Here is a 523,040-nt window from a genome sequence, read left to right as displayed (position 1 = left end):
GTGTACTAAGTCCCCTCCTTTCCTCCCTGTATACCCATGACTGTGTCGCCACTCACAGCTCCAATCTGCTAATTAAATTTGCTGATGACACTACATTGATTGGCCTAAATCTTAAACAATAACAAGGTGGCCTACAGAGAAATCATCTCTCTGACACAATGGTGTCAAGTAAATAACTTCTCCCTCAATGTCGCAAAAACAAAGGAGCTGGTTGTGGATTTCAGGAGGAATGGAGATGGGCTAACCCCTATTGACATCAATGGACCTGGGGTTGAGAGGGTGAACAGCTTTAAATTCCTCGGCATCCACATCACTGAAGACCTCACGTGGTCTGTACCAGCTGTGTGGTGAAAAAGGCACAACTGGGCCTGGACGGTTGAGGAAGTTTGGTATGGGCCCCCAAATCCTTCCTACAGGGGCACAATTGAGAGCATCCTGACTGGCTGCATCACTACCTGGTATGGGAACGGTACCCCCCTCAATCGCAGGACTCTGCAGAGAGTGGTGCGGACAGCCCAGCACATCTGTAGTTGTGAACTTCCCACTATTCAGGACATTACAAGGACAGGTGTGTAAAAAGGGCCCAAAGGATCATTGGGGACCCAAGCCATCCCAACCATAATCTATTTCCAGCTGTTACCATCCGGGAAATGGTACCGCAGCATGAAAGCCAGGACCAACAGGCTCCGGGACAGCTTCTTCCACCAGACATCAGACTGATGAACTCACGCTGACTTGGGTGTACTCTATATTACATTGACCGTTCTATTTATTATAAATTATTATAAATTACTACGATTGCACATTGCACTTTTAGATGGAGATGTAACGTAAAGATTTTTACTCATGTATGTGAAGGATGTAAGAAATAAAGTCAATTCAATTCAATTCACTACAAGCACAAACCAGAAATCATAGCTGACTGGAGAGTTTCATGTACTGCTTAGGGATTGGGACATTGCCTTCAGATCGGGAGGACAGGATGTCTCTAAGGTCAGTAAGAGCTGCAATCTCCTGTGCCATTGGGAAGGCAAAGCACAAGTATGCACAGAAAATTCACAGACACCTCTGTGACACCTCTAGCCTCAAGCCTGAAGACTCCAGCCTCCTGCCTCCTGCCAAGCCTCGCCTCTATCTTCAAGCCTGAAGACTCCAGCCTTATCCTGCCTGCCTGCCAAGCCTCATCCTTGCCTAGTTCTGGGGTCCGAGCCAGAGGCAAGACCCAGGTACTGGGTCCTTGTCCAGTCTCTGGCTCGGAGTCCTAGCCCGGGCTCCTCGCTGTCTTGTCCAGACCTGTTCTGAGTTCCCGGTTTTCGTGTCCATGTCCTTGCCTTCACCCTGTATCCTGTCCTGTCCCTAGTACTTCAGTGTCTGTGTCTTGCACTTGGGTCCGTTCCCAGCCACCACCGTATGACATCACCGGGTCTCCCTCACCCCTCACCCTCATTTGTGACATTTACCCGGAGGGTTGCAGATGTAGGGCCATTGTTGAGGATCCACACCACCCATCCCACAATCTCTTTGACCCACTACCATCAGGAAGGAGGTACAGGAACATCAGGACTTGGACAACCAGACTGAGCAACAGCTTCTTCCCTCAGGCTGTGAGACTAATGAATACCCTGCCACCACTGAGGCCTTGTCACTAGGACAGCGAACTGCTTACTGTTTACCAGTGCTGAATGTGTTTTGAAATGTATTTTATTAATTTATTTGTGGTAATATTTTGTTTTATGTGCTTTGTGTGATATATGTTTTTTTGAGGGCACCGTGGTCCAGAGGAACATGGCTTCATTTGGTTCAGATGACAATAAACTACAGCTTCTGATTGGAGGCTAAGACAACTCTCAAGTCAGCAAGAGCTGTGCTTTCTGGTACTACCAGGAATGCAAAACAGAATTATTCAGCGAATATACAGAGACACCAGAGACATGAGGCACATGTGGCAGGGCACTCAGACCATAGCAAACTACAAGTTCACCCTGTGTATCAACGACAGTGACACTTCTCTTTCTGGTAGGCTGATCTCACAAAACTCTTGTTTTGATGCACAGAATGATGTACCACGGACGAAGGCTCCCCACCCCACCCCCTCCCAAACAGCAGGCACTGTCTGGCTGCAGTTGATGCAAAGAAAACCCTAGTCATGGTCAACCCAGGTAAACTTGTGGGGCCTGATATCATACCTGGCCACACACTGAGGGACAGTGCAGCCCAGTTAACGGAGGTTTTAAAAGCCATCTCCACCATCTCTCTGGAACAGTCCACTGTCCCCACAGGCTTCAAGGTGGCCACCGTCATTCTGCTGCCCAAGAAGGCGATGGTAACTTCGTCCAGTGGTACTGACCTCAACAACAATGAAGTGCTTTGAGCGGCTGGTTATAGATGACATTAAATCCAGTCTTCCTGCTACACAGGACCTTTTCTGTTTCTCTTTTCCCTCAAATGGGTGCACTAATGATAGCTTCTGCTCTCCACTCCATCCTGAACCACCTGGAAAATGGTGCCTCATATGCCAGCTTTATCGACCTCAGCTCAGTGATTAATACAATCATCCCTCAGAAGCTGGTGGGTAAACTGTTCTCGTTGGGTCTCAACACCTCTCTCTGTAACTGGATTCCAGCCTTGTTGACAGAAAGGCCGCAGTGAATTGTGTTGGCAGAAACATCTCCAGCTCCATCACACTGAGCACCAACACTTCCCCCCCCCCAACCCCGCTGGGTTCTCAATCCACTCTTGTTTACACTGCACAGCTAGATCCAATTCAAACCGAATTATCAAGTTTGCTGATGGCACAACAGCGGTTGGCCTCATCAGCAACAACAATTAGACGTCATATAGAGAGGAGGTACAGGGGCCGGTGGAGTGGTGGGAGCGTAACATGGGCAAGACCAAAGAGTTGATTGTGGACTTGTGGAAAGTAGTGGCTGACCACTCCTCATAGCTCCATCGTGGAGAGCATATACATAAAAATGATCTCACCTGGTATCTCAATATAAACCTCTTTGGCCAAGAAAGCACAGCAGCATCTTCACTTTCTGAGGAGATTGCAGTGAGTGCGGGTCCCTCCCCCCTTCTATTTTAACCAGTTTTTACAGGAGCACCATCGAGAGTGTTCTGACCAGCTGCATCATCGTTTGGTACAGGATCTGCAACATCTGACCATAATCCCTACAAAGATGAGAATCATCAGGGTCTCTCTTCCACCCACTGGAGGTATTTATCTGGAGCGCTGTGTATTCAGAGTCTTTAGCATTGGCAATGATCCCTCCAATCTGTCCAACAGTAGCAGGCGGGGGTACCATAGCATTAGGACAAGAATTGTTTGGATGGGAAGTAGCTTCTTCCCTGAGGTTGTGAGACTACTGAGCTCTCTGTAACCACCCAGGTCTCATCACGTATGAAACACCAGTAGTGTTATACTATTGAACTTGTGTGATAAATGCACCTTATTATTTGTTAATTTATTTGTGGTAATATTATTCTGTATTATGAATGTGAGTTTAACATACTGTGTTGTGCACCTTGGACTGGAGGAACACTGTTTCATTTGGCTGTACTGTTATACATGTGTACAGTTGAATGACAATAAACTGAACTTTTGGATCCCTTGCAAAGATGTGGAAGTGTTTCCAGGGAAGTATTGCATTTTCCTTAGTACTTGGCCTCATCCAGAAATTATCAGTTGTTCACTTGTGTTCAAGATTATGGGACTTCCCATGATTGTGCAGCACAGGCCAAATATCATCATAAGAGTGTGTGTGGGTAGACAATAACAATTGTTTTATCAGTACACTTGATCTTTATCATTAAATTTATTGCGTTAATGGAATCCATTGATTGTTGGACTCAGGAGGTGCAAACCTGTAATCCTTCAGACTTACTAAGTATATTAAAGGTGAGGGTACTACGTCTGAATTATAGGGGAATTGAGACCTTGCCAAGTTGTCATCATTACACACATGAGCCTCCTGAAGATCCTCTGTATTTTCTGGCCAAGAAAGATCTCCAACCATGCCCTACTCCTTCAGTGTCACAAAGGACATGGCCACAATCATCATGAGGAAACGTTAGAGATGAATTGGATATGTGATGAGAAGAGAAGCCAACTGCATCATCAAGATGGCACTTCACTGGAGCCCTGGAGGGTGGAGGGAATGTGGGAGACCAAAGACATCTTAGCAGCGTACAGTAGAGTCACAAATGAGGACCCTGAACCACACCTGGAGCACAGTAGAGATGGCCAAGGACAGACAGAGAGGGAGGATCTTCATTGCTGCCCCAAACACCGGCGGTGTAACAGGTAGTAAACCTAACCTACAGGGGAACTGAGGGTTACTGAGGTGGAATTGGAGCTCAGGATCAAATTCAGATAGGCTATGATCTTCTTCTGGCAGAGCAAGCTTGATGGCTGGTCCAAGCCTGATGCAAACTTACAAAGAAACATTGCATTTAATGGGATCCTCAATCAGAAATATTTTGGCTGATTTCACTCACTCAAGTTAAGTTTTCTTCCTCTTTCACATACAAATTGCCCTCCTATACACTGACACTTTTTCTGATTAATGTCAAGATGTGGCAGTTCATGACTTGGGCAAGTTTCCTATAGTGATTTCAAAGATGTAGAATCAGGTAGGATCAAAGGTAACAGCAGAACAATTCTATTGTTACAATGTATCTACAATGCTTCCTTTGCATTACATATAGTTGTCAAACACCTCCTTTTTCACACCCACACTCCAGACACCCAAAATTAACGTTAATCTCCACCGACACACTCTCTGCATTCCTTTATATGCAGACATCAAGTGAATGGGTGTTTCCTGGTTTGTAATCAATCACAATCTTCAGCTCCAGGGAGGCTTTTGTTCAGAGCTGCATTTTAAATTCAGTCTACTATCCACATTCAAATCTGAAGATTGGCTGCTGATGAAATTAATATTTGCTATATACCCTAACTCCAGAATACGCCCTAACACACCTCAAGGTTAGATGTGTTGTGCATTCAGAGATCCCCTTCTGCAAACCGCTGTTGTCCCAGGTTATTTGAATTATTGTCACCTTCCTGTCAGTTTGAACCAGTCTGGCCATTCTTCTCTGACCTCTCTCATTAACAAGGGATTTTCACCCACTGAGTTTTCATTTGTGTATTTTGTACCATTCTCTGTAAACTCTAGAGACTATTGTGCATAAAAGTCCCAGCAGTTTCTGAGATAATCAAACCACCCTGTCTGACTCCATGAATCATTCTTTAGTCGATGTCACTTAGATCACATTTCTTCCCTATGCTGTTGTTTGGTCTGAACAACAACTGAACCTCTTGACCATGTCTGTGTTCTGTTATACATTGAGTTGCTGCCACATGATTGGCTGATTATATATTTGCATTAACAAGCAGGTGTACCTAATAAAGTGGCCACCAAGTGTACGCGCTCCCATGAGGACATACGACTCATTGTATAATTTCCGCAGTGTTACTGATCACCCCAAAGGCACACTGAAACTGTTCCTAAGTTTGGGGGTAGGTTGCTTACTTGGGATTGAATATCCTACCTGATTCTATGTCTTTGAAATCATGATAGGAAACTTGTCCAAGTCACAAACTGCCACATGTTGACTTTAATCAGAAAAGGTGTCAGTGTATAGGAGGGTAATTTGTATGCGAAAGAGAAAGAAAACTTGAGTGAGTCAGCTTAGCCAAAGTGTTTCCGATTGAGGATCCCATTGAATGCAATGTTTCTTCGTAAGTCTGCATCAGGCTTGGACCGGCCATCAAGTCTGCTCTGCCAGAAGAAGATCATAGCCTATCTGAATTTGGTCTCGAGCTCCATTTTCACCTCAGTAACCCTCAGTTCCCCTATGTAAAATATAACCCAATGTAACATTGGGTTAAGCAAGCCTCTTCTTACAAGAGTGTCTCAATATGATGCCTGTTGCTCGGTTTTATTGAATAAAACACTTCTATATCCACTAGCTTCAGGATTTCTGGTGACTTTGTTCATGTCGCAACAGACTGGACGGGCTGCAGCAGCAGAAGACCGCACTTGGGTTCCACTCCTGTACCCAATCCAATGGTCACTGAGTCTCTTCAACACAAAAGAGTATTTTAGTTCCTGATTCTGGAGATAATCATTTCAAAGGTTCAGGTACTGCTTGTTCTAAGTCATGCTTGTGTTAACTCATTCCCACCAGCAGTAGACACAGAAGATTCTGCAGATACTGGAAATTTTGAGCACACACACAAAGTGCTGGAGGAGCTCAGCAAACCAGGAGGAAGTGAACAGTCAGCATTACGGGCCAAGACCCTTCAGGACTGAAAGGGCAGAAGACAGAATAAAAAGGAGGGGGAGGGAAGGAGCATAAGTTGGCAGATAATAGGTGAGTCCAGGTGAAAGGGAGGGGGGAGATGAGGGTGGGGCAGGAGGAGCAAAAGGTTGATGGGGGTCACAGGAAAGGGAAAGGATTACCAGAGTTAGAGAAATAGATGTTGATGCCTTCAGGCTGGAGAAACCCCAGGCGAAATATGAGGTGTTGCTCCGCCAACGTGAGGGTGGCCTCGGTGAAGCAGCAGCGGTGGTTGTGTCAGTGTAGGATTGGATTGTGGAAGTGAAATGGGTTGGCACCAGGAGATCATAGTGTTTGTGATAGACAGGGTGAAGATGTTCACAGTGATGACCTAATTTCATTGTTGTCGAGGACTCTGCACTGGGAGCACTGGATGTAGTAAATGGCAACAACACACCTGCTGGTGAAGCACTGCCTCACGTGGATGGACCTGGTGACCTGCCCATCACTTCCCTCTGGTCCTGGGTCATACAGGTCAAATTATTAGATGGTAATTGAGACAAATGAGGTAAGACAATAACAATACTGAATAAAGTGTAACAGTTACAGAGGAAGTGCTGTGCAGGTAGACAGTAAAGCACAAGTCATGATTGTCCAGGAGTCTGATAGCAATGGGATAGAAGCTGCCCATCAGCCTTGTTACAACAGCACAGGGAACATGAACAACTAGAAATCAGAAGTGGTTCTCAGACCAGAATGGCAACTGCTTATTCACTTCCACAGATGGCGTCTGACCTACTCTGACCATAGTCTCTGCCTGACCTGCCGAGTTCCTCCAGCATTCTTTGTGTGTGTTGTATCAGAAGGAATTCAGCTGCTCAGTTCATATCGTGGTAGGTATCAAAGTCTTGGATGTGCAACAAACATACTGATTTCCATCCCTTTTGGTAAGTTTTAGAATTTGCCGTCATGCCTGAATTGCATTGCAACTGATGAGAAGTTTGGAATTTCCAGTCTGCAGTTTCGTAACAGTAACTTGGCTGAACTTGCTGATTACTCAACTCCCGAAAAGAAATCGAGAATTCCAAGTCATTAATAATTCTAGTTGTTAGTCAGTTTGGTGACCATTTTGTGTCGGACGTTATACTGTTATATGTAACAGGGCAAATTCATGCCGACTCCTGCAATGAAAAGCTTGCAGCCAGTAGCAAAATCACCAAATCTAAAGCTGAGAGATTACTTGCAGTAGCCACACATTTTCCTCCTTGTTTAAACCAGAACTAGGAATGGAATTTATATTTACATTTACAGTGCCTGAGGTAAGTCACTAATTGAATGTAGACATTGTAAGTGCAGAATAGTTATTTTCTAGTGTATCTTCCTTGTAGTTTAACTTTCCTGTGCTTACTTGTGAATTTTCGATCATCACTTAGATGTATTGAGTGGCCATGTTATTTGGTACTTCCTAATGAAGTGGCCACTGAGTGTGTGTTCATGGTCTTTTGCTGCTGTAGCCCATCCATTTCAAGGTTTGATGTGTTGTGCGTTCAGAGATGCTCTTTTGTAACATGTGGTTATTTGAGTTACTGTCACCGTCCTGTCAGCTTGAACCAGTCTGGCCATTCTCCTCTGACCTCTCTCACTAACAAAGTGTTTTCGCCCACAGAACTGTCACTCACTGGGTGTTTTTTTTGTTTCTCGCACTGTTCTCTGTAAATTCTAGAGACTGTTGTGTGTCAAAATCCCAGGAGATCAGCAGTTTCTGAGATATTCAAATCACCCCATCTGGCACCGACAATCATTTCACGGTCAAAGTCACTTAGATCACATTTCTTCCCCATTCTGATATTTGGTCTGAACAACAACTGAACCTCTTGACCAAGTCTGCATGCTTTTATGCACTGAGTTGCTGCCACATGATTGGCTGATTAGACATTCACATTAGCAAGCAAGTGCACCTAATAAAGTGGCCACTGAGTGTACGGATAGTTCAGTAAATTTTCAGTAATTGTACTTTGGTTAATTCTTTCTTTTGGAAGCTTCCTAGTTTTCCTACTGCAGGTTATTTTGTAGGTTAATTGTTATCACCGGAATGTTGTTCTCTTTTTCCTGTGAAACAACCATGACTTCTCCTTTTTGTTTTTTCTCTGTTTGTTCTTTGTTCTAATGAAACCAAGACTCTAGTTTTTTATGCCGGTCTGTGCTGAAGTGATATCAGCACCAGACTTCGAGGCGAGTAGTTCTGGGTTTGAAACTAGTTGGCTTCTTGCACACTTTCCATCCATGTCGGGTTGTGTGTTGAGCAAGCAATCCAACCTTGTAAAAAGCAGACAAAATGGTAAAGAAATAGCGAGCTTGCTGTCTGGTGCACCACAAGACACGGAGAGGAATAGTAATCAAGTTTTGTGCCTTATTCTTGACTTCTGAAGGACCTCAGGATCAATATCACCAGATCTGCCAATGTCCTGCAGGGAGGGATGATTGACTAAACAGCTTGGACCAGCTTAGATAAGCACTGGCAAATGATACTGGACAAATGGGCTGCCGTGGAAGCATAGTAGATAAGGTAATGCTCTACCACGCTAGCTGTAAGATTGGGGTTCGATTCCCACTCAATCTTACAGCTGGAGCTGGAGAGCATTACCCTACCTACCCTTCCTAATGTTATATACCTCTATCCGGGGAATAGAGTCCGAACCTGTTCAGCCTCTATCTGTATCTCAGGTGCTCAAGTCCCAGTAACTTGCTTTCAAATTTCCTCTGTATTCTTTCAATCTGATTGATATCTGTCCTGTAGGTAGGTGACCAGAAGTGCACACAACACAAGTTGTAGAAGGCATTGGTAAGGTCTAATTGTATGTTTTGAAGTAGATATTTAACCTTCGGTGGGCACGTGGCCAAGTGGTTAAGGCATTCAACTAGTGATCTGAAGGTCGTGAGTTCGAGCCCCAGCCAAGGCAGCGTGTTGTGTCCTTGAGCAAGGCACTTAATCACACATTGCTCTGCGATGGCACCGGTGCCAAGCTGTATGGGTACTAATGCCCTTCCCTTGGACAACATTAGTGTCGTGGAGAGGGGAGACTTGCAGCATGGGCAACTGCTGGTCTTCCATACAACCTTGCCCAGGCCTGCGCCCTGGAGAGTGAAGACTTTCCAGGCGCAGATCCATGGTCTCGTAAGACTAAGGGATACCTTTATTTAACCTTCGATGGGGCATCTTAGTTGGTCTGAAGGGCCTGTTTCCATGATTCTGGAGCAAGGGTTCCCGACCTGGGGTCCACGGACCCTTTCTTAATGGTATTGGTCCATGGCATCAAAAAGGTTGGGAACCCTGGCCTAGAGAACTAACCATTCATAGAAAGTTACAGCATAGTACAGGCCCTTCGGCCCACAATGTTGTACTGACCTTTAAACTTACTCCAAGATCAATCTAATCTTTCTCTCCCGCATAGCCCTCTATTTTTCTTTCACCCATGTGCCTATTTAACCAGAGGGTGGTGGATCTGTGGAATTCGTTGCCACAGATGGCTGTAAAGGCCAAGTCATTGTGTATATTTAAGATAGAGGTTGGTAGAGTCTTGATTAGTCAAGGCGTGAAGGGATATGGGGCTGAGAAGGAAATGGATGAGCCATGATGAAATGGCAGAGCAGACTCAATGGGTCAAATGGCCTAGTTCAGCTACATCTTAGAGTCTAGCTAAGAGTTTCTGTAATGTATCTGTCTCTACCACCATTCCTGGCAGGGAGCTCCATTCCCTGTGTAAAGAACTTAGCCCTGCATTCCCCCATTATACTTTCCTCCAATCATCTTAAAATTGTGCATTAACCATTTCTGTCCTGGAAAAAAATGTCTCTGGCTATCCACTTTATCTATGCCATTACTTGGGAAACTAAGGAATTCTTGAAATCCTCTACCCAGGGGGAAAATGTTCATGAATGATTACACTGGACACAATTTTTTTAGGAAGTATTGCTTCCTAGGAAATGTTTTGTAATTATGATAGACCACTTGAAGCTGAACGCAAATATAACTCAGCCTACTTGTATCATGCAGGATTTTGGAGAAACAAGAAATTAACTTTTATTGAATATAATGAGTTTAATTACATAATGGTGCTGATGCTTTGCAACAGTTCAACAAGCTAAAAATGTTTTGTTGATGATTTTCATTTGTACTCAGTGTCTGAGTCTTGCTTAAGTGTCCAACAATAATCAGCCAGCACTGATGGATTCCAGTTGCCCTGATACCGTTTCTCCATGACTGCAATGTCCTGGTGAAACCTTTCACCATGCTCGTCACTGACAGTGCCAAGATTTGCAGGGAAGAAGTCTAAATGGGAATGCAGAAAATGAATCTTTAGTGACATGTTGCACTTCGTGGTTTTGTATGCTTGAAGCATGTTGTCAACCAGCTGCATGTAGTTTGGTGCTCTGTAGTTGCCAAGAAAATTTTCAACAGCATCCTTAAATGCCTTCCATGTGATTTTCTCCGGTCCCACTAGAAGTTCTTTGAACTACCTGTCATTGATGACCTGTTTGATTTGTGGACCAACAAAAATTCCTTCCTTAATCTTGGCATCAGTTATTCTGGGAAACATCTGTCTCAAATATCAAAACCCTTCACAGGTATCTTTCTGCCTGAAGACAGCAGATTCCATCCTTGCAGTCTTGAACCTGGTGATTCTGCTTTTGCCTTTGACAAATCCTAGTCTCTGACCAGGTCATTTAACTCAGACCGAGTTATCAGATGAGGCTCACTGGACACAAAGGGCTCAATCTGTGTCAGTATCAGTGTTGTTTTCCATTCCTGGCTCGTGCCTCATGGTATCTTTGCCTCCTCTACACCCCATGTGTATGGAGGCTTCTGTACTGGAAGACCATTGTTATGCGGTGCAGGACTCATGTCTGAAGGGAGATTAGGGAATTCAATAGATTTCTTATTTTTAGCAGAGAAATCAGACACACTAGTCTGACAGAAGTCGCAGCTTGTCACATGATCCATCTGCTCTCACCATATCATTGGGACAGCGAGTGGCATTGATGACTTCCGAGTTCCTCTGAGCCAAGCTCTAAGATCGAGAGCGCATGTTGTGTCCAGGTTTTGTCTTGGTTGCCAATCTTACACCCAAAGTAAGACTCACGGGCTCTTTTAATAAGGAGGATCATGCTCTTTCTTCAGATTTAAATGTATACTCACCACAAGTGTGACAGAATGTCTCGCAGCTGTTGCAACAGTGGCGAGACATTTTGCTATAACAAATACTTGTGGTATTAGCCATTTCAACCCTGGGACACAGATACTTCCTGTCTGCTCTATACTTCATAATCTTGTAAACCCCTATCGAATCTCCTCAGTCTCTGCGGCTCCAGAGAAAACAACCCAAGTTTATCCAGCCTCTCGTGATAGCACACGTCCTCTAAACCAGGCAGCATCCTGGTAAACCTCATCTGGACTTGTAAAATTCAATTGCATTTCTTTTTCTCTATGAATGCTTGTAAGAAGATGAATCTTAAAGTAGTATATAGTAACATTAACATATGTTGATAATAACTTTACATTGAACTTTGAACTTGAATGTTGACAACACCTATTGCCCTGTCCTTATGAATGCTGTTGGTCACTTCCTCAAAGCACTCAGTCAAATTTGTGAGACATGATTTCCCATGCACAAAGCGTGGTCACTATCCCTAATCAGCCCTTGCCTTTCTAAATGCTGGATAATCATGTCTCTCAGAATACCCTCCATCAACTTTCCCACCGCTGGTCTGAGGCTCATCGGCCTGTGGTACGCTGGCTTGTCCTTGCAGCCTTTCTTAAATTAGCCGCCCTCCAGTCTTTTGTACCTCACGCGCTGGTAATGATACAAAGACCCCTGCAAATTCTCTCCTTGCTCCTTACATTTGGTCAGGCCCTGGGAAATTCCCCACCTCTGATATATTAATTATGGTATGAAAAACAGCAGCAACCTATTTTGATAGCTTAATTCACTGATATTGAGGGGTAGAAACTTAACACAGCCATAAAATGAATTAAAATGGAAAGCTGAAGGTGACACACTGTGTTTCTCATCAGCAACATTAGATTAAATTAGATTAGATTAGATTCAACTTTATTCTCATTGTGCTGGGTACAGATACAAAGGCAATGAAATGCATTTAGTATCTGACCAGAAATGCCAAGAATAGTGTTATTTACAAAATAACTGCAAATAAAATTAGTCAAGAGGAGTCCATGTTTAACAAACGGCTACCTTAAAAAGATGTGCATTACATTTGTGGAAGGAGAGCTTATATTGAAGGAAGCTTTTGGGGAAAATCTCTCGGGATGTTCAGAGTGGCCTCGGTCTGTTGAATGATTCCAAGTGTCTCTCCCTTAAGCGCAGAGGGCCTGGGTAGAATTGCTTCTGTAACACCAATGTATTCTCTCACAGCTTGGTTTCCCCCACTGATGAGGGTCCCAGCTGGAAACTTGGGTGCGGGTGTGTATACGGGAGGTATATCACACTGCATCACTGCCAGCAGCAGCCTTCGTGTCCTCTTATCATATTGTGACTCCCCCGAAGCCACTCACATTCAGGAAACAGGACACTGGTGCCCGTCCCATCCCCTGCGGCTAATGGCAATGTTGCAACTGTTCATCCCCAGCCCTGCCCTGGAGATTCCAGCCCTTGTGGATTCATTTCCTTTCAGAAGAATCAAACTCTTTTTATTTCTTTGAACATATTTGTTTATAAACAAGATAGGGTAAGAATTGTCCGGAATTATCCAATCACATACCAAACAGTCTGTTTGATTCCTGATTGCTTGAGGAGAGATGGGCTGTCACGTGAGTTGAGGGGTTGAGTACCCAGTGATAGGAGCAAGGAGTGGGACTTTGGAAGTCATGTGACAAATGCATCCTGCCAGAAACTGGTGCACAGTTGTCTTTCTTTATTAATCTTTTTATTGATTTAAAAGGAACATAAATACAAACAAGAGGAGAATTATCTCAAATATACATATCAATAGCAATACAAACAGAAATTGAAATAGACATCATCAAAATCATAGTGTTAAGCTAGTATGTAATATATAATAAAAAAGAAAACAGCTAATTCTGCTTTTGTCAGTTCATGAAAAGAAAAGAAAAAACTTTGAAATTTAAATGAAAAAAAAACCACTACACTATACAAATAAAAAAGAAAAAAAAGGGACTGGGCGGTCCATTCTGAGGATACGACCAAAAAAAAACTTTCCGATCAAATCTAAAACTTCGAAAAAAAATATTTGAAGAGTAATAAATCAAATCAAATGAAAATATTAATAAAAGGTCACCAGATTTGCTCAAATTTAAAGGATGTATCAAATGTCCGACTTCTTATTTTCTCTAAACTTAAACAGGATATAATGGAGGAGAGCCAATAAAAGACAGTAGGTGGATTAGAATCCTTCCACTTCAGTAAAATGGTCCTCCTAGACAATAAAGTTGAAAAGGCTATCATACATTGAGCAGAAACAGGAATATTTCCTGATTTCGATGGGGTAATTCCAAATATTGCCGTAAGCAAATTAGGTTGTAGGTCCAGATCCAAGACTTTTGATAATGTTTTAAAAACATCTCTCCAAAAATTGTCTAGCTTTATAGAAGACCAAAACATATGAGTTAAAGTGGCCACCTCAGTATCACATCTGTCACAAATAGGATTGATATTGGAGAAAATACGTGCTAGTTTATCCTTTGACATACGGGCTCGATGCACTACCTTGAACTGTATCAAGGAATGACGGGCACAAATAGATGAGTTATTAACCAAGTGAAAAATTTTACTCCATTGTTTATCTGAAAATGACTCTTGAACTTCCAGTTCCCAAGCACGTTTAATTTTATCGTTAGATGTCATTCGTAAGTTCAATATCTGTTTATAAATTATAGCTATCAACCCTTTTTGAAGTGGTTTAAGCTGAAAAAGATCATCTGTCATATTAGGTGGATAAGCAGAAGGGTAATTTGGCAGCAAACCACGTAAAAAATTCCTAATTTGGAAATATCTAAAGAAATGTACATTAGGTAAACCATATTTATCCACTAACTGAGAAAAAGACATTAAACAGTCCCATAAAAACAAATCTGAAAAAGTTGTTATTCCCCTGGTTTTCCAAATTAAAAAGGTCTTATCCAAAATTGATGGTTTAAAAAAATAATTAAAATGGATTGGCAAAAGGGATACAAGGCTAGAATCTACGGCCTCCTCTACTGTCAAGATGAAGCCACACTCAGGTTGGAGGAACAACAGCTTATATTCCATCTGGTAGCCTCCAACCTGATGGCATGAACATTGACTTCTCTAACTTCCATTAATGCTCTACCACTCCTTCGTACCCCATCTGTTATTAATTAATTTATTATTATTATAAATTTTTTTCTCTCTTTTTTCTCCCTCTGTTCCTCTCACTATACTCCTTGCCCATCCTCTGGGCTTCCCTCCCCCTTCACCTTTCTTTCTCCCTAGGCCTCCCGTCCCATGATCCTCTCCCTTCTCTAGCCATGTATCCCTTTTGCCAGTCAACTTTCCAGCTCTTAGCTCCATCCCTCCCCCTCCTGTCTCTCCTATCATTTTGGATCTCCCCCTCCCCCTCCCACTTTCAAATCTCTTACTCTCTCTTCTTTCAGTTAGTCCTGAAGAAGGGTCTCGGCCTGAAACGTTGAGTGTACCTCTTCCGAGAAATGCTGCCTGGCCTGCTGCGTTCACCACCAACTTTGATGTGTGTTGCATTCAGATAAATCTTTTTCTTTTTTAGGAATTAGTGAGATTGATGCTTCATAAAAAGTTTTCGGGAGATTCCCAGAGGATATAGAATCAGTGAAAATTTGACATAAATAATGTGTAAGTATTTCAGTGAAAGTCTTATAAAATTCCACTGTATATCCATCCAGTCCCAGAGCCTTACCTGGTTGGGAAGAGGTTATAGCCCTTGCTATTTCCTCTTGTTTAATAGGTGCATCTAATGTGTTCATATCTTGGATAGAAATTTTAGGTATATTCAATTTTTGCAAAAATCTATTCATAAAAGTAATATTATCTGAAAATTCAGATTTATAAAGGTTAGAGTAGAAATCCATAAATACCTTATTAATTTCATAAGGATCTACCGTTTCGGTTCTACCAGGTCTTCGAATTTTCAGGATCTGTCTTCTTGCCATAGTTGCTTTTAATTGACCAGCCAATAATTTGCCTGACCTGTCCCCATGTAAATAAAATTGGCTTTTGGATTTAGGAAGTTGCTGCTCAGTGGGAAAAGTCAAAAGCAAATCATGTTGTGCTTGGAGTTCCACCCTTTCCTTATAGAGATCTTCCCTAGGTATTACTGAATAAACTTTGTCTATTTCTTTAATCCTATTAGTAATCACTAAAAGTTCCACCTTAGTTTTCCTTCTTAAACCTACTGAGTATGAAATTATCTGTCCCCTAAGGAAAGATTTCATCGTGTCCCAAATAACTAAATTTGACACTCCCTCAGTTGTATTTAATTCAAAAAATAGAGAAGTTTGCTCTTTCATAATACTTACAAAGTTTGAATCTTGTAGCAATGTAGCATTAAATCTCCACTGAGGTGTCTTCAGTATATTATCAGAAAACTTCAAAGTTAATTTCGTAGGTGCGTGATCCGACAATGCAATGACATCATACGCTCAATCAGCAACAGAGGGCACCAAACGCGTGTCCAACAAAAAATAATCAATTCTTGAGTATTTATGGTATACATGTGGAAAAAAAAGAAAAATCCTTATCTTTAGAGTACATAAATCTCCAAATTTCGACCACACCGTATTCTAATAAAAAAGAATTAATACAAGTCACAGCTTTATTAGAAAGTGTTGGATTGGTGGACGATCTGTCAATCGACGGATTAAGACAGCAGTTAAAGTCACCGCCCATAATCAACTTATATTCATTTAAGTTCGGCAGCACAGAAAATAACTTCTTAAAAAATTCAGGGCTATCTATATTAGGTGTATAACCACATACAAAAGCCACCTTTTGACCACATAACAGACCAGTAACAATTAAATATCTTCCAATTAAATCAGTAACAGTATTAAAATGAACAAAAGGGATTTTAGAATTAATAAAAAGATACCCCTCTTATTTTATTTACAGATAAAGAATGAAATAAGGGTCCTTTCCAAAATAAAAAAAAACGATTTTCATCCTGCCTACGGATATGAGTCTCCTGCACAAAAATAATATCTGCATGAAGTGTTTTTAATTTCTTAAAAATCTTTCTGCGCTTAATAGGTTGGTTCATACCATTCAGATTCAAGATATTATATTAATTTTATTAGAATCCATAGTTAAAATTTAGTTTAAAATTTTTATAAAGTAAGCTAATGTGCAGGCGCTAACTAAATTCGAAGAAAAAAACAAAGCATGACTCGATCAAAAGAAAAACAAGATAATTAACAAAAAAAAGCCTCACAGGACTGCCCAGTCAAAAAAAACTAATCTAATAGACCCACCCTCTTCTCCCAAAAGCCCAAAAACTGTCCAATAGCAGACGAAATGCTGCTCTAATGACCCTTGACCCCTGTCTCCAGTTAGCCCCCCTTGCTTACAAAGTAATACGTTGCCACCACCAAAAAGACATAACCAAAGGTACATAAATAACAAATTCCAAATATTTTCTTATTATGTCTAACAGTAGTTAACACCGAACTAGCGACGGCCATCTTAAAATACGTAACCATGTATTCAAAGAAGATAAATCCAACCAACTAATAAACTACAACTAATGTTAAAGACTTACAAATCAATGAAAGAATAAGTAATTATATATATATATAAAATCCAAAACTATATTAGCTATTAAAGCAAACAACAACGGACCTGAGTAAATCAACCAAGTCCATGTCTGGGCACGCATGAAACGTAGAGCGGACTTTCATCAAAGCCACTACAAACAGCTCCCAGCTAAGAATTAACTATTCCAATTGCTTACGAAATGGGCTTAAACTTTATAAATTTCCAACCGTCTTCTGGGGAGTCAATCCATTTTGAATGAGAATTAGGTGGAGTAATTATCAGATGAGCTGGATAATGCAGAGAGGGACAACAGTTAATCTTATAGAGTTCAGCCATGATTTCCCGATATCTAATTCTTTCAGCATAAATCTCTGGGGTAAAATCTTCAACTATACGAATCTTTGCTCAGTCATAAATTAGCTTATCCCTTTTCCTTGCATCCTGAAGAATAGCTTCTTTGGTTGTAAAATAATGCAGACATACTATAAAAGGATGAGGTTTCATTCGGCTGAAGGCTTGGGACGTCGAATTCGGTGAGCTCTGTCCAGTAGCGGACAGGCTTCAAGAATCTCACTAAAAAGTGAGTATAACATGTTCAAAAGGAACTTTAATGGCTCACCGGTTTCCGTTTTTTCAGACAAACCTAGTAATTATAAATTCATCCTGCGACTTCTGCTTTCCAGATCGATCGTTTTCTTCTTAATTCTTGATAACTCTGAAGTAACCTCATTAATTTTCTTTTCCATAGAAGATGACTTCAATTTTTGTTCTTTAATAGTTTGATTCGTTGACTCCTGTTCTCTTTCAATTCTATGAGTGCTCTGTTTAAGCATCTGATATTGACCTTCCAGTTTCTTCAAAGATTCCTGAACAGCAAAAATAGTTTTTTCAAGCTTTTCATTAGCGTTCGTCAGCTTATTGATTTTGGTGATCTTAGCATCTTTAGCTTCTATTAAAGAGAGCGTTCTTTCTGAAGTAGAGACTTCCTCTGATTTCTTTGTTTGTTCGGCTTCGGCAAGAGTTTTGCCACCTCTTAATTCAATTCCAGATTGAGTATCGGCCATTGTAATTGAATCGTAAATCCTTCAGCAAAAGTAATAAATCTTCAAACTTCAAACAAGTCTAACAGTTGTAAAAGACAGAGCCGCAACAAACGCGCCTTACTCCACGAGCTGCCGAGGGGAGACGCTGCTCAGCTGTCAGAGACGAGCTGCTGCCATTCTCCCTTCTTCCAGCAACTCATCAACAGGGGCCCAGAGAATACTTCCAACAGCGCCACAAGAACTGCAGAAAGATATCTTACCAAAACCACTTAAATAACTCTGTGGATAATCCTGTGCACATCTTCACTTTAAAAGGCTGCTCATGTTACTTGTCCAGAGGAAGTAATCAAACTGCCACCGATCTTCCCCCTCACCACCACCTACTGCTTCACGACAAGTGATAAAAATGTACATCTTTATTAATTAATCCAGGAAGATTGTCCTTTTTGAATTCTTGGCGTTATAAGGCTCTGGCATCTGCATGGCACATTGCGATGGCAAACAACGGCCATCTTCTCCAGTGGGTCTTTAAAGACCTGGTGGCCCTGGGACAATTGGGATTCCTTGTTGGCCGGTGGGACCTGGTGGGCCGATTTTACCATATCCTGGAAGCCCAGGTGGACCTGCGAGGGAAAGACAAAAGATTGCACACTCTTATTGATTAATTCAAATTGGCACCACGAACTAGAGGAACAGTAATCCATAAACCACTGGTGATATCAGAGAGCAGAAGGCTGGAGGTAGCCAATAATGGAGAGGGCTAATGCCCCACTAGCAGGCACATTTTCACAAACACAAAATACTCTGCAGATGCTGGGGTCAAAGCAACACTCACAACACGCTGGAGGAACTCAGCAGGTTGGGCAGCATCCGTGGAAATGATGAGTCAACGTTTCGGGCCGGAACCCTTCGTCAGGACTGAAGAGGGAAGGGGCAGAGGCCCTATAAAGAAGGTGGGGGGAGGGTGGGAAGGAGAAGGCTGGTAGGTTCCAGGTGAAAAACCAGTAAGGGGAAAGATAAAGGGGTGGGGGAGGGGAAGCAGGGAGGTGGTAGGCAGGAAAGATGAAGAAGGAATAGGGGAAAACACTATACCTCTTCCCACCCTGCCACATGCAAAAATGCCATTCCCTATTCCCAGTTCCTCCGTCTCCGCCGCATCTGCTCCCAGGATGAAGCTTTCCGTTCCAGGACATCTCAAATGTCCTCTTTCTTTAAGGATCGTGGTTTTCCTTCTACCGTCATCAATGATGCCCTCATCCGCATCTCCTCCATTTCCCGCACTTTGGCCCTCACCCCATCCTTCCACCACCACAACAGGGACAGAGTTCCCCTTGTCCTCACCTACCACCCCACCAGCCTCCGGATCCAGCACATTATCCTCCGCAACCTCTACCACCTTCAACAGGACCCCACCACTAAGCACATCTTTCCCTCTCCACCCCTCTCTGCTTTCCACAGGGATCGGTCCCCCCGCGACTCCCTGGTCTACACATCCCTCCCCTCGGATCTCCCACCTGGCACTTATCCCTGTAAGCACAAGTGCTACACCTGTCCCTACACCTCCTCTCTTGCTACCATTCAGGGCCCCAAACAGTACTTCCAGGTGAGGCAACACTTCACTTGTGTGTCTGTTGGGGTCATCTATTGCATCCGGTGCTCCCGGTGCGGCCTCCTCTACATCGGTGAAACCTGACGCAGATTGGGGCACCGCTTCGTCGAGCACCTCCGCTCCGTCCGTCAATACAGACAGGATCTCCCAGTAGCCACCCACTTCAACTCTGCTTCCCATTCCCATTCAGATATGTCCATACATAGCCTCCTCTACTGCCATGATGAGGCTAAACTCAGGTTGGAGGAGCAACACCTCATATACTGTCTAGGTAGTCTCCAGCCCCTTGGTATGAACATACAATTCTCCAACTTCCGGTTATTCCCTCCCCCTCCCTTCCTCTATCCCTATTTCACTCTGCCCCCTCCCCCAGCTGCCTATCCCTCATGGTTCCGCCTCCATCTTCTACCTGTTGTGTTTTCCCCTATTCTTTCTTCACCTTTCCTGCCTATCACCTCCCTGCCTCCCTTCCCCCACAATGAAGGCCTGCTCCGGGGAGTAGGAATGCACTGCCAGGGGAATTGTGGAGGCAGATTTCAGGGAGCAGGCTAAGTAAAAGAAACAATAGTGTGGGCTATCATCTAAATGAGGAGAGGGTTCAATTACAGGTTGAGTCTGTGGTAAAGAAGGCAAATGCAATGAAATTTCAACAGGGGATAGAATATATAAGCAAGGAGATAATGCTAACCCTTTATGAGATACTAGTCAGGTCGCACTTGGAGTATTGTCAACAATTTTGGGCCCCATATCTCAGAAAGGGTGCGTTGTCATTGGAGACAGTCCACAGGAGGTTCACCAGGATAATTCTGAGAATGAAGGGGTTAACACATACGGAGGTTTTGGCAGCTTTGGCCCTGTACTCAGGGCATCAAAGGATGAAGGTAGAGCAGTAGATGTAATGTATATGGATTTCAGCAAGGCATTTGATAAGGTACCCCTTGAAGGGCTTATTGAGAAAATAAGGAGACATGGGATCCAAGGGGACATTGCTTTGTGGATCCAGAACTGACTTGCCCACAGAAGGCAAAGAGTGGTTGTAGACAGGTCATATTCTGCATGGAGGTCGGTGACCAACGGTGTGCCTCAGGGATCTGTTCTGAGACCCCTTTTCTTCATGATTTTTATAAATGACCTGGATGAGGAAGTGGAGGGATGGGTTAGTAAATTTGCTGATGACACAAAGGTTGGGTGTGTTATGGATAGTGTGGAGGGCTGTCAGAGGTTACAGCGGGACATTGATAGGATGCAAAACCGGGCTGAGAAGTGGCAGATAGAGTTCAAACCAGATAAGTGTGAGGTGGTTCATTTTGGTAGGTCAAATATGATGGCAGAATATAATATTAATGGTAAGACTCTTGGCAGTGTGGAGGATCAGAGGGATCTTGGGGTCCGAGTCCATAGGACACTCAAAGCTGCTGTGCAGGTTGACTCTGTGGTTAAGAAGGCATACGGTGTGTTGGCCTTCATCAATCGTGGGATTGAGTTTAACAGCCGAGAGGTAATGTTACAGCTATATAGGACCCTGGTCAGACCCCACTTGGAGTACTGTGCTCATTTCTGGTCACCTCACTACAGGAAGGATGCGGAAACCATAGAAAGGGTGCAGAGGAGATTTACAAGGATGTTGGCTGGATTGGGGAGCATGCCTTATGAGAATAGGTTGAGTGAACTCGGCCTTTTCTCCTTGGGGTGACAGAGGATGAGAGGTGACCTGATAGAGGTGTATAAGATGATGAGAGGCATTGATCATGTGGATAGTCAGAGGCTTTTTCCCAGGGCTGAAATGGCTAAGACGAAAGGGCACAGGTTTAATGTGCTTGGAAGTAGGTACAGAGGAGATGTCAGGGGTAAGTTTTTTACACAGACAGTGGTGAGTGCATGGAATGGGCTGCCAACGACAGTGGTGGAGGCAGAAACGATAGGGTCTTTTAAGAGACTCCTGGGTAGGTACATGTAGTTTAGAAAAATAGAGGGCTATGGGTAACCCTAGGTAATTTCTAAGTAAGTACATGTTCGGCACAGCATTGTGGGCTGAAGGGCCTTATTGTGCTGGAGGTTTTCTATGTTTCTATGGACCCTGTTCAAAGCCTCAACATCCTTCTTGTAGTGGGGCAACCAGAACTGTGTGCGATTCTCCAGATGCAACATCCTACCAGTCTAAGCCTGCCTGGACAAGACAGAAAACATTTCAGCTTCTATTGTGGGCTTGAATTGGCTTGAATTATGAGTTGAAATAAAAAATATAGGTGAATTTTAAGAAACAGTGTGTGATGGGGAAATTTCATGGTGATTTTCTTGCTCAGCAGCCCAGGATCCATATGATACACCCAAAAGTATTCAGGAAGCAAAATCTTTGTTGTCCAGTGATAATGGATATGTCAATGGGTTAGTTTTGTAAATGATTTCTTGGAATAGCGGAGGAGGCAGGATGAACTGGTTGTGGTTTCTATGTTCCTCAGCACCTGCGCTGAAGGTTGAATGATGAATCCAGAAATTAGTAGGCAGCTCCATACCAGTAAGTGAATAACCAGCAGTTTCTTAAACTTCTGGACATTCAGCGAGGGTGGTGTCTGGCAAGTTACTGGAGTCCAAACACTGATAATACTGCAGGAGCCCAGGACTATTCAATACTGGAGTTGGGATGTTATGTTGTTGTATAAGAGGCCTAATCTTAGGTATTGTGTACAGGTCTGGCCACTTACCTATAGGAAAGACACCAGTAAGATTGAAAGATCCAGAAAAAATTTCAGAATTGGGTTTAATATCACTGGCATATGTTGTGAAATTTGTTGTCTTTGTGGCAACAGTATTATGCAATGTATAATAACAGAAAACAACTGTGAATCACAGTATGAATTTATATTAAATAGTTGAATTTAGTTCAAAAATGGAAATTAATAAAAACTAGTGAGGCAGTGTTCATGGGTTCAATGTCAGAGGGGAAGAAGCTGTTCCTGAATCGCTGAGTGTGTGACGTCAGGCTCCTGCACCTCCTTCCTGAGGGTAACAGTGAGAACAAAGCACGTTGCTGGGACCCGAGGATCTGAGTTCGAGGAAATTCTGAAGAGGTTTGGACTTTATTCCCTGCAGCACAGGAGAATGAGGGGAGATTTGATAGAGGAATGCAAAGCGATAGGACATATGTAAGCAGGCTTTTCCCAGTGAGGTTGGGTAAGACCCGAGCTTGAGTTCACATTATTGATTAGGGGTGAAAGGTGAAATATTTCAGGGGAACTTTTTTTACTCAAAGTGTGGAATGAGTTGTCAGTGGAAGTGCTGGATGAAAGGTCTGATTTCAATACTTAAGAGGAAGTTGGATAAGTATATGGATGGGAGGTCAATAGCCCAGATGCAGTCGATGGGACTAGGCTGAACTACGGGTCATTATGGACTAGCTGGGCTGTAGTACTCCAGGGCTACCCTAATCTCCTGAGTAACAATCCCTTCTGCATTCCCACTCTGCCTGAGGTGCTGAGGCTAATGTTTACAGCGCACTCCCTCCCTGACAGAGCTGAACTGGTTCTGTGATGTGCAGAGCCTGGCCTGTTGTGTGTGTGTGTGTGTGTGTGTGTGTGATTGCAAGGCTCATTCATGCAAGAACCTAGAAGAGGAAGTTTCAGACCATTACATGCTTCACTGATGCAAGAGGCATTTCCTGATGTATGTGCCCTTTCACCTCTGGGACTTCCTGCAGTAAGCAAGTCTGAATGGTTGTCAAAATGGATTCAGAGTCCCTGAATTCAATAATTGCAGACAATGACTCCTCTTGTTGGTTATTTGTTGCCATGCTTCTATCACTTTTCCCATTGTCCCTTCCCAGTTAACCCTTTCTTCTCTCTACCTTCTCTCCTCCCTGTCCCTGCCTCTATCCCTCCTTACACCTCCTGTATTCTTCCATTGAGATCGTCAGTGTGCAGACAGTGGCCCCAAGAACCTGTATGACTTAATGAAATGTCATTAGCCCAGAAATGTTCAACCCCTCACAAGTGTCACCTGAAAATGCATTCTCAGCATTTCTTGGTATTAACTGCTATCTTGGCAGTTCACAACCCTTCTAGGCTTGCTTATACACACACTCACAGATATATATATATATGAGGATGAGGAGGAATTCAGAATGGAATGATAATTTACTCTTTAGATATCAAAATACATATATGTCACAATATACAACCCTGAGATTTATTTTCCTGTGGGCATACTCAGCAAATCTATAGAATAGTAACTATAACAGGATCAATGAAAAATCAACCAGAGTGCAGAAGACAACAAACTGTGCAAATGTAAGTATAAATAAATAGCAATAAATAACGAGAACGTGAGATAATGAGATAAAGAGTCCTTAAAGCGAGATCATTGGTTGTGGGAACATCTCAATGGATGGGCAAGTGAATGTGGTTATCCCCATTTGTTCAAGAGCCTGATGGTTGAGGGGTAGTAACTATTCCTGAACCTGGTGGTGTGAGTCCTGAGGCTCTTGTATCTTCTACTGATGAAGAAAACAGTACTGCCTGGGTGGTGGGGATCTCTGATGATGGATGCTGCTTCCTATGACAGTGTTTCATCTAGATGTGCCCGGTAGTTGGAGAGCTTTACCTGTGGTGGACTGTTCCAAACCCACTCCCGTTTGTAGGATCACACACAAAGTGTTGAGGGACTCAGTAGGGCAGGCTGCATCAACAGGAAACTGTTGAGGTTTCAGGCCAGGATTCTCTGTTCAAGGGCATTGGTGTTTCCATGCCAGGCTGTGATGCTCTCCACTACACATTTATAAAAGTATGTCAAAGATTTAGATGCCATGCGGAATCTCCACAGACTCCTGAGGAAATATAGGTGCTGCAATAACTGCACTGGCGTGTTGGATATCAGAACTGAACCACTGAAACATGCCTTCTTTGTAATGTGAAGCTGATCATGTGATAGGAAACGTGTTGGTAAAAAAATTGTGTTTATTTATTCATTTCACTGAAACATGCCCTTTAGCCCATCACATCAAATCTATCCCTTCTAGTTGTCCTTGGTTCATAGTCTTCTAATCCTTGTCAAATCAAATGAGCATCTACATAGTTGGTAAATGTTAGGAATATTTGCTTTCAGCATCCATTCAACCAGTTTATTCCTGATCTTCATTACCCTCTGGGTGAAAACATTCTTCCTCAAGTCCCTTCTGAACTTCTTGTTCGTTTGTCATGGGCTGTGTCACATGATGAGGGAGGTCATGGGCTTTCCATGACCACGATTGTTCTGGGAAATTTTTTCTACTAGGTTGGTTTGCCATTTCCTTCTTCTGGGCAGTGTCTTTACAAGTCAGGTGACCTCCCCTCCCCCCCAAAGCATTATCAATACTCTTGAAGAAATTAAGCTGCTGGCCCTCCCCACCCCTGATCCTCCAGTGTGCACTGGCTCATGGGCCTCTCGATTCCTCCTCCTGAAGTCAAAAATCAGCTCCTTGGTCTTGCTGACATTGAGTGACACGTTGTTGTTGTGGCACCACTCAGCCAGATTTTCAGTTCTCCTCCCATATGTAAAGGCGGGTGGTATTAGACCAAGGGAATGAAGAATGAAGACCAGGGCCAGTCCAGAGTGGCAGGTAGAACTGAGGCTTGTAACATCAGAAAGGCAATTACCCTACTCCCCAAAAAAGCCACTTCAAACTTGACCCTATATTATCTTCCAATAAATCCTAAGTGATCAAATCATTGTCTTAAGACAATAAGACCATAAGATATAGGAGCATAAGCAGCCCTTCGAATCTGCTCCACCATTCAATCATGGGCTGATCCAATTCTTCCAGTCATCGCCACTCCCCTGCCTTCTCTCCACACCCTTTAATGCCCTGGCTAATCAAGAACCTATCTATCTCTGCCTTAAATACACTCAATGACTCGGCCTCCACAGCCGCTCATGGCAACAAATTCCACAAATTTACCACCCTCTGACTGAAGTAATTTCTCCGCATCTCTTTTCAAAATGGACATCCTTTCATCCTAAAGTTGTGCCCTCTAGTCCTAGACTCCCCCACCATGGGAAATAACTTTGCCATATCTAACCTGTTCAGCCTTTTAACATTTGGAATGTCTCTATGAGATCCCCCTCATTCTCCTGAACTCCAGGGAATACAGCCCAAGAGCTGCCAGACGTTCCTCATACGGTAACCCTTTCATTCCTGGAATCATTCTCGTGAATCTTCTCTGAATCCTCTCCAATGTCAGTAGATCCTTTCTAAAATAAGGAGTCCAAAACTGCACACAGTACTCCAAGTGTGGTCTCACGAGTGCCTTATAGAGCTTCAACATCACATCCCTGCTCTTATATTCTGTACCTCTAGAAATGAAAGCCAACATTGCATTTGCCTTTGTCACCACTGTCACAACCTGGAGGTTAACCTTTACGGTATCCTGCACAAGAACTCCCAAGTTCCTTTGCATCTCTGCATTTTGAATTCTCTCCCCATCTAAATAATATTCTGCCTGTTTATTTCTTCCACCAAAGTGCATGACCATACACTTTCCAACGTTGTATTTCATTTGTCACTTCTTTACCCATTCCCCTAAACTATCTAAGTCTCTCTGCAGGCTCTCTGTTTCCTCAACACTACCCACTCCTCCACCTATCTTTGTATCATCGGAGAATTTAGCCACAAATCCATTAATACCGTAGTCCAAATCATTGACATACATCATAAAAAGCAGCAGTCCCAACACTGACCCCTGTGGAACTCCACTGGTAACCGGCAGCCAGCCAGAATAGGATCCCTTTATTCCCACTCTCTGTTTTCTGCCGATCAGCCAATGCTCCACCCATGCTAGTAACTTCCCTGTAATTCCATGGGCTCTTATCCTGCTAAGCAACCTCATGTGTGGCACCTTGTCAAAGGCCTTCTGAAAATCCAGTACACCACATCTACTACATCTCCTTTGTCTACCTGGCTTGTAATTTCCTCAAAAAATTGCAGTAGGTTTGTTAGGCAGGATTTTCCTTTCAGGAAACCATGCTGGCTTTGGCCTATCTTGTCATGTGCTTTCAGGTACTCTGAAATCTCATCCCTAACAAGTGATTCCAACAACTTCCCAACCACTGATGTCAGGTTAACAGGTCTATAGTTTCCTTTCTGCTGCCTCCCACCCTTCTTAAATAGCAGAGTAACATTTGCAATTTTCCAGTCATCTGGTACAATGCCAAAATCTATTGATTCTTGAAAGATCATCGTTAATGCCTCCGCAGTCTCTCCAGCTACTTCCTTCAGAACCCGACGGTGCGTTCCATCAGGTCCAGGAGATTTACCCACACTCAGACCATTAAGCTTCCTGAGCACCTTCACAGTTTTTTTTTCACTGCACGTACTTCACTTCCCTGATGCTCTTGGATATCTGGTATACTGCAGACGTCTTCCACTGTGAAGACTGATGCAAAATATGCATTCAGTTCCTCTGCCATCTCTGCATCTCATTACAATAACTCCAGCGTCATTTTCTATTGGTCCTATATCTACCCTCGACTCTCTTTTACCCTTTATATACTTAAAAAAGCTTTTAGTGTCTTCTTTGATATTAGTCTCCAGCTTCCTTTCATAATTCATCTTTTCCTTCCTAATGACCTCCTTAGTTTCCTTCTGGAAGCTTTTAAAAGCACCCCAGTCCTCCATCTTCCCACTAGCTTTGGCTTCTTGGTATGCCCTCTCTTCTGCTTTTACTTTGGCTCTGACTTCACTTGTCGCCATGGTAGTGTCCTTCTTGTATTCGAAAATTACTTCTTATTTGGAATATATCTGTCTTGCACTTCCTTCATTTTTCGCAGAAACTCCAGCCATTGCTGCTCTGCTGTCCTTCCTGCTTGTGTCCCTTTCAAGTTAACTTTGCCCAGTTCCCCTCTCATGTCATTGTAATTTTCTTTATTCCACTGAAATACCGACACATTGGAATTTAGTTTCTCCTTCTTAAATTTCCAAGTGAACTCAATCATATTGTGATCACAGTTCCCTAAGGGTTCCTTAACCTTAAGCTCTCTCATCACCTCCGGATCATTGCACAACACCCAATCCAGCACAGCTGATCCCCTAGTGGGCTCAACAACAAGCTGTTCTAAAAAGTCATCCCTTAGACATTCTACAAATTCTCTCTCTTGAGATTCAGAACTAGCTTGGTTTTCCCAATCCACTTTCATGTTAAAATCCTCAATGATTTTCATGACATTGCCCTTCTGACATGCCTTTTCTATCTCCTGCTGTAATTTGTAATCCACATCCCGGCTGCTGTTTGGAGGCCTGTATACAACTGCTATTAGCACCCTTTTACCCTTGCCATTTCTTAACTCACCCCATAGAGACTCTACACCTTCTGATGCTATGTCATCTCTTTCCAAGGATTTAATATTATTTCTTATACACAGGGCCACACCACCCCTCTGCCTACTAACCTATCTTCTCCGAATGACGTGGATGTGGATGTGGAGAGGATGTTTCCTTTGGTGGGAGGGTTTAGGACCAGAGAGCACAGCCTCAGGATAGAGGGACGTCCATTTAGAACAGAGATGAGCAAGAGTTTCTTCAGCCAGGGAGTGATGAATCTGTGGAATTCGTTGCCACAGGTGGCTGTGGAGGCCAAGCCATTGGGTGTATTTAAGGTCGAAGTTGTTGGATTCTTGAGTAGTCAGGGCATGAAGGGATATGGGGAGAAGGCAACTGACTGGAGCTGAGAGGGAAATGGATTAACCATGGTGAAATGGCGGAGCAGACTCGATGGGCCAAATGGCCTAATTCTTATGGTCTTAGGTTTGCTGTGAACATTCTTTGACATGTTTCCTAATTACGAAGCTGACGCATTTCAGTGGGTGTGAAATGCCCTGAGATTGAACTGTCCTCTGCATCCTTGAAGAGTGAGAGCCCAAGGGAATGTGTGCCCAAGCTGACAGTCAGTCCCTGGTCTCCATTAACTCCAGGAAGAAGAGTGAATGTTTAGCATTTCCTGTTTAAACAGAAACACTAATCAGTCCCTAGCCACTTTCCCTTAAAATAAAATGCAATTGAAACGAAAAGTGCTGGGCATTCAATAGTTACTCTCAACTGCGGGTAGGAAGTGCGACAGTCAGTGGTATAGTCATCCAGAGGTCTGGACAACTACTTCACAGAATCCGTGGACTTGAATTTAATGAAATAAAATGTGTGTGTCCCTCTGTGAGTGTTCTCGATGCAGCTACTAAGAAGGCACGACAGTGGCTAAACTTCATTAGTGTTTGAGGAGGTTTGATATGTCACCTAAAACAGTAAAACATAGGAGGAGAATTAGGCCATCTGGCCCATCCAGTCTTCTCCACCATTCAATCATGGCTGATCCTGTTTTCTATCTCTTCCTCAATCCCAGTTCCTGGCCTTTCCCCCGTAAGCTTTGATGCCATATCCAATCAAGAACCTATCGATCTCTGCCTTATATACACACAATGGCCTGGCCTCCACAGCTGCACGTAGCAATGAATTCCACAAATTCACCACCCTCTGTCTGAAGAAATTTCTCCGCATCTCTGTTTTGAAAGGGTGCCCTTCTATCCTGAGGCTGTGCCCTCTTGTCCTAGAGTCTCCCACCATGGGAAACATCCTTTCCACATCTACTCTGTCTAGGCCTTTCAACATTCCAAAGGTTTCAATGAGATTCCTCCCTCATCCTTCTAAATCCCAACAAGTACAGACCCAGAGCCATCAAACATTCCTTGTATGATAACCCTTTCATTCCTGGAATCATCCTTGTAACCTCCTCTGGACCCTCTCCAATGCTAGCACATCTTTTCTAAGATGAGGAACCCAAAACTGTTCACAATACTCAAGGTGAGGCCTCACCAGTGCCTTATAAAGCCTCAGCATCACATCCTTGTTCTTGTATTCTAGACCTCTTGAAATGAATGCTAACATGGTATTTACCTTCCTCACCACTGACTCAACCTGCAAGTTAACCTTCAGGGTGTTCTGCACAAGGACTCCCAAGTCCCTCAGCATCTCAGATTCCTGGATTTTCTCCCTGTTTAGAAAATAGTCTGCACATTTGTTTCCACTACTAAAGTGCACGACCATGCATTTTCCAACATTGTATTTCTTTTGCCACTTTCTTGCCCATTCTCCTAATCTAAGTCTTTCTGCATCCTACCTGCTTCCTCAACACTACCTGCCCCTCCACCAATCTTCGTATCATCTGCAAACTTGGCGAGAAAGCCATCTATTCCATCATCTAAATCATTTATATACAGCATAAAAAAGAAGTGGTCCCAGCAGCGACCCCTGTGGAACACCACTGGTCACTGGCAGCCAACCAGAAAAGGATCCTTTTATTCCTATTCACGGCCTCCTACCAATCAGCCAATGCTCTAACCATGTTAGTAATTTTCCTGTAATACCATGGGCTCTTAACTTGGTAAGCAGCCTCATGTGTGGCACCTTTATTGATTCTCAACCCTGGGAAAAAGGACCGAGAGCACCTCATGATCCAGCAAGGAATCTTCTAGTCTCCTAGCACATACCCTCTTCTCATTGTTACCATCAGGGAGGAGGTACAGGAGCCTGAAGGCACAAACTCAATGACTGAGGAACAGCTTCTTCCCCTCTGCCATCCGATTTCTGAATGGACAATGAACCCATGGACACTACCTCACTATTTTATATTTCTGTTTTTGCACCACTTATTTAACTTTAGATTTTTAAAAGTATGTATAGCTCCTCTCATTCAGTTTTTATTACTCTGCGTAGCATTGTATTGCTGCCGCCTAACAAATTTCACGACATATGACAACAATATTAAACCTGATCGTGTGTGTATTTGGGGTGGGGGGCGGTGTGAGTGTGTGTGTGAGTGTGTGTGTGTGTGTGTGTGTGTGTGTGTACTCAAAACCAACAATATCCCTGGCTATTGACCCCCCCCCGTCCCCCCCCATTAGATGATCAGTTATACACACACAACCTGCACAGGGCAAGGAGAGGCTGTAAAGTCATCCAACAGGAAAACAGTCCCTTCCAATCAGCATGGCCATCTGAGCGAGCTCTATCTGACCATAACCCTCTAAACCAGGGGTTCCCAACCTTTATTATGTCGTGGACCAAAACCATTACACAAGGAGTTGGGAACCCCCATTGTAAACCCCCATTGTAAACCTTTCCCTTCCTCTATCTGTCCAAATTTCCTTCAAGCATTGTCATTGTGTCTGCATCATACACTGCCCCGAGCAGCTTGTTCTGTCCCTCAGGTTCCTACTTAACCTCTCTCCCCTCATCTCCAACCTATGCCCTCCAGTTACTGATTCTCAAACCTGGGAAAAAGGACTGAGAGCCCCTCACGATCTGGCAAGGGACCCAGGACAGGCCCTCTTCTCATTGCTACCATCAGGAGCTTGAAGGCGCCCACTCAGTGATTCAGGAACAGCTTCCTTGGGTGGTCGGGTGGAGATATGCCTCCACCAAAGGAGGTGTAAGGAACTCCACTCCTCCGCTAGCCTGCAGGTCACCTTCGGGCAAGGTGTAGCACCTGCTCAGCCCCCACCTCGCTGATCAGGGTCAGGCAAAGCCATGGGAGCAGGTGGTAGATGGTCGTATGAGCAGCCGGTGCAGATCACAAGTCCTGGTTGTGTGACCACTGACACCAGGCAGACAGTCTCTGATGAGTATTGATAATGACCGGGGTCACCCATCTTGTAAAGGTACTGCCCAGAAAAAGGCAATGGAAAACCAGTTCTGTAGAAAAATTTGCCAAGAACAATCATGGGCATGGAAAGACCGTGATCGTCCATGTTATACAACATGGCACATAATGAACAGATGATATCACTTATTGCAATTTATAGCATATCTTATATATTATACTGTACTCCTGCCTATTGTAATCTATAGCATATCTTACATATTATACTGTACCACTGCCTATTGTAATCTATAGCATATCGTATATATATTATTCTGTACCACTGCTCATTGTAATTTATATATTATACTGTACTACTGCTGCCAAACAGAAAATTTCATGACATGTCACTGATAACAAACCTGATTGTGATTCATTTCTTCACTGGAAGGACATGGTTTAAGATGGTGTCGATGATGCCCAGTGAGTGCTAACCGGCAGCAAATGAAACAAAGAACACAATTGATATTTTATTAATGACACATTTTCTGGTAAAATTTATGGTAACCGATCACTGCAAACATGAAGTATCGAGGGTTGAAGTGAGTGGAGGCTAGGCTGGGTCAGGGGTGGAAGCAGGCGGTGCGAGGTGAAGTCGAGGCAGGTGGAGGTGAGGAAGAGTCAAGGTCCATTCACCTGAACGGAGAGCGAGGTTCGATCGATCCGAGTGCCGGGTCGATATGGAAAGGCCTGGTACTGGCTGGGTGGGATGTGGTGATGGGGTCTAGACCCAAGGCGTGTCGAAGTGACAGGGCCCAGGTTAGAGCGAGGGATGACCTGATGTTTAGATAATTTAAGCGCTGAGCCATATTGGAAAAGCAGGGTGTTGAGACCAGAAGCGAGGGTCGGGCTGCTCTATGACAATTGCTGCTCACCACTGAGGGTGAGGGTGAGGGTGAGGGTGTGCCCTGCTTCGGCTTCGTGCCTGAGGACTTACTTTTGTTCTGAATGCTTCTTGCTTAATTTTATTGTTGGCACGAGTTTTGTTTTTTTCTCCCTACACATTGGGTGTTTGAGGGTCTTTTTAATGGGTTCCATTGGGTTTCCTGTAAGGAGACGAATCTCAAGGCTGTCTAAAGTATTTATACTTCTATAAAAAGTGTACTTTGAACTTTGAAAGGAGGCATTGCAGCCAAATTGTACTGGCTGCCCTCAGAGAAAATAAATTCACACTGACTTTCTACCTTTTAGAGTGCCTCCAATCCATCAATAAACTGTCATTAATCTCATTCTCAAAATAATGTTTACATCAGCAAATTTTCACATCACTTTTATTCTGAGTTGGCAGAGGATTTTGCACACATAACAATGTAAGGTTACTGTACTTGTGAACATCTGCAGTTTCTATGCCATGCATTTGATGTGTTTAAAAGGAGTGTAGGAAAGAGTTAACATCCTGAGCCATTGTTGCTTGTTGAAGTGTACAGGTTTTCTATAATGGATCTTTTTGTTTGTAGAACAGTGTTTAAACACAGTGCTGGCGTGACACAGTTAGTCTCTCTCCGCAATGTCAACTAAGTGCTTCTCAATCGCAGATTCACTGAGGGTCCTGTAAGGGTGAAACGCAGAAGAGTTTCATGGTTAGGCTGGCAGCTGGAATGATTGCAGTAAGGGTCCAACCTACCAAAAAAATCCCCCTCTTGTCCAGGCTCTTCACCACCTCTTTCTCCTCACAGGAGGACAGCAGTTGGAATGATCTGCTGAAGTTGTACAAGACATTAGTGAAGCCAGATTTGCAGTTCTGGTCACCTACTTCTAGGAAAGATATCAATATGTTTGGAAGAGTGCAGAGAAAATTTACAAGGATGTTGCTTGAGAACCTGAGTTTTAGGGAAAGATTGAATAGGTTAGGTCTGTATCCCTAGGACATCGAAGAATGAGAGGAGACTCGATAGAGGTATCAGGTTTAATGTCGTGAAATTTGTTAACTTACTGGCAGCAGTGTATTGCAATATGTGGTAAAAATAGACAAAAAAACTGAATTGCAGTAAGTATATACATGTATATTAAATAGTTAAATTAAGTAGTGCAAAAACATAAATTAAAAAAAGTAGTGAGGTTGTGTTCATGGGTCAATGTCCATTCAGAAATGGGGTGGCAGAGGGGAAGAAGCTGTTCCTGAAACGTTCAGTGTATGTCTTCAGGCTCCTGTACCTCCTTCCTGATGGTAACAATGAGAAGAGGGCATATCCTGGGTGATGGGGTCCTTAGTGATTTATTACGTCTTTTTGAGGCATTGCTCCTTGAAGATGTCCTGGATACTATAGAGGCCAGTTGCCCATGATGGAACTGACTAATTACAAAATTATGAAGGGTGTAGTTAGGGTTAATGCAAGCAGACTTTCTCCTCTGAGGTTGTGTGAGACAAGACCTGGGGATCTGAGGTGAAAAGTGAAGTACTTAAAGGAAAAGTGAGGGGAAACTTCATTCAGAGGACGAGTGAGGCCAGTCTCGAATGAACTCAGCGGAAAGTAGTGGATGCAGGATCATTTGTAAATGTTAAGATAAATGTGATAATTACATTGTTGGGAAGGGTATGGTCCAGCTGCAGGTTTCTGTGCTGTAGCACTTATAGAATATAGAACATAGAAGAGTACGGCACGGGAACAGGCCATTCGGCCCACAATGCTGTGTTGAATATGTACTTACTTTAGAAATTACCTTGTCTTACCTATAGCCCTCTATTTTTCTAAGCCCCATGTACCTATCCAGGAGCCTCTTAAAAGACCCTATCGTATCCGCCTCCACCACTGTCGTCAGCAGCCCATTCCACGCACTCACCACTCTCTGCGTAAAAAACTTACCCCTAACATCTCCTCTGTACCTGCTTCCAAGCACCTTAAAACTGTGTCCTTTTGTGGCAGCCATTTCAGCCCTGGGAAAAAGACCCTGACTATCCACATGATCAATGCCTCTCATTATCTTATACACCTCTATCAGGTCACCTCTCATCTTCCGTCGCTCCAAGGAGAAAAGGCTGAGTTCACTCAACCTATTCTCATAAAGCATGCTCCCCAATCCAGGCAACATCCTTGTAAATCTCCTCTGCATCCTTCCTGAAGTGAGGCGAGCAGAACTGAGCACAGTACTCCAAGTGGGGTCTGACCAGGGTCCTATATAGCTTCAACATTACTTTCGGCTCCTAAACTCAATCCCATGATTGATGAAGGCCAATGCACCGTATGCCTTCTTAACCACAGAGTCAACCTGCGCAGCAGCTTTGAGTGTCCTATGGACTCAGACCCCAAGATCCCTCTGATCCTCCACACTGCCAAGAGTCTTACCATTGATACTATATTCTTCTATCATATTTCACCTACCTAACAGTATCCCTCCTCCCTACACCGTGTCCACATCCCTCTATCTTCCTCACATCCACGTGCCTATCCAAATGTATCTTAAAAGCCCTAATGTATTTGCCTCTACCACCAGACCAGGCAGCACATTCCAGGCATCCACCACTCTCTGAGTAAAAAAACTTACCCCTCACATCCCCTTTGTACCTACCCCCTTTCACCTTCAATGCATGCCCTCTGGTATTAGACATTTCTACCCTGGGAAACAGATTCTCTCTGTCAACTCGATCTCTGCTTCTCATAATCTTGTAAACCTCTATCAGATCTCCCCTCAGCCTCCGACTCTCCAGAGAAAACAACCCAAGTTTATCCAGCCTCTCGTGATAGCACATGCCCTCTAAACCAGACAGCATCCTGGTAAACCTCTTCTGCACCCTCTCCAAAGCCTCAACGTCCTTCTTAGAGTGGGGTAACCAGAACTGTGTGCAATACTCCAGATGTGGCCTAACCAGAGTTTTATAAAGTTGTATCATTAGCTCTTGACCTTTGAACTCCATGCCTCAAATTAAAAAAAAGCAAGATAAAACTCAATCAGTCTGTGACTCTGATAGGTTACAGGAAAGTGAGTGGGCTGATGGGATTGCTCTGTGAGCCAGCATTGACCTGATGGGCTGAGTGGCCTCCTATCCTGTACGGATTAAAGAGTGGGTTAGGAAATATTGAACTGCTGACACCTCTCACAGGTGTTCCCTCAGACACGCTGATGGTTACGCATGAATGTGGAGCTGCAATCCAAGTTGTTAATGAAACAATCGATCAGCTAGTTGCAGAAGCCTAGACCGACGGCAAGAATGTTCACAACAAATAAAATTTAATAAAAAAGAATGTTCACAACAAAGTCGTTGTGCTTGTGGTGGTTAATCTAACACAGAGAAACCTATTTGCCAGCGGCAGGATGTCTTTCAGAATGCACTGTCATTAAATGTCAAAGGTATTATACTCTGCCTGAAGCAGGGAGTGGCGGCCCAATTCTTCCTGATTGCTGTCACGGAAAATCCACCCACACATGTCGTGTTCAAGCACCCAGCCTGTGCTGAGGAAACTTCGATTTTCAGGGAAAACACAGGATCCGGGGAATCAGACCCCACATGAACTCTGAACTCTGGATTTGGCTTATTCTTGCCACGTGTATGGAGATAGAGTGAAAAGCTTGTCTTGAGTATTGTTCGTACAGATCAATTCATTACACAGTGCATTGAGGTAGAACAGTAACAGAATGTGGAAAGGTGTAACCGTTACAGTGTTTTCTCAGTCAGATTTCTGAATGGACACTGCCTCGCGATTCTGGTTTTCTGTCTTTTTACACTGCTCATTTCACTTGTACAGTTGTACTGATCTAACTGGCTGCGTTACTGTCTGGTACGGCGGGGGGTGGCGGGGGAGAGGGGGCTACTGCACTGGATCGAAGTCAGCTGCAAGAAGTTGTAAGCTTAGTCAGCTCCATCAATGACACCATCCTCCATAGTACCCAGGGCCTCTTTGAGGAACAGTGCCTCAAAAAGGCGACGTTCGTCATTAAAGCCCCCCGCCATCTTCCAGGGCATGCCCCTTTTCTCACTGTTACTGTCAGGAAGGAGGTACAGGAGCCTGAAGACACACACTCAACGATTCAGGAACAGCTTCTCCCCCTCTGCCATCTGATTTCTGAATGGACATGAACACTACCTCTCTACTTTTTCATTTCCATTTTTACACTATTATTGAACCATTTATTAATAATATAAGCATCTACACACACTTACTGTAATTCACAGTTTGTTCTCTATTATTGTGTATTGCTCTGTAATGCTGCCTCAAAGACAACAAATTTCATGACATATGCCGGCGATATATTTCACAACATATGCCCGGTTCTGATTCTTTTTGCTACCTCGATCTGGAATGATTGGTCTGGGTGACACACAAACATGTTTTTATCTTGGCACATGTGACAATATTAGATCACTGAAAGGAACAGGCAAAAGACTTTCCATCGTCTCACTGAATGCTGGAACAAGTTTGAGAGGCCTAATCCTGCTCTTCTTTTGTGCTTGCTGTCTTGTTAAGTGTTAGGGGACAGGTAATCATGGCTGATAAAGGAATTACAACAGGCACAGAAGATGTCATGGTCAACCACTGCAGCCACAGACTACCCTATTTGTGACACTCGTTTGTACCCAGGGCCAAGATTTCTGAAGTTGAGAGAGTGGAACTGTCCCAGTGGAATTGATTTTCCACTTTAAAAACTTGCCCACACAGGTTTCAATAGACAATAGACAATAGGTGCAGGAGTAGGCCATTCAGCCCTTCGAGCCAGCACCGCCATTCACTGTGATCATGGCTGATCATCCACAATCAGTATCCAGTTCCTGCCTTATCCACATAACCTTTGATTCTGCTATCTTTGAGAGCTCTATCCATCTCTTTCTTGAAAGCATCCAGAGACTTGGCCTCCACAGCCTTCTGGGGCAGAACATTCTATATATCCACCACTCTCTGGGTGAAAAAATTTTTCCTCAACTCCGTTCTAAATGGCCTACCCCTAATTCTTAAACTGTGGCCTCTGGTTCTGGACTCACCCGTCAGGGGAAACATGCTTCCTGCCTGCAGCGTGTCCAATTCCTTAATATGTTTCAATAAGATCCCCTCTCAGCCTTCTAAATTCCAGAGTATACAAGCCCAGTCGCTCCAATCTTTCAACATATGACAGTCCCACCATCCCGGGAATTAACCTTGTGAACCTACGCTGCACTCCCTCAATAGCAAGAATGTCCTTCCTCAAATTTGGAGACCAAAACTGCACACAGTACCCCAGGTGTGGTCTCACCAGGGCCCTGTACAGCTGCAGAAGGACCTCTTTGCTCTTATACTCAACTCCCCTTGTTATTTCCTGTCATCACCGGACACAACAGACAAACACCACTACATTGAAACATCGTAATATACAGTGAAATGTATCGTTTTTGCCTCAATGACCAATACAGTCCGAGGTGCAGCCCACAAACGTTGTCACGCTTCTGCGCCAACATAGTGTTTCCACAACTCACTAACTCTAACTATTACGTCTTTGGACTGTGCGAGGGAACCAGAACATGTGGAGGAGACCACGCGGTCATGGGGTGAACGTACAAACTCCTTACAGAACGTGTGGGGGAGACCACGCGGTCACGGGGTGAACGTACAAACTTCTTACAGAACATGTGGCGGAGACCACGCGGTCACGGGGTGAACGTACAAACTTCTTACAGAACATGTGGCGGAGACCACGCGGTCACGGGGTGAACGTACAAACTTCTTACAGAACATGTGGAGGAGACCACGCGGTCACGGGGTGAACGTACAAACTTCTTACAGAACATGTGGCGGAGACCACGCGGTCACGGGGTGAACGTACAAACTTCTTACAGAACATGTGGGGGAGACCACGCAGTCACAGGGTGAACGTACAAACTTCTTTCAGAACATGGGGAAAGCACGCGGTCACGGGGTGAACGTACAAACTTCTTACAGGCAGCAGTGGGAATTGAACCCAGGTCGGAGACATTGTGAAGTGTTCGGCCAACCACTACGCTGCCTTGCTGCGTAATCTGAATTACCTCCGATCATTAACTGAACGGTGGAATAACAGCACTGTTCCTATGTGATTCCTACTTCCCAGTCTGATTTTAAGAATTGTACAGACCTGAATTTGGGATTCTCCGAGGTGACGACGCCAACTTCTATCTCTGAAGCCTTGAAGTCCAGCGCCAGAACAGAGGACAAGCAAGTGATCGCAAGCTGTTAGAAAGAGAAGGGTCAAACTTAGTGGCAGCTACAAAAGATGGCTGCTGTGCTGAGACCAAGGAACGGTTCAGGGGTTGGCGCCTGAGCTTCCTCATACAAGTCCTATTTCAATCGAGTTATGTTTTGTAACTTTGAAACATTCATTCAAAGCAAGAGATGGGAGTATGGAACGTGGGCCTAACTTCGAGTTTACTGAAGCAAGACATGCACGTATCACCTGGTAACATGATGATGTAAGCAATTAACATACTTTTTACATATAACCTCTAATTAATTATTCAAATGGACAAGAATGCTTAATCAAACTATATACATATATATTAATACACACACACACACACACACACACACACACACACATATTATTGAAATACGAAATACACAACAAATTATTATGGTAAAACAGTTCCCTGTAATCACCAGAATATAAAGGTGGGTGGGGATGGAGGAAGGGAGGGAGGCTAGCTGTAAGGTGATAAGTGAACCCAGGGACGTGGGGAAGATCAAGAGCAGGAGAAGAAAGACTGGAGAGGAGAGAGGACAACAGCAGACAGGCTTTTGGCACATTGGCCTTCATAAATCAGAGCACTGAATACAGGAGTTCAGATGTTACTTTGAAGCTGTATAAGATATTGGCAAGGCCTAATTTGGAATATTGTGAAACCTGTCTACAGGAAAGATATAAATAAGATTGAAAAAGTACAGAGAAAATTCACAAAGATGTTACTAGGGGAAGGTTGAATGGGTTTGAACTTTATCCTCTGGAGCATCAGAGAATGAGAGGAGATTCGATAGAGGAATACAGAATGATGAGGGGTATAGATAGGGTAAATGCAAACAGGTTTTCTCCTCTCATGTTGGGTGAGACTGGAACTAGAGGTCATGGGTTAAGGGTAAAAGGTGAAATATTTCAGGAGAACCTGAGGGGGAGCTTCTTCACTCAGAGGAATACATGAGTGTGAGCGAGTTGCCAGTGGAAGTGATAGATCGTTTAGTTTCAAACCTTTTAAGAGGTTTAGATGGATAGGAGGGATATGGATGGCTATGGTCCAGGTGTGGGTCGATGGGATCAGGGAGAGGTTTGGATAGGTACATGGATAGGAGGGGTATGGATGGCTATGGTCCAGGTGTGGGTCGATGGGATCAGGGAGAGGTTTGGATAGGTACATGGATAGGAGGGATATGGATGGCTATGGTCCAGGTGTGGGTCGATGGGATCAGGGAGAGGTTTGGATAGGTACATGGATAGGAGGGGTATGGAAGACTATGGTCCAGGTGTGGGTTGATGGGATCAGGGAGAGGTTTGGATAGGTACATGGATAGGAGGGGTATGGATAGCTATGGTTCAGGTGTGGGTCGATGGGATCAGGGAGAGGTTTGGATAGGTACATGGATAGGAGGGGTATGGAAGACTATGGTCCAGGTGTGGGTTGATGGGATCAGGGAGAGGTTTGGATAGGTACATGGATAGGAGGGGTATGGAAGACTATGGTCCAGGTGTGGGTCGATGGGATCAGGGAGAGGTTTGGATAGGTACATGGATAGGAGGGGTATGGATGGCTATGGTCCAGGTGTGGGTCGATGGGATCAGGGAGAGGTTTGGATAGGTACATGGATAGGAGGGATATGGATGGCTATGGTCCAGGTGTGGGTCGATGGGATCAGGGAGAGGTTTGGATAGGTACATGGATAGGAGGGGTATGGAAGACTATGGTCCAGGTGTGGGTCAATGGGATCAGGGAGAGGTTTGGATAGGTACATGGATAGGAGGGGTATGGAAGACTATGGTCCAGGTGTGGGTCGATGGGATCAGGGAGAGGTTTGGATAGGTACATGGATAGGAGGGATATGGATGGCTATGGTCCAGGTGTGGGTCGGTGGGATCAGGGAGAGGTTTGGATAGGTACATGGATAGGAGGGGTATGGAAGACTATGGTCCAGGTGTGGGTCGATGGGATCAGGGAGAGGTTTGGATTCGTACATGGATAGGAGGGGTATGGAAGACTATGGTCCAGGTGTGGGTTTGGTGGGATCAGGGAGAGGTTTGGATAGGTACATGGATAGGAGGGGTATGGATGGCTATGGTCCAGGTGTGGGTTGATGGGATCAGGGAGAGGTTTGGATAGGTACATGGATAGGAGGGGTATGGAAGACTATGGTCCAGGTGTGGGTCAATGGGATCAGGGAGAGGTTTGGATAGGTACATGGATAGGAGGGGTATGGATGGCTATGGTCCAGGTGTGGGTTGATGGGATCAGGGAGAGGTTTGGATAGGTACATGGATAGGAGGGGTATGGAAGACTATGGTCCAGGTGTGGGTGGGTGGGATCAGGGAGAGGTTTGGATAGGTACATGGATAGGAGGGGTATGGAAGACTATGGTTCAGGTGTGGGTCGATGGGATCAGGGAGAGGTTTGGATTCGTACATGGATAGGAGGGGTATGGAAGACTATGGTCCAGGTGTGGGTTTGGTGGGATCAGGGAGAGGTTTGGATAGGTACATGGATAGGAGGGATATGGATGGCTATGGTCCAGGTGTGGGTCGATGGGATCAGGGAGAGGTTTGGATAGGTACATGGATAGGAGGGGTATGGAAGACTATGGTCCAGGTGTGGGCCGATGGGATCAGGGAGAGGTTTGGATAGGTACATGGATAGGAGGGGTATGGAAGACTATGGTCCAGGTGTGGGTCGATGGGATCAGGGAGAGGTTTGGATTCGTACATGGATAGGAGGGGTATGGAAGACTATGGTCCAGGTGTGGGTTTGGTGGGATCAGGGAGAGGTTTGGATAGGTACATGGATAGGAGGGGTATGGATGGCTATGGTCCAGGTGTGGGTTGATGGGATCAGGGAGAGGTTTGGATAGGTACATGGATAGGAGGGGTATGGAAGACTATGGTCCAGGTGTGGGTCAATGGGATCAGGGAGAGGTTTGGATAGGTACATGGATAGGAGGGGTATGGATGGCTATGGTCCAGGTGTGAGTCGATGGGATCAGGGAGAGGTTTGGATAGGTACATGGATAGGAGGGGTATGGAAGACTATGGCCCAGGTGTGGGTCGGTGGGATCAGGGAGAGGTTTGGATAGGTACATGGATAGGAGGGGTATGGAAGACTATGGTCCAGGTGTGGGTCGATGGGATCAGGGAGAGGTTTGGATTCGTACATGGATAGGAGGGGTATGGAAGACTATGGTCCAGGTGTGGGTTTGGTGGGATCAGGGAGAGGTTTGGATAGGTACATGGATAGGAGGGGTATGGATGGCTATGGTCCAGGTGTGGGTTGGTGGGATCAGGGAGAGGTTTGGATAGGTACATGGATAGGAGGGGTATGGAAGACTATGGTCCAGGTGTGGGTCAATGGGATCAGGGAGAGGTTTGGATAGGTACATGGATAGGAGGGGTATGGATGGCTATGGTCCAGGTGTGAGTTGATGGGATCAGGGAGAGGATTGGATAGGTACATGGATAGGAGGGGTATGGAAGACTATGGTCCAGGTGTGGGTGGGTGGGATCAGGGAGAGGTTTGGATAGGTACATGGATAGGAGGGGTATGGATGGCTATGGTCCAGGTGTGGGTCGATGGGATCAGGGAGAGGTTTGGATAGGTACATGGATAGGAGGGGTATGGAAGACTATGGTCCAGGTGTGGGTCGATGGGATCAGGGAGAGGTTTGGATTCGTACATGGATAGGAGGGGTATGGAAGACTATGGTCCAGGTGTGGGTTTGGTGGGATCAGGGAGAGGTTTGGATAGGTACATGGATAGGAGGGGTATGGATGGCTATGGTCCAGGTGTGGGTTGATGGGATCAGGGAGAGGTTTGGATAGGTACATGGATAGGAGGGGTATGGATGGCTATGGTCCAGGTGTGGGTCGATGGGATCAGGGAGAGGTTTGGATAGGTACATGGATAGGAGGGGTATGGATGGCTATGGTCCAGGTGTGGGTCGATGGGATCAGGGAGAGGTTTGGATAGGTACATGGATAGGAGGGGTATGGAAGACTATGGTCCAGGTGTGGGTCAATGGGATCAGGGAGAGGTTTGGATAGGTACATGGATAGGAGGGGTATGGATGGCTATGGTCCAGGTGTGGGTCAATGGGATCAGGGAGAGGTTTGGATAGGTACATGGATAGGAGGGGTATGGAAGACTATGGTCCAGGTGTGGGTCAATGGGATCAGGGAGAGGTTTGGATAGGTACATGGATAGGAGGGGTATGGATGGCTATGGTCCAGGTGTGAGTTGATGGGATCAGGGAGAGGTTTGGATAGGTACATGGATAGGAGGGGTATGGAAGACTATGGTCCAGGTGTGGGTGGGTGGGATCAGGGAGAGGTTTGGATAGGTACATGGATAGGAGGGGTATGGAAGACTATGGTTCAGGTGTGGGTCGATGGGATCAGGGAGAGGTTTGGATTCGTACATGGATAGGAGGGGTATGGAAGACTATGGTCCAGGTGTGGGTTTGGTGGGATCAGGGAGAGGTTTGGATAGGTACATGGATAGGAGGGGTATGGATGGCTATGGTCCAGGTGTGGGTTGATGGGATCAGGAAGAGGTTTGGATAGGTACATGGATAGGAGGGGTATGGAAGACTATGGTCCAGGTGTGGGTCAATGGGATCAGGGAGAGGTTTGGATAAGTACATGGACAGGAGGGGTATGGATAGCTATGGTCCAGGTGTGGGTCGATGGGATCAGGGAGAGGTTTGGATAGGTACATGGATAGGAGGGGTATGGAAGACTATGGTCCAGGTGCAGGTCGATGGGATCAGGGAGAGGTTTGGATAGGTACATGGATAGGAGGGGTATGGAAGACTATGGTCCAGGTGCAGGTCGATGGGATCAGGGAGAGGTTTGGATAGGTACATGGATAGGAGGGGTATGGAAGACTATGGTCCAGGTGCAGGTCGATGGGATCAGGGAGAGGTTTGGATAGGTACATGGATAGGAGGGGTATGGAAGACTATGGTCCAGGTGCAGGTCGATGGGATCAGGGAGAGGTTTGGATAGGTACATGGATAGGAGGGGTATGGAAGACTATGGTTCAGGTGTGGGTCGATGGGATCAGGGAGAGGTTTGGATTCGTACATGGATAGGAGGGGTATGGAAGACTATGGTCCAGGTGTGGGTTTGGTGGGATCAGGGAGAGGTTTGGATAGGTACATGGATAGGAGGGGTATGGATGGCTATGGTCCAGGTGTGGGTTGATGGGATCAGGGAGAGGTTTGGATAGGTACATGGATAGGAGGGGTATGGAAGACTATGGTCCAGGTGTGGGCCGATGGGATCAGGGAGAGGTTTGGATAGGTACATGGATAGGAGGGGTATGGAAGACTATGGTCCAGGTGCAGGTCGATGGGATCAGGGAGAGGTTTGGATAGGTACATGGATAGGAGGGGTATGGAAGACTATGGTCCAGGTGTGGGTCAATGGGATCAGGGAGAGGTTTGGATAGGTACATGGATAGGAGGGATATGGATGGCTATGGTCCAGGTGTGGGTCAATGGGATCAGGGAGAGGTTTGGATAGGTACATGGATAGGAGGGGTATGGATGGCTATGGTCCAGGTGTGGGTCGGTGGGATCAGGGAGAGGATTGGATAGGTACATGGACAGGAGGGGTATGGATAGCTATGGTCCAGGTGTGGGTCGATGGGATCAGGGAGAGGTTTGGATAGGTACATGGATAGGAGGGGTATGGATGGCTATGGTCCAGGTGTGGGTCAATGGGATCAGGGAGAGGTTTGGATAGGTACATGGATAGGAGGGGTATGGAAGACTATGGTCCAGGTGTGGGTCAATGGGATCAGGGAGAGGTTTGGATAGGTACATGGATAGGAGGGGTATGGATGGCTATGGTCCAGGTGTGGGTTTGGTGGGATCAGGGAGAGGTTTGGATAGGTACATGGATAGGAGGGGTATGGATGGCTATGGTCCAGGTGTGGGTTGATGGGATCAGGGAGAGGTTTGGATAGGTACATGGATAGGAGGGGTATGGAAGACTATGGTCCAGGTGTGGGTCAATGGGATCAGGGAGAGGTTTGGATAGGTACATGGATAGGAGGGGTATGGATGGCTATGGTCCAGGTGTGGGTCGGTGGGATCAGGGAGAGGATTGGATAGGTACATGGACAGGAGGGGTATGGATAGCTATGGTCCAGGTGTGGGTCGATGGGATCAGGGAGAGGTTTGGATAGGTACATGGATAGGAGGGGTATGGAAGACTATGGTTCAGGTGTGGGTCGATGGGATCAGGGAGAGGTTTGGATTCGTACATGGATAGGAGGGGTATGGAAGACTATGGTCCAGGTGTGGGTTTGGTGGGATCAGGGAGAGGTTTGGATAGGTACATGGATAGGAGGGGTATGGATGGCTATGGTCCAGGTGTGGGTTGATGGGATCAGGGAGAGGTTTGGATAGGTACATGGATAGGAGGGGTATGGAAGACTATGGTCCAGGTGTGGGTCAATGGGATCAGGGAGAGGTTTGGATAGGTACATGGATAGGAGGGGTATGGATGGCTATGGTCCAGGTGTGGGTCGGTGGGATCAGGGAGAGGATTGGATAGGTACATGGACAGGAGGGGTATGGATAGCTATGGTCCAGGTGTGGGTCGATGGGATCAGGGAGAGGTTTGGATAGGTACATGGATAGGAGGGGTATGGAAGACTATGGTCCAGGTGCAGGTCGATGGGATCAGGGAGAGGTTTGGATAGGTACATGGATAGGAGGGGTATGGAAGACTATGGTCCAGGTGCAGGTCGATGGGATCAGGGAGAGGTTTGGATAGGTACATGGATAGGAGGGGTATGGAAGACTATGGTCCAGGTGCAGGTCGATGGGATCAGGGAGAGGTTTGGATAGGTACATGGATAGGAGGGGTATGGAAGACTATGGTTCAGGTGTGGGTCGATGGGATCAGGGAGAGGTTTGGATTCGTACATGGATAGGAGGGGTATGGAAGACTATGGTCCAGGTGTGGGTTTGGTGGGATCAGGGAGAGGTTTGGATAGGTACATGGATAGGAGGGGTATGGATGGCTATGGTCCAGGTGTGGGTTGATGGGATCAGGGAGAGGTTTGGATAGGTACATGGATAGGAGGGGTATGGAAGACTATGGTCCAGGTGTGGGTCAATGGGATCAGGGAGAGGTTTGGATAGGTACATGGATAGGAGGGGTATGGATGGCTATGGTCCAGGTGTGGGTCAATGGGATCAGGGAGAGGTTTGGATAGGTACATGGATAGGAGGGGTATGGATGGCTATGGTCCAGGTGTGGGTCAATGGGATCAGGGAGAGGTTTGGATAGGTACATGGATAGGAGGGGTATGGATGGCTATGGTCCAGGTGTGGGTCGGTGGGATCAGGGAGAGGATTGGATAGGTACATGGACAGGAGGGGTATGGATAGCTATGGTCCAGGTGTGGGTCGATGGGATCAGGGAGAGGTTTGGATAGGTACATGGATAGGAGGGGTATGGAAGACTATGGTCCAGGTGCAGGTCGATGGGATCAGGGAGAGGTTTGGATAGGTACATGGATAGGAGGGGTATGGAAGACTATGGTCCAGGTGCAGGTCGATGGGATCAGGGAGAGGTTTGGATAGGTACATGGATAGGAGGGGTATGGAAGACTATGGTCCAGGTGCAGGTCGATGGGATCAGGGAGAGGTTTGGATAGGTACATGGATAGGAGGGGTATGGAAGACTATGGTTCAGGTGTGGGTCGATGGGATCAGGGAGAGGTTTGGATTCGTACATGGATAGGAGGGGTATGGAAGACTATGGTCCAGGTGTGGGTTTGGTGGGATCAGGGAGAGGTTTGGATAGGTACATGGATAGGAGGGGTATGGATGGCTATGGTCCAGGTGTGGGTTGATGGGATCAGGGAGAGGTTTGGATAGGTACATGGATAGGAGGGGTATGGAAGACTATGGTCCAGGTGTGGGTCAATGGGATCAGGGAGAGGTTTGGATAGGTACATGGATAGGAGGGGTATGGATGGCTATGGTCCAGGTGTGGGTCAATGGGATCAGGGAGAGGTTTGGATAGGTACATGGATAGGAGGGGTATGGATGGCTATGGTCCAGGTGTGGGTCAATGGGATCAGGGAGAGGTTTGGATAGGTACATGGATAGGAGGGGTATGGATGGCTATGGTCCAGGTGTGGGTCGGTGGGATCAGGGAGAGGATTGGATAGGTACATGGACAGGAGGGGTATGGATAGCTATGGTCCAGGTGTGGGTCGATGGGATCAGGGAGAGGTTTGGATAGGTACATGGATAGGAGGGGTATGGAAGACTATGGTCCAGGTGCAGGTCGATGGGATCAGGGAGAGGTTTGGATAGGTACATGGATAGGAGGGGTATGGAAGACTATGGTCCAGGTGCAGGTCGATGGGACAGGGAGAATAACAGTTTGACACGGACTAGATGAGCTGAGGGACACATTTCTGTGGTGTAGTACTCTAGTACTCCAATCATCTTAAAGGAGGAGAGGAGGGCAGGGGTCTATTTACTGATCTCTCAGGTCCTCGTGACACAGAGGATGAACAATCGGGGTTTGCCATGGATGGAGGAAATGAGACAGAAGCAAGCAATTTGGTCCTTCAAGTCCAATCTTCCACCTCAGCATCACATTCCTGCCTTATCCCTATATCCCTTAAAGTACATCAGTGTTTGCTTTGAGTAATTCAATGCATAAGCCAGAACATCTCCCTGTCCTAAACACCCACGTCAGGATGCTGTTCATCGACTATAGCTCAGCATTTAATACCCTAATCCTCACAATCCTGATTGAGAAGTTGCAGAACCTGGGCCTCTGTACCTCCCTCTGTAATTGCATCCTTGACTTCCTAACCGGAAGACCACAATCTGTGTGGATTGGTGATAACATATCCTCCTCGCTGACGATCAACACTGGCGCACCTCAGAGGTGTGTGCTTAGCCCACTGCTCTACTCTCTGTATACACATGACTGTGTGACTAGGCATAGCTCAAACACTATCTACAAATTTGCTGACGATAGAGCCATTGTTGGCAGAATCTTAGGTAGTGACGAGAGGACGTACAGGAGCGAGATATACCAACTAGTGGAATGGTGCCACAGCAACAACCTGGCACTCAACGTCAGTAAGATGAAAGAGCTGATTGTGGACTTCAGGAAGGGTAAGACGAAGGAGCACATACCAATCCTCGTAGAGGGATCGGAAGTGGAGAGAGTGAGCAGTTTCAAGTTCCTGGGTGTCAAGATCTCTGAGGATCTAACCTGGTCCCAACATATCGATGCAGTTATAAAGAAGGCAAGACAGCGGCTATACTTCATTAGGAGTTTGAAGAGATTTGGCATGTCAACAAATACACTCAAAATCTTCTATAGATGTACCGTGGAGAGCATTCTGACAGGCTGCATCACTGTCTGGTACGGAGGGGCTACTGCACAGGACAGAAAGAAGCTGCAGAAGGTCGTAAATATAGTCAGTTCCATCTTGGGCACTAGCCTACAAAGTACCCAGGACATCTTCAAGGAGCAGTGCCTCAGAAAGGCAGCGCCCATTATTAAGGACCTCCAGCACCCAGGGCATGCCCTTTTCTCACTGTTACCATCAGGTAGGAGGTACAGAAGCCTGAAGGCACACACTCAGCGATTCAGGAACAGCTTCTTCCCCTTTGCCATCTGATTCCTAAATGGACATTGAATCCTTGGACACTACCTCACATTTTTTAATATATAGTATTTCTCTTTTTTGCACTACTTTTAATCAGTTCAATATACGTCAACTTTGAATGATTTACTTGTTTATTTATTATTATTATTATTTTATTTTGTTTTTTTTCTTCTACATTATGTATTGAATTAAACTGCTGCCGCTAAGTTAACAAATTTCACGTCACATGCTGGTGATAATGAACTTGATTCTAATTCTCCCTGGTCCCTGAGACAGGGGGATTCCTGATGCTTGAAACATGAAACAGCTGCTGGTCACTGTCCAATTCCTGGTTATGCAACCACTGACGCCAGGCAGCCAGCCTCTGAGGAGTATTGATAATGTCTGGGGTCACCCGTCTCATAAATTATGACACTGCCCAGAAGAAGGCAATGGCAAACCACTTCTGTAGAAAAATTTGCCAAGAGCAATCACAGTCATGGAACGACTATAATCACCCAAGTCATAGACACAGCACATAACAAGTAAACAAACGATGGTGAGGTGGCCTTCATTAGACAGGAGAATGAATTCAAGACTCGTACGGTAATGTTGCAGCTCTGTAAAACCCTGGTTCAACCACACCCGGAATATTTTGTTCAATTTCAATCACCTCATTATGGGAAGGATGTGAAAGCTTTGAGTGGAGGCGTAGTGCAGAAGGCTGCCTGGATTTTCCAAGAACAATCAAGGTCATGCAAACACCATGATCGCCTCCGTCATATGACACAGCACATAACAATGATGTCAGAGAACATGGCGCATAATGACGATGATGGTGAATCCATACCCGTTCTTGCAAAAATCCTACATCTCCAGAAACTAACAGAAAGGACAGAGGGAAGTGTGTCCTGGAAAGAAGCTGTGTTGAAACACAGGGTACCTCCACAGTGGCTCTGTACGTCAGGTCCGGTTTCTTTCTCAGCTTCTTCTCTAAGTAGCTGCTGGCCTCGATCTGTTTAACCCCTGCAGTAGTGGCCTTGAAGCCGCAGTAATAACCAGCAGGGTCACATTTGTATAGTTGCGGTCCGCGTTCGTCGTCGATGGCCAGAAGCATCATGCCTGCGAAGCAACAGCGAGAAAGGAGGTGGTACGTACTTCCCTGGAGCAATAAGATAGACTCTTGACCTCACAATCTACCTCGTTATGATCTTGCTCTTTATTGTTTACGTGCACTGCACTCTCTCTGGAGTTGTTACACTTCATTCTGCATTGGTGTTGTTTCACTTTGTTCTACCTCACTGCACTGTGTACTGATCTGATCTGTATGAACAGTATGCAAGACAAACCTTTCACTGTGTCTCCGTACATGTCCTCCAAGAGGACCACAAGCCTTATCTTAAGGTTTTGAGGCTTGCATGCCTCAATGACCCGGAGAGCTGTGTTGGCTGAAGTCAGGGCTTTATGCTTTGGTTCCCGGTAGGGTTACCTGTGTCAAAAAGGTAGGGGCCAGACTAAGAGTGGTCCACCGGTCCTCCAGGTTCAGGGGTTTAACTCAGGGCTAACAACCCTGACATAGAAAATAGGTGCAGGAGTAGGCCATTCGGCCCTTCGAGCCTGCACCGCCATTTATTATGATCATGGCTGATCATCCAACTCAGAACCCCGCCCCAGCCTTCCCTCCATACCCCCTGATCCCCGTAGCCACAAGGGCCATATCTAACTCCCTCTTAAATATAGCCAATGAACTGGCCTCAACTGTTTCCTGTGGCAGAGAATTCCACAGATTCACCACTCTCTGTGTGAAGAAGTTTTTCCTAATCTCGGTCCTAAAAGACTTCCCCTTTATCTTCAAACTGTGACCCCTTGTTCTGGACTTCCCCAACATCGGGAACAATCTTCCTGCATCTAGCCTGTCCAATCCCTTTAGGATTTTATACGTTTCAATCAGATCCCCCCTCAATCTTCTAAATTCCAGCGAGTACAAGCCCAGTTCATCCAGTCTTTCTTCATATGAAAGTCCTGCCATCCCAGGAATCAATCTGGTGAACCTTCTTTGTACTCCCTCTATGGCAAGGATGTCTTTCCTCAGATTAGGGGACCAAAACTGCACACAATACTCCAGGTGTGGTCTCACCAAGGCCTTGTACAACTGCAGTAGTACCTCCCTGCTCCTGTACTCGAATCCTCTCGCTATAAATGCCAGCATACCATTCGTCTTTTTCACCGCCTGCTGTACCTGCATGCCCACTTTCAATGACTGGTGTATAATGACACCCAGGTCTCGTTGCACCTCCCCTTTTCCTAATCGGCCACCATTCAGATAATAATCTGTTTTCCTATTTTTGCCACCAAAGTGGATAACTTCACATTTATCCACATTAAATTGCATCTGCCATGAATTTGCCCACTCACCCAACCTATCCAAGTCATTCTGCATCCTCTTAGCATCCTCCTCACAGCTAACACTGCCACCCAGCTTCGTGTCATCCACAAACTTGGAGATGCTGCATTTAATTCCCTCATCCAAGTCATTAATATATATTGTAAACAACTGGGGTCCCAGCACTGAGCCTTGCGGTACCCCACTAGTCACCGCCTGCCATTCTGAAAAGGTCCCGTTTATTCTCACTCTTTGCTTCCTGTCTGCTAACCAATTCTCTATCCACATCAATACCTTACCCCCAATACCGTGTGCTTTAAGTTTGCACACTAATCTCCTGTGTGGGACCTTGTCAAAAGCCTTTTGAAAATCCAAATATACCACATCCACTGGTTCTCCCCATCCACTCTACTAGTTGCATCCTCAAAAAATTCTATGAGATTCGTCAGACATGATTTTCCTTTCACAAATCCATGCTGACTTTGTCCGATGATTTCACCGCTTTCCAAATGAGCTGTTATCACATCTTTGATAACTGACTCCAGCAGTTTTTCCACCACCGACGTTAGGCTAACCGGTCTATAATTCCCCGGTTTCTCTCTCCCTCCTTTTTTAAAAAGTGGGGTTTGACTGGTCAAACAAAACTGTTACTGAAACAGCAATGAAGAATCCTCCTACATCTGAGGATGTCCAAGGACAGAGAGAGATGGAGGTCCTTAGCGTAGGGACGTAACTAACAATAATGAGCCAATTCCAAAGCAAGTTTCAACATTGGTTGATGATTTATAAGCAAGGTTTGTTTACTGGCGAACTGCACAGATGGGACTAGCAGAACTTAAGTATGCACATGACTCATACGAAATAGAATGCTTGCTGGAAATACTCAGCTCAAGATGCAGCTATAAAGATGGCCAGATGATGGTATTTTATTTGGAGTTTGAGGAGATTTGATGTGTCACCTGAAACACTTGAAAATTTCTGTGGGTGTACTGTGGAGAGTGTTCTGACTGGCTGCATCACTGTCTGGTGTCTGGTATGGAGGGTGAGGTGCTACTACACAGGTTCAGTGGATGTAGTGTAGATGGATTTCAGCAAGGCATTTGATAAGGTACCCCATGCAAGGCTTATTGAGAAAGTAAGGAGGCATGGGATCCAAGGGGACCTTGCTTTGTGGATCCAGAACTGGCTTGCCCACAGAAGGCAAAGAGTGGTTGTAGACAGGACATATTCTGCATGGAGGTTGGTGACCAGTGGTGTGCCTCAGGGATCTGTTCTGGGACCCCTACTCTTTGTGATTCTTATGAACAACCTGGATGAAGAAGTGGAAGGGTGGGTTAGTAAATTTGCTGATGACACAAAGGTCGGGAGTGTTGTGGATAGTCTGAAGGGCTGTCAGAGGTTACAGCGGGACGTTGATAGGATGCAGAACTGGGCTGAGAAGTGGCAGATGGAGTTCAGCCCGGATAAGTGTGAAGTGACACACACAAAATGCTGGTGGAACGCAGCAGGCTAGGCAGCATCTACAGGAAGAAGTACAGTCAACGTTTCGGGTCGAGACCCTTCGTCAAGTGTGAAGTGTGAAGTGGTTAATTTTGGTAGGTCAAATTTGAAGACAGAATATAGCATTAATGGTAAGCTTCCTGGCAGTGTGGAGGATCAGAGGGATCTTGGGGTCCGTGTCCATAGAATATTCAAAGCTGCTGTGCAGGTTGTCAGTGTTGTTAAGAAGGCATATAGTGTGTTGGCCTTCATCAACTGTGGGATATGGAGCTTAGAAAAATAGAGGGCTCTGCGCTAGGGAAATTTTAGGCATTTTCTAGAGTAGGTTACGTGGTCAGCACAACATTGTTGGCCGAAAGGCCTGTAATGTGCTGGAGATTTCTATGTTCTATGTCCTAAGCTGCAGAGAGTTATAAAATCAGTCAGCTCCATCACAGGTACTTGCCTCTGTAGTATCCAGGACATCCTCAAGGAGCGATGCCTCAGAAAGGCACCATTTGTTATTAAGGACCCCACCACCAAGGACATGCCCTCTTCTCACCGTTACCATCAGGGAGGAGGTACAGAAGCCTGAAGATACACACTCAACGATTCAGGAACAGCTTCTTCCCCTCTGCCATCAGATTTCTGAATGACATTGAACCCATGAACACTACCTCACTGCTTTTTTATTTTTATTTTGCACTACTTATTTAATTTAAATATATTTAATATACATATACAGTGCCTATAAAAAGTATTCACCTCCCCCTCTTGGAAGTTTTCATGTTATATTGTTTTACAACATTGAATCACAGTGGATTAATGTGGCTTTCTTTGACACATTGATCAACAGAAAAAAGACTCTTTGATGTCAAAGTGAAAACAGATCTCTACAAAGTGATCTGAATTAATTGCAAATACAAAGCACAAAATAATTGATTGCATAAGTATTCACACCCTTTAATATGACACACCAAATCATCACTGGTGCAGCCAATTGGTTTTAGAATTGTGTAGGGTGCCCTAGCTACCCTGGACCCCCATCAATTTGCCTATCGCCCCAACAAGTCTACAGAGGATGCCATCTCCACGGCACTTCACTCTGCCCTGACCCACCTAGACAGCCCCAACTCTTACGTTAGAATGCTGTTCATTGACTTTAGTTCCGCATTCAATACTGCGATCCCCTCCAAGCTTATGGCCAAACTTCGCCAGCTTGGTATCAGCTCATCCCTCTGCAATTGGACCTTGGACTTTCTGACTAACAGACCCCAATCAGATAAGTTAGACAACCTCTCCTCCTCCACTCTCACCCTGAACACCGGCGTGCCTCAAGGCTGTGTGCTGAGCCCTCTTCTGTACTCCCTTTTCACCTATGACTGTGTTCCTGTATATGGTTCTAACTCCATAATCAAGTTCGCAGACGACACCACGGTGGTTGGTCTGATCAGAGGGGATGATGAGACGGCCTACAGGGTCGAGGTCCAGCACCTGGCTGCGTGGTGTGCTGACAACAACCTGGCCCTTAACACCCAGAAGACCAAGGAGATTATTGTGGACTTCAAGCATGCTAGGAGCCACACTCATGTCCCCATCTACATCAATGGAGCTGTAGTGGAGTGTGTATCAAGCTTCAAATTCCTTGGTGTCCACATTTCCGAGGATCTCACCTGGTCCCTGAACTCCTCCATCCTGATCAAAAAGGCACAACAGAGCCTTTATTTCCTGCAGAACATCAAGAAAGCTCACCTCTGGCCCAGGATACTGACGGACTTTTACTGCTGTACCATTGAGAGCATACTCACCAACTGCATCTCAGTGTGGTATGGCAATTGTCCCATATTGGACCACAAAGCACTCCAGCGTGTGGTGAAAACTGCCCAGTGGATTATCGGCACCCAATTGCCCACCATTGAGAACATCTACCATAAACGCTGCCTGGGCAAGGTGAAAAGCATTATCAAGGATGCACCTCACCCTAACCGTGGACTTTTTACTCTCCTCCCACCCAGTAGGCACTACAGGAGCCTCCGCTCTCGCACCAGCAGGCACAGGAAGAGCTTCTTCCCTGAGGCTGTGACCCTGCTGAACCTCACATCACAGCACTAAGCAGTATTGCACCCATATTGTACTGTCTCAGTACTTTTATATTTGTGTGCTGTAGCACTTACTTTTTATTCGCAGTTATTTTGTAAATAATACTATTTTTTTGCACTTCTGGTCGGATGCTAATTGCATTTCATTGGCTTTGTATCTGCACTCAACACAATGACAATAAAATTCAATCTAATCTAACCTATATATAAACCTATGTGCAGTTAAGGTGTTTCAATTGATTGTAGTAAAAATACACCTGTATCTGGAAGGTCCAACTGCTGGTGAGTCAGTATCCTGGCAAAAACTACACCATGAAGACAAAAGAACACTCCAAGCAACTCCATGAAAAGATTATTGAAAAGCACAAGTCGGGAGATAGATACAGGAACATTTCCAAGTCACTGAATACCCTTGGAGTACAGTTAAGTCAATCATCAAGAAATGGAAAGAATTTGGCACAACTGTAAATCTGCCAGAGCAGGCCGTCCTCAAAAACTGAGTGACTGTGCAAGAAGGGGACTAGTGAGGGAGGCCACCAAGAGACCCATGACAGCTCTGGAGGAGTTACAAGCTTCAGTGGCTGAGATGGGAGAGACTGCGCATACAACAGCTGTTGCCTGGGTGCTTCACCAGTCACAGCTTTATGGGAGAGTGGCAAAGAGAAAGCCACTGTTGAAAAAATTCACATGAAATGTCAGCTAGAGTTTTCCAGAAGGTACGTGGGAGATTCTGAAGTCAGCTGGAACAAGGTTCTATGGTCTGATGAAACCCAACAGCATGAATGGCAGTGATGCTTCACTACCAGATGAACTCAATGCCTTCTATGCCCACTTTGAAAGGGAGAACACAACTACAGGTGTGAAGATCCCTGCTGCACCTGATGACCCTGTGATCTCTGTCTCAGAGGCCGATGTTAGACTGTCCTTAAAGAGAGTGAACTCTCGCAAGGCAGAAGGTCCCAATGGGGTACCTGGTAAGGCTCTGAAAACCTGTGCTAACCAACTAACAGAAGTATTCAAGGGCATTTTCAACCTCTCACTGCTATGGGTGGAAGTTCTCACTTGCTTCAAAAAGGCAACAATTATACCAGTGCCTAAGAAGAATAATGTGAGTTGCCTTAATGACTATCACCCAGTAGCACTCACATCGACAGTGATGAAATGCTTTGAGAGGTTGGTTATGACTAGACTGAACTCCTGCCTCGGCAAGGACCTGGACCCATTGCAATTTGCCTATCGTCGCAATAGGTCAACGGTAGACACAATCTCAATGGCTCTCCACATGGCTTTAGACCATCTAGACAACACAAACACCTACATCAGGATGCTGTTCATTGACTATAGCTCAGCATTTAATACCATCATTCCCACAATCCTAATTGAGAAGTTGCAGAACCTGGGCCTCTGTACCTCCCTCTGCAATTGGATTCTTGACTTCCTAACCAGAAGACCACAATTTGTGTGGATTGGTGATAACGTATCCTCCTCGCTGACGATCAACACTGACGCACCTCAGGGGTGTGTGCTTAGCCCACTGCTCTACTTTCTGTATACACATGACTGTGTGGCTAGGCACAGCTCAAATACCATCTGTATAAATTTGGGGACGATACAACCATTGTTGGTAGAATCTCAGGTGGTGACAAGAGGGCGTACAGGAGTGAGATATGCCAACTAGTGGAATGGTGCCGCAGCAACAACCTGGCACTCAACGTCAGTAAGACGAAAGAGCTGATTGTGGACTTCAGGAAGGGTAAGACGAAGGAACACATACCAATCCTCGTAGAGGGATCAGAAGTGGAGAGAGTGAGCAGTTTCAAGTTCCTGGGTGTCAAGATCTCTGAGAATCTCACCTGGTCTCAACACACCGATGTAGTTATAAAGAAGGCAAGACAGCGGCTATTCTTTATTAGGAGTTTGAAGAGATTTGGCATGTCAACAAATACCCTCAAAAACTTCTATAATTGTACCGTGGAGAGCATTCTGACAGGTTGCATCATGTCTGGTATGGAGGGGCTACTGCACAGGACAGAAAGAAGCTGCAGATGGTTGTAAGTCTAGTCAGCTCCATCTTGGGTACTGGCCAACAAAGTACCCAGGACATCACTAGGGAGCGGTGTCTCAGAAAGGCAGCGTCCATTGTTAAGGACCTCCAGCACCCTGGGCTGCCCTTTTCTCACTGTTACCATCAGGTAAGAGGTATAAAAGCCTGAAATCACACACTCAGTGATTCAGGAACAGCTTCTTCCCCTCTGCCATCCGATTCCTAAATGGACATTGAACCCTTGAACACTACCTCACTTTTTTAATATACAGTACTTCTTTTTTTTGCACATTTTTGTTTTAATCTATTCAATATACATAATTGTTTTACTTGCTTATTATTATTATTATTTTTATTTTATTTATTATTATTTTTTTCTCTCTGCTAGATTATGTATTGCTGCTGCTAAGTTAACAAATTTCACGTCACATGGCGGTGATAATCAAATTAAAGAGGCTAGGCGTGAGGAGGTTAGTTCACAACAGGGGGATGGGAACCAGTGCAGAGAGGCAGAGGGGTGTAAAGTGAGGGTAGAAGCAAAAAGTACTAAGGAGAGGAGTAAAAGTGGCAGGCCGACAAATCCAGGGCAAGCATTAAAAAGGGCCACTTTTCAGCATAATTGTATGAGGGCTGAGAGAGTTGTAAAAGAGCGCCTGAAGGCTTTGTGTGTCAATGCAAGGAGCATTCGTAATAAGGTGGATGAATTGAAAGTGCAGATTGTTATTAATGATTATGATATAGTTGGGATCACAGAGACATGGCTCCAGGGTGACCAGAGATGGGAGCTCAACGTTCAGGGATATTCAATATTCAGGAGGGATAGACATGAAGGAAGGGGAGGTGGGGTGGCGTTGCTGGTTAAAGAAGAGATTAACGCAATAGAAAGGAAGGACATAAGCTGGGAAGATGTGGAATCGATATAGGTAGAGCTGCGTAACACTAAGGGGCAGAAGACGCTGGTGGGAGTTGTGTACAGGCCACTTAACAGTAGTAGTGAGGTCGGAGATGGTAATAAACAGGAAATTAGAAATGTGTGCAATAAAGGAACAGCAGTTATAATGGGTGACTTCAATCTACATGTAGATTGGGTGAACCAAATTGGTAAAGGTGCTGAGGAAGAGGATTTCTTGGAATGTATGCGGGATGGTTTTTTGAACCAACATGTCGAGGAACCAACTAGAGAGCAGGCTATTCTGGACTGGGTTTTGAGCAATGAGGAAGGGTTAATTAGCAATCTTGTCGTGAGAGGCCTCTTGGGTAAGAGTGACCATAATATGGTGGAATTCTTCATTAAGATGGAGAGTGACATAGTTAATTCAGAAACAAAGGTTCTGAACTTAAAGAGGGGTAACTTTGAAGGTATGAGACGTGAATCAGCTAAGATAGACTGGCAAATGACACTTAAAGGATTGACGGTGGATATGCAATAGCAAGCATTTAAAGGTTGCATGGATGAACTACAACAATTGTTCATCCCAGTTTGTCAAAAGGATAAATCAAGGAAGGTAGTGCACCCGTGGCTGACAAGAGAAATTAGGGATAGTATCAATTCCAAAGAAGAAGCATACAAATTAGCCAGAGAAAGTGGCTCATCTGAGGACTGGGAGAAATTCAGAGTTCGGCAGAGGAGGACAAAGGGCTTAATTAGGAAGGGCAAAAAAGATTATGAGAGAAAACTGGCAGGAAACATAAAAACGGACTGTAAAAGCTTTTATAGATACATAAAAAGGAAAAGACTGGTAAAGACAAATGTAGGTCCCCTGCAGACAGAAACAGGTGAATTGATTATGGGGAGCAAGGACATGGCAGACCAATTGAATAATTACTTTGGTTCTGTCTTCACTAAGGAGGACATAAATAATCTTCCAGAAATAGTAGGGGACAGAGGGTCCAGTGAGATGGAGGAACTGAGCGAAATACATGTTAGTAGGGAAGTGGTGTTAGGTAAATTGAAGGGATTAAAGGCAGATAAATCCCCAGGGCCAGATGGTCTGCATCCTAGAGTGCTTAAGGAAGTAGCCCAAGAAATGGATGCATTAGTGATAATTTTTCAAAACTCGTTAGATTCTGGACTAGTTCCTGAGGATTGGAGGGTGGCTAATGTAACTCCACTTTTTAAAAAAGGAGGGAGAGAGAAACCAGGGAATTATAGACCGGTTAGCCTAATGTCGGTGGTGGGGAAACTGCTGGAGTCAGTTATCAAGGATATGATAACAGCACATTTGGAAAGCGGTGAAATGATCGGACAAAGTCAGCATGGATTTGTGAAAGGAAAGTCATGTCTGACGAATCTCATAGAATTTTTTGAGGATGTAACTAGTAGAGTGGATAGGGGAGAACCAGTGGATGTGGTATATTTGGATTTTCAAAAGGCTTTTGACAAGGTCCCACAGAGGAGATTAGTGTGCAAACTTAAAGCACACGGTATTGGGGGTAAGGTATTGGTGTGGGTGGAGAATTGGTTAGCAGACAGGAAGCAAAGAGTGAGAATAAACGGGACCTTTTCAGAATGGCAGGCGGTGACTAGTGGGGTACCGCAAGGCTCAGTGCTGGGACCCCAGTTGTTTACAATATATATTAATGACTTGGATGAGGGAATTAAATGCAGCATCTCCAAGTTTGCGGATGACACGAATCTGGGTGGCAGTGTTAACTGTGAGGAAGATGCTAAGGGGATGCAGGGTGACTTGGATAGGTTGGGTGAGTGGGCAAATTCATGGCAGATGCAATTTAATGTGGATAAATGTGAAGTTATCCACTTTGGTGGCAAAAATAGGAAAACAGATTATTATCTGAATGGTGGCCGACTAGGAAAAGGGGAGGTGCAACGAGACCTGGGTGTCATTATACACCAGTCATTGAAAGTGGGCATGCAGGTACAGCAGGCGGTGAAAAAGGCGAATGGTATGCTGGCATTTATAGCAAGAGGATTCGAGTACAGGAGCAGGGAGGTACTACTGCAGTTGTACAAGGCCTTGGTGAGACCACACCTGGAGTATTGTGTGCAGTTTTGGTCCCCTAATCTGAGGAAAGACATCCTTGCCATAGAGGGAGTACAAAGAAGGTTCACCAGATTGATTCCTGGGATGGCAGGACTTTCATATGAAGAAAGACTGGATGAACTGGGCTTGTACTTGTTGGAATTTAGAAGATTGAGGGGGGATCTGATTGAAACGTATAAGATCCCAAAGGGATTGGACAGGCTAGATGCAGGAAGATTGTTCCCGATGTTGGGGAAGTCCAGAACAAGGGGCCACAGTTTGAGGATAGAGGGGAAGCCTTTTAGGACCGAGATTAGGAAAAACTTCTTCACACAGAGAGTGGTGAATCTGTGGAATTCTCTGCCACAGGAAACAGTTGAGGCCAGTTCATTGGCTATATTTAAGAGGGAGTTAGATATGGCCCTTGTGGCTACGGGGATCAGGGGGAATGGAGGGAAGGCTGGGGCGGGGTTCTGAGTTGGATGATCAGCCATGATCATAATAAATGGCGGTGCAGGCTCGAAGGGCCGAATGGCCTACTCCTGCACCTATTTTCTATGTTTCTATGTTTCTATAATAAACTGATTCTGATTCTGAAAATTTGAGCTTTTTGGCCATCAGACTAAATGTATGTTTGGTGTAAGCCAGACACCACACATCATCAAAAACACACCATCCCTACCGTGAAGCACGGTGGTGGCTGCATCATGCTGTGGGGATGCTTCACTGCAACAGGCCCTGGAAGGCTTGTGAAGGTAGAAGGTAAAATGAATGCAGCAGATCCTGCAGGAAAACCTGATGCAGTCTGCAAGAGAACTGCATTGTGGGAGAAGGTTTGTTTTCCACCAAGACAATGACCTCAAGCAAAAACCAAAGCTACACAGGGATGGCTTAAAAACAAAAAGTTAATGTCATGGAGTGGCTAAGTCAGGTCCAGACCTCAATTTAATTAAAAGTTTGTGGCTGGATTTCAAAAGGCGTGATAGAGACCTGACCACACAGACTGTAATTGCTGCCAAAGGTGCATCTGCTAAATACTGACTTGAAGGGGGTGAACACTTATGCAGAACGTGATGGGCTGAACAGCCTATGTTGTATGATTTCCCTTTAACCTTGGAATATTTCTTGAAGCCTGCTGCTAAGGACTATTCTCACCATTCTATCAAAGAGCCTTTTGCTGGAGGGTCTCTGTGGCATCTGTCGGGGGAGAGGAACTGTCGATATTTTGGGTTGAAACTCATTCACTAGGTTCAGAAACGTCAACAATTCCTTTCTCCCCCTCAGACACCGCTCGGCCCTCTGAGACCTCTAGAAGATTGTGAGCTGCTCCAGATTCCACCATCTTGTGTCTCCATTATCAAACAGCATTTCAAATCCTGACTGTTGACAAGGATTAAAGATAGGAATTATTTGTCACAGGTATATTGAAACATACAGTGAAATGTGATGTTGGCAGCAATGACCAGCACAGTCTGAGGATGTGCTGGGAGCAGTCTGCTGGCACCAACACAGCATGCCCACAACCCACTAACCCCAATTCAAACATCTTTGGAACGTGGAAGGAGACCAGAGCACCCGGAGGAAACCCACGAGGTCACCAGGAGAACGTACGAACGCCTTACTGGCAGTTGCGGGAATTGAACCTGGGTTGTTGGCTCTGTTATAGTTTTATGCTACAGTGCCCCCAGCACCCCCCCCCCAGCAGCAAGTACTCTCAGATTAAAGTCGAAATGTACTCACAACAGCCTAAGGGTCTCATTTCGGCGTTCTGAGTATAGACCTGTGAGATGTCGGCCATTCTCTTGCACAGCATGTCCACTGGGATATCATATCCATACTTATACTTCCAGTTGGCAGCCTCGTGACGAGATCTCTGTACCTGTGACCGGCAGTCCGCTGGTTACATTGGGAGGGTGGGGGGCATAGAAGTGTCAGAGAGAAAAGTGTGTTAAACACAGTTGCCATGGCTACGAAAGAACGGGCCCACAAGCAAGCGGCGAAAAGGACTAACCTAGCATGCCTGTCGTGGCGCAACCGATCTTGTCCGTTAGGCGGTGCATGTTGGTCACGGTGCTGGCATCAATAAGTTTATCCTGAAATACAACAAGCATTGGCAAGCTGACGTCCAATGTTGACAGTCTGAATCTCCAGCAGAAAGAGCTGGAGTCACTCACTGGGTCAGAGTCAAGATTAATTTATTCCCAAAGTAGTGCAAACACTTGAATCGAGTATGATGTGGGAGATCTGTGATCATGGACATGGCTAATAACTGTTTTTGAACCTGGTGGTGTGGGACCCGAGGCTCCTGTACCTCCTGCTCGCTGGTAGCAGTAGAGGATGGCATGGGCTGAATGGTGGGCATCTGTGATGATGATAACCAATGGAAGAAGTGACCTATTATAAGATCTTGAGCAGAAGATATTGTGTAAGACTGTTACTGACATGGTAGGTGCATCTGCTTGTATTCAGGGAATGGCAAAGATAGACTGAGATAATCTAATATGAGGAGAATCTTCTTGAATAGCTTCCTTGTTTTTTTCCCGATTTGCCCAGAGCATGTCAGAAACACAACTAATTTATGCAAGGACTTGGCCCAAAACTGTTTATTCCTCTCTATAGATGCTGCCTGACCTGCTGAGTTCCTCCAGCATTTTGTATGTGTTGCTCCAGATTTCCAGCATCTGCAGAATCTCTTGCGTAATTGATGCTGTAATTGTTTTGCCATTATGTAATTAAAATGATTTTCCCCAGCTGAATGTGATATTAATAACTCGTGTGCCGTTTTAAAGATGAGCTGAAAATGAACTAGGCACTCCCAAGTATGAATCACCACAGAGTCCCTGACGATCACCCCTCTAAAGGGACAGAGGGTGCTGTCAAGTCCTGCACAATGGTCCTTTTGGACTGTCATGCGTGGAAGGTGGGGAGGGGGACGGTGGAATTTAGATCACAGGGTCCTGTTACTCAGCACCGGATAGTCCAGGGGCATCTTGGAAAGGAAACAAAAAACTACTCGGCAGGTCAGGCAGCGTCTGTACAAGGTAGCATGCCGTCAGCATTTCTGGTGAATGGCCTTCCAGCAGAACAGGAAAAGTGAGACAACGTATTAGTTTTAATTTGCAGAAAGGGTGGGGGTAGGAAGGTTAGGACAAAGGGAATGCCTCTGATGGGGTGTGGACAGGGTTGCCATGACGACGTGTTGTCTATGAAGCCATCTGATTGGCAGATTAATGAGGACCACTGAGGGCATCTTGTGTCTGCCAGTTGAGAAACAGACTGCTGCAATAATGGTAATAACTCATAAACACAAGAGATTCTGCAGATGCTGGAGACCTTGAGTAACAGGCACAAAATGCTGGAGGAACTCAGCAGGTCGGGCAGCATCTATGGAAAAGAGTCAACATTTCGAGCCAAGGCCCTTCCTCAAGACTCAGCTAGCCTCTTGCCCCACTCCCCCACCTTTTTATTTTGGCACCTTCCCACTCCCTTCTCAGTCCCGAAGAAGGGTCTTGGCCCAAAACATCCACTGTTTATTCATCCCCAACGTTAGGATTGATGCCCATATTGCCACTGAATGTGTTCTTGCTGTTTGCCAAGAGTTTCTGTCCTTTGGTCTTTTTATCTCAAGCTCCTTGTCTTTTTGTCCAATTATATAGGTTGCCTTTTTACCCACCGTTCTTCTCACCCTCACCATGACATTCACAAATTTCTTCAGATGTACCGTAGAGAGAGTATTCTGGCTGTCTGCATCAGCAGTCTGGTATGGTGGTGGGGGGAGCTACTGCACAAAATTGAATCAAGCTGCAGGGAGTTGTAAATTCAGTCAGCTCCATCATGGGCACTAGCCTCCCCAGCATCTTCAAGCAGCAATACCTCAAAAAGGCGGCGTCCATCATTAAGACAAGAAAGTCTGCAGATGCTGGAAATCGAAAGCAGCACCGCCCTGAAGAAGGGTCTCAGCCCAAAACATCGACTGTTTACTCTTTTCCATAGATGCTGCCTGACCTGCAGAGATTCCCCAGCATTTTGTGTGTGTTGCTCAAGATTTTCGGCATCTGCAGGAATTAACTGTGTTTGTGATTTAACTTAATCTCGACCTAGTAACTTAATCTGTTGGGCACTATGCCCTGCCCTGCAGTGACAACTACCAGTCTCTTAAACTCAGCATCCCCTGGGGTTACATTCCTGACACCAAACAGGAACAATGCCAGCTAAATCTAGTTCTTATTGGGCAGCTGAGATATTAAAAACAAATTTAGTTAGGTTCCCTGCTGTGACATTTGGTTACCAAGCGAGCCGCATGGTGACAGCGAGCCGGTTCAGCTTCCACCATTGTCTGCGAGGTGTTTGTACGTTCTCCCCACAGCTGGTCAGTGTCAGTAAGTTGTGGGCATCCTATGTTAGCACAGGAAACATGCTGGCACTTGTGGACTGTTCACAGCTCAATCTGCACTGACTCGATTTGATGCAAAGTGATGCATTTTACTTTATGTTTCAATGTACACACTTTTAAATTGGATGTCACAATCTCATTTGGCCAGAAGGGCCTGTTACCATGAGATGGTAGGACGACAATCAGAATCAGGTTTAATATGTCCTGAAATTTGTTGTCTGTGTGGCAGCAGTACAATACAATACATAATAACAGAGAAACAACTGTGTACGTCTGTATGTATATATATTAAATTGTTAAATTAAATAAGCAGTGCAAATAAGAAAGCAGTGAGGTAGTGTTCATGGGTTCAATGCTCATTCAGAAATCGAATGGCAGAGGGGAGGAAGCTGTTCCTGAATAGTTGAATGTGTGTCTTCAGACTCCTGTACCTCCTTCCCAATGGTAGCAATGAGAACAAGACATGGCCTGGGTGATTGCTGTTTAAAAGATATCCTGGATACTACAGAGGCTGGTGCCTGTGATGGAGCTAAGCTTACAACTCTCTGCAGCTTATTCTGATCCTGTGCAGTAGACCCCCACCATACTGGGCAGTGACGCAGTCAGAATGCTCTCCACGTGTGTCAATCTCCTCAAACTCCAGATGGAATATAATCACTGCTATTCCTTCTTTGTAACTGCATCAATATGTTGGGTCTCAGAGATATTGAAACCCAGGAACTTGAAATTGCTCACTATTTCACCTTCCGATCCCTCTATGAGGACTGGTGTGTGTGTTTCCTTGTCCTAGGTATAGGAGCCAATTTAGGCCACTGGGCCCATTCCATTCTGGCTGATATATTCTCTTGCCCCTCTCCCCATAACATTTGACGCACTACTAGTGAAGAATCTATCACCCAGTGACTCGCCCTCCACACCCATCTGTGGCAATGAATTCCACAGATTAACCACTCTATCGTGTACCACTCAATTAAATTTACAAAATAATGTGGTGAGACTGATGGAGACCTGCTCCATTGTGCCACATAGTGGTTGAAGCCTGCAACAACACCATGACGGTTGACAGAGGAAATTGCATGAGAAAGGTTGACTCTCAAATTAAACTGGCAAACATGGACAGTAAAATGTGACCAAAAGCTCAAGAGGTAAGTAAATTTTCTGTATGGAGCCTCTGCATAATGTCAGGGGTATTTTAATGTCTCTGGGCCAGTACTCTGGGGCCAGAGGGGACATCTCAGTGAAACCTACCGGGTATTGAAGGCCTGGATAGAGTGGATGTGGAGAGGATGTTCCCAGTCATGGGGAAGTCTAGGACCAGAGGGAACAATCCCAGCGTACAAGGACCTATACTGAGATGAGGAGGAATTTCTTCAGCCAAAGGGTGATGAATCTATGTAATCCTTTGCCAAAGAGGACAGTGGAGGCCAAGGTATTGGGTGTTTTCCCTCTCACTTTAAAAGTAAAGGTGCTTCAAATTTGCAGAGACTGCTAGGTTCTTGAATGGTAAGGGGGTTAAGAAAAGAGAAATTAGCCTCTATTGAGTGGTGGAGCAGACTCGATGGGCCGAATGGCCAGTTCTGCTCCTACATCTATGGTCCTATGCTTTTGCCAGCTTTAAAAGTATTCTGACTAGACATCGATTTGATCAACTCTGATCAAATTTTACAACTAATCAGGAGTTAATGACATTGGAGGCCATTTGGCCCATTGATCCCAGGCCTTTTAAAAATAAATTTTGCTAGGACAGATCTGTAACACGTGAGGAGTGTTTTTGAAGGCTCTGGGGCTGTACGCACTGGAGTTTAGAAGAACGAGGTGGGGGAGGGGATTCATTGAAACCTATCAAAATATTGAAAGGCCTAGATAGACTGGATGTGGAGAGGCTGTTTCCTATGGTGGGAGAGTCCAGAACCAGGGGGCACAGCCACAGGAAGCAAGGACATCCCTTTAGGACAGACATGAGGAGGAATTTCTTTAATTAGTCAGGTCATCAAAAGTTATGGGGAGAAGGCAGGAGAATGGGGTTAAGAGGAATAATAAATCAGCCATGATAGATTGGCAGAGCAGACCAAGTGGCTAATTCTGCTTCTATGTCGTATGCTCTCACGGCGTTGAGCAGCAGGCAGCAGAGGTAAGTGCAGGAAGGGAGGACACTGTCCATGCACCACCACAAACCTGACGGGAAGCCTCTCTCACAAAGCACCATCGATTCCCACCTTCCTACAGTAGGTTCGCGTGATGAGCAAGTCGAGGATCCAGTTGCAGAGGGAGGTACAGAGGTTTTGGAGCTTGGTGATCCATTCTGAGAGTATGACTGTGTTGAAATCAATCAACAGCAGCCTGATGTGGGTGTTGCTGTTGTCCAGTGATCTAAGGCGGAGTGGAGAGCTAATGAGATCGTGTCCGCTGTAGACCTGTTGTTGTGACAGGCAAATTGCAGTGAGACAGGAGTCGATTCTGGCCGTGACCAACCTCTCAAAGCACTTCTTCACAGTAGATGTGAGTGCTACTGGGCGATAGTCGTTGAGGCAGCTCACCCTGTTCTACTTGGGCACGGGTATGATTGTCATCCTTTGGAAGCAAGAGAGAACGTCTGACTGCAGCAGTGAGAGACTGAACATGGCCCGGAACACTCCTGCCAGTTGGTCGGCACTGGTTTTCAGTGCTCCACTGGGTACACCGGGTAGGGCCTGACGCCTTGCAAGAGTTCACCCTCTTGAAAGGTGTTCTGACGTCAGCCTCCGAGACTGAGATCACAGGGTTACCTGATGCCGCAGGGATTCGCATAGCTGTAGTTTTATTCTCCCTTTCGAAGTGTGTGTGAAAGGCGTTGAGCTCACCCGCGAGTGGGGCATCACTGCCATTCATGATGTTCAGACCTGCCAGAGCCAACATGCATCCTATTCTGTCTCTCACCTCAACGGGACTTGTTTACTTGCTCTTAAAACAATGCCAGCTGTTTGCCCGGAGAGGGGTTGTGTGAAGGGGTGTTGCTGACAGGGCATGGACACCCCTGAACGCTATAGAACATAGAACATAGAATAGTACAGGCCCTTTGGCCCACATTGCTGTGCTGACCCTCAAACCCTGTCTCCCATATAACCCCCCACCTTAAATTCCTCCATATACCTGTCTAGTAGTCTCTTAAACTTCACTAGTGTATCTGCCTCCACCACTGACTCAGGGAGTGCATTCCACGCACCAACCACTCTCTGAGTAAAAAACCTTCCTCTAATATAAAATTAGTGATAATTTTTCAAAACTCGTTAGATTCTGGACTAGTTCCTGAGGATTGGAGGGTGGCTAATGTAACCCCACTTTTTAAAAAAGGAGGGAGAGAGAAACCAGGGAATTATAGACTGGTTATCCTAACGTCGGTGGTGGGGAAACTGCTGGAGTCAGTTATCAAAGATGTGATAACAGCACATTTGGAAAGCGGTGAAATCATCGGACAAAGTCAGTATGGATTTGTGAAAGGGAAATCATGTCTGACAAATCTCATAGAATTTTTTGAGGATGTAACTAGTAGAGTGGATAGGAGAGAACCAGTGGATGTGGTATATTTGGATTTTCAAAAGGCTTTTGACAAGGTCCCACACAGGAGATTAGTATGCAAACTTAAAGCACATGGTATTGGGGGTAAGGTATTGGTGTGGGTGGAGAATTGGTTAGCAGACAGGAAGCAAAGAGTGGGAATAAACGGGACCTTTTCAGAATGGCAGGCGGTGACTATTGGGGTACTGCAAGGCTCAGTGCTGGGACCCCAGTTGTTTACAATATATATTAATGACTTGGATGAGGGAATTAAATGCAGCATCTCCAAGTTTGCGGATGACATGAAGCTGGGTGGCAGTGTTAGCTGTGAGGAGGATGCTAAGAGGATGCAGAGTGACTTGGATAGGTTGGGTGAGTGGGCAAATTCATGGCAGATGCAATTTAATGTGGATAAATGTGAAGTTATCCACTTTGGTGGCAAAAATAGGAAAACAGATTATTATCTGAATGGTGGCCGATTGGGAAAAGGGGAGGTGCAACGAGACTTGGGTGTCATTATACACCAGTCATTGAAAGTGGGCATGCAGGTACAGCAGGCAGTGAAAAAGGCGAATGGTATGTTGGCATTCATAGCAAGAGGATTCGAGTACAGGAGCAGGGAGGTACTACTGCAGTTGTACAAGGCCTTGGTGAGACCACACCTGGAGTATTGTGTGCAGTTTTGGTCCCCTAATCTGAGGAAAGACATCCTTGCCATAGAGGGAGTACAAAGAAGGTTCACCAGATTGATTCCTGGGATGGCAGGACTTTCATATGAAGAAAGACTGGATGAACTGGGCTTGTACTCGTTGGAATTTAGAAGATTGAGGGGGGATCTGATTGAATCGTATAAAATCCTAAAGGGATTGGACAGGCTAGATGCAGGAAGATTGTTCCCGATGTTGGGAAAGTCCAGAACGAGGGGTCACAGTTTGAGGATAAAGGGGAAGCCTTTTAGGACCGAGATTAGGAAAAACTTCTTCACACGGAGAGTGGTGAATCTGTGGAATTCTCTGCCACAGGAAACAGTTGAAGCCAGTTCATTGGCTATATTTAAGAGGGAGTTAGATATGGCCCTTGTGGCTACGGGGATCAGGGGGTATGGATGGAAGGCTGGGGCAGGGTTCTGAGTTGGATGATCAGCCATGATCATAATAAATGGCGGTGCAGGCTCGAAGGGCCAAATGGCCTATTCCTGCACCTATTTTCTATGTTTCTATGTTTCTATCCCCTTTGAACTTCCCACCCCTTACCTTAAAGCCATGTCCTCTTGTATTGAGCAGTGGTGCCCTGGGGAAGAGGCGCTGGCTATCCACTCTATCTATTCCTCTTAATATCTCGTATACTTCGATCATGTCTCCTCTCATCCTCCTTCTCGCCAAAGAGTAAAGCCCTAGGCCCCTTAATCTCTGATCATAATGCATACTCTCTAAACCAGGCAGCATCCTGGTAAATCTCCTCTGTACCCTTTCCAATGCTTCCACATCCTTCCTATAGTGAGGTGACCAGAACTGGACACAGTACTCCAAGTGTGGCCTAACCAGAGTTTTACAGAGCTGCATCATTACCTCGCAACTCTTAAACTATATCCCTCGACTTATGAAACCTAACACCCCATAAGCTTTCTTAACTACCCTATCCACCTGTGAGGCAACTTTCAGGAATCTGTGGACATGTACCCCGAGATCCCTCTGCTCCTCCACACTACCAAGTATCCTGCCGTTTACTTTGTACTCTGCCTTGGAGTTTGTCCTTCCAAAGTGTACCACCTCACACTTCTCCGGGTTGAACTCCATCTGCCACTTCTCAGCCCACTTCTGCATCCTATCAATGTCTCTGTGCAATCTTTGACAATCCTCTACACTATCTACAACACCACCAACGTTTGTGTCATCTGCAAACTTGCCAACCCACCCTTCTACCCCCACATCCAGGTCGTTAATAAAAATCATGAAAAGTAGAGATCCCAGAACAGATCCTTGTGCGACACCACTAGTCACAACCCTCCAATCTGAATGTACTCCCTCCACCACCACCCTCTGCCTTCTGCAGGCAAGCCAATTCTGAATCCACCTGGCCAAACTTCCCTGGATCCTATCCCTTCTGACTTTCTGAATAAGCCTACCATGTGGAACCTTGTCAAATGCCTTACTAAAATCCACGTAGATCGCATCCACTGCACTACCCTCATCTATATGCCTGGTCACCTCCTCAAAGAACTCTATCAGGCTTGTTAGACACAATCTGCTCTTCACAAAGCCATACTGACTGTCCCTGATCAGACCATGATTCTCCAAATGCCCACAGATCCTATCTCTAAGAATCTTTTCCAACAGCTTTCCCACCACAGAGTATAAGCACAGTAAGGAGCTAAATGTAATTTCTTAACATTTATATTAACATGAAGCAGATAGTTTCTCGAAACACGCCCAGTCAGGGGGAGCGCCACTTTAATGGAAGGAGATGTTGTGTGAGTACATCTAAATCCCAGTGAGAGCCGACGCCATTGGCGGAAGGGGAAGTGGGGAAATGGAGAAACGAGGGGGGAGAACAGGCAAACAAGGGGCAAGGAGACCTGCACTCACCACCACTTTCTTCTGCGTCACAACGACAACCGAGTCCTTCCCTCTGATGGCCACTGTGGTGAGACCACTCTGGTTGATGGCTTTGAAGGCATATTCTGAAAAGCACAGAAAGGAACGTAAGGTGCCCCTGGTGTGGACTCACTTGCCGCAGTCAGTACGCTTTGGATTGCAGATTTTTGGGTAAGTCCGCAGGGCAGTGCTGGGAATATGTGGTACCACTGGTGATGGTGCACTTTTGGATGAGATATTACTGAGTCCCTGTTCTCCTTCTCACGTTAACACCAATGGTTCTTTGGTTCTAGTGATAAAAAAGCAGCAAGTGGCCTCGGGGCAGTACATAACCCTTCAATCAAAGTCAAAGAACACTGCCAATGCTGTTAATCCAGAGCACACACATCGAACGCCGGTCAGGAGGCATCTGTGGAGGGAAATAAGCAGTTGACATTTCGGGCTGAGACCCTTCAACAGGACAGGACGGGAGAGAAGGGGGAAGAAGCCAGAATAGGGAAGTGGGGGAGGGGAAGGAGAACAAGCTGGCAGGTGATAGGTGAGGGACAAGTTGGGTGAGGGGAATGAAGTGAGAAGCTGGGAGGTGATAGGTGGAAGAGGTAAAGGGCTGAAGAAGTAGGTATCTTATAGGTTAGAACAGAGGATCATGGGAGAAGAAAGCTAATATGCTGAACCTACATATTAGCCTTTGAGAATCATATATCATGGCAGATCTCTCAACGTTTAGGGGATTTGTTTTTTTAATAACCTTCAGCAGAGGAAGCAGGAGATTGGGGCTGAGAGTGAAATGGATCAGCCATGATGAAATGGTGGAGCAGACTTGATGGGCCAAATGGCCTAATTCTGCTCCTGTCTTACCTTATGGTCTTAAACTCAATCGTACATGTTTTCTTCTGCCCAATGGGCAAGGACAGAAGAGAGTTTATGTGGTAGCTGGGGTCTTTGCTAATGCTGGCTGCTTTCTTGAGGTAGCAATAAGGTAGAGAGAGTCCATGGAGGGGAAATTGGTTTCTGCGATGTGCTGAGCTGTGTCCACAACTCTCTGCAGTTTCTTAAACGCAAGAGATTCTGCAGATGCTGGAAATCCAGAGTAACACTCATAAAATGCTAGAGGAACTCCACAGGTCAGGTAGCTTCTATGGAGGGGAATATAATATAAAGGTATCCGTTAGTCTTGCGAGACCATGGATCTGCGCCTGGAAAGTCTTCACTCTCCAGGGCGCAGGCCTGGGCAATGAGGAGATAAATGGTTGACCACTTGGCCAATTCTGCAGTTTCTTGCAGTCTTGGGCAGATGAATCTGAGGGGGCCAATATCCTGATGGGGAGGTTTGCTAATGCTATTGGGGAGGGTTTAAGCTAGATTTGCAGGGGGGGTGGGAACCGAAGTGAAGAGGCAGAGGATGGGGTGGTTAGCGGACAAGTAGAGACAGCATAGGGAGTTTGCAAAGAAGGATAAGCAGATGTTAGAGCAAAGATGGACTCAGCTATATGGTTTGAGATGTGTCTATTTTAAGGGAAGGGTGAATTTAGAGCATGGATCCATATGTGGAAATATGACGTTGTGGTCATTACAGAGACTTGGATGTCTCAGGGGCAGGAATGGCTGCTGAGTGTGCCGGGCTTTAGATGTTTCAAAAAGGACAGTGGGGGAGTCAAAAGAGGTGGGGGTGTAGCACTGCTAATCAGGGATAGTATCATGGCTACAGAAAAGGAGGAAGTCATGGAGGGATTATCTACCCAGTCACTGTGGATGGAAGTCAGAAACAGGAAGGAGGCGATAACAACTGGGTGTTTTTTATAGACCTCCCCAATACTAACAGAGATATCAAGGAACAAATAGGGAGGCAGATTCTGGAACAGTACAATAATAATAGGGTTGTTGTGATGGGAGATGCTAAATTTCCTAATATTGACTGGCACCTCCTTACAGCAAGGAATTTAGATGGGATGGAGTTTGTTAGGTGTGTTCAGGAAGGTTTCCTGACACAATATGTAGATAAGCCAACTAGAAGAGAGGCTGTACTTGATCTGGTATTGGGAAATAAACCTGGTCAGGTGTCAGATCTCTCAGTGGGAGAGCATTTTGGAGGTAGTGATCATAACTTTATCTCCTTCACCATAGTGCTGGAGACAGATAGGAGCAGACAATTTGGGAAAACATTTAATTGGAGTAGGGGGAAATATGATGTTAATAGACAAGAACTTAGGAACATAAATTGGGAGCAGATGGTCTCAGGAAAATGCACGGCAGAAATGTGGCAAGTGTTCAGGGACCATTTGCATGGTGTTCTGCATAGGTGTGTTCCACTGAGTCAGGGAAAGGATAGTAGGGTAAAAGAACCATGGTGAACAAATGTTTGTACAAAGGTTGTGGAAATCTAGTTAAGAAGAAAAAGAAACTAGGTACTGATAGGATTCTAGAAAATGACAAAGTTGCCAGGAAGGAGTTTAAGAATGAAATTAGGAGAGCTAGAAAGGGCCATGAGAAGGCCTTGGCGGACAGGATTAAGGAAAACCACAAGGCATTCTACAAGTATGTGAAGAGCAAGAGGATGAGCCGAGTGAGAATAGGACCAATCAGGTGTGATAGTGGAAACGTGTGCATGTAGTCAAAGGAGGTAGCGGAGGTACGTTGCTTCAGTATTCACCAGGGAGAAGGACCTTGGCAGTTGTGGGGATTACTTACAGTAGACTGAAATGCTTGAGCATATAGACATTAAGAAAGAGGATGTGCTGAAGATTTTGAATGGTATTAAGTTAGATACGACACCAGATCCAGACAAGGTGTGCCCCAGGCTACTGTGGGAAGTGAGAGAAGAGATTGCTGAGCCTCTGGCAATGATCTTTCCATCATCAATAGGGACGGGAGAAGTACTGGGGGATTGGAGGGTTGCAAACATTGTTCCCTTGTTCAAGAAAGGGGGTAGTGGTAACCCAGGAAATTAATAGACCAGTGAATCTTACTTCAGTGGTTGGCAAGTTGTTGGAGAAGATCGTGAGAGGCAGGATTTTGGGGATGTGTTCTGGGACCTCTCCTCTTTGTGATTTTTATAAATGACCTGGACGAGGAAGTAGAAGGGTGGGATAGTAAGTTTTCTGATGACATAAATGTTGGTCAATACAATGCAGAACTGGACTGAGAAGTGGCAGATGGAGTTCAACCCAGATTTGTGTGAAGTGGTTCATTGTGGTAGGGCAAATTTGAAGACAGAATATAGTATTAATGGTATGACTCTTCGCAGTGTGGAGAATCAGAGGGATCTTGGGGTCTGTGTATATAGGACACTCAAAGCTGCTGCGTGTGTTGACAGCGTTGCTAAGAAGGCATATGGTGTGTTGGCCTTCATCAACCACGGGATTGAGGTCAAGAGCCATGAAGTAATGTTACAGCTATACAAGATCTTGGTCAGACCCCACTTGGAGTATTGTGCTCAGTTCTGGTCACCTCACTACAGGAAGGATGTGGAAGCCATAGAAAGGGTGCGGAGGAGATTTACAAGGATGTTGCCTGGATTGGAGAGCATGCCTTTGAGAACAGATTGAATGAACTTGGCCTTTTTTCCTTGGAGCGACGGAGGATGAGAGGTGACCTGATAGAGGTATATAAGATGATGGGAGGCATTGATCGTGTGGACAGTCAGAGGCTTTTTCGCAGGGCTGGAATGGCTAGCACAAGAGGGCACAGTTTTAAGGTGCTTGGAAGCCGGTATAGAGGGGATGTCAGGGATAAGTTTTTCACACAGACAGTGGTGGGTGCATGGAATGCACTGTCAGTGACATTGGTAGAGGTGGATACAATTGGGTCTTTTAAGAGACTCTTGGATAGGTACATGGAGGTTAGAAAAATAGAGGGCTATGTGGTGGGGTAAGTCTAGGTAGCTTCTAGAGTAGGTTACATGGTCGGCACAACATTGTGGGCCGAAGGGCCTGTAATGTGCTGTAGATTTCTATATTCTATGTTCCTGCCTAATGGTAAGGGACCAAAGAGATTGTGCGATGGCCGGGAAGGATCTGAGGCCTCTGCTCCTGATAAGTATTTCTGATGGGTGGAAGAGAGACCCCGAGGATCCTCTCAGCTGTCCTCACAATCCTTTGTAGGGACTTGCAGTCAGACGCCTTGCAATTTCTGTACCAGACGGGTGATGCAGTCAGGACTGTCTGGTTGATGCTCTAGTAACAGTCATATCACTCATTAATCATCGGAAGGAAGTTAAGGCACCAGCGTTCACTCCTGTGGCAGACCACTTTCACATCTGGCAGGCCAGTTTATGCGCACTTGTTTCCTGTTAGCCTACCAATCTTTGACCTATGTCAGGCTGTGCCCTCCCACACATTCAACATTTGTTTTCTGCAATAATCTTTGATGTTGGATTTCAACAACCTGATTTCAGGGAATCCAACTACAAGACATCTAACACCTCCCCCTCATGCAAGTGCTTGTTACTTCTAAGAACTCCAATATATTGGTCAAACATGACTTCCCCTTCACAGAACCAGGTTGAATTGCCCGATTTTCTTGAATCATTGTCCCCAATGACAGCAATGAGTGGTTGTAGAGACAGGTCATATTCTGCATGGAGATTGATGATGAGTGGTGTGCCTCAGGGATCAGTTCTGGGACCCCTTCTCTTCGTGATGTTTATGTTTATAGTGGAGTGATGGGTTAGTAAATTTGCTGATGACACAAAGGTTGGGGGTGTTGTGGACAGTGTGGAGGACTATCAGTCTGAGCACATCCCTTCTCCATCACCTGCCTATCCTTCCTCTCACACTGTCTACAAGCTTTCTCTATTTGTGAACCAACAGCTCCTTCCTCCATCACTTCAGTTCGGTCTTCACCCACCAGTAATTCTAGTTTAAACTCTCCCCAACAGCCTTAGCAAACCTCCCCGCCAGGATATTGGTCCCCCTCGGATTCAAGTACAACCCGTCCTTTTTGTACAGGTCACTCCTGCCCCAAAAGATGTCCCAGTGATCCAGAAATTTGAATTCCTGCCCCCTGCTCCAATCCCTCAGCCACGCATTTATCCTCCACTTCACTCTGTTCCCATACTCACTGTTGCGTGGCACAGGCAGTAATCCTGAGATTACTACGCTTGTGGTCCTGCTTCTCAAATTCCTTCCTAACTCCCTGTAGTCTGCTTTCAGGACCTCCTCCCTTTTCCTCCCTATGTTGTTGGCACCAATATGTACCACAACCTCTGGCTGTTCACCTTCCCATGTCAGGATATCGAGGACGCGATCAGAAACATCCTGGACACTGGCACCTGGGAGGCCAACTACCATCCATGTTTCTTTCCTGCATCCGCAGAATTGCCTGTTTGACTCCCTAACTATAGTCCCCTATTACTGCTGCCATCCTCTTCCTTTCCCTACCCTTCTGAGCCACAGGGCCAGACTCTGTGCCAGGTAGCTCGTACCCCCCAACAGTACTCAAGCAGGAGTACTTATTATTAAGGGGGACAGCCACAGGGTTCTCTCTAGTATCTGACCCTTGCCCTTTCCTCTCCTGACTGTTACCCACTTACCTGTGTCCCGAGGCCCCGGTGTGACTAACTGCCTATAGCTCCTCTCTATCACCTCCTCACTCTCCCTGACCAGACGAAGGTCATCGAGCTGCATCTCAAGTTCCCTTACCCGGTCCCTAAGGAGCTGCAGCTCAATGTACCTGGTGCAGATATGGCCTTCCGGGAGGCTGGGAGTCTCCCAGACTTCCCACATCTGACAACCAGTACAGAATACCGGCCTCACAGATATACTTTGACAAGGTACCACATATTACGCTGTTTACCAAGTTAAGAGCCCATGCTGTTTCAGGAAATAGTTAGAGCATTGGCTGATTGGTAGGAGGCAGCGAGTGGGAATAAAAGGTTCCTTTTCTGGTTGGCTGCCAGTAACTATTGAGGTTCTGCGGGGGTCAGTGTTGGGACCACTTCTTTTTATGTTGTATATCAATGATTTAGATGATAGAATAATGGCTTTCTTGCTAAGTTTTTGGATGATATGAAAATTGGTAGAGGGGGAGGTCGTGTTGAGGAAACAGATGGGCTGCAGAAGGATTTAAACAGATTAGGAGAATGGGCAAGAGAGTAGTAAATGAAATACAATGTTGGAAAATGCATAGTCATATGCTTTGGTAGAATAAATAAATGTGCAAATTATTTTCTAAATAGGGAGAAAATCCAGAAAACTGTGATGCAAAGGGTCTTGCAGAACACCCTGAAGGGTAACTTGCAGGTTGGGTCGGTGGTGAGGAAGGCAAATGCTATGTTAACATTCATTTCAAGAGCAGGGATGTGATGCTGAGGCTTTAGAAGGCACTGGTGAAGCTTCACCTTGGGTATTGTGAACAGTTTTTATACTCGCCTAAGAAAAGATGTGCTGGCATTGGAAAGGGTTCAGAGGAGGTTCACAAGAATGAACCCAGGAATGAGGGGGTTATCATACGAGGAATCTTTGATGGCTCTGGGTCTGTACTCGCTGGAATTTAGAGGAATGAGGGGGAATCTCATTGAAACCTTTTGAATGTTGAAAGGGCTAGACAGAGTAGATGTGGAAAGGATGTTTCCCATGGTGGGGGAGTCTTGGACAAGAGGCACAAGCTCAGATTAGAGGGGTGTCCATTTAAAACAGATGCAGATAAATTTCTTTAGCCACAGGGTGAATTTCAATAGGTCCAATAGGTGCAGTTAATGTCAGGGAAATGTATACAATTCTTTTTCCTTGTGGAATTTGTTACCACAGGCAGCTGTGGAGGCCAGGTTGTTGGGTATATTTAAGGAGGGAGCTTGATAGGTTCTTGATTAAACACGATATCAAAGGTTGAGGGGAGGTCCAGGGAGCGGGGCTGAGGAGGGGAGGAAGGATCAGCTATGATTGAATGGTGGAGCAGGTTCAATGGACCAAGGGCCTAATTCTGCTCCTATGTCTTATGGTCTAATGACCGTGAGGCTCCGATGTCATATTCAAGTTTGCTGATGACACCACTGTTGCTGGCCAAATTGAAGGTGGTGATGAATTAGCAATTGAAAATTTGACTGAGTGGTGTTCCAACAACCTCTTGCTCGATGTCGGCAAGACCAAAGAGCTGATAATTGACTTCAGGAGGAGGAAGCCAGAGATCAATGCACCAGCCCTCACTGGAGGATCAGAGGTGGACAGGGTCAGCAAGTTTAGATTCTTTAGTGTCTCATTTCAGAAGACCTGTCCTGGGCCCAGTACATAAGGAAGAAAGCATGGCAGCTCATTTACTTTCTTAGAAGTTTGTGAAGATTTGGCATGAGATCCATAACTTTGACAAATCTCTATAGATGTGTAGTGCAGAGTGTATTGACTGGTTCCATCATGGTCTGGTATGGAAACCAATGCTTTTGACAGAAAATTCTGTAAAACTTGATACAGCCCAGTCCGTCATGGGTAAAGCCCTCCCGACTAGTGAGCACACCTACTCGGGGAGTACTGTCACAGGAAAGCAGCATCCATCATCGTGTCATGGTCCGGTCCATGAAGTCCGCATTCTGGTTCACGGTCTGGTCCATCGATCCGTGTTCCAGGTGTTCCCTGTTTTCCCTGGTTCCGTTGGGCTCCTTAATCGAGGCACCTGATTCTAGTTTTGGGCTGGCGACATAAAGAGCTTCAGGATTCAGCTTCTTTTCCCCTCTATCCGAATCCCCGGTAGTTACCTCAGCAGTCACCTCATCAAGTATCCTCGGCAGTTATCCCGGCCCTGCATCCAAGAAAGGGTCCCAACCCTGCGAAAGCATCCTGGCCCCGCGTCTTAGAAAGGGTCCCGGCCCAGTGCTCCAAGAAGGAGTCCCGGCTCTGTACCCAAGGGCCTAACCAAGCGGAGTCCAAGAGCCGAGCCTAGCTTAGTCCAACAGCCAAGTCCTGCCCTGGAGTTCCACGTCCAGCCCAGGAGTCCCTCACCCGGTGCTGGAGTTCCCTCACCAGGTGCTGGAGTCCCTCGTCTAGTCCAAGCCTCATCCAAGAATCTCGTCTAGTCCAAGCCACGTTCAAGAACCTCGTCCTGTCCAAGTCAAGGCTTTGTGTTCTCGTCCTGTCCATGTGCCTCGTCCTGTGCAGGAGTTCCACGTCCAGTCCTGTAGCCACGTCTTGTCCTCGCCTAGATCCAGGGTCTGAGCCCGAGTCTAGACCCAGGTTCCGGGTCCTTGTCCAGTCTCTGGCTTGGAGTCCTAGCCCAGGCTCCTAGTTCCAAGTTCCTTGTCCTGGTCCCGCTTTCCTAGTCTTAGTCCTAGCCCAGGCCCAGTGTCCTTGTCTTGTCCAGGGCCTGTGTCCACGTCCAGCGTCATTTCTTCCTGACTCCCCTTGCTTTCTCGATAAACCTAATCCTGTTCCTAGTACTTCAGTTCCTGCGTCTTGCATTTAGGACCGCCATCAACGCCCATCTAATAACACATCAGGGACCCCTACTACCCAGTACATGCTCTCTTCTCGCTGCTGCCATCGGGAAGGCGTTACGGGAACCAACGAACTCGCACCACTGGGTTCAGGAACAGTTACTACCCCTCAAGCATCAGGCTGTTACCAGGGGATAACCACTCAAATTCACTTGCCCCATCACTGAATTGCCCCCACTCACTTTCACGCACCCTTCATCTCATGTTCTCGATATTTATTGCCCTTTTATTTATTATGAATTTGCTTGGGTCTTTTTGTTGCTTCTTTGCATCTACTTTGAACGCCCGGAACAAAATGAATCTCAGAGTTGTATATATACTTTGATAATATACGATATCATATACTTTCTGACGAACAGACCCCAATCAGTTAAGTCAGACAACCTCTCCTCCTCCACTCTCACGCTGAACACCAGCGTGCCGCAAGGCTGTGTGCTGAGCTCTCTTCTGTACTCCCTATTCACCTATGACTGCGTTCCTGTATATGGTTCTAACTCTATAATCAAGTTCGCAGACGACACCACAGTGGTTGGTCTGATCAGAGGGGATGATGAGACGGCCTACAGGGACGAGGTCCAGCACCTGGCTGCGTGGTGTGCCGACAACAACCTGACCCTTAACATCCAGAAGACCAAGGAGATCATTGTGGACTTCAGGCGTGCTAGAAGTCACACTCACGTCCCCATCTACATTAACGGAACTGGAGTAGAGCGTGTATCAAGTTTCAAGTTCCTTGGTGTCCACATTTCTGAGATCTCACCTGGTCCCTGAACTCCTCCATCCTGATCAAAGAGGTGCAACAGCGCCTTTATTTCCTGCGGAGCATGAAGAAAGCTCACCTCTGTCCCAGGATACTTACGGATTTTTACCGCTGTACCATTGAGAGCATACTCACCAACTGCATCTCAGTGTGGTATGGCAATTGTCCCATATTGGACCACAAAGCACTCCAGCGTGTGGTGAAAACTGCCCAGTGGATTATCAGCACCCAATTGCTCACCATTGAGAACATCTACCATAAACGCTGCCTGGGCGGGGTGAAAAGCATTATCAGGGATGCACCTCACCCTAACCATGGACTTTTTACTCTCCTCCCATCCGGTAGGCGCTACAGGAGCCTCCACTCCCGCACCAGTAGGCACAGGAAGAGCTTCTTCCCTGAGGCTGTGACACTGCTGAACCTCACATCACAGCGCTAAGCAGTATTGCACCCAGTTTGTACTGTCTCAGTACTTTTATATCTGTGTGCTGTAGCAGTTTTATTCGCAGTTATTTTGTAAATAACGTTATCGTTTGCATTTCTGGTCAGGTGCTAACTGCATTTCATTGGCTTTGTATCTGTACTCGGCACAACGACAATAAAGTTGAATCTAATCTAATCTAATAATACGTTGACTTTGAACTCTGAACAACCCAGTCAGCCACACTTGACCAATAAGAAATTGATAGAAAATTGTAAGAAGCATCTTTATTTCTTAGGTTGTTTTCTTGGGGGGGAAAGTCCCTTGCTTTTTGGGGAGTCATCGACGTGTGTCCTGTTAACAAATTTATTCTGGCGGAATGTGGGGATTTCCAGTTTTGCTGACTGCGGTAACACTCTTTAGCTAAATCACGGAAGAAGAACAAAACCCCGGTTTAAATATTGGTTTAATATACAACATTTAAATAACTTCATCCAATGCACTGAAGTTATTCTTAGAAAAATTTCAAACCTTAAAAATAAAGTGATACTCAAAAAGGGTCCGTTTCTGATTCGAAAGTTGATGTTAATCATTCAAATACCCCCGTCAATCAAAATGAAACCCCGCCTACTCACCATTCGATTGGAGGATGCGCAGGGATTACACCATCTGATTGGACAGCCGCGCTGTCAATAGTGAATGCGGCCGCTGATGGACGTGGCGAAAAGAAGACGGCGGTAAAGGATGGCAGGGACTGGCGCGATTTCGGAGCAGAATTGCGGACAGAAGAATCGCATTGCAAATATGACTGACCTACTTGGTAGAGCCTCCCTTCGGGAGAGAAGATGGTGATGTGACGGTCGAAGCCGGCGCTCGAACCACGGCTCATCTTTACAGCGAAAACGGAGAAATGTGCACTTTTACTTTCGGTTTCATAAACAAAAAAAAACCAGGAAATAAAGTGCTAAACAATTGGACTGATTCGATGTAAGATATCAAATCCTTGTATTCCTGGGGTCTATTTTCAGCGATAAGGAGAAACACACAGCATATACTGGAAATCTAACATAAAAATCAGAAAATGGCAGAAATGGACACGGCTGGTTATATGAGATGGGTTCCAAATATTACAAAGTAAAATTTATTATCATGACACCACATACAAACCTGAGATTCTTTTTCCTGCGGGCGTACTTAGAAAAACCTATAGAACATAGTTTCTATAGTTTAAGTTTCATGTGGAATATTTTGGAGGATCAAGAACCAAGAACAGTAATTGTAAACAGGATCAATGGACAACAAACTCTGAAAATGCAGTTATAAATAAATAGCAATAAATAATGAGAGCATGAAATAACAAGATAAAGTGACCTTAAAGTGAGACCATGGGTCGTGGGAATGAGTGTAGTTATCCCCTTCTGTTCAGGAGCCTGGTGGGTGAGGTAACTCTTCTTGAACCTGGTGGTGCCAGTCCTGAGGCACCTGCACCTTCCATCTCACAAAATACTCTGCAGGTGCTGGGGTCAAAGCAACACGCACAACACGCTGGAGGAACTCAGCAGGTCGGGCAGCATCCGTGGAAAAGATCGGTCGATGTTTCGGGCCGGAACCCTTCGTCAGGACTGCAGAGGGAAGGGGCAGAGGCCCTATAAAGAAGGTGGGGGGAGGGTGGGAAGGAGAAGGCTGGTAGGTTCCAGGTGAAAAACCAGTAAGGGGAAAGATAAAGGGGTGGGGGAAGGGAGTCAGGGAGGTGATAGGCAGGAAAGGTGAAGAAAGAATAGGGGAAAACACAATGGGTAGTAGAAGGAGGCGGAACCAAGAGGGAGGTGGTAGGCAGGGAGGGAGGGGGCAGAGTGACATAGGGATAGGGGAAGGGAAGGGGAGGGAATTACCGGAAGTTGGAGAATGCTATGTTCATACCAAGGGGCTGGAGACTACCTAGACGGTATATGAGGTGTTGCTCCTCCAACCTGAGTTTAGCCTCATCATGGCAGTAGAGGAGGCCATGTATGGACGTATCTGAATGGGAGTGGGGAGCAGAGTTGAAGTGGGTGGCTACTAGGAGATCCTGTCTGTTTTGGCGGACGGAGCGGAGGTGCTCAACGAAGCTGTCCCCCAATCTGATGTAGAGGAGGCCGCACCGGGAGCACCGGATGCAATAGATGACCCTAACAGACTCACAAGTGAAGTGTTGCCTCACCTGGAAGGACTGTTTGGGGCCCTGAATGGTAGCAAGAGAGGAGGTGTAGGGACAGGTGTAGCACTTGCGCTTACAGGGATAAGTGCTGGGTGGGAGATCCGTGGGGAGGGACGTGTAGACCAGGGAGTCGCAGGGGGACCGATCCCTGTGGAAAGCAGAGAGGGGTGGAGAGGGAAAGACGTGCTTAGTGGTGGGGTCCTGTTGAAGGTGGCGGAAGTTGCGGAGGATAATGTGCTGGATCTGGAGGCTGGTGGGGTGGTAGGTGAGGACAAGGGGAACTCTGTCACTGTTGTGGTGTTGGAAGGATGGGGTGAGGGCCGAAGTGTGGGAAATGGAGGACATGCAGGTGAGGGCATCATTACTGACAGCAGAAGGGAAACCACGATCCTTAAAGAAAGAGGACATTTGAGATGTTCTGGAACGGAAAGCCTCATCCTGGGAGCAGATGCGGTGGTGACAGAGGAACTAGGAATAGGGAATAGCATTTTTTCATGTGACAAGGTGGGAAGAGGTATAGTCGAGGTAGTTATGAGAGTCAGTGGGCTTATAGAAGATGTCAGTGGACAGTCTGTCTCCAGAGATGGAGACCGAGAGATTGAGAAAGGGGAGAGAAGTTCAGAGATGGACCAAGTGATTTTGAGGTCTGGGTGGAAGTTAGAAGCAATTTCGATGAAATTGACGAACTCAGCATGGGTGCAAGAAGCAGCACCAATGTAGTCATCAGTGTAGTGAAGGAAAAGTTGGGGAGCAGTACCAGTATAGGTTTGGAGCACAGACTGTTCCACATAACCAACGAAGAGGCAGGCATAGCTGGGGCCCATGCGAGTGCCCATAGCTACACCCTTAGTCTGAAGAAAGTAGGAAGAGCCAAAACAGAAGTTATTAAGTGTGAGTACCAGTTCTGCCAACTGGAGGAGGGTTGTGGTGATGGGGAACTGGTGAGGTCTATTGTCCAGGAAGTAGCGGAGGGCTTTGAGGCCTTCTTGATGGGGAATGGAAGTGTATAAGGATTGGATATCCATAAAAAGTACTGAGACAGTACAATATGGCTGCAATACTGCTTAGTGCTGTGATGTGAGGTTCAGCAGGGTCACAGCCTCAGGGAAGAAGCTCCTCCTGTGCCTGCTGGTGTGGGAGCGGAGGCTCCTGCAGCACCTACCGGATGGGAGGAGAGTAAAAAGTCCATGGTTAGGGTGAGATGCATCCTTGATAATGCTTTTCGCCCTGCCCAGGCAGCGTTTACGGTAATGTTCTCAATGGTGGGCAATTGGGTGCTGATAATCCACTGAGCAGTTTTCACCACACGCTGGAGTGCTTTGCGGTCTGATACGGGACAATTGCCATACCACACTGAGATGCAGTTGGTGTGTATGCTCTCAATGGTACAGCGGTAAAAATCCGTCAGTATCCTGGGACAGGGGTGAGCTTTCTTGATGCTCCGCAGCAAATAAAGGGCCCCTACCCCCTCCTTCTTCAGTCCTGATGAAGGGTTCCGGCCCGAAACATTGACTGTTTGTTTCCACAGATGCTGCCCGACCTGCTGAGTTCCTCCAGTGTGTTGTGCGTGTTGCTTTGACCCCTGCATCTGCAGAGTATTTTGTGTTTAAGATGCTGCAAAGTCTCTTCAAGGTATGCCTACCCTGAAGAAGTTTAAATCCTCTCTTCGACGGGAGTTCAGTGAAACCCTCTCTCACTGCTCCCTCTCTGTGATCTCCGCCTCTCTCCGACTCTTTGACCAGATCCTGACCCAGACCCGCTACCACAGCCACGTCTCCTTCCTGGGAACGTGTCTTGGCTGCCATCTTGTACAGCAGGGATTCCAGCTCTGGCTCCAGGCCTCCCAGTTTGGGCCCAGCGAAGGTCCCAGGTACCTCTGTTTCATTGACGACTGCTCCCGCCGGATTCTCCGCGCCACACTCACTGCCATGCGAAGATACCTATGGGCCCTGTCCCTCTGTCTGCCACCACTCCGGGCCTCGCTCTCCACCATCTGCCATGGACCTCTCCTACACATCATTCTCCACCGGATCCACGCCTCCAACCGCCGTTTCTTCTCCTTCCTTGCGTCCAAGAAGGACAACAAGCTCACCCACTTGGAGCCCACGACAATGATCAGCTCCAGCCTGGACCCCGACCCCTTGGACCTCGACTTCTCAGGCCTTCGGCAGGCCGAAGACCCATCCGCCTCTGGCTCTGACCCCGACTGGAACCACGGCCTCCCGGACATGGGCGCCAGACCTCCCTGCGGGCCATGGACTCGCTCACCTCCGACTCCGACCTCAGCTCTGGGGCCCTGCAGGCTACAGGCTCCGCCACCCCCAGCTCTGGATCCAGCTTGGACCGAGATCCCGACCCTCTCCGGACTGGGAATTCTCTTACTGCCACTGGATTCCCCCACTACCCTCTTTCCTCCCTGTGACTCCCAACCTTCCCTCTACCCCTCATCCCCCTCCATTCCTCTGATCCACCACCCTCCCCTAACAATGCTCTCCCTGAACATCCCAACACCCCTGTCCCTCGTGAGACCTCCCACTCTTCACCCTCCTCCGAACCCAGCCCCAACCCTTGCCGTGTCTTCACCATCCCCTCTGACCTTCCCCTCTCTGAGGCAGAACGTTCTGTCCTTAGCAAGGGCCTCACTTTTGTCCCCCTCCATCCACACCTCAGTGAGTTCCGTGCCCGCCATGACGCTGAACTCTTCTTCCGTCGCCCACATCTCCGAGCCTACTTTTTTGCAAAGGATTCCCCTCCCCCTACTGATGACTCCTTCTCCTGTCTTCAACCCTCCTCCTCCTCCTGGACACCCCGCCCGGGCCTTCTACCTGCACTCGATCTCTTCATCTCCAACTGTCGCCGAGACATCAACCATCTCAACTTCACCACTCCTCTCTCCTGTTCCAACCTCACTCCCTGAGAACACACTGCCGTCCACTCTCTCCGTACTAATCCCAACCTCACCATCAAACCCGCTGACAAAGGTGGTGCTGTTGTAGTCTGGCAGATGGACTTCTACCTCACTGAGGCCAAAAGGCAGCTCTCTGACACCTCCTCTTACTTACCCCTGGAACAGAACCCACCAAAAAACATCAAACCATTGTCTCCCGTACCATCACCGCCCTTATCAACTCCGGAGACCTTCCATCCTCAGCCACAAAACTCATAATTCCCACACCCCGTACCGCTCGGTTTTACCTCCTCCCCAAGATCCACAAGCCTGACTGTCCCGGTAGACCCATAGCTTCTGCCTGCTCCTGTCCAACTGAACTTGTATCTGCCTATCTGGACTCCATTTTGTCACCCATAGTTCAGTCCCTCCCCACCTTCTTCCAGGATACATCTCATGCCCTCCACCTCTTCAATAACTTCCAGTTCCCCGGTCCTGACTGCTTCATTTTCACTATGGATGTCCAATCCTTAAACACCTCCATTCCCCATCAAGAAGGCCTCAAAGCCCTCCGCTACTTCCTGGACAATAGACCTCACCAGTTCCCCACCACCACCACCCTCTTCCAGTTGGCGGAACTGGTTCTCACACTCAATAACTTCTCTTTTGGCTCTTCCCACTTTCTTCAGACTAAGGGTTTAGCTATGGGAACTTGCATGGGCCCCAGCTATGCCTGCCTCTTTGTTGGTTATGTGGAACGGTCTGTGCTCCAAACCTATTCTGGTACTGCTCCCCAACTTTTCCTTCAGTACATTGACGACTACATTGGTGCTGTTTCCTGCAACATGCTGAGCTCGTCAATTTCATCGACTTTACTTCTAACTTCCACCCAGCCCTCAAATTCACTTGGTCCATCTCGGACACTTCCCTCCCCTTTCTCGATCTCCCGGTCTCCATCTCAGGAGACAGACGGTCCACTGACATCTTCTACAAGCCCACTGACTCTCATAACTACCTCGACTATACCTCTTCCCACTCCGCCACATGCAAAAATGCCATTCACTATTCCCAGTTCCTCTGTCTCTGTCGCATCTGCTCCTAGGATGAGGCTTTCCATTCCAGGACATCTCAAATGTCCTCTTTCTTTAAGGATCGTGGTTTCCCTTCTACCGTCATCAATGATGCCCTCACCCGCATCTCCTCCATTTCCCACACTTTGGCCATCACCCCATCCTCCTGTCACCACAACAGGGACAGAGTTCCCCTGGTCCTCACCTACCACCCCACCAGCCTCTGGATCCAGCATATTATCCTCCACAACTTCTGTCATCTTCAACAGGACCCCACCACTAAGCACATCTTTCCCGCTCCACCCCTCTCCGCTTTCCACAGGGATCGGTCCCTCCGTGACTCCCTGGTCCACACGTCCCTCCCTACGGATCTCCCACCTGGCACTTATCCCTGTAAGCGCAAGTGCTACACCTGTCCCTACACCTCCTCTCTTGCCACCATTCAGGGCCCCAAACAGTACTTCCAAGTGAGGCAACACTTCACTTGTGAGTCTGTTGGGGTCATCTATTGCATCCAGTGTTCCCGGTGCGGCCTCCTCTACATCGGTGAAACCTGACGCAGATTGGGGGGCAACTTCATCGAGCACCTCCACTTCGTCCGCCTCAACAGACAGGAATTGACAATAAAATGGACTGGTCAAAGAGCACTGAGGCTGTCTACAAGAAGGGTCAGAGCCGTCTCTATTTCCTGAGGAGACTGAGGTCCTTTAACATCTGTCGGACGATGCTGAGGGTGTTCTACGAGTCTGTGGTGGCCAGTGCGATCATGTTTGCTGTTGTGTGCTGGGGCGGCAGGCTGAGGGTAGCAGACACCAACAGAATCAACAAACTCATTCGTAAGGCCAGTGATGTTGTGGGGATGGAACTGGACTCTCTCATGGTGGTGTCTGAAAAGAGGATGCTGTCCAAGTTGCATGCCATCTTGGTCAATGTCTCCCATCCACTACATACTGTACTGGTTGGGCAAAGGAGTACATTCAGCCAGAGACTCATTCCACCGAGATGCAACACAGAGCGTCATAGGAGGTCATTCCTGCCTGTGGCCATCAAACTTTACAACTCCTCCCTTGGAGGGTCAGACACCCTGAGCCAATAGGCTGGTCCTGGATTTATTTCCATCTGGCATAATTTACATATTATTATTTAATTATTTATGGTTTTATATTGCTATATTTATACTCTATTCTTGGTTGGTGCAACTGTAATGAAAACCAATTTCCCTCGGGATCAATGAAGTATGTCTATCTATCTGTCTCCTGGTTGACACCCACTGCTTCCCATTTCCATTCAGATATGCCCATACATGGCCTCCTCTACTGCCATGATGAGGCTAAACTCAGGTTGGAGGAGTAACACCTCATATACTGTCTAGGTAGTCTCCAGCCCCTTGGTATGAACATAGAATTCTCCAACTTCCGGTAATTCCCTCCCTCTCCTGTCCCCTATCCCTATATCACTCTGCCCCCTCCCCCAGCTGCCTATCACCTCCCTCATGGTTCCGCCTCCTTCTACTACCCATTGTGTTTTCCCCTATTCCTTCTTCACCTTTCCTGCCTATCACCTCCCTGCTTCCCTCCCCCACCCCTTTATCTTTCCCCTTACTGGTTTTTCACCTGGAACCTACCAGCCTTCTCCTTCCCACCCTCCCCCCACCTTCTTTATAGAGCCTCTGCCTATACAGTCCTGACGAAGGGTTCCGGCCCGAAATGTCGACTGATCTTTTCCACTGATGCTGTCCGACGTGCTGAGTTCCTCCAGCGTGTTGTGAGTGTTGCACCTTCTAGCTGATGGCAGCAGTGAGAAAAGAGCATGGGTTGGGTGGTGAGAATCTTTGATGATGGATGTTGCTTTCCTAAGGCAACATTTCATGTCGATGTGCTCAATGTTTGGGAGGTTTTATCTGTGTTGGACTGGACGAAACGCTAAAGTCTGTAGGTTTTCTGCTCAAAGGCGTTGGTGTTCCCATACCAGGAAGTAACGCAGCCAGTCAGCACACTTTCTACCACACATCTACAAAAGTTCGCAAGGTTTTTGATGACATGCCAGATCTCCTGATGTGCCTTCTTTGCAATTACATTTATATGATGGGCACAGAACAGGTCTTCTGAGAGAGTGACACCAGGAAGTTAAACTTACTGACCTTCTCCACCTCTGATCCTACGATAATTACTGGCTTGTGGACCTCTGGATTTCCTCTCCTGAAATCCACCATCAGTTAATTGGTTTTATTGACATTGAGTGAGAGGTTGTTGTTATTACGCCACCCAGCCAAGTTTTCAGTCTCCCTCCTGTATGCTGATTCGCTTCATCATCATCTTTGATAGAGTCCACAAAGGGCATCATCAGCAAACTTGTATTTGGTGTTGGAGTTGTACTTGGCCACACAGTCACAGGTGTAAAGTGAGTAGAGCAGGGGCTAAGCACACATCCCTATTGTGTTTCTGTGCAGACGGAGCTGAGGCGCTCTCTTGTTGATGGAGATTTTTGAGCTGTGGTGCTCCTGTGCAGATGTGGTATTCTGATGCTGATGGAGATAGTGTATCTGTGTACTCCGATGGTAATTGTAGAAGTGTGGTGTTCCTGCATTGATGGAGACTGTGGAGCTCTGGTGTTTCTCTGTTGATGGAGATGTGGTGTTTCTACGCAGATGGAGATTGTGAAGTTGTGAAGCCCCGTGCTGATGCAGAGAGTGGAGCTGATTTACTCCTGTGCAGATGGACATTGTGGAGATGTTGTGCTTCTGTGTTGATGGAAATTGTGGTGCTGTGAAGCACCTATGCTGAATACAATTGTGGATCTGTGCTGATGGAGATTGTGGAGCTGTGGCTCTCTTGTGCCAATGGAGAATTTGGAATGTGAAGCTCCTGTGATGATGGAGATAGTGGAACTGATTTGCTCGTGTACTGATGAAGATTGTGGAAATATGCAGCTCCTCCACTGATGGAAATTGTGGAGCTGTGGTCTTCCTGTGGTCATATAACCATTACAGTACAGAAACATGCCATCTTGGCCCTTGTAGTCCGTGCCAAACTCTTATTCTCACCTAGTCTCACTGACCTGCACTCAGCCCATAACCCTCTATTCATTTCCTGTCCATATAGCTGTCCAATTTAACTTTAAACGACAACATCGAACCTGCCTCAACCACTTCTGCTGGAAGCTCATTCCACACAGCTACCACTCTGAGTATAGAAGTTCCTCCTCATGTTACCCCTAAACTTTTGCCCTTTAACTCTTAACTCATGTCCTCTTGTTTGAATCTCCCCCACGCTCAGTGGAAAAAGCCTATCCACGTCAACTCTATCTATCCCCCTCATAATTTTAAATACCTCTATCAAGTCCCCCCTCAACCTTCTACGTTCCAGAGAATAAAGACCCAACTTGTTCAACCTTTCTCTGTAACTTAGGTGATGAAACCCAGGTAACATTCTAGTAAATCTTCTCTGTACTCTCTCTATTTTGTTGACATCTTTCCTATAATTCGGTGACCAGAACTATACACAATACTCTGAATTTGGCCTCACCAATGCCTTGTACAATTTCAACATTACATCCCAACTCCTATACTTAATTGTCTGATTTATAAAGGCCAGCATACAAAAAGCTTTCTTCACCACCCTATCCACATGAGATTCCACCTTCAGGGAACTATGCACCATTACTCCTAGATCCCTCTGTTCTAAAGCATTCTTTAATGCCCCACCATTTACCATGTATGTCCTATTTTGATTAGTTCTATCAAAATGTAACACCTCACATTTTTCAGCATTAAACTCCATCTGCCATCTTTCAGCCCACTCTTCTAACTGGCCTAAATCTCTCTGCAAGCTTTGAAAACCTACCTCATCATCCACAACTCCACCTATCTTAGTATCATCTGCATACTTACTCATTCAATTTACCACCCCATCATCCAGATCATTAATGTATATGACAAACAACATTGGACCCAGTACAGATCCCTGAGGCACACCACTAGTCACCGGCCTTCAATCTGACAAACGGTAATCCACCACCACTCTCTGGTGTCTCCCATCCAGCCACTGCTGAATCCATTTTACTACTGCCATATTAATACCTAATGATTGAACCTTCCAAACCAACGTTCCATGTGGAACCTTGTCAAAGGCCTTACTGAAGTCCATATAGACAACATCCACCGCTTTACCCTCGTCAACTTTCCTAGTAACCTCTTCAAAAAATTCAATAAGATTTGTCAAACATGACCTTCCACGCACAAATCCATGTTGACTATTTCTGATCAGACCCTGTCCATCCAGATAATTATATATACCATCTCTAAGAATACTTTCCATTACTTTACCCATCACTGATGTCAAACTTACAGGCCGATAATTGCTAGGTTTACTCTTAGAACCCTTTTTAAACAATGGAACAACATGAGCAATACGCCAATCCTCCGGCACTATTCCCGTTTCTAATGACATTTGAAATATTTCTGTCAGAGCCCCTGCTATTTCCACACTAACTTCCCTCAAGGTCCTAGGGAATATCCTGTCAGGACCTGGAGACTTATCCACTTTTATATTCCTTAAAAGCTCCAGTACTTCCTCTTCTTTAATCATCATAGTTTCCATAACTTCCCTACCTGTTTCCCTTACCTTACACAATTCAATACCCTTCTCCTTAGTGAATACTGAAGAAAAGAAATTGTTCAAAATCTCCCCCATCTCTTTTCGTTCCTCACATAGCTGTCCACTCTGATTCTCTAAGTGACCAATTTTATCCCTCACTATCCTTTTGCTATTAATATAACTGTAGAAACCCTTGGGATTTATTTTCACCTTACTTGCCAAAGCAACCTTGTGTCTTCTTTTAGTTTTTCTAATTTCTTTCTTAAAATTCTTTTTACATTCTTTATATTCCTCGAGCACCTCATTTACTCCATGCTGCTTATATTTATTGTAGATATCTCTCTTTTTCCGAACCAAGTTTCCAATATCCCTTGAAAACCATGGCTCTCTCAAATGTTTAAACTTTCCTTTCAACCTAACAGGAACATAAAGATTCTGTACTCCCAACATTTCACCTTTAAATGACCTCCATTTCTCTATTACATTCTTCCCATAAAACAAATTGTCCCAATCCACTCCTCCTAAATCCTTTCACATCTCCTCAAAGTTAGCCTTTCGCCAATCAAAAATTTCAAACCTGGGTCCAGCCCTATCCTTCTCCATAATTATATTGAAACTAATAGCATTGTGATCACTGTCCCGAAGCGCTCCCCAACACAAACCTCCGTCACCTGACCTATCTCATTCCCTAACAGGAGATCCAATGCTGCCCCTTCTCTCGTTGTTAGCTCTACATATTGCTGCAAAAAACAATCCTGCACACATTTTACAAACTCCAAATCATCCAGCCCTTTTACAGTATGGGCTTCCCAGTCTAAGCGTGGAAAATTAAAATCTCCCACAATCACAACTTTGTGCTTACTACAAATATCTGCTATCTCCCTACAAATTTGCTCCTCCAATTCTTGCTCCCCATTTGGTGGTCTATAATATACCGCCATAAGAGTTACTACACCTTTCCCATTCCTCAATTCCACCCAAATAGCCTCCCTAGACGAGCCCTCTAATCTATCCTGCCGGAGAACCGTTGTAATATTTTCTCTGACAAGCAATGCAACACCTCCCCCTCTTGCCCCTCCAATTCTATCACACCTGAAGCAATTAAATCCAGGAATATTTAGTCATAGTCATACTCTATTGATCCCGGGGGAAATTGCTTTTCGTTACAGTTGCACCATAAATAATAAATAGTAATAGAACCATAAATAGTTAAATAGTAATATGTAAATTATGAAATAAGTCCAGGACCAGCCTATTGGGTCAGGATGTCTGACCCTCCAAGGGAGGAGTTGTAAAGTTTGATGGCCACAGGCAGGAATGACTTCCTGTGACGCTCTGTGCTGCATCTCGGTGGAATGAGTCTCTGGCTGAATGTACTCCTGTGCCCACCCAGTACATTATGTAGTGGATGGGAGACATTGATCAAGATGGCATGCAACTTAGACAGCATCCTCTTTTCAGACACCACCGTCAGAGAGTCCAGTTCCATCCCCACAACATCACTGGCCTTATGAATGAGTTAGTTGATTCTGTTGGTGTCTGCTACCCTCAGCCTGCTGCCCCAGCACACAACAGCAAACATGATAACAATGGCCACCGCAGACTCGCAGAACATCCTCAGCATCGTCCGGCAGATGTTAAAGGACCTCAGTCTCCTCAGGAAATAGAGACGGCTCTGACCCTTCTTGTAGACAGCCTCAGTGTTCTTTGACCAGTCCAGTTTATTGTCAATTTGTATCCCCAGGTATTTGTAATCCTCCACTATGTCCACACTGACCCCCTGGATGGAAACAGGGGTCACCGGTACCTTAGCTCTACTCAGGTCTACCACCAGCTCCTTAGTTTTTTTCACATTAAGCTGCAGATAATTCTGCTCACACCATGTGATAAAGTTTCCTACTGTAGCCCTGTACTCAACCTCATCTCCCTTGCTGATGCATCTAACTATGGCAGAGTCATCAGAAAACTTCTGAAGATGACAAGACTCTGTGCAGTAGTTGAAGTCCGAGGTGTAAATGGTGAAGAGAAAGGGAGACAAGACAGTCCCCTGTGGAGCCCCAGTGCTGCTGATCACTCTGTCGGACACTCAGTGTTGCAAGCACACGTACTATGGTCTGCCAGTCAGGTAATCAAGAATCCATGATATCAGGAAAGCATCCACCTGCATCGCTGTCAGCTTCTCCCCCAGCAGAGCAGGGCGGATGGTGTTGAACGCACTGAAGAAGTCAAAAAACATGACCCTCACAGTGCTCGCTGGCTTGTCCAGGTGGGCGTAGTCACGGTTCAGCAGGTAGACGATGGCATCCTCAATTCCTAGTCGGGGCTGGTAGGCGAACTGGAGGGGATCTAAGTGTGGCCTGACCATAGGCTGGAGCAGCTCTAGAACAAGTCTCTCCAGGGTCTTCATGATGTGGGAGGTCAATGCCACCGGTCTGTAGTCATTGAGGCCGCTGGGGCGCGGCGTCTTCGGCACAAGGACGAGGCAGGACGTCTTCCACAGTACAGGAACCCTCCGGAGCCTCAGGCTCATGTTGAATACATGGCGGAGTACTCCACATAGCTGAGGGGCACAGGCTTTGAGCACCCTGGTACTGACACCATCCGGTCCTGCAGCCTTGCTTGGGTTCAGATGTTTCAACTGTCTTCTCACCTGTTCAACTATGAAGCCCACCGTGGTGGTTTCATGTGGGGAAGGGGTATAGTCATGAGAGCAGGGTGGGGGACTGTGAGGAGAAGTAGGATGGGAGAGTGGAATATGTGTTGGTTGGAGGCCGACAACAGATGGCTCATGTGGGGGATGGTCAGGGGCCACAATGTCAAATCTGTTACAGAACAGGTTAAGTTCGTTGGCCCTGTCCACACTGCCTTCAGCTCCTCTGTTGCTAGTTTGCCGGAACCCAGTGATGGTCCTCATCCCCCTCCAGACCTCTCTCATGTTGTTCTGCTGGAATTTCCACTCAAGCTTCCTCCTGTATCTGTCTTTAGCCTCCCTGATCCTAGCTTTCAGGTCCCTCTGTATTGCCCTCAGCTCCTCCCTATTTCCATCTCTAAACGCCCTCTTTTTAGCGTTCAGGATGTCCTTAATGTCCTTTGTTACCCATGGCTTGTTACTTGAATAACAAAGGACAGCTCTTGTTGGAACATTACAGTCCACACAGAAGTTGATGTAAGCAGTGATGCTCTCTGTGAGCCATCAATATCCTCTCCATGTGGCTCACAGAGTGCCTGCCAGTCTGTCACCTCAAAACAACCCTGGAGCGCCTCATAAGCCTCCTCCGACCATTTCCTCACTGTCCTCGAGGTTGCAGGTTTACTCTTCACCAGAGGCACGTAGCAGGGTTTTAGATGCACCAGGTTGTGATCTGACCTTCCCAGTGGGGGGAGGGGAGAGGAGCTGTATGCATCCTGAACGTTAGCGTATATCAAATCCAGAGTCCCCTCCCCTCTGGTTGTACAGCTCACATACTGCGTGAAGTGGGGCAGTGTCCTAGCCATGGTAACCTGGTTGAAGTCACCCAAGATGGTAATGAGGGCACTCGGGTGCTGGGTTTGTAATCTGGCTATGACGGTGTAAATGATGTTACACGCCGACGTCGGGTTGGCAGAGGGAGGGATGTACACAACAACCACAATTGCATGCGAGATTTTCCTTGGCAAATAATATGGCCGGAGTCCAACAGCAAAAAGTTCAATATCCGGGCTACAGACACGTTCCTTGATCGTAATATGTCCAGGATTGCACCATCTGTTATTACCAGAACCGCCAGCCCCCTCCTTTACCCTTACCGCTCTCAGTGTAATTCTGGTCAGCTCGAATGGTCTGGAAGCCCTCTATGGAAACGCTTTTTTTGCCAATCACACCCCTCCTGTAACCATGTTTCACTAATAGCTACCACATCATACTGCCAGGTATCAATCCATGCTTTAAGCTCATCCATCCTTCTTATAATGCTCCTAGCATTAAAATAAATGCATTTAAGAACTTTTCCACCTCTTACTCTCTGTTTATCACTAACAGTGCAAGCAACTTTACTATTTTCTTTTTCTTCCTTCTTCCCTACATCGGTTCCTACACTCTGGTTCCCCTCCCCCCTCGTATCTAGTTTAAATCCACCAGAGCCTCTCTAGCAAACCTACCTGCAAGAATATTTGTCCCCCTCCAGTTCAGATGTAGACCGTCCCGCTGGAACAGGTCCCACCTTCCCTGGAAAACTGCCCAATTATCTATAAATCTGAAGCCCTCCCTCCTGCACTATGTCTTCAGCCACGTGTTGATCTGCGCTATCTTACTATATCAAAACTGCCTGCACGTGGCACTGCTAGCAATCCTGGGATTGCTATCCTGGAGGTCCTGTCCTTTAACTTGGTGCCTAACTCCCTAAACTCACCTTTCAGGACCTCCTCACTCTTCCTACCCACGTCATTGGTTCCTACATGGACCACAGCATCCGGCTGCTCACCCTCCCTCTTGAGAATTCTGAGAACTCGGCCTGAGGTATCGCGGACCCTGGCACCAGGGAGGCAACAGACCATCCGGGATTCTCGATCTCTTCCACAGAACCTCTTATCTGTCCCCCTAACTATCGAATCCCCTATCACTACTGCTCTCCTCTTTTCCCTCCTTCACTTCTGAGCTGAGCATCCCATCTCGGTGCCAGAGACGCGACCACTGCAACTTATCCCTGGTAGGTCGTCCCCATCAACAGTATCCAAAATGATGTACTTATTAGTGGTGGGAGTGGCCACAGGGGTGCTCTGCTCATTCTGTCCATTCCCCTTCCCTCTCCTGACAGTCACCCAGCTACCTGTCTCCTGACTCTTAGGGGTGACTATCTCCCTATAACTCCTCTCTATTTCTGCCTCTGCCTCCCGAATGATCTGAAGTTCATCCAGCTCCAGCTCCAGTTCCCTAACTCGGTTTGTCAGGAGCTGCAGCTGGATGCACCTTTTACGGGTGTAATCATCAGGGACAATTGTGCTCACCCTGACTTCCCACATCCTGCAAACGGAGCACTCAACTGCCCAAACTGCTATCTCCATTACCTACTGTTAAGGCAATTAGATTTATTAAAGGAACTTACCCGGCCTTACCTCACTTGGAGTGAAGCTCTTCCTCAGCCTCTGCTCGCCAAACCCTCAGGAGCCAAAGTATTTGTACTCTGTCTCCCTCTACACCGTCACCCGCTCCGTTAATCAGCTCACTATTAAATACTCCCAGTACCTCACGGTACACCTTACATGTGCTTGCGCAGTCGTGCCCCGCAACTACCGAAGAAAATGCTCCTGAGCTGTTGTGCTGTTGTAAATTGTGGCGCACCTGTACAGATGGACATTATGGAGCTGTAGTGCTGTTGGAGATTGTGAAGTTGTGGTGTTGATGGAGATTGGGTGATGTGGTGTTGATTGAGATTGGATGATGCTGTGTTGATGGAGGTTGTGAAGCTGTGGTGTCAATGAAGATATGGTGATGCGCTGTTGTTGGAGATTGGGTGATGTGGTGTTGATGGAGATTGTGAAGTTGTGTTATTGATGGAATTTGTGAAGCAGTGGTGTTGATGGAGATTCAGTCATGTGTTGTTGATGGAGGTTGTGAAGCTGTAGTGTTGATGGAGATTGGGTGACGCGGTGTTGATGGAAATTGTGAAGCTGTGGTGCTGATGGAAAATGTGAAGCTGTGGTGTTGATGGAGATTGGGTGCTATGGTGTTGATAGAGTTTGTGAAGCTGTGGTGTTGATGGAGATTCTGAAGATATGGTGTTGATGGAGATTCTGAAGCTGTGGTGTTAATGAGATTGTGAAGTTGTAGAGTTGATGGAGATTCTGAAGCTGTGGTGTTAATGGAAATTTGGTGATGTGGTGTTGATGGAGATTTGGTGACGCAGTGTTGATGGAAATTGTGAAGCTGTGGTGCTGATGGAGATTGTGAAGCTGTGGTGTTGATGGAGATTTGGTGATATGGTGTTGATTGAGAGTGGGTGATGTGGTGTTGATGGAGATTGTGTGATGCGGTGTTGATGGAGATTGTGAAGTTGTGGTGTTGATGCAGATTGGGTGCCATGGTGTTGATGGAGATTGTGAAGCTGTGGTGTTGATGGAGATTGTGAAGCTGTGCTGTTGATGGAGATTGGGTGATGTGGTGTTGATGGAGATTCTGAGGCTGTGGTGTTAATGGAGATTGTGAAGTTATAGTGTTGATGGAGATTCTGAAGCTGTGGTGTTAATGGAAATTTGCTGATGCGGTGTTGATGAAGATTGTGAAGCTGTGGTTTTGATGGAGATTGTGAAGCTGTGGTGTTGATGCAGATTGTAAAGCTGTGGTATTGATGGAGATTGGGTGCTGTGGTGTTGATGGAGATTGGGTGATGTGGTTTTGATGGAGATTGTGTAGCTGTGGTTTTGATGGAGATTGTGAAGCTGTTGTGTTGATGGAGATTGAGAAGCTGTGGTGTTGATGGAGATTATGAATTTCTGGTGCTGATGGAGTTTGTGAAGTTGTGGTTTTGATGGAGATTGGGTGATGCGATGTTGTTTGAGAGTGGGGGATGTGGTGTTGCAGGAGATTGGGTGATGTGGTGTTGATGGAGATTGTGAAGTTGTGTTATTGATGGAATTTGTGAAGCAGTGGTGTTGATGGAGATTCAGTCATGTGTTGTTGATGGAGGTTGTGAAGCTGTAGTGTTGATGGAGATTGGGTGATGTGGTGTTGATGGAGATTGGGTGACGCGGTGTTGATGGAAATTGTGAAACTGTGGTGCTGATGGAAAATTTGAAGCTGTGGTGTTGATGGAGATTGGGTGCTATGGTGTTGATGGAGTTTGTGAAGCTGTGGTGTTGATGGAGATTCTGAAGATGTGGTGTTGATGGAGATTCTGAAGCTGTGGTGTTAATGTAGATTGTGAAGTTGTAGAGTTGATGGAGATTCTGAAGCTGTGGTGTTAATGGAAATTTGGTGATGCGGTGCTGATGGAGATTGGGTGATGCGGTGTTGATGGAGATTGTGAAGCTGTGGTGTTGATGGAGATTGTGAAGCTATGGTGTTGATGGAGATTGTGAAGCTATGGTGTTGATGGAGACTGGGTGATGCAGCGTTGATGGAGTTTGTGAAGCTGTGGTGTTCATGGAGTTTCAGAAGCTGTGATGTTGATTGAGAATGTGAAGCTGTGTTGTTGATGGAGATTGTGAAGCTGTGGTATTGATAGAGATTGGGTGCTGTGGTATTGATGGAGATTGGGTGATGTGGTTTTGATGGAGATTGTGAAGCTGTGGTGTTGATGGAGATTGTGAAGCTGTTGTGTTGATGGAGATTGAGAAGCTGTGGTGTTTATGGAGATTGTGAAGTCCTGGTGCTGATGGAGTTTGAGAAGTTGTGGTGTTGATGGAGGTTGTGAAGCTGTGGTGTTGATGAAGATTTGGTGATGCGCTGTTGTTGGAGATTGGGTGATGTGGTGTTGATGGAGATTGTGAAGTTGTGTTGTTGATGGAATTTGTGAAACTGTGGTGTTGATGGAGATTCGGTCACGTGGTGTTGATGGAGATTGTGAAGCTGTAGCGTTGATGGAGATTGGGTGATGCGATGTTGTTTGAGAGTGGGGGATGTGGTGTTGATGGAGATTTGGTGACGCGGTGTTGATGGAAATTGTGAAGCTGTGGTGCTGATGAAGGTTGTGAAGCTGTGGTGTTGATGGAGATTTGGTGATATGGTGTTGATTGAGAGTGGGTGATGTGGTGTTGATGGAGATTGCGTGATGCGCTGTTGATGGAGATTGTGAAGCTGTGGTGTTGATGGAGATTGGGTGCCATGGTGTTGATGGAGTTTGTGAAGCTGTGGTGTTGATGGAGATTGTGAAGCTGTGGTGTTGATGGAGATTGTGAAGCTGTGCTGTTGATGGAGATTGGGTGATGTGGTGTTGATGGAGATTCTGAAGCTGTGGTGTTAATGGAGATTGTGAAGTTATAGTGTTGATGGAGATTCTGAAGCTGTGGTGTTAATGGAAATTTGCTGATGCGGTGTTGATGAAGATTGTGAAGCTGTGGTTTTGATGGAGATTGTGAAGCTGTGGTGTTGATGCAGATTGTAAAGCTGTGGTATTGATGGAGATTGGGTGCTGTGGTGTTGATGGAGATTGGGTGATGTGGTTTTGATGGAGATTGTGTAGCTGTGGTTTTGATGGAGATTGTGAAGCTGTTGTGTTGATGGAGATTGAGAAGCTGTGGTGTTGATGGAGATTATGAATTTCTGGTGCTGATGGAGTTTGTGAAGTTGTGGTTTTGATGGAGATTGTGAAGCTGTGGTGTTGCAGGAGATTGGGTGATGTGGTGTTGATGAAGATTGGGTGATGCTGTGTTGATGGAGCTTCTGAAGCTGTGGTGTTGATGTAGATTTGGTGATGTGGTGTTGCTGCAGGTTGTGAATCGGTAGAGTTGAAGGAGATTGGATGATGTGCTGTTGATTGAGATTGTGAAGCTGTGGTGTTGATGGAGATTGGGTGATGTTGTGTTGGAGATTGGGTGATGTGGTGTTGATGGAGATTGTGAAGCTGTGGTGTTGACGGAGATTGGGTGATGTTGTGTTGATAGTGATTGGGTGAGGCGGTGTTGATGGAGATTGGGTGATGTGGTGTTGATGGAGATTGGGTGAGGCGGTGTTGATAGAGATTGGGTGATGCGATGTTGATGGAGATTGTGAAGCTGTGGTGTTGATGGAGATGGTGAAGCTGTTGTGTTGGTGGAGATTTAGAAGCTGTGGTGTTGATGCAGATTGTGAAGCTGTGGTGTTGACGGAGATTGGGTGATGTTGTGTTGATAGTGATTGGGTGAGGCGGTGTTGATGGAGATTGGGTGATGTGGTGTTGATGGAGATTGGGTGAGGCGGTGTTGATAGAGATTGGGTGATGCAGTGTTGATGCAGATTGTGAAGCTGTGGTGCTGATGGCGTTTGTGAAGTTGTGGTGTTGATGGAGATTCTGAAGTTGTGGTGTTAAAGGAGATTGTGAAGTCGTGGTGTTGATGGAGATTCTGAAGCTCTGGTGTTGATGGAGATTGGGTGATGTGGTGTTGATGATGATTGGGTGATGCTGTGTTGATGGAGGTTGTGAAGCTGTGGTGTTGATGGAGATTCGCTGATGTGGTGTTGCTGGAGATTGTGAAGCCATAGAGTTGATGGAGATTGGATCATGTGGTGTTGATTGAGATTGTGAAGCTGTGGTGTTGATGGAGATTGGGTGATGTTGTGTTGGAGATTGGGTGATGTGGTGTTGATGGAGATTGTGAAGCTGTGGTGTTCATGGGGATTGGGTGATGCGGTGTTGATGGAGATTATGAAGCTGTGGTGTTGATGGAAATTGGGGGATGAGGTGTTGATGGAGCTTATGAAGCTGTGGTGTTGATGGAGGTTCTGAAGCTGTGGTGTTGATGGAGATTGGGTGCTGTGGTGTTGATGGAGATTGGGTGATGCGGTGTTGATGGAGATTGTGAAGCTGTGTTTTTGATGGAGATTGTGCTGCTGTGGTGTTGATGGAGATTGGGTGATGTGGTGTTGATGGAGATTATGATGCTGTGTTGTTGATGGAGATTATAGAGCTGAAGTGTTGATGGAGATTGTGAAGCTGTGGTGCTGCTGGAGATTGTGAAGCTGTGGTGTTGATGGAGATCAGAAGCTGTGGTGTTGATGGCCATTTTGACGCTGTAGTGTTGATGGAGAATGTGAAGCTGTGGTGTTCATGGAGTTTGTGAACCTGTGGTGTTGATGGAGATTGTGAAGCTGTGGTGTTGATGGAGATTGGGTGATGTGGTGTTGATGGAGATTATGATGCTGTGTTGTTGATGGAGATTATAGAACTGATGTGTTGATGGAGATTGTGAAGCTGTGGTGCTGATGGATATTGTGAAGCTGTGGTGTTGATTGAGATTGGATGATGCTGTGTTGATGGAGGTTGTGAAGCTGTGGTGTTGATGAAGATATGGTGGTGCGCTGTTGTTGGAGATTGGGTGATGTGGTGTTGATGGAGATTGTGAAGTTGTGTTATTGATGGAATTTGTGAAGCAGTGGTGTTGATGGAGATTCAGTCATGTGTTGTTGATGGAGGTTGTGAAGCTGTAGTGTTGATGGAGATTGGGTGATGTGGTGTTGATGGAGATTGGGTGACGCGGTGTTGATGGAAATTGTGAAGCTGTGGTGCTGATGGAAAATGTGAAGCTGTGGTGTTGATGGAGATTGGGTGCTATGGTGTTGATGGAGTTTGTGAAGCTGTGGTGTTGATGGAGATTCTGAAGATGTGGTGTTGATGGAGATTCTGAAGCTGTGGTGTTAATGTAGATTGTGAAGTTGTAGAGTTGATGGAGATTCTGAAGCTGTGGTGTTAATGGAAATTTGCTGATGCGGTGCTGATGGAGATTGGGTGATGCGGTGTTGATGGAGATTGTGAAGCTGTGGTGTTCATGGAGTTTATGAAGCTGTGGTGTTGATGCAGATGGTAAAACTGTGGGATTGATGGAGATTGGGTGCTGTGGTGTTGATGGAGATTGGGTGATGTGGTTTTGATGGAGATTGTGAAGTTCTGGTGCTGATGGAGTTTGTGAAGTTGTGGTGTTGATGGATTTTGTGAAGCTGTGGTGTTGATGGAGATTGTGAAGCTGTGGTGTTGATGGAGATTGTGTAATGCAGTGTTGATGGAGATTGTGACGCTGTGGTGTTTATAGAGATTCGGGGATGTGGTGTTGATGTAGATTGTGAAGCTCTGGTGCTGATGGAGTTTGTGAAGTTGTGGTATTGATGGAGATTGTGAAGGTGTGGTGTTGATGGAGATTGGGTGATGTGGTGTTGATGCAGACTGGGTGATGCTGTGTTCATGAAGACTGGGTGATGCTGTGTTGATGTAGGTTGTGAAGCTGTGGTGTTGATGTAGATTCGGTGATGTGGTGTTGCTGGAGATTGTGAATCGGTAGACTTGAAGGAGATTGGATGATGTACTGTTGATTGAGATTGTGAAGCTGTGGTGTTGATGGAGATTGGGTGATGTTGTGTTGGAGATTGGGTGATGTGTTGTTGATGGAGATTGTGAAGCTGTGGTGTTGATGGAGATTGGGTGATGTGGTGTTCATGGAGATTGTGAAGCTGTAGTTTTGATTGAGATTGGATGATGTGCTGTTGATTGAGATTGTGAAGCTGATGTGTTGATGGAGATTCTATAGCTGTGGTGTTGATTGAGATTGGGTGATGTGGTGTTGATGGGGATTGTGCAGCTGTGGTGTTGATGGAGATTGTGCAGCTGTGGTGTTGATGGAGATTGGGTGATGTGGTGTTGATGGAGATTATGATGCTGTGTTGTTGATGGAGATTATAGAACTGAGGTGTTGATGGCGATTGTGAAGCTGTGGTGCTGATGGAGCTTGTGAAGGTGTGGTGTTGATGTAGATTCGGTGATGTGGTGTTGTTGGAGATTGTGAAGCTGTCGTTTGATGGAGATTGGGTGATGTGATGTTGATGGAGATTATGATGCTGTGTTGCTGATGGATATTGTGAAGCTGTAGTGTTGATTGAGATTGGATGATGCTGTGTTGATGGAGATTGTGAAGCTGTGGTGTTGATGAAGATTTGGTGATGCGCTGTTGTTGGAGATTGGGTGATGCGGTGTTGATGGAGATTGTGAAGTTGTGTTGTTGATGGAATTTGTGAAGCTGTGGTGTTGATGGAGATTCGGTCATGTGTTGTTGGAGATTGGGTGATGTGTTGTTGATGGAGATTATGAAGCTGTAGTGTTGATGGAGAATGGGTGATGTCGTGTTGATTGAGAGTGGGTGATGTGGTGTTGATAGAGATTGTGAAGCTGTGGTGTTGATGGAGATTGGGTGACGCAGTGTTGATGGAAATTGTGAAGCTGTGGTGCTGATGGAAATTGTGAAGCTGTGGTGTTGATGGAGATTGGGTGATGTGGTGTTGATGGAGAGAGTGTGATGTGGTGTTGATGGAGATTGGGTGATGCGATGTTGATGGAGATTGTGAAGCTGTGGTGTTGATGGAGATTGGGTGCTATGGTGTTGATGGAGTTTGTGAAGCTGTGGTGTTGATGGAGATTCTGAAGATCTGGTGTTGATGGAGATTCTGAAGCTGTGGTGTTAATGGAAATTTGGTGATGCGGTGTTGATGGAGATTGGGTGATGCGGTGTTGATGTAGATTGTGAAGCTGTGGTGTTGATGGAGATTGTGAAGCTGTGGTGTTCATGGAGTTTGTGAAGCTGTGGTGTTTATGCAGATTGTAAAGCTGTGGTATTGATGGAGATTGGGTGCTGTGGTGTTGATGGAGATTGGGTGATGTGGTTTTGATGGAGATTGTGAAGCTGTGGTGTTGATGGAGTTTGTGAAGCTGTTGTGTTGATGGAGATTGAACAGCTGTGGTGTTGATGGAGATTGTGAAGTTCTGGTGCTGATGGAGTTTGTGAAGCTGTGGTGTTGATGGAGATTGTGAAGCTGTGGTGTTGATGGAGATTGTGTGATGCAGTGTTGATGGAGATTGTGACGCTGTGGTGTTTATAGAGATTTGGCGATGTGGTGTTGATGGAGATTGTGAAGCTGTGGTGTTGATGGAGATTGGGTGAGGTGGTGTTGATAGAGATTAGGTGATGCGGTGTTGATGGAGATTGAAATGCTGTGGTGTTGATGGAGATTGTGAAGCTCTGGTGCTGATGGAGTTTGTGAAGTTGTGGTGTTGATGGAGATTGTGAAGCTGTGGTGTTGATGGAGATTGGGTGATGTGATGTTGATGAAGACTGGGTGATGCTGTGTTGATGAAGGCTGGGTGATGCTGTGTTGATGGAGGTTGTGAAGCCGTGGTGTTGATGTAGATTCGGTGATGTGGTGTTGCTGGAGATTGTGAATCGGTAGGGTTGAAGGAGATTGGATGATGTGCTGTTGATTGAGATTGTGAAGCTGTGGTGTTGTTAGAGATTGGGTGATGTTGTGTTGGAGATTGGGTGATGTGGTGTTGATGGAGATTGTGAAGATGTGGTGTTGTTGGAGATTGTGAAGCTGTTGTGTTGATGGAGATTGAACAGCTGTGGTGTTGATGGAGATTGTGAAGTTCTGGTGCTGATGGAGTTTGTGAAGTTGTGGTGTTGATGGAGATTGTGAAGCTGTGGTGTTGATGTTGATTCGGTGAAGTGGTGTTCATGGAGATTGTGAAGCTGTAGTGTTGATTGAGATTGGGTGATGTGCTGTTGATTGAGATTGTGAAGCTGTGGTGTTGATGGAGATTGGGTGATGCGGTGTTGATGGAGATTGTGAAGTTGTGTTTTTGATGGAGTTTGTGAAGCTGTGGTGTTGATAGAGATTGTGAAGCTGATGTGTTGATGGAGATTCTATAACTGTGGTGTTGATGGAGATTGGGTGATGTGGTGTTGATGGGGATTGGGTGCTGTGGTGTTGATGGAGATTGTGAAGCTGTGGTGTTGATGGAGATTGTGCAGCTGTGGTGTTGATGGAGATTGTGTGATGCAGTTTTGATGGAGATTGTGACGCTGTGGTGATTATAGAGATTCGGGGATGTGGTTTTGATGGAGATTGGGTGAAGTGGTGTTGATAGAGATTGGGTGATGCGGTGTTGATGGAGATTGTGAAGCTGTGGTGTTGATGGAGATTGTGAAGCTGTGGTGTTCATGGACTTTGTGAAGCTGTTGTGTTGATACAGATTGTAATGCTGTGGTATTGATCGAGATTCGGTGCTGTGGTGTTGATGGAGATTGGGTGATGTGGTTTTGATGGAGATTGTGAAGCTGTGGTGTTGATGAAGATTTGGTGATGCGCTGTTGTTGGAGATTGGGTGATGCGGTGTTGATGGAGATTGTGAAGTTGTGTTGTTGATGGAATTTGTGAAACTGTGGTGTTGATGGAGATTCGGTCACATGGTGTTGATGGAGATTGTGAAGCTGTAGTGTTGATGGAGATTGGGTGATGCGATGTTGTTTGAGAGTGGGGGATGTGGTGTTGATGCAGATTTGGTGACGCGGTGTTGATGGAAATTGTGAAGCTGTGGTGCTGATGGAGATTGTGAAACTGTGGTGTTGATGGAGATTTGGTGATATGGTGTTGATTGAGAGTGGGTGATGTGGTGTTGATGGAGATTGCGTGATGCGGTGTTGATGGAGATTGTGAAGCTGTGGTGTTGATGCAGATTGGGTGCCATGGTGTTGATGGAGATTGTGAAGCTGTGCTGTTGATGGAGATTGGGTGATGTGGTGTTGATGGAGATTCTGAGGCTGTGGTGTTAATGGAGATTGTGAAGTTATAGTGTTGATGGAGATTCTGAAGCTGTGGTGTTAATGGAAATTTGCTGATGCGGTGTTGATGAAGATTGTGAAGCTGTGGTTTTGATGGAGATTGTGAAGCTGTGGTGTTGATGCAGATTGTAAAGCTGTGGTATTGATGGAGATTGGGTGCTGTGGTGTTGATGGAGATTGGGTGACGTGGTTTTGATGGAGATTGTGTAGCTGTGGTTTTGATGGAGATTGTGAAGCTGTTGTGTTGATGGAGATTGAGAAGCTGTGGTGTTGATGGAGATTATGAATTTCTGGTGCTGATGGAGTTTGTGAAGTTGTGGTTTTGATGGAGATTGGGTGATGCGATGTTGTTTGAGAGTGGGGGATGTGGTGTTGCAGGAGATTGGGTGATGTGGTGTTGATGGAGATTGTGAAGTTGTGTTATTGATGGAATTTGTGAAGCAGTGGTGTTGATGGAGATTCAGTCATGTGTTGTTGATGGAGGTTGTGAAGCTGTAGTGTTGATGGAGATTGGGTGATGTGGTGTTGATGGAGATTGGGTGACGCGGTGTTGATGGAAATTGTGAAGCTGTGGTGCTGATGGAAAATGTGAAGCTGTGGTGTTGATGGAGATTGGGTGCTATGGTGTTGATGGAGTTTGTGAAGCTGTGGTGTTGATGGAGATTCTGAAGATGTGGTGTTGATGGAGATTCTGAAGCTGTGGTGTTAATGTAGATTGTGAAGTTGTAGAGTTGATGGAGATTCTGAAGCTGTGGTGTTAATGGAAATTTGGTGATGCGGTGCTGATGGAGATTGTGAAGCTGTGGTGTTCATGGAGTTTATGAAGCTGTGGTGTTGATGCAGATGGTAAAACTGTGGTATTGATGGAGATTGGGTGCTGTGGTGTTGATGGAGATTGGGTGATGTGGTTTTGATGGAGATTGTGAAGTTCTGGTGCTGATGGAGTTTGTGAAGTTGTGGTGTTGATGGATTTTGTGAAACTGTGGTGTTGATGGAGATTGTGAAGCTGTGGTGTTGATGGAGATTGTGTGATGCAGTGTTGATGGAGATTGTGACGCTGTGGTGTTTATAGAGATTCGGGGATGTGGTGTTGATGGAGATTGTGAAGCTGTGGTGTTGATGGAGATTGGGTGATGTGGTATTGATGGAGATTGGGTGAGGCGGTGTTGATAGAGATTGGGTGATGTGGTGTTGATGGAGATTGAGATGCTGTGGTGTTGATGTAGATTGTGAAGCTCTGGTGCTGATAGAGTTTGTGACGTTGTGGTGTTAATGGAGATTGTGAAGGTGTGGTGTTGATGGAGATTGGGTGATGTGGTGTTGATGGAGATTGAGATGCTGTGGTGTTGATGTAGATTGTAAAAGCTCTGGTGCTGATGGAGTTTATGATGTTGTGGTGTTGATGGAGATTGTGAAGGTGTGGTGTTGATGGAGATTGGGTGATGTGGTGTTGATGGAGATTGGGTGATGTTGTGTTGGAGATTGGGTGATGTGTTGTTGATGGAGATTGTGAAGTTGTGGTGCTGATGGAAATTGTGAAGCTGTGGTGTTGATGGAGATTGGGTGATGTGGTGTTGATGGAGAGTGTGTGATGTGGTGTTGATGGAGATTGGGTGATGTGGTTTTGATGGAGATTGTGAAGCTGTGGTGTTGATGGAGTTTGTGAAGCTGTTGTGTTGATGGAGATTGAACAGCTGTGGTGTTGATGGAGATTGTGAAGTTCTGGTGCTGATGGAGTTTGTGAAGTTGTGGTGTTGATGGAGATTGTGAAGCTGTGGTGTTGATGGAGATTGTGAAGCTGTGGTGTTGATGGGGATTGGGTGATGTGGTGTTGATGGAGATTGGGTGAGGCGGTGTTGATAGAGATTGGGTGATGCGGTGTTGAAGGAGATTGAGATGCTGTGGTGTTGATGGAGATTGGGTGAGGCGGTGTTGATAGAGATTGCGTGATGCGGTGTTGATGGAGATTGAGATGCTGTGGTGTTGATGGAGATTGGGTGAAGTGGTGTTGATGAAGACTGGGTGATGCTGTGTTGATGAAGTCTGTGTGATGCTGTGTTGATGGAGGTTGTGAGGCTGTGGTGTTGATGTTGATTCGGTGATGTGGTGTTGCTGGAGATTGTGAATCGGTAGAGTTGAAGGAGATTGGATGATGTGCTGTTGATTGAGATTGTGAAGCTGTGGTGTTGATGGAGATTGGGTGATGTTGTGTTGGAGTTTGGGTGATGTGGTGTTGATGGAGATTGTGAAGCTGTAGTGTTAATTGAGATTGGGTGATGTGCTGTTGATTGAGATTGTGAAGCTGTGGTGTTGATGGAGATTGGGTGATGCGGTGTTGATGGAGATTGTGAAGCTGTAGTGTTGATTGAGATTGGGTGATGTGGTGTTGATTGAGATTGTGAATCTGTGGTGTTGATGGAGGTTGTGAAGCTGTAGTGTTGATGGAGATTGGGTGATGCGGTGTTGATGGAGATTGGGTGATGCTGTGTTGATGGAGATTGGGAAGCTGTGGTGTTCATGGAAATTGGTTGATGCGGCGTTGACGCAGATTCGGTGATGTGGTTTTGATTGAGATTGTGAACTGTGGTGTTGATCAAGATTGGCTGATGTAGTGTTGATGTAGAGTATGTGATGTGGTGTTGATGGAGATTGTGAATCTGTTGTGTTGATGGAGGTTGAGAAGCTGTGGTGTTGATGGAGATTATGAATTTCTGGTGCTGATGGAGTTTGTGAAGTTGTGGTTTTGATGGAGATTGGGTGATGCGATGTTGTTTGAGAGTGGGGGATGTGGTGTTGCAGGAGATTGGGTGATGTGGTGTTGATGGAGATTGTGAAGTTGTGTTATTGATGGAATTTGTGAAGCAGTGGTGTTGATGGAGATTCAGTCATGTGTTGTTGATGGAGGTTGTGAAGCTGTAGTGTTGATGGAGATTGGGTGATGTGGTGTTGATGGAGATTGGGTGACGCGGTGTTGATGGAAATTGTGAAGCTGTGGTGCTGATGGAAAATGTGAAGCTGTGGTGTTGATGGAGATTGGGTGCTATGGTGTTGATGGAGTTTGTGAAGCTGTGGTGTTGATGGAGATTCTGAAGATGTGGTGTTGATGGAGATTCTGAAGCTGTGGTGTTAATGTAGATTGTGAAGTTGTAGAGTTGATGGAGATTCTGAAGCTGTGGTGTTAATGGAAATTTGGTGATGCGGTGCTGATGGAGATTGTGAAGCTGTGGTGTTCATGGAGTTTATGAAGCTGTGGTGTTGATGCAGATGGTAAAACTGTGGTATTGATGGAGATTGGGTGCTGTGGTGTTGATGGAGATTGGGTGATGTGGTTTTGATGGAGATTGTGAAGTTCTGGTGCTGATGGAGTTTGTGAAGTTGTGGTGTTGATGGATTTTGTGAAACTGTGGTGTTGATGGAGATTGTGAAGCTGTGGTGTTGATGGAGATTGTGTGATGCAGTGTTGATGGAGATTGTGACGCTGTGGTGTTTATAGAGATTCGGGGATGTGGTGTTGATGGAGATTGTGAAGCTGTGGTGTTGATGGAGATTGGGTGATGTGGTATTGATGGAGATTGGGTGAGGCGGTGTTGATAGAGATTGGGTGATGTGGTGTTGATGGAGATTGAGATGCTGTGGTGTTGATGTAGATTGTGAAGCTCTGGTGCTGATAGAGTTTGTGACGTTGTGGTGTTAATGGAGATTGTGAAGGTGTGGTGTTGATGGAGATTGGGTGATGTGGTGTTGATGGAGATTGAGATGCTGTGGTGTTGATGTAGATTGTAAAAGCTCTGGTGCTGATGGAGTTTATGATGTTGTGGTGTTGATGGAGATTGTGAAGGTGTGGTGTTGATGGAGATTGGGTGATGTGGTGTTGATGGAGATTGGGTGATGTTGTGTTGGAGATTGGGTGATGTGTTGTTGATGGAGATTGTGAAGTTGTGGTGCTGATGGAAATTGTGAAGCTGTGGTGTTGATGGAGATTGGGTGATGTGGTGTTGATGGAGAGTGTGTGATGTGGTGTTGATGGAGATTGCGTGATGTGGTTTTGATGGAGATTGTGAAGCTGTGGTGTTGATGGAGTTTGTGAAGCTGTTGTGTTGATGGAGATTGAACAGCTGTGGTGTTGATGGAGATTGTGAAGTTCTGGTGCTGATGGAGTTTGTGAAGTTGTGGTGTTGATGGAGATTGTGAAGCTGTGGTGTTGATGGAGATTGTGAAGCTGTGGTGTTGATGGGGATTGGGTGATGTGGTGTTGATGGAGATTGGGTGAGGCGGTGTTGATAGAGATTGGGTGATGCGGTGTTGATGGAGATTGAGATGCTGTGGTGTTGATGGAGATTGGGTGAGGCGGTGTTGATAGAGATTGGGTGATGCGGTGTTGATGGAGATTGAGATGCTGTGGTGTTGATGGAGATTGGGTGAAGTGGTGTTGATGAAGACTGGGTGATGCTGTGTTGATGAAGTCTGTGTGATGCTGTGTTGATGGAGATTGGGTGATGCTGTGTTGATGGAGATTGGGAAGCTGTGGTGTTCATGGAAATTGGTTGATGCGGCGTTGACGCAGATTCGGTGATGTGGTTTTGATTGAGATTGTGAACTGTGGTGTTGATCAAGATTGGCTGATGTAGTGTTGATGTAGAGTATGTGATGTGGTGTTGATGGAGATTGTGAATCTGTTGTGTTGATGGAGGTTGTGAAGCTGTGGTGTTGATGCAGATTGGCTGATGCGGTGTTGCTGGACGTTGTGAATCTGTGGTTTCATGGAGATTGGGTGATGTGGTGTTGATGGAGATTGTGAAGCTGTGGTGTTGATGGAAATTGGTTGATGTGGTGTTGACGCAGATTCGGTGATGTGGTGTTGATTGAGATTGTGAACTGTGGTGTTGATCAAGATTGGCTGATGTGGTGTTGATGTAGAGTGTGTGATGTGGTGTTGATGGAGATTGTGAATCTGTTGTGTTGATGGAGGTTGTGAGGCTGTGGTGTTGATGAAGATTTGGTGATGCGCTGTTGTTGGAGATTGGGTGATGCGGTGTTGATGGAGATTGTGAAGTAGTGTTGTTGATGGAATTTGTGAAGCTGTGGTGTTGATGGAGATTCGGTCATGTGTTGTTGGAGATTGGGTGATGTGTTGTTGATGGAGATTATGTGGCTGTAGTGTTGATGGAGAATGGGTGATGTCGTGTTGATTGAGAGTGGGTGATGTGGTGTTGATAGAGATTGTGAAGCTGTGGTGTTGATGGAGATTGGGTGACGCAGTGTTGATGGAAATTGTGATGCTGTGGTGCTGATGGAAATTGTGAAGCTGTGGTGTTGATGGAGATTGGGTGATGCGGTGTTGATGGAGATTGAGATGCTGTGGTGTTGATGGAGATTGTGAAGCTGTGGTGTTGATGGGGATTGGGTGATGTGGTGTTGATGGAGACTGGGTGAGGCGGTGTTGATAGAGATTGGGTGATGCGGTGTTGATGGAGATTGAGATGCTGTGGTGTTGATGGAGATTGGGTGAAGTGGTGTTGATGAAGACTGGGTGATGCTGTGTTGATGAAGTCTGTGTGATGCTGTGTTGATGGAGGTTGTGAGGCTGTGGTGTTGATGTTGATTCGGTGATGTGGTGTTGCTGGAGATTGTGAATCGGTAGAGTTGAAGGAGATTGGATGATGTGCTGTTGATTGAGATTGTGAAGCTGTGGTGTTGATGGAGATTGGGTGATGTTGTGTTGGAGTTTGGGTGATGTGGTGTTGATGGAGATTGTGAAGCTGTAGTGTTGATTGAGATTGGGTGATGTGCTGTTGATTGAGATTGTGAAGCTGTGCTGTTGATGGAGATTGGGTGATGCGGTGTTGATGGAGATTGTGAAGCTGTAGTGTTGATTGAGATTGGGTGATGTGGTGTTGATTGAGATTGTGAATCTGTGGTGTTGATGGAGGTTGTGAAGCTGTGGTGTTGATGGAGATTGGGTGATGCGGTGTTGATGGAGATTGGGTGATGCTGTGTTGATGGAGATTGGGAAGCTGTGGTGTTCATGGAAATTGGTTGATGCGGCGTTGACGCAGATTCGGTGATGTGGTGTTGATTGAGATTGTGAACTGTGGTGTTGATCAAGATTGGCTGATGTGGTGTTGATGTAGCGTATGTGATGTGGTGTTGATGGAGATTGTGAATCTGTTGTGTTGATGGAGGTTGTGAAGCTGTGGTGTTGATGCAGATTGGCTGATGCGGTGTTGCTGGACGTTGTGAATCTGTGGTTTCATGGAGATTGGGTGATGTGGTGTTGATGGAGATTGTGAAGCTGTGGTGTTGATGGAAATTGGTTGATGTGGTGTTGACGCAGATTCGGTGATGTGGTGTTGATTGAGATTGTGAACTGTGGTGTTGATCAAGATTGGCTGATGTGGTGTTGATGTAGAGTGTGTGATGTGGTGTTGATGGAGATTGTGAATCTGTTGTGTTGATGGAGGTTGTGAAGCTGTGGTGTTGATGCAGATTGGGTGATGCGGTGTTGTTGGACGTTGTGAATCTGTGGTTTCATGGAGATTGGGTGATGTGGTGTTGATGGAGATTTGAAGCTGTGGTGTTAATGTAGATTGGATGATGCGGTGTTGTTGGAGATTGTGAAACTGTGGTTTGATGGAGATTGTGAAGCTGTGGTGTTGATGGAGATTGGGTGATATGGTGTTGATGGAGATTGTGAAGCTGTGGTGTTGATGAAAATTGTGAAGCTGTGGTGTTGACGGCGAGTGGCTGATGCGGTGTTGATGGAGATTGTGAAGCTGTGGTGTTGATGGAGATTGGTTGATGTGGTGTTGATGGAAATTCTGAAGCTGTGGTGTTGATGGAGATTGGGTGATGTGGTGTTGGTAGAGATTGGATGATTCGTTGTTGATGGAGATTGTTAAGCTGTGGTGTTGATGGAAATTCGGTGATTGGGTGTTGATGCAGATTCGGTGATGTGGTGTTGATGGAGATTATGAACTGCGGTGTTGATGGAGATTGGCTGATGTGATGTTGTTGGAGGTTGTGAAGCTGTGGTATTGATGGAGATTGTGTGATGCTGTGTTGATGGAAATTGGGTGATGTGGTGTTAATGGAGATTGTGAAGCTGTGTTGTTGATGAAGATCATGAAGCTGTGGCATTGATGGAGATTGGGTGATGCGGTGTTGATGGAGATTGGGAAGCTGTGGTTTGATGGAGATTGTGAAGCTGTGGTGTTAATAGAGATCGGATGATGCGGTGCTGTTGGAGATTGTGAAACTGTGGTTTGATTGAGATTGTGAAGCTGTGGTGTTGATGGAGATTGGGTGATATGGTGTTGGTGGAGATTGTGAAGCTGTGGTTTTGATAGAAATTGTGAACCTCTGGTGTTGATGGAGATTGGGTGATGCGGTGTTGATGGAAATTGTGAAGCTGTGGTTTGATGGACATTGTGAAGCTGTGGTGTTGATGCAGATTCGGTGATGTGGTGTTGATGGAGATTGTGAACTGTGGTGTTGATGGAGATTGGCTGATGTGGTGTTTTTGGAGATTGTGAAGCTGTGGTATTGATGGAGATTGTGTGATGCTGTGTTGATGGAGATTCGGTGATGTGGTGTTAATAGAGATTGTGAAGCTTTGGTGTTGATGGAGATCATGATGCTGTGGTATTGATGGAGATTTTGTGATGCGGTGTTGATGGAGATTGTGAAGCTGTGGTGTTCGTGGAGATTGGGTGATGCGGTGTTGATGGAGATTGGGAAGCTGTGGTTTGATGGAGATTGTGAAGCTGTGGTGTTGATGGAGATTGGGTGATGCGGTGTTGATGGAAATTGTGAAGCTGTGGTTTGATGGACATTGTGAAGCTGTGGTGTTGATGCAGATTTGGTGATGTGGTGTTGATGGAGATTGTGAACTGTGGTGTTGATGGAGATTGGCTGATGTGGTGTTGTTGGAGATTGTGAAGCTGTGGTATTGATGGAGATTGTGTGATGCTGTGTTGATGGAGATTCGGTGATGTGGTGTTAATAGAGATTGTGAAGCTTTGGTGTTGATGGAGATCATTATGCTGTGGTATTGATGGAGATTTTGTGATGCGGTGTTGATGGAGATTGTGAAGCTGTGGTGTTCGTGGAGATTGGGTGATGCGGTGTTGATGGAGATTGGGAAGCTGTGGTTTGATGGAGATTGTGAAGCTGTGGTGTTGATGGAGATTGGGTGATGCGGTGTTGATGGAAATTGTGAAGCTGTGGTTTGATGGACATTGTGAAGCTGTGGTGTTGATGCAGATTCGGTGATGTGGTGTTGATGGAGATTGTGAACTGTGGTGTTGATGGAGATTGGCTGATGTGGTGTTGTTGGAGATTGTGAAGCTGTGGTATTGATGGAGATTGTGTGATGCTGTGTTGATGGAGATTCGGTGATGTGGTGTTAATAGAGATTGTGAAGCTTTGGTGTTGATGGAGATCATGATGCTGTGGTATTGATGGAGATTTTGTGATGCGGTGTTGATGGAGATTGTGAAGCTGTGGTGTTCATGGAGATTGGGTGATGCGGTGTTGATAGAGATTGTGAAGCTGTGGTGTTGATAGAGATTGTGAAGCTGTGGTATTGATGGATATTATAAAGCTGTGGTGTTGATAGAAATTGTGAAGCTTTGGTGTGAATGGAGATTGGGTGATGTGGTGTTTATAGAAATTGTGAAGCTGTGGTGTTGATGGAGATTGTGAAGCTGTGGTGTTGATGGAGATTGGATGATGCGGTGTTGATGGAGATTGTGAAGCTGTGGTGTTGATGGAGATTGTGAAGCTGTGGTGTTGATGGAGATTGGATGATGCGGTATTGATACAGATTCGGTGATGTGGTGTTGATTGAGATTGTGAATCTGTGGTGTTGATGGAGGTTGTGAAGCTGTGGTGTTCATGGAGATTGGGTGATGCGGTGTTGATGGAGATTGGTAAGCTGTGGTGTTCATGGAGATTTGATGATGCGGTGTTGATGGAGATTGTGAAGCTGTGGTGTTGATGGAAATTGGTTGATGCGGTGTTGACGCAGATTCGGTGATATGGTGTTGATTGAGATTGTGAACTGTGGTGTTGATCAAGATTGGCTGATGTGGTGTTGATGTAGAGTGTGTGATGTGGTGTTGATGGAGATTGTGAATCTGTTGTGTTGATAGAGGTTGTGAAGCTGTGGTGTTGATGCAGATTGGGTGATGCGGTGTTGTTGGACGTTGTGAATCTGTGGTTTCATGGAGATTGGGTGATGTGGTGTTGATGGAGATTGTGAAGCTGTGGTGTTGATGGAGATTGGTTGATGTGGTGTTGATACAGATTGTGAAGCTGTGGTGTTGATGGAGATTGTGAAGCTGTGGTGTTGATGGAGATTGGCTGATGTGGTGTTGTTGGAGATTGTGAAGCTGTGGTATTGATGGAGATTGTGTGATGCTGTGTTGATGGAGATTCGGTGATGTGGTGTTAATAGAGATTGTGAAGCTTTGGTGTTGATGGAGATCATGATGCTGTGGTATTGATGGAGATTTTGTGATGCGGTGTTGATGGAGATTGTGAAGCTGTGGTGTTCATGGAGATTGGGTGATGCGGTGTTGATAGAGATTGTGAAGCTGTGGTGTTGATAGAGATTGTGAAGCTGTGGTATTGATGGATATTATAAAGCTGTGGTGTTGATAGAAATTGTGAAGCTTTGGTGTGAATGGAGATTGGGTGATGTGGTGTTTATAGAAATTGTGAAGCTGTGGTGTTGATGGAGATTGTGAAGCTGTGGTGTTGATGGAGATTGGATGATGCGGTGTTGATGGAGATTGTGAAGCTGTGGTGTTGATGGAGATTGTGAAGCTGTGGTGTTGATGGAGATTGGATGATGCGGTATTGATACAGATTCGGTGATGTGGTGTTGATTGAGATTGTGAATCTGTGGTGTTGATGGAGGTTGTGAAGCTGTGGTGTTCATGGAGATTGGGTGATGCGGTGTTGATGGAGATTGGTAAGCTGTGGTGTTCATGGAGATTTGATGATGCGGTGTTGATGGAGATTGTGAAGCTGTGGTGTTGATGGAAATTGGTTGATGCGGTGTTGACGCAGATTCGGTGATATGGTGTTGATTGAGATTGTGAACTGTGGTGTTGATCAAGATTGGCTGATGTGCTGTTGATGTAGAGTGTGTGATGTGGTGTTGATGGAGATTGTGAATCTGTTGTGTTGATAGAGGTTGTGAAGCTGTGGTGTTGATGCAGATTGGGTGATGCGGTGTTGTTGGACGTTGTGAATCTGTGGTTTCATGGAGATTGGGTGATGTGGTGTTGATGGAGATTGTGAAGCTGTGGTGTTGATGGAGATTGGTTGATGTGGTGTTGATACAGATTGTGAAGCTGTGGTGTTGATGGAGATTGTGAAGCTGTGGTGTTGATGGAGATTGGGTGATGTGGTGTTAATGGAGATTGTGAAGCTGTGGTGTTGTTGGAGATTTTGAAGCTGTGGTATTGATGGAGATTGTATGATGCGGTGTTGATGGAGATTGTGAAGCTGTGGTGTTCATGGACATTGGATGATGCGGTGTTGATGGAGATTGGGAAGCTGTGGTTTGATGGAGATTGTGAAGCTGTGGTGTTGATGGAGATTGGGTGATGCGGTGTTGATGGAGATTGGGAAGCTGTGGTTTGATGGAGATTGTGAAGCTGTGGTGTTGATGGAGATCATGAAGCTGTGGTATTGATGGGGATTGTGAAGCTATGGTGTTGATGGAGATTGGGTGATGTGGTGTTTATAGAGATTGTGAAGCTATGGTGTTGATGGAGATTGTGAAGCTGTGGTGTTGCTGGAGATTGGATGATGTGGTGTTGTTGGAGATTGTGAAGCTGTGGTGTTGATGGAGATTGGGTGATGTGGTGTTGATCGAGATTGTGAAGCTGTGGTATTGATGGAGATTCTTTGATGCGGTGTTGATGGAGATTGGGTGATGTGGTGTTAATGGAGATTGTGAAGCTGTGGTATTGATGGAGATTGTGTGATGTGGTGTTGATGGAGATTGTGAAGCTGTGGTGTTGATGGAGTTTGGGTGATGCGGTGTTGTTGGAGGTTGTGAAGCTCTAATTTGATGCAGGTTGGGTGATGTGGTGTTGATGAAGATTTTGAAGCTGTGGTGTTGATGGAGATTGGGTGATGCGGCGTTGATGGAGATTGTGAAGCTGTGGTGTTGATGGAGATTGGGTGATGTGGTATTGATATAGATTGGGAAGCTGTGGTTTGATGTAGATTGTGAAACTGTGGTGTTGATGGAGATTGGGTGATGTGGTGTTGGTAGAGAATGGATGATGTGGTGTTGATGGAGATTGTGAAGCTGTGGTGTTGATGGAAATTCAGTGATTCGGTGTTGATGCAGATTCGGTGATGTGGTGTTGATGGAGATTGTGAACTGTGCTGTTGATGGAGATTGGCTGATGTCGTGTTGTTGGAGATTGTGAAGCTGTGGTATTGATGGAGATTGTGTGATGCTGTGTTGATGGAGATTCGGTGATGTGGTGTTAATAGGGATTGTGAAGCTTTGGTGTTGATGGAGATCATGATGCTGTGGTATTGATGGAGATTTTGTGATGCGGTGTTGATGGAGATTGTGAAGCTGTGGTGTTCATGGAGATTGGGTGATGCGGTGTTGATGGAGATTGGGAAGCTGTGGTTTGATGGAGATTGTGAAGCTGTGGTGTTGATGGAGATTGGGTGATGCGGTGTTGATGGAGATTGGGAAGCTGTGGTTTGATGGAGATTGTGAAGCTGTGGTGTTGATAGAGATTGTGAAGCTGTGGTATTGATGGATATTATGAAGCTGTGGTGTTGATAGAGATTGTGAAGCTTTGGTGTGAATGGAGATTGGGTGATGTGGTGTTTATAGAGATTGTGAAGCTGTGGTGTTGATGGAGATTGTGAAGCTGTGGTGTTGATGGAGATTGGATGATGCGGTGTTGATGGAGATTGTGAAGCTGTGGTGTTGATGGAGATTGTGAAGCTGTGGTGTTGATGGAAATTGGGTGATGCGGTATTGATGCAGATTCGGTGATGTGGTGTTGATGGAGATTGTGAACTGTCGTGTTGATGGAGATTGGCTGATGTGGTGTTGATGGAGATTGTGAAGCTGTGGTGTTGATGGAGATTGTGAAGCTGTGGTATTGATGGAGATTGTGTGATGCTGTGTTGATGGAGATTCGGTGATGTGGTTTTAATAGAGATTGTGAAGCTTTGGTGTTGATGGAGATCATGATGCTGTGGTATTGATGGAGATTGTGAAGCTCTGGTATTGATGGATATTATGAAGCTGTGGTGTTGATAGAGATTCTGAAGCTTTGGTGTGAATGGAGATTGGGTGATGTGGTGTTGATGGAGATTCGGTGATGCGGTGTTGTTGGAGGTTGTGAAGCTCTGGTTTGATGGAGATTGGGTGATGTGGTGTTGATGGAGATTGTGAAGCTGTGGTGTTGATGGAGATTGTGAGGCTGTGGTGTTGATGGTGATTGCGAAGCTGTGGTATTGATGGAGATTGTGTGATGCGGTGTTGATGGAGATTGTGAAGCTGTGCTGTTGATGGAGATGGGGTGATGTGGTGATGATGGAGATTGTGAAGCTGTGGTGTTGATGGAGATTGGGTGATGTGGTGATGATTGAGATTGTGAAGCTGCGGTGTTGATGGACATTGGGTGATGTGGTGTTGATAGAGATTGTGAAGCTAGGTTGTTGATGGAGATTGTGAAGCTGTGGTGTTAATGTAGATTGGATGATGCGGTGTTGTTGGAGATTGTGAAACTGTGGTTTGATGGAGATTGTGAAGCTGTGGTGTTGATGGAGATTGGGTGATATGGTGTTGATGGAGATTGTGAAGCTGTGGTGTTGATGGAAATTGTGAACCTGTGGTGTTGATGGAGATTGGGTGATGCGGTGTTGATGGAGATTGTGAAGCTGTGGTGTTGATGGAGATTGTGAAGCTGTGGTGTTGATGGAAATTGGGTGATGCGGTATTGATACAGATTCGGTGATGTGGTGCTGATGAGGATTGTGAACTCTGGTGTTGATGGAGATTGGCTGATGTGGTGTTGATGTAGAATGTGTGATGTGGTGTTGATTGAGATTGTGAATCTGTGGTGTTGATAGAGGTTGTGAAGCTGTGGTGTTGATGGAGATTGGGTGATGCGGTGTTGATGGAGATTGGGTGATGTGGTGTTGATGGAGATTGGGAAGCTGTGGTTTGATGGGGATTGGATGATATGGTGTTGTTGGAGATTGTGAAGCTGTGGTTTGATGGAGATTGTGAAGCTGTGGTGTTGATGGAAATTGTGTGATGTGGTGCTGATAGAGATTGTGAAGCTGTGATGTTGATGGAGATTGTAAAGCTGTGGTGTTGATGGAGATTCGGTGATGCGGTGTTGTTGGAGGTTGTGAAGCTCTGGTTTGATGGAGATTGGGTGATGTGGTGTTGATGGAGATTGTGAGGCTGTGGTGTTGATGGTGATTGCGAAGCTGTGGTGTTGATGGAGATTGGGTGATGTGCTTTTAATGGAGATTGGGTGATGTGGTGTTGATGGAGATTGTGACGCTGTGGTGTTGATGGAGATTGTGAAGCTGTGGTATTGATGGAGATTCTGTGATGCGGTGTTGATGGAGATTGTGAAGCTGTGCTGTTGATGGAGATGGGGTGATGTGGTGATGATGGAGATTGTGAAGCTGTGGTGTTGATGGAGATTGGGTGATGTGGTGATGATTGAGATTGTGAAGCTGTGGTGTTGATGGAGATTGGGTGATGTGGTGTTGATAGAGATTGTGAAGCTAGGTTGTTGATGGAGATTGTGAAGCTGTGGTGTTAATGTAGATTGGATGATGCGGTGTTGTTGGAGATTGTGAAACTGTGGTTTGATGGAGATTGTGAAGCTGTGGTGTTGATGGAGATTGGGTGATATGGTGTTGATGGAGATTGTGAAGCTGTGGTGTTGATGGAAATTGTGAACCTGTGGTGTTGATGGAGATTGGGTGATGCGGTGTTGATGGAGATTGTGAAGCTGTGGTATTGATGGAGATTGGGTGATGTGGTGTTGATGCAGATTGTTAAGCTCTGGTGTTGATGGAGATTGTGTGATCTGGTGTTGTTGGAGATTCTGAAGCTGTGGTTTTATGGAGATTGTGAGCCGTGGTGTTGATGGAGATTGGGTGATATGGTGCTGATGGAGATTGTGAAGCTCTGGTGTTGATGACAATTGTGAAGCTGTGGTGTTGATGGCGATTGGCTAATGCGGTGTTGATGGAGATTGTGAAGCTGTGGTTCGATTGAGATTGTGAAGCTGTGGTGTTGATGGAGATTGTGAAGCTGTGGTTCGATCGAGATTGTGAAGCTGTGGTGTTGATGGAGATTGGGTGATGTGGTGTTGGTAGAGAATGGATGATGCGGTGTTGATGGAGATTGTGAAGCTGTGGTGTTGATGGAAATTCAGTGATTCGGTGTTGATGCAGATTCGGTGATGTGGTGTTGATGGAGATTGTGAACTGTGGTGTTGATGGAGATTGGCTGATGTGGTGTTGTCGGATGTTGTGAAGCTGTGGTATTGATGGAGATTGTGTGATGCTGTGTTGATGGAGATTCGGTGATGTGGTGTTAATAGAGATTGTGAAGCTTTGGTGTTGATGGAGATCATGATGCTGTGGTATTGATGGAGATTTTGTGATGCGGTGTTGATGGAGATTGTGAAGCTGTGGTGTTCATGGAGATTGGGTGATGCGGTGTTGATGGAGATTGGGAAGCTGTGGTTTGATGGAGATTGTGAAGTTGTGGTGTTGATGGAGATTGGGTGATGCGGTGTTGATGGAGATTGGGAAGCTGTGGTTTAATGGAGATTGTGAAGCTATGGTGTTGATGGAGATTGGGCGATGTTGTGTTTATAGAGATTGTGAAGCTATGGTGTTGATGGAGATTGTGAAGCTGTGGTGTTGATGGAGTTTGGATGATGTGGTTTTGTTCGAGATTGTGAAGCTGTGGTTTGATGGAGATTGTGAAGCTGTGGTGTTGATGGAGATTGGGTGATGTTGTGTTAATAGAGTTTGTGAAGCTGTGGTGTTGATGGAGATCATGAAGCTGTGTTATTGATGGAGATTGCGAAGTTGTGGTGTTAATGGAGATTGTGAAGCTGTGGTGTTGATGGAGATTGTGACGCTGTGGTGTTGATGGAGATTGGGTGATGTGGTGTTGATGGAGATTGTGAAGCTGTGGTATTGATGGAGATTGTGAAGCTGTGGTGTTGACAGAGATTGTGAAGCTGTGGTGTTGATGGAGATTGGGTGATGTGGTGTTGATAGAGATTGTGAAGCTGTGGTGTTGATGGAGATTGGGTGATGTGGTGTTGATGGAGATTGTGAAGCTGTAGTGTTGATGGAGATTGTGAAGTTTTGGTTCGATGGAGATTGTGAAGCTGTGGTGTTGATGGAATTGGGTGATGTGGTGTTGATGGAGATTGGGTGATGTGGTGTTGATGGAGAATGTGAAGCTGTGGTGTTGATGGAGATTGGGTGATGTGGTGTTGATGGAGTTTGAGTGATGTGGTGTTGATGGAGATTGGGTGATGTGGTGGTGATGGAGATTGTGAAGCTGTGGTGTTGATGGAGATTGTGTGATGCAGTGTTGATGGAGATTGTGACGCTGTGGTGTTTATAGAGATTCGGGGATGTGGTGTTGATGGAGATTGTGAAGCTGTGGTGTTGATGGAGATTGGGTGAGGTGGTGTTGATAGAGATTAGGTGATGCGGTGTTGATGGAGATTGAGATGCTGTGGTGTTAATGGAGATTGTGAAGCTCTGGTGCTGATGGAGTTTGTGAAGTTGTGGTGTTGATGGAGATTGTGAAGCTGTGGTGTTGATGGAGATTGGGTGATGTGATGTTGATGAAGGCTGGGTGATGCTGTGTTGATGAAGACTGGGTGATGCTGTGTTGATGGAGGTTGTGAAGCTGTGGTGTTGATGTAGATTCGGTGATGTGGTGTTGCTGGAGATTGTGAATCGGTAGGGTTGAAGGAGATTGGATGATGTGCTGTTGATTGAGATTGTGAAGCTGTGGTGTTGTTAGAGATTGGGTGATGTTGTGTTGGAGATTGGGTGATGTGGTGTTGATGGAGATTGTGAAGATGTGCTGTTGTTGGAGATTGTGAAGCTGTTGTGTTGATGGAGATTGAACAGCTGTGGTGTTGATGGAGATTGTGAAGTTCTGGTGCTGATGGAGTTTGTGAAGCTGTGGTGTTGATGGAGATTGTGACGCTGTGGTGTTGATGGAGATTGTGAAGCTGTGGTGTTGATGGAGATTGGGTGAGGCGGTGTTGATAGAGATTGGGTGATGCGGTGTTGATGGAGATTGAGATGCTGTGGTGTTGATGGAGATTGTGAAGCTGTGGTGTTGATGGGGATTGGGTGACGTGGTGTTGATGGAGATTGGGTGAGGCGGTGTTGATAGAGATTGGGTGATGCGGTGTTGATGGAGATTGAGATGCTGTGGTGTTGATGGAGATTGGGTGAAGTGGTGTTGATGAAGACTGGGTGATGCTGTGTTGATGAAGTCTGTGTGATGCTGTGTTGATGGAGGTTGTGAGGCTGTGGTGTTGATGTTGATTCGGTGATGTGGTGTTGCTGGAGATTGTGAATCGGTAGAGTTGAAGGAGATTGGATGATGTGCTGTTGATTGAGATTGTGAAGCTGTGGTGTTGATGGAGATTGGGTAATGTTGTGTTGGAGTTTGGGTGATGTGGTGTTGATGGAGATTGGGTGATGTTGTGTTGGAGTTTGGGTGATGTGGTGTTGATGGAGATTGTGAAGCTGTAGTGTTGATTGAGATTGGGTGATGTGCTGTTGATTGAGATTGTGAAGCTGTGGTGTTGATGGAGATTGGGTGATGCGGTGTTGTTGGAGGTTGTGAAGCTCTGGTTTGTTGGAGATTGGGTGATGTGGTGATGATGGAGAATGTGAAGCTGTGATGTTGATGGAGATTGGGTGTTGTGGTGTTGATGGAGATTGCGAAGCTGTGGTGTTGATGGAGATTATGAAGCTGTGGTATTGGTGGAGATTGGGTGATGCGGCGTTGATGGAGATTGTGAAGCTGTGGTTTTGATGGAGATTGGGTGATGCGGTGTTGTTGGAGATTGTGAAGCTCTGGTTTGATGGAGATTGCGAAGCTGTGGTGTTGATGGAGATTGGGTGATGTGGTGTTGATAGAGATTGTGAAGCAGTGATGTTGATGGAGATTGTAAAGCTCTGGTGTTGATGGAGATTGTGAAGCTGTGGTGTTGATGGAGATTGTGACGCTGTGGTGTTGATGGAGATTGTGAAGCTGTGGTGTTGATGGAGATTGGGTGATGTGGTGATGATGGAGATTGTGAAGCTTTGTTATTGATGGAGATTGTGTGATGCAGTGTTGATGCAGATTGTGACGCTGTGGTGTTGATGGAGATTGGGTGATGCGGTGTTGATGGAGATTGGGAAACTGTGGTTTGATGGAGATTGTGAGGCTGTGGTGTTGATGAAGATTGGGTGATGCGGTGTTGATGGAGATTGGGAAGCTGTGGTTTGATGGCGATTGTGAGGCTGTGGTGTTGATGGAGATCATGAAGCTGTGGTATTGATGGAGATTGTGAAGCTGTGGTGTTGATGGAGATTGGATGATATGGTGTTGTTGGAGATTGTGAAACTGTGGTTTGATGGAGATTGTGAAGCTGTGGTGTTGATGGAGATTGGGTGATGTGGTGTTGATAGAGATTGTGAAGCTGTGATGTTGATGGAGATTGTAAAGCTGTGGTGTTGATGGAGATTCGGTGATGCGGTGTTGTTGGAGGTTGTGAAGCTCTGGTTTGATGGAGATTGGGTGATGTGGTGTTGATGGAGATTGTGAAGCTGTGGTGTTGATGGAGATTGGGTGATCTGGTGTTGTTGGAGATTGTGGAGCTGTGGTGTTGATGGAGATTTGGTGATATGGTGTTGATGGAAATTCTGAAGCTCTGGTGTTGATGAAAATTGTGAAGCTGTGGTGTTGATGGCGATTGGCTGATGCTGTGTTGATGGAAATTGTGAAGCTGTGGTGTTGATGGAGATTGGGTGATGTGGTGTTGATGGAAATTGTGAAGCTGTGGTGTTGATGGAAATTGGGTGATGCGGTATTGATACAGATTCGGTGATGTGGTGTTGATGGAGATTGTGAAGCTGTGTTGTTGATGGAGATCATGAAGCTAGGGTGTTGATGGAGATTGTGAAGCTGTGGTTCGATTGAGATTGTAAAGCTGTGGTGCTGATGGAGATTGGGTGATGTGGTGTTGAGGGAAATTGTGAAGCTGCGGTGTTGATGGTGATTGGGTGATGTGGTGTTGATGGAAATTGTGAAGCTGTGGTATTGATGGAGATTGGGTGATGTGGTGTTGGTAGAGATTGGATTATGTGGTGTTGTTGGAGATTGTGAAGCTGTGGTGTTGATGGAAATTCGGTGATGCGGTGTTGATGCAGATTCGGTGATGTGGTGTTGATGGAGATTGTGAAGCTGTGTTGTTGATGGAGATCATGAAGCTAGGGTGTTGATGGAGATTGTGAAGCTGTGGTTCGATGGAGATTGTGAAGCTGTGGTGTTGATGGAGATTGGGTGATGTGGTGTTGATGGAAATTGTGAAGCTGTGGTGTTGATGGTGATTGGGTGATGTGGTGTTGGTAGAGATTGTAATTCTGTGATGTTGATGGAGATTGCAAAGTGTGGCGTTGATGGAGATTGGGTGATGCGGTGTTGTTGGAGGTTGTGAAGCTGTGGTTTCATGGAGATTGGGTGATGTGGTGTTGATGGAGATTGTGAAGCTGTGGTGTTGATGGAGATTGTGTGATGTGGTATTGATAGAGATTGTGAAGCTGTGGTGTTGATGGAGATTGTGACGCTGTGGTGTTGATGGAGATTGTGAAACTGTGGTATTGATGGAGATTGTGTGGTGCGGTGTTGATGGAGGTTGGGTGATGTGGTGTTAATAGAGTTTGTGAAGCTGTGGTGTTGATGGAGATCATGAAGCTGTGCTATTGATGGAGATTGCGAAGTTGTGGTGTTAATGGAGATTGTGAAGCTGTGGTGTTGATGGAGATTGTGACGCTGTGGTGTTGATGGAGATTGGGTGATGTGGTGTTGATGGAGATTGTGAAGCTGTGGTATTGATGGAGATTGTGAAGCTGTGGTGTTGACAGAGATTGTGAAGCTGTGGTGTTGATGGAGATTGGGTGATGTGGTGTTGATAGAGATTGTGAAGCTGTGGTATTGATGGAGATTGTGAAACTGTGGTATTGATGGAGATTGTGTGATGCGGTGTTGATGGAGATTGGGTGATGTGGTGTTGATGGAGATTGTGAAGCTGTAGTGTTGATGGAGATTGTGAAGTTGTGGTTCGATGGAGATTGTGAAGCTGTGGTGTTGATGGAGATTGGGTGATGTGGTGTTGATGGAGATTGTGAAGCTGTAGTGTTGTTGGAGATTGTGAAGTTTTGGTTTGATGGAGATTGTGAAGTTGTGGTGTTGATGGAATTGGGTGATGTGGTGTTGATGGAGATTGGGTGATGTGGTGTTGATGGAGAATGTGAAGCTGTGGTGTTGATGGAGATTGGGTGATGTGGTGTTGATGGAGTTTGAGTGATGTGGTGTTGATGGAGATTGGGTGATGTGGTGGTGATGGAGATTGTGAAGCTGTGGTGTTGATGGAGATTGTGTGATGCAGTGTTGATGGAGATTGTGACGCTGTGGTGTTTATAGAGATTCGGGGATGTGGTGTTGATGGAGATTGTGAAGCTGTGGTGTTGATGGAGATTGGGTGAGGTGGTGTTGATAGAGATTAGGTGATGCGGTGTTGATGGAGATTGAGATGCTGTGGTGTTGATGGAGATTGTGAAGCTCTGGTGCTGATGGAGTTTGTGAAGTTGTGGTGTTGATGGAGATTGTGAAGCTGTGGTGTTGATGGAGATTGGGTGATGTGATGTTGATGAAGGCTAGGTGATGCTGTGTTGATGAAGACTGGGTGATGCTGTGTTGATGGAGGTTGTGAAGCTGTGGTGTTGATGTAGATTCGGTGATGTGGTGTTGCTGGGGATTGTGAATCGGTAGGGTTGAAGGAGATTGGATGATGTGCTGTTGATTGAGATTGTGAAGCTGTGGTGTTGTTAGAGATTGGGTGATGTTGTGTTGGAGATTGGGTGATGTGGTGTTGATGGAGATTGTGAAGATGTGGTGTTGTTGGAGATTGTGAAGCTGTTGTGTTGATGGAGATTGACCAGCTGTGGTGTTGATGGAAATTGTGAAGTTCTGGTGCTGATGGAGTTTGTGAAGCTGTGGTGTTGATGGAGATTGTGAAGCTGTGGTGTTGATGGGGATTGGGTGATGTGGTGTTGATGGAGATTGGGTGAGGCGGTGTTGATAGAGATTGGGTGATGCGGTGTTGATGGAGATTGAGATGCTGTGGTGTTGATGGAGATTGTGAAGCTGTGGTGTTGATGGGGATTGGGTGATGTGGTGTTGATGGAGATTGGGTGAGGCGGTGTTGATAGAGATTGGGTGATGCGTTGTTGATGGAGATTGAGATGCTGTGGTGTTGATGGAGATTGGGTGAAGTGGTGTTGATGAAGACTGGGTGATGCTGTGTTGATGAAGTCTGTGTGATGCTGTGTTGATGGAGGTTGTGAGGCTGTGGTGTTGATGTTGATTCGGTGATGTGGTGTTGCTGGAGATTGTGAATCGGTAGAGTTGAAGGAGATTGGATGATGTGCTGTTGATTGAGATTGTGAAGCTGTGGTGTTGATGGAGATTGGGTGATGCGGTGTTGATGGAGATTGTGAAGTTGTGTTTTTGATGGAGTTTGTGAAGCTGTGGTGTTGATAGAGATTCTGAAGCTGATGTGTTGATGGAGATTCTATAACTGTGGTGTTGATGGAGATTGAGTGATGTGGTGTTGATGGGGATTGGGTGCTGTGGTGTTGATGGAGATTGTGAAGCTGCGGTGTTGATGGAGATTGTGCAGCTGTGGTGTTGATGGAGATTGTGTGATGCAGTTTTGATGCAGATTGTGACGCTGTGGTGATTATAGAGATTCGGGGATGTGGTGTTGATGGAGATTGGGTGAAGTGGTGTTGATAGAGATTGGGTGATGCGGTGTTGATGGTGATTGTGAAGCTGTGGTGTTGATAGAGATTGTGAAGCTGATGTGTTGATGGAGATTCTATAGCTGTGGTGTTGATTGAGATTGTGAACTGTGGTGTTGATCAAGATTTGCTGATGTGGTGTTGATGTAGAGTGTGTGATGTGGTGTTGATGGAGATTGTGAATCTGTTGTGTTGATGGAGGTTGTGAAGCTGTGGTGTTGATGAAGATTTGGTGATGCGCTGTTGTTGGAGATTGAGTGATGCGGTGTTGATGGAGATTGTGAAGTAGTGTTGTTGATGGAATTTGTGAAGCTGTGGTGTTGATGGAGATTCGGTCATGTGTTGTTGGAGATTGGGTGATGTGTTGTTGATGGAGATTATGAAGCTGTAGTGTTGATGGAGAATGGGTGATGTCGTGTTGATTGAGAGTGGGTGATGTGGTGTTGATAGAGATTGTGAAGCTGTGGTGTTGATGGAGATTGGGTGACGCAGTGTTGATGGAAATTGTGAAGCTGTGGTGCTGATGGAAATTGTGAAGCTGTGGTGTTGATGGAGATTGGGTGATGCGGTGTTGATGGAGATTGAGATGCTGTGGTGTTGATGAAGATTGTGAAGCTGTGGTGTTGATGAGGATTGGGTGATGTGGTGTTGATGGAGATTGGGTGAGGCGGTGTTGATAGAGATTGGGTGATGCGGTGTTGATGGAGATTGAGATGCTGTGGTGTTGATGGAGATTGGGTGAAGTGGTGTTGATGAAGACTGGGTGATGCTGTGTTGATGAAGTCTGTGTGATGCTGTGTTGATGGAGGTTGTGAGGCTGTGGTGTTGATGTTGATTCGGTGATGTGGTGTTGCTGGAGATTGTGAATCGGTAGAGTTGAAGGAGATTGGATGATGTGCTGTTGATTGAGATTGTGAAGCTGTGGTGTTGATGGAGATTGGGTGATGTTGTGTTGGAGTTTGGGTGATGTGGTGTTGATGGAGATTGTGAAGCTGTAGTGTTGATTGAGATTGGGTGATGTGCTGTTGATTGAGATTGTGAAGCTGTGGTGTTGATGGAGATTGGGTGATGCGGTGTTGTTGGAGATTGTGAAGCTGTAGTGTTGATTGAGATTGGGTGATGTGGTGTTGATTGAGATTGTGAATCTGTGGTGTTGATGGAGGTTGTGAAGCTGTGGTGTTGATGGAGATTGGGTGATGCGGTGTTGATGGAGATTGGGTGATGCTGTGTTGATGGAGATTGGGAAGCTGTGGTGTTCATGGAAATTGGTTGATGCGGCGTTGACGCAGATTCGGTGATGTGGTGTTGATTGAGGTTGTGAACTGTGGTGTTGATCAAGATTGGCTGATGTGGTGTTGATGTAGAGTATGTGATGTGGTGTTGATGGAGATTGTGAATCTGTTGTGTTGATGGAGGTTGTGAAGCTGTGGTGTTGATGCAGATTGGCTGATGCGGTGTTGCTGGACGTTGTGAATCTGTGGTTTCATGGAGATTGGGTGATGTGGTGTTGATGGAGATTGTGAAGCTGTGGTGTTGATGGAAATTGGTTGATGTGGTGTTGACGCAGATTCGGTGATGTGGTGTTGATTGAGAATGTGAACTGTGGTGTTGATCAAGATTGGCTGATGTGGTGTTGATGTAGAGTGTGTGATGTGGTGTTGATGGAGATTGTGAATCTGTTGTGTTGATGGAGGTTGTGAAGCTGTGGTGTTGATGCAGATTGGGTGATGCGGTGTTGTTGGAGATTTGAAGCTGTGGTGTTAATGTAGATTGGATGATGCGGTGTTGTTGGAGATTGTGAAACTGTGGTTTGATGGAGATTGTGAAGCTGTGGTGTTGATGGAGATTGGGTGATATGGTGTTGATGGAGATTGTGAAGCTGTGGTGTTGATGAAAATTGTGAAGCTGTGGTGTTGACGGCGATTGGCTGATGCGGTGTTGATGGAGATTGTGAAGCTGTGGTGTTGATGGAGATTGGTTGATGTGGTGTTGATGGAAATTCTGAAGCTGTGGTGTTGATGGAGATTGGGTGATGTGGTGTTGGTAGAGATTGGATGATTCGTTGTTGATGGAGATTGTTAAGCTGTGGTGTTGATGGAAATTCGGTGATTGGGTGTTGATGCAGATTCGGTGATGTGGTGTTGATGGAGATTATGAACTGCGGTGTTGATGGAGATTGGCTGATGTGATGTTGTTGGAGGTTGTGAAGCTGTGGTATTGATTGAGATTGTGTGATGCTGTGTTGATGGAAATTGGGTGATGTGGTGTTAATGGAGATTGTGAAGCTGTGTTGTTGATGAAGATCATGAAGCTGTGGCATTGATGGAGATTGGGTGATGCGGTGTTGATGGAGATTGGGAAGCTGTGGTTTGATGGAGATTGTGAAGCTGTGGTGTTAATAGAGATCGGATGATGCGGTGCTGTTGGAGATTGTGAAACTGTGGTTTGATTGAGATTGTGAAGCTGTGGTGTTGATGGAGATTGGGTGATATGGTGTTGGTGGAGATTGTGAAGCTGTGGTTTTGATAGAAATTGTGAACCTCTGGTGTTAATGGAGATTGGGTGATGCGGTGCTGATGGAAATTGTGAAGCTGTGGTTTGATGGACATTGTGAAGCTGTGGTGTTGATGCAGATTCGGTGATGTGGTGTTGATGGAGATTGTGAACTGTGGTGTTGATGGAGATTGGCTGATGTGGTGTTGTTGGAGATTGTGAAGCTGTGGTATTGATGGAGATTGTGTGATGCTGTGTTGATGGAGATTCGGTGATGTGGTGTTAATAGAGATTGTGAAGCTTTGGTGTTGATGGAGATCATGATGCTGTGGTATTGATGGAGATTTTGTGATGCGGTGTTGATGGAGATTGTGAAGCTGTGGTGTTCGTGGAGATTGGGTGATGCGGTGTTGATAGAGATTGGGAAGCTGTGGTTTGATGGAGATTGTGAAGCTGTGGTGTTGATGGAGATTGGGTGATGCGGTGTTGATGGAAATTGTGAAGCTGTGGTTTGATGGACATTGTGAAGCTGTGGTGTTGATGCAGATTCGGTGATGTGGTGTTGATGGAGATTGTGAACTGTGGTGTTGATGGAGATTGGCTGATGTGGTGTTGTTGGAGATTGTGAAGCTGTGGTATTGATGGAGATTGTGTGATGCTGTGTTGATGGAGATTCGGTGATGTGGTGTTAATAGAGATTGTGAAGCTTTGGTGTTGATGGAGATCATGATGCTGTGGTATTGATGGAGATTTTGTGATGCGGTGTTGATGGAGATTGTGAAGCTGTGGTGTTCATGGAGATTGGGTGATGCGGTGTTGATAGAGATTGTGAAGCTGTGGTGTTGATAGAGATTGTGAAGCTGTGGTATTGATGGATATTATAAAGCTGTGGTGTTGATAGAATTTGTGAAGCTTTGGTGTGAATGGAGATTGGGTGATGTGGTGTTTATAGAAATTGTGAAGCTGTGGTGTTGATGGAGATTGTGAAGCTGTGGTGTTGATGGAGATTGGATGATGCGGTGTTGATGGAGATTGTGAAGCTGTGGTGTTGATGGAGATTGTGAAGCTGTGGTGTTGATGGAGATTGGATGATGCGGTATTGATACAGATTCGGTGATGTGGTGCTGATGGAGATTGTGAACTCTGGTGTTGATGGAGATTGGCTGATGTGGTGTTGATGTAGAGTGTGTGATGTGGTGTTGATTGAGATTGTGAATCTGTGGTGTTGATGGAGGTTGTGAAGCTGTGGTGTTGATGGAGATTGGGTGATGCGGTGTTGATGGAGATTGGGTGATGCGGTGTTGTTGGAGATTGGGAAGCTGTGGTGTTCATGGAGATTTGATGATGCAGTGTTGATGGAGATTGTGAAGCTGTGGTGTTGATGGAAATTGGTTGATGCGGTGTTGACGCAGATTCGGTGATGTGGTGTTGATTGAGATTGTGAACTGTGGTGTTGATCAAGATTGGCTGATGTGGTGTTGATGTAGAGTGTGTGATGTGGTGTTGATGGAGATTGTGAATCTGTTGTGTTGATAGAGGTTGTGAAGCTGTGGTGTTGATGCAGATTGGGTGATGCGGTGTTGTTGGACGTTGTGAATCTGTGGTTTCATGGAGATTGGGTGATGTGGTGTTGATGGAGATTGTGAAGCTGTGGTGTTGATGGAGATTGGTTGATGTGGTGTTGATACAGATTGTGAAGCTGTGGTGTTGATGGAGATTGGGTGATGTGGTGTTAATTGAGATTGTGAAGCTGTGGTGTTGTTGGAGATTTTGAAGCTGTGGTATTGATGGAGATTGTATGATGCGGTGTTGATGGAGATTGTGAAGCTGTGATGTTCATGGAGATTGGGTGATGTGGTGTTGATGGAGATTGGGAAGCTGTGGTTTGATGGAGATTGTGAAGCTGTGGTGTTGATGGAGATTGGGTGATGCGGTGTTGATGGAGATTGGGAAGCTGTGGTTTGATGGAGATTGTGAAGCTGTGGTGTTGATGGAGATCATGAAGCTGTGGTATTGATGGGGATTGTGAAGCTATGGTGTTGATGGAGATTGGGTGATGTGGTGTTTATAGAGATTGTGAAGCTATGGTGTTGATGGAGATTGTGAAGCTGTGGTGTTGATGGAGATTGGATGATGTGGTGTTGTTGGAGATTGTGAAGCTGTGGTGTTGATGGAGATTGGGTGATGTGGTGTTGATCGAGATTGTGAAGCTGTGGTATTGATGGAGATTCTTTGATGCGGTGTTGATGGAGATTGGGTGATGTGGTGTTAATGGAGATTGTGAAGCTGTGGTATTGATGGAGATTGTGTGATGCGGTGTTGATGGAGATTGTGAAGCTGTGGTGTTGATGGAGTTTGGGTGATGCGGTGTTGTTGGAGGTTGTGAAGCTCTGGTTTGATGGAGGTTGGGTGATGTGGTGTTGATGAAGATTTTGAAGCTGTGGTGTTGATGGAGATTGGGTGATGCGGCGTTGATGGAGATTGTGAAGCTGTGGTGTTGATGGAGATTGGGTGATGTGGTATTGATATAGATTGGGAAGCTGTGGTTTGATGTAGATTGTGAAACTGTGGTGTTGATGGAGATTGGGTGATGTGGTGTTGGTAGAGAATGGATGATGTGGTGTTGATGGAGATTGTGAAGCTGTGGTGTTGATGGAAATTCAGTGATTCGGTGTTGATGCAGATTCGGTGATGTGGTGTTGATGGAGATTGTGACCTGTGGTGTTGATGGAGATTGGCTGATGTGGTGTTGTTGGAGATTGTGAAGCTGTGGTATTGATGGAGATTGTGTGATGCTGTGTTGATGGAGATTCGGTGATGTGGTGTTAATAGGGATTGTGAAGCTTTGGTGTTGATGGAGATTATGATGCTGTGGTATTGATGGAGATTTTGTGATGCGGTGTTGATGGAGATTGTGAAGCTGTGGTGTTCATGGAGATTGGGTGATGCGGTGTTGATGGAGATTGGGAAGCTGTGGTTTGATGGAGATTGTGAAGCTGTGGTGTTGATGGAGATTGGATGATGCGGTGTTGATGGAGATTGTGAAGCTGTGGTGTTGATGGAGATTGTGAAGCTGTGGTGTTGATGGAAATTGGGTGATGCGGTATTGATGCAGATTCGGTGATGTGGTGTTGATGGAGATTGTGAACTGTCGTGTTGATGGAGATTGGCTGATGTGGTGTTGTTGGAGATTGTGAAGCTGTGGTATTGATGGAGATTGTGTGATGCTGTGTTGATGGAGATTCGGTGATGTGGTGTTGATGGGGATTGTGAACTGTCGTGTTGATGGAGATTGGCTGATGTGGTGTTGTTGGAGATTGTGAAGCTTTGGTGTTGATGGAGATCATGATGCTGTGGTATTGATGGAGATTGTGAAGCTCTGGTATTGATGGATATTATGAAGCTGTGGTGTTGATAGAGATTCTGAAGCTTTGGTGTGAATGGAGATTGGGTGATGTGGTGTTTATAGAGATTGTGAAGCTGTGGTGTTGATGGAGATTGTGAAGCTGTGGTGTTGATGGAGATTGGATGATGCGGTGTTGATGGAGATTGTGAAGCTGTGGTGTTGATGGAGATTGTGAAGCTGTGGTGTTGATGGAAATTGGGTGATACGGTATTGATACAGATTCGGTGATGTGGTGCTGATGAGGATTGTGAACTCTGGTGTTGATGGAGATTGGCTGATGTGGTGTTGATGGAGATTGGATGATATGGTGTTGTTGGAGATTGTGAAGCTGTGGTTTGATGGAGATTGTGAAGCTGTGGTGTTGATGGAAATTGGGTGATGTGGTGCTGATAGAGATTGTGAAGCTGTGATGTTGATGGAGATTGTAAAGCTGTGGTGTTGATGGAGATTCGGTGATGCGGTGTTGTTGGAGGTTGTGAAGCTCTGGTTTGATGGAGATTGGGTGATGTGGTGTTGATGGAGATTGTGAAGCTGTGGTGTTGATGGAGATTGTGAGGCTGTGGTGTTGATGGTGATTGCGAAGCTGTGGTGTTGATGGAGATTGGGTGATGTGCTTTTAATGGAGATTGGGTGATGTGGTGTTGATGGAGATTGTGACGCTATGGTGTTGATGGAGATTGTGAAGCTGTGGTTTGATGGAGATTGTGAAGCTGTGGTGTTGATGGAAATTGGGTGATGTGGTGCTGATAGAGATTGTGAAGCTGTGATGTTGATGGAGATTGTAAAGCTGTGGTGTTGATGGAGATTCGGTGATGCGGTGTTGTTGGAGGTTGTGAAGCTCTGGTTTGATGGAGATTGGGTGATGTGGTGTTGATGGAGATTGTGAAGCTGTGGTGTTGATGGAGATTGTGAGGCTGTGGTGTTGATGGTGATTGCGAAGCTGTGGTGTTGATGGAGATTGGGTGATGTGCTTTTAATGGAGATTGGGTGATGTGGTGTTGATGGAGATTGTGACGCTATGGTGTTGATGGAGATTGTGAAGCTGTGGTATTGATGGAGATTGTGTGATGCGGTGTTGATGGAGATTGTGAAGCTGTGCTGTTGATGGAGATGGGGTGATGTGGTGATGATGGAGATTGTGAAGCTGTGGTGTTGATGGAGATTGGGTGATGTGGTGATGATTGAGATTGTGAAGCTGTGGTGTTGATGGACATTGGGTGATGTGGTGTTGATAGAGATTGTGAAGCTAGGTTGTTGATGGAGATTGTGAAGCTGTGGTGTTAATGTAGACTGGATGATGCGGTGTTGTTGGAGATTGTGAAACTGTGGTTTGATGGAGATTGTGAAGCTGTGGTGTTGATGGAGATTGGGTGATATGGTGTTGATGGAGATTGTGAAGCTGTGGTGTTGATGGAAATTGTGAACCTGTGGTGTTGATGGAGATTGGGTGATGCGGTGTTGATGGAGATTGTGAAGCTGTGGTGTTGATGGAGATTGTGAAGCTGTGCTGTTGATGGAATTTGGGTGATGCGGTATTGATACAGATTCGGTGATGTGGTGCTGATGACGATTGTGAACTCTGGTGTTGATGGAGATTGGCTGATGTGGTGTTGATGTAGAATGTGTGATGTGGTGTTGATTGAGATTGTGAATCTGTGGTGTTGATAGAGGTTGTGAAGCTGTGGTGTTGATGGAGATTGGGTGATGCGGTGTTGATGGAGATTGGGTGATGCGGTGTTGATGGAGATTGGGAAGCTGTGGTTTGATGGAGATTGGATGATATGGTGTTGATGGAGATTGTGAATCTGTGATGTTGATGGAGATTGTAAAGCTGTGGTGTTGATGGAGATTCGGTGATGCGGTGTTGTTGGAGGTTGTGAAGCTCTGGTTTGATGGAGATTGGGTGATGTGGTGTTGATGGAGATTGTGAGGCTGTGGTGTTGATGGTGATTGCGAAGCTGTGGTGTTGATGGAGATTGGGTGATGTGCTTTTAATGGAGATTGGGTGATGTGGTGTTGATGGAGATTGTGACGCTGTGGTGCTGATGGAGATTGTGAAGCTGTGGTATTGATGGAGATTCTGTGATGCGGTGTTGATGGAGATTGTGAAGCTGTGCTGTTGATGGAGATGGGGTGATGTGGTGATGATGGAGATTGTGAAGCTGTGGTGTTGATGGAGATTGGGTGATGTGGTGTTGATAGAGATTGTGAAGCTAGGTTGTTGATGGAGATTGTGAAGCTGTGGTGTTAATGTAGATTGGATGATGCGGTGTTGTTGGAGATTGTGAAACTGTGGTTTGATGGAGATTGTGAAGCTGTGGTGTTGATGGAGATTGGGTGATATGGTGTTGATGGAGATTGTGAAGCTGTGGTGTTGATGGAAATTGTGAACCTGTGGTGTTGATGGAGATTGGGTGATGCGGTGTTGATGGAGATTGTGAAGCTGTGGTATTGATGGGGATTGGGTGATGTGGTGTTGATGCAGATTGTTAAGCTCTGGTGTTGATGGAGATTGTGTGATCTGGTGTTGTTGGAGATTCTGAAGCTGTGGTTCGATCGAGATTGTGAAGCTGTGGTGTTGATGGAGATTGTGAAACTGTGGTTTGATGGAGATTGTGAAGCTGTGGTGTTGATGGAGATTGGGTGATATGGTGTTGATGGAGATTGTGAAGCTGTGGTGTTGATGGAAATTGTGAACCTGTGGTGTTGATGGAGATTGGGTGATGCGGTGTTGATGGAGATTGTGAAGCTGTGGTATTGATGGGGATTGGGTGATGTGGTGTTGATGCAGATTGTTAAGCTCTGGTGTTGATGGAGATTGTGTGATCTGGTGTTGTTGGAGATTCTGAAGCTGTGGTTCGATCGAGATTGTGAAGCTGTGGTGTTGATGGAGATTGTGAAGCTGTGGTTTGATCGAGATTGTGAAGCTGTGGTGTTGATGGAGATTGGGTGATGTGGTGTTGGTAGAGAATGGATGATGCGATGTTGATGGAGATTGTGAAGCTGTGGTGTTGATGGAAATTCAGTGATTCGGTGTTGATGCAGATTCGGTGATGTGGTGTTGATGGAGATTGTGAACTGTGGTGTTGATGGAGATTGGCTGATGTGGTGTTGTCGGATGTTGTGAAGCTGTGGTATTGATGGAGATTGTGTGATGCTGTGTTGATGGAGATTCGGTGATGTGGTGTTAATAGAGATTGTGAAGCTTTGGTGTTGATGGAGATCATGATGCTGTGGTATTGATGGAGATTTTGTGATGCGGTGTTGATGGAGATTGTGAAGCTGTGGTGTTCATGGAGATTGGGTGATGCGGTGTTGATGGAGATTGGGAAGCTGTGGTTTCATGGAGATTGTGAAGTTGTGGTGTTGATGGAGATTGGGTGATGCGGTGTTGATGGAGATTGGGAAGCTGTGGTTTAATGGAGATTGTGAAGCTATGGTGTTGATGGAGATTGGGCGATGTTGTGTTTATAGAGATTGTGAAGCTATGGTGTTGATGGAGATTGTGAAGCTGTGGTGTTGATGGAGTTTGGATGATGTGGTTTTGTTGGAGATTGTGAAGCTGTGGTTTGATGGAGATTGTGAAGCTGTGGTGTTGATGGAGATTGGGTGATGTGGTGTTGATAGAGATTGTGAAGCTAGGGTGTTGATGCAGATTGTGAAGCTGTGGTGTTGATGGAGATTGTAAAGCTGTGGTGTTGATAGAGATTGGGTGATGCGGTGTTGTTGGAGGTTGTGAAGCTCTGGTTTGTTGGAGATTGGGTGATGTGGTGATGATGGAGAATGTGAAGCTGTGATGTTGATGGAGATTGGATGTTGTGGTGTTGATGGAGATTGCGAAGCTGTGGTGTTGATGGAGATTATGAAGCTGTGGTATTGGTGGAGATTGGGTGATGCGGCGTTGATGGAGATTGTGAAGCTGTGGTGTTCATGGAGATTGGGTGATGCGGTGTTGATGGAGATTGGGAAGCTGTGGTTTGATGGAGATTGTGAAGCTGTGGTGTTGATGGAGATTGGGTGATGCGGTGTTGATGGAGATTGGGAAGCTGTGGTTTGATGGAGATTGTGAAGCTGTGGTATTGATGGATATTATGAAGCTGTGGTGTTGATAGAGATTGTGAAGCTTTGGTGTGAATGGAGATTGGGTGATGTGGTGTTTATAGAGATTGTGAAGCTGTGGTGTTGATGGAGATTGTGAAGCTGTGGTGTTGATGGAGATTGGATGATGCGGTGTTGATGGAGATTGTGAAGCTGTGGTGTTGATGGAGATTGTGAAGCTGTGGTGTTGATGGAAATTGGGTGATGCGGTATTGATGCAGATTCGGTGATGTGGTGTTGATGGAGATTATGAACTGTCGTGTTGATGGAGATTGGCTGATGTGGTGTTGTTGGAGATTGTGAAGCTGTGGAATTGATGGAGATTGTGTGATGCTGTGTTGATGGAGATTCGGTGATGTGGTGTTAATAGAGATTGTGAAGCTTTGGTGTTGATGGAGATCATGATGCTGTGGTATTGATGGAGATTGTGAAGCTCTGGTATTGATGGATATTATGAAGCTGTGGTGTTGATAGAGATTCTGAAGCTTTGGTGTGAATGGAGATTGGGTGATGTGGTGTTTATAGAGATTGTGAAGCTGTGGTGTTGATGGAGATTGTGAAGCTGTGGTGTTGATGGAGATTGGGTGATGCGGTGTTGATGGAGATTGTGAAGCTGTGGTGTTGATGGAGATTGTGAAGCTGTGGTGTTGATGGAAATTGGGTGATGCGGTATTGATACAGATTCGGTGATGTGGTGCTGATGAGGATTGTGAACTCTGGTGTTGATGGAGATTGGCTGATGTGGTGTTGATGTAGAATGTGTGATGTGGTGTTGATTGAGATTGTGAATCTGTGGTGTTGATAGAGGTTGTGAAGCTGTGGTGTTGATGGAGATTGGGTGATGCGGTGTTGATGGAGATTGGGTGATGCGGTGTTGATGGAGATTGGGAAGCTGTGGTTTGATGGAGATTGGATGATATGGTGTTGTTGGAGATTGTGAAGCTGTGGTTTGATGGAGATTGTGAAGCTGTGGTGTTGATGGAAATTGTGTGATGTGGTGCTGATAGAGATTGTGAATCTGTGATGTTGATGGAGATTGTAAAGCTGTGGTGTTGATGGAGATTCGGTGATGCGGTGTTGTTGGAGGTTGTGAAGCTCTGGTTTGATGGAGATTGGGTGATGTGGTGTTGATGGAGATTGTGAGGCTGTGGTGTTGATGGTGATTGCGAAGCTGTGGTGTTGATGGAGATTGGGTGATGTGCTTTTAATGGAGATTGGGTGATGTGGTGTTGATGGAGATTGTGACGCTGTGGTGTTGATGGAGATTGTGAGCCGTGGTGTTGATGGAGATTGGGTGATATGGTGCTGATGGAGATTGTGAAGCTCTGGTGTTGATGACAATTGTGAAGCTGTGGTGTTGATGGCGATTGGCTAATGCGGTGTTGATGGAGATTGTGAAGCTGTGGTTCGATCGAGATTGTGAAGCTGTGGTGTTGATGGAGATTGTGAAGCTGTGGTTCGATCGAGATTGTGAAGCTGTGGTGTTGATGGAGATTGGGTGATGTGGTGTTGGTAGAGAATGGATGATGCGGTGTTGATGGAGATTGTGAAGCTGTGGTGTTGATGGAAATTCAGTGATTCGGTGTTGATGCAGATTCGGTGATGTGGTGTTGATGGAGATTGTGAACTGTGGTGTTGATGGAGATTGGCTGATGTGGTGTTGTCGGATGTTGTGAAGCTGTGGTATTGATGGAGATTGTGTGATGCTGTGTTGATGGAGATTCGGTGATGTGGTGTTAATAGAGATTGTGAAGCTTTGGTGTTGATGGAGATCATGATGCTGTGGTATTGATGGAGATTTTGTGTTGCGGTGTTTATGGAGATTGTGAAGCTGTGGTGTTCATGGAGATTGGGTGATGCGGTGTTGATGGAGATTGGGAAGCTGTGGTTTGATGGAGATTGTGAAGTTGTGGTGTTGATGGAGATTGGGTGATGCGGTGTTGATGGAGATTGGGAAGCTGTGGTTTAATGGAGATTGTGAAGCTATGGTGTTGATGGAGATTGGGCGATGTTGTGTTTATAGAGATTGTGAAGCTATGGTGTTGATGGAGATTGTGAAGCTGTGGTGTTGATGGAGTTTGGATGATGTGGTTTTGTTGGAGATTGTGAAGCTGTGGTTTGATGGAGATTGTGAAGCTGTGGTGTTGATGGAGATTGGGTGATGTGGTGTTGATAGAGATTGTGAAGCTAGGGTGTTGATGCAGATTGTGAAGCTGTGGTGTTGATGGAGATTGTAAAGCTGTGGTGTTGATAGAGATTGGGTGATGCGGTGTTGTTGGAGGTTGTGAAGCTCTGGTTTGTTGGAGATTGGGTGATGTGGTGATGATGGAGAATGTGAAGCTGTGATGTTGATGGAGATTGGGTGTTGTGGTGTTGATGGAGATTGCGAAGCTGTGGTGTTGATGGAGATTATGAAGCTGTGGTATTGGTGGAGATTGGGTGATGCGGCGTTGATGGAGATTTTGAAGCTGTGGTGTTGATGGAGATTGGGTGATGTGGTATTGATGGAGATTGGGAAGCTGTGGTTTGATGTAGATTGTGAAACTGTGGTGTTGATGGAGATTTGGTGATGTGGTGTTGATGGAGATTGTGAAGCTGTGGTGTTGATGGAGATTGGGTGATGTGGTGTTGATAGAGATTGTGAAGCTAGGGTGTTGATGGAGATTGTGAAGCTGTGGTGTTGATGGAGATTGGGTGATGTGGTGTTGATAGAGATTGTGAAGCAGTGATGTTGATGGAGATTGTAAAGCTGTGGTGTTGATGGAGATTGTGAAGCTGTGGTGTTGATGGAGATTGTGATGCTGTGGTGTTGATGGAGATTGTGAAGCTGTGGTGTTGCTGGAGATTGGGTGATGTGGTGATGATGGAGATTGTGAAGCTTTGTTATTGATGGAGATTGTGTGATGCAGTGTTGATGCAGATTGTGACGCTGTGGTGTTGATGGAGATTGGGTGATGCGGTGTTGATGGAGATTGGGAAACTGTGGTTTGATGGAGATTGTGAAGCTGTGGTGTTGATGAAGATTGGGTGATGCGGTGTTGATGGAGATTGGGAAGCTGTGGTTTGATGGCGATTGTGAGGCTGTGGTGTTGATGGAGATCATGAAGCTGTGGTATTGATGGAGATTGTGAAGCTGTGGTGTTGATGGAGATTGGATGATATGGTGTTGTTGGAGATTGTGAAACTGTGGTTTGATGGAGATTGTGAAGCTGTGGTGTTGATGGAGATTGGGTGATGTGGTGTTGATAGAGATTGTGAAGCTGTGATGTTGATGGAGATTGTAAAGCTGTGGTGTTGATGGAGATTCGGTGATGCGGTGTTGTTGGAGGTTGTGAAGCTCTGGTTTGATGGAGATTGGGTGATGTGGTGTTGATGGAGATTGTGAAGCTGTGGTGTTGATGGGGATTGGGTGATGTGGTGTTAATGAAGATTGTGAAGCTGTGGTGTTGATGGAGATTGGGTGATCTGGTGTTGTTGGAGATTGTGGAGCTGTGGTGTTGATGGAGATTTGGTGATATGGTGTTGATGGAGATTCTGAAGCTCTGGTGTTGATGAAAATTGTGAAGCTGTGGTGTTGATGGCGATTGGCTGATGCTGTGTTGATGGAAATTGTGAAGCTGTGGTGTTGATGGAGATTGGGTGATGTGGTGTTGGTAGAGATTGGATTATGTGGTGTTGTTGGAGATTGTGAAGCTGTGGTGTTGATGGAAATTCGGTGATGCGGTGTTGATGCAGATTCGGTGATGTGGTGTTGATGGAGATTGTGAAGCTGTGTTGTTGATGGAGATCATGAAGCTAGGGTGTTGATGGAGATTGTGAAGCTGTGGTTCGATGGAGATTGTGAAGCTGTGGTGTTGATGGAGATTGGGTGATGTGGTGTTGATGGAAATTGTGAAGCTGTGGTGTTGATGGTGATTGGGTGATGTGGTGTTGATGGAAATTGTGAAGCTGTGGTATTCATGGAGATTGGGTGATGTGGTGTTGGTAGAGATTGGATTATGTGGTGTTGTTGGAGATTGTGAAGCTGTGGTGTTGATGGAAATTCGGTGATGCGGTGTTGATGCAGTTTCGGTGATGTGGTGTTGATGGAGATTGTGAAGCTGTGTTGTTGATGGAGATCATGAACCTAGGGTGTTGATGGAGATTGTGAAGCTGTGGTTCGATGGAGATTGTGAAGCTGTGGTGTTGATGGAGATTGGGTGATGTGGTGTTGATGGAAATTGTGAAGCTGTGGTGTTGATGGTGATTGGGTGATGTGGTGTTGATGGAAATTGTGAAGCTGTGGTATTGATGGAGATTGGGTGATGTGGTGTTGGTAGAGATTGGATTATGTGGTGTTGTTGGAGATTGTGAAGCTGTGGTGTTGATGGAAATTCGGTGATGCGGTGTTGATGCAGATTCGGTGATGTGGTGTTGATGGAGATTGTGAAGCTGTGTTGTTGATGGAGATCATGAAGCTAGGGTGTTGATGGAGATTGTGAAGCTGTGGTTCGATGGAGATTGTGAAGCTGTGGTGTTGATGGAGATTGGGTGATGTGGTGTTGATGGAAATTGTGAAGCTGTGGTGTTGATGGTGATTGGGTGATGTGGTGTTGGTAGAGATTGTAATTCTGTGATGTTGATGGAGATTGCAAAGTGTGGCGTTGATGGAGATTGGGTGATGCGGTGTTGTTGGAGGTTGTGAAGCTGTGGTTTCATGGAGATTGGGTGATGTGGTGTTGATGGAGATTGTGAAGCTGTGGTGTTGATGGAGATTGTGTGATGTGGTATTGATAGAGATTGTGAAGCTGTGGTGTTGATGGAGATTGTGACGCTGTGGTGTTGATGGAGATTGTGAAACTGTGGTATTGATGGAGATTGTGTGGTGCGGTGTTGATGGAGGTTGGGTGATGTGGTGTTAATAGAGTTTGTGAAGCTGTGGTGTTGATGGAGATCATGAAGCTGTGCTATTGATGGAGATTGCGAAGTTGTGGTGTTAATGGAGATTGTGAAGCTGTGGTGTTGATGGAGATTGTGAAGCTGTGGTGTTGATGGTGATTGGGTGATGTGGTGTTGATGGAAATTGTGAAGCTGTGGTATTGATGGAGATTGGGTGATGTGGTGTTGGTAGAGATTGGATTATGTGGTGTTGTTGGAGATTGTGAAGCTGTGGTGTTGATGGAAATTCGGTGATGCGGTGTTGATGCAGATTCGGTGATGTGGTGTTGATGGAGATTGTGAAGCTGTGTTGTTGATGGAGATCATGAAGCTAGGGTGTTGATGGAGATTGTGAAGCTGTGGTTCGATGGAGATTGTGAAGCTGTGGTGTTGATGGAGATTGGGTGATGTGGTGTTGATGGAAATTGTGAAGCTGTGGTGTTGATGGTGATTGGGTGATGTGGTGTTGGTAGAGATTGTAATTCTGTGATGTTGATGGAGATTGCAAAGTGTGGCGTTGATGGAGATTGGGTGATGCGGTGTTGTTGGAGGTTGTGAAGCTGTGGTTTCATGGAGATTGGGTGATGTGGTGTTGATGGAGATTGTGAAGCTGTGGTGTTGATTGAGATTGTGTGATGTGGTATTGATAGAGCTTGTGAAGCTGTGGTGTTGATGGAGATTGTGACGCTGTGGTGTTGATGGAGATTGTGAAACTGTGGTATTGATGGAGATTGTGTGGTGCGGTGTTGATGGAGGTTGGGTGATGTGGTGTTAATAGAGTTTGTGAAGCTGTGGTGTTGATGGAGATCATGAAGCTGTGCTATTGATGGAGATTGTGAAACTGTGGTATTGATGGAGATTGTGTGATGCGGTGTTGATGGAGATTGGGTGATGTGGTGTTGATGGAGATTGTGAAGCTGTAGTGTTGATGGAGATTGTGAAGTTGTGGTTCGATGGAGATTGTGAAGCTGTGGTGTTGATGGAGATTGGGTGATGTGGTGTTGATGGAGATTGTGAAGCTCTGGTTTGATGGAGATTGGGTGATGTGGTGTTGATGGAGATTGTGAGGCTGTGGTGTTGATGGTGATTGCGAAGCTGTGGTGTTGATGGAGATTGGGTGATGTGCTTTTAATGGAGATTGGGTGATGTGGTGTTGATGGAGATTGTGATGCTGTGGTGTTGATGGAGATTGTGAGCCGTGGTGTTGATGGAGATTGGGTGATATGGTGCTGATGGAGATTGTGAAGCTCTGGTGTTGATGACAATTGTGAAGCTGTGGTGTTGATGGCGATTGGCTAATGCGGTGTTGATGGAGATTGTGAAGCTGTGGTTCGATCGAGATTGTGAAGCTGTGGTGTTGATGGAGATTGTGAAGCTGTGGTTCGATCGAGATTGTGAAGCTGTGGTGTTGATGGAGATTGGGTGATGTGGTGTTGGTAGAGAATGGATGATGCGGTGTTGATGGAGATTGTGAAGCTGTGGTGTTGATGGAAATTCAGTGATTCGGTGTTGATGCAGATTCGGTGATGTGGTGTTGATGGAGATTGTGAACTGTGGTGTTGATGGAGATTGGCTGATGTGGTGTTGTCGGATGTTGTGAAGCTGTGGTATTGATGGAGATTGTGTGATGCTGTGTTGATGGAGATTCGGTGATGTGGTGTTAATAGAGATTGTGAAGCTTTGGTGTTGATGGAGATCATGATGCTGTGGTATTGATGGAGATTTTGTGATGCGGTGTTGATGGAGATTGTGAAGCTGTGGTGTTCATGGAGATTGGGTGATGCGGTGTTGATGGAGATTGGGAAGCTGTGGTTTGATGGAGATTGTGAAGTTGTGGTGTTGATGGAGATTGGGTGATGCAGTGTTGATGGAGATTGGGAAGCTGTGGTTTAATGGAGATTGTGAAGCTATGGTGTTGATGGAGATTGGGCGATGTGGTTTTGTTGGAGATTGTGAAGCTGTGGTTTGATGGAGATTGTGAAGCTGTGGTGTTGATGGAGATTGGGTGATGTGGTGTTGATAGAGATTGTGAAGCTAGGGTGTTGATGCAGATTGTGAAGCTGTGGTGTTGATGGAGATTGTAAAGCTGTGGTGTTGATAGAGATTGGGTGATGCGGTGTTGTTGGAGGTTGTGAAGCTCTGGTTTGTTGGAGATTGGGTGATGTGGTGATGATGGAGAATGTGAAGCTGTGATGTTGATGGAGATTGGGTGTTGTGGTGTTGATGGAGATTGCGAAGCTGTGGTGTTGATGGAGATTATGAAGCTGTGGTATTGGTGGAGATTGGGTGATGCGGCGTTGATGGAGATTTTGAAGCTGTGGTGTTGATGGAGATTGGGTGATGTGGTATTGATGGAGATTGGGAAGCTGTGGTTTGATGTAGATTGTGAAACTGTGGTGTTGATGGAGATTTGGTGATGTGGTGTTGATGGAGATTGTGAAGCTGTGGTGTTGATGGAGATTGGGTGATGTGGTGTTGATAGAGATTGTGAAGCTAGGGTGTTGATGGAGATTGTGAAGCTGTGGTGTTGATGGAGATTGGGTGATGTGGTGTTGATAGAGATTGTGAAGCAGTGATGTTGATGGAGATTGTAAAGCTGTGGTGTTGATGGAGATTGTGAAGCTGTGGTGTTGATGGAGATTGTGATGCTGTGGTGTTGATGGAGATTGTGAAGCTGTGGTGTTGATGGAGATTGGGTGATGTGGTGATGATGGAGATTGTGAAGCTTTGTTATTGATGGAGATTGTGTGATGCAGTGTTGATGCAGATTGTGACGCTGTGGTGTTGATGGAGATTGGGTGATGCGGTGTTGATGGAGATTGGGAAACTGTGGTTTGATGGAGATTGTGAAGCTGTGGTGTTGATGAAGATTGGGTGATGCGGTGTTGATGGAGATTGGGAAGCTGTGGTTTGATGGCGATTGTGAGGCTGTGGTGTTGATGGAGATCATGAAGCTGTGGTATTGATGGAGATTGTGAAGCTGTGGTGTTGATGGAGATTGGATGATATGGTGTTGTTGGAGATTGTGAAACTGTGGTTTGATGGAGATTGTGAAGCTGTGGTGTTGATGGAGATTGGGTGATGTGGTGTTGATAGAGATTGTGAAGCTGTGATGTTGATGGAGATTGTAAAGCTGTGGTGTTGATGGAGATTCGGTGATGCGGTGTTGTTGGAGGTTGTGAAGCTCTGGTTTGATGGAGATTGGGTGATGTGGTGTTGATGGAGATTGTGAAGCTGTGGTGTTGATGGGGATTGGGTGATGTGGTGTTAATGAAGATTGTGAAGCTGTGGTGTTGATGGAGATTGGGTGATCTGGTGTTGTTGGAGATTGTGGAGCTGTGGTGTTGATGGAGATTTGGTGATATGGTGTTGATGGAGATTCTGAAGCTCTGGTGTTGATGAAAATTGTGAAGCTGTGGTGTTGATGGCGATTGGCTGATGCTGTGTTGATGGAAATTGTGAAGCTGTGGTGTTGATGGAGATTGGGTGATGTGGTGTTGATGAAAATTGTGAAGCTGTGGTATTGATGGAGATTGGGTGATGTGGTGTTGGTAGAGATTGGATTATGTGGTGTTGTTGGAGATTGTGAAGCTGTGGTGTTGATGGAAATTCGGTGATGCGGTGTTGATGCAGATTCGGTGATGTGGTGTTGATGGAGATTGTGAAGCTGTGTTGTTGATGGAGATCATGAAGCTAGGGTGTTGATGGAGATTGTGAAGCTGTGGTTCGATGGAGATTGTGAAGCTGTGGTGTTGATGGAGATTGGGTGATGTGGTGTTGATGGAAATTGTGAAGCTGTGGTGTTGATGGTGATTGGGTGATGTGGTGTTGATGGAAATTGTGAAGCTGTGGTATTGATGGAGATTGGGTGATGTGGTGTTGGTAGAGATTGGATTATGTGGTGTTGTTGGAGATTGTGAAGCTGTGGTGTTGATGGAAATTCGGTGATGCGGTGTTGATGCAGATTCGGTGATGTGGTGTTGATGGAGATTGTGAAGCTGTGTTGTTGATGGAGATCATGAAGCTAGGGTGTTGATGGAGATTGTGAAGCTGTGGTTCGATGGAGATTGTGAAGCTGTGGTGTTGATGGAGATTGGGTGATGTGGTGTTGATGGAAATTGTGAAGCTGTGGTGTTGATGGTGATTGGGTGATGTGGTGTTGGTAGAGATTGTAATTCTGTGATGTTGATGGAGATTGCAAAGTGTGGCGTTGATGGAGATTGGGTGATGCGGTGTTGTTGGAGGTTGTGAAGCTGTGGTTTCATGGAGATTGGGTGATGTGGTGTTGATGGAGATTGTGAAGCTGTGGTGTTGATGGAGATTGTGTGATGTGGTATTGATAGAGATTGTGAAGCTGTGGTGTTGATGGAGATTGTGACGCTGTGGTGTTGATGGAGATTGTGAAACTGTGGTATTGATGGAGATTGTGTGGTGCGGTGTTGATGGAGGTTGGGTGATGTGGTGTTAATAGAGTTTGTGAAGCTGTGGTGTTGATGGAGATCATGAAGCTGTGCTATTGATGGAGATTGCGAAGTTGTGGTGTTAATGGAGATTGTGAAGCTGTGGTGTTGATGGAGATTGTGACGCTGTGGTGTTGATGGAGATTGGGTGATGTGGTGTTGATGGAGATTGTGAAGCTGTGGTATTGATGGAGATTGTGAAGCTGTGGTGTTGACAGAGATTGTGAAGCTGTGGTGTTGATGGAGATTGGGTGATGTGGTGTTGATAGAGATTGTGAAGCTGTGGTGTTGATGGAGGTTGGGTGATGTGGTGTTAATAGAGTTTGTGAAGCTGTGGTGTTGATGGAGATCATGAAGCTGTGCTATTGATGGAGATTGCGAAGTTGTGGTGTTAATGGAGATTGTGAAGCTGTGGTGTTGATGGAGATTGTGACGCTGTGGTGTTGACAGAGATTGTGAAGCTGTGGTATTGATGGAGATTGTGAAACTGTGGTATTGATGGAGATTGTGTGATGCGGTGTTGATGGAGATTGGGTGATGTGGTGTTGATGGAGATTGTGAAGCTGTGGTATTGATGGAGATTGTGAAGCTGTGGTGTTGACAGAGATTGTGAAGCTGTGGTATTGATGGAGATTGTGAAACTGTGGTATTGATGGAGATTGTGTGATGCGGTGTTGATGGAGATTGGGTGATGTGGTGTTGATGGAGATTGTGAAGCTGTAGTGTTGATGGAGATTGTGAAGTTGTGGTTCGATGGAGATTGTGAAGCTGTGGTGTTGATGGAGATTGGGTGATGTGGTGTTGATGGAGATTGTGAAGCTGTAGTGTTGATGGAGATTGTGAAGTTTTGGTTCGATGGAGATTGTGAAGCTGTGGTGTTGCTGGAATTGGGTGATGTGGTGTTGATGGAGATTGGGTGATGTGGTGTTGATGGAGAATGTGAAGCTGTGGTGTTGATGGAGATTGGGTGATGTGGTGTTGATGGAGTTTGAGTGATGTGGTGTTGATGGAGATTTGGTGATGTGGTGGTGATGGAGATTGTGAAGCTGTGGTGTTGATGGAGATTGGGTGATGTGGTGTTGATGGAGATTGGGTGATGCAGTGGTGATGGAGATTGTGAAGCTGTGGTGTTGATGGAGATTGGGTGATGTGGTGTTGATGGAGATTGGGTGATGCAGTGTTGTTGGAGATCGTGAAGCTGTGGTGTTGATGGAGATTGGGTGATGCAGTGTTGATGGAGATTGTGAAGCTGTGGTGTTGATGGAGATTGGGTGATGCAGTGTTGATGGAGATCTTGAAGCTGTGGTGTTGATGGAGAGTGGGTGATGCGGTGCTCCTTTCTTGTGGAGACTGTGGAGCTGTGGTTCTGCTGTATCGATGTAGATTGTATGGTTGTATACACTCTCAGAAGTATCACCGACATGCATTGGGACATTTGTTGTATTTGTGGCAGCAGTATATTGCAATATATGATAATAAAAACTGGATTACAGTAAGTATATTTATATTAAATTGTGAAATTAAATACGTAGAGCAAAAATTGGGAAACAAAGTAGTGAGGTAGGGTTCATGGGTTCAATGTCCATTCAGAATTTTGATAGCAGAAGGGAAGAAGCTGTTCCTGAATCCATAACACCATAGAATATCATTGCAGAATTAGGGCATTTGGCCCATCGAGTCTGCACTGCTATTTTATCATGGCTGATAAAATTTTCCTCTCACCTCCAATTTACTGCCTTCTCCCCATATCCCTTCATGCCCTGACCAATCAGGAATCTATCAAACTCTGCCTTAAATATACAGTGCCTATAAAAGGCATTCATCCCACTTAGAAGTTTTCTTGTCTTATTGTTTTACAACAGTGAATCACAGTGGATTTCATTTAGCTTTTTTTGACACTGATCAACAGAAAAAGACTCTTTTGTGTCAAAGAGAAAACAGATCTCATCAAAGTAATCTAAATTAATTACAAATATAAAACACAAAATAATTGATTGCATAAGTCACTGCCATCAAGTCAGTATTTAGTAGATGCACCTTTGGCAGCCTTGAGTCTGTGTCTGTCCATATCTGGACCCTGCAGTTTTCCCCCATTCTTCTTTACAAAACTGCTCAAGCTCTGTCAGATTGCATGGGGATCATGAGTGAAAAGCCTTTTTCATGTCCAGCCACAAATTCTCAATTGGATTGAGATCTGGACTCTGACTTGGCCACTCCAGGACATTAAATTTGTTTGTTTTTAAGTTCTCTTGTGGACAGCATCAGGTTTTCCTCCAGGATTTCCCTGTATTTTGCTGCATTCATTTTACCCTCTACCTTCACAAGCCTTCCAGGGCCTGCTGCAGTGAAGCACCCCACAGCATGATGCAGCCACCACCTATGCTTCACAGTAGGTATGGTGTGTTTTTGATTACGTGCAGTGTTTGGCTTACGCCAAATATAGTGTTTAGTCTAATTACCAAAAAATTCAATTCTCATTTCAATCCTGCAGAATATGAAATAATTTGCCCACGGATATATACTTTAAAAGTGTCCCATAACATCCCACTGGAAATTTATTCCGTAAAATTAATTGAGAAGAAAAAGGCAATCTGTTCTTTAATAAAGTTAACAAAACTTAAGTCCTGAAGCAGAATAGAATTGAACTGCCATTGTCTAGCACTGAAAGTTACATCAGTTAATTTGATTGATAGTTTCGGGGGTGCATGATCAAAGATGGCAATTGCATCGAACTCACAGGCAGTGACAGATTAAACTAATCGAGAGTCAATGAGTAAGTATTCAATTCTGGAGTAATTATGATATACATGAGAAAAGAATGAGAACTCTTTATCATTAGGATTTAAAAACCTCCAAACTTCTAAAATTCCGGAGTCAACTAAAAAGGAATTGATAAAAATAGCGGACTTGTTTGGAAGTACCTGACTGGGTGCAGACCTGCCCATTGAGTGATTCAGGCAACAGTTAAAATCTCCGCCCATTATCAATGTATATTCATTTAAATTAGGAAGAGATGCAAATAAATGCTTAAAGAATTCAGGATAATCGGTATTTGGTGCAGAGATATTAACTATAACAACTTTTTGGTTATAAAGTAAACCAGTAATTAACAGAATTCTACCATTCAGGTCTGAAGTTGTTTCATAGTGAACAAATGAAATTGAGGAATCTATAAAAATAGAGACTCCTTTAAACCTTATCCTGTGAATTAGAGTGAAATTGTTATTTTTTCAAAAACCTAAAAAAAAAACTCCAACTCCTTAACACGCTTTGTTAGAAGCTGCAGCTGAATGCACTTCTCGCAGTTGTAGTGGTCAGGGATACTGGAGGTCTCCATGCCTTCACACATCCCACAAGAGGAGCATTTCACTGTCCTGCCTGGTATCTCTTCTGTCTGAGCTGAGCAGATATAAAGAAGAGAATGAAAAAACTTGAGCTTTTCTTTCCTTTACTTTCTCTGGGTGAAGCCTCTCTTGACTGAAGTCTCGAAGAGCTAAATCCTCAGGATCACCACTTTATGTCCACTCAGACGACAGCCGCTGTGCTTGCCTCTACCTTCCTTTAATTTGCTCTAAACAAATCAATCCCAAATGTCAATTGGTCACTGGTTAAAGCTCTATTACGCAACTGTGACATGCTTCTGCTGCTGCCTTTTATCCTCGGGCAATGGACTTGATTGAACTCCAAACTTCTGATCTTCAGATTGGTCACTGGTCAAAGCTCTGTTGCCCCCTAATCATTGAGTGTGTGCCTTCAAGCTCCTGTATCTCCGCCCTGATGAGAAGAGGCCATGTCCTGGGAAATGGGAATCCTTAATGATGGATGCTGCCTTTTTGAGGCATTTCTCGTTGAAGATGTTTAAGCACACAGATACACACACACACACACACACACACACACACACACACACACACACACTTTCACACACAAACTTTCACATACACACATAAAGTACAGATACTCACTCTCACAGTCTTATATTTTCATACACAAACACGCACACAATTTCTCTCATACATACACCATTTTTTCACACCCTTGCTTCGTCTGCCACAAAAAGCAGGATTTCCTAGTGGCCATCTACTACAATTCTACTTCCTCTTCCCATTTTGACCTCCATGGCCTCCTCTACTGCCACGGTGAGGCCACACTCAGGTTGGAGGAACAACACCTTATATTCTGTTTGGGTAGCCTACAACCTGATGGCATGAACATTGATTTTTCAAACTTCCAGTACTTGGCCCCCCTCTCTCCTTCACCATTCCCCTTTTCTGTTGCCCTCTGTCACCGTCTCTTCTTACCTGCCCATTAACTCCCTCTGGTATTCCTCCACCTTCCCTTTCTTCCATGGCCTTCTGTCCTCTCCAATCAGATTCCCTCTTCTCCAGCCCTTTGTCACTTCTACTGATCAACTTCCCAGCTCTTTACTTCAACCCCTCGTCCTCTCCCAGTTTCACCTATCACCAACAACCTTATACTTCTTCCTCCCTTCCCCCATCTTCTTATTCTGACTCTTTCCCCCGTCCTTTCCAATCCTAATGAAGGGTCTCGGTCTGAAACATCAACAATTTATTAATTTCTCTGGATGCTGCCTGACCTGCTGAGTTCCTCCAGTATTGTGTGTGTGTTGCTTTGGGTTTCCAGCATCTGCAGACTTCCTTGTGTTTGTGGTTTACTCACTCACTTATATTTGCACACTCTCACCTGTGCACACTCATAACGACAAGCACACACCAGTATTCAAACTCGTACGCAGTCTGATTTATTTTACCCAACACCACCAACAGTTCTGCTGTATATGAACAAGGATTTACAGTAAGCCTCAGGAGACCTGGTATTTCAAACAACAATCACTCTCCATCAACTGAGGGTTGTAAGGAACGACCTTGGCTTTGAAATGCAGAACCTGAGCCTGTACAGTTATCATTACTGAGATGGGACAGTTATCTGCAGAACTATTGACCCAGATTCTAGGTGCACAATTAAGTCCTTTAGTGATGCTGTTACTCAAGCCCCAGGCACATAAAGAGAATGGTCTGATGGAGGAATCGCTGTGCACTGGGGGTTAGGTAAGAGGAGGGAGAGAGACAGAGGTGGAGGTGAATCACGTTCAAGGATAAAGTGAGGGGTACAGTCATGGGGGACAGAGGGGGAGCCATCGACTCACCACGTCTGCACTGACTATCAAACACACTCATGCACGAGTCACTAGAGATTCTGCAGATGTTGGAAATCTGGGTCAACACAAACAAAATGCAACTCAGCAGGTCAGGCAGCATCTATGGAGGGACATGATGAGGATGTTTTGGCCGGAGACCATTCATCAGCACACCTGACCCACTGAGTTCCTCGGTGTGAACATCACCGACAGCCTGTCCTGATGGTCAAGAAAGCCCAGCAACACCTCTACTTCCTCAGGAGGCTAAAGAGATTGGAAATGGTCCCCATGGACTCTTATCAATTTGACCGATACACCATAGGAAGCATTCTATCTAGGTGCGTCACAGCTTGGCACGGCAAATGCTCTACACATGACTGCTAGAAACTGCAGAAAGTTGTGGACACAGCTCAGCACTTCAGAGGAACCAGTCTCCCTTCATCCACTCTGTCCAGCAGCCTCAGTAAAGCAGGCAGCTTAATCAAAGACCCCATCCACCACAGACACTCTCTCTTTCCTCTCCCACTGGCCAGGAGATACAAAAGCCTGAAAGCATGTTCCACCAGCTTCTATCCTACATTTATCAGACACTTGAACAGACCTCTTGTATGACAGGATGGACTCTTGACCTCACAATGTACCCCATTATGATCTTGCACCTTATTGATTCCCTGTACTGCACTTTCTCTTTAAATGTTACACTTCATTCTGCATTGTTATTGTTTGATCTTGTTCCATCTTGGTGCACTGTTTAATGATTTGATCTGTACGAACAATATGTAAGGCAGACTTTTCACTGTATCTTGGTGAGAAGGCAGGAGAGTAGGCTGAGAGAATTAAAGTTATTTATTCAGTGTAAGTCAAAACACATGGTGAATGTGTCATTTGTTTTAATGTCCCACACAACCTAAGGATCTTGAGCCTTTATAAGACACCAGTCAGGCTGCACTTGGAGTATTGTCAACAGTTTTGGGCCCCATATCTCAGAAAGGATGTGTTGTTATTGGAGAGTCCAGAGGAGGTTCATGAGCATAATTCAGGGAATTAAGGGGTTAACCTATGAGGAGCGTTTGGCAGCTTTGGGCCTGTACTCACGGAAATTTAGAAGAATACTGGTGGATCTCATTGAAACCTACCAAATGTTAAAAGGACTAGAGATTGTGGATGTGGAAAGGATGTTTCCTATGGTGGGGGTATCCAGAACTAGAGGGCCTAGCCTCATAATTGATGGGTGACCCCTTAGAACAGCAGTAAGGATGAATATTTTAGCCAGAGTAGTGAATCTGTGCAATGCTTTGCCACAGTCCACGATGGAGGCCAAGTCCATGGGTATATTTAAGGTGGAAGTTGATCGTTTCTTAATCTTCAGTGCATCAAAGGATATGGTGAGAAGTCAGGTGTATGGGGTGGAGTGGGATCCGGGATCAGCCAAGATGGAATGGCGGAGCAGACTCGATAGGCTGAATGGCCTAATTCTGCTCCCTTGTCTTATGATCTAAGGATGTTCTGGGGCAGCCTGCAGGTGTCGTCACACATTCTGGGGCCAGCATAGCATGTCACAATGTTCACAGAACACAACACGCAACAAAACAAGACCAGTTCCTCCCTCCCGCCCAGCCACACAGACAGTCCTCTAAGCACAGGGACAGCCTTCAGATCTCCAGGCTTCGGTCACTGGGCTGAAATGGAGAAACAGACAAAGGGGAGGGTGAGAAATTACCAGGTTAGGGAAATCGATATTCATGCCATCAGTTTGGAGGCTACCCATACAGAATATAAGGTGTTGCTCCTCCAACCTGAATGTGACCTCATCATGACAGTAAAGAGGCCATGGTTCGACATGACAGAATGGGAATGCGAAGAGAACTTGAAATGTGTACGCACTGGGAAATTCTGCCTTTTGTGGTAGCTGGAGTAAAGGTGCTCGACGATGTAATCCCTACATCTGCGTCAGGTCTCACTGATGTAGAAGACTGCACCACAAGCACTTTCTATAGAGGGAAATGGACAGTTGGGTTTTCAGACAGAGACCTGTCACCTGGCCCTCTCCCTCTCTACTCTCAGTCCAGATGAAGGGTCCCGGCCCAAGATGTTGACCGTCCATCTCCCTCCACAGATGCTGCCTGACCCACCAAGTTCCTCGAAGACAAGCTTGTGGTCCTTAGATCTTTAATTCAGTCAGGCACTGGGATAGAATGTGGGCAAATCACAGTAGTGTAGATAGGCACATGATCAAATAGGCCGTAGTCAGCATGGTTTCCTCATGGGAAAACCTTGACTAATAAATCTGTTGGAATCCTTTGAAGAAATAACAAGCCGGATCGAGCAAGGAGAATCGGCGGATGTTGTGTACTTGGATTTTCTGAAGGCCTTTGACAAGGTGCCACACATGAGGCTGCTTAACAAGATAAGAGCCCATGGAATTACAGGAAAGAGCATGGATAGAGCATTGGCTTGTTGTCAGGAGGCAAAGAGCAGGAGCTAGGGCTTTACTCTTTGGAGAGAAGGAGGATGAGAGGAGACATGATAGAGGTATACAAGATAATAAGAGGAATAGATAGAGTGGATAGCCAGCACCTCTTCCTCAGGGCACCACTGCTCAATACAAGAGGACATGGCTTTAAGGTAAGGGGTGGGAAGTTCAAGGGGGATATTAGAGGAAGGTTTTTTACTCAGAGAGTAGTTAGTGCGTGGAATGCACTGCCTGAGTCAGTGGTGGAGGCAGATACACTCGTGAAGTTTAAGAGACTACTAGACAGGTATATGGAGGAATTTAAGGTGGGGGCTTATATGGGAGGCAGGGTTTGAGGGTCGGCACAACATTGTGGGCCGAAGGGCCTGTACTGTGCTGTACTATTCTATGTTCTATGTTCTAAAGGGAGTCTTTTCTGTTTGGTTGCCCTGTGACTAACAGTGTTCCACAGGGGTTTGTGTTGGGGCTGCTTCTTTTTACTTTATATGTCAATGATTTGGATGACAGAATTGATGGCTTTGTGAACAAGTTTGCAGATGATATGGAGACAGGTGGAGGGACAGGTAGTTTTGAGGAGGTAGAGAGGCTACAGAAGGACTTAGACAGATTAGGAAAATAGGCAAAGAAGTGGCAGGTGGAATACAGTGTGGAGAAGTGTAAGGTCATGAACCCTGGTAGAAGGTAGAAAGAATAAAAGCATAGATTATCTTCTAACCCCACAGAAAATTCAAAAATCCATCATGCATAAGGACTTGGGGGTCCTTGTGCAGGATGCCCTAAAGGTTAATTTGCATGTTGAGATGGTGGTGAGGAAGGCAAATGCAATGTTAGTATTCATTTCGAGAGGACTAGTATAAAAAGGCAAGGATGTGATGCCGAGGCTTTATAAAACACTGGTGAAGCTTCACGGTGTATTGTGAGCAGTTCTGGACACCTTATTTAAGAAAGGATGTGCCGATATTGGAAAGAGTTCAAAGGAAGCTCACGAGAATGATTCTGGGAATGAAAGGCTGGATATATGAGACGCAATTGATGGTTCTGGGCCTGCAGTTGCTGGAATTTAGAAGAATGAGGGGGGATCTTATTGAAACCTATCGAGTGTTGAAAGGCCTTCATAGAGTGGATGTTTCCTAGGGTGTGGGTTTAGGTTCCAGAGGCCACAGCCTCAGGATAGAGGGACATCCATTTAGAATGGAGATGAGGAGGATTTTTTTAGCCAGAGGCCGGTGAATCTGTGGAATTCATTGCCACAGATGGCTGTGGAGGCCAAGTCATTGGATGCATTTAAGGTGAAGATTGATAGGTTCTTGACTAGTCAGGGTATGAAGGGTTACGGGGAGAAGGTAGGAGGTTGGAGCTGAGAGGGAAATGGATCAGCCATGATGAAATGGCAGATCAGGCTCAATGGGCCAAAAGGCCTAAATTCTGCTCCTATGTCTTATGGTCGGCATGGAAGAGATGGACAGAAAGAGTCCCTGTCTGTGCATCTAATTCTACAAAGTGATTTACCTTGATGGATCTGTTCCCTCCTATCTCTTCAGCCTGTTTCCAATTGTGGAACTAGCAAATCTAGTTCATTGGAAAGGCTGCTCCACATTCACAGGACTGCAAAACCAGTAACCTACTTTATCACATCCTTACCGACAACAAGCCGCAGACAAGGTAAGGTTCCAGCACTTTGCTTGCATGAAGGAAACGTCAGTGTTTTTGCTGGGAATCGGGGGTTTAACTCTGATTTGAGTCAAAGCCGATATTTAGGAATCGGACTAGAGGGCTGGCATGTGATTGGGATGTCCTTTCCCCAGACAGTGACAGTGGCAAAAACAAATTGCATTGCAGTGGTGCCTAACCAGTTAGTGCATAAAATTCCCACTTCCATTCCGACACGGCAGTCAACGGCATCCTCTTGTGCCAAGATGAGGCCTCCCTCAGGGTGGAGGAGCAACACCTTCTATTCCGTCTGGGTAGCCTCCAACCTGATGGCACAAATATCGATTTCTCCTTCCGGTAAAAAAACGCTCCCTCCCCCCTCCATTCCCCACTCTGATTCCTACCTCTTCTCACCTGCCTACCACCTCCCCCGGGTCCCCTTCTCCTTCCCTTTCTCCTCTGGTCCACTCTCCTCTCCTATCAGATTCTTTCCTCTCCAGCCCTTTACCTTTCCCACCCACCTGGCTTCACCCATCACCTTCCAGCTAGCCTCCTTCCCCTCTCCCCACCTTTTTATTCTGGCATCTTTTCGCCTCCTTTCCGGTCCTCAGCTGAAACATCAGCTATCTATTCATTTCCAGAGATGCCTCCTGACCTGCTGAGTTCCTCCAGCATTTTGTGTGTGTGTGTGTGTGTGTGTGTGTGTGTGTGTGTGTGTGTGTGTGTGTGTGTGTGTTGCAAAGTAAATTTATTATCAAAGTAAGTAAATATCACCGCTTTGAGATTCATTTCCTTGCAGGCATTTACAGGAAAATAAATACAATAGAATTTATGAACAATTATACATAAATAAGGACTGATAAATAACCAATGTGCAAAGGAAGAGAAGTTGAGTAAGTACAAGTTGTCGAGTCATTGAAAGTGAGTTTGTCTCACCCTCAAGGATTCTACGAAAGGCAGATTTGAAGGAGAATTGTAATGGAATTGGAGTGGATTTGTTTGTCGGTGGAAAGCCGCTTCTATCATGCCGGTCATCGACCGGCCCATTTGAAGTGTGCAGCAGCTCGTTCCCATTGGTTGCCTTGTGTGCCACAGCACCCACGTCCGGTTGCAGGCGCATCCCCTTTGTCTTCAAGGCATTCACTTACACACTGAGGCTGTGACCAATGCTGTAGAACCACTGGGAAAGTATGACAATAGACAATAGACAATAGGTGCAGGAGTAGGCCATTTGGCCCTTCGAGCCAGCGCCACCATTCATTGTGATCATGGCTGATCATCCACAATCAGTACCCCGTTCCTGCCTTCTCTCCATATCCCTTGACTTCACTATCATTAAGAGTTCTATCTAACTCTTTCTTGAAATCATCCAGAGACTTGGCCTCCACTGCCTTCTGAGGCAGAGCATTCCACAGATCCGCAACCCTCTGTGTGAAAAATTTTTCCTCAACTCCGTTCTAAATGGCCTATTCCTTCTCCTTAAACTGTGGCCTCTGGTTCTGGACTCCCCCAACATCGGGAACATGTTTCCTGCCTCTAGTGTGTCCAATCCCTTAATAATCTTATATGTTTCAATCAGATCCCCTCTCATCCTTCTAAATTCCAGTGTATACAAGCCCAGTCACTCCAATCTTTCAACATATGACAGTCCCACCATCCCGGGAATTAACCTCATGAACCTCCGCTGCACTCCCTCAATAGCAAGAATGTCCTTCCTCAAATTTGGAGACCAAAACTGCACACAGTACTCCAGGTGTGGTCTCACCAGGGCCCTGTACGACTGCAGAAGGACCTCTTTGCTCCTATACTCAACTCCCCTTGTTATGAAGACCAACATGCTATTAGCTTTCTTCACTGCCTGCTGCACCTGCATGCTCACCTTCAGTGACTGATGAACAAGGACACCAAGATCTCGTGTACTTCCCCTTTCCTAACTTGACTCCATTCAGATAGTAATCTGCCTTCCTGTTCTTGCCACCAAAGCGGATAACCTCACATTTATCCACATTAAACTGCATCTGTCATGCATCTACCCACTCAGCCAACCTGTCCAAGTCACCCTGCATTCGCATAACATCCTCCTCACATTTCACACTGCCTCCCAACTTTGTGTCATCTGCAAATTTGCTAATGTTACTTTTAATCCCTTCATCTAAATCATTAATGTATATTGTAAATAGCTGTGGTCCCAGCACCGAGCTTTGCGGTACCCCACTAGTCACTGCCTGCCATTCTGAAAAAGACCTGTTAATCTCTACTCTTTGTTTTCTGTCAGCCAACCAATTTTCTATCCATGTCAGTACCCTACCCCCAATACCATGTGCTCTAATTTTGCCCACTAACCTCCTATGTGGGACCTTATCAAAAGCTTTCTGAAAGTCCAGGTACACTACATCCACTGGCTTTCCCATGTCCATTTTCATAGTTACATCCTCAAAAAATTCCAGAAGATTAGTCAAGCATGATTTCCCCTTCGTAAACCCATGCTGACTCAGACCTATCCTGCTACTGCTATCCAAATGTGCTGCTATTTCATCTTTTATAATTGACTCCAGCATCTTCCCACCACTGATGTCAGGCTAACCGGTCTATAATTGCCTGTTTTCTCTCTCCCTCCTTTCTTAAAAAGTGGGATAACATTAGCTACCCTCCAATCCACAGGAACTGATCCTGAATCTATAGAACATTGAAAAATGATTACCAATGCATCCACGATTTCTAGAGCCACCTCCTTAAGTACCCTGGGATGCAGACCATCAGGCCCCGGGGACTTATCAGCCTTCAGTGCCATCAGTTTACCCAACACCATTTTCTGCCTAATGTGAATCTCCTTCAGTTCCTCTGTTACCGTAGGTCCTCTGGCCACTATTACATCTGGGAGATTGTTTGTGTCTTTCCTAGTGAAGACAGGTCCAAAGTACCTGTTCAGCTCGTCTGCCATTTCCTTGTTCCCCATAATAATTTCACCCCTTTCTGTCTTCAAGGGCCCAACTTTGGTCTTAACTAATTTTTTCCTCTTCACGTACCTAAAGAAGCTTTTACTATCCTCCTTTATATTCTTGGCTACCTTACCTTCGTACGTCATCTTTTCCCCCTGTATTGCCTTTTTAGTTATCTTCTGTTGCTCCTTAAAAGTCTTCCAGTCCTCTGGCTTCCCGCTCATCCTTTCTATGTCAACAGATATAGGTGTGTAAGTTGGGGAGACTTAGATGCTTGGTCGAATCTTTTACAGTTTGTAAATAAATGATTAATGTGCTTATTCCTAGTCAGTGTTTTCTGCCTCACTCACCAAACCCGTGAACCTGCTTCTGCATTACGGATGGGAACCCCCATTCTAAACCTTTTCTATCCACGTACCTGTCCGGCAGTATGTTATGACAAGGTGCTGCAAGATTTACTCTGAGTCAAACAGTAAAATACACATTGATTGGGAGTGATGATCCCCATTCCGGCCTCTCTGATCCTTCAGTTTTATCTTCCTCCTGCATCTTACGGGTGAGTTACAATTCCACAAAGTTGGAATTAGTTGGAGGATCCAAGTGTCAACTACACTGGGGCCTCCATGTTCTAAGACCACACTTGGTCCAGAGGATAATCCGGGAATGAAAGGGCTACTGTATGTGGAGCTCTGGGCCTATGCTCATTGGCATTTAGAAGAATGAGAGAGGACCTTATTGAAATGTACTAAATATTAAAAGCCTAGATAGAGTGGAGGTGGAGAGGGTGTTTCCATTAGTGAGAGAGTCTAGGACCAGAGGGCACAAACTCAGATTAGAAGGATGCCCTTTAGAACAGGGATGAGGAGGAATTTCTTTAGAGGATGATGAATCTGTGGAATTCATTGCCACTGACGGTTGTGGGGTCTAAGTCAACAGGTATATTTGAAGTGGAGGTTGATAGGTTCCTAATTAATAAGAACGTCAAAAGTTATAGGGAGAAGGCAGGAGACTGGGGTGAGCAGGAAAATGGTCCTGCTATTACTGACTGCAGAGCAGACTCAAAGGACCAACTGCCTAGTTCTGCTCGTCTTTCTCGGAGTCTTATGGCCACACTTCAGGAAGGATAGGGATGTGCTGCGGAAACATACAGAGGAGATCCATCAGAATCCGGCCGAGGTTGGATAAGGCAGGGTTTAATGTTCACTGGGGTGAAGGGGACTGAGTGACGACTGAGAAAGGTATGAGGCATAGACAGGGCAGAGTGTCAAAAACATAAACAGGGCAGGGAGTTGTTCATGTGGGGAGTGTCAGAAACGTAGACCGGGCAGAGGGTTGTTCATGGGGGGAATGTCAAAAACGTAGACAGGGCAGGAAGTCGTTCATGGTGAGAGTGTCAAAAACGTAGACAGGGCAGAGAGTCGTTCAGGTCACCCTCGGGCAAGGTGTAGCACCTCCTTAGCTCCTTTCCTGATCAGGGCCATGTGAAGACATGAGAGCAGGTAGTGGATGGTCGTATGAGCAGCCGGTGCGGATCACAAGTCCTGGTTATGTGACCACTGACCCCAGGCAGACAATCTCTGAAGAGTTATTGATAATGACTGGGGTCACCCGTCTTGTAAAGACACTGCCCAGAAGAAGGCAATGGCAAACTACTTCTGTAGAAAAATTTGCCAAGGACAATTAATGTCATGGAAAGAGCAAGACGAAAGAGCCTACGTCATATGACATGGCACATCACGATGCCTGATCTGTTGAGTTCCCCAACATTTTGTGTCCGTTGCTCTGGATTTTCACATTTGTAGAATCCCTTGTGTTTATATTGTAAAATAAAAAAGATTGGCCTTCCCCATCTGGCTTCACCTATCACCTTCTAGCTTGTCCTTCTTCCCCTCCTCCCACCTTCTTATTCTGGCCTCTGCCTCCTTCCTTTCCAGTCTTGACGAAGGGTCTTGGCTCAAAATATGGAATGTTCATTTCCGTCCATAGACGCTGCCTGACCTGCTGAGTTCTACCAACATTTTGTGTCTGTTGTCCTGGATTCCCAACATCTGCAGAATCTCTTGTGTCAAAAATATGTGATGCCCTTAACACCAAGATGCATCACTGGGGCAGGAAACAAGATCAAAAGTTATCAGAAGATCAGAGAAAAGGGAAAGTTTAAAGAAATTCCTAGACACCATGTGATGATCTGTATGAATAGCGTACAAAACTACGTTTTTCACTGTTCCTCAGTGACACACTAAACCAATCCCAATCTGCACTGCGCATCTTCAAAGAGCTGTGCCTTAGGAAGGGGGCATCCACTTGGGGCACCCACCACCCAGGACATGCCCTCTTCTCATTGCTACCATCCGGGAGGAGGTACAGGAGCCTGAAGGCACACACTCAATGATTCAGGAACAGCTTCTTCCCCTCTGCCATCTGATTTCTGAATGGACATTGAACCTCACTACTTTTTAAAATTATTTTTATATACTTATTTTAACTTAACTATTTAATAGACATTTATATACTTAATATAACTCATTTTTCTCTATGTATTTATTTATCATGTACTTCATTGTACTGCTGCCACAAAGCTAACAAATTTCATGACATATGATTCATCAGAGGTGAGCTGATAATTGATTACCATCCCCTGCGGTGCCTGATCCCAGAACCCATGGTGAGGTACAGGGGTGTGATAACGCCCCAGTACTGTACACGTCTCGTCTGAACTCTGTGAGATGGGCATGGACTGGGTAGGGCCTGGGTGCCCACACGGAAAGGACCCATCTAGCCCTTGGCCCACACAGTTTAGAGGAGAGGCCAGTGCAGGTAGTGTCAGAGTCTCGGTGTCTGTTGTCAAGTGACAGGGACACAGCTGGCTCCACCCAGCACTGTATTGCTGGTGGCTTTGTTCAGTGTTACACAGTGACGCAGATTTAAGAGAGAAACCCAGCCTCGGGCATATAGTTTTATCAACTGTGGACTCCATCTCGGTATTGTAACACAAGGCAAAGTCCAGCATCTATGTCCCTGATCCTGTGTATTGTGTGCAGTTTTGGTCTCCAAGTTTGAGGAAGAAAATTCTTGCTATTGAGGGAGTGCAGCGTAGGTTCACAAGGTTAATTCCCGGGATGGTGAGACTATCATATGTTGAAAGATTGGACCGACTGGGCTTGTATACACTGGAATTTAGAAGGCTGAGAGGGGATCTGATTGAAACATATAAGATTATTAAGGGATTGGACACGCTGGAGGCAGGAAGCATGTTCCTGCTAATGGTGAGTCCAGAACCAGTGGCCACAGTTTAAGAATAAGGGGTCGGCCATTTAAAACGGAGTTGAGGAAAAACTTTTTCACCCAGAGAGTGGTGGATATATGGAATGCTCTGCCCCAGAAGGCTGTGGAGGCCAAGTCTCTGGATGTTTTCAAAAAAGAGATGGATAGAGCTCTTAAAGATAGCGGAATCAAAGGTTATGGGGATAAGGGAGGAACTGGATACTGATTGTGGATGATCAGCCATGATCACAGTGAATGGCGGCGCTGGCTCAAAGGGCCGAATGGCCTACTCCTGCACTTATTGCCTATTGTCTATTGTCTGTTGATCCCCTCTAGGACTGGGCAAGAGCGGGCTGGCCTCTGAGCTATTATTGACAGATCCTCAAAAGATCATAAGACCATAAGACCTGGGAGCAGAATTAGGCCATTTGGCCCATCGAGACTGCTCCTCCATTTGACCATGTCTGATTTCAAAGATCAAGGTACATTTTCTATCAAAGTCACCACATACAACCCTGAGGTTCATTTTCCTGCAGGCATACTCAATAAATCCATACTAGGATAATAACCACAATAGAGTCAATGCAAGACCACCCCAGCTTGGGCGGTCTTCCTTCTTAGTATGTTCCCTCTGGACCCCGTTCTCCCTATAACCTGTGACACCCTGACTAATTAAGAACTTATCAACCTCTGCTTTAAATATATCCAATGGCTTAGCTTCCTCAACTGTCTGTGGCAAACGTATTCCACAGACTCACCACCCTCTGGCTACAGAAATTCCTCCTCATCTCTGTTCTAAAGGGACTTTCTTGTATTCTGAGATTGTGCTCTCTGGTCCTAGACTCTCCCACAACTGGAAACACTCTCTCCCTATAAACCCTATATACTTACTTACTTACTGCCTACGGCTGCAGTGAAGGTCCTGCATCTCTGATGGTGTTTGGAGCTTCCTTCGTCATGTCAGAAGCTTTCTCTCGGTTTTCACTGCTGTCATGTAAGGAATACCGTTGCACACAGGAATACCATTGCACATAGATGTAGAAGGATTCTTCATTGCTGTTGCTTTACAACTTTGTTTGACCAGTCAGGGTTGTTAGCCCTGAGCTGAACCCCCGAACCTGGAGGACCGGTGGACCACTCTTAGTCTGGCCCCTACCTTTTTGACACAGGTGATCCTACCAGGAACCAAAGCATAAAGCCCTGACTTCAGCCAACACAGCTCTCTGGGTCATTGAGGTATGCAAGCCTCCAAACCCAAAGACAAGATTGTGTTCCTATTGGAGGAAACCTCATCTAGACCTTTCAATACTTCAATGAGATCCCCCCCCCCAATGTTCTAAACTCTAAACTGCAGCGAGTACAAGTTCAGAGCCTTCAAATGCCCCTCATACATGGTGAGATGACAAGGAGGTGTACAGGAGTGAAACAGATAAGCTCACTAAATGGTGTTGCAACAACAATCTTACACTCAACGTCTACAAGACCAAGGAATTGATTGTGGATTTCAAAATGGGGAAGTCAGGAGAGCACACACCAGTTCTCGTCGAAAGTCAGCAGTGGAAAGGGTGAGCAGTTTCAAGTTCCTGAGTATCAAATATCCTGAGTAGCATCTTTATTTCCTGTGGAGCATGAAGAAAGCTCACCTCTGTCCCAGGATACTGATGGATTTTTACCGCTGTACCATTGAGAGCATACTCACCAACTGCATCTCAGTGTGGTATGGCAATTGTCCCGTATTGGACCGCAAAGCAGCCCAGCAGACTATCGGCACCCAATTGCCCACCATTGAGAACATCTACCATAAACGCTGCCTGGGCAGGGCGAAAAGCATTATCAAGGATGCATCTCACCCTAACCATGGACTTTTTACTCTCCTCCCATCGGTAAGCGCTACAGGAGCCTCCACTCCCACACCAGCAGGCACAGGAAGAGCTTCTTCCCTGAGGCTGTGACCCTGCTGAACCTCACATCACAGCACTAAGCAGTATCGCACCCATATTGTACTGTCTCAGTACTTTTATATTTGTATGCTGTAGCACTTACTTTTTATTCGCAGTTATTTTGTAAATAATACTATTTTTTTGCACTTCTGGTCAGATGCTAATTGCATTTCATTGGCTTTGTAATCTGTACCCGGCACAATGACAATAAACTTGAATCTAATCTAATCAAATCAACATATCAGATCAACTATCCTAGCCAATGGTCCGCTGGGTGGTATGGTAAAGTAAAGGTTAGTGACCTTTACTGTGCCAATGACCTTGATTATGGTTTGATTCCTGTCCCTTCTAGAAACATAGAATACCTATAGCATAATACAGGCTCTTCAGCCCACAATGCTGTGCCGAACATGTACTTACTTTAGAAATTACCTAGGGTTACCCATAGCTCTCTATTTTTCTAAGGTCCATGTACCTATCCAGGAGTCTCTTAAAAGACCCTATTGTATTCGCCTCCACCACAGTCACTGGCAGCCCATTCCCCACACTCACCACTCTCTGTGTAAAAAACTTACCCCTGACATCTCCTCTGTACCTACTTCCAAGCACCTTAAAACTGTACCCTCTCGTGTTAGCCATTTCAGCCCTGGGAAAAAGCCTCTGACTATCCACACGATCAGTGCCTCAAGGAGTTGTGTAAGGAGTTTGTACGTTTTTCCTGTCACTGTGGAGCTTTTCTCTGGGCAGTTTCCAAAAACGTATGGGTTAGGGTTAGTAAGACGTGGGCAGACTACGTTGGCCAGAATCACTGTGACACTCGAAGGCTGCCCCTCACATCCTCAGATTATGTTGGTTGTTGATGCAAACAATGCATTTCACTGTGCGTTTCGATGTTTTGATGTCCATGTGATAAATAAAGCTAATCTCCTCTTCCTCAAATGATCTATAGTTCTGCAGAAAATGCCATTTCCCTAGCATGAACTTAGTTCAGGAAGACAAGAAAGGCAGGCTCGATACACATACTTGGTCAGGGCTCGTTTGGCTAAAGGTATGTGTGATGAGACAGTATTAGGCGTAGCAGTGAACCCCTTCAATGTTTCAGTAAGAGTCGGCTGCATGGTCAGTAATGCTGTCTTTGAGCTCCTCTCATCTGCATTTAAAATGCCACAGTTTCCATGAAAGACCGAGGAGCTCTCACCAGTATCCTGGGATCACAACATGCCCTTGTTGAAAGAAGATAGATTATCTGTACTTGACCTTATTGGAGCTTGAGGGAAGTTTGCAGTGCCAAAAACTGCAAATGTCTCCTACGTGTGTTGGCTGTGAAGTAATTATAGATGATTGGGTACTTCCCAAACCTCTATGGTTTTGACCTCAAAGGAGGAGAGAGAGGTAGAGACTTGAGGTGGAGGAGGGGTGGTTATCAGACCTCAAAATCCTTCCAACAGAAGAGTCAAGGCCTGTCCACCCAAACCAAGAGTGAGGTTTGATCATCTAAGCACCAAGTCCATTTGGAAGGTCGTGTACAGGCCAAAAGGTGGTGGCGGAGTCAGACCTAGAGCGGACCAAAGTGACGGGGCTAGGGTCTTAGGGTGAGCAACGACCCGGTGTTTGGACGATTTAAACACCGGGCCAGATTGAAAAGGTAGAGTATTGGGACCAAAGGCAAAGGTCAGGCCGGTTCTGCTAGCTGAACTGATGCTGAAGCCGTGCCTGGTCTGGCTGTTCCAGGCTTTGTGCCTGTGCACTCACTTCTGCTCTAAATTACTTCTATTGTTTTTTTTCTCTCTGAACATTGGGTGTTTGACAGTCTTCTTTTTAAAACCCATCAATAAAACCCTTTTGTCTGCCCGTAAGGAGATGAAACTCAAAGTTGTGTAACATATACATACTTTGATAATAAATATATTTGAACTTTGGACCAGTTAAATTTGAGGACAAGCAAGAAGCCAGATTTGGAAGTACTGTAGGTAAGGTAATTGGCACAGTTTTATTATTGTCATGTGTGCTGGGAGATATGCCATTCAGACAGGTCACTCCTGGAAGGGATGCACCTCAGGGTGGCTGCTGGGCCAACAACCGGCCATGGATGTCCCACATCCACATCGCTGGCCTTGGATCTTGGAACTGAGGGCTACTCTTGACCAGAATGCTCTCACTGGCACTCTTCACCAGAGTAGGGATGGGCTGCTGACAACCTACAGGAATTCCCACCCACCAGCAGCACATCTGAAACGCTGTTGTTGGAAAGCAGCATCCGTCATCAGAGATCCTCACTACCCAGGCCATGCTCTCTTCTCACTGCTGCCATCAGGTAGAAGGTGCACGAGCCTCAGGACTCGCACCACCAGGTTCAAGAACAGTTACTACCCCTCAACCAACAGGCTCTTGAACAAAAGGGGATTCTATTCACATTCTATTTCTGGTGTTCCCACAACCAGTGATCTCACTTTAACGATTCTTTATCTCATTATCTCATGTCTCATTATTAATTGCTATTTATTTATATTTACATCTGCACAGTTTGTTATCTTCTGCACTCTGGTTGATCTTTCATTGATCCTGTTATAGTTACATTTCTATAGATTTGCTGGGTATGCCCACAGGAAAATGACCCTCAGGGTTGCAGGTGGTGACATATATGTACGCTGATAATAAATTTTTCTTTGAACTTTGAACCTCTCACTTTTGCTAGGATTAAGAGGAACCCAAGATCATGGTGAAGACACCTCACATGCCTTCCTGATCTCCGTGAACTGAGCATGGACTGGGCAGGGTCCATGTACTCACACGGAAAGGTCACGCAGTTCATAGGGGAAAAAAGAGAGGCCGGTGCTGGTAGATTCAGAGTCTCGGTGTCTGTTGCCAAACAACAGGGACACAGCTGGCTCCACCCAGCACTGTATTGTTCAGTGTTACACAGTGATGCAGATTTAAGAGAGAAACCCAGCCTCGGGCATATAGTTTTATCATCCGTGGTCTCCAGTTTGGTGCTGTAACACAAGACAAAGCCCAGCATCTACGTGCCTGATTCAAAGGTAACACACCTCTCTGAATCCCGTCAAGGATTGGGAAAGAGTGGTTGGACTTAGGAAGGTATCAGTGAGGACATATACCAAGATCAGTATTAACCCTTCCCTCCCACATAGCCCTCCATTCTTCTGTCATCCATGCGTCTATCTAAGGGTTTTTTAAGTGTCCCATTCCTACCCCAACCAATGCTGTGGGGCAGCAGCAGAGTAGTGAAGCGGCCAGCAAAACCAAGTGCTGCAGTTTCCTGCCACATTCCAAAGACATAGGTTAATTGGTCATTGTAAATCGCCCCGTGATTAGGATAGGGCGGAATCGAGGGATTGCTGGGAGACGCAGCTGGAGGGGTCGGAAAAGCTACTCCATGTTGAATCTCAATAAATAAAGCAATAAAATACCATCGAGATGGTATTCGTTTTGGCAGGAATATTTAGGGATGTCACTAGCCTCTGAAATGGACAGACAGACTGGTTTATTATCTTAACTGAAACACAGAAGCCCTCCAAATGCACACAGCAGCCTGGTGTAAATAAGGTTCTTCTGAAAAAAGACTTTGCAGGGTCCTGGAGTGATGAACTCGGTGAGTTTGTGTAGGAGGGGAATTCTCGCTTTGTCTGCTGCAGATACTTCTGGGTGTAACGCAGTGATTCAGGGCGGTAATGGCAACCCCCTCACTCCCGCTTTGATACAACAGTCAGTCAGGATTCCCCTCACCCGTGGAAAGAGCTCATCTCATTGATAAATAACACTGTTGCTCTTCAAAGGCCAGTGCTTTGGCACGGAGTGGGAGGTTGATGTGGTTAGCTCAGGCCAGTGGATGTCAACCTCACCTTTGATTCAGGGGGCTGTAGGCTGCAATCCTAATGACAGAGATGACCGTGTAGTTTTGTCTGACACTTCCTCTGTTGTCCCGAATGCCGGGGGTGTAATTTGGCTGTTGAGACGCTTTTCCACAAGCCAATAATTGCTTTACAAAGAAGAGTGGGGAAGTTCTCTGTGGACTTTTGGGGTCACCATTATCATTCTGTGCCATGTGGGTGATCATGGCCTTATCCATGACCATGATTGTTCTTGGCTAATTTTTCTACAGAAGTGGTTTGCCATTGCCTTCTTCTGGGCAGTGTCTTTACAAGACGGGTGACCCCAGTCATTATCAATACTCTTCGGAGATTGTCCGCCTGGTGTCAGTGGTCACATAACCGGGACTTGTGATGTGCACCAGCTGCTCGTACGACCATCCACCACCTGCTCCCATGGCTTCACATGACCCTGATCAGGGGTGGGGAGTGGTCTAAGGAGGTGCTACATCTTGCCCAAGGGTGACCTGTAGGAGCACCATGCATCTCCTTTGGTAGAGACGTATCTCCACCCCACCACCCATATACAGTTAGGGTGGATTACATGGTCATATGTACACAGTGAATGCATGTCATCAAATATCCAGTTGGTTGAAGAGATTCTTCAGATGTTTTATGGAGACAAGGTAAGTATAGGGTTTACTTCAGGGCCATCTCTGGTCTAAGAACAGAGAACCAGAGTCTGCTGCTTCTCGAGTCGGTGAGCTTGAATAAGTGTTGCTGCAGATTGTAATGTGTAAGCAGCAAGCCATCAGTTTCCCCCTTTGCTGTGGAAGGGGTGACACCTCTCTCTTCCTTGTTAGTGAGTGAGAGAGAACTTGTGGCATGTTGAAGTGCTGGGTTATGGACTGAGATCATGGTCTCTTTGGGGGATTTGCTATGCTTCCATGGTGGGTGAAGGGTGGGGGTTGATCTTTCCTGCTGGTGCTTTGCTGCTACTTGTGCGTGGGAGGGAGGGGGTGGGGCTTTGAGGTTCTGATATTTTTCTGTCAATCATTCTTTGGGGCTTTCTTCTGTATCGTGGATGTCTATGAAGAATAAGAATTTCAGGTTATATACTGTATACATTCTCTGATATTAAATTGAACTATTGAATCATTGAGCTAGTGATCTCTGGGCTGACCCAATGTGAGACAAGCGGATCTACCCTGTCAAAGAAATGCTGTGTGCTTGTCATGCAGAATTCGTGGTTCCAGGGCACCATCCCATACACCATCAATCTTCTGGCCGTGCCATTCTGAGCCTTGGTCTAATATTATTCTCTGACTCTTTGTGCTATTGTTTTGATATATGCTGTGTGTGACTGTATGTACTGTAATTTACACCTTGGTCCTGGAGGAAAGCTGTTTCATCCAGTTGTACTCGTGTATGGTTGAACAACACTTAAACTTGAATTTGAACATGAGAAGAGCAGGGAAAGCTGCCTTAACAACTATCGCCCAGTGCTTTCAGAGACTTGCTCATGGCTAGAACTAACTTCTGCCTAAGCAAGGGCCTGAACGTGTCTACAATGATGACAGATCTGCAGCGGATGCAATCTCACCGGCTCTCCACTCAGCCTTGGAGCACCTGGACTACAACAATACCTTTGTCAGGCCGCTGTTTATTTATTACTGCTCAGTGTTTAACACTACCAAACTCTCATACTAATCAACAAGCTCCAAATCCGGGGTCTCTGTACCTCCCTTTACAACTGGATGCTTGGCTTCCTCACCAGGAGACCGCAGTCAGTGTGGATCGGAAATACCATCTCCTCCGCACCTCACGGATCCGTGCTTAGCCCACTGCTCTGCGCTCTCCTCCTATGACTGTGTGCCTCAGCACAGCTCAAACGCCAATGACACAATTACGGTTGGCAGAATGTCAGAGAGTGAGTGAGCTAGATCAGGTGATTGAGTGGTGTCACAACAACAACCTTGCATGCAACATCAGTAAGAGTGAGGAACTGATTGTGAAGATCGGGAAGGAGAGGTTGGGGGAACACACATCTGTCCTCATTGAGGAGTCAACAGTGGAGAGAGTGAGCAGCTTCAAGTTCCTGGTAGTCAACGTCTCTGAGCATCTACCCGGGTCCAACATACTGATGCAATTACAAAAGAAGGCACACCAGCAGTAACAGTTCATTGGGTATTTCAGGAGATTTGGTATGACACCAAACACTCCAGCAAATTCCTACAGCTGTACCAAGGAGACCATTCTGATTGGCTGCGTCGCCGTCCGGTATGGAGGGGCCACTGCACAAGATTGAAAAATGTTGCAGATGGTTGTACAGTCAGCCAGCTCCACCATGGACACGAGCATCCCCGCTATCAAGGACATCTTCAAAAGGCGATGCCTCAGGATGTTATCATTAAGGAGCTCACCAGCCGGGAGGAGGTACAGGAGCCTGAAGATTTTAGGGACAGATTCTTCCCACCACCACCAGGTTTCTGAGCGGTCCATGTACCCATGAACAACATCTCACCTCACCTACCACCCCACCAGCCTCTGGGCCCAACATATTAGTCTCCGTAACTTCCGCCACCTCCAACGGGATCCCACCACTAAGCACATCTTTCCCTCCCCCCCCTCTGCATTCCGCAGGGATCGCTCCCTACACAAATCCCTTGTCCATTCATCCCCCCCCATCCCTTCCCACTGATCTTCCTCCTGGCACTTATCCGTGTAAGCGGAACAAGTGCTACACATGCCCTTACACTTCCTCCCTTACCACCATTCAGGGCCCCAAACAGTCCTTCCAGGTGAGGCAACACTTCACCTGTGAGTCGACTGGGGTGATATATTGCGTCCGGTGCTCCCGATGTGGCCTTTTATATATTGGCGAGACCTGACGCAGACTGGGAGACCGCTTTGCTGAACATCTACGCTCTGTCCACCAGAGAAAGCAGGATCTCCCAGTGGCCACACATTTTAATTCCACATCCCATTCCCATTCTGACATGTCCATCCACGGCCTCCTCTACTGTAAAGATGAAGCCACACTCAGGTTGGAGGAACAACACCTTATATTCCGTCTGGGTAGCCTCCAACCTGATGGCATGAACATCGACTTCTCTAACTTCCGCTAAGGCCCCACCTCCCCCTCGTATCCCATCTGTTACTCATTTTTATGCACACATTCTTTCTCTCACTCTCCTTTTTCTCCCTCTGTCCCTCTGAATATACCTCTTGCCCATCCTCTGGATCCCCCCCCCGCCTTGTCTTTCTTCCCGGACCTCCTATCCCATGATCCTCTCGTATCCCCTTTTGCCTATCACCTGTCCAGCTCTTGGCTCTATCCCTCCCCCTCCTGTCTTCTCCTATCATTTTGGATCTCCCCCTCCCCCTCCAACTTTCAAATCCCTTACTCACTCTTCCTTCAGTTACTCCTGACGAAGGGTCTCGGCCTGAAACGTCGACTGCACCTCTTCCTAGAGATGCTGCCTGGCCTGCTGCGTTCACCAGCAACTTTGATGTGCGTTGCTGTTTATTTATTTACTTACTTTAGATTATGAGAAGACTCAGTCCTCTTTTATTGTCATTTAGAAATGCATACATGCATTAAGAAATGATACAATGTTTCTCCGGAGTGATATCACAGAAAACAAGACAGACCAAAGACTAACACTGACAGAACCACATAATTATAACATATAGTTACAGCAGTGCAAAGCAATACCATAATTTGATGAAGAACAGACCATGGGCATGGTAAAAAAAAAAGTCTTAAAGTCCTGAGTCGATCGACTCCCGAGTCCCCAATAGAGGCGGCAAAAGGGAGAAACACCCTGCCATAAACCTCCAGGCACCGTCAACTTGCCGATACCTTGGAAGCAGCCGACCACAGCCGACACTGAGTCCATCCGCCCGAAAACTCCGAGTTTCCGAGCAGCCTCCCTGATACAGCCTCCCGAGCGCCATCCTCTGCCGAGCGCCTTCAACCTCTCCCCGGCCGCTGAAACACACAAAGCCAAGGATTTCGGGGCCTTCTGCTCCGGAGATTCCAGTTACCACACAGTAGCAGCGGCAGCGAAGCGGGCATTTCAGAAGTTTTCCAGATGTTCCGCTATGCTCTCACGTCTGTCTCCATCAAATCAGAATTGTGCACAGTCCCCTACTTGACAGATAACAGAAATTCATCACCGAAGTGGCCGCGCGCGCTGCCGTCACGTCGCCATCTTCTCCCCCCTCCTTGATTGATTGTTGTAATGTACAGTAATTTTTTTATGTATGGAACTGTGGTGGTTGTCCACCATGTCCGACAATGACGGGAAACCTGTGTGGGAGAGTTTTTAAAGTGGAAAAGCCATTGGACTAGGCAGTTCCACTCTCTCGACCTCAGAAGTCAGGTCCAGTGGTGTGAACAAGTGCCAGAAACTGGGGCCTTCCTAGGTTACAGTGGATGACCACATCATCTTCTGTGCCTTGCTCTCCACAGGGAGTTGCAGAACAGCCTTCATGGCCGTTGGATCTCACTGTAGATCTCATCGGCCCAGCCTGCCAGAGCTGACGTCATATGCTAGGACAGGCATGTCCCCGTCTCACCAGGGTATGAGGCCCGTGGCTACACTCACCTGGTTTAGCCCACCTGTCGAAGTTGTGTGCCCGAGTGTGGTCACTGACAAACAAATACTTGGAGCCACGGGTGAGAGCTGAGTGTCTGGTGGGGAACAAAGGAGAGTGAGCCACCATGGAATCCCCTTCACCAGAGGTGTTCCCCCTTCCCCAGAATGGACACAACAAGCCCCTTCATTTGAAGCATCCAGAACTAGAGGGCACAGCCTCAAAATTGAGGGGGGACCTTTTAGAACAGAGGTAAGGAGGAAGAGAGTAGTGAATCTGTGGAAGGCTCTGCCACAAACTGCAGTGTAGGCCAAGTCTGTGGAGATACTTAAGGCAAAAGTTGATAGTTTCCTGATCGGTCAGGGCATCAAAGGACATGGCGAGAAGGCAGGGGTGTGGGGTTGAGTGGGATCCGGGATCAGCCATGATGGAATGGTGGAGCAGACTAATTCTGTTCCTATGTCTCACGGTCTCTTTGTCTTAAAGGTTAATTTGCAGGTTGAGTCTGTGATGACGAAGGCAAATGTAAATCTTTTTGAGAGGACAAGAATACAAAAGCAAGGATGTAATGCTGAGGCTTTACGGGGTATTGGTGAGGATATTGAGAGTGGTTTTGGGCCCCTTAACTAGAAAGGATGTGCTGACATTGGAGAGGGTTCATAGGAAGTTCATGAAAATAAATCCAGGAATGAAAGGCTTTTTGTACGAGGAGTGTTTGAAGGCTGTGGGCCTGTACTCGTCAGAACTTAGGAGAATGAGGGAAATGAGAAGAAATTAGAAGAATGAAATTAGGAGAATGAGGGAATTGAAACTTATCGAGTAGTGAAAGGCCTCAATAGAGTGGCTGAGAAGAGGATGTTTCCTATGGTGGGAGAGTCTAAGACCAGAAGGCACAGCCTCAGAATCGAGGGACATTCCTTTAGAATAGAAAGGAGGAGGAATTTTTCAGCCAGAGCGTGGTGAATCTGAGGAATTTGTTGCCACAAGTGGCTGTGGAAGACAGGTCATTAGGTATATTTAAGGCAGAGATTGATAGATTCTTGATTAGTCAGGGCACGAAGGGATATGGGGAGAAAACAGGAGATTGGGGCAGAGGGAGAAGATGGATCAATACTGATCAAACTGCTTTAGAGAGGGTGCAGAGGAGATTTACCAGGCTACCGACTGGATTAGAGAACATATCTTGTGAGGAAAGGATGGGTGAGCCAGGGCTTTTCTCTTTGGAGTGAAGGAGGATGAGAGGTGATTTGATAGAAGTGTTTAAAATGATAGATAGAGAGAACAGCCAGTGCTTTTTCCCAGGGTGGAAAAGAATAATACGAGGAAGCATAATTTTAGGGTAATTGGAGGAAAGTATAGGGGGACTATCAGATGTGGTTTTTAAAACATAGAGTGGTGAGAGCATGAACATACTGCCAGGAGGCCAGGGACGGTGGTGGAGGCAGGTGCATCAGGGACATTTAGGAGATGCTTAGATAATCACATCATCATCATCGTTCTGTGACATGGGCCATCATGGTCTTTCCATGACCGTCATTGTTCTTGGCAAGTTTTTCTACAGAAATGATTTTCCATTGCCTTCTGGGCAGTGTCTTTACAAACCAGGTGACTCCAGTCATTGTCAATACTCTTTGGAGATTGTCTTCCTGGTGTCAGTGGTCACATAACCAGGACTTGTGGTATAGAAACATAGAAACAGAAAATAGGTGCAGGAGTAGGCCATTCGGCCCTTTGAGCCGGCACCGCCATTTATTATGATCATGGCTGATCATCCAACTCAGAACCCCGCCCCAGCCTTCCCTCCATACCCCCTGATCCCCGTAGCCACAAGGGCCATATCTAACTCCCTCTTAAATATAGCCAATGAACTGGCCTCAACTGTTTCCTGTGGCAGAGAATTCCACAGATTCACCACTCTCTGTGTGAAGAAGTTTTTCCTAATCTCAGTCCTAAAAGGCTTCCCCTTTATCCTCAAACTGTGACCCCTCATTCTGGACTTCCCCAACATCGGGAACAATCTTCCTGCATCTGGCCTGTCCAATCCCTTTAGGATTTTATACGTTTCAATAAGATCCCCCCTCAATCTTCTAAATTCCAGAGAGTACAAGCCTAGTCAATCCAGTCTTTCATCATATGAAAGTCCTACCATCTCAGGAATCAATCTGGTGAACCTTCTTTGTACTCCCTCTATGGCAAGAATGTCTTTCCTCAGATTAGGGGACTAAAACTGCACACAATACTCCAGGTGTGGTCTCACCAAAGCCTTGTACAACTGCAGTAGTACCTCCCTGATCCTGTACTTGAATCCTCTTGCTATAAATGCCAGCATACCATTCGCCTTTTTCACCGCCTGCTGTACCTGCATGCCCACTTTCAATGACTGGTGTATAATGACACCCAGGTCTCGTTGCACCTCCCCGGCTGCTCATACGACCATCCACCACCTGCTCCTATGGCTTCATGTGACCCTGATCGGGGGGGGGGGTTGGGGGGTAGGGGAGGGGGCTAAGCAGGTGCTACACCTTGCGCAAGGGCGAGCTGCAGGACAGCGGTAGAAAGGAGCGCCTCATGCTTCTCCACCCCACCACCCAGATAGGCGCAAGGATTAAAGAAAAATGGAGAGCTTTGTGGGAGGGAAGGGCTGGATTGATCTTGGCTGAGTTAAGAGGTTGGCACGACATCGTGGGTCAAAGGGCCTGTTCCGTGTTCTATGTTCTATGTTCAGCATGGTATCATGATATCTTTTATGAGCATCCGAGAGGAGATGGTGCCTCATATTAATTTAGTATCTCAGAAATGGGGCAGCTGGGCTGATATTCCTGGTGGAGTGCCGAGGGAATCTTCGGTGCAAGGCTTGAACCAACAAGCATGCAATAGCTTCTGCCAGGCAGAACCTCGGCTGCACACAGGCCTCGGCTTCCATTTCTGATCGGATTAAGGGCTGAGGTTACATGCTGGAGGCTCAGGCTTGAACCCAAACAATCAACAGGAAATCTGCTAGCTTCTCTGCTGCTCTCTCCCGAACACTTGAAGCCACAACTTCTTTGCAACTTCCTGTCATCAAAAGTGTGGGCGTCCAAAGAAAAAGGGAGAGAGACAACAAAAAAAAACTTCTATGCATATGTTTAAGGCAATCCGTTGTGAGTATGCTGTTGGAAATTCATAAAAGCCCTGTAACATTTAAGGGTTTTATTTTCCATTAAACTTAGAGCCAATGAGGTTTTGGAAAAAAATGATTGTATTTAAAAATGGCCATATGAGTCAATGGAATAGACTAACAGTAAAACCACCACTCTTTGGCTTACCTGGGTTAACAACTAAGCCGGTTGCCATAACAACGCCTCAGTGTGACACATATCTTCCAGACAAATTTGGCTTCCCCATTAAACCACTGCAAATATAACACAAACCTTCAAATAACAAAAAAAACCTGTAAGGTTAGGAGATGTCAACAAACCACATGGGTTATCCAAGGTGTTGATATTTATACAACAAGATGGACTTTTGCGATAGACTTCCATCCATTCACAGAAAGTTGTGTAATAGGGCAAAAGATGCTGACAGATGACCTCATTTCAGTGGAAATTGGGGCAGCTGAGGAGGCAAGGTGTGTATTTTGTTTTTTTTAAAGCGAAAAAGAAACCCTGAACTAAGAGGAAATATTGCTGTACTTGCCTCGGCGCCCACCAAGAGGAACAAAACCTCGTTGTTTGGTTTAGAGGCTTGTGTGCCCCAATGATCTGGAGAGTTATGTTGGCTGGAGTCAGGACCTTGTGTTTTGGCTCGTGGTAGGGTCACCCATGCCAAAAAGGTCAAAGGGTAGAGGCCAGAATAAGAGTGGTCCACTGGTCCTCCAAGTTCAGGGAATTCAGTTGAGGACCAACAATCCTGACTGGTAAAACAAAATTGTTACAGAAACAGCAATGAAGAATCTTTCTACATCTGAGTGTGATGGTATTCCTGAGTCTCCACCTGGGACTTGTGTGACTGACAGTAGTGAAAACTGAGAGGAAGCTACTGACACAATGAAGGAAGCCCTGAACACCACCAGAGATGGAGGACCTTCATTGCTGCCCGAAGCAGGTAGTAAATAAGTTGGCTCAGTATCCTCTTCAGCAGCAATTTATTTATTGAGATATAGGGTGGAATAGGCCCTTCCTGTCCTTAGAACTGCAGCTCCCAGCAATCCCTGATTTACCCTTAGCCTAATCATGGGACAATTTACAATGACCAATTAACATTAATGGTAAGACTCTTGGCAGTGTGGAGGATCAGAGGGATCTTGGGGTCCGAGTCCATAGGACACTCAAAGCAGTTGCGCAGGTTGACTCTGTGGTTAAGAAGGCATACCGTGCATTGGCCTTCATCAATCGTGGAACTGAATTTAGGAGTCGAGAGGTAATGTTGCAGCTACATAGGACCCTGGTCAGACCCCACTTGGAGTACTGTGCTCAGTTCTGGTCACCTCACTACAGGAAGGATGTGGAAGCCATAAAAGGATGCAGAGGAGATTTACAAGGATGTTGCCTGGATTGGGGAGCATGCCTTATGAAAACAGGTTGAGTGAACTCGGCCTTTTCTCCTTGGAGCGACGGAGGATGAGAGGTGACCTGATAGAGGTGTATAAGATGATGAGAGGCATTGATCATGTGGATAGTCAGAGGCTTTTTCCCAGGGCTGAAATGGTTGCCACAAGAGGGCACAGGTTCAAGGTGCTGAGGAGTAGGTACAGAGGTGATGTCAGAGACAAGTTTTTTACGCAGAGAGTGGTGAGTGTGTGGAATGGGCTGCTGGCAATGGTGGTGGAGGCAGATACGATAGGGTCTTTTAAGAGACTTTTGGATAGGTACATAGGGCTTAGAAAAATAGAGGGCAATGGGGAAGTCCTGTAATTTCTAAGGTAAGGACATGTTCGGCACAACTCTGTGGGCCGAAGGGCCTGTATTGTGCTGTAGGCTTTCAATGTTTCTATTTTACTAACCTACCAACTACCTTTGGATTGTGGGAGGAAACCAGAGCACCCGTAAAAAACCCAAACAGTCACGAGGAGAATGTACAAACTCCTTACAGGCAGCGGTGGGAATTGAACCCAGCTTACCTGAACTGCAAAGTGAACTAACCACTATGATGTATATTTGGACTTTCAGAAGGCTTTTGACAAGGTGCCACACCAGGCTGCTTACCAAGTTAAGAGCCCATGGTATTTCAGGAAAGTTACTGGCATAGTTAGAGCATTGGCTGATTGGTAGAAGGCAGCAAGTGGGAATAAAAGGATCTTTTCTGGTTGGCTGCCAGTGACTAGTGGTGTTCCACAGGGTTGGTGTTGGGACCACTTCTTTTTATGCTGTATGTAAATGATTTAGATGATGGATAGATGGCTTTTTTGCCAAGTTTGCAGATGATATGCGGATTGGTGGAGGGCAGGTAGTGTTGAGGAAACAGGTAGGCTGCAGAAGGACCTAGACAGATTAGAAGAATAGGCAAGAAAGTGGCAAATGAATTATAATGTTGGAAAATGCATAGTCATGCACTTCAGTAGTAGAAATAAATGTGCAGGCTATTTTCTAACTGGTGAGTAAATCCAAAAATCTGAGATGCAAAGGGACTTGGGTATCCTTGTGCAGAACACCCTGAAGGTTAACTTGCAGATTGAGTTGGTGGTAAGGAAGGCAAAGGCAATGTTAACATTCATTTCAAGAGGTCTAGAATAGAAAAGCAGGAGTGTGTGGCTGAGGCTCTGTAAGGCACTGGCGAGACCTCAGCTTGAGTATTGTGAATAGATTTGGATTTCTCACTTAAGGAAAGATGTGCTGGCATTGGAGAGGGTCCGGAGGAGGTTCACAAGGATGGTTCCGCGAATGAAAGGGTTATCATTCAAGGAGAGTTTGATGGTCCTGGGTCTGTACTTGCTGAAATTCAGATGGATGTGGGAGGGATCTCATTGAAACCTTTTGAATGTTGTAAGGCCTAGACAGAGTATATGTGAAAATGATGTTTCCCGTGGTAGGGGAGTCTAGGACAAGAGGGTACAGCCTCAGGATAGAGAGGCACACATTTAAAACAGCGATGTGGATAAATTTCTTTTGCCAGAGGGTGGAATTTGTTGCCACATGCAGCTGTGGAGGCCAGGTCGTTGGGTGTACTTAAGGCAGAGCTTGATAGGTTCTCGATTGGAAAAGGGATTAAAGGGTACGGGGAGAAGGTCAGGGACTGGGGCTGAGGAGAGGGAAAAAAAATCAGCCATGATTAATTGTTGGAGCAGACCGGATGGGCCAAACGGCCTAATTCTGCTCCTATGTCTTGAGGTATTTTGGTACTGTGCTGCCCGATGTCCAAACTCAGAATGAAAATCAGTATCAGGTTTATCATCATTGACAAATCTCATGAAATGTGTTGTTTCTGTGACAGCAGTACTGTGCAATACATAAAAATCACTGTAAATTACACTAAGAGATATTCTGGGTGATGAGCGTTCTCAATGATGGACGCCGCCTGTTTGAGGCATTGCCTTTTGTAGATGTCCTCGGTGCTGGGAAGTCTTGTGCACCTGATGGAGCTGGTTGAGTTTACAACCCTCTGCAGCTTCTTCTCATCCTATGCATTGACACCCCCACACCAGGCAGTGATACAGCCAGTTAGAATGCTCTCCATGGTAGACCTGTAGAAATTTGTGAGTGTCTTTGGTGAGATACCAAATCTCCTCAAACTCCTGATGAAATATGGACTGCGGGCTGGAGCAATAAACAAGCTGCTGGAGGAACTCAGTAGCTCAAGAATCATCTGAAGGGGCAAAGGATTGTTAATGTTCTCTCGTGTGTCCAGGGATTAAAAGTGACTCTCCTTCACACTGCTTTGATCTAAACCCACGACTAAATTAACTCCTCCACCTATCACCGCCCACCTTCTGCTGATGTTTCTGCGCTCCCCTCCTCCAGCTGCCTATCAACCCTCCTCATTAGTGTCCACCAATCAACTTTGAGCTTTCGGGGACTCTTTACAACTCATGTTCTCAGTATCACTTTTATTTGCTCAGTTTGTCATCTTTTGCTCATTGGTGTCTGTCAGACTTTGTCTGCTGATGTGTAGATTCTCATAAAATACTGTATTTTCATTTTCTTGTAAATACTTGCAAGAAAATCAATCTCAAGTTAGTATGTGGTACTTCGATGATTGAGTTACCTTGAGATTTGATACGTCACTAAAGAAACTCACAAATTTCTATGGAGCATTCTAACTGGCTGCATCACCATCTGGGATAGGTGGGGTGTGGGGTCTTGTGGGGGAAGCTACTGCACAAGATCGAAATAAGCTGCAGAGAGCTGTGACTCTGGGGAATGGTTAGAGAGATGTAGTGAAACGTACAATTGCTTCTGCTTGTCTTATCATGTAAATTCCTCCAGCTTCTGCAAATCCCTCCCTGCAAAAGAATTTCTTCAAAGCTGCTTTTTTTTCTCAGATCTTTTGATAAGTTCTGAGCTTGTCTCCTGCCTCAATGATGCACCTTGGTGTTAAAGTCATCACATATTTTTGACACAAGGGATCTCGCCGATGCTGGAAATCCAGAGTGACAAACACAAAGTGCTGGATGAACTCAGCAGGTCAGGGAGCTTCTATGAAGGGGAATGAGGTGAGGACAGATGTCCGGGGAGTGGAGGAGATGTGGGTGAGGGCATTCTTTGAGGAAGGAGGGCATCTCAGATATCCAGGAATGGGAAGTCTCATCCTCGGAACCGATGTGGAACGGGGAAAGGGAAATACAATTTTACAGTTGGCAGGGTGGGGAAAGGTATAGTCAAGAAAGCTGTGACAGTCAGTAGGTTTATAAAAGATATCAGAAGACAATCTGTCTTCAGAGGTGGAGATGGAGAGATTGAGAAAGGGGAGCAAGGTGTTAGACGTAGACCAGGTAAATTTGAGGCCAGGGTAGAAACTGGAGGCAAAGCTACAGAAATAAATAGTACAAAAGAGAACTAGCCATTTCATAGGTTCAGCCTGATCGTAGACTATCAGATACAGGAGCAGAATTAGGCCATTGGGCACATTGAGTCTGCTCTGATCCACTTTCCTCTCAGCCCCCATATCTGGCCTTCTCCCCATATCCCTTCATGTCCTGACTAATCAAGAACCTCTGCCATAAATATACCCAATGATTTGGCCTCCATAGCTGCCTGTGGCAATTAATTCCACAAATACACCACCCTCAGGTGAAAGAGAAATCCCTCCTCATCTCCATTCTAAAAGGATGACCCTCTATTCTGAGGCTGTGGCCTCTGGTCATAGATTCCCTCACCACAGGAAACATCCTCTCCCCCACCCCACTCCCATCCACTCTATCAAAGCCTTTCAACATTTGATGAGTTTCAATGAGGTCACCCCTCATTCTTCTGAATTCCAGTGAGTAGAGGCCAGAGCCAGCAAACGCTCTTCATGTAACAGGCCTTTCAGTAATGGAATAAGTTTTGTGAACCTCCTATGGATCCTCTCCAATGTCAGCACAACCTTTTTTAGATTATGGGGCCCAAAGCTGCTCACAATACTCAAGTGTGAACTCACCAGTGCCTCCTAAATCCTCAACATTACATGCTTTTATATTTAGTCCTATTCTAGTTATATCCTGCGCGATCTGCTGGCAGAGGGGAGGAAGCTGTTCCTGAATCATTGAGTGTGGGTCTTCAGGGTCCTGTACCTCCTCCCTGATGGTAGCAATGAGAAGAGGGCAGCAGGTCAGGGAGCATCTAAAGAGGGAAATGGACAGTCAATGTTTCAGATGAAGGATTTCAACCTGAAACTGTGACTGACAAACATCCAATACAGGCACTGGCGGCATACTGGTAGAGTCGCAGTTTCACAGCGCCAGAGACCCATCTTGACCCCCTGACCTCAGGTGATGCATCTGAATGCAACGCTGTTCCTGAGTCTCCATCCAGAACTTGTGTGACTGACAGTAGTGAAAACCAAGAGGAAGCTACTGACACGAGGAAGGAAGCCCTGAACACCACCACAGATGGAAGATGTCATTGCTGTCCTAATCGCTAGTTGGATAATAAGCAGGAAGTAAGTGCGGGGAACTTCTTCACTCAGAGGGTGGTGAGAGTGTGGAACGGGCTGCCAGGGGAAGTGATGGAGTGATGGGTGTGGGTTCAAATGCAATGTTTAAGTTTAGTTTGGAGAGGAGGGTTTTAAAGGACTATGATCCAGGTGTGATTGATGGGACTAAGCAGAACAATTCAGCATGGACTAGATGGACTGAATGGCCCATTTCTGTGTTCAATGACTCTTTTACTCTTGGTTCTTCTGAACTTCAGTTTAGCCTCTGTCATCCCTGAACCTAATCATTCTCTCTTCTTGCTGGTAAACTCCAGAACAAGGGAATACCTTTCCTAATGGAATTTTTGGGCTAGCTACTTCTTTGTCTTTCTTTCAGATTCTCTAAGCTTGTCAATGTTCAAAAGTTCTAAGTAAATTTATTCTCAAAGCGCATATATGTTACCATAGTCAACACTGACATTCATCTCCTTCAGGGTAGACTCAATAGATCCACAATAGAATGATAACCATAATCCATTCATCCACTTTGTGCTGTGTTGTATGATGTGGGTGATCATGGTCTTTCCATAACTATGATTGTTCTTGGCAAATCTTTCCACAGAACTGGTTTGCCATTGCCTTCCCTAAGCAGCATCTTTACAAAATGGGTGACCCCAGCCATTACCAATACTCTTCAGAGATTGTCTGCCTGGCATCAGTGGTCACATAACCAGGACTTGTGATGTGCACCAGCTGCTCATACGACCATCCACCACCTTCCCCCATGGCTTCACGTGACCCTGACCAAAAGGAAGATGTGCAGGGTGATACAAAGAGATTCCCCCCTTCTCCAGCCATTTATTGTTTTCAACAATCAACTTCAAAGTAAAATTTATCATCGGAGTACAGACATGTCACCACATACAACTCTGAGATTCTTTTCTGCGGGCATACTTAGCAAATCTATAGATCAGTAACTGTAAACTGTAAACATCAGGAACTATGAAAACTGTGCAAATGCAGATACTGTATAAATAAATAGCTGTAATGATGAGCATGAAATTAAAAGAGGACCTGGAGATGAAAATCATGGCCCAGCTAGGACACTGGTCAGGCCTTCTCAGGGTGCTTTCCTATCGAGACAGGTTGGTGGTCATAAACCAGCCGGTGACCTCCATGTTGTGGTTCCAGATGGTCACCTTGGCCCCACCTGCTCCCTTTGTTGCAAGAATGCAGAGGAAGTTAGTGGACTTTTCTCTGGGGTAACAGGAAACACTGGGTCTCTGCAGCGGTCTTGAGTCTCCCAATTAGGGAGGGCAGACAGTCACTGGTGTGTGTCCGTACATGACTGGCAGCTCTCCGTCTCAGGACCCTGCAGAGATTCCCGTATGCCGAGCACTCTCCCAGGTGGCACGTGTTAGCGACGTACTTTCTCCAGAGACGCTGCTGTCTTCACGAAGAGATGTGGCTACACCTGTACCACACCCTCCACTTCCGAACTCGTCCACAGTCCCAACATGCCATGGCAGTCGATCTTTCCACCTGGAGGTGAGGGGGATCCCCAATGGAGTCCTTTACAAGGGAGTTCTTCCCTTTCACCTTGAGGATCTGGGGTGGATGCTGCTGCATAAAGTGGTGCCCTGTAACCAGTTCCTTAGTTTGTACGCTAAGGAAGCATGTCACTTCTGCGGGCTGGAGGAGACCGTGTACCACATGTGCATGGAGTGCGTGAGGCTGCAGCCCATTTTTGCGTATCTGCGTGGGCTGCTTCTCGCCTTCTGGTCCCACTTTAGCCCCACCCCATTTATATACGTTCATCCAGTAAGGAGGGGGGCACGGAGGGATGAGGATGTGGGGCATCCAGTAAGGAGGGGGGCACGGAGGGATGAGGATGTGGGGCATCCAGTAAGGAGGGGGGCATGGAGGGATGAGGATGTGGGGCATCCAGTAAGGAGGGGGGCACAGAGGGATGAGGATGTCCTTGTCAACTTGCTCCTGGGGCTGACAAAAACAGGTAGCCGTGGGTTCTGGAAATGGGTGGCAGAGGGATCTGCCCGGCTACTACCTGGCAATGTTTAAGGGATATGTCCGTGCCTGGGTAACAATTGAGAGGGAGCACGCGCTGTTCATGACAACCATAGAGGTGTTCTGGGACCATTGCACCCTGCAGGGGATTAGCGCCATCAGGGATAGAAACATTTTAGTTTAATATTGTTTGTCTAGTAGTTGTGTAGTAAATGTGTTAGACACTGGTTTGCATATATTGTAGTGCTGAATTTGTAATAAAGATATTTTGTATGAAAAAAAGAGTCCTTAAATGAGTGTAGTAGCTATCCCCCTTTGATCAGGAGCCTGACGGCTGAGGGGTAGTAAATATTCTTGGTGCAAGTCCTGAAGCACTTGTACCTTCTACCTGATGGCAACAGCAAGAAGAGAGCATGGTTTGGGTGGTGAGGATCTTTGATGATAGATGCTGATTTCATGTAGACGTGCTGAATGGTTGAGAGGGTTTTACCCGTGATGTACTGTGCTGAATCCACTAGCTCAAAGGCACTGGTGTTCCCATACCAGGCTGTAGTGCAGCTAGCCAGCACACTTGCCAGCACACATTTATAGAAGTTTCCCAGCTCTTTACTTCGCCCCCTTCTCCTCCTGCCACCTCCCACACTTTATTACTCTGACTTCTCCCCATCCTTTCCAGTCCTGAAGAAGGATCTTGGCCCGAAACATCAACTGTTTACTCTTTCTCCATAGTTGCTGCCTGAGCTGCTGAGTTCCTCCAGCATTTTGTGTTTTTGCTTTGGATTTCTAGTATCTGCAGATTTTCTCATGTTTGGGATATGGGAAGAAGGTGGGAGGTTAGATCAGAGGGGGAAAATGGATCAGCCATGATGAAATGGCAAAGAAGACTCAAAGGACTAAGTGGCCTAATTCTGCTCCTATATCTTATGGTCTAAGAGACAACAAACTGGGCAAATACAAAAAAGAAAGAAATAATAATAATAAATAAATAAGCAATAAATATTGAGAACGTGAGATGAAGAGCTTTAACCTTATATTTAGGTCTTTCCCTCACCCCCTTCCCAAGAGTGCATATAAAAACGTTTGTGTGACTTGACAGAACAAAGTTCAAATGTACTTTACCAAGAGTCATGCAAGTATTGAAAGAACATATGTAGATTCTCATTTACAATATACCTTGGGTACTATGACTCCAGCAGTAGATTCAACACAAAACCGTGCTTGAGAACTGTGCGTCACAGTTGCCCCAACCCTCCATTATCTGAGTTGCTGATTCATATTTTGCTGATTGACAAATGACACCCCCGAGTTCCGTGTGACTGAAGAGGAAACCTTGTTATTTGAAGCCCTGCCTGGTATGAAACACCCAGAGGCAAAAGTCCCATGTGAACAGAGTAACCTGCTCACCGTACTGAGATGAGACTCGGGCCCTTCAGGAATTCCCTCCACTACACCACGCCCCCAGAATGAAATGGCATTTGGCCGCGTGATTGCAAATGAGGGAGGAGGATTCAGACAGCAGTAACTGAGGGGGGCAAAACAACTCAAGGTTGTGCACAAAAACGAGCAGTGGGCAGCAACAGAGGGTCTTTGGAGAGTTGTTCCATCTGTGAAGTGACATCAAAGCAGCACTTGTGTTGAGCATGAAATGAAGCATTCTTCAAAGTCACAGTAAATAGATTATCAAAGTACATATACCTGTGTCACCACATACTGCCAACTTGAGTTTAATTTTCTTGCAGGCTTTACAGGGAAATAAAGACATACTATGGAATTTAATAAAAAAAACTATGCAGAAACAGAGACTGAGAAACAACCAGTGTGCAAAAGACAACAAGCTGTGCAAATAAATAAAAAACACTGAGAACTTGAATTGTCAGGTCCGTGAAAGTGAGTCAATAGGTTCAGATGAGAGTTGAGGTGAGTGAAGTTATCCACACTGGTTCAGGAGCCTGATGGTTGTGGGGTAATAACTGTTCCTGAACCTGGTGCTGTGGGACCTGAGGCTCATTGTGGTGAGTGAAGTTATCCACACTGGTTCAGGAGCCTGATGGTTTTGGGGTAATAACTGTTCCTGAACCTGGTGGTGTGGGACCTGAGGCTCATTGTGGTGAGTGAAGTTATCCACACTGGTTCGGGAGACTGATGGTTGTGGGGTAATAACTGTTCCTGAACCTGGTGGTGTGGGACCTGAGGCTCATTGTGGTGAGTGTAGTTATCCACACTGGTTCGGGAGCCTGATGGTTGAGGGGTAATAACTGTTCCTGAACCTGGTGGTGTGGGACCTGAGGCTCATCGTGGTGAGTGAAGTTATCCACACTGGTTCGGGAGCCTGATGGTTGTGGGGTAATAACTGTTCCTGAACCTGGTGGTGTGGGACCTGAGGCTCATCGTGGTGAGTGAAGTTATCCACACTGGTTCGGGAGCCTGATGGTTGTGGGGTAATAACTGTTCCTGAACCTGGTGGTGTGGGACCTGAGGCTCATCGTGGTGAGTGAAGTTATCCACACTGCTTCAGGAGCCTGATGGTTGTGGGGTAATAACTGTTCCTGAACCTGGTGGTGTGGGACCTGAGGCTCATTGTGGGGAGTGAAGTTACCCACACTGGTTCAGGAGCCTGATGGTTGAGGGGTAATAACTGTTCCTGAACCTGGTGGTGTGGGACCTGAGGCTCATTGTGGTGAGTGAAGTTATCCACACTGGTTCAGGAGTCTGATGGTTGTGGGGTGATAACTGTTCCTGAACCTGGTGGTGTGGGACCTGAGGCTCATTGTGGGGAGTGAAGTTACCCACACTGGTTCAGGAGCCTGATGGTTGAGGGGTGATAACTGTTCCTGAACCTGGTGGTGTGGGACCTGAGGCTCATTGTGGGGAGTGAAGTTACCCACACTGGTTCAGGAGCCTGATGGTTGAGGGGTGATAACTGTTCCTGAACCTGGTGGTGTGGGACCTGAGGCTCATTGTGGGGAGTGAAGTTACCCACACTGGTTCAGGAGCCTGATGGTTGTGGGGTAATAACTGTTCCTGAACCTGGTGGTGTGGGACCTGAGGCTCATTGTGGTGAGTGAAGTTATCCACACTGGTTCAGGAGCCTGATGGTTGTGGGGTAATAACTGTTCCTGAACCTGGTGGTGTGGGACCTGAGGCTCATTGTGGTGAGTGAAGTTATCCACACTGGTTCAGGAGCCTGATGGTTGTGGGGTAATAACTGTTCCTGAACCTGGTGGTGTGGGACCTGAGGCTCCTGCACCTCCTGCTCAATGGTAGCAGTGAGAAGAGAGCAAGGCCTGGATGGTGGGGGTGCTTGTTGTTGGATGCAGCTTTCCTGTCACAGCGCTTCTTGTAGATGTGCCCAGTGGTGAGGATGGTTTTACCTGTGATGGACTGGGCTGTATCCAACACGTTCTGTAATCTTTTCCATTCCTGGGCATTGATGTTCCCTTACCAGGCAGAGATGCAACTAATTAGAATGCAGCTTTGGAAGTTTGCCAAAGGTTTTGGTGACATGACGTGTCTATAGAAACTTCTAAGAAAGTGGCTGTACTGTCCTGCTTTCTTCGGGATGGCATTTACGTGCTGCCAGACTTGCTGGTTTGTCTAGATATCTTCACCCCTCCCACTACCCGAAACAGCTGGATGCTTTTACCAGTATTTGCTGTATATAAATTATTTAGATGATAAATTGTTGCCAAGTTTGCAGATGATACGAAGATTGGTGGAGGGGAAGGTAGTGTTGAGGAAGCAGGTAGGATGCAGAAGGACTTAGATTAGGAGAATGAGCAAGTAAGTGGCAAAAGAAATACAATGTTGGAAAATGCATGGTCGTGCACTTTAGTAGTGGCAATAAATGTGCAGACTATTTTCTACACAGGGAGAAAATCCAGGAATCTGAGATGCCGAGAGACTTGGGAGTCCATGTGCAGAACACCCTGAAGGTTAATTTGCAGGTTGAGTCGGTGGTGAGGAAGGTAAATGCCATGTTAGCATTCATTTCAAGAGATTTATAATACAAAGGCAAGGATGTGATGCTGAGGCTTTATAAGGCACTGGTGAGGCCTCACCTTGAGTATTATGAACAGTTTTGGGCCCCTGATCTTAGAAAAGATGTGCTGGCATTGGAGAGGGTCCAGAGGAGATTCACAAGGATGATTCCAGGAGTGAAAGTGTTATCATATGAGGGACATTTGATGGCCCTGGGTCTGTACTTGCTGGAGCTCAAAAGGATGAAGGGGGGAACCTCTTTGAAACCTTTCGACTGTTGAAAGGCCTAGACAGAGTAGATGCGGAAAGGATATTTCCCATGGTGGGAGAGTCTAGCACAAGAGGGCACAGCCTCCGGATAGTGGGGCACCCTTTCAAAACAGAGAAGCAGAGAAATTTCTTTAGTCAGAGGGTGGTGAATTTGTGGAATTTGTTGCCACATGCAGCTGTGGAGGCCAGGTCGTTGGGTGTATTTAAGGCAGAGATTGATAGGTTCTCGATTGGACATGGCATCAAAGCCTACAAGAAAAAGGCCAGGAACTGGGGTTGAGGAGGAGATAGAAAAAAGGATCAGCCATGTTTGAATGGCGGAGAAGACTCGACAGGCCAGATGGCCTAATTTTGCTCCTATGTCTTATGGTCTAATGGTCTTATAGACTTATGGTCTAACTTCACTTGTCTGCATTTTCTAAAGTTGTGGCCAAAATCTCAGCATTTCTTACATTCCTTTCAACATCCAAGGGAGCTGGAAATCAGAGCGACTTCTCCACCATGAAAGGTTTTTTTTCTTAAGAATCACTTCCTTTTCTACAATAATCTCAATCGATTGTTCCACATGCCCCGCTGATACACTTTCACTTCCATCATCAGTTGCACCCCAGGGCAAGTACTCAGGATGTGTGCAGCACAACTGGCAGGTGTGTTTACAGACATTTTTTAATCTCTCCCTCTCCCAGTGTAGAGTTCCCTCCTGCTTCAAAACATCACCATTGTTCCTGTACCTAGACAGACCGAGGTAACATGCCTGAACGACTGGTGTCCTGTCGCACTCACCTCAATAATAAGCAAATGTTTTGAGAGGCTGGTCAAGGACTACATCTGCAGCAAACTACCGCCCACACTGGAAGCCTTACAATTTGCCTACCAACACAACCGATCGACAGATGACGCAACAGCCATAACTCTACACACGGTCCTTACCATAGTCATAGTTATAGTCATACTTTATTGATCCCAGAGGAAATTGGTTTTCGTTACAGTTGCACCATAAATAATTAAATAGTAATAAAACTATAAATAGTTAAATAGTAATATGTAAATTATGCCAGGAAATAAGTCCTGGACCAGCCTATTGGCTCAGGCTCCAAGGGAGGAGTTGTAAAGTTTGATGGCCACAGGCAGGAATGACCTCCTATGACGCTCTGTGTTGCATCTCGGTGGAATGAGTCTCTGGCTGAATGTACTCCTGTGCCCACCCAGTACATTATGTAGTGGATGGGAGACATTGACCAAGATGGCATGCAACTTGGACAGCATCCTCTTTTCAGACACCACTGTGAGAGAGTCCAGTTCCATCCCCACAACATCACTGGACTTACGAATGTGTTTGTTGATTCTGTTGGTGTCTGCTACCCTCAGCCTGCTGCCCCAGCACACAACAGCAAACATGATAGCACTGGCCACCACAGACTCGTAGAACATCCTCAGCATCATCCGGCAGATGTTAAAGGGCCTCAGTCTCCTCAGGAAATAGAGACGGCTCTGACCCTTCTTGTAGACAGCCTCAGTGTTCTTTGACCAGTCCAGTTTATTGTCAATTTGTATCCCCAGGTATTTGTAATCCTCCACCATGTCCATACTGACCCCCTGGATGGAAACAGGGGTCACCGGTACCTTAGCTCTCCTCAGGTCTACCACCAGCTCCTTAGTCTTTTTCACATTAAGCTGCAGATAATTCTGCTCACACCATGTGACAAAGTTTCCTACCGTAGCCCTGTACTCAGCCTCATCTCCCTTGCTGATGCACCCAACTATGGTAAAGTCATCAGAAAACTTCTGAAGATGTCAAGACTCTGTGCAGTAGTTGAAGTCCGAGGTGTAAATGGTGAAGAATAAGGGAGACAAGGCAGTCCCCTGTGGAGCCCCAGTGCTGCTGATCACTCTGTCAGACACACAGTGTTGCAAGCACACGTACTGTGGTCTGCCAGTCAGGTAATCAAGAATCCATGACACCAGGAAACCATCCACCTGCATCGCTGTCAGCTTCTCCCCCAGCAGAGCAGGGCGGATGGTGTTGAACGCACTGGAGAGGTCAAAAAACATGACCCTCACAGTGCTCGCTGGCTTGTCCAGGTGGGCGTAGACACGGTTCAGCAGGTAGACGATGGCATCCTCAACTCCTAGTCAGGGCTGGTAGGCGAACTGGAGGGGATCTAAGTGTGGCCTGACCATAGGCCGGAGCAGCTCCAGAACAAGTCTCTCCAGGGTCTTCATGATATGGGAGGTCAATGCCACCGGCCTGCAGTCATTGAGGCCGCTGGGGCGCAGCGTCTTCGGCACAGGGACGAGGCAGGACGTCTTCCACAGTACAGGAACCCTCCGGAGCCTCAGGCTCAGGTTGAATACATGGCGAAGTACTCCACATAGCTGAGGGGCACAGGCTTTGAGCACCCTGGTACTGACACCATCCCGTCCTGCAGCCTTGCTTGGGTTGAAACATTTCAGCTGTCTTCTCACCTGTTCAGCTGTGAAGCCCACCGTGGTGGTTTCGTGTGGGGAAGGGGTATAGTCATGAGAGCAGGCTGGGGGACTGTGAGGAGGGGTAGGAGGGGAGAGTGAAATATGTGATGGTTGGGGGCCAACATCAGATGACTCATGTGGGGGATGGGCAGGGTCCATCTGTTAAAGAACGGGTTAAGTTCGTTGGCCCTGTCCACACTGCCTTCAGCTCCTCTGTTGCTAGTTTGCCGGAACCCAGTGATGGTCCTCATCCCCCTCCAGACCTCTCTCATGTTGTTCTGCTGGAGTTTCCACTCAAGCTTCCTCCTGTACCTGTCTTTAGCCTCCCTGATCCTGGCTTTCAGGTCCTTCTGTATTGCCCTCAGCTCCTGCCTATTTCCATTTGTAAACGCCCTCTTTTTAGCGTTCAGGATGTCCTTAATGTCCTTTGTTACCCATGGCTTGTTATTTGAATAACAAAGGACAGTTCTTGTTGGAACATTACAGTCCACACAGAAGTTGATGTAAGCAGTGATGCTCTCTGTGAGCCATCAATATCCTCTCCATGTGGCTCACAGAGTGCCTGCCAGTCTGTCACCTCAAAACAACCCTGGAGCGCCTCATAAGCCTCCTCCGACCATTTCCTCACTGTCCTCGAGGTTGCAGGTTTACTCTTCACCAGAGGCACGTAGCAGGGTTTTAGATGCACCAGGTTGTGATCTGACCTTCCCAGTGGGGGGAGGAGAGAGGAACTGTAGGCATCCTTAACGTTAGTGTACATCAAATCCAGAGTCCTCTCCCCTCTGGTTGTACAGCTCACATACTGCGTGAAGTTGGGCAGTGTTCTAGCCATGGTAACCTGGTTGAAGTCACCCAAGATGGTAATGAGGGCACTCGGGTGCTGGGTTTGTAATCTGGCTATGATGGTGTAAATGATGTTACACGCCGACGTCGGGTTGGCAGAGGGAGGGATGTACACAACAACCACAATTGCATGCGAGATTTCCCTTGGCAAATAATATGGCCGGAGTCCAACAGCAAAAAGTTCAATATCCGGGCTACAGACACGTTCCTTGATCGTAATATGCCCAGGATTGCACCATCTGTTATTACCAGAACCGCCAGCCCCCTTCCTTTACGTTTACCGCTCTCAGTGTAATTCCGGTCAGCTCGAATGGTCTGGAAGCCCTTTATGGAAACGTTTTGATCGGGTATGTCCTCGTGCAGCCACGTTTCAGTAAAACACATGACACTGCTCTCCCGAAATGTTCTCTGACTCCTGACAAGCGCCATCAATTCGTCTATACACACGTGGAGAGGAGGGATCCTTATGTGAGAATGCTATTTTTGGACTACAGTTCAGCATTCAACACCATAATTCCCTCCAGGCTTGACAGGAAGCTCAGAGACCTCAGCCTTCACCCTGCCTTGTGTCGCTGGGTCCTGGACTTCCTGTCAGATTGCCGGCAGGTGGTAAGAGTGGGCTCCCTCACCTCTGCCCCTCTGACCCTCAACACATGTGCCCTCTGGGCTGTGTCCTAAGCCCCCTCCTTTACTCTTCTATATCCATTACTGTCTCACCACCCACAGCTCCAATCTGCTAATTAAATTTGCTGACAACACTCCACTGATTGGCCTAATCTCAAATAATAATGAGGCAGCCTACAGAGAAGAAGTCATCACCCTGACACAGTGGTGTCGAGAACACAACCTCTCCCTCAATGTTGCAAGAACAAAGGAGCTGGTTGTGGACTACAGGAGCAATGGAGACAGGCTAGCCCCTACTGACATCAATGGATCTGAGGTTGAGAGGATGAACAGCTTTAAGTTCCTCGGCATACATTCCACTGAGGATCTCACGTGGTCAGTACATACCGGCTGTATGGTGAGAAAGGCACGACAGTGTCTCTTTCACCTTAGATGGTGAAGAAGTTTGGTGTGGGTCCCCAAATCCTAAGAACTTTCTACAGGGGCACAATTGAGAGCATCCTGACTGGCTGCATCACTGCCTGGTATGGGAACTGTACCTCCCTTAATCGTAGGACTCTGCAGAGAGTGGTGCAGACAGCCCAGCACATCTGTAGATGTGAACTTCCCACTATTCAGGACACTTACAAAGACAGGTATGTAAAAAGGGCCCGAAGGATCATTGGGGACCTGAGTCACCCCAACCACAAACTGGTCCAGCTGCTACCATCCGGGAAACAGTACCGCAGCATAAAAGCCAGGACCAACAGGCTCCAGGACAGCTTCTTCCACCAGGCCGTCAGACTGATTAATTTATGCTGATACAATTGTATTTCTATGTTATACTGACTGTCCTGTTGTACATACTATTTATTATAAATTACTATAAATTGCACTTTGCACATTTAGACCGAGATGTACAGTAAAGATTTTTATTTCTTGTGTATACAAAGGATACAAGTTATAAAGTCAATTCAATTCAGACTGAAAAAAAATATTTATTTCTGCCAGGTATTTATTCTCCAACTTAAACTTAATGCTCTGGGGCTCAGTGCTTGTATGTTACTACTTCAAAAAGGAGCTGTACCCTACAGTAGCTCAGTTTTAGACTTACAGGAAAGATCGTGCTCAATAAAATTTTGATCAGTAAAGAACAAATTAGCAGAGAGGAGGCTACCTTGTCCATTGTACTTGAGCTAATTCTTTTGAGATATCATCATCAGTGATTCCTGGGGTTAATAACGAAAACATGGACAACAAAGATTTTGCTTCGTGAATACTTTTGGATTCATCGTATGGATTTTGGGTTGCTGATCATTAAAATCACCATGAAATTTCACGATCATGGACTATTTTTTTAAAAATCACCTATATTTTTAGATTATGAGGACGCTCAGTCCTCGTTTATTGTCATTTAGAAATGCATGCATTAAAAATGATACAACGTTCCTCCAGAATGATATCACAGGACAAACCAAGACTAAAACTGACAAAACCACATACTTATAACATATTGTTACAACAGTGCAAAGCAATACCATAATTTGATAAAGAGCAGACCACGAGCACGGTAAAAAAAAAGTCTCAAAGTCCCAATAGCCCCATCATCTCATGCAGACGGCAGAAGGGAGAAACTCTCTCTGCCATGAACCTCCAAGCGCCGCAAACTTGCCAATGCAGCACCATTGGAAGCACCTGACCACAGCGGACTCTGAGTCCGTCCAAAAACTTCGAGCCTCCGACCAGCCTCTCCAAGCACCATCCTCTGCCCAGCGCTTCAACCCCACCCCGGCCGCCGAGCAACAAGCAAAGCCGAGGACTCGGGGCCTTCCCCTCCAGAGATTCTGGATCACACAGTAGCGGCTGCAGCGAAGCAGGCATTTCATAAGTTTCACTAGATGTTCCTCCGTGCTCTCACATCTGTCTCCATCAAATCAGGATTGTGCACGGCACCCTACTTGACAAATAACAGACATCACCACCGGAGTGGCCGCTGCAAGCTGCGTCACGCCACCATCTTCTCCTCCTGATTTATATTTGTTATTGTATTTGTTATTTCAATTCATTTTGGAGGGAAGGCTGGGGCGGGGTTCTGAGTTGGATGATCAGCCATGATCATAATAAATGGCGGTGCAGGCTCAAAAGGCCGAATGGCCTACTCCTGCACCTATTTTCTATGTTTCTATAATTCAAGTGAGAATAATTGAGGCCAAGATTAGGGAAGGCATTTTTGTTGGTCCACAAATCAATGACGGGCAATTCAAAGAACTTCTGGTGGGACTGGAGAAAATCGCACAGAAGACATTCAAGGATGTTGTTGTAAGTTTTCTTGGCAACTACAGAGCACTAAACTACATGTAACTGGTTGACAACATGCTTCAAGCACACAAAACCACGAAGAGCAACATGTCACTAAAGATTCATTTTCTGCATTCCCATTTAGACTTCTTCCCTGCAAATCTTGGTGCTGTCAGTGACGAGCATGGTGAAAGGTTTCACCAGGACATTGCGGTCATGGAGAAATGGTATCAGGGCAACTGGAATCCATCAATGCTGGCTGATTATTGTTGGACACTTGAGTGAGAAGCCTCAGACACTGAGCACAAATGAAAATCATCAACAAAACATTTTTAGCTGAGTTGACTATGCAAAGTGTCAATACCATCATGCAATTAAATGCATTATATTCAAAAATATTCAATAAAAGTTAACTTCATGTTTTTCCAAATTCCTACATGATACAAGCAGTCTGAAATTATATTTGTGTTCAGCTTCAAGCATTCTATCATAAAAAAAATTCTGAGCAAGCAACGCTAATGAAAAAATGTGTTGTCCACTGCAATCAAAGCCACAAGTTTAATTGAAAGACAAGTTTGAAGCATGAAGATTGATCAGAAATTGATGGCCGGTACCCTGAGCCGGCAGATCTCTGCAAGTCCACTGGGGAAGGACGTCTGTGAATCCAAAAGATCCTCTGGAGGCTGAAGTTGGTCTGTCCGGTGGTTTCTGTGTAGGGAGGAATGGGTGTTTATTTGGCTGTTGTTGCAATGTATGTTCTGGAGACAGTGTTTCTGTGTAACGAGGAATGGGTGTTTATTTTGCTGTATGTTCTGTTCTATTGTGTTTCTGTGTTGTTCTGCTGAGCATCGTGGGCGTCAAAACGTGTGATGCCACCTTGGGAGTGTTGGTTGTTAGCGCAGACAACACGTTTCACACGATGGTTCGATGAACGTGTGATCAATGAGAATCCAATTCTGAAGCTGAGCATTAAACTGGCCTCATTTTTCATTCAGTGTGTGGGGAGGCCAGGGGGTGGGGAAGGACGTGGGGAGAGGTAGCACCTCTGGTGAAGGAACTTGTCATGTCTGGAGACGGGCAACACCTCTGGTGAAGGGGCTTAACATGTCCAGGGAGGGGGAGCACCTCTGGTGAAGGGGTTTATCGTGTCCATTCTGGGGAAGGGAGAGCAGCTCTGGGATTGTCATGTTAGGGGAGGGAAAGAAGCTCACCAGAGACAGGGGCACCTATAAGACCGTAAGACCAGGAGCAGAGGTAGCCCATCCGGCCCATAGAGTCTGACTGAAGTAATTCCTCCACATCTCTCTTCTAAATGGACATCCTTCAATCCTGAAGTCGTGCCCTCTTGCCCTAGACTCCCCTACCATGGGAAATAACTTTGCCACATCTAATCTGCTCAGGCCTTTTAACATTCAGAATGTTTCTATGAGATCCCCCCTCATTCTCCTGAACTCCAGGGAATACAGCCCAAGAGCTGCCAGACGTTCCTCATATGGTAAACCTTTCATTCCTGGAATCATTCTCCAATGTCAGTATATCTTTTCTAAAATGAGGAGCCCAAAACTGCACACAATGTGCCTAGTGTGGTCTTACAAGTGCCTTATAGAACCTCAACATCACAACCCTGCTCTTATATTCTTTATCTCTAGAAATGAATGCCAACACTGCATTCGCCTTCTTCACCACTGACTTAACCTGGAGGTTAACCTTTAGGGTATCCTGCACGAGGACTCCCTGCATCTCTGCATTTTGAATTCTCTCCCCATCTAAATAATAGTCTGCCCATTTATTTCTTCCACCAAAGTGCATAACTATACACTTTCCAACATTGTATTTCATTTGCCACTTCTTTGTCCATTCCCTTAAACTATCTAAGTCTCTCTGCAGGCTCTCTGTTTCCTCAACACTGTACTCAACAGCGGTCCCAACACCAACCCCTGTGGAACTCCACTGGTAACCAGCAGCCAGCCAGAATAGGATCCCTCTATTTCCACTCTCTGTTTTCTGCATATCAGCCAATGCTCCACCCATGCTAGTAACTTCCTTGTAATTCCATGGGCTCTTATCTTGCTAAGCAGCCTCATGTGCGACATCTTGTCAAAGGCATTCTGAAAATCCAAGTACACCACATCTACTACATCTCCTTTGTCTACCCTGCTTGTAATTTCCTCAAAGAATTGCAGTAGGTTTGTCAGGCAGGATTTTCCTTTCAGGAAACCATGCTGGCTCTGTCCTATCTTGTCACGTGCCTCCAAGTACTCCGTAATCTCATTCCTAACAATCAATTCCAACAACTTCCCAACCACTGATGTCAGGCTAACAGGTCTATAGTTTCCTTTCTGCTGCCTCCCACCCTTCTTAAATAGCGGAGTAACATTTGCAATTTTCCAGTCATCTGGTACAATGCCAGAATCTATCGATACTTGAAAGATCACCGTTAGTGCCTCGCAATCTCTCCAGCTACTTCCTTCAGAACACAAGGGTGCATTCTGTTAGGTCCAGGAGATTTATCCACCCTCACACCATTAAGCTTCCTGAGCACCTTCTCAGTTTTTTTTTTCACTGCACGTACTTCACTTCCCTGACACTTTTGAATGTCCAGTATACTGCAGACGTCTTCCACTGCGAAGACTGATGCAAAATACACATTCAGTTCCTCTGCCATCTCTGTATCTCCTATTACAATATCTCCAGTATCATTTTCTATTGGTCCTATATCTACCCTCAACTTTCTTTTACCCTTTATATACTTAAAAATGTTCTGAGTATTTTCTTTGCTATTAGTCACCAGCTTCCTTTCATAATTCATCTTTTCCTTCCTCATAACCTTCTTAGTTTCTTTCTGCAAGTCTTTAAAAGCTTCCCAGTCCTCTATCTTCACACTGGCTTTGGCTTCCTTGTATGCCCTCTCTTTTGCTTTTACTTTGGCTCTGACTTCACTTGTCAGCCACAGTAGTGTCCTTCTTCCCTTTGAAAAATTCTTCTTATTTGGAATAAATCTGTCTTGCACTTCCCTCATTTTTTGCAGAAACTCCAGCCATTGCTGCTCTGCTGTCCTTCCTGCAAATGTCCCTTTCCAGCCAACTTCGGCCAGTTCCCCTCTCATGCCATTGTAATTTCCTTTATTCCACTGAAATATCGACACATTGGATTTTAATTTCTCCTTCTCAAGTTTCAAAGTGAACTCAATCATATTGTGATCACTGTTCCCTAAGGGATCCTTAACCTTAAGCTGTTTTATCACCTCTGGATCATTGCACAACACCCAATCCAGCACAGCTGATCCCCTAGTGGGCTCAACAACAAACTGTTCTAAAAAGCCATCCCTTAGACATTCTACAAACTTTCTCTCTTGAGATTTAGTACTGACCTGGTTTTCCCAATCCACTTTCATGTTAAAATCCCCAATGATTACCATAAGATTGCTCTTCTGATATGCCTTTTCTATCTCCTGCTGTAATTTGTAATCCACATCTTCGTTGCATTTTGGAGGCCTGTATACAACTGCCATTAGAGTCCTTTTACATCTTGCCATTTCTTAACTTAACCCATAGAGACTTTACACCTTCTAATCCTATGTCATCCCTTTCTAATGATTTAATATTATTTCTTATACACAGGGCCACACCACTCCCTCTGCCTACTAACTTATCTTTCTGATATATCATATGTCCTTGGACATTCAGCTCCCAATGGCAACCATCCTTTAGCCAAGTTTCAGAGATGGCCACAACTTCACACTTGCCAATCTGTAGCTGAATTTCAAGATCATCCAATTTATTCCTTATGCTGCGTGTATTCAAATATTACACTTTCAGACCAGTATTTGTTGCTTTCTGTTTTACCTGCACCACGCCTCTATTGCCCTGTAACTCATGCCACTGGCTCTGATTATGCCTCACCTCCTGCCTGTCCTTTCTATCATCTCTGTTGCACACCATCTTTGATTTATTTCTGTTTTCCCCTTCCTCAGCCCTATCACTCCAGTTCCCATCCCACTGCCAAATTAGTTTAAACCCTTCCTAACAGCTCTATTAAACCTGCCTACTAGGATATTGGACCCCTATGGGTTCAGGTGTAACCTGTCATTTTTGTACAGATCAGATCTCCCCCAGAAGAGGCCCCAATGATCCAGGAACCCGAAGCCCTGCCCCCTACACCAGTCTCTCAGCCTCCCATTAATATGCCTGATCATGCTATTCTTGCACTCATTAGCATGTGGCACAGGCAGCAATCCTGAGATTACTACCCTGGAGGTCCTGCTTTTCACCTTCCTACCTAACTCCCTGAATTCTCTCTTCAGGACTGCCTCCCTTTTTCTACCTATGTCAATGGTACCAACGTGTACCAAGACTTCTGGCTGTTCACCCTCTCCCTTCAGAATATTCTGCACCCAATCCGAGACATCGCGTACCCTGGCACCTGCGAAGCAACACACCGTGCTATTAGGTTGACGGAACCTCCTGTCTGTTCCCCTCACTATGGAATCCCCTATGACTACCGTATTCCTCATCTTCCTCTTTCCCTTCTGCACCACGGAACCAGGCTCAGTGCCGGAGACCCGATCACTGTGCTTGTCCTCGGTCAGTTCCCCCCCCGAACAGCATCCAAAATCAGATAACGATTACTGAGGGGGATGGCCACAGGCACAGTGGTGCTCTCTACTATCTGAGCTTTTCCCTTCGCTTCCCTGACTGTCACCCACTTATCTAACTCCTGCAGCCTCGGGGTGACTAACTCCCTGTAGCTCCTCTCTACCTCCTGCTCACTTTCCCTAATAAGCAGTAGGTCATCAAGCCGCAGCTCCAGATCCCTCACACGGTCTCTCAGGAGCTGCATCTCGGTGCACCTGGCACAGAAGTGGCCATCTGGGAGACGGGAAGATTCCCAGGATTCCCACAGCTGACCTACTCCTCAAAAAATACAAGGAAAAATGAAGTCCACTTCCCTCACCCAAGCCCGAATGAACCAAGTCACTACCAGTCTGACTCAGACCACTCCAATGATGACCGTTGCTTTGATGAACACTGGGCATTGTCTCCTTTTTATGCCAGAACCTTCCCTGCTCTCCAACACAGGATTGACGTGCTGGTTATAGCGAATTCCCGCGAAACTCTCCCTTTTAAACTTTGCTCCCGGACACGTGCGCCACCTCCTCTGTCATAGCTCTCCAACTCACGATTGGTGCACCAGTTGTCTGGTGAAGGGGCTTGTCGTGTCCATTCTGGGGAGAGGGACCATCTGCAGTGAAGGGGCCTTGTCATGTCCGGGGAGGGGTGGCATCCCTGGTGTCCTTTCCGGGGGGGGAGGGGTAGTAGAAGGGGCTTGTTGTTTCCATTCCAGGGCAGCTCACTGACTGTACACCCCACGAGACACCCAGCTCCAAGTATTTGTTTGCATGTGAAAGGACGGTCACGGGGCAGGGGGGAACGTACGCCAGACAGTCACGGGGGGAACGTACACCGGACAGTCACAGGGTGGGGGGAGGAACGTACACTGGGCGGTCACGGGGGTGGGGTGGGGGGAACGTACACCGTATGGTCACGGGGCAGAACGTACACCGGACAGTCACAGCGGGGGAGAGGTGGAACGTACGCCGGACGGTCACGGGTGGGAAGCCTATGCCGGACAGTCACGGGGGGGGGAACGTATGCCGGACGGTCACGGGGGGGAACGTACACCGGACGGTCACGGCGGGGGGGAGGTGGAACGTATGCCGGACGGTTATGGGGGAGGGGGAACATACAACGGACGGTCACGGGGGCGGGGAACGTACACCGGACGGTCACAGGGGGACCATATGCCGGACAGTCACGGGGGTGGGGGGAACATACACCGGACAGTCACGGAGTCGGGGAACGTATGCTGGACAGTCACGGGGGGGGGGGGGGGGAACGTACGCCGGACGGTCACGGGTGGGGGGGGAGCCTACACCAGAGGTCACGGGGGGGGGACGTATGTCGGACGGTCACGGGGGAACGTATGCTGGATAGTCACGGGGGTGAACGTATGCTGGACAGTCACGGGGGGGGGACGTACGCCGGACGGTCACGGTGGGGGGGGGGGGAATGTATACCAGAGGTCACGGGGGGGGGGGACGTACGTCGGACGGTCACAGGGGAACGTATGCTGGACGGTCACTGGGGGGGGGGGGGGGAACGTACGCCGGACGGTTACGAGGAGAACGTATGCCTGACGGTCACGGAGGGGGGAATGTACAACGGACGGTCACAGGGGCGGGGAACGTACACCAGACGGTCACAGAAGGGGAGAACGTACGCCGGACGGTCACAGGGGGGGAACGTATGCTGGACGGTCATGGGGGGAAACGTACGCCGGACGGTCACAGTGGGGGGGGAACGTATGCCGGACAGTCATGGGGGGGGGGGGGCCGTACGCCGGACGGTGACGGGGGAACGTACGCCGGACAGTCACGGGGGGGGGGGGGGGGAACGTATGCCAGACGGTCACGGGGGGAACGTACACCGGACGGTCACGGGGGCGGGGAACGTACACCAGATGGTCACAGAGGGGGAGAACGTATGCCGGACGGTCACAGGGGGGGGAACGTATGCCGGACGGTCATGAGGGGGGAAACGTACGCCGGACGGTCACGGGGGTGGGGGTGAACATACAATGGACGGTCACGGGGGGGGGGGAACGTACGCCGGACAGTCACGGGTGGGGGGGGAACGTATGCCGGACGGTCACGGGAGGATCGTATCCCGGACAGTCACGGGGGGAACGTACACCGGACGGTCACGGGGGAGAACGTACGCCGGATGGTCACGGGGGTGGGGGGAACGTATACTGGACGGTCACGGGGGGAACGTATGCCGGACAGTCACGGGGGGGGGGGGAGAACGTACACCAGACGGTCACGGGGTGGGCGGGGGGAACGTACGCCAGACGGTCACAGGGGGGAATGTACGCCGGACAGTCACGGGGGGGGGATGTACGCCGGACGGTCACGGGGGGGGGGGAACGTACTCTGGACGGTCACGGGGGTGGTGGGGGGAGGAACGTACGCCAGACGGTCACGGGGGGGGGGGATGTACGCCCGATGGTCACGGGGGGGGAACGTACTCTGGACGGTCACGGGGGGGGGGGGAGGAACGTACGCCAGACGGTCACAGGGGAACGTACAACAGACAGTCATGGGGGGAACGTACACCAAACGGTACCAAGCCAGCTATGAACCCAGGTGATTGGGGTCGTGGGGCTCCAGTTCTACTAGCTTTGCCACAGTGACACCGACTTGAAAAGTGTCACGATTTTCTCTTACTTTACTAAGATTAGATGAAAGAGATTTGAATCAATGGGAGGGTGTTACTGTGAATCAAAGGGGGAGGAGGGTGCGTAGGAGTGGAGGATTGTCACACACTCTAAGCTTTGTCACGTAAGTGACATTTTCTTCACATAGAGCACAGACAAGTAAAGCACAGGAACAGGACCTTCAGCCAACTACATCGTACCAAACCAATTGAATCAGTAATCAAGAGGCCAATTAACTGATCTCTTCTGCCTACACAATGCCCATATCCTTCCAATTTCCTCACATTCAGCTGCCTAACTAAACGTCTCTTAAGGTCTCTCATGTATCTGCCCCTACCACCACCACAGACAGCACATTCTAGACACACACCACTCTGTGTAAAACACTTGCCCCTCACCCCTCACATCTCCTTTGAACCTACCCTCTCTCACCTTCAATGCATGCCCCCTGGTATTCCCTGGGAAAATGATACTGTCTGTCCACTCTATCTCCGCCTCCCACAATCTTATAAACCTCTATCAGATCTCCCCTCAGCCTCTGGCACTCCAGAGAAAACAACCCAAGCTTCTCTCATACCCTCTAAACCGGGCAGCATCCTGGTAAACCTCTTCTGCACCCTCTCCAAAAAAGGTTCAAAATCCTTCCTATAGTGAGGAGACCAGAACTGTATGCACTACTCCAAATAGGCCTAACCAGAGTTCTATAAAATTGTAGCATAACTTCCTGACTTCTGAACTCAATGCCTCAACTAATAAAAGCATCTGCCTTGTTAATCACCCTCCCTATATCTCATCCAATCAGAGAATCTTTGCATTCATAAATAATGAACTACAACACTGCTTAGCACATTCGAACATTTGGAAACTTAAACGCAGGTGCTTTAAGGAATAATGCAAACACGTCTGATGTGGTTGGGAAACTTGGCTCTGAACCAAGAGTGTCAATGCTTTCATCTGTGGCTCAACCAACAGCTCTCTTTCCTCTGACTCAGAATTCTGTGGATTCATGTTCCATTCCAGAGACTAGAGCCCAAAACCCAGCCCAATTATCCCAACACATTACTGGGAGACAGCAGATATCAAACCACAAATTGCCAGAAACAATTAGCAGGTCAGCCAGCATCCATGGAAAAAACAATTCAATCCTGATGAGGGGTCTTTGAGCTGAAACATTAACTCTCTTTCACTCTCCACAGATGCTGCCCAACTAGTTGTGCGTTTGTAGTATTTTCTGTTTTTTTTTGGCATGTGCCTGCGTGCGTGTGAGTCTGTGCGTGCATCTGCGTGTGCGTGCATGTGAGTCTGTGCGTGTGCATCCGTGATGATGTCTTTTTCATGGCCTTTTACAAGGCACTGAACAAGACAGAGAGAGAGAGACTGTGTGGCGTGCCACTCCCCACACAGACACCTTCGCAGTATTTTCCCTTTTTTCTATTTTACAAGATCGGGTTGTGATCTCGACACTTACCCCAGCATGGATGGAAAGCACACTCGGGAGCGGACCCAACTGGTTTCGAACCCAGGAACCTCCACTCCCGAGTCCAGCACCGATGTCACCACCAACCGGCCCGTATTTTCTGTTTTTATTTCAGATTTCCAACACCTGCAGATTTTTTGTTCTTTCTCTAAAGCAAAGTTCTGATAGTCTGTCATTCTTGGGACTTTGGTGGTGCTGGACAGGCAAAATTTTGAAACTCAAGGTGTGAGGTGGAGTAACCTTCATGAACTGATGTAGTGCTTGTGCTGAAGCTGCTCTTACATAGCTGTTGAGTTATGAGTTTCAGCATGGTGAATTGTTCCCAGTAGTGAGATGGTTTAGGACTTCAGCCTCTGACGCTCCACAGAAAAACAACCCAAGTTTATCTAGCCTCTCATGATAGCACATGCCCTCTAAACCAGATAGCATCCCGGTAAACCTCTTCTGCACCCTCTCCAAAGCCTCAAAATCCTTCCTATGGTGGGGCAACCAGAACTGTACGCATTACTCCAGATGCGGCCAAACCAGGGTTTTATAAAGTTGCAACGTTACCTCTTGACTTTTGAACTCAGTGCCTCAACTAATAAAAGCCAACATTCCATAAGCCTTTTTAACCGCCTTATTGACCTGTTTCAAGGAGCTATGAACTTGGATCCCAAGATCTCTTTGCTCAACAACACTCTTAAGGATCTTGCTCTTAACAGTGTACTGTCTCCTTGCATTGGGGAGGGTTCAGAGGAGGTTCATGAGAATGATTCTGGGGAATGTAAGGCTTATCATACGAGCAGCGATTGAAGGCTATGGGCCTCTACTCACTAGAATTTAGAAGAATGAAGGGGGAATCTCATTGAAACTTATTGAATGTTGAAAGGCCTCGATAGAGTGGATGTGAAAAGGATCTTTCCTGTAGTGGGGGAGTCTAGGTCCAGAGGGCACAGCCTCAAAATAGAGGAATGTCCATTTTAGAATGGAGATGAGGAGTAATTTCTTTAGCCAGAGGGTGGTGAATCTGTGGAATTCATTGGGTATATTTAAAGCAGAGGTTGATCGCTTTCTGACTAGTAAGGATATCAAAGATTAGAAAGGCAGGAAAATGGGGTTGAGAAGGATAAAAATCAGCTGATTAAATGGCAGAGCACAAATAATGGACCAAAAGAGGGGAGAATGGACCATGGGAGAAAGGGGTGGAGGAGAGGCACAAGGAGGAGAAGGGAATGAATGAGAGAAAAGCAAATGAGAAAAGAGAGAAGGGGAGGGGGAGAAATTACTAGAAGTTAGAAAAATCGATGTTGCAAGTCACCCAGAAAGAATGTGACATGTTGCTTCTTCAAGCTGAGAGTCCACCCGATAGAGCTATTCTGGCATTTTAGGTGTATCACAAAATGAGGCGTCAAATCTTTAAAAAGAGAAGGTAGAGTTTTGAAGGATATTTGAAGGGAAGTTTCCACATGGAGAGTGGTTTATACCTGGAACTCACTGACAGATGATGTGGCAGGCTCAGATGCATTAAATAGACATTTTGACAGGCACTTGATCTTCAAAGTAAATTTATCATCGAGGGACATATTTCTCACCATATACAACCCTGAGATTTGTAAATGACAGAGTACAACAAAGAAATACAATCGAATCAATGAAAAATTACACATAAGCAAAAACTGACAAACAAATCAGTGCAAAAATAAATAGTAATTAAATTACACTGAGAACAGGAGTTGTAGAGTTCTTGCAAGTGAGTCCATAGGTTGTGGGGTCAGTTCAGAGATAAGGCGAGTGAAGTTAACCATGTTAGTTCAGGAGTCTGACGGTTGAAGGTTAATAACTGTTCCTGAACTTGGTGGTGTGGGACACAAGACTTCTTTGCCTGCTTCCCGATGGCAGCAGTGAGAAGAGAGCATGGCCTGGGTGGTGGAGGGTGGTGGTTTGATGATGGATGCTGCTTTCTCGAGGTAAGATGGAAGATTCAATATTCAAGATTGTTCAATATTATTTCTAGTTTGCAAGTGTAAAGGGGAACAAAATAATTGTTACTCCAGGTGTGATGCAGCACAACAAACGCAATAAGATGTAGAACACCAGTATAAAAAGACACAATAACTATCAGTACTTAAGGTTGCTTACATACAATTGTACGTCAATAAAGTGACACTCAGCACGGGTGTAACTGCACACAGGTGTCTGACAGGAAATGATGAGGTAGTGGCAGTTGGGTGCGTGGAGGCACAAGTTAATGGATGGAGGTGTTGATTAGATTTACTGCTTGGGGAAAGGAATTGTTTTTGAGCCTGGTAGCCTGATCTGGATGTTACGCAGCTCCCTCCCTAATGGGAGTGGGACAAACAGCGTAGGAGCACCGCTCATTGTGGATAGCTCAGTGGTGTCACACCTCAAACTGGCCACCAGAGGGAGGCAGAGATGAGAAGGCCAGCCCTTTCCTGCTCACCTACGTATTAGGCTAATTATTAGTCCATTGTGATCATCTGTGCCTTGTTTATAGCCCTACACAAGTTCCTTGTTCCTCATCTCTTGGTTCAGTCTCTGAGCCATCTTTTCTAAGTGAAGTCTTGGTAGGTAGGAATGTTTAATTAATGTATGTTTTTTTGGATTTTGACTTTGCCTGTTAAGGAATCTGGAAAAGCCTTGTTGATTTTTTTCCTCTAATTTTGTGTGACTTCTCTGCAATTAGGTTCACACTATTCAGTGTGAGGGAAGTTCAAACTGAGGAAGTTACCTAGTCAGCTGAGACAAATGGCACATGGGCAAAGCATTGAAGAATACAGACCAAAAGTGTAAATGTGAGAAATAGTTGACATGGGTAGACAGGGCTGCAGAGCGTGTTTCTGTTCTGAACAAATTCACGACTCTATTAAAGGAACATTCTGTTCAGCTAAGCAAAATCATTAAGGAATTTCCTTGGAAAATAAGGAGAATCTTCATTCTGTGCATGGGGAGGAGTGTGGTGGGTAGGTTTGCCAGTCATGTCAAAAGGACTAGAGAAGAGTTGATGACTACAGTTCAAATTAATATTATAGAATGTATACTGTATGGAACTTGAAATATGCGCACTTTGCAAATGTCCATGAAACAGGAAAAAAAAGCTCCAAAGAATGCATGGAGGAATGTTAGAGCCCCCTCACAAGCAGCGGCAAAGCTTCAACTCCCCCCTCCCACTTGCCCCGGCAAAAGCATCAAATCCCACCACCAAACAAGCAATAGCAAAGCCCCAGAGACCACAATGTAAAGTCCATCCAAAACTACTGTCCATTCCAACACTTTGACACCTCAGCCAGTCCCACACTCTCACTAATGAGGGAGAACGAGATACCTCTCCTGTCACGGTGAGAGTGGCCAGCAGTTTGCTGTTTTCAGCTCATCTGGCTTGAGAATCAACAGACTCACTAGACGGAGCGCACTCAAGAACAGAGACCTCCAACAGCTGTGCCTGCTGTGCTGATGTTTCAATCTATCAACAGGTTTAGTGACCTGACACTGTCTGAAATTATGATGAAAGAAAATTCAAAGTTAGTTTTCAGAGAGGAACTGGATAAATATCAATCAGTAGTAAATCAGGGCAACAGGACTTGTTGTGTTGTCTAGAAGACGTTTCGCCACTCATCCAAGAGGCTTCTTCCGTTCTGATCCTTGGTGGGTAGTTTTCTGGTTTATAAACTCTGCGAGTTGTTTGAAGGTATAGCAATCACATTTGGGCTGTTAAGAGTCACAGAGGTAATGAGAGGGTCACTAGTCTTATCTCTGCATGAATGGAGGTGTGAACTGTTGTGGAGCCACCGGGGTGGAGATGTTCAGACTGCATTGTAAGTAGCTGATAGGTGAAGTCGCACTCCACCCCCTCCGATCAGGGATGGGTTTTCCAGTTTGACAAAGATGGCTTCTTTAACCCCTCTTTCAAACTACCTGTGCTCCCTGTCCAAAATGTGCACATTGTTATCATCAAAGGAGTGTTCCTTATCCTCTAAGTGTAGATATACAGCTGGGTCTTAACCAGAGGTATTAGCCCTCCTATATTGGGCCATCTGTTTCTGAAGTGGTTGTTTGTCTCGCTGATATACAGATCTGTGGAGTCCTCATTGCATTGGATAGCAGGTACAATATGCCTCTGTTGAAAACCCCTTGTTAATGAAAGGGGTCAGAGAAGAACGGTCAAACTGGTTCAAGCTGACAGGAAGGTGACAGTAACTCAAAAAAACCATGAATAAAATGGAAGGATACGGACATTGTGTAGGCAGAGGGAGTAGTTGAGTTGGCTATTTGGTTTCTAATTTAATTGTCTGGCACAACATTGTGAGCCGAAGGGCCTGTTCCTGTACTGTACTTGTCTATGTTCTACATTACAACAGTGGTGTGCAGAAGAGCATCTCTGAACCTCGAAGTGGCTGGGCTACAGCAGCAGAAGACCGTGAACATACACTCAGTGGCTATTTTATTATTTACAGGTGGCACCTAATAATGTGGCTACTGAGTGCAATTGTAGCACGTCAAAAGCCTATGAGAAAAGAACTGGGGGGAATGGGTCAAACTGTACAACTTCCTGCTTATGATGGCGCTACTGAAGGCGGGCGACAGCTCACTGGCAGTTCGAAAGGTATGACATTTGACTAAAAACATTAATTACAACACCTTTCCTGAAGTAAATTGTGGTAGGCTATCACTGTGAACAAAGGCAAAGAGCATTCGAGAGATGAGCCGTGCTGGGAATTGGCTTTGGGGTTGGAGTGAGCGATTCAGAGAGGAGAATCAACGCCCATCTGACTCTGAGCTCACTTGAGAACGGCTTCCGGCTGGGCACCGAGGTCTAGGCCCAGAGCGTATCACTGCAGGGGGGCCCTGGTCCTAATGTGGGGCACCACGTAAATGCCGGCCCAGATGGACTGGAAAGGCAGGGTGTCAGGACAGGAGTTGAGGGATGGGTCGATCTTTCACTGACGCTGCGAGACTGCTCCAACTGCTAGGCTTCGTGTTGTGAGCTTTGCGGCGATTTACCCCACTAATGTGAGGAACTGAGACCCAGGCTTTGGGCCCACTGCAGGCTGCTCTGGAGATCCGAATCTGAGGACTCAGTTTGGTTCGGAATGAAGCTGTGCCTTGCTTCTATTGTTTGCATGAGTTGTGCTTTTATTCTCTTTCTCTCTGCAAATTAAGTGTTGGCCTTTTTTTTCTTTCATAGGGTTCTTTCGGGTTTCTTGCCTTGTGGCTGTCTTTAAGTCAGCAAATCTCAAGGTTGTACAATTTATACATTCTTTGATATTAAATGTACTTTGAATCTTTACCATAGAGTAGAAACAGGCTGAGTGTGGTACAGGGCTCTGAGAACAGGAGCGACTCGCTGAAGGAATAAAGATATCACCCGTAGTGGGGTGACTCATACTCGAACTGAGAGCAGCCAACCATTCATGGTTTTAATGAAATGATGCATCATGGAACAGAAGGAGCTCACTGACTTGCACTCACACACTCTCGTGCCTTTTCACAAGTTACCGAAAATCAGAGTCTTTCCAAATGACTGAGGCCGTGCCACGCATGTCCTCATGAGAATCTCAGCTTTGTAGTCTCTCATGTACCTTTTGAAGTGTTGTAACATTGGAAACATTACAACAGGGTAAAACCCACCCTACCATTGAGCACATCTACATGAAACACTGCCACAGGAAAGCAACATCCATCATCAGGGACCCCTACCATCCCGGACATGCTCTCTTCTCGCTGCTGCCATTGGGAAGGAGATTCAGCAGCCTCAGGACTCACACCACCAGGTTCAGGAACTGTTATTACACCTCAACTTTCAGACTCCTGAACCAGAGGGGATAACTTCACTCACTCCATCATTGAAGAGAACAGTCAGGAAAGTCGGTAGAAGTGATTTTCAGAAGACCTTTCACAAGATGCTGCACAAGAGGCCGTGGTATTAAAAGAAAGATGCAGACATGGATCTAGCTGAGTGGAATAAAGGGAGTCTTTTCCAGTTGGCAGCCAGTGACTAGTGGTGTTCCATAGGGGTCAGAGTTGAATCCCCTACTTTTCATGTTGTACATCAACGATTTGGATGACTAAATCAATAGGACTGGTGAGCAGTTTTGGGTGCCTTATCTGAGAAATAATGTGCTGGCTTTGGAGAGGGTCCAGAGGAAGTTCATGAGAATGATTCCAGGAATGAAAGGGTTAATATATAACGAGTGTTTGACTCTGGGCCTGTACTCACTGGAATTTAGAAGAATGAGGGGGGAGTCTCATTGAAACCGATCGAATATTGGAGGGCCTAGATAGAGAGGATGTGCAGAGGATGTTTCCTATAGAGGGCACAGCATCTAAATAGTGGAACATTCCTTTAGAAAAAAGATGAGAAATTTCTTTATCCAGAGGGTAGTGAATCTGGAATTCATTGCCAGAGACAGTTGTAGAGACCAATTCATTGGGTGTATTTAAAGTGGGAGTTGGCAGATTCTTGATTATTAGGGGTGTCAAATATAATTGGGAGAAGGCAGGAGAATGGGGTTGACAGATAATAAATCAGCCATGATGGAATGGTGGATCAGACTTGGGGCTGAATGGCCTAATTCTGCTCCTGTGTCTTATGGCCTAACTGTGCTTGTGGGATCCTTTAAATCTGCCATAAATTTCAGAAGCATCTTTGTTTGGATCATGTCTGAGAACAGGTGCATCTAACTGTGCTGCACTGCCCATCACTGCACTGGAAATATCAGTCTCTATCAGGTGTTTGTGAAGATCGCAACCTGCTTACTCACTTTCTTACTGCCTGTTACGCTGCTGGCATTTGGGGCAGCGTTGAAGATCTTCCATCTCTGACAGTGCTCAGGGCTTCTGTCTTCATCGTGACAGCAGCCTCCTCTCGGTTTTCACCGTTGTCAGCCCTGCAAGCTGCACGGTAGTGTAGTGGTCAGCACAATGCTCTACAGTACAGGTGACCCGTGCTCAGTTCCTGCCATTGCCTGTAAGGAGTTTCTATGTTTTCCCTGTGACCACGTGGGTTTCGCACGGTACAGGGATGTCCCAGTGAGTAGGGTAATTGGTCATTGCAAATTGTATTGTGATTAGGCTAGGGTTAAAAATCGGGGGATTGCTGGGTAGTGCGGCTCAAAGGACCAGAAAGACTTATTGAATAACTAAATAAAATTCCCGGGTGGAGACTCAGGAATACCGTCGCACTCAGGTGTAGAAGGATTCTTCATTGCTGTTTCCGTAACAGATTTGTTTGACCAGTCAGGGTTGCTAGCCCTGAGCTGAACCCCTGAACCTGGAGGACTGGTGGACCACTCTGAATCTGGCCTCTACCCTTTGACCTGTTGGGCACGGCTGACCCTAACAAGAGCCAAAACACAAAGCCCGATTCCAGACAACATAACACTCTGGGTCATCGAGGCATGCAAGACTCCAAATCCTACCACGAGGAATTCTGCAGATGCTGGAAATCCAAGCAACACACATCAAAGTTGCTGGTGAACACAGCAGGCCAGGCAGCATCTCTAGGAAGAGGTACAGTCGATGTTTTGGGCCGAGACCCTTCGTCAGGACTAACTGAAGGAAGAGCTAGTAAGAGATTTTAAAGTGGGAGGGGGAGGGGGAGATCCAAAATGATAGGAGAAGACAGGAGGGGGAGGGATGGAGCCAAGAGCTGGACAGGTGATTGGCAAAAGGGATATGAGAGGATCATGGGACAGGAAGCCCAGGGAGAAGGAAAAGGGGGAGGAGGGGAAAAACCCAGGGGATGGGCAAGGGGTATAGTCAGAGGGAGAAAAAGGAGAGAGAGAAAGAATGTGTGTATATATAAATAAATAACGGATGGGGTACGAGGGGGAGGTGGGGCATTAGCAGAAGTTAGAGAAGTCAATGTTCATGCCATCAGGTTGGAGGCTACCCAGACAGAATATAGGGTGTTGTTCCCCCAACCTGAGTGTGGCTACATCTTTACAGTAGAGGCCGTGGATAGACATATCAGAATCCTACGACAAGATTGCAGTCCTCTTGGAGGCCATAACCTGCTTACAGTGTGATAATTCACATCTTCAAGATAAATAGCAATATCCAAAGGAAACAGAATATGCAACAGCACATTTATAACCTGGCCACTGGTCTCTTCCTTTCATCATGCCTTGGTAATATAGCGGTTAGCATGACGCTCTACAATGCCAGTGATCTGGGTTCAATTCCCACCACAGTATGTAAGAAGTTTGTAATTTTCCCTGTGGCTGCCTCCCATATCTGAAAAATGTAGGGGTGATTTGTGAACATGCTGTTTGTGCTGGAGGAATGGTGACACTTGCAGGCTGCTGCCATCACATTCTCACTGTGATGGCATTTTTTTAAGATACATCGCGGTGTAGGCCTTTCTGGCCCTTTGAGCTGATTAAACCCTGGCCTAATTACGGGACAATTTACAATCACCGACTTCTCACTGGCTGCTACTGGAGGAAGATGTCTACAAATGACTGTCTCTCTTCCTCTCCACCACCCTCTCACTCGCTGTCCCCGAAGAGAGGATCCTGTGTTCAAAGTTTCTCCCCCTCCCCCTCTTCCCCATCGATGCTGTCGGAGGATAGTGTCAGAGTTCTGGGTCTTGGGCAAGATTTAATCAAAGAACAGTAGGTTTTTGGACTGTGAGAGGAAGCTGGAGTACCTACAGGAAACCCACACGGTCACGGGGAGAATGTACAAACTCCTTACAGTCAGTGGTGGGAATTGAACCTGGGTCACTGGTACAATAAAGCGTTGTGCTAACCACCACACTACCGGCCATCCTAAGATGGTTGTTGACGCAAACAGCATATTTCACTATATATTTTGAAATGTGTGTGACAAATAAACTAATCTTTGAGTAAGGGGAATTACTTAGTTCCGATTACCACTAAATGGGGATCTCGGGGATTACTGGGTTGTCAGAATTCCCCTGTGGAGTCGGGGGCTGGCTTTTTGTAGTAGTGGGTGACATCTAGTGGAAGGTGTGTGATAGTGCAGCTTTTCCTGTCAGTGGCAATAATGCACGAACGATCCAGTCATAGCAGATTTAGATTATATACAGATTAATTTACTGATCACTTGTACATCGAAACATAGGTTGTGCTGGTTGTTAATGCAAACGACGTATCTCACTATAAAGATGTGCTGGCGGCAGCCAGTGAGTGTCACCACACAACATAGCATGCCCACAACATTCACAAGCAACAACATCCCACCCACACACACATATGGGCCTCCAATCCCAGGACAAAATCCTTGGTCCCAATCTCTCAGACAACTACCCAATTCTCATTGAGCAAGGCAAATCATTGACATGGGAGTTAAGAGACATGAGAGTTCTCTTCCTGACGAACTTACTATATTCTACGCAAGATTCGAACAGAAGAGGAGCATCCCGCTCCCTCCTGATGAACCGGACCTGGTGGCATCGAGATTCATCGTCACCAAGGAGGACGTTAGAAGGGCCTTCCTGAAGATAAATCCAAGGAAGGCGACGGGCCCAGATGGCGTCCCAGGAGGGGTTCTCTGGGCCCGTGCAAGCCAGCTAGCTTGAGTGTTTGCTGACATCTTCAACTGCTCCTTGCTTCAGTCTAAGATCCCCTCGTATTTTAAGAAGGCAACGATAATCCCGGTGCCGAAGAAGAGCAAGGTGACATGCCTGAATGACTATCGACCTGTGGCTCTGACATCAATTGCTATGAAGTGCTTCGAGAGATTGGTTATGGCACACATCGACCACAGCCTACCAGTCAACCTCGACACTTTGCAATTTGCCCACCGGAGCAACAGGTCAACGGCAGATGCCATCTCTCTGACCCTACATTCCTCCTTAGAACACCTGGAGAATAAAGACGCATACGTAAGGCTCCTTTTCATTCACTACAGCTCTGCCTTTAATACCATCATTCCAAATAAACTGATTCCTAAGCTCCGGAACCTGGGCCTTAGCACTCAGATCTGCAGCTGGATCTTCAACTTCTTCAGAGACAGCACCCAGGCTGTAAAAATAGGGGACAAGCTCTCCTCTACAATCACTCTGAGCGCCGGTGCCCTACAAGGCTGTGTACTCAGCCCCCTGCTGTACTCACTGTACACCCATGATTGTGTAGCCAAGTTTCCATCAAACTCAATATATAAGTTTGCTGATGACACAACAATTGTAGGCCGTATCTCAGGTAATGAGGAGTTTGAGTACAGAGAGGAAATTAAGAACCTGGTGGCATAGTGTGAAGACAATAACCTATCCTTCATTGTCAGCAAGACGAAGGAATTGGTTGTTGACTTCAGAAGGCGTAGTGGACTGCACGACCCAATTTACATCGGTGGTACGCAAGTGGAACAGGTCAAAAGCTTTAAGTTCCTCGGGGTCAATATCACAAATGACCTGACTTGGTCCAACCAAGCAGAGTCCACTGCCAAGAAGGCCCACCAGCGCCTTTACTTCCTGAGAAAACTAAAGAAATTTGGCCTGTCCCCGAAACCCTCACTAATTTTCATTGATGCACCGTAGAAAGCATTCTTCTAGGGTGCATCACAACCTGGTATGGAAGTTGTCCTGTCCAAGACTGGAAGAAGCTGCAGAAGATCGTGAACACGGCGCAGCACATCACACAAACCACTCTGCCGTCCTTGGACTCACTTTACACCGCACGCTGTCGGAGCAGTGCTGCCAGGATAATCAAGGACACCACCCACCCAGCCAACACACTTTTCGTCCCTCTTCCCTCTGGGAGAAGGCTCAGGAGCTTGAAGACTCGTACGGCCAGATTTGGGAACAGCTTCTTTCCAACTGTGATAAGACTGCTGAACGGATCCTGACCCGGATCTGGGCCGTACCCTCCAAATATCCGGACCTGCCTCTCAGTTTTTTTTTGCACCACCTTACTTCCCATTTTTATATTTATGATTTATAAATTAAATTTTTAATATTTACTATCAATTTGTAATCCAGGGAGCGGGAAGCACAGAATCAAATATTGCTGTGATGATTATACGTTCTACTATCAATTGTTTGGCGACAATAAAGTATAAGAGAGTGTATTGGAGGAGTCCAACTCAGCCGCAGAATAGTTCATTTTTGCTCACGTCCTCCTCCGTAATCATCTGACTGTTCAGACTCTTCCTGACCAGCCTCTTCTCTGTAGACATGAGGTCATCCGGAGGTCGTCTGAATGCATCCCACTTGCATCATATCTCTAATTTATTGCTGATAGTGCTTACTGGCCTAACATGGTCCCTGTTTAAGCAATGCCTCAATTTGCAAATTTTCTTCCTTGCTTCCAAATCGTACCATGATATTTTCCCTCCAATATCACTGCTATGAGTTTGAGGAGATTTGGTATGTCACCAAAGGCACTCGCAAATTTTTTTACAGATGTACCATTAGAGTATTCTAATCGGCTGCATCACCATCTGGTATGGGGGGGAATGAAATAAGCTATAGAAAGTTGTAAAATTAGTCAGTAAAATTAGTCAGCTCCATTATCGGCATTAGCTTCGCCAGCATTCAGAACATTTCCAAGGAGCGATGCCTCAAAAAGGTGGCATCAATCATTAAGGACCTTCAGCACCCAGGACATGCTGCCCTCTACTGCCATGATGAGGCTAAACTCAAGTTGGAGGAGCAACACCTCATATACCATCTGGGCAGTCTCTAGACCCTTGGTATGAACATAGAATTCTCCAACTTCCGGTAATTCCCTCCCCCTCCCTTCCCCTATCCCTGTCACTCTGCCCCCTCCCCCAGCTGCCTATCTCCTCCCTCTTGGTTCTGCCTCCTTCTACTACCCATTGTGTTTTCCCCTATTCTTTCTAAACCTTTCCTGCCTATCACCTCCCTGCCTCCCCTCCCCCACCTCTTTATCTTTCCCCTTACTGGTTCTTCACCTGGAACCTACCAGCCTTCTCCTTCCCACCCTCCCCCCACCTGCTTTATAGGGCCTCTGCCCCTTCCCTCTTCAGTCCTGACGAAGGGTTCCGGCCCAAAACGTCGACCGATCTTTTCCACGGATGCTGTCCGACCTGCTGAGTTCCTCCAGTGTGTTGTGAATGTTGCTTTGACCCCAGCACCTGCAGATTATTTTGTGTTTACATGCCGCCTTCTCATTGCTACCATCAGGGAGGAGATACAGGAGCCTGAAGACACACACTCAACGATTCAGCAACAGCTTCTTCCCCTCTGCCATCAGATTTCTGAATTGACATTGAACCCATGGACATTGTGTGTATATATGCGTGTGTGTATATATGTATAGAAATATAACATACACCAGTAAGTATATAAAAATATACTTTAATCTAGTTCTTAGTATGTATTGCAATGTACAGGCTGTTGCATAAACACAAATTTCACAAAATGCCAGTGATATTAAACTTGATTCTGACTTACTCCAATTCTGTTAATTCCCAAGATTTATTGTAGGCCATGTTTTTAACAATCGTCTATCTCCAATACTTCCACATCCCTCTGCTCCTGCATCATTTAGTACAGTATCCCCTCTGTCCTTCCATACCTTATATCAGATGACACTCAAATAGACATGATTGCAGATAGTGAAAAAAGTAATTAAAAAAAACTACAAGGGGATTTTGATCAGCTAGGTAAGGGGACCAAGGAATGACCTATATTAATCAATGCCTCTATTATTCTACTGAGCACAATGCATCAGTTCACATAAACACAAGAGATTCTACAGGTGCTGGAAATCCGGAGCAACACACACAAAATGCTGGAGGAACTCAGCAGGTCAGGCAGCATCCATGGAAATGAATGAACAGTTGGTTTTTCGGGCTGAGACCCTTCATCAGGACCAAAACCACCTCTCGTATCTTCACAATGAATTTCATTTGCCCCTTCCTTGGAACTGGAATTGATTTATTATTGCTGCATGCAGTGAGGTGCAGTGAAACTTTTGCCTTAAAATGATTACCCAAAACATTGAGTATTACGGGATAAAACATCGAGGATATCTTCATGCTGCTTTAAAAAGGCAGCACCTATCATAAGACCATAAGGTAGAGGAGCAGAATTAGGCCATTTGGCCCATCGAGTCTGTTCCACCATTTCATCATGACTGATCCATTTTCCCTCTCAGCCTCAAACTCCTTCCTCCTCCCTGTATCCCTTCATGCCCTGACTAATTAAGAATCTATCAACCTCTGCCTTAAATATGCCCAATGACTTGGCCTCCACAGCCACCTGTGGCAACAAATTCCACAGATTCACCACTCTCTTGCTAAAGAAGTTCCTCCTCTGTTCTAAAAGGACGCCCCTCTATTCTGAGGCTGTGTCCTGTTGTCTTAGACTCTCCCACCATAGGAAACATCCTCTCCACATCCACTCTATCTGTCCCCTCTGGTCTTAGACTCTCCCACCATAGGAAACATCCTCTCCACATCCACTCTACTGAGGCCTTTCAATTTTTGATAGATTTCAAAGAGGTCATTCCTCATTCTTCTGAATTTCAGCGAGTACAGGCCCAGAGCCATCAAACACTCCTCATATTCAATCTTAGAATCATTTTTGTTAACTTCCATTTTCAATGTCAACATTCATAACATACTGCCTTTTCATTGCTACCATCAAGTAGGAGGTACAGGAGCCTGAAGGCACACATTCAACATTTTGGAAAGGTTTCTTCCCCTGTACCAGCAGATGCTGTTCATTTATTTATAGATACGGCACAGTAACAGGACTCACCAACGCAGTACTGTCCCCAATTACACCCATGTGTCCAATTAAACTAATCCCCCCGCCTCTAGTCCCCACTCTGACCTTCTACCTCTTCTCACCTGCCTATCATTTTCCCCGGGTCGCCTCCCCCCCCTTCCCCTATGGTCCCCTCTCCTTTCCTATCAGATTCCTTCCTCTGCAGCCCTTGACCTTCAGCTAGCCTCCTTCCCCTCCGGCCCCCCATTTATTCTGGTATCATCCCTCTTCCTTCTCAGTCCTGATGAAGAATCTTGTCCTGAAATGTCAACTGTTTATTTATTTCATAAAATATACAAGATATTGGAGCAGAAGTAGGCCATTCGGCCCATTGAGTCTGTTCTGCCATTCAATCATTGGCTGATCTAATTCTTCCAGTCATCCCCACTCCCCTGCCTTCACCTCGTACCCTTTGATGCCCTGGCTAATCAAGAACCTATCTATCTCTGCCTTACATACACCCAATGACTTGGCCTCCACAGCCACTCATGAATGGATGTCATTTAATCCTGAAGTCGTGCTGCCTTGTCCTAGAATCGCCTACCATGGGAAATAACTTTGCCATATCTAATCTGTTCAGCCCTTTAACATTTGGAATGTCTTTATGAGATCCCCCCTCATTCTCCTGAACTGCAGGGAATACAGCCCAAGAGCTGCCAGATGTTCCTCATACAGTAACCCTTTCATTCCTGGAATCATTCTCGTGAATCTTCTCTGAACCCTCCCCAATGTCAGTATATCCTTTCTAAAATAAGGAGCCCAAAACTGCACCCAATACTCCAAGTGTGGTCTCATGAGTGCCTTATAGAGCCTCAACATCACATCCCTGCTCTTATATTCTGTACCTCTAGAAATGAATGCCAACATTGCATTCGCCTTCTTCACAACTGACTCAACCTGGAGGTTATCCTTTAGGGTATCCTGCACAAGGACTCCCAAGTCTCTTCGCATCTCTGCATTTTGAATTCTCTCCCAATCTAAATAATAGGCTGCCTGTTTATTTCTTCCACCAAAGTGCATGACCATACACTTTCCAACATTGTATTTCATTTGCCACTTCTTTGCCCATTCCCCTAAACTATCTAAGTCTCTCTGCAGGCTCTGTTTCTTCAACACTACACACTCCTCCACCTATCTTTGTATCTTCGGCAAATTTAGCCACAAATCCATTAATACCGTAGTCCAAATCAGTGACATACATCATAAAAAGCAGCCGTCCCAACACTGACGACCCCTGTGGAACTCCACTGATAACTGGCAGCCAGCCAGAATAGGATCCTCTTATTTCCACTCTGTTTTCTGCCGACCAGCCAATGCTCCACGCATGCGAATAACTCCCCTGTAATTCCAAGGACTAAGCAGACTCATCTGTGGCACTTTGTCAAAGGCCTTCTGAAAATCCAAGTACACCATGTCTACTGCATCTCCTTTGTCTACACTGCTTGTAATTGACTCAAAGAATTGCAGTAGGTTAGTCAGGCAGGATTTTTCTTTCAGGAAACCATGCTGGCTTTGGCCAATCTTGTCATGTGCCTCCAGGTACTCTGTAATCTCATCTCTAACGATTGATTCCAACAACTTCCCAACCACTGATGTCAGGCTTTAGTTTCCTAAACACAAAATACTCCGCAGATGCTGGGGTCAAAGCAACACTCACAACACGCTGGAGGAACTCAGCAGGTCGGGCAGCATCCGTGGAAAAGATTGGTCGACGTTTTGGGCCGGAACCCTTTGTCAGGACTGTACAGGGAAGGGGCAGAGGCCCTATAAAGAAGGTGGGGGGAGAGTGGGAAGGAGAAGGCTGGTAGGTTCCAGGTGAAAAACCAGTAAGGGGAAAGATAAAGGGGTGGGGGAGGGGAAGCAGGGAGGTGATAAGCAGGAAAAGTGAAGGAGGAATAGGGGAAAGATCAATGGGTAGTAGAAGCGGAACCATAGTTTTCTTTCTGCTGCCTCTCACCCTTCTTAAATAGTGGAGTAACATTTGCAATTTTCCAGTCTTTCGGTACAGTGCCAGAGTCTATCAATTCTTGAAAGATCATCGTTAATGCCTCCGCAATCTCCCCAGCCACTTCCTTCAGAACCCGAGGGTGCATTCCATCAGGTCCAGGAGATTTACCCACCCTCAGACCATTAAGCTTCCTGAGCACCTTCTCAGTCATAATTTTCACTGCAAAAACTTCACTTCTCTGACACTCTTGAATGTCTGGTATACTGCAAACATCTTCCACTGTGAAGACCGATTGTAAAATACGCATTCAGTTCCTTTGCCATCCCTGCATCTCTCATTACAATATCTCCAGCATCACTTTCTATTGATCCTATATCTATCCTCGATTCTCTTTTACCTTTTATATACTTAAAAAAGGTTTTAGTATCTTCTTTGATATTAGCCGCTAGCTTCCTTTCATAATTCAGCTTTTCCTTCCTAATGACCTTCTTAGTTTCCTTCCGCAAGTTTTTAAAAGCTTCTCGATCCTCTACTTTCCCACTAGCTCTGGCTTCCTTGTATGTCCTCTCTTTTGCTTTTACTTTGGCTCTGACTTCACTTGTCAGCCATGGTAGTGTCCTTCATCCCTTTGAAAATTTCTTCTTATTTGGAATGTATCTGTCTTGCACTTCCCTCATTTTTCATAGAAACTCCAGCCGTTGCTGCTCTGCTGTCCTTCCTGCAAATGTCCCCTTCCAGTCAACTTCAGCCAGTTCCCCTCTCATGTCATTGTAATTTCCTTTATTCCACTGAAATACCAACACACTGGATTTTATTTTTTCCCTCTCTAATTTCAATATGAATTCAATCATATTGTGATCACTGTTCCCTAAGGGTTCCTTAACCTTAAGCTCTCTCATCACCTCCGGATCATTGCACAACACCCAATCCAGCACAGCTGATCTCGTAGTGGGCTCAACAACAAGCTGTTCTAAAAAGCCATTCCTTAGACATTCTACAAATTCTCTCTCGAGGTTCAGTACTGGCCTGGTTTTCCCAATCCACTTTCATGTTAAAATCCCCAAAGATTATCATGACATTGCCCTTCTGTCACGCCTTTTCTATCTCCTGCTGTAATTTGTAATCCACATCTCGGCTGCTGTTTGGAGGCCTGTATACAAATGCTATTAGAGTCCTTTTACCCTTGCCATTTCTCAACTCACCCCACAGAGACCTTACACCTTCTAATCCAATGTCATCTCTTTCTAACGATTTAATATTATTTCTTTTACACAGGGCCACACCACCCCCTCTGCCTACTAACCTATCTTTTCGATACACTGTATATCTTTGGACGTTCAGCTCCCAATGGCAGCCATCCTTTAGCCAAATTTCAGAGATGGCCAGAACGTCATATTTGCCAATCTGTAGCTGAATTTTAAGATTGTCCATGTGTCTATTGCCCTGTAACTCATGCCACTGGCTGTGATTAAGCCTCATCCCCTGCCTGTTCTTTCTATAATCTCTGTTGCATGCTATCTTTGATTAATTTCTGTTTTCCCCTTCCTCAGCCCTATCATTCCGGTTCCCATCCCCCTGCCAAATTAGTTTAAACCCTCTCTAACAGCTCTGTTAAATGTGCCCTCTAGGATATTGGACCCCTTTGGGTTCAGGTGTAACCCGTCCTTTTTGTACAGGTCATACCTCCCCCAGAAGGGGCCCCAGTGAACCAGGATCTGAATGCCTGCCCCCTACACCAGTCTCTCAGCCACACATTATATGCCTGATCATGCGATTCTTACACTCGCTAGCATGTGGCACAGGCAGCAATCCTGAGATTACTACCCTAATGATCCTGCTTTTTAGCTTCCTACCTAACTCCCTGAATTCTCTCTTCCATGGATGCTACCTGTCCTGCTGAGTTCCTCCAGCATTTTGTGTGTGTTGCTTTGAATTTCCAGCATTTGCAGACTTTTCTCATGTCTATAACCTTCTACCTGTATGCCTTCGGGTGGTGGTAGGTAACTGGAGAGCCCCGTGAAACCCATGTGGTAATGGGGAGAATGTACAAACTCCTTCCAGACTGCAGTGGGAATTGAACCTGGGTCACTGGCTCTTCAGTCACTATGCTATGGTGCTGCCCTATTTGAATGGCCCATGAACCTATAGTGAGGCGACACTTCACCTGTGAGTCGGCTGGGGTGATATACTGCGTCTGGTCCTCCCGATGTGACCTTCTATATATTGGCGAGACCCGACGCAGACTGGGAGATCGTTTTGCTGAACACCTATGCTCTGTCTGCTAGAGAAAGCAGGATCTCCCAGTGGCCACACATTTTAATTCCATGTCCCATTCCCATTTTGACATGTCTATCCATGGCCTCCTCTACTGTAAAGATGAAGCCACACTCAGGTTGGAGGAACAACACCTTATATTCCGTCTGGGTAGCCTCCAACCTGATGGCATGAACGTGGACTTCTCTAACTTCTGCTAATGCCCCACCTCCCCCTCGTACCCCATCCGTTATTTATTTGTATACACACATTCTTTCTCTCACTCTCCTTTTTCTCCCTCTATAGTCTATACCCCTTGCCCATCCTCTGGGTCCCCCCCCCCACTTTTCCTTCTCCCTGGGCCTCCTGTCCCATGATCCTCTCATATCCCTTTTGCCAATCACCTGTCCAGCTCTTGGCTCCATCCCTCCCCCTCCTCCTCCCACTTTCAAATCTCTTACTGGCTCTTCTTTCAGTTAGTCCTGACGAAGGGTCTCGGCCTGAAACGTCCACTGTACCTCTTCCTAGAGATGCTGCCTGGCCTGCTGCATTCACCAGCAACTTTGATGTGTGTTGCTATAGATGACACCTCTCGTTTTGCACTTTGTATTATTAAATATATTCTGATCAGAATAGAATAGAACTTTATTGTCATTGCTCAAGAGAATGAGATTGTGGTGCTACTCCACTCCATGCAAAACAGATAACTTACAATGCACGGACAATTCCTATACTTACTTGCAACAAGTGACTTTGATAGACCTTAACACTCAAAGACCATTGGCAAGCCGGGTTGTAGCATTATTCAGCTGCACAACAGCCCTGGGGAAGAAGCTGTATTTCAGCCTTGCTGTCTTGGCTAAGATGTTTCTGTGTCTCCTACCAGATGGCAGGAGATTGAACAGACAGCGTCTGAGATGGGATCCGTCCACCACGAAAAGCAGGATCTCTCGACAGCCACCCATTTCAACTCCATTTCCCATTCCTATTCCGACGTGTCAGTCCATGGCTTCCTCTACTGCCACGATGAAGCCACACAGGTTCGAGGGGCAACCCCTTACATTCCGCCTGGGTAGCCTTTAACCGGATGGCATAAACAGTGACTTTTTCGATCTACAAGTAACTGTCCCAACCCCCTCCATCATCACCCCCCCAGAGCCCCATCCACCACCCACCCCACTCCTCAATACTACCCCGGCTGCCCCAACACACCCCCTACCCCACCCCCACCATTCACCTCCCCACCCCCACCCCTCACCCCCCCACTCCCTCCACCCCTCCACTCACACACCCCTCACCATTCCCGTTTTCCTCTTTCACCTCACCTGCCTCTCACTGGTGCTTCTCCCTCCCTCCCTTCCTTCCATGGGCTGCTTTCCTCTCCTGACAGATTTCCCCTTTATCTCTTTCACCAATTGACTTCCCAACGCTGTCACCTACCAGCTTGCACTCCTTCTTCTCGCCTGATTTCCTCCCCAGTGCTGCCGAAGGGTCTTGGCCTGGAACGTCGGTGCCGCCGGACCTACTGAGTTTGTGTCTGTCTGTGTTGCTTTGGATTTCCAGCATCCATCGTGTTTGCTAAAATATGTCTACCTTCTGGGAACAGCCAGCACTACAACTACTTACCACGCCTTTCTGAGCTTTCTGCTTTCAATTCGTGAATTTAAATGGTCACAGCAGAATATTTAATCGTGAGGGACCCTTCAGAAAGTTTCTCCCTCCAGCCTGGGATAATGTGGCTTTAAGGGAGTGGGATCCGCCCCCCTTCGCTCATCTGATTGGTGGCGCAGAACGTCCATCAAGGCGTGGGGGGGGGGAGGCCGGCTTCCGGTGTCGTCGCGTCGCGTCGCCGTGTACAGAGCGAGAGCGAGCGCGCGCGCGCGAGAGCGAGCGGCTGAGGGCGACTAAAAGAAGAAAAAAAAGATTTAAAAGGAAAAGCCATCGGTTTTTTTCTTTTTCCTCATGTGGAGTTAGTCTGCGGCGGTCACCGAGTCGGTTGATTGTTGGTGGAAATTCAGCACGGAGATAAACACTTCAGGTAAAACAGTGAGGCCTAATAATGGATGTGGAGAAATTAATTTGTTTTTTTAAAATCCCCGCAGCAGGCGCGACTTTCACCTTTGTCTAAGCAGGTAATCAACGCTCTTTCTTTCTGTGTGCCTAGACATGTAGGGTGTCTTATTTTACGAATTTATATATAAATTTAGGTTTGCCGGTGGAAAGTTGTGAATCAGGAGCGCAATTGGAGTGGGAGCCACACCGGACCGGAAGTGGCTGTGTTGTGACTGAATGACGGGCGTGTTTGCCAATCAGAGGGCAACCTGATTATTGGGTGACCAATCGGCGAGCGGCTGAGTAGGCACATTGTTTGATTGACAGTCCTGTCGAGCCCTGGTATGTGTTTGTGTGTAAACATTCAAGTCACTAACAAGACTGAAGGTCTTATTATACAGCTGTGCTTTAATTTAGTCCGCAGGCTTGTTTTGCATCAGTTTGTGGTATCGTGAAATGAGGCGGCTGAGAGGTTAATCCTTGTTATTTAAATTGCAGTACTTAAAACTTTTGAGCAACTTTTAGCTGGAGTGTCGGTATCCAGAGGAGACAGGAGCCAAAATTTCGGCAGTAATGTCAATGGTGATAAATTATCAGCTTTATGTAAACCAGGAGGATTTATCATTGTCACAAAGGGGTGGAAAGAGTAATGAGATTTTATTTTTACAAAATCACAGCAACAAGCTTTCAGTTGCATTGTGGTGATGCAGTCTTAAGGTTTGTACTTCCTATCTAGTCCGTGTAAGGATGTCAAATGGCTTTTTTGTCTGAGCTGGAAGGAGTTGGAATTTTTTTTTAGCTGCAAAGTTTGAATGAGACAAAGGAGGGTAAGCCTTTTAAAATAAAGGGAAGGCTTTCTTCTTTCCGTATGTCATTTAAAAAACAATCCTTTGCTTCGCAAGCGATTCTGCAGATGCTGGAAATCTTGAGCAGCACAAACAAAATGCTGGAGGAACTCAACAGCTCAGGCAGCCTCTATGGAAAGGAATAAAAAGGTCAAGACCCTTTAAGACTCGTGCGAATCTGGTGAAGGGGCTTGACCTGAAATATCGACTCTTCAATCCCCTCCATAGATGCTGCCTGACCAGCTGAGTTCCTCCATCCTTCTGTGAGTTGCTCAATACTTAGTCTCACTTTTCCCAGTTCTGATGCAAGGTTTATGACCTGGAACTAACTCCTTGCCTTCCAGAGAAATTCCAACATCTGCTTTTACTTTGCATTTCTGAAAACAAGTAGTCATAAGGTGTTTTATGGACCAGGTATTAGAGACATTTTGATGCTGGGCCATATGGAGATATTAGAAGAAGTACCCAGAGAATGTTGATTTGAAGATTAGAATAAAAAGCTGCAGCCTGCAGTCAATGAGCAATGCAGCGGTAAATTGAACTGAACATTCCCAGACTATTTCAATGCCTCTGTGGTTTGATGTTTTGTGCTTTTCACTCGTTTCTGCAGTTTGCATGATTTATTCTTTGTATTTTTGCATGTTGGGTGTTTGAACCTCTTTGGGTTCCGTGGTGTTTTTGTTTCATGGCTCTCTATAGGAAGAAGAATCGCAGGGTTGGATAATGATAAAAAGTGTACTTTGAATTTTTGGTGGTAAAGATTATGTACCTATTAGGTTATTTGAAACTGAGCCAGGTTTGCTGATGCCCTTTAGAGAAGGATAGTTTGGCTGTCTACAATCATATATTGTCAGAATCGGAATCGGGTTTAATATCACCAGCATGTGTCGTGACATTTGTTTTTGTGGCAGCAGTACAATCCAATACAGGATCATAGAGGAAAACTGAATTGCAATAAATATATATAAAATAGTTAACTAAGTAGTGCAGATAAAAGTAGTAAGTTGGTATTCGTGGGTTCAATGTCCCCATTCATAAATAGATGGCAGAGGGGAAGGAACTGTTCCTGATTTGTTGAGTGTGTCTCGTCAGGCTTCTGTATCTCCTTCCTGGTGGTAACAATGAGAAAGGGGTATGTCCTAGGTGCTGGGAGTCCTTAATGATGGATGCTGCCTTTTTGAGGCATCACTCCTTGAAGATGTCCTGGATACTATCGAGACTAGGGCACACGATGGAGTTGACTAAGTTTACAACTTGTTGCAACTTACTTTGATCCCATGCAGTGCCACCCCCAGACCCCCAATACCTGACAATGATGCAGCCTGTCAGAATGCTGTCCACGGTACATCTGTAGAAATTTGCGAGTGCCTTTGGTGACATACCGATTCTCCTCAAACTCCTAATGAAATATAGCTGCTGTCATGCCTCCTTTGTAGCTGGGTCGATATGCAAGACCCAGGTTAGATCCTCAGAGATCCTGACATCCAGGAACTTGAAATTGCTCACTCTTCCCATTTCTGATCCCTCTATGAGGACTGGTGTGTGTTCCCTCTGGAATCCACAGTCACTTCTTTGGTTTCACTGACATCATGATTGACTCTTGCTTAACTCTTCAGTCCTGGGACACTTAGGATGAATGATCAGCTTTAGTGAGAATCCCCTCCACATTCAGGCGTGGAGGGTGTACTAAAACTGAGAGTGTAGGTTAAGTCAGAGATGAGAGATTTAGAAGGATCATTGGGGGAAAATTCTTCACGCATGTTTGGAAAGAGCTGCCAGAGATGGTGTTCGAGCAAGCACGTTAGCAGTATTTAAAAGTATATAGGAGGGTTTAAAGGGCATTGGGCAAGTTGGACACAAGGGTCTGTCCATACTCTGTATCACTCCATGACAGTGCCATGGTCAGTAAGTGGAGCATACTGCTTCGTCTTCTTTCCTCCAATCAGATTGGCCTGTCTCTTTGCCGTTAGACACTTAAGCTCTAGGGTGTCTTGTGCAGTCTTTGTAGAATTCTGAGGTCATTCTGGATGGCGGGTGTTGGCATACTTGTGGCTACACATTCTTTCCTATGGACCAACCCCCTTTAATTTACCCCTGGAAGGCTGATCAGACACCCAAGCCAGCAGCAAGACTCTTTCAATTTAAAAATACATGCCACAGAATCTTGAAATACCCTGAAGGTCCCACTTTAAACTCTTGTTCTTTAACTTTTTTGCCTAAATGTGTTATGATTTTGCCTGTGTTGTCATGAATTGGCTGAGCTGCCGTATTTTCCCTTCTCTTTTGCTCTGCATCTGCATGTTGGGATGGGTGAGAAAAACCAGTTATATATAAAAAAAGGATCTCACCCAATGCTGCCTGTGCTTCCAATGTGAACATTGTAAGCTTTGTGACATTGTAAAATCAAAATAGTGAAGGCCTGTCATGGAAAACGATTCTCCCTTTGCATTTTGCCATCCTACTATGTTTTAATCTTCTCCCTTTATCCTGCCCCCCTTCTCTCCCCAACTTAAAAACTGATGCAAAAGAATAGGCTAGAATGGGTAATTCAGCACCTGAAAACCTGTTCACCGAGGTCTCTGTCCTTGCTTGCTTTGTCCCCTGTCCTTTGATACTCTTGGTTTGAACTGTCAAAGTTCAAAGTAAATTTTGTTATCAAAGTACATGTATGTCAGCACATACAACCCTGGGATTCATTTTTGTGCGGGTGTACTCTCAATGATGGGAGAAGTGAATGTAGTTATCCCCCTTTCGTTCAAGAGCCTGATGGTTGTGGGGTACGAACTGTTCTTGAACCTGGTGGTGCGAGTCCTGAGGCTCTTGTACCTTCTACCTGATGGCAGCAGTGAAAAAAGAGCACGGCCTGGGTGGTGGAGATCTCTGTTGGTGGATGCTGCTTTCCTACAACAGCGTTTCATGTAGATGTGACATTACCTCTGGATCATTTTATGTTTACTGAAGTATATTATAAACCGACGGTACTTGTGTGGAAATATTTCCCAGCTCTTTTCCTTCTCGGTCTTGTTCTAATTTTTTGGCTGTGCTTCCCCCAAAGTGTCTTTTTAATGTTTTTACAAACTTTAATTAAAGCACTTTGGGTGGGGCCAGGTGAAAATGAAGTTAAGAATAATTTTTGAATGTATACTTGTGTTCTGACTTCAAAGTTAAAGAGAGTAAGCACAGGCATGGGCACTTTGGCCTACTGTGTCATGGCAACCATCACAGCCCATCCCATTTATACAAATCCCACAGGAACAGGTCCTTCAGCCCACAGTGTTGTGCCAAACCAATTAAATTAGCAATCAAATGGAAACTAAACTGATCTTTTCTACATGCACAGTACCCGTCCATATCTTTCCATTTTCCTCATATTCCTTTCTCTTAAAATTCTAATGTTTCTGCCTCCACCACCATGCCAGGCATCCACAACTTTATGTAAAAAAAAACAACTTGCCCCTCACATCTCCTTTGGAAATTACCTCCCACCTTAAATGCATGCCTGAGGGTATTACACATTTCAACCCTTGGAAGAAGATATGGTCTATCATCTCTTTCTATGTCTCACATAATCTTATGAGCCTCTATCAGATCTCCCCTCAGCCTCCGACACTCCAGAGAAAACAACCCAAGTTTGTCCAACCTCTCGTTGTAGCACGTCTTCTAATTCAGGCAGCATCCTGGTACATCTCTTCTGTACCCTCTCCAAAGCCTCGGCAGCCTTCCTCTAATGGGGCAAAGAGAACTATATTCAATACTACAGATACGGCCTAATTAGAGTTTTATAAAGCTGCAACATAACTTCCTGACTTTGAGGATCAATGCTTTGACAAATAAAGGCAAAAAGCAAAGTTAACAAACTTCACGACATATGCCAGTGATAGTAAACCTGGTTGGGTTGAGTAGTTCTCCAATCTTGGCAATCCAATTGCAAAAGTTTCGTCACCATATGAGGAGACATCATCTGTGCATTGTTCACTTGTGGTGTGTCCTCTGAATGCTTGGCCTTTATATACTTATCAGTCAGTTGGTTGGTCATCATTACAGAAACTCAGTTGTGACGTAGGGAGGGGGTTTCGGTGCTGATTAGTTGCGTGGTGAACTCTGTACACCGTCTGAAATTTTGCCTGCATTGGCTTATAAATGGGATTGAGGTCTACATGTCTGTTTACAGAATTGTTCGTGGAAAACTGTGCTTCTAGGAATTCTCTTGCATACTGTGTGTTTGCTTGTGCCATGACTTTCACTGATGCCCAGTTGAATTTGTGCCCCTCTCAATCTTCATGGGTAATTGAGTTCCGTAATGACAACCAATCAGCTGATTGATAAGTATATACAGGTCCAGCATTCAGAGAGCACACTACAAGTGATCAGCTCACTGATGATGTTTCCTTGTATGGTGACAAAACTTTTGCAAATGGATTGCCAAGATCAGAGAACCACTCAACACAACCATCAACCACCTGAGGTACACGACTTCCAAATTATTTCCAGTATTATATCTGATTCTGATCAATAAAATCTTCATAAAGGTGTCTTTATCATTCTTGTTAGTGGTTTGCACTGTATATCAGATGCAAGAAATTTTCTTTAGAATGAATATAATAATGAACTTTCATTATTCCCATCACCATTACCAAACATAGCTTCATTATCACTTTAGCCTGTGTTAGGTAACTTGATGCTTTCTCCAGGTGTTGCTGGTGTGAGATAGTGTAGAATTTGTATAGCAGGGTATTTTTCAAAGAATAGTTACAGCATAAAGATTTTTTGTGTTTAGTTCTATGTTGTCAGTGCAAATGTTTCAAGCAAAATTTATATTCAGTCTTGCTTCGCTTCACTTCACTGAAATTATTAGCCGAATTTCTTGGCCTTGCTCTTCAACACTCATTGTAAATCACTTCTGAGTGGAGAAAGCAGATTTCTCTCTTTCTGCATCGAGCTTGCATAGCAGCGTGCAAGTGGGCATCTTCCTTCCATGCTGGCATGCAGTGCAGTTAACCCAGTCAGAGCATCTGCTCTGTACAGATGTGCATTTTCTCAGCCAGTTGTGGTAGCTGAGTTAGACCACCAATTTGGACTGTTACCCAGAACTTTCAGACTGACCAAGCCCTTTTTTTTGTGTGTATCGACTTGCTTGCCAGCAGTAATGAAATAGTGTGGTACAAGTGGCTTTTTTTTAAAAACACGAGATTCTGCAGATGCTGGAACTGCAGAACAACACAGACAAAATGCTGGAGGAATTCAGCAGGTCAGGAAGCATCTGTGGAAATATATCTGTAACTCTGAAGCCTTCATGAATTTGTAACTTTTGTAAAATGTAATATGACAGAATGGAACCTATGAGTTCCCAGAGTGCTGGTTTGCTGGAGGCTGATAGGAAGAATTTTGTGTTGTATGACAGGGTATGTGTGTGTTTTATGGCGGGGGGATGTTTTGACAATAGTGAAAAACAGGACACAGCTTTTAAAGCCAAATCGAAGAACAAATGATAGGAACTAGACACAGATGCAAGTAATGGAGGAACGTTATGTAATAGATTGACCTAATTACTGTTCTCTGTAAAACATATACGTGAAGAAGAAAGCCCTTGACTCTGAGTGGAGTCATCGGGACGCTGTCATGACGGCGTTTTTTTAGCAGGCTTTCTTATTTTTACGAGGCCGAGTTGCTAGCTCGGCGCTCAACCCAGCACAGATGGAAAGCGTACAAGGGAGCCGGCTGGATTCGAACTCAGGAGCCTTCGCTCCGAAGTCCGGCGCTGATGCCACTACGCCACCAGCCGGCTAAAACATGTATGTAGAAATGGTTTTTACATATGGTTTATTTGAACTATAAGACTGAAGTTATTCACCATCATAGCATGTAGAGATAGCTTCCTTTGCAGGTAAATAATAAACACACTATAATTTGATCCACTCAGAATTTGATGTAGATTATTACTGTATGTTAGAAGACCTAGCTGAATGGTGCACAACACATCAATGAAAAGCAATAAGCAGTCGACGTTTCAGGCTGAGACTCTTCATCATGTCCTGAAACTTCAACTGTTTATTCCTTTCCATCGATGCTGTCTGACCATTCAGTGTTTTTTTCCAGGTAAGAATGCCGAAATATTATTTTGAGCTTTTGATTTGTCCTCCTCTCTGGAGTTGTCAGCTGGAAATTGATTTTTATTAAACTATAACGCCAACGGTTGCAATGCAACACACCGAAGTTTAAAAAGAACAAGAAAAAGGCAAAGGGAAAATAATATTAAATTACATATGCTACTAAATACCAGTTTGTGATTCGATTCGTTTCCTTTCAGTCATCTAGAGGAAAATAAAGAAATACTATAGATAATTGAGTTCAAGAGCTGCAAGGTCATTGTACAGCTGTATAAAACCCTGGTTAGACCACACCTGAAATATTGTCTTCATTTGTGGTCGCCTCATTATAGGAAGAATGAGGAAACTTTATAGAGGGTGCAAAGCAGATTTATGAAGATGCTGCTTGGATTAGAGAACATGACTTATGAAGATGGGTTGAGCGAGCTAGGGCTTTTTCCTTTGGAGAGAATGAGGATGAGAGGGAAAGATGGAAGTGTACAAGATTATAAGAGGCATAGATCGCGTGGATAGCCAGAGACGTGTACCTTGAGTGGAAACGGCTAATGGTCATAATTTTAATGTAAACACAAAATTCTGCAGATGTTGGAAATCCAAAGCAATGCAGGCCAGGCAGCTGCGATGGAAATGAATAAATAGTTGACATTTTGGGTGGAGACCCTTCTTCAAGACTGGAAAGGAAGGGAGAAAGACACCAGAATGAAAAGGTTGGGGGAGGGGAGGGAGGCTAGCTGGAAGGGGATAGATGAAGCCAGGTTGGTGGGAAAGGTCAAGGGCTGGAGAGGAAGGAGACGGGTAGGAGGGGAGAGTGGACCATAGGAGAAAGGGAAGGAGGAGGTGACCCGGGGGAGGTGATAGGCAGGTGTGAAAAGGTAAAAGACCAGAGTTGGAGAATGGAGGAAGAGGGGAGGGGAAGGGAAAAATATTGTGTACAAGAAGGAGAAATCGATATTTGTGCCATCAGTTTGGAGGCTACCCAGGTGGAATATAAGGTGTTGCTCCTCCACCCTGAAGGTGGCCTCCTGTTGGCATGAGGAGGCCACGGAGTAACATGTCGGAATGGTAATGGGTATTGGAATTAAAATTTTAATGTGATTGTATAGGGGGAATGTCAGAGATGATGTTGTTTTTTTTTAAACTGAGTGGTGGGTGCATGGAATGCCCTGCCAGGGGTGGTTAGAAGCAGATTTATCTGATAGGCACATGGATGATAGAAAAATGGAAGACTATGTAAAAATGGAGGGAAGAGTTGACTGATTTTAGAGTAGGTTAAAAGATTGGCATAACGTGGGCCAAAAAGTTTGTACTGTATTGTACTGTTCTGTTCTAATTTATGGGGGGGACATGTATATTTAAAAACAGACAAGCATACACAATGCCTTTCATAAATCAATGTATTGAGTACAGCAGATGGGATGTTATGTTGAAGTTATACAAGACGTTACTGAGGCCTAATACCCCTTGCCCATCCTCTGGGTCCCCCCCCCTTTCTTTCTCCCTGGGCCTCCTGTCCCATGATCCTCTCATATCCCTTTTGCCAATCAACTGTCCAGCTCTTGGCTCCATCCCTCCCCCTCCTGTCTTCTCCTATCATTTTGGATCTCCCCCTCCCCCTCCCACTTTCAGATCTCTTACTAGCTCTTCTTTCAGTTAGTCCTGACGAAGGGTCTCGGCCCGAAACGTCGACTGTACCTCTTCCTAGAGATGCTGCCTGGCCTGCTGCATTCACCAGCAACTTTGATGTGTGTTGCTTGGAGTATTGGGTGCAGTTTTGGTCACCTACCTACAGGAAAGATGTAAATAAAGTTGAAATAGTACAGAGAAAATTTACAAGGATGTTGCCAGGACTGAAGGAACTGAGTGCAAAGGAAAGATTTAGTAGATTAGGATTTTATTCTTCAGAGTGTAGAAGTTTGAGGGGAGGTTTGACAGAGGTATATAAAATTATGAGGGGTATAGATAGGGTCAGTGCAAGCAGGCTTTTTCCACTGAATTTGGGTGGAACTATGAATAGAGGTCACGGGTTAAGGGTGGAAGGTGAAGGGGAATATGAAGAGCACTTCTCTACTCACAGGGTGGTGCAAATGTGGAACAAGTGTGTGCGAGCTCAATTTCAACGTTTGAGAGAAGTTTGGGTAGGTATGTGGATGGTAGGGGTACGGAGGGATGTGATCCCGGTGCATGTCAATAGGAGTAGGCAGTTTAAATGTTTTCAGCATGGTTCAGATGGGCCAAGAGACCTGTTTCTATGCTGTACTTTTCTGTGGCCTTATCCAATGTGTGAAAGAAGACAAATTGTGCAAATAGAACAAAAATACCGAGGAGAACAACAACAACAGGAATTCTGCAGATGCTGGAAATTCAAGTGACACACATCAAAGTTGCTGGTGAACGCAGCAGGCCAGGCAGCTCTCCAGGAAGAGGTACAGTCGATGTTTCAGGCCGAGACCCTTTGTCAGGACTAACTGAAGGAAGACTGAGTAAGAGATTTGAAAGTTGGAGGGGGAGGAGGAGATCGAAAATGATAGGAGAAGACAGGAGGGGGAGGGATGGAGCCAAGAGCTGGACAGGTGATTGGCAAAAGGGATACGAGAGGATCATGGGACAGGGAGATGTCCTTCTTTTTTAAAGAAAGGGGCTTCCCTTCCTCCGCTATCAACTCTGCTCTTAAACGCATCTCCCCCATTTCATGTACATCTGCTCTCACTCCATCCTCCCGCCACCCCACTAGGAATAGTGTTCCCCTGGTCCTCACCTACCACCCCACCAGCCTCCGGGTCCAACATATTATTCTCCGTAACTTCCGCCACCTGCAACGGGATCCCACCACTAAGCACATCTTACCCTCCCCACCTCTCTCTGCTTTCCGCAGGGATCACTCCCTACGCGACTCCCTTGTCCATTCGTCCCCCCCCATCCCTCCCCACTGATCTCCCTCCTGGCACTTATCCGTGTAAGCGGAACAAGTTCTACACATGCCCTTACACTTCCTCCCTTACCACCATTCAGGGCCCCAAACAGTCCTTCCAGGTGAGGCGACACTTCACCTGTGAGTCGGCTGGGGTGATATACTGCATCCGGTGCTCCCGATGTGGCCTTTTATATATTGGCGAGACCCGACGCAGACTGGGAGACCGCTTTGCTGAATACCTATGCTCTGTCCGCCAGAGAAAGCAGGATCTCCCAGTGGTCACACATTTTAATTCCACATCCCATTCCCATTCTGCCATGTCTATCCACGGCCTCCTCTACTGTAAAGATGAAGCCACACTCAGGTTGGAGGAACAACACCTTATATTCCGTCTGGGTAGCCTCCAACCTGATGGCATGAACATGGACTTCTCTAACTTCCGCTAATGCCCCACCTCCCCCTCGTACCCCATCTGTTACTTACTTTTATACACACATTCTTTCTCTCACTCTCCTTTTTCTCCCTCTGTCCTTCTGAATATACCCCTTGCGCATCCTCTGGGTTCCCCCGCCCCCCCCCCCCTTGTCTTTCTTCCTGGACCTCCTGTCCCATGATCCTCTCGTATCCCTTTTGCCTATCACCTGTCCAGCTCTTGGCTCCATCTCTCCCCCTCCTGTCTTCTCCTATCATTTTGGATCTCCCCCTCCCTCTCCAACTTTCAAATCTCTTACTCACTCTTCCTTCGGTTAGTCCTGACGAAGGGTCTCGGCCTGAAATGTCGACTGCACCTCTTCCTAAAAATACCGAGAATGTGAGTTGTATAAAACGAAAAGTATAAAGGAGTGACTCGGTGACAGGAGGTTTCAGTCTTTGGCACGCAGACTAAGACAGCAAAAGTTCTTCAGTGGTGAGCTACCACTGTGGAGATGAAATAGCATCCTGTCCTTGGCACAGCAGAGAGGGATGAATGTGTGTCGGAATACACATTTCCTGGGGCAGGTGATTCGGGAGATGTATGTGCTGTGAAGGAGGTGGAGTAAGTGAATGGAGGTTAAAGGTGTGGGAGGGATGATTCCAAAGATGACACACTGTTTCCTGTTTCAGAAAAGTGATAGGAAAATGGGTATAATATCAAGTATTCTTCAAAGACAAAATGAACATTTGATAGCTCAGATGAGCCTCGTACCTATCAGCCCAAGCTGAATTTCGATTTTTTTAAAAAAAGCTGGCAGTGGGTTTATCTGTCACCTTGATGGATTTTTGTGCTCATCAATTCAGACGGCTTCCAGATCGTTCGGGCTGACCGGAAGTGCACTGAGAGTGGTAAGTGTAAAGGAGTTGGGTGCCTACTGTTCTGGTTAACATAGAAACATAGAAAATAGGTTCAGGAGTAGGCCATTCGGCCCTTCGAGCCTGCACCGCCATTTATTATGATCATGGCTGATCATCCAACTCAGAACCCCGCCCCAGCCTTCCCTCCATACCCCCTGATCCCCGTAGCCACAAGGGCCATATCTAACTCCCTCTTAAATATAGCCAATGAACTGGCCTCAACTGTTTCCTGTGGCAGAGAATTCCACAGATTCACCACTCTCTGTGTGAAGAAGTTTTTCCTAATCTCGGTCCTAAAAGGCTTCCCCTTTATCCTCAAACTGTGGCCCCTTGTTCTGGACTTCCCCAACATCGGGAACAATCTTCCTGCATCTAGCCTGTCCAATCCCTTTAGGATTTTATACGTTTCAATCAGATCCCCCCTCAGTCTTCTAAATTCCAACGAGTACAAGCCCAGTTCATCCAATCTTTCTTCATATGAAAGTCCTGCCATCCCAGGAATCAATCTGGTGAACCTTCTTTGTACTCCCTCTATGGCAAGGATGTCTTTCCTCAGATTAGGGGACCAAAACTGCACACAATACTCCAGGTGTGGTCTCACCAAGGCCTTGTACAACTGCAGTAGTACCTCCCTGCTCCTGTACTCGAATCCTCTCGCTATAAATGCCAACATACCATTCGCCTTTTTCACCGCCTGCTGTACCTGCATGCCCACTTTCAATGACTGGTGTATAATGACACCCAGGTCTCGTTGCACCTCCCCTTTTCCTAATCGGCCACCATTCAGATAATAATCTGTTTTCCTATTTTTGCCACCAAAGTGGATAACTTCACATTTATCCACATTAAATTGCATCTGCCATGAATTTGCCCACTCACCCAACCTATCCAAGTCACTCTGCATCCTCCTCACAGCTAACACTGCCACCCAGCTAACAACAGATGGTGCAATCTGGGTCATATTACGATCGAGGAACGTGTTTGTAGACCGGATATTGAACTTTTTGCTGTTGGATCCCGGCCATATTCCACCAACATACAACACTGGGCGTCATGGGAGGTTGTTCCTGCCAGTGGCTATCGAATTTGCAGCTCCTCCTGTGGAGGGTCAGACACCCTGAGCCAATAGACTGGTCCTGGACTTATTTTCATCTGGCATAGTTTGCATTTTGTTGTTTGATTGTTTGTGGTTTTTGTATTGCTATATTTATGCTCTATTCTTGGTTAGTGTGGCTGTAACGAAACCCAATTTCCCTTGGGATCAATAAGGTACATCTATCTATCAAATGCTTGGTGCTGGCGAGGAAAAGATGTGCCATAGGTACCTATGTTCAGTGAGCCGTTCAGTGAGGGCACCCGACACAGCTATTACCAGTGGGCCCCTGCAGAACCTGATGGCATGAGCATTGATTTCTCGAACTTCTGGTAAATGCCCCTCCCCCTTCATTTCCCATTCCTGTTTTCCCACTCTCACCTTATCTCCTTACCTGCCCATCACCTCCCCCTGGTGCTCCCCCCCCCCCTCCATGGTCTTCTGTCCTCTCTTATCTCCAGCTCCTTATCTCTTTCACCAATCAACCTCCCAGTCCTTTCCTTGACCCCCTCCTCCTCTCCCAGTTTCACCTATCACCTTGTACTTCTTCCACTTCCTTGCTCTGACTTCCCCTCTTCCTTTCCAGACCTGAAGAAGGGTCTCGGGCCAAAACGTCGACTGTTTATGTATTTCCATGGATGTTGCCTAACTTGCTGAGTCCCTGCAGTATTTTTGAATGTGTTGCTCTGGATATGGAATGTTAAACATTACTCACAGTAGGTTATTTTTCAACACTTCTGCAATGTTACGGTCTAGTACACATTCTTTTAACCGCTTCTGTTTGTCAGTGGCTCGTGAGTGGGTGACTTTCAGCTGATCCAACAGATGAAAAGTTGAGCAAATTGTTTTGATTTGCAGTTTGGAACTTTTAAAAAGGTATTTCTATTATATTACGTACTTACTTCCCATTACACCACTACTGTTTAAGGGCAACAATGAAGGTCCTTCATCTCTGGCAGTGTTCAGGGTTACAGATGTAGGAGGATTCTGCATTGTTGTTTCAGTAACAATTTTGTTTTTGCCAGTCAAGATTGTTAGCCCTGAACCTCGAAGTGGTGGACCACTCTTAGTCTGGCCTCTATTTATGCAAGGTGACCCTACCAAGAACCAAAGCATAAAGCCCCGACTCGAGCCAACATAGCTGTCCGGGTCATTGAGGAACACAAGCCTCCGAACCCCCAGGCAAGGGTGTGCTCCTCTTGGAGGGCCCAGTTACACCCATGTGACTAATTAACCTACTGACACCTACTGACTGAAATGCGAGAGGAAACCAGAGCATCCATCACGTGGCTTTATGCTTTGGCTCTTGGTAGGGTCACCCAAAGGTAGAGGCCAGATTAAGTGTGGTCCACCAAGCCACCAGGATCAGCGGGGTACAGCTGAAGGTTGGCATCTCTGTCTGGTCAAACAAAACTGTTACGGAAGCAGCAGTGAAAAATCCTACATTTGAGTGCAACAGAATTCCTGAGTCTCTACTTGGGGCTGAAAGGAGTGAAAACAGAGGAAGCTACTGACATGATGAAGGAAGCCCTCAACACCACCAGAAGTGTAATAGGCAGTAAGTCAATGGAACCAGCAGCAGGGACTTACCTGTGTCCGAAGGACCTGTTACTGACCTGTATCTCTAAATACATGGAAAATACTTGGAAAGCTACGAGGGATGCAAAACATTATTTTTTTGGACTATCAGTTTCGTAACAAATGTTGATTCTTGTTACCAATAGGATCCTTGGCTGAGTCAGATACTGTCTAGACTGCTTGCCCCTTCCAACTCCCCACAAAAAATTCTTTCTTCAGCTTCAGAGCTGATCTGCTTTCGGTAGTATACATCAGTTCAATCATAAGATTTGTAATCATCTGGTGAAATACGTGACATCATAACGCATGAGAATCTGAATTGATTGAATTCTATTAAACCCCTAAATATTAAATAGTTTCCCTTTATTTGTTGCCTTGTGTGTACTGTCCCTTCTGTGAGCGTTATTGTCCCTTCTGAATCATCCAGCCTCGAATATTTATTTGTCAGCTGTGCGGATTTTAAATATTTATCAAGCTGAGAGGATCATGGGGGTCTCCCTACTATCCATCAGGGCCATTTATCAGCGCTGCATACTCCTTAGTATTATCAAGGATTCCACCCATTCATCCAGCATCTTTGACATTCTACCATTAGCCAGGAGACTCCGATGCATAAAGACAAGAACGGTCAGGATGGGAAACAGCTTCTTCCCTCAGGCCGTTAGGCTCCTGATCTCCCTGCCGCATTGTATTGAAAGTGTCACTGGTTAATCTAATCTGTACATTACAATATTTTATATTGTACTTTACTTTGTTATTTATACAACTTTCATCTGTAGATTTTATCCTTACCTTTATAAGATATTCTGTGTTATGTGTACTACTGTGCTTTACACCCAGGTTTGGAGAAATGTTGTCTTGTTCTATATTCATTGTATGGTTATACATGTTATATTCATGTATATAGTTAAATGACAGTAAACTTTACCTGCGCTGTAGTGCTGTTGCTGTTCAAAGATGCTACAAGATTCCCGAATGTCATTATCAATCAGGCTTAATCTAAAAGTAGCGTGATACCACACGGAAACAGGCCCTTCAGCCTGTCTTGTCCATGTCAAACTATTATTCTGCCCAGTTCCATCGACCTGCACCTGAACCATAGCACCCCCCCCCAATGTCCTCCCATCCACACACCTATCCGAGCTTCTCTTACATGTTGAAATCAAAACTCGTCCGTCACTTCCGCCAGCAGCTGGTTCCACACCCTCACCGCCCTTTGATTGAAGAGGCTGTCCCTCATGCTTCCCTTCAAATTTCACCTTTCACCCTTAACCCATGACCTAATCTCAAATGGAAAAAGCCTGGTGTTTTGAATTCTGTGTGTTTTTTTAAAAAAAAACATCCTTTGTGAAAGCTATACATTTGCCAATATTTTTCTGCCTCGATGTCAGTGAAAGATCTTTCTGCAAGAAGTGAAAGTAAGATTCTGAAGGTTGAAGGTACATGCTAGGAGAGCTAACAAACAATGTCAAGGTAGATAGATAAAAGCCCTTTCAAGCATATAAAAGAGAGATGAGAGTAGATATAGAAATAGTAACAGGGGACAAGGAGAAGGCAGATGAACTAAATGAGTATTATACATCAGTCTTCACTGTGGAGCACACTAGCAGTGTGACAGATGTTGAAGGGTGTGAGGGAAGAGAAGTGGGTGCATTTGCTATTAGGGAGGAGGTGCTCAAAAAGCTGAAAGACCTAAGGGTGCATCAGTCACCCGGAATAGATGAACTGCACCCAAGGGTTCTGAAAGAGGTAACGGTAAAGATTGTGGAGGCATTAGTAATGATCTTTCAAGAATCATTGGACTCTGGCATGGTTCTAAGGATTTTTAAAATTGCAAATGTCACTCCACTCTTCAAGAAAGGAGAGAGGCAGCAGAAAGAAAACTTGGTGACACAGGGCAAGATGGTTTCCTTAAGGGAAATTGCCTGACAAACCTGTTGGAATTCTTTGAGGAGATTACACATAAGATAGATAAAGGGAATGCAGTGGATGTTATATATTTGGGTTTTCAGAATGCCTTTGACAAGGTGCCACACATGAGGCTGATTACCAAGTTAAGAGCCCGTGGTATTGCAGGAAGGTTAATAGCATGGTTAGAGCATTGGCTGATTGGTAGAAGGCTGTGAGTGATCCTTTTCTGGTTGGCTGCCAGTGATTAGTGGTGTTCTTCTGATGTCGGTGTTAGGACCACTTCTTTTATTGCTTGTATATCAATGATTTTGATGATGGAAAGATGGCTTTGTTGCCCAGTTTGCAAATGATACGAAAATTGGTGGACGCAGGTAGTGTTGAGGAAAGAAGTAGGCTGCAGAAGGATTTAGACAGATTAGGAGAATGGGCAAGAAAGTGGCAAATGAAATACAATGTTAGAAAACACATGGTCATACACTTTGGTAGAAGAAATAGATGTGCAGACTATTTTCTAAGCAGAGAGAAAATCCAAAGGTTTGAGATGCAAAGGGACTTGGGAGTCCTTGTGCAGAACACCCTAAAGGTTAACTTGTAGGTGGAGTCGATGGTGAGAAAGGGAAATGCAATGTTAGTATTCATTTCAAGAGGTCTAAAATATAAGAGCAGGGTTGTGATGCTGAGGCGTTATAAGCCACTGGTGAGGTTTCACCTTGAGTATTGTGAACAGTTTTGGGCTCCTCATCGAAGAAAAGATGTGCTGACATTGGAGAGGGTTCAGAGAAGGTTCACAAAAATTATTCTGGGAATGAAGGAGTTATCATATAAGGAATGTTTGATAGCTCTGGGTCTGTACCCACTGGAATTTAGAAGGATGAGGGTGGGGAGGTTCTAATTGAGACCTTTCAATTGCTGAAAGGCCTCGACAGTGTAAATGTGGAAAGATGGGGGAGTCTAGGACAAGAGGACACAGCCTCAGAATAGAGGAGCATCCATTTAAAACAGAGATGCTGAGAAATTTCTTTAGCCAGAAGGTGCTGAATTTGTGGTATTTGTTACCACAGGGAGCTGTGGAGGCCAGGTTATTGGGTGTATTTAAGGTGGAGATTGATAGGTTCTTGATTGGCCACAGCATCAAAGGTTATGGGGAGAAGGCCAGGGAGTGGGGCTGAGGAGGGGGGAAAAAAGAATCAGCCATGATTGAATGGTAGAGCAGATTTGGTGGGCCAGATTCTTCTCTGTCTTATGGCCTAAAGTTTAGTTTGCTTGTCTTTCAAAAGTAGAGCATTCAATAATTTGACACTATCAGATGAGTATTGAATAACACTCAATTATCTTGACATGTACAGTACTTTTTCCTGTCAACCTTGTCAAAGGTTCATTTATTATCAGTGTGCAACTCTGAAATTCTTCTTCTCCGGGTAGCCAAGAAACCAAGAAAGAAAAGAAAGGCAGCACCATCACCAACCCCAAAATCCTACCTCCCCACACAAGAAAAACGAACGAAAACAGAATAGACACGGTGACAAATTCCCCCTCCTGCACAAAAAAGAACAAACAAGAACGGAACAGGCACATCTACCTCCGAAAAGCACAGAATATTTAGAAAATCTATAAGACTGGAGAAAAAAAAGTCTATAGTCCAAATCCACATCCAAATTGCAAAAAAACCTGGGAAACAGTCTCCAGGCACAGCGGTAGATTCTTCCTTTCCAGTACAGAGCAATCAAAAGACAGGCAGCCAGCGCTCACACTCTGCACTCATCTCGATGCTTCAATCGCCCTCGTCACTTTAATCAGCGAAAAATAGTCAAACGTCGGCTTGTGACCAGTCCCATAGCCTGCCTGCTATGAGGTTCGTGTACTCTACCTCTGCCTCCTGGAATCCTCTCGGAGCCTGCAAAGCACTGAAGTACCCAAAAGATCTCCAAATTCCTGCATTCACTTCAATGTTTCAATCTCCCTTGTTGGAATTGAAAATCGGGTGTGTACCTCATATGCCAGTCACACAGTGTCCGATATAGGATGATGAATATTGGAAGCTCGGGTATAGGCATTTTATGTTGCGGATTTTTCCAAGCTTGGCAATTAACTTGCAGACGTTTCATCAGCAATCAAGGTAACATTCTCAGTGCGTGCAGTTGTTGGTGTTTCTCTGTGGGAGTACTCGAAAGGCTCCCTTGCCGTACATCAAGAATATCACAGACTGCTCAAACCTCATGACATCACAATCGCTCACAAACCAATGGCGACGTAAAGGAAGATTGCCTTGAGAACCGAGATACCAGTAAGGGCAACTGACAAAAGCAATGTGGAATATGGGATCACGTGTGGAAACTTCAACAAGTACTACGTCAAGCAGGCAGGATGTGAGCTCTCAAATCGTTTACAGGAGCACAAACTGGTGGTACAGAGACGTGATCCACTGTCCCTGATCTCGGTACACGATGACTGAGAAGGACATGACTTTAACGGGACACCACAGAGTTTCTGGTGCAGGCAAACATGAAGTAGACAATCAGGTCCAAGGGAAGTGAAAGGGGGTTGGGGGGGGGGGTAGCGCTATATAAACGCGAGTGCCCCCAGAGAGAAACACCAACGACCCCATACTGAGGACATCACCTTGACTGGTGATGAAATGTCTGCAAGCTAATTGCCAAGCTCAGCGAACGCCACAACATCAAGCAGTATCTATTGGTTTGAGTCCGTGGTTGTACACTTGTTCAATTTTGGATCAAGTAAATTAATCCTAGAGCTAAAGCTAGTGTATGATGGGTCTTTGGTTTATTAGACAGCATTGTCATTTGATGTCTTTACTGAGTGTCCACAGAGGGAAAGGCCAGTGAAAGCCAATCACAGTACGAGGTTTTCCAGATTGTTTGTGGCTCATACTTCACCCATATGTGTCAAATATGTAGCAACTGGTGCCACTTAATCACAGGGCAGAGCTTAAAATATCCTTTCTGGACACGATCTCCTTTTGAAGGACAAGCGTGCTTGTGGTATATGATTTCACTGTTCAGAGAGGTGCAAGTTAGAACTTTTCACATTTGGGTCATTTTTCTTTCAATGAAGCAGGAAACTGGGAGAAAGGGCTTCAATTGGCAGTAGGCAGACATACAAAGTTCAAAGTAAATGTAATTATCGAAGTACGTATATGTCACCATATACAACCCTGAGATTCATTTTCCTGAGGGCATACTCAACAAATCTATAGAATAGTAACTCTAACAGGATCGATGAAAGATCAACCAGCGTGCAGAAGATAACAAACTGTGCAAATGCAAATATAAATAACAGATAAAAAGTCCTTAAAGTGAGATCATTGCTTGTAGGAACATTTCAGTGATGGGGCAGGTGAGTATGGTTATCCCCTTCTATTCAAAAGTCTGATGGTTGAGGGGTACTTGAACCTGGTGGAGTGAGTCCTGACGCTCTTGTGCCTTCTACCTGATGGCAGCAGCAAGAAGTGAGCATCTGGCTGGTGGGGATTTCTGATGATGGATGCTGCTTTCCTACAGCAGCATTTTATGTAGATGTGCTCAATGGTTGGGAGGGCTTTAACCGTGATGGACTGAGCCCATTCAAAGGCAGTGGTGTTTACATACCAATTTCAAGACGCACTAATGAGTTTTTTTAAAACTAAACCTTGTCTTTTATGATTCAGAGCACAGTTTCTGAAAAAGTGCTATAAGAGGTCTTAATGATTTATTTTCCACAAAGGAAATAGAACATTAAGAAGTGAGTGCAGGGTTATGGCAAAAAAAAGGAATGGGATTCATAGTACAGACCTTTCTTAGATGCTGTTCATCATTCTCAGAGTTCTCTTACTGCCTGATGAGAATTTCAGTTGTTTTTACTTTCCTTTAATTTAGTTGCCAGCCTTTACAGCATCACTTCAAGGCCTCTTGTCCCTGGCTGAGCGTTTATAACATGCACTGGTAAAATTTCCCATGGCATTCCCCGTTGGTGAATGCATGAATGTTAACGATTGATGGTTCAAGAATTGATGGTGGGTGGGATGTTTCACTGGAAGCATTGAAGTAACTTACTCAGCGTTTTCAGAGAGCAAAGGAAATGAAACATGACAAACTGCAGAACTTCTCCAGATAAAGGGCATTTCTTTCAAAGGAGATGAGTGGAGGATAGCAACATATAATAATAGGGATAAGATTGATCTTGATCATTGTGGTATTGGCAGGCCAATTGCTGTTATTCAGACGAGAAATACCATTGTTTCTAAATGTAGCTAGTTTCTTTTCCTCAGAAACTGTGGATTTGGATTGAGACATATCAGAGCGAGTGTATTTTGGCCCAATTAGCCAAAGTTTCCTGGAAATAGATAAGGTATAACAAAAAGGGCAAACTACCATTTAAGCGAATAAGTTATGCATTTAAATAAAATACAGAACAAATTAAACACTAATACTACCTAAGTACTATAAAATTCTGTACTAGCCTCCATAATATGCAGGACATCTTCAAGGAGCTGCACCTCAAAAACACACGTCCATTATTAAGGACCCCCATAGCCCAGGTTAAGCCCTCTTTTCGTTGCTACCATCAGGGAGGAGGTACAGAAGCCTGAAGGTGCATACTCAACGATTCAGGAACAGCTTCTTCCCCTCAGCCATCAGATTTCTGAATGAACATTGAACCCATCTACACTACCTCACTACTTTTTATTTCTGTTTTTGCACTACTGATTTAATTTAACTATTTAATATACATATATACTTACTGTAATCTACTGAACTTTATAATATGTTTTCAATTATTACATTGTACTGCAGCTGCAAGGTTAACAAATTTCACGACAAAGGTGATACTAAACCTAATTCTCATTTGGAAATATAGCTATCCTTTTTCCTCAAGTACAGTGGATGCAAGTTATTTGGGGCACATCTGGACTAATATATATTGGCCCAATTAAGCGGCGGCCCTCAAACTAGTTAAAAAGGTATAAGGTGAGCTACTATTTAACCTAATAACAAATTATGTATTTAAATGAAATACAGAACAAATACAGAACACTGCCAATATGGTACTATAAGGCTGTATTAGTTCCTAATAGTTATCGACGGTGTATGTTTCCATGTTCTTTTGACTGTAATTAAACAAAAGCGCAGTGACCTAGTATAGATAATGGTCTGCCATCAAACAATGCTTTTGACAATTGCATCCTTAAAATCTTTATTCTCATTGTGCCATTCAAGACGATTGTTGATATCTTAAAATTCTTCATCGTTCCTAACTTGAAGTAGTGAAATTGTTTTATTTTTCACTCCTGGCCATTTCTGGCATCTCCAGGCCTGAATGTTTGAAACCACAGTGAGCAAAATGGTTCTGAATTGTCTTGCTGCTTATTACCCGGCAACTATCAGTGACAATCACTTTTTTGAACGCAAACACATGCAAATGACGGCTATTGTGATGTGATCAAAGTCATCAGAGAGGCACTGAAGCTAGTGGATATAGAAGTGTTTTATTCAACAGAAATAAGCGCCAGGTATCATACTGAGACACTCTTGGAAGAAGAGGCTTGCTCAACCCAAAATTGCATACCATTTTTAAATGCTAATGATCAAAGGTAGCAACAGGACAATTCTATGCTACAATGTATCCTGGCTGTTTTTAGATTTTGTTTTTTTTAAGAGTTGTCCCAAATAAGCGACTGCTCCAATTAACCAGAATCCAATTTAAAAAATATATATATAAAATGTGTGTGATAATGTATATATAGCCAGCAGGCAATGATAAAAGTTGCCTCAGCGTCTCCATGAGACAGAATCTTGTAGCTTCACCCTGACAGTTATAGTCATAGTCATACTTTATTGATCCCGGGGGAAATTGGTTTTCATTACAGTTGCACCATAAATAATAAATAGTAATAAAACCATAAATAGTTACATAGAAATATGTAAATTATGCCAGTAAATTATGAAATAAGTCCAGGACCAGCCTATTGGCTCAGGGTGTCTGACCCTCCAAGGGAGGAGTTGTAAAGTTTGATGGCCACAGGCAGGAATGACTTCCTATGACACTCTGTGCTGCATCTCGGAGGAATGAGTCTCTGGCTGAATGTACTCCTGTGCCCACCCAGTACATTATGTAGTAGATGGGAGACATTGTCCAAGATGGCATGCAACTTAGACAGCATCCTCTTTTCAGACACCACCGTGAGAGAGTCCAGTTCCATCCCCACAACAACACTGGCCTTATGAATGAGTTTGTTGGTTCTGTTGGTGTCTGCTACCCTCAGTCTGCTGCCCCAGCACACAACAGCAAACATGATAGCACTGGCCACCACAGACTCGTAGAACATCCTCAACATCGTCTGGCAGATGTTAAAGGACCTCAGTCTCCTCAGGAATTAGAGACGGCTCTGACCCTTCTTTTAGACAGCCTCAGTGTTCTTAGACCAGTCCAGTTTATTGTCAATTCGTAGCCCCAGGTATTTGTAATCCTCCACCATGTCCACACTGACCCCCTGGATGGAAACAGGGGTCACCAGTACCTTAGCTCTCCTCAGGTCTACCACCAGGTCCTTAGTCTTTTTCACATTAAGCTGCAGATAATTCTGCTCACACCATGTGACAAAGTTTCCTACTTCCTACAAAGTTTCTTTAACCAGGTTTACTGAGAAAGAATTGCATAACAAAATGGTAAGGAGGAATTGCTAGTCACCTGTCGTTACAGAAAGCATAGTAAACCCCCCATGGAGTTGTTTTTAAAACAATTAAGCACTTGGCACTACTGTGCCATGGTAATGTAATCTTGCCCCTAACAACTGAAAATTGTATTTTTTATTGTATATAATGGGCACAGAGCCAAGCCAGATGTGAAAACGGACACCTGCAAGTTTTTAAAAAGTCCCTGATCAAAGGAATGCTTTTCATATTCTATATTGTTGTACCTTGGTTTTCCACCCCTTATATTTAAATGCTGGCGCCAAAGAGGTGCTATTATAAATTAATCTTGTGAGTCTGTGATTGAACTAGAGCACCTCGTTCATCAGCTGCAAAGTTGAGTTAAACCAGTTCTTTGCTGCTTCTCTCCCTTCTTAAATAGTAGCAAAAGGCAGTTCGGATTTGTTGGGAGCACCGGACTTCTCTTGTTTGAAAGATTAGGACTGGTGGTGTCTGAATTGGTTTAATGCACAGGTACCGTCTCTGATTAGCTTACTGACGCTGCCTGTGGGATACTGAACTACACGCTGTACAAGAAAGAAATATAGATAATATTGAGTGGGCAGCCAGTGACTTTTACCCAGGACAGACAAAATGGCATAACTTTAAGGTGATTAGAGGAAAGTGTAGGGGAGATATCAGAGTTAGGTTCTTTATACGGAGTCCAAAGTTCAAAGTAAATTTTATTATCAGAGTACAGGTACAGCTGCAAGAAAAGGTTCGTGAACTCTTTGCAATTTTCTGGTTTTCTGCATTCGTTACTCATAAAATGTGGACTCATCTTCATCTAAGTCAGAGGAGTAGACAAACACAATCTGCCTAAACTAGTAACACACAGACAATTGTACTTTTCATGTCTTTATTGAACACATTGTTTAATCACTCACAGTCTAGGCTGGAAAAATGTGTGAACCCTTGAGGGCTTTATCAACAGTAACCTCCACCAAATGTTTCCTATAGCTGCTGATCAGACTTGTACAATAGTGAGGAGGAAATTTAGACCATTCCTCCATGCAAGACTATTTCAGTGCTTCAATATTTCTGGGATGCCTTGCATGAACAGCCCTGTTCAGGCCATGCTACAGCATTTCAGTTGGGTTAAGGTCTGGACTCTGACTTGGCCATTCCAAAACATAAATTTTCTTCTCTTTAAACCATTGTTGTTGATTTACTCTTGTGTTTCGGATCATTGTCTTATTGCATCATTAAACTTCTATTAAGCTTCAGGTGATGGACCCCAACCCTAACATTCTCATGTAAAATGTCTTGATGCAATTTTGAATTAATCATTCTCTCAACTATTGCAAGCTGCCCAGGCCCTGAGGCAGCAAAGCAGCCCCAAACCATGATGCTCCTTCCACCATGCTTCACAGCTGGAATGAGGTTTTGGTGTGGGTATGCAGTGCCTTTTTTCCTCCAAACATAGCGGTGTATGTTTCTGCCAAAAAGATCAATGTTTGTCTTATTTGTCCACAGAACATTGTCCCAGAAGCATTGTGGAACTTTCTGCAAACTTGAGGCGTGCAGCAATGGTTTTTTAGGAGATCAGTGGCTTCCTCCACCGAACATTGTTTTTCTTATAGTGGACACATGAGCAGAGACTTCAGCAAGTTCTAGAGATTTCTGCAGGTCTTTTCCTGTTACCCGGTTCTTTTTCACCTCCCTCAGCATTGCACATTGTGCTCTTGGTGTGATTTTTGCAGGCTGCCCGCTCCTAGGAAGAGTAGCAACAGTACTGAATTTTCTCCATTTGTAGACAATTTCTCTTGCCGTGGACTGATGTACATCAGGTCTTTAGAAATGTTTTTGTAGCTTCATCCATCTCTACAGTTCTTCTACTGAGGTCCTCTGAAAGTTTTTTGGCTCGAGACATGGTGCACATAACCAGATGTTTTTTAAGAGCAGGCTCTCTCAGTAATCTGACTTTGTCTTGTTATAGGGCAGGGCACCTGAACAACACACACCTCCAATCTCATCTCATTGATTGCAACACCTGACTCCAAATAGCTTTTGTAGAAGGCATTACCCCAGAGGTTCCCATACTTTTTTTGAACCTAGACTGTGTTTAAATGGTGGACTCAGTATAGACTAGAAGTACAATTGTTTGTACGTTATTAGTTTAGGCAGATTGTGTTTTTCCATTGCAGTGACTTAGATGAAGATCAGATCATATTTTATGAGTAATTAATGCAGAAAACCAGATAGTTGCAAAGGGGTCCATAAACTTTTTCTTGCAACTGTATGTCACCACTTACAACCCCAAGATTCATTTTCCTGTGGGCATACTCAGCTAATCTATAGAATAGTAATCATAATGAGACCAGATCAATCAGAGTGCAGAAGACAACAAACTGTACAAATGTAAATATAAATAAATAATGAGAACAAGAAATAACAAGAGTCCTTATAGTGAGATCTTTGGTGGTAAGAACATTTCAATGGATGGGCAAGTGAGCGTAATTATCCCTTTTTGTTCAAGAGCCTGATGGTTGAGGGTAGTAACTGTTCCTGAACCTGGTGGTGCGAGTCCTGAGGCTCTTGTACCTTCCAGCTGATTGTGGCAGCAAAAACAGAGCAGGTCCTGGGAGGTGAGGATCTCTGGTGATGGATGCCGCTTTCCTGCAACAGTGTTTCATGTAGATGTGCTCAATGGATGGGAAGGCTTTACCCATGATGTACTGGGCTGAATCCACTATTTCTTGTAAGATTTACTGTTCAAAGGCAGAGTGATGAGTGCCTGGGATTTCCTACCCGATATGTCTCCAATTTATCTCGTAGAGGCAAATAAATTAGGAACATTTAAGATCCTCTCAGGTAGGCCTGTAGATAATAGAAAAATGGAGGTATACGTGGGAGGGAAGGGTTGGATTGATCTCAGAGTAGGATAAAAGGTTGGCATGTCTTTGGATGTGGGAGGACACTGGAGCATCCAGAGGAAAACCAGATGGTTATAGGGAGAACATACAAACTCCTTACAGGGCAGCAGCAGGAATTAAATCATGGTCTTGCAGTTAATGCTGTAATACTTTTTTTTAAGCACTGCACTATTGTGTTGAGCTGGATGATGGGGTGGAGATGGGTCCATATCAAAGGAGGTACAAGGTGAGCTAGTCTGCAGGTCACCCTTGGACAAGGTGTAGCACCTGCTTAGCACTCTCCCCCTAGATCAGAGTCACGTGTAACAGTTGGAGCAGGTGGTGGATGGTCGTGCATATCACAAGTCCTGGTTATGCGACCACTACTGCCAGGCAGATAATCTCTGAAGAGTATTGAGAATGGCTAGGGTCACCCATCCTGTAAAGATACTGCTAAGAAGGCAGCAATAGCAAACCAATTCTGTAGGAAAATCTGCGAAGAACAGTCATGGTCATTAGACCATGATTGCCCAAGTCATATAACATGGCACAGAATGATGATTATCCTGACTGCCTACCACTCATACCCTTCAGCAGAGTAATCATCATTCCCTCCGTATTGGTTCAAATGTTTAGACATCTGCTTGTTTATCTCCGCTCACCCTGCCTTATTCCCGTCATTGTTTCCACACAGCCAAGGGCCAAGTGTTTCTGTTTGACAGCATATACATCTTTGCAGCAAATGTTTGTTTCATTTTAATCTGGCATTTAAATGACTATGTGGAAGAAGCAGTGGAAAAAGTAGACGAGGGTGGGAAGATCTGCATGTGGTGGGAGAGAAGCTTTGCGATAGAAATCTATGATGGTGAATGTGAAGAAAATGAGCTTGCTTGCATGTATGTCCGGGAACATACAGCATCAGTGACCCCGGTCTTTTAGGAGTTTGTATGTTCTCCTCATGACTGCATGGGTTTCTTCCCATATTCCAAAGACACGCCGTTCAGTAGGTTAATTGGACATGAGAAATTGTCCCGTGATTAGGCTAGGATTAAATTGGGGGATTGCTGGGCGACACAGCTTGAAGGGCGAGAAGGGCCTTTTCTGTTTTATATCTCAAAAAATAAGCGATCGTTAGTATGAAGCAAATCCATTGTACAGGCAATACATTTATTTTGAAAGGTCTTTTTTCTGTTGCAATGGCAGTGATGAGAATCAGAATCAGGTTTATTATCACCGGCATGTGCCATGAAATTTGTTAATTTAGCAGCAGCGGTTCAATGCAATACATATCTAGCAGAGAGAGAAAAATAATAATAAACAAGTAAATCAATTATGTATACTGAATAGATTTTTTAAAAACGTACCAAAACAGAAATACTGTATATTTTTAAAAAAAGTGAGGTAGTGTCCAAAGATTCAATGTCCATGTAGGAATTGGATTGCAGAGGGTTCCTGAATCGCTGAGTGTGTGCCTTCAGGCTTCTATACCTCCTACCTGATGGTAACAGTGAGAAAAGAGCCTAAATATGTCCAGCAGAGTCCTTTGAGATCGATGCTGACTTGGTTTCACATAGAGATTTTGGTTGGCTCGTGGCAGAATACCAGAGCAGTGTACCCACAAAATGTCAGAAGAACTCAGCAAGTCAGGCAGTGTCTGTGGGAAGGAATAAACTCTCAACATTTCTGGCTGAAACCCTTCATTGGGATTGGAATGGAAGGGAGAAGAAGGCAGAATAAGGAGAACAAGCTGGAAGGTAAGAGGGAAGTTGGCCAGGGGATGAAGGCTGAAGTAATAATCCGGGAGGGAATAAGTAGAAGTCGTGAGCTGAAGAAGAAGGAATCTGATAGGAGAGGGCATGGGACTATGGGAGAATGGGGAGGAGGAGGAACAGCACTAGAGGGAAGTAATGGACGGGTGAGGAGAAGAGAACGTGTGAGGGAGAGTCATAATGGAGAATGGGGAGGGGAGAGAGAGAGAAGGGAGATGGGAGAAATTACCAGAAGTTAGAGAAATCGATGTTCATGCCATCAGGATGAAGGCTACCCATATGGAATATGAGGTGTTGCTCCTCCAACCTGAGTGTTGACCCATTGTGACCATAGAGGAGGCCTTGGACAAACATGTCAGAATGGCAATGGGAAGTCAAATTGAAATGAGTGGCCACCAAAAATCCCACCTTTTGTGGCAGATGAGGCAGAGCAGTCCGTGTGGGGTCTCATCAATATAGAGTAGGTACAGTGGTTATAGTAGATGACCCTGGCACCTTTCACGTGTGAAGTGTCTCTTAACCTGGTGGGACTGTTCGGGGCCTTGAATGATGCTGAGGCAGGAGGTGTAGGGGCAAGTGTAGCACTTGTCCCACTGGCAGGGGTAGTGCCAGGAGGGAGATCTGTGGAGAGAGACAAGTGGACAAAGGACTCATCTAAAGAGTGATCCCTGTTTGGAAGGGAGTGATGTGTTTAGTTGTAGAATTTCAGTTTTAATCTGCAGTTTTATTTAACAGCATATTACACGCTGATTTCTTTTGACATTTAAAAGAATTAAGCAAAATCGTAATGTCTAACCTTGTATCAAGTACCACATTTCTTCTTGCTGTGTTCCATTCAAACTGAGTCTGTTTATTGTTTGCATTCTGAATCATGCGGTTACTAAAGAGTCTGAATAACATAAAGCGGAACTATTTATATGTAAGGGAAACAATTAAATCTTAATTAATTTTCCCCTCAGGAACTGTTCTTCAGGCAGTAAATGGTTGTCAGTAGACAGCTGAAGTTCCTTGCCTAGTGGAAGAAGACTATCTTAAAGAGATTCTTGCCATGTGTGTTCCAAGAAGATGGGTGTTAATGCTTCTACCTACCCGTATCCGTCATGTCAGACAGCTGGGGTGAAAACACAGTCTTCAAATGCAATCGGTGGTAAGAATCTTTTTCTGTATTATAAACATGAGAAAGTCCAAAGCAACATGCACAAAGTGCTGGAGGAACTCAGATGCTGCCTGACCTGCTATCGTCGTCGTTAGGTCACATCTGGAATTTCCAGTTGGCAGACGATTTCCCTCCACGCCGCTCTGACATGTTGGGAAGTCGTGTACGTGGCAGGTTCCAGCAGTGGTTTGCCTTTGCCGACTGCCGGGAGAGATCACCAGCTCCGGCAGTGGATGCCCAGGACGTCTCAGTGCCTTGCCGTGCTCTTAGCGCTCCACAACGCCTGCTGGCCTGCCGCCTTGACCATCGGACCATTAATCGGTCTCCTCCGCTCAATCCGCCATGGCCAGACTTCACACGCCGGGACAGGCAGATCCCCTACCTCACTGGGGGTCAAAGACCTGTCGGCTACCCTCACCTGGTTTGGCCCGTCTGCCGAGACGGTTTACCGGGGTGTGGCCGCTGCGCGTGTTACTTGGAGCCCCAGGTGAGAGCTGAGCACCAGGTGGGGACCAATGGTGGACGAGCTGCCCTGAAAAAGGGTACGCAGACCCCGCACCAGAGGTGCTGCCCCTCCCTAGACACCCCATACACCCCTGACCTGCTATGGAAATGGAGAAATAGCTGATGTTTCAGGCTGAGACCCTTCAGGGCCGGAAAGGAAGGGAGAAGGCACAAGAATAATGAAGTGGTTCGGGGGGGGGGGGGGGCGGGGAGGGGAAGGAGGCAAGCTAGAAGGTGATGGATGAAGCCAGGTGGGTGGGAAACGTTAAGTGCTGGAGATGGAGGAGTCTGCCAGAAGAGGAGAGTGGACCATAGAAGAAAGGAAAGGACGAGGGGGCCCAAGGGGAAGTGGCCACCCTCAGGATGGAGCAGAAACACCTTGTATTACATCTGAGTATCCTCCAACTTGATGGCATGAATATTGATCTCTCCTTCTGGTAAAAAATACGTTTTTTCCTCCTCTCTCTTCCAATCTCCACTCTGGCCTTTTACCTCTTCTCACCAACCTCCTTCCCCTCCCCCCACCTTTTTATTCTGGCATCTTTTCCCTTCCTTCTCAACCCTGAAGAATGGTCTTGGCCCAAAATATCGACTGTTTCTTCATTTCCGTAGAATCTGCCCGACCTGCTGAGTTCCTCCAGCATTTTGTGTGTGCTATTTTGTATCCTTACCAGGAACCAGCCAGTATCTTTTCTGTGTGGTAGGACCTGTTGTTTTGAAATGACTTCTGAAATGGTTATTTTGCAGATAATTTGATTTTTATGGTATCTTCCTGCTTTTTTTAAAAAGTGAAATTAAGATTGTTGTTCTTGGGTTTTATGGCGTTTGGCAAACATCTTTAACGATACTGCCACCTTCTGAACTGCACTGTGCATCAGGCTATCTCAGTCCTATATATTTACATTTCACAGTTCAAAGTAAATTTATAATCAAAGTGTGCATATGTCACCATATACAATCCTGAGATTCATTTTCTTGTGACCATACTCAATAAACATGTAGAATAATCATAATAAAACCAATGAAAGACTGCCCAACTAGGGCGTTCAACCAGAGTGCAGAAGGCAACAAACTGCAAATACAGAAGGTAGAAATAATAATAAATAAATAATAACTATCAAGAACATGAGATGAAAAGTCCTTGAAGGTAAATCCATTGGTTATGGGAACAGTTCAGTGATTAGGTGAGTGAAGTTGAGTTTGTATTTGTATCAAGATCTATTTTTTAAAAATTCCTGTATTCTTAAGAAACTGCACTATATGTTTAAAGCAATAATCCTGCGATCTTTTCTGAAAAATAGTGTTAATGTTAAATTGTATTTTATTCTACAATAACTTTAAAATCAAATTAGGATTGTTCTCTTCAGAGCAGAACTTCTCTAAGATTTTTATAAGTGAAGTGGGGAAATTCCATTCAAAGTAAATTTATTATCTAAGTACCTATATGTCACCAGATACAACCCTGGGATTCAGTTTCTTGTGGAAAATCGCAGTAGAAAAAAAAATTGCAATATTATCGATGAAAAACTACACACAAAGACTGATAAACAACCAATGTGCAAAAGAAGACAAACTCTGCAAATGAAAATAGATGCATACATGCATGCATACATACCTATCTGAGAACATGAGTTAATGAGTCCACAGCTTGTGGAGCCTGTTCAGTGTTGTGGTGAGTGAAGTTATCCATGCTGTTTCAGGAGTCTGACAGTTGTAGGGTAATAACTGTTCCTGCAACTGCTGATGTGGGAGCTAAGGCTCCTGTACCTCCTGCCCGATGGCAGTAGCAAGAAGAGTGCATGGTGTAGATCAGGGGTTCCCAATCTTTTTATGCCATGGACACCTACCATTGACCGAGGGATCTGTGGAGCCCCAGGCTGGGAACCTCCTGGTCAGTGTGGGGTCCCTTGATGATGGATGCTGCTTTCTTCTGCAGCACTCCTTGTAGATGTACTCAGAATTGGGTTTAATGTCACCGGCATAGGTCATGAAATGTGTTGTCTTTGCGGCAGCAGTACAATGCAACAGGTTTTTTTTCCTCCCTGATTTGGGAAATGCAGGGGTGATGGATCCAGACTCGGAAGTAACTTTCAAAAGGAATTTAAATAGATCTAAATGTTTTTTTTTCTTGAGGAAAGAGTAGGAAGGTAGAACTTGTTCTCTAGTTCCTGCAAAGCTTCCACTGGTCAATAGAGTCGCATGTTTCTAATGCTTACAGTTCAGTAGAATGTATCCTGTAATGTGGCAGTGAGTCAGAGGACAACTAATCCCACAATCATTCCCCTTTCACTCTCTGATCTCATCTGCAAGCCGATATACAGGGAAAGTTGGTCACTTGTCATTGTCGCTGGACAAATAATTTGCAAGGTTCTCTACTGATGACCCAATTTTTTAGAATCAAAGATTAATTTAGAGCTGGGTGTGATGTATTGCCTGTTAATAAATGGTAACATGCTGTTGAATTACTAGACTTGTAATCTGGCGACCTGTGCTAATGGTTTGATAGTTTAATTATCATTGGGGGATTTTAATTCAACTGATTAAATACAAATCTGGAATAAAAAGACGATAGTCTTCGTGATGAGCCTTGCTTATGAAATCACTTTTTATTGGGCATCTCTAGAGATGTGGCTCATTAGCCCCTTGCTAACAGCCACCAGATTCAGTGGTGAGAAATCCACCTTTCTCAGACTCTATGCATCTCGGACAGATGTGACTTGGGTACTGCCAAACCCATGAGGTTGGGATGTCCAAACCCAATATGTGTGAATACTGTGTAACTTACTGCTCCCCTGCAGTTGCCCAGCAGCAAGACACAGCAGACCATGCACCGCATACAATTATAAAGAATATTTATGAATATTAACTTAACCGGTTATTAAAGAAAAGAAAGAAAAAACAAAAGGGCTCATCATAATTCAACAGTCAAATGTGCACTTTAAGTTGGAGGTCATCTTGAAGCTGTCTTTAACTCGCGCACTGGACGCTCGGTGTGTATGAAAGCACACACCACCTCCTGAATGTTGCTCGAAATCCATCTCAAACAAACGGGCTCCCCCACGGGAGCACGAGGAAATCTGCAGATGCTGGAATTTCAAGCAACACACATAAAAGTTGCTGGTGAACGCAGCAGGCCAGGCAGCATCTCTAGGTAGAGGTACAGTTGACGTCTCAGGCCGAGACCCTTCGTCAGGACTAACTGAAAGAAGAGCTAGTAAGAGTTTTGAGAGGGGGGGGGGAGATCCGAAATGATTGGAGAAGACAGGAGGGGGAGGGATGGAGCCAAGAGCTGGACAGTTGATTGGCAAAAGGGATATGAGAGGATCATGGGACAGGAGGTCTAGGGAGAAAGAAAAGGGGGAGAGGGGGAAAAACCCAGAGGATGGACAAGGGGTATAGTGAGGGGGACAAAGGGAGAAAAAGGAGAGAGAGAAATAAGAATGAGTAAATAAATAAATAACGGATGGGGTGCGAGGGGGAGGTGTGGCATTAGCGGCAAGTTTGAGAAGTCAATGTTCATGCCATCAGGTTGGAGGCTACCCAGACGGAATATAAGGTGTTGTTCCTCCAACCTGAGTGAGGCTTCACCTTTACGGTAGAGGAGGCTGTGGATAGACATATCAGAATGGGAATGGGACGTGGAATTAAAATGTGTGGCCACTGGGAGATCCTGCTTTCTCTGGCGGACAGAGCGTAGGTGTTCAGCGAAACGATCTCCCAGTCTGCATCGGGTCTCGCCAATATATAGAAGGCCACATCGGGAGCACCGTATGCAGTATATCACCCCAGCCGACTCACTGGCCAATATATAGAAGGCCACATCGGGCCTCACAGGAGGATAGGCCCTTCCTCCTTGAAGCCATTCAGCTGCACAAAGCCCCTCGTGCAACAGGGACCGCATCCTCAGCCATCTTCCCTCCTGTCTTCTCCTAGCTCCCGCCAAAAAGACCTCATCACTCATCAGCGTTCATCACAAATACCTCTCTGCCCAGCATTCTCTAGAACTTTCTCGCAATTCCACCACCCTGATTGGCTGACACAGTATTCCCAAATTGAGCAACAAAGCCACTTATCTCTAACCCACACAGGCTGAAAGCAGAGCAGAACTGCTGAAAGCAGAGCAGAACTGCTGAAATGAAATACCTAAAGCATAGCAGTAAAAATTTTAACCACTTATATTCAGTTATTTTAAAACACCAGCTTGTGTCCGTCGGGAGAGCAGGTCTAGCCTACGTGGAACTGTGCATCCGCTTCCCTGTGTTTGCCTCTTTAAAAGATTAGTTTTATTTGTTACATGTACTATATATCAAAACATCAAAGCACACAGTGAAATATGTCATTTGCGTCAAATCAGATCCATGAGGATTGTGCTGGGGGGCAGCCCGCAACTGTTGCCATGCTTCTGGAGCCAACAGAGCATGCCCACAACTCACAGACCCTAACCCGAATGCCTTTGCCCTCTACTTCCTTAGGAGTCTGCGAAGATTCAGCGTGACATCAAAAACCTTGACAAACTTTTGTAGATGTGTAGTGGAATGTGTATTGACTGGCTGTGTTACAGCCTGATATGGAAACATCAATGTCTTTGAGCAGAAAATCCTGCAAAAAGTAGTGGATTTGGCCCAGTACATCACGGATAAAGCCCTCCCAACCATTGAGCATATCTAGATTAAATACTGTCACAGGAAAGCAGCATCCATAATCAAAGATTCTCACTGTCCAGGCCATACTCTTTTGTCACTGCTGCCATCAGGTAGAAGGTACTAATGCCCCAGGACTTGCATCACCAGGTTCAAGAACAGTCACTACCCCTCAACCATCAGGCACCTGGACAAAAGAAGATAACTACACTCATCTATTCAGATGTTCCCACAATCAATGATCTCCCTTTAAGGATTTTTTATCTTGTTATTTATTGCTATTTATTTATATTTATATTTGCATTTGCACAGTTTGTTGTCTTCTGTGCTCTTACTCTTTCATTAATGCTGTTTACAGTTACCATTCTATTGATTTGCTGAGTATTCTGCAGGGAAATGAATGTCAAGAGTTATATGTGGTGACATGTATGTACTGTGATAATAAATTTTACTCTGTTTTTGAACTTTGGACTGTGGGAGGAAACTGATGCAGCCAGAGAGAAGCCATGCAGTCATGGGGAGAATGTGCAAAATGATGGGAATTGAACCCCAGTCGATAATCACTAATGCTGTAATGCATAACGCTAACTTCGACATTTCTGTGCTGACCCTAGACTTCCTGCCCTGCGAATCATCCAACGTGCTAGACGGTTCAGTGGGAACTGCAGATGGGCAGAAATGTTGACCTTGCCAATGAGTGAACAAAGTAAAACTTGTGGTGAATGAAGAACTGAATGTGAATTAGTATTTGTTTCCTTACGCTTAACTGGTCAATAGAACATAGAACAGTACAGCACAGTACAGGGGCTTTGGCCCATAATCTTGTGCCGACCTTTTAACCTACTTCAAAATCAATCTAACTCTTCTCTGCTACGTGACCCTCCTTCATCATGTGCCTCTCTAAAAGTCTCTGCAGTGTCCCTAAAGTGTCTGCCCTACCACCACCCCAGCAGCACGCTCCATGTCCCCACCACTCTGTGTTTTTAAAAAAAAAACTACCTCTGATTCAGGAACAACTTCTTCCCCTCTGCTATCCGATTTTCTGAATAGACATTGAACCCATGAACACTATCTCTACTTTTTTTTTGGCACTCCTTATTTAATTTAACTATTTAATATAAGTACTGTAATTCAGTTTTTCTCTCTTTATTATGTATTGCATTGTACTGCTGCAGCAAAGTTAACAAATTTTGTGTCATATTCCAATGATATTAAACCTAACTCTGATTCTGACATCCCCACCCCCTATAATTTCCTCTAATCACCTTAAAATTATGTTCCCTTCCCCCCCCCCTCATATTAGTTATTTCCATCTTGAAGAAAAACTCTGTGGCTGTCTACTCAATCTATGCTTCTTATCATTCTTTCCACCACCTCTCATCCTTCTTCGCTCCAAAGAGATAAGTCCTAACTCACTCAATCTATCCTCACAAGACACACTTTCCAATTCAGGAAGCGTCCTGGTAAATCTCCTGTGCACCCTCCCTAAAGCTTCTACATCCTTCTGACAGTTCGGCAACCCGAACTGAACACTATAACAGAAACCTGAGAAATTTTGCAGATGCTGAAAATCCAAAGCAACACACACAAAATCATGGAGGAACTCAGCAGATCAGGCAGCATCCATGGAAATGAATAAACAGTTGATGTTTCACCCCAGGACACAATATACCAAGTGTGGTTTTAGCCAGGATTCTTTGGGCTGCAACATTATCTCATGGCACTTGAATTCGGACCCCGACTAATGATGACCAACACACCATATACTGTACCTTTGTAACTTACCTATCAACTTGCACAGTAAGTTAGAGAGATCTGTGAATGTGGACTCCGAGATCCCTCTGTTCCTCCACACTAAGGAAACTCACAAGCACTTCAGTGTGTCAGGAACGCCAGCCTAATAGAATCATGTTTAATATCACTGGCGTATGTCCTGAAATGTTTTAATTTTGGAGCAGCAGTACAATGCAATACATGGTAATAGAGAGACAAAACAGAATTACAGAATATCTATATTAAATAGTTAAACAAGTAGTGCAAAAAATAGAAATAAAAATATAATGAGGTAGTGTTCATGGGTTCAATGTCCATTCAGATGGCAGAGGGGAAGAAGCTGTTCCTGAATCATTGAGTGGGTGCCTCCAGGCTTTTGTACCTCCTTCCCATTGGTAGCAATGAGGAGAGGGCATGTGCTGGGTAATGGACGTTGCCTTTCTGAAGTACCACTCCTTGAATGTGGCCTAGATACTACTGAGTCTAGTGCCCATGATGGAGCTGACTGAGTTTATAATTTTCTGCAGCTTATTTCGATCCTGTAGCACCCCCTCCCCCATAACAGGCGATGATGCAGGCAGTTAAAATGCTCTTCATGGTACATCTGCAGAAATGTGAGTGTTTTTGATGACATTCCAAATCTTTTCAAACTCCTAATGAAATATAGCTGCTGTCTTATCTTCTTTGTAACTGTGTCAATATGTTGGGTCTAGGTCAGATCCTCAGAGATGTTGTCTCCCAGGAGCCTGAAATTGCTCACTTTCCACTTGTGATCCTTTGATGAGGACAGGTGTGCAATAATATGAATAACCAAGGGCTTTATAAGGCACTAGTGTGGCCTCAGAGTATTGTGAGCAGTTTTGGCCCCTTGTCTTCAAAGAATGAGGGGTGACCTCATTGAAACCCATCTAATGTTTTAAGCCTTGATAGAGTGGATATGGAGAGGATGTTTCCTATGGTGGGAGAGTCCAGGACCAGAGGGCACAGCCTTCATAATAGAGGGACGTCCTTTTAGAAAGGAAGTGAAGAGGAATTTCTTTAGCTTGTGGGTGGTGAATCTGGAATATGGGTATATTTAAGGTGGAGGTTGATAGGTTCTTGATTAGTAGAGCATGAAGGGATACGGGGAGCAGGCAGGAGATTGGGGCCGAAAGGGAAATGGATCAGCCATGGTGAAATGGTGGAGCACTCGATGGCCCATGTGGCCTCATTCTGCTCCTGTATCTTACGGTCTTATAATGTTTGAGAAATTTGTGCATGGCATTGATTCAGTGTGTAACAAGACTTGATTCATGTTAAGCTGAACTCTTGGTTCACAGTGCTGTACAAAGTTATCAAAGCAAATAAAAAATTCTGCTTGACATAAAATATTAGAAACCTTGACCCTTGTTTGCTCTTCATGATGTGTCTCTCTGATCTTTTGTACAAAGTTTCAGCTTGTACGCTCTTAAAGTGTGTACATTGCCCTTTTAAGTTTTTTGTAATGCTTTATTTTCATGTTGGGCTTTGTGAGCTTGGTTTATCAGCCTTTAAAATATACTTTGCGTGTGTTCCCCTTTTTAAAAAAGTTTTCTGGCATTGTGGTACCATGATTTAATTCTTTAATCTGTTTCAAATCCAGTTCAGACAGATGGGAGGGGTTTGTCTGGTAGGATTGCCTCGTGCACGACTTTCAACTAGTACTCCAAATTTTATTCCTTAAAAGCAGCCCAGTACTGTGCACCTTTTAATTTGACTCTAATCTCTAAGCTTTGCTCAAGGGAAGTTATCAGGCAGCTAGTTTGTGCATTTTCCTTCCTTTAAGGAGCAGAGTGTAGAGGTTGCAGAGGGACATCCTGCCAAAGCAAATTCACGCAATTCCTACATTAGTGCCTCAGTGAAGGATTGCCAGTCTGACCCCACTTCTTGAATGTGGGATCTGGATATCGACGTGGCACCAAGTGCTGTAACAATTGATTTGTGCACACTGCAAGTGAAAGTTAATGTTACTGAGTGCTGAATATAGAAACTACAGATGGAAGGTTTGTTTCTCTGCCAGAAACTTCAGCATGTCTTTGATTACAGATCATAACAGAACTGAGAGCTGTGCATGGCAGTGTGGGAGGAATTTATTTTCTTTCCATTTCTAGAGGGACATGCAAAGCTTGTGGAGGGATCTTTGTCTGTCTTTTCTTTGTTAGCACAACTTGCGCTGTGGAAATTTTGAATGCTCTTTGATCTTAAAATCCTCAAGATGTAATTTTTTTAAATTACATCCTTCTCATTTAAGTTATTGGTTTTAATACCTTCCCCACATCCCACATATACTTTGAGCAAATCCGGATTATAATAGCACCTTACGGTTTTGGGAATGCTTTAGATGGGCAAAAATAGACGTGCTCGCTTTGGCAGCACATATACTAAAATTGGAATGATGCAGAAAATATTAGCACGGCCCCTGCGCGAGGATGACACGTAAATTTGTGAAGTGTTAGATATTTTGGGGCGGCACAATTGTGTATTAATGAGCACACTGCATTACAGTACGGGCGATCTAGGTTCAATTTCCGAGTCTACATTCTCCCTCGTAGCCACGTGTGTTTCCTGCAGGTGCTCTGCTTTCCTCCCACAGTTCGAAGACATACCGGTTGGTAGGTTAATTTGTCATTTTAAATTGTCTTATGATTAGTCTCGGATTAAATTGGGTGGTTGCTGGGCAGCACGGCTCGAAGGGACGAAAGGGCCTGTTCCACACTGTATCTCAATAAATAAACAAGTAGTTTCAGGGGATTCTCTTGTAATCTTGTTCAACCCTACAATCTCTCTGGATTCTGTTCTTTTTATCCTCAGTTTCCCAATTTTGGTCACCCTACTATTGAGTGGATAACCAACTGTGATATCTTTCCATACCTTAAACTAGCTCTTGTTAAACTAGTTTTTTTTTTCATTTGACTGAATAGTAAAAGTTACCTTCTAATGCTCTTTGTGAATTTCCATGATATCCACATGTTTCATATACACTGTTGGTTCATTCTGTGCTGTGTTGTATGATGCGTGTGAGCACAGTCTTTCCCTGACCATGATTGTTCTTGGCAAATTTTTCTACAGAAGTAGTTTGCCATTGCTTTTTTCTGGGCAGTGCCTTTACAAGACGGGTGACCCCAGCCATTACCAATACTCTTCGGAGATTGTCTGCCTGGTGTCAGTGGTCACATAACCAGGACTTGTGATACGTACAAACATCCACCACCTGCTCCCATGGCTTCATGTGATCCTGATCATGGCCATGGGGCTAAACAGGTGCGACACCTTGCCCAGGGGTGACCCGCAGGCTAGCAGATGGAAGGAGTACCTTACTCCTCATTTGGTAGAGACATACCTCCACTCTGCCACCCAAGAAGTTCAATGACACAATTTCCATATACATCAAACAACAAATTTCCTAACATATGTCAGTGATAATAAACCTGATTCTCTTCCCCTTAATTCTCCATCTTCCAGCCCCGTTCCCAAGTAGGCAACGCAAGGTTAGGAATTGTCCTGGCACTCACATTTGGAATGTTGCAAGCTCATCAGAGGCAATTTGTAGCCAATGAATTACTTGAACTGTGTAATTATTGTAATACATACTTTTCATGTTGCTATTGTTCTGTCTTGCCAGAATTTTGTTCCATACCTGTCATTGTGTTAAGCGGATCTCGTTTATTCTGCTCCTCTGTTTCTCTTGTCAGCAGGTTTGCAAAAGAAGCCACTTTGCTGAATATCACAGGATCCTCTTTCGAAACAATACAGTTTTGCCAGAATTCAGTTCGATTCAAATTTAATTGTCATTCAGCCATACACGAATACTCATGAATACAGCCAAATGAGACAGCATTACTCCGAGGTCAGGGTGCAAAACACAGTACCAACAGTCACACACGAGATAGCAAGCGCAAATGGTATCACAATTACGCAATAAAAGAGTCAAAGACTCACACCATCAATCCACAGTCGACCACAATAGAGTCAGTCTCCCACCGAGTGAACAGTGGGTGGGGGAGTCTGCGTTTAATTAGTATGAACTTGTCTTTTAGAACATAGAACAGTTTAGCACAGGAACAGACCCTTCAGCCCACAATGTTTTGCTGAATAAGCTTAAAAAGTAAATTAAAAAAACCAAAAACTAACCCCTCCTATCTACACAATGTCCATATCCCTCCATCTTCCTTGTATTCTTGTGCCTATCTAAATGGCTCTTAAAAACCTCGAATATACGTATTTGCCTCTACCATCATACCAGGCAGCACATTCTAGGCATCCACCACTCTCTGAGGGGGAGAAAAAATTACCCCTCACATCCCCTTTCAAACCTATCCCTCTCACCTTCAATGTATGCCCTTTCGTATTAGATATTATCTTGGTCAGCTGATGGCCCTTCCCATCTCTCACATCAGAAGGCTTGTGGATCCCAGACCTAGAGGTCGAAGCTACGAACTTAAGGCAATTAGAGTTGAGTAGGCCACTTGGCCCCTCAGTTCTACCCCATCATTCAGCTGGATCCTGTTTGAAATGCACCCCCCTCACCCCACCGTTCCCAAAAGCACGCTCTCCTGCGACCTTTCAAAAATGGATCTGTTTCCTGATCATCTATATTTTAGTGATTTGATCTCCATGGTGCTGCAGGTAGTGAATTCCAGAGGTTCTGCAAGAATAGGTTGATGTTCTAGAGGACGAAGGAAATGCTGTACTGTTGGAGATGTAGAGTTTTGGATTAAATACTAATTTGAGGCCCTGTTCATCCAATCAGATGGATTTTTTTTTAAATCCGCCTGTTTTTTTGAAGGTATAAGTAAATTTTTTGTCATGGTATTCAGTATGATAATCTTCAGTTCATAATGTGTTTCTAAAAAGGTGGTGTTCATCATTAAGGATCCCCATCACCCAGGACATGTCCTCTTCTCGTTGTTGTCATCAAGGAGGAGGTGCAGGAACCTGAAGATACACTCAACAGTTCAGGGACAGCTTCTTCCCCTCTGTCATCCAATCTCAGAACGAACACTGCCTCATTTTTTAATTTCTGTCTTTGCAACACACACATTCACACACACTGTGTATTTGCTGTAGTTCACAAATTATTTTTCTATGATTATGTATTGCATTGTACTGCTGCCACAAAGACAACACATTTCAGGACGTATGCCAGTGATATTAAACCTAATTTTGATTTTTTTTTTTAAGTCTTTCATTCCCTGGTGCTGACGCCTAGAATTCTACAGTATGGGAGTGGGCCATTTGGTCCAACTAAGCCATGCATCTATCACTCTGTGTATAAAAAGAGAACACAAAACCATTCCTCTGACATTTCTTTCCCCCAGCAATACTTTTCTCCCAACTCCTTGAAAAATTTTGTACCCTTGTTTTAACCATTTCTACTCTGGCGGGGGGGTGTGGGGTGAAGTCACTGGCTATCCACTCAATTTCTGCCTCTTATCGTCTTGTACACCGCTATCAAGTCACCTCTCATCCTTCTTCAATCCAAAGAGAAACATCCTAGCTGGCTCAACCTATCCTCATAAGCCATGCTCCCTAGTTCCCACATTATCTGTCTATTAGTGTTGTAATTATACCTGCCTCGACCACGTCCTCTGGCAGTTTGCTTCATGTACATACCATCCTCTCACCACCCCCCCGCCTGTACTGTGAAGTGTTGTGCTAACCACTACGCTACCGTGTCGCCCCGCAAAGTTATTTTAACTCTGTTGTCACAAAGTTTGCTTCACTCTGACAAGAAATTATGTAACCTGCGATTTATTTGTCTTTGGACAGAATCCCCTTCGCATCCTCAGTTCGGATGTCAGCTGGAAGGGAAGCTCTGCGTCTCTGGGCTGGGCCAGGACAAGCGCGAGAAGAAGAAGAGCTCCAACCTTGCCTTGCTGAAGAAGAAGCTGTTCAGGCGGCGCAAGTCGGCCAAATCGGCTGACCATGCCAAGCACATGCGGGAGCTCCTCTGCAGCTGGGATGTGCGAGACGTGGGCCTGCTGGTGAAGCAATATGAAGCAGCTCTGGCCGTGAAGGAGCTGGCAATTCAAGCATGTGTGGCCAGGCCAGAGGCCAGCCGCTTAAATGAGGATTTGGCCAAGTTGTACCAGTTCAAGTACTGTACGGATGTGGACCTGATATTCCAGGGTACATGCTTTCCTGTCCATCGCGCCATCCTGGCAGCGCGGTGCCCTTTCTTCAAAACCCTGCTCCTGTCTAACCTGGACCGTGCGGAGTTGGTTATGGACATCAGCACTGTTGGCATAGACATACCGATATTGTCTTCGCTATTGCACTACTTGTACAGTGGAGAGTTTGGCGTGCGAGATTCCCAGATCAAAAATGTTGACATCCTAGTGCGTCTCAGTGAGGAGTTTGGCATGCCCAATGCCCTTCACTTTGACATCTACAGCCTCCTGGAGAGTTGCTGCTATTACGACGCGGTCCTCAGCTTCACCTCCAGCCCCGAGGCCTCCGACGGCTTCGAAGGGTGCCGCCTGGAAGGTGACTTCCGCTGCCACAAGGCCATCCTCTGCGCCCGCTCGCCGTTCTTCCGCAACCTCCTCCAGAAGCGGATCCGCAGCGGGGAGGAAACCACAGACCGGACCCTGCAGACCCCAGCCAGGATTGTTCTGAACGAGGCAATCATTCCAAAGAAGTATGCAAAGGTTATTTTGCATTGCATGTACACGGACCTGGTGGACCTGGATTTGGTCCTACCATTCAGCCCGTCTACAGGGAGTTTGAGGGAAGTGCAGGATGAATCAGGGAAGGACAGCGAAACCAGGTTGGAAAACGCAATGGAACTGTTCCATATCGCACTCTTCATTGAATTCGACATGTTGGCCCAAGGTAAGGAGAACATAGAACATAGAACAGTACAGGACAGGAGCAGGCTGTTGGGTGCCAAACCAGCTAAAAAGTCAGTCAAACCCCTCTCCCCGAAATCTTAACCCTCCTACCTGCACTATGTCCATATGCCTCTGTCTTCCTTACATCCATGTGCCTTTCCAAAGGTCTGTTCAAAGCCTCTAAAATATTTGCCTCTACCACCATACTGGGCAGCGTATCCATCACTCTGAATAAAAAAACTTACCCCCTCACATCCCCCTTAAGCCTACCCCCTCCCACCTTCAATGCATGCCCTCTGATATTAGACATTTCAACCCTGGGAAACAGATACTCTCTGTCCACTCTGTCTATGCCTCCCATAATCTTGTAAACCTCTATCAGATCTCCCCTCAGCATCCACTGCTCTGGAGAAAACAGCCCAAGTTTATCCAGCCTCTTGTGATAGGATATGCCCTCTAAACCAGGCAACATCCTCATAAACCTCTTCTGCACCCTCTCCGAAGCCTTAACATCCTTCCTCTAGTGGGGCAACCAGAATTGTATACTCCAGAAGTGGCCTAATCAGAGATTTGTAAAGTTGCAACATAACCCCTTGACTTTTGAAATTAATGCCTCAACTAGTAAAAGCAAGCATCCCATAAATGGCCTTAACCACCTTAGCGACCTGTGAAGCCACTTTCAAAGGGCTATAAACTTGGATCCCAAGATCTTCCTGCACAGCAACACTGTTGAGGATCTTGCCCTTAACGGTGTACTGTCTCCTTGCATTTGCCCTCCCAAGATGCAACACCTCACATTTATCTAGGTTAAATGCCATCTACCATTTCTCAGACCATATCTACATTTGATCTATTCTTTGCCAGTCTTCCACACTATCCACAACTGCACCAATCTTGGTATCATCTGCAAATTTACTAATCCACCCATCTACATTTTCATCTAGGTCATACATGCTTAGGGGGACAAAATGAGGGTGGCTGCTTGATTGGCAGTATGCTGTACCCGAGTGATCTTCTCGCTCTCTTTGATGAAGAGTTAGAGCCTGTCAGTCCTCGAGTCAGTTGGCTCAGAGAAGCAAAGCAGAAGATTGTAACGTGGGAACAGTGAGCTGTAGTCTCCCGCTGTCGTTGTTGCAGGAGTGACCTCTCTTTCTATGAATAATGAAGTGTTGGGTTATGGACTGTAGTTTTTGATGGACTGTAGATCAAGGTCTATTTGGGGTCTTGCTGTTGCTTGCATGGTATGGGGAGGAGTGTCTGTGATTTGCTGGGGGACAGTCATTGCTTATGCTGCTGCTTGTGCATATGGGAGAGGGGCTTTGGGGTTATGATGTTTCATTCATTCTTAAGGGTTTTTCCTGTTTTGAGGATGTCTGTGAAGAGTAAGAACTACAGGTTGTATACTGTATATATTCTCTGACATAAAATTGAACCGTTGACCTCTGCTCACCCATACAAGTTTCTGAAGTGGACTCAGCCCAGAGAGGCAAAGCTTCCTGTCCAGCTGACATCTGAACTGAGGATGTGAAAGGCATTCTTCAACAACTTTTGAAATTGTTTAAAACTAACTTTTGCATCCTAGGCTAAACTGTTCATAAAACAATGATCAGACTCCAATTCAGTGCAGGCTCGAAGGGCCGAATGGCCTTCTCCTGCACATATTTTCTATATTTCTAGATTGTTGTGATCTGAGGCCTGTGTCGGTCAGGATCAACCATGGATGTTGTATTCTAGCAGTCTAGATATGCCAGTACAATATGGAGAGCAAGCTGTTGCCCACGTAACAGGCTTCCTCACTCCATGCATCTGGCAAGCCCAAAAGAATGGCCGGGACCGATATATTTTGGCACCAGCAGCATTGTGGGAGTTGCCAGTCAGCATTGAGCTGAACGCAAGTCTGCCTTAGGCCTCCAGCTCCAGATTTTTCCCTCGAGGGTGTACTCCCGAAGCCTCCCCCATGAGTGAATATAGCCATAAGGCAGCAAATGTTTGAGATCAGAATTTTCCTTCTCCAAGATCAGCTGCCAACCACGGCCGACAAGAGCCATCTGCCTGAAGCATCTGTCTGGTTCTAAGGGACAATAATCCGCCTTTGCCTCTTCTTCTGTCAGTAGAAACTGTACTGCCAGGCTTAGTAGCTAGGTCACACGTCAAGGCCAGGAGCTGGATGTGGTTGTCAGAGGCTATTTGAGATGCATGTCATTGGGAGCATTTAAAAGATAGTGGGAGCTTATCCTCATTACTACCCCTGGCTATAACAACTTTAAGAAGCTACTTCTGGCCATTATTCTTTTTACAAAGGATGTGCCTTGGGAAGTTGATGTGATTTACTGGAATGGTACCGAAAGTTAATAATTTTGGTTGCAGAAAGAGCAGGAAAGTTGGAAGTATTCCCTTGAGGATCGAAAAAAAGTTGTGGAGTGATATGATATTCAAAATCAGAAAGATGTTTTATAAATAGGAAATTGTTTCAAGTGTACAGTTGTTGGTAACCAAAGAGCACACATTTGTGGTGTTGTCAAAAAATGGAATGCTATGCAAAATTGAGGGATATAGACAGGATAAATACAAGCAGGCTTTTTCCCACTGAGATTGGGTTTGACTAGAACTAGGGGTCATTGGTTAAGGGTGAAAGCTGAAGGAGCCTGAAGGCAAACACTTAAGGTATTAGAAGACGACACAGGATCTCCAGGAACGACTTGGAAGAAGCGCCTTTTTGAGGTGTGGCCCTGAGGACAAACTGATTCCTCATTGACGTCATAGACTGAAGCGTTCCTCGGGGTCAATATCACAAATGACCTGACTGGTCCAACCAAGCAGAGTCCACTGCCAAGAAGGCCCACCAGCACCTTTACTTCCTGAGAAAACTAAAGAAATTTGGCCTGTCCCCTAAAACCCTCACTAATTTTTATAGATGCACCGTAGAAAGCATTCTTCTAGGGTGCATCACAACCTGGTATGGAAGTTGTCCTGTCCAAGACCAAAAGAAGCTGCAGAACATAGTGAACACAGCGCAGCACATCACACAAACCAATCTTCCGTCCTTGGACTCACTTTACACCGCACGCTGTCGGAGCAGTGCTGCCAGGATAATCAAGGACACGACCCACCCAGCCAACACACTTTTCGTCCCTCTTCCCTCTGGGAGAAGGCTCAGGAGCTTGAAGACTCGTACAGCCAGATTTGGGAACAGCTTCTTTCCAACTGTGATAAGACTGCTGAACGGATCCTGACCCGGATCTGGGCCGTACCCTCCAAATATCTGGACCTGCCTCTTGGTTTTTTTGCACTACCATACTTTCCATTTTTCTATTTTCTATTTATGATTTATAATTTAAATTTTTATTATTTACTATCGATTTTTACTCCAGGGAGCAGGAAGTGCAGGATCAAATATCGCTATGATGATTGTATGTTCTATATCAATTGTCTGGCGACAATGAAGTATGAAGTACAAAGAGTGTGGAATAAGCTTCCAGTGGAAGTGGTGGATGCTTGTTTGATTGCAACATTTAAGAAGAGTTTGAAAAAACCCATGGATGGGAAGTATATGGAGGGCTGTTGTCCAAATGCAGGTCAATGGGACTAGGCAGAATAACAGTTTGGCATGGACTAGATGGGCCAAATGCCCCGTTTCTGTGGTCTGTTACTCTATGACCATAATTTGTGGAGTGGTACCATTGGCAGAGTGATTGTGATAGAGTACATGTGTCTCAGAAATGTTAGTTTTTCTTTTGCCTGTAATGCAGTTGGCGATTTATGACAGCAATGAAGATTCTCCATCTCTGGTGGCATTCACAGCTTCCTTCATCATGTCAGCAATTCGGCTGACTGACTGTCTTGCATATTTCAGGTGGAGATTCAGGAATACCGTCCTGACTCCGATATAGAAGGATTCTTCATTGCTGTTTCTGTAACAATTTTACCAGTCAGGGTTGTTAACCCTGAGCTGAACCCAGAGCACCGGTGAACCACTCTTAGTTTGGCCTCCACCCTTTAACCTGTTCGGCATGGGTGACCCAGCCAAGAGTCAGAAAATAAACCCTTGACTCCAGCCAACATAGCTGCTGGTCATTGAGGCACGCAAGCCTCCAAATCCAGTGACAAGGTCTGATCCTCTTGGAGGGAAATGTCAGTTGAAGAAATTGAACATTAACTTTCAAAAGGAGATTTGATAAAATGAGGATGAAAGTAACAGCTGCTGATTACTTGTAGTGATTAAAGAAGATCGAAACTGTGCTAAGCCATTTGAGTGCTCTGCCACTCATTAAGGATGTGTCTAATATTTATTTGTTCTGTTAGTGTACCAACCCCGTGTACCTCATTCCCTTAGTATACCATCTTCCAAGTGGCCAAATATCTTAATTCTGATTCCCATTCCCATTCTGACACGTCAGTCCATGGCCGCCTCTGGTGTCAGGTTGAGGCCACCCTTGCTGCAGAAGCAGTTCCTTATATTCTGGGTTCCCTCCAACCTGATGGCATGAATATTGATTTCTCCATCTGATGAACAAATTCTATCACCACCCCCCCCATTCCCCACTCACTTCTTCTCACCTGCCTCTTGCTTCCCCCTGGGTCCCCTCCTCCCTCCCTTTCTCCTATTGTCCACTCTCCTCTCCTGTCAGATTCCTTCTTCACCAGCCCCAGACTTTTCCCATCCACTTGGGTTTACCCATCACCTTCCAACTAACCTCCTCCTCCTCCCCACAACCTTTCTCTTTTGGTGTCTTCTCCCCTTCCTTCTCCTGAAGAGGGACCTTGGCCTGACACGTCGACTGTTTATCCCTCTCCATAGATGTTGCCTGATCTCCTGAGTTCCTCCAGCATTGTGAGTATGTGTTGCTTTGGATTTTGAGCATCTGCAGACATCCATGTGTATGATTGCTAAACTTTGTGGTCGAGATGGTGTCAGCGTACAACACTCCCTTGATCAACATCTTCCAGATAGCTCACGAAAATATCTCTTGTACTACTTTTGTGTCTGTTTTTCACCTTAAATGCATTTCTGGGACTGTAATTTACAGTTTTGAGATCTGGGATGATTCCAGGGAACCAGCCTGTACTTGACACAAAGAAATTTTGAGGTGCTATGCAAGCCAATGTTTGACTCCACTTTGTCGTTTAAAACATCCATTAATCGCCGACTAAAGTGTCGGAAAATTGAGACACCGAGGCAAATGCGGAAATGCGAGAGTTTCAACCTGACTGCCTGCCTTTTGATTGCTGCCGGAGGAGACTGAGCAGCCTATTGCTGTGGCAGGCAGGTAGGCCTCTCTGCCTCATTTGGTGACCTTCTCTTTCAGTGAATGTCAGTGATCTTGTAGAATGGTATCGTGGTTCTGCGTTTATGAATTGGACTATTGCATGGACTGTGGACTTTTTCAGACTTTTTAAAATCGCCTATTCCTTTTCGGTTTTGTTGTGCAGGGGAGCGTGTTTGGGTGTTGATGTTCTGTTAGTTATCAGTGTGGGGGAGGGGAGTTTTGGTGGGGGGGGTTGATGATTGGGATATCATTCTTTTTTGTACGGGGTGGGGTGGGTCCTCTGAACACCTTTCATGTTCTTTGTTTTGTGGCAATCTGGAGAATACAGATTTCAGAGTTGGATATGGATACATGCTTTAATAATAAATGAGCCTTCTTAAAATTTTCTTAACCTGTCTTCAGTGAATCATGGACATGTTGTGAACTTCTTGTTTTGTGGTAACAATCCAGTGCCAAACACAAAAAATTAGAGTTACAGTAAGAAATGTAAAATAAATAACACCAAGTAGTAAAGAGGTAGTGTTCATGGACCATTCAGAAATCTGAGCAGAAGCTGTTCCTAAAACAGTATGTGTGTGTCTTCAGTCTCTTTTACCATCTTTCAGATGATAAAGTGCATGTATTGGACAGTGAGGGCCCTTAATGATGGGTGTGTCTTTATCGAGGTTCAGGTCTTTGAAGATATCCTCAATAATGGGGAGGCTAGTGCTCATGATCATGACTGCAGCCCTCTACAGCTCTGAGTTGACTTCAACCCTCTGCAGTTCTTTTCGATTCTGGCTTTGGATCCTCCATACCAGACGGTAATGCAACCAGTCAGAATGCTCTCCATTTCTGTAGAAATATGCCAGAGTCAAATCTCCTCACATTCCTAATGAAGCATAGCTGCTGTCATGTCTTCTTCATGATTGCATTAATATGTTAGGCCCAAGATAGATCCTCTGAGATGTTGACACCCAGGAACTTGAAGCTGCTCATCCTTTCTTCTGCTGACACCTTCCTTGATGAAGACTAGTATGTGTTCTCCCAACTTCCCCTTCCTGAGATCCAGAACCTTGCACTCAAATGCTAGTATAGCTAGAAGGTGATAGGTGAAGCATAGGGGTAGAAAAAGTAAAGGGCTGGAGAGGAAGGAGTCTGATAGGAGAGGAGATTGGACTACAAAAGAAAGGGAAGGAGGAGGGTTACCGGGAGGAGGTGATGGGCAAGTGAGAAGAGGTAAGAGATCAGAATGGGGAATAGAAGAACGGGGAGAGGGAAGCAATTTTTTTAAACCAGGAGGAATTGATATTCATGCCATCAGGTTGGAGGCTACCCAGACTAAGTATAAGGAGTTGCTCCTGCACACTGAGGGTGGCCTCATTGTGGGGTTCCCACTGTCTCTGAAGAACTTCCTCAAATCTAAGTCCTGATGAGCAGATGCCTTGTTTTGAGATGGTGAGATCCTAGAAAGCGCAGTGAGGAGAAATCACAGGACAATTTGCAATGACCGATTTACCTACTAACCAGTATGTCTTTGCACTGTGGGAGGAAACCAGAGCACCAGAGGAAAGCCCCGCAGTTTACGGGAAAGACATACAAACTCCTTACAGACAGCTCAGGCATCGAACTCTATATGCCCTTATTTTTCTAAGCTCCTGGAGAGTCAAGTCTTTAGGTCAAATTTTCCCTCATTTCAGGAATCAATCCACAGAACCTTTGCTATCCCTCTGTTCTGAGTGTATCCTTCCCAAGATCAGGAGAATAGATCAGCACACAATGTCTTGCTGAAGCCCTGTATGCTTTTGTTCTTCTCTACTTCCTGATTGTTTGCCCTTGTTACAAGTTAGCTTTAACTGATTCATGTAGCAAGACACTAAAGTACCTTTGAACACCAACATCTCTCAACATTTTAAAGAAAAAGTACTGAGTTTTATCTGTTATCTGCCAAACTGAACATATTCAGTGTGCCTTGTCCTTGCCATTTCACTTATCCTGTCCATATCCCTCTGACGCTTCTACGGATCCTCTTCATAACCTACACTGCTGTCTAGCTTTGTGTCATAGGCCCATCTGGTCTGTGCTGAACCATTATTCTGCCTATTCCCAATGACTCCCATCCATGTACTTATCCAAACTGCTCTTAAATATTAAAATTGATTCCACATCCACTACTCACCCAACCTCAGTGGGGAAAAGCCCTGCTTGCATTTACCCTATCTGTACCCTCTCTTTTTACCTCTATCTGTACCCTCTCTCCTCTCCACTGCACTCCAGGGGATAAAGTTCTAACCAGTGCAACCTTTCCCTAGGGCTCAGGTCCTCAAGTCCCAGCAATATTCTTGCAAATTTTCTCTGTATTTTTTCAATCTTAATCTTTTCTGTGGGTAGGTGACCATAATGCTTCAAATTGGGCCTTACCAACATCTTAAACAACTTCAACATAACATCCCAACTCTTGTATTCAATACTCTGATTTATGAAGACCAACCAGCCCAAGAGCTCTCTTTACAATCCTCCCTATCGGTGACCAAGCATGGAGGGGTGGTGATCTGTCTCTACCGAAGGAGGTGTAAGGTGCTCCTTCCCTCCACTAGCCTGTAGGTCAATCTTGGCAAGATGTAGCACCTGCTCAGCGCGCCCCCCCCCCCCAACATCAGGGGCAGTGAAGCCATGGGAGCAGGTGATGGCTGTCGTATGAGCAGCTGGTGCATATCACGAGTCCTGGTAATGCGACCACTGTCACCAGACAATCTCTGAAGAGTATTGACAATGGCTGGGGGGGGGATCACCTGTCTTGTAAAGACACTGCCCAGAAGAAGGCAATGGCGAATCACTTTTATAGAAAAAATTGCCAACAGCAATCATGGTCATGCATAGACCATGATTGCCTTTGTCATATGACACAGCACATAACAAATGACTACCTGTGACTCTACTTCTGAGGAATTATGGTTCTGCATTCCCCAATCCCTCTGTTCTGTACCACTTCTCAGTGCCCTATCATTTCCTGCGAACCATTGCCAAACTTGGACCAGTGGATTAAGTATAATATCCAAATTACTGAAGCACATAGAGCAATCCTCCGATATCATTAAATGGTATCCTAGCACTGATTTCCAACAGCACTCCACCAGTCATGGCCTCCAAACCTGAAAATCTCTGTGCATCCTACTGTTACAGTTCATTCCTCGATATGCAGCTCAGTATATTTGCACTGACCTTCCCTTTCCTCAATCCCTGCCCTCTTGTTTTGTTTTGTTTCATAACTACATCTGGTTCCCCACTTATTGTACCAGTTATAGCCTTCAAAAAAAAAATTGCTAAATCTGCTTTGCTTTTCATCAGTCCACGTTGTCAATCCTATTATTATCCTTTAACTATCCGTTGTTACTTAATGATTAGATTCTTGTTTTCCCTTTTAGTGAAGAGTTAGCTGTTAGTTTTGTTTTCCCATTTTGTTGTTTCTAAATAGTTGCACGTGCTATCTACTGCTCTGTGAATATCTTGGAGCTGACAGCCAATGCATCTGGTACCTATGTAGCCAACTCATTCAAACCCCTAGACTAGGGATTCTCAACCTGGGGTCCACAGACCTTTGTTTAATGTAAGGAGTACGTACTGCCATTGGCATTTAGGGCAGCAGTGAGGATCCTCCATTTCAGGGCTTCCTTCATTGTGTCAGTAGCATCTTTTCGGTTTTCACTACTGTCAGGCATGCAAGTTCTGGGTAGAGACTCAGGAATACCGTCACACTCGGATGTAGAAGCATTCTTCATTGGTCAAACAAAGTTGTTGAGGAAACAGCAGTCAGGGTGGTTAGCTTTGAGCTGAACTGTCCAAAACCAGAGGGCTGATGAGCCACTCTTAGTCTGGCCTCTACCCTTTGACCTGTTTGGCATGGGTGACTCTACCAGGACCCAAAGTGTAAAGCCCCAACTCCAACTTTCCATGGCATAAGAAATGTTAGGAATCCCTGCCCTAGGGTGTAGTTCATCAGCTGCAGATGATTTATAAAATTTCACCCCCCTCCTTAATTGCTCTAATGTAGAAGTTTCCAACCTGGGGTCCACGAACCCTCTTGATTAATGGTAAGATGCAATGGCATAAAATAGGTTGGAAACCCCTGGTAGACCTTTGCATTGCATGGTTCAGTGAAGTTATCATCAGGTCACCTCTCATCCTCCACCGCTTCAAGGAGAAAAGGCTGAGTTCACTCAACCTATTCTCATAAGGCATGCTCCCCAATCCAGGCAACATCCTTGTAAATCTTCTCTGCACCCTTTCTATGGTTTCAACATCCTTCCTGTAGTGACGTGACCAGAACTGAGCACAGTACTCCAGGTGGGGTCTGACCAGGGTCCTGTATAGCTGTAACATTAATCCTCGGCTCCTAAATTCAATTCCACGATTGATGAAGGCCAATACACCGTATGCCTTCTTAACCATAGAGTCAACCTGCACAGCTGCTTCTACATTACTACCTTCTCCCCTTACCTGGTTTCACTTATCACCTGCTGGCTTGTACTCCCTCCCCTTGCACCACTTCTACCCCTTCCTTTCAAATCCTGATGAAGGGTCTCAGCCTGAAATGTGGACTGTTTATTCCCCTCCATAGATCCTGCATGACCTGCTCAGTTCCTTCAGCATTTTGTGTGTTACTCTTCACTTAAAGGTTTTGTTTAAAAGTTCCATTCTCTAAAATGGTGCAGGTGTTATTCAGACCCAGTAGAGCCTGTTTGGATTGGATGATGGAATTGTTAATAAAATTATTACAGCTGTGGGGTAACGTTGCAGCTCTATAAAACTCTGGTTAGACCACACTTGGAGTATTGTGTTCAGTTCTGACTGCCTCATTACAGGAAGGACGTGGAAGCTTTAGAGAGGATGCAGAGGAGATTTACCTGAAAAGCTGCCTTTATTAGAGATCTTATGCGGATTGGTTGAGCGAGCTAGGTCTTTCCACTTTAGAGAGGAGAAGGATGAGAGGTGATTTAATAGATAAGTGCAAGGTGATGAGAGGCATAGATTGAGTCAGAGACTTTTTTTTTGCTAGGGCAGAAATGGCAAATATGAAGGGGCTTAATTTTATGGTGATTGGAGGAAAGTTTGGGGGATATGATAAAGGTAAGGTTCTTTTTTTTACAGAGTGGTGGGTGCATGGAACACGCTGCCAGGGGTGATGATGGAAGCATTTGGGGCATTTAAGAAATTCTTAGGTCGGCACATACCTACTAACTTGCACCCTTAGCTCCTAGGTGGAGCATAAGCCATTGATGACCTTCCATCTCCATCGTCCACTGAAGTCAGTTGGAGTTCATTAATGCTTCTGTAATCTATTGGCAGATAGGCACATGGATGACAGAAAAATGGAGGGATACATAGGAGGGAAGGGTAAGATTGATCTTGGAATAAAAGATCAGCATAACATCTTGGACCAAAGGGTCTGTACTGTGCTGTGCTAAAATGGATGGTGAGCGTCCTTGGTTTCCTACCCACCACTGTGTAACACGTAGTATGTGGGTTATTGTCACCTTCCTATCAGCTTCAACCGGTCTGGCCATTCACCTCTGTCATTAACAAGGTTTTTTTGTGTGCCGCGGAACTGCCACACGCTGGATTTTTTTTTTTGTGGGCACTATTTTCTGTTAAAACTGTAGAGCAGGATTCCCAGCCGGAGGTCCACAGATCCCTTACTTAATGGTATTGGCGCATGGCGTAAAAAAGGTTGGGAACCTCTGCTCTAGAGACTGTTGTGCATGAAAATCCTAGGAGATCAGCAGTTCCTGAGTTATTCAAACCACCCCATGTGGTCCCAACAATCATTCCACAGTTAAAAGTTACTTCAGTCACATTTCATTCTCCATTCTGATGTTTAGTCTGAACATCAACTAAACCTCTTGACCATGTCTGCATGTTTTTATGTATTGAGTTGCTGCTAAATGATTGACTAATTAGATATTTTTATTAATGTCAAGTGGACCTACTAAAGTGATCAATTGTAATCTTAAAAGTGAGAAGTATATATATGAAATAACTTGGAAAATGTGCAAACTATGAGCAACGAGGCCCCCCTCCCTACGCCACAATGATGACCAGAGAACACACCACAAGTGAACAATACACTGATGATGTCTCCTTGTATGGTGATGAAACATTATCAGTTGGATTGCCAAGATTGGAGTACAACTCAAACCAACCAGGTTGATTGTATGTCCATAAAGTGACGCTAGACACAGGAGTGTCAGTTGACTCTGTGGGTGGGTTAGTGATCAGCCTTACTGTTTGAGTGTGTTGGTCCTGGTGAGTCTGGAGGCCCAGACTAAGATTGGTCCATCTGTCCTCTGTTTCGGGGGTGGGGGGGGGGGTTCATCTCAGGACTAACGACGCTGTCTGGCCAAACAGAATGGTTACAGAAACAGCAATGAAGTACCCTTCTACATCTGAGTACGATGGTATTCCTGAGACTCTTCTGAGACTTGCAGACTGACAGTGGTGAAAATGAAGAGAAAACTGCTAACACAGTGAAGGATGCCCTGACCACACCAGAGATGGAAGATCTTCATTGCTGCCCTAAATACCAGCAGCGTAACGGGCAGTAGAGTAGAGAGTATTAAGTACTTAAGGTGTGTCCTATCTTTCCATTGTCCAGCAGTGCTCTGAAATCTCAAATTTAGTTTCTGAGCATCCCTGATTCCTTCCCTACACTGATCAATTGGAATTGGTCGGTGGCTATCCCTTCAGTAGCCCAGGCCTTGTAGTTTGGAAATTCCGTTACTCCTCTGCTTTTTATTTCAATCTGCCCTTTTTGATAAGACTCATTCCATATGTAACGGCCTTTGCCCCAACTGACTCCCGTTGCCTAGGGTGAATAGCCATCAACCCCGCCAAACAGTGCAAATGCTTAGGTGCGGATACGGTGTGAGGCACCCAATGATCAGCCAAGACACAAATATTAAACAATATACCAAATACGAGTAAAGAATTATACTTTATAGCAAGTTTTGCTGATGGGTTAGCAGCAACAACTAAAAGAAAAGGCGCCGCATAAGTAACTTATCAGTTTTGTGCACATAATATTTTAATACGTTGGAGCTCACACCTCCGATTCCATCCCCAACGTCCTTCCGAGACTCCGGCCACCATCCGAACCCCTGCGGTCTGGTATCTGCCGCCCTGGAACCGCTGTCCGTTCCCCGCATGTCCGTCCTGTCTGCTCACCTCCCTAAATGCCTGCGCTCCTCAACTCAGCATACACATACAAGATAACATAACATTTGCTAACAAATGAATACAATTTCCATTATCACACTCTATAACCCAAACATTACCGTTACAGAGAACCCCTTGCTCAGCAGTTAACAATACGAAGACCATTTTAGTTTAACACTTCATTTTGTAATAGGCAATTAACAGGTAACAGTCCAGCTAATATTACTGAGAACCCTACACATACCAATTCTTCTGAATCACTAAAACTTCCTTTAACAGGCTTAGTATCAATTTTCAATTGAGTGAGGTTCTGTGACACATTCTGGATTGTAGAAACACAAAGAATGCTAAACGCACAATGAATGGTTGACCTTCTAAAGGTTACTTCATTATCAGATGTTGAAAGGCTTTGATAGAGTGGATGTGAAGAGGATGTTTCCTGTGGTGGGGGGAGTCTGTGACCAGGGGGCTCAGCCTCAGGATAGAGGGATGTCCATTTAGAATGAAGATGAGGGATTTCTTTAGCCAGAGGGTGGTAAATCTGTGGAATTTGTTGCCACAGCCAGCAATGGAGGTCAAGTCATTAGGTATATTTAAGGCAGAGGTTGATATATTCTTGATTAGTCAGGACATGAAGGGATATGGGGAGAAGGCAGGAGATTGTGGTTGGGAGAGAAAATAGATCAGCCATGATGAAATGGTGGGGCAGACTCAATGGGCCAAATGGCCTAATTCTGCTGTTATACTCTCATTAAAAAAACTTTTCAAGTTCAAAGTAAGTTTCTTATCAAAGTACATACGTCACCATATACCACTCTGAAATTCATTTTTTTGTGGCCATTTGCAGTAAATATAAAGAAATACAATAAAGTCAATGAAAACCGCACACAAGTGAAGATGGACAAACAGCCAACGTGCAAAAGACAAACTGTCAAATACGATAAATAAATTAAAAGTATTGAGAACATGAGTTATAGAGTCCTTGAAAGTGAGTCCATAGGCCGTAGAATGAGTTCAGTTTGAGGTGACTGAAGTACCCATCCAGGTCAGGAGCTTGCTGGCACCTGGCTGTGTATGACCTGAGGCTCTTGTCCTTCCTTCCTGATAGCAGCCATGAGAAGAGAGCGTGGCCTAGATGGTGACCTGAGGCTCCTGTCTCTCCTTCCTGATAGCAGCCGTGAGAAGAGAGCGTGGCCTGGATGGTGACCTGAGGCTCCTGTCTCTCCTTCCTGATAGCAGCTGTGAGAAGAGAGCGTGGCCTGGATGGTGACTTGGGGCTCCTGCCTCTCCTTCCTGATAGCAGCCGTGAGAAGAGAGCGTGATCTGGATGGTGGGGGTCCTTATGATGGATGCTACTTGCTTGTGGCAACGCTCCTTGTAAATGTGCTCATTTGGTGCGAAGGGCTTTGCCTGTGATGGACTGGGCTGATCCACTGCTTTTTCTAGGCTTTTCTTTTTTGTGCATTTCCCAGCTCTGCCATTGAATATATGGACCTGGAATAATAACTTTGGGGGCAGAACATTGGTCTCTGGCAGATTTGATTACTTAAAAATGATGTTTATTACATTTTATTTGAGCCTTGTTCCAGTAAGAAATAATGGAGATACAGGAATCTGCAGATGCTGCAGTCTGGTGCAACACACAAAATGCTGGATGAACTCAGCAAGGTCAGGCAGCATCGATGGAGGGAAATGGACAGTCAGGGTTTGAGTTGAGACCTTTCAGGCTTGGAAGGAGGGCAGATAGCAAACATAAAAATGGTGGTGGGACCTTGCTGAGGACCCCCACCATCCAGTGGTGGGAGAGGAGTGGAGCAAGTATTGGTGGGGGATAGGTGAGGGATGATGGGCAGAGGGAGAAAGCGAGGGAACGATTTTATTTTATTTATTGAGACACTGTGCGGAATAGATCCTTCCTGCCCTTCGAGATGTGCTGCCCAGCAATCCCATTTAATCCTAGCCAAATCACAAAACAGTTTACAATGACCAATTAATTTATCAACCGGTATATCTTTGGACTATGGGAGGAAACTGGAGCACCAAGAGGAAACCTACATGGTCACAGGAAGAAATTGCAAACTCCTTACAGGCAATGGTGTGAATTGAACCCATGTTGCTGGTACTGTAAAGCATTGTGCTAACCACTATGCTGCCGTGCCATCCTGTAGTACCTGCTTCGCACCCTCCCCACCCCCACCCCCACCCCCATCCTGATCAGGGTCACGTGAAGCCACGGGAGCAGGTGGTGGATGGTCCTATGGGCAGCTGGTGCATATCACAAGTCCTGGTTATGTGGCCACTGACATCAGGCAATTTCTGAAGAGTATTGATTGTGGGTGGGGAGGTCACCAATCTTGTAAACACACTGCCCAGAAGGCAGCAATGGCAAACCACTTCTGTAGAAAGATTTGCCAGGAACAATCATTGTCATGGAAAGACCATGATCGTCCACATCATATGACACGGCACATGATGATAATGTTACTGTCACCATTATAACAGAGGGGAATTGGTTTTCTAATTTCGAATTTGGTTTCTAATTTCATACAACATTGTTTCAGAGGTACTTGTGCAGAAACACATCATATGGCATAAAAACAATTCATTTAAAATTTTACTTTGTTTCTGTTATTCCCACTCCACCGACTGAATGAGACACAAATTTAAGCCTTTTTTAAGATTGACAGTGAACAAAATTTTTGGAGTGGACTTAAAGGTTGAAGCGGTGAAGATAGGAAAGTCAGACTAAGAAGAAAATTGTGGCTGGCCTTAGATGATTTAAAGTATATTGATTGGCCTTCCTGAAGCACAAGTATGATGTGGCACCTCCTTGGCATACATATCTGCTGTAGATGTGGTGGGGCAATTGGAGGCAGGATCCGGATTAGTTAGTGACTGTAGTGGAGCACAATCCCAAACTGTTGCACTATTTTCCCAAACAAAAATCAGAAGTAACAGTAATTATAAACATGAGAAAATCTGCAGATGCTGGAAATCCAAAGCAATGCACACAAATTGCTAGTAAATAGTAATGATGGAATTAGTGGACCAGACTTAGTAAGCCGAATTGCTGAATTCTGCTTTATGCCTTGTGATCAAAAATAAGAGAATGGAGCTTGAGTGAAATACCCTAAGAGTTGCAATGGGTTGGGTTTGGACAGCTTGTGTACTGCAGACCTTTTAACAATTTTTTAAATTTGTGTGTGTTCTTTTTATTTACACGTATGACTGCAAACCTTTTAACAAGCTTTTATTTACATGTATCAGGAATTTGCTGTGGTGCGTTGGTCAGGGTGCAACATGCAACACAAAAATCAACATTCAGAGTATAAAGAATTATATAAAAAAAAGAGTAAGAAGTTAAAGGATAGATGTGGAATAACATGTACACAAATACCAGCATGTATTTACAATGTGACCAGCCTTAAAGAAGGAGTTTAAAATGTTTACACTGCAGTGATGGTGCTAATACATAAAGGGGGGGGGGGGTGGGAAGGTCACTAACTAGAATGTTTGATCAAGTTAACTGCCTAGCGGAAGAAAATTTGAAGGTGACGTGATTTTTGTTTTAATAGCCCTAGAGCACTTTTAGAAGCAAGATTTTGGAAAAGACAGTTTGCAGGGTGGGTGGTGTCCACAATGATTTTTCCTGCCCTCTTCTTTGTCCTGAACACGTATAACTGAGTTTGAAAATGACATACCTGGAGAAAGCCATTGCCAAGATCATAGAGTTTTGGGAGTCAAATTGGGGGTGGGGGAGAAATAGGAGCAGTGAAATAAAAACAAATGGTTTGAGATTGATTTATAAAGGAGATGGTGTTTTTTGCTGCTGTTGTATCTAATTCACATATAATTTTCTATACAGGCTGTGAAGATCTGATTGTTGAGAGCGTTACGCTGGACTCACTAGTGACTATCCTGAAGTGGAGTTCGCAACCTTATGGATCCAAGTGGGTCCATCGGCAGATGCTGCATTTCCTCTGTGAGGAGTTCAGTAATATCATCGCTTCAGACAGTCTCTTGGAGCTCAGTAAGGAGCACCTGATGGCAGCCATCCAGTCGGACTACCTGCAGGTACTGGACTTCTGTCATCGGTTAATGAATTCCAGCTTGTGTATTTGAGGGCAAACAACAGGAATTCTGCAGATGCTGGAAATTCAAGCGACACACATCAAAGTTGCTGGTGAACGCAGCTTTGATGTGTGTTGCTTGTCTATTTGAGGGATTTGTTAATGAAAGATAACAAGATCTGAATTAGGTTTTGTATCACCGGCATATGCATGTGGAGTTGATGTTTCTTATGGTGGGGGAGACTAGGACCAGAGGGCACAGCCTCATAATAGAGGGGTGTCCTCTTAGAATGGAGCTGAGGAGGAATTTCTTTATCCAGATTGTCGCAAATCTATAGAGGCTAAGTAATGTTGGTATATTTAAGGTGGAGGTTGATAGATTAATCAGGGCGTGAAAGGTTATGGGCGGGGGGGGGAAGGCAGGGGAATGGGGTGAGAGAGAAATGGATCAGCCCATGATCAAATAATAGGGTAAACTTGATGGGCTGAATGTGCTAATTTTGCTCTAATGTCTTGTATGTTATGAAATTTGTTGTTTTGCAGCAGCATTGTTTATGTAAATTACGATAAGAAATACAGACGTACTGTCCTTGCTGAGGTGTTGTCACATCAATTAGACAGTCAGCCAAACTCCATTCAAAAATGACATGAGAGTCAGCGTATGGAGTCCTAGCTCCTTGGGTTTATTGCAGACTCAATGATATGACATAGTGGATAAGGAGCAAAATGGAAAAACAAAATACAGTGAAATTACCATGTTGTTTTATTCACACAAAATATAAGATTCTGACAATACTACAGGTAAACAGTTAGCATCTAGGTTAGTGTTGATTAAACTTGAAAATAACATTCAATTTCAGCAAACTCTTATTGAAACCTTCAGATTAACTTCTAAACAATATAGCATCAACTTACAAGCAGTGTTTCTGCTGGGGAACAGCAGGATGGCTTTGGATAGAAACTTGCACTTCTAACATAAACCTCTGGACTTCTGTCAACCACTGTGCTTTCCTACTTAACACTTCCTGTCTGCACAGAAAGTGATCTAATACACATCAGAAACTACTCATTAAAATAAAAGCTGCATGTGATTAGTCACATACATAGAAACATAGAAAATAGGTGCAGGAGTAGGCCATTCGGCCCTTCGAGCCTGCACCGCCATTTATTATGATGATGGCTGATCATCCAACTCAGAACCCCGCCCCAGCCTTCCCTCCATACCCCCTGATCCCCGTAGCCACAAGGGCCATATCTAACTCCCTCTTAAATATAGCCAATGTACTGGCCTCAACTGCTTCCTGTGGCAGAGAATTCCACAGATTCACCACTCTCATAAATGAATTGCCCAAAGGGCAGAACAATATATAATTGAAATATTGCAAAAAGAGCACAAAAAATTGAGGTAGTGTTCATTGTCCATTCAGAGATCTGATGGAGGAGGGGAAGAAGATGTTTCTTGACGACCTAACCTGGTTGCAACATTTTGATGCAGCTGTAAAGAAGGCAAGGCAGCAACTATATTTCATTAGGAGTTTGAGTAGATTTGGTTTGTCACCTAAAACATTCAAACGTTTATTAATGTACCATGGAGAGCACACTAACTGGCTGCATCACATCTGGTATGGAGAGGGACTACTGCACAGGATTGAAGTAAGTTGCAAAAGGTTGTAAAATTAGTCAGCTCCATCTTGGGTACTAGCCTCTGCAGTATCCAGGACATCTCAGGGAGCGGTGCCTCAGGAAGGCGGTATCCATCATTAAGGACTCCCTCCACCTAGGACATGCCCTCTTCTCATTGTTACCGATGGGAGGGAGGTACAGGAACCTGAAGACACACGCTCAATGATTCAGGAACAGCTTCTTCCCCTCTACCATCCAATTTCTAAATGGACATTGAACCCATAAACACTACCTTACTACTGTTTTTAAAAGCGAATTATTTCTTCAGCGGTTTGATCGGGGCGTGACTGCACAAGCATGTGGATGTCAGCCAGTGAGAACAGCGAGAAGAGTTTAAAGGGAGACGGTTATTTCTTCAGTGGTTTGATTGGGACACGACTGCGTAAGTGCGTGTATGTCAGCCAGTGTGAACAGTGAGAAGAGTTTAAAAGGAGACAGCCTTATAGGGCGGGTGACAGAGTAGAGGGAGACAGAGTAGGAAGGCTTTGGCTCAACGGGGCTTCGGCGTTAACAGGTCAAGGTGGGGTAGGTTGCCTAAGTAGAATACAGACAGGAAGAATGTGTGTGAAGAGGGTTCTCTGTGCTCGGTGTCAGATGTGGGAGGTCTGGGAGACTCCCAGCCTCCCGGGCGGCCACATCTGCGCCAGGTGTGTCGAGCTGCAGCTCTTTAGGGACCGTGTTAGGGAACTGGAGATGCAGCTCGATGACCTTCATCTGGTCTGGGAGAATGAGGAGGTGATAGGGAGGAGCTATAGGCAGGTAGTCACACCAGGGCATGGGGAGACAGATAAGTGGGTAACAGTCAGATAGGGTAGGGAAAGGAGGAGGATGGCAGCAGTGATAGGGGACTCTATAGTTAGGGGGACAAACAGGTGATTCTGTGGACGCAGGAAAGAAGCACGGATGGTAGTTTGCCTCCCAGGTGCCAGGGTCCGGGATGTTTTTGATCGCATCCAAGATATCCTGAAGTGGGAAGGAGAACAGCCAGAGGTCGTGGTACATATTGGTACCAACCACATAGGCAGGAAAAGGGAGGAGGTCCTGAAAGTAGACTACAGGGATTAGGAAGGAATTTGAGAAGCAGGACCACAAAGGTAGTTATCTCAGGATTACTGCCTGTGCCACACCATAGTGAGTATAGGAATAGAGATTCTGGAGGATAAATGCGTGGCTGAGGGATTTGGAGCAGGGGGCAGGGATTCAGATTTTTGGATCATTGGGATTCCTTTTGGGGCAGGAGTGACCTGCACAAAAAGGACGGGTTGCACTTGAATCCAAAGGGGACCAATAGCCTGGCGGGGAGGTTTGCTAAGGCTATCGGGGAGAGTTTAAACTAGGATTGCTGGGGGGGGGGGGGGACCAAACTGAAGAAGCGGTTGGCTTACAAATAGGGAAAGGTTGGACAGTGTGAGAGGGATGATAGGCAGGTGATCAAGAAGCGACGCACTCAGACCAGTGGTTTGAGATGTGACTATTTTAATGCAAGGAGTATTATGAACAAAGCGGATGAGCTTCGAGCATGGATTAGTACTTGGAGCTATGATGTTGTGGCCATTACAGAGACTTGAATGGCTCAGGGGCAGGAATGGTTACTTCAAGTGCCAGGCTTTAGATGTTTCAGAAAGGGCAGGGAGAGAGGCAGAAGAGGTGGGGGCACGGCAGGACGTTGAGGAGCGGATAGGGAGACAGATTCTGGAAAGGTGTAATAATAACGGTTGTTGTGGTGGGAGATTTTAATTTCCCAAATATCGATTGGCATGTTCCTAGAGCAAGGAGTTTAGATGGGGTGGAGTTTGTTAGGTGTGTTCAAGAAGGTTTCTTGACACAATATGTAGATAAGAGGAAAGGCTGTACTTGATCTGGTATCAGGAAATGAACCTGGTCAGGTGTCAGATCTCTCAGTGGGAGAGTATTTTGGAGATAGTGATCGCAATTCTATCTCCTTTAACATAGCATTGGAGAGAGATAGGAACAGACAAGTTAGGAAAACGTTTAATTGGAGTGAGGGGAATTATGAGGCTATCAGGCAGGAACTTGGAAGCATAAATCGGAAACAGCTGTTCTCAGGGAAACGTATGGAAGAAATGTGGCAAATGTTCAGGGGATAGATATTAAATAGTTAAATGAAATAACTTGTACAAAAGTAAAAAAAAAATAGTAGTGAGCTAGTGTTCAGGGGTTCACTGTCCATTCTGAAATCAGTTGGCAGAGGGGAAGAAGCAATTCCTGAATCGTTAGGCCAGGCGACGAGATCTAAGCCAGAGTGTATCGCTGTACTGGGACTTGCGCATTATGCGGGGTGTGACCCAGAGTTTGGACAATTTAAATGCTGGCCCTGATAGACTGGAATAGCAGGATGTTGGGGACCCGAGCCGAGGGTTGGGCCGAATCCACTCGCTCTCCTGTGACGTTCACTCCTCTCACTGTGGCACTGAAGCTAATAAGGATGCTCCATGGACCCCTACCATTAACCAAGGCACCTGTGGGCCCCAGATTGGGAGCTCCTGCTTGGAACTAGAAAAGAGGTTGGAAAATTTGGATACTTGCACAGACCCAGTCCGCACCTATAGTTAGAAACATAGAAAATAGGTACAGGAGTAGGCTATTCGGCCCTTCGAGCCTGCACCGCCATTCAATATGATCATGGCTGATCATCCAACTCAGAACCCTGTACCTGCTTTCTCTCCCTACCCCCGATCCCTTTAGCCACAAGGGCCATATCTAACTCCCCCTTAAATATAGCCAATGAACTGGCCTCAACTGTTTCCTGTGGCAGAGAATTCCACAGATTCACCAATCTCTGTGTGAAGAACTTTTTCCTCATCTCGGTCCTAAAAGGCTTCCCCTTTATCCTTAAACTGTGACCCCTCATTCTGGACTTCCCCAACATCGGAAACAATCTTCCTGCATCCAGCCTGTCCAATCCCTTTAGAATTTTATACATTTCAATAAGATCCCCCCTCAATATGTAGGATTGTTCTGTAGAATATGCAGAACAGTCTTTATTTTTGTCCTAACTTGGCCTTCTCCTTCACGTCGTCCTCTTTCTTATTTTTCTTTGCTCTGAAATGTGAACTCCTTTTGTTTTTCTACACGTGCTACTTCAGACCTACATGTTTCCAGTATTGTTTTTTATTTCAGATGTCCTTTTGGAGCCTAGCCAACACTTAGCTCTGTGGGCATTGACTGGAAGGCATGCCTGAGGATCCATACGGGAGGTAGCCTGTACTTGCAGGAAGCCTCTCACTGGCTTTGCAGCCCTTCTGCCCAAAGCTGTCGTTCATTAAATTTAATGCATTTTGCGAACTGTGCCTATCAGCAGTGGCTTCACTCCTGGACTGAGCACATAACATAAGTTAACATCCCCTTAATACTGGAGGAATCCTTTGAGGTCAAACTAATTTGGTGTTGCTAATTTGAATCACCCTGTTTAAATGTTCAAAGGTTCATTTATTATCAAAGTATTTATGCGGTATATAACTCTGAGAATCGTCTTCTCCAGATAGACACAAAACAAAGAAAAACCGTAATAGTGTTCAAAATGCATCAAGCATTCCCCGCACAAAAAAACCTTACAAATCGTACAACAGCAGCAAGGGCGTCAGACCCCACCTCCACTCACACAAAAAAAACAAATCGGACGAACTGTGAAAATAACAAACCCTAACCGCCCCCTCCTGCACAAAAAACTTATAAATTGCCTAATTAAAAAGCTCAGAGGGCAACAAGAAAGACAGGCAAAAACACAGTATAGATGACATCAAACCAAAGAGTCCAGTCCAATCAATTAGTCGGTAGCATCCCCTGACAGCCTCGAAGAGAGAGAGAGAGACTACTTGAATGCAGAGGCAGAGCAGTGAGAGAGATTTGCCTCCTTCCTAGATGAATATCAAGGTGGAGGGAGGAAACTACAGATGTTGGAATGACTCAGCTGATCAAACGTCACCTATGAGGGGAAAAATGGGGTTAATGGTTCCAATTAAAGATTCAAAATCCATTTATCATCACAGTATGAATACAGAATACAACTCTGAGATTTGTCCTCCCGCAGGCAGCCACAGAGCAAAGGAACACCATGGAAAACTCTAAACACCCAATATGCAGAAAAAAAGCCAAATTGTGCAAATGGCAAAAGTAAGCAATCAACATATAGAATATTAAACGTCAGATCACGAGTCCAGGAGTGTTTGATTTAGTTCAGTTCAGCATCTTGCCACTAGCCCACTGCCGGCCGCAGGGCTGAAGTGCCCCAGACTGCATTGTTCACCACAATCTTGCCTGACAGATCTGTTGGAATTCTTTGAAGAAGTAACAAGCAGGCTAGACATCGGAGAATCAGTTGATGTTATGTATTTGGATTTTCAGAAGGCCTTTGACCAGGTGCCGTACATGAGCCCATGGTATTACAGGAAAGATGCTAGCATAGATAAAGCAGTGGCTGATTGTCTGGAGGCAGTCTGACTGGCTGCCGGTGCCTAGTGGTATTCCATGTGGGGTCTGTGTTGGGACTAATTCTTTTTACGGTATATGTCAGTCATTTGGATGTTGGAATTGATGGCTTTGTTGCAAAGTTTGCAGAGGATATGAAGATAGGTGGAGGAGCAGGTAGTTTTGAAGAAGTAGAGAGGCTACAGAAGGACTTGTACAGATTAGGAGAATGGGCAAAGAAATGACAGCTGAAATACAGTGTCGGGAAGTGTATGGTCATGTAGTTTGGTAGAAGAAATGAAAGGGGTGACTATTTTCTAAGTGGAGAGAAAATAGTCAAATCTGAGGTGCATAGGGACTTGGGAGTCCATGTGCAAGATTCTCTAAAGGTTAATTTGGAGGTTGAATCTGTGCTGAGGAAGGCAAATGCAGTGTTCGCATTTATTTCAAAAGGACTAGAATATAAAAGCAAGGATGTAATGTTGAAAACTTCATAAAGCACTGGTGAGGCCCCACTTGGAATATTGTGAGCGGATTTGGGTGCTTTATCTTAGAAAAGATGTGCTGAAATTGGAGAGGGTTCAAAGGAGGTTCATGAAAATAATTCCAGGATTGAGAACACAAAATAATCTGCAGATGCTGGGGTCAAAGCAACACTCACAACACGCTGGAGGATCTCAGCAGGTCGGGCAGCATCCGTGGAAAAGATCGGTTGACTTTTTAGGCCGGAACCCTTCGTCAGGACTGTAGAGGGAAGGGGCAGAGGCTCTATAAAGAAGGTGGGGGAAGGGTGGGAAGGAGAAGGTTGGTAGGTTCCAGGTGAAGAACCAGTAAGGGGAAAGATAAAGGGGTGGGGGAAGGGAGGCAGGGAGGTGATAGGCAGGAAAAGTGAAGAAGGAATAGGGGAAAACACAATGGGTAGTAGAAGGAGGGGGAACCAAGAGGGAGGTGGTAGGCAGGGGGGGAGGGGGCAGAGTGACATAGGGATAGGGGAAGGGAAGGGGAGGGAATTACCGGAAGTTGGAGAATGCTATGTTCATACCAAGGGGCTGGAGACTACCTAGACGGTATATGAGGTGTTGCTCCTCCAACCTGAGTTTAGCCTCATCATGGCAGTAGAGGAGGCCATGTATAGACATATCTGAATGGGAGTGGGAAGCAGAGTTGAAGTGGGTGGCTACTGGGAGATCCTGTCTGTATTGACGGACGGAGCGGAGGTGCTCGACGAAGCGGTTCTCCAATCTGCGTCGGGTTTCACCGATATAGAGGAGGCTGCATCGGGAACACTGGACACAATAGATGACCCCAACAGACTCACAAGTGAAGTGTTGCCTCACTTGGAAGTACTGTTTGGGGCCCTGAATGGTGGCAAGAGAGGAGGTGCAGGGACAGGTGTAGCACTTGCGCTTACAGGGATAAGTGCCAGGTGGGAGATCCGTGGGGAGGGACGTGTGGACCAGGGAGTCGCGGAGGGACCGATCCCTGCGGAAGGGAGAGAGGGGTGGAGAGGGAAAGATGTGTTTAGTGGTGGGGTCCTGTCGAAGGTGGCGGAAGTTGCGGAGGATAATGTGTTGGATCCGGAGGCTAATGGGGTGGTAGGTGAGGACAAGGGGAACTCTGTCCCTGTTGTGGTGGCGGGAGGATGGGGTGAGAGCCGAAGTGCGGGAAATGGAGGAGATGCAGGTGAGGGCATAATTGATGACAGCAGAAGGGACAGCAGAAATTCCAGGATTGAATGGCTTGTCATTTGAAGAGTGTCTGATGGCTCTGGGCCTGTATTCACTGGAATTCAGAAGAATGAGGGGTGACCTATTTGAAACCTATCGAATCGTGAAAGGGCTTGATAGAGTGGATGTGAAGAGGATGTTTCCTATGGTGGACTGGTCCAAGACCAGAAGATGCTGCGTTAGAATAGAGGGGTGTCCTTTTAGAATGGAGATGAGGAGGAATTTCTTTAGCCAGACAGTAGTGAATCTGTGGAATTCTTTGCCACAGGCAGCTGTGGAGGTCAAGCCTTTATATTTAAGACAGAGGTTGATAGATTCTTGATGGATCAGGGCATGAAGGGATATGGGGAGAAGGCGGGACATTGGGGCTGAGAGGAAAATTGGATCAGCCATGGTAAAATGGTGCAAACTCAAGGGGTCAGATGGCCTAATTATGCTCCAATAGAAAACGTAGCCCATTTATTTTTCAACACAGTCCACTCCTACATGTACACACTTAGTCCAGCGGTTGTGCAGCATACAGATCCCTTCTTTGTAGAAGTGGTCCACAGCAGGGGTGATTGATAAGTTCGTGGCCTAAGGTAGAAGGAGATGAGTTATTAACTTCAAAATTTCTGCATTATCGCTCAAAGAGTTGAACTGCACGTACATGTAACAAGAGTGTCTTGGATCCCCAGGTGGTCCATAGCAGAGGCGATTGATAAGTTCGTGGCCTAAGGTAGAAGGAGATGAGTAAAAGTAAATGTGCTGGACTGCTCAAAAACAGTTTTTTAAAAAAAGTAACCAGAATCAAGGGACACGTGCAACAGGAACCTGAAATTCCCCTAAAATGAACCTACAGCCTCCCTGATCAATTCTTACAACATGGATCCCAAGACTCCTGCACTCCGACAGCAACTAGCAAGAGGAAGAGGAAGATCGGTCAAACGCTGGCAGACGGTGCCAAGCACCTGCTAGTCCTCCATTCTCATTCATGTTAACTTCAACCTTGTTCAATGCCCCAATCGGAGAGAAGCCATGGAGTCGAACGTGGGCTCAGCCCTCAACGCCTCAATCAGAGAGAAGCAATGGAGTCAATCATGGGCTTGAGTCCTTGATGCCACAATTGGAGAGAACCAATAAAGTTGATCATGGGCTTGTGCCCTCAAGGTCTCAGTTGGAGAGAAGCAAGGGAGTTGATCCTGTCTCCAGTCTGCACACTCCTCTCCAAACCTCACTGAACTCCCTCAGAGACAGCAAAATGCCAGATCGCTCAATTGGTCCAAAAATGCACCATCAAAATGTAAATCACAGGTTCCAATCGCATGCAGCTTAGTAGCAGAATCATATTTGGAAGAAGAAGTAAAAGTAGGTTTGTAAACTGTCTGCAGGACTTCGCCTTTGGTCGCATTATTCGCTGGCGCCACCTTGAAGATATCAGGGACTTTTCCAGTGGATCTAGAACATTAACCATATTTCTCTTTCATAGGTGCTACTTGACCTGAAAAGTGTCTGCACCCTTTTCTCTTTTCAATCACTAAATGCAAAAATAATGTTTTATTGCTCCTTACTGAATTGCATTAATGAAGTGTTTGTCCAAAGATCAAAATGAATTTATTATCAAGATATGTATATGCTACCATATACTGCCTTGAGATTCATTTTTCTTGCAGGCATTACAGGGGGAAAAGCATACAGTAGAATTTATGAAAAATTATATTTACATAGACAATGACTGACAAACAACCAATGTGCAAAAGAAGACAAGCTGTGCAAATAAAAACATAATACTGAGAACATGAATTCCATCTCTGAAACTTAGCTAAAGGATGGCTGCCATTGAGAGCTGAACATCTAAGGATATACGGTGTGTCGGAAAGATAGGATAGTAGGCAGAGGGGGTGGTGTGGCCCTGTGTATAAGAAATAATATTAAATCATTAGAAAGGGATGACATAGGATCGGAAGGTATGGACTCTCTATAGATTGAGTTAAGAAATGCTAAAAGGAGCCTAATGGTAGTTGTGTACAGGCCTCCAAACAGCAGCCAGAGGTAGATTAAAAATTGCAGCGTGAGAAGGAAAAGGCATGTCTGAAGGGCAATGTCATGATAATGATTGGGGATTTTAACATGAAAGTGGATTGGAAAAACCAAGCCAGTACTGGACCTCAAGAGAGAATTTGTAGAATTTTTAAGGGATGGATTTTTAGAATTGCTTGTTGTTGAGCGCAGTAGGGGATCAGCTGTGCTGGATTGGGTGTTGTGCAATGATCCTGAAGTGATAAGAGAGCTCAAGGTTAAGGAACTCTTGGGGAACAGTGATCACAATATGATTGAGTTCACTTTGAAACTTGAGAAGGAGAAACTAAAATTCAATGCATTGGTATTTCAGTGGAATAAAGGAAATTACAAAGGCATGAGAGGGGAACTGGCCAAGGTTGACTGGAAAGAGACACTGGCAGTAAGGGCAGCAGAGCAGAAATGGCTGGAGTTTCTGTGAAAAATGAGGGAAGTGCAAGACAGATATTTTCCAAATAAGAAGAAATTTTCAAATGGAGGAAGGATACTACCGTGGCGACACGTGGGGTCAGAGCCAAATCAAAAGCTAAAGAGAGGGTATACAAGGAAGCCAAAGCTAGTGGGAAGTTAGAGAATCGGGAAGCTTTTAAAAATTTGCGGAAGGAAACTAAGGAGGTCATTAGGAAGGAAAAGATGAATTATGAAAGGAAGCTGGTGACTAATATCAAAGACACTAAAAGCTTTTTTAAGTATATAAGGGGTAAAAGAGAGTTGAGGGTAGTTCTAGGACCAATACAAGATGACACTGGAGATATTGTAATGAGAGACGCAGAGATGGCAGAGGAACTGAATGCGTTTTTTGCAGTATACCGGATATTCAAGCGTGTCAGGAAAGTGAAGTATGTGCAGTGAAAATTACGACTGAAAAGGTACTCAGGAGGCTTAATGGTCTGAGGGTGGATAAATCTCCTGGACCTGATGGAATGCACCCTCGGGTTCTGAAGAAAGTTGCTGGAGAGATTGAGGAGGCATCTTTCAAGAATCGATAGATTCTGGTATTGTACCGGATGACTGGAAAATTGCAAATGTTACTCCCTTATTTAAGAAGGGTGGAGGCAGCAGAAAGAAAACTAAAGAACTGTTCACCTGACAACAGTGGTTGGGAAGTTGTTGGAATCAATTGTTAGGGATGAGATTACAGAGCACCTGGAGGCACATGACAAGATAGGCCAAAGCCAGCATAGTTTCCTGAAAGAAAAGTCCTGCCTGACAAACCTACTGCAATTTTTTGAGGAAATAACAAGCAGGGTAGACAAAGGAGATACAGTAGATGTGGTGTACTTGGATTTTCAGAAGGCCTTTGACAGGGTGCCGTGCATAAGGCTGCTTAGCAAGATAAGAGCCCATGGAATTTCAGGGAAGTTACTAGCATTGGAGCATTGGCTGATCAGCAGAAAACAGAGTGGGAATAAAGGGAAACAACAGGAATTCTGCAGATGCTGGAAATTCAAGCAACACACATAAAAGTTGCTGGTGAACGCAGCAGGCCGGGCAGCATCTCTAGGAATAGGTATAGTCGACGTTTCAGGCCCAGACCCTGAAACGTCGACTGTACCTATTCCTAGAGATGCTGCCCGGCCTGCTGCGTTCACCAGCAACTTTTATGTGTGTTGGGAATAAAGGGATCCTATTCTGGCTGGCTGCTAGTTACCAGTAGAATCCTACAGGGGTCGATGATGGGACCGCTGCTTTTTACGATGTATGTCAATGACTTGGACTATGTGATTAATGGAATTGTGGCTAAATTTGCTGATGATACAAAAATAGGTGGAGGAGCGGGTAGTGTTGAGGAAACAGAGAGCCTGAAGAGAGACTTAGATAGTTCAGGGGAATGGGCAAAGAAGTGGCCAATGAAATACAATGTTGGAAAGTGTATGATCATGCACTTTGGTGGAAGAAATAAACGGGCAGACTATTAGTTAGATGGGGAGAGAATTCAAAATGCAGAGATGCAAAGGGACTTTGGGAGTCCTTGTGCGGGATACCATAAAGGTTAACCTCCAGGTTGAGTCGGTGGTGCAGAAGGCAAATGCAATGTTACATTCATTTCTAGAAGTATAGAATATAAGAGCAGGAATGTGATGTTGAGGCTCTATAAGGTACTTGTCAGACCACACTTGGAGTATTGTATGAGTTTTGGGCTAATTTTGGAAAGATTGTACTGACATTGGTGAGGGTTCAGAAAAGATTCACAGGAATGATTCCAGGAACGAAAGGGTTACCATATGAGGAACGTTTGACAGCTCTTGGGCTAAATTCCCTGGAGTTCGGGAGAATGAGGGGATCTGATTGAAACATTCCAAATGTTAAAAGGCCTGAACAGATTTGATATGGCAAAGTTATTTCCCATGGTGGGGGAGTCTCGGACTAGAGGGCACAACTTCAGGATTGAAGGATGTCTTTTTGGAACAGAGATGCGGAGAAATTACTTTAGTCAGAGGGTGGTCAATTTGTAGAATTTTTTGCCACGAGTGGCTGTGGAGGCCAAGTCATTGGGTGCATTTAAGGCAGATATAGATAGTTTCTTGATTAGCCAAGGCATCAAAGGGTGTGGGGAGAAGCAGGGGAGTTGGGATGACTGGAAGAATTGGATCTGCCCGTGATTGAATGGCCTACTTCTGCTCCGATATCTTATAGTCTTAAGGAGTTGAAAGTCCATAGGTTGAGTCATTTCTGAGTTGAGATGAGTGAAGTTATCCACTCCAGTTCAGTTGCCTGATAGTTGTAGGGTAATACTGCCTGTGTGGAACCAAAGGCTTCTGTACCTTCTGCCAGATGGTAGTAGTGAGGAGAGGGGATAGCCTGGATAGTGGAGATTACTGATGGATGTTGTTTTATTGTGCACTCTCCATGTAAATATGCTCAATGATGGGGAGAACTTTTGCGGTGTTGGACTGGGTTGTATCCACCACTGTTTAGAGCTAAGGTGAGTGAAGTTATCAGTGTTGGTTCAGGAGCCTGATGGTTGAAGGTTAATAACTCTTCTTGAACTTGGTGGTGTGGGGCCTGAGGCTTCTGCCCAATGATAGTGAGAAGAGGTCCTGGTCTGGATAGATTCTGCTTTCTTGTGCCATGCTCCATGTAAATTGTACTCAGTGGTGAGGAGGGTTTTTCATGTGTTGGATTGGGCTGTATCCAGCACTTTCTGTAGCCTTTTCCATTCCTGGCCATTGGTGTTTCCATACCAGGCCATGACTCAACCAGTCTGGATACTCTTCTCTGCGCATCTATAGAAATTTGTCAAAGTTTTATCTGAGGTTATGAATCAAAGTGCAAAATTCTAAGAAAGTAGAGGTGCTGCATTGTCTGATTAGTGATGACACTTGTGTGCTGGTCCCAGGACAAATTCTCTTACATGTTAAATACGAGGGATTAATGTTATTGTTGTGTTGCTGCACTACCCTCAGCTATGATGCAATTATTTTATGCATCGTATTTGTGCACAGATCCACCTAATGCAGTAAGATTACTGCAGCCCATTTTGAAATACTGCTTCATCAATAATTAATGGGGGGGGTGAATGTCGACTCAGACCATGAGAGGCCTGCGTCAGGCATTTTCATGCCTTACAAGGTGCAGATCAATAATTAATAGATTGAGTTAAAATTTCCAAGGATAGTGTGTTCTGCCACGGTGGTACGAGAATCTGAGTTTTATTTTACAATCTGGCATTTAAAAATAAACTGGAACCACACAGTGAGCTATGTTGTAGTTTTAAACCACTTTTTATAAAGCTGTTTACATTGTCAATACATACTGGGATTTATTCCAAATCCATACTTCTAACTTGATTTTTGCTTAATTCTTTATAATTGTTGAATGTTGTTTTTTTTGTGTTGCATGTTGTGTCCTGACCAACGCACCACAGCAAATTCCTAATACATGTAAATGTATATGCTGAATAAAGTTGATCCTTATTGAGTAACTGGATACCTAACTTGAAAAGTAAACCTCTTTTCAGTAATTACTCTGGCCTATATTGTCTCCTGTCCCACAATGTCTTAACTAGTATCTTTTCAAGTTCGTTCAACCATACACATGCACACAAATATTATTATATGTGCTATATGTTCAAAGTATATTTTATTATCAAAGTACATATAAATTAAGCAACCTTAAGATTCGTACCTCTGGGAACAAAGTGCAAAACACAGTACGTAACAAAACACAAAATGCTGGAGGAACTCAGCAAGCCAGGCAGCATCTGTGGAAAAGAGTATAGTTTCGGGCTGAGACCCTTCAGCAGTACAGAGACCACATATCAGCATTTTTTTATGCACTAGCAATAACAATCGTATTTGGAAAATTGTGGTAAACGATCACAGCAAATAATGAAGAGGCAAGCAAAGGCAAGGCTGATCCGAGGGTCAAGGCGCAGGTGCGAAACAGAGCCGGAGCAAGTTGGAAGTATGCTTCAGGAGAAGATGGAGTTGAAGACGGAATCAGACACATATCTGAGTGGGGAGAAAAAGCTGAAGTGGAGCTGTTTTGGAGCCCACCCGTCTAAACTGGGAGCGTGATTTGATCTATCTAAGCGCCGCACTGATTTGGAAAGGTCGAGTACACGCCGGAAGCAGCCCAGAGCGTATCACTGTGGCGGGGCCTGGCTCCAAGTTCGGGGAATAACACAGTGCTTGGATAATTTAGACTCCTGGCTGGATGGACTGAAAAGGCAAGATGTCGAGACCGGAGGCAAGAGTTGAGCCGGTTCTGTTCTGCGACGTTTTAGTCTGCTCTCCTTGATGCTGAGGTTGTGTCATGCCCTGACTGTTCTGGTCTTAGTGTCTGCGAGCTTCGAGGCAATTTCCCTCTTTGTGAGATGAACTGAGAATATGGGCCTACTCCGGCTGCTCCCGACTTCGGGTTCATAGATCAATTTCATTCTGGATGCTGATGCTTGCTTTAATGTTTGCACGATATGATTTGTTATCTTTTCTCTGCACATTGGGTGTTCATCTTGTTTTTGGGTGTTTTGCTTTGTGGCTGCCTGTAAGCAAATGAATTTCAAGGTTGTATGATGTATACCTACAGCACATACCACAACATTAACACACAGTACGGCGCGGTAGCATAGTGATTCACACACTTTACAGTAGAGGTGGCCCGGGTTCAATTCCCACCGCTTCCTGTAAGGGGTTTGTATGTTCTCTGTAGTGGTTAGCACAGCGCTTTACAGTGCAGGTGGCGGGTTCAATTCCCACCACTGTTTATAAGGAGTTTGTACGTTTTCCCTGTGACTGCGTGGGTTTCTTCTGGGTGCCCTGGTTTCTTCCCACAGTCCAAAAACGTACCGGTTGGTAGGTTAATTGGTCATTGTAAATTGTCCCGTGATGAGACTAGAGTTAAATCTGGGACATGCTGGGCAGTGCAGCTCCCTATTCTGCACTGTATCTCAATAAATAATATTAATAGATATTTTAAAAATATATGACATTTAGTTAAATATACAACAGTAGATTGCTACCGGCGCTGTCATAAATAATGTATACTGAGTGGTAACAGCGTGTTCCCAAGTCTCTCAGCCTGAGAGAGGAAGCTGTTACCCAGCCTAACGGTCCTTGTTCTCATCCTGCGTTACCTTCTGCCTGATGGTAGGAAGTCAGCAAGATTGTGGGACAGATGTTTGAACACCAGTCACTTTCGCCAAGTCACAAGTGGGATCTTGCGCTCAACAGGGTCTGCCCCTGACTGGCAGGGAGATCAAAAGAATCTGCATCCATTCTCCCTCCCCCTGTTCCCCCCCCCCCACCCTTACCCCTCCCCTCCTCTCTCCATGCGTCTTGGATCTGGTAGACATTCATTTTCCCTGTGTCAGTTTCTGACTTTGACTTGGGTGCAGAGCCTAAATGCCTTGTGAAATGGAGCTTTCTCGAGATGCCTCGCCCAGTAATAGTATTTGACGCAGTGTAATTGATTTAATTTTACATGAGGTATTAAGCAGTTCTTGGAGGTGGTGTAGGATTTAAAATCTTCCTTTCTCTGAAGCATTTTATCCTGCAAATGTAATAACAGTTTTGTCTGAGTGGTTGGGGGGAGGGGGCGTGTGCAGGAGGAATGCTAAATTCTACAGTGTTAACATCGTTTGGTCTGAATGTTGGTTTTAAAGATTGTTTTGAATGCCTGACTATATTTGTCACTGAGTGTTACAGCAATGTGTAAAATACTGCTGAGCTAATTCATCTTGGTATATTTCTTATTGCATGAAACATCTTTATTTGCCATGAACAGCTGGAATGAGGCCTAATCCAACTCACTTGCTTCAACCATATTTGCTCACTTCAGACAAAGGAAATGCAACAAACTGATATACTTAGATGCCAGGGTACATGATTTGAAATGTTCATCAAAATATAACGTGGTAAAAATTTGAGACTATTTCTCAATTAGGTTGGAGCAGTTCTACCCGCTGCTCTGAGCTTCATGTCTGCAGGCACTGCGACGTTTACTGGGCCATGAGTTAAACTGACACTGTAGCCTGTGGCCTGCTCCAGCTGCTCTGGGCTTTGTGTCTGCGGGCCCTGCGACGTTTACTGGGCCATGAGTTAAACTGACACTGTAGCCTGTGGCCTGCTCCAGCTGCTCTGGGCTTTGTGTCTGCGGGCCCTGCAACGTTTACTGGGCCATGAGTTAAACTGACACTGTGGCCTGTGGCCTGCTCCAGATGCTCTGGGCTTTGTGTCTGCGGGCCCCATGATATTTACTTTGTGATGAGCTGAACTGAGGCGGTGCCCTGCACTGAGCTTCACGTCTGAGGACTCACTTTTTGCACTAAATGCTCCGGGCTTTATTTTATTGTTTGCATGATTTGTTTCTTTTTCTCTCTGTACATTAGGTGATTGATCTCAAGGTTCTATAAATGTATACATACTTTGATTATTAATATGCTCTGAACTTTGACCACTGAAATAAATTGTTCATTCTATCAGATTATTTTATTTATTGCATGTACATTGAAACAGACAGTGAAATGTGTCATTGGTGTTAATAACCATCACACCTAAGGATGTGCTGCAGGCATCCCTCAAGTGTCCTTATTTAGAGAATCAGCACAGAATAGGCCTTTTTGGCCCTTCGAGCTGTGCTGCCGCGGCGACCCCAGACAACCCTAATTTAACCCTAGCCTATTCACGGGACAATATACAATGACCAGTTGACCAACCAGTATGTCTTCAGGCTGTAGGAGGAAACCTGCGGACCAGAGAGGGAATATCTGCGCATTCTATTGGGAGGACTTATGAGATTCCTTACAGAGAACGCTGGAATTTCTTAATGCATGTATGCATTTCTAAATGACAATAAAAGAGGACTGAGTGTTCTCATAATGTAAAAAATCTAAATCTAATTGAATTCAGAGCACTGGCATCCCAAGCTGTAATAGTGTGGTGCCATCCGCTACACTGTGTGTTGCCGCACATTTTGTCACCAGATGGTATGCCCACGATGCTTGGCCAAACAACACAGAACACAGCAAGCAATGAACAACAACAGCAAAACAAGCCCCTTTTCCTCCCTCCCACCCACACACGTGGACAGTCCTCCAACTCCATGACGGTTTTCCAGGCTTCGGTCATTGGGCTTCGACTTCTGCCCTTACGATCGATCTTCAATATTGATCCCCCAGGGTAGTTGATGACAGAACCCCGAACTCTGGGTGTGTCAAATGACTGGCCCTCCTACCTTCTTGCATCCATTCCCGGGGCCCACCAACCTGGGACGGTCCGATATGTGCAGATGTCCTTCGTCATTAGCCTTTGAGTGTGGAGCGGAGATGTAAACTCTGAATCTAGAACTCCACGTCATTGGCATTCATACATGGAGTGGAGGCCTGACCCCTTACTCCACATTCTTAACCCTAAACTCTAATCTCTAACTGCCATAACTGTCCCTAAAACCATCCTGATGAACTTCAACAAAGCAACTAAGACCAAGCCACGATCTCGACAGGGACCAAGACTCGCCGCCTTCTTGACCGCTTATGGCTGAGTGTTGACATCTGCTGCTTATTTCTGTTGTAAGCCCTTATCAGCATGCTTATCTGAGCAAGCCAAAATGAACTTGCTTGATCTCTTCAGGGTGTTGTAGTACTTGGGGTTCTTCTCAGCTGACATCATTTGATAAGAAGGATCAGCTTTATTTACCACACGTCCGTTGAAATATTCAGTGAATTGCATCAACGACCAACACAGTCGGAGGATGTGCTGTCAGTCAACCCACAAGTGTTGCTATGTTTTGGCGCCAGCATTGCATGTCCATTGCTCGTTAACCCTAATCCATAGGGTTTTGGATTAGCAGAGAAGGAGTGCCGGGTTACGTGGGGGGCGGGGGGGGGGATGTGGGTGCTGACAGACCAAGCCCTGAGACACCAAGCAAGGTCATTTGATTCCAAATAACTGGTTTATTGATCATTATAAAGTGTCTCTCCGATGCTTCCTGCTCCTTCTCTTCCCCTTTTCCCAACCATGATTCCTCTGTCAGTCCATAATAGAAACCCCTATCAGAATTAGTGCAATACATAAAATTACTAAAGTACTGTACAAAGGTCTTAGGCACCCTAGCTCTATATGTGTGGCTAAGACTTTTGCACAATACTGCATGTCTTATGATCTTTTTACCCAAGTAAACCTCTAATAATCTGTTCCCTAACTCAGTATAGTCTCCTTTTCTGTGTATCCTTTTTAAAGCTTTTGGTTGACAACATCAACGACAGATTTGCATGGTTCTCTTCTGATAACTCCCTAAACAAACATATTGAAATAGACGCTATCTACAAACCCCGAAGAGCCAAAGAAATGCGAGCCAGTAGAAGTCAGGTCAACTGAAGGGGTAGCCAGTCAGAACCGAGGCAAACAAATGGGGGGGGGGGGGGGGGAGTCCTATATAAACAGAGAGAAGCACCAACAACTGTACACTAAGGATGTCACCTTGACTGGTGATGAAATGTTTGCAAGCTAATTGCCAAGTTCAGTGAACACCTCAAGATCAAATGCCTCAAACTGAGTTGCCAATATTCACCACCTTCCTAACAACAATCTATCAACCACACATTTGCAGTTAACAGATGATGTGAAATCCATTGTTTTGTATCTATAACTCCTTCCATAAATTTACTATACTTGTGTGTAGTATGGAAACGGGCTCTTTGGATCATCTTGTTCATGCTCACTGTGTTGCCCAGCTAGTGAGTCCCATCTACTCAGGCAGCATCTATGGACAACAGAAAACAGTCAACGTTTTAGGCTGAGTTCCTTCAGCAGGAGCCCTGATGAAGGGTCTCTGCCTGAAACATCAATTGTTTACGCTGTTCCATAGATGTTGCTTGGCTGGCTGAGTTCCTTCAGCAATTTGATGTCCAGCATCTACAGATTTTCTCATGTTAGTGAGACCCATCTGCCTGTCTAGATGTATTGCCTGACTCAGTCCATGACAGGCTTTTTGTTTGGCTCATCCCCCATGTCCTAGCTTCTGTAGACCATAGAAATGATTTCTCCCCATTTACCCAAGCATTCCCACTTCAGCTTCAATTAAAATACCCCATGGCTTTTGACATTCCCAAGAAGAGAATCGTAGACAGATGCACTATTGAAAATGGGGCCCTCCTACCTACTGAGTCAAAGATTCAAAGTACATTTATTATCAAAGTATGTATACAGAATACAACTCCGAGATTCGTCCTCCCGCAAACAGCCACAAAACAAAGAAACATCATGAAACCTGTTCAAGAAAACATCAAACACCCAACAGGAAAAAAGATCAAATTGTGCAAATGGTAAAAAGCAGTGAACCGCACACAGAATATCAAACATCAAACCAGTAGTATTCAGGGTAGTGTAGTGTAGTTCAGTTCAGCACCACACTGCTAGCCGATGCAGGCTACAGAGCCATTCTTTGCTGAAGTGCCTTAGTTCACTTCAATCGCCCCGATCAAACCACTCAAAAACAGCAACAAAAAAAAAAGCAACCAGCATACAGAGACGCATGCAACACAAACCTCAAAGTCCCCTAAGACGAGTCCTGGGTCTTTGCCAATCAATCCTGGCAATGTAGATCCCAAGACTGCTGCACTTTGCTCTGACAAAAGCTAGTGAGAGAGAAAGACTAGTCAAACGCGAGCAGAAGGCATTGAACACCTGCCTGTCCTCGTTGACTTCACCCTTGCTCGATGCCTTCGCCGGCGAGAAGCAATGGAGTCGATCACGGGCTTACCCCTTCGATGTTTCTTGCTGATTGAGGCAATGGGTCAATCATGGGCTCCAGGCTTCCAGGACTCACCAAACTCCCTCAGAGACAGCAAAGCACCAGACCGCTCAATCAGCCCAAAACCACACCATCGAAATATAAGTCGCAGATTCCACTGACATGCAGCTTAATAGCAGAATCATATTTGAAAGAAGTAGTAGTAAAAGCAGTAGATTCGTAAGCAGGACATCGCTGTTGATCGTATTGTTCGTTGGCGCCATCTTGAGTCTGCACTGATCGTCGGCCATCTATTTGCACTAAACCAAAATGATTTTTATTCTCAATACACTCCCATTGGCTTAGATTATTATCACTCACTTGCAAACAAGAGACAATTTATAACAGCCAATTATCTGTCCAACCGGCAGAATGATAAGAAATCCACACCATCACAGAGAGCATGCAGACTCCACACAGAGGATACCCAAGGTCAGGATTGACTACCTCTGCTGCTGAATCAGAATCAGGTTTAATATCACTGGCATACGTCATGAAACTTGTTGTTTTGCAGTAGCAGGATAATGAAATACATAATTTTTTTTAGATTATGAGAACACTCAGTCCTCTTTTATTGTCATTTAGAAATGCATACATGCATTAAGAAATGATACAATGTTTCTCTGGAGTGATATCACAGAAAACAGGACAAACCAAAGACTAACACTGACAGAACCACATAATTATAACATATAGTTACAGCTGTGCAAAGCAATACCATAATTTGATGAAGAACAAATCATGGGCATGGTAAATAAAGTCTCAAAGTCCCCGAGTCGATCGAGTCCCCAGTAGCAGGCGGCAGAAGTCTATGCATATATATGTGTATGTGTGTGTGTGATGGATGTTGCCTTTCTAAGGCATCACTTCTGGAGGCTGTCCTGGATGCTATGGAAGCTAGTACCTATGATGGAGCTGACTAAGTTTACAACTCTCTGCAGCTTACTTGGACCTTGTGCAATGCCCCCCACCCCCACCCCCCCATTCCAGGCGGTGATGCAGCCCGTTGCAATCCTCTCCACAGTACGTCTGTAGAAATAAGTAATGCAAAAAGAGAGGGGGTTCATGGGATCATTGTCCATTCATAAATGAATGGTGGAGGGGAAGAAGCTGTCCCTGAATCGTTGAGTGTCTGACTTGAGGTTTCTGTACCACCACCTTGATGGTAGCAATGAGAAGAGGGCATGTCTAGGGTAGTGGGGGTAAAGAAGGATACAGCCTTTTTGAGGCATCGGCTTTTGTGACTGCCCCATCACCTGAATGTTTATAATCTCTCGTAGTTTAACCCTTGGCATATAGGGATCATTCTTCTAAATGTATGCAGCTATTTCTTCAAAGATGTTATATCCTTCACCGAATTGTGTCCTCCAGGTATAGCTACCTGGGATTTTGAGTCACTGTGACATCACCCACTTTTACGTTCATGAGATCAGACACAGGAACAGAGTTGGGCCATTTGGCCCATCGAGTGTGCTCTGCCATTCCATCATGGCTGATTTATTATTTCCATTCTCCTACATTCTCCCCTAACCTTTGACATCCTGACTAAGCAAGAACCTATTGACTTCCGCTTTGATAATTTAGTTTTTTAAGCCAAAGGTGCTGTATGGGTCCATTAGCAGCCTGAGCATTAGAAGCTAGGGAAGGAAATGAGTTGTAGTTTTGCTTCAAATTGTAAGGCATAGAACATCACTCTCAAGAGCGGTCCCTTCAGCCCACAATGTCTGTGCTGTCTAATGTCAATTTGACCTCCATCTCCTGTCCAATTGTATTGACACTCCTATTCTAAGGCTCTCCTTCTATCCACTAGCCTGCAGGTCACCCTTGGGTAAGGTGTAGCACCTGCTTAGCCCCGCCACCACCGATCAGAGTCACGTGAGGCTATGAGGTCAGGTGGTACATATCACGCGTCCTGGTTATCTGATCACTAGCGCCAGGCAGAATCTCTGAAGAATATTGATAATGACTAGGGGTCACCCATCTTGTAAAGACACTGTCCAGAAGAAGGCAATGGTAAACACTTCAACAGAAAAATTTGCCAGGAGCAATCATGGTCTTGGAAAGCCCAGGATTGCAAACGTCACACGTAATGAACCACAGTCCAGTTTATTATCATCAGCATTTCTCAGTGGCAGTACAATGCAATACATGAGAATATAGAGATAAATAAATTACAGTAAGTATGTGTGTATTACATAGATTAAAAATAGTGTAAAAATAGAAATATATTAAAAATTGAGGTGGTGTTCATGGGTTCATTATCCATTTAGAAATTATACGTCAGAGGGGAATTGTACCAGGGACTTGATTGATTTGGCTTGTCACAACAATTCATGTCCTCATCATTCAGTGGCATTGTGGGGGAAATTAGACCAAGTTGTTCCAGGAACAGCAATTGGGCTCTCCTGATCCATTAAGATCAACCTCTTTCAAACAACCTGCCACACATAACTTTCTAAATCCCCTCTAGTACTGAACCACAGTTCTTCCACACAAGCTATCTCCAACTGATTCTCGTCTTGACCCTTTATCACATGCCTGGGCAGTGTTTGGTAGAATTGCAGAATGATGTTACAGACTGCTTGTTCTACTCCCCATTAGAGAGGAGGCTACTTAGCACCCACACCAGGACCACCAGACTTTAAACCCCAGTAAGGCTGATCAACACCTCCACCCACTAACCCATTCCCCCACACCTGCAACCACCACTACTTTATCAGCTCCTGTCAGAGTCACCAAATGTACAGACACTCTTGAGCCTACCGTCACATTATGGACATACAATCATTCTATATATCTTTGATAATTTGTATCTCTCTGAAGAAATAATCCTTATGAGAAAAGACTAAATTAATCTTGGTTATTATTCTAATTGGTCTGTTGACATTTTTAATTTTATTTAGAGACATAATGAGTTAACCCTGAGTCCGCCCACCTCCAGAGCCACAAAATCCCGGAACCCTGAAGGTGCGCTAGTCTTCTAGGCCGCGTCCTTGGTATATCGAAGTCAGCGTGTAACTCCAGGTCGAAGTCTTCAAAAGAACCCTGAAAGGGGAAAATAGAAATAGAGCTGTTTCCGAAGATGCAAGCTAAGAGTCGCTGTTAGGCGCCATCGTCCTTCTGAGCTCCTTCCTAAGTTGCATGGGTTCGTGTTCAAAAAATGATGATTTTTGTCACTGATAGTTGGCAAGAAATAAGCCATAAGACAATTCAGAACTGTTTTGCTCACTGCGGTTTCAAGCATTCAGGCTTGGAGATGCCAGAAAATTCTGGAAATGAAAATGAAACTATTTCATTACATCAACAAGTTAAGAACAATGATGAATTTGAATGTAACAATAATCATCTTGAATGTTACAATGAAAGTGAAGATTTGGAAGGATGCAGTTGTCAAAAGCATTGTATGAAGGCAATCCATATCTGCATTGATTTTGTTCATTTAATGTACAGTCTCTCAAATGAACACGGCAGTGTACACTGGAACAATTCCTTACTCAATAGCTATTAGGAACTAACACAGTTTTATAATACTGTAGTAGTATTGATAGTGTTCTAATTTGCTCTGTAGTTCATGTAGATGCATAATTCATTACTCAGTTAAATGGTAGTTTGTCTTTTTTTTAAATACCTTTTTAACTATTTCCATGGAACTTCAGCTAATTGTGGCAGTCATTTAATTGGGCCAAAATGTACTGGTCCTGATGTGTCCCAATTAACCGGAATCTACTGTATTACAAACCTCAAGGGGCCAAGAATTCAGCCCTGTGAAATCCCATTGATGACTACCTTTCAGTTGTCGAAGGAACCATGAACTATTCTCCTTTGCTTCAATTTTGGATCCAGTTTGCCACATACCATTGGGTCCCAGAGACTTTTACATTTTTTACCCACCTGCTTTGTCAAAAGTTTGCAAAGGTTCAAAAACTAAATTTTAAGAAAGCACTATTTGATGACCTGGGGCATTTAAAGGTTGCACACTTAGCACAATGACCAGTGTACTGTCCTCTCTGGCTTCGACTGAGGTGAAACTCATGATGTAAAAGACTTAACGATTTGTGTTGTTGGAGGTATAGTTCAAAGTTCAAAGTAAATACTTTATTGAAGTACAATTATATCACCATATACATCCCTGAGATTCATTTTCTTGTAGGAATACTCAATAAGTCTATAGAATAATAATCATTAAAAAAATCAATGAAAGATCACCAGAGTGCAGAAAACAACAAACTTGCAAATACAGAAGAAATAATAATAATAAGCATTAAATATCAAGAACATGAGATGGAGAGTCCTTGAAAGTAAGTCCTTTGGTTGTGGGAAAGTTTCAATGATGGGGCAAGTGAAGTCCCCTTTGGTTCAAGAGCCTGATGGCTGAGGGGTAATAACGGTTCCTGAACCTGGTGGTGTGAGTCCTGAGGCTCCTGTACCTTCTTCCTGATGGCAGCAGTGAGAAAAGAGCACATTCTGGATGGTGGCGGTCCCTGATGATGGATGCTGTTTTCATGCGACAGCATCCTATGTAGATGTGCTCAATGGTGGGGAGGGCTTTACCCATGATGGACAGGCTGTATCCACTACCTTTTGTAGGACTTCATGTTCAAGGGCATTTGTGTTTCCATATCAGGTTGTGATGCACCCAGACTTCTCAGTTTTGGAGTGGAAGGTAGGGGGCACAGTATTTTTAAAAATGTATGTGAGACTAATGTTAATGTGATGTGTCTCATTCCTTGTAGGCAAGTGAGCACGATATCCTGAAGGCTGTGATTAAATGGGCTGAACACCAACTGGCGAAACGTCTGTCTGATGAGGGTGAGTTGTGTGCAGGAGTATTGAGAGAGGTGGAGACTCGCTAGCTGCATGCATTGGTCTTTTCATACCAAGCCATCATAAATCTATAGAATCCATGATGGATCTACTGCACGTCTATAGAATTGTATGTATCTGCCTTTCCTGACCCATTCTGCAATTACACCAGTTCCCCTTAATCCCAACCTTGGCAGATCTGCTCCATTACAGTTGTGTATTTTTTTTTGCCCAAGCTTTCAGTCAGCTGTACCAGTACAGGTGTCCCCTGCTTTCCGAACATTCTCTTTACGACATTTCGCTTTTACGAAAAAAGACACTCGCTTTAAATTTGTGTTTACCCTGAGAAAGACTACCATGACCATGAAGTCTTGCGTGGGCAAGTGTGTGTGTATGCGTGACATGCTAATGCGTGTACATGTGTGTACGTGCTAATGCGATTTTTTTCAACAAATCGATTTTGGCTCAAACTTCCTGATTCTGTTAAGTGAAACTACACTGTACATACATTATTTCTATTTTATATAGGCTGTGTATTTATCGTATCATTCCTGCTTTTACTATATGTTAGTGTTATTTTAGGTTTTATGTGCTATTTGGTAGGTTATTTTTTGGGTCTGGGAACGCTCAAAAAATTTTCCCATATAAATTAATGGTAATTGCTTCTACGCTTTACGCCATTTTGGCACGAATGGTTTCATAGGAATGCTCTACATTTGGATAGCAGGGGAAACCTGCATTAATTTGTGGCTGCATGTGAAATATCAGTGGTTATCTCGACTATACCTCTTCCCACTGTATCTCCTTTAAAAAAAAATGTAATTCCTTTTTCTCAGTTTCTTCGCCTCCTCCGCATTTCTTTCTGGGATGCGGCTTTCCAATCCAGGACATCAGAGATGTCCTCCTCCTCTTAAAGAACAGGGTTTCCCTCCCTCTACTATTGATGCTGCCCTCACCCACATCACCTCCATTTCGCATACATCCATGCTCTCCCCATCTTTCCGCTGCTGTAATAGTGATAAGAGTCCCTCTTGTCCTTACCTCCACATCCAGCAGACTATCTCCCTCAACTTCTGCCATCTCCAAAGGGATCCTACCGCTAAACATGTCTTTACCTGCCCCCTTCTGCTTTCCACAGGGATTGCTCTTTGTAATTCCCTTGTCCATTCATTCTTCCCCACTAATCTCTGCCCGGCACTTATCCCTTTCAACTGGCCAAAGTGCTACAACTGCTCATTCAGCTCCTCCCTCACCTCCATTTAGGGCCCCAAACAGTCCTTCCAGGTGAGGCAACACTTCACCTTTGAAGCTGCTGGGATTGCCTATTGTGTCTGGTGCTCCCAATATGGCTTCCTCTGCGGTAGTAAAACCCATTATAAATAGGAGGACAGCTTCATCAAACACCTCTGCACCATCTGCCACAAGCGGGACTTCCCAGTGGCCAAACATTTTAATTCCCATTCCCATTCTGACACATCAATCTATGGCCTCCTCCTCTGCCAAGATGAGGCCACCCTCAGGGTGGAGGAGCAACACCTTATATTCCGTCTGGGTAGCCTCCAACCTGATGGTATTCCTAAAGTTAAACAAATCTCCCAGTGCCCACCCACCTTCCTTTATTCCCCACTCTGACATTTCACTTCTTCCCCCTGGATCCCCCTCCTTCCCCTTCTCCTGTTGTCCACTCTCCTGTCTTATCAAATTCCTTCTTCTCCAGTCCTTGACCTTTCCCACACACCTGGCTTCACCTATCACCTTCTGGCTAGCCTCTCTCCCCTTCCCCCAACCTTTTTATTCCAGCATCTTCCCCCTTCCTTCTCAGTGCTGAAGAAGGGTCTCTGCCTGAAACATCAACTGTTTACTCTTTTCCAGAGATGCTGCCTGACCTGCTGAGTTCCTCCGGCGTTTTGTGTGGGTTGCCTTGGATTTCCAGCCTCTGCAGACTTTCTTGTGTTTGTGATCTATAGAACTGTGTGCATCTGACTTTCTCAGCCCAGTCTGCAATCCCATCGACCACCTCCCCTGGAGCAGAAGGCAGGGATTCAGATTCCTGGATCATTGGGACCTTTTCTGGGGCAGGTGTGACCTGTACAAAAAGGACGGGTTGCACTTGAATCCCAAGGGGACCAATATCCTGATGGGGAGGTTTGCTAAGGCTATTGGAGGGAGTTTAAACTAGAATTGCTGGGGGGTGGGAACTGAACTGAAGTGACGGAGGAAGTGGAGGTTGGCTCACGTATAGAGAAAGCTTGGAGACAGTGTGAGAGGGAGGATAGGCAGGTGATAGAGAAGAGTGCACTCAGACCAATGATTTAAGATGTGTCTATTTTAAGGCAAGGAGTATTATGAACAAAGTGGATGAGCTTAGAGCGTGGATCAGTACTTGGAGCTATGATGCTGTGGCCATTACAGAGACTTGGATGGCTCAGGGGCAGGAATGGTTACTTTGAGTGCCAGGCTTTAGATGTTTCAGAAAGGACAGGGAGGGAGGCAAACGAGGTGGGGGTGTGGCGCTGTTGGTCAGAGATAGTGTCACAGCTGCAGAAAAAGAGGAAGTCATGGAGGGGTTGTCTACGAAGTCTCTGTGGGTGGAAGTTAGGAACAGGAAAGAGTCAATAACTCTACTGGGTGTTTTTTATAGACCACCCAATAGTAACAGGGATATCGAGGAGCCGATAGGGAGACAGATTCTGGAAAGGTGTAATAATAACAGGGTTATTAACAGGGTGGGAGATTTTAATTTCCCAAATATCGATTGGCACATCCCTAGAGCAAGGGGTTTAGATGGGGTGGAGTTCGTTAGGTGTGTTTAAGAAGGTTTCTTGACACAATATGTAGATAAGACTGCAAGGGGAGAGGCTGTACTTGATCTAGTATCGGGAAATGAACCTGGTCAGGTGTCAGAGCTCTCAGTGGGAGAACATATTGCAGATAGTGATCACAATTCTGTCTCCTTTACCATAGCATTGGAGAGGGATAGGAACAGACAAGTTAGGAAGACGTTTATTGGAGTTAGAGGAAATATGAGGCTATCAAACAGGAACATGGAAGCAAAAATTAGAAACAGATGTTCTCAGGGAGACGTACGGAAGAAATGTGACAAATGTTCAGAGGATATTTGCGTGGGGTTCTGCATAGGTATGTTCCAAAGAGACAGGGAAAGGATGGTAGGGTACAGGAACTGTGCTGTCCGGAGGCTGTTGTAAATCTAGTCAAGAAGAAAAGAAGAGCTCACGAAAGGTTCAAAAAACTAGGTAATGATAGAGATCTGGAAGATAGTAAGGCTAGCAAGAAGGAGCTCAAGAATGAAATTAGAAAGCTAGAAAGGGCCATGAGAAGGCCTTGGAGGACAGGATTAAGGAAAACACCAAGGCATTACACAGATATGTGAAGAGCAAGAAGGTAAGACGTGAGGGAAGAGGACCAATCAAGTGTGACAGTGGAAAAGTGTGTATGGAACCGGAGGAAATAGCGGAGGTACTTAATGAATACTTTGCTTCAGCATTCACTGCAGAGGACGATCTTGGCAATTATAGGGATGACTTACAACAGACTGAAAAGCTTGAACATGTAGATATTAAGGAAGAGGATGTGCTGGAGCTTTTGGAAAGCATCAAGTTGGATAAGTCACTGGGACCAGACGAGTTGTACCCCAGGCTACTGTGGGAGGCGAGTGAGGAGATTGCTGAGCCTCTGGCAGTGATCTTTGCATCATCGATGGGGACAGGAGAGGTTCTGGAGGATTGGAGGGTTGCGAATGTTGTTCCCTTATTCAAGAAAGGGCGTAGGGTTAGCCCAGGAAATTATAGACCAGTGAGTCTTACTTCAGTGGTTGGTAAGTTGATGGAGAAGGTCCTGAGAGGCAGGATTTATGAACATCTGGAGAGGCATAATCTGACTAGGAATAGTCAGCATGGCTTTGTCAAAGGCAGGTCGTGCCTTATGAGCCTGATTGAATTTTTTGAGGATGTGACTTAAACACATTGATGAAGGTAGAGCAGTAGATGTGGTGTATACAGATTTCAACAAGGCATTTGATAAGGTACCATGTGAGGCTTATTGAGAAAGTAAGGAGGCATGGGATCCAAGGGAACATTGCTTTGTGGATCCAGAACTGGCTTGCCCACAGAAGCCAAAGAGTGGTTGTAGATGGGTCATATTCTGCATGGAGGGCGGTGACCAGTGGTGTGCCTCAGGGATCTGTTCTGGGACCCCTACTCTTCATGATTTTTATAAATGACCTGGATGAGGAAATGAAGGGATGGGTTAGTAAATTTGCTGATGACAGAAAGGTTGGGGGTGTTGTGGATAGTGTGGAGGGCTGTCAGAGGTTACAGCGGGGCATTAATAGGATGCAAAACTGGGCTGAGAAGTGGCAAATGGAGTTCAACCCAGATTTTAGTAGGTCAATGATGATGGCAGAATGTAGTATTAATGGTAAGACTCTTGGCAGTGTGGAGGATCAGAGGGATCTTGGGGTCCGAGTCCATAGGACACTCAAAGCTGCTGTGCAGGTTGACTCTGTGGTTAAGAAGGCATACAGTGCTCAGGCCTTCGTCAATCATGCGATTGAGTTTAACAGCCGAGAGGTAATGTTACAGCTATATAGGACCCTGGTCAGACCCCACTTGGAGTACTGTGCTCAGTTCTGGTCGCCTCACTATAGGAAGGATGTGGAAACCATAGAGAGGGTGCAGAGGAGAATTACAAGGATTGTTGCCTGGTTTGGGAAGCATGCCTTGTGGGAATAGGTTGAGTGAACTCGGCCTTTTCTCCTTGGAGCGACAGAGGATGAGAGGTGACCTGATTAAGGTGTATAAGATGATGAGAGGCATTGATAGTGTGGACAGTGTGGCTTTTTCCCAGAGCTGACATGGCTAGCACGAGAGGGCACAGTTTTAAGGTGCTTGGAAGTATGCACAGAGGACATGTCAGGGGTAGGTTTTTTTACGTAGAGAGTGGTGAGAGTGTTTAATGGGCTACCGGCAACGATGGTGGAGGTGGAAACGATGGGGTCTTTTAAGAGACTCCTGGATAGGTACATGGAGCTTAGAAAAATAGAGGGCTTTGTGGGCTGAAAGGCCTGTATTCTGCTGTAGCATTTCTGTGTTTCTATGTGAAAAACCTTGTGGTGTAATCAAGATCTTAATTAATAATTCAATGTGGAAATAATCTGATGGTCATTATCTACTTTGTATATAAAGTGTAGCAGTGAATAGTGAAGTACCACAGGATAAACTGCAGAACATTAACCGCTTAGCACCACATCATTGAGTTTGTTAAACGTCACTGATAATCTCCTACAAATCTCCTCCTTGAAAACGGTGATTCAGGGCACAATTTGTGGCAGCTTTGGCAATAGTGATTCGGGGCCGGCTGGTGGCGCAAAGACATCAGCACCAGGCTCTGAAACGGAGGTTCCCAGGTTCGAACCCAGCCAGGTCTGCTCCTGAGTACGCTTTCCATCCGTGCCAGGTTGAGTGTCGTGATTGCAACTCGACCTTGTAAAATAAAGGGAAAAATACTGCGAAATGTCTATGTGAGGAGTGGCGTGCCGCACAGTCTCTCTCCCTCGCTGCACGCCTTGTAAAGGCATGAAAAAGACATCGTCGCGCCAACATCACGCACACAGGCAGACGCACACGCACACGCCAAAAAAAAGAAAATAGTGATTCGACCACAATCTGTGGGAATTGGTGATGATACCTCCTCCTCATTGACGATCAACAGTGGCGCATCTCCCACTGCTCTGCTCACTCTATACCCATGACCTTTGTGGCTAGGTTTTGCTCAAATACCATAAATTTGCTGATGATACAACTATTGTTGGTAATATCTCAGATGGAAATGAACGGGCATACAGGAGCAAGATATACTAGTTATTTGAGTGTTGTCACAGCAACAACCTTGTACTCAATGTCAGTAAGAGCAAAAAGCTGATTCTGGACTTCAGGAACAGTAAGATGAGGGATTATGAACCAATTCTGATAGTGGGATCAGAAGTGAGCGATTTCAAGTTTCTGCGTGTCAAGAACTTTGAGGATCTAATCTGGTCCCAGCACACTGATGCAGCTATAAAGAAGGCAAGACAGCGGATGTATTTCATTCGGAGTTTGAAGAGATTTGGTTTGTCAGCAAAAACACTTGAAAACTTCTATAGATATACCATGGAGAGCATTCTGACGGGCTGCATCATTGTCTGGAATGGGGGGTGGGGGAGGGTGCTACTACACAGGATTGAAAAAAACTAAAGAAAGTTGTAAAATTTGTTAGCTCTATATTGGATACTAGCCTCCATAGTATCCAAGACATCTTCAAGGAGCAGTGCTTCAGAAAGGTGACATTCATTATTAAAGACTCCTCCATCACTCAGGTGCCCTCTTCTCATTGTTACTGTTAGGAAGGAGGTACAGAAGCCTGAAGGCACACATTCAGCAATTCAGGAATAGCTTCTACCCCTCTGCCATACGATTCCTAAATGGACATTGAACCCATGAACACTACCTCACTTTTTTAAAATATATATTACTTAGGTTTTTGTACTACTTTAAATCTTCTATGTATATATAATATATATACAGTGGCATGCAAAAGTTTGGGCGCCCCGGTCAAAATTTCTTGTTACTGTGAATAGTTAAGTGAGTAGAAGATGGACTGATCTCCAAAAGTCATAAAGTTAAAGATGAAACATTCTTTTTGACATTTTAAGCAAGAATAGTGTATTATTTTTGTTTTGTACAATTTTAGAGTGAAAAAAAGGAAAGGAGCACCATGCAAAAGTTTGGGCTCCCCAAGAGATTTGAGCTCTCAGATAACTTTTACCAAGGTCTCAGACCTTAATTAGCTTGTTAGGGCTATGGCTTGTTCACAGTCATTGTTAGGAAAGGCCAGGTGATGCAAATTTCAAAGCTTGTCCCAACAATCAGCAGCCATGGGCTCCTCTAAGCAGCTGCCTAGCACTCTGAAAATTAAAATAAATGATGCCCACAAAGCAGGAGAAGGCAATAAGAAGATAGCAAAGCGTTTTCAGGTAGCCGTTTCTTCAGTTTGTAATGTAATTAAGAAACGGCAGTTAACAGGAACGGTGGAGGTCAAGTTGAGGTCTGGAAGACCAAGAAAACTTTCCGAGAGGACTGCTCGTGGGATTGCTAGAAAGGCAAATCAAATCCCCCGTTTGACTGCAAAAGACCTTCAGGAAGATTTAGCAGACTTTGGAGTGGTGGTGCACTGTTCTACTGTGCAACGACACCTGCACAAATGTGACCGTCATGGAAGAGTCATCAGAAGAAAACCTTTACTGCATCCTCACCGCAAAATTCAGCATCAGAAGTTTGCAAAGGAACATCTAAACAAGCCTGATGCATTTCGGAAACAAGTCCTGTGGACTGATGAAGTTGAAATAGAACTTTTTGGCCGCAATGAGCAACGGTATGTTTGGAAAAAAAAAGGGTGCAGAATTTCATGAAAAGAACACCTCTCCAACTGCTAAGCATGGGGATGGATCGATCATGCTTTGGGCTTGTGTTGCAGCCAGTGGCATGGGGAACATTTCACTGATAGAGGAAAGAATGAATTCAATTAAATACCAGCAAATTCTGGAAGCAAACTTCACACTGTCTGTAAAAAAGCTGAAGATGAAAAGAGGATGGCTTCTACAACAGGATAATGATCCTAAACACACCTCAAAATCCACAATGGACTACCTCAAGAGGTGCAAGCTGAAGGTTTTGCCATGGCCCTCACAGTCCCCCGATCTAAACATCATCAAAAATCTGTGGATAGACCTCAAAAGAGCAGTGCATGCAAGACCGCCCAAGAATCTCACAGAACTAGAAGCCTTTTGCAAGGAAGAATGGGCAAAAATCCCCCAAACAAGAATTGAAAGACTCTTAGCTGGCTACAGAAAGCGTTTACAAGCTGTGATACTTGCCAAAGGGGGTATTACTAAGTACTAACCATGCAAGGTGCCCATTTGGGCCCTTTTCCTTTTTCGTTATTTTGAAAGTGTAAAAGATGGAAATAAAAAAGTAATCTTGCTTAAAATATTAAAGAAATATGCCATCTTTAACTTTATGCCTTTTGGAAATCAGGTCATCTTTTACTCGCTTAGCTATTCACAGTAACAGAAATTTTGACCAGTTGGGCATTGTTCAGCCGGCTCTACGAGGGTTCATGAACGACATCACTATAACAACTGTGTCACATGTCCAAGCAAGATGGGTATTGGAAACCCTGGGTAATGTAGCCACTTGGGCGAGGATGTCTTTCAAGGCCAAGTAGTCCAGGTGCATGGTGATCAGAAAGGGCAAAGTTACTAGCAAGTTTAGCCTCCAAGTTCCGGGTGAGGTCATCCCTTCCATCGAAGGTAACCCAATAAAACGTTTGGGGAAGTAGTTTAATGTGTCACTGACAGATGGGGCCAGTGTCACCAATGCTGTGAAGCAGACAGACGAATGGTTGAAGAAGATCGACAAATCCGGACTTCCCGGTACATTCAAGACCTGGCTATACCAATACGGCCTTCTGCCCAGGCTTCTCTGGCTCTTCACACTTCATGAGTTCCCCGTGACTGCCGTAGAGGGCATCAAGAGGAAAACCAACAAGCACCTGCGGAGGTGGTTGGGAGTTCCCCCAAGCTTCTCTTCAGTGGGCCTCTACATTCGTTCTGGGCAACTGCAGCTTCCCCTGTCATCTGTTGTGGAGGAATTCAAGGTGGCAAAATGCAGAGCCTTATTAAGCTTGACAGATTCCAATGACATCTTGGTAAAGCAAGCAGGCGTTACAACCAGATCTGGGTGCAAGTGGGCAGCCAACGCAGCTGTGGAGGAGGCAGTGTGTTCTCTGAAGCTGCGAGATATCATTGGCAACCCCTGCGTCGGGTGGCAAGACCTCGGCTCAGTTCACTTCCAGCAGTGGGAAAACGCAAGCATAAGGAACAAGCGAGGCATGGTATAGGCATCCGTGAGGAAGTGAAGCAGATGTCAAAGGCAGTGTGTTACATACCCCGTAACTGGGTTGCCAAACCAGCAGAAATGGACCACTTAGTTGGAGTCAGGTTTAACAGAAACTAATAAAGTTTTATTAAAGAAATAAGTAACACAGTACTCTAATCATAAAGATATAAATGCAACAGGTTAGCAATGATAAAAGACACATGTAAACAGAACTAGGGTAATAGGAATCAATCAAGCTCTATCGCAGTCTAGGGGTAAAATGATCAGTATCGAGTGACGCAGAGTTCAGTTCATCTTAGTGCAGTTTGCAGTAATCGCTGTTGTGCCGTTGGAGAGAGAGAGAGAGAATGCAAATTTTGATTCAAACAGACCTTTGATGTTCTTCACAGTTAGCTTTCGGGTGAACCCTTTTATGTCTTCTGTGGTCACCGACTGTGACCCCTCCGTTCTGGATACGACCGTTCTTCCGCGGTGAACCTGGCACCCAGGCAAGGGCGGACACACACACCAGGTTCCCGCCGATCGTACCTTTTCACCCTGTGCGTCTATGGTCGGTTCCCGCAACCAGACCTCCAAACTCCCACCAACTTGTGGGGGCACACCGCTCTTCCAGGGTCTCGTTATCTCGTGATCTCGTGGTGTGTGTCGTGCCTTAGCGAACCTGTTCTTTTTATCCCTCTGCTGGGGTATCGCCTGTCCATCAAACTTCAAACAGTTCAGGTTCAAAGCAACCGGTCTGTCAATATTCTGAAATGTGTTTCTTTCTCGTTAATCTCTCTCTTCTCTCTTATTAGCATTTTGAATGTTTCTCCATTATTTCACTTATCTCTGTCATCAGCATCAATCTTCTGATAACTTGGTTTGTCATCACACCCCTATCCTTCAAAGGACTTTTACCGGGGTAAAAATTATAGGCATGAATATATTATTAGATACACACTAATGTACAGGGTCATCAGCTATTCGGCTAGTACAGAGAACTTTAAGTTGTCAACATATTGACAGACAGTCAGCAATCACATTTTCCGTTCCTTTTATATGTTTTATTTTAATACCAAGTCCCTTTAAGACCAGGCTCCAACTGAGTAACCTTTTGTTTTTATCCTTCATAGTGACCAAAAACACTAATGGGTTGTGATCAGTGTAAATTCTCAGTGGTTTCCGTCCCGGACAAATATAACAAAGGTCGTCCCACGCAAACTTAGCATTCTTTGGCAAGAGCTTAGTAAGAGGAAGGGTAATATTCACAAAGTTTTTTGCAAAACTTCCGATAGTACCCCACCATCCCCAAGAACCTTCTCAGGGCTCTCTTGTCTGTCGGGGTGGGGACTTCAGAGATAGCCCGCACCTTAGCCTGCATCGGTGCCAGCTGCTCCTGTCTTACCACAAATCCCATATAAGTGACCTTCGTGTGGCTGAATTCACTTTTTGCGAGGTTCACTGTCAGGCTGGCTTCAAACAGCTTTTTAAGCAGTTCCTCTACTGCCAGAATGTGCTCCTCCCACGTGTCACTCCAGACCACTAAATCGTCAATATACGCTTCTGCGTTCCTTAGCCCTTTTGTCACTGAATTAATCATTCTATAGGCATGTTGCTTACTAGGCTGACCTGATATGACAACAACACCATGTCCCGGCTCTTTGCATCGCCTTGGGACATCCGGACCTAACGTCTGCGTGCCAGTTAGTTAGCTTTATCAGTGGCTCGCTCTGTTCAGGGGTTATGTGAGAAAACTCATCAGCAAAGTTGGCCAAAACAATAGAGTTCTCCCATCTGGTCGGCACCATACTTATCTTTCCAAAATGGGTTTTCCCCTTATCAGGTGGCACCCTAGCCTTATTAGATCAACTAGATCTGTTTTCTGATCATGGTAAGCTTTAAACATGTTAATAGCTTGTAACTGTGTTAGCTCACGTCTGCAGTAGTCAATAGCATCCTTCCTCCTGTGCAGCCAGTAAAACTCTTTCATGATTCTATCGACTGTTTTCCTCAGCCCAAAATGTCCACCGAGGGGTATCTTGTGGGCCAAGTTACAAATCTCATCCCCATAAATTTTCGGTACTACCACCTGGTGTACCACCCCCCATTCCTCATCTGTGGGCACGGTACGTGGTTTCCATTTCCTCATTAGTACTCCCTCCTTCACATAATAGCCCACTGGCTCCCTTTTTAATTCTGCTTCAGAGAGAGCTGTCTCCGCCAAAACCATCAGCTCCTCGTCTCGCTCCTGTGCCTGTATAAATTCCTTCCTTGCTAATGATAAGTCTACCTCAACTTCCGTTTCACTACGCCCCTTCTCACTTTCTAACCCCTCCTGGTACAAGGCTGATAAAAATGTCTCAGCTAAATCTACATTCGCTTCGGCAGCCTTTCTGGACATGCGCCGAGTCACTGCGCAAACGGGATAAACCTGTGAGTCCATGGGCGGGGCCTCAATGCTGGCAGGCTGGCTTGTCAGTTTTACTGCTGAGAACACATTTCCGCCGGCGAGGTCATTACCGAGTAAGACCTCCACGTCATCCATCAGTAGTTCGGGCCTCACCACAATCGTGACCGGTCCAGAGACCAAGTCGCTTTTTAGGTGTATCTGGTGCAAAGGTACTGCTTCAGTCCCTTTCCCAATGCCTTTTATCACCCTGACCTCCCCAGTCTGGGTCTCTGAGCTAAAGTCTAACACACTCTTTAAGATCAATGACTGACAAGCTCCAGTGTCTCTCCAGATCCGTACTGGAACCAGGTTTAACCCCTTCTTCTCCGACACCAATCCGGCCGAGATAAACTCCTCGCGCCCTTCCTGAACTTTATCAGACCTCTTCTCCCCTAGCGGTTTGTTTGCCAGCTCAATACAGCCAGTCGGAACCGTCGTTTTTCCTTTCCTCGTCTCCTTCTTTGGGGCAAAGCACCTGGACGCAAAGTGTCTGGCTTTCCCACAATTATAGCATACGACCCCAGGAGACTTCCTGCCAAACTGTTCCCGATCTTCCTTATCCTTCTCACTAGTCCCCGGCTTATTTTCTGACTTTTCTGGCGGACTCTGTCCGCCCTCTTGACTACCCTTCTGATAGCTTTTACTGGGGGTAAACTTCGCTTTGTGCGTTAACGCGTATTCATCCGCTAACTTAGCAGTTGCGGCTAAGGTTTCTGCCTCTCTCTCATCTAGATAGGGCCTCATACCTTCAGGGACACAACCTTTAAACTGCTCAATCAGTATTAGCTGTAGCAGTCTGTCATAATCCCCACTGACCCCTTTCGAGGCGCACCAATGCTCACAATATGTCTGCATCTCACGGGCAAACTCTAAATACGTGCAGCCCCGCTGCTTCCTGACATTCCGGAACTTCTGCCTGTATGCCTCCGGGACCAACTCATAAATCCTGAGTATCGCCTCTTTCACCACATCATACCTCTGGGCATCTTCTGCGGACAATGCCGAGTAAGCTTGCTGGGCTTTTCTTTTAAGTACACTCTGAAGCAAAACAGCCCACTTATCCCTCGGCCAGTCCTGACTTGCAGCGACTTTTTCAAAATGGAGAAAGTACCGATCAACATCGGCCTCCTCAAATGGGGGAACCAGCCTAACCTCCTGGGTCGCCCTGAACCCTCCACTTTGGTTCGGCATGGGCCCCTGCGCTAGCGTCATCCTTAACTTTTCCAGCTCAAGTTCCCTTTCCCTCTGTTTCTCTCTCTCTTGTCGCTCTAACTGCCTCTCTCTCTCTTGCCGTTCTAACTGTTTCTCTTCTTGTTCTAACTGTCTTACCCGGAACTCGTGCTCGAGTCTCAATTTTTCTATCTGCAGCTGCACCGCCTGTCCACCAGGTTTTCCTATAGATACCACCTTCAGCTCCCCTTGGGGAAACACACCTCTTGATACATAATGCTCTATGATAGATCTGTGCATCTCCGCTCTCCTCATTGTCGACTTCCCCTTAAAAAGATTCCGCTGTTTGGCCACAGTTGCCAATTCTGATTTCCTGGTATCCTCTAATGTCTCCAAGGTTGGCGCCTTTAGAAATTCCTCAATCTCCATTTCTGCTGTTTGCCCTTTCTTTCTTTCAGGAATTTTAACCCAATCAATTTACCCAGTCCCAAATTTGGCGTTCAAAATCCCGGACGGGATCTCCACTTATGTTACGTACCCCGTAACTGGGTTGCCAAACCAGCAGAAATGGACCACTTAGTTGGAGTCAGGTTTAACAGAAACTAATAAAGTTTTATTAAAGAAATAAGTAACACAGTACTCTAATCGTAAGGATATAAATGCAACAGGTTAGCAATGATAAAACACACATGTAAACAGAACTAGGGTAACAGGAATCAATCAAGCTCTATCGCAGTCTAGGGGTAAAATGATCAGTCTTGAGTGACGCAGAGTTCAGTTCAGCTTAGTGCAGTTTGCAGTAATCGCTGTTGTGCCGTTGGGGAGAGAGAGAGAGAGAGAGAGAATGCAAATTTTGATTCAAACAGACCTTTGATGTTCTTCACAGGTAGCTTTTGGGCGACCCCTTTTATGTCTTCTGTGGTCACCGACTGTGACCCCTCCATTCCGGATACGACCGTTCTTCCGCGGTGAACCCGGCACCCAGGCAAGGGCGGACACACACACCAGGTTCCCGTCGATCGTACCTTTTCACCCTGTGCATCTATGGTCGGTTCCTGCGACCAAACCTACAAACTCCCACCAACTTGTGAGGGCACACCGCTCTTCCAGGGTCTCGTTATTTTGTGATCTCGTAGTGTGTGTCGTGCCTTAGTGAACCTGTTCTTTTTATCCCCCTGCTGGGGTATTGCCTGTCCATCAAACTTCAAACAGTTCAGGTTCAAAGCAACCGGTCTGTCAATATTCTGAAATGTGTTTCTTTCTCGTTAATCTCTCTCTTCTCTCTTACTAACATTTTGAATGTTTCTCCATTGTCTCACTTATCTCTGTCATCAGCATCAATCTTCTGATAACTTGGTTTGTCGTCACAAGTGGAACAAGGGTCCCAGGGTGCATGGACAAAATGGGATCTCCCTAAGCGCAAGATCTCATGGTGAGAGTTATGGAGACTGCAGCCCCTCCGTATTTCCTTCCTCTTGCGATCCGTGTATAACACCCTTCCTTCATCATTACATCTGTACACATGGGGGATGAGAGAGGACCCGAACTATAAGCTCTGTGGTCAAGAGGGGACACAGGGTCGTATACTGTCTGAGTGTAACTCAAGGACGGTATAGGTGGCGCCATGATAAGGTGCTTCTGGCTCTTGCTGACACACTAGAGTGGGAGAGATGCAAGAAGAGGACGGCTGGCACAGGTTTGAGGAAGGCCATCACCTTCATCAAAGAGAGACCCAGGCCTTTCGTAAAGGAGGTTGAAGTTCCCGGATGTGGTGCACACAACCCTATGCCCGGACATTGTACTATGGTCAACCGAAGATAAGAAAATAATTCTGATTGAGCTGACTGTGCCATGGGAGGAGGGACGGGAAGAGGCCCACGAGAGAAAGGCCTTGAAGTACCAGCCCTTAGTGCGGGAGTGTAAAGACAAGGGATAGCAGGCATGGTTGTTCCCTGTGGAGATCGGCTGCAGAGGTTTTCCAGCCAAATCAGCATGGCTGTTGTTGTCAGATCTGGGCCTGGACGAAAGGAGCAAAAAACAAGCAGCTCGAAGGATGGGGGAAGAGGCAGAACGAGCCTCTTGTTGGATTTGGAGCAGGTGAGAGGAGGGGAGCTGAAGCCAGGAGCAGATGGGCAGTGATTTGGCCACCACTGCCAGCCCACCAACTGGAGAGTGTCATGGTTAAGGGTCGAAACACTCGGTGAGGGTTGGGAACCACCTGATGACATCTGCTCCTGGCTGAAGGCTACAGTTACCTTATGAAGTAACTGGAGAATGCACCCTAACAGGTGTTTGTAACAAGTAATCTCTGGTTTGTATCAGTGGCTTCCAGGGAAGACTGGATGGTAACCGAGGAAGGTTGGTGACACTGGAGAGACAGCTGACCTCCAGGAAAGACTGGCACCGGCTCACAAGGCTAGCAACCTTGTGGGCAGCACTCACAAGAGGGCACCACTCAAGCTACGACTGAACACGAAGAGCAATACCCCCAGAGTCTCCGGAGAGCCGGGGAGGATGAGTGACTCAACAGGATGGTCATACTGGCAATGGCCAGGACAGGAAACACGACCACGAGGAAGCTAAAGCAAACAACACTGACCGAAGAGGAATTCACGGTAAGGTGTCATTGTGGGAAAGTCTGCAAAAACATCAATCAGAGAGCTCAAGGTACACAAGAGCAGGTCTAGATGTGGATCAATGGTGACCCAAGTGCAGCACATGAACTTAGTGTCCAGTGAGACAAAGGAGAATTCCAGCCAGGAAGCACCCCACAGAGCTGAAGATCTCTCCGCACTTGAGTCACCTCAGCACCAAACAACAGACCTAGTGAGTTCCTCTTCGGCTACCCCAATCCATTCGTCAAGGAAAGACGGGATCAAATGGCCTAGATCGTCAGACAACGTCGCCTGGATGCAGTTCAATGATGATCTAGACAGCATCCTGGAAGTTGCCTTAGCAGGTCCAGTACACAGAAAGATCGACTCACTCACGGCCATAGCGTACAATATAGCTAAGGAATGATTTGGCCCAATGGAGCAGAGAAGCCAGCCCGAGTTACCACGGCAACCAAATAGGAGGGAAATGGAGATTCGTCGCTTGAGAGGCGAAATAAAGATGCTCAGCAAGAGGTTTAAAACCAGCTCACCGGCCGAAAAAGAAGGTATCAAGGACTTAACCAGTATGCTGCGGGAAAAGCTGTGCAAACTCCGGAGGGCAGAACATCTGCGACAGCAAAGAAGGAAGAAAGAGAACAGGCAAGCACAGTTTGTGAGAGATCCATTCAGCTTCACCAGGACTCCTCTTGGCCAACAAAAATCTGGTATACTATCCAGCTCGAAGCCAGAGGTAGAGGAGTTCCTGCGGGAGGCACACAGCGACCCACGGAGGGGTCGGGGACTAGGAACCAATCGGGCTGTGCGTAGACCGGAAAAACCATCAATTGAGCTGAATGTGAAGGAGCCTACATGGCAGGAAATCCAGGACATCATCCGGAAAGCTAAAGCATCAGCTGCCCCAGGCCCAAACGGCATACCTGATAAAGCCTAAAACTTCGGAGGCTGTGGAAGATCATGAGAAAGAGCTGGGCCAAAGGTACTATTCCATCAAGTTGGTGTCGGAGAGCTGATCAGAGCTCGAAATTTTCGGATGACTCAGAGTCGGACTGGGGTTGGGCATGGCAGGGAGAGTTTTTCTTCCTTCTCCCGTCTGCGTGAGAAGAGGGACATTTGAGAAACTTTGAACTTTACTGTGCTCATGGACTTCTTCATCAAGTTATGGTATTGTTGCACTGTTGTAACTATATGTTATAATTGTGTGGTTTTGTCAGTTTTTTCAGTCATTGTCTGTCCTGTGTTTTGTGATATCACACCGGAGGAAATATTGTATCATTTCTTAATGCATGCATTACTAAATGACAATAAAAGAGGACTACGTGTCTTCATAATCTAAATTGGCAGAGGGATGCTTTATTCCAAAAGAAGAAGATTCTTCCACAATTGCCCAGATTAGGACAATTTCTCTCCTGGATGTGGAACATAAGATTTTCTTTTCTGTGCTCACAAGAAGGCTGATTTCTTACATGACGCAGAACCACTATATCAACACATCCATCCAGAAAGGCGGTAGTCCAGGCCTTTCAGGGTGTCTGGAACACACCTCACTGATTAGCCATTTGATCCATGAGACCAAGCAGAAAAAAGGTGACCTAACAGTTGTCTGGTTAGACCTCGCGAATGCCTACAGGTCTATTCCACATGACCTCATCCCAGAAGGACTCAACAACTACTACAGGCCTGTGGCTATTCGAGACATGATCACCAGCTACCTAGGAGGATTCAAACTCAGATTTACATCAGCCCATTTCACAACTAGTTGGCAGGACCTCCAGAAGGGGATTCCAACAGGGTGCACCACCTCCCCCGTCCTATTTATTATGGGAATGAACCTCCTATTATCAGCAGCAGATCTACTCCTCAGCTTTCTTTTTTCCAGTCCTGTCGAAGGGTTTCGGCCCAAAACGTCGACTACTCTTTTCCTTGATGCTGCGTGGCCTGTTGAGTTCCTCCAGCATTTTGTGTGTGATGCTCGAATTTCTGGCATCTGCATATTTTCTCGCTTGTGATAATAGACCTGATTCCAATTCTGATATTAAACTTATTCTGATAGTGAAAAGTAGTGAAGTAATTTCAGAATCAGATTTAATACCACCGGCATATGTCGTGAAATTTGTTAAGTTTGTGGCAGCAGTACAATGCAATGCATAATAATATAGAGAAAAATAATTGTAGTCAGCTCTAGATCACTTCATATGTCTACTAGAATGTTGCAGATTCAGTGTGTGTTGGTATTGGTCCTACTGTGATCATGATTATTTATTTGTGAAGAATCAGTGTTTGAATTAACACTTTGGAGCACATACTGAGTTTGTTTGTACATGTTAATTCACTTTCATTAATATTTATCACACCCCCTCTTGTAGAGTAGTGACTCAACTCTTGCAGACCCCACCCCCCCATCCCTCATTTTGATTTTATTGGCTGCTCTGCTTTGAACTGTGCCTTTTTATTGTTTTGCGGTTTAATTAGTGCAAAATACTGTGTGTGTGAATCTCAAGATGATTTGTAACAGAGCCAGATTAACTGGTTTACAGTAAATTTCTCCCATTGCATTCTAGGATTGTGTGTGACTCTTTTCTGTTAGAATATCCACTCCCTCGCTGCTTTATTTTTTTATTGCGATATGACGTGGAACGGGCCTTCCAAGGTACGCCACTCAGGAACCCCGATTTCATCCTAACCCAATCGTGGGGCAATTTACAATGGCCAATTATCCTGCCAACCAGTACGTCATTGGACTGTGGGAGGAAGCCCAGAGGAAACCCACGTGGTCACGGAGAGAACATACAAACTCCTTTTACAGGCAGCAGCAGGAATTGAACCTAAGTCACCTGTACTGAAAAGTGTTGTGCTGACCACTATGCTACCATGCCACCCTGTAGCCACTCCCATTCCCATGTAAATTTATTTTCAAAAAATGCATCTATCACCTGATACTAACCGAAAAGGCTAAGATGGTGGCGCGTTCAGATACAGCAGCCTCTACGAGGTCAACCAAAGGCACTGTTGTCTTTTTAAAATTTTTATTTGATTGCAAGACCCTGTTGGACATTAAGAACTTAAATGACAGCAGATCTACCAAATCAGTGAGCTGCTCGTTGGCAGAGAAACTGAAGGAGCTGGACTTACGACCATGAGACATAGGAGCAGAATTAAGCCATTTAGCCCAGCAAGTCTGCTCCACCATTTAATCATGACTGATCCTTTTTTTACCCTCCTCAGCCCTTTCCCCATAGCCTTTGAACTGTGGTCAATCTACACCCTATCAATCTCCGCTTTAAATACATCCAGTGACCTGGCCTCCACAGCTGCCTATGTAACACACTTAAGCTCTATCTAGTTCTTTCAACATTCGATAGGTTTCAGTGAGATCCTCTGCATTCTTCTAAAATCCAGTGAGTACAAGTCCAAAGCTGCCAAAAGCTCCTCGTATCTTAACCCCTTCATTCCCGGAATCATCCCCGTGAACCTCCTCTGGACTCTCTTAATGACGACATATCCTTTCTGAGAGATGGGGCCCAAAACTATTGACATTACTCCAAGTACGGCATGACTAGTGTCTTACAGTGAGAGTAAGAGTTTGGCATGGACTAGAAGGGCCGAGATGGCCTGTCCGTGCTGTAATTGTTATATGGTTATAAAGTCTCAGCATTATCTCTTTGCTTTTATATTCTATTCCCCTTGAAATAAATGTTAACATTGCATTTGCCACCTTTACCACAGACTCAACCTGTAAATTAACCTTCTGGGTGCCTTGCACAAGGACTCCTAAGTCCCTCTGCACCTCTGATGTTTGAACTTTCTCCCCATTTAGATAATAGTCTGTGCTATTGTCCCTTTAGTGAAAATGCATTATCATACATTTCCCAACACTGTATTCCATCTGTCACTTTTTTTTGTCCATTCTTCCAATTTGTCTAAGTCCTGCTGCAATTGCATTGCTTCCTCAGCACTACCTACCCCTCCACCTATCTTCGTATCATCCACAAACTTTGCCACAAAGCCATCAATTGCATTAAACAAATCATTGACAATGTGAAAAGTAGCAGTCCCAATACTGGCCCATGAGGAAAACCACTAGTCACCAGCAGCCAACCAGAAAAGGCCCCTTTTATTCCCACTCGTTGTCTCCTGCCTGTCAGCTATTCCGCTATCTGTGCCAATATCTTTCCTGTAATGCCATAGGGTTTTATCTTGTTAAGTAGTCTCATCTATGGAACCTTATCAAACACCTTCTGAAAATCCGAGTATATGACATCCACTGCCTCTCTTTTGTCCACCCTGCTTGTTGCTTCCTCAAAGAGCTCTAACAGATTGTCAGGGAAGATTTTCCTTTACAGAAACCATGCTGACTTTGATTTAGTTTATCATTAGTCTCCAATTACCCCGAAACCTCATCTTTAATAATAGACTCCAACACTTTCCCAGCCAGTGAGGTTAGGCTAACTGGCCTATAATTTCCTTTCTTTGTCTTTCTCCCTTCTTAAAGTGTGGAGTGACATTTGCAATGTTCCGGTCCTCCGGAACCATGCTAGAATCAAGTGATTCTTGAAAGATCATGGCCAAGGCATCTGTTATCTCTTCAGCAACCTCTCAGGACTCTGGAATGTAGTCTGTCTGGTCCAGATGACTTATCCACCTTAAGACCTTTCAGTTTGCCTAGCACAGGGGTCCCCAACCTTTTTTGCACTGCGGACCGGTTTCATACTGACAATATTCTTGCGGACTGGCCGACCGGCGGGGAATGGTTGCCAACGGACAAGGGTAGCAATCAAATATATTGTTTACCCCGAGAAAGACTACAATGACCATGAAGCCTTGCGCGGGCTCCAGTGCACATGCGTGAGCGTGCACGTGCCGATTTCTTTTCTGCAAATCGTTATTGGCAATTCTGTCTGGGGAGGGGGCTGTTAATCACGACCGGAATATAGGTGATAAGTGGCTAATACACTCAATTTCGTTTCTGAAAGGGTTTATCTAACGAATTTAATATTAAACACACAGCGCATATTTTCCTCGCATGAATATAGCGATAAGTCAATTATCAGGGGAGGACAGGGGAGATTGAAATAAGTGTTGAACGAACTTCCAGTAGAAGTGGTAAAGGCAGGTTCGATATTATCATTTAAAGTTAAACTGGACAGCTATATGGACAGGAGAGGAATGCAGGTCGGTGGGACAAGTTGAGTGTAGCGTTCGGCACGGACTAGAAGGGCAGAGATGTCCTGTATCCATGCTGTAATTATTATATGGTTATATAAGTCACTTCTAAGTTAATAGCAAAATTTAAGTAATGTTTGGATATTAAACACACAGCACATGTTTTCCTCGTATGAACATATAAAATCATCGCAACGCACCAATATTGCTGAATCAGTGGGAGCCCTGGGCTGAATACTTGTTTCCCTGCAACAAGGCGGTCCTATGGAGGGGTGATGGGAGACAGCGATACTCAAAAGGGTTCCTTATGTCCAGTCTATTCCGCAACTTAGTTTTCGTTGCATTCATTGCAGGGTTATGTTGGAAATGGAAGCAACGTTTTCAGTGCTTCCGTGTCTACCTCAGGATATTTAGCCTTGACTTTGATCCGGAATGCCGGCAGAGATGTTATGTCAAACATACTTTTCAGCCTGGCCTGCTGCGTTCACCAGCAACTTTGATGTGTGATACTTTTCAGCCCGCCGTCATTTGCAAACTGAAGGAGTTGATCTCCTTCCCGCTCTGACATGGATGACGCATGCGTAATAAGCTCACGTGCATTCGAGCTCAACAGTGGGTGTGACAGGGGATGAGGAAAGGTGCAGCTGACTCATATCACCAAATCATATCGTTTCCTCGCGACCCGGTAGCACATGCCTTGCGGCCCGGTGGTTGGGGACCGCTGGCCTAGCAGTTCTACCTTTGTAAATAGCAATGCCACTCACACCTGCTTCCTGATACTCATGGACCTCTGGCACACTGCTAGTGTCATTCACAGTGAAGACAAATGCAAAGTACCCATTAAGTTCATCTGCCATTTCTTTGTCCCCCATTACTACCTCACCAGCATCATTTTCTATTGGTCCAATATCAACTCTCATCTCCCTTTTACTCTTTGTATAACTGAAAAGACATTTAGTATCCCGCTTAATATTATTGGCTAGTCTGCCCTCATATTTCATCTTTTCCCTACTTGTAGCTTTTTCAGTGGCCTTTTGTTGAATTTTAAAAGTTTCCCAATCATCCAACTTCCCCACCCATTTTTGCTCTGTAATTCCTTTTATTTCATTGTGATACTGATACATGTGACTTAACGCTTCTCCCTCTCAAATTGCGGCATGAATTTAATCATATTGTGATCACTGACTCCTAAGAGGTCCTTCACATTAAGATCTCTAATAAGATCTGGGTTATTTCACAACACCCAGTCTAAGATAGCCTTTCCCTGAGTAGACTCAAATCACAAGCTGCTCTAAAAAGCCATCTCTTAGCCATTCAAAATTCCCTCTCTTGCAATCCGACACTAACCTGATTTTCCCAATCCCCTTGCATATTGATGTCCCCCATTACATTACCCTTATTACATAGCTTTTCCAGACCCCCATTGCAATCTCAATCCCACACCTTGGCTACCATTTGGAGGCCTGTATATGATTCCCAAAATGGATATTTTACCCTTGCAGTTTTTTAACTCCATCCACAAAGATTCAACATTCTCTGGCCCTATCCTTTCGATACAAAATATATCCTTTGATATTAAACTCCCAGCTATGGCCTTATTTCAGCCACAAGTTCGTCCACCTTATTCTGAATACTGTGTGCATTTAAATACAGCACCTTCGGTCCTGCATTCTTTGCCCTTTTGAATTTTGTCTCTGTGGTACAATTTAACTCTTTGCTCTGTCTGCATTTGTACCCAATCATTGGTTTGTCCTTCCTTACATTCATGTTACACCCATCATCTACTTGTAAACCTGCTGCCTCATCCTCAGTTCTATCATCCTGGTTCCTATCCCCCTGACGTATTAGTTTAAACCACTTCCAACAGCTCTAGTAAATCTGCCTGTAAAAATATTGGTCCCTCTTGGATTCCCTTTTGTACAGGCCCCAGAAGAGGTCCCAATTATCCAGGAATCTGAATCCCTGCCCCGTGCTCCAATCCTTCAGCCAAACATTTATCTGCCATCTTACTCTATTTGTGTCCTCACTGTCACGTGGCACAGGCAGCAATCCCGAGATTACTACCCTTGAGGTCCTGCTTCTCAGCTTCCTTCCTAACTCCCTGTATTCTGTTTTCAGGACCTTCTCCCTTTTTCTACCACTGTCATTGGTACAAATATGTACCACCACTTCCGGCTGCTCCCCCTCCCTTTTCAGGATATTGTGGACTTGTGCAGAAACATCATGGACCCGGGCACCTGGGAGGCAGACTGAAGAGGATGGTAGCAGGATAGGGGACTCTATAGTCGAGGGACAGATGTGCTTTTCACGTCCACAGAATCGCCTATCTGTCCCCCTGACTATAGAATCCCCAATTCTGCTGCCATCCTCTTCAGGTCCCTACGGTTCTGAGCTACAGGGCCAGACTCAGTGCCAGAGGCATGGCTGCTGTTGCTTTCCCCAGATAGGTCTCCCCCACCGCCACAGTACACAAAACGGAGTAATTGTTATTGAGGGGTATGGCCCACAGGGGTGCTCTCCACTATCTGATGTTCTCTCTTCCCTCTCCTGACAGTCACCCATTTAACCGTCTCCTGTAGCCTTGGGGTGACTACCTCCCTGTAGCTCCTGTCTGTAACTGCTTCACTTTCCCTAACAAGTCAAAAGTCATCGAGCTGCAGCTCTAGTTCCCCAGCACGGTTTCTAAGGAGCTGTATCTTGATGCACCTGGTGCCGATGTGGCCATCGGGGAGGCTAGGAGTCTCCTGGAAATCCCACATCTGACACCCAGAACAGAACACTGTAGACATGTCCCCTATTCTTTCTAGTGTTAAATAAGAAATAAGGAATGAACCTACCTTCTTGCCTTGCCTCTGCCTGTTCTCGACGAAGCCTTGTTGAGCCAAAGCCTGACAATTCTGACTCAAGACTATTCTGATAATGACCGCTCCGCTAGGCAATGCTTCTTTTTAAAGAGACTGGGTTTTTAAAAATCTTCTCCAGACCTGTGCGGGAACGCTTCTGTTGCAACTTGGTATAGAGCTTGATGCTGTCTGCGACAGAAAGACATTGGTGCACAAAAGAGTGTGCAGTCTTAACAGCGAGTCACTTTTCTTGTGATCGCAGGACATTGGTGGTGTGGAATGTTGCAAGTCCCAATTCATTAGTTTATTGGTGAACGGCGGGAAAACTGCGGGCCATAGTCATACAGAGGACTAGCTGCAGTGTTGCCTTTTTGAAGCTGACCGAGGCAGGTGTTGGAGTCGGGGGCTTCACTGGAGTGCCGGAGGCAGTGTTGCGTGGCAAAATGCTGGAGTCGGTGCTGCATCTCTTCCATCCCCACCCTGTGTTTGCTTGGCTGAAGACGAGTATGCTGTGTTCGACTGCGGACTGCTGCAACATTCATAGTCTCAGGGACTTGGACTGTATCTACTGCTGTCTTGTGTGTGCTATATGTGCCTTGTGCTGTGTATGATTGTTGGTACTATGTTTTGTACCTTGGCCCTGAAGTAACACTTGTTTCATTTGGCTGTATTCATGGGTATTCATGTATGGCTGAATGACAATTAAACCTGAACTTGAACTGCTACCCTGAGATTCATTATCTTGTAGGCATTCACAGTAGGACAAAAACACAATACAATCAATGAAAAACTACATACAAAGACTAACAAGCAACCAATGTGCAAAAGAAGACAAATTGTTCAAATATATTAAAAATAAATAAATACTGAGAACTTGAGTTGTAGAGTTGTGATGTGGGACCTAAGGCTCCTGTACCTCCTTCCCAATGTTATTAGCGAGAAGGGAGCCTGGCCTGATTAGTGGGGATCCTTGATCGATTCTCCTTTCTTGTGGCAGCGCTCCTTGTAAATGTGCTCAATGGTGGGGAGGGCTTTTTTGTGATGAACTGGGCTATATCGCCACTTTCTGTAGCCTTTTCTAATCCTGGGTATTGGTGTTTCTGTACCAGAGCATGTACAACCAGTTAGGATACTACTGATCAGTACACTGTATGTATCTGTTCAGTATGATAAGAATTACGTATTTATTTATGGAAAATCAGCACACAAATGGCCTGGCTCACTGGTAGTGTAAAGTGTTGTGCTAGCCACTACACTACTATGCCGTTAAGTACTCTGTAACCTCAGATTTCCATTTCTTGGTTCTGATGGTTGGCACAGTAGCATAGTGGTTAGCACAATGGTTTACTGTACGAGTGTCACAAGTTCAGTTCCCGCTGCTGTATGTAAGGAGTTTGTACGTTATCTGAGTAAACACGTGGGTTTCCTCCAGGTGCTCTGGTTTCCTCCCACAGTCCAAATGCATACTGATTGTTAGGTTAATTGGTCATTGTAAGTTTTTCCGTGATTAGTCTGGAGTTAAATCTGGGTGGCATGACTCAAAGGGCTGGAAGGATCTATTTCACACTGTATCTCAATAAATAAAATAAAATCACTTCCTCTTTTTCATCTGCCCATCATCCCTCACCTATCCCCCACCAACAGTTGCTCCACTCCTCTCCCACCGCTATTTTTATGTTTGCTATCTGCCCTCCTTCCATGTCTCAACTCAAACCCTGACTGTCCATTTCTCTCCATCGATGCTGCCTGACCTTGCTGAGTTCATCCAACATTTTGTGTGTTGCACCAGACTGCAGCATCTGCAGATTCCTGTATCTCCATTATTTCTCACTGGTCACAGGTAGCAGGTCGGAATAAGGCCCAAATATAAGATAAAGGAGGAAAGAAACTTGCATTTCTATTCCATTTTTCACATCCCTTTTTATTCCAAAACACTTCCCAGGGAGTAAATCACTTTTCCGTGTTGCTTCTCTTTGCTGCAATGTGACGAGCAGTAGCCTGCCTTTGCCCTGCAAAATTCCATAGTCTGGTGGTGATGACCTTTGAGGAACAGATATCAGCTCTGCCCTATGAAATCAACCTCGTAGTTCGTGCACCCGCATCTCCCGTTTCTACCTTCTACCCAAGATCCACAAACCCGCTTGTCCAGGTAGACCCATTGTTCCAGCTTGTTCCTGCCCCACTGAACTCATATCTGCATACCTCAACTCTGTTTTATTTCCTCTAGGTCAGTCCCTTCCTACCTACTTCTGTGACACTTCACAAGCTCTTTACCTTTTCAATGATTTCAAATTCCCTGGCCCCCATCATCTTGTTTTTAACTATGGATGTACACATCCCTGTACACATTCATCCCTCACCAGGAAGGCCTCAACCCTCTCTGTTTTTTTCTGGACACCAGACCTAACCAGTTCCCCTCCACCACCACTCTCCTCTGTCTAGTGGAACTTGTCGTCAATCTTAGTAATTTCTCCTTTGGCACCTCCCACTTCCTCAGACAAAAAGGTGTAGCCATGGGCATTCACGTGGGTCCCAGCTATGCCTGCCTTTTTGTCGGCAATGTGGTACAGTCTATTTTCTAAACCTATACTAGTGGCTATCCCCCACTTTTCTTACACTACATTGACGACTGCATTGGTGCTGCTTCCTGCACACATGCGGAACTCGTCAACTTCATCCATTTTGTCTCCGACTTCCACCCTACCCTCAAATTTACCTGGTCCATTTCCGACACTTTCTTCCCCTTTCTCAATCTCTCTGTCTCTTTCTCTGGAGACAACTTACCTACTGATATGTATTATAAACCCACGGACTCTCACAGCTACCTGACTATCTCTTCCCACCCTGTTACTTGTATAAACACCACCCCCCTCTCTCAATTCCTCCACATTTGCTCTCAGAATGAGGCTTTTAGTTCCAGAATGAAGGAGATGTCCACTTCCTTCAAAGAAAGAGGCTTCCCTTCCTCCACCATCAACACCTCTGTCATGCGTATCTCTTCCATTTCGCGCACGTCTGCTCGCACCCCATCCTCCCACCACCCTAACAGGGATAGGGTTCCTCTTGTCCTCACCTACCACCCCACCAGCCTCTGCGTCCAACACGTAATTCTCCACAACATCTGCCATCTCCAACGGCGTCCCACCACCAAGCACCTTTCCCTCCCCCCACTATCTGCTTTCTGCAGGGATCGCTCCCTATGCAACCCCATTCTCCATTCATCCCTCCCCACTGAGTTGCCTTCTGGCACTTATCCTTGCAAGTGGAACAAGTGTTACACCTCCCCTTACACCTCCTACCTCACTACCATTCAGGACCAGGTGAGGTGACACTTCACTTGTGAGTCTTTTGGGGTCATATACTGTGTTGGTGCTCCCTGTGTGGCCTTCTGTATATCGGTAAGACCCAATGTATATTAGGAGACCACTTCGCCAAACACCTACACTCCGTCTACCAGAAGAAGTGGGATCTCCCAGTGGCCATCCAGTTTAATTCCACTTCCCATTTCTATTCCGATATGTCTATCCATGGCCTTCTCTACTGTCTCAATAAGGCCACACTCAGGTTGGAGGAACAACACCTTATATTTTGTCTGGGTAGCCTCCAAAATGATGCCCCCCCCCACCCACCATTCCACATCCCCTTTTCCCTCTCTCACCTTATCTCCTTGCCTGCCCATTGCCTTCCTCTGGTGCTCCTCCCCTTATTTCTTTCTTCTATGGCATTCTGTCCTCTCCTATTAGATTCCCCCGTCTCCAGCCCAGTATCTCTTTCACCAATCAGCTTTCCATCTCTTTATTTCACCCCTCCCCCTCCTGGTTTCACCTATCACCTTGTGTTTCTCCCTTCCCTCCACCCACCTTTTGACTCTACTCCTCATTTTTTTTTCTTCAGTTGTGCTAAAGGGTCGGCCAGAAATGTCGACTGTAATCTTTTTCATAGATGCTGCCTGGTCTACTGAGTTCCTCCAGCATTTTGTGTTTCATTAAATGTACACAGCTTCTGTGAGCAAGTGGAAGGGGAAGAGAAGTCTAACTGTTCCAAGTCCCCCATTCTGTGTTAATACTTAATGCCTGTTACGCCACTGGTATATAGGGCAGCATCTGGTAGTGTTCAGGGCTTCCTTCATCACGTCAGTAGTGTCCTCTCAGTCTTCACTGCTGTCAGTCATGCAAGTACCGGGTGGAGACTCAGGAATACTGTCGCACTCAGATGTAGAAGGATTCTTCATTGCTGTTTCCGTAACAGTTTTGTTTTACCAGTCAGGGTTGTTAGCTCTGAACTGAACTGCCTGAACCTGGACAACCAGTGGACCACTCTTAGTCTGGCCTTTACTCTTTGATCTCTTTGGCAGGTGACCTTACCAAGAGCTAACGCATAAAGCCCTGACTCCAACCAACATAGCTCTCCGGGTCATTGAGGCACATAAGCCTCCAAACCCACTGACGAGGTCCTACAGGAGGATTCAATGTTAATAACTCTGATAGTTCTTATTCATTTGGTTATGTGGATCCAGTAAGAATGCAGCCCACTGAACCAATGGCTGACACCATGAAAGATTGATATTCGTTTAGACACAGATATGAACATGAGGGATGTGCATCATGTGCAGACAATGGATTGGGCCATCATTTAATTGGGCAGCTGCTTATTTAGGCCAACTCTTAAAGACCAAAAACTAATTGGGAAAGTAGCCAGAATTTCCTTCATTTATTTGGACACTATGCCGCTAATTGGGGCAGGAGACTGTTGCCAAACAATTTTTAGCTAGCATCAGATGTGTGTGGCTGTGTGACCAATAGACCTACACCATACTTTGAAAGCACAGTTTTTAAATAGTTATGTGTATTTGTATTCAAAAAAGCAGTGATTTGTTTCACTGTTAGTTGGAGAGAAATAAGCAGTAAGACAATTCAGAACCGTTTTGCTCACTGCAGTTTCAAGCAGTCAGGCTTGGAGATGCCACAAACGACTGGGCATGAAAATAAAACTACTTCACTACTTCAAGTTAAGAACTACAAAAAAATTTGAAGGTATCGACAATCGTCTTGAGTGTTACATAGAAACATAGAAAATAGGTGCAGGAGTAGGCCATTCGGCCCTTCGAGCCTGCACCGCCATTTATTATGATCATGGCTGATCATCCAACTCAGAACCCTGCACCAGCCTTCCCTCCATACCCCCTGATCCCTGTAGCCACAAGGGCCATATCTAACTCCCTCTTAAATATAGCCAATGAACTGGCCTCAACTGTTTCCTGTGGCAGAGAATTCCACAAATTCACCACTCTCTGTGTGAAGAAGTTTTTCCTAATCTCGATCCTAAAAGGCTTCCCCTTTATCCTCAAACTGTGACCCCTCATTCTGGACTTCCCCAACATCGGGAACAATCTTCCTGCATCTAGCCTGTCCAATCCCTTTAGAATTTTATACGTTTCAATCACATTCCCCCTCAATCTTCTAAATTCCAACGAGTACAAGCCCAATTCATCCAGTCTTTCTTCATATGAAAGTCCTGCCATCCCAGGAATCAATCTGGTGAACCTTCTTTGTACTCCCTCTATGGCAACGATGTCTTCCCTCAGATTAGGGGACCAAAACTGCACACAATACTCCAGGTGTGGTCTCACCAAGGCCTTGTACAACTGCAGTAGTACCTCCCTGCTCCTGTACTCGAATCCTCTTGCTATAAATGCCAGCATACCATTCGCCTTTTTCACCGCCTGCTGTACCTGCATGCTCACTTTCAATGACTGGTGTATAATGACACCCTGGTCTTGTTGCACCTCCCCTTTTCCTAATCGGCCACCATTCAGATAATAATCTGTTTTCCTATTTTTGCCACCAAAGTGGATTACTTCACATTTATCCACATTAAATTGCATCTGCCATGAATTTGCCCACTCACCCAACCTATCCAAGTCACTCTGCATCCTCTTAGCATCCTCCTCACAGCTAACACTGCCACCCAGCTTCGTGTCATCCGCAAATTTGGAGATGCTGCATTTAATTTCCTCATCCAAGTCATTAATATATATTGTAAACAACTGGGGTCCCAGCACTGAGCCTTGCGGTACCCCACTAGTCACCGCCCGCCATTCTGAAAAGGTCCCGTTTATCCCACTCTTTGCTTCCTGTCTGCTAACCAATTCTCTATTCACATCAATACCTTACCCCCAATACCGTGTGCTTTAAGTTTGCACACTAATCTCCTGTGTGAGACCTTGTCAAAAGCCTTTTGAAAATCCAAATATACCACATCCACTGGTTCTCCCCTATCCACTCTACTAGTTACATCCTCAAAAAATTCTATGAGATTCGTCAGACGTGATTTTCCTTTCACAAATCCATGCTGACTTTGTCCGATGATTTCACCGCTTTCCAAATGTGCTGTTATCACATCTTTGATAACTGACTCCAGCAATTTCCCCACCACCGACATTAGGCTAACCGGTCTATAATTCCCCGGTTTCTCTCTCCCTCCTTTTTTAAAAAGTGGGGTTACATTAGCCACCCTCCAATCCTCAGGAACTAGTCCAGAATCAAACGAGTTTTGAAAAATTATCACTAATGCATCCACTATTTCTTGGGCTACTTCCTTAAGCACCCTGGGATGCAGACCATCTGGCCCTGGGGATTTATCTGCCTTTAATCCTTTCAATTTACCCAACACCACTTCCCTACTAACATGTATTTCGCTCAGTTCCTCCATCTCACTGGACCCTCTGTCCCCTACTATTTCTGGAAGATTATTTATGTCCTCCTTAGTGAAGACAGAACCAAAGTAATTATTCAATTGGTCTGCCATGTCCTTGCTCCCCATAATCAATTCACCTGTTTCTGTCTGTAGGGGACCTACATTTGTCTTTACCAGTCTTTTCCGTTTTACATATCTATAAAAGCTTTTACAGTCAGTTTTTATGTTCCCTGCCAGTTTTCTCTCATAATCTTTTTTCCCCTTCCTAATTAAGCCCTTTGTCCTCCTCTGCTGAACTCTGAATTTCTCCCAGTCCTCAGGTGAGCCACTTTTTCTGGCTAATTTGTATGCTTCTTCTTTGGAATTGATACTATCCCTAATTTCTCTTGTCAGCCACGGGTGCAGTACCTTCCTTGATTTATTCTTTTGCCAAACTGGGATGAACAATTGTTGCAGTTCATCCATGCAACCTTTAAATGCTTGCCATTGCGTATCCACCGTCAATCCTTTAAGTGTCATTTGCCTGTCTATCTTAGCTAATTCATGTCTCATACCTTCAAAGTTACCCCTCTTTAAGTTCAGAACCTTTGTTTCTGAATTAACTATGTCACTCTCCATCTTAATGAAGAATTCCACCATATTATGGTCACTCTTACCCAAGGGGCCTCTCACAACAAGATTGCTAATTAACCCTTCCTCATTGCTCAAAACCCAGTCCAGAATAGCCTGCTCTCTAGTTGGTTCCTCGACATGTTGGTTCAAAAAACCATCCCGCATACATTCCAAGAAATCCTCTTCCTCAGCACCTTTACCAATTTGGTTCACCCAATCTACATGTAGATTGAAGTCACCCATTATAACTGCTGTTCCTTTATTGTCCACATTTCTAATTTCCTCTTTACTACCATCTCCGACCTCACTACTACTGTTAGGTGGCCTGTACACAACTCCCACCAGCGTTTTCTGCCCCTTAGTATTTTGCAGCTCTACACATATCGATTCCACATCTTCCCGGCTTATTTCCTTCCTTTTTATTTCGTTAATCTCCTCTTTAACCAGCAACGCCACCCCACCTCCTTTTCTTTCATGTCTATCCCTCCTGAATATTGAATATCCCTGAACGTTGAGCTCCCATCCTTGGTCACCCTGGAGCCATGTCTCTGTGATCCCAACTATATCATAATCATTAATAACAATCTGCACTTTCAATTCATCCACCTTGTTACGAATGCTCCTTGCATTGACACACAAAGCCTTCAGGCGCTCTTTTACAACTCTCTTAGCCCTTATCCAATTATGTTGAAAAGTGGCCCTTTTTAATGCTTGCCCTGGATTTGTCGGCCTGCCACTTTTACTTTTCTCCTTACTACTTTTTGCTTCTACCCTCACTTTACACCCCTCTGTCTCTCTGCACTCGTTCCCATCCCCCTGTTGTGAACTAACCTCCTCTCACCTAGCCTCTTAATTTGATTCCCACCCCCCAACCATTCTAGTTTAAAGTCACCTCAGTAGCCCTCGCTAATCTCCCTGCCAGGATATTGGTCCCCCTAGGATTCAAGTGTAACCCGTCCTTTTTGTACAGGTCACGCCTGCGCCAAAAGAGGTCCCAATGATCCAAAAACTTGAATCCCTGCCCCCTGCTCCAATCCCTCAGCCACGCATTTATCCTCCACCTCATCGCATTCCTACTCTCACTATCGCGTGGCACAGGCAGTAATCCCGAGATTACTACCTTTGCGGTCCTTTTTCTCAACTCCCTTCCTAGCTCCCTATATTCTCCTTTCAGGACCTCTTCCCTTTTCCTACTTATGTCATTGGTACCTATATGTACCACGACCTCTGGCTTCTCACCCTCCCACTTCAGGATATCTTGAACACGATCAGAAATATCCCAGACCCTGGCACCAGGGAGGCAAACTACCATCCGGGTCTCTGGACTGCGTCCACAGAATCGCCTATCTGACCCCCTTACTATCGAGTCCCCTATCACAACTGCCCTCCTCTTCCTTGCCCTACCCTTCTGAGCTACAGGGCCGGACTATGTGCCAGAGGCACGGCCACTGTCGCTTCCCCCGGGTAAGCTGTCCCCCACAACAGTACTGAAACAGTACAATGAAAATGAAGATTTGGAGGATGCAATCGATAGCATTTTATGAAGGCAGTTCAAAGATAGTCTGATTTTGTTTATTTACAGTTAAGAGAACATGGCAGCGGCATTTGTAGTCAATCACAAGAATGAGGCAATTTTATAGTACTGTAGTAATATTGATTGTGTTCTAATTTATTCTGTATTTCATTTAAATACATAATTTGTTACCCAGTTAAGTGGTAGTTTGTCTCTTCATAACTTTTAAGAATTTCCATGAAACTTCAGCTAATTAAGCAAAATATACTGATCCCGATGTGTCCCAATTGACCAGAATCCACTGTATTTCATTTGGCATCATGATCAGCACAGAGATTATGGTCTGAAAAGCATGTTCCTGTGCTGTACTGTTCTGTTTGAAGGCACATTGCTTTAAGTGTTCAAAAAATATATGGTGGAAGTACTCAGCAGTCGGGTAGATGCTGCCTGACTGCTGAGTTTTATATCTGATTTACAGGATCCATCTCATTTTTAAACATGCTGCAGATACTGGAAATCCAGAGTAACACACACAAAATGCTGGAGAAACATGGCAAGTCAGGCATCTAGAGAGGAATAAACAGTCAAAGTTCCAGCCTGGGACCCTTCATTAGGACTGTCTCTGAGTTTCCAGTTATTAAGTCGTAAAAGCAGAGCAAAACAATTCAGGGGTCTCATTTCCAAAAAGCAAAATCAAATGCCGGGAAATCCTGCCTTTTACAAAGTCATCAAAGCATTGAGAGAATTGTGACATGACAGAACCGAAATCATGCTGAGAAACAAAACAAAGATTTACAATCGTGCACCTTGGGTTGATTGAATGGCTGCCCTCTTTTGTAGTAGTATTCTTTAATGGCAAGATGAGAAGGTTGATGAGGTTGTGGTTTGTGGTAATACATCATTGAACTCCTCTGGATTTATATAACCAAATGGAAAAGAACCTACCAAAGAAATGTGCAGAGCTATTGACATTGAATTAGGGACTTTCAACTGAAACCATCTGTTTTGGACTTTTCTTCACCTTCAAGCTTGCTGACAGGAGCTGCTTGTATTTAATGTATCGTCATTCAAGTTCCATGCTGTTTGCTGGTGATATTAAACCTGATTCTGATACCTTATTATGTACCATGTTGTATGACGTAGGTGATCATGGTCCCATGACCACGATTATTCCTGGCAAATTTGCCTACAGAAGTGATTTGCCATTGCCTTCTTCTGGGCAGTGTCTTTGCAGGACGAGTAACCCCAGCCATTGTCAATACTCTTCAGAGATCCAGTAGGGGAATAAGATTTGGCCTTTTGAAATTGTTCCTCTTCAGTAATGTCTGCATTCTATGATGCCATACTTACAGTAGAGAGTGTATTAGATTGGTTGAGGTACGGAGCTTCTGCTTTTAGATTTTGTAAAACTAACCAGCTCCATTATGGGCATTAGCCTCTGCAGTATCCAGGATGTCTTCTAGGAGTGATGCCTCAGGAAAGTGGTGTCCATCATTAAGGACCCTCATCACCCAGGACATTCCCTCTTCTCATTGCTACCATCAGGAAGGATATTTGGAAGCTGAAGACACACACTCAATCATTCAGGAACAGCTTCTTCCTCTCTCCCATCTGATTTCTGAATGGACACTACCTCACTACTTTTTTTAATTTCCAATTTTTTTGTGCTGCTTATTTACTTTATTTATATATACTGCTTATTAATATATATTAAATAAAGTAAAAATCAGTGCAAAAAAAATTGGAAATTAAAAAAGTATGGTAGTGTTCATATATATAAAACTACTGTTTTCTTTTCCTCCCTATGATCATGTATTGCAGTGTAAACAAATTTCACAACACCTGCTGGTAATGTTAAACCTGATTCTGATTCCTCAGTGGACCATCGACTTCCTCATTGTGAACCTTACTTATCTCATAGCAAGATTGTTATCCAATGATGCATATGAAAGAGAGGCCACTACACCGTAAACTACTTAAAATTATATTTTTTTAATAATTAGTACAACAAATTTGAAAGCTCATTTGGTAGCTGTGAAATCCCAGTACAACTGCACTGTACTGTTATATGTTAATCCACATGCTGACTCTTATCTAGCCTTCCTCTCGCTGCCAGATTGTTTACGTTCTACACTTCCTCCACCACCTATCTTTCCGTCCTGCCCCCACTCCAAAATCCCATTAAAACTTCAAATGCTGGGAACTTGGGACTACCTACCATCAAGGACATATGTATAGAAAAATGCTGGAAAAAGGGCCAGCAACATCATGAAGGATCCCACCCACCCTGCTCAAGCACTGTTTGTCCCATTCCCATCAGAGAGGATGCGACATAGCATCCACACCAGGACCACCAGACTCAGAACAGTTACTTTACCCAAGCAGTAAGGCTGATTAACACCTCCACCCACTAACCCACCCCTTCACACCCCCAATCACCACTACTTTATCATTTCCTGTCAGTCACCTTATATGCATATATTCCTATACCTAGCATCACCTTATGGACATAAAACTAAACTATGTATATAAACCATATTGGCCATTTATATTTGTTGTGTTTTTTTATTATTATGTTCTTTATATATAATGGACTCAGGGTTGAGATTTTTGATTGGAGAAAGGCTAACTTTAAGGAGATGCAAAAGGATTTAGAAGGAGTGGATTGGGACAATTTGTTTTATGGGAAGGATGTAATAGAGAAATGGGGGTCATTTAAAGGTGAAATTTTGAGGGTACAGAATCTTTATGTTCCTGTTAGGTTGAAAGGAAAGGTTAAAAGTTTGAGAGAGCCATGGTTTTCAAGGGATATTGGAAACTTGGTTCGGAAAAAGAGAGAGATCTACAATAAATATAGGCAGTATGGAGTAAATGAGGTGCTCGAGGAATATAAAGAATGTAAAAAGAATCTTAAGAAAGAAATTAGAAAAGCTAAAAGAAGATACGAGGTTGCTTTGGGAAGTAAGGTGAAAATAAATCCAAAGGGTTTCTACAGTTATGTTAATAGCAAAAGGATAGTGAGGGATAAAATTGGTCCCTTAGAGAATCAGAGTGGACAGCTATGTGTGGAGCCAAAAGAGATGGGGGAGATTTTAAACAATTTCTTTTCTTCGGTATTCACTAAGGAGAAGGATATTGAATTGTGTAAGGTAAGGGAAACAGATAGGGAAGTTATGGAAAGTATGATGATTAAAGAAAAGGACGTATTGGCGCTTTTAAGGAATATAAAAGTGGATAAGTCTCTGGGTCCTGACAGGATATTCCCTAGGACCTTGAGGGAAGTTAGTGTGAAAATAGCAGGGGCTCTGACAGAAATATAGTCATAGTCATACTTTATTGATCCTGAGGGAAATTGGTTTTCGTTACAGTTGCACCAACCAAGAATAGAGTATAAATATAGCAATATAAAACCATAAATAATTAAATAGTAATATGTAAATTATGCCAGGAAATAAGTCCAGGACCAGCCTATAGGCTCAGGGTGTCTGACCCTCCAAGGGAGGAGTTGTAAAGTTTGATGGCCACAGGCAGGAATGACCTCCTATGATGCTCTGTGTTGCATCTCGGTGGAATGAGTCTCTGGCTGAATGTACTCCTGTGCCCAACCAGTACATTATGTAGTGGATGGGAGACATTGACCAAGATGGCATGAAACTTGGACAGCATCCTCTTTTCAGACACCACCGTCAGAGAGTCCAGTTCCATCCCCACAACGTCACTGGCCTTACGAATGAGCTTGTTGATTCTGTTGATGTCTACTACCCTCAGCCTGCTGCCCCAGCACACAACAGCAAACATGATCACACTGGCCACCACAGACTAGTAGAACATCCTCAGCATCGTCCAGCAGGTGTTAAAGAACCTCACTCTCCTCAGGAAATAGAGACGGCTCTGACCCTTCTGGTAGAAATATTTCAAATGTCATTAGAAACAGGAATGGTGCCGGAGGATTGGCTCATGTTGTTCGATTGTTTAAAAAGGGTTCTAAGAGTAAACCTAGCAATTATCGGCCTGTGAGTTTGACGTCAGTGGTGGGTAAATTCATGGAAAATATTCTTAGAGATGACATATATAAGTATCTGGATGGACAGGGTCTGATTAGGAACAGTCAACATGGATTTGTGTGTGGAAAGTCATGTTTGACAAATCTTATTGAATTTTTTGAAGAAGTTACTAGGAAAGTTGACGACGGTAAAGCGGTGGATGTTGTCTATATGGACTTCAGTAAGGCTTTTGACAAGGTCCCACACGGAAGGTTAGTTAGGAAGGTTCAATCGTTAGGTATTAATATTGAGGTAGTAAAATGGATTCAGCAGTGGCTGGATGGGAGACGCTAGAGAGTAGTGGTGGATAACTATTTGTCAAATTGGAGGCCGGTGACTAGTGGTGTACCTCAGTGATCTGTACTGGGTCCAATGTTGTTTGTCATATACATTAATGATCTGGATGATGGGGTGGTAAACTGGATGAGTAAGTATGCAGATGATACTAAGATAGGTGGAGTTGTGGATAATGAAGTAGGTTTTCAAAGCTTGCAGAGAGATTTAGGCCGGTTAGAAGAGTGGGCTGAAAGATGGCAGATGGAGTTTAATGCTGATAAATGTGAGGTGCTACATTTTGGTAGGACTAATCAAAATAGGATATACATGGTAAATGGTAGGGCATTGAAGAATACAGTAGAACAGAGGGATCTAGGACTAATGGTGCATAGTTCCCTGAAGGTGGAATCTCATGTGGATAGGGTGGTGAAGAAAGCTTTTTGTATGCTGGCCTTTATAAACCAGAGCATTGAGTATAGGAGTTGGGATGTAATGTTAGAATTGTACAAGGCATTGGTGAGGCCAAATTTGGAGTATTGTGTACAGTTTTGGTCATCAAATAATAGGAAAGATGTCAACAAAATAGAGAGAGTACAGAGAAGACTTACTAGAATGTTATCTGGGTTTCATCACCTAAGTTACAGAGAAAGGTTGAACAAGTTGGGTCTTTATTCTTTGGAGCGTAGAGGGTTGAGGGGGGACTTGATAAAGGTATTTAAAATTATGAGGGGGATAGATAGAGTTGACGTGGATAGGCTTTTTCTATTGAGAGTAGGGGAGATTCAAACAAAAAGGACATGAGTTGAGAGTTAAAGGGCAAAAGTTTAGGGGTAACATGAGGGGGAACTTCTTTACTCAGAGAGTGGTAGCTGTGTGGAACAAGCTTCTAGCAGAAGTGGTTGAGGCAGGTTCGATATTATCATTTAAATTTAAATTGGACAGCTATATGGACAGGAAAGGAATGGGCTGAGTGCAGGTCGGTGGGACTAGGTGAGAGTGAGCGTTTGGCGCAGACTAGAAGCCTGTTTCTGTGCAGTAATTGTCATATGGTTTATCTTATTGTATTTTTTGTGCTGCAGCAGAACCAGAGTAACAATTATTTTGTTCTCCTTTACACTTGTGTACTGAAAATGACATTAAGCAACCTTGAATCCTGAGCTTGTACAGGAAATGTTCTCTTTACCACCATTGGAATTAAGTGATATCACTTTGTCACTCCACTGTCAGTGAAACACAGAACAGTACATGCAGTACAGGCTTTTCAGACCATTATTTTGTGCTAACCTTTTAACCTGTTTCAGGATTATTCTGACCCTTGCCTCCTGCATAGCACTCCATTTTTCTATCATCCATGTGCCTATCTAAGAGTCTTATAAATGTCCCTAATGTATCTGCCATCATTACCATCCCAGGGCATTTCACACATCCACCTCTTCCTGTGTGTGAAAAAGAACACCTACCTCTGACATCCCCACCACCCCCCAATCCTTGCCTCTAAACAACATAAAATTTTAAACACCAGGTCTGCAGATGCTGGAAATCCAAAGCAAAACATACAAACTGCCCCTTTGTGTTGGCCATTTCTGCTCTGGGGAAAGAGGTCTCTGGGTATCCACTCTGCCCATCCCTCTTGTCATCTTGTACATAAAAATCAAGTCGCCTCTCATCCAAAGACAAAAGCCCTAGCTCACTCAACCTTTTCTTATAAGCCATACTCTCTAATCCAGGTAGCTGGGTTGTAAAAGGATGTCAAATGTGAGGCAAAGAGGGAAGAGAAGAATATAGTATGCGTGGTTCTGCTTTGTTTCAATTGGTGTCTTGGTCAGAAAAACACCTCAGTTGGAGAAATAGCAGAACTGTTTTGTAACTAAGGTTGTGTTTTCTTATTTACCCAGAGCCCAATTTGTTGAATGGGACAGCACACAGTGTTAACAAACGTGGAGTGAAGAAACGTGATTTGGACTGTGCACAGCTCCGCGAGATCGTCTGCGACCTGGTGCCACACATTCGCATTGCTCATGTCCTTCCAGCGAAGAGCGAGGCCCTGTCTGATGCAGTAAGTGACCTTACCTAGACCACAATTTAAAATTCAAAGTACATTTATTATCAAAGTATGCATACCATATACAGCCTTGCGAGTCATCCCCTTACAGGCAGTGACTAAACAAACCCAATAGAATCCATCAAAAAAAACAAATCCTGCAAACAATCGAGGTAAGAAAATAGCATTCAGAAATGAAGTTCACAGAAGTCTCTGGCCTTTCCAATCTGGCCTGGCACTTAAATCATCCAAACCATGGGTCATTCTTTGTTCACAGACCCAGGCCCTGACACTTCAATACTCTCATGAACCCGGGCCCACCGGCTTGATTCAGCTCATACCTGACCTTTCCAATTCATTCTACATATGTATGTATCTATTTATGTATTGATTTATTCATTGATTCCTTAATTAATTCACTGAGATGCAAAACAGAATAGGCCCTCTGGCCCTTCGAGCCACACCACCCAACAGCCCCCAGTTTAATTGTAGCCTGATCATTGGACAATTTACAGTGACCAATTAACCTACCAACCAGTAAATCTTTGGACTGTGGGAAGAAACCGGAGCACCCGGAGGAAACCCACGCGGTCACGGGGAGGATGTACAAACTCCTTACAGACAATGACAGGAATTGAACCCGGATCACCTGTACCATGAAGCATTGCACTAACCACGATGCTACAGTGCTACCCCATCTTGGATCTAGTGATCATAATTCAGCCTGGTGCTTAAATCGATCAGACCTCTGGTCTTTTCTCGCTCGGGCCCAAGCCATGACTTGGTTCTGCCACATCGACCCGCCTCCAATTCCGCTCCAGCCATGAGCAAACTTTGGCTCATTCCCTGCTCTTGTTCCTGGCCTAAGCCGCCCTGATTCAGCCTGTGCATGTTCATTGGCTCAACTGGTCTTTGCAAGTATTAATATTTCATATTCAAAGTATATTTATTATCAAAGTATGTATACCATATTCAATCTTGAGATTCATCTTCGTGCGGGCAGCCACAAAACCAAGAAACACAATAGAATCTATTAAAAAAAAACTCAATTCAACTAATACTATCAAACATCCAATGTGCGAAAAAAGAACAAATCATGCAAACGATAAAAAAGTAAACAAATAAAACATAGAACATGAGCTGCAGAGGTCCTGAAAGTGAGTCCACAGCCGTAGCCAGGAGCCAGTTCTTTGAATGTGCCCCTCCCCCATCTTTATCATACACTCTCATAGAATGCTAACCAAGCCATACAAACTTTTTTCCTATGCCTAGTCAATAGTCAGTGGGATTTAAAGGAGCAAATTTGCAAAAAGATAGCCAGCACTTGCCAGGAAATATGAAGTTATGGTAGTAGGTGGCTTTAGCTTTCCACATTGACTGGGACTTCCCTACTGTAATAGGACTGGGTGGGATAGTGTTTGTTAAATGCATTCAGAAAGGTTTCCTTAATCTATACCTGGAGATCCCAACTAGAGAGAGTGCGATACTGGGTCTCCTCTCGGGGAACGAGACAGGACAGTGACAGAAATGTGTGTAGGGAACACTTTGGATCTAGTGATCATAATTCCATTAGTTTCAAGATAATTAAGGATGGGATGGGATCTTGTGTTGGGATTGTAAACTGGAAGAAGGCCAGATTGGATGGTATCAGAAAGGATCTGCCAGGTGTGAATGGCTGTTTTCCGGCAAAGGGGCGCTTGATAAATGGGAACCTTCAAAGGTGGAAATATTAAGGGTACGGAGTCTTAGAATAAAAACCAAGCCAGCAGGTTTGGGGAACCTTGGTTATTGAGTGAATATTGAAGCTCTGGTAAAGAAAAAGAAGGAGCCTCATGTCACGTATAAGCAGTTAGGATCAAATGTGGTGTTTGAGGAGTCTAAGAAATATAAGAGAATACTTAAGGGAGAAATTAGGAGGGTTAAAAGAGGACATGACTTGCTCTTCCGGACAAGGTGAAAGGGAATTCCAAGGGCAGGTAGCTGGAAGTAGGCTGACATGGACTAGGTGGGCCTGAAGGAGCTGCTTCTGTGCTGATGTGCTCTGTGACTCTGACTCAAGCTCTGGTTCTGATGTATTTTCCCCCATTTAATCTACAGTAATTGGTAACTGAACCTTGCCTAGATGGAAATGATCTTATCTATTTAACCATCATTATTACGTGCCATGTCATATGACTAGGGCGATCATGGTCTTTCTGTGACCATGATTGTTCTTGGCAAGTTTTTCCAAATGGAAGTGGTTTGCCATTGCCTTCTTCTGGACAGTGTCTTTGCGAGATGGGTGACTCACAGCCATTATCAATACTCTTCAGAGATTGTCTCCCTGACATCAGTGGTCACATAACCGGGACTTGCGATATGCACCGGCTGCTCATATGACCATCTACTACCTGCTCCCATTGCTTCACGTGACCCTGATCTGGGTGGTTGGGGGGGGGGGGGGTGGGCTAAGCAGGTGCTGCACCTTGCTCAAGGGTGACCTGCAGTCTATCGGAGGAAAGGAGCGCCTTACACCTCCTCTGGAAGAGATGTATCTCCACCCCGCCACTGGGTTTACTGTTCATTTAGTTATTTGACTTTGAACTTGTCCACCAACTCCAATTTTGCCTTGCCTCCTCTGTTTTAATGTAAGTCTTACCGTATACTGTAAGTCTTTCATCTCTGATACTCTTCTCCAGTGTTCTAGCAATGCAGGTAACTGGCCATTTGGTGGGGAGGATGTTCCCTATGGTGGGGGAGTCTAGGACCAGAGTACACAGCCTCACAATACAGGGGTGTCCTTCTGGAACGGAAATGAGGAAGAATTTATCAAAGTAGTGAATCTGTGGAATTCATCACCACAGGTGGCTATGGAGGCCAAGTCATTGAGTATATTTAAGGCAGAGGTTGATAGTTTCTTGATTAGTCAGGGCATGAAGGGATACGAGGAGGAGGCAGGAGACTGGGACTGACAGGGAAATGGATCGGCCATGATGAAATGGCGGAGAAGACTTGATGGGCCAAATAGCCTAATTCTGCTCCTATATTGTATGGTCTTATTCTGGCCCAACGACCCATGCCGCCCACTTACACGTATGTAACAAATGAATCTACTAACCCATATGTCTTTGGAATATGGAAGGAAATTGGAGCACCCAGAGGAAGCCCATGCAATCATGGGGAGAATGTACAAACTCCTTGCAATCAATGTTGAAAATTGAATGGAGGTCACAGGCACTGCAATAGAGTTAGGCTGACCACCACCCTATGTGCTATTGTGCTGCCCTATATTCTCAAATCCATTACGTATATAGCTAGCTTTTTTAGGGTGTGGAGTAACCATTGGTATATTCTCTTCAGCTCTATTAATTACAAGTTGGGTTGTCCTGTTGTGTTAATTATTGTTGTACTAACTCCTGATTCACTGATCATGTGTTTGAATAAACAGCAGTTGTCTAAATCATTGAAGACTTTGTCCAGGATCTTTCAGAAGCATGCTTTTAGCCACATCTGCTAATGTCATCTGGCACTGTAGAAGAGGTCCATGGACGACTCTGGAGTCCAAACTGATAATTGCTCCAAGCAGCACACACAAAATGCTGGATGAACTCAGTAGGTATCTCTGTAAGGGATAAATAGCTAATGTTTTGGTTCAAGCCCCTTCATCGGACTGGAAAGGAAGTGGGTAGCCAGAATAAGGTGGTGGGGGAGGTAAAGAAGAACTTCCCCTCTTACTCTGCCTTCTTCCCCCTTTCTTTCCAGTCCTAATGAAGGGTTTCAGCCGAAAAGTTGATTATTCATTCCCTTCCATAGATTCCTGCTGAGTTCCTCCAGCATTTTGCTCTGGTTTCAGAACCTCTTGTGTTTGTCTAGAAAGGAGAGTTTGTACCTTTTATGTTCCTAATCATAGTACTTCATTACCTAGAGCAGGAGTTCCCAACCTTTTTTATGCCATGAATCCTAACCATTAACGAGGGGTCTTTGGACCCCAGGCTGGGAACCCCTGTCCTAGAGATAGGAGACCAAGGGGGAGATTTGATTGATGTATAACAAAATTATGAGGGGTATAGAATAGAGTAAATGCAAGCAGGATTTTTCCACTGAATTTGGGTGGGAGTGCAATCAAAAATCATGGGTTTAGGGTGAAAGGTGAAAAGTTTAAGAGGAACACGAGGGATGTGAGAGTGTGGAATAACTTGCCAGCGCAAGTGGTGCATGCAAGCTCAATTTCAACATTTAAGTTTGGATAGGTATGTGGGTGGTAGGAGTATGGAGGGCTATGGTCTTGGTGCAGGTCGATGGGAGTCGGCAGTTTAAACAGTTTGGCACAGACAATTTGGGCCAAAGGGCCTTTTTTCTGTGCTGTTCTTCTTTATGACTCTACAGAAAAATACGATAAGTGGAGAATGGTTGCATCAGGCTTGATCTTTTGCAGTATGGTACTGGTGGGCTTGATTTATGCAAGGTGGTGAAGAAAAGTACATGGACATTCCTCAACTTAGCCCTACTCTGCCTCAGAAGATCACCATCGTGATGTGTGGCTTTGCAGATCAACAGGGTGAGACATGTTGCCGATTCCCAGGTCAAGGAAATAGGTTGCAGGAGTGATAGTACGATTGTGAACCTCCCTAATCTTTTCACTGGTGATGGCCACCGTCAGATTTCATTAATCCCACCCCAGTCAAGTTGTAAACTTAGTCCCTGTTACCCTTACTGGCATCGCAGTCAACAGGAAATTGAGAGGGTGAAGTATGAGGTGACCATAATACATAACAGCATAATTAGGCCATTCAACCCATTGAATCTCTTCCGTCTTTCTATCATGGCTGATATATTATCACCCTCAACCTCATTCTCCTGCCTACTCCCCATTACCTTTGATGCCCTTACTGAACATGAGTCTATCAACCTCTGCTTTAAAATATACCAAATGGCTTGGTCTCAACTGCTGTCTGTGGCAATGAATTCCACAGATTCTCTACCTTCTGGCTCAAGGAATTCCTCCTCATCTATGTTCTGAAGGGATGTATTTCTGTTCTGAGGCTGTGGCATCTGGTCCTAGACTCCCCTACTATAGGAAGCATCCTCTTCATGTCCACTCCATCTAGGCCTTTCAATATTTGATAGGCTTCATTCTTCTAAACACCAGCAAGTACAGGCCCAAAGTTATCAACACTTCTCTTAAATTTCTTGAAATCATTCTTGTGAATATCATCAGTACATCTTTTCTAAGTTAAGTGGGCCAAAACTGCTCACAATACTCCCAAGTGCAGACTGCCCAATGCCTTATAAAGCCTCAGCATTAAATCCTTGCTTTTATATTCAGTCCTCTCGAAATGAGTGCTGACATTGCATTTGCCTTCCTTCAGAATCAGAATCATGTTTATTATCACCGGCATGTGATGTGAAATTTGTTAACTTAGCAGCAGTAATTCAATGCAATACAAAATCTAGCAGAGAGAGAAAAGATAATAATAAATAAACAAGTAAATCATATTGGAATAGATTTTAAAAAACATACAAAAACAGAAATTCTGTATGTTAAAAAAAGTGAGGTGAGTGTCCAAAGATTCAATGTCCATTTAGGGAAGAAGCTGTTTCTGAATTGCTGAGTGTGTGCCTTCAGACTTCTGTACCCACTACCACTACCTGATGGTAACAGTGAGAAAAGGGCATGCCCTGGATGCTGGAGGTCCTTAATAATGGACGCTGCCTTTCTGACACACCGCTCCTTGAAGATGTCCTGGGTACTTTGTAGCCTAGTCGTTGTGGCAATCCCTCGAGTTCAAGGATGATGGTCTTCGTTCTGAAGAAGTGGCCCACAGAGCGAAGACACCTATGCGTGGATTTGTTTAACGTGTACTTGATGTTGTGCTCCAAGAAGCACACGATCCTCAAAGATCTTGACACCCAGGAACCTGAAACTGCTCACTCTCTCCTCTTCTGATCCCTCTATGAGGATTGGTATGTGTTCCTTCGTCTTACCCTTTCGGAAGTCCACAATCAGCTCTTTCGTCTTACTGACGTTGAGTGCCAGGTTGTTGCTGCGACACCATTCCACTAGTTGGCATATCTCACTCCTGTACGCCCTCTTGTCACCACCTGAGATTCTACCAACAATGGTTGTATCGTCCCCAAATTTATACAGATGGTATTTGAGCTGTGCCTAGCCACACAGTCATGTGTATACAGAGAGTAGAGCAGTGGGCTAAGCACACACTCCTGAGATGCGCCAGTGTTGATCATCAGCGAGGAGGATACCGCCAACTCAACCTTCGAGTTAACCTTTAGGGAATTCTGCATGAGGACTCCCAAGTCCCTTTGCATCTCTGATTTTTGAATTTTTTCCCCGTTCAGAAAATAGTCTACACCTGTATTCCTTCCTAAAGTGCATGACCATGCACTCCCCTACACTGTATTTCATCTGCCACTTCTTTGCCCATTCTTTTAATATACAGTAAGTCCTTTTACAAACTCCCTACTTCCTCAACACTATCTGCCCATCCATCTATCTGTGTATCATACTCAAAATTTGGCCTCAAAGTCATCAATTCCATTATCCAAATCCATTGACATATAACTTGAAAAGCAGTGGTCCCAACAGCGACCCCTGTGGAACATCAGTAGTCACCGGCAGACCATCATTGTAGACCCCACCCCCTTCCTCCTAACAGCAAGTCAACTGTGATTCCATTTTGCATTGTCACCCTCAATCCTTACGGATGAGCTTGCCCACAGAAGCTTGACAAAGGTCTTGCTAACATCCTATGGGCAATGTCTACACCACTGCCCTCGTCAATCTTTTCAGTCACATTCTCAAAATATAAACTTAAGTAAGACATAATCTCCCAAAAAGTCATTCTGATTTTCCCTAGTAACTCCTTACCTTTCCAAATATAAATATGGCCTGCCCACAGAGTCCTTTCCTGTGGGTTCTATGGTACCATATACTATTACAGCACAAGTGATGCAGATTCAATTCTGCTGCTGTCTGGAGGGAGTTTATACGTTCTCTCCGTGACCACTTGTGTATCCTCAGAGTGCTCACAGTTTCCTCCCACGTTCCAAAGGTTAGTAACATTGGTCACATGGGTGTAATTGGTTGGCAGGGGCTTGTTAGGCCAGAAGATCCTGTTACTGTGATGTACTGCTAATTAATTTTTTTTTAAATTCAGAGCACTGTAATTCCCTGACTTGCCCTTACAGCCCTCCTTAATCATCAGCCTTCCCTCAGTCTTTGGTATTTTGCCATTGATAAAGGAAAACACAAAAAATCTTTCCCAGGGCTTCAGCAATATCCTCCTTTACTTCCCACAACGTCCCAGGATGATGAAGGATCATGGCCCGAAACTGGTTATTCCTTTCCATGGATGTTGCCTGACCTGCTGAGTTCCTCCAGCATTTTGTGTGTGTTGCTCTGGATTTCCAGAATCTTTTATCTCTTAAAATAATCTGGTTAGAGGTTTATCCATAAAACATAGGAGCAGAATTGGGCCATTTGGCCCATCAAATATGGTCCTGCCATTCCATCATGGCTGATTTCTACCCCATTCTCCTGCTTTCTCCCCATAATCTTAGACATCATTACTTATCAAGAGCCTATCAATCTCCACTTTAAGTATACCCAATGACTTGCCTCCATAGCCGTCCGTGCCAATGAATCCCACAGATTCACCACTCTCTAGATAAAGAAATTGCTCCTCAACTCTGTTTTAGGGGGATGTCCTTCTATTTTGTGCTCTTCAAGTCTGCCGATACCGCCTTCATAATGTCAGTATGCTTCAGGATATCATCATTCTCCTTTCTGAACCCACTGGCGTCCAGGTCCTTAAAATGCAAACAAAGTATTCATTAAGGCCTTGCCCATCTCCTGTGGCTCCATGCAGATAATATAGGTATCTGTTTTCAAAACGTTCCATTACCAGAGAAAAGAACGTGTCTCCAAATTAGTTCTATCTGAAAAACTTGGCTGTGCATCAACTTCTTCCCTGCTAATTACGCGTTTTACTGGAGGGGATTTCACATGGCAATGTTAAAATAAAACAACCAGAAATGCATCATAAATATTTGTAATCATACTGGTCTCCATCAGGGGAGAGACAATAGTCCAGTAGAAGTGGATGTAAACAATAATTTAAACTCCTAGATGTGTTTTTGTGTTAATGAAGAAGCCTCTGAGACCTCCTGAGACACCCACGACAACTACTACATTTTGGAGTTGTGATTTTTAAAAAACATTATTTGCAGTTTAGTAATATTTGTAAACTAATGTCTTTTGTCTTAATTGGATTTTGAGTTTGTTATCAGACAGGCAAATAGAAATATTTCACCAAGTAAAATTGGTGTCCTAATCCCACTGGAAGGCTACGGTAATAGTGGTTAGCACAGCAATTTACAGCGCCAGTGATCGCCAATTGGGGTTCAATTCCCAACACTTTCTTCAAGGAGTTTTTTATATTCTCCCCAAGGTGTCTGGATGCTGCGATTTCCTCTCCACATTCAGAATCAAAATCAGGTTTAATATCGCTGGCATATGTCATGAAATTTGGCAACTTTATGCAGCAGTACATAATAATAGAGAGGGAAAAACCTGTGAATTACCCCAGTAGGTGGGGGGGGGGGGGGGTGTATCGTGCAATAAAAAAGTAGAAATAAAAAAGTAATGAGGTTCATGGTTTTAATGTTCATTCAGAAATTGGATGGCAGAGGGAAAGAAGCTGTTCCTGAATCGTTGAGTGTGTGCCTTCAGGCTCCTGTACCTCCTTACTGATGGTAGCAATGAGAACAAGGATTTTTTTTAAAAACCTGAGTGATGGGAGTCCTAAATGATCGACGCTGCCTTTTTGAGGCACCATCCCTTGAGGATATCCTGGATACTACAGAGACTAGTGCCCATGATGGAGCTGGCAAAGTTTACAACTCTCTGCAGCCTACTTCAATCCTGTGCAGTAGCTTCTCCCCCACCCACCCCGTACCAGATGGTGATGCAGCAGGTTAGAATTCGATGGACATGGGAGGAAGCATGGCGACACTGGAGGGCTGCCTCACACTGCACTGGATGTTTCCATGTTTTGAGGTACAGAACATGTGACAAAGCTAGCCTTTCGTCTCCTCTCTGCACCTTGTGGCACATTCAGTAGCAACCTTGCCATCTCTTTAGCATTTCTTGTAGTGTTTTTTTTAATATATATATATATATATTGCTAGCTCAACGCTCAACCCAGCACAGATGGAAAGCGTGCAAGGAGCCGGCTGGATTTGAACCTTGGACCATTTGCCTCAAAGTCCAGTGCTGATGCCACTATGCCACCAGCTGGTACTTCATCTTTCTTTACATCCCTACTTTTTTGGTTTATTCATGTTCCACAGGGTTGGGGAATTGAATCGATTAGCATAAACACGGGATGCAATCCTTATTTCAGTATTAATGCAGCATAAATTCCAAATGAGCACATCTTCAGATATCCTATAGCCTGTCTGCCTCTGGAAACAAGTTCATATGGATCGCAATCCCTCCCCACCATCTGAGTATATTTTTCCTTTCCTATCCATAATGGGCAGGAATCTTGCTAGCACTCTCCCTGTTCAGCAATGCCATAATTGCAATGTCCAGACAATTCAACATTCCCAGAAAAATCTGAAGTATTTGTGGGACATACAGAGAGGGAATATGTCTCAGTCTACACAGCCTAATATATTATAAAACAGGAGCATTGTTCCTCCGAAACTGGTATAATCCTGTGTTTATAGACAACAGTGTTCATTTAATGCAGTCCTGTTTGCTTAATGCTGTAAATGCTTTAGGCATGAGAGGAACACTAGCCCTCTCCCATCAGCAACTAAATTAAGCCATTATGGCAGTACAGTCCAATTTCACTAGCAAACTGTGTTTGACCAGACCAATACTGAGCAATATCATACCCAGTGTACCTAGTATAATAAATGGCTGGCTGGATGTTGGAGTCCCGGGAGATCAAGAGACTCCCAGGGAGCTACATCTGCGTGAAGTGCATCCGGCTGCAGCTCTTTGAAGATTGTGTTAGGGATCTGGAGCAGCAGCTGGATAACCTTCAGCTTGTACAGGAGAGTGCGGAGATAATCGATCAGAGTTATAGGGAAGTAGTCAGATCAGGTTGGAAACGGATCTCAAGGGAGTCAAGTTGTTGAATGCATATGGATTGGCTTTTTAGAGCAGTTAATTGTTGAGTATACTAGGGGATCAGCTATGCTGGATTGGGTGTTATGTAATGAACTGGAGGTGATTAGGGAGCTTAAGATAAAAGAACTCTTAGGAGACAGTGATCACAATATGACTGAGTTCAACTTGAAATTTGATGGTGGAAAAAGTAAAGTCTGACATAGCAGTATTTCATTGGAGTAAAGGAAATTAGAGTGGTATGAGAGAGGAAAGTAAATTGGAAGGAGATGCAGTTAGTGGGAAGGCTGAGGATTAGGAAACCTTTAAAACCCTACAGAGAGCAACTGAAAGAATCATTAGGCGGGAAAAGATGAAATATGAAAGCAAGCTAGCAAATAATATCAAAGTGAATAGTAAAAGCTTTTTCATGTGTGTTAAAAATAAAAGAGAGTGGATATAGGACCACTAGAAATTGAGGCCAGAGGACAAGGAGATGACAGGTGAACTAAATGAGTATTTTGCATCAGTCTTCACTGTGGAAGACGCAAGCAGTGTGCCAGTTGTTGAAGGGTGTGAGGGAAGAGAAGTGGATGCAGTTACTATTACAAGGGAGAAGGTGCTCAAAAAACTGAAAAACCTAAGGTTACATAAGTCACCTGTACCAGATGAACTGCACTCTAGGGTTCTGAAAGAGGTAGCGGTAGAGATTATGGAGTCTTTAGTAATGATCTTCCAAAAATCAATGGACTCTGGCATGGTGCCAGATGACTGGAAAATTGCAAATGTCACTCCACTCTTTAAGAAAGGAGGAAGGCAGCAGGAAGGAAATTATAGACCAGTTAGCCTGACCTCAGTGGTTGGAAAGACATTGGAGTCAATTGGTAAGGATGAGGTTATGGAGTACTTGGTGACACAGGACAAGATAGGGCAAAGTCAGCATGGTTTCCTTAAGGGAAAATCCTGCCTGTCGAACCTGTTGTAATTCTTTGAGGAGATTACAAGCAGGATAGATAAAGTGGATACAGTCGATGTTGTGTATTTGGACTTTCAGAAGGCCACACATGAAGCTGCTTACCAAGTTAAGAGCCCATGTATTACAGGGAAGTCACTGGCATGGTTAGAGCATTGGCTGATTGGTAGGAAGCAGCAAGGGGGAATAAAAGGATCTTTTCTGGTTGGCTGCCAGTGACTGGTGGTGTTCTGCGGGGTCGGTGTTGAGACCGCTTCTTTTTAGATGATGGAATAGATGGCTTTGTTGCCAAGTTTGCAGATGATACAAAGATTGGTGGTGGGGCAGGTAATGTTGAGGAAACAGGTAGGCTGCAGAAGAACAGACAAATTAGAAAAATGGGCAAGAGAATGGCAAATGAAATACCATGTTGGAAAATGCATGGTCTTGCACTTTGATAGTAGAAATAAATGTGCGGACTATTTTCTAAACGGAGAAAATCCAAAAATCTGAGATGCAAAGGGACTTGGGAACCCTCGTGCAGAACACCCTGAAGGTTAACTTGCAAGTTGAGTCGATGGCGAGGAAGGCAAATGCAATGTTAGCATTCATTTCAAGAGCTCTAGAATACAAGAGCAGGGATGTGATACTGAAGCTTTAGAAGGCACTGGTGAGGCTTCATCCTTGAGTATTTTGAACAGTTCTGGGCTCCCCATCTAAGAAAAGATGTGCTGGCATTTGAGAGGGTTCAGAGAAAATTCACAAGGATGATTCTGGTAATGAAAGGGTTATCATACGAGGAACATTTGGTAGCTCTGGTTCTGTACTTGCTGGTATTCAGATGGATGAGGGGGAATCTCATTAAATCCTTTTGACTGTTGAAAGGCCTAGACAGAGTAGATATGGAAAGTATGTTTCCCATGGCGGGGGAGTCTAGGACAAGAGGGCACAGCCTCAGGATAGAGAGACGTCCATTTAAAAGAGGGATGCGAAGAAATTTTTTAGCCATAGAGTAGTGAATTTGTGAAATTTATTACCAGGTTGTTGGTATATTTAAGGCAGAGCTTAATAGGTTCTTGATTAGACATGGCATCAAAGGTTCTGTAGAGAAGGCCCGGGAGTGGGGCTGAGGAAGGGAAGTGGATCAGCCATGCTTGAATGGTGGAGCAGACTTGATGGGCCAAATGGCTTAATTCTGCTCCTGTGTGTTATGTCTTATATACACTGTGTTTGACTAGAACAAAACTGAACAAGATCATGTACACTGTGTGTCTGACCAGAACAAAACTGAACAAGATCATGTACCCTGTGTGTTTGACCAGACCAAAGCTGAATAAGATGATATAAACACAAGGATGCAATGTCGAGGTTTTATAAAGCGCTGGTGAGGCCTTACTTGGAGTATTGTGAGCAGTTTTGGGCTCCTTATCTTAGAAAGGATGTGCTGACACTGGAGAGGGTTCAAAGGAGGTTCATGAAAATGCTTCAAGGATTGAATAGTTTGTCATATGAAGAGTGTTTGATGGCTCTGGGCCTGTACTCACTGGAATTAATAAGAATGAGGATTGACCTAATTGAAAACTATCGAATGTCGAAAAGCCTCAATAAAGCGGATGTGAAGAGGATGTTTCCCATGTTGGGGGAGTCAAAGACCAGAGTACAAAGCTTCAGAATAGAGGGGCGACCTTTTAGAACGGTGATGAGGAGGGTTTTCTTTAGCCAAAGAGTGGTGAATCAGCGGACGTCATTGCCGCAGGCAGCTGTGGGGGCTAAGTTTTTATGTATATTTAAAGCAGAGGTTGATAGATTCTTGATTGGTCAGGCCGTGAAGGGACACAGGGAGAATGCAGGAGATTGGAGCTGAGAGGGGAAATGGATCAGCCATGATAAAATGGTGGAGTAGACTGGGTGGGCCAAATGGCCTAATTCTGCTCCTTTATCTTATGGTCTTTTCACATGTAATGTGTTTGATCAGACCAAAGCCGAGCAAGATCACAGGATCGTTTAATACTTAATGTATATTGTTTATCCATGTATTCTCAACAACACTTAAATGGATGTAGGGTAGCATAGCTGTTAGTGTAACAGCGCCAGTCTTAAGGAGTTTGTACATTCTCCCAGGGACCACATAGGTTTTCCTTCAGATGGTCCTGCTTCCTCCCACATTGCAAAGATGTACGGGTTAATAGATGAGTGAGCTGTGGCCATGTTCCGTTGGCACCAACAGCAGGATGATGCTTGCAGGCTGCCCCCAAGCACTTTCGGATTCTGTTGGTTATTGATGCAAACAATGCATTTCACTGTGTGTTTTGATATACATATGGTGAGTAAAACTAAGCGGGGTTCAAGTTAATGAATTGAGAACTTTTTCCCAGTTTGAAACATGTTAAAATCTTCGTTGTTTTAAGAATGCTATACAAATGCAAATAGTTTTCTCACTTTTGTATTATATAAAAGGAAAAATAGGAGCAAAACAGCAACGTCACATCTATGAAAGTTATTCTGTCTCTTCATGGCATCTACGAACATTACATTTATGGACATTGTACTGTCACCCCAACACATCTCTTGACGTTACACTGACTCCCTGTCATGTCTATTGACGTCGCACGGACTCCCCGGCCCGACCAGTGACGTCACACGGACTCCCCGGCCCGACCAGTGACGTCACACGGACTCCCCGGCCTGACCAGTGACGTTGCACGGACTCCCCGGCACGACCAGTGACGTCGCACGGACTCCCCGGCCTGACCAGTGACGTTGCACGGACTCCCCGGCACGACCAGTGACGTCGCACGGACTCCCCGGCCCGACCAGTGACGTCGCACGGACTCCCCGTCACGTCTAGTGACGTCGCACGGACTCCCCGGCCCGACCAGTGACGTCACACGGACTCCCCGGCCTGACCAGTGACGTTGCACGGACTCCCCGGCACGACCAGTGACGTTGCACGGACTCCCCGGCACGACCAGTGACGTCGCACGGACTCCCCGGCCGGACCAGTGACGTCGCACGGACCCCCAGTCACGTCTAGTGACGTCGCACGGACTCCCCGGCCCGACCAGTGACGTCGCACGGACTCCCCGTCAGGTCTATTGACGTCGCACGGACTCCCCGTCAGGTCTATTGACGTCGCACGGACTCCCCGTCACATATAGTGATGTCGCACGGACTCCCCGGCATGTCTAGTGACGTCGCACGGACTCCCCAGCCCGACCAGTGACGTCGCAGACTCCCCAGCACGTCCAGTGACGTCACACGGACTCCCCGTCACATATAGTGATGTCGCACGGACTCCCCAGCCTGACCAGTGACGTCACACGGACTCCCCGGCCCGACCAGTGACGTCACACGGACTCCCCGTCACGTCTATTGACGTCACACGGACTCCCCGTCACGTCTATTGACGTCACACGGACTCCCCGTCACGTCTAGTGACGTCACACGGACTCCCCGTCACGTCTAGTGACGTCACACGGACTCCCCGTCACGTCTAGTGACGTCACACGGACTCCCCGTCACGTCTATTGATGTCACACGGACTCCCCGTCACGTCTATTGACGTCGCACGGACTCCCCGGCCTGACCAGTGAAGTTGCACGGACTCCCCGTCACGTCTATTGACGTTGCACGGACTCCCCGACCCGACCAGTGACGTCACACGGACTCCCCGACCCGACCAGTGACGTCACACGGACTCCCCGACCCGACCAGTGACGTCGCACGGACTCCCCGGCCCGACCAGTGACGCCGCACGGACTCCCCGTCACGTCTAGTGACGTCGCACGGACTCCCCGGCCTGACCAGTGACGTCACACGGACTCCCCGGCCTGACCAGTGATGTTGCACGGACTCCCCGTCACGTCTATTGACGGCGCACGGACTCCCCGTCACGTCTATTGACGGCGCACGGACTCCCCGTCACGTCTATTGACGTCGCACGGACTCCCCGTCACGTCTATTGACGTCGCACGGACTCCCCGTCACGTCTATTGACGGCGCACGGACTCCCCGTCACGTCTATTGACGTCGCACGGACTCCCCAGCTGACCAGTGACGTCGCACGGACTCCCCGGCCCGACCAGTGAAGTTGCACGGACTCCCCGTCACGTGTAGTGACGTCGCACATACTCCCCGGCACATCCAGTGACGTCGCACGGACTCCTCGGCCCGACCAGTGACGTCGCACGGACTCCCCGGCCCGACCAGTGACGTCACAAGGACTCCCCGGCCCGACCAGTGACGTCGCACGGACTCCCCGGCACGTCCAGTGACGTCGCACGGACTCCCTGTCACGTCCAGTGACGTCACACAGACTCCCCGTCACGTCTAGTGACGTCGCACGGATTCCCCGGCCCGACCAGTGACGTTGCACGGACTCTCCGACACGTCCAGTGACGTCACACGGGCTCCCCGGCACGTCCAGTGACGTCGCACTGACTCCCCGTCACGTCTATTGACGTCGCACGGACTCCCCGGCACGTCTATTGATGTCGCACGGACTCCCCGGCCCGACCAGTGACGTCGCACGGACTCCCCGTCACATCTAGTGACGTCGCACAGACTCCCCGGCCTGACCAGTGATGTCCCACGGACTCCCGGCCTGACCAGTGACGTCGCACGGACTCCCCGGCCTGACCAGTGACATCGCACGGACTCCCCGGCACGTCCAGTGACGTCGCACGGACTCCCCGTCACGTCCAGTGACGTCGCACGGACTCCCCGTCACGTCCAGTGACGTCGCACGGACTCCCCGTCACGTATAGTGACGTCGCACGGACTCCCTGGCCCGACCAGTGACGTCGCACGGACTGCCCGGCCCGACCAGTGACGTCGCACGGACTCCCCGGCCCCACCAGTGACGTCGCACGGACTCCCCGGCCCGACCAGTGACGTCGCACGGACTCCCCGGCCCGACCAGTGACGTCGCACGGACTCCCCGGCCCGACCAGTGACGTCGCACGGACTCCCCGGCACGTCCAGTGACGTCGCACGGACTCCCCGTCACGTCCAGTGACGTCGCACGGACTCCCCGTCACGTCCAGTGACGTCGCACGGACTCCCCGTCACGTCCAGTGACGTCGCACGGACTCCCCGTCACGTCCAGTGACGTCGCACGGACTCCCCGGCCTGACCAGTGACGTCGCACGGACTCCCCGGCCTGACCAGTGACGTCGCACGGACTCCCCGTCACGTCTAGTGACGTCGCACGGACTCCCCGGCACGTCTAGTGACGTCGCACGGACTCCCCGGCACGTCTAGTGACGTCGCACGGACTCCCAGTCACGACCAGTGACGTCGCACGGACTCCCAGTCACGACCAGTGACGTCGCACGGACTCCCCGTCACGTCCAGTGACGTCGCACGGACTCTCCGTCACGTCCAGTGACGTCGCACGGACTCCCCGGCCAGACCAGTGACGTCGCACAGACTCCCCGTCACGTCTAGTGACGTCGCACGGACTCCCTGGCCCAACCAGTGACGTCGCACGGACTCCCTGTCATGTCTAGTGACGTCGCACGGACTCCCCAGCCCGACCAGTGACGTTACACAGACTCCCCGTCACTTCTGTGGATATTATACTGTCTCTTTATTTAATTTATTCAAATTGCCGTCAAACCTCTTTGCATCTTCCTTGCAATCCATGATGCCGCTTAGTTTTGTCATTAGCAAACTTAGAAATGTTATTATCACTTCATAAACATGAGAGATCCTGCTGATGCTGGAAATCCAGAACAACACACACAAAATACTGAAGGAACTCAGCAAGTCAGGCACTATCTTTGGAAATGAATAAACAGTTAACATCTCAGGCTGAGACCCTTCTTCGGGACTGGAACGGTAGGGGGAAGACATCAGAATAAAAAGGTGAGGGGTGGAAAAGGAGGATAGCTATAAGGCGATTAGTGAAGCCAGGCCAGTGGGAAAAGTCAAGGACTGCAGAAGAAAGTGTACCATAGAAGAATGGGAAGGAGAAGGGGACTGGGGAGGCGGTAGCATTAATAGGCAGGTGAGAAGAGCTAAGAGGCTATAGTGGGCAATAGGAAAAGAGTCGGGGCGGGGGGGGGCTTTTTTTTAACCGGAAGGAGAAATCAATCAACATACCATCAGATTGGAGGCTATCCAGGCAGAATATAAGGTGTTGCTCCTCCACACTGAGAGAGTCGACTCATCGTAGCATAAGAGGAGGCCATAGATCAACCTGTTAGAACAGGAATGCGAATAGGAATTAAAATGATTGGCGCTGGAAAATTCCGCTTTCACGGATGGAGCAGAGGTGCTCATCAAAGCAGTCACTCAATTTACGATGCGTCTCACCAACGTGGAGGACCGTCGGATACAATGGATGACTGAGAAGTGGTGCTACATCACCTGGAAGGACTGTTTGGGTCCCTGAGTGGAGGTGGAGGAGGAGATGAATGGCCAGGGGTAGCACCTTGGCTGCTTGCATGGAATCACGGAGGGAGTGATCACTGCGGAAAGTGGAGAGTTGGGGGGGAAGCTGAAGGTGTGTTTTGTAGTAGGATCCCTTTGGAGATGGTGGAGATTGCAGAGAATGATGCACTGGATGTGGAGGCTCATGGGGGTGGTAGGGAAGGACAAGAAGAACTCTATCCCTGTTAAGGCGACAGGAAGATGAGGTGAGCGCTGATGTCTGGGAATTGGAAGAGCTGCGGGTCAGGGTAGCATCAGTGGTGGAGGAATGGAAACCCTATTCTATTAGTTACTTTACCCAAGTCCTTGAAATTTATGCACTTAGTGGCAGGGCCCAATAATATCCTGTACCTAATAAAGTGGCCACTGAGTGTACGTATGTGATCTTCTGCTGCTGTAGCCCATCCATTTGACCTGTTGTGTGTTCAGAGATGCTCCTCTTCAGCCTTCGTCGTAATGTGTGGTTATTTGAGCTACTGTCACCTTTCTGTCAGCTTGAACCAGTTTGGCTGTTATCCTCTGACCTCTCATTAACAAGGCATTTTTGCCCATGGAACTGCCACGCACTGGATTTTGTTCTGTTGTTCACACCATTCTCTGTAAACATTCTCTTGTGTGTGAATATCCCAGGAGATCAGCAGTTTCTGAGATACTCAAACCACACTGTCTGGCACCAGCAATTATTCCATGGTCAAAGTCACTCAGATCACATTTCTTCCCCATTCTGAACAACAACGGAACCTCTTGACCATGTCTACATGCTTTTATGTATTGAGTTGCTGCCATATGATTAGTTGATTAGATATTTGCATTAATGAGCAGGTGTACTTGCCCACTCATTCAGTTTAATCAAAATGCCTTGAAAGCTCTTCTCTTTCTCCTTGTAACTGCAGAGAATGATGCACTGTCCCACTAAATTTTGTAATTAGCAAACGTAAAAATATTACTAACATCTATTATGGAAGTATGTATACATTATACAAACTTGAGACTCCTTACAGGCAGCCTCAAAACAAGAAACCCTAATGAAACCATAAAAAAACGAAAAACACCCAATGTGCAGAGAGAAAAAGAAACAAATTGTGCAAACAATAAAAGTAAACAAATAGCATTGTGAACAAAAGTGAGTCCTCGAACACAAAGCCTAGAGCAGGCCCACAGCCTCGGCCTCAGTTCATCACAGAGCAGAGCAGAATGTCAGAGCTCTCAGTCACGAAGCCTGGAGCAGCCGCAACAGACACACAGGCTCAGCGTCAGTGCAGTAAAGGGCCAAGTAAATGACTCTTCACCAATCTGGATAATTTGCCTCAACCAAATCGTTGAAAATTATAAATATTAGTTGTAGGCAGCCTATGGTCCCACACTGGATACCACCTGCCACCCCTGAGTAGGTCTCATTATTTCCCTTCAGTTTGCTGTCTGTGAGCCAGCGTTCAGTCTATCCCAGGATATTGCCAAAATCCCATGGGCTTGAATTTTGCTCTCTAACCAGTTGTCTGCATCTTCAGGTAAGTGTCTTCTATTCACAGCTTTTAGCACTTTCTGTACAACTGGCTAGGCAGACTCTGTTTATTTTCCTTTTTTTAATAGTGGGGGGAGGTTAGAAAACTTATTATTAAAAATTTATTGAGATACAACGTGGAATCAGCCCTTCCAGTCCTTCGAGCCTCACTGCACAGCAACCCCTGATTTAATCCGAGCCTAATCACGGGACAATTTACAATGACCAATTAACCTAACAACCGGTACGTCTTTGGACTGTGGGACAAAACCAGAGCACCCGGAGGAAAGCTACACTTTCACAGGGAGAACAGGCAGCGGTGGAATTGAACCCAGGTCGCTGGCTCTGTAAAGCATTCTGATAACCACTATGCCACCGTGTAAAATGTAAATTTATAAGGTGAAAAATAGAAATATCTGAAATAATATTACCAGCATGACTTGTATTATATTTTGAGATGACATGCAGTTAAGTAGCTTGTAAAGCATTTTTACCATTTAGTGCAGCATAGTTGTAAGTTGAAAAATTACTTACTGCCTGTTACGCCACTGATGATCAAGGCAGCAATGAAGGTCCTCAATCACTAGCGATGTTCAGGGTTTCCTTCTTCATGTCAGTAGCTTCCTCTCGATTTTCACTACTGTCAGTCACACTAGTCCGGAATGGAGATTCAGGAATACCATCACACTCAGATATAGAAAGATTCTTCATTGCTGTTTCTGTAACAATTTTGTTACTGTACTGAGCTGAACATCCAAAACTGGAGGACCAGTGGACTGCCCTTAGTTTGGCCTCTACCCTTTGACCTGTTTGGCATGTGTGACCCTACCAGGAGCCAAAGCATAAATCCCTGATACCAACCAACATAGCTCTCCGGGTCATTGAAGCACACAAGCCTCCAAACCTTACAACAAGGTTAGGGTCCTCTTAGAAGAAGTTAAAATATGCAGCAGGCAATTTGCGTATAGCAAGCTCTCTGAAAGAATGCAATGTAATGCCAAATTATCTATTTCATGGGTGGTGTTCTGATGTATGTGATGGTTAAATGTTTGTTGTGTATTGGATTGACATCTGACTGGTAGGAGGGTGCTACCAAAAAGCTAGGAATCCTCAAAATCAGGTTTATTATCGTGGAATATGTTTAGAAACAGAGATGAGGAATTTCTTTAGTCAGAAAACAGTCTGTGGAATTTGTTGTTACAGATGGCTGTGGAGGCCAAGTGATTGGGTATATTTAAAGCAGAGGTTGATAAGTTCTTGATTAGTAAGAGTTTGAAAGGTTATGGGGCGAAAGCAAGAAAAATGGAGTTGAGAGGGATAATAAATGAAGGAATTGCGGAGCAGACTTGATAGGCTGAATAGTCTAATCCTGGTCTTCTGATCAAATATGTAGTTTTTACTATTTATTTATTGGGCTAGAGCAAGGAACAGGCCCTTCCAGCCCCTCGAGCTGCGTTGCCCAGTAATCCCCCAACTTAACTCTCACCTAATCACGGGACAATTAACAATGACCAATTATCCTACCAACCGGTACGTACGTCTTTGGACTGTGGGAGGAAACCCATGCGGTCACAGGGAGGGACAATACAAACTGCTTACACGTGTTTTGGTGGCAGCAGTACAGTACACTGCAAACAATTACTATAAGTTATGACAAGATATATATAAAAGTAGTGCAAAATAAAGCAAAGTAGTGAGGTAGTGTTTTTGGGGTCATGAACACTACAGAAATCTAATGCCGGAGAGGAAAGAAGCTGTTCTTAAAGTGCTGAGTGTGGATCATCACTGTAATGCACTGAATACCATATGGAACTGTTGGCCTGGGTTATGATGGAATTATTTTATATCGTTACTACTGTGGCTTGTGCGGTAAGCCTTTTTAAATTGCAGAGTTCCAGAAAGAGCTGAAGTCCCAGCGCCTGGTTGTAGTGACGTTGATTGAGGGATGAATATTGGGCCAGGAGTTTGAGGTTAACTTCCCTGCTGTATGGAGTCATTCTACTGGATTGGTCCCCGTTCCACGGAGTCTTTCCATGGGATCATTAATCTGTAACACTGATGGTGTTTGCGTCTTGCTTTAATACCTGCAGCCATCGGACTCCTGGACCGGCTTTACTTGCCTCAGTGCTGAACTGGCTTCGTGGCTGTGGACTCACTTTCGGGGAATCTGCAGCTTATGTTCTGGGTATTATTTGTATACTTTCTATTGTTTGCACAATTCGTTTTTTTTTCACACATTGAATGTTTGTCGTTCTTGGTTGTGTGGAGTTTTCGTGGATTCTATTGTATTTCTTTGTTTTGTGGCTGCCTACAAGGAGACGAATCTCAAGGCTATATATAGAATTCATACTTTGATAACAAATTTACTTTCAACTTTAAAGAGATCTTTAAATATTAGCTTTATTTGTTGCATGTACATTGAAACCTAGTGAAATGCATTGTTTGCATTAACAAACAACACAGTCCGAGGATTGTGCTGAGGGTGACCCACAACTCTCACCACGCTCCTGGCACCAGCGTAGCATGCCCACAGTTTACCTGTGCATCTGTAGAACGGGTAGGAAACTGGATCACTTGGAGGAACCCCCATGTGGTCATGAGTTGTACGTACAAACTCCTTGCAGACAGCAGTGGGAATTGGACTTTAGTCGCTAACACTGTAAAGTTTTGTGACGCTCGGGGGGTGGGGGGGGGACATGGTCAGCAGTCCGTCCCTGCATTTCTAATGACCAGTACTGTCTATTGTTGTTGTGTTAAAATGCTTTTGTGGGATTATGGTGGGAAGTTCTAGTTCATTTATTGTTACATTTTAGCTTGGGTTATACAGTTATTCACTTATGTATTTGTAACTGGGGTGTGTGATGGTCACCTCCCACGTCTGTGTGAGACTGGGGGGTGCTCTCTGGGTCGTGGTGCCCAGTCTGTTTTGTGTCTATCACAATAAAACGCTTGTTGAGTTCAATGAGCTTCCTCGTCTGTCATTATGGACCAAATGCTCACCACAGTATTATGCTAACTGCTAACACACACAAAATGCTGGAGGAACTCAGCAGGCCAGGCAGCATCTATAGGAAAAAGTACAGTTGACATTTTGGGCCGAGACCCATTTCGGGCCAAGAAGGGTCTCAGTCTGAAACGTCAACTGTACTTTTTTCCATAGATGCTGCCTGGCCTGCTGAGCTCCTCCACCATTTTGTGCGTGTTGCTTGGATTTCCAGCATCTGCAGATTTTCTCTTGTTTGATGCTAACTGCTATGCTACTGTGCCCCCCCCACCCATTTAAAAGTTTCCTAGCTTAGTATCGCACCAAGATTTCGCACCCTATGTATTTTGTGTGGCAGTATGGAGAATTGGCTCTACCAAAGGAGGTGTAAGGTGTTCCTTCCCTACGCTAGCTGGCAGGTCACCCTTGGGCAAAGTGTAACACCTCCTTAGACCCCCCCCCCCCCCCCCCGATTAGGGTCACATGAAGCCGTGGAAGCAGATGGTGGATAGGTATATGAGTAGCTGGTGCATATCACAAATCCTGGTTCAAAGTACTTCTATGTCACCATATGCAACCCCGAGATTTATTTTTCTGTGGGCATACTCAGCAAATCTATAGAATAGTAACTATAACAGGATCAATGAAAGATAACCACAAGGCAGAAGACAACAAATTACGCGAGTGCAAATATAAATAAATAGCAATAAATAATAAGAACATGAGATAATGAGATAGAGTCCTTGAATTGACATCATTTGTGGGTAGAAACATCTTAATGATGGGACAAGTGAGTGTAGTTATCCCCTTTTGTTTTGGAGCCTGATGGGTGAGGAGTAGTAACTGTTCCTGAAACCTGGCGGTGAGAGTCCTGAGACTCTTGTACCTTCTACTTGATGGCAACAGTGAGAAGAGAGCATGGTCTGGGTAATGGGAGTCCCTGAGGATGGATGCTGCTTTCCTACAACAGCGTTTCATGTGGATGTGTTCAATGGTTTTACCAATCATAAACTGGGTTATGCGACCACTAGCACCAGGCAGGCAATCTATGAAGAGTATTAATAGATGCTGGGTCACTTGTCTTTTAAAGACACTGCCCAGAAGAAGGTAATGGCAAGCCACTTCTGTAGAACTGTTTGCTGTAAACAATCATGGTCATGGAAAGATCCTCATTGCCTACATCATACGACCCAGCACTTAATGAATAAGCAACATATGTTCAAGTCTCTTAAACTCGTGAGCTCTGACTCACTGGTGAGGGTACTGTGCAACTAGCCCTCTGAATGTGTAAGTCTCCAATCTTCAAATATTTACTTAACCAGCAGAGGCCTCTTAATTGACCTCTGTATGATCCCATTATCTATTTGAAATAATGTGTATATTAACTTTAAATGTTACGTGCTTAACCTTATAAAGGTTCCTTTCACCTGCACAAGATATTTGCTGGTGATATGTATCTGCATTGCCAATCATTATATTCTATTGCATGGGACAGGAATATAAAGGAAGTGAATAGAAATTTGGAAAGAACCTTGAATTGCTTCATGAGTAGAAAGCTCCTTGAGAGGATTATCTCTTTTCCCTTTCATTGATCGGCTAAACGTGCTGATTCATGACTGCAGTGTAGATAGCAGCTGAACTCTGAGAATACTAACAATGGACACTAAGAGAGCAAAATGCCATGCAGCCCATCGGGTCTGCTTGGCCATTCAGTCGTTGTCATCACTCTCAACCTCGTTCTCCTGCCTTCTTCCCATAACCTTTGACACTTGACTGATTTAGAACCTATCAACTTTTGCTAAATATAAACATGAGAAAGTCTGCAGACGCTGGAAATTCAAAGGCGAAGCGTTTGCCCAGTTGGACAACAATGAAGGTCCTTCATTTCTGGCGATGTTCAGGGCTTCCTTCATTGTGTCAGTAACTTCCTCTGGAAATCCAAAACAACATACACAAAATGCGGGTTGAGCTCAGCAGGTCAGGCAGCTTCTATGAGAAGAAGTAACAGTTGATGTTTCAGGCCGATGCCCTTCTTCAGAACTGAAGGAAGAGGGAAGATGCCGGACTTGGCCTCTACAACCATCTGTGACAATGAATTCCACAGATCACCACCCTCTGGTAAAGAAATTCTTCCTCATCTCTATTCTAAAGGGACATCCTTCTATTCTGAGAATGTGCACCTGATCCACTATTGGAAACATCCTCTGTATGTCTATCTAGGCCAAGGGTTTCCAACTTATTTTTCTGCATTGCACCCCTACCATTAACAGAGGGGTCCATAGATCCCAGGTTGGGAACCCTTGATCTAGGCCTTGCAGTACTCAAGTGGTTTGGAGAGGAGCGGCCACCAGTATAAATTTATTCAGGTTATTTGATTAACTGCGTTTGAAGTATGATTGATGGACGCTACCTGTAAGATCGATTCCCGCTGCTGTCTGCAAAGAGTTTGTGCATCCTCCCTGTGATCATGCAGGTTTCCTGTGGGTGCTCCAGATTTCTCCCACATTCCAAAGATATACGGTTGGGTTAGTGAGTTGTGGACATGCTATGTTGCTAATGGAAGCATGGTGACACTTGCCTGCTGCTCAGCGCAATCATTACTGATTTGATTTAATACAAATAACGCATCTCACTGTGTTTCAATGCACGTGTTATAAATAAAGAATCTTGTTTCCTTTCGTATTTCTAGTATTTCATTAAATTCTTTCTTTTTGCATTTGCATATCAATTCAACTTTTAAAAACAAAAAGGAAATGCTTTGACCTGGAGCTTTCTGGAATCATGCAGCTGGCATGTTCTATCAAATGTGGGCGTAGGTTTGGGCTCCCATATGAGAATGCACGAAAGTACTGAACTTCTACAACACTGACGCTGCTAGCAGGAGCTCTGTGCTTCAGTGCTGAACTCCTTGCAGCTTGCCAGTAGTCCCTTCACTAGGAACACCCAGTTAACACCCAGTGCCCTAACTAATGTTTAAAGAAGAAGAAGAAGAAAGCCCTTAACTCTGAGTGGAGTCATCGGGACGCTGTCATGACAGCATTTTCTTAGCAGGCTTTCTTATTTTTACGAGGCTGAGTTGCAAGCTCGACGCTCAACCCAGCACAGATGGAAAGCGTGCAAGGGAGCCGGCTGGTTTCGAACTCGGGAGCCTTCGCTCCGAAGTCAGGCGCTGATGCCACTATGCCACCAGCTGGCCTAACTAATGTTTACACCTTGGGGTAATCTTCTGTTGAGAAAGATTACTTTTCTAATTTTACAGCCTTCTTCATGAAAGCTTACTACGTGGCAATTAGTTGCTATATATTTCTTTGTCACAACAGTGTTATTTGTGGTTAAAGCTAGCAGAGGCCATCTGTGAATGGAGAGGAGTTGTTGCCTGTATAAAGCTGTGTGCATTTTTTGAGTTCACTTTCTCAGTACAGTGGATTCTGGTTAATTGGGACACATTGGGACCAGTACATTTTGGCTCAATTAGCTGAGTTTCATGGAACTAGTTAAAAAGACAAACAAAAAAGACAAACTACTGGGCATTCAACCAGTGTGCAAAGGACAACAAACTGCAAATACAAAAAGAAAGAATAATAATAATAAACAAATAAGCCATAAATATCAAGAACATGAGGTGAAGAGACCTTGAAAGTGAGTTCATTGGTTGTGGAAACAGTTCAATGATGGAGCAAGAAAAATTGAGTGAAGTTACCCCATTTGGTTCAAGAGCCCGATGGTTGAGGGGTGATAACTGTTCCTGAACATGGTGTTGTGAGTTCTGAGGCTCTTGTACCTTCTTCCTGATGGTAGCAAGAAGAAAGCATGAACTAGATAGTGGGGCTCCCTGATGTAAAAATGCCTAATGCCAAATAACTTGAATTTCCTGTCTATGTTAGTAGCTAAATACTATCTTGCTTCCTCTTTCCTCATAAACACGAAATTCTGCAGATGCTGGAAATCCAGAGCAACATAAGCAAAATGCAGGAAGATCTCAGCAGTTCAGACAGCATCTATAGAGAGGAATGAAGAGTCAATGATTTGGGCCGAGACCCGGCATCAGGAATGGAATGGAAAGGGGCAGAAGCCAGAATAAAAGGGGGGGGAGGGGGGAGGTGAGGGAGTACAAGCTGGAAGGTGATGGGTTGTAGGGTTAAGAGCTGAAAAAGGTAGAATCTGATAGGAGATGAGAGTGGGCCACAGGAGAAAGGGAAGGAGGAGTGGAATCAGAGAGAGGTGATAGGCAGATGAGGAGAAGATAAGGGGTAAGAGTGAAGCCGGAATGGAAAAAGGAAAATGTGTGAGGGGGTTGAAATTACCAGAAAGTGGCTATGGAGACCAGGTCACTGGGTGTATTTAAGATGGCGATTAGTTAAGAAGTAAAAGATTGTGGGGAAAAGACAGGAGTCTAGGGTTGAGAGGGAAATGATCAACCATGTTGAAATGATGGAGCAGAATTGATGGGACAAATTGCCTAATTTTTCTCCTATGTCTTATGGTCATATGAAATTAGAGCAGTCAATATTCATGCCATCAGGTTTGCTACCCAGACAGAGTTTGAGGTTTTGCTTCTCCAACCTTAGTGGCAGTAGAGGTGGCCGTGGACCAACATGCCAGAATGGAAATACAGATTGTAATTAAAATGGTTGACCAGCAGGAAATACTGCTTGTCACAGAGGGAGTGAAGGTGTTGGATATAGCGGTCCCCCAGTCTACATCGGGTCTCAACCACTGTAAAGGAGGCCACCCTGAAGACTCACAGGTGAAGTGTTGCACAGGGAAGGACTGTTTGAAACCCTGCTTAGTGGTGACGGCAGAGGTGAACGGGCAGGTGTAGCACTTTTTCCGTTGGCAGGGATAAGATCCTAACAGGTTCTACCACTAATCAGAAAACGAATCTCAGGGTTGTATATGGTGACATATAAGTACTTTGATAATAAATTTACTTTGAACTTAAAATTTGCTTTTAAACTGGTAGAATAGCGAAGTATGATCAGATATGATGTATTTTGTTGTATGTTTCAATGTACATGTGAAAAATAAATCTTTTAAAATAAGCCATCTTTATAATCTTTAACTTCATCTCCCACAACCTCCCCCATCCTTCAGTCCAGAGGAACAGTCTTGACTGAGACGTCAACTGTCTATTCCCCTCCGCAGATGCTGCCTGAACAGTAGAATTCCTGTAGTACCTCATTTGTTTGCTTTGTTTCTTAGCCACTGTGTTATAGAGTGACAAATTATTTTTTGTTTTGCAGATGAAGCGAGCATTGATCAGTTCTCCTCCACTGGACATGCTCCCACCCCCAGAGGGAAGGAAATCCAGAGCATGGTTTTGCCTCAAGGCCTCTGGTATCGGTGCCAGACCTCGTCTGTTTACGCCATACATCGAGGAAGCCAAGGCAAGTTGATATAAAGCAACTAGTTCATTTTACCAGTATTAGAATGCAGCAGTTCAAAATATTGCAGAGAAATGCTGTAGTTAAGTGTTGCCATTGGGCAGAAGGTACAGAAGCCTTAGATCCCACACCACCAGGTTAGGAATAGTTATTACCCTTCAACCATCAGTTTTCTGAACCAGCATGGTTAACTTCACTCACCTCAACATTGAATTGATTCCACAACTTATAGATTCACTTTCAGGGACTCGACAACTCATGTTCTCAGTATTATTTATTTACTTATTTATGTACTATTAATTTTATTTATTTTTTGTATTTGCACAGTTTGTCTTTTGCACATTGATTGTCAGTCTTTGTAGCTTTTCTTTGATTTTGTAGTGTTTTTTTGTTCTACCCTGAATGCCTGCAAGAAAATGAATCTCAGGGTAGTATATGGTGACATAAAATCAAATCAAATCAAGTTCAATTTTAATTATCGTTCAACCATACATGAATACAGCTGAATGAAACAGCATTCCTCTGGAGCTAACGTACAAAATGTACACAGCACGTTCAAAATAACAAGCAAAACAAAACATAGTAATGCCAAAAAAAAACATAGCCAAGTCTCTGAGCGACATGTCCCGCAAATTGATGGTACAGTTCCCAGCAGTGCGCAGACGCACACAATCCAGCCTGTCGTTCCACTGATGGAGCATTGGAAAACAGCTCCGACAGGAAAGGCCACCCCCAGTGGAGCACGGAGCCACGCTGCACCACCTTCGGCGTCCCCTCTCCTGGTCAGCAGCAGCAGGTAAGCCCGTGGCTTGAGGCCTAGTCTTTGCCACAACCAAGGCCACGCAGCTGCTCTGCTGTCTGTCGAACCACCAAACAAGGGAAACAGGCCAGCCGCATCTTATATTATCAATATCACGTATTTTGATAATTACTTTGAAGTCTGTACAGCCATATCTTTAATGCATCCAGCCCGTGACATTATATAAAACCCACGGCTCGTTCCACCTCACTTCCTTGTTTGTTAACTCGTGACTTAATGCTTGCTAATTAGCAGTGGGTTTTATTTGTCCTGTGAGTCTGCATATTGCTTTAAAGTAAAACTTTATTAACAAGATATGTATCTGTCACCATATTTATTTTTATATATTTATTTAAAGCTACAACGCAGAATAGGTCCTTCCGGCCCTTTGAGCCTTGCCACCCAGCAATTGCCCAATTTAGTCATAGCCTAGTCACGGGACAATCTGCAATGACCAATTAACCTACCTACCATCCGGTGCTGAGGGAGGAAACCAGACCAGACCACCCGAGGAAACCCACACAGTCACGGGGGAGAACGTGCCAACTCCATACAGACAGTGGCGGGAATTGAATCCCAGTCGCTGCTACTGTAAAACATCGTGCTAACCACTACGTTACCGTTACGCTTGAGATTCATTTTCTGGCAGGCGTTCACAGTAGAACAAAGAAATGCAATAGAATCGGTGAAAAACTGCACACAAACAAAGTCTGACAAACAACAATGCAAAAGAAGGAAACTGTGCAAATACAAACAAAATAATAATGAAAATAAATAACACTGAGCACATGAGGTATAGAGTCTTTGAAAGTGAGTCCATAGGTTGTGGAGTCACTTCAGAGCTGAGATGAGTGAAGTTATTCACGCTGCTTTAGGAGCCTGATAGGTGAAGGTTAACAACTGTTCCAATGGCTCCTGTACCACCTCTCAACAGCAAAAAGAAGAGAGCATGGTCTCGATGGTGGAGGTCCCTTCTAAAAGGACGCCTCTCTATTCTGGTCCTAGACTCTCCCACCGCAGGAAACATCCTCTCCACATCCACTCTTATCAAGGCCTTTCAATATTCAACAGGTTTTAATTAGGTCACCCCTCATTCTTCTGAGTTCTAGTGAGGACTGGCGTTGAGCCATCAAAGACTCATCAAAAGACAAGCAGTTCAATCCTGGAATCCTTTTCGTGAACCTCCTTTGAACCCTCTTCAGTGTCAATACATGCCCTCTAAGATAAGGGACCCAAAGCTGCTTACAAGTGAGGCCTCACCAGTGTTTTATAAAGCCTCAACATTTCATCCTTTTATATTCTAGCTCTCTTGAAATGAATGTTGACATCATGTTTGCATTTCTCACCACCAACTCAACCTGCAAAATAACCTCTAGGGAATCCTGCATAAGGACGCCCAAGTTCCTTTGCGCCTCCAGTTTTTGAGTTTTCTCTCCATGAATACCTATGGCCATTTTGCCAAAGTGAGCACTCAAGTATGCAGCATTTTAAAAAGAAAAGTCTTGATCTATTTATGCAGCATTTAATATTAGAAATTCATTTTCTCAGCATTGTTCTGCTCTGAAGAGAGATTAAGAGGTGTTCAGAATTATGAAGGACTTTGATAAGAGTAGGTCACCATTGCCCAAGAGGAGGGTAAAATTTAATTTTTATTTAGAGATACTGCACATTTGGAGAATCTGTGGAATTTGTGGCCACAGGTGGCTGTGGAGACAAGTCATTGGGCATATTTAAGGCAGAGGTTGATAGATTCTTGATTAGTCAAGGCATGAAGAGATGCGGGGAGAGGGAAAATGGATCGGCCATGGTAAAATGGCAGAGCAGACTCAATGGGCCACATGGCCCAGTCCTACTCCTATATCTTACAGTTTAATGCAACAGGCCCTTCCAGCCCATTGAGCCCACACCACCCAATTACACCCACGTGGCCTATTTATTTATCTATTGAGGTATAGTGCAGAACAGGCCCTTCGAGACCCGCCACCCAGCAATCCCAGCCTAATCACAGGACAGTTTACAACAACCGATGAACCTACCAACCAATACAACTTTGGAGTGTGGGAGGAAACCGGAGCACCCGGAGGAAACCCACACAGTCACGGGGAGAACGTACAAACTCCTTACAAGCAGCTGCGTGAATTGACCTTGGGTTGCTGGTGCTGTAAAGTGTTGTGCTAACCACTACTCAACTATGCCAGCCATAAAAAGCCAGTGAAATGGGTGTAAAATGAGGGGCTAACACAAAATTGCAAATAAGAATCATTTTTTAGTATAAAATTGATCTGTAAGCAATGCACTGTCTGAAAGGGAATTGGAAACTAATCCATTGTTAACTTTCAAAGAGAAGTCAGTGTGTACTTGAAGGAGTGGAAAAGGACGAACGTATAAGCCTTTGGGGTAACCTAGAGGAGTGTATGTAATTGGTTGGAACTTTCAAAGACTTGTTACATTTGCGATAGGCCAAATGGCTTCTTGGCTCATGTGTTTCTCAATTGTGGCTGACTTTGCATACTGACTGATTAGTAATCCCCACTCTCCACAGATTTTACAGCACTCAAATATAGTCCATTGGTTCACTGAATACATTTAGTTTAATTCAGAAAATGTGTAGCTTGGGTGGTTAATGGCTGGGTTGTGTTGTTCTCTGATCTTGGCGCTTTAATTCCCAATGTTTCATCACCATATGAGGAGACATCATCAGTGCGCGGTTAATTGTGATGTATCTTATGCATGCACTGTCCTTCCCTATCATATTCCTCCTCTTAGACTACACACACAAAATGCTGGAGGAACTCAGATCAGGCAGCATCTATGAAAAAGAGTAAACAGTTGGCACTTGGAGCAGAAACTCTTCTTCGGGACTGTGAAGGAAGGGAGAAGATGCCAGAATAAAAAAGTGGGGACAGGAGGAAACAGGCCAGTTGGAAGGTGATAGGTGAAGACAGGTGGGGGGGGTAGGCAAGTGAGAAGAAGGTGAAAGGTCAGAGTTGGGGAAAGGGTTTAATTCCAGGTGTAATATAAGGTGTTGCTCCTCCACACTGAAATACAATCAGCTTACAGCCTTTTCACCAGCTTTTAACCCTCCTATGGGCAATAAAGACTTCTGCTCGTATCATAGTCCTAAACAAGTCTGAACATCAAAGCAGAACAATGCAGAGACTAGACGAGGAAATTAATTTCTAATGTTAAATGTTGCATAAATCATGATTTTTTTTCTGCTGCACTCTTAAGTTGAATGTTCATTTTGGCAAAAGGCCATGGATTCCTTTTCAAAGAAAAAACTACCAGCTCGACTGATCTAAATAAAAGCAAGATAATTGCAACAGCAAACCAATTTTTTTAAAAAAGAAATCCTTGAGAAATATATTCGTTAGTTAGGGTTTGTTCACGAAACTGATGTTAAGTCTTGAAGTGTGGTTTTGAGGGTCTTGTACTTGCCGCATATCCCAGTTAGGGGTGGGATGGTCCCTGATGTTTTGATTGACAGAAGAATTACCGAATTAAGTTCCCAATTGGCTGGTAGGCTGACAGATTGTCACATTATACAGCCAATACAGAAAGGTGCTGTAGCTGTCTTTATTCCTCGAGACATTCCCTTGAATAAGACCTCCTTACCAGATTCCTTCTGTCCTTCCAAAAGAGACTATAGCCAGTTCTTGGCCCATTCATCCTCTTTCCATAAGTTGAGTCAAGTCAAGTTTATTGTTATTTAACTATGTACATGTATACTGTCAAATGAGACAACTTTTCTCCGTACTAGGGTGTAAAGCACTGAAGTACACATAACACACATATAACACACAAGAATTTATGAAAGTGAGAATAAAATCTATAGATGAATTACACATAAATAAACAAAGTGCATAAATTAAATATTGTAAGGTACACAGTGAATTAGCCAGTGAAACTTCGAATACGATGCGGCAGAGAGTTCAAGAGCCTAATGGCCTGAGGGAAGCAACTATCCCGTCCTGGCCATTCTTGTCTTCATGTATTGGAGTCTCCTGCCTAGTGGTAGATTGTCAAAGAGGATGCTGGATGGGTGGGATCCTTGATAATACTAAGGGCCCTGCATGCTTTTCATAAAGAAGTGTATGTACAGAGTGCAATCAAAGCCACGTTCTCAAAGATATTAATAGATCATTAGACCATAAAACATAGGAGCAGGATTTGACCCATTGTGCCTGCTCTCCCATTTCTTCATCGTTGTTCTATCCCTCTTAACTCCTGCCTTTTCAACACACCCACTAATCAAGAACTTACCAACTTCCACTTTAAATGTACCCAATGACTTGGCCTCCACAGCTGTCTGTTGCAATCAGTTGCACAGGTATGGTCTGCTTGGAATAAGCAAAACAACTAATGTCACCTAAAATACTGGAAAAACCAAGTGCAAGTTCTTTCCATTTAGATCGTGCTGGATGAGCTGATGTCAGAGCAGAGCAGTCTGGAAAAGGTTCGAATGAGCCGGATCTCCAGTGTCCCAGACACTCTCTACATGGTTGACTCCAGCGTAGCGGATTTTTCTCGTTTTAATTCTGGATCACCCCAGGGATGTGATGAAAGTGTTTCTGCCACTCTGCGAGATGAAGTACCTGGTAGGTTGACTAATGTTGATGGGTCAGGTTTCTCCCAGAAGTGTTGAGTTGCCCTTGAACTCTTTGACTGTAATACCGGACATTTGTTATGTATTGACTTGCTGCGACATGGAAAGAGGGTGTTTGAATCAGAATCGAGTTTAATATCACTGCCATATGTCCGCACTCAGGTTGGAGGAACAACACCTTATATTCCGTCTGGGTAGCCTCCAACCTGATGGCATGAGCATTGACTTCTCTAACTTCCGTTAATGCCCCACCTCCCCTTCGTACCCCATTCCTTATTTATTTACTTATTATTATTGGTTTTATTTTCCTCTCTTTTTTTCTTCCTCTGTCCCTCTCACTATAACTCCTTGTCCATCCTCTGGGCTCCCCTCCCCTTTCTTTCTCCGTAGTCCTCCCATCCCATGAGCCTCTCCCTTTTCCAGCCTCGTATCCCTTTTGCCAATCAACTTTCCAGCTCTTAGCTCCAATCCTCCCCCTCCTGTCTTCTCCTATCATTTTGGATCTCCCCCTTCCCTTCCCACTTTCAAATCTCTTACTATCTCTTCTTTCAGTTAGTCCTGACGAAGGGTCTCGGCCCAAAACGTCAACTGTACCTCTTCCTATAGATGCTGCCCGGCCTGTTGCGTTCACCAGCATTTTTTATGTGTGTTGCTTGAATTTCCAGCATCTTCAGATTTTCTCATGTTTGTGTCGTGAAATTTGTTGACTTTGCAACAGCACCATAATGCAATACATAATAATAGAGGAAAAAACTTAATTGCAGTAAGTATTGTTACGTACCCCATAACTGGGTTGCCAAACCAGCAGAAGTGGACCACGTGTTGGAGTCTGGTTTAACAGAAACTAATAAAGCTTTATTAAAGAAATAAGTAACACAGTACTCTAATCGTAAGAATATAAATGCAACAGGTTAGCACTGATAAAACACACATGTACACAGAACTAGGGTAATAGGAATCAACCAAGCTTTATCGCAGTCCAGGGGTAAAATGATCAGTCTTAAGTGACGCAGAGTTCAGTTCAGTTTAGTACAGTTCGCAGTAATCGCTGTTGTGCCGTTGGAAAGAGAGAGAGAATGCAAATTTTGATTCAAACAGACCGTTGATGTTCTTCACAGTTAGTTTTCGGGTGAACCCTTTTATGTCTTCTGTGGTCACCGACTGTGACCCCTCTGTTCCGGATACGACCGTTCTTCCACAGTGAACCCGGCACCCAGGCAAGGGCGGACACACACACTAGGTTCCCACCGATCGTCCCTTTTCACCCTGTCAGTCTATGGTGGGTTCCCTTGAACCAGACCTCCAACTTCCACCAACTTGTGGGGGCACACCGCTCTTCCAGGGTCTCGTTATCTCGTGATCTCGTGGTGTGTGTTGTGCCTTAGTGAACCTGTTCTTTTTATCCCCCTGCTGGGGTATCGCCTGTCCATCAAACTTCAAACAGTTCAGGTTCAAAGCAACCGGTCTGTCAATATTCTGAATGTGTTTCTTTTCCATTATCCCTCTCCTCTCTCATTAACATTTTGAACGTTCCTCCATTGTCTCCCTTATCTCTCTCTTTCATTAGCATCAATCTTCTGATAACTTGGTTTTTCGTCACAGTATATATATTAGATAAATAAGTAGTGAAAAAATAGAAATAAAAAAATAGTGAGGTAGTGTTCATGGGTTCAATGTCATTCAGAAATCAGATGGCAAAGGGGAAGAAGCTGTTCCTGAATCGCTGAGTGTGTACCTTCAGGCGTCTGTACCTCCTTCCTGATAGTAACAGTGGGAAAAGGTCATGCCCTGGGTGCTGGAGGACCCTTAATAATGAATGCTGCCTTTCTGAGACACCGCTCCTTGAAGATGTCCTGGGTACTTTGTAGGCTAGTACCCAAGATGGAGCCGACTAAATTTACGACCCTCTGCAGTTTCTTTCGGTCCTTTGCAGTAGCCTCCCCCCCCCCCACCCCCATAACAGACAGTGATGCAGCCTGTCAGAATGTTCTCCACGGTACAACTATAGAAGTTTTTGAGTGTTTTTGTTGACATAGCAAATCCCTTCAGACTCCTAATAAAGTATAGTCATTGTCTTGCCTTCTTTATAGCTGCTTCAGTATGTTGGGACCAGGTTAGATCCTCAGACACCTTGACACCCAGGAACTTGAAACTGCTCACTCTCTCCACTTCCGATCCCTCTATGAGGATTGGTATGTGCTCCTTCATCTTACCCTTCCTGAAGTCCGCAATCAGCTCTTTCATCTTACTGACGTTGAGTGCAGGGTTGTTGCTGTGACACCACTCTACTAGTTGGTGTATCTCGCTCCTGTACGCCCTCTCATCTCCATTTGAGGTTCCACCAACAATGGTTGTATATTCGACAAATTTACAGATGGTATCTCAATAAATAAATAGATAAATATATATATTTATATATGAAATTTAAAAACCTTCCAGCAGGATGAAATGTACAGAAACTGATCAGGTATATTGTTTTGTTCCGTGAACTCTATTGTATAGTACCGTTATTAACCAACTCTTAATTTTTTTTTCTCTTTCACTTCTTCATCCTGTTTTATTTTCTTTCCTTGCCCTTTTTATCTTTTATCCTGTAGTGCCCCCAGTAGATGTCGCCAAGTCCATGTTCAGGCGTCTCAGGGAGATTTGGCACAGTGACCAGGTACAGCGGGCATATGCTCTGAACATCGGTGCAGGGGCCGCTGTGACCCAGGCAGTCTACTTACGGGTGGTCAGAGAGTTTGGCCTCCCAGATGCTACCACTGAGTTATTGAAGGTAATCGTTTTTCTCTGGAGAAGGGGCTTTCAGGGGTGGGTTGGGTATTGGAATGTCTGCAGAGTGGATGAAAGGCCAGGGATTCAGATTCATTTATTATCACGTGTACGTTGAAACATCCCCCCGGTCAGGGTCACGTGAAGCCAAGGGAGCAGGTGGCGGATGGTCGTATGAGCAGCTGGTACATTTCACTAATCCAGGTTATGCAACCACTGACACCAGGCAGAGAGTCTGAAGAGTATTGATAATGGCTGGGCTCACCCATCTTGTAAAGCCAATGACAAACATCTTCTGTAGAAAAATTTGCCAAGAACAATCGTGGTCGCATAACCAGGAGTGGTGAAATGCACTGGCTGCTCATACAACCACCCCCCACCTGCTCTCGTGGCTTCACATGACCCTGATCTGGTGACGGGGCTAAGCAGGTGCTGCACCTTGCCCAGGGGTGACCTGCAGGGCTAACGGAGGGAAGGAGCGACGTATCTCCACCCCACCATCCAACAACCTCCAGCAGGAATACACACAAAATGCTGGAGGAACGCAGTATCCATGGGAATGAATGAGCAGTCAAGGGGAAGAAGTATAAGCTGGAAAGTGACGTGAAGCCATGTGGCGGGGAGTGAAGTGAAAAACTGGGAGGTGATAGGTGGAAAAAGTAAAGGGCTGAAAAAGAAGGAATCTGATGGGAGTGGAGAGTGGACCATGAAAGAAGGCAAAGCAGGAAGAGAACCAGAGAGGGGTAATCAGCAGGTGAGAGGAGAAGGGGTAAGACTGGAGACAGAATGGGGAATGGGAAAAGAGAAAAGGGGAAGGGGGTGAAATTACTAAAAGTTGGAGAAATCGATGTTCATTCCATCAGGTTAGGGCTACCTAGATGAAATATAACATGTCGCTCCCACAACTTGAGAGTGACTTCATCATTGCACTAGAGGCCATGGACCAAATGTCAGAAGGGGGAGTGGGATTAAAATGGTTGGCTACCAGGAAATCCTCCCTGTTGCAGACAGAGTGAAGGGTGCTTAACATAGTAGTCCCCCCTGCCAAATCTATGTCAGGTCTTACTGATGTAGAGGAGTTCCTCCAGAAGACTGTTTCTTGGTAAAAAAGATAAACTGTCTGGTTGTGGACCCATTGCCTAAGCTCTGAAAGAATTGGATGTGTGGCTTTCCTAATGTGGGAAAATCTGTGTGCTTTTTTATTACTATCTTCTGTGTGTATTTCAGATTGGTGATGTATCATTAGCTACAGCCTTTTTACTAAGTTATCAAAAACTCCTCCTTAACCATCTTTCCTCTTTTTCCCTGTCAGTATCCCACGGTGTATTTTCCGAATGAGCATCTGAGCATCGACAGCCCGGTCTTGGGGAAACGCCTGCCTAATTCCCGCCGGGCCACCCCTGTGAAGGAAACCAATGTCCAGAGCTTGGATCCCTTCCGGAATTTCAGCCCCCCACTCCCTCCGCCACCCCCTCCCTACCACCCTCCTCCGTCACCCCGGAGGGAGCAGATGCAGGCCGGTGAAAAGAAAGAAGAGAGTCAGCCTACCTCATGCCGTGCCCTGCGTGCTAATCTGCAGCCGCACTCTGCTGCTCGGACCTTGGAACAGGCCGTTCAAGCTTCTCTCAGGGCAGCAAATTGTGAGGAGCCCTCCGACGATCGCTCGGCACTCGAAGAGCAGGTATTTACGAGCATCCCACCACCTCTCGCTTTAGACAGGACTGGGGTAGAGTGTCGGTGCTGCCCTTTGCTAATACACTTGTATTGTGCCTGCCAGTCTTAGCTGCAGTCTCTGTGGTCACAATCAGGCCACACTCAGGTTGGAGAAGCAACACCTCATATTCCATCTGAGTAGCATCCAGTCTGATGACACAAGTATCTATCTCTAACTTATGGTAATTTCTCCCCGTTCCCTTTTCTTTTTCCTTTTTCCATTCCTCATTCTGACTCCTCTCACCATTTCCATTCGGACATGGGGGTGACCTTAGGGGTCCTATGTCGTCGTTAAGAAGGTGTGTTGGCCTTCATTAATCGGAGGATTGAGTTCAAGGCTGTGAGGTTATGTTACAGGTCTGTAATACGCTGGTTAGACCACACCTTTAGTATTGTGTTCATTTCTGGTTGCCTCATTGTAGGAAGATGTAGAAGCTTTAGAGAGGGTACGGAGGACATTTATCAGGGTACTGCCTGCCTGGATTAGAGAACATGTCTTATGAGGATAAGTTGAGAAAGCTTAGGGCTTTTCTTTCTGCAGTAGAGGAGGATGAGAGGTGACTTATAAGAGGTGTACAAGATGATATGTGGCATAGGTGGAGTGGGCAGCCAAATACTTTTTGGCAGAAAGCAAAGATTCACATGCTTTTTCCAACAAATACATATAATATAGGATCATTTTCTCAATAAATAAATAAACAAGTATAATTCTTTGTGTTATTTATTTAATTGGGTCTCTTTCTCTAGTTTTAGAATTTACATGAAGATCTGATCACATTTTAGGTCATATTTATTGCAGAAATAGAGAAAATTCTACAAGGTTCACAAACTGTACCACTGTAAGTTAGAAGGCTGGTAAAGCATCCTGGACCAAAAGGGAAGAGACCGAAGAGATTTAAAGTAAGCACCAGTTTGACAAAGATAAGTAGAATTATTTTCTTTGAGGCTGAGGGGAGACTTGATTCTCTAGACAGTAAGTAGGAAAGCCCGTTCCCACCAGCCAGAGGGCAGAGAGGTAAAGTAGTTGATGGGAAGAGTTTGAGGAAGGCTGAGGAATGTTTTCATCCATAGGTTAATGGAGGTCTGTAACTCTCTGTAGAAATCCTTGTTACATTGGAAAGATATGCACACACTCGATTTATAGATCTTCTGATTCAAGTTTCAGTCCAAAGTTCAATAGTGTTCCCCTTTTGCTCTAGCTGCCTGTGGATGCTTGGTCACTGTTAAAAAAAAAACATCTTTGTGATTATCTCCTAACTGTCTACTTTCCTCAAATTGGCAGTGGCTTTTCTCCACTTCAAAGTAACTGTGCTGCCTATCACTTCAGATATGCAGTGACATGAAATATAGATCACAGAGCCGTAGTACAGGACTTTCGGTCCACGAAGATTTGCCAATCTTCTAATCTACTCTAAGATCAATCTAACCCTTCCCTCCGACATAGCCTATTTTTCTATCATCCGTGCGCCAAATATTCGAAGTTCAGAATAAATGTATTATCTTTTATACACCTGCTCGTTGATGCAAACATCTAATCAGTCAGTCATGTGGCAGCGACTCAGTACATAAAAGCATGCAGACATGGTCAACTTCACTCACCCCAAAACTGAAATGTTTCCATGACCTATAAACTAACTTTAAAGGACTCTTCATTTCATGTTCTCAGCACAATGGTTTCTGGTTAATTGGGCCATCAGTTGATTAGGGCAGCCGCTTTCTTAGGACAACTCTTAAAGAACAAAAACTGTTCGCGAAATTATGCTGTTTAACTAAGACAGGAGACTGTTGGTGAACAGTTTCTAACTAGCGTGCACTTGCATGGCTGTTAGACACTGCACCATGCTTAGAGTGAACAGCTTTTAAATAGTGCCAGTTTCAGAGTTTTTCAAAGTACATGCATGTCACCACATACAACCCTGAGGTTCTTTTTCTGCAGGCGTACTTAGAGACCAGTAACTGTAAACTGTAAACAAACTGTGCAAATGCAGATATAAATAATTAGCAATAAATAACAAGCTTGAAATAACAGTGGAACAGAGTCCTTAAATGAGTGTAGCTATCCCCTTTTGTTCGAGAGCCTGATGGCTGAAGGTTAGTAACTGTTCTCGAACCTGGTGGTGCGAGTCCTGAGGCTTTTGTACCTTCTGCCTGATAGTAGCAGCGTGAAAAGAGCATGGCCTGGGTGGTGGGGATCTTTAATGATGGATGCTGCTTTTCTACAATATTGTTTTATGTGGATGTGTTCGATGGTTGCGAGGGTTTTACCCATGATGTACTGGGCCAAATCCATTACCCATTGTAGGATTTTCCACTCAAGGGCATTGGTGTTCCCGTACCAATCCTTAATGCAGCCGGTCAGCACATGTTCCACCACACATCTATAGAAGTTTGCCAAGGTTTTTGATGACATCCCGAACCTCCGCAGACTCCTGAGCATGTAGAGGCTCTGTCATGCTTTCTTCACAATAATATCTATATGATGGGTCCAGGACAGGTCCTCTGAGATGGTGACACCCAGGAGTTTAAAGTTACTGACCCACTCCACCTCTGATCCTCCGATGATTACTGGCTCATGAACATCCCCTTCCTTTCCTGTGAAGTCTACAATCAATTCCTTGGTCTTATTGACATTGAGTGAGAGGTTGTTGTTATTACACCCCTCAGCCAAGTTTTCAGTCTTCCTCCTGTATGCTGATTCGTCACCCCCTTTGATACAGCAACAGTGGTGTTGTCAGAAAACTTGTATATGGTGTTGGAGCTGTACGTAGCCACACAGTCACAGGTGTAAAGTGAGTAGAGCAGGGGGCTAAGCACACATCCCTGTGATGCTGCTGTGCTGATGGAGATTGTGGGGTCTACAAGTGAAGAAATTCAGAATCCAAATGCAGAAGGGGTATTGAGGCCCAGGTCTTGGAGTTTACTGATTAGTTTTGAGGGGATGTTGGTGTTAAATGCTGAGCTGTGGTGGGTAAAGAGCATCCTGATGTTTGCACCTTTGCTGTCCGGATGTTCCAGGGTTGTGTGAAGAGCCAATGAGATAGCATCCGCTGTAGGCCTGCTATTTCAGTAGGCGAATTGAAGCAGATCCAAGTCACCATTCAGACAGGAGCGGATATGCGTCAACACCAGCCTCTCAGAACACTTCATCACTGTGGGCATAAGTGCCACTGGGCGATAGTCACTTAGACAGGTTACCACGCTCTTCTTGGGCACCAGTATAATCGAAGCCTCCTTTATGCAGGTGTATACCACACACTGCTAGAACGAGAAATTGAAGATATCCATGAATACACCAGCCAGTTGATCGGCACAGGGCTCCAGTACTCGGCTAGGTACTCCACCCGGATCAGATGCTTTCCTTGGATTCACTCTCTTGAAGGCAGCCCACATGTCATCTTCAGATACCGAGACCAAAGGATCATTGGGAGACATGGGGGTGCGCGATGGTTCATCTCTGTTCTCGTGTTCAAAGCGAGCATAGAAGAAAGCAAAACTCTGCTGTCCCCTGTGTCGCAAGGTTTAGTTAGTAGGAGGTTATAGCATTCAAATCTTGCCTCCGCTGTCGAGCATTCCTCATTGATTCCAGTCTAGTCCAGAATCTCCACTTGACCTAGAGGTGGCTTTCCAGAGATCATACCTGCACCTCTTGTAGCATTCTTGATCTCCAGACTTGAATGCCTCTGATGTGGTTCTCAGCAGGCTCTGGGTTTCATTGTTCCTCTAGGGTTTCTGATTGGGGGAAACCATGAACGATTTTGTGGGAACAGACTCATTCACAGCTGTTTTAATGAAGTCTGTTACTACCCTGGTGTAGTCATTCAGATCCTCAGATGAGTTCTTGAACACAGCCCAATCCACTGACTCAAGGCAATCCTGTAACCGATCCTCAGCCTCCTGCGACCACCTCTTGGTTGTTCTGATCTCTGGGGCCTTGCTCTTTAGGCTCTGTCTGTATACAGGTAGCAGGAGTACAGACAAATGGTCTGACTTGCCAAAATGTGGTTTCAGGAAGGAATGATAAGTATTCCCTATCATAGTGTAGCAATGATCAAGTGGTTACTCTAGTGCAACAGGTTACAGTCTGGTGATAATTGGGCAGGGTTTTCTTCAAACAGGCCTGGTTAAAGTCGCGAACTATAATTTGAAATGCGTCAGGATGGGCTGTTTCTTGTTTACAGACAGCATCGTGCAGTTTCGCAAATGCTTGCATATAGTCAGCCGCTAGTGGTATGCAGTCAGAATCACAGATGAGAACTCTTGAGACAAATAAAGTTTCACATGTTTGTGTTCAAAAAAAGTGATTTTTGTCACTGATAGTTGGTGAGAAATAAGCAGTAAGGTAATTCAGAACTGTTGTGCTCTCATCGTGGTTTTAAGCTTTCAGGTTTAGAGATGCCATAAACAGTCAAGAGTGAAAATGAATCAATTTCACTACCTCACCAAGTCAAGAAATATGAAGTACTTGAAGGTAACCAAAATTATCTTGAATGTTACAATAAAAGTGAAGCTTTGAAGGATGCAGTCGCTGATAGCACAGTATGAAGGCACTAGGTGTCTGCACCAATTTTGTTCATTTAGTCAATCAAAAAGAACGTGGTAGCGTTACACTGGATGAAATCCTCTGTTGATAGAACTATTAGGAACCAATACACAGCTTTAGAGTGCTGTTGTGGTACTGGTAGTTCTAATTCGTTCTGTATTTCATTTAAATATTTAATTTGTTACTCAGTTAAATGAGAGTTGGCCTTTTTAACTACTTGTGTGAAACTTGGGCTAATTGGGACAGCCATTTAATTGGGCCAAAATGTACTGGACCCTATGTGTCCTAATTAACCAGAATCCACTGTATTTATTGCTTATTTATTTATTTTGTCTTTTTGGATTTGTACAGTTAGTTGTCTTTTGCCAGTTGGTTGTTTTAATGTCTTGTTTTGTGTGGTCCTTCATAGATTCTGTTGTGTTTCTTGAATGCAGCAAGAAAATATGTATATGGTGCCATAAATGTACTTTGGTAATAAATTTCCTTTGAATTTTGAACCTTTGAAAAGGTTCAGTTGTTCAGACCAAACATCAGAATGGGGAAGAAATATGATTAAGTGGTTTTGACCGTGGAATGTTGTTGGTGCCAGATGGGGTGGTTTGAGTATCTCAGAAACTGCAGATCTCCTGGGATTTTCACACACAACAGTCTCTTGAGTTTACATAGAATGCTGCGAGAAACAAAAAAACATCCAGTGAGCAGCATTTCTGGGGATGAAAACACCTTGGTAATGAGAGAGGTCAGAGGAGAATGGCCAGACTGGCTCGAGCTGACAGGAAGGTGGCAGTAACTCAAATAACCACACATTACAACAGTGCTGTGCAGAAGAGTATCCCTGAACACAAAACACGTTGAACCTTGAAGTGGATGAGCTACAAAAGCAGAAGATGACTAATATACTAATATTATATGAATATAATATATTAATATAATGACTAATATAAGATTATTTGTTTTCAAGATGGCGCTGGTATCTGGTGACTCGGCACGTGCTCTCCCGAGCAAACTGCCCTCTACACTATCCTATACCGGAGAAACCCTTCTAAACCTCCAACCTGCTACATCTAGCAAGATCAACAACACCCTGGCGAAGCTACTGACCCAGCTGGAGATCACCGCACCTCTCGTATCCCTTTTGCCAATCACCTGTCCAGCTCTTGGCTCCAACCCTCCCCCTCCTGTCTTTTCCTATCATTTTGGATCTCCCCCTCCCCCTCCAACTTTCAAATCCCTTACTCACTCTTCCTTCAGTTAGTCCTGACGAAGGGTCTCGGCCTGAAACGTCGACTGTACCCCTTCCTAGAGATGCTGCCTGGCCTGCTGCGTTCACCAGCAACTTTGATGCGTGTTGCTTGAATTTCCAGCATCTGCAGAATTCCTGTTGTTTGTGACCGCACCAGAATTGCTTCTTCAACTCCGGACCACACCTGCACCCGACCAGTGAGGCCTGGTCCAAGGCCCGCCACGTTCCTGGAGACCCGCGGTCAGCTACCGTGCCGGCGCGCTTGGAGGCGTGGCCCATTCTGACCAGCACCTCTCCGGAGCAGACAACCACACAGAAGTGACAGCGGAGACCTCAAGGTGCCCCAGACGCTTCCCCGGAGTGACCGTAAAGCCCTGTTGGTGGCCATCCACAGCTGCTGGAAGTGAGGCCTCCGCTGCTGGCCTCGGAAATTGAGCCCGAGGTTCAGCTGGAGCAAAGGCCTCCGCAACTGTGACTCAGTTTATGGACTTGTTTCAGCCAGGAGCCCGGCCCTCCAGGAGTAAGTGTCGGCTTTGGGTCCCGATCCAATCGACAGCCCGGGCCCCCGGCAGCGGAGCCTCCCCCGTCTCTCGGCCTGACCCGGAGTGCCCGACAATGCTACCCACCGATCGATCCCCACGGGACGCATCCACCAATCTCTAAGAGCTGTCAACAACACACTGCATCGATGGAAACCTGGAAAGATGCACTATTTACCGAGGAAGCGTGGGAAGAGAGCTGGGCTGCTAGTCAGATTGAAGCTGAGGGGCTTCAGGGTCCCTATGCCCACCATCCTACTAGCTAATATGCAAGCCATAGAGAACAAGGTGGATGATCTTAAAGGGAGACTCACCTACTGCAGGGAGATGCAGAACTGCTGTGTATTCTGTTTCACCGAGACCTGGCTCTCCCCTGCCACCCCCGACTGTGCCATCCGACCGGAGAGATTTTTGATCCATCGGATGGACCGCACGGCATCTTCGGGCAAGACGAGGGGAGGTGGTGTCTGCCTACTGATCAACACTGCGTGGTGCTCGGACACAGTGGCAATGACAAGCTCCTGCAGCCCGGACCTGGAACACCTGTCGATGAAGTATCGTTCCTACTATCTGCCATGGGAATTCACCTCGGTCATACTGACAGCGGTCTACATTCCCCTCCAGACGGACGTGGAGTGTGCTCCGAACATACTGTATGCCAACATCAGTGAACTTGAGACCAGGTATCCGGAGGCTTTGCTCATTACAGCCGGGGACTTTAACCAAGCCAACCTCAGAAAGGCGCTGCCAAAGTTATACCAACATGTCTGCTGCCCCACTAGAGGCCGGAATATACTTGACCACTGCTACACAGCAGTCAAGGATGCCTACCGTTCCATCTCACAACCTCACTTCGGAAAATCGGACCATCAGGCCGTACTCCTCCTCCCAGCTTACAAACAGAAACTGAAGCGGGAGGTCACGGTGTCAAAAGTGGTGTCGCGTTGGACGGAGGAAACGGATGAGGTCCTCCATGACTGCTTTGAATCGGTGGACTGGTTAGTATTCAAGGACTCGGCAGCTAACCTCGATGAGTATGCCTCAGCTGTCACAGACTTTATTTGGAAATGCACAGAGGACTGTGTGTCTCGCAAGACGATCCGGGTATTCCCTAACCGGAAATCTTGGATGAATTGTGAGGTCAAGTCCCTTTTGAAGGCTAGAGCTGCGGCTTTTAGGTCCGGGGATACCAGTCACTACACAGAATCCAGGCGTGAACTCCGGAAAGCCATTAAGGGCGCCAAGAGGCAATATCGAGCCAAGTTGGAAGCCCTGGCTAACCAGAGGGATGCCGCTAGACTATGGCAGGGTCTAAATGAGATCATTGGGTGCAAAGAAAAGGCTGGGAATATCAATAACTGTGGCGCTTCTCTTCCTGACGAACTTAACGTATTCTACGCAAGATTTGAACAGAAGAGGAGCGTCCTGCTCCCTCCTGATGAACCGGACCTGGTGGCATCAAGATTCATCGTCACCGAGGAGGACATTAGAAGGGCCTTCCTGAAGATAAATCCAAGGAAGGCGATGGGCCCAGATGGCGTCCCGGGACGGGTTCTCCAGGCCTGTGCAAGTGAGCTAGCTGGAGTGTTTGTTGACTTCAACTGCTCCTTACTTCAGTCTAAGATCCCCTCGTGTTTTAAGAAGGCAACGATAATCCCAGTGCCGAAGAAGGGCAAGGTGACATGCCTGAATGACTATCGACCTGTGGCTCTGACATCAATTGCTATGAAGTGCTTTGAGCGATTGGTTATGGCACACATCGACCACAGCCTACCAGTCAACCTCGATGCTTTGCAATTTGCCTACCGGAGCAACAGGTCAACGGCAGATGCCATCTCTCCGGCCCTACATTCCTCCTTAAAACACCTGGAGAATAAAGATGCATACGTAAGGCTCCTTTTCATTGACTACAGCTCTGCCTTTAATACCATCATTCCAAATAAACTGATTCCTAAGCTCCGGAACCTGGGCCTCAGCACTCAGATCTGCAGCTGGATCTTCAACTTCCTCACAGACAGGACCCAGGCTGTAAAAATAGGGGACAAGCTCTCCTCTACAATCACTCTGAGCACCGGTGCCCCACAAGACTGTGTACTCAGCCCCCTGCTCTACTCACTGTACACCCATGATTGTGTAGCCAAGTTTCCATCGAACTTAATATATAAGTTTGCTGATGACACCACAATTGTAGGCCGTATCTCGGGTAATGATGGGTTTGAGTACAGAGAGGAAATTAAGAACCTGGTGGCATGGTGCAAAGACAATAACCTATCCCTCAACGTCAGCAAGATGAAGGAATTGGTTGCTGACTTCAGAAGGAGTAACAGACCGCACAACCCAATTTACCTCGGTGGTGTGCAAGTGGAACAGGTCAAAAGCTTTAAGTTCCTCGGGGTCAATATCACAAAGGACCTGACTTGGTCCAACCAAGCAGAGCTCAGTGCCAAGAAGGCCCACCAGCGCCTTTACTTCCTGAGAAAACTAAAGAAATTTAGCCTGTCCCCGAAAACCCTCACTAATTTTTATTGATGCACCGTAGAAAGCATTCTTCTAGGGTGCATCACAACCTGGTATGGAAGTTGTCCTGTCCAAGACTGGAAGAAGCTGCAGAAGATCGTGAACACAGCCCAGCACATCACACAAAACAATCTTCCGTCCTTGGACTCACTTTATACCGCACGCTGTCGAAGCAATGTTGCCAGGATAATCAAGGACACGACCCACCCAGCCAACACACTTTTTGCCCCTCTTCCCTCCAGGAGAAGGCTCAGGAGCTTGAAGACTCATACGGCCAGATTTGGGAACAGCTTCTTTCCAACTCTTATCAGACTGCTGAATGGATCCTGACCCGGATCTGGGCCGTACCCTCCAAATTTCCGGACCTGCCTCTCGGTTTTTTTTTTGCACTACCTTACTTTCCCTTTTCTATTTTCTATTTATGATTTATAATTTAAATTTTTAATACTATCGATTTGTACTCCAGGGAGCATGAAGCACAGAATGAAATATCGTTGTGGTGATTGTACGTTCTAGTATCAATTGTTTGGCGACAATAAAGTATGAAGTATATACATTCAGTAGTTACGTTATTAGGTACCTTGTGAACCCAATAAAGTGGCTACTGAGTGTATGTTATCATATACTACCTTGAGTTTCATTCTCTTGCAGGCATTTACAAAAAAGTAAGGAAATACAATATCATTTATTTTTTAAAAACTATATATAACACTGATAAATATCCAATGTGCAAAAGAGAAATTGCGTCAATAGTAAATTTTTAAAAAGTAAATAAGTAATACTGAGAATGTGTCATAGAGTTGTTGAAGGTGATTCTGTAGAGTACTGTGCAAAAGTCTCAGGCACATACATATGGTGGCTAAGACTTTTGCATAGTACCATTGTATTGTGCTATAACTGCTGTCACGAGAAAAAAACAAAATTCATGATGTGTGAATGATGATAAACCTGATTCTGATATGAGTCTCTATTGTGGACTGATAGTGGGAAGGGGCAGGGAGAGGGGAATCATGGTTGAGAAAAGGGGAAGAGAGAGGGAGGAGAGAGCAGAAAGCACCAGAGAGACCTTCTGTAATGATCAATAACAAGTAAGTGACCTTGCTGGGGGCTGGGCGTGTCTGCCAATCCATGCCACCCTTCCCCTGCCTCTGGCCACCTGTCCCACACCCCTCTCACGGTGCCCCACCTATGCCATTTGCAGCATCCTTTGCTCCCACCAGATTTACGAACGCACTCTCTTCTCCACACTGAGAAATACAGTACCGTGCTAAAGTCTAGGCACCCTAGCTATGTATATGTGACTAAAACATTTACACTGTACTGTAGGCTGTGGAGTCAGTGTGGTGAGTGAAGTTACCCACACTGGTTCAGGAGCCTGATGGTTGTGGGGTAATAACTGTTCCTGAACCTGGTGGTGTGGGACCTGAGGCTCATTGTGGTGAGTGAAGTTATCCACACTGGTTCAGGAGCCTGATGGTTGTGGGGTAATAACTGTTCCTGAACCTGGTGGTGTGTGTCCTGAGGCTCATTGTGGTGAGTGAAGTTATCCACACTGGTTCAGGAGCCTGATGGTTGTGGGGTAATAACTGTTCCTGAACCTGGTGGTGTGGGACCTGAGGCTCATTGTGGTGAGTGAAGTTATCCACACTGGTTCAGGAGCCTGATGGTTGTGGGGTAATAACTGTTCCTGAACCTGGTGGTGTGGGACCTGAGGCTCATAGTGGTGAATGAAGTTATCCACACTGGTTCAGGAGGCTGATGGTTGTGGGGTAATAACTATTCCTGAACCTGGTGGTGTGGGACCTGTGGCTCATTGTGGTGAGTGAAGTTATCCACACTGGTTCAGGAGCCTGATGGTTGTGGGGTAATAACTGTTCCTCAACCTGATGGTGTGGGACCCCTTCTTCTTTATGGTAGTAGTGAAAAGAGAGCATGTCCTGGATGATGGGGGTTTTTGATGGATGCTGCTTTCTTGTGGCTCAATGATGAGGAGGACTTTGCCTGTGATGGACTGGGCTGATCCCACCACTGTCTGTAGACTTTTCTGTTTCTGGGCACTGGTGTTTCTATACCCGGCTGTAACACAAGTGTTGCTGTGTAAATACAATTGCTTGTTTGGCCACAGCACCCTACTAAATTGCCACTTGTTCTTCTGTAGGTCTCCTGCGTGTTTACAGATCGGAGATATTTATACAACAGTTCATAAATATAATGCAAGACATACAAAATGCTAGATGTAGCATCTATGGAAATGAATAAACAGTCAATATTTAGTATTTCCTTATACAGTGATTTCTGGTTAATTGGGACACATTAGGACGAGCACATTTTGACCTAATGAAGAGGTTGTCTCAGTTAGCTAAAGTTTCATGGAAATATTTAAAAGGCATAATAAAGACAAACTACTATTTAACTAAGAAAGGGAGGGAACGTTGACTCAGATCATGAGAGGCCTGCGTCAAGCATTTTCATGCCTTACAAGGCGCAGATTGGAAGTGTGTGGGGCGCCACTCCTCGCACAAACACTAGAGCAATGTGTGGTTAAGTGCCTTGCTCAAGGACACAAACATGCTGCCACAGCTGAGGCTCAAACTAGCGACCTTCAGATCACTAGACGAACGCCTTAACCACTTGCTCACGTGCCCAACATACTTCAACTAAGTGACAAAATATGTATTTAAATGAAACACAGAAAAAATTAGAACACTACCAATGGTGGTTGCTCATTGTATCTGACAATGACAGGAAACCTGTGTGAGAGAGTTTTTAGAAGTGGAAAAGCCAGTGCACTGGGATATTTCCACTCTCGACCTCAGGAGTCCAAGTCGAGTGGGACGAACAAGTGTCACAAACTGAGGTCTTCCTTAGTTGCACCACTTGGAGAGACTTTGCAGTGAAGTAGTAAATTCTCGTGTTTGTGTTTCCTGCATCTGCAGACTTCCTCGTGATTGTGATTGACCACTCCACTGCAAAGTCTTTCCGAGGGATGCCTACTCTGAAGAAGTTTAGATCTCCTCTTCGACGGGAGTCCAGTGAGACCCTCTCTCACTGCTGCCCCTTTGCACCTTGCACCTGCTTGTTTGCCTCCCTACCCAACTTCTTATTTGGTCGTCTTCTCCCTTTCCAGTCCTGAAGAAGGGTCTCAGCCCGAAACGTTGACTGTTGATTCCCCTCCGTAGACACTGCCTGACCTGCTGAGTTCCTCCAGCATTTTGTGTGTGTATTAGGAATTTGCTGTGCTGTGTTGATCAGGGCATGACGTGCAACAAAAAAAACAACACTCATTTATAGAGAATAAAGAGTTATATAAAATTAAATTAAAAAGTTAGAAATTAAAGTACAGATATGAAGTAAAATGTGTTTTAATATGTAATTACTAACTTGGTTAACTTTGTTATTACAGGTTTCCAAGAGTGCAGTGAAGGAATTGATGCCAGACATTGCCATGGCAGCCACATCAAAGCCAAGCTTGCCAGCCAAAGACCCTGAGCTTTGCAAAGCTGTGTCTGAAGCAGGTCAGGATCCCACGGAGCTGAGCGCCGAGGCTCCCGAGCTGCCCTGCTCAACCCGCGGTGTCAGCAAGTACAGCCTGAGGAAGAAGAAACACTCTCGGGGACAGAAACCCCGCAGGCACGTAGACTTTTGGAACTACCCTGACTTTTACGACTTCTCTCCGGACGACTCTGGACAGCCTTTTGCTCCATCCCAGAAGTTGCCCAGCCCTGCCCCATCCCCTTCAAAGGGTCACACGTTCTGCCAGGATGCGAAAAGCAACTCCAGACAACCCACGAGCTTAAAGCCACCTCATTTAAGCCCAGCATTGCTTTCAAAAAGAAAAGAGACCCTGAACAGTGAGTCCGTAGACGCTCACGAGAAGGCCGACCTTCGGAGGACTTCTGTAAGTTTTGACCCACCGCCTGCAGTAGAGGTTATTCATTGTACTGCTGGCACAGATCTGACCCATGGTCTGCCAGCTCACGAGGAAAGGCTGCTGGATGTACCTCAGCAATTCGGGAGGCCTGACCAGCAAATACCTTTAGAACCAGCTGATTACAAAGCCTTTGCTGGTGGGACATTGATAGGCACAGACTTAATCCATGGCTTGCCAGCTGAAGAGTCGAAGCCCAGGCCCAGGCTTGTGTCGCCTGTCAAGTGTTCGTTCCTCCCTTGTGAGCCACTGTCATCCCAGCTGAGACGAAGGAACTCACCGCAGACCATAGTAAAGTCGGACAACTTCCCGTCGCCAGCACCTACCTGTTGCGACTACCTTTATCGGAGGGGTGGTTCTGACGCTGCAGTGACCACGGACTTGACTTCTAGTCTTCCCGCCAGCCCTGGTGTAGGTGTGCCGTTCATCTCCGTCATTGAGGACGCAGCTGGGAGACTAGCCGAGGCAAGCCACCTCTCACCATCAAACTGTTGTATCAGCCATAGCGTGAACACCAAGAGACAGCCAAATAAGTCTGAACCGAGAGACTTTCTATACAAGAAGTCGGCTCTATAAATCTGGCGTATGTTATTTCCCTTCTGATGTTTTGTGTCCTTTTTCTCCCTTTCTCTATCTTATTTGTTTTGTTTTTTTACCCTCTGTCTCTATTTTCCCTTTCTTCCCCGTTTTCCTCTTACTCTTTCTCTTTCTCCTCTCTCAATCTCTTCTTTCTTTCTCTCTTCTTTCTCTTTCTCTCTCTCTCTCTCTCTCTCTCTCTCTCTCTCTCTCTCTCTCTCTCTCTCTCTCTCTCTCTCTCCTTCCAAAGGATGCCCATCAAACAAAAAATCATGTGGTGCGATGGAAATTCTTGTGACTTTAGTCATGGTTAGCTGGTTGGCCGCACTGACTGCATGCCTACATCCCGAGCTGTTTGACCCAGATGAATCATGGGGGATGAGTCTCTGAGCAATACAAACCATTCTAGTGACTGTATTTACAGTAGGGAGGTCTTGTTTTGTGCTTACGTTCTCTTTCTAGTCCCATAACGAGCTGATAGAGTGGACAGGAAGGGATGTGGTCCGGGGGATGGATTTTTTTTTTTTTTGCTCAGTCTCAGTTTATTTTGACAAGAGGGCATAATTGAAATGTGCTGTATGTTGACAGGGAGAAGAGTCCCATGTCCTATGCAAGTTAAACAGGGGCAAAACAGAGGGACCAGTTGAGGAAGATTGAAAACTTTGGGCAAAAAGCACAAGGGAATGATTTTTTTTATTTTGGAATTGTTGTTCTGCAAAGAAACTTTCTCTTTAGTTCAGAAATTATGACTGGGTTTGCATTTCTGTTTTATTTCTGTTGAACTGGAGTGTTATAAGTGAAGTGAAGTGGACAGATGTTTTTGTTGTCAATGCTTCGCTACAAGGCAGTCATTCCGATTCACAAGAACCGGCTCCACCCACGGGCGCTTGCTGCTCACTGCATGGAAATGGGGTCATTGCAAGTAAGACTTATCCCAAGCTTGATTCTTGCTGCGTGTTGTCAGGCAAGCGGTGTTTCCCCTTCTCCCCCCTGCCCCCCACTTGGAATTGTGAGCATTGCTGCATGCAGGAAGGAAGTATTAGTCAAGATCCTTCCTGCAATGCCATCCATCCTCTGTGCCTATTACCGATCAACTTCAACCAGGGCGTGCTCCCACGCTTGTATTTGTCCCTCAGAGCAAATGTAGCCTCCCTCTGATTTGGGCAGGAGAGCCCTTCTGGAGCCCAGTGCCACTGGGAAGACGATCAGAGTTGCTGCCTCATCCACCCAGGATGAGGGTGCTTCACTGTGGATGAGAAACGGGGGAAATAAAAGGAGTTAATATTCAAGTGGAGGGGCTGTCTCTTTATTTTACCATGGTATTCTGTAGCCTGATGCAAATAACTATGCTGGAAATGATTTCTCTAGTAAAATTATGAATTTTTAAAAACTGGAGCTTGGACAATAGTTTGTGGAACGTTTTGCTGTATCAGCTAAACTGTATGGGGGGAGGTCAATTTCAAGAAATGCTCATGTGCTTTTACTTATAGGTAACGCAGGCAAAGCAACCAGTCTCTTATCACTGACATTAAACTGCCTGTTCAGGTTCTGCCCAGATGTTAAAGATCTGGGGTGAACTGCTAGATTATCAATAAGTATTGTGAGAAATTGAGAGAGGGAGTGTGTTGTGCAAAGGAGGCAGATCGGGTTGATAATAGGGCTATTTTGTTGCATGGTTAGTTATGCGACCCGTAAAGGCACTGGAAATTCCCTCGCACCCTTATCCTGTCCCAGGACTCCTCTTTTCGAGGCCCTTTACTCATAACCTTAACTGTCTCAAGCTGCTTCTAAACTGCTTTGGAGAGGTTGTTTCTATTTTAGACATCTTGAAGTTTAAAATTATGTTTTGAATATATTTTTATATGATATTATCAACTGCGCATCTACAGGTTGTATCACCTTTTCCTAAAACATTTAGTCTGTTTAAATCCCAGCCTCTGGTTTCTACCATACTTGTTGAAATGCTCATTGAAATCATGAATTAATTTTTTTTTTGTATTTAAAATAAAAAAAAAGATTTGATTTTGAAACTCTCTAGTGAGCCAGGGTTTTGTTCTAAGGCAGTTTAAAGAGGCATGTACCACCGCAAACTTAGCCAAAGCTTTAGGCATAATCTGTAAACCGATTTAATCTGATGCTGTTGCAAGTATTAGAGGCATGTTCTATATTGTCCATTCTCAGTCCTTTTGGACCACTAGTATTCTGCAATTAGGTTAAAAAAAAAGAGGATTGTGATTGTGCATGCCACTGAAGGAGCTGCCAAGACCAAAACCAGATGTGTGCGTGGGGTCAGCTGATAAGGCTGGATCCTCACTTGAATAATGAGGTTCACTTTCCTAATTTGTCAGCAAACTATTATCAATAGATCAGAACATAGATGGAGCAGAATTAGGCCATTTAGCCCATTGAGCCTACCATTTCACCAAGGCTAATTGATTAGCCCTGTCAACCCGACTCTTCTATTTAAACAATGGAGAGCCCAGAGAAAGTCGCAGGCTGGTGGTGCCTCCCTTCACTGGAGGAACAGTAATAAAACTGATCCACCAAGCTTGGGCAGGGAGATGTTTAAACAACATCCCTCCTCCCATTAATTTTGAGGTGTTCATTCTTATCACTTTCAAGTAGCTAGTTTGCGTTTATGCAGTTGGCCTTTTCTCTATCACCTTGAAACTTTGGAGACAACTTCTACAAAAATCCGCTGCCAGCTATGTGTTGACTACAGTTACAACACTGGTGATCTGCGACTTAGATTAGCGCTGGTAATGTTCTGTTTTCCCTCACCTTTTGTGGTCCAATATACAGGCAACATTCTTCAATGGAGACCGTGAGGTTCTACAGATGCTGGAAATGCAGTGCAGCGCGCACACAAAATGCCGGAGGAACTCAGCAGTCAGGCAGCATGTAGGCAGAGGTTCCCAACCTATTTTATGCCATTAGACAAGGGGTCTGTGGACCCCAGGTTGGGAACCCCTGATCTATGAGGTGGAATTACTGTTTATTCCTCTCCATCAATGTCACCTGGCCTCAGTTCCTCAAGCATTTTGTGTGTGTTGTAAAAGACAATGTCTCCTTATTTTCTTACCCACCCCCCCCCCCCGCCAACTTCAGTATTATTTTTATCTACTTTACCATCAGATCTCTAAATAATTTATGTGTTAGTATTATGACCTTGTGACTCGGGAAGCCACCAGATTAAGCCCTTGCCGTTTGCCACTAGACCTTTGAATAAGTTTTGATTTTTTTCCTGCTTGGGAAAAAGCAGAAAAACTTCCATCAGAGTTGTCTAATTGGCCGAGTCATATTTGCAAGGCTGACCCACTTGGAGTCATTGTTTGGCCAGTAATTTACAACCTGTCGAGTTCCACATCAGTACTGAAGGCAAGCTGAATGTCTGGATAAACTTAAGGGCAACTTGTTCAACCTTCCAGCTTGACATTGAATTTCCTCTTCAAAGATTTCCATCAAACAGAGATGCAGAATTATCCTTGCAGCCCATCGAGCCTACTCCACCATTTGATCACGGCTGATTCTTTTCTCCTTCTCAGCCCCATTTTCCTGCCTTCTCCTCATAACCTTTGACACCCTAACTAATCAAGAACCTATCAACCTCAGCTTTAAATATACCCAATGACTTGGCCTTCCCAGCCATCTGTGGCTTTGAATTCCACAGATTCACCACCCTCTGGCTAAAGAAATCCTTGCTCATCTCTGTTCTAAGAAACATCCCTCGTTTCTGAGGCTGTGTCCTCTGATCCTAGATTTCCCCCAGCATAGAGAACATTCTCTCCAGATCCACTCTATCGAGGCCTTTCAATATTCAATAGGTTTCAATGAGCTCACCCCTCATTCTTCTGAATTCCAGCAAGTAGAAGCCTAGAGCTCCTCATACTGTACATTAACCCTTTCTTTCTTGGGATCATTATGAATCTCCTCTGGACCCTCTCCAATGCCTGAATATCTTGTCGGAGATGTGGGCCAAAAACTGCTCACAGTACTCCCAGGTGGGTCTGACCAAACTCCATCTATACATTCTCCATCATCTAAAATAGATTATATAGTACAGTACAGGCCCTTTGGCCCACAATGTTGCGCTGATCTTTTAACCTACTCCTAAGATTCATCTAACTCTTCCCTCCTACGTAGCCCTCCATTTTTTTTTTCTCAAGAGTTAAGTTCCTTGCATGCAGAGACATGATTCTGCAGATGCTGGAACTCTTGAGCAACACGCATACGCACGCACACACGCACACACAGGGGGAACTCAGCAAGACATGCCTCCCTCTTCATCACCTCTGTCTGGTTCCCCTCCACCTTCCCTTTCTCTCATGGGTCACTCCTTCTTTATCAGCCTTTTACCTCTTCCCTCTCACATGTCCTTGCTGATCACCTATATTCCTTCCCCTCGCCTTCTCTCCCCCACCACCTTATTCTGGCTCCTACCCTTTCCAGTCCTGATGAAGGGGCTTGGCCTGAAACGTCGACTGTTTATTTCCCTCCTGACTTGCTGAGTTCCTCAACACTTTATGTGTGTGTTGGCCTAGAGCAGGGGTTCCCAATCTGGGGTCCACAAACCCCTTGCTTAATGGTATTGTTCAATAACATAAAAAAGGTTCAGAACCCCTGCTCTCCTGCTGAGAGAGTCAGATACTTCTACGTGTTGTCTGAAAGCTGACATTTGAATCCAGCTGAAACACACCAGTGAGGCCTCACTTGGAGTAGTGTGAGCAGTTTTGGGCCCCTTATCTAGGAAAGGATGTGCTGACAAAGGAGAGGGTTCAAGGAAGGTTCACGAAAATGATTATGGGAATCTAAGGCTCGTATGAAGAACGTTTGATGGTTCTGGCCCTCTACTCACTGGAATTCAGAAGACTGAGGGGTGACCTCATTGAAAACCTTTCGAATGTTGAAAAGGTCTCGATAGAGTGGATATGAAGAGGATGTCTTCTATAGTGGGGACCTGAGGACACAGCAGAATAGAGGGGTGTCTGTTTAGAATGGAGATGAGGAGGAATTTCTTTAGCCAGAGAATAGAGAACCTAGAATTTATAGTTACAGGCAGCTGTGGAGGCTAAGTCATAGGGTATATTTAAGGCAGAGGTTTATAGATTCTTAATTAGTCAGAGCATGAAGGGATACGGCGAGAAGGCAGGAGATTAGGGCTGAGAGGAAAATGGATCAGTCATGATGAAATAACAGAGTAGACTTTTAAAAAGAAATCTATAGTAAGGGAAGGAGGCAGAGGAGGGTGGGTTCACAGAAAAAAAGAAGTTTAACGGTGATAATGGTGTTCTGATGGCATCGTACTTGTGTTCCTTGAGTCTGACTGCCATTGGTCAAGACTCCAGACTTGCTGTGGCAACAGCCCGAGATCAGCATTGCAAGACAGACAGCTTTGTGCTGTTTGTGTGGATAACCACCCAGAGTTGATAACTGGTCACACGTTGGTTCTGATAACAAAAATGTGTCTCAAACTCTTTGACACTTTGAGGGAAAGGGAAAAAAATAATTTTGCATCCTTTTTAAATAAATAGACCATAAGACATAGGAGCAGAATTAGGCTATTTGGCTCATTGAGTCTGCTCTGCCATTCAATCTTGACTGATTTATTATCCCTCTCAACCCCATTCTCCTGCCTTCCCCCCTAACCTTTGACCCTTGACGCCCTGACTAATCAAGAATCTTTCAACTTCTGCTTTAAGTATACCTAATGACTTAAACTCCACATCCGTCTGTGAATTACACCGATTCACCACCCCCTGCTTAAGAAATTCCTCCTCATCCATATTCTGAAAGGACATTCTGAAGCTGTGCCCTTGGGCTTAGAATCCCGCACTATAGGAAGCATCCTCTCCATGTCCTCTCTATCTAGGCCTTTCAATATTCAATAGGTTTGAATGAGATTTTTGGGCCAGTGAGACAAACTGGAAAACCCATCCCTAAATAGAGAGTATGGGGTACAACACCATTTATCAGCTACTTACAATGCCATCCTAACATCTCTATCCTGGCATCTCCACAGCAGTTCACACCCCGATTCATGCAAAGATAAGACTAGTGACCCTCTCATTACCTCTGCGACTCTTAACGACCCTCATGTGATTGCTGTACCTTTAAACAACTCGGAAAACTACCCGCCATAGATCAGAACTGACGAAGCCTCTCAGATGAATGGCGAAACATCTTCTAGTCAACACAGCAAGTCCAGTTGATTCACTACTGCTTGTTTTACAATGATCTGGATAATTGAGAACTTTCAGAGACACTCCTCATATGTTAACCCTTTCTTTCCTGGGATGATTCTCGTAAACCTCCTCTGGACCATCTCCAATGCCAATACATCTTTTCTTAGATAGAGGGCCCAAAACTGCTCACAATACTCCAAGTGCAGTCTAACCAATGCCTTATAATTCATCAAGCATTACATCCTTTCTTTTATATTCCAGTCCTCTCAAAATGAATGCTAACATTGCATTTGCCTTCCTCACCAGCAACTTAACCTGCAAGTTAGGGAATCCTGTGTGAGGACTCGGGATACCCACTTTCATGTAGCCTTGCATGTCGTTCAACCCCTGATGCCAGCCGTGGCGTTGGCAGGGTCTGCGGAGTGTGATTGGAGCAAGTAGGGATGTTGCCTTCAGCTGCTGTGATGGGGCTGAGCTTGAAACTGCAGTGGAGACTCAAGGCAGCTGGAAAGAACATTCAGGGTTCTGCACAGTGCACCTGGAACACAAGCATTACATTCAACCACTCAAGCCCATTACACCATTTAATTAGATCGTGGTGTAGCTATATTCATGGTGAGGATTGTTGCAAACTCCATCCTCGGGGTTGTTTCACTCACAAGTGCGCCCTCTTTGACAGTGCATGGTTAGCAGACTTCTCGTTAGCTTACTTACTTAATGCCCGTAATGCCGCTGGCATTTAGGACAGCAATGAAGGTCCTCATTGGTTGCTGAACCCATGAACCTGCAGGACCGGTGGACCACTCTTAGCCTGGCCTCTACCCTTTGACCTGTTTGGCATGGGTGACCCTACCAAGAGCCAAAGCATAAAGCCCTGACTCAGCCAACATAGCTCTCCGGATAACTGAGGCACACAAACCTCCAAACACAGACAAGGTTGTGCTCCTCTTTGAGGTTCTCATTAGCATTGAATCATAAACACAGGAGATTCTGCAGATGCTGGAAATCCCAAAGCAACACACACAAAATGCTGGAGGAACTCAGAAAGTCAGGCAGCATCTGTGGAGGAGAATAAACAAGTCAACGTTTCGAGCTAAGATACTTCATCACCACCTGATGAAGGACCTCGGCAAGAAATATCGACCATTTACTCCCCGCAATAGCATTGGCCACCACACGAAAACTGATTGTTTCCCCTTGTACTGGTACCCACATCTGCTTTTGCAAGACCACAAGGCATAGGAACAGAATTAGGCTACACGGCCCAACAAATCTTCTCTGCTGTTCCAACGTGGCAGCTTTATTATCCCCATCCTCCTGCCTTCTCCTCATAACCCTTGACATCCTTACTAGTAAGACCATAGGAGTGCAAGTAGGCTGTTCAGCAGAGACTTAGTCATTTTTAGCATGTGCCGTGGCTCAAGCCAAAGACTTAAAGGACCCATATGCAGAATCAGCAGAAAAGTATTTGAATGGGAGGTGGTTTACTGAAGAACTGAAGAACTGAAAATCATCATAGCTTCAATTTCCCACTTGAGTGTGCGTTGGTAGAGTCCGCAAGTCATTCTTAATCCTTCACCTGCAGAGCAATGGCAGGTTCTTGCTTAAACCACTGCCCACCAACTTTTTTAAACACCTCATAAGCAGAAGAGATTCTGCTGATGCTGAAAATCTTGAGCAATGCACTCAAAACGCTGGAGGGAATTCATCAGGTCGGGCAGCATCTGTGGAGGGGAATAAAATGAGGGTTATGTAGGATTGATTTTGGAAGATCAGCCCAACATGGAGGGCTGAAGGGCTTGTACTGTGCTGCACTGTTCTATGTTCTAATCTAGGGGTTCTCAACCTTTTTTATCCATAGACCCCTACCATTAACTGAGGTGTCCGTAAACTATTTAAGTTTTTGGCCAAGACTTTTGACTGTTCATTCCCCTCCATCAATGCCACTTGACTTGCTGGGTTCCTCCAGCATTTGTGTGAGTATTAAGTACTTAGCTGGTTTTAAAATTTACCTATTCACTTACACAGGAGATAATTTATAATTGTCCCAGGCTATATTAATGGTACTGCTCCACCGTGTTACATTTGGGAAGATGTTAAAGGAAGGATGGTAATTAAATTCCATCAATCACATTTTTGTAAGTGCCATGCCCTACTTTTTATAACAAACAAAAGTTTACCATTTAATCTACATGTTAATGACTGAATCCCAGCTCACCTGTAAGCCACATTGAGAGTCATTGCCTTTGTAAATTTCCCCATGTGTATAATATGTGTTTCTTCTAAATCTATTTTTCTACAACATTAGGTGTGTCCAGTGTCAATTAGGGAAAATAAATTGATTATGTTTTTTTTCCACCCAAATAGTAAGTTATTTATATACTATAGTTGCTTGGATCTTTCTAATGTCCCAACAATAATAAATGTATGAAAACTCTACTGACTGTATGTGCATGTCTCTTGTATCTGTAGTACTGAACTCCACCTGCCAGAAGCTGAATCCTTCTTATTATCTAGAACAGAAGTTGTGCTATAATAATGTAACCCTCTCTTTAGAAAAGGGCTCATTGAATATGTATCAGACCATAGTGTGCACGTAATCATTCGACGTTTCGGGCCAAGACCCTTCGTCAGGACTAACTGAAAGAAGAGATGGTAAGAGATTTGAAAGTGGGAGGGGGAGATCCGAAATGATAGGAGAAGACTGGAGGGGGAGGGATGGAGCTAAGAGCTGGAAAGTTGATTGGGAAAAGGGATACGAGGCTGGAGAAGGGAGAAAGAAAGGGGGAGGGGAGCCCAGACAATGGGCAAGAAGTTATAGTCAGAGGAAGAAAAGAGAGAGGGAAAAAAGCGGGGGGAAATAATAAATAAATAAGGGGTGGGTATTATTATTTATTTTCCCCCCTATAACTCCTTGCCCATCCTCTGGGACCCCCCCCCCACTTTCTTTCTCCCTAAGCCTCCCGTCCCATGATCCTCTCCCTTCTCCAGCCTCGTATCCCTTTTGCCCATCAACTTTCCAGCTCTTAGTTCCATCCCTCCCCCTCCTGTCTTCTCCAATCATTTCGGATCTCCCCCTCCCCCTCCTACACTTTCAAATCTCTTACTATCTCTTCTTTTGGTTAGTCCTGACGAAGGGTCTCGGCCCGAAACGTCAACTGTTCCCCTTCCTATAGATGCTGCCTGGCCTGCTGCGTTCACCAGCATTTTTTGTGTGTGTTGGTAAAATAAAGTATGGTTGTAAACCAAGGTATGACAATAATTATAATTACTTTTGCTCCCCTTCCTTTCCAGTCTTGGCCCACAATGTCCACTGTTAATCCCCCTTGATAGATGCTGCCTGACTTGCTGAGATCCTCCGGCACTTGGGGTGCTTTGCTCCTGATTTCAGTACCAGCAGAATCGTTGGTATCCCCCGGGGAAATCTTTTTATTCAGGCAAGACTACAGGCAGTTGAACACACATAAATACAAAAAATTCTGCAGATGCTGGAGATCCAGAGCAAATCACACAAAATCCTGCAGGTCAGGCAGCATCTATGGACAGGAATAAACACTCAAGATTTAAGACCATGACTGGAATGGGGAAGATCCAGAATAATATGGTGAGGGAAAGGGAAGGAGGATAGCTGGAAGGTGATAGGTGAAGCCAGGTGGGTGGGAAAAGTGAAGGGCTGGAAAGGAAGGAATCTGATGGGAGAGGAGAATGGACCGCAGAAGAAAGGGAAGGAGAGGACCCCAGGAGATGTGATAGGCAGGTGAGAAGAGGTAAGAGGCCAGAGTGAGGAACAAGAAGAGGGGAGGAGGAGGGAATTTTTTTACTGGAAGGAGAAATTGATATTCAAGCCATCAGGTTGGAGGCTACCCCAATAAAATATAAGATGTTTCTCCTCCACCTTGAGGGTGGCCTCATCTTGGCACAAGAGGAGGCCATGGGCTGACATGTTTGGAACGGGAATGAGAATCACATTAAAATGTTTGGCCACCAGGAAGCCCCACTTGTGGTGGATGGTACGGAGGTGCTCGACGAAGCGGTCCCCCAATTTACAACAGGTCTCAGCAATGTAGAGGAGGCTGCATCAGGAGCACCAGACACAATAGTTGACCCCAGAAAGACTGGGGTCTTGCCTTGAAGGACTGTTTGGGGCCCCGAATGGAGGAGAGGGATGAGGAGAATGGGCGGGTGTAGCACTTTGGCCGCATGCAGGGATAAGTGCCAGCAGGAAGATTAGTGGGGAGGGATGATTGACAAGGTGATTGAACACATAGATAATGGAGTCACAAGAACCACACAGCACAAATAGCAGTGTGGGGCACCACAGTCAGCATAGTGGTTAGCTGGCACTATCGCAGCTTGGACTGTCAGGAATTCAGAGTTCAAATCCTGCCACTGCCTGTGAGAAGTTTTTGTATGTCCTTCCCGTGACCACATGGGTTTCCTCCAGGTGCTCTGGTTTCCTCCCACAGTCCAAAGACATACCGGTTTGGAGGTTCATTTGTCCTTGTAACTTGTCCCGTGATTGGGCTAGGGCAGTGATTCCCAATAGAGGCAGGCAGTGCTGCAACCTCGCCACCCCCAAAGGGGGTGGTTATGTGTCCTTAAGGGGCATTAGGAGAAATAGAAGTTGTTGGGGGCGTTCAAGATTATTGGGGGGGGGGGGCGGTAAGCAGCACCCTAACTTGAGGCTTCTAGGGTGCATCACAACCTGGTATGGAAGTTGTCCTGTCCAAGACTGGAAGAAGCTGCAGAAGATTGTGAACACAGCCCAGCACATCGCACAAACCAATCTTCCGTCCTTGGACTCACTTTACACCGCACGCTGTCGGAGCAGTGCTGCCAGGATAATCAAGGACACGACCCACCCAGCCAACACACTTTTTGTCCCTCTTCCCTCTGGGAGAAGGCTCAGGAGCTTGAAGACTCGTACGGCCAGATTTGGGAACAGCTTCTTTCCAACTGTGATAAGACTGCTGAACGGATCCTGACCCGGATCTGGGCCGTACCCTCCAAATATCCAGACCTGCTTCTCGGTTTTTTTTTGCACTACCTTACTTTCCCTTTTCTATTTTCTATTTATGATTTATAATTTAAATTTTTAATATTTACTATCGATTTGTACTCCAGGGAGCGCGAAGCGCAGAATCAAATATCGCTGTGATGATTGTATGTTCTAGTATCAATTGTTTGGCGACAATAAAGTATTAAGTATAAAGAAGTGCTCACCACTGTTCTCAAAATGGATACCAGTATTTTAAAATCAATTCCTCTGAGTTAAACTCTGTAGCTCATCATATTGATGAAATGAGTGAAGATATTCAGTATCAACTATGTACAGAGCTACAGAAAACAGAATTTGGGACACAACTGCTTGAGTTAACTGTGCGAGACAACAAGGCATTGCTAATGGCATATGTCCAGTTGATCAAAAATGGAAAAGTTTATGAAGAGATACTCTTTTGTAAAATGCTTAAAATCAACAGAGAGTCAATCTACAAGCTCAAAATGTATGTTGAGGATAAAAGTATTCTGATTAGGAACATGGTTTCTTGTGTAATAGATGGAGCACCATATGTGACAGGTCGCCATGCTGGTTTACCAGCAATCCATTGTGCAATTCATCGTCAACATCTCGCAGCCAAAAACCTTAGCTAGTGACTTTTTCAAGAATGAGTCTTGTAATATTGGCTATCAACAAAATTCAAGCTCATCCATTAAATAGCAGGATAGTCCACCAGTTATGTCAAGATAATGGTGAAGAGTTTGAATGCTTGCTTCTTCACACTGAAGCACATTGTCTGTCAAAAGGCTGCTGCCAAAAATGCTTCTTTGATTTTTTTTGATACTGTGGTTGAATTTTTGCTCAAAGTGAACAAGAACCTGGAAGCAAAATTGAACTTTGATGGAGATTTGATATACCTAGCTGATCTCTATGACAAAATGAACATTCTAAATATGAAACTGCGGGGTGAGAATTTCAATTTAATCCAGGCAAAAAGTGCAGTGTTCACTTTTATCAGAAAATTGAAAATATATAAGCAAGACATTGGGAGAAGAATGTTCTCACAGGTTCCCTACATGGAAAGTACGGCACTCTCTTTCACAGACAGTGATTTGCAAGAGTACTGCTAGATTACTCTGTTGGAGGGAAATAAGGGACTGTTATGTTTTATGTTTGACTGAGATGTGGCTTTCTCCCAGCACATTAGATAGAGCAGTCAAACCAGAAGGCTTCTCCATTTTCCGTATGGACTGAACTGCTGATTCGGAAAAGGCAAAAGGTGGAGGTGAGTGTTTCACGATACATTTTTGGTGGTGTCCTGATGTGGTGGTTTTGTCAAACTCATGCTCCCCTGATCTTAAACACACAATGGTCAAGTGCTTCCCATTTTATTTACCTAGGGAGTTCTCCTCCACAATCCTGATTGCAGTTTACATTCCACCAGTGGCCGAGTATAATCAAGCATTTGAGATACCGCATGAGCTTATCTCCAAACATGAAACAGCCCATCCCATCGCATTTCAAATCAGTGCTGGACACCTCAACCAGGTTTGTTTGAAGTAAACCCTGTCCAATTACCATCAGCATATGACCTGTAGCACCAGAGGTCCCAACACACTAGATCACTGTATACTAAGACAAGGAATGCCTACCATTCCATGTCCAGATAGCATTGTAGTAAATTGGATCACTTGGCTGTCCTTTTCCTGCCCGCATACAGGCAGAGGATAAGGAGCAAAACTCCAGGGATTAGGACAAGGAAAGAGGTGGGAGGTAGAGGAGTGGTTTGCTTTGAGTCAGTGGATGCGCCGTGTTCAAGGACTCATCTGAGGATCTGCATGGATACACCATGCTTGTCATGAATTTCATAAAAACAGTCCTAGATGAGTATGTCCACACAAAATCGTTCAGAGTCTTCACCAATCAGAAGCTTTGGAGGAACCATGAGCTCTGCAATCTGCTGAGAGTCAGATCAGAGGCATTCAAGTCTGGTGACCGAGAGAGTTACAGCAGGTCCAGGCAAAGTGGCAATTCTGGACTAAACGTGAATCAGCAAAGGATGTTCGACAGTTGTGGCAGTGCTTGAATACTATCACCTCTCATAAAGTTAAATCAAGCGACATAGGAGACAACAAGGCTTCACTCCACATTAGCTCAGTGCCTTCTATACTCACTTTGACCATCAAAACATGAAGATCAAATTCAATCACCTCAATCCTCAATATCAAAGTATGTATATACTACCATATACTCCCTTGAAATTAATTTTTGTGGGTAGTATAGGAAAATAAAGAAGTACAGTAGAATAAACAAAAAGGCATATATAAAGAAAGACTGAAAAACAACCAGTGTGCAAAAGAAGACAAATTATGTAAATTGGCAATGCCTTAAAAAGGCAGCATTGGTCACTAAGGACCCCCATCACCCAGGACATGTCTTGTTCTCATTGTGACCATCAGGGAGGATTACAGAAGCCTGAAGACACACACTCAATGATTCAGGAACAGCTTCTTCCCCTCTGCCATCAGATTTCTGAATGGGCATTGAACCCATGAACACTACCTCATGACTTTTTCCTCTCATTTTGCATGTCTTACTTAATTTAATTTTGTTTTATTACATATATATTTCTTAATGCATTTATAGTTTTTATTATTATGTATTGCAATGTACTGCAGCTGCAAAACAAATTTCACGACATATGCCAATGATATTGATACCTGATTCTGATAAAGAAGAATCCTTGAAAGTGAGTCTGAACTCATGGAATCAGTTCAGAGTTGTGAGTGAAGTTATCCACACTGGTTCAGGAGCCTGATGGTTGTGGGGTAATAACTGTTCCTGAACCTGGTGGTGTGGGACCTGAGGCTCATTGTGGTGAGAGAAGTTATCCACACTGGTTCAGGAGCCTGATGGTTGAGGAGTAATAACTTCCTGAACCTGGTGGTGTGGGACCTGAGGCTCATTGTGGTGAGTGAATTTATCCACACTGGTTCAGGAGCCTGATGGTTGTGGGGTAATAACTGTTCCTGAACCTGATGGTGTGGGATCTAGGGCTCCTGTACCTCCTGCAGAATGGTAGCAGTTAGAAGAGATCATGGTCTGGATGACGGGGACTTTGATGATAAAGTTGTTTTCTTGTGGCAGAGCTCCATGTAAATGTGGTCAATTTCTCCAGCGTTTTGTGTGTCGCTTTTGGGGTTCCCCAGTGTTATTCCTCTCCGCGATATGGCGCACCAAGCGGCAACCTGCCGTTCCTTTTTGTCTTTTTTTTACGAGACCGAGTTGCTAGCTCGACGCTCAACCCAGCACGGATGGAAAGCGTGCAAGGAGCCGGCTGGGCTCAAACCCACACCACTCACCCTGAAGTCCGGTGCTGATTCCCCGGCCTGCTTAACCCATTGACCGATGCCATTAAGCAAAGGGTAAATATCGCCTGCTTTCAGTGGGATATTTATCATATTACTGTGTAAATAATTTAACGTGTTATAATTTAAAATAGGAATAACAGGCCGGAAAATCTAGCCCAGTTGCGCCAAACTCTCAGACGTGCTGGTTTATCGGAGTTATGTTACTTTGAACTGATTTCTTCTCTCCCAGTTTCCCTTTAACAACTGTGTCTGAACCCTTGTTAGTTTCACCCTAATTCCCACATCCTGTCGCATCAGATGCCGGCTGGGGACACTGGATCGTCGGAGAGTGGAAGAGGAATACTGGCCGGCGATCCCTCCGACCACACGGGGGCGGCGTTTCCCGTACTTCGCTCACGGGATGCAGGGGTCACTAGCCGGACCACCGCCAACCGTCCGTCGGTGCTCCCACTGACTGGACCCGTAGCTGGGCTGTCCAGAGGCGGTTAGGAGGGAGTCAGCTGGCTGCGTAGCTGCTCATAGAGCGAATAACATTTTTTAAAAATTTGTCCTGACTCGGGGCATCCACAATCAAAGTCAGTAAAGTTTATCATCACAGTGTCTTGCATATACAACCGAGCTACATTTTCCTAGTGGAATTAGAATGGGGTTCAATATCACCGGTACATGTGAAATTTGTTGTGTTTGTGGCAGCAGTTCAATGCGATAGACAATAATAGAAAAAGAACTGGGAAATACAGAATATATATATAATAGTTAAACTAAATAAGGAGTGCAAAAAAAAAACAAAAGAGTAGTGAGATAGTGTTGAGTCCTGCCGAAGAGTTTCAGCCCGAAACGTCGACTGTACTTTTTTTTCCCATAATTGCCGCCTGGCTTGCTGAGTTCCTCCAGCATTTTGTGTTGATCGGATTTCCAGCATCTGCAGATTTTCTCTTGTTTGTGAGGTAGTGTTGACGGGTTCAATGTCCATTCAGAAATCTGCTGGCAGAGGGGAAGAAGCTGTACCTGAATTGCTGAGTGTGTGTCTTCAGGCTCCTGTACCTCCTCCCCGATGGTAACAATGAGAAGAGGGCTTGTCCTCGGTGATGGGGGAGTGGTCCTTAATGATGGAAAAACTATACAGAAACAGCTGACCAATGTGCAAAAGAAGACAGATCGTGCAATTAAAAAAAAAACCGAGAACATGAGTTGTGGCGTCGTTGAAAGTGAGTGCGTAGTTTGTAGAATCCGCTCAGAGTTGTGGCAAGTTAAGTATCCGTGTTGGTTCAGGAGCCCGGTGGCTGTCGTGTAATAACTTCCTGAACCTGCTGGTGTGGGACCCAAGGCTCAGTTAGTCCTGATGGACTAGAGAGAAGAGAGATGGTGGAGGGGCCTTCTTGTGGCACCATTCCTCGCAGATGTGCTCAGTGGTGGGGCAGCCACCCTCCCCCTCATCTGGCCTCACCTGTCCCCTGTCAGCTTCCACTCCTTCCCTCTTATTCTCCTCCCTTCCACTCCTCCAACCCCCTTCCAGTCCTGAAGAAGGGTCTCGGCCTAAAACGTTGCCTGTTTATTCCCCTCCACAGAGGCTGCCTGACCACCTCCAGCACTTGTGTGTGTGTGTTGCTCTCTCACCCAGGACGAGCAGGTCACGAAAGATCTAGGGCAGGATTTGATCTCATTTCGTCTCCCTCACTGTGATGAGGGCATTGCATCAAGATCACAAGACAGTCTGCGGATGCTGGAAATCCAAAGCAACACACACAAAATGCCAGAGGAACTCAGCAGGTCAGGCAGCATCTATGGAAACGAGTAAACAGTCAACATTTCAGACTGAGTCCCTCCAACAGTACTGGAAAGGAAGGGGAAGATGTCAGAAAAAGAAGGTTGGGGGAGGGAGGGGGAGGAGGCTAGCTGGAAGGTGATGGGTGAAGCCAGGTGGTGGGAAAGGTCACGGGCTGGAGAGGAAGGAATCTGCTAGGAGAGGAGAGTGGACCATGGGAGATAGGGAAGGAGGAGGGGACCCGGGGAAAGTAAGAGGCAGATGAGAGGAAGTGAAATGTCAGAGTGGGGTGGGGATTTGTTTACGGGATGGACAAATCAATTCATGGTTTTATTACTATTTATTATTTATGGTGCAACTGTAACAAAAACCAATTTCCCCCGGGATCAATAAAGTATAACTATGACTAAACTGGACTGGTCAAAGAACACTGAGGCTGTCTACAAGAAGGGTCAGAGCCGTCTCTATTTCCTGAGGAGACTGAGGTCCTTTAACATCTGCCGGACAATGCTGAGGATGTTCTACGAGTCTGTGGTGGCCAGTGCGATCATGTTTGCTGTTGTGTGCTGGGGCAGCAGGCTGAGGGTAGCAGACACCAACAGAATCAACAAACTCATTCGTAAGGCCAGTGATGTTGTGGGGATGGAACTGGACTCTCTGACGGTGGTGTCTGAAAAGAGGATGCCATCCAAGTTGCATGCCATCATGGACAATGTCTCCCATCTACTACATAATGTACTGGTTGGGCACAGGAGTACATTCAGCCAGAGACTCATTCCACCGAGATGCAACACAGAGCGTCATAGGAAGTCATTCCTGCCTGTGGCCATCAAACTTTACAACTCCTCCCTTGGAGGGTCAGACACCCTGAGCCAATAGGCTGGTCCTGGACTTAATTCCTGGCATAATTTACATATTACTATTTAACTATTTATGGTTTTATTACTATTTATTATTTATGGAGCAACTGTAACGAAAACCAATTTCCCCCGGGATCAATAAAGTATGACTATGACTATGCCATCAGGCTGGAAGGTGCCTAGATAGTATACTAGGTAATGGTGGAGGAACTCGGCAGGCCAGGCAGCATCTATGGAAAAAAAATAAACAGTCGCTGTTTCAGGCCGAGACCCTGCTTCAGGACTGAGAAGGAAGGGGGGACGTCTGTGTCAGAAGATGGGGCGGGGAGAAAGAATTACATGGTGGCAGGTGATAGGTGAAACCGGGAGAGGGGGAGTGGGGTGAAGTGAAGAGCTGGGAATTCGATTGGTGGAAGAGATAAAGGGCTGGAGAAGGGGGAATCTGACAGGAGCGGCCAGAAGACCACGGGAGATACAGAAGGTCGAGGAGCACCAGGGGGAGATGATGGGCAAGCAAGGGAAGGTGTGAGAGGGAAACAAGAAAGGGGAATGGTGAAGGAGAGGAGGGGCAGTCACTGGAAGTTCACGCCGTCAATATGAAGTGCTGTTCCTCCAGCCTGGGGGTGGCCCCGCCGGGCTGGACATTGTCATCAGCGGCGAGGCAGACTTCAAGCCTTCGCAGCCCATTGGACCGTGAGGGCAGAGGTGGCAGTGATGTCACTCCAGGATGTGAGAGGGACGCCCACGGAAATCCACGTGGGTGGGCGTGGCCGGCGAATGTTGCAACCCTTTGGGGGTCACGTGGCCACGCTAATATGTTAGTTACACGGCGACCAAGAAATAAAAGCTGGGGGGCAGACCCCGGTGAGGGTCCCGAGAATGTTCTGGGTGGCGCCCCCCGGATCGGCAGCTGGTCGGGGCGCATTGTGTGACAGGAGGCAAAAATCAGACTTTGCACCTTGTTGGAGTGGGAGCGTTGAAAGCGATTAGCTATTAACATGGGTTGGGATGACTGAGTTTCTTTATCATTCGTCTCGGAGCCTCCTTCCCTTTTAGACATTAGGTAAAGACCGTCAGTAACTTTTCCGAGCTGGTCAGTCATGCTGCGGCGCCCAGGGAAACGGTTAGGAGTGTGCTTAAACGGCAAGAAAAGGAAGAAGTTAAACTTTGTGGTCTTCGCGGAACTCTGCAGGTAAGACTAGGTTGCCTCTCGCTACTTTGCTGAAGTATCAGTCGCTGCTTTATAAACTCTAGTACTGCCACGGTCTACGCATGTGAATGTTTCTCCTGCCAGGATACGGCCTTGGACTTGCAGATCGAATTGATGAGTGGGTTGATAGTGAGCTCGTGGTCGGAATATGGGGGGAAAACGATGCCGCTTTTGTGCACAGCTAGTACTGATGGCAGGATAAAAGTTGGCTGGAACGATGTACGCGATCGAATGAAATGGGGCAGTGGTACAAGGTGTAAGACTCAGACCAGCAGGTTCAGGAACCGCTGGGAGTCCTGATGAAGGGTCTCCGACCGAAACGTCGACTGTTTACTCGTTTCCCTAGATGCTGCCTGAACTGCTGAGCTCCTCCAGCGCCTTGTGTGTGTGTGTTGCTCTGGATTTCCAGCATCTGAAGATTTTCTCGTGGATTGCTTCACTGACCTATTTCCGCAACCTATGGACTCGCTCTCAACTCCTGTTCTTCATTACTTATTTTCATTTGCAGTTTGTATTTTTTTAACACATTGGTTGTTTGTCAGTCTTCGTTTATGTACAGTTTTTCATAAAATGTATTTTTATTATGCCTGTAAGAGAGTGAAGCAGAATATGGAAACATAAACACAAGAGATTCTGCAGATGCTGGAAATCCAGAGTAACACACACAAAATGCTGGAGGAACTCAGCAGGTCAGACAGTGTCGATGGTCAGAGTAACACACACAAAATGCTGGAGGAACTCAGCAGGTCAGACAGTGTCGATGGTCAGAGTAACACACACAAAATGCTGGAGGAACTCAGCAGGTCAGACAGTGTCGATGGTCAGAGTAACACACACAAAATGCTGGAGGAACTCAGCAGGTCAGACAGTGTCGATGGTCAGAGTAACACACACAAAATGCTGGAGGAACTCAGCAGGTCAGACAGTGTCGATGGTCAGAGTAACACACACAAAATGCTGGAGGAACTCAGCGGGTCAGACAGTGTCGATGGTCAGAGTAACACACACAAAATGCTGGAGGAACTCAGCAGGTCAGACAGTGTCGATGGTCAGAGTAACACACACAAAATGCTGGAGGAACTCAGCGGGTCAGACAGTGTCGATGGTCAGAGTAACACAAACAAACTGCTGGAGGAACTCAGCGGGTCAGACAGTGTCGATGGTCAGAGTAACACACACAAAATGCTGGAGGAACTCAGCAGGTCAGACAGTGTCGATGGTCAGAGTAACACACACAAAATGCTGGAGGAACTCAGCAGGTCAGACAGTGTCGATGGTCAGAGTAACACACACAAAATGCTGGAGGAACTGAGTGGGCAGGCAGCATCTTATGGAAATGAATAGAAATCCGGCGTTTAAAGCTGAGAGTGGAGAGGAAATGGGAAGACGCCGGAATAAGAGGGGAGGGGAAGGAGGATGACTGGAAGGTGACAGGTGAGGCCAGGTGGGTGGGAGGGTAAAGGGCTGGAGAGGAAGGAATTTGATAGGAGAGGAGAGTGGACGATAGGAGGAGGGGCAGCAGGGAGGTGGGAGGAGGTAAAAGACAAGAGTGTGAAATAAAAGACTGGGGTGTATTTTTAACCAGAAGGAGAAATCGATCATGCTATCGGTTTGGAGGCTACCCCGACAGAGGTAGCCACAAGGTGCTGCTCCTCCACTCTGAGAGTGGCCTCATGTTGGGACTAAAGGAGGCCGTGAACCGACATGTCGGAACGGGACATGGAATCGGAATTGAAATGTTTGGCGGCTACTTTGATCATGAAATTGCTCTCAGTTTGGGATGGTTCCGTGGGGCAGGTCGGGCTCGATGTAATGTTAAATTGGTTTAGCATTGCTGTGTGCACTGAGGTAGAGTGGGAAAGCTGTTTTGGTAAGCGGTCCTTGGAGATCATTTCATCACATTAGCGCGAGGGGAAATAAACAAAATGAGATTTGGATAACAAATTTGGGGGTGATATCAAGATTAGGAGTGTAGTTGATAGTGAAGAAGACTATCATGGCTTGCAGCAGGATCTGGACCAGCTGAAGAAATGGGTCGAAATAAGATGGCAGATGGAATTTAATGCGGACAAGTGCGAGGTGTTGCACTTCAGTCGGACCAACCAGGGTAGGTCTTACACAGTGAACAGGAGGGCGCTGAGGAGTGTGAGTACCTACGGGAAAGATGTGCAGAAGGTTGAAAGAGTACAGACCCGTTGTGCATTCAGGGATGTTGATCTGTACACCACTGTTGTAAATGTGTGGTTATTTGCCTTCCGGTCAGCTTGACCTCTTCTGGCCATTCTCCTCCGTCCTCTCATTAACAAGGTGTTTTTGTCCACAAAGCTGCCACTCACTGGATGCTTATTTGTACCATTCTGTTAACCCTCGAGCAGGGGGTTTCCAAGCTTTTTTATGCCCTGTCCCCCCCACCACCACCATTACCATGAACCGCTGCTAACTGGATTTTTTTTTTCACACCATTCTCTGTAAACTCTAGAGACTGTTGTAAGAGAGCAGCAGTTTCTAAGATATTCAAACCACCCCATCTGGCACCAACAATTACTGCACGGTCAAAGTCACTTCGATCACATTTCTTCCTCATTCTGATATTTGGTTTGAAAGGCAACTGAACCTCTTGACGATGCCGGCAAGCTTTTATGCACAGAGCTGCTGCCACATGATTTGCTGATTAGATATTTGCATTAAGGAGCAGATGTACCTAATCAAGTGGGCACTGAGTGTAAATACATGACATCCCTCTCCTGTATGTCATATTTCAGGACATGTGTCAGTGGGAATAAACCTGATTGATTGCCTCAGTCTCTCCCAGTCCCTCAGGGCTGACTGTCACCAGATTCCATGGCAGTTCCTCTCGTTCTGGAGTGCCTGATGAGGCTGCAAACACCACCATAGGTGAGGCAGGATTAACCCACCCTGTGCTCTCGGACCCACCGATTGGGAGATGACCAGAATCACTTTATTGCCATTAGGTGAAACAGACCAGAAATGATTGTGGTTCGGTGCCAAGCGTAAAACACAGGACAATACCCTAACAGACGACACAATAGCAACCAACAACTTACAAGACAATCGTTCAAACAGCCATGCGCAATCAACAATTAGCAGAACAGTCACATGTGTAAGCGTCAATGATCAAATTGAAATGTGAATATATGAATGTACTCAATAATTATCAACAGAATCAGAATCGGAATCTGGTTGAATATCACCAGCATGTGGGGTGCCAGTGTTGGAAGTGTTATTTCTGATCTGCACAAATTCTGGTTGGTCTAGACCCTGTTTGAATTGGCCTGTGCTGGAATGTAACAGAACAAGAGGAGCAGGACAGAGCATTCAACGGGTTTTTTTGCAGGGACAGTTAGTGTATTACACCTGGGTGAGCTTTGTTGAGAATCTGGATAGCTACAGGAAAGAAGCTTCAGAGATGACCTGTTGTCCTGGTGCTGATGGACTTGTCGTGACACTCTGATGGCAACTTGGCAAGCAGGTGACTGCTAGGGTGGATGGGATCAGCAGTAATTTTTCCAGCTCTTCTCTTTGCTCTGGCAATGAACGTGTCTTTAAGTGTCAGCGGATGGTGGTCAGCCATCTACTCTGCTGAGTGACCCACTCCCTACAACCTGGACTCGGAGAAGGAGGACGCGGCCAGAAACCGACTGGTGATGGAGGTGGTCACAACACTCTCAATGATGCTGAGTAAAAATTCATCGGGATACACCCTGAGATGTTGTGTTTAGCTGGTGTAGGAACAACAATCTCTGCTGGGCTTTCCTATAATGTGCTTGTCCCACTTCCATGTAGTGGTAGTGGTAGTCCCCAGGAGTCTGAATGACTCAACCAGACACAGCCTGACCATTAATTTCCAAGGAAGGGAGATCCTTATTTCCACTGTCTTGATAGCATTCAGCTCCAATTTGTTGAGAGCACACCATGCTGCAAGGCAGTCCAGCTCTTTGTTGGCGGGCCACAACATTATGAGATGAGACTAACTACAGTTGTGAACTTGGCACCCTTTGAGGCAAGTACTAGGCCTCTGTGTTCCTAACAATTCACCAGGTGTTCCAGCTTCCAGCCCAAGTGCTCCTTATCCATGTTAGGTGGTCATGGAGATGCACAGGCCACTACCCCCATGTTGGTCTTGTGCCATTTCCACTAATCCTCTTTCTCTGGGCAGTCCCGTGCCAGGGTCAGTGGGAATGCCGTACTTCTCAGAAGGGTGGTGGTGTGGGAATTGAGCCTTCCACTCTCTACTGGCCTTTCAGTGTTTGGATGGGCAGATGTTTCCGTTAGTAAGAGACCCCAAGATCTGAGGGCACAGCCTCAGAATAAACCGCTGTCCTTTTAGAACAGACAGGGAAGAATTTCTTCAGCCAGAAGGTGATGAATTTGTGGAGATGGTTGCCATGGGTGGCTGTGGATGCCATCTTTGGGTGTATTTAAGGAAGATGTTGATAGGTTCTTGATTAAAAAGGGGTTTAAGGGTTTCAGGGAGAGGGCAGGAAAATCAGTTTGAGGGGGAAAATAATCTGTCGTAACTGAATGGTGGAGTGGACTCGTGAGCCAAATGGCCTTAATTCTGCTCGTGTATCTCTGGGTTTTGAGAACATTCTTGAAGTGTTTCCACCTGAGAATCTGCTGTGACAGAGCTTGGAAACAGTGTCTGGTGTTGGCCGCACAAAAGGTGATTTCCCTCGGAGACCGGAAAGGAGAGAGTATCTCTCTCACAAGCTATTCGTATACCCTGAGGAGTCTGAAACGGGAAACTGATGCTCTGGTGCAGAAGCGACGAATGGGAAAGAGCTGCCGATCCCCTTCAATGGGCCAGTCAGTGACTGCCATGGCAGAAGCAACTTCCAACTGGCAAATAAATTAACCTGTCACATCAGTTTGCTTTCTTCTTCACTTCTATTTCCAGGTTTAGTAACTGTTTACTGAGTTCCTCAAGGTTGGCATAGCCGGGGGTGGTAATGGAGATAAGCTCCCAGGGGTGGTGTTCACCTCAAGGGTCTCAGTCCAAAATGTCGACTATATTCCTGCCCTCGCTGAGTTCCTCCAGGTGGGGGGGGGGCACGGGGTGTGTGTCTCTCTGTTAGATTTCCACCACCTGCAGATATTTCCCTTGTTTGTGATCTCAAACCAAACTCTGCCTTGCAGCTTCAGGAGTAAACTCGGGGTGGGGAGAGTCTCTGGAGCTGGAGTCCCTAAGGCAGTCTTGTGTTGAGTTCGATGCTGACTGGTGACTCCTGCGACACTGCTGGTGCTAAACTGTATCGGTCTCTGCTGTTACTTTGGATTCATCAACTGCATGGAGAGGGGGAGTTTGCTTCTTGGGCAACAGCATGCTGTCCATATTGTACTGCCCAGGCTTGCAGTAGACACCACTTCCATGGTCGATGATGACCAACGGAAGTCTCAGAAGGTTCAAGTTACTTGTTGTTCTTGATGGATGTGATTGCTGTGTCTGAGGCCCTCTGTGATGTCTTTCCTGGATGTACAAAGTTAGAGGTTCTGAATTGGACCATTCTGTTTGGCCAAAGTTTCAGATGTTCACCGATCTTGGTTGACTTGTGCCTTCCTGATGAGTCATTATCCAAAGCTGCAGATGACTGTAGACAATAGGTGCAGGAGTAGGCCCATTCGGCCCTTCAAGCCAGCACCACCATTCACTGTGATCATGGCTGATCATCCATAATCAGTACCCTTTTCCTGCCTTCTCCCCATATCCCTTGACTCCACTATCTTTAAGAGCTCTATCTAACTTCCTTGAAAGCTTCCAGAGAATTGGCCTCCACTGCCTTCTGAGGCAGAGCATTCCACAGATCCACAACTCTCTGGGTGCAAAAGTTTTTCTTCAACTACATTCTAAATGGCCTAGCCCTTATTCTCAAATTGTGGCCTCTGGTTCTGCACTCCTCCAATATCGGGAACATGTTTCCTATCTCTAGCGTGTCCAATCTAGACTGTAGAGCTAGACAGCTTTCAACATGATGCAGTCAGACACTTGTGGTTGAGTGAGTTAGTTAGTCCTCTCCACGCTGTGTGGCACATCAGGCACAACCTTGCCATTTCTTTAGCATTTTGTCTGTTTTATTTTTTCACGAGGGTGAGTTGCTAGCTCGGTGCTGAACCCAACCCAGCATGGATGGAAAGCCTGCGAGTAGGTGGCAGGATTTGAACCTGGGACCACTTGCCTCGAAGTCTGGCGCTGTTGCCACGACACCACCGGCCGGCGAGGGTAGTGGCTGAGGAGTTCTTCAAAATCATCCCTGCAGCTGCTGACCAGTCCCATGCCAGATGCTCACCTGTACTTGTTTCAGTTGGGGTTGTGTCCTGGCGTGTGCTGGAAAGCTCAGCTCGGTTATCAGTGAGTTGCTAGGCCTGTGTGGGCCTTTTCACTTCCCAGCTGTTCTTTAGATCCTTGGCGTTCAGTTGGACATTGGCCTTCAGGAACACAGGAGTGGTCTCTTTGTCCTCGATGCAGTTTCCAGCAGAGGAACGTCTTTGTTTGCAAGGAATTAGTTCCTGGTCAATCTCAATTGATTGGCCCTAATGTTAGCAAAGATGAGTCACTTCATGAGTACTAATACAAATTAGTTTTATTTGTCACATGCACATTGTACGTGCAGTAAAATGCACCAACAACCAACACAGTCTGAGGAGGTGCTGGGGTCAGCACCCAGGGGCGTGGTAGGTTTCCGGTACCAGTGACACAGATTCAATTCCCCCTGCTGCCTGTAAGGAGTTTGTATGTTCTCCCCGTGACCGCGTGGGTTTCCTCCCACAGTCCAAAGACCCACCAGTTGGTAGGTTAATTAGTCATTGTAAATTGTCCTGTGATTGTGCGAGGGTTACATCAGAGACTGCTGGGCAGTGAGGCTCGACGTGCTGGAAGGGCCTGGTCTGCACTCTCATTAAATACATACATAAATAAAAGCTTGAAATTGTTACACTAACCACTATACACCAAGCTGCCACATTCTGGTGGGAAATGCATGCAATCTATGTCAATATCATAGAGGAGGGGTGGATCTGGAATGTCAGTAGTTGGTAATGAACATAGAACATAGAAACATAGAAAACCTACAGCACAATACAGGCCCTTTGGCCCATAATGCTGTGCCGAATATCTACTTAGTTTAGAAATTACCTCAGGTTATCCATAGCCCTCTATTGTTCTGAGCTCCATGTACCTATCCAGGAGCCTCTTAAAAGACCCTATCGTTATCGTTTCCGCCTCCACCACCGTCACCAGCAGCCCATTCCACGCACTCACCACTCTCTGGGTTTATTTTTTAAAAAAGTTATCCCTGACATCTCCTCTGTACCTACTTCCAAGCACCTTAAAACTGTGCCCTTTCGTGTGAGCCATTTCAGCCCTGGAGAAAAAACCTCTGAGTTGAACTCCATCTGCCACTTCTCAACCCAGTTTTGTATCCTATTTATGTCCTGCTGTATCCCCTGACAGCCCTCCACACTATCCACAACACCCCCAACCTTTGTGTCATCAGAAAGTTTACTAAACCATCCCTCCACTTCCTCATCCAGGTCATTTATAAAAATCACGAAGAGATGGGATCCCAGAACAGATCCCTGGGGCACACCACTGGTCACTGACATCCATGCACAATATGACTGGTCTACAACCACTCTTTGCCTCCTGTAGGCAAGCCAGTTCTGGATCCACAAAGCAATGTCCCCTTGGATCCCATGCCTTCTCAATAAGCCTTGCATGGGGTACCTTATCAAATGCCTTGCTGAAGTCCATATTTTATACAAGCATCCATTAGTCTTGTGAGACCATGGATTTGCGCCTCGGAAGGTTTCCAGGGCGCAGGCTTGGGCAAGGTTGTATGGAAGACCGACAGTTGCCCATGCTGCAAGTCTCCCCTCTCCACGCCACTGATGTTGTCCAAGGGAAGGGCATTAGGACCCATAAAGCTTGACACCAGTGTCGTCGCAGAGCAATGTGTGGTTAAGTGCCTTGCTCAAGGACACAACATGCTGCCTCAGCCAAGGCTCGAACTAGCGACCTTCAGATCACTAGATGAACACCTTAACCTCTTGGCCACGTGCCAACGCGAAATCCATTTTCACTCCATCTACTATGCTACCTCTGTCAATGTGTTTAGTCACATGCTCAAAAAAAATTCAATCAGGCTCGTAAGGCACTACCTGCCTTTGACAAAGCCATGTTGACTATTCCTATACCTCTCCAAATGTTCATAAATCCTGCCTCTCAGAATTTTCTCCATCAACTTACCAACCACTGAAGTTAGACTCACTAGTCTATAATTTCCTGGGCTATCTCTACTCCCTTTCTTGAATAAGGGAACAACATCTGCAACCCTCTAATCCTCCAGAACCTCTCCCATCCCCATTGATGATGCAAAGATCATTGCCTGAGGCTCAGCAATCTCCTCCCTCGCCTCCCACAGTAGCCTGGGGTACATCTCATCCGGTCCTGGTGACTTATCCAATTTAATGCTTTCCAAAAGCTCCAGCACATCCTCTTAATGTCTATATGCTCAAGCTTTTTGATCCACTGCAAGTCATCCCTACAATCGGCAAGATACTTTTCCGTAGTGAATACTGAAACAAAGTATTCATTAAGTATCTCTGCTATCTCCTCCGGTTCCATACACACTTTTCCACTGTCACACTTGATTGGTCCTGTTCTCTCACATCTTATCCTCTTGCTTTTCACATACTTGTAGCATGCCTTGGGGTTTTCCTTAATCCTGTCCGCCAAGACCTTCTCATGGCCCCTTCTGGCTCTCCTAATTTCATTCTTAAGCTCCTTCCGCTAGCCTTATAATCTTCTAGATCTCTATCATTACCTAAGTAGTTGTTGCTGTATGGGCAACGTTGATGTTGTGTCCTTGAGCAAGGCACTTAATCACACATTGCTCAGCAAGGACACTGGTGCCAAGCTGTATGGGTCCTAATGCCCTTCCCTTGGACAACATTGGTGTCGTGGAGAGGGGAGACTTGCAGCATGGGCAACTGCCGGTCTTCCATATAACCTTGCCCAGGCCTGCACCCTGGAGAGTGAAGACTTTCCAGGCGCAGATCCATGGTCTTGCAAGACTAACAGATGCCTTTTTGTTGTTTGTTTTTTTTTTAAACCTTTCATAAGCTTTTCTTCTTGACTAGATTTTCAGCAACCTTTGTACAACATGTTTCTGTACCCTACCATCTTTTCCCTGTCTCATTCGAATGTACCTATGCAGAACTCCACACAAATATCTCCTGATTATTTGCCACATTTCTGCTGTACATTTTCCTGAGAACATCTGTTGCCAATTTATACTTCCAAGTTCCTGCCTGATAGCTTCATATTTCCCCTTACTCCAATTAAATATCTTCCTAATTTGTCTGCTCCTATCCCTTTCTAATGCTATGGTAAAAGAGATAGAATTGTGATCACTATCTCCAAAATGCTCTCCCACTGAGAGACCTGACACCTGACCAGGTTCATTTCCCAATACCAGATCAAGTACAGCCTTTCCTCTTGTAGGCTTATCAACATATTGTGTCAGGAAACCTTCCTGAACACACCCAACAAACTCTGCTCCATCTAAACCCCTTGCTCTAGGGAGATGCCAATCTTTATTGGGGAAATTAAAATCTCTCATCGTGACAGCCCTGTTACTTAGATTTAGATTATGAAGACACGTAGTCCTCTTTTATTGTCATTTAGTAATGCAAGCATTAAGAAATGATACGATATTTCCTCCAGTGTGATATCACCAAACACAGGACAGACCAAGACTGAAAAAACTGACAAGACCACATAATTATAACATATAGTTACAAACAGCTTAACAATACCATAACTTGATGAAGAAGTCCATGAGCACAGTAAAAGTTCAGAGTCTCTCAAATGTCCCACACCTCACGCAGATGGGAGAAGGAAGAAAAACTCTCCCTGCCATGCCCGACCACAGTCCGACTCTGCGTCATCTGAAAACTTCGAGCTCTGATCAGCTCTCCGACACCGAGTACTGAGCGCCATCTCTGTCCAAACGATTCGACCTCCTTCTCGGTCGCCAAAAGCAGGCAAGGCCGGGGATTTTGAGGCCTACCCTCCGAAACATTACCGACCGCACAGTAACAACAGCAGCGAACTGGCGTTTCAGAAATTTCTCCAGATGTTCCTCTGTGCTTTCACGTCCATTCACCATCAAATCAGAATTGTCCACGGCCCCTATTTAACAGACATGACATCATTTTTCACCGGAGGGCTGCGCTCGCCATCTTCTCCTCCCGCCTTTATTACACCTTTCCAGAATCTATCTGCTTGTCGATGTCTCTGTTACTATTGGGTGGTCTATTTAAAAAAAAAAACACCCAGTGGAGTTACTAATGCCTTCCTGTTTCTAACTCCACCCACAGAGGCTCCGTAGACCAGTGGTCCCCAACCACCAGGCCACAAAGATGTGCTACTGGGCCACGAGGAAACGATATTAATCAGCTGCACCTTTCCTCATTCCCTGTCATGCACTGTTGAACTTGAACACCCCCCACTCCCCCCCGGTCAGCCGGTCTGCAAGAATATTGTCAATATTAAACCGGTCCACGGTGCAATAAAGGTTGGGGAACCCTACAGTAGACAATCCCTCCATGACTTCCTCCTTTTCTGCAGCTGTGACATTATCCCTGATCAGCAATGCTACACCCCCCTCCCCCATCCTTTCTGAAACATCTAAAGCCTGGCACTCTAAGTAGCCATTCCTGCCCCAGAGCCATCCAAGTCTTCGTAATGGCCACAACATCATAGCTCCAAGTGCTGATCCATGCTCTAAGCTCATTCACTTTGTTCATGATACTCCTTGCATTAAAATAGACACATCTCAAACCATCGGTCTGAGTGCATCCCTTCTTTATCACATGTTTATCCTTCCTCTCACACTGCCTACAAGCTTTCTCTATTTGTGAGCCAACCATTCCTTCCTCTGTCTCTTCAGTTCGATTCCCACCCCCCAGCAATTCTAGTTTAAACTCTCCCCAGTAGCCTTAGCAAACCTCCCTGCCAGGATATTGGTCCCCCTGGGATTCAAGTGCAACCCGTCCTTTTTGTACAGGTCACTCCTGCCCCAAAAGAGGTCCCAATGATCCAGAAATCTGAATCCCTGCCCCCTTCTCCAATCCCTCAGCCACACATTTGTCCTCCACCTCACTCTGTTCCCATACTCACTGTCATGTGGCACAGGCAGTAATCCCGGGATTATTACCCTTGTGGTTCTGCTTCTTAGCTTCTTTCCTAACTCCCTGTAGTCTGCTTTCAGGATCTCCTCCCTTTTCCTACCTTTGTCATTGGTACCAATATGTACCACGATCTCTGGCTGTTCACCTTCCCATTTCAGGATAGCATGGACTCGATCAGAAACTTCCCGGATCCTGGTATCTGGAAGGCAAACTGCCATCTGTTTCTTTCCTGCATCCACAGAATTGCCTATCGGACCTCCTAACTATAGAGTCCCCTATCATTGCTGCCATCCTCTTCCTTTCCCTACCCTTCTGAGCCACAGGGCCAGACTCAGTGCCAGAGGTGCAACCACTGTTGCTTCCCCCAGATAGGTCCTTTCTTCCTCCTCCCTCCACCCCCCCACCCCAACAGTACTCAAACAAGAGTACTTATTGTTAAAAGGGACAGCCACAGGGGTGCTCTCTAGTATCTGATTCTTGCCCTTCCCTCTCCTGACTGTTTCCCACTTAACTGCCTCCCGGGACCCCGGTGTGACCACTTGCCTAGAACTCCTATCTATCACCTCACTTTCCCGGACCAGACAATGGTCATCGAGCTGCATCTCCAGTTCCCTGAGGAGCTGCAGCTCGATGCACCTGGCACAGATGTGACCATTCGGAAGGCTGGGTGTCTCCCGGACATCCCACATCTGACACCCAGTAGAGGACACCGGCCTCACAGACATACTTCCTATTCCTATTCTTCACAAGTAACCTACCTCGCCTCGGCCCATTATCGCCGAAGCCCCGTTGAGCCGAAGCACTCCTACTCTGACTCCTTCTACTCTGTTGCCCGCTCTATAAAGCTGTCTTTTTAAGTTCTTCCTGCCGGTCTAACTCGCTGATGTCCACGCGCTTGCTCAATCGTGTCTCGATCAAACCGCTGAAGGAAAAATGCTCCCCTTTTAAATTCTTCCCGCTGGTCTAACTCGCTGACATCCACGTGCCTGCGCAGTCATGCCTCGATCTAATGAATAAAGGAAAAGGGGATGTCCCAATGGGTGAGGAGTCTGTGAGACTCCTGGGCCCACTGGGTGAGTGAAAATCCTTTCTCATCGACAAAAGCAGTGAAAGAAGACTATTGGGTCTTAAATTCATTGAAATGGAGAAATGAAGTCCCCAGGACATTCCCACTTCTCAGGGAGGAGGTACAGGATCCCAAAGACGTACACTCAGTGAGTCAGGAATAGCTTCTTTCCCCCCTCCTTCCCTTTGTCCTATGGTCCACTCCTCTCTCCTATCAGATTCTTTCTTCACCAGCCCATGACCTTTCCACCCCGCTGGCTTTGCCTATCACCTTCCAGCTAGCCTCCTTCCCCTCCCCCACCTTTTTATTATGGCCTCTTCCCCTCTCCCCTTTCTCCTCGGTCTGAAAGACTACCTGTTCATTTTGATAGGTGCTGCCTGACCTGCTGAGTTCCTCACATTTTGTGTGTGTTGCTTCTTCCCCTCTGCCATCAGATTTCTGAATAGTCCATGAAGGCCACCTCTAATTTTGCCCTGTTTTATTTATTTTTTTTATTGTAACTTATTTGTAATTTTTATTTGTCTTGTACTGTGTTGCCTCTCAACCGTCAGGCTGTTGAAGCAGAAGGGATAATTTCACTCAGCCCAACACTGAACTGATTTCATAATGGGAGAGGGAGACCATTTCACCATGGTTGATCCAATTCCCCCTCAGCCATTCTCCCTATCTGTGTTCATATCCTGACTAGTCTAGAAGCTATCAACTTCTGCATTAAATATACCCAGTGACTTGGCCCCCACAGCCACCTGTGGCAACAAATTCCACAGATTCACTACTGTCTGCCTAAAGAAATATTATTTTTTCTCTTTGTATTTGCATTGTTTTCCTGCTACATTGCATTCGAGGTGCAACTGGTTAATCCGTTGTGTACTTCACAATATTTAATTTATGCACTTTATGTGTAATTCATCTGTAGATTTTATCCTAAGTTGTGTACTACTGTGCTTTATACCCTGGTTTGGAGAAACATTGTCTCATTTGGCGGTATACATGACAGTAAACGTGACTCGACTTCACTTCCATTCAATTCAAGTTTGATTGTTTTTCAATCGTTCATGAATACAGCCAAATGCAACAGCATTACTCTGGTTACAACAAAAGTCTGTCTTTGTGAAAGACTTGGTGGCTGAAGGATGGTTGTAGTTGGGAGCAGAATGTCCAAGGTTACATGTTGTATCGGAGGGATTGGAAGGTAGCCAAGGAGGTGGTGTGGCTTTGCTGGTAAAGAATAGCATCACATCAGTAGGAAAATGTGACATAAGATCAGAAGATGTTGAATCCTTGTGGGTTGAGTTAAGAAACTGCAAGGGTAAAAGGACGTTGATGGCAGTTATATACAGGCCTCCCAACGGTAGCTGGGAGATGGACCACAGATTACAACGGGAGATAGAAAAGGTGTGTCGAAGGGCAATGTTATGATAGTCATGAGAGAGTTCAACATGCAGGTCGATTGTGAAAATCAGGTTGGAAGTGGATCTCAAGAGAGTGAGTTGTTGAATTCCTACAAGATGGCTTTTCAGAGCAGTTTGCATTGAACCTACAAGGCGATCAGCTGTACAGGATGGGGTGTTATGTGATGAACCAGAGCTGATTGGGGAGCTTAAGGTAAGGGAACCCTTAGGAGACAGTGATCACAATATGATTGAGTTCAACTTGAAATTTGATAGGGAGAAGGTAAAGTCTGATGTAGCAGTGTTTCAATGGAGTAAAGGTAAATTATAGTAGTATGAGAGAGGAGTTGACCAAAGTAATTTTGAAGGAGATGCTAGCAAGGATGACAGCAGAGCAACGATGGCATGAGTTTCTGGGAGGAGAAAATGAGGAAGGTGCAGGATAGGCATATTCCAAAAACGAAGAACTGAAAAAAATGACAAAATAGTACAACCGTAGCTGACAAGGGAATTCAAGGTGATGTTGAAGTAAAAGCAAAAGAGGGCGTACAACAAAGCAGAAATTTGGGGGAGGATTAGAGGATTGGGAAGCTCTTTAAAATGTACAGAGACTAACGAAAAGAATCATTAGGAGGGAAAAAATGAAATGAAAGCAAGCTAGCAACCTGGTGTATCTAAAACCCTGCTAAGGTACTGGTGACCCCTGTTTCCATCCAGGGGATCAGTGTGGACATGGTGGAGGATTACAAATACCTGGGGATACGAATTGACAATAAACTGGACTGGTCAAAGAACACTGAGGCTGTCTACAAGAAAGGTCAGAGCCGTCTCTATTTCCTGAGGAGACTGAGGTCCTTTAAATCTGCCGGACGATGCTGAGGATGTTCTACGAGTCTGCGGTGGCCAGTGCTATCATGTTTGCTGTTGTGTGCTGGGGCAGCAGGCTGAGGGTAGCAGACACCAACAGAATCAACAAACTCATTCGTAAGGCCAGTGATGTTGTGGGGATGGAACTGGACTCTCTCACGGTGGTGTCTGAAAAGAGGATGCTGTCCAAGTTGCATGCCATCTTGGTCAATGTCTCCCATCCACTACATAATGTACTGGGTGGGCACAGGAGTACATTCAGCCAGAGACTCATTCCTCCAAATGCAACACAGAGCGTCATAGGAAGTCATTCCTGCCTGTGGCCATCAAACTTTACAACTTCTCCCTTGGAGGGTCAGACACCCTGAGCCAATAGGCTGGTCCTAATAATTTACATATTACTATTTAACTATTTATGGTTCTATTACTATTTCTTATTTATGGTGCAACTGTAACGAAAACCAATTTCCCCCGGGAACAATAAAGTATGACTATGACTATAACTATCACAAACAATATCAAAATATTGGCAGGGAACATAAAAACTGACTGTAAAAGCTTTTATAGATATGTAAAAAGGAAAAGACTGGTAAAGACAAATGTAGGTCCCCTACAGACAGAAACAGGTGAATTGGTTATGGGGAGCAAGGACATGGCAGACCAATTGAATAATTACTTTGGTTCTGTATTCACTGAGGAGGACATAAATAATCTTCCAGAAATAGTAGGGGACAGAGGGTCCAGTGAGATGGAGGAACTGAGCGAAATACATGTTAGTAGGGAAGTGGTGTTAGGTAAATTGAAGGGATTGAAGGCAGATAAATCCCCAGGGCCAGATGGTCTGCATCCTAGAGTGCTTAAGGAAGTAGCCCAAGAAATAGTGGATGCATTAGTGATAATTTTTCAAAACTCATTAGATTCTGGACTAGTTCCTGAGGATTGGAGGGTGGCTAATGTAACCCCACTTTTTAAAAAAGGAGGGAGAGAGAAACCGGGGAATTATAGACCGGTTAGCCTAACGTCAGTGGTGGGGAAACTGCTGGAGTCAGTTATCAAAGATGTGATAACAGCACATTTGGAAAGTGGTGAAATGATCGGACAAAGTCAGCATGGATTTGTGAAAGGAAAATCATGTCTGACGAATCTCATAGAATTTTTTGAGGATGTAACTAGTAGAGTGGATAGGGGAGAACCAGTGGATGTGGTATATTTGGATTTTCAAAAGGCTTTTGACAAGGTCCCACACAGGAGATTAGTGTGCAAACTTAAAGCACATGGTATTGGGGGTAAGGTATTCATGTGGATGGAGAATTGGTTAGCAGACAGGAAGCAAAGAGTGGGAATAAACGGGACCTTTTCAGAATGGCAGGCGGTGACTAGTGGGGTACCGCAAGGCTCAGTGCTGGGACCCCAGTTGCTTACAATATATATTAATGACTTGGATGAGGAAATTAAATGCAGCATCTCCAAGTTTGCGGATGACACGAAGCTGGGTGGCAGTGTTAGCTGTGAGGAGGATGCTAAGAGGATGCAGAGTGACTTGGATAGGTTGGGTGAGTGGGCAAATTCATGGCAGATGCAATTTAATGTGGATAAATGTGAAGTTATCCACTTTGGTGGCAAAAATAGGAAAACAGATTATTATCTGAATGGTGGCCGATTAGGAAAAGGGGAGGTGCAACGAGACCTGGGTGTCATTATACACCAGTCATTGAAAGTGGGCATGCAGGTACAGCAGGCGGTGAAAAAGGCGAATGGTATGCTGGCATTTATAGCGAGAGGATTCGAGTACAGGAGCAGGGAGGTACTACTGCAGTTGTACAAGGCCTTGGTGAGACCACACCTGGAGTATTGTGTGCAGTTTTGGTCCCCTAATCTGAGGAAAGACATCCTTGCCATAGAGGGAGTACAAAGAAGGTTCACCAGTTTGATTCCTGGGGTGGCAGGACTTTCATATGAAGAAAGACTGGATGAACTGGGCTTGTACTCGTTGGAATTTAGAAGATTGAGGGGGGATCTGATTGAAACGTATAAAATCCTAAAGGGATTGGACAGGCTAGATGCAGGAAGATTATTCCCGATGTTGGGGAAGTCCAGAACGAGGGGCCACAGTTTGAGGATAGAGGGGAAGCCTTTTAGGACTGAGATTAGGAAAAACTTCTTCACACAGAGAGTGGTGAATCTGTGGAATTCTCTGCCACAGGAAACAGTTGAGGCCAGTTCATTGGCTATATTTAAGAGGGAGTTAGATATGGCCCTTGTGGCTACGGGGGTCAGGGGGTATGGAGGGAAGGCTGGGGCGGGGTTCTGAGTTGGATGATCAGCCATGATCATAATAAATGGCGGTGCAGGCTCGAAGGGCCGAATGGCCTACTCCTGCACCTATTTTCTATGTTTTCTATGTTTTAAAATGGATAGTAAAAGCTTTTTCAAGTATATTTTTAAAAAAAATAAGATGAGTGGTTATAGAATCACTGGAAGATGAGACCAAAGAAGTAATAATGGGGGGGGGGGTAAGACAAGGAGATAGCAGATAAACTAAATGTGTACTTTGCATCAGTCTTCACAGTGGAAGACACTAGCAATGTGTCAAATGTTGAAGGGTATGAGGGAAAAGAAGTGAGTGCAGTTACTATTACCGGGAGAATGTGCTCAAAAAGCTAAAAGACCTAAAGGTACATAAGTCACCCGGACCAGATAAACTGCACCCTAGGGTTCTGAAAGAGGTAGCAATAGAGATTGTGGAGACATTAGTAATGATCTTTAAAAATCATTGGACTCCAGCATGGTGCCAGAGGACTGGAAAATTGCAAATGTCACAACACTTAAGAAAGGAGGAAGGCAGCAGAAAGGAAATTGTAGACCAGTTAGCCTGACCTCAGTGAAGATGCAGTCAATTGTTGAGGATGAGGTTATGGAGTACTTGGTGACACAGGGTAAGATAGGATAAAGTCAGCGTGGTTTCTTCAAGGGAAAATCTTGCCTGATGAACCTGTTGGAATTCTTTGAGGAGATTACAAGTAGGCTAGATAAAGGGGAAGCAGTGGATGTTGTATATTTGGACTTTCAGAAGGCCTTTGACAAGGTGCCACACATGAGGATGCTTACCAAGTTGAGAGCCCATGGTATTACAGGAAAGTTACTGGCATGGTTAGAACATTGTCTGATCGGTAGGAGGCAGCAAGTGGGAATAAAAGGATCCTTTTCTGGTTGGCTGCCAGTGACTAGTGGTGTACTGCAGATGTCTATGTTGGGACCACTTCCTTTTGTGATGCATATCAATAATTTCAATGATGGAATAGATGGCTTTGTTGCCAAGTTTGCAGATGATGTGAAGATCAGTGGAGGGATAGGTAGTATTGAGGAAACGGGTAGGCAGCAGAAGGATATAGACAGATTAGGAGAATGGGCAAGAAAGTGGCAAATGAAATACAATGCTGGAAAATGCATGGTCATTCACTTTGGTAGTAGAAATAAATGTGCGGACTATTTTCTAAACCAGGAGAAAATCCAAAAATCAGAGATGCAAGTGCAAAGAGACTTGGGTATCTCGTGCAGAACACCCTAAAGGTTAACTTGCAGGTAGAGTCGGTGGAGAGGAAGGCAAATGCAATATTAGCATTCATTTCAAGAGGTCTGGAATACAGAGCAGGGATGTGTCACTGGTGAGGCCTCACCTTAAATACTGTGAACAGCTTTCGGCCCTTCATCGAAGAAAAGATGTGCTGGCATTGGAGAGGGTTCAGAGGAGGTTCACAAGGATGATTCCAGGAATAGCTGAGGAATACCGGTTGGGGACCGGCAGATGGCAGGAAGTGAGGTGGGGGTGGAAATTCACAGGGACCTTAAGTTTTGGGTAGGGTAACAGTGCTTAAATTGTTCATCAGCAAAACTGACTGGCTGAGTTCCATTCCCAATATAGCTGCTGAATAATTTCTGTTCTAATTGTATCTAGAACTTAAAACACGACATTTCTCAGTGATAACACAACAAAGTTATTGATTTATTTTATTTTACATGTTTGCAAATGTCTTCAGGTGAAGGAAACTGGTCACTGTCCGGGCTGGGCTATGTTATTCTAGCCCAGGTAATTGGAATGACTCCCAACTGTGTTGTCTGGGAACAGATGAGGATGCATAGTCATTGCCAGCAAATGTCAATACTGAAAGAATGAGTATTTGTAGTTTTGAGATCTTCAAAGACTGGAGTTTTTGATCCCACCTATCAGAATGTCAAGTCTTTAGTAGATGGTGGAGTGTAACTGTGGCCTAGGCCACATCGAGGCAGGTACTGTTCGTGGGAGTGTGCAAACTGCAACAGTCTGTAGCTGGGGTGGGGTTCGAACCTGAGTCGCTGGCACTGTGAGGCAGATACTTGACCCTCCATCCCAGTGGTTTTCAACCTGGGGTCCAGGGTCCCCTTGCTTAATGGTATTGGTCCATGGCGTAAAGAAGGTGGGAACTCTCTGCTCTAACCAGTGCTCAGGTCTCTGGGGTGGGACTTGAATACACGCCTCCAGACTGATGCTGGAAATTCAAGCAACACACATCAAAGTTGCTGGTGAACACAGCAGGCCAGGCAGCATCTCTAGGAAGAGGTGCAGTCAACGTTTCAGGCCGAGACCCTTCATCAGGACTAACTGAAGGAAGAGCTAGTAAGAGATTTGAAAGTGGGAGGGGGAGGGGGATCCAAAGTGATAGGAGAAGACAGGAGGGGGAGGGATGGAGCCAAGAGCTGGACAGTTGATTGGGAAAAGGGATATGAGAGGATCATGGGACAGGAGGTCCGGGGAGAAGGAAAAGGGGGAGGGGGGGAAAAACCCAGAGGATGGGCAAGGGGTATATTCAGAGGGACAGAGGGAGAAAAAAGAGATTGAGAGAAAGAATGTGTGTATAAAAATAAGTAACAGATGGGGTACGAGGGGGAGGTGGGGCATTAGTGGAAGTTAGAGAAGTCGATGTTCATGCCATCAGGTTGGAGGCTACCCAGATGGAATATAAGGTGTTGTTCTTCCAACCTGAGTGTGGCTTCATCTTTACAGTAGAGGAGGCCGTGGATAGACATGTCAGAATGGGAATGGGATGTGGAATTAAATTGTGTGGCCACTGGGAGTTTTCTGGGGGTGTCAGTGGGGAGGGGATGGTTGGGGTAAGAGGAAGATGGAGCCTCTGAGGGCCCAGGAGCTGACGGTGGGATCTGAAGGAGACGGTTTTCTGGGGGTCCCATTCCCATTCTGACATGTCTGTCCACGGCCTCCTCTACTGTAAAGATGAAGCCACACTCAAGTTGGAGGAACAACACCTCATATTCCGTCTGGGTAGCCTCCAACCTGATGGCATGAACATCGACTTCTCTAACTTCCACTAATGCCCCACCTCCCCCACGTACCCCATCCATTATTTATTTATATATACACATTCTTTTTCTCTCTCTCTCCTTTTTCTCCCTCTGACTATACCCCTTGCCCATCCTCTGGGTCCCCCCCCTTGTCTTTCTTCCTGGATCTCCTGTCCCATGATCCTCTCGTATCCCCTTTTGCCAATCACCTGTCCAGCTCTTGGCTCTATCCCTCCCCCTCCTGTCTTCTCCTATCATTTTGGATCTCCCCTCCTCCTCCAACTTTCAAATCTCTTGCTCACTCTTCCTTCAGTTAGTCCTGACGAAGGGTCTCGGCCTGAAACGTCGACTGCACCTCTTCCTAGAGATGCTGCCTGGCCTGCTGCGTTCACCAGCAACTTTTATGTGTGTTGTAAGAATACCAGAGCTCATTTCAAATGGCTCCGGGAACTTATGGGAACTTAAACTTTGGGATAGGTTAATGAGCTTTGTAGCTTCATTGGCCTTCGGTTAAGCGGGTGGTATAATGCAGTTTTTTTTTCTTTTTTTTTAGGAAGAGAGGAATTGAAGTCATCCAGGTGAGTGAAGATTTTTCTCTTGTATCTTGTGTGCATGCAGAGTTTAGTTACTACCTGTTACACTGCTGTCTAGGGCAGCAATGAAGGTCCTCCATCTCTGGTGGTGTTCAGGGCTTCCTTCATCGTGTCGGTAGCTTCCTCTCAGTTTTCACCGCTGTCAGTCACGCAAGTCCCGGGTGGAGACTCAGGAATACTGTCACAGTCAGATGTAGAAGGATTCTTCATTGCTGTTTCTGTAACAGTTTTGTTTGACCGGTCAGGGTTGTTAGCCTTGAGCTGAACCCCCAAATCTTGAGGGCCGGTGGACCACTCTTAGTCTGGCCTCTACCCTTTGATCTGTTTGGCATGGGTGACCCTACCAAGCGCCAAAGCATAAAGTCCTGACTCCAGCCAACATGGCTCTCGGGGTCATTGAGGCACGCACGCAACAAGGTTGTGATCCTCTTTGGAGGGTGTGCATGCATGCTTGCAAACAATCTGTCTGCACTCGTGGTGGATATCATTTAGCACCTTTTCCTCTCTCCACTGCAACAACCAGGGTCTCCTGTTGGCCACCCACTTCAATTCAACTTCCTATTCCCACATCGACAAGTCTGTCCACGGCCCCTACTGCCACGCAGGTTGGAGCAAAACTTAACTCCATCTGGGTATCGTAGAGTCATAGACAAGTGCAGCAGAGAAAGAGGCCCTTCGGCCAGTCTAGTCCATGCCAAACCGTTTAATCTCCTAGTGACCTGCACTGGGACCACACCCTCCATACCCCTACTATCCATGTACCTGTCCAACTCTCTCTTAAATGTTGAGGTTGAGCTCGCATGCCCCACTTGTGCTGGCAGCTGATTCCACACTCTCACCACCCTGAGTGAAAAAGTTTCCCTCGCATTTCTCATAAACTTTTCACCTTTCACCCTTAACCCATGACCTCTGGTTGTAGTCCTATCTAACCTCAGTGGGGGGGAAAGCCCGCTTTTACCAACCTGGTGGGATATACATCTATTTCTCTGATTTCCTGTAACCATTTGCCTTTTCTTTCTTCCCCCTCTTTATTGTACCCCCCTCCCGTTCTGATGGCCCTCTCCTACCGATTATCTCCCTGTGCTTTCCTCAGCTCCTTCCTGTTTTATTCCATGCTCTTGCTCTCTGATCAGATTCCTTACTTGCTGCACATTTCTCCATTGGAGTCTAGGGCCGTGAAGGTTCCCCACCTTTGTCCTTGGCCACCAAAACCAATTTTGGTCTTGGCGCTGTTCGGGGCTCCCTCACAGTTTTCACTACCACCAGCTGGCTGCAGACAAAGGAATACCGTCGCACTCGGATGCAGAAGGATTCTTCATTGCAGCTTTGTTTGACCAGTCACGGTTAGCCCTGAGCTCAACCCCTGAATTTGGAGGACCGGTGGACCACTCTTAGTCTGACCTCTGCCCTTTGGCTCTTGGTAGGGTCACCCATGCCAAACTGGTCAAAGCACAAAGCCCTGACTCCAGCCAACTTGGCTGTTCAGGTCATTGAGGCACGCAAGCCTCCAAACCAAACAACAAAGAGCTCTTGGCAGATCGGATTCCTTCAGTCTTTTATCTCTTCCACCTATCCCCTCTCAGCTTCTCACTTCATTTCCCCCCCCTCTCAACTGGTCTCTCTAATGACCTGCCAGCTTGTACTCTTCCCCTCTCACAACCTTTTTCTGGCTTCCGCCCCCTTTCTTTCCAGTCTTGATGAAGGGTCTCCTGCCAAAGCTGTTCATTTCTCTCCATAGATGCTGCCTGACTTGCTGAATTAATCCAGCGTGTGTGTGCAATCTCATGTGCGCTGAAATGGATGTATCCAGGTAGCTCTTGGTGACCGACCTGCTCCCCTAGATTTCACTTTGCTGCCCATCACTGTGTAGAATTAGGAGTGAGTGGAATATCCTCTTGTTGTCCGAGTTCAGATCCCATCCTGTACATTAAATTGGACCTGAAATTCAATTGAACTTGAGCAGAACAAAGAATCACAACCTTGTCATTGGGCGTGCCTCAATGACCTGGAGAGCTATGGTGGCTGGTGTCAGGTCTTTATGCTTTGGCTCCTGGTAGGGTCACCCATGCCAAACAGGTCAAAGGGTAGAGGCCAGACTAAGAGTGGTCCATCAGTCCTCCAGGTTCGGGGGCTCAGCTCAGGGCCAACAGCCCTGATTGGTCAAACAAAACTGTTACAGAAACAGCAATGAAGAATCCTTCTACATCTGAGTGTGACAGTATTCCTGAGTCTCCACCTGGGACGTGCGTGACTGACAGTAGTGAAAACTGAGACGAAGCTACTGACACGATGAAGGAAGCCCTGAACACCACCAGAGATGGAGGACCTTCACTGCTGCCCTAAATGCCAGTGAAGTGGAGAGAACAAAAATGGAGATTGTGTCTTTAACCTTAAGGAGACGTAAGGTGAGGATTAGCTCTGTTTGTCATGTGTACCTATGTCAATAACCAACACAGTCTGAGGATGTGCTGGGGGCAGCCTGCAAGTATCGCCGTGCTTCTGATGTCGACATAGCCTGCGCACAGCTTGCTGACCCCACCCAGAATGCCTTTGGAACGTGGAGCACCCGGAGGAAACACGCGTCGTCACGGGAGAACGTGCAAACTCCTTGGAGACAGTGGCAGGAGTTAAACCCTAACCGTCCAGCTGTGCTGCCCTTGCATGCAACGTTGAAGGAATACTGTCGCACAGGTACATTGGGTTACTGGACATTGGCCGTTCTACCCGTCAGAACCATGAGCTTTTAGAGGAGCTTCCCCTCCCCATCGTTATTTCACTCTCGCTCAGTGACGTGTTCTCTCGCTTGTCCACAACTTCTATAATTTCACCTCTTGCCCACACGAATGAGTAAGTAGCAGTGGCCCATTAACCTTCCTGCACATCTTCAGGAGGTGGGAAGAAACCGGAGCACCCGGGGAAATGCAGAAACTCCACACCTCGTTAGGTCATGGCTGAACCAGTGTAGCGGAAGCTCTCCTGTTGTCGTGACAAGGAAGGATAAGGTTTTGAGTTGGACATCTTTTACCAGCTACTGCTGAAACACCACCAGCTTCACTCCTGGTCAGTTATAAAGCACCACAGCACAGAGACGGGCTCGTCACTTTGTTTAGTCAGCACCAAAGTGAAGTATGAGGTCAGTAAACAAGTTGCCTCAGAATGGAGGCGATGAGCTGCTTCACCAGAGGTGCTACCTTCCCTGGACAGCCCATAAACCCCAGAGATTCCTCCAAACACCTTAAAATGATGCCCCCTTGTATTCAGCATTTATAGTCAGAGTCATACTTTATTGATCCCGAGGGAAATTGATTTTCGTTACAATTGCCCCACCAAGAATAGAGTATAAATATATCAATATAAAACCATAAATAATTAAATAGTAATATGTAAATTATGCCAGTAAATAAGTCCAGGACCAGCCTATTGGCTCAGGGTGTCTGACCCTCCAAGGGAAGAGTTGTAAAGTTTGATGGCCACAGGCAGGAATGACTTCCTATGACGCTCTGTGTTGCATCTCGGTGGAATGAGTCTCCGGCTGAATGTACTCCTGTGCCCACCCAGTACATTATGTAGTGGATGGGAGACATTGTCCATGATGGCATGCAACTTGGACAGCATCCTCTTTTCAGACACCACCGTGAGAGAGTCCAGTTCCATCCCCACAATATCACTGGCCTTACGAATGAGTTTGTTGATTCTGTTGGTGTCTGCTACCCTCAGCCTGCTGCCCCAGCACACAACAGCAAGCATGATAGCACTGGCCACCACAGACTCGTAGAACATCCTCAGCATCGCCCGGCAGATGTTAAAGGACCTCAGTCTCCTCAGGAAATAGAGACGGCTCTGACCCTTCTTGTAGACAGCCTCAGTGTTCTTTGACCAGTCCAGTTTATTGTCAATTCATATCCCCAGGTATTTGTAATCCTCCACCATGTCCACACTGACCCCTGGATGGAAACAGGGGTCACTGGTACCTTAGCTCTCCTCAGGTCTACCACCAGCTCCTCAGTCTTTTTCACATTAAGCTGCAGATAATTCTGCTCACACCATGTGACAAAGTTTCCTACCGTAGCCCTGTACTCAGCCTCATCTCCCTTGCTGATGCATCCAACTATGGCAGAGTCATCCAAAAATTTCACCCAGGGGAAAAAGTCTGTGCACTTCATCTATGCCTCCTATCATCTTGTACACCTCTATCAAGTCACTTCTGTTTGGTAGAAAGCCCCGAGTAAGAATGCTGAAGTGAAGGGTGTACGGTGAGTAACTACAGGCCCATTTCCTCTGACAATGGTTTTAAAAACCAGAGTTGAGAGAATTGGTAGACAGAGTAGAGAGATGAGGAACAATTGTATTTTTATCCAGAAGTTGGTTATTTCTGGAACGTGCTTCATGAGGGAATGGTAGAGTCAAAACTGTGTAGATTTAACCATTTCAGATGAGATTTCACGTCTCTCTTCTCTTTCAGCATTCCCACAGAGCTATTCCCTATGCAACTCTCTCTCATTCCCCTTCTCGGCCCACCTGTGTAAACACGAGAGATTCATTCCCTGTCCACCCGTTCTGGGGTCCCGAACAGTTCTGGTGAGGCACTGGCGCATCGACACAGGGGTTGATCAGAAGTCTGGAATAGAGCAATGACTGATGGCCCTGGCTCAGTGAGTTTGAAGTCCACTGGGGAAGTCGGAGGCCCAGTGGCTTGTCCTGGGGTTACAAGACTCGGTGGGAAGGAGGAAAGGGCTTGTGTTCTTCGTTGTTCTGCTGAACATTTGTGGCTATGCTATATTCAGCACAAGATGTTGGTGAGCCAGATTTGGAGTATTGTGTGCAGTTTTGGTCAGGTGACCTATAGGAAAGATGTGAATAGGGTTCATTAAATACAGAAAATTTACAAGGATGTTGCAGGGTCTGGAAGACCTGAGTTATAAGGAAAAATTGAATCGGTTAGGATTATATTCCTTGGAATATGGAAGATTGAGAGGAGGTTTGATAGAGGTATACAAAATTGAGGGGTATAGATAGGGTAAATGCAAGCAGGCTTTTTCCACTGGGGTTGGGTTGAATACCAGAGGTTAAGGGTGAAAGGTGAAAAGTTTAAGGGGAATATGAGAGGAAGCTTCTTCACTCAGAGGGCGGTGAGAGTGAGGAACGAGCTGCCAGCACAAGTGGTGCATGTGAGCTCCATTTTTAACGTTTAAGGGAAGTTCGGATAGGTATGTGGATGGCAGGGATATGGAGGGCAGGTCGGTGGGAGTCGGCAGTTTGAATGGCTTGGCACGGACTAGATGAACTGAAAGGCTTGTTTCTGTGCCGTACCCTTGTGCCTTTGTTGGTGCTGCAATGTACGCGGTACCTGCAGGCTGTCTCCAGCACCTCTTCGCGTGTTAATGAACACCGCACATTTCACTATGTTTCAATGGCGTCGTCATTGTCTGCTGTGTCGTATGATGTGACCATCATGGTCTTCTGACTGTGACTATTCCTGGCAAGTAGGTTTGAACGTACACATGATGATAAATGCATCTGAAACGGGGGATTGGCGGTTAGCACGGGTTCCGTGGAATGTTTTGTATGGTTTAGATTGCATGGCATTGGTGTGGGTGGGAGAGAGTCTCTCCCGGGAGAATTTGCTGACTCCACACGCAGGAGGTTGCGACTGAACTCGGGTCACTGGACAGTTTATTTAAACTGAGTGGGGCATTTTTTTACAAAAGTTTATTCACACAAAATACAAACATCAAATATTTACAAGACAGTGGAAAAAAGTCAAATTAAGATATGATTATTACTATATATAAAACTATTCTCTGAGTGGGGGGGCAAGGTTTCTGGAAATCACCCACTGTACACATTGTGCCCACGTGCTACCTCTCTAAGGAAAGCCGGGCATGGTCGTATCGCCCGAAGAGGAGCAGGCACTTGGCCCTGGCAGAGCCCTTGGTCCTGTGAATGGCCATCTTGGCCAGGCCCACCAGTAGATCCTCCGAGCAACATGCCCCCTTCCATAATTGGTGACCATATATAAGGAGCGCGGGGCTGAAATGTAACCAAAACCCGAGGAGCAGCCCCTTTGGGGGGGAGGGGGGACTGTAACCTCTTTCATTCCACACATACACGGTACCCTGACTCCTGGTCACCCAGCGGCCACTTTAGCAGGTACACCTGTACACCTGCTCATTAATGCAAATATCTGATCAGCCAATCACGTGGCAGCAACGCAATGCATAAAAGCATGCTGACATGGTCAAGAGGTTCAATTGTTGTTCAGAATGGAGAAGAAATATGATCTGTGTGACTTTGACCGTGAAATGACGCTGGTGTCAGATGCTGCTTTGAGTATCTCAGAACCTGCTGACCTCCGGGGATTTTACTCACAACAGTCTCTAGGGCCCGGGGTTCCCAGCCTGCGGTTAACAAAACCCTCGGTTAATGGTAGGGGCCCATGGCATAAAGCTTGGGAGCCCCTGTTGCAGAGTTTGCAGAGAATGGTGTGAAAACAGAAACATCCAGTGAGTGGGAGTCCCTGTGGGCTGTTCATGAGGGAGATCAGAGGAGAAAGGCCAGGCAGGTTCAAGCTGACAAGAAGGTGATGGTAACTCAACTAACCCGGCATTACAACAGTGGTGTGTGCTCAACATGTCAAACCTTGGGCTACAGCAGAACACCATGAACATACTAATGAACGAGTGTAACTCGTGAGGTGGCCATGCAGTGTAATGTGGTGTTGACAAAACTTGAGTCTTTAAGGCACCAGCTGTGTATTGTTGCCAGTTTCTGGTTGTTATTCCTGATCAGTTTGTTTAATCCCTGTTATTTTCTGTGCTTCCTTTCCCCACCTATTGTGCTGGTGTCACAGACAGACCTCGATGTCAGCTGGTGCTCCACACCTGGAATCAAGAGAGCTGAGGCTGCCTTTGTCTCTGACTCTCACCCGGCCACCGAATGCTCTCCACGTCTCTCGCACCTGCAGACTGCTTTCAGCTCTCAGTCCCGTTGATGCAGGTCGTAGTGCTGCAGCAGAGGGACAGACACCTGTCGGTCATGAACGGTTATTCCGCCTCGTCCTATCGACCCACACCCGGACCACCGTCCATGTAACCCTCTCATCCAAACTTCTCTTAAATGTTAGAATCCAGCCTGCCTCCACTACTCATTTCACACTCCTACCACTGAGTGAAAAGATTAAAGATTACCTTTTATTTGTCACAGGTATACAGAAACGTCAGCGACCAACACAGGCTGGAGGCAGGCTGCCATGTTTCTGACTCCAACATAGAGTGCCCACAACTCACTAGCCTTAACCGGTACACCTTTGGACAGTGGGACAAAACCCACTCGGTCATAGGAAGAACATATCGACTCCTTACGGACAGCAACAGGGTTTGAACCACTATCTTTCAGTTACTGGCACTGTAAAACATTAGACTGACTGCTATCCATGTTTCCCCCTCAGACGCTCCTTAAATAAGGATCAACCATGATGAAATGGCGGAGCAGACTTGATGGGCCGGATAGCCTAAATGAGGTTTCACCCTTAACCTATGACCTCTAGTTCCAGTCTCACCCAGACTCAGTGGAAAAAGCCTGCTTGCATTCACCCTATCTATACCCCTCATGATATTTGAAGGCAATTTTAGACCCATTTAGAGCAATCCCAGTGCACGCTTCACTGGGATTGTTTGGGTCTCCAGCTGGTGGACAGGAAATAAGGTTAAGTGTTTATCTTCTGTGCTGACACGAAAGTACCAGGAAGGGGAAAGCTTGGCAGGGTTGAAATAATGGGCGGGGTATAAATAGGATAAATGCAACTAGGTCCTTCTCCCCTCCCCCCCACCCCCACGAGGTTGAATGGGACTACAACTAGAGGTCATGGGTTAAAGGTGAAAGGTTTAAGGGGAACTTGAGCGGAACTTCACTCAGAAGGTGGTGAGAGTGTGGAACGAGCTGCCAGCACAAGTGTTGCATGCAGGCTCGATTTCAATGTTTAAGAGCAGTTTGGACGGGCACGTGGATGGTAGGGGTATGGGGGTCGATGGGAGGAGGCTGTTTAAGTGGACTAGGTGGGCAAAGGGCCTGTTTCCGTGCTGCAGTTTTCCATGACTCTCTGATGGAGTGGACCAGGGAGTTGCGTAGGGAATGGCTCCTTGGGGATGCTAAAAATAGAGGGGAAACATATCAGCTGGGGCATTCTCATTGTAAGTGGCTAAAGTGAACTATTTTGACAAATCCAGCTTCTGATAAACCACAGGCAGTGTGAACTAACTGTATTCTTGTGACATCCTGGGTGATCCCAAAGTACTTGTAATGTGGCTTTCCTTAGCCCAGTGAGATCCAGCCAATCATAGAAACATAAACATAGAAACATAGAGAACCTACAGCACAATACAGGCCCTTCGGCCCACAAAGCTGTGCCAAACATGTACTTATCTTAGAAATTACCTAGGATTACCCATAGCCCTCTATTTTTCAGAGCTCCATGTACCCATTCAGGAAGACCCTATCGTTTCTGCCTCCAACCACCGACGCTGGCAGCCCATTCCACACACTCGCCACACTCTGTGTTTTTTATATTAAAAAAAAAAACTTGCCCCTGACATCTCCTCTGTACCTACTTCCAAGCACCTTAAAACTGTGCCCTCTCGTGCTAACCATTTCGGCCCTGGGAAAAAGCCTCTGACTATCCACACAATCAATGCCTCTCATCATCTTATACACCTCTATCAGGTCACCTCTCATCCTCCGGCGCTCCGGGGAGAAAAGGCCGAGTTCACTCAACCTATTCTCATAAGGCATGCTCCCCAATCCAGGCAACATCCTTGTAAATCTCCTCTGCACCCTTTCTATGGTTTCCACATCCTTCCTGTAGTGAGGCGACCAGAATTGAGCACAGTACTCCAAGTGGGGTCTGACCGTGGTCCTATATAGCTGCAACATTACCTCTCAGCTCTTAAACTCAATCCCACGGTTGATGAAGGCCAATGCACCGTATGCTGCCTTAATCATGCCTCTCCATTTGCACCAGTCCATATTCTCCCAAGGGGAGAGGTTGCTGCAGCACTTTACAGTAGCTGGCTGTAAGATCGGGGGTTCGATTCCCACCAGCAGGGTTTCCTTTGGGTGCTCCAACTTCCTCCCATCTCCCAGAGACGTACAGGTTATGGTTCGTGAGTTGTGGGCATGCTACGTTGGTGGCAGAAGTGTGCTTACATTCGTGGACTGTACCCCCCCTCCCCCACCCCCACCCACAATACAATTCTTGCTGATTTGCTTTGATGGAACAGTAATTAGTTGGTGTCACTACACTTTGCAGTACGGGTGACCCGGGTTCAATCCCCATGGCTGTCTGTGAGGAATTTTCTCACTCTCCCCGTGACCACGTTGGGGTCTCCTCTGAGTTCTCTAGTTCCCCTCTCAGTCCGAAGACCTGCCAATTGGTAGGTTAATTGTAAATTGTCCTGTGATTAGGCTAGGGTTAAGACCATAAGATATAGGAGCAGAATTAGGCCATTTGGCCCATCGAGTCTGTTCTCATTGCATCATGACTGATCCATTTTCCCCCTCAGCCCCAATTTCCCGTGTTCTCCCCGTCTCCCTTCATGCGTGACTAATCAAGAATCTATCAACTTCTGCCTTAAATATACCCAATGATTTGGCCTCCACAGCTGCCTGTGGCAATTAATTCCACAGATTCACCACCATCTGGCTAAAGAAGTGCCTTCTAATCTCCTTTCTAAGAGGACCCCTCTCCATTATGAGGCTGTGTCCTCTGGTGCTACATGCTCCCACCATAGGAAACATCTTCTCCGTATCCTCTCTGTTAAGACTTTTCAATAGATTTAAATTAGATCACCCCTCACTCTTCTGAATTCCGGTGAATACTGACCCAGAGCCATCAAACGCTCCTCATATGACAAGCTGTTCAATCCTGGACTCATTTTCATGAGCCTCCTTTGAACCCTCTCCAGTTTCTAAGATAGGGGCCCAGAACTGCTCACAATACTCCGAGTGAGGCCTCACCAGTGCCTTCTAAAGCCCTCAGCATTAAATCCCTGCCTTTTTTTTATTCTCGGCTTCTCGAAATGAACGCTAACATTGCATTTGCCTTCCTCACCACTGACTCAACCTGCAAATTAACCTTTAAAGTGCGGAATTGGCGGGCTGCATGGCTCGAAGGACTGACTCTGCACTGTATCTCGAAACAAAATGCCATCCTCGCTTAGATGTACAAATGATAGATAAAGATGAAAGATGAGTTTATGTACTCGACCACTCACTCACGCTGAGAGTAATTTACTGTGGCCAATTAACCAACCAACCCACCCACGTGTGGGAGGAAACTGGAGCACCCATGGTCAGAGCACCCATACCAAGGTCGATGTCCCTGAAATTTGTGAGGCAGCAGCTCTTCTGGTCGTGTCACAGTGTTGACAGTTTTGGAATATTCTGAGTCTCTGTCCCTTGTCCTACTAGAGCAGGGGTTCCCAACCCTCTTTATGCCATGGACCGATGCCATTAAGCAAGGAGTCTGTGGACGCCAGCGAGGGAGCTCCTGTTCCAGACATCGTCTTGCACAAAACACTGATTACATTCTACTTCCAATTAGTGGCCACCCATTTTAATTCTACTTCCCATTCCAATTCTGACGTGTCAGTCCGTGACCACCTCTACTGCGGCGATGATGAGGCCACGCTCAGGTTGGAGAGCAACACCTCATATTCCATATGGTTACTCTCCAACCAGATATGTATATTGGTTTCTCTAACTTCCGGTAAAATTTTCACCCTCCCACTTCTAACTGTTTCCATTTCCCCAATCTGGCTCTCTTCCCCCCCTCCTTCAAAGTTCAAATTCAAAGTAAATGTTATCAAAGTACACGTGTGACCATATAAAACCCTGACATCTGTTTTCTTGTGAGCATATGCAGTAAATCCAGGAAACACAGTAAAATCAATGAAACAGGATGTGCAAACAACCAATATGCAAATATACAGGAAGAAATAAATAAATAAGCAAGAAATATCAATAACATGAGTGATTAGTCTTTTAAAGTGAGTCCGTAGGTTGTGCGAACCGTTCAGTGATGGGCAGGTGAAGTTATCCCCTTTGGTTCAACAGCCTGATGACTGCAGGGTAATAACTGTTCCTGAACCTGGTGGTGTGGGACCTGAGGCTCATTGTGGTGAGTGAAGTTATCCACACTGGTTCAGGAGCCTGATGGTTGTGGGGTAATAACTGTTCCTGAACCTGGTGGTGTGGGACCTGAGGCTCATTGTGGTGAGTGAAGTTATCCACACTGGTTCAGGAGCCTGATGGTTGTGGGGTAATAACTGTTCCTGAACCTGGTGGTGTGGGACCTGAGGCTCATTGTGGTGTGTGAAGTTATCCACACTGGTTCAGGAGCCTGATGGTTGAGGGGTAATAACTGTTCCTGAACCTGGTGGTGTGGGACCTGAGGCTCATTGTGGTGAGTGAAGTTATCCACACTGGTTCAGGAGCCTGATGGTTGTGGGGTAATAACTGTTCCTGAACCTGGTGGTGTGGGACCTGAGGCTCATTGTGGTGAGTGAAGTTATCCACACTGGTTCAGGAGCCTGATGGTTGTGGGGTAATAACTGTTCCTGAACCTGGTGGTGTGGGACCTGAGGCTCATTGTGGTGAGTGAAGTTATCCACGCTGGTTCAGGAGCCTGATGGTTGTGGGGTAATAACTGTTCCTGAACCTGGTGGTGTGGGACCTGAGGCTCATTGTGGTGTGTGAAGTTATCCACACTGGTTCAGGAGCCTGATGGTTGTGGGGTAATAACTGTTCCTGAACCTGGTGGTGTGGGACCTGAGGCTCATTGTGGTGAGTGAAGTTATCTACACTGGTTCAGGAGCCTGATGGTTGAGGGGTAATAACTGTTCCTGAACCTGGTGGTGAGAGTCCTGAGGCTCCTGTTCCACCTTTCTGATGGCAGCAGCGAGAAGAGAGCACGTCCTGGGTGGTGGGGGTCCCTGATGATGGAGGCTGCTTTCCTGCAACAGCACTCCATGTAGATGTGCTCAGTGGTTCAATCTTGCCCCTTCTCTTCTGCTTACCTGCTGATCACCTCCCTCTGGTGCCCCTGCTCCTTCCATTTCTCCCACTCAGATGTAGGAGGATTCTTCACTGCTCTTTCTGTTGCTTTACCAGTCAGGGTGGTTAGCCCTGAGCTGAACCCCACCGAACCAAGAGGACCAGTGGACCACTCTTAGTCTGGCCTCTACCCTGTGACCAAAGCATAAAGCTCTTAATACAGCCAACATAGCTTTCCAGGTCATTGAGACACGCAAGACTCAAACCCTATGACAAGGTTGTGGTCCTCTTGGAGAAGGACAGGAGTGAGCAAGCAGAAAAGCCCGAGCTTGCGCAACTTCTCCTCATAAGTCACGCTCTCTAATCCAGGCAGCACCCTGCTGAATCTCTTCTGCACCCTCTCTAAAGCTTCCACATCCTTCCTATAGTGAGGCAACCAGAACCGTCACAATATTCCAAATATTTCAGTGGAAAAAAACAGATAGACCTGCAGGCAAGGAATGAGAGGCAGCTTAATGGAGTTGTAAAGAACACTTTGGATCAGGGAGTTGTTCCCTACTCTCGTATTTTCTTATTCCACGGATGGGCCATTTGGCCCCTTGGATCCATGCCAGTTCTTGGGAACAGTCCCTATGCATACCAACAACTTTCCTGCATCCCAGGATAATATACAGCAGTCAGTGTATCTAGGGGCTGTGGAAGCAAACCAGTGCACCTGGGAGAAGCCTACACCCTCAGAGAACATGCAAACTCCACACAGACAGTATTAGAGGTCAAAATCGAGCTGTACTCTTCTGGAGCTGGGAGATGGCAGCATCCCTCTTGCACTGTGTTGTCATTTAATTGAAATACTCCCTGTCAGCACCTTCTGGGGGGGGAGGGGTGTTGTCTCTGAGTAACCAGACTTTGAAATCTTGCCTGCACTTGGTCCTCAATCACACCTTAGTTACTCAAGCACAAGGGGAACAGACTGGCTTCCGTCACTTGTCACCAAACTTTTCTGGAGTTTTAACATAGAACAATACAGGCCCTTCAGCCCACAATGTTGTTCTGTACTTTTAACCTACTCTAAGATCAATCTAACCCTTCCCTCCTACGTAGCCCTCCATTTTTCTGTCATCCATGTGTCTATCTAAAAGTTTCTTAAATGTCCCTAATGTATCTGCCTCTACCACCACCCACCATTCTCTCAGTTTGTATATTTTTTTTAAATGGCATTCCCCTCTCATGCATTCCTCCAATTACCTCAAGTTGTGGCCCCCCCATTGTAGCTGTTTCTGCCCTGGGGAAAAGGTCTCTGCCTGTCCACTCGATCTGAGCCTCTTATCATCTTGTATGTCTCTATCCAGTCACCTCTCAACCTCCTTCACTCTGAAGAGAAAAGCCCCAGCTTGCTCAGCCTCTCCTCACAAGACCTGCTCTCTAATCTAGACAGTAGCCTGGTAAATCTCCTCTGCACCCTCTCTAAAGCTTCCACATCCTTCCCATATTGAGGCGACCAGAACTGAACACAATACTCCAAGTGAACAAAGAAATGTATTTTTATACAAAAATCGATCAATTGGTAATCTTCAGAATCGGCTTTTAATAATACTGGTATATGTCATGGGATTTGTGGTCTTTGTGGCAGCAATACATAATAATAGAAAAAAAAAAACTGGGAATTTGGGAATTACACTGTGTGTGTATGTATGTGAGTATTTTTTTCTTGCCCCTTATGGGTGGTGTGATTGTGTATTTTCCCTACCAGAGGCCTGGGAGCTTCAGGGTTCAGTGCAGTATGCTTGCTGTTCCCAGTGGTGTGTTTTTCTGGACCTGGATCTCAGGTGTTGTTCCCAGGATTTGTTAGAGCTGCTCTCCCAGTCCAGATGTAATAGCCCAAAGTGCTCCTATCACTATCGGGATTACTCTGGCTTTAACTTTCTGTACCCTTTCCATCTTCTCTTTCAAGCCCTGATATTTCTCCAGCTTCTTGTTCTTTCTTCCTGATGTTACTGTCATTTGGGATTGACGTGTCCATTACTACTGCTTTCTTCTTGTTCCTTGTCTGGTTGGTTGGCCAGTAACTGCTTGTCAGTCTGTATTTGGAAGTCCCACAGGATCGTGGCTCTGTCATTCTCCACGACCTTCTCGGGTGTTTCCCATTTCGACTTGGGAGTGTCCTATCCATAGTCAGTGCAGATGTTCCTGTACACGATTCCTACAACTTGGTTGTGCCGTTCGGTGTGTCTGTCCCTGCCTGTATCTTGTACCCTGCTACTATGTGCAAGATGGTTTCAGCTGATCCTTTGCACAGTCTGCATCCTGGGTCTTGTCTGGTGTGATAGACCCCTGCTTTTACTGCTCAGCACCTGTTCTGGTGCAGCCATGAGCAGCACCTCTGCTGTTCCTCAGCCCTGCCATTTCCAGCCACTAGTAGGGTTTTCTTATGTCAGCCGCCTCTGATATCTGGTGGTGGGACATCCCATGCAGTGTATTGTCCTGCCATGGCCTCTGATCCTCTCACAGTTTCACTCACTTCCATTTCCATATCCACTGCCTGCTATCTGAGGTATTCTCCTAGCAGGTCATCCTTGGAGGGGAGGGGGCCATTTTCCTGATGTTTCACATTTCTTCCAGGACTGTGGCCTTGACACTTCCAAGTCCTCATCCTCCTTTATTCTGATGGGTGTATAGTCACTCGACATTGGACTTTGGATGGAATCCTCCATTTATTGTTAGTAATTTCTGGGTCTTGATGTCAGCAGCTTCCAGTTCGTTCCTTGGCCAGCGCACTATTGCGGCTGGGTATCTGATGACTGGTAGGGCGAATGTGTTGCTGGCTCTGATCTTGTTCTTCCTATTTAGCTGGGTTTTTAGGACCTGTCTCACTCTTTGGAGGTACTTGGATGTTGCAGCCTTCCTTCATTATGAGTACCGTCCTTTCTTCAGACAGGCAGTCAGGGTGGGAACCTGCTTCAAGTAGCTGGTTCATTTGAGCTGCCAACCGTGTATATAATGCTGTTAGTTTCTTCAGCCAATAGGTGTGGATCATGTCAGGCCCTGGTGATATCCAGCTCTTCCCACTTGCTAATCATTGCTGGACATCTCCTGCTGTGATGGAGACTGGTTCTTCTGGGAGGTTGCAGAGGTTTGCTTCTAGGTCTTCCAGCCATTGGGCACTGGTGTTTTGTGATCCCATACACTCTTCCAGTACTCCTCAGTTGCCGTTTTGGTTGGTTCAGATACTGGCGTGTTGTTGCTCTGGATCAGTGCGAATACTTTTCCTGGTTCTTTGGAGAAGAATGCATTTATTCACTTGGCCTCTGCATGCTTGGTGTACCTCCGTAGTCTGGCAGCCAGAGATGTTAACTGTTGTTTAGCAGTTTCCAGGGCTTCAGCTATGGACATACCTGGTGAGTCTTTGGTCTTTCCACCCTCTGCAGCTCAGTTAGTCTGCTGAGCTCCACCCTTGTGGATTTCATCTTGGCTTCCAATTATCGTCTTCGGGGAGGTATAACAGTACTGTACTCTCCACTGTAACTCATTTTGTAGCCCAGCAGCCCGATGCATGTATCAGGTTACTGGTCTCAGTTATGTTGGAGGTTGAAGTGGTGAGTTGTGGTTCATTGGGTGCTTCCAGCATGCTGTCTGGTGGAACTTTGTCACCAAGTCTGGGGAACCTAGTTCATTGATTGACAGTGGCCAGTTCAGCTCTGATCTTCTCTCTGATTGCAGCATTCAGCGTCAGTGTGCCTGCGGGTGAGGCTCGAACTCGCATTTCCCGTGTACAAAGTGATGTTATTACCTTTGCGCCGTCTGTGAGTTGTGGGGGTGGAGTTTGAACTCGTGTTCCCCGATGGGCTCAGTTCTGTGGTGATGCTGTGGTGCATTGTGATTGTCTGTCTTCCAATTCAAGATGTGATAGTGATCCTCTGCTGACAGTGTTTGATTGCTGGGTAACTAGTTGTTTATCCGTGAGTGTGGATGACGGTCTTCGTTGTGCCAGAGTCCCCACATGCATTTGATGTATCCGGTTCCATGTGCATTCCATTAATTCCATGTTGTCTAGTCTTATCCATTTATGGCTTGTTCCGGCAGCCAGTTTCTCACCAGATGGTCCCAGTTCCCTAACCATAAAATAAACAGTTCAATAGCGAGTGCAAAAAGCAGAAAAGAATAAAAAAATTAGTGAGGTAGTGTTCATGGGTTCAATGTCCATTCAGAAATCCGGCTGTTCCTGAATCATTGACTGTGTGCCTTCAGGCTCCTGTACCTCCTCCCTGATGGTAGCAATGAGGAGAGGGCATGTCCTGGGTGATGGGGGTCCTTAATGATGGATGTGGACTTTCTGAGGTATTGCTCCTTGAAGATGTTCTGGATATTACACGGGCTAGTATTTATGATGGAGCTGACTAAGTTTACAACTCTGCAGCTTATTTCAATCCTGTGCAGTAGCCCCCTCCCCTGCTCCTATACCAGGCGGTGGTGCAGCCAGTCAGAATGCTCTCTACATCACATCTGCAGAAATTTTCAAGTGACTTTGTGACATACCAAATCTTCTCAAACTCCTAATGAAATACCGTATATCTGCTGTCGTGCCTTCTTTGTAACTGCGTCGATATGTTGGGTCCAGGTCAGAACCTCAGACAACTTGACAAGCAGGAACTTGAAATTGCTCACTCTCTCCACTTCTGATCCCTCTGAGGACTGGTGTGTGTTCCCACATTTTGCCCTTTCTGATGCCTACAATCAGTGCTTTGGTCTTGCTGACTTAAATCTTAAATAAGATCTTGAGGATGTGCAAATTCCTTATTTGCATGATCAATCACCAATCACATTATGTTAATACAAGTGTTAATAGCCAATAGAATCCCCATGTTAAAGGCCAGCAAGACTCGAGAATTAGTAAAGTAACTGGCCAACAGTAAATGTCACCCTTGTTTGCATCTTTATCCTAAGTGTCACTGGGTGCCCTGCTGTGCAAAGACCTCAGGCACAACAGACTTACACACCGGCTGTGTGGCAAAAAAACACAACAGCGTCTCTTCCACCTCAGGCGACTGAGGAAGTTTGGCATGAGCCCCCAGATCCTCAAGACCTTCTCCAGGGGCATGACTGGGAGCATCATGACTGGCTGTATCACCGCCTGGTACGGGAACTGCACCAACTTTGATCGCTGGGCACTGCAGAGAGTGGTACGGACAGCCCAGAGCGTCTGTGGATGTGAACTTCCCTCCATTGAGGACATTTACAGCAGCAGGTGCAGAAAGAAGGCCTGGAAGGTCATCAGGGACACCAGTCACCCCAACCATAAACTGTTTCAGCTGCTTCCGTCTGGCAAACGGTACCACAGCATTAAAGCCAGGACTAACAAGCTGTGGGACAACTTCTTTCTACAAGCCATTGGACTTTTAAATTCACATGTCTGTTCATTGCGATGGAGTTATAATGCAAAGATTTTCACTCCCTCACGTTGTGGGATGGATGTAAGATTTAAATTAATTCTAATTCTCTCCTTGTTTTTTTGAGTTTTTTTTTTGTAGCACATACATCAAAGCAGACAGCGACCAACACAGTCCGGGGATGTGCTAGGGACAGCCTGCAGGTGTTGTCATGGTTCCTGTGCCAGGACTTACTAACTCTAACCCGATCGTGTTTGGAACATGGGAGGTACCCGCAGGAGACCCACGCGGCCACGGGGAGAACGTGCAAACTCCTTACAGACAGTGGCAGGAATTGAACCCGGATCACTGGCTCTGTGTGACCTTGATGACCTGCATTATCTGTAAACTATTACTTGCCTAGGTATTACCTTAGCCTTTGCCCTGCTGCTACCTCCTCAGTGTGGGATTGAAGTGATGGGCAAAAAGATGTGGACAGACGAAGGTTTGACCTGCTGGTTCTGTGCCATCCGGTCAAGTAATTCCACAGACGATTAAAAGAAACTGGAAGGCAGAATATGCGTGAGGTACGGGATGGAATCCGGTGTGCTGTCTGCTGCCGTAGCCCACCCACTTCACGGTCGTTCAGTGATGCTCCTCTGCACACCACTGTTGAAACGTGATTATTTGAGTTACTCTCACCTTCCCGTTAGTTTGAACCAGTCTGGCCATTCTCTTCTGAGCCTCTTGTTAACAGAACTACTCACTGAATGTTTTTTTTATTTGGTTTTTCACACCATACTTTGTAAACTCTACAGACTGTTAAACATAGAACATAGAGCACAGCACAGGAACAGGCCCTTTAGCCCACAATGTTGTGCCAAGCAAGCTAAAAAGCAAGGCAAAAAACACCTTCCTCATATCCATGAGCTTATCCAAGCATCTCTTAAAAGCCTCTAATGTATTTGCCTCTACCACCAGACCAGGCAGCACATTCCAGGCATCCACCACTCTCTGAGTAAGAAACTTACCCCTCACATCCCCCTTGAACCTACCCCCACCTCCCTCACCCTCAATGCTTGCCCTCTGGAATTAGACATTTCTACCCTGGGAAACAGATACTCTCTGTCCACTCGATCTGCCTCTCTTAATCTTGTATAAACCTCTATCAGATCTCCTCTCAGCCTCTGCCGCTCCAGAGAAAACAACCCAGGTTTATCCAGCCTCTCGTGATAGCACATGCCCTCTAAACCAGACAGCATCCTGGTAAACCTCTCCTGCACCCTCTCCAAAGCCTCAACATCCTTCCTTTAGTGGAGCAACCAGAACTGTACACAATACTCCAGATTGGACCTAACCAGAGTTTTATAAGTTTGCAACATAACCTCTTGACTTTTGTACTCAATGCCTTGACTAAAAGCAAGCATTCTGTAAGCTGCCTTACCCACCCTATCCAACTGTGTAGACACTTTCAAGGAGCTATGAACTTGGATCTCAAGATGTCTCTGCTGAGTGACACTGTTGTGCGTGAAAATCTCAGGAGATACTCAAACCACCCCATCTGGCACCAACAATTGTATTATGGTCAAAGTCCCAAATAACATTTCTTCCCCAGCCTGGGTGCTGCATAGCCTTCTCCATGATGAGCAGCGTGGGTGGGTGGGGTGGGGTGACGTGACGTGACGTGATGTTGCTGCCCTTTTCTGGCATCTTTCTGTCTAGATGGCGGGTAGGCTGGCACTGGTGAAGCGTTGGGAAGTTTTGACCTCTCGTTGTACAGCCGTCCTGTCTGCCACAGTGTATTTTCTGTGCTATGCAGTGATGCAGCTTGTTGGGATGTTCCCCCCTGCCCATCTGTGAATGTTATCAACGGATCAGCAAAACGGAGGCAAGGAATCAGGGAACCCAATGAATGGTGGATTAAGCGTGATGGGTGAATAGAGTATTCTTGTTCATGTATCTAATGTTCCTTACATAAAGGTTTTCTTTTAATGAGCGTTTGTGATGTGATGCTAAGGCTTTACAAGGTGCTGGTGAGGCCTCATTTGGAGTATTATGAGCTGTTATCTAAGAAATGATGTGCTGACATTGGAGGTTCATGAAAACGATTCTGGGAATAAAAGACGTCATATGAGGCGCGTTTGATGGCTCTGGGCCTGTACTCACTGGAACTCAGAAGGGGATCTCATTGAAACCTACTGGATACTGAAAGGCCTCGCGAGAGTGGATGTTTCCTACAGTGGAGGGAGTCTAAGACTGGGGGGCACAACCTCAGAATAGAGAGATCTCCTTTTAGAAGGGAGAGAGTGGTGAATCTGTGGAATTCGTTCAAGTCATTGGGTGTATTTAAGGCGGGGGGTTGCTAACTTTTTGATTAGTCAGACTGTGAAAGACTGAAAGAATGGGCTTGAAGTAGATCAGCCATGATGAAACAGCAGAGCAGACACGATGGGCCAAATGGCCTAATTCTGCTCACATATCTTTTTGGTATTGGTCCTGCTTGTCTGCAAGAAACTTGGGCCTTAAAGTGTACAGTGCAGAGAGAGTGTGGGCATTGGAGTAAGGGTAAAGGATGGGACTGATAAAATTCCTCTACCAGGTACTAAGAGAGTGTAAACGGGGTGAATAGTCACCCCAGACCACAACAGTTCTCTACTGATTCTGAGAGTTCTCAGAATATGAATCATCTTTGGTAATTGCTTTATTGTCATCACATGTACTGAGCTAGAATAGAACTTTGTTGTCATTGCTCAAGCCAATGAGATTGTGGTGCTACTCCAGCCTGTGCAAGACAAATATTTACAAGCCATGTGGTATGGCTTAATTAAAAAATTCCCATATTTTGACGTTGGAAATCCATAACACTGAAAGGCCATTGGCTGGAGTGTGGTGTTATTCAGCTGCACAACAGCCCTGGGGAAGAAGCTGTATTTGAGTCTTACTGTTTTGGCACGATGTTTCTGTATCTCCTACCAGATGGCAGGAGATTGAACAGACAGTGTCTGGGATGAGTTGGGTCTCTAATGATACAAATATGCTGTAACCATTAAGAGTTGTAGATTGTCTCCAGGTTTGGTGCTTCAAAGTTGAAAGTAAATTTTATTATCAGAGTACCACATACTGTACTACACTGACATTCCCTTTTTTCCTGCAGGCATACTCAGCAAATCGATAGAATAGGAACTGTAAACAGGATGAGTGAAAGGTTAAGTAAGGGATAGAAGATGACAAACTGTGCAAATGCAAATATAAATAAATAGCATTAATTAATGACAGCATGAAATAACAAGGTAAAGAGTCCTTAAAGTGAGATCATTGGTTGTGGGAAAATCTCAATGGATGAGTGTAGTTATCCTCTTTCATTCAAGAGCCTGATGGTTGAACCTCAGTGATGTGCTGAGCCATCCTAATCCCCCATTGGAGTGCTTCGTGATCTGTCTTGCTGTAACTAGAGTCCCACGCTGTCAGTATGCTCTCTGTCACACATCGATCAAAGTTGACCAGCAATTTTTGGGGCAGATTAGCTCTCCTTAAGCAAGTCAGGTAGAGTAGTCACTGTAATGTCGTCCAGACTATTGAGATTGTGTTGATGGAGCAAGAGAGCTCTTCAGTGATGCCCACCTCCAAAAACCTGGAACTGGAGACACTTTCCACTACCTCACCATTAATGATGTTGAGGCTTGTTTGGGACCTCTTGCTTTTTTGAAGTCAATTATCGTTCCTACGCTGGCCAGGCTGATCATTCCAAATGCAAGTATAAGAGAAGGGAAAACACCAGAAGAGTGCAGGACGTTCCAGTGCAGGTGGACAAAGTACAAGGGTCATTGAGGTTCAGAGGTGGGGAATGTATGGTACGTGCAAGAATTCTGTTGGAACATGGCATGCACTACTGCCCCTTGATTCTATTAACCCATACAAGATACATAATGGTGATCTTAATCACGAGAGATTCTGTGCATGCTGGAAATCAAATTGAATTGACTTTATTTCTTACATCCTTCACATACATGAGGAGTAAAACTCTTTACGTTATGTCTCCGTCTAAATGTGCAATGTGCCATTGTAGTAGTTTATAATACATAGAACAGTCAGTGTAATATAGAGCACACTCAGATCAGCGTGAGTTCATCAGTCTGATGGCCTGGTGGAAGAAGCTGTCCTGGAGCCTGTTGGTCCTGGCTCTTATGCTGCGGTACCATTTCCCGGATGGTAGCAGCTGGAATAGATTGTGGTTGGGGTGACTTGGGTCCCCAGTGATCCTACGGGCCCTTTTTACACACCTGTCCTTATAAGTGTCCGGAATCATGGGAAGTTCGCAACTACAGATGCAGCACACAAAATGCTGGAGGAATTCAGCAGGTCAGGCAGCACCTATGGAGGGGAATGAGCAGTCGGCATTTCAGGCCAAGACTTTTCAGTAGGAAAGGTAAGGTAAAGGCATCCGTTAGTCTTGCGAGACCATGGATCTGCGCCTGGAAAGTCTTCACTCTCCAGGGCGCAGGCCTGGGCAAGGTTGTATGGAAGACCAGCAGTTGCCCATGCTGCAAGTCTCCCCTCTCCACGACACCAATGTTGTCCAAGGGAAGGGCATTCGGACCCATACAGCTTGGCACCAGTGTCCTTGCTGAGCAATGTGTGATTAAGTCCCTTGCTCAGTGTTGGCACGTGGCCAAGTGGTTAAGGCATTCATCTAGTGATCTGAAGGTCGCTAGTTCGAGCCTTGGCCGAGGCAGCGTGTTGTGTCCTTGAGCAAGGCACTTAACCACACATTGCTCTGCGACGACACTGGTGCCAAGCTGTATGGGTCCTAATGCCCTTCCCTTGGACAACATCGGTGTCGTGGAGAGGGAAGGCTTGCAGCATGGGCAACTGCTGGTCTTCCATACAACCTTGCCCAGGCCTGCGCCCCGGAAACCTTCCAAGGCGCAAATCCATGGTCTCACAAGACTAACGGATGCCTTTATATGCCTATATCAAGGACACAACACGTTGCCTCGGCTGGGGCTCGAACTCACGACTTGCAGGTTGCTAGTCCAATGCCAGAATAATGAGGTGGGGGGAGGGGAAGGAGTACAAACTGGAAGGTGATAGGTGAAACCAGGTGAGGGGAAGGTACAGTACCGTGCAAAAGTCTCAGGCACATATATGTATATATTGCCAGGGTGCTTATGACTTTTGCATAGTACTATAGTAATGTTATGTATTGCATGTATTGGATTTAGTTAGGTGTGTTCAGGAAGGTTTCCAGACACAATATCTGGATAAGCCAACTTGAGGAGAGGCTGTACTTGATCTGGTGTTGGGAAATGAACCTGGTCAGGTGTCAGATCTCTCAGTGGGAGAGCATTTTGGAGATAGTGATCACAATTCTATCTCCTTTATCATAGCGCTGGAGAAGGATAGGAGCAGACAATTTGGGAAAACATTTAATTGGGGTAAGGGGAAATATGATGCTATTGGGCAGGGACTTGGGAAGATAAATTGGGAGCAGATGTTCTCAGGGAAATGCAAGGCAGAAATGTGGCAAATGTTTAGGGAACATTTGCATGGTGTTTGGCAAAGGTTCAAGGTTCAATTTAAAGTCAGAGAAATGTATACAATATACATCCTGAAATGCTTTTTCTTTGCAAACATCCACGAAACCAGAGGAGTGCCTCAAAGAATGAACGACAGATAAATGTTAGAACCTCAAAGTCCCCCCCCCCCAGCTCCCCTCCCTCCCCACACATAAGCGGCAGCAAGCAACGATTCCCCCCTCCCTCCCACTGGCAAAAAAAAAGCAAGCATCAGCTCCGAGCACAAGCGTGAGCTCGGCAATGGCAAAGACACAGACTTGCAGTTACCCCAAAGACTCTATGTTTCACCTGGCATTCTGCAGACCACAGGCTCTGTCTCTCTCCCTAATAAGGGAGAAGGAGGTGTCACCGTTTTCCCAGCGAGCGGGGAGACACAACAAGCAACTCGCTTGTTTGCAATGTTAAAAGTCCGTTATGTTGGTTTTTCTCGAGCTCTGTGTCTGAAGTTCTCAGAGATCCCAGGTCTTCGGGCACACAGCAGTAGATTTTCAGAATCCCCCAATGACACACGGGTCTCCTGCCGTGACACCGACCCCCGATCCGCCCGTCTCCAGAGCCCCGAGATCTCAGGCTTCTGAATTCGAGCCGGACTCTCAGACCGAACTCTTGGCGTGGTGAACAACGACTAGTCCTGAAACCCCGAGAGCGGGTCCCATTCCCGCAAAGAACTGAAGTCAGCGTGTAACTCCAGGTCAGGGTCTTCAAAAGAACCCTGAAAGGGGAAAATAAAGATAATAAAGATGGAAATAGAGCTGTTTCCGAAGATGCCAGCAAAGGAGTCGCCGTTTAGTGCCATCTTAACGTCGCTCCGCCTCCTATCTCAGGCAGGGAAAGGATGGTAGGGTAAAAGAACCATGATGCACAAAGGATGTAGAAAATCTAGTTAAGAAGAAAAGAAAAGCTTACGAAAGGTTCAAGAAACTAGGTACTGTTAGGGCTCTAGAAAATTACAGGGGTGCCAAGAAGGAGCTCAAGAATGAAACTAGGAGAGCTAGAAGGAGCCTTGAGAAGGCCTTGGTGAGCAGGATTAAAGAAAACCGCAAGACATTCTACAAGTATGTGAAGAGCAAGAGGATGAGCTATGTGAGAATAGGACCAATCAGGAGCAATAGTGGAACATGTGCATGGAGTCAGAAGAGCTAACGAAGATACTTAATGAATACTTTGCTTCAGTATTTACCAATAAAAAGGACCTTGGCAATTGTGGGGATGACTTACAGCAGACTGGAATGCCTGAATGCATAGAGACGTAGAAAGAGGATGGGCTGGAGCTTTTCAAAAGCATTAAGTTAGATAAGTCGGCAGGACCAAACAAGGCGTACTCCAGGCTACTGTGGGAGGCGAGGGAGGAGATTGCTGAGCCTCTGGTGATGAACTTTGCACCATCAATAGGGACAGGAGAAGTGCCAGTGGATTGGAGGGTTGCAAACGTTGTTCTCTTGTTCAAGAAAGGGGGTAGAGGTAACCCAGGAAATTATAGACCAGCGAGTCTGACTTCAGTGGTGGGCAAGTTGTTGGAGAAGATCCTGAGAGGCAGGATTTATGAGCGTTTGAAGAAACATAATCTGATTAGGGATAGTCAGTATAGCTTTGTCAAGGGCAGTTTGTGCCTTATGAGCCTGATTGCAATCTTTGAGGATGTAACAAAACAGATTGATGAAAGTAGAGCAGTAGATGTAGTGTGTATGGATTTCAGTACGGCATTCGAGAAGGTTCCCCATGCAAGGCTCATTTAGGAAGTAATGAAGCATGGGATCCAAGGATATCCTGCTTTGTGAATCCAGAATTGACTTGCCCACAGAAGGCAAAGGGTGGTTATAGATGGGTCATATTCTGCATGGAGGACAGTGACCAGTGGTGTGCCTCAGGGATCTGTCTGGGACCCCTACTCTTTGTGATTTTTATAAATTACCTGGATGAGGGAGTAGAAGGGTAGGTTTGCTGATGACATTAAAGTTGGGGGTGTTGTGGATAGTCTGGAGGGTTGTCAGAGGTTACAGTGGGACATCGATAGGATACAGAACTGGGCTGAGAAGTGGCAGATGGAGTTCAACCCAGATAAGTGTCAAGTGGTTCATTTCAGTTGGTCAAATTTGAAGACAGAATATGGTAAGACTCTTGGCAGTGTGGAGAATCAGAGAGATCTTGAGGTCTGTGTCTATAGGACACTCAAAGCTGCTGTGCAGATTGACAGTGTTGTAAGAAGATGTATGGTGTGATGGCATTCATCAACTGTGGGGTTGAGTTCGAGAGCCGTGTGGTAATGTTACAGCTATATGCGACCCTAGTTAGACCCCACTTGGAGTACTGTTCAGTTCTGGTCACCTCACTACAGAAAGGATGTACTATAGAGGGACTGCAGAGGAGATTTACAAGGATGTTGCCTGGATTGGGGGGCGTACCTTATGAGAATAGGTTGAGTGAGCTTGGCCTTTTCTCCTTGGAGCGACAGAGGATGAGAGGTGACCTGATAAAGGTGTATAAGATGATGAGAGGCATTGATTGTGTGGATAGCCAGAGGCTTTTTCCCAGGGCTGAAATGGCTAACAGGAGGGGGCACAGTTTTAAGGTGCTTGGAAATGGGGGAAGGTCAGAGGTAAGGTTTTCACACAGAGAGTGGTGGGTGCGTGTAATGCACTGCCAGTGATGATGGTAGAAGCGGATACAGTAGGGTTTTTTAAGAGATTCTTAGGAAGGTACATGGAGCTTAGAAAAATAGAGGGTTATGTGGTAGGGAAATTCCAGGCAGCTTTTAGAGTGGTTACATGGTCAGCACAACATTGTGGGCTGTAGATATCTGTGTTCTATGCTTTGTACTGCAAACAAATTTCATGACATATGTGATATGGGTCTCTATTGAGAGTGGGAAGGTGGCTGGGAGACTGAAATCATGGTTGGGAAAAGGGGAAGAGAGAGAGGAGGAAGCAGGAACCACCAGAGAGAGATTCTGTAACAATCAATAAACCAATTGTTTGGAATCAAATGACCTTGCTTGGTGCGTTAGGGCTGGGTGTGTCTGCACCCGCGTCATCCCCCCTGCTGTGGCACTCCTTCTGTGCCACCTGTCCCACATCCCTCCTGCGGTGTGCCACTCTCTCTATTCCCAACATCCCTTGCTCCCGCCAGACTTACAACTCACTCTCCGCTCAATACACTACTGTGCAAAAGCCCTAGTTATACATGTGCCCGGTCTTTCGCACAGTACTGCAGGTGGGTGGGGGAGGGGGTGTGAATTAAGAAGGTGGGTGATGATATGTGGGAAAGGTAAAGGGCTGGAGAAGAAGGAATCTGGTAGGAGAAGAGAGTGAACCATGGAGACGAGGAAGGAGGATGGGCAGCAGAGGGAGGTGATGGGAAAGTGAGGAGAAGGGATTAGAGGAGAGTCAGAATGGGGAATGGAAAAAGAGAGGGGGAGGAATTATTGGAGAACAGGGAAATTATTGATCATGCTGACTGGTTTCAGGCAACTAGATGGTTGCAAGAACACATGAAGTTTTGGAATCCTGGTGTACATGTGGATAGTAAATGGCTATGATAACAATCCTGTTTAGAAATTATTTTCCAATTGTCTTTTTAAAAGATTAATAATTTTTCAACAGATTTTCTAAAATGCTTCGTTTATTTCAATCTGCCACAGTTCATTAACAGTAAAGATAAATCATTCTTTTTTCTTTAAAGTCCATAATTATAGTTACTAATTCATTAATCAGGGATAATCTCTGCTTAAAATTACCTTGGCATGTGAGATAATTTGTTGGAAGATTATTGCCAGTTTTGTCACATGCTCCCAATTAGATTCATCACTCTGGGGTAGATTGCGAGATCAAGAGTTCATTATCTCTTGCGTACAAGAAGTTTGTTCAAGGCAACGGTTATTTCTTTCTATTGATGTAATAAGTTTTTTTTTTCTTGTCTGGGTTCTTCTCTGGTAGATCGACTTGACCAGGTCCATCGAGGACCAGGGCCCCTTTGATGTGATCATCCACAAACTCTCCGAGCTGATAGTGGAAGCAGAACAGGCAGATTCACAGTCTCAGCAGCTCCTACGAAAGTTTCAGGTATTGGTCCAGACCTCGTGTCCCCCCACCTCTGTAGAATGATGCGACACACAGGAGGGGGTTTCAGCCCATTGTCTCAAAGCTGGCTCTCTGATAGAATTCTCCATTCAGTCCCACACTCCTGCTCGTCCCCCACAATTTACCTTGTCTCCAGGTGTATGTCAAATCCCTCTCTCCCTTTGGAAGCTGCAGTTACCTCTGCACTATGAATACAATCCTCACCAAGAGCTCATAAAATGAGGAAATTAAAGTTGAAAGTAAATTTGTCGTCGAAGTATGTATACTATATACAACCTTGAGATCCGTCGTCTTGCGGGCAGCCATGGAACAAAGAACCACCATAGAGCCCATGACTCCCCACCACACAACAGAGTCTGACGAACGTTCAATGTATGAAAAAGAACAAATCATGCAAACAATTAAAATAAACAATGAATATGCAGAAATGAACTGCGGTGTCCCTGAAAGGGAGCCCACAGTCACTGAGGTAAGCAAAGCCAGTCCAGGAGCCAGGAGCTGTAGGGCACAGCAACTCCTGAACCTGGCAGTGTGGCCCAATTACCCAGGAAATTTAAAAACCTGCCAGCTTCTACTCCTCCTCCTCCCCCTTCCCATTCCTCAGCCCAAAACGTTGACTGTTTATTCTTCTCCAGAGATGCTGACTGACCTGCTGAGTTCCTCCAGCATTGTGTGTGTGTGTGTGAGATGTTCTGGAAATTAAACACTTTTATTTCAGTATTAACACGGGAAAACTGATTTTTAATTTTGATTGCACGCTAACTTCTGCTCCAGCCATTTCTGCCCCGTGTAGCCCAATGGGTCCTGATCAAGCCACCAATCCAACCAGGAGGATTGGTTTGTTGCTAATAAACCTGAAAGGATTAAAGGCCCATTGACTGTGCTCTGCCACTTCATCAGACCGAAGGGGCAGAAGATTTGAAGATGGTTTTTGACCAAGTAGGTGTTTGGAATCTGGAACACCATCACCAAGAGGGTGCTGGAGGCAGTGGCGTACATCATTTAAGGTCCACACGAGCACCTCAAGATTAAGGTGATCCGGGTTCAATTCCCACTGCTGCCTGTCAGGAGTTTGTACATTCTCCCCGTGACCACACGGATTTCCTCTGGGTGCTCTGGTTTCCTCCCACTGGTTGGTAGATTAATTGTTCATTGTAAATTTTCCAGTGATTAAATAAATCGGGGGTTGCTGGGCAGAGTGGCTCGAAGTTTCAAAGGGCTCGTTCTGTGCTGTATCGCAATGTTCAAGATCATTCAAGTGTAAAGGAGAATGAAACAATTGTTCCTCTGGATCTGACACAACACAAACAAAGACAATAAGATACAGAATACAATAAATATAAATACACAGGATAGCTTGTATACATTGATTGTATGTCCATAAAGTGACTCGAAGCACAGGAGATGAGCTGACTGACAGGAAGTGATGAAGTAGTGGTGATCGGGGGTGTAGAGGGGTGGGTTAGTGGTGGTTGGGGGTGTGGAGGGGTGGGTCGGTTGGTGGTTGGGGGTGTGGAGGGGTGGGTCAGTGGGTGGTTGGAGGCGTGGAGGGTGGGTTAGTGGTGATTGGGGGTGCGGAGGGGTGGGTTAGTGGTGGTTGGGGGTGTGGAGGGGTGGGTCAGTGGGTGATTGGGGGTGTAGAGGGGTGGGTTAGTGGGTGATTGGGGGTGTAGAGAGGTGGGTTAGTGGTGATTGGGGGTGCGGAGGGGTGGGTCGGTGGGTGATCGGAGTGGGTCGGTGGGTGATCGGGGGTGCGGAGGGGTGGGTCGGTTGGTGGTTGGGGGTGTGGAGGGGTGGGTCAGTGGGTGGTTGGGGGGTGTGGAGGGGTGGGTTAGTGGTGGTTGGGGGTGTGGAGGGGTGGGTCGGTTGGTGGTTGGGGGTGTGGAGGGGTGGGTCAGTGGGTGGTTGGGGGTGTGGAGGGGTGGGTCAGTGGGTGGTTGGGGGGTGTGGAGGGGTGGGTTAGTGGTGATTGGGGGTGTGGAGGGGTGGGTCGGTTGGTGGTTGGGGGTGTGGAGGGGTGGGTCAGTGGGTGGTTGGAGGCGTGGAGGGTGGGTTAATGGTGATTGGGGGTGTGGAGGGGTGGGTTAGTGGTGGTTGGGGGTGTGGAGGGGTGGGTCAGTGGGTGATTGGGGGTGTAGAGGGGTGGGTCAGTGGGTGATTGGGGGTGTAGAGGGGTGGGTTAGTGGGTGATTGGGGGTGTAGAGAGGTGGGTTAGTGGTGATTGGGGGTGCGGAGGGGTGGGTCGGTGGGTGATCGGAGTGGGTCGGTGGGTAATCGGGGGTGCGGAGGGGTGGGTCGGTTGGTGATTGGGGGTGTGGAGGGGTGGGTTAGTGGTGGTTGGGGGTGTAGAGGGGTGGGTCAGTGGGTGATTGGAGGCGTGGAGGGTGGGTTAGTGGTGATTGGGGGTGCGGAGGGGTGGGTTAGTGGTGGTTGGGGGTGTAGAGGGGTGGGTTAGTGGGGGTGTGGAGGGGTGGGTTAGTGGTGGTTGGGGGTGTAGAGGGGTGGGTCAGTGGGTGATTGGGGGTGTGGAGGGGTGGGTTAGTGGTGGTTGGGGGTGTAGAGGGGTGGGTCAGTGGGTGATTGGGGGTGTGGAGGGGTGGGTTAGTGGTGGTTGGGGGTGTAGAGGGGTGGGTCAGTGGGTGATTGGGGGTGTAGAGGGGTGGGTTAGTGGTGATTGGGGGTGTAGAGGGGTGGGTTAGTGGTGGTTGGGGGTGTAGAGGGGTGGGTTAGTGGTGATTGGGGGTGCGGAGGGGTGGGTCGGTGGGTGATCGGAGTGGGTCGGTGGGTGATCGGGGGTGCGGAGGGGTGGGTCGGTTGGTGATTGGGGGTGTGGAGGGGTGGGTCAGTGGGTGGTTGGGGGTGTAGAGGGGTGGGTCAGTGGGTGATTGGGGGTGTGGAGGGGTGGGTTAGTGGTGGTTGGGGGTGTGGAGGGGTGGGTCAGTGGGTGGTTGGGGGGTGTGGAGGGTGGGTCAGTGGGTGATTGGAGGCGTGGAGGGTGGGTTAGTGGTGATTGGGGGTGTGGAGGGGTGGGTTAGTGGTGGTTGGGGGTGTAGAGGGGTGGGTTAGTGGGGGTGTGGAGGGGTGGGTTAGTGGTGGTTGGGGGTGTAGAGGGGTGGGTCAGTGGGTGATTGGGGGTGTGGAGGGGTGGGTTAGTGGTGGTTGGGGGTGTAGAGGGGTGGGTCAGTGGGTGATTGGGGGTGTAGAGGGGTGGGTTAGTGGTGATTGGGGGTGTAGAGGGGTGGGTTAGTGGTGGTTGGGGGTGTAGAGGGGTGGGTTAGTGGGTGATTGGGGGTGTAGAGGGGTGGGTTGGTAGTTGGGGGTGTGGAGGGGTGGGTCGGTGGGTGGTTGGGGGTGTGGAGGGGTGGGTCAGTGGGTGATTGGGGGTGTAGAGGGGTGGGTTAGTGGGTGATTTGGGGTGTAGAGAGGTGGGTTAGTGGTGATTGGGGGTGCGGAGGGGTGGGTCGGTGGGTGATCGGAGTGGGTCGGTGGGTGATCGGGGGTGCGGAGGGGTGGGGTGGTTGGGGGTGTGGAGGGGTGGGTCAGTGGGTGGTTGGGGGTGTGGAGGGGTGGGTCAGTGGGTGGTTGGGGGTGTGGAGGGGTGGGTCAGTGGGTGGTTGGGGGTGTGGAGGGGTGGGTCAGTGGGTGGTTGGGGGGTGCGGAGGGGTGGGTTAGTGGTGGTTGGGGGTGCGGAGGGGTGGGTCAGTGGGTGATTGGGGGTGTAGAGGGGTGGGTTAGTGGTGGTTGGGGATGTGGAGGGGTGGGTCGGTGGGTGGCTGGGGGTGCGGAGGGGTGGGTCGGTGGTTGGGGATGCGGAGGGGTGGGTCGGTGGGTGGCTGGGGGTTGGAGGGATGTGTCGGTGGGTGGTTGGAGTGTGGAGGGAGGGTTAGTGGGTGGTTGGGTGTTGGAGGGTTGGGTCAGTGGATAGCTGGGGTTTGGAGGGTTGGGTCAGTGGGTGGCTGGGGGTTGGAGGGGTGGGTCGGTGGGTGGTTGGGGTGTGGAGGGAGGGTTAGTGGGTGGCTGGGGGCTGGAGGGGTGGGTCAGTGGTTGGCTGGGGGTTGGAGGGGTGGGTCGGTGGGTGGTTGGGGTGTGGAGGGAGGGTTAGTGGGTTAGTGGGTGGAGGTGTTGAGCAGCTTCACTGCTCGGGGAAAGTAGCTGCTGTTCAGTCTGGTGTGCTGGCGTGGATGCTTGGTAGCTTTCTCCCAGATGGGAGTACGCCGCATAGTCCGTGAGCAGGGTGGGTGGGGTCCTTCATGAAGTTCCTGGCAGGTCAGGCAGATCTATAGAAATGAATAAACAGGTGATGTTCTGGACCAAGATCCTCCTTCAGGAAGGGGGAAGATGCCAGAATAAAAAGAAGGGAGGGGAAGGAGGCAAGCAAAGGTGATGGGTGAAGCCAGGTGGGTGGGAAAGGTCAAGGGTTGGAGAAAAAAGAATGGGATAGGAGAGGAGAGTGGACCAAGGGGAAAGGGAAGGAGGAGGGGGCCCAGGTGAGGAAAAAGTGAGAGGAGGGGAGAGGAGAGTGGCAAATAGAAGGGGGGGGGGTAGAATTTTTTGTTTGTGTTACTTTGAATTTCCAGCATCTGCAGACTTCTTGTGTTTGTGATGTTACTGGCCTTTTTGCAACACCTTTCTGTATACACGTCCTTGATGTTGGGCAGGCTTGTGCCAGTGATGCATTGGGGAGTTCTGACTACCCATCGTAAAGGCTTCTTGTCTGCTGCAGTGCAGTTTCCATACCATGCAGTAACATATCATGTTAGGATGCTCGCTCCTGCACATCTGTACGAAGTCGTGAGCATGCTGTGCAAAGTCCAGCTCCCTTCAGTGTCCTCGGAAAGTAGAGCATTGGTGAGCTTTCCTGATTGTGTAGAAGGTGTTGTGCACCCTACGAGAGGTTGTGCAAGATGTGCGTTTGAAACACTGTGGTGTAGAAAGACTGAGAGTCATAGAGTCAGAGTAAAGAAATGCAGAACATTTGCCCAACTTGTGCTGACCAAGATGTTTGTAAATGTATGAGGAGCATTTAATGGCCTGTACTTACTGGAGTCTAGACTATCTCATTGAAATATTGAAAGGCCTAGATAGAGTGGATGTGGAGACGATGTTTCCTACAGTGGCGGAGTCTAGGACCAGAGGGCACAGATAAAATGGATGCGGAGAGGATGTTTCCTGTAGTGCGGGAGTCCAGGACCAGAGGGGCATAATCTCAGAGTACAAGGACGTCCCTTCAGAACGGAGATGAGGAATTTCTTTAGCCAGAGGGTGGTCAATCTGTGGAATTCATTGCCGAAGACAGCTGCAGAGGGCAAGTAGTTGGGTGTATTTAAAGCGGAAGTTGACAAGTTCTTGATTAGTCAGCGTGTCAAAGGTCACGGGGAGGAGGCAGGAGAATGGGGTTGAGAGGGATAGTAAGTTAAGCATGACTAAATGGCGGTGCCGTTTTGATGGGCCAAATAGCCCAATGCTGCTCCTGTGTTTCATGGTCTTTCCTCTCCAAGTGCTTTGTTAATGTTATTGTACCTGCCTGGCCTCTGGCCTTTAATAGATTCTTCCATATACTCACCACCTTCTGTATGAAGTTATTGCCCCTTACTCCTAAATCTATGGTCTTTAGCTTTCCATTTCCTCTCCCTGGGAAAAAGATGTGTGCATTCACCATATCTATGCCCCTCATGATTTTATGAGGGTCACCCCCTCAACCTCCTACATTCCAAAGAAGAATGTCTGAGCCTCCCAATCTCTCCCTACAATTCAGGCCCTCAAGTCATGGCAGCATTCTCCTGAATCTTCTCTGCAATCTTTCCAATTTAACAAAGATCAAGGAGACTGGTGGGGGGTGGGGGTGATTTTGTAGTGGTGTATAAAATCAGAGGGGTTTAGAAACACCTATTTTTTTTCCCCAGGAGAGGAGAACTTCAAAAGCTATAGGCATTGAGTTCAAAGGTCAAGAGATTATGGCGCAACTTTATAAAACTCTGGTTAGGCCACAGCTGGAGTATCGCAAAAGGTTCTGGTCACCCCACTATAGGAAGGACATTGAGGCTTTGGAGAGGGTGCAGGAGAGGTTTACCAGGATGCTGCCTGGTTTAGAGGGCTTGTGCTATCATGAGAGGCTGGTTAAACTTGGGTTGTTTTCTCTGGAGTGTCAGAGGCTGAGGGGAGATCTGATAGAGGTTTATAAGTGAGAGACATAGAGTTGACAGGGTATCTTTGTCCCAGGGTTGAAATGTCTAATACCAGAGGGCATGCATTGAAGATGGGGGTGGGGTAGGTTCAAGGGGGATGTGAGGGGCAAGTTTTTTACTCAGAGAGTAGTGGATGCCTGGAATGTGCTGCCTGGTCTGGTGGTAGAGGCAAATACATTAGAGGCTTTTAAGAGACATTTGGATAGGCACATGGATATGAGGAAGATGGAGAGATATGGACATTGTGACGGTGAGAGGGATTAATTTTCAGGGGCTTTTTAGCTGATCGGCACAACATTGTGGGCTGAGGGCCGGTTCCTGTACTGTACTCGTCTATGCTTAAGGTGAAAGATGAAAAATTTAATGGGGACATGAGGGGCAACTTCACACAAGCTGCCAGGGGAAGTGGTCGGCACAGGCATTGTACAAGTATTTGGACAGGAGGGGTTTAGATGGACATTGTCCAAGTGGGCCTCACTTGGTGGACATGGTGAGTTGGGCTGAAGGGAGAATGTTGTGAACTCAGTCAGCTCCAGCATGGGCAGTAGTCTACACGGTGTCCAGGACATCTTCAAAAGGCAGCACCTGTCATTAAGGACCCCCACTACCTAGGACATGGCCTTTCAACAGTCGCTAGGGTTCGATGAGCACACCCCTCATTCTTCTGAACTAGGTATTGAAATATACAGCTGCCACAAAACAACAAATTTCATGACAGGCAGTACTGTGCAATAGTCTTGGGTACATGTATATATACAGTTAAATGTATATTTTGCAGAGTTCTGTAGGTGAGTGAAACAAAAGCTGGTTCTGTTTCCTTCCATGCTGTTTGGCTCTACCTCGATCTTCCTGGCATGACTCAGCTCCAGTTTGATTTTTGCAACATGGTGCCCTTGTTGTTCCCCTGTATAAGGGCATAAGGCATTGGGGTAGAATTAAGACATTGGACCCATCAAGTCTGCTCCGCCATTTGATCATGGTTGATCCATTTTCCTCTTGACCTCATTCTCTTGTCTTCTCCCCAGAACCTTTCACAACCTGACTTACCAAGAGACAATAAACCTCTGCTTCAAATACACCCAATGATCTGGCCTCCAACAAATTCCACAGATTCCTCACCCTCTGGCTAAAGAAATTCCTCCTCACCTTTGTTCTAAATGGATGTCCCTCTATTCTGAGGCTTTGCCCTCGTGTTCTAGACTCCCCACACTATAGGAAACATCCTCTCCATGTCCACGCTATCTAGGCCTATCAACATTCGATAGGTTTCAATGAAGTCCCCCCTTATTCTTCTAAATTCCAGTGAGTACACACCCAGAGCCACCAAATACTCCTCATTCTGTGAATCTCCTCTGGACCCTCTCCAATGCTGGCCTGTCCTTTTTTAGATAAGTGGCCCAAAACTGCTCACAATAGTCCACGTGAGGCCTCATCAATGTATGAGATAATCATGGAGTTGTTCTCGGTCACTTTCCAATGTCTTCCAGATGCAACTGTGTTCAGTTTCCAAGCTTCTGCCCCTACTGAGCTGCCACAGTTGTCACCCAGAGTACCAGGGGTAGGTGCCTTGATCCTATCCTCTCCCTACTCTAGAACATGGCATGATCAGCCCCAACCTCCATGGTCTCTTTCCTCCCCCTCCCACCACAACTGAATTTAGCCAGGGTCAAAGTAAAATTTATTATCAAAATAAATATGCATTACTATGAAATTACCTTGAGCTTCTTGCAGGCATTACAGGAACATAGAGAATTACAATATAATTCATTAAAAATACGTAAAGATTGACAAACAACTAATATGCAAAAAAGGCAGATTTTAAAAGAAATAGTTTAAAAAATAATAATACTGAGAACATGAGTTGTTTTAAAAAAAAGTCATCCTTGAAAGTGAGTCCATAGGTTGCGTCATCAGGTCAGTGTTGTGGTGAGTGAAGTTATTCATGTTGGTTCAGGAACCTGATATTTAGGATAATAACTGTAGCAGAATGTGGTGGTGTGGGATTTCAGCTTCCTGTGCCTCCTGCCCAATGGTAGTAGTGAGAAAGACCATGATATGTTGTGGGTCCTTGATGAATCCACTGCTTTCTTGTGGGAGTGCTCCTTGTAAATGTGCTCAATGGTGGGAAGGGCTTTTCTTGTGAAGACCTGAGCTGTTTCTATGACTCAGTGGCTGAGCCCACTAGGGGATCAGCTATTCTGGACTGGGTGTTGAGGAATGAACCGAATTTGATTAGAGAGCTTAAGGTAAAGGAACTCTTAGGAGGCAGTGAACAGAATTCACCCTGCAATTTGAGAAGGAGAATATATAGTCAGATGTATCAGTAATGCAGCGCAGAAAAGGGAATTAGAGGCATGAGAGAGAAGCTGGCCAGCATCAATTGGAAGGGAACACCAGCAGAGATGATGACAATGCAGAAATTGCTGGAGTTTCTGGGAGCAATTCGGAAGGTTGAAAGGCCTTAATAGAGTGGATGTGGAGAGGATGTTTCCTATGGTGGGGGAGTCTAAGACCAGAGGACAGCCTCAGAATAGAGGGGGGCATCCACTTAGAACAGAGATGAGGAGCAATTTCTTTAGCCAGAGGGTGGTGAATCTGTGGAATTTGTCACTACAGGCAGCTGTGGAGGCTGAGTCATTGGGTATATTTAAGGCAGGGGTTGATAGAGTCGTGATTAGTCAGGGCAAGGAGGGATTTGGGGAGAAGGTGGGAGACTGGGGCTGAGAGGGAAAATGGATCAGCCATGATGAAATGGCAGCGGAGACTCAATGGGCCAAATGGTTTAATTCTGCTCCTACATCTTATGGTCTTTTTGAGGCTTTTCTGTTCTTGGGCAGTGGTGTTCGCATATCAGGCTGTGGTGCAGCCAGTCAGGATACTCTCCACTAGGCGTCTGTGCAACTTTGTCAAAGCTTTTTGGGGTCATGTCGAATCTATGCATACTTCTAAGAAAGTAGAGGTGCTGTTGTGCGTTCTTTGTGACAGCGCCTAAAATGTGTGTTGTACCCAGGAGTTCAAAGTAAATTTTCTCATTTCATTTTCTTGTGGGCATTCACGGTAGAACAAAGAAATACAGTAGAATCAATGAAAAACTACACACAAAGACTAACAAACAATGAGCAAAGCAAGACAAACTGTGAAAATACAGAACAAACCAATAATAATAAAAAATAAATAATACAGAGAACATTAAAATGTTCAAAACATACTTAGTTCCGCCACAAGGGCAGTCTAGGAGGCATTAGAATTTCAAACCAAATTTCTTTCCAAGTTAGAAACTAATTAACCATTCCTTGTTTAGTACATGGTCAATTTGGAAGAGCCATTTCTCTTGGATGTTAAAGGGATTCCATGGATCGGAATTTCAGGGGAGTATGAGTTGTCCCGATTACAGAGAGATGACCATTAGCTTTATTCGTCACCTGGACATTCAAAGCTACAGTGAGATGCGCTGGTGGCGTCGATGACACCAGAGTCCGTGGACTGTGCTGGCAGCAGCCCCTACGCGAGTGTCGTCACGCTTCCAGCGATGATGTAGCACGGCCGCCGCAGTTTGGACAGTGAGAGGAATCAGGAGCAACCCGACAAAACGCGTGTGGTCATGGGGAGAAGGTACAAACTCCTTGCAGGTGCTGGCGGGAATTGTATCCCAATCAATGGCGCTGTAAAGTGTTCGCTAACTGCTATGCCACCTCTCTGCCCCAAGTCCCATGTGCCAAGGGGATCCCATGGCCAGTATTTCAGAAGAGTACGAGTTGACCTTCATTACCCTAATGTTCAGTAACGATGACTGCACCAGCTATAAAATGCTTTGGGATGTCCTGATATCATGAAAGATGTGAAAGCCATATACATTCTTACAAGTGCTTGACCCCTCTTGTTCCAGGATTATGTTGACTCCCATCCGCGTACCATCCTTCTGGATCCTTTGCCAGCCATGCAGAGACTCGCGGACCGTTTCCAGTCCTACAAGCTGATTCAGGAGCTGCAGAGCATGGACCAAGGTGGGTTCCACTCTGGTGAGGCCCAACACCACTGATCCCTGGGAGTGGTTGCTGACCACTCTACCTCACTCCTGGCCCTTGTTCCCCACACACGCACTCCCCCTCTCCACACACCTGCAACTGTCTGTCCACAATTGGTCCTCATACTCCTGGCCCCTTGTTCCCCACACACATACCCCCTCTCCACACACCCACAACTGTCTGTCCACAAATGGTCCTGTCACTCCCGGCCCCTTGTTCCTCCCACGCCTCTCTCCACGTACACACACACACACACACACACACACACACACACACACCCACCCACCCCTCTCCACACACCCACAACTGTCTATCCACAATTGGTCCTGATACTCCCGGCCCCTTGTTCCCCACACACACACCCACAACTGTCTGTCCACACAAATGGTCCTGTCCTGTCACTCCTGGATGAAACAGGAAGCCCGACCATGAAACAGCAGTTCCCCAGCTGGTGTCCTTCCTCTGACCAATAAAAAGGTTAGAAAGATATATATTCACTTTATTTGTCACACGTACATCCAAAACATCAAAACTTACAGTGAAACGCGTCATTTTGCGTCAATGACCGACACAGTCCGAGAATGTGCTGGGGGCAGCCCACAAGAGTCGCCCCTAGGGTCCCTCCGACTTTCACACAGTTCTGTATTTGTCAATGTGGAGCAGAGAGAGTTTGTAAATCTGGTGGGAGCAAAGGATTGTTGGGAATGGCGAGGGTGGAGTATTGCGGGAGGGGTGTGGGACAGGTGGCTGAGGAGGAGAGCTGGGGCGGAGGAGGGGGAGTGGCATGGGTGCAGAGACACCCAGCCCTGAGACACCAGGAAAGGCTTTTGGTTTATTGATCATTACAGCATGTCCCTCTGGTGCTTCCCACACCCCCCCTTCTCCCTTCCCCCTTCCCCCTTCCCCTCTCCCAACCATGATTCCCCTCTCCCTGTCCCCTTCCCACTCTCAGTCCCCAATAGAGACCCATATCAGAATCAGGTTTATCATCACTCACATATCATGAAATTTGTTCTTTTTGCAGCAGCAGTACAGTGCAATATGTAAAGTTACTACAGTACTGTGCAAAAGTCTTTGGCTCCCTGGCCCCCCCTCCCCCACTGGCCCTCTCTATATCTATTTATGTGTGTGTGTGTGTGTGTGTGTGTGTGTGTGTGTGTGTGTGTGTATATGTATCAAAGACTTTTGCACATTACCGTATGTCTTTGAAATGTGGGAGGAACAACACTCCCAAAAGAAACGCACGTGGTCAAGGGGAGAAGGTACAACAGACCGTGGCAGGTATTGAACCCTGATCACTGGCACTGTAGAGCGTTACAGCAGCCATTGCACCACCTTGTGAATGTCACCAACGCTAAATCTGCCTGTGATCCTTGGGTAACCTTTGGGTGAAAGTCGCTCGAACATTGTGCCCTTTTACGGTTGTACCTGTGACTGTGGGAACTGGTTTATTATGGTCGTATTTGACCCTCAGTAGTTGTGGGGTTGAGCCCAAGAGCCACGAGGTAATGTTGCAGCTCTGTAAAACTCTGGTTAGACCACACTCGGAGTATTATCTTCCTTTCTAGTCTACTCATTATAGGAAGGATGTGGAAGCTTTAGAGGGCTATACTTAAGAGGGAAGTTGATAGGTTCTTGATTATGAAAGATCCTAAGACAGTGGAGAGCAATTAGGCCACTTGGCCCATCGAGTCTGCTGCGCCATTTGATCGTAATTGACTTATTCTCCACTCAACTCCATTTTCCTTCCTTCTCCACATTCTTATCTCCATTCTAAAAGGACGCCCCTCTATTCTGAGGCTGTGCCCTCTGGTTGTAGATTCCCCCACCATAGGGAACATAATCTCCACATCCATATTGCCAGTGATACAAAACCTAATTCAGATTTTGGTATCTTTCACTAACAAATTCCCTCAAGTGAACAAGCAGGAATTCATTAACTGATGACAGAAGTCCAGTACCTGCAGGTAGTCCGACTGGACAGCTGCCATCAGGTGCTCCTCACTGAGCTCAAAGAGACGGTCAGGGCATGAAGGGTTACAGGGAGAAGAGGCTGGTAATCTTGTATACCTCTGTCAGGAGGAGTTTGAGGGATCCCAGTCACCAGAGATGACCAGAAACACTGTGACACTTCTGTGAGCCGGGTAAGTTTCTGGAGCAGAGGAGGTGCCACCGACTGGGTGTGCTGGAAGCTGGAGATGAACTCTTGCAGGAAGAGTCAAATCCAGAAACCCCAACACTGTTCGGACAGTTTCCTTTGGTGAGGGAGACTAGGACCTGAGGGCTGAGGCTCAGAATAGGAGAACATCCATTTAGAACTGAGATGAGGACAAATTTCTTTAGCTAGAATCTGTAGAATTCAATTCCACAGGTTGCCATGGAAGCCAGCTCATTAGGTTTATTTAAGGCAGAGGTTGATAGATTCGTGATGAGTCAGAGCACGAAGAGATACGGGGGGGGGGGGTGGCAGGGAGGCAGGAGATGGGGACTGAGAGGGAAATGGATCAGCCATGATGAAATGGTGGAGCAGATGTGATGGGCCAAATGGCCTAATTCTGCTCCTATATCTCATGGTCTTACGGTGCAGAGGAGACTTGCCAGGACACTGCCTGGATTAGAGAGCATGTTTTATGAGGATTGGTTGAATGAGCTAGGGAATTTCTCTTTGGGAGTGAAAGAGGAGGAGAATTGACTTGATAAGGGGCATAGCCAGAGACTTTTTCCCAGGGTAGCAATGATCAATACAAGAGGGCATAATTATATGGTGACTGGAGGAAAGTATAGGGCAGATGTCAGAGGAGGGTTTTTTACTCAGTGGTAAGTGTGCGGAACGTCCTGCCAAGGATAGATGTATGAGGAACATTTAAGAGACACTTAGATCAGCAGATGAATGATAGAAAAACAGAGGACGAAGCAAGGGGGAAGGGTTAGATTAATCTTGGAGTAGGTTACAAGGTCGGCAACATCATGGACTGAAGGGTCTCCACAGTTGTATGTCCTATAAAACCTGGGTAACACCGTCTGTTTTTCATCTGCTCCCACAGGTAACCATTTCTGTAATCCTCCTTATCTGGAGCTGGAAACAGAAAACCAGAGTGAGATCCTGCGACAGATTAAAGAACAGAATTTGTCTTTTCCATTCAGTGAGTGTATCCTCCCTCCTGTGCGTCCCCTCTCTCCTGTATGTCCCTTCTCCCGCTTTGTCATCTCTCCCTCTCCCGTACGTGCCGTCTCTCCTGCCTTGTCATCTGCACAAGTACGTGATACAGGTGCAATGAAAAACTGACTTGCAGCAAAATCACAGGCACATAGCATCAGTGGTACAACATTCAAAGTACAAAGTAAATTTATTATTAAAATACATATGTGTTCAATAATTCAATTTAATATCAGAGAATGTATTCAACCTAAAATTCTTACTCCTCACAGACATCCACAAAGCAGAAAAACTCAGAATGAATGACAGAAACATAAGAACCCCGAAGCCCTCCCCTTTCCCCTCGCCCTCCCACACACAAGCCGCAGCAGAAACGTCAACCCTCCTGCCTCGCCCCTCTTGCTCCAGTAAAAGCATCAACCCCCCCCAGCACCCACAATGCAAGCAACAGCAAAGCCTCCCGAGACCATGTTCTCGAGTCTATCAAAAACTACTGTCCATCCAACACTTTGACATCACAGACAGGCTCTCTCTCTCTCTAACGAGGGAAAAAGAGAGATGGCTCCTGCAGCAGCGAGCAGGGAGACCAGCAGCTCGCTGTTTCGATGTTACAATCTCCGAGTCCCCCGACGAGATTCTCACTCACCGTCGAGAGGGAGAGATCACTCGAGTGCAGGGGCCTCCTCTTGACAGCAGCGTACGCTGGCAGCACTGGCATGGAATTGGGTCACCCGCAAGGCACACGTCTTCCAGGCTGCATTTGCAGATATTGAAATGCCAGGCTGCTCAGTGAGAACCCATCACCCATAAAGAACTGTAGTCAAAGCTGCAGCTGTACCCCCCAGACTCCAACTGGACTTCAGCCAACTTGGAAAGAAAAGAGAGATGAGAAAAGAAGAATAAGTGTTTCTCAAACTAACTGGAAGAAATCGTCTGGGTCTGTAGATACCTCTGGCGCCATCTTATACAACCCCAAGATTCATTTCCTTGTGGGTATACTCAATAAGTCTGCAGAATAATAACCATAACAGAATCAATGAAAGACCGCCCAACTAGGGCGTTCAACCAGAGTGCAGAAGACAACAAACTGTGCAAATGAAAAAAGAAAGAAAGAATAATGATAAATAAATAAGCAATAAATATCGAGAACATGAGATGGAGTTCTTGAGAGTGAGTCCATTAGTTGTGGGAACATTTCTAATAGTGGGACAAGTGAAGTTATCCCCCTTGGTTCAAGAGCCTGATGTTTGAGGTGTAGTAACAGTTCCTGAACTGGGTGGAGTGAGTCCTGAGGCTCCTGTACCTTCACATGAAAAAACAAATGATATTAAAATGAACACAATTAGGACAAAAAAAAGGCCATTACAGTACAAAGTGGCCATAGTTTTGCTGAAGAGAGGTAGTGGTTAGGGTTGTGCAGTTTGGTTCAAGAGCCAAATGGTTGAAAGGTTGGAGCTATTCTTGAACCTAGTGGTGTAGGACTGTAAGGAAAGAGTTAACTTTGACTTTTCCTTGGTGTATGCTGACATATGTAACACAAAATGGAAGTTTGTAAGACAAAATAGTCTGGGATGTAGGGATATTTTGAGAAAGTACAAGGGAACAAGTCAACGGCAATGTTTTGAGAACTTAATGTGAGCGCCAATCTACAGCCTTGAGAGCAGATAATGATGACAAACCATTATCTGGAAAAGTACTGGAGTAAATATTGTTAGATTTTTTGAAGAGATCTTGAAGGATATAAAAAGAGACAATTCCTTTGTGCAAGGTGGAATCTTCTCTGAGGCTGGATCATGACCATAAGACATGTGAACAGAATTAGGCCATTTGGCCCATTGAGTCTGCCCCACTGATTTATTATTATCCCTCTCAACCCCACAGTCCTGCCTTCACATCACAATCTTTGACACCCTGGCTAACGAAGAATCTATCAAACTTTGCTTTAAATTTAAATACACTCAATTCCTTGTCTGTGGTAATAAATGCCACAGATTCACCATCCTGGCTAAAAGAATTCCTCCTCATCTCCATTCTAAATGGATGTCCCTCTATTCTGAGGCTGAGCCCTCTGGTCATAGACTCCCCCACCATAGGAACATTAATCTATGTTTCACTCTGTCAAGGCCTTTCAATATGCAATAGGTTTCAATGAGACCCCCCCCCCAATTCTTCTAAACTCCAGTGAGTACAGGCCCAGAGCCATCAAATGCTCTGCATCCATTAATCCCTTCATTTCTGTAATAATTCTCATGAACCTCTACTGAGCCCTCCCATGCCAGTACATCTCTTCTTAGAAAAGTTGCCTAAAACTGCTCACAATACTCTAAGGGTGGTCTGACCAATGTCTTATAAAGCCTCAACATTACATCTTTGCTTTTATATTCTAGTCCACTTGAAATGCATGCTAACCTCACAGTTAACCTTTAGGGAATCTTGCACAAAGTTCCTTTGCACCTCTGATGTTTGAATTTTCTCCCCATTTAGAAAACTGTCCACTCCTTTATTCCTTCTAGTAAATTGCATGACCATATGCTTCCCTACACTGTATTCTTTCCCATTCTCCCAATCTGTCCAGGTCCTTCTGCAGACTCTTTGCTTCTTTGACACTACCTGCCCCTTCACCTATCTTCATATTATCTACAAACTTGGCCACAAAGTCATCAATTCCTTCATCTAAATCATTGACCTATAACGTAAAAAGAAGTCCCAACACGGCAGAACATCACTAGTCAGGGGCAGCCAACTGGAAAAGGCCCCTTCATCCCCACTCTTAGGCTCTTGCTAATCAGCTAATCTTCTATCCGTTTTAGTATATTTCCTATAATACCATGGGCTCTTAACTTGTTAAGCAGCCTCATGTGCAGCATTTTGTCGAATGCCTTCTGAAAACCCAAGTAAACTTCACACTGACCCGCCTTTGTCTATCCTGCCTGTTATTTCCTCAAATAATCCAATAGATTTGTCAGGTAAGATTTCCCCTTAAGGAAACCATGCTGACTTTGGCCTATTTTATCATGTGCTCCAAGTACCCTGAAACCTCAGCCATGATTGCCTGATCCTGCCTTTAGAATACTTGTCCACCTTTGGGATATTTCTGTCCTACGCCTTCCAAATTGCCCCCAGAAGCTCCAGCCATTACTGTTCTACCGCCATCCCTGCTAGTATCCACTTTCAGTCAATTTTGGCCAGCTCCTCTCTCATACCTCTGTAATTCCCTTTCTCCACCATAATACTGATACATCTGACTTTAGCTTCTCCTCAAATTGCAGTTGAATTCTATCATATTATGATCACTGCCTCCTAATGGTTCTTTTACCTTGAGCTCCCTAATTAATTATGCAATGCTCAATCCAGAATTGCCTTTCCCCAAGTGGGCTTGACCACAAGCTGCTCTAAAAAGCTACATCATAGGCATTCTACATCTTCCCTCTCTTAGAATCCAGCATCAATCTGATTTTCCCAGTTTACTTGCATATTGAAATTTCTGGCCATGATTATTGTAACATTGCCCTTTTGACAAGTCTTTTCTATCTCCCATTGTAATTTGTAGCCCTCATCCTTTCTACTGTTCAGAGGCCTGTATATAACTCCCATCAGGGTCTTTTTATCCTTGCAGTTTCTTTACTCTACTCAAAAGAATTCTACATCTTTCAAAGTGGTCAAGCCCACTTGGGGGAAAGCCAGTTCTAGATTCCTCCAGCATTTGTGTTTGGGATATCCTGACAGTTGTAAAGATGAATTTAGTCTGGAAGTTTAGTATTGATAATAAGGAGCTGAAAGGGTTAACATATGAGGAGTGTTTGATGGCTCTGGTCCTGTACTCACTGTTTTAGAGGAATGTGGGGGAGCTCATTGAGAACTATCGAATGCTGAAAAGCCTCAATAGAGTGGATGTGGAGATGATGTTTCCTGTAGTGGTGGAGTCTAGAACCAGAGGGCACAGATAGAGTGAATGTGGAGAGGATGTTTTCTGTAGTGGGGGAGTCTAGGACCAGAGGACACAGATAGAGTGGATGTGGAGTGGATGTTTCATATGGTGGGGGAGCCTAGGACCAGAGGACACAGCTTCGGAACTTCAATTCAGAACAGGAATTTCTTTAGCCAGAGAGTAGTTAATCTGTGGAATTCATTGCCACAGACAGCTGCAGTGACCAAGTCATTGGATATATTTGAAGCAGAGGTTGATAGTTTCTTGGTGAGTCAGGGTGTCAGGAGGCAGGGGAATGGAGTTGAGCAGGAACATCGATCAGCCATGATGGAATGGTGAATTAGTTGATGATCCGAATGGCCTAATTCTGCTCCCATATCTTATGGTCTAAGTGTGATAAACTTGTGTTTGAACATTCTTGCTGAAGTGTTCACTGCGTTGGTAACGAGGAAGGGGGGCTTATTCACTTAAGTCTAACTTCTGGTTTGTTCTCTTGCAGTTTGCAAGACCAGGGTTGCACAGGGATCGAGTTCCCACAATGTGAGTAGTGGACCAAGACTGTGAACTCTGTACACTCAAAGCTGGATGCCTCAGGAAACCTTTCCCAGTCCTCCAGTTTCAAATGAGCCAAGTGCCTTCAGCCGACTTTAAGCCTTAAAACTCCCAAACAAAGAATTTCAAGATGGTGTCACAGATTCTCACAGACCAGGAGTCCATTCACTGGATCTTCACTTTTAGTTCCTCTTGACGCCTCCTATATTTGACTAGCTGCTCTCACCGACCCTTCAAGCAATCTGTTCCAAATAGCAACCTTTACCTCTTTCACCTATCACCTCCTAGCTAATAACTTTATTCCCCCCGCCACTCACCTGGTCTCGCTCATCACCTGCCAGCCTGCACTACCCCTCCCCTCACATTCTGCCTTCTTCCCCCTTCATTTCCAGCCCATTGAAGGGTTTCAGCCTGAAACACTGACTGTTTACTTCCTCCTCCAGCATTGTGTGTGTGTGTGTGTGTGTGTTGCTCTGGTAACCTATGTTCTTTGTTTGAAAAATTCCTTTCTCATCAACCTTGTCACAAGGAGGAGTTTCTTTAAAATTTAATCAAGATCCCTTGAGCTGATTATTGATTTTCTTTATTAATTTCCTTCTTTATTTAATCAATCCTCTCCTTGACTTTCTAAGACTGCAAGGCCACCTGACACAATAAGCGCTGAAAGACAGAGCAGTGTACACAGAATCCAGCAGCGTTACACCCATGTTACCAATTAGCCTATTGGGCAAGACAGATCACAAAGCACTCCAGCGGGTGATCAGGACGGCTCAGCACTTCACTGGGACTCAACTACCCGACCTGAAGCAACCTACAACCCTCATTGCCTACGGCATGCTCATCACACCATCAAAGACCCATCCCATCCCATCCCAGACGCTGACTGTTCAACCTCCTGCCATCTGGTAGGAGAAACATCTTAGCCAAGACAGTAAGGCTGAAATACAGCTTCTTGGGAAGAGCTGATGAACGCAGCAGGCCAGGCAGCATCTATTGGAAGAGGTACGGTCGACGTTTCGGACCGAGACCCTTCGTCAGGACTAACTGAAGGAGCTAGCTCTTCTTTCAGTTAGTCCTGACAAAGGGTCTCGACTGTACCTCTTCCTAGAGATGCTACCTGGCCTGCTGCGTCCATCAGCAACTTTTATGTGTGTTGCTTGAAATTCCAGCATCTGCAGAATTTCTCGTGTTTGCGTCTTCCAAAGAGCTGTTGTGTGTTGAATAATGCTACACCCCGGCTTGCCAATTGCCTTGGAGTGTTATGGACTATCAAAGTCACTTGTTGCATGTAGATATGGGAAGTTTTAAAGAATTAAATCATGCCACATTCATTGTCAATATCTGTTTTACACAGACTGGAGTAACACCACAATCTCGTTGTCTTGAACAATGACAATAAAGTTCTATTCTATTCTACCTGGTACATCTTTGGACTGTGGGAGGAAACTGGAACACTTGGAGGAAACCCACACGATCACGGGGGAAGATACAAGCTCTTTACAGACAGCAACAGGAATTGAACCCAGTTCACTGGCACTGCAATGGTGTCACGCTAACAGCTACATTACCATGCTGCCCCAAAACCATCTCCCCATTGGGGAACTGAACCCCAGACTCCCTCGTGACAGGCGAGGATACTGACCACTGTATCAATGAGGAAGCGATTCCTGAAATGTGATAATGTGTCAGGAACATAGCAGAGATTCCTGAAATGTGATAATGTATTAGGAACATAGAAGAGTACAGAACAGGAACAAGCCATTCGGCCCACGATGTTGTGCTGAACCAGCCAGAAAGCAGATCAAAAAGCCCGCAAACACTAATCCCTCTTACCTACACTGTGTCCATATCCCCCCCATCTTTCTCACATCCATGTGTCTATCCATACGTCTCTTAAAAGCCTCCAAAGTATTTGCCTCTACCACCAGACCAGGCAGCACATTCCAGGCATCCACCACTCTCTGAGTAAAAAACTTACCCCTCACATCCCCCTTGAACCTACCCCCCTCACCCTCTGGTATAAATTGATGGTGTATATCAGAGGAGGTACACCCTCAATGTACGTCCTCTGGTATTAGACATTTCTACCCTGGGAAACAGATACTGTCTGTCCACCCTATATCTGCCTCTCATAATCTCGTAAAACTCTTATCAGATCTCCCGTCAGCCTCCTGTGTTCCAGAGAAAACAACAAGTTTATCCAGCCCCTCATGATAGCACATGCCCTCTAAACCAGGCAGCATCCTGGTAAACCTCTTCTGTACCCTTTCCAAAGCCTCACCATCATTCCTATAGTGGGTGATCAGAACTGTACACAATACTCCAGATGCGGCCTGATCAGAGTTTTATAAAGTCGCAGCGTTAGCTCTTGATTTTTGAACTCAATGCCTATAGACTATAGCTTTTAAAGTTCTCATTTCCTGGGAAAATGACTCCATTCACCTTGTCTATAACCCTTTCATTCAATGCATGCCCTCTGGGTTAAGCACCCAAGGTTGAAAGAGTTGGCATGTAGAAGTGAGAGGGAGACAAGGTCCTGGAGCTCGGGAAAGCAGGGGCGGAAATGGACAGTTGACATTTTGGGTTGACGCTCTCCAGCTGGGGTGAAGGAGATTCCTCCAGCATCTCGAGTGTTGCTCTGGATTACAGCATCTCGTGTCTCCATTATAGAAACAAGAGTTCCTTTTCTTCGCAGATGGCTCTCATCTTCAGTGAAGACGGTCTACAGGACATCAGTCTGCCCTGCGTGCTACAGAGTTTCATCAATCATAACGCTGTCCTCTATAAAATCTTTGTGGTTGGTCAGTCGCATTTTGTTGTGAAAAGACCATCCCTGAAGAATTTTGCCCTTGGTAAATCAGGTTAGTTTAACCAACAGGTCTGTGTGTGGGCCAAATCGGAATCAGATTTATTATCCCTAATCTACAGTACTGTGCAAAAGTCTTGGGCACATGTGTGTGTGTATGTGTGTATATATATATATATATATATATCAGCATTTTTGTGCAATACTGTATTTGTCAAAGTGGAGCAGAGAGTGAGTTTGTAAATCTGGCGGGGGCAAATAATGTTGGGAATGGCACGCACTGTGGGAAGGGTGTGGGATAGGTGGCAGAGGGGGAGTGACCGGGTGGGGGGGCGGGGGGGAGTAGCACGAGTACAGACACACCCAGCCCTGAGACACCAGGCAGGGTCATTTGACTCCAAACAATTGGTTTATTGATCATTACAGAATGTCTCTCTGGTGCTTCCCTCTCCATTCCCCTTTTCCCAAACATGGTTCCCCTCTCCCTGCTCTCTCCCCACTCTCAGTTACAATAGAGACCCATATCAGCGTCAGGTTTACCATCACTCACACATGCCATGCTTTGTTTTACAGTGTAACACATAGGATTCCTACAGTACTATGCAAAGGGCTGAGGCTCCCTGGTGATATACACAGCGTGTGTGCTGAAGACTTGCACAGTACTCTGTGTCGTTAAATTTGCTTTTGGTGGCAGCAATGCAGTGCTATGTATAAAATACTCCGGAAATTGCAATAAAAAATATATTTTAAACATTTACATTAAATAAGTGCAAAAAGAGAGCAAAAATAGTGAAGTAGTGTCCAAAGAACATAAGAAATAGTCGACCATCTGGCCCGTCGAGCCTGCTCCACCATTCAATAAGATCATGGCTGATCTGACCATGGACTCATCTCCACCTACCTGCCTTTTCCCTATAACCCTTAATTCCCCTACAATGCAAAAATCTATCTAATCTTGTCTTATATATATTTACTGAGGTAGCCTCCACTGCTTCATTGGGCAGAGAATTCCACAGACTCACCACTCTCTGGGAAAGACAGTTCCTCCTCATCTCCATCCTAAATCTACTCCCCCAAATCTTGAGACTATGTCCCCTAGTTCTAGTCTCAGCTACCAGTGGAAACAACTTTCCTGCCTCTATCTTATCTATCCCTTTCATAATCTTATATGTTTCTATAAGTTCCCCTCTCATTCTTCTGAATTCCAGTGAGTACAGTCCCAGGCGACTCAATCTCTCCTCATAGTCTGACCCCCTCCTCTCTGGAATCAACCTGGTGACCCTCCTCTGCACTGCCTCCAAAGCCAGTATATCCTTCCTCAAGTACGGAGACCAGAACTGCACACAGTACTCCAGGTGCAGCCTCACCAGTACCCTGTACAGTTGCAGCATGACCTCCCTGCTCTTGAATTCAATCCCTCTAGCAATGAAGGCCAATGTTCCATTTGCCTTCTTGATGGCCTGCTGCACCTGCAAACCAACCTTTTGTGCAAGCCCTCTGCACAGCAGCGTGCTGCAGTCTTTCACCATTTAAATAATAATCTGCTCTTCCACCTTTCCTTCCAAAGTGGATGACCTCACATTTACCAACATTGTACTCCATCTGCCAGACCCTTGCCCACTCACTTAACCTCTCTGCAGACTCTCTGTATCCTCTGCACAATTTGCTTTTCCGCTCAATTTGGTATCATCAGCAAACTTGGGTGCACTGCACTCTTCCAGATCATTAAAGAATACCGTGACAGTTGTGGGCCATGGGTTGATTCATTGCCCGTTCAGGATCTGATGACAGAGGGGAAGAAGCTGTTGTGATTCATTATGTGTGGGTTTTCAGGCTCGTGTACCCCTCCCCAATGGTAGCAATGAGAAGAGGGCATGTTCAAGAGCTGATTGTGGTTCCTTAATGAAGGATGCTGCCATTTTGAGACATTGCCTTTGGAAGATGCTGGGGAGTCTAGTGGACATAATGGAGCTGACTGAGTTTACAACTCTCTGTAGCTTTTTCCGATCCTGTGCAGTAGCCCACTCTCCCTCCCCCCTCCCCCTTACAGTAGTGATACAACCAGTCAGACTGCTCTCCACAATACATCTGTAGAAATATGCAAGAGTCTTTGGTGACATGAAGTAAGCTACAGCAAAATTTTATCAAAGTATGTACGTTACTATATCCCACCTTGAGATTTATTGTTTCCAGACATTTACAGAAAAAACTGAAGAAATACAATAGAATTTACAATAAAATTATCCATAAACAATGACTAACAAACAATGTGCAAGGGAAGGCAATTTGTACAAATTTAAAAATGCCAAGAACCTGAGTTTTGGAGTCTTTGAAAGTGAGTCTGTAGATTGTGAAGTCAATTCAGAGTTATAGTGAGTGAAGTTACCACAGTGGTTCAGGAGCCTGATGGTTGTGGGGTAATAACTGTTCCTGAACCTGGTGGTGTGGGACCTGAGGCTCATTGTGGTGAGTGAAGTTATCCACACTGGTTCAGGAGCCTGATGGTTGTGGGGTAATAACTGTTCCTGAACCTGGTAGTGTGGGACCTGAGGCTCATTGTGGTGAGTGAAGTTATCCACACTGGTTCAGGAGCCTGATGGTTGTGGGGTAATAACTGTTCCTGAACCTGATGGTGTGGAACCCAAAGCTCTTGTACCTCCTGCACGATGGCAGTAGTGAGAAGAGAGCATGGCCTGGATGATGGGGACCTTGACAATGGATGCTGCTTTCTTGTGGCAGCACTCCTTGTAAATGGTGGGGAGGGCTTTGCCTGTGATAGCCTGGGCCATATCTGCCATTTTTTTTTTGTAGCCTTATCCATTCCTGGTCATTGGAGCTTCTATACTGGGCCATGATGCAATTATTTAAGTTACACTCCACTGCGCTTTATAGAAGTTTGTCAAAGTTTTTGGTGACATGCCAAATCTACACAAACTTCTTTAAAAAAAAAAAGTAGAGGTGATGTTGTGTCGCCTTTGTGATGGCATTTCTGTGCTCTGGCTTTCCAACGCCTGCAGAATCTCTTATGTGTACATACAAGCAGTGACCACTTCACTAGGGACAGCATGGTGGGGCGGTTGTTAGCACAATACTATTTTAGCTTGGAGCGTCAAAGTTTGGAGTTCAGTTCTGAGTTATATGTTAGAAGTTTGTATGAGCATGTGGTTTCCCCCGCGTGCTCTAGTTTCCTCCCACATTCCGAAGGTGTACTGGTTGGTAGGTTAATTGGTCATTGTAAATTATCCAGGGAAAAGCTGTGTTAAGTAGGTGGGTTGCTGGGAGTTGTGGTTCATTAGGCTGTAAGGCCCTGTTTTGTGTTGTATCTTTGAATAAATAAATATCTAGTCAGTAACTCAATGTGTAAAAGTGTGCCAACTTGGTCAAGAGGTTCAGCTGTTGTTCAGAAATATCAGAAGGGGGAAAGAGAAGTGATCTAAGTGACTTTGAAAGTGGAATGTTTGTCGGTGGGCTGGTTTGAGTACCTCAGAAACTGCTGAATCTTGACACACATTAGTGATAGACTCGTAGAAAAGTACAGCATAGAAACTGAACATTCACCCATCTAGTCCGTGCCGAACCATTTAAACTGTCTATTCAAATTGACTGGCACTGGAACCATAACACTCCGTACCCCTACCATCCATGTACCTATCCTAACTTCTCTTAAACGTTGAAGTCGAGCTGGCATGCTCCACTTGTGCTGGCAGCTCGTTCCACACTCTCACCACCCTCCGAGTGAAGAAGTTCCCGTCATGTTCTCATTAAAGATTTCCCTTTCACCCTTAACACATCCCTCTGGTTGTAGCCCCACCCCAACCTCTTATCCATACCCCTCATCATTTTGTACACCTCTATAAAATCTCCTCTCAGTCTTCTATGTTCCAAGGAATGAAGTCCTAACCTATTCAATCTTTCCTTGTAACTCAGGTCCTCCAAACCCAGCAACATCATCGTAGATTTTCTCTGTACTCTTTCAACCTTATTCACATCTTTCCTGTATGTAGGTGATCAGAACTACACACAATCCTTTACATCAGGCCTCAGCAACATCCTGTACAACTTCAACATAACATCCCATCTCCTGTACTCTTTCTCGAGACTTTCCAGAGAATGGTGTGAAAAACAAAATTACATCCGTTGAGCGGCAGTTCTGTGGATGAAAACAGCTTGTTAATTAGAAGGGTCAGAGACTGGGCAAATTGATTCCAGCTGACAGTAACTCAAATAACCACGTGTTACAACAGTCAACATACATCAAAGTTGCTGGTGAACGCAGCAGGCTAGGCAGCATCTCTAGGAAGAGGTGCAGTCGACGTTTCAGGTCGAGACCCTTCGTCAGGACTGTTACAACAGTGGTGTGCAGAAGAGCATCTCTGAACGCTCCACACGTCAAATCTCGAAGTGGACGGGCTATAGCAGCAGAAAACCGCACCTAACCCCACTCCTGTGGCCACTTTGTTAGAAATACTCCTGTGCCGAATTGAATGGACATTGAGTGTTGCTGTCAGAGTGAGGGAGGAGGGGTAGGTGGTGACTGAAGGGTGTAAAGTGAGGGTAGAAGCAAAAAGTACTAAGGAGAAAAGTAAAAGTGGCAGGCCGACAAATCCAGGGCAAGCATTAAAAAGGGCCACTTTTCAATATAATTGGATAAGGGCTAAGAGAGTTGTAAAAGAGCGCCTGAAGACTTTGTGTGTCAATGCAAGGAGCATTTGTAATAAGGTGGATGAATTGAAAGTGCAGATTGTTATTAATGATTATGATATAGTTGGGATCACAGAGACATGGCTCCAGGGTGACCAAGGATGGGAGCTCAACGTTCAGGGATATTCAATATTCAGGAGGAATAGACATGAAGGAAGGGGAAGTGGGGTGGCGTTGCTGGTTAAAGAACAGATTAACGCAATAGAAAGGAAGGACATAAGCCGGGAAGATGTGGAATCGATATGGGTAGAGCTGCGTAACACTAAGGGGCAGAAGACGCTGGTGGGAGTTGTGTACAGGCCACCTAACAGTAGTAGTGAGGTCGGAGATGGTATTAAACAGGAAATTAGAAATGTGTGCAATAGAGGAACAGCAGTTATAATGGGTGACTTCAATCTACATGTAGATTGGGTGAACCAAATTGGTAAAGGTGCTGAGGAAGAGGATTTCTTGGAATGTATGCCGGATGGTTTTTTGAACCAACATGTCGAGGAACCGACTAGAGAGCAGGCTATTCTAGACTGGGTTTTGAGCAATGAGGAAGGGTTAATTAGCAATCTTGTCGTGAGAGGCCCCTTGGGTAAGAGTGACCATAATATGGTGGAATTCTTCATTAAGATGGAGAGTGACATAGTTAATTCAGAAACAAGGGTTCTGAACTTAAAGAGGGGTAACTTTGAAGGTATGAGACGTGAATTAGCTAAGATAGACTGGCAAATGACACTTAAAGGATTGACGATGTATATGCAATGGCAAGCATTTAAAGGTTGCATGGATGAACTACAACAATTGTTCATCCCAGTTTGGCAAAAGAATAAATCAAGGAAGGTAGTGCACCCATGGCTGACAAGAGAAATTAGGGATAGTATCAATTCCAAAGAAGAAGCATACAAATTAGCCAGAGAAAGTGGCTCACCTGACCACTGGGAGAAATTCAGAGTTCAGCAGAGGAGGACAAAGGGCTTAATTAGGAAGGGGAGAAAAGATTATGAGAGAAAACTGGCAGGGAACGTAAAAACTGACTGTAAAAGCTTTTATAGATATGTAAAAAGGAAAAGACTGGTAAAGACAAATGTAGGTCCCCTACAGACAGAAACAGGTGAATTGATTATGGGGAGCAAGGACATGGCAGACCAATTGAATAATTACTTTGGTTCTGTCTTCACTAAGGAGGACATAAATAATCTTCCAGAAATAGTAGGGGACAGAGGGTCCAGTGAGATGGAGGAACTGAGCGAAATACATGTTAGTAGGGAAGTGGTGTTAGGTAAATTGAAGGGATTGAAGGCAGATAAATCCCCAGGGCCAGATGGTCTGCATCCTAGAGTGCTTAAGGAAGTAGCCCAAGAAATAGTGGATGCATTAGTGATAATTTTTCAAAACTCGTTAGATTCTGGACTAGTTCCTGAGGATTGGAGGGTGGCTAATGTAACCCCACTTTTTAAAAAAGGAGGGAGAGAGAAACCGGGGAATTATAGACCGGTTAGCCTAACGTCGGTGGTGGAGAAACTGCTGGAGTCAGTTATCAAAGATGTGATAACAGCATATTTGGAAAGCGGTGAAATGATCGGACAAAGTCAGCATGGACTTGTGAAAGGAAAATCATGTCTGACGAATCTCATAGAATTTTTTGAGGATGTAACTAGTAGAGTGGATAGGGGAGAACCAGTGGATGTGGTATATTTGGATTTTCAAAAGGCTTTTGACAAGGTCCCACACAGGAGATTAGTGTGCAAACTTAAAGCACACGGTATTGGGGGTAAGGTACTGATGTGGATGGAGAATTGGTTAGCAGACAGGAAGCAAAGAGTGGGAATAAACGGGACCTTTTCAGAATGGCAGGCGGTGACTAGTGGGGTACCGCAAGGCTCAGTGCTGGGACCCCAGTTGTTTACAATATATACTAATGACTTGGATGAGGGAATTAAATGCAGCATCTCCAAGTTTGCGGATGACACGAAGCTGGGTGGCAGTGTTAGCTGTGAGGAGGGTGCTAAGAGGATGCAGAGTGACTTGGATAGGTTGGGTGAGTGGGCAAATTCATGGCAGATGCAATTTAATGTGGATAAATGTGAAGTTATCCACTTTGGTGGCAAAAATAGGAAAACAGATTATTATCTGAATGGTGGCCGATTAGGAAAAGGGGAGGTGCAACGAGACCTGGGTGTCATTATACACCAGTCATTGAAAGTGGGCATGCAGGTACAGCAGGCGGTGAAAAAGGCGAATGGTATGCTGGCATTTATAGCAAGAGGATTCGAGTACAGGAGCAGGGAGGTACTACTGCAGTTGTACAAGGCCTTGGTGAGACCACACCTGGAGTATTGTGTGCAGTTTTGGTCCCCTAATCTGAGGAAAGACATCCTTGCCATAGAGGGAGTACAAAGAAGGTTCACCAGATTGATTCCTGGGATGGCAGGACTTTCATACGAAGAAAGACTGGATGAACTGTGCTTGTTCTCGTTGGAATTTAGAAGATTGAGGGGGAATCTGATTGAAACGTATAAGATCCTAAAGGGATTGGACAGGCTAGATGCAGGAAGATTGTTCCCGATGTTGGGGAAGTCCAGAACGAGGGGTCACAGTTTGAGGATAGAGGGGAAGCCTTTTAGGACTGAGATTAGGAAAAACTTCTTCACACAGAGAGTGGTGAATCTGTGGAATTCTCTGCCACAGGAAACAGTTGAGGCCAGTTCATTGGCTATATTTAAGAGGGAGTTAGATATGGCCCTTGTGGCTACGGGGGTCAGGGGGTATGGAGGGAAGGCTGGGGCGGGGTTCTGAGTTGGATGATCAGCCATGATCATAATAAATGGCGGTGCAGGCTCAAAGGGCCGAATGGCCTACTCCTGCACCTATTTTCTATGTTTTCTATGTTTCTACATGGTTCTCACTCTGCCTTTCATTCTCAGATAGGAAAACGATATTCTTTAACAGTCACGAAGTTTCGAAACCGGAATCTCGCTCTCACCTAACAGAGGTAAGTGTACGAGGTGCAGGAGGGCAGGGTGTCAAATAAAAATGAATAAAACGGTGTCCTGATGCTCCACCCTCTGCTCACTAGCTTCCCCCTGGTTAATGTGAACCAAGCAGTGAGACCCTAACTGACACACAAAATGCTGGAGAAACTCAGCAGGCTGGGCACTGGGCAGCATCTGTGGACGAGAGCAAAAGACACCAACACCCTCCACCAGGAATAGAACCAGAGATGAGAAGTCAGTGAGAAGGTGGGGGAGGGGAGCAGGAAGTACAAGGTGAGACTGGGTGAGGGGAGGAGGGGTGAAGTCAGAGTGAGAAGGTGGGAAGGGGCTCAGGAAGTACAAGGTGAGACTGGGAGAGGGGTAGGGGTGAAGTCAGAGTGAGAAGGTGGGGGAGGGGAGCAGGAAGTACAAGGTGAGATGGAGAGGGGGAGCGGTGAAGTCAGAGTGAGAAGGTGGGAAGGGGCTCAGGAAGTACAAGGTGAGACTGGGAGAGGGGGAGGGGTGAAGTCAGAGTGAGAAGGTGGGGGAGGGGAGCAGGAAGTACAAGGTGAGATGGAGAGGGGGAGCGGTGAAGTCAGAGTGAGAAGGTGGGGGAGGGGAGCAGGAAGTGCAAGGTGAGACTGGGAGAGGGGGAGGGGTGAAGTCAGAGTGAGAAGGTGGGGGAGGGGAGCAGGAAGTGCAAGGTGAGACTGGGAGAGGGGGAGGGGTGAAGTCAGAGTGAGAAGGTGGGGGAGGGGAGCAGGAAGTACAAGGTGAGATGGAGAGGGGGAGGGGTGAAGTCAGAGTGAGAAGGTGGGGGAGGGGAGCAGGAAGTACAAGGTGAGACTGGGAGAGGGGGAGGGGTGAAGTCAGAGTGAGAAGGTGGGGGAGGGGAGCAGGAAGTACAAGGTGAGATGGAGAGGGGGAGCGGCGAAGTCAGAGTGAGAAGGTGGGGGAGGGGAGCAGGAAGTGCAAGGTGAGACTGGGAGAGGGGGAGGGGTGAAGTCAGAGTGAGAAGGTGGGGGAGGGGAGCAGGAAGTACAAGGTGAGACTGGGAGAGGGGGAGGGGTGAGGTCAGAGTGAGAAGGTGGGGGAGGGGAGCAGGAAGTACAAGGTGAGACTGGGAGAGGGGGAGGGGTGAAGTCAGAGTGAGAAGGTGGGGGAGGGGAGCAGGAAGTACAAGGTGAGACTGGGAGAGGGGGAGGGGTGAAGTCAGAGTGAGAAGGTGGGGGAGGGGAGCAGGAAGTACAAGGTGAGATGGAGAGGGGGAGGGGTGAAGTCAGAGTGAGAAGGTGGGGGAGGGGAGCAGGAAGTGCAAGGTGAGACTGGGAGAGGGGGAGGGGTGAAGTCAGAGTGAGAAGGTGGGGGAGGGGAGCAGGAAGTACAAGGTGAGATGGAGAGGGGGAGGGGTGAAGTCAGAGTGAGAAGGTGGGGGAGGGGAGCAGGAAGTACAAGGTGAGACTGGGAGAGGGGGAGGGGTGAAGTCAGAGTGAGAAGGTGGGGGAGGGGAGCAGGAAGTACAAGGTGAGACTGGAAGAGGGGGAGGGGTGAGGTCAGAGTGAGAAGGTGGGGGAGGGGAGCAGGAAGTGCAAGGTGAGACTGGGAGAGGGGGAGAGGGAGGGGTGAAGTAAAGAGCTGGGAAGTTGACTGGTGAAAGAGATAACGGGCTGGAGACGGGGGAATCTGATAGGAGAGGTCAGAAGGTCATGGAAGAAAAGGAAGGAGAGGAGCACCAGGGGAAGGCGACGGGCAGGTAAGGAGATAAGGTGAGAAAGGGAAACAGGAATGATGAAGGAGAGGAGATGGGGGGCAATTACCAGAAGTTCAAGTAATAGAAGTTCATGGCATCAGGTTGGAGGCTACACAGACGTACAAGGTGTTGCTCCTCCCACCTGAGTGTGGCCTCGTCACGGCAGTAGAGGAGGCCGTGGACTGACATGTGGGAATGGGAATGGGAAGTGGAATTGAAATGGGTAGCCACTGGGAAATCCTGCTTTTTGTGGTGGACAGAGCCTACCTAGGAGAACTTAGCAACACTCTGATCACTTAAGTGTTTTGTTTTAACTGTATTCTTGTAAAACTTGTATCTAACTTGTGAACGCTGCTTATCTGATGATCTGTGCTTGTCATACTGCAAGTAAGATTCTCACTGCACACCAGTGCGAGTGGGAATGTACATTTCCACAAATCATTGAGAGAGGGTGTGGTGGCAGGCAGAGAGGGGATGCTGGTGGAGAGAGAGGGGAGGGTCCTGGAAGGGGAAGATAGAGGAATGGTCCTGACTGCAGGAGGGGGTGGTGTTGCCTGGCAGGGAGAGAGAGCGGGGAGTGACCTGGAAGGGGGAGAGAGAGAGAGGCAAGAGGAGTTGGTCCTGGCAGGGGGCGATGGAGAGAAGGAGAGAGAAAAAGAATAGACAAAAATCCAAGCTGGGGACCGCAGCAAATGTTACACCTGGCAAACTGGGAGAAAACTATCCGCAAGGATCCATGAACATCAACTGTAAAGTGAAACAACCAATTCTCCCTCGTCTCTACCCAGTGATCATGTGGATAGTCAGAGGCTTTTTCCCAGGGCTGAAATGGCTAGAACGAGAGGACACAGGTTTAAGGTGCTGGGAAGTAGGTACAGAGGAGATGTCAGGGGTAAAGTTTTTTATGCAGAGTGGTGAGTGTGTGGAATGGGCTGCTGGTGACGGTGGTGGAGGCAGATACGATAGGGTCTTTTAAGAGACTCCTGGATAGGTACATGGAGCTTAGGAAAACAGAGGGCTATGGGTAACCCTGGGTAATTTCTAAGGTAGGGACATGTTCGGCACAGCATTGTGGGCCGAAAGGCCTGTATTGTGCTGTAGGTTTTCTGCATTCTACCCATGAAGATTGAGAGGGGCACAAATTCAACCTGGCGTCAGTGAAAGTCATGGCACACGCAAACACGGGACATGCAAGGGAACTCCTATACGTGTGATTTTCCGCAAACACTTAGACCTCGATCCTATTGATGAGCCAACCTGGGCAAAATCCAGACCAGAACGCGTGGAGTTTGCCATGTACACAGTTAGCAACAAGATTTCCTCCCCACAGCACAACTGAGTTTCTCTACTGAATCAGCTGATGGATAAGTATATAAAGGCCAAGCATTCAGAGGACACACCACAATCAACAGCGCACTGATGACGTCTCCTCATATGGGACGAAACGTTTACAAGTAAATCGCCAGGATCGGAGAACAACTCAACCCAACCATCAACCACCTGAGCTACACACCTTCACACCTTCCAAATTATTTCCATCTTATTGTCTGGCTGGGCACCAACAACCTATAGAGGAGATGGAGATGCAGCACTGGGGCTCCACAGGGGACTGTCTTGTCTCCCTTTCTCTTCACCATTTACACCTCGGACTTCAACTACTGCACAGAGTCTTGTCATCTTCAGAAGTTTTCGGATGACTCTGCCATAGTTGGATGCATCAGCAAGGGAGATGAGGCTGAGTACAGGGCTACGGTAGGAAACTTTGTCACATGGTGTGAGCAGAATTATCTGCAGCTTAATGTGAAAAAGACTAAGGAGCTGGTGGTAGACCTGAGGAGAGCTAAGGTACCGGTAACCCCTGTTTCCATCCAGGGGGTCAGTGTGGACATGGTGGAGGATTACAAATACCTGGGGATACGAATTGACAATAAACTGGACTGGTCAAAGAACACTGAGGCTGTCTACAAGAAGGGTCAGAGCCGTCTCTATTTCCTGAGGAGACTGAGGTCCTTTAACATCTGCCGGACGATGCTGAGGATGTTCTACGAGTCTGTGGTAGCCAGTGCTATCATGTTTACTGTTGTGTGCTGGGGCAGCAGGCTGAGGGTAGCAGACACCAACAGAATCAACAAAATCATTCGTAAGGCCAGTGATGTTGTGGGGATGGAACTGGACTCTCTGACGGTGGTGTCTGAAAAGAGGATGCTGTCCAAGTTGCATGCCATTTTGGACAATGTCTCCCATCCACTACATAATGTACTGGGTGGGCACAGGAGTAGATTCAGCCAGAGACTCATTCCTCCGAGATGCAACACAGAGCGTCATAGGAAGTCATTCCTGCCTGTGGCCATCAAACTTTACAACTCCTCCCTTGGAGGGTCAGACACCCTGAGCCAATAGCCTGGTCCTGGACTTATTTCATAACTCACTGGCATAATTTACATATTACTATTTAACTATTTATGGTTTTATTACTATTTAATTATTTATGGTGCAACTGTAACGAAAACCAATTTCCCCCGGGATCAATAAAGTATGACTATGACTATAATTGTGTGGTCATTACCAGGGAGAAGATAAAGTCATTACTTCCTGCTTTAGTCAGTAACCAGATGTGGTTAAGGAGGATTTAGTTTGGTTACCACTAAACCCTTTTCTACAGCTGTTATGAATGTTTAATTTGATGGGCAGGCAATTTCCTGTTGAGCTCATTTAACAGCAGTGTTAGGTTGTGAGCGGATTTAATAGGCTGGAGCAGGAAAGGCCATTCAACCCCTCAAGTCTGTTCCTTCCATTAATGTGATCGAGGCTGCTTTGTGACTCCAGATCAGGAGTTCCCAACCTAGGGTTCATGGACCCTTTGCGTAATAGTACGGCATAAACAAGGTTGGGAATCCCCACTCCAGATGCACGGCTTTCCAACATAAATCTTCAGTGTTGTGGTTAGCACCACACTTTACATCACCAGTTTTGCCGTTCCATTGTGGCAGGTTTATTTTCCTTTTCAGCCGCCTTCATGTAACCTTTGACACCCTGACTGATCCAGAACTAATCAACTTCCACTTTAAATACACCCAGTGGCTATACCTGCAATGAATTCCACAAACTCACCACCATCTGGCTAAAGCGGTTCCTCCTCATCCTAGTTGTAAAGGGATGTCCCTCTACAGTGCAAGACTTAAAAATCATTACAAGTTACAAAAATGAATAGTGTGAAAGGAGAACAAGGAAGTAGTGTTCCTGGGCAATTTGTTTGTGACTGCTGAGATGTTCTTTGCTTGGCAGGGTGGAGATATGTCTCTACCAAGGGAGGTGTGAGGTGCTCCGTCCCTCCACTAGCCTGCAGGACATCCTTGGGCAAGGTGTAGCACCTGCTTAGCCCCCCACCCCCACTACCCCCTCAATCAGGGTCAGCGAAGCCACGGGAGCAGGTGCTGGATGGTCACATGAGCAGCCAGTGCAGATCACAAGTCCTGGTTATGTGACCACTGACACCAGACAGACAATCTCTGAAGGGTATTGATAATGGCTGGGGTCACCAGTCTTGTAAAGACACTGCCCAGAAGAAGTCAATGGCAAACCACTTCTGTGGGAAAATTTGCCAAGAACCATCAGGGTCATGGAAAGACCATGAGTGCCGATGTCACACAACAAACCTCATAATGAATTAAGATTCTCTTACTCTTCACTATTTTGATACTGGCAGATACAACATCATAAAGTGCACCTCTGTTCTGTCCTTTCTCCTGGTTACCGTGGCTCAGTAGCAAAGAGTCATTGCCTCGTCTCAATTCTAAAGAGACACCCTTCTATTCTGAGGCTGTGTCCTCTGGTCCTAGATTCTCCCACTATAAGTAATGTCCTCCTTACATCCATTCTATCTAGTAGAGATCTCCCCCACCCCCAATTCTTCTAAACTCCAGCGAGTACAAGCCCAGAGTTAATCAAACACTTCTCATTGTTAACTCTTTGATTCCCCGGATCATTCTGGTAAACCCGTACAGCAGGTTATATGGTGGTACAACATAGAAATTGGTCGCCTACCCACATATTCGTGTTGTCCACCTACACCACTCCTATACTTTTCTGCACCCTGGTGACTTGAGTCTCTGCCAGTTAGGGCAGCAGTGAAGGTCGTCTATCTCTGGTGGTGTTCAGGGCTTCCTTCATCGTGTCTGTAGCCTCCTCTCAGTTTTCACTACTGTCAGTCATACAAGTCCCATGTGGAGACTCAGGAATACCGTCACACTCAGATGTAGAAGGATTCTTCACTGCTGTTTCTGTAACAGTTTGTTTTACCATTCTGGGTTGTTAGCCCTGAGCTTGAATCCCCAAACCTGGTGGATTGGTGGACCACTCTTAATCTGGCCTCTAACCTTTGACCTATTTGGCATAGGCGACCCTAACAAGAGCCAAAGCATAAAGCCCAGACTCCAGCCGCCATAGCTCTCTGAGTAATTGAGGCACGCGAGCCTCCAAACCCTACGACAAAGTTGTGGTCTTCTCGAGTGCTTGTTTTAAATGTGCATCACTGCCTCTGTCACACTTGGGTTTTGTGTTGCAGATACAGCTTGTTGTGTATTTAATAGCTGAGTAATCTTATATATTGTTTGAGTAAGCATTCTTCATTTAAATAATTCATCATGGGCTGTATGTATAAATCCATGAATTGCAGCAGGGTGAGAGCAGCTGACGCCACGAAGATCGATAAGCTCGTCGGGAAGGCTGGTTCTGTTCTGGGGGTGGAACTGGATTCCCTGGTGGTTGTGTCGGAGAGGAGGATGCTGCAGAAGGTACGGAGCATTATGGACAATCCCTCTCACCCCCTCCATGATGTACTGGACAAACGGAAGAGCACCTTTAGTAACAAACTGATTCCTCCAAGGTTCACCACTGAACGCCACAGGAGATCCTTCCTCCCTGTGGTTATGAGACTACAACTCCACCTCCTCAAGTATACAACGATATGGTTTTGTTGCACATCTGTATTTTGCATCATTACTTTTTAATGCACGTTTTGTATTCTTTTTCATACCTTGATGCTTATATTTCGTATTTTAAAGTATATATTTCTGACTGAGCAGCCTTGCAATGATAATTTCCTTCGGGATAAATAAAGTTTTATCGTATAACATTACCGTGTGACCTGTGTGTACCTCGCTTAAAGTAAGAGGAACAACACCTTATATTCCGTCTGGGTAGCCTCCAACCTGATGGCATGAACATTGACTTCTCTAACTTCCGCTATTGCCCCACCTCCCCCTCGTACCCCATCCGTTATTTATTTATATACACACATTCTTTCTCTCACTCTCCTTTTTCTTCCTCTGTCCCTCTGACTATACCCCTTGCCCATCCTCTGCGCTTCCCCCCCTCCCCCTTTTCCTTCTCCCTAGGCCTCCTGTCCCATGATCCTCTCGTATCCCTTTTGCCAATCACCTGCCAGCTCTTGGCTCCATCCCTCCCCCTCCTGTCTTCTCCTATCATTTTGGATCTCCCCCTCCCCCTCCAACTTTCAAATCTCTTACTAACTCTTCTTTCAGTTAGTCCTGACGAAGGGTCTCGGCCCGAAACGTTGACTGTACTTCTTCCTAGAGATGCTGCCTGGCCTGCTGCGTTCACCAGCAACTTTGATGTGTGGTGCTTGAATTTTCAGCATCTGCAGAATTCCTCGTGTTTACGAAGTTAGACTCACATTTCAGACACCAGTGTCTCTCTTTGAATTGATTAAATGTTTTGAAATTACCCATCTTCTGATTCCTCTTTAATCCTCCTGGCTCTTTCCCTAAACCAATGTGTGTCTTTGTCTTTGCCCTGTTCCTACAGAGGGACGAACAGGAGAACCACCCAAGTGGACCATCGGATGGGATTATTCAATCCATCAGCCGATGCCTGCAGACGTCCCTGGGATTGTCACTGTTTGGGGTGGATGTCATTGTCGACAGCAGATCTGGCAAGCTGGCAGTGATCGATATCAATGCATTTCCAGGTTAGTATAGATCAGTTACCAGGCGCTGTGCGTTGTGTCTCTACCCTGGTACATCTGTAAATGACCACTGTTGCATTTTGCATTACCTCGGTGGTGGTGTGTGTATACATCTCTGCCAAAGGAGGTGTGAGGCGCTCCTTCCCTCCGGTAGCCTGCAGGTCACCCTTGGGCAAGGTGCAGCACCTGCAATCAAGGTCACGTGAAGCCATGGAAGCAGGTGGTGGATGGTCGTAAGAGCAGCCAGTGCAGATCACAACTCCTGGTTATGCAACCACTGACCCCAGGCAGACAATCTCTGGCAAGTGTTGATAATGACTGCGGTCACCTGTCTTGTAAAGGCACTGCCCAGAAGAAGACAACGGCAAACCACTTCTGTAGAAAAATTAGCCAAGAACAATCATGGTCTCCATGATCGCCCTCATCACACAACACGGCGCATGATGATGATGTCACAGAATGACTGAAGGAATGCACCACTGGGATGCTTGGAAAGGTGCAAGTGGTGTAAACTCTTTACCAAACCAATGCAAGAGATTCTGCAGGCACTGGAAATCCAGAGCCACATGCACAAAATGCTGGAGGAACTCAGCAGGTCAGGCAGCATCTATCGAGAAGAATAACCAGTCGACATTTTGAGCCAAGACCTTGATGAGGGTCAACTGTTTATTTCTCTCCATAGATGCTGCTTGACTTGCTGAGTTCCTTCAGCATTTTGTGTGTGTTGTCAAACTAATTGTATTCTGATTTCCACTTCCTTTTTTTCAAAACAAGACCTTTGAAAATCTTTGAAACCATTCACTACTGACATTTTACAGCCAATTAGAACATGGAACGTTGCTGAGCACAGTAACGTAGTGCTGTTACGTCCCTGGTGACCGGGGCTGATCGCCCTTTGCTGGCAGGAGTCTGTACACTCTCTCCGTGACCTTGGGGTGCTCCAGTTTCCTTCCACATTCCATAGACATACGGGTTAGTGTGTTCATGAGTGCTTACTGTGCTGGATCTCTAAATAACTAAAAATAGAACATGTAATAGTTCCCCTTCCAGGGCTCTCTGCTCTCATTAGGATTTTTAAATTCTATTTTATTCGTTTATTGAGATACAGCATGGAGCAGGCCCTTCTGGACCTTCAATCTGCAATCCTACCCAGCCTAATCATGGAACCATTTACAATGACCAATTAACCTACCGATCCCTGGACTGTGGGAGGAAACCAGAGCACCCAGAGAAAGCCCACGCGGTCACGGGGAGAGCGTACAAGCCCCTTACAGGCAGTGGCGGGAATTGAACCCCAGTTGCCGGTGCTATGAAGCGTCACATTAAGTGCTACACTACCATACCACCCCGTGTGCTTGCTGATTATCTTCAGCCAGCCATCACCAGTTCATGCAAAATTCTTGGGTGTTGCTGCAAGGTTTGCAGCATCTGTATTCAACAGGTCATCCCATTCATTGTAGAACAAACTGGCTTTGAATACAAATATCTCTGCATCTAATCCATTGGTTACAGAACTTCCTGGTCTGTTTGTTGAAACAAAAACTTTTTTCTTCCATTTTTGATTGTTAGTAATCCATCTGTGTATAATTGATTCACTAACAAGGGAGAATCCTCATACCTTGAGAGAGACCAGTGTAGAAATTGCGGGGGCCCTGGTAGAAATATTTAAAATGTCCTTAGCCACGGGTGCGGTGCCGGGGGATTGGAGCGTAGCACATGTTGTTCTGTTGTTTAAAAAAGGCTCCAAAAGTAAACCAGGTAATTACAGACTGGTGAGCCTGACATTAGCAGTAGATAAATTATTGGAAGGTGTTCTGAGAGATCGGATATACAAGTATTTGAACAGCCAAGGGCTGATTAAGGATAGTCAGCATGGCTCTGTGCGTGGTAGATTGTGCTTAACGAATCTTGTAGAGTTTTTCAAGGAGGTTACCAAGAAAGTAGATTAAGGAAAGACTGTGGATGTTGTCTACGTGGACTTTAGTAAGGCCTTTGACAAGGTCCCACGAGAGGTCAGTTCAGAAGGTTCAGACACTAGGTATTCATGGATGGGTTGTAAACTGGATTCAAAATTGGCTGTGTGGGAGAAGACAGAGAGCAGTAGTGGATGATTGATTCTCAGATTGGAGGCCTGTGACTAGTGGTGTGCCTCAAGGATCTGTGCTGGGACCACTGTTGTTTGTTGTCTATATCAATGATCTAGATGATAATGTGGTAAATTGGATCAGCAAGTTTGCTGATGACACTAAGATTGGAAGCGTTGTGCACAGTGAGGGAGGCTTTCAAAGCTTGCAGAGGGATCTGGACTAACTGGAAAAACGGGCCAGAAAATGGCAGATGGAATTTAATGCAGACAAGTCTAAGGTGTTGCAGCTTGGAATGGCAAATCAAGGTAGGACATACACAGTAAATGGTAGGGCACTGAGGAGTGCGGAGGAACAGAGGAATCTGGGAGTTCAGATACATAATTCCCTGAAAGTGGCGTCACAGGTAGACAGGGTTGTAAAGAAGACTTTTAGCATCCTGGCGTTCATAAATCAAAGTATTGAGTATAGGAGTTGGGATGTTATGGTGAGGTTGTATAAGACTTTGGTGAGGCCAAATTTGGAGTATGGTGTGCAGTTCTGGTCACCTAACTATAAGAAGGGTATCAGTAAGATTGAAAGAGTGCAGAGAAGATTTACTAGGCTGTTGCCGGGTCTTCAGGAGTTGAGTTACAGGGAAAGATTGAACAGGTTAGGACTTTATTCCTCAGACCGTAGAAGAATGAGGGGGGATTTGATAGAGGTTTACAAAATTATGAGGGGTATAGATAGAGTAAATGTAAATAGGCTCTTCCCACTTAGATTAGGAGAGATAAATACAAGAGGACATGGCTTTAGGGTGAAAGGGGAAAGGTTTAGGGGGAACTTCTTCACTCAGAGAGTGGTGGGAGTGTGGAACGAGCTGCCATCTGACGTGGTAAATGTGGGCTCACTCTTAAGTCTTAAGAATAAATTGGATAGATACATGGATGGGAGAGGTCTGGAGGGTTATGGACTGGGTTCAGGTCAATGGTACCAGCGGAATAAAGTTTCAGCACAGACTAGAAGGGCAGATTGGCCTGTTTTCTGTGCTGTAGTGTTCTATGGTTCTATGTTGGAAATCCGAGCAACACACACAAAATGCTGGAAGAACTCAGCAAGCCAGGCAGCATCTATAGAAAAAAGTACAGTCGACGTTTCGGGCTGAGACCCCTCGGCAGGACTGGAGAAAAAAAGATGATTAGATTTGAAAGGTGAGGAGGGGGAGAGAGAGACAGAAGGCCGTGGAAGAAAGAAAAAGGGGGGGGATAAGCACCAGAGGGAGGTGATGGGCGGGCAAGGGGATAATGTGTGAGAAAGGGAAATGGTGAAGGGGGGCATTACCAGAAGTTTGAGAAATCAATGTTCATGCCATCAGAATGGAATATAATGTGTTGTTCCTCCAACCTAATTGTGCCCTCATCACGACACTGGGAGATGTCACTTGTTCTGGCGGATGGAGCGTAAATGCTCGGCAAAGCAGTTTTCCAGTCTGTCGGGTCTCAACAATACACACCAGGAGCACCAATCACAGTATATGACCCCAGCAGACTCACAGGTGAAGTGTCACCTCACCTGGAAGGACTGTCCCAGCTATGCCTGCCTGCTTGTTGTCTACGTGGAACAGTCTATGTTTCAAGCCTACACTGGTGGGCGTCCCACACTTTTCCTACGCTGCATTGATGACTGCATTGGTGCTGCTTCCTGCACCTGTGCTGAAGATGTTGACTTCATCCCCTTTGCCTCCAACTCCCACCCTGCTCTCAAATTCACCATGTCCATTTCCAACACCTCCCTCCTTTTTCTCAATCTCACTGTCTGTATCTCTGGAGACAGTTTATCCACTGATGTCTATTACAAACCTACGAACACGATCTCCTTCTCTCAATTCCTCCATCTCGGCCGCATCTGCTCTCTGGATGAGGCTTTTCATTCTAGAATGAAGGAGATGTCCTCCTTTTTCAAGGAAAGAGGCTTCCCATCCTCCACCATCAACGCTACCCTCAATCACATCTCTTCCATTTCACACACGTCTGCTCTCACCCCATCCTCCCGCCACCCTACCAGGAATAGGATTCCTCTTGTCCTCACCTATCACCCCACTAGCCCCATAATTCCAGCACATTATGTCCAGCACTTAATTCTCCAAAACTTCCGCCACCTCCAATGGGATCCCACCGCTAAACACATTTATCCCTCCCTCACCCCACCACTTTCTGCTTTCCGCAGGGATCACTCCCTACGTGACTCCCTTGTCCATTCCATTCGTCCCTCCCCACTGATCTCCCTCCTGGCACTTATCCTGGCAAGCGGAACAAGTGCTACATCTACCTCTACACCTCATCCCTCACTACCATCCAGGGTCCTAAACAGTCCTTCCAGGTGAGGTGACACTTCCAGGTGGGCTACCGCTTCACCGAGCATCTACACTCTGTTTGCCAGAGAAAGCAGTATCTCCCAGTGGCCACCATTTTAATTCCACTTCCCATTCCCATTCCGATATGCCTATCCACGGCCTCCTCTACTGTCATGATGAAACCACGAGGAACAACGCCTTGCATTGCGTTTGGGTAGCCTCCAGCCTGGTGGCATGAACGCATGAATATTGATTCCTCAAACTTCCGGTAATGCCCCCACCACCCCTCCCACTTCACCACTTCCCATCTCCTTGCCTGCCCATTGCCTCCCTCTGGAGCTCCTCCCCCCTTTTTCGTTCCTCCCTGGCCTTCTGTCTCTTTCACAATCAACTTACCCAGCTCTTTACTTCATCCCTCCCCCTCCGGTTTTCACCGATCACTTTATGTTTCTCTTCCCCCTTCCCCCCAACCTTTTAAATCTACTCCTCCACTTTTTTTCTCCAGTCCTGCCAAAGGATTTTGGCCCGAAACGTCGACTGTACCCTTTTCTACAGATGCTGCCTGGCCTGCTGAGTTCCTCCAGATACTTTGTGTGTGTTGCGTATTATCGATACCCAAGAGATGGTGTGTTATCTGGCACTCAATACACTGAGGTAAAAGTTCTCAACACATTGCGTCTACTCTTCAATGTACAAGGTCAAAGCTCAGCCGTACCAGTCAGTACCGGAACTGCTAACATCATAACATTGGCCACAGTGCTGGAGGTTTGCAATTGTGTGTTTTAGATCTCGCCTGACTGATTAAGTTCTCCAATTAGTCACGCTTCCTTCCCCTTTCCCCACCACACTGAAATTTTATTTTAACTTGAAGCAGTTATACAATATTTTTTGGAGATTTATCTGTTCAAGCAGGGTATAGTGGTGGTGGGTGAAGATACATCTCTACCAAAGGAGGTGTGAGGCAGTCCTTCCCTCTGGTAGCCTGCAGGTGGCCCTTGGGTACGGTGTAGCCCCCCCCCCCCCCACCCACCGGTCAGGGTCACGTGAAGCCCTGGGAGCAGGTGGTGGATGGTCGTATGAGTGGCTGGTACATATCACAAGTCCTGGTTATGTGACCACTGACACCGGACAGACAGTCTCTGAAGAGTATTGATCATGGCTGGGGTCACCAGTCTTGTAAAGACACAGCCCAGAAGAAGGGAATGGCAAACCAGTTCTATAGAAAAGTTTGCCAAGAACAATCCTGGTCATGGGAAGACGGTGATCACCCGTGGCAATGACGGATAGTGGAGGGCAGGATGGTGGGTGACTTGGAGGGAAGCTGCATGTGGAGGTGTCCCATCCTGATGAGGTCGAGGGTTCAAGATTCAAGTTCATTTCTCACGCGTACAAAGAAACATACACGGAGAAATGCGGTGTTTGTGTTAACAACCAGCACAGCTGAGAATGTGCTGCGGGCAGCCCACAAGTGTCACCACACATTCCAGTAGGGTTGCCAACTGTCTGGAATTAGCCGGGCCATCCCGTATATTGGGCTAAATTGGTTTGTACCATACAGGACTGACCTTGTCCCATATTTCCCCTGCTAAGGTAGAGCGTTCCTATGAAACCTTTCGTGCCGAAATGGTGTAAAATGAAGAAGCAATTACCATTAATTTATATGGGAAAAGTTTTTCAGCATTCCCAGACCCAAAAACTAACCTACCAAATCACACCAAATAACACATAAAACCTAAAATAACACTAACATGTAGTAAAAGCAGGAATGATATGATAAATACACAGCCTATATAAAGTAGAAATAATGTATGTACAGTGCAGTCGGGAAAATTGAGCCAAAACCAATTTGTGGGAAAAAAACCGGCACATACGCGCGTGTGCATGTCACGCATGTGCACACAAGTGCTCGCGCAAGGCTTCATGGTCATGGTAGTCTTCTTCGGGGTAAACACAAGTGTCCCGTATTTGACTGCTACTCTTGTCCCTTATTTGGGAGTGAGAAAGTTGGCAACCCTACATTCCAGTGCCAACATAGCAATCCCACAATGCTCAACAGAACAACAGAGAACACACCAAGCAATGAAACAACAGCAGAAAAACAGGCCCCGTTCTTTCCTCCCATCCACATACATACGCAGTCCTTTAACCCCGAGGCAGGCCTCAGGCCTCAAGTGGACACAGATTCTGGCCTGAAGACACCAAGCTTTAACCTCCCCAGTGTTCCTGCAGAGACTGGCAGTCTTGGCTCTGGCCAACAGGCCTCGACTTCCTGGCATTGACCCGTGCTCCTTGATGCTCAGCATTGATCCCAGGACACACTGATCACTGAACTCTAGGCCTCAAACTCTGGTCTCACTGATTGATGCACCCAGGGAGTTGTTGGAACTCATTCTCTCTGCTTGCAGGGAACTCTGACTCCAGAACAGACCAGTAACTTGGTCATCTGTGGGGCCCTTTTGCCTCTCCCTGCTGCCGGTCTGACACTCAAGCAAGGATGTCTCACGTCTGCATCGTTGGTCTTCAAATACGGAGCAGAGACTTGTACTCCGGTCTGACCTTTAATTCCCTCACATCCTGGTCCCCAAACCCTAACCTGACCCCCAACACCCTCTCTGTTTCCCCTCCCCCCACAAAAAAATTAACCAATTAAAAGTCAAATAAATCTGAGCTGTGACTTAGCAGAGGTCATAGGTCAGTGCCATCTTGGAATTTTTGGTCTGAGAGCTGTTGTGAGACCAGCCTGGTCCAGGTTAGGATTTTTCCCATGGACAGATAGGGGTTGATGCTGGTTTAACATCTGAAGACTGGGATTTATGTTCAAAACTTCCTGATTGAAAAGGCAAACTGAAGCAGTTAAATGGCCTGGAATTTTTTTAAAAAAAGTATAATTTGTAATGGTGAATGTGAAACTACCCGATTATCACCAGACCCTGCTACAGAGGGAAATATCCCATCTTACCCAGTGACTTCAACCCTACTCCCCCACCCCCCCGAGATAACTACAACTTAACTGCCTTCTGAATAAATGCCAGTTTACTCAGTGAGTTGCCCCCACCCCTCACCCACGGGCTTTCTGGAGTCCTGGTCCTGGAGATCAGTTCAAACTCTACATAGTTGGCTTGCTCCCTATCTATTTCTAACACCACAATTGAATTATTTTCTAGTGACTCATCATTATCATCATTATGTGCCATGTCCTCTGATATGGCCAGTCACGGTCTTTCCATCACCATGATAGTTCTTGGCAAATTTTTCTGCAGAAGTGGTTTGCCATTGCCTTCCTGCCAAAGGGTCTTGATTCAAAACGATAACTGTACTCTTTTCCATAGATCCTGCCTTGCTGCTGAATTCCTCCAATATTTTGTGTGTGTTGCTCAGGTTTCCAGCATCTGCAGATTGTCTCGTGTTTACCATTGCCACCTTCTGGACAGTGTCTTTACAAAACGGGTGACCCCAGCCATTATCAATACTCTTCAGAGAGCATCTGCCTGGTGTCAGTGGTCACATAACCAGGACTTGTGATAGTTATTGATTGATAGATAGACATACAGCACAGAACCGGCCCTTCTGGCCCTTTGAGCCAGCAATTCCCCAGTTTAACCCTAGCCTGGTCAGGGGACAATTTACAATGACCAATTAACCTACCATCCAGTACGCCTGTGGACTGTGGGAGGACACTGGAACACCCAGAGGAAACCCACGCCGTCATGGGAGAACGTGCAAACTCGCTGCTTATACGACCTGCACCACCAGATCCTATGACTTTGATCGGGGTGAGGGTCTAAGCAGGTGCTACACCTTGCCCAAGGGTGACCTGCAGGCTGGTTGAAGAAAGGAGTGCCTTTGGTAGAGACTTGTCTCCACCCTGCCACCCGGTCTGGTTCCTCCCAGAGCAAAACCACAGGCCTTGTGTTGAGCAACAGACTTCCTTGAGTGATGCTGGCTTTTGGCCCGAGGCTGTGTGCCTCACTGGGCTTGCCACATTGATCTGTGTGGCTTGTTTCCTCAGCGATGACCTTCGCTAGCTCCACCTTCCCCCGGCACGAGTCAGTGTTCGGAGGGAGTAGTAAAAGAACACAGGCTCTCACTCACAAAATGCTGGAGAAACTCAGCAGGTCAGGCAACATCCATGGAAATGAATAAACAGTTGACGTTTCGGCCTGAGACCCTTCTTCAGGAGTGGAGAGGAAGAGGGAAGATGCCAGAATAAAAAGGATGGGAAAAGGGGAAGGAGGCTAGCTGGAAGGTGACGGGTGAAGCCAGGTGGGTGGGAAAGGTCAAGGGCTGGAGAGGAAGGAATCTGATGGGAGAGGAGAGTGGACTATGGGAGAAAGGGAAGGGGGAGGTGCTAGGCAGGTGAGAAGAGGTAAGAGGCCAGTGAGGAATAGAAGAGGTGAGGGGGAAGAGGGAATTTTACCGGAAGGAGAAATTGATATTCACGCCATCAGGTTGGGGACTACCCAGATGGAATATAAGGTGTCGCTCCTCCACCCTGAGGGCGGCCTGATTTTTGTACAAGAGAAAGCCATGGACCAACAGCCTTCCTCTTTCCACACCTAATTTCTTCAGAAACCATTTTATCTTGCTCTTCTGAACCACGAGGAGATCTGCAGATGCTGGAATTTCAGAGCAACGCACACAAACACTGGGGGAGCTCAGCAGGTCAGGAAGCATCTGAGGAATAGAGTAAGCAGTCGATGTTTTGGGCTGAGACCCTTCATCAGGACTGGAAAGGAAGGGGAGGTCAGGGTAAGAAGGTGGAGGGAGGGGAGGAAGAAGTACAAGGTGGCAGGTGATAGGTGAAGCTGGGAGAGTGTGAGGGGGTGAAGAGCTGGGAAGTGGATTGGTGAAAGAGTTAAAGGGCTGGAGATGGGAATCTGACAGGAGAGGACAGAAGACCATGGAAGAAAGGGAAGGGAGAGGAGCACCAGAGGGAGGTGATAGGTACGTAAGGAGATGAGGTGGGAGAGGGAAACAGAAATGGGGGATGATGAAGGAGAGGGAGTGGGGCAATTACCATACATTCGAGAAATTGATGTTCATGCCATTAGGCTGGAGGCTACCCAGATGGAATATAAAGTGTTGCTCCTTCAAACTGAGTGTGGCCTCATCGGAACGGGAGAGGAGGCCATGGACTAACATGTCAGAATGGGAATGGAAAGTGGAGGCCTCGGCCCTCAAGTTTACTTAGTCCATTTCCGACACTGCTGTCTCCTTTCTCGATCTCTCTGTCCCCAAGACAGTCTATCTTTTATAAACCCACTGATCTCACAGCTACCTTGACTATACCTCTTCCCACCATGTCACTTTTCTCAGTTTCTCTGTGTCTGCTGTCAGGATGAGGCGTTTCATTCTAGACTAAAGGAGATGTCCTCCTTCTTCAAAGAAAGGGGCTTCCCTTCCACCGCCATCAGTGCTGCCCTCACCCGCATCTCTTCCATTTCGCGCACGTCTACCCTCACCCCATCTTCCCGCTGCCCCACTGGGGATAGGTTTCCTTGTCCTCAGCTACCAACTCACTAGGCTACGTATCCAGCACATAATACTGTGCACTTCCGCAATCTCCAATGGGATCCCAGCACCAAGCACATTTTTCCCTCCCCCCCCCACCCCACCCCACTTCCTGCTTTCCACAGGGATCACTCCCCACACGACAGCTCACAGCCCTCCCTGCTGATCTCCCTCCTGGTGCTCATCCTTGCAAGTGGAGCGAGTGCTACACCTGCCCCTACCCCACCTCCCTCATTCAGGGCCCTTCCGGGTGAGACTGTCTGCGGGAAGACCGATCTCGGGGTTGTATTTCACTCCACTCTTTGGTGGAGCAGGTTTGAACAGCTATGTGGCCTAATTCTGGCCTCTGTACAGCACAGGACAGGTCCTTTGGTCTATACTGCTCCCCCTAGCAGTTCCTTGGGTGTATGGGTTCTTAATGAAAATGAGACATTTCATTGTATTTTTCAGTGTAAATGTGATGAATAAATCTGAAATCTGATCCCTACCACATACTGAAAGGCACAAATAGAATGGATGTGGAGAGGATGTTCTCATCACAGGGGAGTCTAGGATCTGAGGGCACAGACTCAGAATTAAGGGATGTCCCTTTAGAACTCGGGAGCTGACCAAGAACAGTCCCAAGATTATCTAGAAGCCCTGCACATACATTGGTGAGGCCTCACTTGGAGTACTGTTGACAGTTTTTGAGCCCTTGTTTAAGAAAGGATGTGCTGACATTGGAGAGGGTTCAAAGGAGGTTCACAAAAATGATTCTGGGATTGAAAGTCATGTCATATGAGGAGTGTTTGATGGTTCTGGGCCTTTGCTCATTGGAATTTAGAAGAATGAGGGGGGATCTCATTGAAATCTATTGAAAGTTGAAATGCCTAGACAGAGGGGATGTGGGGAGGATTTTTTCCTACAAGACGGGAGTCTAAGACCAGAGGGCACAATCTCAGAAATGAGGAGTGTTCTTTTAGAATGGAGATGAGTCATGAATCTGTGAAATTAAGTTGCCACAAGTGACTGTAGAGGTAAAGTCAATGGGTGCATTTAAGGCAGAGGTTGATAGGTTTATGACTGGTTATAGGGAGAATGGAATAGGGATAAATGAGCCACGATTGACAGGTGGAGTAGACTTGATGGGCTAAATGGCCTATTTCTGCTCCTTAATCTTATGGTCGTACACTTTCTCAGGGGCTTGGCTAGGCAGTGTTGGATTGGAATAAGGGTAATGATTTTTTTCCCATTTTAAATTTACAAGGACCCAGCAGGCAGCACAGCACGGCCAGCAGTGGCCTTTCGGATCTGGTGCTAATTTAATTTTAAGGCACAATTAGGGTTTAGGGCAATGGATAATAGAGCGACTATCTACCATCGCCAGATACTGCTACAATACACAGATCGCCCAAAAACAAACCTTCATGAAGATCTGCTGGTTAAATTGCGCGACCTCGGCTCGCTGAGGGAATCGGGCCCACAGCCCTTGGAGTCGCCTGATGCCAGTGGCCGGAGGTGGAGACGTCGTAAGCGGAGTGCGAGGAAGCGGAAGCGAGGCGAGCGGGCAGGAGTCCGTGCCAGGAAAAAAGCAAGCCCTAGTCGGCCGGGTCTCCCGTCCATTCTGCTCTCCAATGGACATTAAATTGGACTGCATCCGATTCCGGCGAAATACTCGGCGGGAATACAGAAACGGACGTGATCCCGGACACCGCCATTCAGCTGTTTACTTCTGTAACAGTTTTTCCCCCCAAGCCATCGGACTACTAACCTACTGCCCTCCGCTGTGCCTGTTGTCTTGTTTATCATTTATCGTAATGCCTGCACTGTTCTGTGTGCTTCATGCAGTCCCAGATCGGTCTGTAGTCTAGTGTAGTTTTTGTATTGTTTCATGTAGCACCATGGTCCTGAAAGACGTTCTCTCGTTTTTACTGTGTACTGTACCAGCGGTTATGGTCGAAATGACAATAAAAAGTGACTTGACCTGACTTGAGACTTGAGTTATCAGGAAAGGTTGAAGTGGTTTGGACTTTAGATTAGATTAGATTAGATTCAACTTTATTGTCGTTGTGCCGAGTACAGATACAAAGCCAATGAAATGCATTTAGCATCTGACCAGAAATGCAAAGAGTAGTGTTATTTACAAAATAACTGCGAATAAAAAGTAAGTGCTACAGCACACAAATATAAAAGTACTGAGACAGTACAATATGGGTGCGATACTGCTTAGCGCTGTGATGTGAGGTTCAGCAGGGTCACAGCCTCAGGGAAGAAGCTCTTCCTGTGCCTGCTGGTGCGTATTCCCTGGACCATAGGTGAAAGAGAGGAGATTTGATGGAGGTGTGCAAAATTATGAGGGTATAAATACAGTAAATGCAAGCGTGCTTTTTCCACTGAGGTTGGGTGAGACTACAACCAGAGGTCATAGGTTAAGGGTGAAAGGTGAAAAATTTAAGGGGAGCATGAGGGGGAGCTTCTTCGCTGAGAGGGTGGTTAGAGTGTGGGACACACTACCAGCGCAAGTGATGGACATAGGTTCAATTTCAACCCTTGAGATAAGTTTGGATAGGTACATGAATGAAAGAGGTATGGATGGCTATGGTCCTGTTGTGGGTCGATGTGACTAGGAAGAAGTTTGGATAGGTACATGGGTGGGAGGGGTACGGAGGGCTATGATCCAGGTGTGGGTCAGGGCTAAATCATGGTTTAGATGGGCTGAAGGTCCTGCATTTGTGCTGTAGTGGTACGTGACATGAGGATTAACCATTCACCTGGCCAACGACTTTCAAATGTGCTAATAATACCTCATTCCACCTCTCCCCACAGGGTACGAAGGTGTTCCTGAATTCTTCAACGCCCTGTTGGACCACGTTGAAACACTGCTACGTGGACAGGAAAGGAATCTCGATGGAGCTATCGCCGACATCAGTCAACCAGTCCTTCCCAACTGGTTGCAAAGCCCCCAGGAGAAGGACTCGGCCCCCAGCAACCTCAGGAAAGAGCCGTGGACGGCAGAGGAAGCTCTTGTGGGGAAGTGGCCCATGGACTCTGCCTGTTTCCAGGAATTGGTCACTCAGTCACCCATCCATTGCCAGTCCAGCTGTGAGTAGTCCAACCCTCCCAAAGGGTCTGTCATGGAACTGATTGAGAACTTGAGATATTATTAGAAGTTTTATTATATTTGCCTTGAGATTAATGTTATGGAGAGTTTAATTGCTTTGTATGTTCAACATATTATTGTAGATTAACTTCTTTTTAATAAAATATATTTCAGATATCTCTTGAGTTGTGATATTAAACATAGAATAATCTGTCAATTTATTCTGTTTGTTCAGAATCACCTGTATTATCACTGAAATATGTTGTGAACTTTGTTTTGGGGCAGCAGTACAGTGCAACTCATTAAAAATGCCACAAGTTACAATAAAAAACGTAAAAAATAAGAAGTATTGCAATAAGAGCATAATCTGAGAGCAAAAACTATTCAAGGAGACTCTATAAATTGTGATATGGTGTTTTAATAAAATTCCGTACCCCCCCCCGCCATTCTTCTAAACTGCAGCACAGAGCCAGAGCCATCGAACAACATATTAAATTGAATTCCAAAAGGTTTACAATCCCTCTCCTCCCTTGGATGCTGCTGAGTTCTTCCAGACCCTTTCCAACCCTCTGAGACGGAAAATATTTCTCCTCTACCTTCATTTTGTTATTTCCAGAAGTACAATCAAATATGCAAATGTTTTGATTTGGAAATGAGTACTGATTATTGCACTGACTTTAATGAGTTCTACAGTGCATCTGGGACTAAGCAGACTTGCACATATTGATATTGTTTTGTAATGATGGCTTGAATTTCTACCGCTCCGCTGTTCCAATGGTTTTACATGGGCCTCTGTATTGCAGAGGGGTCCCGGAACAGCAGTTTATGTGAGCGTTATGTAATGTATGGATGCTCTATGTAGTTGTACAGACTTAGCAAATTGGCAATGAGTACAAACCTAAATGTCAGCGAATATCACCAACTGCACCAACAGTTACAAGATGACAGACTTCAGAGGAAGGAAGAGAGGACAGTGTGAACAGAACCGATATGGAGAAGGTGGTCACAGACACTAAAGGACATGTGAGTAACAGTGAGAGCAAAGCTAAAGAGAAAATAACATGATAATGGCCTCACTCAGGTAAGTTAATGAATTTGATAATGCTATTGAGGACTGGGAATCGTATATTGAGAGGGTTGAACTGTATTGTAATGCTAATAAGCATGGATGAGGTAAAGAAAGTCTCCACACTTCTTACCTGAATGGGTACTCGAAAGCACAGTCTCTTAACTTAGTAACTCCTGAAAAGCCAGCAAGCAAGACATTCAATGAAATTGTTGCAATTTTGCAAAACTCGCCTGAGCCCAAAACAGCTTGTAATAGCTGAGAGGTTTAGATTTCACAAAAGGAATCAGTCAAAGGATGAAAGCATTTCCGAATATATTGCAGAACTGCACAAACTTTCCCAATACTGTGACTTCAAAGATGACTTTCTGATGCATTAATGCAGTGGTCCCCAACCTCCGGGCAACGGACAGATACTGGGCCACAAAGCATGCAGGGGTACAGCGGAAGCCGGGACACACCCAGCACATCTTTAAGAAAAATGCCGAAATAAACAAGCTGATTAATTAGGTGCCGCCTGGCACATAAATGTCAGCCCAGATCAGAGGCGATTGCTGATTTCACTTGCTCTAATCGCCTCTGATCTGGGCCGACATTTACCAGTGCCTTATACCCTATATCCTAAAGTGGATGCTGAAGTTCAGAACTTGGAGGCATCTGGCATTCTCTTCAAGGTTGAATGGAGCGATTGGGCCACACCCATTATCCCAGTCATCAAGAAAGGGAAGTCCAGCACAAGGAAATCTGCAGATGCTGGAATTTCAAGCAACACACATAAAAGTTGCTGGTGAACGCAGCAGGCCAGGCAGCATCTCTAGGAAGAGGTACAGTTGACATTTCGGGCCGAGACCCTTCGTCAGGACTAACTGAAAGAAGAGCTAGTAAGAGATTTGAAAGTGGGAGGGGGAGGGGAAGATCTGAAATGATAGGAGAGACAGGAGGGGGAGGGATGGAGCCAAGAGCTGGACAGGTGATAGGAAAAAGGGATATGAGAGGATCATGGGACAGGAGGCCCAGGGAGAAAGAAAAGGGGGAGGAGGGAAGCCCAGAGGATGGGCAAGGGGTATAGTGAGAGAGACAGAGGGAGAGACATTTGCATGTGCAGGGACTTCAAAGTCAACCCTGTGCTGTGTACTGTGCTGTACCTTTGGCAGGCGGGGATTGACTTGTCACAAGTGGAGGTTGAGGAGTCATGCAGGAAGTTCTTCACAATCAACACACACAAGCGACCGTTCCAGTATAATTATCTTGTCTTTGGCGTCACATCAGCTCCAGAAATTTGGCAAAGAACAATGGAGCAAGTGCTATAAGATATCCCAGGAACACTATTTTACTTTGATGGTATCATTGTGACTGGCAAAAATGATGAAGAGCACCTCCAGAATCTTGGTAAGGTGCTTACCAGGCTGCGTGAGTATGGTCTGTGTGCAAAGAGAGAGAAATGTGAGTTTTTCAAGAATGAAATCTGATATTGTGGACATGTCATTGAGAAGAATGGCTTACATAAACCACAAGAGAAGATTGAAGCAATGCTACAGGCAGCCAGACTGAAAAATGTGTCACAACTCAGGGCATATTTAGGCCTTGTAAACTACTACCACCGCTTTTTCCCAAACATTACTACAGTGCTGCACTGTTACAGACAGGAGCAAAGTGGGAATAGTCAGAAAGATGTGAAAGAGCATTCAAGGAAACAGAGACTAATAACACCAGATGAACTGCTCAGCCATTGACTCATCCCTGCCCATCAGACTGGCGTGTGATACGTCCCCTTATGGCATTGGAGCTGTTTTGTCACACACTATGAAAGATGGATCTGAACGTCCAATTGCGCTTGTTTCAAGATCACTGACGAGCACAGAATGTAGCTACGCACAGATTGACCAAGAGGCCCTGGGTCTAGCCTGGGAAATAAAGAAGCCCCACCACTTCCTCTACGGACGGAAGTTTATCCTACTGACAGACCGCTGGCCTCTTTCCATTTTCAGTCCCGGGAAGGGAATTCCAGTGACGACGGCCGCCTGCTTGCAACGCTGGGCTCTTTCCCCAGCAGCCCACTCTTACGACATGGAGTTCCAGAGTACCAAACACCACAGTAATGCTGACGGCTTCTCAAGTCTTGCACTGTTGACAACTAAAGAAGCAAAGTCTTCATACTGTGACCCAGCAGAGGTGTTCCACACGGTGCTGGTAGACCAACTGCCAGTAACAAATTCTGAAATAAAAAAAGGAACAAGGAATTGTCGAAAGTCTATTACATCACCATGCCAGGATGGCCAGTTCAGGATAATCCTGTGTTTCTTGAATCCTCAGCGAGATGAGACCAACTGTCTGTATGTCAAAGAACCCCGATGTGTGGAGCTCATGTTGTGGTCCCCTCTGAACTGTGTTGGAGAATGTGTATGAAGGTCACCTGGCTACACAGTCACAACAAAGAGTCTTGCCCGGAGCTACGTGTGGTGGCCAGGAATAGATAAACAGACTGAAGACTTGGCTAAAAGGTGTTCGGGATGCCGAAAAATTCAAAATGCACCCCCCCCTGCCCCCCCCAACAGGCACGTCCGTGGGAGTGACCATCTTCCCCATGACAAGAATACATATTGACTTCACTGGGCCATTCATGGACTCCATGTTCCTGATTGCTGTGGATGCTCATTTGAAGTGGCCGGAGGTTGTACCAATGAAGTTAACCACCTCACCAAAGACTGTTTCCACTCTGAGGTCTATCCTCACTGGAAACGGCTTACCTGAAGAAATTGTCAGTGACAACAGACCGCAATACACCCAGAAGAATTCCAACAGCTCACAAAGAAAAATGGTATCAGACATTTCAAGTCAGCTCCTCACCACCCAGCAACCAATGGGTTAACTGAAAGGTTTATCCAAACCCTCAAGAAGTCCATTAAAAGTGGTGGACAAGGAGGACGTTTCTCTACAGCACAAGGTGGAACAGCTTCCTTTTTGTGTATCAGAACTCTCTTCATGTGATGACAATCCAAACACCTGCAAAGCTGCACATGAACTGGAATCTGAGATCTCGCGTAGGCCTCCTGAAACCAGACCGACGAAGGGAAATGTAGAATAAACGGTTTATCTAGTTATCAAGTAAATCGAGATTGGACTGGAAATTACCGAGAAGACAAGTGGACAGCCGGTGGGATAGCTACAAGAACTGGACCACTGATGTTCACAGTGGATGTTGGAGATCAGACATGGAGACGTCATGTGGATGAGACATCAGATACTCAGCCAAAGAACACACCTGAGATGACTGCATCAATTAGACGGATGCATTACAGCCACCAAACGTGCCTCTCGGTGACGATCATGTCACTAACAACAATGTGACACCTGCAATAGAGAAAGTTGTCCTTGACAAGACACCTGCCAAACCTGATGCCACTCCACAAGTCCAAAGGCATTATCCCGAAAGAAACAGAGCACCATCCAAAAGACCGGACCTTTAGTATAGAGAAGCTAGTTTATTGTGAAAGCATGTTTATTTGAATATAGTCTGTTAAAGGGAAATTGAATGTTTCGTTACGTATACAGTTTTATGTTACATTAATCTAATGTGATTATGGAAGGGAGGCTGATGATACCTCAGGAAGGCAGCACCCATTATTAGGGAGCCTCACCATCCAGAAGGCAGGGTGGAGAAACGTTTCTACCAAAGGAGATGAAAGCAGCTGCTTCCTTCCGCTAGCCTGCAGGTCAGGTCACCCTTGGGCAAGGAGTAGCACCTGCTTAGTGGCCCCCTCCCCCTGATCATGGCCACATGAGGCCACGGGAGCAGGTGGTGGATGGTCATATGAGCAGCCGGTGCAGATCACAAGTCCTGGTTATGTGACCACTGACACCAGGCAGACAGTGTCTGAAGAGTATTGATAATGGACGGGGTCACCCGTCTTATAGATACACTGCCACAAGAAGGCAGTGACAAACTGCTTCCTCTATTACCACCTCTATTGTGTCCGGTGCTCCTGGTGCAGCCTCTTCTGCATTGGTGAGACCCATCAGAAACTGGGGGACCGCTTTGTTGCGCATCTCCAGTCCATCCGCCAAAAGCAGAACTTCCTGGTGGCCAAACATTTTAATTCCGATTCCCTTTCCCATTCCGACATCTCAGGCCACAGCCTTCTCTTGTACCAAGATGAAGCCACCCTCAGGGCGGAGGAGCAACACCTTCTATTCCATCCAGGTAGCTTCCAACCTGATGGCATGAATATCGATTTCTCCTTCCGGTAAAAAATATTTCCCTCCCCCTCCCCTCTTCTATTCCCCACTCTGGCCTATTACCCCTTCTCACCTGCCTATGGGTCACCTCCTCCTTCCTTTTCTCCTATGGTCCACTCTCCTCTCCCTCAAATTCCTTCCTCTCCAGCCCTTGACCTTTCCCACCCACCTGGCTTCACCTATCACCCTCCAGCTATCCTCCTCCCCCTCTCCCCTTCCACCTTCTATTCTGAGGTTTCCCCTTCCTTTCCAGTCCTGAAGAAGAGTCTCAGCCCAAAACCGACTATTTATTCATTGCCATAGGTGCGACCTGACCTGCCGAGTTCCTTCAGCATTTTGTATCTGTTTTCCTCAACACTTCAAGCATCTGCAGAATCCTCAGTATTTAATAATAAGCCTGATTCTGATTCGGAATAGTAAGCAGCAGGTAGTGCTGCTGCCTCAGAACTCCAGATTCAATTCTGATATCTGGTACTGTCTGTGTGGAGTTTGCATGTGCACCCCGCACCTGTGAGAGCTATACCTGCTAGTGTATGTAAAGGGGGGAGTATGATGGGGGAGGGGAGTTAAAGGGGATGTGTAAGAACGAGGAAGAAACAGGAATGATTAGATTGCTCGCTTGAGGACCAGCATTAAACATGAAACCATAAGGTATAGGAGCAGAATTAGGCCATTTGGCCCATCAGGTCTGCTCTGCCATTTCATCATGGCCAATCCATTTTCTCTCTCAGCCGCAGTCTCCTGCCTCCTCCTTCTATTCCTTCATGCCCCGACTAGTCAAGAAACTATCAACCTCTGCCTTGAAAATACCCAATGACTTGGCCTCCACAGCCGCCTGTGGCAACCAACTCCACTCTCCTCAACTCTGTTTTAAATGGTTGTCCCTCAATTCTGAGGCTGTGTCCTCTGATCTTGGACTCCCCATCATAGAAACATCCTCTCCACATCCACTCTATCTAGGGCTTTCAATATTTAATAGGTTTCAATGAGATCACCCCCATTCTTCTGAATTCCAGGCCCAAACGCAGACCCATCAAACGCTCCTCATATGACAAGACGTTCAATCCTGGAAGCATGACGGACCAAGCAGCCGACTCTCATGTCGCAAGATCAACCTTGAGTGAAATTTAGAGGCGACACTTGAAAAAATTACTTGAAGACGTGGGTAGTGGTTCTAAAACAAGATTTTATTTTCTCACAGGTATTGGTAAACACAGATGGGTGGTGGACCAAACTGTGCCAATGACTGCAAATACTTGCCTCAGGCACCTTTGGGAATACTTCAGTTGCTATGGTAACCAATGCAAAATGTTCAAAAAAGACAGTTTATAATTACTAGACAGGTGTAATTTCTAGAGCATCTTAATATAACAGTCCAAGAATGGCAATGTCACTCGCACAATGAAGATGGGATGCCACTTGAGGTAGTGGGGGTGGGGGGGGGGAGGAGAGTGATAATTACTTGGCCTCGTTTGCAGCCTGTGTTGGGTCTGTTTAACCTTAGTTCAATGCAGGTGGCACCCTGCTGTCTCTTGGAAATTTCTGGCCCATGACTACTCAGAATGGAAGGGGTGATTGAAGACCTCAGGGCTTGAACCGGTACGGAGCAGATGTAAGGGGCAGAAGGAGCTGCCCACCACCAGCCCTAGTTGGGGGGGGGTGGGAGTGGGGGAGATTGATAGCCTAGTACGGAAACGACAATGTCCTGGAACAGAAAAGGCTACAGGGAGTGGTGGACAGCCCAGTTCATCACTGGTAAGGCCCTCTCGAACTGCGACAAGAGAGCAGCATCCATGGTCAATGACCCCTACTGTCTAACTCATGCTCTCTTCTCACTACTATGATGGGGCAGGAGGTACAGGAGCCCCAGGTTTAGGAACAGTTATTACCTTACAGCAGCCGGGTCCTCAACTAGAGGAGCTCACTGCAACTCTGAACTACGTCCACACTCTAAAGACTCACTTTCAAGGAATGTACAACTCATGTCCCAGTATTATTTATTTATTTACATAAGTGGTCTTTTGTTGCACGTTGGCTGTTTGTCAGACCTTCTGTATACAGATTTTCACAAATTCTATTTTTTTTTTTGTTTTCCTGCAAATCCCTGCAAGAAAATGAATCTCAGGTACTGTATGGTAACATATACATAGAGTACTTTGATAATAAGTTCTGCTTTGACTTGGATTCCTACATTAGCCTCATCAGATACTTCAACTCCCACAATACCAAAGGCATCCTCCATCCCAAGGCCTTGGTGAAGCCTTCAAGTCAGGTTTCCACGGCAACATGCAGATTGTAGATGAGTGTTAAATGGCAGACACCATTCCATTTCAATCTGCCAGTATTTAAAATACATTTGAAGGGGGTTGAATATCCTCCAGTGAAGGATCAATTACTGTTTTGGAGACAATTGTCTACCTCTACCCCACACAGCTTCCAGCTCAGCCAGAACTGGCATATTCATGGGAATCTCCATTCTGTACCAAGTCGTGGGCACAGCTCAGTCCACCACTGGAACCAGCCCTCCACTCTATAAACTCTGTCCACACTTCTCGTTGCCTCAGTAAAGCAGCCAGCATCGTCAAAGATCCCGCCCATCCCAGACACTCTCTCTTCTCCCCTCTCCCCTCTCCCATCGGGCAGAAGACACATACCACCAGGCTCAGAGGTAGCTTCCACCCTGGTCTTGTAAGATTGTTGTATGGTAAAGTTGGACAGCAAGAGCAACAAGAATAAGATGGACTCTTGACCTCACTATCCACCTTCTCATGATACTTGCACTGTATTTTCTGTCTGCACTTTCTCTGTAATGGTAATACTTTATTCTGCATTCTGTTTTATCTTGTTCTACCTCAATGTACTTTGTTGGGTTGAAGTGTTCTCCAATCTTGGTGCACTGATACTGTATGGTGATGAAACGTTTGCAAATGGATTGCCAAGATCGGAAAGTAACTCAACCCAACCATCAACCGCCCAAGCTACACATTTTACGAGGTATTTTCATCAATGTACTTGCATTTGGAATGATCTCCGTGGATCACATGTAAAAAATGTATCCTGCTACACATGACAATATAACAAATTAATAATTACTCCTGTGAAATCATTGGCCAGCACACATCGGTAACCACATCCCAGTGAGAAACCCTTCCTTCCAGCTAATTGGCACTCATGATCACTGGGCAGTGCCAGTCAGATGGCCTTGGGAAATGCCAAAGCAACTTCGTGATTGACAGCGTTTGGGAGCCAATAGGATGGTGCCTTCCTTCCCACCATCACAACATGCTCTCACAATTGGCCCCCCTTCCTCCCCTTGAGCCAATCGGAAGCTGCAAAGATGCAAAGTTTGTCTATGATTGGAGCATTGCCAGAAATAGGGCAATATGGAACTTGTGTTAAAGGAAAGTTGCAAAAGGTTCCATAAGTTCCTGGTGATGCTGTGGAGAATCTAGGGAGCTTCATGCCACAAGAACATCCAACAAATATTGGATTTAGTTCTATTTAGAACATAGAGCATAGAACAATATTGGCCCTTCGGCCCACAATGTGCTGATGTTAAAACCTAATCCAAGATCAATCTACTTCTTTCCTCCCTTATAGCATTCTATTTTTCTATCATCCATGTACCTATCTAAGAGTCTCTTAAATGTCCCTACTGTATCTGCCTCTACCACCACCCCTGGCAGGGCATTCCATGCACCCATGCACCCTCAGTGTTAAAAAAAAACTACCTCCTCACTACACTTCCCTTAAACACTTTAATAAAACCCTGTCATAGGAAAGCAGCATCCATCATCAGAGATCCTCACCACCCAGGCCATGCTCTCTTCTCACTGCTGCTATCAGGTAGAAGGTACAAGAGCCTCAGGATTCGCACCTCTAGGTTCAAGAACAGTTACTACCCCTCAACCATCAGGCTCTTGAGCAAAAGCGGATAACTGCACTCACTTGCCCATTGAGATGTTCCCACAGCCAATGATCTCAATTTAATGACTCTTTATCTCATTATTTCATGTTCTCGTTATTTATTGCTATTTATTTATATTTACATTTGCACAGTTTGTTGTCTTCTGCACTCTGGTTGATCTTTCATTGATCCTGTTACAGTTACCATTCGAGTCTGCTCCGCCATTTTAACATGAGCTGATCCATTCTCCCATTTAGTCCCACTCCCCCACCTTCTCACCATAACCCTTGATGCCCTGGCTACTCAGATACCTATCAATCTCTGCCTTAAATACACCCAATGACTTGGCCTCCACTGCTGCCTGTGGCAACAAATTCCATAGATTCACCACCCTCTGACTAAAAAAATTTCTTTGCATCTCTGTTCTGAATGGGCGCCCTTCAATCCATTAAGTCATGTACTCTCATAATAAAAATTACTTTGAACTTTTAAACTTTCACCCTTCTGTATTAACCATTTCACCTTGGGATAAAGTTTCTAGTTGTCCACTCTATCTATGTCCCTTATATATCTCTGTCAAGTCAACTCTCATCCTCCTTCACTCCAAAGAGAAAAGCCCTGGTGCACTCAATCTATCCTCGTAAGACATGCTATCCAATCCTGGTCAATCTCCTCTGCACCCTCTCTAAACCATCCACGTCCTTCCTATAACGAGCAACCAGAACTGAACACAATACTCCAAATGTGGTCTAACCAGAGTTCGGTAGAGAGCTGCAGCGGGTACAACGAAACTGCAAAATGGGTATAAGTGTTCATGAAAAACACAACCATCAGCCATTTACATCCCTCGTGCCACCAGAGCAATTAAAAGCAGATTTCTAATTGAATTAAGTGATAACTGAGGTAGTTTTACAATTATCCCAGTGTAATAATGGCACCACTGCAGCTGAAGTGAGATTAGTCAGCAGAGACGCAACAAAGCACAAATGCCGAGACTGGGGGAGCAAAAACCAAAAAGTGGTTAAGGAAAAGGGGACCACCTCATTAAGCACCTTCGCTTCATCTGCCAAAAGCGGTACATCCCAGTGCTCAAACATTTCAATTCCTATTCCCACTCCAACATGTCAGTCCTCTTGTGTCAAGAACAGCTTCATCCGCCAGACCATAAGACTACGGACCTCCTCGCCACCCCCCCCCACCCCCCGTGCCTTATCAGATATGAAGCACCAGTATCGTTACATACTGTTAGCTTTTTAACTTGTGTCATACATGATTTGTTAATTTATTTGTGGTAATATTACATTATGTGTGGTGTGTGTGAGTTACATGTTCTGTGTTGTCCATTCGGCCCATCAAGTCTGCTCCACCATTTGATGATGGCTGACCTATTTTCCTCTCAACCCCATTCTCCTGCCTTCTCCCCGTAAACTTCCATGCCTGACTAATCGTTTTGTTTTGACGGAACATGTATACTGTTGAACAGATGCCATAACATTGAATTTGTGGAGTGGTTTTAAGATTGGCTGATAAGCATTACTTAGTCTCTTTTCCTACTTTATTAATTATTTTTCATTCATAATTTCAAATTAAGTAACTTGTTATAATCTTTAACACATGCACAGTGTTTGGGGCTACATCCGGCTGCTGAATCAGAAAAGATCTATGGTTTATAAGGTCTTGAGAGGCATGGATCGAGGAGACAGAGAATATCTGGTTCCCAGGGTAGAAACGTCTAATACCAGAGGGCATGCATTGAAGGTGAGGGAGGTGGGGGTAGGTTCAAGGGGGATGTGAGGGGTAGGTTTTTTACTCAGAGAGTGGTGGATGCCTGGAATGTGCTGCCTGGTCTGGTGATAGAGGCAGATACATTAGAGGCTTTTAAGAGACGTTTGGATAGGCACATGGATGTAAGGGAGGTGGACGGAAATTGATATTATGTAGATAGGAGGGTTTAGTTTTTATTTCTTTTAATTTACCGTTTAGCTGGTTCGGCACAACATTGTGGGCCAAAGGGCTTGTCCCTGTCCAGTGCTGTTTTATAAACGAGGAGCAAATTTTTAAAATATTTTTGTTACACTTAGCTGGTCAGGCAGCATCTGTGGAGGGATATCAGTGGGTTGACCATTGCTACGGAGAGAAGTTTGAAAAATTGGTTCTGGTTAGTGGCATTTGGGAGTTTAATGGGTTATATCCTGCCTGAAAGCTTTAGCCTTCCTGTATAAAGATGAGCCTGGTGTATTGGGAATGAGAAAACATCAGTAATGGTGTATTGGGAATGAAATGGGTGCACGGGGTGGAACTACAGCCCCTCCTGATGTTCCTTCCCACAAGGCGGAGTATATGATTATGCAGATGTGTTACTAACTGGGCCAGCTGTTCTGATCCCTATTCAGCTGCAGCTGGATAGTGTAAATTCAGGCAACTGCAGGTTCGATTTCAGCATGAAGAGAAGCTTGGATGGGGGTGGGGGGGTAAGGCCTACTATGATCCAGGTCTGTGTTGATGGGACTAAGAAATCTACAGGAAAACTAGGATTGGTGGGTTGAGATTTGCGGTTTAATGTCCTTGTTGCAATTTTCTGGGTGGGTGACATGTTAGTTTTTTGTGTGAGGGAGGGGTTTGGGCATCGGGGGTCTGATGCTCTTGTTAGTGTTTTTCTGTGTAGGAGAGAGGGTATTGGGCATTTGATGTTATGGTCGCTGTTTTTTACTCCCATGTGGGCAATATATTAGTTTTTGTGCAAGGAAGGGGTTGGGGGCGGGGTTTGGGGTTTGCAAGTTCTTGTTTTATTTCTTTTTGTATGGGGGGCATGTCTTTCAATGACTGTCAAGGTTTCTTTTAGTTTCATGGCATCTGGAGAAGACTAATCTCAAGGTTGTATTCTGCATACATTGATAGTAAAACTAACCTTTGAACTTTTGTCAGGCCTGTTTCTGTGCTATAGTGTTCTAAGCCACCAGGACTCTGTAACTAAATACGAAGGGTGATTGATCAAGTTTGTGGCCTAAGGTAGTAGATGAGTTATTAACTTCAAACTTTCTGCATTATCACTCAGAGTTGAACTGCACGTGCATGTAACGAGAGCTGTATAACTCATCTCCTTCTAGCTTAGGCCACGAACTTATCAATCACCCCTGCTGTGGACCACCTGGAGGTCCAAGACGCTCTTGTTATATGCATGTGCAGTTCAACTCTGAGTGATCATGCAGAAAGTTTGAAGTTAATAACTCATTTCCTTCTACCTCAGGCCACGAACTTATCAATCACCCCTGCTGTGGACCACTTCTATAAAGAAGGTATCTGTATGCTCCACGACTGCTGGACTAAGTGTATACATGTGGGAGGGGACTATGTTGAAAAAATAAATGTGCTAGGTTTTCTAAAATTGACTCCTTCTGCCTTAGGCCACAAACTTATCAATCACCCCCTCACACATTTATTAAAATCACAGTAATCACAAAGCTATCAAACCGTCCTAAAATTCTTCATGGTTTACTCCTGCCCTTCATGGAAGGAAAAGCTGTTCTTCTTACCTGGTCTAACCCACCTCACGTCCCTCCTCCGCATTGGTGGCATCTAAAGGAGGTGCTGCCTCACAAAGGCGACGTCCATTAGCAAAGAACCCCACCGTGCGGGCCAGGCGTGTTCTCACCGCTACCACCAGCAGGAGGTACAGAAGCCTCAAGTCCCACACCACCAGGTTCAGAAACAGCTACTTCCCTCCAACCACCCTGCTCAACCTCAGAATTGTAACACTATGGCCACTTGACACTGCAATGGGTTTTAATTTTCCTGTTCCATATTTAATTTATGTTTTTCTTGTGATAGCTAATACACTCTGTGTATACACATATTTATGAGTGTGACAATAAACTTGACTTTGATCAATATGGTAACTTGCTGAATTTAATTGCTCCACCATTGGCAGCTGTGGCTTTGTCTAGGTGAACTCTTCTGCCTCTCTCCCTCATTTGTGTTCTCTCTCTCTCTCTCTCTCTCTCATTCCACATCTCCTTCTTCCCTCCCTCTTTCTCCCCATTACTCTCTCTCATTCCCCCTCTTTCTCCCCTCTCTCTTTTTCTGCCCTCTCTGTCATGCTCCCTTTCTCCCCACTCTCAATCTCCTTCCCCCCACTCGCTCAATCTCCCTCCCCCCACTCTCTCAATCTCCATCCCCCCACTCTCTCAATCTCCATCCCCCCACACCCCAACTCCCTCCCCCCACACTCTCAACTCCCCCACTCTCTCAACTCTCTCCCCCCTCAACTCCCTCCCCCCACCACCCTCCCAACCTCCCACCCCAACTCAACCTCCCCCACTCACCAACTCCCCTCCCCCAATCTCCCTCCCCCATCACTCAACTCCCTCCCCCATCCACCCCCCACCCTCAACCCACCCCCCCACAACCCAACACCCACCCCCCACACCCATCAACTCCCTCCCCCAACTCCACTCCACCCCCCCACTCACTCACCCCCCCCCAACCCTCACACCCACCACCCTCCCCAACTCTCAACTCCCACCCCCTACACTCAATCACTCCCTCCCACCCACACTCACCCCCCACCACCCTCAATCTCCCTCCCCACCCCTCAACTCCTCCCCTCACTCCCACCCCCTCAATCTCCCCCCCCCTCAATCTCTCCCCTCCCCAATTCCTCCCCCCCCAATCTCCCCCCCACACTCACACACCCACTCCCCCCACACCTCAATCTCTCCCCCCCCCCACCACTCCAAACTCCCACCCCTACTCTCAATCTCTCCCTCCCCCCACTCTCTCAAACTCCCCCCCCTACTCTCAATCTCCCTCCCCCTCAATCTCTCCCTCCCCCCCACTCTCTCAATCTCCTCCCCCCTCAATCTCTCCCCCCCCCCTCTCAATCTCACTCCTCACCCCTCCTCACCTCTCCCTCCCCCCTCAACCCCCACTCCCTCACCCCCCCCCACTCTCTCAACTCCCCCCCTCAACTCACTCCCACTCTCAATCCCCTCCCCCCACTCTCCAAACTCCCTCCTCTCCAACACCCTCCCCCTCCCATCTCTCCCTCCCCCCCACTCTCACACACTCCCTCCCCCACTCTCTCAATCTCACTCCCCCCCACTCACTCAATCTCCCCCCCACTCTCAATCTTCCCTCCCCCCCACTGTCTCAAACTCTCCCTCCCCTCAATCTCTCCCTCCCCCCCACTCTCTCAATCTCTCCCTCTCCCCACTCTCTCAATCTCTCTCCCCCCCACTCTCAATATCTCCCTCCCCCTCAATCTCTCCCTCCCCCCCACTCTCTCAATCTTCCTCCCCCCTCAATCTCTCCCTCCCCCCCACTCTCTCAATCTCTCTTCCTCACCCCTCTTCCTCAATCTCTCCCTCCCCCCACTCTCTCAAACTCCCTCCCCCCCACTCTCTCAATCTCCCTCCCCCCTCAATCTCTCTCCCTCTCTCAATCTCCCTCCCCCCACTCTCTCAAACTCCCTCCTTCTCAATCACCCTCCCCCTCCATCTCTCCCTCCCCCCACTCTCTCAATCTCCCTCCCCCACTCTCTCAATCTCCCTCCCCCCTCAATCTTTCCCTCCGCCCC

The 523,040-nt window shown here is 45.7% G+C and overlaps 3 protein-coding genes, 2 long non-coding RNA genes and 1 other non-coding gene across 11 annotated transcripts; 4 read left to right on the top strand and 2 right to left on the bottom strand.

Annotated features, from left to right (window-relative positions):
* Positions 1–32,639: 32,639 nt before the first annotated feature.
* On the bottom strand, positions 32,640–80,176 carry LOC140206210 (proteasome subunit alpha type-6-like). Its single transcript, XM_072274522.1, has 7 exons — positions 80,061–80,176; positions 69,639–69,733; positions 61,138–61,219; positions 60,867–61,022; positions 49,084–49,262; positions 38,390–38,484; positions 32,640–32,921 (listed from the first exon to the last, which is right to left on the bottom strand). The coding sequence occupies exons 1-7, from the start codon at positions 80,134–80,136 to the stop codon at positions 32,864–32,866; spliced, it is 741 nt and encodes a 246-aa protein (XP_072130623.1). The 5' UTR covers positions 80,137–80,176; the 3' UTR covers positions 32,640–32,863.
* A 122,308-nt stretch (positions 80,177–202,484) lies between these two features.
* LOC140206413 (uncharacterized) lies at positions 202,485–220,541 on the bottom strand. Its single transcript, XR_011888141.1, has 3 exons — positions 220,247–220,541; positions 219,545–219,883; positions 202,485–202,898 (listed from the first exon to the last, which is right to left on the bottom strand). It is a non-coding gene; the product is annotated as an uncharacterized lncRNA (long non-coding RNA).
* A 113-nt stretch (positions 220,542–220,654) lies between these two features.
* Positions 220,655–393,521, top strand: LOC140206209 (BTB/POZ domain-containing protein 7-like). Of its 3 annotated transcripts, XM_072274519.1 has the most exons (12): positions 220,655–220,844; positions 221,014–221,200; positions 248,905–249,092; positions 261,806–262,870; positions 279,193–279,401; positions 304,260–304,335; positions 342,535–342,695; positions 369,909–370,052; positions 375,260–375,446; positions 378,052–378,230; positions 379,539–379,907; positions 392,182–393,521. In XM_072274519.1, the coding sequence occupies exons 3-12, from the start codon at positions 249,011–249,013 to the stop codon at positions 393,280–393,282; spliced, it is 3,573 nt and encodes a 1,190-aa protein (XP_072130620.1). In that variant the 5' UTR covers positions 220,655–220,844; positions 221,014–221,200; positions 248,905–249,010; the 3' UTR covers positions 393,283–393,521. The 3 variants fall into 3 exon arrangements, with proteins under 3 accessions (XP_072130620.1, XP_072130619.1, XP_072130622.1); XM_072274518.1 differs by lacking the exon at positions 221,014–221,200; XM_072274521.1 differs by lacking the exons at positions 221,014–221,200; positions 392,182–393,521 and adding an exon at positions 385,441–385,734.
* Positions 258,394–258,500, top strand: LOC140206478 (U6 spliceosomal RNA). The gene has a single exon (XR_011888169.1). It is a non-coding gene; the product is annotated as a U6 spliceosomal RNA (small nuclear RNA).
* A 14,245-nt stretch (positions 393,522–407,766) lies between the features above and the next one.
* LOC140206412 (uncharacterized) lies at positions 407,767–408,434 on the top strand. The gene is made up of 2 exons (XR_011888140.1): positions 407,767–407,888; positions 408,132–408,434. It is a non-coding gene; the product is annotated as an uncharacterized lncRNA (long non-coding RNA).
* Positions 408,435–410,956: 2,522 nt separating this feature from the next.
* Positions 410,957–508,431, top strand: LOC140206208 (inositol-tetrakisphosphate 1-kinase-like). Of its 4 annotated transcripts, none has more exons than XR_011888097.1 (10): positions 410,957–411,651; positions 432,095–432,119; positions 459,054–459,179; positions 469,269–469,386; positions 472,452–472,550; positions 476,992–477,032; positions 479,740–479,905; positions 487,464–487,531; positions 493,937–494,054; positions 495,088–495,174. XR_011888097.1 is itself a non-coding variant. In XM_072274515.1 (10 exons), exons 1-10 carry the CDS (start codon positions 411,560–411,562, stop codon positions 508,264–508,266), a joined length of 1,182 nt encoding a protein of 393 aa, XP_072130616.1. In that variant the 5' UTR covers positions 410,967–411,559; the 3' UTR covers positions 508,267–508,431. The 4 variants fall into 4 exon arrangements, 3 of the variants coding, with proteins under 3 accessions (XP_072130617.1, XP_072130616.1, XP_072130618.1); XM_072274515.1 differs by lacking the exon at positions 493,937–494,054 and adding an exon at positions 507,983–508,431 and having other exon boundaries at positions 410,967–411,651; positions 495,088–495,250; XM_072274516.1 differs by lacking the exon at positions 493,937–494,054 and having other exon boundaries at positions 410,960–411,651; positions 495,088–495,255.
* The last annotated feature ends 14,609 nt before the right edge of the window (positions 508,432–523,040 follow it).

This window comes from Mobula birostris, chromosome 12 (genome assembly GCF_030028105.1).
Source record: "Mobula birostris isolate sMobBir1 chromosome 12, sMobBir1.hap1, whole genome shotgun sequence".
Lineage (NCBI taxonomy): Eukaryota > Metazoa > Chordata > Chondrichthyes > Myliobatiformes > Myliobatidae > Mobula > Mobula birostris.
This window is presented reverse-complemented; position numbering and strand designations above follow the sequence as displayed.

Excerpts from the sequence above, each read along its gene's own strand:
- LOC140206208 (XM_072274515.1), top strand. The coding sequence starts at position 411,560 with ATGCTGCGGCGCCCAGGGAAACGGTTAGGAGTGTGCTTAAACGGCAAG. Across the intron at positions 469,387-472,451 it reads GCTGCAGAGCATGGACCAAG|GTAACCATTTCTGTAATCCT; the intron begins GTGGGTTCCACT and ends CTGCTCCCACAG. Across the intron at positions 472,551-476,991 it reads GAATTTGTCTTTTCCATTCA|TTTGCAAGACCAGGGTTGCA; the intron begins GTGAGTGTATCC and ends GTTCTCTTGCAG.
- LOC140206209 (XM_072274518.1), top strand. The coding sequence starts at position 249,011 with ATGGGTGTTAATGCTTCTACCTACCCGTATCCGTCATGTCAGACAGCT. Across the intron at positions 378,231-379,538 it reads CTACCACTGAGTTATTGAAG|TATCCCACGGTGTATTTTCC; the intron begins GTAATCGTTTTT and ends TTTCCCTGTCAG. Across the intron at positions 379,908-392,181 it reads GCTCGGCACTCGAAGAGCAG|GTTTCCAAGAGTGCAGTGAA; the intron begins GTATTTACGAGC and ends TTGTTATTACAG.
- LOC140206210 (XM_072274522.1), bottom strand. The coding sequence starts at position 80,136 with ATGAGCCGTGGTTCGAGCGCCGGCTTCGACCGTCACATCACCATCTTC. Across the intron at positions 61,220-69,638 it reads TGACGCAGAAGAAAGTGGTG|GATAAACTTATTGATGCCAG; the intron begins GTGAGTGCAGGT and ends GTTGTATTTCAG. Across the intron at positions 61,023-61,137 it reads CGCCACGACAGGCATGCTAG|CGGACTGCCGGTCACAGGTA; the intron begins GTTAGTCCTTTT and ends CAATGTAACCAG.